Source organism: Mesoplodon densirostris, chromosome 3 (genome assembly GCF_025265405.1).
Source record: "Mesoplodon densirostris isolate mMesDen1 chromosome 3, mMesDen1 primary haplotype, whole genome shotgun sequence".
Taxonomy (NCBI): Eukaryota; Metazoa; Chordata; class Mammalia; order Artiodactyla; family Ziphiidae; genus Mesoplodon; species Mesoplodon densirostris.
In genome coordinates this window covers 66,802,033-67,378,748 of record NC_082663.1, presented here as the reverse complement: position 1 = coordinate 67,378,748, position 576,716 = coordinate 66,802,033, and the positions used below count along the sequence as shown (strand labels likewise).

The 576,716-nt window shown below is 38.7% G+C and overlaps 4 protein-coding genes across 6 annotated transcripts; 2 read left to right on the top strand and 2 right to left on the bottom strand.

Moving 5' to 3' along the window:
• Positions 1–267,045: 267,045 nt before the first annotated feature.
• On the bottom strand, positions 267,046–308,348 carry LOC132486783 (V-type proton ATPase subunit S1-like protein). Its single transcript, XM_060094366.1, is given in 10 exon segments — positions 267,046–267,336; positions 267,338–267,349; positions 272,435–272,672; positions 278,888–278,938; positions 284,178–284,383; positions 284,385–284,411; positions 285,911–285,972; positions 286,214–286,260; positions 293,237–293,321; positions 308,183–308,348. Coding segments are annotated over 10 exon segments (1,185 nt in total).
• A 219-nt stretch (positions 308,349–308,567) lies between these two features.
• On the top strand, positions 308,568–310,413 carry RPS23 (ribosomal protein S23). Its single transcript, XM_060091796.1, has 4 exons — positions 308,568–308,655; positions 309,117–309,276; positions 309,948–310,068; positions 310,197–310,413. The coding sequence occupies exons 1-4, from the start codon at positions 308,652–308,654 to the stop codon at positions 310,341–310,343; spliced, it is 432 nt and encodes a 143-aa protein (XP_059947779.1). The 5' UTR covers positions 308,568–308,651; the 3' UTR covers positions 310,344–310,413.
• A 10,288-nt stretch (positions 310,414–320,701) lies between these two features.
• On the bottom strand, positions 320,702–556,262 carry ATG10 (autophagy related 10). Of its 3 annotated transcripts, none has more exons than XM_060093112.1 (8): positions 555,756–556,262; positions 540,069–540,188; positions 497,500–497,607; positions 414,762–414,900; positions 401,089–401,186; positions 325,220–325,317; positions 324,442–324,557; positions 320,702–324,117 (listed from the first exon to the last, which is right to left on the bottom strand). In XM_060093112.1, exons 2-8 carry the CDS (start codon positions 540,174–540,176, stop codon positions 324,080–324,082), a joined length of 705 nt encoding a protein of 234 aa, XP_059949095.1. In that variant the 5' UTR covers positions 540,177–540,188; positions 555,756–556,262; the 3' UTR covers positions 320,702–324,079. The 3 variants fall into 3 exon arrangements, with proteins under 3 accessions (XP_059949095.1, XP_059949096.1, XP_059949097.1); XM_060093113.1 differs by having other exon boundaries at positions 556,017–556,262; XM_060093114.1 differs by lacking the exon at positions 497,500–497,607.
• On the top strand, positions 455,005–455,696 carry LOC132485288 (ubiquitin-conjugating enzyme E2 C). Its single transcript, XM_060091795.1, has one exon. The coding sequence runs from the start codon at positions 455,061–455,063 to the stop codon at positions 455,598–455,600; it is 540 nt and encodes a 179-aa protein (XP_059947778.1). The 5' UTR covers positions 455,005–455,060; the 3' UTR covers positions 455,601–455,696.
• Positions 556,263–576,716: the final 20,454 nt, after the last annotated feature.

Below are 576,716 nucleotides of genomic sequence, written 5' to 3'. Positions count from 1 at the left end.
CGCACAGGCTCAGCGGCCATGGCTCACGGGCCCAGCCGCTCCGCGGCATGTGGGATCCTCCCGGACCGGGGCACGAACCCGTGTCCCCTGCATCAGCAGGCAGACTCTCAACCACTGTGCCACCAGGGAAGCCCTGTTTTTTCTTTTCTAATAAAATTATTTAATCCTATAAATTCCTTTCTAAGTATTTCTTTAGCTTTATCTCACAAATTTTGATATATTGGCCTTTTATTATTATTTAGTTGTAAATTCTCTGTGACTGATTTTTGACCCATGAGTTGTTTAGAAATGTTTTGTTTAATTTCCAAATATTGGGGGAATTTTTTTTCATATATCTTTCTGCTAGCAATTTCTACTAAATTTCACTGTAGTTAGAGAACATATTCTGTACAATTTAATCCTCTTCAATTTGTTGAGATTTGGTTTATGAATTAGCATATGGCCTATCTTGATGAATGTTCCATGTGTACTGGAAAAGAATGTGTGTTTTTTCTTTTTTAGGGTGGAGTATTCCATAAATGACTGGTCAAACTGCTTAATAGTTTTGTTCAAGGCTTCTGTTGCCTGACTTAATTTTTCTTTTTGTTTTATCAAATTCTTTGAAAAGAATGTTGAAATTTCAACTATAATTGGGATTTGTTTATTTCTGTTTGCAGTAGTTTCAGGTCTATTTCTGTTTTCAGTATTTTCAGGTTTTGGTTCATGAAATTTAATGTTCTTTCATTAGGTGTACATAAATTTAGGATTGTTATTTCTTCTTGATGTATTGACCTGTTTGTTATTTTGAAACATCCCCATTTATCCTTGGTAATATTTCCTGTTCTGAGCCCTATCTTGTTGAATACTAATACAGCCATCTTTCTACTTCCGTATACACTATAGTCTGCTCACCACCAAAAATTTAGTTTCCATTCGTCACCATAAGGTTGATCCTCTACCCATTTTACCCTCCCCCTGCCACACCCTCCCCTCTGGTAACCACTACTTTGTTCTCTCTATCTATGTGTTATACCACATTTTCTTTATCCATTCATCCACCGATGGACACTTAGTTTGTTTCCACATCTTGGCTATTTTAATTTGCCTTCATTTCCGAAAGATATTTTTAGAAATGCTGTTCCATTGTCTTCTCACCTGTACATTTTCTGACAAGAAGCACTGTAATTCTTCTGTATAATTCACTACTGGATTTATCTGACTTGGTCGTCAAGTGGTAGGGTCATGGAGAATAGCTCAGAAATGGATGATGAATTCATTTCTGAAATAATTTAGTAAATATAGGAGTGATCAGAAATTGGTTTATGAGGCTGGGAGGCAGTGGAGTGGTTGAGATATACAATGACTTCTTTCAGCTGAAGCTTCAAGCCTTAAAAATACTCTTCCCTAAGGACCAGTCTTTTCATCTAGTAACTGACTATAACTACAAATGTATATGATGAGAATTAACTATGTTATGATACCGAGAAAAACAGCCTGTGCTGATGCTTCTAAATAGACACAGGAGAATTACTGAAGGAAGAAAAAAGGCTAAAAATGAAAAGTAAAGCTAATTACATCAATTATGAGGATTATTTATGTACAATAATCTCTATGCATGCATATGCATCAAATTAATATTTCTGAAAATTCAGTTGTTTGAAGTCAGCTCTTTTCATGACTACTCATCCTTCCACTGCTTATATTCTAATATTTTATATTTAATACCAATATTAAAACAATATGGGAAAAGAATGTTCCTACCTTCATAAAAACAGTTTGGTGAATATAATGACTCTTCTTTTGTGATAAACGTGTTTTTGCCAGTAGCCATTCTCACTAAGGTAGTTCAAATCCAGGTGGTTTAAGGCAATGGTTCTCAAACTTCAATGTATATAAAAATTACCTGGAGAATTTGTTTTAAATGCAGGTTTCCTGCCCCTCTCCAAACATTCTGATTCAGTAAGAGAGTGAAACCCAAGAGCAAGTGTCAACAAGCACCCTTCTGAGGATTTTTATACAGGTGATCTGAAGAACACACTTTGAGAAACACTGTTGGGTTTTAACTGACCAAAGAATATATGCAGAGATTCAAGAGACAAGCTTTTTTTTTTTTTTTTTTTTGCCATTCACTTCTTTCCTCTAAAAGGAAGTTGAAAGCAGGATTTAAGGAAAATATTTAAGTAAAGCTTAGTTTTTTTAATCTTTTATTCAGAGTAGTGTTGAGGACGATTGGTTATAGCTGAGATCGAATGAAGTATCAGACTGTTTACGTACGTTATCTTTGAGGCAGGTATTATTATCTCATTCTGGCAAATTAGAACCGAGAGATGTGAAGGAATTTGTCCAAGGTTATACAGCTAATAAATGTGACAGCTGGAATTCAACCCAGGGCTATGTGATCCAAAGCCTATGTCTTTTCTGCAGCCTCTGCCTACCCCTCCTCATCTTCCCTCTGTGCTGTTTCCAGAGACTGTAACCTTAGGAGTAACTAAAATATCTAGAAAGTTCCTTATTCTTATCTTGGAAAATGTATGTTGTTGAAATAAAATAAATAAAACCAAGAAAAATAAATGCTCCAAAGAAAAACAGCATTAAGAAGGAAAGAAAACTTTATAAAACTGACCAGAACATACTGATTAATACTTCTCTCTCCATACTTATTACTATGTATTGATGTTTACTGTGCAACATATCTTTCTTTCCCACTTAAAGTGGGAAAGTGAGTTTCTCTAGTTCAAGGTACATGTCTTATTTATCTCTGTTAACTAGCCCCCACTGCCAAATCACACTGACAAGTTGCCCTGTGGTAGATGCCAACACCTTACAAGAAATGTCTCTACAAATGTCACTATTTATATGTACTAAGAGATATGGTTGAGGACATTGTTCATTATTATTCAATGAACATATTCTCTAAATGACACTCCATAAAACAATTTTTTTTCAAACTGAAGTGTCAGGAAATTTTTTGCTTTGCCTCAGAAATTAGTATGCTCTCTTCTTATGGACAATATGAATCATATAACTTTAAGAATTTATTTTTAGTATTGCTTTGGTTTCCTGGAATTGAAGAGCCAAAATTGTGGCTCAGCTGAGTATTTCTGTTCTAAATTACCACTGATTTTGGTCTTATAATTTAATTTGTATTTTCCCTTTTTTTTTTTTTTTTTCTTTGTGCGGTATGCGGGCCTCTCACTGCCGTGGCCTCTCCCGTTGCGGAGCACAGGCTCCGGACGCGCAGGCCCAGCGGCCATGGCTCACGGGCCCAGCCGCTCTGCGGCACACGGGATCCTCCCAGACCGGGGCACGAACCCGCATCCCCTGCATCGGCAGGCGGACCCCCAACCACCGCGCCACCAGGGAGGCCCATATTTTCCCATTTTTATTTTTTATTTTCTATTTAAATTTTGGATTCTTGTAGGTTATCTCAAATATATTGTGAACAAATTGTAAATAAAGTCCCAGTGCCTAGCTTTGTTACTTAAGATCATACTAGCTTCTCTAACAGATAACCTCTCAAATTTTAATATAATAGAATTATATTTCTCACATTAATTTCCTTGGCTTTGTAGCTTTCCACACGGTTATTCAGGGTCCAGGCTCTTTTCACCTTCTGGACCCTCCCTCCTCCAGGCTCTTGGAGACATTGAGATTTAACCAGTATATGGGGATCAGACTGGAGGAAGGTACCTCCACCTCTATTCATGTTTCACTGTCAAGAACTAGAAACTAGTTTTCACTTATGTCAGGTGTGCTAGAAATCTAAGAGCTGGAAATCCTGAATGGGCAGCAGCCTCCCAGCACCAAACTGTATTCAATGGAGACGAAACACAAATCTGTGCCAATCACCTAACTAGCCCCACTCTCAACTTAAAAGATGTTCCAAAATATGTGTTGGATGATTTAAAGGGATACTTCCATAGCTAGAAACTCCTTATTTGGCAAAAGAGCCGTTCTGTGTATACATGCCCATGGACCTTGCATTGTTCACAGGTAATCGACATGTATATAGTGCTTACATGGTCGTGCCTGTGAATTAAATTTCTTACATAAAACATACTAAAGTCAAGTGTCTTGTGTGACCTCAAACTGCCAATCGAAGTTTCTTGGTCACGGTCATGTAAGCCAACAAAAGGTGTTTGTTAATGACTGGCCTCCAGTTGCTTAATGGAGAACTATGGCCAGTAGGTTGAGCAGATGGCTGGATGATGGTGGGGGAGGTTAGGCTACATGGACCATGAACACAGTTGTCAGTGTGGTGGCAGGAGCTCTACAAAAGTCATCGTGATTCCTTCTAATCCTGCAAACTAACACAATGGGGTAGAGGACCTGAAGATGATCAGCAAAGTCAGACCAAAAAACATCAAATTATGACATGAGAAGGATCAAGAATCCTTGGGTTTTCCTCACCAGGGCTGCAATAACTTAAGAGTAAAGTTAATTCTGCAAAATGTCAGACCTTTATATTTTAGGTCAGATTCTGCATATACACAGAAACAGACTTGTCTAACTTTGTTATCAGGATCTTCAACATTTCCTAACACTTCCCCAAACACAGTCCTCTTCTCACATGAGGCCCTACTTCTTCTTAAAAATTATATTGGTTTAAAGGGAAAAATCTGTCAAAAATAGAGCACTCTACTTTGGTTCCTTCAATATTCCTTTAGAAACCTAGAAACCGCATCTTATCTGGGTTTATATCTGCAATTGCTGCTCTCAAATCTCTGCTCCTGTCCAAGGAGAAATACATAGACATTCCTTTGAGAGCATTTTACAGCTACGGCTGATAAAATTAATTATCATGATTTCACCTGCATTGGATATGGTTTCATAGTTCACAGTTCACAAAACAGTTGCACACATATTCTTTCATTATATCCTTACAATAATCTTATAAAATAGGATTATTTCCATTTTACAGATGAGGAACTATAACTTTAAGGAAGTGGGCTCTTTTGCCCAAACACATTGTGAGTAGTAGAATGACCATACATCCCAGTTTTCCCAAGACAGTCTTGGTTTATGCCTGTTGTCCTGGTGTATTAATAGCCGTCCCTTTCACCCTCAAAACATCCCAGTTTTGAAGACAGTCAATTATTGTCAATGGTGAATTCAGGACTAGATCATAGTTCCTTTGACACAAAGAGCATGGTTTAGTGCTCTTTTCACAATATCAAGTTGTTTCCAATTCTAACCAAATATCAGCATTAAGGGGTGTGGGGAGCACAACACTCCCTCCCTCCTTCTGGGTTGCTAGAAATTTATAGAGCAGAATGTTTAGTCAGAGAAGAACAGAACCATGATTCTCCCTTTCTAAGATTTGGGTTAAAGTAAGCTCATTGGGATAAAGAAGGAAGGCTGTTCTTTCTTTAACCTCAAGGTAAGCTCCAACATTCATCCTGAGTTTGGAAATCATGTCAGCTCAATTTACAACTAAACTGGAAGAAAGTCCAGAGATTTTCCCCAGACTCATGAATCCATTGTTATTATTCAACACAGGTCTTTTTCTGCAGAGCTACATCAACAGCTGGTCTCATACCACTTCTATCATCCACTGAGAAGGTCCGTTAGCGACACAATTTCCTAATTGTTCCCCATACCATTGGGTAAGGCCAGAGTGTGGCATATTTTTCTTTCCCCAAACAGTTAGTCATAGTAGCCAATTTAATGTCAATTAATAACTGAGTCATTTGCTGCCACATGCAAGAAAGAATGTAGCAACCTATCCGAGAATAAATGTGAAAACCAGACTATAATGATCTGGAAGCTGAACCCAGGTAGAGATGAGACAAACAGAAGGAATGTGCTCTACCTTGCAACATGTCTTCCTTTCATTTCTTTATGCTCATCACTGGTTAAATGCCCCAGAATTCAATTCCTCTTTCCATCTGCACACCTTCAGGAGGAAGTGGCTCCCCATGAAGCAGGGAGGGAGAGCAAATCAAACAAATGGCAATAAAAAGCCACTTCATGAAGCCAGAATAGACTTCTGTCTGAAGGAAATGGCAGCACTGAAGCTTTTTATGAAAAGTACCTTTGTTCCAATAGTTTTTCAAGAACAAAAATGTATCTTCACACTTTTGTCATTATATTTATGAACTGTAAATCCTCATTTTATGGAAACACTCCAGGATTTCAAACTCTTAAATCAACCTGGTAAATCTCCAACCTCAGGAGTTCAGTTCAAGGAAAACCCCTTCAAAGATACTGACATTTTATAAGGAACTTCGGGAAAAACAAACAATGAGAGTTTTCAATGTACATTTTTTTGTTACCCTGAAGGCTTGTCATGGGAGACAGCTAACATGTAGAAAGAATAAAGACTGCTGCTGAGATTGCATTTTCTGAGCCCCAGGTCAATATGACTTAAACAATAACAGTAAAATGGTCTCTCAGGAAATTTGGTCTGGGGCCCCTAACAAACCACCATTGTTTCCTTAGAGGACTATTTTACTTTTATATCAGGGTATCATGATGTTGGATATACAAGTAAACTTTTGAAAGGGAGAAAAATGACTCTTTAGAAAATCCATTTGCAATTGCAAAGTACTTTATAAATATTGTAAGCTTGAGGTTTCGCCTCCCTTAAAATATTTCCCATTCTCTGCTGGACACAGTCCTGTTATAGTGGTTGTACCTCCACAAAGTGTATGCCAACGTCTACTAATGACGCCATTTCAATACACCCAGCCTCACCAATGTTTAGCCAGCTGGTAGCCCACGTCAGCCAATCCAAATATTTCATTGTTGGATGAAATAGTTTCACAGGCAACCACAGGCCTTGGGCATGTGAATTTTATTAAAGCTTATTCCACAGACTAGGACAAAACAGAACACAGAGCAGTTTGCCCTGAGTTGCTGAGTGAGACTCATTGCAAACAATCTCCACCCATTCACTGAACAGTGTCCAAAAAATTATGGTCCTCATGGAATTTTTTTTTTTGTGTGTGTGGTACGCGGGCCTCTCACTGCTGTGGCCTCTCCCGCCATGGAGCACAGGCTCTGGACGTGCAGGCTCAGTGGCCATGGCTAACGGGCCCAGCCGCTCCACGGCACATGGGATCCCCCTGGACCGGGGCACGAACCCACGCCCCCTGCATCGGCAGGCTGACCCTCAACCACTGCACCACCAGGGAAGCCCCTCATGGAATTTTGAGTTGTGGAGGTATGTAGAAGTGATTAGAGTCCTGAGAGCCAGTAGAAACTGTGTCTTTGTCTGGTAGTGGGAAGGCCTTAGTTCATGAAGTGCTTAACAGAGGTAGAGGCAAGTGTCTGTTAATCCCCAAAATAAGAGAATACATAGAAACTATATAATGAAATGCCATCTTCCTCTGGTCAGTGTACAGTGGTGGCTATGACAGGCAGTAACGCTCTACTTTTGCAAGTCTACACTGAGCTCACTTAATGACATTATCAGCAGGGTGTCCTATACTCACTCCTACATGGGGCATCCTCTGTGCTCTTGAATGAAAGACTTCCCCTTTCATAAGCCACTATAGAAACACATCATTTCCCACACCTTCTCCATGCTGTCATAACCGCTTTGGGGAATGCCTTTATCAGCCACTAGAGACTCAGCACTGGAAGAGAATTCCAGAGCTATCCTTAGGTCTACTTACCGAGAAGGCTTTAATGTGCTCAGTGGTGTCACCAACATATTAAAAAAGTCAAACATTTTTACCAATTCCTTTGGAAAGGGAGTGAAGAACCTTACAAGGGAACTGGGCTCAGACTCTGGAAATTCATATTCAAAAAGTGTACAGACAACATGGAAATGCAACACTAGTGTCAGCTAGGAGGGGAGAAGTCACAGAGAGCAAGGATGTTCAAACAATAAATCTGGTTTAGAAGAATCAGTGAGGTGTTGGCTACACAGAGAAACTGGGGCCAAGAGTCAACCATAGGAGACTCTGTTTCCCTTTGCTGCTACTGACCTGTGCGTGAAGTGTCTGGGCACCCTCAGCAGAGTTAAGCATCCTCCACACCCACTCAAGGTGATGTCTCAGACTTGAAACCTTCTATCAATGTGGACCTATGCCCAATATTCTACTTTTCTTTGATTTTTATTATGTGTTTATGAATCTTGTCCCTGCACCCAAAATTATAATCACTTTAAGGTCACAAACTATATAAAATATGTCCTTTGGATCCCACATGAAACTTAACAGAGTACGCTAAAGGAAACAGAAGAGCAAAAAAGTCCACGCATCCAATAGATTGAGTTCCATGAGGACAGATGCTGTAAGAGCTTTTCTGCTCACTGTTTTATACCCACTACTTGGCACAGAAATGATTAGTGCATTTTTTTGTGGAATATGCCAGATTTGTCAAATGAATTTATGACTATTAATACATATCTGACAACATTTATATACTTCTACCTGTGTTTTAATGTATTAATACATAGTACCTATTTTCCCATTTAGTAACCTTTCTTCTATAAGTGACTTGGCAGTTTGGCATTTATTGCATGAATGGACCATGCAAAATACTACACATGCTTTCCATCTTTTTTCATCTCCCTCACTTGCTTTCTCTTTTTTCTGATGACCAGTCTCTTTAAAAATTCACATAAGAAAGTCTTTAGCCTTTTGGCTAGAAAAAAATTTTAAAGCCAAATCGCTTCTGAGGACAGCTGTGGGGTTTTTGATTGTTTCTGAAGAAAAAATTGTAAAGTTTTAATGTGTTACCTGTATTTATTTTAAACCTTCTTATTTTCACATAATTATAGACAACTGCAGTTGTAATGGCAGAGAGAGGTCCTGTGTACACTGTACCTAGTTCCCCTCACCCGCCGCCTGCAGGTGAGAACATCCTGCAAAACTACAGTACAGTATCACAACTAGATCTTGACACTGATAAGTCAATATTCTGAACATTTCCATCAATTCCTCCTATTGTACTTTCACAGACACAGTCTCTTCCCTCATGCCCCGCTCCCTCCTTAAACTTTGGCAACCACTAATTTGTTCTCCATTGTCTAAGTTTTGTCCTTTGATGACTGTTATATAAGTGGAATTATACAGTGTGCAAAAACTTTGGAGATAGGCGAGATAGGCTTTCTCACTCAGCATAATTTTCTGGATATTCACCCAGGTTACTTCTTTTTTTTTTTTTTTTTTTTTGCGGTACGCAGGCCTCTCACTGTTGTGGCCTCTCCCGTTGCGGAGCACAGGCTCCGGACGCGCAGGCTCAGCGGCCATGGCTCACGGGCCCAGCCGCTCCGCGGCATGTGGGATCTTCCCGGACCGGGGCACAAACCCGTGTTCCCCGCATCGGCAGGCGGACTCTCAACCACTGCGCCACCAGGGAAGCCCCCAGGTTACTTCTTGTATCAACTGTTGATACTTCTTGTATCCACAGTTACTTCTTGTATTCTCAGTTCTCTTACTGGGTAGTATTCCATGGTATGGATCTACCACAATTTGCTTAACTATTCATCCAATAAGGACATCTGAGTTGTTCCAGTTTGGGACTGTTATGAATAAAGCTGGTGTAAACATTCGTGTACAGGTTTTTGTGTGAACATAAGTCTTCACTTCTCTGGGATAAACAGCCTAGAGGACAAAGGACAATTGTTGGATCGCATGGTAGTTGCATGTTTAGTTTATTAAGTAACTGCCAAATTGTTTTCCTGAATGGCTGTATCATTTTACTTTCCCATCAGCAGTGTATGAATGATTCAATTTTTCCACATTCTTGTCAGCATGTAGTGTTGTCAATATTTATTTCATCAATTCTGATAGGTGTGTAGGGATAGCTCGCTGGTTTTTTAAATTACTAAACTGTATTTTTTAGAGCAGTTTTAGGTTCACAGCAAAATTAAGTGCAGATTCTGGCGTTTCCATATGCCCACTGTCTGTACACCACACTGGTAAATTTGTTACAACTGACGAACCTACACTGACACATCATTATCACCTGAATGTTAGTGTTCGCTCTCGGTGTTGTACATTCTATGGTTTTGACAAATGTATAAGGCGTGTATCCGCTATTGAGGAGTCGTACAAAATCGTTTCACTGCCATAAAAATCCTTTGTGCTCCACCTATTCATCCCTTTCTTTCTCTAACCCTGGGCAACCAATAATCTTCTTACCATCTCCGTAGTTTTGCCTTTTCTAGGATGTCATATAGTTGGAATCATACATTATGTAGCCTTTTCAGTTTGGCTTCTTTCACTTAGAAATATGTATTTTCAGTTTGCTCCATGTCTTTTCATGGCTTGATAGTTTATTTCTTTTTAGTGCTGAATAATATTCTGTTATCTAGATGTACCACAGTTCATTCACCTACTGAAGGACTTTTTATTGCTTCCAAGTTTTGGCAATTATGGATAAAGTTGCTATAAATATTTATGCGTAGGTTTTTGTGTGCACATAAGTTTTTAATGCATTTGGAAAATACCAGTGAGTAATACTGCTGTATCATATGGTAAGAAACGGCCCAATTGTCTTCCAAAGTGGCTGTGTACCATTTTGCATTCCCATCAGCAATGAATGAGAGCTCCTGTTGCTCCACATCCTCACCAGCATTTGTTTGTCATTGGTTTGGATTTGAGCCATTCTAATAGGTATATAGTAGTATCTCATTATAGTAAGTCCCCTACGTATGAACTTTCAAGTTGAGAACTTTCAAAGATGCGAACATGCATTTACATGTCCAATCACGTAAGTTAGTTCCCATGTCCGGCATACATTGTCACATGCATGCATCCTCTACAAGTGGTTGTGCTTTTGTGTACTTTACTGTACAGTACTGTATAGAGTACAGTAGTACAGCATCTTTATTTCAAGCTAGATCTGTAGGAGGACGACTTCACTGAACTCCTTGCTGTGCAACACGAGGAGCTTACTAATGAAGACTTAACGGAATTGGAGGCACAGAGAAAGGACAAAGAGAGACAAGAGGAAGAAGAAGTAACTGAAGAACCGAAGAGATTCATGATACAGGAAATGGAAAGGGGATTTTCTTTATTTGAGGAGGCACTGTTAGTTTTTGAGACACAGGACCTGAAAGTAGAACAGTACATGAAGGTTACAGCAGCTGTTAAGAATGCAATCCCATGCTACCGTGTCATCTATGATGAGAAAAAAAGAGCTACTACCCAAACATCACTGGATTGTTTTTTCAAGTGGGTAGATAGAATTGAATCTAGCAAGGAACCAGAACCTGTGTCGTCAATGTCAGGCATGAATAAAAGTGCAGCTTGCCCTTTGTCCCCTATTGCTGATGATCCTTCAGCTCTACCATCTCCCACTTCCTCTCCCTCCTCCAGTCAGCAACTCTTCTTGCCTGTTCACTCGATGCCAGCCCCTGTATGCCAGCTGTTGTACTGTACTACTGTACTTTTCAAGGTACTGTACTGTAAGATTAAAAATGTTTATTTTTTGTGTTTGCTTGTTTTTTATGTATTATTTGTGTGAAAGGTATTATAAACCTATTACAGTATGGTAGTATATAGCCGATTCTGTTAGTTGGATACCTAGGCTAAATTTGTAGGACTTACGAACAAATTGGACTTACAAATGTGCTCTCGGAACGGAACTCGTTCGTATGTAGGGGACTTACTGTATTGTTTTAATTTAAATTTCCCTGATGATATATGATGTGAAGCATCTTTTCATTTGCTTATTTTCCATCTACATATCTCCTCTGGTGAGGTGTCTGTTAAGAGGTTTTTGCCCCTTTTTTAATCTAGTTGTTTGTTTTCTTATGGTTGAGTTTTAAGAGTTTTTGGTGTACTTTGGATAAAAATTCTGTATCAGATGTGTCTTTTGAAAATATTTCCCCCCAGTCTGTGGCTTATTTTCTCATTCCTTTGACATTGTCTTTCACAGAGCAGAATTTAATTGATTAAAGTCTAGCTTATCAATTATTTCTTTCATGGGTCATGTTTTGGGTATTGTACCTAAAAAGTCATTGCCATACCCCAAATCATCTAGTTTTTCTCCTATTATTCTCTGGGAGTTCTATAGGCTCTGATAAAACCCCAGCAGGTTAGACTCTGATAACACAGTTTCTCCTGAGGACAGGCTTTGTTAAGAACAGAATGCTCTGGCTATTTCAAAATGGTGACTTTTCCCCTTCTCCTGCCAGAAGCATGGAGGGATTTTTCTCTGGTATTCACTGTAAAAACATGGTAGAGTTCCTGGAAGTGAAACTCACAAAAGTGTTGGAGTGCCCCTCTAACTGTGTTATCCTGGAGTTTTTAACTCACACTTGTTCACACTGAGCTCCAGCAATTTGTGAATTACAGTTCAGGTTTTCCTACACAGGTACTGATTCCCACGGAGATTTTTGCTCATGGATACCTGCACCAATAAGTTGTAGTTCTCTGTATCTTCCTGTCTGTCTCTCCAATATTGGGGGTTGCAGTTTTTCCTTTTTCCTATGATCTCACTTCTCTGGCAGATCTAACAGGAGTTGTTGATTTTTCAGTTTGTTCAACTTTTTACTTGTTGTTAGGACAAAGTGACAACTTCTAAGCTCATTTTATACCAGATCAAAAACTGGAAGTCTCTCATTGTAGATTTAATTTGCATTTTCCTGATGGCTAATGCTGTTGAGCATCTTTTCATGTGCTAGGGTCAGTTTAAACCACATTAACTTTTAGTGATAACTAACTTTTCTAACTAAAAAGAATAACTGCATTCTCAAAAAGTTTTCACCTAAGGAGACTAGACTACTCAGATCTAGAGTCATGTGTCTGCTGGAAAGACAACCATTTACTCACTGAGAGCCTCTTGTCATCAGAAATGGTATCTTCTCCTGTAAGCACAATGGTGTTTATTGAGCTGCATTAACCTCTCTAAGAGATGACTCATAGCTTGACAACAGAACTCTAGGTGGGAAAGAACATCACTTTCTTATTTTATGGAAGTGACAGACACCCAAATGTAGGCCAATGAAAGGTGGAGCTAGGGGAACTTGGTTTTAAATCCCTAAAATCTCCCATAACAACTGTAAGCCCTATTATGGTATAGTTTATTGTTACATGTATCAGGCCATTACCAGTAAAACAAGAGCTCCAACTGCTACAGATTTTAAAAGTTAAAAATTATTATGTGAGGGAAGAGTTTGTCCTGTCACAGCCTCAGCCTTACACAGAGCTCTCAGTGTATATAAAGCCAGTATGGCAAATGCCACATCTAATTACAACCCAGCAGTTCAGTTTTCTTGATTCTAATGATCTATTTCTCATTTTACCCGGACTTCCCCAATTCACATTTTAACAGTGAATTTTCAGGTATGAGGTGCTCTCTGACACTTGGAAATTATTTAAATATCTTTGTAGTTGCTTTTGGATTAGTTTTGGCTTCTTCATGGAGATATATATATATATATATATATATATATATATATATATATATATATATATATCATTGGCTTATATATATATATTCATTGGCTTGAATTTAACAATGCAAGAGAGATTCAATCACTCTTCAGAGCTCAGGAATTGCAGCCTGCTTCATCAGACACACAAAAGCCAAAATACATATAATGCAGGGTCAAATCAGAAGAAGCAGGAGGGCCAAGAGATGCAAACAGTTGCAATTGTCCCCTCCAACCCTGAGGAAATTGTTGAGGGCTCTGGTAGAACAATCTGTTGTTTATCCGTATTAGTCACTCATATCCCACTGCACACATATTATCCAATACAGTGGATGCACTTGGTCCCCTTGCCAGTTTATTTTTCATTTCTGATTAAGCAACATGTTTGGTCCTTCTCCTTCTCCACTGACATTCTGTCTATTTTGTTTTGTTTTGTTTCATTTATTAAGATGTTGAGGAGAACATAAGCTTACAAAAATGGGCAGCAGAGTTTAGAAAACAAAGAAGTATGTAAGAATAACTGTCAAATATGGAAGTGATTTTAAGTAAGGACTCTTGTAGAATTCTAATATCCTAGAAGGGTCTAGATAGAAAAATTAACATCAACTAAGACTGAATGGGGTGGCAGAAACACAAGTTGGCAATCTAACATCTATTCTTTCCTTCTTTTTTTCTTACAAAGAGTTTATTTTCCTGCCTCCCTCACAGACGAAGGTGGCAAATGAGATAGAAGCAGAGATTATTAAGTGGCATTTCTGAGAAAGCAATTTTGCCAGGAAATGAGGATGATCACCATATCTCCAGCATCCATGTTGGACTCATGAGGAGAAAAAAAAAGCATATCTTAGAGAGCTGGGCCAAGATATCCTAGGGGTGCCAAACCAAGCCAGCAAATGCCTACCTGAACCTTTAGGAAAAATAAACTTCTGTGTGATGAAGCCACTTTTGTCTGAATATTCTGTTATTGGTAGCAGAACCTAATCCTTTCTGATACTATTGGTAATGGAAAAAATTCAAACCCCATTTGCTGACCTTGAGGAGAAAGTTTAACTCTTATTTGAAAGCAACCAATAATAATTCCACACTTACCCTCAATGGAGAAGAGTATTTCTGACTAATATGTGAATATATAATAAAGATGCTATATGCTGACATGTATGAATCTTGAAATAGGAATAAGGATAAAGTTAGGACTGAAAAAAACATAATGGGAGATTCCTAAGAAGTCTTTAGAATGATGGACTGACTTGTTGATTTGACCAACTGGAAGAGGCCATCTGGTCAGAGGTTACACATGTAACGTCTACGAGTTCAAATTAAAATTGTTCATGGTGCAAGCAACATCAACGAAAAGAAATTAAAATGTTATATTATTCATGGTATTTATGAAATAGTCTTAACTGATCATTCTGACTAACAAATAAAGGCATTACTTATATATTTTTTAAAAGGGACCTCAGAAGTGAGTCCTTGAACTTCCTTGGTAACTGGTAACTACTGGGAAATTATCCTTGCAATGACTTTAGTTATGTTAGTTATGTCTTCTGTTGGGTTTATTTAGTTTGTTTGAAGTTCAAAAACTAAATCATTATGTTGAACATTTACCAAAAGAAAGTCAAAACTTTTATTCAGTTATCTGGATATAACGGGAAGAGAGAAAGAAAATAGTCTGATTTATGAAAATCTGTACTTCAATCTTCCAGGCCACTACTTGCCTTGTTGGACAATTTTCTTATTAGCCTTTAAAACTTTTAATACAAGATAAAATAAGTCATAGAATTAGTTTCAGGGAAAAAAAGTTTCCCTTAGCCACACAGGAGGCAAAGGTAATTTCCTCTGGATAACATTTTCAATGGATCCTTTGTGTTTTGATACGATTTTAAAAAATGTTAAATCTAATCAGGCAGCTCTGCTCTTTAATTACTATTATTACTTGTGTAGAAGTATAAAATCTAGGTTAAATTATTAGCAGTTAATCCTCTGAGCTAGATACCATCTCTGTAATGAAATACGTTTATGCAGCAAAGGTTTTGTTTTTTTAATATTAACTGGGAAATTAAGTGAGAAGAGAGAAGATGGTAGTTATAAACAATTATTCCCACTAATAATAATTATTCTATATCATACATGTACTACACCCCAGGCACTCTATTAAGGACTTCACTTTTAAAACTCTAATTTCAACATCCCTAAAAGGTTAAGTACTATTATTAGCATCCCCGTTTGACTACCAAGGCAGGCAACTGAGGCCAGAGAGGCTTTGCATTTTCCCGAAGTCACATGGTTAGTGGAAATGTCAGAGGGGCACCTAAATGCAGTCTGTCTGATTCCAAACCCATGAACTAATCACTACATGATACTGCTTAGACATTGAGGGGTCACATGTTATGGTGGAAAGTAGGTTTAAAATTTCTGCAAATGAACATGGAAACTTAAATGAAGGAAAAGGAAAACTTATAGCTTTAGACTAGAGGATGACTGAAAAATTAGTCTGTATTTTGAAGCCATATTGAATGAGTCAGGGGCAAACTCAGCATGTTTTGTCATTGATGAGAGACAGTGTCTACCTGGCAGATGAGCTAATATATGTAAGATGTAGACATTTGATTTCTCAGGAAGTTTAGTCTTAAATAAACTAGCTCCTCCCTCCCTCCCTTCCTTTCTTCCTCAATAGAAGCCATCTTAAAATATAGCAAGACTGTGAAATTAAAGTTTCATCTCCTATCCCATGGCAATTCTGGCATCCAAAAATTAAAATAAAAATCAGTTCCTAATTGTTTTTCTCTTTGATCAATATAAATTGTTTTTGCTGCAGACTTTGGCACACTACTTTGCCCACTCCATAGACCATGAGTATATGAGATCACAATAAGATTTTATTGAACAAAAGCTGCAGAGGCAGCTGGAGTTCTAGTCCTGCTTCTGTACTAAGACACTTAGTCTCTCAGAGGGTCTCTCTGACCCTCAGTTTTCTTATCTATAAAGTGAAGTCGTTGGACTGTATGAATTCTATCCCCTCCAGCAGCAAGATTCTATACTTTCTCTGAAGTGTCACTTAAACAAATTTTTAGTGTGGGTTAGAAAAAGATTTCGTCACACACTTTTCTCAACTTGGGCACCCCTCCTCATGATGTCTCCCTACATGTCGCCCTTCCCACGCCTTTAGACAACCATCGCCCAACCATCTTGTGCATAAGATCAGCTCCAGAGCAAAACTTGCTTGTGGTTTGGTGCTCTGGGCAGCACTATGATGAGATGTAAGTGACCGAAGGCGTTTTTAAGATGTCAGTGGGGGTGAGTCAGGGTAGAGTTTAACGAGTAGAATTCATCAGAACTACACTAGTGTACTTACGATCAACAAGCACATTTTCTTACGCAACTGAAGCCAACAAGCAGGGGTGTGAGCAAGGAGGGTTAAGGATGCGAAATCAGGTGCCTTGATGCTTCAGGAGTAAGTTTACCTCTCAGGACTCACAGGAGAATTGTATCACTGAATTCCCATGGAGAAAGAGAATCCAACTCACATGATAAAAAAGACTTTCATAAGGGACCATTTACAGAGGTGTAGGCTGGGTGAAGAGAGACCAAAAACGATGTTGGAATCTCTTAGGAACTAGCAATACAGGAAGGCATTATCATGCCTAGACCTGAAGGGGCAGGAGAGAGATAAGCATTGAGAAGCCCAATGAGAGAAAGAGCCAGGGAGAAGGGCCCATAAAATAGGACCTCTAGTGGTGGAGGGGTGCACCCAATGCCAGAAAACAGCCCAAAGCAGGCAGGATACAGGAAAAAAAATGACCTCCCCTTTGTCATGCTGCCTTCCTATCTCCTGGTGGTGCCTATCATTGGCCAAGGATATTCTTCAAGGAGCCCTGGTAATAGTGTGCTTAGGCGTCAGTGTCTTTCAGACCAAAGTAGGGCAGGGAACAGCAGGGAATGGATCTGACTCATGCAGGGGGCTGGTGTGCAAAAAACCAGCGTGGGTACTAAGATTTTCCAAGATAAGTTTTAGTACAATTGGATTATTTTTCATTCCTAATGGAGAGCTGAGTATAAAGAAAATGACAGTATGATTTAGCAGTCTATTTTTCCCCAGTGATTTTTATGGGCAGACAATTTCCTTTTGATTCATTTTCATTTTGATTTTCCATTTTTATTGGCACTTAGCTGTTAATGAGGAATTGTACCATTTCCCTCTAATTCTTTCTCTGTCTTGTTTGATATTTCTCCACATTAGGGTTTGGTCAACCACTGTCTAGCACTGGCAGCCACTGGCCAAACAGACACATCTCTTTACTCTGTTAAAGCTTAACATGCGAAACAGTGCAGACTGCCTTCTGTCCTCTCATTTTGAGTTGTTCTAAAAGTTAGTAATTCTGACTTTTAGGTTTAAGGAAAAGTGCATTTAGCCTAGGAGAATATGTACTTAACATTAAAGTGTGGGCACTATTTCTGGGTTCCTATTTGCTGTCTCTGAAGCATTTGTCATGCCTTGGGAAGAAAGGTAATTAAAACATGGAGAAGCTATTTCCCAATGAACCACTACATAGACTATATTGCTCTTCTTAAGCATGATATTTTGGATTATTCTAGAACATGATGTTGAAGTGTGAACAGACTAGGAATAAAACTGAGTCCAGTATGTGCCAAGTTTGGGCAGTTTATAAACCCAGTGGAGCTTGCTGTTAACGTATAGCTTGGCAAACTCACTCATGGTCTGAGCTGCAAGCTGGGCTGTTTTCTATCTCTTTGTAGCCTTTAAGATTCTGGGATTGAACCAGAGATGTCAGCTTGGTTTAGTGAAACAGAATCCAGCTCCCTCTTCGATGCCTTCAGTTTCTTAGGGGAAAATTAGCTATAATTTAAACTACATGTATTTACATATATATATATATCCAAAATTGTTAAATGAAAAGAAATTTTCAGGGTATAGCAAGACTTTAAAGTCACCCTTGGATCATACAGTAGACCTATTTGGTTTTACATTTTACCATTCTTTCTTCCTTTACTCTCTTACCATGTAAACTAACTTCTAGAAATATATTTCAAATTTCAGATAACTAATCCACAACAAAGACAATTTGAAAAGATAGAAAAATATTTATTCCTTTTAATTTATAATTCTGTCACTCAGTCTTCTTTGTATCACTTGAGCTAAATGGTTCTTAACATAGTAGCACAGGAAGACATATAAACATATAAATAAACATATAAACATATAAGTATCGGCTTTCCAATTGTAGAGGAAACATTTAGAATAAATACAGAATTCCTGTGTTCACCATCCAGAAGGAGAGAGATGAAAGATTTAAAATACCATGGGAAAAGGGCTATAAGAGATACATTCCCAAGGAGGTCTGAGGATGAAGCCTGGGGAGTCAGATGTGGCTTCACTGAGGTACCACCTTTGGGGATGGGCTTTAAAGGATAAATAAAAGTTTGCTTAGCAAACAGGAGAGAAAAGGCATTCCAGACAGAGGGAATGGCATCTTCAGGGAACAGTTCTGCTCCTTAGAATGTGGCCTTTGCAGAGAGGGAATTATGAGAAATAAGGCCAGGCATAGGTGGAAGCCAGATCAGGAAGTGTGTTTTGTGCCTGGCTGAGGAGGTTGATATTTATCTGTTAAACAGTGTTTAAGCAACTGTGATATATTTTAACTATATATTTGTCTTGATTACATGAGTAAACTAAGAACTTACAAAAAATCTCAAAAGTTTCAGAATAGTTGAGGAAAGGTGAAAATCCGCTTGATCATAACCTCCATTGTTTGTATGTTAGTATATTCATCCAGAGCTTTTCAGTGCAGAGAAGGACTGAGCTAAATCACACCTGATTCCTGACCTACAGAAATGGAGATAATAAATGATGCTGTTTCAAGCATTAAATTTGGGGGTCATTTATTAGACAGCAATATAGAACTCTAATATACACTTCCCCTTCCTAATATCTTCACAGCAAACTTTGATTCCAGCTGTGGCTACGGCAGCTGGCTTCTCACAGGTATAAGTTGACAGCACCTCCCCTTAGTTGTCTTGTTTGTTTTGCACTTCGTGCCCCAAAACTTCTGACACTACAGGTATAAGACTCCTGTGGGAACTTGCTCACCATTACACATGTACAAACCTGTGTAGGAGGGGAAAATTAATTTTCCCAGTACTCTTCTAGGTTCTGTGGCTGAGACCCTCCCTCCCCCATAATAAAAGACAGATTAACAGGAGAAAAGAACAATAATGTTGATTATGTACACCCCACAAAGATATGAAACTCCAAAGGCTGCCAGACGATTGAGGCTTATATGCCATCCTGAGCTAAGGAGAGGGATAGGGTCTGGGGCTTCAAGTGAGGGAAGGTAATTCATGGGAAGGTGAAAAGAGGAAAAGTTTGGTAACCAAAATTGCCCTGCCCTGCAGATAAGTCTCTCAGGGGAAAAAGTGATCTCTGGTAATATCTTCTTTCCTGGTACAGGCCCCCATTCTAATGTAAATTTCCCTTATGAAAGGGGTATTACTCCTCTTGTTTTCAGAGTTTCTCCTTTATCTGTAATTCCTCAAAATAATCAGCTCATAGTTTCCTTAGGCCAAAGAGGCCTATTTTGGGATGGCCAATTCTGCTACCTGAAGTGCAAGGGAGTTAGTCCTTATGGGGCAACCCTAGACCCATGTAGGACAGTAGCCAGCAGAATCATCATCCCTCTGCTGCTGCATAAAGGACAGTTCTGACAGTCTACGTAGACCCCCAGAAGGCCCCAGTGCCGTCAAGCACCAGGTGCTCACAGTGGTGACCAAGTCAGTTATGCATCCTTTATTGGCTTTCCCTCCCACCTGTTAACCTCTTCTCAGAGAGAAATTACTAAAGCTCTTGTCTCAGGCTCTGTTTTTGGTTGGGGTGTGGGAACCCAAGCTAAGGTACTTTGTCTCCCCTTAGCATGGTGTTACCAGGTCAAGGACTTGCTAGAATATTGATGGTTCTATTTCTTATATATTGAAGAAGCAAATTTCTAGCATAACCCAGTAAACATATACTCTTCCTGTGGCTTATTATTACACGTCTCTCATCTCTTTTTTATAGCATTTTCACCTCACAGGCACAAAACTTGTTCAGCCCAATATTCTCTCTGACAGACTTTGCTACAGCATGTACACTCAGTTACAACTCAAATACACTGTCCTCTTGGATCAAAATGTAGTGGCCCAACTTGAAACGTTTGCAGTTTATCCACCTATCATGTACACCAACTGAAGACCTCTAGCAAATATATTTAAGTTAATTTCATAGTGTGGGTTTGGCTCCCAGTTTATTCTTTTGTTATTTTTACAGAAATATGAGTAAAAGAACACCTCTGATTACTGCTAGAATCGTATCTGGACAACTGCACGTAAACTCTGAGATATCCAGTCTATCTCAGGCAGTTTCCCAAACACTACTGGTTCCTGTAGAGTTTGTATAATGCCTGACAGCTCTCTGCAGAAAGAAGGTCAAATCCCAGATCCTAACCCCATGGTCTGTGCCCCAGAATCCAGATAATATTTTTTGCAAAAGCTATCTGTGTCTGTGTATATCTATGTGTGAGAGAGAGCATTTTACAACTGACCTTTCAAGAAATTCCACAGATCTTTTTTTTTAAGAAAAATGCAATGCCTCTCTCAGCATTTCCTTATTTAGAAAGAAAAAAGAAAGAAAATTAGTTTTCATTTAAAATCATTGGCAAAATTTCCAAGAATGATAAAAGACTCCTAAATAAAATGTATTTATTCTTGGATTACATAGCTCTCTCCTTCCCTTCCTGATCTCATGCTGAGATAAAACTTTTAATTCTCTCTCTCAACTCTGCTTAGTTTTTATCCCCAAAACCAAGTTGATTGGCTCTCAACTCTACTCGATTTTTTATCCCAAGACTAATGAGGAATTAAAGTAGAAGGGAGAATTGGAGAGATTTTCCAAACTAGTCTAAAGAGGCTATTGAAATTGCCTCTGAGCCTCTGAGAGCAACTTGGGGGCTTCTAAAGAATTTAAGTATAAATAAGCAATTTTTCACATAGCAACAACCTTGCTGTGGAAACTAAATGAGTAGCACAACAGCTTGTGGTCATGTATAAATTTGTTCTTTTCCTATCTTTCTTTGTCCTTTGTCTAAAACGGCAAACTCATTCTTAAAGGGCCAGATACTAAACATGGCTCATGAGCCATACAGTCTCTGTCGCAACTGTTCAACTCTGTCCTTGTAGATTGAAAATAGCCAGAGGCAATATGTAAACAAATTGTGTAGCTGTGTTCTAATAAAACTTTATTTATAAAAAGAGGGCCAGCCTGCCAACTATTTTCTTCCAACCCATAGTCTAGAACAAGAAACTTAAAGAACAATAGAGTGAGGTTACATTGTTTTGTTTCTATGCCATCCTTTTGTCCCAGTGACCCAACCACTATATTTTAGCTTATTACAATATATGGAAAGAGGAGAGATGTCATTGTGGTACATATGGAAGTAAGCACATAACTCTGAAAAACTTCCAGAACATGAAACGGGGCTGTCTGCACTGATGGATCATCCAAGTTCAGCTTCACAGTGTGTCTGCTGTACTTTGGAAGTTTAAGAAAAATGCTGCTCTGTGTAATAGATAGCTGTGTCAAACACGGAAGTAAATAAAAATGCAAATGGAGCACAGGCTCATGCAGATAATGGCTAAAGAAAACTATTTCTAAAATAAGTATCTCCTTGACCAAAATAGATATATTCCAGTCTCACAGTAATCAGTATGCTGTCATCCATTCCACAATACATAGCACAGCCCAGTATGTCTGACATGACATTGATAGGCTGAGGTAACATTCAATATTTCTTCCCTCTCTGCCTCATCTAAGGTTTTGTAAAAGATCTTTACAGTCATGTGAACCTCTGAAATCATAAGTGGAAAATGTTATACAATTTTTTCCCAGGAGAGTATTCATAACTATCAATAGCTTCTCAGAGAACTCCATGATCCCAAAGTAAGAAAAATCACATCATTAATGAATAAGTGGGAAAAAAATGCAACTGTTCACCAAACCTAAATTTTAGTCCAGCTTATAGGGTACGATTGGCAGGTAGCAGAAAGGCTAAAAAAACTCAAGTAAAAATATCCTCTCCATTGAAACCTCAAATGTCACTATAACTTGATACCTTTGCGTTCATTATTATATTTTATTTCAGCTCCATTTTTAAAACATCACTTGTTTTAAAATGTTCTTTAAATATGGAACTTGCTTGTGATGAGACTTCACACACACAAAACAAACAAACAAATAAAAACTATGGGAATTCTACTTCTGCACCAGGATACAGAGAGCTCAGAGTAGGGTTGGCAGTTTTAGCAAATGAAAATATAGTACATTCAGTTAAATTTAAATTTTGTATGGAATTATATTTATGCTAAAAGATTAATCGTTATTTATCTTAAATTCAAATTTAACTGGGTGTTTTGTATTTTATCTGCTGAGCTTAGCTGGAAGGAATATTACTCACAGCATTGCAATGAAAAAGAGCTAAACTAGCTTCAAATTCATGACATTTTTTTAACCTATCGGAAACCTGCAGTTGCAGAACAAATAACTTGCTCAAAATTTTAAGAGAAACAGGCACCTACTGGGAGAGAGGAGACATAAGCACTCACTAACCCAGGTTAAAAGCAACCACACACCAGTGAGCCTTCAGCTAGAATAACTGATGAATTGCTGAAGGCAGGACAGGACTGGGTGGACAGCATGAAACAGCTAAGAACCACAGAAATTGGAAGAGTCCATACTCTCAGTCCCTTTTTTTTTTTTTTCTATAAACCCCACTGGATGCTCATCCACAAAAAAGAAAAAGTCTTAAGAAATATCAATTTTAATGCAAACCTGGGAGAGGAGAAGAGGAGCCCTGTGGGAGAAGCAGGACACCTCTTCGGTGTCTCCAGTCTCCCTATGGAACAAAAGTCTTAATCTTTGGGGAAGGGGGGAATAACAATGATGTTTTCCTTAGGACACAGATGAAAACTTGCAGTGGGAGGAGGGAAATAGAAAAAGACAAAAGGTTAGTCCTATGTTAGGGGCAGGAATACACACTAGGCCCCAAATTACAGTCAGAGAAGGGGTAGGAGAATTGAGAAGGCCATACTCCTAAGACCCTACCTAAGACTGAGATTTAGTTATAACAGTAGAGGATGTTCCATTCCACTGTCCTCCACCACCAAGGAAAAAGTTCAAATAACAAGTAACAAGAATACTGTGGGGAGAGGGACATCAGAGGAGCAAGAATGGACAAAGAGATCCTCCTGAGGTAAAGTAGAAAGGGAAGACTTAGAGTGCAGGGCCAAACTGACACTGCTCTCCAAACTCAGATTAAACACAAGGCATCCACATTTGAAGCCTGTGGGGCATTGAGGGTAACCATAGCAACAACAAACTTCAAACCAGCCCAACTGCTCATTATATTTACTCCAATGCCCACATTAAAGACCTAATGAAAGGAAAAGTGTGTCTATTTCCAGGCATAAAAACAATTTACCTCAGTCTTTCCTATCTTATACAAGACATTCAGCTTTCAAAAAATATTATGAGGTATACAAAAAGGAAAGAAAGAAGACACAAAGCAAAGCAATAATCAGAACCACATTTAGGTATGACACAGATGTGGAAACCATCTGATAGGGAATTTTAAAATAATGGTGATTAATATGTTAAAAGCTCTGAAGAAAATGTAGGCAACATGTAAGATCAGATGAGTAATTTCATCAGGAGAGAGAGACAATCAAATGAAAATGCTAAAAATGAAAAGCACAGTAACAAAGTTAAAGAATGACTTTGACAGGCCCATCAGTACACTTAACTCTACCAATGAATGCATCGATTAACTTGAAGAGAAATCAATATAAATAACCCAAATTAAAACCCAAAGAGAAAAAAAAGAGTGAAAAGTAAACTAAAATAATTAAGAGCTGTGGGACAATTTCAAACATTTATAACATATACGTAATTAGAAACTCAAAAAGGGAAGAGAGCGAGAACAGGGCAGAAAAAAATATTTGAAGAAAAATTGGCCAAGAATTTTCCAATATTAATTACAGATGCCAAACAGAAAACCAAGCAGGATAAATACTAACACACATACAGACACAACACGTCTTCTAATGTTATGTTCAAATTGCTGAAAACAAAAGACAAATGTAAAATTTTGAAAGCAGCTAGAAGAAAAAGAAACATTACATGCAGAGAGGAAGAAAGAGAACTATGACAACAGATTTCTCATCGGAAACCAGTAAACCAGAAGACAATGAGAGACATCTTTAAAGTGATGGTATCGGGGCTGGGAGGAAATCATCAACCTAGAAATCTACAGCCTGTGAAAATAACTTTCAAAACTAAAGGAGAAAGACTTTCTCAAACAAATACAAACTGATGGAATTCATTGCCAGCAGATCTATTCTATGAGAAATGCTAAAGGAAGTTCATCAGGCAGAAGGAATATGAAATCAGACTAAAACTTGAATATGCAAAAAGAAATAAAGAGCACCAAAGACCAGGAGAAATTAATATATAGATTAACTATATATAGATAATTAACTTATATCCAGAATATATAAACAACTCTCAAACCCACCCCCCAAAAAAGAAAACACACAGCCCAATTTTTTTAAAATGGGAGATGTTTCTGAGCAGATGCTCAAAGAAGATATATGGGTGGAAATAAGCATATGAAAAGATGTTTGACATCAGTAGTCATTGCGGAAATGTAAATTCAAACAGCAATAAGACGGTGATATACAGAATGGCTAACATTAGGGAAAGCTGGGTTAAGGGCAGAGACTCTGGCTATCTTTGTAAATCTTCTGTAAGTATAATATGATCTCAAGATAAAAAAGGCATGGGACCATTTTCCGTCGTTGAGACTTCAGTAACAGAAATTGTGGTTACTAGTACGCAGGACGCCAGAAGAAAGAGGATATTTTTAGGGGGCTAAAGACACCCTTTGGCTAGGAAAGGCCCTTGTTAAGTGCTCCTTAAAAGGAAACCAGAATATGTCACCTCAAAATATCCCTCTTTGACATAAAAATAATTTTGAGCTGGAGGCTTCCCTGGTGGCGCAGTGGTTGAGAGTCTGCCTGCCGATGCAGGGGACACGGGTTCGTTCCCCAGTCCGGGAAGACCCCACATGCCGCAGAGTGGCTGGGCCCGTGAGCCATGGCCACTGAGCCTGCGTGTCCGGAGGCTGGGCTCCGCAACGGGAGAGGCCACAACAGTGAGAGGCCCGCGTACCGAAAAAAAAAAAATAATAATAATAATTTTGAGCTGAAGGCAATTAAGAAGTAGCAAAAGCAGAGAAAACCTCTCCCTTTTCTGCCTAAAAGCAAGATGTAAACTCTCCTTTCACTGGAGACAGACTCTTATCAGCCCAGAGGTGGCACCAGAGGAATCTACAAATTTTACCTCATTAGTTTCCACCCATATGTTTACCTTCCCAGTTTGCTGCCTTTGGAAGCCTAAAACTGCCTTACTGTGTCTGTCATGTCTCTAGTAACTTAATGTTTTTTGTTGAAGATGTTATATAAGCTGGAACTCAAAGCTGCCATTTTGAATTATTTTCGGTTTAAGTTTCTCCCATGATGCGTACTGCATGCATTAATAAACTATTTTTCTCTTGTCAATCTGTCTTTTTGTTAAAGAGTCCCAGCTGAAAACCTAAGATGGGCAGAGGTAAAATTTTGCCTCCCCTTCACCCACAGGGACTCAAAGATACCCTATTGACTGATAGCACAAGTATATTCTGGGCAAGTATAAACCTGTAATCTTTGGCAATCACATCTTACTCCCCATATATGATCAAATCTGGGGTGACGAGTTTTCCTTAGTTGTTTCTGTAGTATCTGCTGCATCAGGTATTGGAGTATTGAGAGAACAGAGAGAAAGGCAAGGCAACGAGTTTCTCAGGCAGTGAACTATCTGGTAAATTTAAGTGATCTCATTGTTCAGTGCTGGTTTATTATAGTGTCCAATAATGAAACACATTTAAATTGAAAAGTGATCTATCTTGGTGGTGATTGACCCTGTCTTAATGACTACTTCCACTTGCAGTTATGGACAATTTTCCTCTTCATTTAAGACAATTCTAAGACCCCACTAGGCAGAAGTTGATTTAGGGCTTCATGTAGATCTGGCTTCACTGATTGGGCCTTTGGTAAGCTCACCTCCTAAACATTATTATCCTTCAGTCTTAAGAGTCTTTTTAAGAAAAATTTAAAATGTTAAAGAATAGTTTTGGATTCAGACTTTAATGTTTAAAATCCTTTTCAGGTGTGCTCACATATAACCACATAACATCTGGTGAATTTCTCAGAAAACGATGGTCTACATAGCCTTTGAATGCAGTTCATGATTCTATCAATTAAATTTAAAATAACCAAAAATATGACAATTTCCTCCACTCATCTCCACACACAACCACCTTTTAGGAAGCCAAATACAACCTTCTTTTTAGCCAATGAAACATACATCGAGGGGAGGGGGAAGGGTAAGCTGTGACAAAGTGAAAGAGAGGCATGGACATATATACAGTACCAAACGTAAGGTAGATAGATAGTGGGAAGCAGCCGCATAGCACAGGGAGATCAGCTCGGTGCTTTGTGACCGCCTGGAGGGGTGGGATAGGGAGGGTGGGAGGGAGGGAGATGCAAGAGGGAAGGGATGTGGGAACAGATGTATATGTATGACTGATTCACTTTGTTATAAAGCAGAAACTAATAAAAAAAAAACATACATCGAAAACCACTTTTCTGCAAATGTATCAAATAGACCAATGTGAAGAAGTTCTAGCAAGTGCTCCAAATAATACTTCTCTACATGGATTAAATATGTAGAAAATCACCCTTCGCTTGGTTCAACTAGCTAGGCTTGTTCTGGGGGGGCAAAAATTGGCTTTATTTTACTCTTCTTTATAAATTACTCACTCTGGCTCTGAAATTGAAAATTACACCCTGAGAACTATGCTTCTCCTTTCATCACCCATCTTTCTCTCTACTCAGTGAACAGGGAAACCATTTCAATCACAAAGTTCTCAGAGGTGTTCCTTGTCCTTCTTACCCTATTTAATTGGCTTAAAATGAATGTTACAATGCTCCACCTGTATATCAGTTTTGACTGAAATCTCTCTCCAGCAGCTTTGCTGCTCCAGACAAGGCAAAGAGCCTCCATCCTCGGGAAGTCATCCTCTGAATGCAGGCTCCTGTGCCCACACCCTACCTCGAGCCTGGAAGAATGTCTTGTACATCAAGTTAGTTCCCTCCTGACCCCTAAATACTCCCTCGATTCCCTTTCCCGTAAGACACACACGTTCACAGGAAGATTCAGCCTTTGGGTATGTCATTTGTGAATGAAGTAGACACTTTCACTGGGATGAAGGAGAAGCAGCAGCCAACCAAAGGCAGGGGTCATAACTACTTAGCTTACTGCGTGGTATTTGTCAGTTTATTTTCCTGTTTCTTCCTTTGTACTATAGGAATCTTGAGGGCAGGGGCTATGTCTTGGTATTGTATCTGACCAAGAATAAATGTTCAGTACATTTAAAAAATTACTTAACAGTACTGTTTAATCTTTGCCACCTACAGCAATAAACAGAAATAAATACCCAACCAAAAAAAAAAAAAAGAAAAAGACAAACTAATTGGGGTTTTATCTATACTGGGGATTAATAATAGTGACTGTTTTGGTTCTCTGGCAAAATTTTCATCTAGATATACAAGATATATTATCTATACACAAGAATCTAAATCTCAGCAATGGAAAAAGAAAAGGCAGGAAATCTAAGACTGTGGAAGTTCTAACTGCTTCTCATAATCAAGAAAATTTTTAATGTGCTACATACCCCTTTTTTCAGCCTATACTTTGGTCATGATGAACTTGGCTTTTAGCCTTGAAATAAAGCTGAATTAAATCTTTAAAAAGTATCAACCACTTAAACTTGGGCATCCTGGTTTTTGCAAAAGAAAAGTGAAGTCACAGCAGAGATGAACCATAATTTGGTTTTGTGTTGGGGAGTCAGAAAAATAGAACCTGAATGCTGAAGATCTCCATCCATAATTGAATATCATTGGCTTTATCTGGAAAGCTACTATCCAACTACCAAAAACCTAGTCGATGCGTGCAGTTCTGCATATATAAACTGCCTATCATCCTGGAGAGTCCATTTTCACTTGGCTTCCTTAACAGACAGTCAGAGAAGAAAGAATAATACCAAGAACCCCACAGCTGCTTCTGCATAAGGCAAGGGTTTTCCATCCATACTGTAATATTTGGCCACCAAATCACTTTTTTTTTTTTTTTTTTGCTGTACGCGGGCCTCTCACTGCTGTGGCCTCTCCCGTTGCGGAGCACAGGCTCCGGACACACAGGCTCTGCGGCCATGGCTCGCGGGCCCAGCCGCTCCGCGGCATGTGGGATCTTCCGGGATCGGGGCACGAACCCGTGTCTCCTGCATCGGCAGGCGGACTCTCAACCACTGCGCCACCAGGGAAGCCCCAAATCACTTTTTATACTCCACAGTGCATGTCTGCACAGCAAGGAAGGAAAGGGAGTTGGAACCACATGGGGCCACATGAGAAATGGAATTGCTTCTCTTGGCATGAAGTGCTAGGCAATCTATAAAACTAATCCCTGGGACACACCAGCCATTTTTTATTGACTTCAAGTGATCTTAAGGTTGGAACAGCCAAAGTCAAGGTAGATGTTCTTAACATCACCTATGGCCTAGTCCAGGAGCTGCCAATAGGCCTTTGAGGGAACTTCTGGGGCACCCTTATTTCCCTTTCCATAAGAGACACTGGGAGGACCATATACTGTAGTGATTAATAACTTGGAGGTCAGGCAGACTTCAATTTAAACATCAGCTCCACCACTGTCTAACCTATACAGAAGCTTCTCTGAGTCCCAGGTTCTTTATCTATAAAATGAAAATATTAACATTTACCTTGTAGGCTTACTCAGGGAGGGAGGAGGGGATGAAATGAAAGAAAAAGAACCAAAAAACAAAGCCAGCACATAGTTAGCACTATTGAATAGTAGCTATGATTACAGTTCTCTCTTCTTTCTCTCTTAATGTTTCTCCCTGTTCCTTTTCCTCTCCCTTTCCTATGCATCCACACTGGCCCTACCTCAGGCTTGCTAGAGACATCTAAGAAGAACCACAGACCGTGCACAGGCCGCTCCTCTGCCTAGAGACCCAACTGGCCCTCATTCAAGACTTTATCAGCTTCTCGACCACAGGATGGCTTTTGCCAACTTGTAAACAACACTCAAGTGTTTTTGCTTGTTTAAAGGGCCCTCCTTTCTACTGTTAATTGAAGTTTGCTTTCCATCTGGTATAGTTTCTTAAACAATTTGCTTACTTCAGTGAAGTGCACTGTGCCACCCCCAAGACAATCCAAATAATGGGATGCTGAAAATTAGAAAGCCTTAATTTTTTGCTTGATATTGAATTTTTTCCTCAGGATGAGAACTCTTAGGATTTACTCTCTTAACTTTCATATGTAATGTATAGCAGTGTCAGTTGTATTTATCATGTTGTACACTACATCCCTGGTACTTACTTATCTTATAACTGGAAGTCTGTATCTTTTGACTGACTTCATCCAATTCCCCTCTCCCCTCCCCTCCGCCTCTGGTAGCCACAAATCTAATCATTTTTTCTATGAGCTTGTTGGTTTGTTGGTTTGTTTTTGAAGTATAATTGACCTACAACACTGTATTACTTCTTGTTATACAATATAGTGTTTCTATACTTTTCAAAATGATCACCACAGTAAGTCTAGCTACCATCTGTCACTGTACAAAGTTATTACATTATTACTGATGATATTCTCCACACTATACATTTCATACCCGTGACTCATTTGCTTTGTAACTGGAAGTTTGTACTTCCTAATCTCCCTCACCTATTTCTCTCTTCCCCTCACCCCCTCCCCTTTGGCAACCCTTGCCATTGCGTTTTTAACTAAACTTTCAGTGTTCCTAAGGAAGTTTGCCAAATGAAGTAAAAGAATAAGCAATATGACTGGAGAGGCAGAATAGAAAAACGAAGAACCTTAGAGACTTATATCGTTCTTAAATTAATTTCTTAATTACTGAAGTCAGTGCTTTTTGTGATGCCTTGTTTTTCTTTTAAATTTTTTTGAAGTTTGTAATTTGTGGAATCGAAAGTTTTCTACGTATAAAAGTAGCAGTTGTTTTTTAACACCTACAATCGTAACCAATGAACTGAGCACCGACTGGAGTAGAAATGGAGACTTCAAACTTACAGCCTAGATATGCCCAAGAGCATATTTTTTCAGTTTTCAGGTTTTGTCCCCTCAAAACTTGAACCATTATTTCAAAATCAGAAATTTTGCATGTAAAACCTAGATTTCTATTCTCTTGTTTAAAAGCCAGATTATGATCATTCTAGAGCAACATTATCTTACGGTGACAATCAACTTAAGCTGAGTAATGACTGTGTCCATTAAAAAAACAAAAACAAAAACTTTTCTTGTTTAGTTAGAAGGACCAGCACTGCTGCTGAGCTGGGTGTGGGAGATGGAAAAGGAAGGGAAAGGGTAGGACAGGAATCAGACCTATGTGATGGCATTTACCTGGGCAGTGGACTTGGGAGTGAAGGAGGTTACATGAGGAGGGAATAAAAACAACAAACCACTCATCACAAGAAAAAAAAATGTTTTTCTATATCTTTTATGTTGTAACTATACGAGATGATGGATAGTCACTAAACTTATTGTGATAACCATTTCATGATGTATAGATGTCAAATCATTATGCTGCACACCTTATAAACCTTTTATAAACCTATACGAGGCTGTGTGTCAATTGTTATCTCAATAAAACTGGAAGAAGAAAACAGTATTCCAAAGATTATCTCAAACAAAACTTATGAAGTGTTCTCAAGTATGAAAAAGGATAATAAAATGTAAGGAAGACAAATACGGGGCATTTACGGACAGCATGAAGATTTTTTCTTTTCCATGCAAATTGCAACCAAGTCAGATCTCTCACCTACAAATGAGACTAAAAAGTATGCTAGAGAGGAGTAAATAAATTGATAGAGCATCTAGGGCCCTTGAACAGTACCTGACACGTAGCAAGAGCTCAATAATTGTTGACAAGCATCATCATCTAATAAGAAGACAAGGAAAAATAAACAAATTGGACATTCTACCATGAAGCTTGACATAAACACGTGTGAGTATGACCTGTGTGTTTGGAAATGTTGCCACTTCGTATTTAGAAGGTGTACAAATTCCTACCTTAATAATGCAATCTTCTGTGGGTGTTTGGCAACCCAAACAATATGTTTTGGCTATTTACATACAATTTATGCTATTGACCTTGCAGTCTTTTTCCAGTCTACTAATTCTCCTGACACACGATCCGGAAAAAAAAAAAAAATCGCAAAAACCTAATAATCTAGTGAGAAACTTTTCTTCATGTGATATAAAGTATCCCTTGTAACTCTGCTGTTCTGGTGGTTCCCTTCAGTCAATAGTACTTATTAACTGTGGAAACCATATTTACATGCCTTGGTAAATAATACATTATTCTGAGAACCTGATTTAGTAAATACTGTGGTCTGTGGGATTTCAGTACAAAATTATAACAGCAAATACAGTAGGAAATCTTTATAGCTTTTATCTATATTTCAAGAAGCAGAGAGATTTAAAAGTCCTTTCACAGTATACTTGATCGAGTTTCAGAAAGTGGAAAAACATTTGTAAATGATATTTAAGGAAAGTAAAACTGCTTGCAAGATTTACTGTTTTAAAAACAGATTTAAACTAAGTAAGAGGAAAATTGAGTTAGAGATTCTAGACAGGCATCTGACCACACACTTAACTTCATATTAGTGATTAAAAATAATAAAATTATGTATCCAATAGTAATAACATTTACTTTTTAGGCAAAACTTAATATAAATACATCATTAATTCATATACAATAAAATAGAACTGTACACCTATTTAAATACAAACACTTACAGTTTTCTAATATCAGTCTCTTTTTAAAAAAAGCTGAGATGAAATTTGGAAGACATTCACTTTCAAAAAAGTTAAGACTTCAGCTTGGTCTCCTTAAGAGTTACAGATTTTCAGGCTTGGAGATAGTCTTACATAATCAAGCAAGCTCTAATCAAAATGGACAGCCTTGAAAGACAACTAAGAGTTAAATTCACAAGTGTGAATTTAACTATAACTAAGTGTTCTATCCTTCTTCTCCATGGTAATTATGGCAGGGAATTGTGGGACATAATGAAAACATGTACGTGTTCAGGCATATACACTGTGGGCATTTACAAGCTCAAAAACTGTATTTGTGGGGAAGATAGCTAGAATGTACAGCCCTCCAAAGTTTATTCATGAAAACCTCCAAGACACTTCAAAGAGGTCTCTTCTCAGATAATTTCCCTAGTTGTTTAAAATGGTTCTCATCTGAATATGAATTTTCTGTTGCTGTGAAAAGTTGTTGTGTTTCCTCCTATATATTACTATAAAGAGGGAGGAAAAAAACCCATAATATGCTGAGAGAACACTATCAGAATATGATTGCTAAATGAACCCTGAGCATTTTCCATTTCCCAACACATCATTACAGTGAGCAGCATTTTAGGGTAATTGTCAGATACATGTAAATCCTCTCAGAGTCTCCTTGCAGAATTAACAGCAAAACACACTACCTGTGGTCAATCCACTCCACCCATCCTCTTCCAGCGTAATCACCAGTAGCTTTCCCCAGAGCCACAAGGGCAGCTCCCGGACCACAGGCTCATGGGGGAAGTGTGTTCACCTATGATCTCGGATGACTTAGGGAAAGCTTTCATCCTGGTTAATAAGGTTCTCCTATGGAGGTGAGGAGGTAAGAGAAGAAGGGTAGCATCTCCTGGATGTGAAGGAGAAATAAACTCCTCTACATCCTCTGGCCGTTTTGTGGAGAGAAAAGTCAGCCTTTATCCAGTTTGAACAGCTACCAGAAAAGGGGGCCACCATTGCCCCAGAGGGCACACATGGACTTTCTTCCTCCTGCTGCATTCACTGAGGGGAGGGCATCTGTCAGGAGGAAAGCTGGCCACCCGAGCTCAAATGTTTCCACCTCCACCCCGAGTGGCCAGAAGCTATATAAAGTGCACACCACGGTTAGAAGAGGGGAAGGAACTTCCGTCACTAAGGAAGCATCCAAAAGAAGTCTTTTTGCACATTTGTGGCAGCCTCCTTTTCTTAGGGAGAGTGCCAGGCATTGTGAAGTTTCCATCAAGTCCTATAAAGACATATTAGTGAAACTTGGACAAATTATTTAATCTGGTCACTGAGTCTGATGGCCCCAATATACAGCACATGGGGACAATTTTGGGTTTGTATAACCCAAAATAAGAGAAAGAGGAAGAAAAGAAAGAAATTTAGCGCATGTCCATGACATGTCTTGCACATGCCTTATCAGTCTGATCACTTCATGAAAGCAATATTCTACTTACATATGAGCATATAAAACACATTGCTCTATTTCTAACCTAATGGCCACTGCTCAACAATTAGTGATTATCTAATAGCTTGATTTCTTGGCTTAATGAGGTACTTTAACGGAACTGGAGCTCAGCCCTCCTTTTATTCACTGACCTTTTATAGTGACCTTAACAAATTCAATGGCAATTTATCCCAGGGTCCTTTCAAGTGTTCAAAACATTTATAAATCTTTTCTAGACTCTGACAACATTCTATAATGTAAACCTAATCTCTTCAGACTGAGAACCTCAAAATCATTCCATAATAATATAAGTGCTAAGCAGAGGCATCTGACCCTCAGACAAGCCAGTCCGGCAGTCTTCAATTAAAATATTATGTGACCCTATGAAGGGATGTAGGACTCCTGTTAGTAAGATATAATTTCCCACAGCCTCAAAATCCCTTAACGGTGGTGGTGGTGCTCATGGCTCCTATGGCAAATAAGGAAAAATGGGTTTCCATGAAATTTAGCTAACTGCTTTCAATATACACTTTTGCCTCTAGCTATTTTCAGGAAGGAGAAAAAAATCCATTTTATTCCGATACAATTAAGATGTCCTTTTGTGTGAAGATTTTAAACCTTAGACTATCAGAACTATCATTTTCATATAGTTAAAGGAACCACAACATTTTAAGAGTGGTTAAGTGTTTAAGAGGCCACAACATTTCTCCACTTCCAGTTGATTGGGCAAGAAAGGGTTAGATTTTTCTATCTTGGATCCTAGGGGCTTGAACAAAAGTTAACTGGCAAATGTTATAAGGAGAGAGATTTGATGTTTTAAAAAAAAATTCTAACAGTTAAAACAGTACAAAAGGATAGTGAGTTCCTTCTGGAGGTGGTAAGTCCCTCTGTGTGAGTGAGTGAGTGAGTGAGTGAGTGAGTGTGTGTGTGTGTGTGTGTGTGTGTGTGTGTGTGTTCAGGTATAACTGAAAATACACTTGGGGTTGAGAGGGAGGGCAGATGTAGTATTTATCCATTTATTGATCTTTTCTTGAGAACCTGCTATGGGTCAATTATTGCCTCGACAAAGTATGAGTTCTTTCATGCTGAAGGAGTTCCTCAGAAAATACACACTGAAGAATTTCAATCAATGCTTTCTCTTTCTACCATTTCTATGGAGGTTTACACCAAATGTCAGTAGATCACTTAATAGTTCAAAGTATTTATTTTAAACCCCATTAGGACCCATTAAGGATCAATAACATCAATCCATTTGAGTAGAAACCTGTGTATGTGAATAAGGGTATTTCATACCTCTTTCTCTGTCTCTACCCCCTCCTCCCTCTCTCCTCATTCTATTTTTACTTTGTTGATTCAACACATTATAACAAATGTATAATATTTAATAGAAATCCCCATGTAATGTTTACTTACAATTGTCTTTGCTTTACCATTTTCATTAAATAAGATTTTACTTCTAAAATTGAGTGATTATTTTTTAATTGAGAAAAATCAAAGAACTCAAATTTTATTTAGTCCTGAAGATAATTTTTAAAAGCAGATTAAAAGCAAAAATCATGAAAGATACTCCAGATTTCCATTTTTGAATTTTTTACTTAACACTTACTCATATTCAAAAGTCCATTTTCATCCTTAAAAGTTGCTCCTAGTCATGGGTAATATGTTGAGGCTTCGCATTGTGGAAACCCTTTCAATCAATGTCCTCATATTGTCCTTTTTATGAAATAAGAAGACTCCAAAACTAGAACTTGTTCTAGACCCATTTATCATCTTGTATCATGACCTGTGACAGCTTGTACCTTTTGGTTAACATAGATTTTAGGTCAGCCCCATAGAATGAAAAATAGGCCCTGCAATTTTAAAATTTCTAGACAATGACAATGCCTAATGCACTGACAGTCTGTCCTTGGAAAGATGAAAATAGAGAATAACATGAGTAATGTAACCTCTTTTTTCAGTGACACCACTGACAAAATATGCGATCTGAAATGTTTTTTAAACTCAGTTTCCGCATCTGTGAACTCTTCACCTAACTAATACACTAGACTGTCATAGGACAGTGGAATCAAAAACACTTTGGAAAGAAATCAGTGTATCACAGACTCCTGAATTGGACATTTGTGCAAAGAATTCTTAGTTTTTCATTTTTCATTTTATTTATTAAAGAATTAAATATTGAAACAAAAAAATAATGGAATATGACACTAAAATGATAGAAATGAGTAAGGTGTGGGGAGCCATGGGAGAGAAGATCAGATGTGGTTGGCAGTTCCTAGGAGAACTAGTCACAGTAGGCAAAAGCTGGAAACAAGTCAATCAATCATCATCCGATAAATGGATAAACAAAATGGTCTAGCCACATAATGGAATATTATTTAGCCATAAAATGGAGTAAAGTACTGTTACCTGCTACCACATGGATGAACATTGAAAACATTATGCTAAGTGAAAGAAACCAAACACAAAAGACCACGTATTGCATGATTCTATTTATATGAAATACCCAGAACAGGCAAATGTGTAGAGACAGAAAGCATATTAATGGTTGCCAGGAACTAAGGGGATGGGAGAATGGGGAGTGACTGCTTAATAGGTATGGTGTTTCCTTCTGAGATGATGAAAATGTTCTAAAACTAGATAGTAGTGGTAGTTGTACAATATGTATTTTTAAATGGTAAATTTTATATTATGCATATTTTATCATTAAAACTATATATAGTTATATAGTTGGTAGCATAGGCCGGAGCCAGATGGTGGCCAGAAGAACAATTTGGGAGGCTACTGTACTGGCCCAGTGTGGTGGGCAGGCAGAATAATACCTACCTCCTCCTCCTCCTCCACAAAGATGTCCACAGCCTAATCCCTAGAACTTGTGAATATTTTATGTTACATAGCAAAGGGGAATTAAAGTTGCAAATAGAATTAAGTTTGCTAACCAGCTGATTTTAAAATAGGGAGCTTGTCCTGAATTATCTGGGTGGGCTTGATGTAATCACAAGGTTCTTAAATGTGAAAGAGGGAGGCAGAAGACAATCAATGTCAGAGCTAGGCAGCACGAGAAAAGCTTGACTGGCCATTCCTGGCTTTGAAGGTGAGTATAGGGGTCACTGAGCCAAGGAATGTGAGCCGCCTCTAGAAGGTAGAAAGGGCAAGAAAAAAGATTGTCTCCTATAGTGTCCAGAAGGAACACAGCCTACAGATTCACTTTAGACTTCTGATTTCTACAACTGTAAGATAATAAATTTATGTTGCTTTAAGCCACTAAATTTGTGGTAATTTGTTACAGTAGCAATAGGAAACTAATACATTATTCTACTACTGATCTGGATTAATGAATTTTATTATTTCTTGGTTTATCAGGGTTTTTTTTTGTTTGTTTGTTTGTTTGTTTGTGGTACGCGGGCCTCTCACTGTTGTGGCCTCTCCCGTTGGGGAGCACAGGCTCCGGACGCGCAGGCTCAGCGGTCGTGGCTCACGGGCCCAGCCGCTCCGCGGCATGTGGGATCTTCCCGGACCGGGGCACGAACCTGTGTCCCCTGTATCGGCAGGCGGACTCTCAACCACTGCGCCACCAGGGAAGCCCGGTTTACCAGTTTTTTAATTTATAGTGTGGAACTTGATTTTAGCCCCTCTGAAATCCATTTTGGACCCTGACTTCCAGAACTGTAAGAAAATAAATTTGTTTTGTTTTAAGCCACCAAATTCATAGTAACTTGTTACAGCAGCAATTGGAAGCTATTAAACCTACTAAGATATGACAGTGGACTAGATTAAAGTGGATGTTGTTGTATGGAGATAAATAGATATATTCAAGAGATTTTTATAAAGTAAAATTGATCAGAACTAGTTGTAGTTTTTAAATGGAGATTGAGAAAAGAGAAAAGGGGCATTAGAAACACTTGGATGTTTCCAAGATTTCCAGATTGAGCAAGTTCGTTGATAGTGGCATCATTCTCTGACATAAGAAACCCTGCAGGAGAATTAAGTTTGGGGGAGGAGGTCCATGAGTACAGTTGTACTCTTGTGCAATCACTAGCACAAGATCAAATAGAGATGTCTACCATGCAGGTAAAAGTCAGAAGAAACAGGGAAGGTAGATCTGGCAGGTGAGAGAATATAGATAGAAAATGAGGCCACAGGGGCAGAGCAGACTCACTAGTGTGTATGTATAAAATGAAAAAAGAAGAAGGTCCATGAGGAGCCCTGAGGAAGTCAAACATTTAAGGTAGAGACACCTTCCAAGTAGAGAAGGTGATACTGAGGAGGGAGACTAAGAACAGTAGCCTGAGGGGAGGACATCATCCCTTGGAACTAGCCACTTAGACCTTGGAGTCTAGAGCAGGAGTAGTTGTGATAAAGTGGTGGGAATAGAACCTCTATCAGAGTTGATTGGGGAATGGGTGGGAGGTGAGGAAATGGCAAAGTGAAGACAACTGCTCCAAGAAAACTGAAGAGAAATGGAGAGAAGGGCTGGTGTTTTCCAAGTCACAGAGACAGCACTAGCCATGCTTTGGAATAAACCATAAGAATAGTGTGTGAGTGGGGCCATGAAAAATGGGGCAGGTGAGAACATTGACTACTTAGGAGATGGGTTAAAAGGATGCAGTGTGAATGTCTTTGAATACCACAAATCCAATCCACGCTGCCCAATGTAAGTTAAGTCCGGGCTGTGTTATTATACTTCACACATCTAGGAATGTGCTGATAATTTACTGATTTATTTGAAGGTAACACTATTGTTAATAACCTGTCTGTCAGATCAGTGAATTATTAACTAGGATTCTGGGCTTTGCTTAATGCATCTATTTGCTTTCTACACCTAGGGAGTGTAGAAAGCACAGTCTCAAGGGTTGTCACGTGCCAGAGAAGAAACAACCTCAGAACTAACATAGAAAGTCACAGTAACATGTGAAAAATTCTGTTGGTTTCCACCCAAATAAATAGGAGACCATAAACCCCCAAAACGGTTTCTCACTTATTAAACTAGGCTACCACTGGCAGAAAAGCTTCTGGATTTCATTTTTTTTTCCTACAAAATGGCATGATGTTTCTGCTTTCTTTCCCCATCAATATGTGATTTAATGTAACAGGTACCACTGAAAACTGCAACATTCATTTGGCTGTTAACAGCCAAGAGTTTGCTGATTTGAGCCGTTGGGAAAGGCATTCTGAAGGGCTGGCATTCTGCCACCAGTTCTATGGTTTGGAAGCACCTCCAAAATTAATCCTTACTCTACTTGCATTCACTATACAGCACTGCCAAAATATTTTTCATCTGCTGGAGTTAAGTACTCAATGAAAGCCAGAGGTAAAATTGCAACCTGGATAAATCATAAAAAGACTTGAAGCAAGACACACATCTGTCTGGTTTGAATTTTTCGCTTTTCTCGCTAGCCTGCCCAATTCATAATGGGTTCATCCTTCACAACTGCTGAATAGTGGGATATCAGCAAGATGGCAGTGGCTATGAAATCAAGGGAGTAAGGATGGCACTGACTCTTTCATTACCCCTTCAACAAATTATATCTGAAATTGCAAAAAAGAAAAACAAATAGTGGGGGAGGGTTTCTGTGAGAATTTAGTCACTGTCATGTGAAGGATTAGATTTTGGTTTGTGAGAACAGAGCTATTCTCCAAATCATAGTCTCAAAGAGACCACCACTGCAAAAGTTAAATCTTTACCTATTTCAAGCTCTTTATTTTTTTTAATTCAACTAAGAATTGTTTTCCAGTGTAATTACATTGAACTCTGGCACTTCCATTTAATATATTAATGGAACTTATTCAGAGCTGAGACCAGGAGGGTAAAAGAAATAGAGACATTACCTAAAATTAGAGTTATCTTAGAATTAAGGTGGGAAGGTAAAGAAGAGTTATTCTAGATATTAGTTTCCTTCTGGATGGACCCAAAGAGATGAATTTGCGCTAAAGCTATAAAGTCTATTGGAGGACTAGTTTCAGATTGTTATAAAAACTGACTTCTTAAAAGTCAGAATTTTGTGAAATTGAAACACCTTCATAATTAGTAAGTAACCTATCAGAGAAAACTTTCTAAGTATTACTCATTTACTGAGTAATTTTAATAGGACACAAATAGGAAATAATTTTATTCTTTTTCATAAATCTCCTCTTGACCTGCTTTACCAACTATTAATTCCCTCCCCTAGGTAAAACCTTTTGAAGACACCATTGCATTGTCAAGAAGACCCATCCAGGTGATTTCAAAACTTTGATCTCTTATCCAATTTAAAACTTCTCCCCTTCCTCAGCTCAGAAGCCAGCACCGGGGGAGGGGAGTAAGCTTGACCAGCTCCTTCACTGTTTCTCCCCTGTGCTCCTACGGTTCCTCCTCTACTTAGCAGATTCCTTCGGCCCCTCCACAGTTTACTGAGGGCAGGAGGGGAGATGAAACGCAGAGGTCATATTCAATTAGGACATCCGTAATCTGGTATCAGGACTCTCTGTGTGTCAAATAGCAAAACATCAGCTTTTTCTCAGATGGGCAAACGCACTTTTTCTCCCTACCCAGCAGGGAGCTTTGAGAGCAGTTCCCTGGTGTGGCCCTACTCAACATGCAAACATAATTTTTAGAGAGTTCTATTACATAGTTCAAACTTGAACAACCTTTTATAAAAAAATTTTAGCAGGCTGAGCATCCAGAAAAAATCTGTATTTTGCTTATTATGATTCCTTTTCTATACATTTAAAGAAAATCTTGCCCCCTCTTCTGTGAAAAACTATTTCAAACCATGAAAAATCAATCCTTCAATCCTTCCCACACTCCTGACCAAGACACAGGATGAGGATAACCCCTGAGAATTTTCTCCACTGTGTTCCACATGGTTCTAGCTTCCATCTTGAGTATTGGTCTAGAAAAGTGAACACACTGATAGACCTGCTTTTTTTTTTTTTTTTTTTTTTTTTTGTGGTATGCGGGCCTCTCACTGTTGTGGCCTCCCCCGTTGCGGAGCACAGGCTCCGGACGCGCAGGCTCCGGACGCGCAGGCTCAGCGGCCATGGCTCACGGGCCCAGCCGCTCCGCGGCATATGGGATCCTCCCAGACCGGGGCACGAACCCGTATCCCCTGCATCGGCAGGCGGACTCTCAACCACTTGCGCCACCAGGGAGGCCCTAGACCTGCTTTTATAGACTGTATGAAACATTATGACTAAAGACTGCTGGCAAAAAGATCTAATTCACCTGTTAACAATGTAAAATGATCACTGATTTAAGCCCTTGTACAGAAAAAGGGGCAGTAATTGTGTAGAAATTCTTATTTCCTGCCTTGCAAGTGAAAGAAGTGAATTCGTCCAACTGGAGGATTGCAGCAATTGTTTCCAGAAAGTTTGAGTAACTGCCAAGTTATAGCACTGATGTACTAAAGACTGGTCACATTTAAGCAGTGTATCTCTTCGCTTGGAATAGGATTTGTCTATCACGACACCACCACACAGAGTGGTTGATTCCTGTCTTTCAAAAATCCCAATTGGTGGACTGGAAATCCACCAACCTATGTAGAGTGATGGATTCCAGAGCCTGAATATAGAATCTCAAAGGCAGTGAATCTTAAGTCCAGTCTGACAAAGATTGATGGTATGGCACTGTGAAAGTTGCTTCACCTCTTTGGACCCCAGAATTCTCACCTATAAAAGAAAGAGCTGGGGCTTCTCTGGTGGCTCAGTGGTTGAGAGTCCGCCTGCCGATGCAGGGGACATGGGTTCGTGCTCCAGTTCGGGAAGATCCCACATGCCGCAGAGCGGCTGGGCCCGTGAGCCATGGCCGCTGAGCCTGCGCGTCCGGAGCCTGTGCTCCGCAACGGGAGAGGCCACAACAGTGAGAGGCCTGCGTACTGCAAAAAAAAAAAAAAAGATCTGGACAACGATTCCTAAGGACTCTTGCAACTCTAATGTTGAACAATTCCAGGAGTAAGAGTAAATTTGCTGTACCATTACCAACCAGGAAAGTTCCCTGGAAAATATATATAGTGGATGAGGGAGGTAGAAAAAGTTGACCAGAATTGTATAGATTGGCCCTAGAATTGATGGGAAAAGCACTCTCCCTTGTGATGTTTAGACAAATGGGCCAAAACTAAGACATTTATTTAAAAACACCTAAGCTCCTCCAATACTGTGGTCAGTCTCAGGTTGGAGACTTTTCTTTCACTTTTCTTTCAAGTGTAATTGAAATTCTTACATTTTTTATTCTTTCACTAAGGCTCAGATATCTTTTTACCAGACATTTCTAAGAACATGGATAAAATGTGATTTCAAAATCCTAGTACTCCCAAACCAAAGAAGTCTTGATTTTAAAGACAAAATTGTGTGCAGAACAGTTTCTTTTGCTTAAAATAATAACTTTCTACCACAAATGAATATACACAACACTAAGCTAAGCTATATAAAATATTAACAGAAAATTTTCTCGTAAAAATATTATGTATTTCTAACTTTGGAGATCTAGTCACAGTCAATAAAAACTCTATAAATATATGCCAAGTTCTTAATTAATTGAGCACATTATATCCACCTCTTCTAAATCTTCTCACTATAGGAGACATCATCAGTTTTGAAGATTTTAATCTAAATTCAAAAATAACTTAATCTAAAAGATAGCAACAATTGTTTTCCACAATTGCTGATATGACACGGAGTAAGTAGAGACTGGCAAAGCTATGTAGAATCTAGTCAAGAAATAGAGTGGGTTTGTAGTGGAAATGAGCCTTTTTAATAATTATCATGAAAGATGGCATTATCTGACGCTCTACATATTTTTAAGAATTAGAAAGCTATGAAATGGGTCAGGTGCAACACCATCAGGAGATGGAAATAGTTAAGCATGAATACACCTTCATAGCTTAAAGATTCTATGTGATATGAAATTCAAATATAAAATAAAGCAACTGGATTTTCTCTGAAAGCACAGATTCTGGACCCCCTTCCTGCAAGTCAGAGGTGAATAAATGACACATCATCCAGTTCACCGAGTGACTAAAAGATTCACCTCCTTCCAGCTCTATATGGCTTGCCAGATGCTCAAAGGGGAGTAAAGAATAACTGGTCTAATGAAACAAAAGATGTTTTATTTTAATACGTTTGACCACTAACAGAGTCCAAACTGATATTTCTTTTTCAAAGAATGATTTAAGAGGAAATCAGATAGCATCGGAAAACATTTTTAGCACATGATTCTCCTCTGTATTACCTTCCACCAGCTCATTCTCTTGCCCCCCCTCGAACCCCCTCAAAACACCAACCAAAATCGAAACCACTGGCGCCTTCGCACAGAGGGGAAATGTGTATGCTGTACAGATGTATTGCTACCTTTGGGATTTGAATCACCCAAACAATCTGAGCTAATTACATCAACTGATGTAACCTAAATCCTTTAAAAGAGATGTCTGGCTGTGAAGAATTTTGAATGGATATTTAAAGCTTTCCTTAGCCCTCTGGAGAGAGTTTGAAATTAGGAAGGTATTTTTTACCTAAGGAAAGCAGTCCATCTTTGCAAATTCAACATTTCCATGCTCTTTACTCACTCATATTTTTCCATATTCTTTTTAAAGTTAGACCTTTTATAGAACCTCCTAATAATGCTGGTATGAAACTTTCATTATTAAGAGAAAGGAAGATAGTATTTTGCCAGTTAGGCAGCAATAAGTCATGTGATATAAACAACAACACAAAAATCAGCATTATCCTAATAATCTTCAGATTCTCTCCACCAGGCAAAGGCAGTTCTGTAAAGCCATTTTTTCCAATTATTTTCTCATAAAAGGTAGGTGATCTCAATGGTTTCCTGAGTTCTTTTCTGCTGACCGTGGCCAAGGGTAGCTATCAGCCCCATGAATCTGTTTTCTGGTGCACAGATGGTGGGACTGATTGTTCTGAAAACAATTTCTTGCATGGCCACCCCTCCAAAATCACCCAAAGCAAAATCCATCCCACACTTCTGTATTTATACACTGAGAAAAATCTCCAAGTTTCTAAGGATTTATGGTATTACCAGCATGTTTTTGGATGGTGGAGGCAAGCCATCCTAAATACTGCCTAAAACACTTTAGTTTGCCTAGCCATGACTGCACTGGAAAGTTAGAGCAATGGCCTGAACAGTGAATAAAGAAAACAGCATCATTAAAATACAGTAATTCTGTAATTCTGTCCACTAAAACAAGTGCAGTTTTACAGTACTCAAAATGAAAACCTGCCATGTTGGCAGAAGAATTGGTGAGAGTGAACATGAGCATAAATACATATCTAGTAAAGATAACTATGGGACTCATCTTTTTAAAATTCCAATTGTGGAATAGGGTTAAATCATAAATATAACTTAGGAAATTCAATTAAAGCTGACAGTGCATACTTAACTTATGTGCTTGTAGTAAAAAGGTCATAGTTCAGGGCTTCCCTGGTGGCGCAGTGGTTGAGAGTCCACCTGCCGATGCAGGGGACACGGGTTTGTGCTCCAGTCTGGGAAGATCCCACCTGCCACGGAGCGGCTGGGCCCATGAGCCATGGCCACTGAGCCTGCATGTCCGGAGCCTGTTCTCCGCAACGGGAGAGGCCACAACAGTGAGAGGTCCGCATAACGCAAAAAAAAAAAAAAAAAAAAAAAAAAGGGTCATAGTTCAGTGAGCTAAGGGGAAGAATGTCAGGTTTAACTTAGCATTCCATGTTTATAATATTCTAATAATGCAGACAATTTAAAGGGCATCTTTCCCCCCACAAAATCCTAAATGGTGAGTGGAAGAAGACTGGTAGAGAGTTTTACAGAAAAACATAATGCATTCAGGAAGAATTCATCAATACCTAAAATACAGTATCTGATCATACCTGGGAGCCACAAAACTGTATGTCACAAAGGAGTAAATAAATGTCCCATTCAAGTAAAATGACTGGAAAATAGCCACAGGCTAACAGAAGCCCACATATTCCCTCATTAGTTTATGATGTATTCACTTTAAGGGGTTATCAGAGACAGATATCCCCTCTGAGGATATCTGGGTCTCTGGGGTTTCAGGTCATACTGATGAGTCAGCCACCATTCTCTGTAAGCAGTGCAAAGATGAGGCCACTTGGAAATCCTACATGATGGTTTGGTGATGCCAGTTTTAGAGCTCTGGATAAATATAATTTCTGGCCATCACAATGATTCAAATAAAATAGATCTCTCAGTGTCTATCTTACTCTGAATCTTGGAGGTTATGGGTATGTTTGCACAGGTTTAGTTGGAAGTGATAAAATGCAAGTAAATCTAAGCTTAAGCAAAAGAATTAAGTTTATTAGCTCATGTAACTGGGATCTGGAGGGACAGAACTGGGTTTAGGCCAAACTGTTTGCAGGGATCTCTTGGTATCTCAACTTCAGTTCTCTTTGCTTGACTTTGTTCTGCATGTGGGTTTTCTCCTCCTGGAAGGCAAGATGACTACTGATAGACACAGACTCAAAATTTTCCTAGTTTGACCTTAGCTAAACTTACCCACCTACATACATGAGAGAGACACAGCTTAGCTTAAACTTCCTTCAGTTTAGCAATTGTATAAAGCAAGAAAGATATATGTCTCCCAAGAAAGGAGTGTTGCAATGAAAACAGCAGGTCCCCTAGAGTAAGTCTAGTGAGCCAATGTTTGAAGCTAGGGTATCCCTTCAGGACACTCCTTTAGGGAACTAATATCAAGCACAGCCTCAGCATGATTATGTCAGTATTTCTTCAGAAGACAGCATCAAAACATTGCCACCTACACATATACCTACACACACACACACACACAATTGGGAAACCTTCTATATTGGGCAAGCCAAAATGGATTGGAACTATCAACCAGATTCCCCTTCTCTCCTACTCTACCTCCATTCTTCAATCAGTGATAAGGGAGAGCAGATGAGCAGTCCTGCCATCATCCCTGCTTTCCCCACAGTAAGACCTGTGTTTTTAAGGAAAAGTAGAGTTCTAAAATTCAACAATAATAGTGATTGTTGCCTATTGGTGATTAAAAAGAAGAGTAAAAATGACATACCTAGCAGTCAGCTGTAGAAATTGGAATTCAACCATTACAAAACTGAAGGGTAGAGTGCACACTCATCCTACATGTGAGCAAGAACTTTAGGAGATGACAGGCCCCAACAGTGTGCGCTACATTTTCCCCGTTTCCTTAGGGGTCAAATTTTTCCATGCCTTTTCTTAGCCCAGAGACAACTCCTGGAAGCTTTGACAAAACCTATTCAGTCAAACGAGCCATTTTTCCCCAGTGACCTATGAACCCAACAGGTTTACCAGCCAGGTGAAAGGATTTAGATCTGGACTGTTTACTTTGAGCTCACCTAAATCCAACCAAATGCCATCAAATCTGTCTAACTAGAAAATTTGCTTCCAGGAAAGATCCATCTAGCTCAAGTCTATAGAATCTGTGCATCTCTAATCAGGGTAACAGAATGTCTCCTTTCTCTGGACCATTGTGGCTATGTTCAACACTTAGCAGTTTAACTTAGTGCAAATTCAGTTTCATGATATGTTCAATTTTTATTCTATTTTGTCTAAAATAATTTCTATCCATTTATCTTCTACCTAACTCCCCTCTTAAATGTCACTACATGCCAACTGATTATCGGCATGTAGTGACAATGAAATTGAAACCTAATCTTCCAAATTAGGTTTCTTTTCATTCAGTAGTAGTGCAGCTGTTCTGGGCTTCTCTTATTAGTAGACAAGCCAATGTTAAAATTTATTAGCAGAACTGGCACAAGAATATCCAACACTACCAAACCTCATTAAAGGTCGTTGAATGGATCAAACACAAAAAAGAAAAACAAATTTTATATCGGTCAATGCAAATGAAAATCAATTATATGAGAACTATTAAAGGTTTATTTTGTACATGGAGGGAATTAGTTCTAAAAACAAAATTACCCTCAAAATTCACACTGACAAATGTATTTTTTTATGGATGAAGAAGGCTTCTTTTAAGTGCTTATAATATGTAGGTTTCCAGAAAGGAAGGAGACATCAATGTCTGTATGAGGAATTTAGCCTGTGTGTGTGTGTCTGCTTTTGTCAATTTTGGCTTATGATACTCTACACAAATATTGTGAAACAGAGGGGACTTTTCCTGTGAGAATCTGGCAAGATTAGAACTGAGTTGGTGCTCCTAATTCTGGGGTTCAGTGAGGCATGCTGGAAAGGTTCCCAATTTGGAGTAAGACAGTTCTGGATTGAAATCTCAGTTATACTCTATACAACCCACATATTTTCAGCAAGTTATTTACACTCTCTGAACTTTAGCATTTTCACCTGCAAAACAGAGACAACACTTATGGTGCTGTTGCAAAGACTGAATAAATTACTGCCTTTATGGTGGTTGGCATGATTTAAACAAATTAATTCTATAGTATTATTTTAGAATCTTAGAGTTGGCAGAGTTCATTTAGTTCTTTTAGTCCAACTTTGACCCATTGCAGGAGTTAGCCACACAAAAGTTGACTGACAGACAATGCTACAACCTCCAGTGAAGAAAAGCTCAGTGTCTCAAGTGTAACCATTCCATTTATATAAATATTTCCCTTGTAATAAACCCCCAAATTACCTCCCTATAACTCATATCTAAAGCCCTAATTCAATCTTCTAGCATTAAATAGTACATTTAACCCTGCCCTTTTACGATAAATCTTAAACATTCAAAGACTATCAAATTCAAGAAATTATTAGAGCTATCCCCCCCCACCAAAATGTATTTTCTTACCAAAACTAAATATTTTCATGCCCTGTTTCAAGACCTTTGGATATTCTGGTTGCTCTTCCTTACATGTATTCCAGTTGATAAAACTACAGATATTTTATTTCTGTAATTTCATTATTTTCTCTGTAATAGAGTGACTGATAGGTACACTTTCTTTGTTTTAGTGGTTGCATCGAAAATTTTTGACCTTCATAATTAATTTAACAGAGTCTAGTGTTACCCACCTTGAAATTTTAGCTTTAATTATCTCCCTCCCAAGTTACCTGCTTTTGATTATCTGTATTTTAGTTTTATATTTTTAGGTTCACATAGTAGGCATTATTATTATTGTTTTAGATAGTCAATGTCTAATAGAGTTTTCTGATTTCACCATTCATTTTGCAGGTCAAACACTCCTATGACATTTCCTCTTAAGTACATCCTTTAGAAATGCCTTTACTGAGGTTCTACTGATAATGTAGCTTCTGTTTTTGTTTTTCTGAATATGTTCTTAAAAGATAAATTTTAATAGATAAACAATTGAGTTAACAAGCATTTTCTCAGTATTTTGAAGATAGTATTCCACCACCTGCCTTCCATTGCTGCACTTGAACCGACTGCTGTCAGTCTATTTAGACCACTTGTTAAAATCTTCTCATCTCTTGTATGTTGTACTTTGATTTTGTGTGTGGTTATGAATGTCTCTTTAGATATCCTGTTTCTGATATTCTGGAATTCCTAAAGCTAATGATTGATGTCTTTTATCAATTCTGGAAAATTCTTAGCCATTATTTGTGCACATACTTAATTTCTCTCACTTTATCTAATAGGTCTTCCTGATACTCCAAATAGATATATATTAAACATTTGGATTTTCATCTTTTAACCTTTCTCTCATATCTTCCATCACTTTGCCTTTCTGTTACTTTCTGGGAAATTTCTTCAACTTTAACTTGCAGTCTACTAATTTCTCCAATTATACCTGATCTTCTGTTTATGCCTCCAAGTGAGTTTTTAACTTCAATATTTTTTAGTTTTTAAATGTTCCATTTCCTTCTTTTTCTTATTCTTTGTTTGCATTTTAGATTCCATCATTCATTTATTTAAATATGTTTCCAGAATACCAAAAAGTATATAGTATAACATAGTGGTTAGGAGCTGGGCTCTGAAGTTGGACTGTCCAGGTTCAAATACCAACTCTACTACTGATGCTTTATGGGTCTGGTTTTGCTGTTTGTTATTTCTACTTGTTCTCCCTCACAGTACCTCATCTGTAATTTCTGACTGTGAATACTTATTCATTGAGAATTTATCTATGAAAATTGTATGAAGCTTGAGTAAAAACTAGGTTCCTCCAGAAGAAATATTCATTTCCTTTACATTGGTGCCTGGAAGTGTTACCAATTTGCAGTTATGATAAAATAATTCCTCAGGTGGCAGTCTTTTCTGATCACAGATTATCTGGCTTTGAACCTTAAACTCAGGTGGGGTAATCCATTAGCTATGGATCATCAGAGATAATATTTTCCCTACTGTCCAGGTTGTCTTGGCATCTCCCTTTGTAAAGTAGAATGTTAAGGTTATTCTTTTACTGAGGGTATAGCCTACTTTGTTTTTGAACTATGAAAGACATTTTAAATTTCAATTTTATTATCCAGTGTATCAGCTATCTGTACCAAATTTGCAATATCTATTAATAGTTCATGGGCATGGGCAAAAATGTTAACACTTCTGTTCTAGTTAAGGCCAATATCACTACCTGTCCAGTAGACCCCAAAATTATCCTTTCTATAAATCACATCGGTAACTTTCTTCTTTTCTATTGCATCATTTCCAGAATATATCAACAGGTTATTATTGGGGGGCACCATTAAAAAAAAAACTCTTATGACCTCATACCTCATTTTTCTCCTTTCGTTTATAGCAAAAGTCTGTGCAAATGCTGTTTATACCTGTAGTCCCCAACTTTCTTAAATCTATTTCAATAAAGTTTTTCCCTCACCAATCCACTGAAACTGCTTTTATAAAAGTCATCAATAACGTCCACCTTGCTATTGCTTTGTTTTCATTGGCCTACTAATTAAAGTTTGTCACTTGGCCCTGATAACACCATAGCCTGGTTTTCTCTACCTCTCTGGCTGTTCCTACTTGGTGTTCTTTGCTGGTTCTTCTACATCTCCGTGACCTATAGTTCAAGACATTTTAAGCCAGGGATTTTGATATTGATCCTTAATCAAATTATAAAACAGATTAATGTTACTACTTCTACCAGCTAAAGACATTATACAGATTTCACAGTTTTTCACTACTTTATCTCATGTACTTTTCATAGAAACCCAGCAAAGTAGGTATTATCAACCCAATTAATAAATTTTAGCAGATGATTTTGGAGCCCTTGTGCAAGCATATCGTTATCAAGAATAAGTTTTCCAGGCAAATCTGATCTCCTTTACTGCTAGGAGTTTTGATGTGTAGATCAGAGGAATACCACAGACACAACTGTGTTTTTACCAAGTCTTCAGACACTATCATTCCTGACTTTTTTGGAGAAGAAACAATAAAATGTCTAGGAAGTTGAAAAACAAAATGCAATGAATACAAATGAATAGATCCAGATGGAAAACAGAAGGGCTTTAGGTGCCATTCTGTAGTTATGTCCTTGCCTCCAATTGCTTCATTCATTAATTAATTGATTAGTTAAACAAATATTTATTGAGTGCCTGTTTCCAGGCACTGTTTTAGGTGCTGGGTATATAAATAGCCATGACACGTTAGAAGAGAAATTCCTGGCTTTATGAAGCTTACATTATAGTGACAGAGACAGGTAATAAATAAGTAAAATATATTATATATTAGATAGTAATAAGGGTTAAAGATAATAAAAGTAAGGAAGGGTGATAAGAAGTGTGTGATAAGAAGTGAGGGAATAATTACAGATAGAGTGGCCAGCATGGGACTTAGTGTTACAATACATATAAGTAAAGAATTGAAGGAGGGGAGGGAGGGTGTCTACTATTGCTTTACTCACCACTGCATCACACCACTTAACATATGGTTAGCACAAACTGGTATTCAATAATATTTTTGAATTAATGAACAAATAAATAGATAAAGTTTGATTATCTACAAAGGCCTTTATCCTACTAACCATATCAGAATCTTAAGAAGCATTTCCTATAGAACAAAGTCATCTGGCTTTGATTTTTCACTTGTACTTTCTGATGACTCAACAGAGCCACAAAGTGAAGGAAGCAATAATTCTCTAGCCACCACAGCTGCTCTTGGGGTGTCACCTGTTGTTATTTCCCTTTGACTCAAAGATGGTTTGAAAAAGGTCCCTGTATGCTTTGTTTAAAAGCATGTGTTAGCTGGGGGTGAGGGATGTGATATATCAGGGAGCATGGTTCAGTTTAGTGCGTGCATTCCCTTTGAGTCTATAGCTATATTCTGTAGTGATCTGAGGTGGAGTCAGTCCTGAGGAGTTTTGGGGAGGAAACAGGGGAGAGGAGAATGAGAGAGGTCCTATTAATTCTACTCATAAAATAGAATTGAACCAATGAAGTCTTTTGGAAAAGGGTGAAATAAATATCTCCAGCAACTTTCAGAATGTCCTTTAATATTGCTAAGTTTTTTCCTCAAGGGTTTCACCAAAATTTCTCAAGCTCATGTTTTTTTGTTTTTTCATTTTTTCGTTTTTTTTTTTTTTTTTAACAGCCTGAGTTTCTTGAGGAACTGCCGTGTCACTGATATTCTTTGTCTCAGTGTCTAGCTCGCTGGCAGTACACTCAACAGGCCCTCTCATTCTTTCTCCTTTGGATTGTCTGAAATGGTGAAAAAATGAAAAATATGAAGAAAGCTGTTATGACTATCTATTACAGCAGCAGCCATTAAGGAATTATCTTCCCTTTATTGTAATTAAATGGCTTGCGATTTTTTTTAATGCACTACATCAAGCTTAACTGCCAAAGCAAATTCAACAATTAAATTTTTCTAAAAGACTGACTAAGGATAAAAGTCAGCAGTCCTCAAACAGGATGAAAGTGACTGGGTTGTTTTCCAGAGCTTTACCCTGTGCATCAGAGACTAAATTGATCCTGAACTGAAGAGGAGATGAGTCGTATAGGTCCTAAATATCAATCTATAGGGCATTGTTCTTCTTGCTTTTCAACACAGGTCCCATGGTCAAAGAACAAAAAGGGCAATTTTTCCTTCAAAATACCTACATGTTAATGATAAGTAGCCCTTATCATATTTCATTTCTCACTTTTCTATGCTAAAGTCTTAAAGAATGAAATCTAGAATGAATGGGAACAGCAGGGTGTGGTCTCTTGCCTAAGGCAGTCATTAGTCTAAGAATCAGTTTTTGGTGAACACCATCCTTGCCCTTCCCCTTTAGTCCTGAGATTCACATACTCATCAGCAAAATACAGTCCATAGATTATATGTGTGTGCACCTAATTGTGGTAAAGCATGTTGAAATCTCAGAGAAATACATGATTTTGAAACAAAAATATTCAAAACTAACCAAACTTTTAAGTTCAGGTGTACTAAATAAGAATTGGTACTCTTTAGAACAACGTCTGCAATAAAGTTTAGTTTTGTAAAACCCCCATTTCTGGATAATTTATATATACTCCAGAAGCACAACTTATGATTACAAAACATTAATACACTAAGTTGTCATCATAGTAGGTCTCCTTACGAACCCCATCAGATAAATAAATTGTTAGTCTGGCTGTTTATTTTATGCATTTGAAATCAATGAATGTCCTTTCTTCTATAAATTGTTTCTTTTTCCCAACTTGGATCTCTCTCTCAAATAAATGAGAGTTTTTGGTTTAATATTAATCTTCTCTATACACTTACATACTTCCTCCGTTGATGTAGTCAGAGGTATATTATCAATTTCTACAGAGAGAAGTCAAACAGCCTAAACAATGTTAACAATATTACCAAACTTTGGGTAAAGTTATTTCCATTTCACAAGCTAGATAAGGTTAAACACATGAAAACCTACCAGAACATTGGACTTTTTATTGCCTTTTTACTTGATATTCTAATTATAATTTTAATGTATTCATTTGGAAATTAAAGAAAATAGGGGGAGAGGGGAATGTGGGGGAGCAAAGGTTTTAGAGATAATTTGTCAGAACCATGTCTTCACTCCTCAAGTGAGTCTACCTGAGTTCTCCCAGCTCTGCCTTTACTACCTTTGTGATCTTGGTCAAGGCATTTGTTCATCAGATTCTGATCTATAAAATGAGGGAGTTCATCTAAGTACTACCCAAGGCTGCTTTCAGCTTCAATGGAAGCTAAATTCTTCCTTGTTGTTCTGTAATGAGTTGACACTCAAAGAATTGCGGGCACTAACAAGCCAGGTTTCTGTCTCAGACGTGCCAGGGTTCTCAATCATTGCTGTGTACGTGGCTTCTTCTGACGGAAAATTCTCTGTTTAGAGCTCTCCAGGGGCAGCCTCATGGAAGCCAATGCTGAACCCAAACCCCATCATGGTCACTTGGTTCACACGATGAATTCAGACTCTGGCCATGTTCTGGAGCAACTAACTGAGCACGACCCATAAGATTCTCTGAATGCCAGGAAATTTGGAATTAGAATGAGAAAATAAGTCAATTACTCATAGAATTTGGAGATATACAGTCATTACAAGCAGAAAAGTTGGAGAGATCATGGTAGACTAAGAGAGCTCAAGAAATTTAGAATACTTTTATTCAAAGGTTATGGAGGCTTGCTCCTCCTTACTTGTACCACATTAATTAGACTTTTTGTTATTATCTGTCTCTTTGAGACAGACATCGTTTAGCAGATTATTTCAGAAAGTCCCCTTGCTTTCTACTCAAGTTAACACTAAAAAATAATGAGTGACAAGGCTTGTGATTAGTCACAGTCCTCTGCAATGAGATTTCCCTCCATGAACATTTCAGAATTTTGAGCACCAACTAGAGACATCCCTGTCTTAGGAGGGCCAAGCTCAGACATAATTTTCATGGGTTCTCTTTTTTGGAATGACCTGCCTTCCTCTTTTATACCCAAAATGACCAACGGAAATTTTTTCAGTTACAACCTCTCCTCTCACAGTTGAAGCATGAAGAGGTGACCTTCATCACTCTCTAGCAGAGAAATTACAAAGTAACAAAGTAAAAAATTCTCATGACAAGATGTAAAATCTGTCTTTACCATAAACCCCTGTTTTCTGAGGTAATTGATGATTTTCTGATCAGACTCTTAAAACCAAAAGTGACTACTTAAAATAACTTTAAGATCAATAATCTAGGAGCACTTTAATGAGGGAAAATCAGAATCATGGAGTTAGATGGTCCTTAAAGAACTAACTGAGCACTTTGCCTGCAAACTTATGCCATAAAAAATGGACAACTATTGTTCCTACTTTGAGAGCTCTCTGATGAGGATGTTTCAAGTGAACGTAAAAGCTCCCCAAATCTTGGTAATTGAAAGTGGTCTGGAAAGTGGTCTAGAAAGTGGTCTCATTTCCACAGATTAGGCTTCCTCCTGCCTAATCCCAAAATGTAGGCTAAATTGACCTTAGGGGTTCTACTGATCTATCGCAACTCTGGGCCTTCAGTCCCAATGCAGAACCATCTCCTTTAATCCTGGGTCTGAGGTGGCATCCAGAATTACCCTTTACGGGCAGAGAGTCTCCTTCATTGCTTCCTTGATTCACTCAGTCAACATCTGAGTGTGAATTGCTTATAACAGTCCAAACATTGCTCTGGTCATAGGGATTATAAGATAGTAACAAGAGCTCTGCTATTGCAGCTCTTACATTCAATTTGGGGAGAGAAAAAGAAAAACAAACAAATGAATAAATGAGAATATGCAGAGAATAGCTCTTAGGAGGGCTGGGTGTCTTGTTCAGATTATGATGCTGACCTCTTAAAAAAAGTTCAGGAGCTGGAACGATGAGAAAGATAGTCAGGCAAGTTTTAAAATATACTGTTTCTTTGAAGTCCTGTGCCCCAATGCCACCTTCTATGGTACTACCTGAGAGCTCCAGAACAGTTAAGACCAGCAGGCCTGCCCCTCCACAGACACTTAGCTGTATATGTCACTAAGAATACCCCTGGGTGTTGTAGATCCCAGAAGACTGGGGACGTGTGGGTGAACGGCTTCTGGCTGGCTGTACACTCTGGGTCTCGAAAGCCTGAATCTAGGCTCTTTACACAGAGGGAACAAAACAGCACCTTCATCCACTGAGGATACAGAAGGTACAGGATACTTCTCCAGGTTCTACCTGGTGCCAAACCACCTGAGAAAAAGTAAGGGAACTAGGGGAGAAAAAGTCGTCCCTTAATTTTCTAGGGTAATCATTTATAATCCCTCATATTAAAAGGCCTACTTTATTATTCCACAACTAAGTTAATTTCAAAATCTTTTCTCCACAGTTGCTCCTAATAAGCAGCAGATGGGGGAACCACCTCAGAAGCAGGAGAATCCCTCTCTCCTATCTCTCCCAACCTCTGTCTGTTGCAAATAAGCCAAATTTAAACCAGCAATCATGCATGTTTCCAATCAGCACTCCAACTTTCTCCTCATAGAAGTAACTCCTTGGCTTGCACAAGGGAAGGAAATGTTTCCTTCGAAAAGCAATGCCAGGACAGGGAGCAGCTTATTCTCACGATATTTAACATGCTAACCGGCCAGTCCAGTGAGAAAATCGATGTAAGAGCAGCCAGGGAAAGGCAGGAGAGGCCCGAAGCCAGCAGAAACAATGAGAAAGGCAGAGGAGGAATGGGGAAAACATTTATAAAGTTTGAGAACATGAAGCTTGTCTTCCTAGAAGCCCACCCTATTGTGGGTTCATACAGAAATGTGGTTCGTGGTGAGAAGAGCTGCCTCTTCTTTATCTCACACATTCCTGATCATAAACAGACAGAAATGGTATTCTGAAATCCACAGAGGGGGTGGGGTCAAGTTTTTGTGGTTTGTGGAAGAGGGGACATTACACTAGTGCAGCTAAAAAACAAAAGTGTCCTTCATGTGTTTTATGACAACTCTCTCCAGTAAGAAAAGTTAAATATTTTGCCATACCATGAAAAATAAGAAAATGCCATGATTGCCCAAAGAAGAGGTCCCCATGAATAAAACCTGTTTGGGAGGAAAGTCAAACTAAAATGTAAGAAATAGTCATTCTTCCCCCTAGCTTCACTCATACTTTTCTAGATCCACCCCCTCAAACTCTTCTCAGCATCCTCAGAAAATGTGTGAACTCAGCTGTGAAAAACTTTAAGCTGCTTGAGGCTTCGGGACAGTTCACGAAAGCAATAGGTTCCTTGGGAATATTGTTGTTGTCACTGGCTTTTGTTTGGGGTTTTCAAATATACATTCAAGGAAAGGTTACTTGTGAAGATGTTAGAGGCAGTTTCACTGTGTGCATAGTCTTCATCAAAAGTAGTTAGCGCTAAGCCAGTCTTCCATTTAAAAGTCTTTTCATTGGGAAAAACACCAGTTCAGTTATGTGTTATCACTTCTGACAGCAGTTCTCAAAGCAGAGCAAAGCCACGGCACCCATAGTAACAATCAAAACACCAGACGACTGGTGGTTAACTCAATAAAACTCTTGACAAACACAAAGAGCTGATAATGTCTAGTTGACTGGATAGATAGAGAGTAGCTGACAGTTCTGGGAATTAAACTGGATATTTATTTTCATCGGTTTAATTTAAAATTGGAACATTTTATTGTACTGTAAGTTTATATAAATTTTTTAACGGTTGGTTAAGTTACATGCTTGTTTTTAGATGGCAATTTTAAAACACTTAAAACATGTAGCTTTTTAAGATATTTTCAATTTTCCAAAAGCCCTGAGAAAAGAGTTTAATGCAATAAACATAAAAAGTCAACAGACCATCACACTATGTTTAAAAGAGCCTTCCCGACAACAGGCAACCTGTATTCAATTCTTGCCTCTGCCACCTTCTCGCTCTGTGTGTGGGGACGTTACTCGCTAAGCCGCACTACAACCATCTACTAAATGAGATCAAAACAATCCTGAACTCATAGGGTTATTTTGAGCATTAATAAAACAAGGCAGGTAGAGCAATTAATAGAATGCCTGTCAGTACTCAGATATTATTACTCTTTTTGGCAACTTGGCATCGGCTATTTAATCTACCTATTTGCCCTGAATTGTTCACGCACCCCAGCTCTGGAGCCACAAGGCTCATTAGAAACCTATTACCATAGGGATTATTAAAAGGCACATGGATCTTTTTGTTTACTGAAATCCAAAATACAGAACCACAGTTAACAGAGAAACACTCTCTAGGAAGAGCTGTTAGGTAAAGAACAGGTTTCAGAGCACATTTCATTTGTATTTTATGCAAAGAGAGCTGCTCATCCACAGACCTGTAGAATGCTAGCCCAGCAACCGATCTCAGGCTAGTCAACATCCACAACCCACCGCCTAACCCTCTATCACTTTACTTTATAAGGGAAAAAAAAACCCAGCTAATTGCTATGGTTCCCTCTCTTTCATTCATCCAAGTCTAGAAGCAATCCAGAACCAAATCTGGGGTCTCTCAATGCATGAATACTTTTTTTTTGTTTCCCCTTTATTTAAATTGATATTTGATTTAATATAAATGAAAATATGGGATTCTCACACAAAACTTACAGGCATTACCAGTTAAGTGTGAGCCAGAGGTCACATGGCAATGATGCCACTGATTTGTCAGACAATCAAAGCTCACTGTTATGTTGTCTCAGGTTTCTTTAACAGAAAAATAGTAATGACTCCTGGTCAGGGTTTGAATCCCAATGTGGCTAGTGAGGAAGCCTCACAGGTATGCCCTCTAGGGGATGAAGTCCGGAGGACACAAGTCAGAATTCATCCTGTTTCCTCTTCCCACATTATGGCAGAGATGTCCCTGGACAAGACTTCCCTCATTCAAGTCTTATCCAGAAACCTATACAAATATCTTTCCTTGGCAGCTCAGGGCTGCTAGTCGAAACTACACTGGCCAGAGGAAAAGTATTAAAAAGAGAGTCTACTGGCTACAATGGAAATCATCAAAGTTGCTTACTAACAAAATAATACAATTTTTCAGTGAAACTTTGCCAACCAACTTTTAAAATTTCAGGAAAGAGTTTCCAAGCCAGGGACTGTAATGCAGATATTTCTTCCTGTCACTGTTGCTTTCGACACAGTAGTCTGTTCAAAACTCTGACATCACAGCGATCAAGGATCTTCCAGCCCTTTGGGGTACCCACAGCCCTACCTGAGCTCTCCAGATTTTACAAGAGTGTACCCTTGAGTTCACCTCCTGGATTGGCAACCATTAATAGTTCATCCACTTAGAACTTCAGCTCCAATATAGGTACCTAGAGATTCTCTCCAGAAGCCTCATTCCCTCTACACATCTCTGTAGTCTCTGTACTGTCAAAGGCTCATTCAGAAGATGGATGTTTCTTTCTCCTCACTGAGGTTACATTTAATAATCCCTTCTTTATAACACTTCTGCTGTCCTCGATAGTGACATCCACCAGAATAGACTCCAGATCTCCTTCCTATCTCTCAAAACTAGGGACTGGCAACCCTTCTTCCAGGAACTACCTTGTAGTTCTATCATATGTGCAACCACACCATATGTGCATCTAAATTACACAAATTTAGGCATAGAAACTTGGGGATTGAGTTTGCAATTGAGGAAAACCTGCCTTCCTTTGCTTCAATGAAAAAATGCCCTAGCCACGGGAGAGGTGAATCTACTTTTCCCTTAAGTGAGATTTGAGTATTTAAAATTACATATTTTTGGAATAGCATGGCCCCTAAAAGTAAGCCAACCTCTTCATCTGGTGCTCATCTGCTTGAAAATCTGAAAACTGGATCTATCTTGGTTTCCAACAGAGCATCTTCCTTAAAGCTTTCCAAGAATTATTCTGTCTCTGTGATTTTCACTTACTTACTGCCTATGGAATTTAGTCTTTTTTCTAACATGTGACTTCACTGTAGTCCATTTTTGACTGGAGTTTGATAAATCGTTGTGGTTCATGACCTGTCATGACATTAATGACCATACTGTCATGAAGCAATAAATAAAGATGGTCAAATCAGGAAAGCCACCACTTCTTTTCTCAGACTCTCCATATAAACTCCTGGTGAATCTGGAGTCTGAGCCACCCTAATAGAGTTTCAGAAGTGTGGGTAAAGGATAGTGAGTTGAGTGTTTGGAGTTAACAGTCTCTCCTCAATGAAAGAAAGGCATTAAGTCAACTCAGCCCCCTAAATAGCTTTATAACATTTCATAAGAATTGTGAATTCTCTGCTTTTAAAACACTAATCAGTGCCATTCCTGAATAGTCCTCAAAAGAGGCAGGGTTTAAATGGTCCCAAAAGACAGTAATACTACTTCCCAGCTACTCTATTGAACTTGGATACTGAAGTGACCCTACCATCATTTTCTGAGATTTGCTTTTGGTGTCTCCCTCTAAACACACAACAAACAGAATCTGAGAGTTCACTTAGTTCAACAGGGGGTGGGCAGGATGGAGCCTGTCATGAAGCCAGAACAGCCACATGTGAGGGAGCTCTATCTGGATCCTGGTGGGGATAAATAAGATGTCAGGAGATTTTAAAAGAAAAGAAGAGACAGCAAGTTTTGGTGTAATAAACTTCTATTCAAACAAGGCAGTGAATTCAAAAGCTGAGCCTGCTTAGACTGGATAGGCCTCTGTCAGGGCAGACAAGACATCCCTTGAGAGATGAGGCTAAAACTATTATGGGAAAGAGCCCAAAAGGCCTAAGGGGAAAGATTCTGAGGCAAAAAGCTCCAACTTGAGAGGAGGAGAGAGTTTGGAGAAGAGAGTTTTAACCAATAAAGATAATTAAGGAGGACTTTCATGAAAAGAAAAAAAATATGATAAGTTGCTTGCAATTTCCCCAACATCTTCAACCCAGAAAAATGTGGTTGGTGTGTTTGGCATTCTTGCCATCTGCATATTCCTTGGAGCATGACACAGAATTTGGAGGCGGAAAGAAGCAGACGGCCTTCTGTCAAACACACAGGAATGTCCTGGCCAAGTGGTTCAGGGAGGGTTGGCAGCAACATTGTAAGCTTCCTTTATAGTGCTCTAATTTTTTAATCCTTCTTTTTGTAAGAATCATATAGAGAATAGCATCTATTTTAACCCCAGAATTCACTGAGAGAGAAGCCAGTGCCAAAGCCAGAACTACCCATTATGGGCCACAGATGCATTTCTTATTAAATAGCAGCTCTATCATCCAAGCCATTTTGACCTGGGAAAGGGGTATTTGCAATGCTGCATCACATATAAAAACTAAGCCTTCACTGAAGGAATGGGGAGAATCATAGCACAGAACCATAGTTATCTATAGCCTATGACTACAACTACTTTTGTTCCTCAATACTCAATGTTCTCGATACTCATATAAATTTGCTGTCTGAAGGTTCTCCAAGGCTGTCATTATAAAGCAGAAACAAATTCCCAGTTTTCAGGCAGGACTTTTCTTCAAATAACAAGTCTGTTTCTGCAAGGTCAGTTCAATGAGCATCTATCCTGAGAAGGAGGGCATTTTACACAAAATTTCCTTGTGTTCTTCAGAACGTGATAGGCTATGCTGCAGTAACAAATAAACCCTAAAATCTCAGTGGCTTAACAAAACAAAGATTCTTTTCTCTCTCAGGTAAGTCTGATGTGGGTGGGGCAAATTTTCCAGAGCAGCTATTGCTCATTTGATAATTCAGGGATCCAAGTTCCTTCCACCTTTCCTTAAGCAGGGGATGAGAGATGGAGGAAGAACATTGACTTTTAACTTGTACTCACAGTCCATTGAACTAAATTGGTCACACAGCCTTAACTGCAGGGAGGAGAGCAGATTTAGAGAAGCACAGGAAGTATTTAGTTTGTACTAACTGTCTTTGCCACATTCACATTCATACAGTTATTCATCTGAAGCCAGGTGAGATTAGGCTTGATGGAGCGTCAAGGATAATTCACGGGCTGGCTCTCTATGTAGGTGGCTTAGGAGGTCATTTCTGCGGGATGAGATGCGAAGGGAGGAGCTAGGAGAAGACTAGTGCTTGCTCCCTTACCCTGTGCCTAAAATTTCTACACTACTCTATCACTTGAGTTCAAGACATTTAAGGTTGCTTTTACTTTTTTGTTTTTTAAACCACTTTATTGAAGTATGACTGACATACAAAAAGCTGCAAATTCTTAATATATACAGCCTTTTCAATGCATCTTTTCTCATTTCTGTGCCCCAGAAATGTGTGCTGTGACCTCTCACCTAGACTATGAAGTTCTCATAAAGGTATTTTTATCCAGGGATGGTTGTTAAATCAGTGTTTGTGTGAGGGGACAAGGGCTGGAACCTCCTATTCTGCCATCTTGCCGACGTCACTCAAGGATGTTTTTAAAATACAAATATTATCTAAAAGGAACACACTTTGAGTTAGAAAATTTACCAAATAAGGACACTCAAAGGGACAAATGAGAAATGAAATTCCTCCTGGGTAAAGGCCCCCAGGCTCACCTAGTGCTACAGTCCCCAACCTTGATTCCCAAGGGCACAGACAGCTGACCTCAGGAGGAACCACTTGCAGATGAATGGTGGTCCATCCCACACTCTCACTGACTTGACATCAAGCCATTAACAACTTATCTGGAGCTGGTTCATGAGTTGATCTTATCAGACACTTTGCTGGCCTCTGAAGAAGTAATAAAAATGAAGTAGTAAGTTAGATTGGGAAGCAGCATGTCATGGTAGTAAGCGTATGAGCTGTCAGTCAAACAGACCTGGGCTTATATCACTAGTTCCACTAATTATTAGTGATATGAGTTGGGCAATTTGCTCAGTGTATATGAGCCTCACGTGTAAAATGGGAATAATATCCTCTAATATTTCTTGGAGATTGTTTTGAGAGAAAATCATGGCAAGATTCTGGCTGAGAGAAGGTACTCAATGGATATAAATTCCCTTCCAGATTACTCTGGGACAGAAGGAAACAGGGAAAAGTTTAACCCTTGTAAACCACCATGAGACTCAAAGTGGAAGAACATGAGGACACATTGGGTGACTAGGTACCTGGTCACAATGTGAAGGGACTGCAGGAAAAGAGGAAGGAGAGGAAAGAACTCAGCACACACTTGGCCAAGTTCACAATTTGGGGCAGATCAGTCTGCACTTCAGTCTGATTCTCATTCTCATTCATCATGCATTTAGTGACAACTGGTAGAAATGATGATAAACTACAGAATAACCATGAAGCTCACTAAAACATTTACAGAGGCTTTTGGCTCTATATTTGTATATATCTGATCTTTAATATCCCACATAGTGTGATGACTCTGGGACACACCTCAATGTCAATCACTAAGAAAATGAGGAAGGCACTTTGATCACCAAAATAAGCCTGGCTCAAGAGAAAAGAATTTACTTCCCAGACTTAAAGATCCCATTTTTCTCACAGTGTCTTTAATTATGCAAACACAGGGAAACACTCCTAACTAAACAGTGTATTGGCTTAGTTTTCAAATCAAAATTTCGTAAAGTATTCCAGGAAATACTTCCAGAGCCTCTGAAAAATATTTTAAAATATCCTGTTCTATGACACCACTTTTGCTAAACATTACATAAATCAGAGAATTGCTGAAGGAAATAATCCCATTTTTGAAGTGAACTTGCATTATATAGTAATACACTTGCTCCAGAAAGCTCATTTAGCCAAAACAGCTGCTCACAATGTAATAAAAAATAAAATATTTACAAGGCTTCAAGTTGCCTGTATTTAGGCATATTAGATTTTAACAACGATCAAATCACGATAGCCTTTTGTACTGGAGGTAGAATTTTTTACAGTTGATTAGTTCAAAAACTAATCTATGATTGCCTTTCTTACAAGAATCTGCCCTGTTGCAGAATTATACAGGAACCTGTGGAAGACAAATAAAAATAATAGTTCCCGGGCTTCCCTGGTGGCGCAGGGTTGAGAGTCCGCCTGCCGATGTAGGGGACACAGGTTCGTGCCCCAGTCCGGAAGGAGCCCACATGCCACAGAGCGGCTGGGCCCATGAGCCATGGCCGCTGAGCCTGCATGTCCGGAGCCTGTGCTCCGCAACGGGAGAGGCCACAACAGTGAGAGGCCCGCATACCGCAAAAAAAAAAAAAAAAAAAAAAAAAAAAAAAAAAATTTCCCTAAAACAGTATGGAGGCTTATCAAAAGACTAAAATTCCACTCCTGGGCATATATCCGAAAAAAACAGAAATATTAATTTGAAAATATACATGCAGCCCCAATGTTCATAGTAGCATTATTTATAATTGCCAAGACATGGAAACAACCTAAGTGTCCATCAACAGATGAATGGATAAAGAAGCTGTGGTATACATGTACAACGGAATGCTACTCAGCCATAAAGAATAATTAAGTTTTGCCATTTGCAGCAATGTGGATGGACTTGGAGGACATTATGCTAAGTGAAATAAGTCAGACAGAGAATGATAAATACTGTGTGACATCACTTATATGTGGAATCTAAAAAATACAACAAACTGGTGAATATAACATGAAAGAAGCAGACTCCCAGATATAGAGAATAAACTTGTGGTTACCAGTGGTGGGGGCAGTATAGAAGGTGGAGTGGGAGATACAAATTACTGAGTTTAAGAGGCTAAGGGATATATTGTGCAACATGAGGAACATAGCCAATATTTTGTAATAACTGTAAATGGAAAGTAACCTTTAAAAAATTAGATAAAAATAAAAAATTTTAAAAAAGAATAGTTCCCTAAAATGCAGATTAAAAGTACCTACAAAGTAGACTGAAAAAAAGTATGCTGTAGTGTAGATAGTTTTGCATATGCCTCTCACTAGACACAATGTTGTGGAATAATGCAAGTCCTTTAAGCACTGCTTAAAGGCCAGAGTGGAATCTTTGAGATGTTTGCTAAAAATCAAGATAAAAGCAAATAATCTGCTTTCTCCAGAAACAGTGGATTCATGATCAGATTTAATAGCTCGGCTTCATCATTAATAAGCTATGTGGCACTGAAACAATTAATTAGCTTCTTTGATTCTTTTATTTCTTATCAATAGAACAAAAATAATATATCCTTCACAGGATTGTTGTAAGATGAACTATAGTCATCCCTTGGTATCTGCAGGGGATTGTTTCCAGGACCCCTGCAGATACCAAAAATCTGAGGATGCACAAGTCCCTTATATAAAATGGCGAAGTATAATTGGCCCTCTAGATCTGCAGGTTCTGCACTTTGAGAATGAGGTTACCACAAATCAGGACCCCATTAAAATCATAAGAGGTGGTAATAAATAAGAATGACCCCTCTCCCAGTCTTTGAAGGAATGTGTGACAGTTACTCAGTAAGTTTTGCTGGTTTCTCTTGGGTGCCCAGTGTAAGGACACCAGACATACATGCAGTCAGCCTCAGATTGTGGCTGTCCACAATTGAAGGCTTTGGGCCTAAGCATCAGCGAGATCTTTTTAATTCTGTGCCATCTAGGGAGCCGCAACTTAAAACTACTTGTGATTCTTTTTGGCTCTTATGATATTGAGTACGGGAGTTCTTGATGCTTGGGTTGGTTCTTGGTGAATGGTTGTTTTTGTTTATTTTGGCTTGAGTGTTTTTGTCCTGGAAATAAAGAATACATTGCATATATCTATCATAGTTCAAAACTCACCCCAACAAACAGGTACCTTGTTTTATTACTATTGTCTACTTGTTGTCTGCCCTTCCTTGCTGGTTCTTGCAAATTTTCCCTGACAGTCCCAACTGTCTATTTCCCCCTACATTGGATCCTCCTTGGACAAAAATCAAAATAATTTATATGGAAAAAGGCAACAAAAGCTCAAGGGATAAAGTGATGGACTAGAAATATTTATCTAAGTGCTGCTCTGCCATATTTCTCACAGTGAATCTCCCCCACTAGCCCACAGCCTTTGAAAACTGGCTGTTCAAGTCCCTATGCTGGGAATCTTTCTGTCTAGTTTGAGGAGTAAGACACATTCATAAATAACCACGACACAATATTAATAATAAATTTCAATACTCTGGTGTTTCATGATCTCTTTGATCCTCACAAACATCCTGAGAGGGAATTATGGTATTATTCCCATTTTATAGATGAGGAAATAGAGACCCCAAGGAGTTAAGGAACTTGGGCAAAGCCAGCCAACAAAGAAAAGGGAAAGTCTGAAATGGAGTTTGATCTCCCACTCCTAGTCTGGTGCTTACAAAAGTCTCACACAACCTCCCCAGCAATCCATTCTAATGACAACAAACTGGCACAGGGACATGGAGAGGAGAGAAATGACTTCCAGCTTGAGAAAGTGCCATCTAGGGAGCTGCAACTTAAAACTAACAAAGACCTGTTTACTCATTGTTCCATAAATATATATCCTATGTTCCCCAGCCAGACTCTAAGTCTGTGGGGCAGAACTGGGTCGCAGTAATAATAGTGTGATAGTTAATTTTTGAGAAGTGATTAATACCAGACACATTGCAAGGTAGAATATAAACATACACAGTCTTAATTAATTCTCACAATAATCCTATGAGGTAAGGATCATCACACCCATTTTACAAATGATTACACTGAGGTACAGAGAAATTAAATCATTTGCATGGGGTTATACAACCTGCAAGTGACTGGCCCCAAATGTCATCGCCATAGCTCCCATGAGCTACACTTACCACCACTCAATGCTAAGAGCCGAACACACAGTGAGTTGTACAAATGCTTGACTGAAGCATAAGAACTGGGCCTGCTCACTCTGAGACATTTGAAGATTAATGCAGGATGCTGTGTTTTAGTCACACAAAGTTCATTTATTTGCAGAGAGACGCTCGAGGAACCACTGTGCAGTTCTACTTTGTAGACACAAGAGGAGTAGTATATATTGAATAGTTTAGGGTTAAAAAAAATGTGGAGAAACTGTGCCAGGCAGAAAAAAGATGCCGTTATTCCTCAGTAGTAGCACAGGACAGACTGAAGGGCTCCCCACCTAATGCCCTTTTCTCTTCCCCTACCTTGGCATCTCAACATTCCCCAGCCTCTCAGTACTCCAAGGAGAATAAGGAAGGAGATTTGGGCTCTAAGAGTTTTAAGAACTCACATGTTTTCTAAGAAATGTTATGGAAACACATTCCTTCATTTCAAAAAGGACATATTCCTTTCTCTAGGCACACTGGTTCAATTCGATAAACTGCTCTACTGGCCCTCTACAGTCTTATGATTCATTTTACATATAAAGCATTAATTGCTGTTATTTCAATACTGCTGGCTCTTATGTTGTGCCAAGTGGTGTGGGACTGTACATTTGTGGTTTAACTCAGTCTTCTGTTTATTTCCATTGTTGGCACTATTTAAATGGTTATACTAGCATTCAGATTTAGATGGAAAGCAAATTAACCTCCTCTTTATTGTTTATGATTACCACTGTGCCTTGTTTTACATATATCTGGGAATAAGGGGAGTGTGATTCTTTTCTAGTCTTCCTCCAGAAAGTTGATACTGTAATTGAGAGCCTGGCTAATAGTCACTGTCAGTGTGGAAACCAGGGCTTTGTGCTGGGTCAGCTTATGGTCAGCCTTCTGTTCAGCAGAGACCCCAGTCTGGGGGCTAGAAAGCTTTTGTGGCCCCAGACTGGCCATGGATGGAGTGCTAAGTTTTCAAAGCATAACCTTCCTGAAGTATATGAAATCTATGTAGGCTTGTAAGGTATATAGTTGGAAACTGATCTTCATGTATTGTCATATATATCAATAGTACTCAGGACCCTTCCATAGGTTAGTAAATCCCTCTGTAGAAGAATACGCAGTAAATGTTAGCTATAATTACTATTATGATTTCACAAGGATCCTTTTGCTCAATGAGGAAGCTGAGGCATTAAGAAAGCAAGTAACTGGAATTTTAGTTCTCAAATTCTGTGTCCATTATGAACTTGAGAATCTCAGTGCTTAGCACTTCCCCTCCGTCTTGGAGTAGCTACTCAGAGAACAAAGAATAGAACCACACCTGCCCTCAGCACTTCCACTTTTATTAATATACAGCCTTGGGTCCCCAGTCTTTTAGGATTTATGTTTTTTTTCCCCCCTGAAATCCAACTAACATATTATAAAAGGAAAAGCCAAGTGATTGATAAATTAGAGGCCCATTGCTGTTACTAAAGTATTGAGCCTTGTTTTGGTATTTGAAGTCATAATGCAGGTTGAAAATTAATTAGAAAAAGGAATTTTTGTAAGGCATATAGAAAAAAATGCTATAGCTATATAAATCTATAAAAATGCAGTTAAAAGAGTCCAAAAGAAAGGTTTGTCAAGTATTTGAATGGTGCTTTTTAAAAAATAAGAGATAGGAGTAGAATATCAGAGCAAGATTTGGTTTCTAGGAAGTCCCTAACTAATCAGAGTCCACAAAACCAGAACAGCCCCGGTTTAATGGGCAAAGATTGTGATTTTCCTCAAAATCTGAAAAAACAGTCCCACTCTGATACAATGTGGAAGTCTGAAGGTCTCTGGCTTCCTTTGGAGAATCCTGAGGAAATGTCGCCAAATAATGCAAAGGCTGCCTTTGGCTGAATACTAACGTTCATTTACATCACAAAAGCCCACGACCTAATCCCAATCCAATAAGCAAAATACTCCAAACCGCAGGAAAACTTGAAAACAAAATTATTTGAAAAAGCCAATATCTAGGCAGCATTTCCTGGAAAAACTACAAAGATTAAATGCTTTCAATCCATTGAAAACGAGCCTGTTCCCAGATTTTACCTCCTTGGTTACATTCAGGATGGCCACGTATGTATCCTTCTCCAGGCCAGGGGTTTGCTTTAACTTTCTATAGCCTTGGGCTTGATTACAAAGAGAAAAATAAATTAGGATTTTTTTTTTTAATGAGAATATTTTTCCCTTTCCTTCAGAAGTATGGTTTATGGGGCCTTGGGATACTCTCATCTTTCCAGTTCAAGGAACATAAACTCATAGCTCAGTTTTTTAAAAAAGATACTGGCACTCAGATTGGCCACAGCAGGGAAATTACAGAGCCTAAAGACCATCTTTGAATGTAGGAGGTTTTTTAGGCGGGACATGAATCCATTGGTGATTTATAAACAAATAAGGCAAAGGGATGCTAATCTAGAAACTCTATCCTGATACCAGTAATTGTTCGGTTATTTACTCCACTGCATTGCCAATCTGGTATAAGTAGAAACTGTCTTACAATGTCAAAGGCATCAGTGGCACCAAGTTAAAATCAAGACTCATCCAAGTAGCAGCTAACTCCCTTTTTACTACTTATGTACTTATGTATGGTTCACTTCCTTCCACAGGCCAAAGTGCCAAAATCAATTTTCCCAGTTCATCTCCATCAGATCACAAGCTCCCCTTTGTCTCCTTTCTGGCTCCACTGCGTTCAGTCAGAGAAATCGATTCTCAAATTACTCCAATGATAAAATCTTTTTGCTGCTAGTAATTCTGGTGAGGCCTCACATTTGTTTTCAGAGTTTTTGCACATGTTGTTTTTAGTAACCCATTCCTGTATTTCTTTCCTGGAGAAAACATTCATTTCTCTTTTTCATCTCTTCTTCAAGTCCCCCAGCCCCAGCCCCACTACACTTAATATCTTTATTTATGTGGTTGTCCTTATGTTATGTATTCCAAACAAGGGGAATGTAATAAGGAAATCTGGTTACTCAGTGACGAAATAGTTTAGAAACCAAATAGGGAACGGTGAGGTAGCCCAGAGATTAGCAACACAGAAAGTCACCACCACCCTGAATCAACACTGGATTAGCAGAGCCCAGAAGCCAGTCAACCTGGAACCACAGCAACCCATCCAACAGGATGTGGGCCATGGAGAAGACAGTGTCACTGCTGGAAACATCAGCCAAGGCAGAACGAGGGCAAAACACCCTGGCTCCCCTCGCCCACCTTCCAATCTCCCATCAGCCTGTCCTTGGCTGAACTCAGCTGGAACCTGGGAAATGCAGTCTACATGGGTCAGCCTCCCAATCCCAGAGAAGAACAAGGAATGACTATGAGAGCAAAGAGGCCAAGTCCCGAAGACACCACCTACATAGTCCACATAAAGAATAATACCTCATAACTTGTCCACTCTGAAAGTTTAATTAAAAGTCATAAATGGACCTTGGAGTTAGACAAGGCCATTCCTTGTCAAGGCCCTTCCAACTCTAACGTTCTGTGATTATTCATTTCTAAGACATAAAGAAGTAGCCCTTCTTGTTCCCAGTGACACCACTCACTTGGCACATTTCCTGCCCTGTGCTAATCAAAGATTCCTTCAAAAATATTTGAGAATCTGCTAACCACTGTGCCAGCTACCATGGGAAATAGATAGGAGGACAAAGTCCTTAAAATATCACTGGGGTGATTAGATAGTACAGATAAATTACTAGAGTAGAATAGTGGTTCACAGGTAGCAAAAGGTGGATAAGAAAAGTCAAATGAGCAGGGGCCAAACCTGAAGGAGCAGCTTTGGCAGAAGTAGGGTTTATGCTGGTTGTGGAGGAAGGATAGAACTTGGTTTGGTAGAAAGCAGCAGCTCAGGAAGAACTGTGGCGACAGATAACACCGACTGACTTACATTATAGAAAAAGTTTTTCCACAGAAATTCATCTGTTTTTATTATTGTACGTCCCCCTTCTTTAGAAATCAACATGCTGCCAGATTTTAACATCTCCACAATACCTAGGGTTGTGCCAGGGTCTTGGCTGGTGACAACTACCTGATGATATCACAATCACAGTTCAAGTTTACTAGGAGAGCATGGCTACATTAACTTCCCATGGGTTTTTGTATCACTTCTTCTTTTACAGATTTACGCTATCTCTGCTGTTCCACACCTAGTCAGTCAAGAGTATTTACTGACCAGACTAAATCGATGTGGAATACTGCCAACCCAAGGGACACTATTCTGTGCATATTCTATCTGACAGTTCTACAGCGTTTGACACTGTTGACCTTTCTTTTCTAAACACGCTTCCTCTTGCCCTCTTGACACCATGTCCTCAGGGTTTCTCGCCCACTCTCTAGCATTCATTCTCAGCCTCTTTGAAGCACTCTTCACCTTCTACCTGTATTTTAAATGCTGCTTCAGGGATTTGGTCTCAAGATTCCTTTCCTTATGCTATTTACTTTTCAAGTGACCTCACTGCCCACCCATGACTTCAGCGACCTCTGTACACATCTATGACCCCCAAATTTATAGCTTGAGTCCCAACTTCTCTCCTGAGATCCTGACCAAATATGCAACTGGTAATTGGGTGTCTCTAACTGAATGGTAATTCAATGTCACAACTAAGCCCTGTGAGTTCTACATTCTAAATATTTCTCTAACCCACCTTCCTTTTATTCCTACTGTCATCATACCAATGAATTATCATTTCTTGTCTGGACTTCCTGCTGTTGTGTCCCTTCCCTTACCCTTTGCTGGTCTCACTGCTGCCTGACCTTCCTGAAATGCAAAGCTGATCACTTTACTCCTCTGCCAAATTATGCTTGGAAAGTTTGTGTAGCCAGTCTCCAACCTTTGCATCCCAACATTTTCAGGGCCTGGGGTAGGAACAGACATGGAGGTCCACCTACCATACACCTTACTATCTGAAACCTATTAATCAAACTAGCAAGCTGTTAAGTATATTCTATTTTCTTTATTGACAAATATAATTTCATAATTTAGAATGCCTCATCCAAATATATACTTCTCAGGCCTGCAACGTTCCCTACCAGTGCTTAGCTGCACAGGAAGAGACTTCCCCTGACCCAGGGTCCTCCTCCTTTATCCTCTCATCCCTGGCTCCATTCAGCATGGCAGGTGTCTCATGTACGTATGAAGACACTCCAGCCCACAATCTCAACTGTTGCCCGCATTCCTCCAAACAACTACCCTTTACCTCCCCCTCAGGCCTAGAAGATGCACACAAATGTCCTCAGGAGGACAGGCCCGGAGAAGAGGCTGAGCAAACCTGGCATTACAGGATCCCAGGTATCCTGAAAGGTCACCTGGTCTAAAAGAGAGAGGGCAACATGTTGTGGATAAGTCTATCCCCTTGGCCTTGCAAACTTCCCACCTTGTGTGGAAGGAACATAACTAGGCTCTATAAACATGATTTATACCATATTCTATTTTTCTATTTACTTATCTGTCTCTCTTTTTACACTGTGAGCTATTTAAAGGGATAGTATCTTTCTTCTTAATACTACATCTTTTCATTGGTGATCTTCAAATTAGTTTATACATACCTCTGAGAGGATATGAAGATTGTCTGGGAGAAATACAGGCACCTGGGCCAAAATTTCATGGGAATCAATTTGAAGGTCTTCAACTTTCATAAGTATATTTTTCCTAAAACTGATTTCCTGAGAACTCAACTATGTTTTTCATTTTCCCTCCCAGATGCCCTTCTCTCTCTTCGTCACATAAAAGTTAACCTCTCCTTGGGCTTCCCTGGTGGTGCAGTGGTTAAGAATCCACCTGCCAATGCAGGGGACATGGGTTTGAGCCCTGGTCCAGGAAGATCTCACATGCTGCAGAGCAGCTAAGCCTGTGAGCCACAACTACTGAAGCCTGCATGCCTTGAGCCCATGCTCCACAACAAGAGAAGCCACTGCAATGAGAGGCCCTTGCGCTGCAACGAAGAGTAGCCCCCGCTCACCGCAACTAGAGAAAGCCCGCACGCAGCAACAAAGACCCAATGCAGCCAAAAACAAAATAAATAAATTTATATGTTAAAAAAATGTTAACCTCTCCTTCCATCCCAAGCCTTACTACCATTCATTACTCCCAAGGAAGGGTGGTACGTTACTCCAGGGAGCCAAGCAGTGCTTGTCAATTTCTGCAGTATACATGCTCCCACAATTTCAAGCTACCACCACGGGGGCTGATTTCAAGCTACAACATGTCACTGAGCTCAGAGCTGGGAAGATATGAGCAGAACTAACTCTTGCAAATTAGCACACCACTGTGCTATGACTACAAAAGATTTTAATAGTCACTCAAGTACTCCCTAACAGAATGAGGGGAGCAGAGATTATTTGCAACCCTAGCTCCAGCACTCAGGAGCCCTTGGCAACTTACTTTTCTGTATTTCTTCAGTATAACAGTATATTCTGTTAAATAGTATTTATGCTGCAGTGTTATTTTGTAGAGTAAAAAGGTTAAGTATGTGAAAATGCATGCACAATACTTAACACAGGAATTAGTAAATGTCAGTGGCCTTTCACTTCTGTTTTCTCCCCTTCAGGTGGCTGCCTGCAATACTGGACAAAGTTAATTATGAAACAGAATGTCCCCCATTTCCTCCCCTTCTCTCCTGTCCTTCCTCCTTCTTCACTCCCCTGGCCTACTGTCCTGCTCTGAGCACAGGTCCCCAGGCCTTTCTGCAGAGTCCTGACAACCTGTGGCATCCATGCCATGGTATTCTCCAAAGGGCCCAGGCTTTGAATATTTCTCTCTCCTTCCTCCCAGCCAAAAGTCGGACATTCTGTTACCATTTTTTCAGTAGAGTTATGTGGTTAAGAGGTTTTGTAAAAGATGATATCATTCCTTGTCATTCATTAAGGGATGAAGGCATGGGTGGAAACAGACAAGCTGGACATGCACACACCATAGTTTATTTTCTGGCTTTCAGAAAATAGAGTCTTGCTGCATGAGAGTAAAGTGCAAGACAAGACATTGGATTTTCCTTAAGTAATGAAATAAGATGTTAATGGAAAAATGTTACAACATAGTCTGTTGCACTGATTTACTATTGAGCCATAGATTGGCAAAATTAGAGAGCTCTGTGTACACGAGCAGGTAACAAACTTGGAAATGGGTCATACATTTTATAAATTATAAGAGTTTAAATTATAAGGGTATATCAGTGACCTGAGATTTTTAAGTTTTCTTGTAGATTAGGTGACATTTGGCCCTCTCAAATGGGAGACAGGTTTGTTTTCCCCCAGAGCACTGTAACTGGAGAAAGACAAACCCTCTCATCACTGCTTACTAGCTATATAAACTTAGGCAAGCTTTTTAAGATCTCTAAAGCCTCGATTTTCTATTATAAATAGTAATATGTAAAATAGAGATAATAATAGTACTTACAGTAAAAGTTAATATTTATCAGCTGTCAGGCACTATTCAAAGGACTTTACACAAATTAGTTTATTCTCATAATAAATTCAGTGAGGTAGGTGACTATTATTAGCTTCATTTTGTAGATGAAGAAACTAAGGCACTGAGATTAAGCAACTTTACCAAGATCACACTATGGGTAAGCAACAGAGCCCAGATTTTTTTTTTTTTAACATCTTTACTGGAGTATAATTGCTTTACAATGGTGTGTTAGTTTCTGCTTTACAACAAAGTGAATCAGTTATACATATATCCCCATATCTCTTCCATCTTGGGTCTCCCTCCCTCCCACCCTCCCTATCCCACCCAGAGCCAAGATTTTGACACCAACCTTTTATTTCCAGAAACAACTTTATTATTAAGGCATACTGCCTCTCCTAAAAGCTTACTGAAGGTTTTCTTAAGGATTAAATGAGATAATCCATAGGAAGTATTTAGCACAATGCCTGTCACCCTATACTGTAGGGTTTCCATTTTGCGAAGCTCTAAGGAACATCACTCATATTGTGTTCTCAGGAGTGCCCTACACCTACAATGAAAATCCAGAATGGTGTTGTGCAAAGTAGCTATCCAACTGCTCTTCCAGATGATACTGAGTGATGATGATTTCATCAGATAACATACTCTGTCACTGTGCTTGTTCAAGTGTCATTCCTCCCCAACAAAGCATGTTACATGTATAAGTCACCTGGAAGAGCTTTTAAGGACATGTGCAAACAGAATAGGAAAGCTGGGCTTCAGGATACCAATTAATAAGGGATCAAAGTGCCAGAGAGTGTCATCCCAAGCTTGTCAAATGGTATCCTGCCTCAGGGCAGCACAGTGAACGCAAAGGAGCTCTGGGAGCTATTCTGCATTACAAGGAAAACCATGATCCTCTCCACTTACAGAACACTGCATGACCTACTAACCTGACGTAATTCACCCTCAACATCAGATCACACTACATTCCTTTTGATGACATTAAATCTTTGTGAAGCTGGGTTTTCCACAGGCACTGTGATAAAAAGCAAGTACTGCAGGAAAATCAATGTAGAACAGGAAATGAGAGTGGCAACATCCAATCTGATTTCAAAGTTTGAGAAATTTAACAGTGTCCAACAAACACATAATCACATGGGTAAAACACTCTGGTTAAGAATGAAACATATGTTTAATCTTTCAATGTATATGTATTATCTTTTCAAGTACCCACTAAACTGTTAGGACATAAATATGTATTAAAATATGTGGCCCTAACTGCTTAATAAATGAAAGATTCAGCTCCCATATTTCCATCATGAGTCATACCTGAATTACACCTGTGCATCCTCACTGTGCCATTAGGTATTTCTTTTGGCTTGAGAACCCCGTGAAAAATGACTGAGACTCTGAGGGCGCCATGAGCTGAGAAAGTTTGGGAACATCTGGTGTAATCCCTTTACAAGTATCATCTTTTATAATCCTTACAGTAACCTAAGGAGTCAAGTGCCATTAATGTTTTTAATTTACATACATGGGAACTGAGGACTTGAACAATAACAGGACTAGACTGAGATCATAAAATGTCTAAGCAGAGGATCCACTGTCCAAACCCAGCCCTGTGACTCTGAAGCCACACACTTAATCACTATACCACACCTAAGGCCAAATACACAGGTAATTTTGTCCAGACAGACCTCTGGGCAAAGTGCCTGGTTACTTCCTTACAGTACTGAACCTGACCCCCAACCAAAAACAGTCAGCATACGTTTTTCTCGCATCTTGTCACTGGACATACTAGCTCAGGTTCTCAAAGCTATTTGCTGAAATAACCAATCTGCTGAAGTTTCAGGCTTCAAGCTCCTGCAAACTGTGTGTATGTGCTCTCGATGAAAGTCACCTTGCCTCCATGCAGACAAAGAAAATCAGAAACTGTCTAAAGTGGCAGCTTGAGTTCATCAACTCTATCAACTTGCTCAATAAACATTACCACGTACATAGGCCCTGTCTGAAGGAGTCTCTACGGAAATCCAAGATAAAATAGCAGAATTTGGTATCTGTTCCAAAAGAAACATGACTCATCTGTTTCTGACATGTCTTTAAAGTCTGAAATACAGTCAAGCTACTGCGAGCTAATGCAGAGTGGGATCTATGGTCTAACAGCTGAAGCAGGGGTCAGCAACCTGGGCCATGTGATTTGCAATTGGGCTTCAGCCAATCTTGGGGAGCCCTGGAGACATAGACCCAGCTTCCTCTAGCGGTCTTGAGATAAAAGGACTCCTTGGGGCCTCCCTGGTGGCGCAGTGGTTGGGAGTCCGCCTGCCGATGCAGGGGGTGCGGGTTCGTGCCCCGGTCTGGGAGGATCCCATATGCCGCGGAGCGGCTGGGCCCGTGAGCCATGGCCGCTGGGCCTGCGCGTCCGGAGCCTGTGCTCCGCAACGGGAGAGGCCACAGCAGTGAGAGGCCCACATACCACAAAAAGAAAAAAAGAAAAAAAAAAAAAAAGGACTCCTTGTTATTTTCCCTGTTTGGAGTCCCTGCAATTACAGGTTGTAACTTGCTCTAGAGGGGAACAAAATTGGTCATAACACTAAGGAACTGACCACTGATGAACCAGCACCACCCCATTTATTTCTACCATCATCATCCCTGTTTAACCATCAGCTTCTATCTCAACCCATCATGCCTGAGTCCTTCTTGGAGAGTCTTTAACTGCCAATGTGTGCAACAGCCAAGAGTACAATGCAAGTATGATGAACCGCTCTCCAAGTGAAACTGCAAATCTACTGAAAGACATAAAATTGGATGAAGCCATAGAAGGGGATTTTAGAGAAACATTCACGTATTACATAAGACATTGACAAATGAGAATCTGCTTACCTGGTGAGCAATCGAAGAAGAAAAAAATCAACACGAGTTTAGGCAACACCAGCTTTCAAGAGAATGACTATCAAAATACCAAGAGGCTCTTGAGAAAATTGATGAAGGGGTCAAAAGGTTTCTTTGCCAAAATGTCTGAACTAGTCATTGTGCTGCCAAAGTCAACATAAAGTGCGTCATATTTTTGTTACAAATTTAATCATATGCAAAATATTCAACACAATATACCTTTTGACCTAATAGTACATAATTGCAATTACACCTAAATTTCATTTGACATAATTAAAACTGACTGATTCTTACAACTTTAGATGAGTTATTTTTTAATCTTTATTGGAATATAATTGCTTTACAATGGTGTGTTAGTTTCTGCTTTATAACAAAGTGAATCAGCTATATATATATATATATATATATCCCCATATCTCCTCCCTCTTGTGTCTCCCTCCCACCTTCCCTATCCCACCCCTCTAGGTGCTCACAAAGCACCGAGCTGATCTCCCTGTGCTATGCAGCTGCTTCCCACTAGCTATCTATTTTACATTTGGTAGTGTATATATGTCCATGCCAGGAATAAAGATGCAGATGTAGAGAATGGACTTGAGGACACGGGGAGGGGGAAGGGTAAACTGGGACGAAGTGAGAGAGTGGCATGGACATAGATGAGTTTTCTTTAAGGTGAATCCCAATGAAGCTTTTTTTCTCACTTTCCTATGAAATTTTGGTTCTGTATGAAATGGGTTATTTTAAGCAGCATTTTTCCACCACTAATTTTCAGATATTAACAAAGACCTCTAGGTAACAGGCCATTCAATTACTTTAAGAACCCCATCCACTAAGCCCTGTAAAAAACCCTTCCTTTTTCTCTCTGAAGCTGTGATAACTACGTATAAGTAGGGCTTTCCAGAGAAACAGAACCAATAGGATGTATATATACAAAGAAAGGTTTACTTTAAAGAATTGGCTCATGCAATTGTAGAGGCTTAGCGAGTCTAAAATCTGATGGAGAAGGCTGGCAGGCTGGAGGCTTAGGAAAGAGTTGCAGTTTGAGTCCAAAATCAGTCTGCTATAGAAAAGGAACGGCAGAATGTGCAGATGAAATCTGTGGACAAACTGCTGGAGAATTCCCTCTTGTTCTATTCAGGTATCTAACTGGGTGGATGACGCCCACCCACACTGTGGAGGGCAACCTGCTTTACTCACATCCCACTGATTTAAATGCAAATCTCATCCAAAGACATCCTCACAGAAACATCTAGAATAATGTCTGATCAAATATCTGGGCACCGTGACCCAGAGATATTGACACATAAAATTAACTATCATAGCTGCTATAGACTAGAAGAGACAAACCAAATTGATAGCCCTAAATAGATTCTGGAAATCCCAGAGAGGGGCCTTCAAAGAAGTTCTGAGAACCAGATCCAGGCATAGTGCCCTCCCCAAGATGATGCTTCCTGGCAAACACATGATTGTATGTGAGGGAATGAGATATAGTTAATGTCAGGAGATAGGCTGTTAGAAGAGTGTACAGCAGTAGACAGCCAGTGCATCACACACCACTTGAACACTTCAAAGGCCTCCTGATCCACCCTTCCTCTCCTTCCTGCCTGGGACTTCTGACAGCCCAAGGTGGGCTACCCAAGAAAACCTTACTGGAAACTCATGTATGTGCACATCAGAAGTGAGAGAAAATTAATGCCCCTGGGACCAGCCTTGGTCAGTGGAGAATGGGCTCCTAGACATGTTTTGTAAGGGTCCCTAGAAGCGAGAGCCACCTGCAGCAGTGTCCAACTTCGTTAAAAATGTTCTTCTTTGTTGCTTCACTCGTCCTTCCCTGCACCCCTGCTCCCTAGGATGGCATTCCCAAGTAAACCCCCTGCCCTGCAATTCTTAATCCCTGGCTCTGTTCTTGTATCCAAATCAAAAAGTGAAAATCTTTCCTCTGAATTTGTAAGGAAGGATTTAAATTAAGCATTATAGTCTATTGATTACCAAACACCAGGCTGAACATTATTTTATCCCATGCCACAAAAAACTCTAATTGAGCAAGGAATACACGGAGAAGCTGGTGGAACTGGAGTATGAACGAGTTCAAACGTCCATGAAAAATAGATACATTTCATTTTATAAGTCTCTCTCAGAGACTTATAGCCTGAATAGCTGATTTAACAGTCTCCATTTAATTGCTAATGTTTAGACTGGTACATTCGTTCCATTATTTCTATCTGGCCAGATAGCTCCCTTGATTTAAGAGATTTCCTGCAACCCAATGATGCTCCTAACTAATTGGTTGCTGTAAGCCATATCAGAAACAGCTTATTTTTTATCTCTACAAATCCCCTAAAAGATATAATTATGATTATTTATTAAGGACTCAGAAAAATACATTTTTTTTTCTTTTTTTTTTTTTTTTGTGGTATGCGGGCCTCTCACTGTTGTGGTCTCTCCCGTTGCGGAGCACAGGCTCCGGACGCGCAGGCCCAGCGGCCATGGCTCACTGGCCCAGCCGCTCCACGGCATGTGGGATCTTCCCGGACCGGGGCACAAACCCGTGTCCCCTGCATCGGCAGGCGGACTCTCAACCACTGGAACCACTCTCAACCACATGGAAGCCCAGAAAAATAGGTTTTAAAACACATTTTAAAGGCTAGGAAGATAAAGAATAGTCTAAAATAGAAAAACTAGTGAGATTCTCAATCTCACAATCTGAAAGATTGTGAAATTCATTCATTCAATATCATGTCAGTCACTATGCAAGCAAATAGGCCAGGATCCCCTCAGGAACCAAGGAAAAAGTTGAGGGGCCTTCCCTTCTAATATGATTGTTTTTGAACTAACAAGCATAAAACCCAATTGACTAACCACAAAGGACAGGAGGTGGCCCAACCAGACCATCCCTTGAGCCAAGGAGCTAGTTCAGAGGTGGGCATCTCCTCAGGGTTTTCAGTTTGAATGTAAAAGAGAGGAGGCCTTGACTTTTGTGTCACAGAGTTGGAAGAGCATGAGGGGGAACTGGTAGTGGTCTTCCTCTCTGCCACATGAAGGAAATCTATATGCAGTGAGACAACATGAACCTGAACAGAGTCAAGCAGAGATGAGAGATGGACAGAGGCAGAGAGTTGTCATTTTTAACCATCTGCACCTTTCATGCGTGAGGCCATTCCACTTAATTCATTTCAGTAATGTGAGTTTAAAATGTCATTTTATACTTATGCTAAAATTGGCTTTTTGTTGCTGTCATTTGGAAGGGTCCTCACAGTGTCCTATGAGAAAGGCCAATTGTGAGGAATGTCTTTTCTCTACTCCTGTTTTCTGTGAGGGTGGTGTTTTTCCTAAATACTCCTGGCCGCTCTCTGTGCATTTACTTCATCTCAGAGAAGGTAGATCAACTCATCTGATCTGTAAATTCGAGAAGAGTAAACAGGTCACGCCCAGCTCAGCTACTTTCTGTTTTCTTCTTGGAGGCCAGCTGCCTGCTGTGAGGGGGAATTCTCCTCCTAGCCTCTCTGCTGCAAGTTTTAACTGAGTAGATTCTCTATGGGTGAGGCCTGCCTGATCCAGGCCTGCCATGACTTGCAGGAGACGGGGGTAAAATATTCTTAATTCTAGAGATTGGTAACAGTAGCCCCATTTTCCAACAATAATAATAGCTAATACTTACATACTTCTTACCATGTACCAGGCACTTTTTTCTTCCCTCAGCACTTTCTTAAGTATTTAATCCTCACAGCAACCTTTTATGGCAGGTATACTCTTATTATCCCCATTTTACGTTTAAGAGTATGAGACATAGATAGTGGAAGCAATTTTCCCTAGGTGACACCTTCAGGAAGTGGCAGACCTGGGATTCAAATGCAGCCCATATGATCTGAAGTCCATGATCTAACCACTATTCTTTGTATCATGTGTTGGCCATACTCTTACCTTTATCTGCCTTCCTCTTTTGTCTTAATTCTGTTTGTTCAAAGGATATTCTTTATAGGGTACCCTTAAAACTCCCAACACTGATTTAATCACAGGTTTGAGATGATTTCTCCATTGAAGATATACCTAAAGAGCTATGCCCAGTATTGAAGTTAAGTGAATACTGGTTAGTGTCAACTGAATGAAGAACATATTTACAGTATAGTAAACCTACATTAGCCCAGAAAACTCAACTTCACAGGCCACAAATTATTTTCTCTTGATCAACAAATAAGTCAACTCTGCAATTTTCTTTAGTGGGCTTTAAAAGCTTCACTACTGATTTCTATGATGCCTATCATAAAGTTTCAACTACTTCAACATAAGCAGTGTGATATTATACATGTATCAGTCAGTTGAGCTTCATTCTGAAGCAGTCAGTTGCTCTAATGGAAGAGGAACAGTCCAGGAGTGGTCAGTTAGGAAAACACGAAAAGGCCTAACTTCAGAGGCAGCTATCACAAGAGCTTCATCAGCTAATCTAAGCTCCTTCAACACCTCAGGAGTTGATAATTAACATAGCAAATGTTGAAAACAAATATCACCTGGTTGAAAAAGTGGCCTATTTTCTAGCATAATGAATATTAGAAATGGGCTTTCCTTGGTGAAAGCAAAGTTATTCAAGATATATCAATTGGCTAAAACAGTTTAAAACAGGATATAAGAATTGAGCACTAGCCTATGGTCTCTACCTTTAGGGATGGACCCTGGTGCTTGACCTCTAAACAGTCTCACATCCAAACATTTTCTTAGGGGGATTTCTGGCTGACTGATGGTAGTGCTAAGAATGCTGCCTCTGGAATGCTGTTGTAGCCACTGCGCTGTGTGGTTTTGGTCAGGGCACTTAAAAGAACATGGACCTGGAAATTTATCAAGCCTTTAGAAAAGGTTTATAAAATGGTTTGTGTCAGCTTGTTAATGAACGTTGACTTAATAAATATCTGTTATGTGTGACAAAACCTAGTTGGAGTCTTGCTTTGACTATAACCTGTTAGCAAAGTTTTAGAGGCATAGCTAACCTGCACCCATTGCTGGCTACCATCATCTACCAAAAAGAACTTAAGAATTGTGTATAATTAAATTGAGTTAGGTTAGCTGTGATACAGATAATAGAAGAAAATAGGCATTTTCTTTGGTCCTCAAATGAATCTAATTTGTAAAGTAGCTGTAAATCCCTGAAAGCACCAACAATAATATGAAGTGGTTATGGTACATTTTCCTCCCTCACCTGAGAAAGATGCATGACCCACTCTATAGGCTTGCCTTCCCTCAGGCTTTACTGAATACCTGTTGATGATAATTGCCCTAAAATGTGATCTTTTGCCAAAGCCAGAACCTAAAACATCCTGAAATATCATGAAGAGTTCCAATAAGGGAAGCACTGATAAGATCTTTAATTCAAAACTGTGTTCAAATGGGATCCTTGTAGATCTGTGACAATATATATTCCACTAGTGACATCTTCATGCTTCATTCAGTGACAAATACCAGGAGAGAATGCACATGAGAATCCTGAAAGTATACTTAGATGGACCATCGGTCATTACTTTATCTGCTACACTGTGAGGCAAAAGCAGAGTCCTAATATTCCTAAGCAACTTCTTTGTTCTCTCTCTCTTTTTTTTAAGGCCAAGCCCTGTGACTTGCTGGATCTTAGCTCCCCCACCAACGATCCCAGGGATCAAACCCAGGCCCCTGGTAGCGGGAGCACAGAATCCTAGCCATTGGACTGCCAAGGAATTCCACTAGGTAACTTCTTTAAACTAACAATGTGTGATAGGCGAATAATGACCCCTCCAAAGATGTCCATGACCTAATCCCCAGAACCTGTGAACATGTTAGGTTACAAGGCAAAGGAGAATTAAGTTTGTTAATCCAATGACCTTGCAATGGGGAAAGTAGCCTGGACTATCCAGGTGGATCCAATGTAATCCCAAGAGGTGTAAGTAGAAGAGGGAGGCAGAAAAGGGAGAGCAAGACATATGGAATGTGAGAAGAATTCAGCCGGATTTTGCTGGCTTAGAAGATGGAGGAAGGGATAATGAGTCAAGGAATACAGGCAGCCTCTAGAAGCTGGAAAAGAGTTAGAAATGGATTCTCCCCTAGAACCTCTTTAAGGAACACAGACTCACTGTGATTTTAGCCCTGTGAGACGTATTTCAGAGTTTGGACCTCATGAACTATAAGATAGTACATTTATGTTGTTCTAAGCCACTAAGTTTGTGGTAACTTGTTTTGTCAGCAGTGGACAACTAATACACAGGGTGAAAAGAAACAAGGAAATATGACCACCCACTTCCAATAGCCATTTTCTGCACTGTTATGTGACCACCATAATGGCATCACCCAGGCTCCCTTGCCTTCTGGCTTCTGGGATTTCAGACAGTAAGTGGAGAGAGGTGTCAGGTTAGGATATTTCTTCCCCGACACTTTCTACTTCAGTGCCATGATCCTTGCAGCAGCTCTGCCCCACTGGACCACAGTTCCTATAGGCAGCTCTCAACCACAGTAATCCTCACCAGGCTCTGCTTATACTGCTTCCTCTCTGTGCCCCTTCACCTAGTAAATTTTACCTCTTAACAATAACAGAAGCACGTGAAGTCATTTGAAGGGTCAGTGATGAATCTGTAGGTGATCTGAAATTCTGAACTCCTGTACTACTTCTATCATAACATAAGGTCCTCTCTCAAAAGAAAAATTAAGCCTTTCCTGGAAAATGCTACAACCTTACATCAATTTGGGGCAATCCCCAGCTGTCTGGTTAGCCTTAGGCACAGCAACAGTTAATATTAAATCTCTTCTCTTGTTTCCGTCCTTTAAAAAATTAGCTTAACCCTCCCACTAGTAAAACTTCACATGCTACAGAAATAAAAATAAGAAGGATTATGCCTTCTTTATTGCCTACAGAATGTCAGGGGAGGTTTTATTTAAGACCAACTAATGTGAACGTGAGAATTATTATCAAAGAAAGCCCTACTGCTTTAAAATTCTTCTTTTAAGTATTTTCTAGCTGTTCTGAAACCTTTAAGTTTTCTTTTTTGCACAAAATGCAATGTTTCGGTTACTTAAACTTCACTACATAAATCTTCACAGTGGAACTACTAGCAAAGGGCACTCAGTGTATTTTATTAAACCAATTAAAGAATTTATGGAGAGAAGAAATCAAGTTAACTACCATAGGAAAGGAAAAGGAAAACAAAGTCTTTTGTACTGGAGCCAACTCCCGCATAGTTTCACAGGTGCCCCACTAACGTGATGTCATTTTGACTGGGGCAAACTTCCTCCCACAAAGACAAATGAAAGAGCTCCTTTTAAAGTAACCTTTGCACCTCAAACAGATGGTCACATCTAAAATAAACCTCTAGACAGCACTTCAGAAAGTATTTTCTAAAGGAGCGTTCTTTTAGGGCTGCCAAAGAGGAAAAAAGTGATGCCGTATGTGCTGACTGCTCTACTGAAGAAAAATGGAGAATACGGTTTTTCTGCTCTGAATGGAATGAAAGGCATGGTCACTGACTAGTAGTTTTGTCTTTAAGAAGATGCCTTTTCTCGGAGTTCAGGTCTTTTGAGGATAAGCCACCCCCCTACCTCAGCTCACTTCCCGGCACCTCGCCATCCTCACCTCACACTTGCACCCTGCCCCATTCTCCTTGCTTAGTCCTTGAAATAAACCTTTCTCTACACACACACACAAAATAGGCTTTCGGGGCACCATCTTCCATTAACTATCTCCAAAACTCTTCATGGGGGGGCGCCTTCAAGATGGCAGAGGAGTAAGACGTGGACATCACCTTCCTCCCCACACATACATCAGAAACACAGGTACATGTGGAACAACTCCTACAGAACACCTACTGAACGCTGGCAGAAGACCTCAGACCTCCCAAAAGGCAAGAAACTCCCCACGTACCTGGGTAGGGCAAAAGAAAAAAGAAAAAACAGACAAAAGAATAGGGACGGGACCTGTACCAGTGGGAGGGAGCCGTGAAGGAGGAAAGGTTTCCACACACTAGAAGCCCCTTCGCGGGTGGAGACTGCAGGTGGAGGAGGGGGGAAGCTTCGGGGTAGTGGAGGAGAGCACAGCAACAGGGGTGCAGAGGGCAAAGTGGAGAGATTCCCGCACAGAGGATCGGCGCTGACAGCACTCACCAGCCCGAGAGGCTTCTCTGCTCACCCGCTGGGGCGGACGGGGGCTGGGAGCTGAGGCTCGGGCTTCAGAGGTCGGATCCCAGGGAGAGGACTGGGGTTAGCTGCATGAACACAGCCTGAGGGGGGCTAGTGCATCACCGCTAGCTGGGAGGGAGTCCGGGAAAAGGTCTGGACCTGCCGAATAGGCAAGAGACCGTTGTTTCAGGGTGCACGAGGAGAAGGGATTCAGAGCACTGCCTAAACGAGCTCCAGAGACAGGTGGGAGCCCCAGCTATTAGCATGGACCCCAGAGATGGACATGAGACGCTAAGGCTGTTGCTGCCGCCACCAAGAAGCCTGTGTGCAAGCACAGGTCACTATCCACACCTCCCCTCGCAGGAGCCTGTGCAGCCCACCACTGCCAGGGTCCCGTGATCCAGGGACAACTTCCCAGGGAGAACACACGGTGTGCCTCAGGCTGTTGTAATGTCACCCGGCCTCTGCCGCTGCAGCCTTGTCCCGCATGCCGTACCCCTCCCTCCCCCCGGCCTGAGTGAGCCAGAGCCCCCTAATCAACTGCTACTTTAACCCCGTCCTGTCTGAGCGAAGAACAGATGCCCTCAGGTGACCTACACGCAGAGGCAGGGCCAAATCCAAAGCTGAACCCCAGGAGCTGTGCAAACAAAGAAGAGAAAGGGAAATCTCTCCCAGCAGCCACAGGAGCAGTGGATTAAATCTCCACAATCAACTTGATGTACCCTGTATCTGTGGAATACCTGAATAGACAACGAATCATCCCAAAATTGAGGTGGTGGACTTTAGGAGCAACTGTAGAAATGGGGTTTGCTTTCTGCATCTAATTTGTTTCTGGTTTTATGCTTATCTTAGTTTAGTATTTACAGCTTATAATCATTGGTAGATTTGTTTATTGATTTGGTTGATCTCTTTCTTTTTTAATTTTATATATATATATATATATATTTTTCTTCTTCTCTTTTTGTAAGTGTGTATGTGTATGATTCTTTGTGTGATTTGGTCTGTATAGCTTTACTTTTGCCATTTGTCCCAGGGCTCTTACTGTCCATTTTGTTTTTGTTTTTTTAGTATAGATTTTAGTGCTTGTTATCATTGGTGGATTTGTTTTTTAGTTTGGTTGCTCTCTTCTTTCTTGCTCTCTTATTATTTATTACTTTTTTATTTTTCTACTTTTAATATTTTTTTCTATTTAAATAAAATAAAATAAAGTTATTAATTTATTTTTTCTTTCTTTTTTTCTTTCTTTTTCTCCCTTTTCTTCTGAGCCATGTGGCTGAACAGGGTCTTGGTGTTCCGGCTGGGTGTCAGGCCTGAGCCTCTGAGGTGGGAGAGCTGAGTTCAGGACATTGGTCCACCAGAGACCTCCTGGCCCCATGTAATGTCAAATGGCAAAAGCTCTCCCAGAGATCTCCATCTCAACGCTAAGACCCAGCTCCACTCAATGACCAGCAAGCTACAGTGCTAGACACCCTATGCCAAACAACTAGCAAGACAGGAACACAAACCCACCCATTAGCAGAGAGGCTGCCGAAAATCATAATAAGTTTGCAGACACCCAAAAACACAATACCAGACATGGTCCTGCCCAGCAGAGCAGCCTGCAAAATGGAGACCCCAAACATAGTAAGTTAAGCAAAATGAGAGGACAGAGAAACACACAGCAGATGAAGGAGCAAGGTAAAAACCCAACAGACCAAATAAATGAAGAGGAAAGAGGGAGTCTACCTGAAAAAGAATTCAGAGTAATGATAGTAAAGATGATCCAAAATCTTGTAAATAGAATGGACAAAATACAGAAACGTTTAACAACGACCTAGAGGAACGAAAGAGCAAACAAACAATGATGAACACAATAAATGAAATAAAAAATTCTCTAGAAGGAATCAATAGCAGAATAACTGAGGCAGAAGAACGGATAAGTAACCCGGAAGATAAAAGAGTGGAAATAACTACCATAGAGCAGAATAACTTAAAAAGAATGAAAAGAATTGGGGACATTCTCAGAGACTTCTGGGACAACATTAAATGCACTAACATTCAAATTACAGGGGTCCCAGAAGAAGAAGAGAATAAAAAGGGACTAAGAAAATATTTGAAGAGATTATTGTTGAAAGCTTCCATAATATGGGTAAGGAAATAATAAATCAAGTCCAGGAAGTGCAGAGAGTCCCATACAGCATAAATCCAAGGAGAAACATGCCAAGACACATATTAATCAAACTATCAAAAATTAAACACAAAGAAAAACTATTAAACACAGCCAGGGAAAAACAACAATTAACATACAAGGGAGCCCCCATAAGGTTAACAGCTGATCTTTCAGCAGAAACTCTGCTAGCCAGAAGGGAGTGGCAGGGCATATTTAAAGTGATGAAAGGGAAAAACCTACAACCAAGATTACTCAACCCAGAAAGGATCTCATTCAGATTCAACGGAGAAATTAAAACTTTTACAGACAAGCAAGAGCTAAGAGAATTCAGCAACACCAAACCAGCTATACAACAAATTCGAAAGGAACTCCTTTAGGCAGGAAAAACAAGAGAAGGAGAAGACTTACAATAGCAAACCCAAAACAATTAGAAAAGTGGTAATAGGAACATACATATCAATAACTACCTTAAATATAAATGGATTAAATGCTCCAACCAAAAGACACAGACTGGCTGAATGGATACAAAAACAAGACAAGTACATGTGCTGTCTACAAGAGACCGACTTCAGACCTAGGGATACATACAGAATGAAAGTGAAGGGATGGAAAATGATATTCCATGTAAATGAAAATCAAAAGAAAGCTGGAGTAGCAATTCTCATATCAGACAAAATAGACTTTAAAATAAAGACTATTACTACAGACAAAGAAGGACACTAAATAATGATCAAGGGACAATCTAAGAAGAATATATAACAATGGTAAATATATATGCACCCAACATCGGAGCACCTCAATACATAAGGCAAATGTTAACAGCCATAAAAGGGGAAATCAACAGCAACACAATCATAGTAGGGGACTTTAACACCACACTTTCACCAATGGACAGATCATCCAAAATGAAAATAAATAAGGAAACACAAGCTTTAAAAGATACATTAAACAAGATGGACTTAATTTATATTTATAAGACATACCATCCAAAAACAGCAGATTACATTTTCTTTTCAAGTGCTCATGGAACATTCCCCAGGATAGATCATATCTTGGGTGACAAATCAAGCCTTGGTAAATTTAAGAAAATTGAAACCCTATCAAGAATCTTTTCTGATCACAACACTATGAGAATAGATATCAATTACAGGAAAAAATCTGTAAAAAATACAAACCCATGGAGGCTGAATAATACACTACTAAATAAACAAGAGATCACTGAAGAAATCAAACAGGAAATCCAAAAATACCTAGAAACAACTCACAATGAAAACACGACGACCCAAAACCTATGGGATGCAGCAAAAGCAGTTCTAAGAGGGAAGTTTATAGCAACACAATCTTACCTCATGAAACAAGAAACATCTCAAATAAACAACCTAACCTTACACCTAAAGCAATTAGAGAAAGAAGAACAAAAATATCCCAAAGTTAGCAGAAGGAAAGATATCATAAAGATCAGATTACAAATAAATGAAAAAGAAATGAAGGAAACAATAGCAAAGATCAATAAAACTAAAAGCTGGTTCTTTGAGAAGATAAACAAAATTGACAAACCATAAGCCAGATTCATCAAGAAAAAAAGGGAGAAGACTCAAATCAACAGAATTAGAAATGAAAAAGGAGAAGTAACAACTGACACTGCAGAAATACAAAGGATCATGAGAGATTACTACAAGCAACCATATGCCAATAAAATGGACAAAGTGGAAGAAATGGACAAATTCTTAGATATGCACAACCTTCCAAGACTGAACCAGGGAGAAATAGAAAATATAAACAGACCAAACACAAGCAATGAAATTGAGACTGTGATTAAAAATCTTCCAACAAACAAAAGCCCAGGACCAGATGGCTTCACAGGCGAATTCTATCAAACATTTAGAGAAGAGCTAACACCTATGTTTCTCAAGCTCTTACAAAATATAGCAGAGGGAGGAACACTCCCAAACTCATTCTATGAGGTCACTATCACCCTGATACCAAAACCAGACAAAGATGTCACAAAGAAAGAAAACTACAGGCCAATATCACTGATAAACACAGATGCAAAAATCCTCAACAAAATACTAGCAAACAGAATCCAACAACACATTAAAGGGATCATACACCATGATCAACTGGTGTTTATCCCAGGAAGGCAAGGATTCTTCAATATATGGAAATCAATCAATGTGATAAACCATATTAACAAATTGAAGGAGGAAAAACCATATGATCATCTCAATAGATGCAGAAAAAGCATCTGACAAATTCAACACCCATTTATGATAAAAACCCTCCAGAAAGTAGGCATAGAGGGAACATATCTCAACATAATAAAGGCCATATATGATAAACCCACAGCCAACATTGTTCTCATCATTCTCAATGAAACCATTTCCACTAAGATCAGGAACAAGACAAGTTTGCCAACTCTCACCACTGTTATTCAACAAAGTTTTGGAAGTTTTAGCCACAGCAATCAGAGAAGAAAAAGAAATAAAAGGAATACAAACTGGAAAAGAAGAAGTAAAACTGTCACTGTTTGCAGATGACATGATACTATACATAGAGAATCCTAAAGATGCTATCAGAAACTACTAGAGCTAATCAATGATTTTGGTGAAGTAGCAGGATACAAAATTAATGCACAGAAATCTCTTGCATCCCTATACATTAATGATGAAAAATCTGAGAGAAATTAAGGAAACACTCCCATTTACCATTTCAACAAAAAGAATAAAAGACCTAGGAATAAACCTACCTAAGGAGACAAAAGACCTGTATGCCAAAAACTATAGGACACTGATGAAAGAAATTAAAGATGATACAAACAGATGGAGAGATATACCATGTTCTTGGATTGGAAGAATCAACATTGTGAAAATGACTATACTGCCCAAAGCAATTTACAGATTCAATGCAATCCCTATCAAATTACCAATGGCGTTTTTCAAAGAACTAGAATAAAAAATTTCACAATTTGTATGGAAACACAAAAGACCCCGAATAGTCAAAGCAATCTTGAGAAAGAAAAACGGAGCTGGAAGAATCAGGCTCCTGGACTTCAGACTATACTACAAAGCTACAGTAATCAAGACAGTATGGTACTGGCACAAAAACAGAAATATAGATCAATGGAACAGGATAGAAAGCACAGAGATAAACCCACACACATATTGTCACCTTATTATTGATAAAGGAGGCAAGAATATACAATGGAGAAAAGACAGCCTCTTCCATAAGTGGTTCTGGGAAAACTGGACAGCTACATGTAAAAGAATGAAATTAGAACACTCCCTAACACCATACACAAACATAAACTCAAAATGGATTAAAAGACCTAAATGTAAGGCCAGACACTATAAAACTCTTAGAGGAAAACATAGGCAGAACACTCCATGACATAAATCACAGCAAGATCCTTTTTGCCCCACCTCCTACAGAAATGGAAATAAAACCAAAAATAAACAGATGGGACCTAATGAAACTTAAAAGCTTTTGCACAGCAAAGGAAACCATAAACAAGACAAAAAGACAGCCCTCAAAATGGGAGAAAATATTTGCAAATGAAGCAACTGACAGAGGATTAATCTCCAAAATATAGAAGCAGCTCATGCAGCTCAATATCAAAAAAAAAACAAATAACCCAATCCAAAAATGGGCAGAAGACCTAAACAGATATTTCTCCAGAGAGGATACACAGGTTGCCAAGAAACACATGAAAGGATGCTCAACATCACTAATCATTAGAGAAATGCAAGTCAAAAGTACAAAGAGGTATCACCTCACACTGGTCAGAATGGCCATCATTAAAAAAATCTACAAATAATAAATGCTGGAGAGGGTGTAGAGAAAAGGGGACCCTCTTGCACTGTTGGTGGGAATGTAAACTGATACAGCCACTATGGAGAACAGTATGGAGGTTCCTTAAAAAACTAAAAATAGAACTACCATACGACCCAGCAACCCCACTACTGGGCATATACCCTGAGAAAACCATAATTCAAAAAGAGACATATACCACAATGTTCATTGCAGCTCTACTTACAATAGTCAGAACATGGAAGCAACCTAAGTGTCCATCAACAGATGAATGGATAAAGAAGATGTGGCACATATATACAATGGAATATTACTCAGCCATAAAAAGAAATGAAATCGAGTTATTTGCAGTGAGGTGGATGGACCTAGAGACTGTCATACAGAGTGAAGTAAGTCAGAAAGAGAAAAACAAATACCGTATGTTAACACATATATATGGAATCTACAAAAAAAAAATGGTTCTGAAGAACCTAGGGGCAGGACAGGAATAAAGACGCAGACATAGAGAATGGACTTGAGGACATGAGGAGGTGGCAGGGTAAGCTGGGACGAAATGAGAGAGTGGCATGGACATATATACACTACCAAATGTAAAATAGATAGCTAGTGGGAAGCAGCCACTTAGCACAGAGTGATCAGCTCGGTGCTTTGTGTCCATCTAGAGGGGTGGGATAGGGAAGGTGGGAGGGAGATGTAAGAGGGAGGACATATGGGGATATATGTATATGTATAGCTGATTCAGTTTGTTATACAGCAGAAACTAACACACCATTTTAAAGCAATTATACTCCAATAAAGATGTTAAAAAGAAGAAAACTCTCCATGGGTCAGCATTGTGTAGCTATTTCTCTAACCTTGCCACTCATTAGAACACTTGGGTCCACAAAATTTTTAACCATCACCCTGCCTCTTGTTTCAAGGTCCTACCGTAGCAGATCTGCTTTGGCTGGGCACCTAACCCATTTTGGAGCTCTACTATTGTCACGGCTGGGTGGCGTTTTCTCTGCTCTTCCACTTTAAGCACTGCTTTATAGGCTACGGAGGAGAGCATCTGTTTCACACTTAGCTTTTAATTGCCAATTAAATGTTCTCAGCTTTTTGTTATTTTCTTTCACAGCATCAGTTGAGGGTAACAATGTACATCCAATTCCATTTTCCTTATAGTTACTATTTTCCCACATTTCTCAAATGCTGGAAACATCTCTTGAACTGATGCATTTTCTTCCAGTGATATACCATTCCAATTTACCTCTAGGGGAAGTTCTAACAATTGCACTGTTTGCCGTCATATTCCAGGGGCTATTTGTGCTTCAACAGCCATCAGTTTTGGAGTCTCCAGGACCAGCTGAAATAGCCTCAAAATCACATCCTCACATTTTCTCTCTTGGGCCACTCTGGTACCATCTGTCACAGGTTGGGTTTCCCAAGAAGCCAATTCTGAAGCAGAAATTAGCACTTAGGAGGTTTATTAGGGAGTACTCTGGCATTCAACACCTGTGGAAGGGAAGGGATGAAAGCAGGATTGGCCAGAGAGAGAAGTGAAGATGTAATGTTGTCTCAATGGAATGTCTCAGGTGACCATATGAGGAATTCTGAAGATGAATTGACCCTTCAGAGTGTCCCACGTTGGTCTATCAGTCATCTGTTTTGATCTGCCCTAGGAAGAGGGTGTAAACTTGGTTGAGGAGTCTCCAATTTCTCTAGGAGACTGACAGCTGAGGGCTATATTCAGGTGACACTCCCAGTAGCTGATCTGATAAATCCTTTAATCCTGAAGGGAGCTGTGGAGAGCAAATCACAGTCCTCCTTGTGATTTAAAACTTTTATAATTATGTAAGGACTCCATAATTCTCATAATGCTTTTCCCTTAAATTTAAGTCTGGATGTGAGTAAAAGCATGTAACCTTTCAAAGACCTGTTTAGTAGATTTTACATCACTTTTATTATTGTCACTTTCTGAAATAGAATTTTTGTAATGTTCAAACTTGATTTTTATAGCAGTTGAAAAAAAACCAGCTTCAAAGGCAACTGAGAAAGGATATAGGACTGAGGAGGAAGGGAGAAAACTGAATTTCACTTCCTTTTAAAGAATATTATTGTTAAAGAAAAATAATAAAGATGAGAGACCAAAGTCAGGCTCTGAGGGGAAGTTCTGCCAAGCAGAGAGTTGGATGCAGCCCAGGCAGAGCCGGGCCCCTGCAAGGCAGTTGGAGTAGGGTAAGTAGGACTTTCAAAGCCAAAAGACCATCATTTCTCTCCCACATTAGAAAAGCAAGGCCTATGAGAGTTGTTGATTGGCTGGAGCCACCTGAGCTTGCAGTTTGGACAGCTCTGAGCTGGCTGGCAGTGGCATGTGGGGACTATGTCTTCAATTAAGGATTCCAGCTGCCTCACACTTATCTGAATGACTTGAGTAAGTTGCTTGATGTCATAAGTACAATGGGTATAATCATCATTACCTCTCCAGGGTGAGCAGAGGAATAAATGAGTAGTGTATGTCAAGCAAATGCCAAATATTTACTAAAATTTGTTCTCTTCTTTAAACTCCCTAGCTTTGCATACTTTTTGTTTTCTGACCCTATCTTCCTTTCTAATTCATCTCTTTCCACTTTTCTGCATCAACATTCTTTGCCATATTATGTTACCTACACACAACCCTTACACATGCCTTTAGTTTTCCCACCCCGAAGCTTTGGTGCATGACTTTTAAAAAGTAGCATCTATTTATGTGCTGGTACTGTGTTACACTGATATATTCGCTTGTTTAATCTTAATAAACAATGTATTATGACAGATTCGGGAACTGATGTTTCAAAAGGTTGAGAAACTTTAAATGCATTGTCATCCATCACTCTGAGGGTGGTACTCATTTTTCCCATTTACAGATAAAAAATGTTAAAGAGTTTAAAAAAGTGATGAGTGGTGGTTTCAAACAATTTAGGTCAGCTTGCTTCAATAATGACAGAACAACTGTCCCTTAATATCCTAGGAGAAAAAAAAGTAGAAGATATGGCAATAGTTTATAAATAAAACACACAAGACAATTTTGAAGACAAAGAACTTGAGGGTCTTATAACAAAGACAAAGAAATGAGGGTTTTATCCGACAAAAGACCAAGATAGTATAAAGTTATAGTCATTTGGATGATGTGGTATTGGCATAGAAGTAGGAAATGAGCCAATGGAACAGAATACAGAGCCCAGAAAATGGACCCATTCATCTAGAGGAATGGATTGTATGGTTGATATATATCTGAATCATTGGAAAAAGGGATATATCCTACATATATCCTACAATAAATTGTGTCAGGGGGAAAATAAAATTAGACCCCTACTTCATTCTACAAGAAAAATACAAAAATAAATTTCAAGTGGATCAAAGATCTAAATGTGAAAAACTGTAAAAATATGTGGAAGAAAATGTAGAATATCTTTTTGACCTGAGAGTAGAAAATGATTTCTTAATGCCAAAAAGCACAAATAATTTAGGGGAAAAAAGTGATAAATATGTTCACATTTGTACCCAAGTCTTCAAAATTACCCACTTACAATAAAATATCTAGTACAACTTTTCACCTATCAAAATATTTGGAGCAAGATTCTTATAGTGGTTTGTGGGAGTTTTCATAAATCACTTAAACATTATAAAATTTTCATATTTAATTCTTTTAAATCCATCATACTTTGTGATAGGTATATTAGGAGCCCATCAAAATTTCCTTTCAAATGAAAGAAGATAAAAGACAAATACTAAGATGATCCTTTGATGACTTATGACCTGCATACTTTTCTCTTTTTTCTGTGAAGAGAATGCGTGAAAAGGAATTTATTTCCAAAAGAGACCATCTCTTCATGAAAATCTGAACTCACAGAAGTAGCTGGCAGCCAAAGAATCAGCTCAACACCAAACCTAAGGCTGGAAAAATAAGTGGTCTTCCTAAATCTCTAATGGCAACTCTTTTTTTTTAAATTGAAGTATATAGTTGCTTTACAATATTGTGTTAGTTTCAGGTGTACAGCATAGTGATTCAGTATTCTTGCAGATGATATTCCATTATAGGTTATTACAAGATAATTGGTATAGTTCTCTGTGCTATACAATAAGTCCTTGTTGCTTACCTATTTTATATACAGTAGTTTGCATCTGTTAATACCATACCCGTAATTTGTCCCTCCCTTCTTCCCTCTCCCCTTTGGCAACCACAAGTAAGTTTCTATGTCTGTGAGTATGTTTCTGTTTTGTATTTAAAATTTTGGATTATTTTTTAGATTCCACATATAAGTGATATCATATAGTATTTGTCTTTGTCTTATTTCACTAATCATAATATCCTCTAGGTCCATGTTGCTGCAAATGGCAGTATTTCATTCTTTTTATGGCTGAATAATATTCCATTGTATATGTATACCACATCTTCTTAAGCCAATCGTCTATTGATAGGCACTTGAGTTGCTTCCATGTCTTGGCTATTGTAAATAGTGCTGCTATGAACATTGGGGTGCATGTATCTTTTTGAATTATCATTTCTATTTTCTTCAAATATATACCCAGGAGTGAAATTGCTGGATCATATGGTAATTCTATTTTTAGTTTTTTAAGGAACCTCCACACTATTTTTCATAGTGGCTGCACCAATTTACATTCCCACCAACAGTGTACAAGGGTTCCCTTTTCTCCACATTCTTGCCAACATTTGTTATCAGTGGTCTTTTTGATGACAGCCTTTCTAACAGGTGTGAGATGTACCTCACTGTGGTTTTGATTTGCATTTCTCTGATTAGCGATGCTGAGCATCATTTCATGTGCCTGTTAGCCATCTGTATGTCTTCTTTAGAAAAATGTCTACTCAAGTCGTCTGTCCTTTTTTTGCTTGTATTGTTTGGGTTTTCGATATTGAGTTGTATGAGCTGTTTGTACACTTTGGGTATTAACCCCTTGCCCACTGCATCATTTGCACATATTTTCTCCCATTCCATAGGTTGCCTTTTCATTTTGTTGATGGTTTCATCTGCTGTGCAAAGGCTTTTAAGTTTAATTAGGTCCCATTTGTTTATTTTTGCTTTTATTTCCTTTGCCTTGGGGGACTGATCTAAGAACATACTGCTACAATTTATGTTCTCTTCTAGGAGTTTTATGGCTTCATGTCTTACATTTAGGTCTTTAAACTATTTTGAGTTTATTTTTGTATATGGTGTGAGGGAATGTTCTAATTTATTTGTTTTACATTTGGCTGTCCCGTTTACCCAGTACCACTTGTTGAAGAGACTGTCTTTTCTCCATTGTATATTCTTGTCTCTTTTGTCATAGATTTAGAAAAAATTTTTATTGGAGGATAGCTGCCTTACCATTGTGCTAGTTTACACTGTACAGCAAAGTGAATCAACTATATGTATACATATATCCCCTCTTTTTTGGATTTCCTTCTCATTTAGGTCACCACAGAGTACTAAGTAGAGTTCCCTGTGCTATACAGTAGGTTCTCATTAGTTATGTACTTTATACATAGTATCAATAGTGTGTATATGTCAATCCCAATCTCCCAATTCATCCCACCCCCCTTCTCCCTTGGTATCCATGCGTTTGTTCTCTACGTCTGTGTCTCTATTTCTGCTTTGTAAATAAGATCATCTATACCAACTTTTTCAGATTCCACATATATGCATTAATATGCGATATTTGTTTTTCTCTTTCTGACTTACTTCACTCTGTATGACAGTCTCTAGGTCCATCCACGTCTCTACAAATGACCCAATTTTGTTCCTTTTTATGGCTGAGTAATATTCCATTGCATATATGTAACCACATCTTCTTTATCCACTCCTCTGTTGATGGACATTTAGGTTGCTTCCATGACCTAGTTATGGTAAATAGTGCTGCAATGAACATTGGGGTGCATATGTCTGTTTTGAATTATGGTTTTCTCTGGGTATATGCCTAGTAGTGGGATTGCTAGCTCATATGGTAGTTCTATTTTTAGTTTTTTAAGGAACCTCCATATTGTTCTCCATAGTGGCTGTATCAATTTACATTCCCACCAACAGTGCAAGAGGGTTCCCTTTTCTCCACACCCTCTCCAGCATTTGTTGTTTGTACATTTTGTGATAAATGCCATTCTGACTAGTATGAGGTGATATCTCATTGTAGTTTTTATTTGCATTTCTCTAATAATTAGTGATGTTGAACATCTTTTCATGTGTTTGTTGGCCATCTGTATGTTTTCTTTGAGAAATGTCTGTTCAGGTCTTGTGCCCATTTTTTAATTGGGTTGTTTGGTTTTTTGATATTGAGCTTCATGAGCTATATGTATATTTTGGACTTTAAACTTTAGTCAGTTGCTTCGTTTGCAAATATTTTCTACCATTCTGAGGGTTGCCTTTTCGTCTTATTTATGGTTTCCTTTGCTGTGCAAAAGCTTTTAAGTTTCATTAGGTCCCATTTGTTTATTTTTGGTTTTACTCTCGTTACTCTAGAAGGTGGGTCAAAAAAGATCTTGCTGTGATTTATGTCAAAGAGTGTTCTGCTTATGTTTTCCTCTAGGAGTTTTATAGTGTCCGGTCTTACATTTAGGTCTTTAATCCATTTAGAGTTTATTTTTGTGTATGGTGTTAGGGAGTGTTCTAATTTCATTCTTTTACAAGTAGCTGTCCAGTTTTTCCAGAACCACTTATTGAAGAGGCTATCTTTGCTCCATTGTATATTCTGGGCTCCTTTGTCATAGATTAGTTGACCATAGGTGCGTGAGTTTATCTCTGGGCTTTCTATTCTGTTCCATTGATCTATATTTCTGTTTTTGTGCCAGTACCATACTGTCTCGATTACTGTAGTCTTGTAGTATAGTATGAAGTCAGGGAGCCTGATTCCTCCAGCTCCATTTTTATTTCTCAAGATTGCTTTGGCTATTCGAGGTCTTTTATGTTTCCATACAAATTGTAAATTTTTTTGTTCTGGTTCTGTGGAAAATGCCATTAGTAATTTGATAGGGATTGCACTGAATCTGTAGATTGCTTTGGGTAGTATAGTCATTTTCACAGTATTGATTCTTCCAATCCAAGACATGGTATAGTTCTCCATCTCTTTGTGTTGTCTTTGATTTCTTGCATCAGTATTTTATAGTTTTCTGCGTACAGGTCTTTTGCCTCCTTAGATAGGTTTATTTGTGGGTTTATTTCTGGGCTTTCTATTTTGTTCCATTGATCTAAATGTCTGTTTTTGTGCCAATATCACAGTGTTTTGATTACTGTAGCTTTGTAGTATAGTCTGAAGTCTGGGAGGGTTAGCTCCCAGGGTAGCTTTGTTCTTTTTTCTCAGGACTTCTTTGGCAATTCAGGGTCTTTTGTGATTCCATATAGATATTAGGGTTGTTTGTTCCAGTTCCGTGAAAAATGTCCTGAGTATTTTGATAGGGATTGCACTAAATCTGTAGATTGCTTTGGGTAGCATGGACATGTAATGGCAACTCTTGAATTCCCATCTTTTGGCTCTTTTTTAAACCTCTTAAGAAGTGCCTTTTTTCCTTATCCACACTAGATGAGATCCACCCCCCCTCCACCCCCACTCTCTGGCCCCACTTCCAGCCACCACTATTAACAGTTATAGTGACTTGTTATGAACTCATCTCCTATGCCATCTTGGTTTGTAAAAATATTCTTAGTAAAATCAAATAGAAACTTCTCAATATAAAAAATTTTATATAAATAATAGAATCCATGAGACATCAGGTTTTAATCCTTAGTCAACTTGGAGTCTTCCCCTGTATCTCCTAAGAAGTGTTGATCTCAATCTCACTTCACTCCAGTCGTCAACTAATACTGTTAAATACTGATTTCATAATGTCTAACCAAAAACTTTAAAGAAATTTTCTTGGCCTCCAGGATCAAGAAAACATCTTCAGCCCAGAACTAGAACTTCTCTATAATATTATTATCTGTACCCATCAACTTTATTCCTTTTCTTGTCCATAACCTGCCTTCTTAAGTTCCATATTTTCCATGATGCTTTACCTACCATCTGACATATACAGATCTTCCATCTTTTCCAAATTCCATTTGTATGTCCCATAATCTTCACTCTGTCAGCATCCATAGTTAATTTCTAACATGTCCTTGACATTGTGGCCTCCACCAAAGGTGAAAATTGGCTGGTAAGTTTACCCATGATTATCACAAACTGAAATCCTTAACACAAAGTGAATTTAAGTCAAATCAGAGCAGAGGATTCTTAAAAGAAAAAAGAAAGAAAAGCAGCCTGGAACAACTCACTTTCCTCTACTAACAAGTTCAACCTGTCTACCTCTTCTGAGTCAGAAGACTGCTTACAGGCTCAACAAGCAGGGAGAAAAGCCAGTCCGAACAGATGGAACTTCCACTCAGGGAAGTGGCTGAAGTATAGCAAAGGTAAACAGAAATTAAAAGAGCTCCGCATGGGGACTTAAGTTCAAATACAGCACAAAGAAACATTTTGGGGAGATAAAGAAAATTATCCTATAAATTACTCAGTGGCTGACTGAAATAGAAGTTAGTCATTTTTGAGACCCATACTAGTGGTTTGGAAGAGCATATGGAAGATGTATTTTAAAGCATAGCACAAAAATACAAAAAGATGGAAATTGGAAAGCAAAAGAGACGAAGTATAAATACTGGAAATCTGTGCTTTTTCTAATTTCTTATGGTGTACATTTTTTTTATGTCTTTAAAAATGAAAGCACATAAAGCCATAAAACTTTTTCTATCTTTCACTGTGTCCCATAGTTTTTTTGCATAAAGTATATTCCTTTGTTTTATAATTTTGAGTTAAAAATTGATACAAGGTTTATCAGGGGGTGTGCTTTTTTTAATAGAGATAGTTTTTAATCACATTTAATTTTTCATTTTAATTTCATTAGTATTTAAATAAAAATGTAGCCTGTAAAACACTGACTTTTTTGGAATTTGTAGGTAGGTACACACTCAATTTTAATAAACATTCAAAGGTTATATTTGTGAAACTGTGTATTATGTTTGAGGGTTGTAAGTTTCTTTCTATACATATATATATGTTTAATAGAGTTTATGGAACATATTTTAAATTTTTAAATATAAAATTTCTTTATGTCATATATTTTTTATTTTCATTTATGTCCTTATTCATATTTGTTCAATTTGACTTCCATGTATAAATGCTTAACACTGTATTAACAAATAAGATTCAGCAATATATCAAAATATTAATACACTGTGACCAAGAAATTCTTATTTTAGGAAAGCAAGGTATTATATCAATATAATCTATATATCAACATAATCAGGAGTTTTATCCACATAATCTATTGTACCAACAAAATAAAGAAATATCATATCAATAAATGCTGAAATTTCATTTAATAAAGTTCAACAACCATTCCTGATAAAAATCCCCAGTAAGATAAAATGTATTAGAATCAAGACATTTACTAAAAACCAAGAACATTTTCCCTAATGGTAAACCACTAAAATTTCTATTTTAATTTCAGTTAAATTCAGCTATTGCCATTATTATTTAGCATTGTTTCAAAAGTTCTAATAAATACAAGAAAATTAAATGACTAAGCATTTAATATAAGCATTAGAACAGAAGAGTTTTAAAAGCCTCTTTTTGTTGACATAACTGAATGATTAGAAAATGTAATCTATTCATGGAAAAATCTAATAGCATTAATAAGAGAATTTGGTAGGGTGTGGAATATAGCACAAGTTCCAAAAAAAAAAAAAAAAAAAAGCAATAGTTTTTCTCTGTTTCAGCTATAAATCACCTAAAGAAAGAATACGGTATTCAGGGAAAAAATTTCAAAATAGCAATAGTAAAAGTACTTGGGAATAAGTTTAACAAGAAAAGCACAAATCCTATATGAAGAAAATTATAAAATTTTATGAACATGTGGAATAATATACCATGTTCATGGATGGGAAGACAACATATGAAAAAGACTAAATTTCCCAAAATTAATAATCTCAGTGACATTCTAATTGGAGTTTGAATGGAAATTTTTTACAATTTTATGTTGGTGTGTGGTTGGGGTGGCAGTGGGTATTTGGATAAAATGATCTTAAAGTTTACAGGAAGGATAAAACATCTGATGAGAGCTAATAAATTTAAATTATCTTTTTTTTTTTTTTTTTTTTTTTTTTTGCGGTATGCGGGCCTCTCACTGTTGTGGCCTCCCCCGTTGCGGAGCACAGGCTCCGGACGCACAGGCTCCGGACGCGCAGGCTCAGCGGCCATGGCTCATGGGCCCAGCCGCTCCGCGGCATATGGGATCCTCCCAGACCGGGGCACGAACCCGTATCCCCTGCATCGGCAGGCGGACTCTCAACCACTTGCGCCACCAGGGAGGCCCTAAATTATCTTAAAAAGCAAGAGTATAGATTAGTATTAATCAATTTAAAAAAAAATAAAAGTTCAAGATTTTTTAAAATGTCGAAATTTAAGGCAGGCTATAGAGAGGAATATTTTCTGTAAAGGAAATCATCACTTCTGATTTCCACTCCCTCCCTCCACTCTCTCTGTGCCTGCCCCTCTTTCTGGTTTCTCCAGTTTAGTTAAAGATACCACCACACAGACAAACATAATCCAAATGTAACCCAAATCCATGAACTTCTTTCAATCCTCAATACTGCCATGCCAGACTAAACCATTCTCATCTCCATCCTGGACTACTGAAAAAACCTTCCACATGTCTTGCAACTTGCACTCTTGCCCCTTCCAATCCAGTCTCCTCAAAGCAAACAAAGCAGAATTTCAAAAACGTCTAGTGGTTTCCCAAGGTACTTAGATAAAAATATGAACTCTCCACTTCTCTAAAGTTCTACAAAGCTTGCTTCCAGCAGCATCACTAAACTTCTCATTTTATATCACTCTCTCCTCTCACCCTCTATGCTCCAGCAATAATGGCCTTCTTTCAGTTCTTTAAACACACCAAGCTTGTTTCAGCTGTAGAAACTTCTCACCTACTGGCCTCTGGGTTTGCCATGCCTTTGCCCTGATCAGTGCATGGCTGGTGCCTTAAGCGTTTCCTCCTCAAATAGATATCCCTTGACCACCTTTCAGAGCACCCTATTTTAAATATCTGCCTAGCCCTAAATATATGCCTAGCCCTGTTGGATCTTTCTTTTGTGCATTTATTTGTTCTGTCAATGTTTATTCCCACATGAGAATCTATGCTCCAAGAATAAGCAACTTGTCTACCTGATCTCTTCAGCACCAGGCACAGTGCCTGACAAACAGCAGGCACTTGATAAATCAAAGAACAATTTGTTAAATCAAAGAACAAATGCTTGACCAAAGTTTTATTTCTGAGAATGTTTTCCTAAGAAAATGCTGAACCTCCAGAAATAGGTTTGCTTTGAAAGATCACTAAAGGATATGTGTCATATACACAGGCCTTTATTATGTCAAAAGGAGACATTTTATAGCCTAATTTCGGGAATATTTTAAAAATCTAAATGAAAACACAAAAGCCTTGCCTTATATCTGAAGTAACCATCATCAAATATAGATTGACTGCCTTCATCTCTCAAATGTCAAGAGACTGATCAGCAGCATCTAACATCTTGACTGTAGGAGACCTTGACATATATTGAGTGTGCTATAATGATTCATATAAATTAGCTGCCACATATTTTAAGGGAGACATTAATTTCCCACCACCTATTTCTAAGATGAAGCACTAAGTCTTAAATTCACCTTCAATGAGGTGATCAGTCACCAACAAAGCCTGGTGTCAATGGAAAGGCCTCATTTGATATTGACATATGAACTAGCTTGGGGCAAATAGGAGAGAAGCAGCATGGAGAACTAGATGAATAATGGATCACACTCTGAGTAGTTACTCTAGAATGCTTACCTCCACCAACATGGTCACTTGGTAAGGTTCATTGTCTTCTTCCCGACTTGTAGGATTTCTGATTTAAACAGAATTTCTACAGCCCTAAAGATTTCCCTGAACATCCCTGTGGCTGCCTGGCCTCAGTTCCCTATGTGGTTAAGATCATCCTTTAGGCTTATTTTTTCAATACAACATGCAAGTCTAATTGTTACTCCTGAACCAACTGACAGCTGTTTGACAAAGCCATGGCCACTATTGGTAAAGCCATGAGGGAATGCTGGCCCTGTTATGGCCCAGATTGTGTCTCCCCAAAAATCCATATGTTGAAGTCCTAATCCCCAATGTGACTGTATTTGGAGACAGACCCCTTAAAGAGGTAAAGTTAAATGAGGTCATAAAGGTGGGGCTCTAATCCAATAGGATTAATGTCCTTAAGAGAGAGAGACACCAGGGATGTGTATGCACAGAGCATCTGTCTGAAAGCCAGGAAGAGAGAACTTGCCAGAAACCAACCATGCCAGCACCTTGATCTTGGATTTCCAGTCTCCAGAACTGTAAGAAAATAAATGTCTGATGTTTAAGCCACCCACTCTGTGACACATTTGTTATGACAGCTCTAGAAGACCAATACAGTCCTCCTGATGCACTCTGGTCCTGCGACGCCAAAATTTACCCCAACACCTTCCCATATCTCTCTTCTCCTGATCCCTTACCCTGCCTCATACCCAAAGCACGCTGACTTTATCAGGACTGCTATTACTGCAGTGTATGAAGCTTCAGGCAGGAAGATACAAGTAGCTTAAATGGAGACCCTTTATCATACAGTCCTGGAAATGAAACCTAAAGGAAAGAATATATTCAGTCACTGCACAAAGCTGTTTTCTTCCAGGAATATCTGCTTTAGAGCAAAGCTGCAGGTACTACATATATAACCTCAAATGACAGTTGTAGAATAGCTTTCTAGTGCCTTTCCTAGACTAAAAACAAAATCTGTTCTAATCAGCTGCTAACAATATGCTATAAAACATCCAGATGCTTGGGGTCCAGGCCCTGAACACCTGCCTGCCTGGAATAAGACAGGTCTTCCAATGGGTCAGAGATGCCTTCAATATCAGTGCTCATGTCCTACTTAACTGATGAGAAACTTGTACACATTTAGACAGGAAGCAGAATGAGGGACTGTGTCCCAGCCCACTACTCCCTCTCTTCCGAGTACCTCAGACCACCTCATACACTAACTGATGTCCAGAAAGACAGGCTGAAAGGCATCAGTAAAGCTATTAAAAACTAGTTCTTATGTCCTTCATGAATTCAATTTTGATTTCAAAAAGGTTAATCTTCAGCATTAATATTGGAAATGAGTAGAGAAAATAATATATACACAAGCTACTAGATCTAACTGAAAACTCTCTCAAAAAGCCAAACACACTCTCATATATTTGGGGTTCTTCTACCTGGTTGATTTTCTACCGATTATTTTATACTCTTATTTGAAAGCTGAAAGGAAGCCAATATCATAGAAAGATGAAAAGTCCTGTCATCCAATTTTGAAAAAGAAAACTCAGCAGCTCAGATTCTCTAAGTGACAATCATTTGCTCCAACCTTCTATAACCCTGTGGAATAAAGGACTACTCTCCAGATGCTCACCAATTTGTATCTGGGTGCTCTCCAACTTGTAAAAATTTCACAAATTGTTATTCACAAGTAAAGTTTATTGAAGACTCACTTTCCAGTTAAGGTTATAAATTATTAAGCAATAGTGCATGACGATTTGTGTTTTATAAGCCATTTAGTAGCAGTTTTATCTGCCTCATAGGTACAATGATGAAGGTCAAGTGACCCTAGGGATCTTCAAAACACATTAATAACCTGGCTTGATAAATAAACTTGAGGTCTTCCTGGCATTCATAGTAGCTGGAACATTTTTAACAAAGAGATATTAACGGATTTTAAATTGTGTCCCGGACTATACATTCCTTATTGTGAAATAAGAAATTGTTTTAAAAATGGAAAACAATATAATGTCGTGTTAAAAAAAAACCAAACCACTTATATGGTAGACAAGTGACTTGTATCCTACATTATTTCTGCCCTTCTCACTAGTTGTATCATCTGTGTCAAGTAACTTGACTTCGCTGGGTCTTACGCTCCTCAACCGTTCAATGAAAGGGCTAGAGCGGGTGAGCTCAGGCTTCACAACCTAGGAATCATCCACATGCTTCTCATAACTTGACTTCTTCCCTTTGCTGAAATGCTCCAGGTGAGATCTTTGTAGTTTTCTTCCTCTGTGCTCTTTGTAGGGAAACTATAAATGACAGGATATACTATAAACCATAGGATGTACTGATAGAAAGGAGGTATTTACATGAATAAAGCTGATTTTGGTCACTTTCAGGAAATACTTATTTTTTAAGATGTGCTGAGTCCTCTTTACAAATTGGTCTTTGAAATTCAGAAGTCAAAGGCTATGTTTAAAATGGTCCACTTTCATTCACTTGACTTTCTTGTCAATTCCCTTCTACACTCTCCTTCCTTTTCTTGTTCCACTCTTGGGAAAATGAAGACCATCCTTCTAGGTGACCACGTACGTGAGGGGAGCAACATGGAATCTTAAGTATGTCCTCTCTGAACCATTTCTTAAAGAGCTCTCAGCAGCTTCAAAGGAATCAACAAGTGATTAGAAAGGATTTATTTGATCACCTTATATGTGTTCAGCCCTGTGAACAACAGGAAGGAGGATGTGAGAAACATAATCACTGTTTTAGTATCATCAAAGTACCTGCAATCTAATGTGAGAGATAGAAGTAACATGTGAAACCCAAGTAGAGGACAGTGTCTAGCACAATGCCTAGCAGTGGAACTGTACAATGAATGCTTGTCAGGCTGTCCTGAGTGCCACACTTTTTAGGAGGAATGGTAACATTGTGGTCTGTTCTGCACGAACCATGATGAGAATAGTTTCCTCAGTTTGGGGTACCACTTTTCAAAGTTTTCATTTAAACAAGAGAGGGGGCATCCAGAGGAAGAAGATAGGGAGGGTGAAGATTCTGGAAATCATGACCTACAAAGATTAGCTGAAGCTAATCTATAAGAATACTGAATCACTATATTGTACACCTGAAACTAGTATAATATTGTACACCTGAAACTAGTATAATATTGTAAATCAAGTACATTCAATAAAAATAAAAAGAGATTTCAGCAGTAAATAAGGGGAAAAAAAGATTAGTTGAAGAAACTAGAGCTGTTGAACCTGAAAAAGGGTCTTGGAAATAGAACACTGATAATTGTATTCAAATATTTGAAGGGCTGACTGATACGCTAAAACAGAAAACTAAGGTAGTATCAGGTAAGGGTGGAGTGGTGGCAAGAGGATATAACTCCACATGTCAATATTGGCTCCTCACAATAGCCCAGTGAAATACATTTGACCCTTGAACAAGGCAGGGGTTAATCCACATATAACTTATAGTTGGCCCTCTATATCTGAGGTTCCTCTGAATCCATGGATTCAACCAATCATGGGCCATGCAGTATTGTAGTATTTACTATTGAAAAATATCCACGTGTAAGTGGACTTGTTTAAGGGTCATCTGTATTTTCATTTGCCAGAAGAGAAAATTTTGCTTTACCTGTTGGAAATGGATGTTACTATGTTAAATGAATTGTTCAAATTGTGAAACATAGATTACAAATCTATTTGTTCTGTGACAGTGGGTAAATAACACTTATCATAATAACAATTTAAAACAACAAAAACCTAAGTGCACCATTGCATAGATCACATTTTACCTGTCACCCTGACTACACACTCTTACCAATTTTAGTTACCCTAAGGCCCTGGAAGAAAAGTTATGGATGAGCCACCATTAAAGGAGGATTAAAACAGAAAGGGGGACTATTATCAATTAAGGTTGTGCATCTCTTATTTAGAGATTCTCTCTCTAAGTTCCAAATTTAACATTTTTATCACTATAGATGCTGTCTTGCTCTAGGTGATTATAAGGGAAGAGAGGAAGTTAGGAAAATGAAGTCAGAGAAATCTATATTTTCTGGGACTTTGTGGGTATAAAAGGACTTAGAACTAGAAAGGAGAAAATTTACTTCACTTAAATCAAGTGAAACAAGATTTCAAAAGGCAGAGAAGTAAGAATAAACATCAAGCAGCCCATCACCCAATGGAGACAAGTCAACAAAACTGATCTGACCAGCTGTCATAGGGCAGTTGTTAATGGGTCTGAGAGGTGAGGTGAGGCCACATTAGGAAAAAGACAGAAGCAGACAAATAAGGCAAAGGTTGAGTTCAAGAAAGAGTTAATATAAAACACCAAGGCCTCTGTTAATAAATGGGCAAAAGGCATGAACAGTGAATTCACACAAGGGAAATACAAATAAGAATCAAACATATGGAAACACATTCAATCTTAAAGCTTGCAACTAATAAGTAAAACTGCAAGTAAAAACAATAATAAAACTAACTAACCAAAATTTTACAAAAGAAGAAACCTATTCCAGGCAAATTTCAAGAGAAATAATAGTATTTATACAAGGTTTATAGCATTGAATGAGCCTTTTGGAGGGAGACTTAGTAGTACATTCACACACACTATATATATACATGTATACACATATACATACAAACACATATACATAAATTTATTACAACCTTTGGCCCATTAATTCTATGACTTGGAATTTCTCCAAAAGAAATAATTGAAAAGAAAAAAGTTATGTGTACTACAGCATTTATAACTGTTATATTAGCAAAAAAACTGGAAATAGTCCAACCATTCTTCTGTTACTGGACATTTAATTATGGCACAGAATCAATGAAACATTATGTGATCATTATAAACAAAATAGAAAAACTATGGAATAACATGAAACTGTTTACAGAATATTAAGTAAAAATGTAGGACACAGAATTGTACACAAACTAATTACAGCCATGTAAAAATATACCATGTGTGGATAGATTGGAACATGAATAGTGAGAAAGGAAAGACAATCCTATTAGTATGTTGGTTAAGTGTGATTTCTTTTGCTTGTTCTTTTTCATGTTGTTTTTAACATTTTTAATAATATTTTAATAAATTCCTTTTTGTTAAAGAACTGGGGAATGTTAAAGCTCTTTTACATAGGGAATATATATGATGAAAGCACGATTGATTTATGGAATATTAAGTAAAAATGTAGGACACGGAATTGTACACACACTTATTACGGCCATGTAAAAATATACCATGTGTGGATAGATTGGAACATGAACAGTGGGAAAGGAAAGACAATCCTATTAGGATGTTGGTTAAGTGTGATTCTTTTCCTTGTTCTTTTAAATGTTGTTTTTAACATTTTAAATAATATTTTAATAAATTCCTTTTTGTTAAAGAACTGGGGAATGTTAAAGCTCTTTTACATAGGGAATATATATGATGAAAGCAGGATTGATTGAAGGATTAAGAGCCTAAATCATATAATCCAAGTAAGAGACTGGTGACATACATACTCTAGAGTGACTAGAAGTTGGATGAGCGTACAGAGTGAAAATAGAAAATAAAGTGTGATCATGGAGATTTTTTTTAAAAAAAGCAACAACAGAGTTGTTTGTGTCTGGCAGAAAAATGAGTGAACACATCTTTTCTAGTCTTGATGACTAATGACTAGCCTAGATGCTACAAGTTTAACCATTTATTCAACAAACACTTTTTGAGCACCTACTATGTGCCAAACTCATAGTTCTAGGCACTGAGGCTTAAAGACAGATTCATGCTCTCATGGAGTTTACAATCCATTCCAGTGGAGGAAGAAAAACAATAAATAGTTTCATGATAGCTTAGAAAGAGAAAGACAGACAAAAATATTATACGGTGTTAATTGCTCTGAAAAGGATTAAAATAGAATAATTTGTCTGAGAGTGACTTGATAGTTACTTTAGATTGCGTAATCAGAGGAATACTTTCGCAGATGTATCATTTGACACAACATCTGAATGGCAAGAAGGGGCTAGCTATGTAGTATCTGAGGAGGAGGGGGTGGAAGCACAGGGATATTCCCTGGCAGAAAATCAAGTACACAGGTCTAGATTTAAGTATCGTATTTTTGAGGAGTCAAAAAAAAAAGAAAGATTAAAAAAGACTAGAATGGCTGGAGCACAATGGTCCAGGAAGAAAGGCGCATATGTTGAGATAAGATATAAATCACATAGGATTAAGGGATTTGAACTTTAAGCTAAGTACAACGGGAAGCAGAAGACAGCCACAATTTGATGTACAGTTTTTTTAAAAAGATGACAAGTACCATGAGAAGTATAGATTGCAGGAGATAAGAATGGAAGCAGAGGGGCTTCCCTGGTGGCGCAGTGGTTGAGAGTCTGCCTGCCGATGCAGGGGACACGGGTTCGTGCCCCGGTCTGGGAGGATCCCTCATGCTGCGGAGCGGCTGGGCCCGTGAGCCATGGCCGCTGAGCCTGCGCGTCCGGAGCCTGTGCTCCGCAACGGGAGAGGACACAACAGTAAGAGGCCCGCGTACCACAAAAAAAAAAAAAAAAAAAAAAAAGAATGGAAGCAGAGAATTCAGTTGGGAAGCTACAGCAGTAACCAAAGGGAGAAAAAATGATATCCTGAACAAGGGTGAGGATGGTGGAAATAGAGATAAGTTAACTGGTCAGAATCTGTACTGGAGATAGAGTCTATAGAACTTCTGATTTCTTGGATAGCAGGGCCACTGGAGGCGGATGTGTCCTGAAGAGTAAGGGAAGTGGAAAAAGAAGACTCAAGGATGTCTCTAATTGAATGGAAAGCTGCCACAAAGGAAATGCTGCCAGAATTGGCCCTGTGAGCAAGCACTGGTAGCAACAAGTAAAGGACAGAACAGATTGGGGAGAAATTATTGTTCAGTGTATCTACCCAAGTTAGTCATTCCAGAGTGCTTTCACACTGAGAAAAGGAAGAGCACAGTGTTCCACCAGAATGACTGCTGGGTCATGAGTTAATTACAGAGACCTTGAATTGTAACCAGCCTACAGCTTCTGGGGAAAGATATGGCCTGGTTTACATAATGTTTAAAGCAACAAGGTCTAGGAATCCATCAGCATTTTACACATGACCTCACTGATCCCCACAAAAATGAATCAAGTTTCTGATATCCATATTGACAAGCCATAAAAAAATAATTCTTCTGTGTTTGTTTTTGTTTTATTCCATGGGAAATGCTCAGACCAAAGGGAAAATAGTTAAGGACCACCATCACACTAGTTTTCTCTTATTTCCATTTTTAGAAGGACATTGAGATTTCACAGTGGCCTGAAATTCTCAGTAAATTTCATTGTTTAGAGCTACTCCATACTTCGTTTGGGAACCTTAGTTCCCTGCACTTAAACTTTTAATTGTTTATGGAGAACAAATAGCACTTGGATAAAGTACCTAGACTAAAATAATCTATCCCTCGTACAAGTAAAAGGCACTCCACATAACATTTGGAAACTCATACTTGACAACTTCTTGACTCCAACCCTAAAACTTGCTTTTGAAAAAATGTTCTAAAACATCAGGGGTAAAAAGACTCTTTTAGCAAAGTTGCTCTATAAATTGATTTTATATTTAGACACGGAATTTGATGATCAAGACAATACACAGAAGTACTTTTGAGATATTTTTTCAACTTTGAGATTTTAACCAGGCAGATGGATAGATCAAGAGACTGAAAAAAGAGCTTTCACCACATAGGTCATTGGTTCAAACCCAACCCAACTCAGTGGGAAAGCAATTACCATCTGCTGATCTTTATGAAAGGTACTGGTGGGCTAAATTCAATTTCTAACAAGGAAAATAAACAGCTACAATTGTTGGGAGCCTAAATGAGGGGCCATGGATTAATTTAGTTGTTTCATGTCAGGATTGATATACATCAGAAAGGCTACATTGCAGGACTGACTGAGAATTTTCATCAACAATACACAAGAGTACAAAAAAAAAATCAAGGAAATTCACATGCATCTACTTATATATACGTGTACATCTACAAGTGTGTGTATATATACATACATATACATGTATATGTATGTAAATACGGATATGTACACATTTCTTCTGAAATATCATAGATCTTAACATTTGTAAGCAAACAAAGATTCATGACATAGTTCTGTGGACCCTTATCACTCACAGAGAATACTTCCCTAGACATTCAAGAATCCCATATTCACAAATGCACCTCTTGCATGTAATTTCTCCCCTTAAAAGCACTATGATATAAATGAAAAAACTGACGCTACTTCGTTAGGCCCTTCACAGAAATGTTTATATGTACTCCTAGCTTTTCCCACATTCCATTTCCATTAAGACTTATATGTTTCCTGCCCATATCCTCACACCACAAGTTAACTGCCTTTCCACTTTCACTTAAGTTTAATTCCCTCTTTGTTGAACAATTCTTATGCTGGCTGGAACACTGGCTGGAGTTGTTTTATGAAATGCTTTAGTCTTGTTAGCCTAGCAAAATTAATAAACCTCATGGACCTTCAGGGCCATAGTATGTAGCCAAGCCCAGAAAGTTATATCAGTCAGGGTTCTCTGTAATGTACCATTTTGCTAAGTTGGTAACTTAACTCGGGCACATTATGTTGGGAGGAGTCTTTTAGTGAGTGAGTGAGACCAGCTGATTACTCAATCTTTTCCCTTCAGTGCAGATTTTTATTTTCTTTATTTGTCTTTAGTAGTATAAACTTAAATTTTGCTGAATGTTATGGGACAAAAATATTTATAGTACTATTGAAGATCTACAGGTTCTGTAAGTCTTAGGAACCTATCCCTAACAAACATCAAGGATCTGCAGATTCAAGTACATCCTTCTCTCCTAACAACTGGCTGAAAGTTGGGTAAGAAGGAGACAGTCAGACCAATGCCTAAATGGAAGAATGAAGATGCTGTTACCAAGAAGAGAGAAATTTGTAGGAGGAAATGAAAATTTCAGTTTTAGACATCTTGATTTTAAGGCCTGTTGTGATAGCTAGGTAAAAGATATTGAATAGGAAGATGAATTTTTAGAAAAAGACTAAAAAACAAACTATAAATTTGGAAACCTTCAGCATAGAGGTAAAGGCTGAAGCTGAGATGAAGTGTGTAGAAAATGGCTTTTCTGAAGTCAGTCATTCCACATGAACCCAACTCTTCATGAACTTCATGTGTGTTGAGGGTCAGAATTCACAGGCTCAGTCACAGTTCAAGATGTTAATTTTGGGGACTTCCCTGGTGGCACAGTGGATGAGACTCCACGCTCCCAATGCTGGGGGCCTGGGTTCGATCCCTGGTCAGGGAACTAGATCCCACATATGTGCTGCAACTAAGAGTTCGCATGCCACAACTAAGGAGCTGGTGAGCCACAACTAAGGAGTCTGGGAGCTGCAACTAAGGAGCCCATGTGCTGCAACTAAGGAGCCGGCCTGCCACAACTAAGACCTGGTGCAACCAAATAAATAAATAAATATAAAAAGATGTTAATTTTGCATTCACCATGTTTCTTTGTATTACACATTTTTTCCTAAGGACATGTGAACTTCATTTTCACACACTTAAAGTGATCACTCAATTTAGTGTATAAAAAAAAAAAAGACAAAGAAGCCTTCAGTTGACCATTTTAGCCATATGAAAACTAAAGGTGGAAGAGTGCCTCTGTGAAGGTGCCATGGTCAGTGTCTCCCATTCAATTAAGTGTCCATTCCTCCATTTAGCCACCACTGCATGGACCTTCATTTTGTTCCAAAGTTGAGCAGAATTTAACTGCCAAAATACACAAACCAGTTTCTGAAAGCAAAATGTTAATTCATCAAGTCATGTCCTGTTTCCTTTTCTTTATGGGAAGGTTTTTCATTACAAATTCAATTTCTTTAATAGATACAGGGCTATTTAGATTTTCTATCCTGTTTTCTTTTTATTAAGGGTGGTAGTACAACAATACCAACTTGAGGCAAAGCTTATATTTTTATAATTTCTAACAGTAAAGGAGAAAAGAGCTCTCCTCACAAGAAATCTTTTGTTTAAATCTTCCCTTTCTGTTGAAAATTAAGCTACCATGAACATGAAGCCAAAAAATGTTGGTCTTTCCTTCTAATACAACACAGATGGATGATGTGCCACTCTGAGGCCATGCAGGGGACCAGCATTTCAGCACTGGAAAGGTCACATCAGAATTAAGTTGCTTTCAGTGAAATGAAACCAAATGAAAACTTTGTGTCCACACCCCCAACCCAATTTTTTAGGTTCTTGCATAAAGACACAGCCGGCACAGAATTGCTACAGTATTACCTACCACAGGCTCTGCTATCCATAATCTGGAAAGATGCACTGGTTCACTGCCCAGAAAATTTCATCACTAAACACCTTCAGTACTTTCATGAGACACTCTGTGTCTCACCCTCCAGAAAGTGCTCCATGAATGTTGATGAAACAAATTAACAAATTAAATACTACTATGCCTTTCCTTCTTGCTGATTCTCCCAAAAAGTTGTAAAGAAGCTTAGTTTCAAAGTTTTAGTCATTAATAAGAGTTCTTTGGTCTGTATCTAATATCACATAAAACATGTCAGGTATGAATGATCCTTTACACCTGTTTAAGGGTTGGGAGCGCCAATTTTTGCTGCAAGAAATTGTTGTGAATCTGACCTCATGCTATGGATGTCACACAAAAGATTTAGAAAGAATTAATTTTGCCCTTGAAGTGTTTTGGTGTGAAGAAATGTCACTTATGGGATTTCCTCAGGAATTTATCCTTTGGATAATTTATTTATAAATTCAACACCTTCTACTTTTATAGTTAAGCAGGTAATAAAACCTCCTTATATTTATCGTAAAGTTACCCCTCCCTTTTATTCAATTATTCCAGAATTTGTATAAATTCATTCATACTCAGGTTACCTAGACTCTAATTCTCTATTGTCATCAACTGTTACAGTAAAAGAGAGAGGACTTGAAGTCAAGATCTAGATTACTCACTATGGACTCTTGTTCAGTCACTTCAGGACTCTAAGCCTCAGTTTTCTTATCTGTCAGAGACCTAATATGACCTACATCTCATAAGGACTATGTGGAAGGGCTGAAGTACCAATATCAAAGGACTCTGTAAACTATAAAACCCCTCACGAACGTAAAGTATTATGATACTGTCTCCATTGGTCAGCTAAGCTACCCCCATCCCTTGTTATTTGAAAGATGCCTTCTGCACTTTCCACAGCTCTTGTATGCCCTTCTTGTGTATCTCTCCCTGACACCACCCCCCTGCCACACACACACACACACAGACACACACACGGCCATGAGCTCTTACAGGTCACATCAATGTCTCTTAGTGCCCCAGACTCTCAATAGATATTTGTTGTATAAATTGAAGACAGAAAGTAAAACATGTTAAGTATGGGAGAGTACTTTGAGACACGTAATTTTTTTACATTTAAATGGGACTTTACACTTTACAAAGTGTATATGTATAAAACTGTGGTTCTCAAAAAGTAAGCTGGGGGCTTCCCTGGTGGCACAGTGGTTGAGAATCTACCTGGCTAATGCAGGGGACGCGGGTTCGAGCCCTGGTCTGGGAAGATCCCACATGCCGCGGAGCAACTGGGCCCGTGAGCCACAACTACTGAGCCTGCGCATCTGGAGCCTGTGCTCCGCAACAAGAGAGACCGTGACAGTGAGAGGCCCGCGCACCGTGATGAAGAGTGGCCCCCACTTGCCACAACTAGAGAAAGCCCTCGCACAGAAATGAAGAACTAACACAGCCAAAATAAGTAAGTAAATTAATAAATTCCTACCCCCAACACCAAAAAAAAAAAAAAAAAAAAGTAAGCTGGACAGATATTATTATCCTCATTTTGTTAAATGGAAAATAAAGTTCAAAATGATTAAGTGATTTGCCTAAGCCCCCAGTGAGTAACCTCCAATACTTCACGAATGTAAAGTGCTTTCATTTTCTGCACGTGAACAATATTTTCCTTTCTCAACTTTCTACCCCATTGTTTTCCAAAGCAAATTGAGGAAATGAGAAGACCCCTCCCTCACAATTCATGAAGTGCATTTACCCAGCATGATCTTCTACATGAAACCCCCCCGCCCCCGCCTTCATCACAGGTTTTCTTTCTGGAAGCCTGGAGATTCTAGAATCTGTCTGGGAGAGAGGAAGGTGTGGGCTATTCCCCTGCCTTGGTAAAATGGTCCTTTTCACTTCTGGGTGCTGTTGATTCCAGGAAGAAAGGCTTCATCGCCTCTCACTAACTTCCTACATAGTTCTTAATAAACTGAAGTCATATAGCAGAAGGAATCGAGCGTTTGAAGAAGTGACAGTTTAAAGTGTCGGAATACATGGTTGCCACTTAAGAACCACAAGTCAGTCACAATCAGTAAGTGGAAGATTTTGTTTGCCAACCTAGCAATAGGAAGTAATCTTTGTCTTTTACCTGCGAAATACAGTCATCCCTCGGTATCCTCAGGGAATGGGTTCCAGGACCCTTGAGGATACCAAAATCTGCTGATGCTCAAGTACCTTATATAAAATGGTGTAGTATATGCATATAACCTACACACATCCTCCAGTATATTTTAAATCATCTCTAAATTACTTATCATACTTAAAATGAAAATGCTGTGTTAATAGTTATAAATGCTATGTAAATAGTTGCTCATGTGTGGTAAATTCAAGTTTCGCTTTTGGGAACTTTCTGGAATTTTTTTTCATATTTTCAATCCATGGTTGGTTGGACTCATGGATGCAGAACCCTTGGATGCACAATCTGCAGATATGAATTGTACTGGTGGGGCTGCTTTTCAAGCCCCTTTACATAGGCAGAGGCATTTTAAAGATGATAAGGGGACAGAGAGAGAGAGAGAGAGAGAGAGAGAGAGAGAGAGGGAAGGATGGAGGGAAGAAGGTAAAGATGGGGAGAAATATGTCTTAACAATGTGTGGCTTCATAAGCAAATGGAGTTTATGGCCTATAAGCTTAGAGATGGGACACTGAAGGACAGTTCCTCTGTGATTCTGGAAAGGAAGGCAGAGGCCACTGCCAGAAGAGATGAGGTCATTCAAATACAAGATGCAGTGATTTGGAGCAAAGGATGGAGATAATCCACAACAGAGTTGGTGGAAATTCTGAGCAAATTGAGGGCTTTGGGGAATGGCCATTGTGACCCAAATGACCAAAAGAGAGGACAAACCTAGCTGTTTAATAGTAATTCTATTAGCTATTTTGTATTGAACACTTCTATGTGAAAACCATTTTAATAACAACAGCAAACTCTTATTATGAGTCAGGTTTCTAAGTACTCTACATCGATCATCTCATTTACTCCTGGCGACAACCCTAGGCATAGGGTAGGTACCATTGTCACCATTTTACAGATGAGAAAGGGAGGCAGGAGAGGATTAGGTGATTTGGCCAAGGTTCAACAGCTTGCAAGTAACAGGGTCAGGACTGGAACCCAGGCAATTTCTCCAGAGCCCATGTTCCTAACCCTCCCCTATATACTCTCACTCTCTTTATCTCATTTAATCCTCACGATGCCAAGAAGGTACTGTGAGAAAGCTGAGACTGAGAGGTTAGTACCTGCTCAATGTCAGACATAAAAGGCAGGGCCAGGATTCAGACTAGGCCAATGGTAATCCACAGCCAATAAAGTTCCCCTCCAATACATAACCTGCCAAGGGAAGAAGTACTCTTTCCAGAACTATAGATCCCATAAAGGAAATGGAATCGTTTCTACATTTTTATGTCTCAGATTTCTCAGAGCCAGGTTTGATGTGATGCTTTGGTTCAAAAAGGTGTCTACATTCCCAAGTTCCCACTCAGAAATTACACATTTTCCGTGTCGAATGTCCATTAGGATTTCCAGGACTAATCAGGAATCAAAGGCAACCTAACAACCTTCCCCCAATTAAAAGGGCTAAGGAAGGGAAACCTAACATTCTTCTAAGCAGCTAGGCTAGGGAAAGATCTGTTCAAGAACAGATCCTGTTTTCCATAAAGGCAAATAGGGTTGGATTTATTTCATCAGAACAACATTCTCAGAAATCCCGTTTTTAACAAATTGCAAAACTACTGTTCCAAGCTCACTCTTGAATGTTTCCTACTTCGTCTTTCTTTATATCTCAACTCAGAAGAATTTAGTTGGAGAATTACAAGAGTAAAATCTGAAAATGAATAAAGACCCACTTGGGGAAAAATTGTTAACAATACAGGCTTATTTGCACCAGGACTTTACTTTCTCATCCAGGAAGCCCTGACCCCTAATGGTCAGGGCCGGCTCAGATGAAACTGTAAATTCGGAAAACTCTTTCTATCCTTCTGTCGTAACCCCCCTTCCCCAGCCCCACCCCAGTACACACACATCCTCCTTCCAGTGCCCTCAGATATTGGGTTTCTTCATGCTCTGGAGCTCCTGAAAGCTCTATACAGACTGATAACTAAGATATCCCTATATACACACACATACACCAACCAACAAAACAGCTGTAAGACAGATTAATGGGGAATATACTTGTGATTATACGAGGTCACACGGTACACTGCCTAGGTGATAGACACCTGATCACCTAGTCACCCACTTATACAAGACCAGTCCTGCAGAAGCCACAGCTCACAGGAGGCCAATGACTGGCCCAGCCTCTAGCCACCTAGAGTGGTGGGTTCAACTTGCACATAGAAGCAGCAGCAAATCTATAGTTTAAATATATGGAGAAGCTGACAGTAACTGGCAGTCCAGTCCCCCCGTCCCATCCTATCGAAGACCTTTTATTCTTCCATGTCTACTTCCTCCCATGCCCTCGTGTTTTCAAGCAGTTTTGTCCAAGGACATGATTCTCTGGACTTTGCAGATGAGTGAGAAACAAGCTCTGCCCTTCATCTGTTGATCGTGCCCCAAATACTGTCAGCAGTAAACTCTACTCTCCTGTCTTGGAAAAGAGCCCTGTATTACACTCTCCTACTGCCCGTCTCCCTATTCAGATTGGCCCATTAGATCCCTTGTGTGTATGACCCTGTCAGTGGACAGTGAGGGAAGTCCTGGAGTGATTCATGTTTCCCGGACAACTCTGCATGGATTCATTCACATATAGTAAATCTCCCCATCCCAAGAGTGCTAAGATGTCATCTTGGAAAGCTTAGAGTATCACAGACATGGGAAACCAAGTGTAAGTTCATGAGAAGCAAATGCTTTATTTGATGTGGAAACTCCTCAAGCATTAATCCAGAGCACCAAATTCACTGAGTTTAAAGCCGAAACTGCTCTAATTAGCTCCATCTTGTACAAAACCACTGGCTACAAAGATATTTTTTGACCTATTTAATTCAAGGGGCTCTGCCTTCATGGGGGAGGATGATTATTTTAATGCTTTGGGCTTTTATGGATATAAGTTCAAAAAACTCATCATTCTCCAATCTCTATTTTGTGTTTAATCTCTATCAAACCATAGCCTTAAGAAACATCAGTAAATCTGAATTGAGTACCCTCTTGGTGCAAGTCTCTATGTTAGGGACCAGGAAGATGGGAAAGTGTTTACCTAATGTAAGGAATCAAGGAAAGAATTCAGGCAAGTGCTGATAATTCTGATTCAGAACTAAAACTTCCAGACAATTGAAGGAAGAGTGGGGAACTGCTTAATGTTAAAAAAAATATTTTTTCAGATAAAAATGCCAGTTCTATATCTATGAAGCCAAAAGTAAAGTGTTAGTTATTCAATTGTTTTGGCTCATGCAGATAATAAATCCAGGCTCCAGGAAACCATACAAGAATGGACCAAAATAAGTAGAAATAAGTGGAAAAGCTGAAAAAAGCAGCCCCACCCTATCCACACCCTACCTCCCTGACATCTACACACTCATCAGTCTATTTTTCCCCCAGAAAACCTCTCTCTTTCTTACCAATAGAAATATCTGTGTGATTTTTCTAAATAATTACTTCTAGAAGTCATTTTACATTGGCTTTGTCTACACACACTAGATGAGGAAGAAAAATAATTAAACCGCGAAACGATCTGGCTAGGCAGTCACATAAGGTGGTATTCTAGGCCTGCCTGCATTTCTGTACTGCAGCCCATCTGTGTAAGAAAACCCCTGTCAGATGAGGGGAAGCCTCCCATCACTGCTGGAGTGGATCTCTATCAAAAACACACAGAGTGGGGAGACCTGCAAGATGGCGGAGGAGTAAGACGTGGACATCACCTTCCTCCTCACAAATACATCAGAAATACATCTACATGTGGAACAACTCCTACAGAACACCTACTGAAGGCTGGCCTCAGACCTCCCAAAAGGCAAGAAACTCCCCACATACCTGGGTAGGGCAAAATAAAAGAAAAAACAGAGACAAAAGAATAGGGACGGGACCTGCACCAGTGGGAGGGAGCCGTGAAGGAGGAAAGGTTTCCACACACTAGGAGCCCCTTCGCGGGCGGAGACTGCGGATGGCCGAGGGGGAAGCTTCGGGGCCGCAGAGGAGAGCGCAGCAACAGGGGTGCAGAGGGCAAAGCGGAGAGATTCCCGCACAGAGGATTGGTGCCGACCAGCACTCACCAGCCCGAGAGGCTTGTCTGCTCACCCACCAGGGCCGGCGGGGCCTGGGAGCTGAGGCTCGGGCTTCGGTCGGAGCGCAGGGAGAGGACTGGGACTGGCGGCGTGAACTCAGCCTGAAGGGGGCTAGTGCACCACGGCTAGCCGGGAGGGAGTCAGGGAAAAGTCTGGAGCTGCCGAAGAGGCAAGAGACCATTGTTTCAGGATGCGCAAGGAGAGGGGGATTCAGAGCACCACCTAAACGAGCTCCACAGACTGGCGCGAGCCGCGGCTATCAGCGCGGACTCCAGAGACGGGCATGAGACGCTAAGGCTGCTGCTGCCGCCACCAAGAAGCCTGTGTGCGAGCACAGGTCACTGTCCACACCTCCCCTCCCAGGAGCCTGTGCAGCCCACCACTGCCAGGGTCCCATGATCCAGGGACAATTACCCCGGGAGAATGCATGGCGCGCCTCAGGCTGGTGCAACGTCTCGCTGGCCTCTGCCGCTGCAGGCTCGCCCCGGACACCGTACCCCTCCCGCCCCCCGGCCTGAGTGAGCCAGAGCTCCCGAATCAGCGGCTCCTTTAACCCCGTCCTGTCTGGGTGGGGAACAGACGCCCTCAGGCGACCTACACGCAGAAGCAGGGCCAAATCCAAAGCTGAACCCCGGGAGCTGTGCAAATAAAGAAGAGAAAGGGAAATCTCTCCCAGCAGCCACAGGAGCAGTGGATTAAATCTCTACAATCACCCTGATGTACTCTGCATCTCTGGAATACCTGAATAGACAATGAATCATCCCAAAATTGAGGAAGTGGACTTTGGGAGCAACTGTAGACATGGGGTTTGCTTTCTCCAAATAATTTGTTTCTGGTTTTACATTTATCTTACTTTAGTATTTAGAGTTTATTATCATTGGTAGATTTGTTTATTGATTGGGTTGTTCTCTTCCTTTTTTTTGTTATATATAGACATATATTTTTTTTTCCTTTTTCTCTCTTTGTGAGTGTGTATGTGTATGCTTCTTTGTGTGAGTTTGTCTGTATAGCTTTCTTTTACCACTTGTCCTAGGGTTCTGTCTGCCCTCTTTATTTTTTTTTTAGTATAGTTTTAGTGCTTGTTATCATTGGTGGATTTGTTTTGTGGTTTGGATGCTCTTTTCTTTCTTTCCTTTTTTTATTACTTTTAATTTTTTTATTTTTAATAATTTTTAAAATTTTTTATTTTAATAAATTTATTTAATTTTTTTCTTTCTTTCTTTTTTTCCCCCTTTTCTTCTGAGCCATGTGGCTGACAGGGTCTTGGTGCTCTGGCCAGGTGTCACGCCGGTGCCTCTGAGGTGGGAGAGCTGAGCTCAAGACATTGGTCCACCAGAGACATCCCAGCTCCACGTAATATCAAATGGTGAAAGCTCTCCCAGTGATTCCATCTCAACCCTGAGACCCAGCTCCACTCAGTGACCAGCAGGCTACAGTGCTGGACACCCTATGCCAAACAACTAGCAAGACAGGAACACAACCCCACCCATTAGCAGAGAAGCTGCCTAAAATCATAATAAGGTCAAAGACACCTCAAAACACAACACCGGATGCGGTCCTGCCCATCAGAAAGACAAGATCCAGCCTCATCCTCCAGAACACAGGCACCAGTCCCCTCCACCAGGAAGCCTACACAACCTACTGAACCAACCTTAGCCACTGAGGGCAGACACCAAAAACAACGGAAACTACAAAGCTACAGCTTGTGGAAAGGAGACCTAAACACATTAAGTTAAGTAAAATGAGAAGACACAGAAACACACGGCAGATGAAGGAGCAAGGCAAAAACCCACCAGACCAAATAAATGAAGAGGAAATAGGCAGTCTACCTGAAAAAGAATTCAGAGTAATGATTGTAAAGATGATCCAAAATCTTGGAAATAGAATGGAGAAAATACAAGAAACGTTTAACAAGGACCTAGAGAAACTAAAGAGCAAACAAACAATGAGAAACAATATAATAAATGAAATTAAAACTTCTCTTGGGCTTCCCTGGTGGCACAGTGGTTGAGAGTCCACCTGCTGATGCAGGGAACACGGGGTCGTGCCCCGGTCCAGGAAGATCCCACATGCAACGGAGCGGCTAGGCCCGTGAGCCATGGCCGCTGAGCCTGCGCATCCGGAGCCTGTGCTCCGCAAAGGGAGAGGCCACAACAGTGAGAGGCCCGCGTAACACACACACAAAAAAACTTCTCTAGAAGGAATCAATAACAGAATAAATGAAGCAGAAGAACAGATAAGTGACATGGAAGATAAAATAGAGGAAATAACTACCACAGAGCAGAATAAAGAAAAAAGAATGAAGAGAATTGAGGACAGTCTCAGAGACATCTGAACAACATTAAACGCACCAACATTCGAATTATAGGGGTCCCAGAAGAAGAAAAGAAAAAGAAAGGGACTGAGAAAATATGTGAAGAGATTATAGTTAAAAACTTCCTTAATATGGGAAAGGAAATAGTAAATCAAGTCCAGGAAGCACAGAGAGACCCATACAGGATAAATCTAAGGAGAAACACACAAAGACACATATTAATCAAACTATCAAAAATTAAAAACAAAGAAAAAATATTAAAAGCAGCAAGGTAAAAGCAACAAATAACATACAAGGGAATCCCCATATGATTAACAGCTGATCTTTCAGCAGAAACTCTACAAGCCAGAAGGGAGTGGCAGGGCATATTTAAAGTGATGAAAGGGAAAATCGTACAATCAACAATACTCTACCCAGCAAGGACCTCATTCAGATTCAATGGAGAAATTAAAACCTTTACAGACAAGCAAAAGCTAAGAGAATTCAGCACCACGAAAACCAGCTTTACAACAAAGGCTAAAGGAACTTCTCTAGGCAGGAAACACAAGAGAAGGAAAAGACTTACAATAACAAACCCAAAACAATTAGGAAAATGGTAACAGGAAAATACATATCGATAACTACCTTAAATGTAAAAGGATTAAATGCTCCAACCAAAAGACATAGACTGGCTGAATGAATACAAAAACAAGACACGTATATATGCTATCTGCAAGAGACCCACTTCAGACCTAGGAACACATACAGACTGAAAGTGAGGGGATGGAAAAAGATATTCCATGTAAATGAAAATCAAAAGAAAGCTGGAGTAGCAATTCTCATATCAGACAAAATAGACTTTAAAATAAAGACTATTACTACAGACAAAGAAGGACACTACATAATGATCAAGGGATCAATCCAAGAAGAAGATATAACAATTGTAAATATTTATGCACTCAACATAGAAGCACCTCAATACATAAGCCAAATGCTAACAGCCATAAAAGGGGAAATCAACAGTAAAAAAATGACAGTAGGGCACTTTAACATCCTATTTTCACCAACGGACAGATCATCCAAAATGAAAATAAAGAAACATGAGCTTTAAATGATACATTAAACAAGATGGACTTAATTGATATTTATAGGACATTCATTCCAAAAACAACAGAATATACTTTCTTCTCAAGTGCTCATGGAACATTCCTCAGGGTAGATCATATCTGGGTCACATATCAAGCCTTGGTAAATTTAAGAAAATTGAAATCGCATCAAGTATCTTTTCCGACCTCAATGCTATGAGACTAGATAACAATTACAGGAAAAAATCTGTAAAAAATACAAACACATGGAGGCTAAACAATACATTACTAAATAAACAAGAGATCACTGAAGGAATCAAAAATAAAATCCAACAATACCTAGAAACAAGTGACAATGAAAACACGATGACCCAAAACCTATGGGATGCAGCAAAAGCCATTCTAAGAGGGAAGTTTATAGCCATACAATCCTACCTCAGGAAACAAGAAACATCTCAAATAAACAACCAAACCTTGCACCTAAAGCAATTAGAGAAAGAAGAACAAAAAACCCCCAAAATTAGCAGAAGGAAAGAAATCATAAAGATCAGATCAGAAATAAATGAAAAAGAAATGACTGAAACGATAGCAAAGGTCAATAAACCTAAAAGCTGGTTGTTTGAGAAGATAAACAAAAGTGATAAACCATTAGCCAGACTCATCAAGAAAAAAAGGGAGAAGACTCAAATCAGTAGAATTAGAAATGAAAAGGAGAAGTAACAACTGACACTGCAGAAATATAAAGGACCATGAGAGATTACTACAAGCAACTATATGCCAATAAAATGGACAACATGGAAGAAATGGACAAATTCTTAGAATAAGCACAACCTTCCGAGACTGAACAAGGAAGAAATAGAAAATATAAACAGACCAAACACAAGGAATGAAATTGAGACTGTGATTAAAAATCCTCCAACAAACAAAGCCTAGGACCAGATGGCTTCACAGGCAAATTCTATCAAACAAGTAGGGAAGAGCTAACACCTACCCTTCTCAAACTCTTCCAAAATAGAGCAGAGAGAGGAACACTCCCAAACTCATTCTATGAGGCCACCATCACCCTGAAACCAAAACCAGACAAAGGTGTCACAAAGAAAACTACAGGCCAATATCATTGATGAACATAGATACAAAAATCCTCAACAAAATACTAGCAAACAGAATCCAACAGCACATGAAAAGGATCATACAACATGATCAAGTGGGGTTTATCACAGGAATGCAAGGATTCTTCACTATACACAAATCAATCAATGTGATAAGCCATATTAACAAACTGAAGACGAAAAACCATATGATCATCTCAATAGATGAAGAAAAAGCTTTCAACAAAATTCAACACCCATTTATGATAAAAACCCTCCAGAAAGTAGGCATAGAGGGAACCTACCTCAACATAATAAAGGCAATATATGACAACCCCACAGCCAACATCATTCTCAATGGTGAAAAACTGAAACCATTTCCTCTAAGATCAGGAACAAGACAAGGTTGCCCACTCTCACCACTATTATTCAACATTGTTTTGGAAGTATTAGCCACAGCCATCAGAGAAGAAAATGACATAAAAGGAATCCAAATAAGAAAAGAAGAAGTAAAGCTGTCACTGTTTGCAGATGACATGATACTATACAGAGAGAATCCTAAAGATGCCACCAGAAAACTACTAGAGCTAATCAACGAATTTGGTAAAGTAGCAGGATACAAAATAATGCACAGAAATCTCTGGCATTCCTATACACTAATGATGAAAAATCTGAAAGAGAAATTAAGGAAACACTCCCATTTATGACTGCAACAAAAAGAATAAAGTACCTAGGAATAAACCTACCTAAGGAGACAAAAGACCTGTATGCAGAAAACTATAAGACACTGATGAAAGAAATTAAAGATGATACAAACAGATGGAGAGATATACCATGTTCTTGGACTGGAGGAATCAACGTTGTGAAAATGACTATACTGCCCAAAGCAATCTACAGATTCAGTGCAATCCCTATCAAATTACCAATGGCATATTTCACAGAACTAGAACAAAAAATTTCACAATTTGTATGGAAACACAAAAGACCCCGAATAGCCAAAGCAATCTTGAGAAAGAAAAATGGAGCTGGAGGAATCAGGCTCCCTGACTTCAGACTATACTACAAAGCTACAGTAATCAAGACAGTATGGTACTGGCACAAAAACAGAAATATAGATCAATGGAACAGGATAGCAAGCCCAGAGATAAGCCCACACACATATGGTCACCTTTTTATTGATAAAGGAGGCAAGAATATACAATGGAGAAAAGACAGCCTCTTCAATAAGTGGTGCTGGGAAAACTGGACAGCTACATGTAAAAGAATGAAATTAGAACACTCCCTAACACTATACACAAACATAAACTCAAAATGGATTAAAGACCTAAATGTAAGGCCAGACACCATAAAACTCTTAGAGGAAAACATAGGCAGAACACTCCATGACATAAATGACAGCAAGATCCCTTTTGACCCACCTCCTAGAGAATTGGAAATAAAAACAAAAATGAACAAATGGGACCTAATGAAACTTAAAAGCTTTTGCACAGCAAAGGAAACCATAAACAAGACAAAAAGACAACCCTTAGCGGCTTCCCTGGTGGCGCAGTGGTTGAGAGTCCGCCTGTCGATGCACGGGACATGGCTTCATGCCCCGGTCCGGGAAAAGCCCACATGCCACGGAGCAGCTGGGCCCGTGAGCCATGGCCGCTGAGCCTGAGCGTCCAGAGCCTGTGCTCTGCAGCAGGAGAGGCCACAACAGTGAGAGGCCCGCATACCACAAAAAAAAAAAAAAAAAAAAGAAGACAACCCTCAGAATGGGAGAAAATATTTGCAAACGAAGCAACTGACAAAGGATTAATCTCAAAAATTTACAAGCAGCTCATGCTGTTCAATATCAGAAAAACAAACAACCCAATCCAAAAATGGGCAGAAGACCTAAATAGACATTTCTCCAAAGAAGATATACGGATCGCTAACAAACACATGAAAGGATGCTTAACACCACTAATGATTAGAGAAATGCAAATCAAAACTACAATGAAGTATCACTTCACACCAGTCAGAATGGCCATCATCAAAAAATCTACAAACAACAAATGCTGGAGAGGGTGTGGAGAAAAGGGAACCCTCTTGCACTGTTTGTGGGGATGAAAATTGATACAGCCACTATGGAGAACAGTATGGAGGTTCCTTAAAAAACTAAAAACAGAACTACCATATGACCCAGCAATCCCACTACTGGGCATATACCCTGAGAAAACCATAATTCAAAAAGAGTCATGTATCACAATGTTCATTGCAGCTCTATTTACAATAGCTAGGACATGGAAACAACCTAAGTGTCCATCAACAGATGAATGGATAAAGAAGATGTGGCACATATTACAATGGAATATTACTCAGCCATAAAAAGAAATGAAATTGAGTTACTTGTAGTGAGGTGGATGGACCTAGAGACTGTCATACAGAGTAAGATAAGTCAGAAAGACAAAAACAAATACCATATGCTAACACATATATATGGAATCTAAAAAAAAAAAAAGGTTCTGAAGAACCTAGGGGCAAGAGAGGAATAAAGACACAGACGTAGAGAATGGACTTGAGGACACAGGGAGGGGGAAGAGTAAGCTGGGATGAAGTGACAGCGTGGCATGGACATATTTACACTACCAAATGTAAAACTGATTGCTCTTTGGAAGCAGCCACATAGCACAGGGAGTTCAGCTTGGTGTTTTGTGACCACCTAGAGGGATGGGACAGGGAGGGTCGGAGGGAGACGCAAGAGGGAGGAGATATGGGGATATATGTGTATGTATGGCTGTTTCACTTTGTTATAAAGCAGAAACAAACACACCGTTGTAGAGCAATTATACTCCAATAAAGATGTTTTAAAAAAAGAAAAAAAACAAAGAGGGAGTCCGAATGCAGACATGCCAATGCCACAACCCCTAGGGACTTTCGGTGTGAGCTCCTTTTCTATCTACACTCACTCCCAGATGATCTCATCTGGTTCCATGAGTTTTAATGACAGACTATTTCCAAATTTGTATCTCCAGGCGGGGTCACCCCTTGAGCATTTGAGACCTGGGCAAATGTTTTTTGTTTTCTTGTTTTTGCCAATCTCTGTCTCTATAAACAATTTGAGTCACCCATAATCTGCCTGTCAGCACCATTATGGTGGCCCAATTTCACTCAGTCTTGAAAAAGAAACACCCTGCTGGACAATGGAGTGATCCTCTTGGGATGACCCTGTCCCTCATGTACTGACATTTCCAGTTGTCCCAGGTACCAAAGGGCAATTTAAAAACCTGGAGAAAGTCAATCCAAAGCCTGGGACACCTGAGGCACAAGGCTGGACCAGTGGCCTGCTTTTCTTGGACAAAGGGGACACTGTTTCCAGCTTCAACCTCCGTTCCAAATTTCAAACTTGTCAGAAGTCACCCACTTCCCAGCATATAACCATCTACCAGTCCAACCACTGGCACATTTACACATATTCATTTCTCAATAACCAGTATGTGTATATATGAGCATATTGTGTGTCTGTTGCTATCCTCTCTCCAGAGAGTTACACTGCAAAATGCTCTGATGAAGCCCTCATGATGCCCAGACCATCACTATCATGGTGGGGGGAAGAGGGGAGGATGGCCTAAGTGCCGCTTAATCAGCAATCCCATCTAAAAAAACAAACTTAGCCAATCTCATTTTGCCCAAAATTGTTGCCAGCGGGTGGGGAAGGGGTGGAAGCCATGAACTCAAAAGAAGTATCTAGGTTATAGAAAAATGATTTCCTTTCTTCTATGCCCAGAACGGGGACACAGCTAAGACTCCCCTGAACCAAATGAGAAAATCAAACCTCTCACTGAAGATAAACACAGAGAAGAGCTGAAAAGAACATAAAGTTGAGGAAAGGTTGACTTCTTTCCTCCACTCCCCCTGCTCCCCAAATTTACCACCTTTACCATGAAAGCTACTGACAGGAATGATTCACAGCTGAGATCTGCCTCTCAGACATTGGGGGGGACATGCCTACTGGTTCCCAGAAGTTAAAGAGGGTCACCCTAGGGTTAAATGGGGCTTCTTGGGTTGCAGCACTCACCCTAGGGACGGGCATCTAGCCCTTCCAGGAAACTTTGAGGACTTGGAAGCCTCAAAAGAGGAAAGCAGATGTCACAATCAATCAACAGAATTGCACAGCACATATTCAGTTAAAACCTCAACTAAAAAAAAGACCCCTAATGATTTACTCCCTTAAACCAATGTTGTGACCCTTCTGCAATATTCCGCATTGCACTCCCCACTTCTGTTTGCTGGATAACAACTACGCTCCTTTTGTTTCACTAGATAAATCGTATGACTTTTCAAAATATATATTATCACTTTCCCCTTTCTAATGGCTTTTAAAGTTTGCCAGCTTGTGACTTCGGGCCTAGCTTACACACCCCTGTTAAATGTCTTAAGTTTGTCCTACCTAAATGTCACAAGGTCCCTCTTCTTTTGCTGACTTCAAAACAATTTTGGGGTCAGGTAGCATTATTAGGTTGTCCACATGTACAAAACAGCCTATGGCTGGATATGTTAAGAACAAAGGGGTGATCACTCAACCTAACTTCCTCCTGAGCGCAGACGTTCTGAAAACAACCAAAGCCACATCCAAAATTCTGAATCTAAGGACTTTTTTTCCTGCAAAACAATTCAGTGGTGTTTTCTTACGTAATGTCAGCTAACAGACACCAAAAATCTGGTTGACTCACCTTGTACTTCTACCATGGACTTATCACAGGCAGAGTTTTCCCTGAATATATAGCACAGACCTATATGACCAGTGACCAAAATCAAACACATTTCCATTTCTGCTGACATTCTGCAACCCTGTTCATTGCTTTGCATATTAACCACAGAAAGTGATTTGACAATAGGCTCAGGTTATATCTGCCTAACAGAGTTCTTTGATCCCTTATGGAATTCTGACATTCAGTAAATAAGAAAAATATCACTGCTCACAAAACACCAGGTGATATCCCAAAAAGTGTCCACGTTCATACGCTCAAAGTCTTTCTTGTTAAAGGAAACATATTCAAAAACTTGTCACATTATGTGCAGAACTGTGACCTCATTTACACTTGGTTAGATAACTTGGTTGACTCTTTCTTGGAGGAACAGGATAACTTGGTTGACTCTTTCTTGGAGGAACAGGAGATAATCTTGGAATTAAATATGTGACTATCACTTCGGGATATGAGCTTATAAACTAGCAACAATTGTATTGAACAGCCAGTGAATGTAGGCAGTAAAGACCTTTCCAATTATACTCCAAATACCCTTGAGAGAGGCATACAAGGTCACAATGAAGTTCATACATCTTAAAAGGATGAACACATTGAGAAACTTTGTTCCAGTTTATCAAGAAGTCCAGGACACAAAATGAAAAAGGATCGGCCTTTGGGAAAATATTCTCAAAGAAGTGAAACAAACTTGTAGATTCTGATTATATAGCAGAAAGAAATCAAGCTCTCCTCTTGTCTCTGGAAAAACACTGCAGGCTGATGTATCAGTACTGTCATCTCGGTCTCTGTTTTGTGAATATAATCAACCAAGTCTTTTCTTTCACAGAGGCATCTTCTCACAACTTTATTTAGTTTTGGGGATCCTTCAATGTAGTCTCCACAGTGCTGCCAGAGTGGCCATCCTAAAATGTAAACCCAATCATCTCACTTCCTTGTTTAAAATCCTTCCAGCTTCATTGACTTCATGTAAAACTCAAACACCTTAGCATGGCATACAAAGCCCCCTTCCTTACACTATCTCCTTCTACTCCCCAACTCTTATGTAATGAATCATGTGCACTTCCCAGAGTCCCCCATGTTCTCTCATGCAGCGATGGCTTTGCTCACAATGTTCCTTCTTCCTGGAATGCTATTCCCACCACTGATTGCTTGGATAAATCTCCTGGATAAGTTTATTCAGTTCTCAAGACCAAGATAATTCTTCGCCAGAAAGCCTTCCTTAGCCTTACCAATCTGGTCTAGGCTCCCTCCTCTCTGTTCCTGCAGCATTGATTCATACTTGTATTATAGACCTTATCACATTATACTGTAATCATCTACTTACGAAAAATGAAATTATACAGAACATGTCTCATATAGAATTATATGTAAGGAAATGCTATGTAAAAGTATGTTACAAATATTAAAAATATGTAAATATAAAACAAAAAGACTCTGTGAAGCCGTTTAGCCCATGAACTTTTCTTTGTCTTTTCTCCCTGTGGTCTCTTGAAAGAACTTTGGGTACTGTTTGGTTGATTAGATTCACAAAACAGAGAGCAAGATGGCTGTCTAAGAACCCCCTCTAAGATCATGAACCAGAAGGTACTTGCAAAACCTTTGCTCACATCCTATTAGCCACACCTAGCTGCAAAAGAGGAGAGAAATGTAGTCTCCAGTTATACAGCCAAGTTATATAACTTAGGGTTATATAGGCCAAGCTAAACTTAGGGGTTCTCATACTTAAAAAAAAAAAAAGGAGGAGGAGAAGGCAGAGGAGGAAAGATTAGATACTGGAGGACATCTAGCAATGAGTAACTTAAATAATGAGAAAAAGCTAATGGACATAGAGAACAAATACAGAAGTTTACAAAATTAGAATTCCAAAAACATTTTGAACGAAGTTTTCCATCACCTAATACAGAAAAAAAGTATTTTTTTCTGGAGAATTCATGGAGAAATGGAGGAAGAGAACAGAATCAGAGATTGACTATGTTGAATATACTCCTATTTTATAGACACCGATAACTTATCTCTCAAATTTAAAACATGAGCTTTAGACATAACAGTCCCTAAGCTTTTTAACCCCTGGGCTATAAATTAATAGATATGCATCTACTCTGCTTGTGAAACTTTTCTCTTGGCAGACAGAAGAGCCCAGCCTATACAAAGTAGTTTCCTAAGGTTTAATATAGTAAAAGTAAAGATTGCAACAAAACTACGCACTCTGCCAAAACTTAGGGAATTCACTAATTTCCCCAGTGGCTTCTGTACTTGCTCAATTTCTGAACAGCATGATCCTGAAAGGAGCAATTTATTACTTAAAAGTAAATCTTGAGTATCACATAAAAATATATTTTGCAACAACTGACCTAAACTTTGGTTTGTAAAGTACTAGGCCCTTGGTTTTTCTCTTGCTGTTGAATCTCATATTCATGTCAAAAAGCTAATCCTTTGTACTCTTTGCTGTTGACTGACATGGCTCTGAATTGGGCACAGTTGCTGTTCTCTAGGAACTTGAGGCTGGTCAGCAGTAGGGACTGTGTTTGTCTTGCCCTTAGGAATCACAGAAAAGAGAAAGATCAGGAGAAAGGCTGCTATGGCAGAAATCAACTTTAAGATCTACTAGGAGATTCTGATCTCCGGTTTGGGAGCCTTATGAAAGGCTTTTTGAGGTGAAAATAATAATAATAATAAATGGCCCAGACAAGATGAGAAAGAAAGTCAGCCAGTTATTGGAGAAAATAATGACTCACTGAAAAGAACAAGAAAGCAAGAGAGAGACAGACAGAAAGACACAGATATACATCTTTGTGGAAAGAACAGATACAGGAAGACAGCTAAACTTCTAGAGCAGGGGTATAATTTTGCTCTACTGGCCAACAGAAAGTCATGGGAGTAGATTTACAAAAAAAAATTATAGTTATGTTTCTATCCATTTCATGAAACTACACACTCACAGATCCTTTCTTACTGCTTTTAAACACACGTGCATGCGCACATACACACCCCTTTTAAATGCATATCTGATTTCATGCAAATATAAGGGAAATTTCTAAGAATCAAAAGTGAAGGAGAAAGTAAAAACCAGGGTGGGAATCCTTGGATTGGTTTGCCAGCCTCAGGAACCTAAAGGGCTTAAGTTCTAACACATATGTGGGACAGGCAGGAGATGGAATTAAGATCTTCACATAAAGTTGGGATCTTTAAAGATCTACACCTACATTGCAAGGGTATTTTAGAAAAAATTCTTCCACTAGTCTAGGGAAATAACAAGCAAGCTTGTCTATTTGGGCCTGGGAGCTGGGCGGGTGAGATATAGTCTTCCCTGTAAATACCTAACTGTAGGTATGTCACATTTGGGTTTGGGGTTCAAATTTATACTTCCTACTTGCTCAAGAGTCCACCAGGTGAGAAATAACATAGAAATAGACCCAAAGTTTGCATCTGCTAGTCCAAAACCCCCAATTTGAAAACTACTATATATGTTAAAAAAAAAGAGAAAGAAATAGACCCAAAGTGAATGATACCTGGGGTAACTAGCATAGACAGAACCACTCCTGAGGGACATATGTCCAATGCAGGCCAGAAAAAAGTCTTCAAGCAAAGCCCTGCTTAAAGATTTCTTATAACCGAAAATTACAAAACATCTATGAAACAATTCAAATGAACTAGAGAAGCAGATACAATAAACAGCAGTATTAAACTCCAAGAACTCTAGACTGTAGGATTAGTAGAAAGAACGTATAGAATTAGTGTGTTTAAAAAATAAAGACAGGACTTCCCTGGTGGTGCAGTGGTTAAGAATCTGCCTGCCAATGCAGGGGACACGGGTTTGAGCCCTGGTCTGGGAAGATCCCACATGCTGCAGAGCAACTAAGCTCGTGCGCCACAACTACTGAGCCTGCACTCTAGAGCCCACGAGCCACAACTACTAAAGCCTGTGTGCCTAGAGCCCATGCTCCACAACAAGAGAAGCCACCGCAATGTGAAGCCTGCGCACCGTAAGGAAGAGTAGCCCCCACTTGCCACAACGAAGACCCAACACAGCCACAAAATATTTTTTAAGTAAATTAATTAATTAAAAAATAAAGACATAAAAGAAAATTAAAAACAGAAAAATGAATAAAACAATATCTAAAACGAATGGATAGATTTGAAGAAAAGAGAAAAAAACAGAACTCTAGAAATTAAAGATAAAGGCATTGACATTCAAAGCTCAACTGTTGGTTCAAACTGCAAATTAATCACATCCAAAGAAAGTAAAGTAAACTAAAATTAGGTGTGAAGAATTAATCCCAAATGCATCACAGAGAGATAAAGAGATAGAAAATACGAAAGAGAGGTTAAAAATCATGAAAGGAAGAATGAAAAGGTCCAACATAATCAATAATCTCCTCCAAAAGAGAATTAGTGGAGAGACAATATTAGAAATAACATCTGAAAATGTTTTAGAATCTTTCAGAATTGATCAAAAATATGATCCTTGGATATAGCAAACATAGTGATTTCAAACCATGATAAATAAAATGTCCCTATGAGGATTTATTATCTCTAACTCTCAAATAATAAATTACCTGGGCATGAAATTGTGAAGCTGATAGTTACTTTTTCTCAGTAGTTTCAGTTTAGAAAAACAGTGAATTAGATATAGGGAAAAAATGGTAAACATGTAGGTAAATGTAAACAAATCCCTGACTATGTAGAATAACGATAACGAATAACTAATACAGGTAATTGTGATGGTTAATTTTATATGTCAATTTGGCTGGGCCATGGTGCCCAGGTATTTAGTGAAACTTTACAGATATTTCTGTGAAAATATTTTTTGGATGGGTTAACACTTAAATCAGTAGACTTTGTGTAAAGCAAACTGTGCTCCACAATGTGGGTGAGCCTCATCCAAACAGTTGAAGACCTTAAGAAAAAAATTGACCTCCCCTGAAGAAGTGGGAATTCTGCCAAGAGATCACCTTTGGATTTGAAATGTAACTCTTCCCTGGGTCTCCAGCCTGCCAGCCTACACTGCAGATTCCATACCTGCCAGCTGCACAATCATGTAATTCAATTCTTTAAGATAAATATCTTCTCTATCTCCTCCCATGTATTAAAGTTTTTATATTACTTTTTATTGTATTAGTCAGGGTTCTCCAGAGAAACCAATAGGATATACGTGTATGTGCCAGTCACAAGTCCGGGTTGTTACCTGTGCTTCTGACCAATCAGCTATAAATCGGAGGTTCCCATGACTCCCTCCTTAGGTTCAATAATTTGCTAGAGTGGCTCACAGAACTCAGGGAAACAGTTTACTTACTGTTTCCCACTTTATTATATAAGGATATGATAAAGGATACAGATAAACAGATGGAGGAGATGCACAGGGCAAGGTATGTGATAAGGGTAGCAGAGCATGCATGCCCTCTCTGAGCATGCCGCTCTCCCAGCACCTCCACATGTTCAGCAACCCAGAAGCTCTCTGAACCCCATACTGTTGGGATTTTTATGGAGGCTTCATCATGTAGGCATGATGAATCATTAACTCCATCTCCAGCCCCTCTCCCCCCTCTGGAGAATGGGGGGTATGGCTGAAAATTCTAAGCTTCTAAGCATGGCTTGGTCTTTATGGTGACCAGCCTCCATCAAGGAGCCACCAAGAGTCACCTCATTGGAACAAAAGACATTCCTAACACCCAGGAAATTCTAAGGGATTTGGAATTTCAGGTCAGGAACCAGAGGCAAAGACCAAATCTTAGAACAAAAGATGTTCCTGGTACTCTATCACTTTGGAATTTTCAAGGGTTTTAGGAGTTCTGTACCAGGAACCAGGGGCAGAAATCAATATATTTTCTTTTCTGTTACTTTATAGTATATACATACATACACATTCTCTTCATTTTGTTTCTCCGGAGAACCCTAACTAATACAGTAATAAGTAATATAAATACTAGGTGTCACTAAACTACTAAACAACAATAACTTACAATAAGCAGGGTCTTGATTGATGGTAAATTGTTATACAGTTGATGTAACATTTATGAGAAATACAGATACAGTGAGCAACTTTTGATTTTATGGCATGAATGCATGTTAGATTTTTTAAGGTAAACATTACAAAGAATAGGACTAGAATATATAACTTTAAACAAGTAGAGGTAATCAAGAAAAGTCCATCAATATAAAGGATGGCAGGAAGGGAAAAAAAACACAGAAAAGGCAGGAAAAAGAGAAAGCAAAAAGGATAGAAATAAATCAAAATCTACTGGTAATAAGTGGGCTAAACTTACCCATTAAAAGGGATTGCTAGATTGAATAAAAAGAGCAAAACTGTACTCTATGCTCTTTAGAATAAGTACGTTTAAAACATTGGAATAAAGAAATGTTGAAATTAAAGGATGAAAAAAGAAACTGGACAAATACAAATTGAAAGAAAATAGTAAACTATGTAAATATCACACTAAATGTAGTTTAAGGCAAAAAATAATAATAATCGTTAAGGATAAAGATGGTTATTACATTACAAGGAAAGGAACAGTGCACCAGGGAGATATAACAATTCTCAATGTACACGGACAGTGAAACAGTCTTAGACTATATAAAGCAGTGAGATTCATTTAGATGGTACACAGCTAGTAATAGGGTTTGCAACATTTTAGTGTCAAGATTCTTCAGGGAAAGCGATTAGTCCAGCCACAGGAAGACTGAATACAGACATCTGTAGAACTAAAAAGTTTAAGATGGAAACCATGCAGCTCCACCTATACTGGCCCAAGAGTCACAGCAAGGCAAGAGTTCACTGACTGTGAGGAAAAGCAAACTTTTCTTTTTATTAGAGTTCTGAGGCAGGAGTTAGAAACCAGGGACACAAAGATCTCCCATCTCCCCAGTCTCTCACTTCCTCCCTGGCAGTAAGCCAGACCCAAAGGTAGGTCCTACATTCCTTCAACAATATCTCAAGATGGTCCCATGAGACACCTAACTCATTTATGGAAGGTGGCCTCCACCCAGAGAGACTCTGCTTCAGTATTTCTTAATATAAAATGTAATGATAACGATTTGAGACAGGCCCAGATCTATTACAAAGGAAGCTTCTGGTTTCCTTCCTTCAATTAAGATTACACAACCTGACTTCAGAGGAAGAACATCATGGTGGCTAAGAGCCCAGGCCTTGTCATCAGGTGGTCATGGGTTCAAATTCTAACTGCAGCAAATGAGCTATACAGTAACTTGGGGCTTAAACTCTATATGCCTCAGTTTCTACATTTATCGACAGCGAAACAGTATATATAAAACACTTAGGACAGTATTGTCACAGAACAATCACGTAGAGCTACTTAAGCAAAGATTGACTGTGATCTGATGACAATGATAATGATGATAGTTTGATGAGTCTCAAACTGCCTAAGACACCCCCTTCTAGTTACTCAGATATGAATGGAATTCCATAGTCCTTCACAAGCTGAGTACTGAACCTCCTATCACACCATCCTCCTTTTACACAAAACTAGGGTGAGTGTTTTATACCAAGGCAGCTCCTTCTCCTCCTCTCATGGTCTCTCTGTTCCATTCCTTGGCACTGCCTCCTGCAACCAACTAAAGACAAGGAAGGTCATATCGTGATCACTGGAAATGACCACTGTGCTCCTTTGCTGGATATCGGCTCTGCCCTACAGAAACCAAGGGAGTGCTGGCTACTAGGCTACCCTTTGCCAAACAGTACCTGAACTGCCCCACCTTTATCACCACATTTGGGCCATCCAATGAGAAGAAGAAAAGGCTCTTCCACTTTTCTCTCTTTTGCAGGAAGAACTGGGGACTTGCTCCTGGTTCTGATCAGCTTTCTATGCTTCTATCTCTTGTCGGCAGAGCACAAAGGGGCTCTCTGAATCATAGCTGCATGAGCTCCAACTTTCATTCTGATTCACAGCCTACCAAAAAGGAACGTGGTCCACCAAGAAGATGGGGACACGCAGACACCTTTCAATATCTAAACCCCTTGACAGTCCCACTCCCTACTCCAAGAATAGCCTTCTAGTAGGAGTAGAGGGAATCTTTTTCCCTACAATACCTCAGGGGCTGTGACTGCAGCTCCCATGACACACGCAGTCTGCTGACTGAGGCAATATGTCAAGTAGCCTCCAACTTAAATTCCTTTCTGCAGCGGCCCTAGTTCAGGAAAGCAAAAAGAAGAACAAGGACCAACTCTCCCCTCTGCAAGAAAAGAATAAATAAATTTCTTCTACAGAACCACATCTAAATGTATTGGAAAAGAAGATTCATGATATGAGGAGGAAGGAAAATCTATCCTGGCGTAACTGCCTCAAGCCCCTTCGTGGATTTGCAATAAACCCATACATTTTTCAGCTCCTGGTTCTGGATTTTCTTCCCATTACTTTTTGTTTCTTTGTTTGTTTCTTCATTTATTGTTATAATATTTCCTTGGTTGACTGGAGAGCAAATCATACCAGAAACAAAATCAGCTACAGGCAATTGACTGGCTTCGTATAAAAAGTACTCATTCTGGCTGCACCATTTGTAGTACAGTCTGTAAGCACAAAACCCAATTCAGTCTCAAACATTCTGATAGTTTTTATTCCAGCCTTCGGTAAGACATGAGAACAAGAGAACCTGCATTCATTTCTTTGTGCCTGAAGTCATGTAAATATATTCTATTCCCATCTATCTTTGGGAAGTGTCTTTCTGTTCATGTATTTCTGACTTTCTCTTACTTGGGCATGGCGCATGAATCAATTCACATGACCGCTGGTTTATTAACAGTTGTTTTGAGGCTCTGCAATGAGGACATCTTTCCTGAAACTGCAGGAGCTTCTCAGATTTTAACATGTAAACAAACAATGGTTCAATTTTTTTTGCCCAACTGGCTGCAGCTCCCTTCTGTGGGGATAACTGTGGAGCTAAACAGACAGAAAGATGGAGCAGGCAGTTTGTCCCTCAGATCAGAGAACAAGGTTAACCGTTTGCAGCCCTAACAAGCCAGAACTGAAATTCAGCAGGCTTCAAATCCCAAAGCAGCAAAGCCAGGTGAAAGGAAAAACAGCAGGAGCAGCAATCTTGAGCTTTCTGCCCTGTACACTGCTGATATCAACTGTGAAGCCACTGATGAGCCAGAGGAGAAAGGGCAAGAAACAAAGAAACAGGAAGAGCCTGCCTGATGCTTCTCTCCTCACGCAGCAGGGCCTCCCAGGGCGCACACAGAACTCCCAAGACAAGTGTTCCACAAAGTTCATCGAAAAGCATGGCTCCTTTCTGCCTGGAAGCCAACAGGTCTGTACCCCTCTGAGGTTTGCCCAGATATTTTGAATCTGATTCTCTATTAGTGTCTCACAGAGAGCAGGCAAGGTCCAGCGGGCTTTGGCCGATTGCTCTGGCAGAAGCTGCTCAATTCAAAGAAATGATGCCAAGCATTGTATCCTTTCTGAGCGTCAACTAGGCAGTGTTCTCAGAACGCACCTCCAAACCTCTAGTTGCGCAAGCTGTTGAAAGGGGCAGTGTTGGAATGTGCTGCCTACCAGCAAGTGGTCCTGAGAGCCAAGGAGTGAAAGGGGTTCCCGGAGCATTGCTCCTGCCTTCTCTTTTGTGCAGTGTGGATGAGGAATGCTAGAGTCGAGCCTTGAGAATCCAATGTCCAATAAATCTGATAGTTATCAGGACTATAATAACCAAAATTTTAAATTAAATAAAAATTAGCCAGCTACTCAGCTTGAGAATAGCAAGGCACCAAATTCATCACTATTTTGATTAACATTTGTACAGCAATGAGTGGTTGATAACCTCAAACAATTTCTCATTTAACCTTTGTAACATTTGTGAAATATAATGATTACTATGCACTCTTGAGGCACCAGAGCCCCAGCTAGACTACAGTCAGTAAATGGCTGACTCAAAGCTCAAACTAGAATCCCAGTCTTTGAGCTCCTAACTTGTTATTTTTTTACTTGACCTCAGCTCCCTCACCTGGGAAGTTGTTACATGTATTTCCAAAGTTCTTCACACATTTTATGCCATTTTACTCTTCCATAACTCTATAACATATGAAGTATTATTATGCTCATTTTTACAGACGAGAAATTTATACACCGAAAAATTAAGGGATTTGGCCAAAATCCTTCAGCTAATTAATGGCCATGATCCAGGTCTCCTGAGGTCCCAAACCAATGTTCTCTGGGCATTGTGACAACAGTCATCAAACTAAGATCTCCTAACAGAGATGGGCAATAAAATTAGGCCATGGCTGGAGCCATGAAAAACCATGATACCATCTTTCCATCAGCACACTAGACTCAGAGTGATGGTGTTGACACAGTGCCGGATGTATTTTTCAATTTCCAATGGTTCTTGTGCTTCAGAATAAGCTTATTGGCCTTAACGCTTCACTGCTGAAAGCTGCCACCCTGCCAGGCCTGGCGCATGGTTCCTATTTCACATCTTGCATCCTCCAGCCTACAGACTCAACTCCTTAAAGTACTTGAAAGCTATGGTACTAGGAAGAGGGAGCCTTGAGATTCTGCTTCTTGAACCAGGGAACTGGGTAGATTGACACACTGATTATGATGTACAGATTTCCAGACTCTCTCTATTTAGTGTATTACATACAACAAAACAGTGGCCTTAAGTCTAAAGAATTGATGATAAAAGTTCATTATTTCTAATTGGGAAACTCCTCCAATGACATATTTAGTATCAGTCTCTCCATGATCAGGAAAAGAAAAGTACCTTCTTGGCATCAGGCAAGGTCCAGCCTCCAAGGACCAAACAAAATGGCAACCAGTTGCTCCAAATCCCAGGTGACCCCAGCTCTGGATGGATGGAAGGTGCAGGTGCAGGTTGAAAACAGCAGCCTGCTCACTGGGGACTGGCTGAGAAGAAATCAACCAGGCAGCAGCTTGCTTCTCTCTCCAGCCTGACTTACTTCCCTTTCAACAGAACACCTGCATTGCCCTAAGCCAGATGGCAAGTTCTCCAAGTCAGCATCCTGTAGTATAGTGGTCTGAGCACCAGGGACTTTGGCCTTGGGAAGGAAATGCATTTCTTTCTTCATTGGGCTTTTATTATGGATGATATCTTAGATATTAACTCTAGCTGAAGACATCTGGGTGGGTGACAGGATAATTTGAAAAAGATTTGAGGCAGGGGCTAGAGTAGAGGGGGCAGTGAGAACTAGTTTCTATTTTAAGACCCTCATGGGACCCAGGAACTCTCAATTTTGAAAGCCACACCCAACCCACATAACACAAATGTTTTAGAATGCAGCCACGCTTCACATGAAAAGTAATGTGCATATATTGGACTCAATATATACAAATTACTATGAGGGCTCATAAACTTTTAATTCAAGATATACTCATTTTTATTTTGAAGGTGTTTGGATTTTGTGGGTAATAAGATCTTGGGGGGACTTAATCTTCCTTGTAAGCCTATGAAAATCCCCAGGTCTTGGACACCGTGCCCATGTTGCCCGATGGGTGCACAGCCCTGGTTGGGAGAAGGTGGCATGTGATAGCCCATGGTGGCAGAAGTGGGTGAAGGGCTGGAGAAGCAGAGGGCAGCTGCAAAAGAGATTAGGATGGTGGTAGCCATGAAGTCTGACAGTAGCTAACTTATGACACCCACAGAGAAAGAGCTCTGAAGTGGGCCTGAGATTCACTGGAGCCCTCAGCATATGGCAGCTAAGCAGAGCGAAAGAACAAAGTCTTCAGTGGAAGGAAAATAAGCTCTTCAAGTAGTCTCCTCTTCTCTGTTGTGCATTCCTTCCCTTTCAAAATCTCTTCTCTTTCCTCCTTTCTGTATAGATGGAGAAAGCAGAAGCGCTAGGCCTCCTCCCACAGAGGAGAGTCCCTCATACCTCAAAAGGCCTAATGAGTTCAGGAGGAGAGTCCAAATTGAGAGGGAGACATAAATTTGCAATCCGTTACCAACCTGTGACTAGAAAATGAGTTTGCACTTCTTTTGTATTCCCAAATCACCATGACATAAGGTCCCATGATCCCAGTTCCTGGAATCTAGGCCTAGACCTACTTAACAATTTCCAAGAATGCTCAACAATTTCTGCCCTAGCGCATCCTGGTCGCCCTGCCACGCGCTGCCTTTTCTAACCACACCCTCAAGAGAGGCTCCCCTGCTGGACTCGGCAGTCCTTCACTGGTGCCTGCTGCCAGAAATCCCATTCTAGCCTTGGGGCAGGAACAATACTCTCCTGCGTGTTAGTCCTCTGAAATATGGACCAGGACCCCTCAGTCCACAGAGATCAGTTTGTAACTTTTAAGGTCTTTGTTGATGGTTAGAAGATAACAGAAATGTAACAGAGAATAACTTAAAATTCTTGCTAATATTAGCCACTCCAAGAATCAATAGGCCCAAATAGAATTCGGAGGCTCTTACCGAGCCAGCTTCCTGTTTGGCTCCTGCCTTGTCTCCACACACACCAATGTTCATGCCTCAGGGTTAGGGCCCAACCAATCACTGGCCCTACAGAAAATAGCATCCTTTTCTCCTCAATTCAAGGCTGTCTAATTTTTACTCCAGAAATATCCTTTCCCGTGGATGTTTCTCTTTGGGAGTAGCCACTCCCTTGACTTTGTATATCCATCCAAGTCTTTAGTCTGACACCAAAAACTATGCTAGAAAGTCAAAAAGAATCTCTAAGTTGGAGAACACCATTTCTCAAAGTGTGGCTTAATCAAAATGAGATCAGATCATATGTGGGACACCAGCAATTTAGCCTAGCATATATTATTACCACTTAGTCAAACTCTTGATCTTACCTCCAGTAGGACGTAAGATCAAGCATGCACATCACCTTTGCCATAATCAAATTTCTACTTTTGATTTCCTGCAAGTGGTTGAATAACATACACATATGATTAAACAGTAAGTCACACATACAAACACACCCACATACACCTCCCCCCAATACAAATTATAATTTTAAGCATAGGGTAGTCTAATTCCAAATATAGGGGGAAAACATATCTAATTTTACACAGGAAAAATGTTGCCAATTACTAAACAAAACATTTAATGACTGAAGCATTCAAGTTTTTTCCCCAAAATCAGGGAGAAAAAAAAAAGTATTTGCCTTACATTTGCCAGGGTAAAAGGACTAACTCAAGTTGCTTTGCCCAAAGCAAAGGGTCAGGCTTTTATAATCTCTACTCTAAAAGACATACATGTTTGTAAATTTTTAGATGATATTTTTCTATCTTCTAAGGGAAAAAATCTTGATGTCACTTTTCCACTGGAAACTCTATTATTATAGAGTAGGCCACTTAATCCAGCTCTATTCAAGGCCTTAAGGGGAAATTCTCTATTTGAACTCACTTTCTAGAAACACCTCCTTTCAGTGAGAACAGTGGTGTCCAGAGAGCTAAGAGAGAGAGTGAACCTAGAAGAGATGGACCAAGGAGAGACCTTAGTCTAGAGAGGCAAAAGGAATCCTCTCAATCTACATGTGGTCCCGCCTAGGACACCAGCATAGCAGGTCACAGAGTTATCTTGGGACAAACCTTTAACTCATTATATAGAAAATGCATTGAGAAAGTATTTGGTGTATGTGCCTCCTAGGAACATGAAGCAGTGACTGGCAATGGGATACTGGCCAAATGTCTTCTTTCTGAGACTCAGCTAACAGATGGGTAGCATTAAAATAGGCACAGGAATGTAGACATTCAACAAACTCTTTACTGAGGTGGAGACGGCATCCCACTTTAAATCATTTTTTGCATACACCGGAAGAACTCAGAAGCCTCACAATCACTTTGAATCTAATAGCATATAGAGCACTCTTACCACCAAGATCTTAGCTATACAATACTTGGGCGGCCATGGGAAGCTGTGTTTGTTTCCGTATATTGGTTGACCCAGACAAAGCGGTTGACACCGGTACAGCATTTCCACTAATTAGTGAAGTCTATTTCTATTACCTAGTACATCTGATTAGTGTTCGGGGGGGTAAAACCAAAGCATCAATGTCAGAAGATTTCTCCTGTCAAGTCTATATTCATGGAAATGTGTATACAGTAACATCTTGAAGGGCACCCTATTTTATAAGTTGTAAATAAGGTCTTTTGTTACAAGATGCTTTACTCTGCAGGAACAGCAGGAGGCTGATGGCTAATGGAGACACTCTTGACCAGTCTCCCTAAGGTCTCACCTTGCCATCAGACTACAAGGTTAAAACTGTGAGTGAAAGACTATTATGCAAAAACCCCGCCTGAGGCAGCAAAGCACTTACGTGAATTTTCCTTTCAACTCTTTAATGTGGAGGCTGTTAGTTCAGGTGTTAGTTTTCTTGACATGCTTTGGAATTTTGCTTTGCAGACTCATCTTTGGTGAAAGTCTCTCTCCCTCTCTCTCTCTCTCTCTCTCTCTCTCTCTCTCTAGTGAAGGTTATTAGGGCCCACCTTAGTAATCTCATTTTCACTTAATTACCTACCTCTTTAAAGACATATTTTCAAATATGGTCATATTCTGAAGTACTGGGGGTTAGTACTTAAATATATGAATTTAGAGGCAGGGAGAATCCCACCTATAACAGGGGGTGTGGGGAAGGATTAAATTGTTAACTTAGAATGTCTTCTCTACCAGACTTCCTGGCAAGAAATTTCACATCATTCCCTAAACTCTGAAGGGTAGAGGCCTCTGAGTGAAGTACATCTCTCTACCTCACAACCCAGATGCCCTCCTGCAGCAGCCATACATGTCCTCGGAGATACACAGTCACAAACAGATCAGTAAACTTCTCCTGAAGTCAGGAGTGAGAAAAGGGACTCTTCAGCCACAAAAGCAGGGAGTGGAGTTGAAGCTCTTCTTAGTGAATCCCAACACTAACTCACCACATGGGGACAAGCCACTGTTCAGGAGTCCTAGACACACGTATGCTCCATGAAGAGAAAGTAAAAGATTTAAAGGCCTTGGGTAGGGATGGAGGGTTGAAGGACAAATTTCACCCCAACAAGAAGGAAAATAATAGAACCAACTGGTAATTTCTCAATAGGCAGGGCAGTATTAAAATCACTATCATTGTTAGTTGTGGATCCATCATGAGAAATTATTGAGGATGTTTGTTTTCAATACCACATGCAAGGTATACCACGTCTGGAATTTTATTTTACCCTACTTACAGTCTCACAGTTTAGCCTGTTACTGTTTCGTGGATGCTGGCAGAAGACAAAAGATCCCTGGGTCAGAGACAAAAGGCTTTATTACTCATATCACAGCAAGCAGCATGATTTGTGTTCATTGTGTTCTTGACCCCAAAGTCCTGCAGTGATGATGTGGAGGGTTTGGGTGGTGTTATAGAAAGGAACACTGCTGAATTGTGTCTCCTGCCTAGTGAATATGTTGAAATCCTAATCCCCCAGCATTTCAGTGTGACTGTATTTAGAGATAAGGTGTTTAAAGAGATAATTAAGTTAAAATGAGGTCATTTGGGCTGGCCCCAAACCAATACGACTGGTGTCCTTATAAAAAGAGGAAATTTGAACACAGATAGGTGCAGAGGGAAGACCATGTGAAGACATATAGAGAAGGTGGCCATCTACAAGTCAAGGAGAAAGACTTCAGAAGAGACCAACCCTGCCAATACCTTGATCTTAAACTTCTAGACTCTAGGACTATGAAAAAATAAATTTCTGTTGTTTAAGCCACCCAGTCTGTGGTCCTTTGTTATGGCAGCCCTAGAAAATGAATATAAACACTAAACCTGGGGAATCTAGTACTTTTATAGTAATCCTGCTCTTTGTCCCAGAATGTGCATTACCTCATCTCTTAAGGTTGTTCTCTGCAAGCACAGCTGTGAGAAATGGCTCAGGAAGAGAGTACTCAGGGCCTTGCACTAGACAGGTAAGGAGGTAGAGGCCCATAAAGGGCTACTTTTCCCAAGAAGATGGTCAGCATGCATCTTGTAACATCTCATCTGAGAAATCTCAAAGACTGCATTATTGAGGTGGAAAATTCAATTATACAAATATCCCCATCAGCCAGTGGAACCCAACTATAATATTTAGAGTTCTCAATTATAAAGGACAGACACAGGTGAGTAATAGTATGTCTTCAACAATGTTAAAAGTCTTGGTCCAAGAGGAAGCAGCAGTTGTGAAACACTGGTGACAATGCCACAGTAAGGATTGTGCGTATGTCTACCAGACTGTCAGAAAAATAACAAGGCTATGTGCATAGACCTCTATTTTATTTGCTTCAATACATAATGATATTGCCCTTGAAAAAAGTGCAGGAAGTAGGCAGTGTGCATGGTGTGGTGGCTTTGTAATGTGTCAACTTGGCTAGGCTAAACTACACTTCCCAGAATTCCCTTCCCTGTATGTAGGGTAGGCTTGATGAATTTGCAAAAAAGTGCAACTGCACAGGGATCTGTTCTCAAAAGTGGCCCCACACTGGAGTTCAATGCTCTCTGTTAAATTTCTTATCAATTTTATCTTTGAATTTGTGTTTTAAAAGTGAAGCCCAGTGGCTTGCTGGAGCATGTCCTGGAGGCTTGGAGCCTTGGGTCACACGACATCCTACCTCTTACCACCTCCCTAGGATTCTCCTTCCCCCTCATATTGGCTGCTGCCACCCTCCACCCCTGGTGGGGTCCTGGGCATGTGGTAGGGAGTGTTGCAGATGTGGTGCCTGGATGCTGAGTCATGGTACAGTGCCCAAGGCACCTGTGAGGTGTGCATTCACCCCATGAGCGTCCCATGAGATAGCAGAAGAAAGGCAAAAGCAGTTCTCTTCTATTCAGAACAAGGGGCTCCACATTTTCAATTCACACTAGCCCCGCAAATGATATTGCCAGCCCTGCCTATACGTTGCACATCAGGATGTACTATGGAGACATATTTGTACAAGACGCAGAGTGTGGAAGTGAAACAGCAGCCATATTGTTTTTCACCTTAGAAAGGTAGAGGCAGCTGTTTTAGCAGCTCAGGCACATTATCATTGATCTGCTAACTCAACACAATGGCTCAGGGCAGCAGCTGATCCTGCAGCTTCCCTAGATTCCCCTAGATCTTTCAGCTTTCCCAGTTTCTGGGCCAGCTATGTATTTAACTCCATGACAAGGGACAACAGCTTCTCCCTCATGGCATACACATAATAGCCAGAGATGACAAGAGCGGACATGAGTTCCAGTATGTGCTTATGGCTTCCAGTTTGTCCTTGCTCTCCTTCACTTTACATCCATCTTCCCTTCTAAAGTGCCTATCCTGTGGACTTTGGGCTCCAGCATCAGACACCAAGACTACTGCTTAACCAGCTCCCATAATTGTGTAAAGTTAAATGGCTATAACAACAAATATCAATATTACATCTCCTAGTGCTTCTGTCTCTCTAACTGAACTATGACTAATAAATATGGCTAATTTTTTTTACACCTTAGAATAGGTTGAGGAAATAGGATTACACATGCAAAAATAAAAACAAAATAATGTGACGTAGTGAAATAATATCTTTCATTTACACAATCCTTTTTGCAATCGACCTACCTTGTCTTATTTGGTCATCACCACAAGCCCCACGAGGCAGGTTAGGACAGCTATTACAATTTCTATTTTACAGATGGAAGTGAGATGTCAGGGGTTAAATGTCTTGGCCAATGTCACATAGATAGAAAGTAGCAGAGTTGGAACCAGTCTTCTAGTCCCTTTCCCAGTTCATTCTCATTGACCCAGAGGGTCTCTCCCAATTATGAAATATTAAGATCAACTATGAAGCTCAAACCTTCAGTGGAATGAAATCCATTTCAACCAGAAGGCATGGTCTCTGGTCTCAGTTAGGTAATTGTATTTTTACTCCACGAACATTAAATAAGCAGACTATGAATCATTCAGTTCACACCTTTACATGGATCTCCACTGCCCACACCCTCACCATGGAGCACAAAGCACTAGAAACCCTCACCATGGAGCACAAAGCACTAGAAACTCTCACTCAGCACTGAACAGTCCAGCTTCCAGTCTCAGAAAATAAAAAGGACACCTCGAATAACTCCAAGTGTTTCTAAAACTCGGTTTCACACTGGCACTTTTTAACGCTCGTAGACATACGTGTTGTAGGTAACAGAGATGTAAGCAGCTCTCATCATTATAACTCAGGTATAGGTTACACTAGAGCAAGGTTTGGCAGTTGTTTCATGATTATGGAAAAAAACAGCTTCTTTTCAAACAAATAATCAAAATTCCACAATAGACCACAAAAGTGAGACTTCATTTTTCTATTTTTACTAACCACAGAAATGAGAAATAAGTCGTTCTATTAAAGCCTTTGAGTTATAACCATATAAAGTAATGAAAACACCAGCACTGTGCAAAATCCAGAGAAAATGCAAATTTTTACCATTTGTCAACACTTGCAAAATCAGCCCAAATAAGGTTTTAGGTAATTATAGTCCTCCCTCATAGGAGAAAGCAACAGTTGAAATTACAGAAGAAAGGAACTTTAATGAATTTCTGTTCTTCTGGAAGGGAGTTATAAACCCATAAATCATGACTCATGAATCTCCATAACCACCAGCAAGCACTTCTTATGAAAAAGCAGCCCCACTGCACCCCACCACCCATGCTACACCCATCCATATCTAATGTTCCCAAGACCAATGGGCACAGAAGTCAAGTGGGCCAGAGTTTTAGGAGGTGTTGAAAATGCCTGGTCTACTCTCCAAACTACTCAGTTCATGTTCACATACTAGCCCCCTTAGAAGATGAGAATGGCTTCATTCCTTGGATGTCAAGCAGAGGAATCACAAGCATGCTCCAAGGGGCCCTTATTTACTCATTAGAACAAGCACTTATCAAGAGTTTACTCCATGACAGACATTGTACTTGGCCTGGGACACAGTGGTAAAAGAGGCAAATGTGTCTTCCCTCATGGGGTTTCTAATCTAACATAAGATATAGATGTTAATCACCAATCCTACAGATAAATGTGCCATTGCCAACTGAGGCAGATGCTGTGAAGGATAGGTTTATGCTACCGGGAATATGTCTTAGAGAAGCCTAACCTCATTCAGGGGCTCAGACAAGGCCTCCTAAGGAAGTGACACTGTGTAGGCAAAGGGGTGAGAACGTGCTGAGTATCTCTAGAGGAGGGAACACAAGTCTGAATGTGGGCCCCAAGTGGGAGTCCTGACCCAGGCCAGCTAGGAATAAACAGTAGGTTCTGGACTGAGGAGATTAGGCCTGGGCATAGCAGGAAGGGAATCTGAGGGAGAAATGGGAGAGGTAGGTAATAAAATATGAGGCCTGAGAGGGTAACTTCCATCTACAGCAGTGCTGTGCCTCAGGCTGCCCTTCACCCAGGAGTAAATAATGGGGTGGGGGGGGCGGGGGGGAAAACGAGGGCAGGAGGAGGTGAGTGGAGAAACTCTGTCCTCTTTAGGCAACAGCAGGCTCCAAGGGCCCTGAACAATATTGCTAAGGGCACTGGTTTATCCTGCTGCCCCCTCTAAGTGCCCCCCTCCCAGTGCTGTCTGTATCCCTCCCACAGCCTCTTGCACTCTCCAGCACCCTCCTGCCACTCAGGCCCACCTTCTTGCCTCATTACCAGCATTCAAACACCAGTTCACCTCCAGCTTCAGCTTCGCATCAGGAGGAGAAATGTGATTACCTGATTTAAGTAATAAACTCTAAGGTGTCACAGCTAACAGGAATGTTTCCCTTAATGCTTACCAACCCTAATGAATTTCCTCAAGGAGGAATAAATTTCTGAGCCGAGGAAGCTTCCATGTATGTTTGAGGAACTGGGAGCACCAAGTTTTTACTGACCTTCGGGGATCTCACCTTCTAAGATAGACTGCATTTTGCCTGTGGAGGGTGTATCTCTCTCAATAAACCTGCTTTCACTTTCACTTTACTATGGCTCACTCTTAAATTCTTTCCTGCGCAAAGCCAAGGGCCCTCACTTGGAGGCCCACCCCAGGAAATCGCCGGAGACCTGGGACATAACCATCCTCTCTCACCCCAGGGCAGAGCCCTCTTGCCTGCCCCCTTGTATCCTTCACAAGCATCCTATATTAATAAATCTACTTCTTACCTATCCAAAAAAAAAGTTTTCACTGACCTTCAGGAAGATGACCTCTCCCAATTCCACATTGATAAACTGGAGACTTCAGGAAACAAAGGGCAGGAGGGAGAGTCAGAGGTTCCAAAAGTCAGTCCTCAGAAGTGGTCCTGGTCTCATCCTGCAGTGATGGAGTCCAGAAGGAGAGCAGTGGAAAGGCCTGTGGGTCTTTATGAAGGGTCAGATGCTCTCTCCTGAAGGCAAGCAACTCAGAAGTACTAAAAAAGAACAGGAAAGATAACACCACTTCTCAGAGTAGGTACCCGCATCTTCAAAGTTTTTCCTTCCGTTCTGGTATTAAATCAATAAAGAGGGAATTCCCTGGTGGTCCAGTGGTTAAGACTCTGCGCTTTCACTGCCACGGGCCCAGGTTCGATCCCTGGTCGGGGAACTAAAATCTTGCAATCCGTGTGGTGCAGACAAAAAAAAAAAAAAAAAAAAAAATCAATATGAGCATATTAAGAGAAAAAATATTTGCATATGTATGTATGTTTGTGAAAATTCATTCCTGAGCTGCTAAATCTTTTAAAAATCAGTAAGATTCCAAAGCATTTTTTTTCTAACAAACATCATGTACCAGTGCTATTCTAAGTAAAAATCTTATTTGATCCTTAAAAATTCCAAGAGGTAAAGTACTATTATTGTCCCCCATTTTAGAGGGGAAATTGTGGTACAGAAATGTTCAGTAACTTCCCCCAAGAATAAAAAAGTTTTATGATCAAACATCTAAAGTAAGATTTTTTTTCCCTTGCTCTGAAAGTCCAAAAACATATTTGTTTGATACATTTTACATGAATGCCTATTTTATAGAAAATCACATAGAATTCAGGAGATATATAGTATGCCAAACTTATGTAATATTTTGAAACTATAAACTATGACTATTTGATTTTTTTAAAATGTTAAAAGAATAAAAAAGAGAAATGATTGATGTAAATGTTCTGAGCCTTTGAGTAATACGTGGGCTGCCATTTAGTTCGGTGTCTGCCCTGACCTAGTAGAACTTAATATTCACAGTGGTCGAGTGATGATCCATTAGAGGCTGTATTCATTTGCTAGGGCTTCCATAACAAAGTACCATAGACTGGATGCCTTAAATGGAAATGTATTTTCTCACAGTTTGGAGGTGAGAAGTTCAAGATCAGGGTGTTGACAGGGTTGGTCTCTTCTAAGGCCTCTCCCTTTGGCTTGTACATGACCATCTTCTCCCTGTGTCTTCATGTGGTCTTCCCTCTGTTTATGTCTGTGTTCAAATTTCCTCTTCTTATACGGACATGAGTCATACTGCATTAGACCCCACCCTAGTGACCTTATTTTGACTTAATTACTTCTTTAAAGACCCTATTTCCAAATACCGTCATAGTCTGGGGTACTGGGGAGTTAGGATTTCAACATATGAATTTTGAGGGGACACAACTCAGCCCATAACAGAAACAATGACCCAGGAATCAAGAGGAAACTTGATTCCTCAAATGGATAGGAACACACCAAAAGAGCCAGGAAAGCAACCTGGTTAGAAACCCACCCTTGGATGTGTCCTGTCCCTGAAAGGATAAAGCCCAAAGGGTAAGAAGAAGCTCTGAACAGTCACTCAACTTTACTACTGTCCAAATGGGAAAAACGCTTCATAGCTACAGCTAGTACATACTCAAGGGCATAAAATTTGGCTGAAATTCATACTTCCTTCCCCTAATGTGGCCTTAGATCACTGTTTCTCTTCAATTACATGAGAGTTCAAACAGGAAGATATATGCAGTAGATTTGATGTTGGAAATTAATGAGCACAGTTCCATCTCTCAGCCTTTTCAAGGATGTCACTTGATTATGTGGTCAAGAGCCAATTCTAGTGTTATCTCCCAAATTGTTAATACATTTCTCTTTAGAAAGAAATACACCATGGTTTGTCTTACAAAAGCAAAATAGGAATTAATTGTGAAATTTAGAAATCTATGGATTGTTTTATTTACTTTTTAAATGAACTGGTCATTTTAACTTTCAGTACTCAGTTTTCCTCTCTTTAAAAATATTTGTCAACTTACTCTGCATGAAGTGTGTTTACTTTTATAACTAAAAAGAAAACTTTTAAACAATTACCATATCTTTCTAAATGTTCCTTTTGGGGGGAAAAACCAGTTTTTAGATTTGTTGTTTTAATTTGCCCATTTTTACTTCCTCTAATTAAATAAATATGATCCTAAACAGGGTAAAATAAATTTTTGCAGGATGAACCACATGTTCCCATTATAACATCAGAGCAGTGTCTATAAGGGGAAAAATTGGGAGGACACAAGCAATGAGAACTCTTCCTGCAATATCTCTCCTCTTGCCAATTGCAAAGAAACCTGCTTGAAAAAGGAAAACATTCTATCAAATACTGTAATCAGCATGAGGAAGAAACTAAAACCTTAAAGCCATCTCACTGAGGAAATTTTACTTTTAAAAAAATGACTTTGGGAGGGTGGGGGAAGATGGCAGAAAAGTAAGACGCGGAGATCACCTTCCTCCCAACAGATACATCAGAAATACATCTACACGTGGAACAACTCCTACAGAACACCTGCTGAACACTGGCAGAAGACCTCAGACCTCCCAAAAGGCGAGAAACTTCCCACGTACCTGGGTAGGGCAAAAGAAAAAAGAAAAAACAGAGACAAAACAATAGGGACGGGACCTGCACCAGTGGGAGGGAGCTGTGAAGGAGGAAAGGTTTCCACACACTAGGAAGACCCTTCACGGGTGGACACTGCGGGTGCTGGAGGGGGAAAGCATCGGAGCCGCGGAGGAGAGCACAGCAACAGGGGTGCGGAGGGCAAAGTGGAGAGATTCCTGCACAGAGGATGGGCACCGACAGCACTCACCAGCCCGAGAGGCTTGTCTGCTCACCCGCCGGGGCGGGGGTGGGGTTGGGAGCTGAGGCTCGGGCTTCGGTCGGAGCGCAGGGAGAGGACTGGCGGCGTGAACACAGCCTGAAGGGGTTAGTGCACCACGGCTGGCCGGGAGGCAGTCCGGGGAAAAGTCTGGACCTGCTGAAGAGGCAAGAGACTTTTTCTTCCCTCTTTGTTTCCTGGTGCACAAGGAGATGGGGATTAAGAGCGATGCTTAAAGGAGCTCCAGAGACTGGCGCGAGCCGCGGCTAAAAGCGTGGAACCCAGTGATGGGTATAAGACGCTAAGGCTGCTGCTGCCACCACCAAGAAGCCTGTGTGCGAGCACAGGTCACTGTCCACACCTCCCCTCCCAGGAACCTGTGCAGCCCGCCACTGCCAGGGCCCTGGGATCCAGGGACAACTTCCCCGGGAGAATGCACGTAGCTCCTCAGGCTGGTGCAATGTCACGCTGGCCTCTGCCGCCACAGGCTCACCTCGCATCCGTACCCCTCCCTCCCCCCGGCCTGAGTGAGCCAGAGCCCCCGCATCAGCGGCTCCTTTAACCCCGTCCTGTCTGAGCGAAGAACAGACGCCCTCCAGCGACCTACATGCAGAGGCGGGGCCAAATCCAAAGCTGAACCCCGGGAGCTGTGCGAACAAAGAACAGAAAGGGAAATTTCTCCCAGCAGCCACAGGAGCAGCAGATTAAATTTCCACAATCAACCTGATGTACCCTGCATCTGTGGAATACCTGAATACACAACGAATCATCCCAAATTGAGGAGGTGGACTTTAAGAGCAAGATTTATTATTTTTTCCCTTTTCCTCTTTTTGTGAGTGTGTATGTTTATGCTTCTGTGTGAGATTTTTGTCTGTATAGCTTTGCTTTCACCATTTGTCCTAGGGTTCTATCCGTCCATTTTCTTTGTTTTTCTTTTTGTTTGTTTTTTTACTTAAAAATTTTTTTTCTTAATAATTATTTTTTATTCTAATAACTTTATTTTATCTTACTTTATTTTATTTTCTTTTATCCTCTTTCGTTCTTTCTTTCTACTTTTTCTCCCTTTTATTCTGAGCCGTGTGGATGTAAGGTTCTTGGTGCTGCAGCCAGGAGTCAGTGCTGTGCCTCTGAGGTGGGAGAGCCAACTTCAGGACACTGATCCACAAGAGACCTCCCAGCTCCACATAATATCAAATGGCGAAAATCTCCCAGAGATCTCCATCTCAACACCAGCACCCAGCTTCACTCAACGATCAGCAGTCTACAGTGCTGGACACCCTATGCGAAACAACTAGCAAGACAGGAATACAACCCCACCCATTAGCAGAGAGGCTGCCTAAAATCATAATAAGTCAACAGACACCCCAAAATACACCACCAGACGTGGACCTGCCCACCAGAAAGACAAGATCCAGCCTCATCCACCAGAACACAGGCACTAGTCCCCTCCACCAGGAAGCCTACAAAACGCACTGAACCAACTTTAGCCAATGGGGACAGACATCAAAAACAATGGGAACTACAAACATACAGCCTGTGAAAAGGAGACCCCAAACACAGTAAGATAGGCAAAATGAGAAGACAGAAAAACACACAGCAAATGAAGGAGCAAGATAAAAACCCACCAGAGCAGTGGTTCTTAAACCCACCTAACAAATGAAGAGGAAATAGGCAGTCTACCTGAAAAAGAATTCAGAATAATGATAGTAAAGATGATCCAAAATCTTGGAAATAGAATACAGAAAATGCAAGAAACATTTAACAGGACCTAGAAGAACTAAAGGTGAAACAAGCAATGATGAACAACACAATAAATGAAATTAAAAATACTCTAGAAGGGATCCATAGCAGAATAACTGAGGCAGAAGAACGGATAAGTGACCTGGAAGATAAAATAGTGGAAATAACTACTGCAGAGCAGAATAAAGAAAAAAGAAAGAAAAGAATTGAGGACAGTCTCAGAGACCTCTGGGACAATATTAAACACACCAACATTCGAATTATAGGGGTTCCAGAAGAAGAAGAGAAAAAGAAAGGGACTGAGAAAATATGTGAAGAGATTATAGTTGAAAACTTCCCTAATATGGGACAGGAAATAGTTAATCAAGTCCATGAAGAACAGAGAGTGCCATACAGGATAAATCCAAGGAGAAACACACCAAGACACATATTAATTAAACTGTCAAAAATTAAATACAAAAAATACATATTAAAAGCAGCAAGGGAAAAACAACAAATAGCACACAAGGGAATCCCCATACTATTAACACCTGATCTTTCAGCAGAAACTCTGCAAGCCAGAAGGGACTGGCAGGACATATTTAAAGTGATGAAGGAGAAAAATCTACAACCAAGATTACTCTACCCAGCAAGGATCTCATTCAGATTTGATGGAGAAATTAAAACCTTTACAGACAAGCAAAAGCTGAGAGAGTTCAGCACCACCAAATCAGCTTTACAACAAATGCTAAAGGATCTTCTCTAGGCAAGAAACACAAGAGAAAGAAAAGACCTACAATAACAAACCCAAAACAATTAAGAAAATGGGAATAGGAATATACATATTGATAATTACCTTAAATGTAAATGGATTAAATGCTCCCACCAAAAGACACAGACTGGTTGAATGGATACAAAAACAAGACCCATATATATGCTGTCTACAAGAGACCCACTTCAGATCTAGAGACTCATACAGACTGAAAGTGAGGGGATGGAAAAAGATACTCCATGCAAATGGAAACCAAAAGAAAGCTGGAGTAGCAATTCTCATATCAGACAAAATAGACTTTAAAATAAAGACTATTAGAAGAGACAAAGAAGGACACTACATAATGATCAAGGGATCAATCCAAGAAGAAGATATAACAATTGTAAATATTTATGCACCCAACATAGGAGCACCTCACTACATAAGGCAAATACTAACAGCCATAAAAGGGGAAATTGACAGTAACACATTCATAGTAGGGGACTTTAACACCCCACTTTCACCAATGGACAGATCATCCGAATTGAAAATAAATAAGGAAACACAAGCTTTAAATGATACATTAAACAAGATGGACTTAATTGATATTTATAGGACATTCCAACCAAAAACAGGAGAATAGGGCTTCCCTGGTGGCGCAGTGGTTGAGAGTCCGCCTGCCGATGCAGGGGACACGGGTTCGTGCCCCGATCCCGGAAGATCCCACATGCCGCGGAGCGGCTGGGCCCGCGAGCCATGGCCGCGGAGCCTGTGTGTCCGGAGCCTGTGCTCCGCAACGGGAGAGGCCACAGCAGTGAGAGGCCCGCGTACAGCAAAAAAAAAAAAAAAAAAAAAAAAAACAGGAGAATACACATTTTTCTCAAGTGCTCATGGAACATTCTCCAGGATAGATCATATCTTGGGTCACAAATCAAGCCTTGGTAAATTTAAGAAAATTGAAATTGTATCAAGTATCTCTTCCGACCACAACGCTATGAGACTAGATATAAATTACAGGAAAAGATCTGTAAAAAATACAAACACATGGAGGCTAAACAATACACTACTTAATAGCGAAGTAATCACTGAAGAAATCAAAGAGGAAATCAAAGAATACCTAGAAACAAATGACAATGAAGACATGACGACCCAAAACCTATGGGATGCAGCAAAAGCAGTTCTAAAAGGGAAGTTTATAGCAATACAATCCTACCTTAAGAAACAGGAAACATTTCGAGTAAACAACCTGACCCTGCACCTAAAGCAATTAGAGAAAGAAGAACAAAAAACCCCCAAAGCTAGCAGAAGGAAAGAAATCATAAAGATCAGATCAGAAATAAATGAAAAAGAAATGAAGGAAACGATAGCAAAGATCAACCAAACTAAAAGCTGGTTCTTTGAGAAGATAAACAAAATTGACAAACCATTAGCCAGACTCATCAAGAAAAGAAGGGAGAAGACTCAAATCAATAGAATTAGAAATGAAAAAGGAGATGTAACAACTGACACTGCAGAAATACAAAAGATCATGAGAGATTACTACAAGCAACTCTATGCCAATAAAATGGACAACCTGGAAGAAATGGACAAATTCTTAGAAATGCACAACCTGCCAAGACTGACTCAGGAAGAAATAGAAAATATGAATAGACCAATCACAAGCACTGAAATTGAAACTGTGATTAAAAATCTTCCATCAAACAAAAGCCCAGGACCAGATGGCTTCACAGGCGAATTCTATCAAACATTTAGAGAAGAGCTAACACCCATCCTTCTCAAAGTCTTCCAAACAATTTCAGAGGAAGGAACACTCCCAAACTCATTCTACGAGGCCACCATCACCTTGATACCAAAACCAGGCAAGGATGTCACAAAGAAAGAAAACTACAGGCCAATATCACTGATGAACATAGATGCAAAAATCCTCAACAAAATACTAGCAAACAGAATCCAACAGCACATTAAAAGGATCATACACCATGATCAAGTGGGGTTTATCCCAGGAATGCAAGGATTCTTCAATATACGCAAATCAATCAATGTGATACACCATATTAACAAGTTGAAGGAGAAAAACCATATGATCATCTCAATAGATGCAGAGAAAGCTTTCGACAAAATTCAACACCCATTTATGATAAAAACCCTGCAGAAAGTAGGCATAGAGGGAACTTTCCTCAACATAATAAAGGCCATATATGACAAACCCACAGCCAACATTGTCCTCAATGGTGAAAAACTGAAACCATTTCCACTAAGATCAGGAACAAGACAAGGTTGCCCACTCTCACCACTCTTATTCAACCTAGTTTTGGAAGTTTTAGCCACAGCAATCAGAGAAGAAAAGGAAATAAAAGGAATCCAAATCGGAAAAGAAGAAGTAAAGCTGTCATTGTTTGCAGATGACATGATACTATACATAGAGAATCCTAAAGATGCTACCGAAAAACTACTAGAGCTAATCAATGAATTTGGTAAAGTAGCAGGTTACAAAATTAATGTACAGAAATCTCTGGCATTCCTGTACACTAATGATGAAAAATCTGAAAATGAAATCAAGAAAACACTCCCATTTACCATTGCAACAAAAAGAATAAAATATCTAGGAATAAACCTACCTAAGGAGACAAAAGACCTGTATGCAGAAAATTATAAGACACTGATGAAAGAAATTAAAGATGATACAAACAGATGGAGAGATATACCATGCTCCTGGATTGGAAGAATCAATATTGTGAAAATGACTCTACTACCCAAAGCAATCTACAGATTCAATGCAATCCCTATCAAACTACCACTGGCATTTTTCACAGAACTAGAACAAAAAATTTCAAAATTTGTTTGGAAAAACAAAAGACCCCGAATAGCCAAAGCAATCTTGAGAACGAAAAAAGGAGCTGGAGGAATCAGGCTCCCTGACTTCAGACTATACTACAAAGCTACAGTAATTAAGACAGTGTGGTACTGGCATAAAAACAGAAAGATAGATCAGTGGATCAGGATAGAAAGCCCAGAGATAAACCCACGCACATATGGCCAACTTATCTTTGATAAAGGAGGCAGGAATGTACAGTGGAGAAAGGACAGCCTCTTCAATAAGTGGTGCTGGGAAAACTGGACAGGGACATGTAAAAGTATGAGATTAGATCATTCCCTAACACCATACACAAAAATAAGCTCAAAATGGATTAAAGACTTAAATGTAAGGCCAGAAACTATCAAACTCTTAGAGGAAAACATAGGTAGAACACTCTATGACATAAATCACAGCAAGATCCTTTTGGACCCACCTCCTAGAGAAATGGAAATAAAAACAAAGATAAACAAATGGGACCTAATGAAACTGAAAAGCTTTTGCACAGCAAAGGAAACCATAAACAAGACCAAAAGACAACCCTCAGAATGGGAGAAAATATTTGCAAATGAAGCAACTGACAAAGGATTAATCTCCAAAATTTATAAACAGCTCATGCAGCTCAATAGCAAAAAAACAAACAACCCAATCCAAAAATGGGCAGAAGACTTAAATAGGCATTTCTCCAAAGAAGATATACAGACTGCCAACAAACACATGAAAGAATGCTCAACATCATTAATCATTAGAGAAATGCAAATCAAAACTACAATGAGATATCATCTCACACCAGTCAGAATGGCCATCATCAAGAAATCTAGAAACAATAAATGCTGGAGAGGGTGTGGAGAAAAGGGAACCCTCTTGCACTGCTGGTGGGAATGTGAATTGGTACAGCCACCATGGAGAACAGTATGGAGGTTCCTTAAAAAACTACAAATAGAACTACCATATGACCCAGCAATCCCACTACTAGGCATATACCCTGAGAAAACCATAATTCAAAAAGAGACATGTACCAAAATGTTCATTGCAGCTCTATTCACAATAGCCCGGAGCTGGAAACAACCTAAGTGTCCATCATCGGATGAATGGATAAAGAAGATGTGGCACATATATACAATGGAATATTACTCAGCCATAAAAAGAAACGAAACTGAGCTATTTGTAATGAGGTGGATAGACCTAGAGTCTGTCATACAGAGTGAAGTAAGTCAGAAAGAGAAAGACAAATACCGTATGCTAACACATATATATGGAATATAAGAAAAAAAAATGTCATGAAGAACCTAGGGGTAAAACGGGAATAAAGACACAGACCTACTTGAGAATGGACTTGAGGATATGGGGAGGGGGAAGGGTAAGCTGTGACAAAGCAAAAGAGAGGCATGGACATATATACACTACCAAACGTAGGCTAGATAGACAGTGGGAAGCAGCCGCAGAGCACAGGGAGATCAGCTCGGTGCTTTGTGACTGCCTGGAGGGGAGGGATAGGGAGGGTGGGAGGGAGGGAGATGCATGAGGGAGGGGATGTGGGAACAGATGTATATGTATGACTGATTCACTTTGTTATAAAGCAGAAACTAATAAAAAAAAATGGAAAAAAAAAAAAAAAAAGATCAGATCAGAAATAAATGAAAAAGAAATGAAGGAAATGATAGCAAAGATCAATAAAACTAAAAGCTGGTTCTTTGAGAAGATAAAGAAAATTGACAAACCATTAGCCAGACTCATCATGAAAAAAAAGGAAGAAGACTCAAATCAATAGAATTAGAAATGAAAAAGGAGGAGTAACAACTGACACTGCAGAAATACAAAAGATCATGAGCGATTACAACAAGCAACTCTACGCCAATAAAATGGACAACCTGGAAGAAATGGACAAATTCTTAGATATTCACAACCTGCAAAGAATGAATCAGGAAGAAATAGAAAATATGAACAGACCAATCACAAGCACTGAAATTGAAACTGTGATTAAAAATCTTCCAACAAACAAAAGCCCAGGACAATATGGCTTCACAGGCGAATTCTATCAAACATTTAGAGAAGAGCTAACACCTATCCTTCTCAAACTCTTCCAAAATATACCAGAGGGCGGAACACTCCCAAACTCATTCTACGAGGCCACCATCACCCTGATACCAAAACGAGACAAGGATGTCACAAAGAAAGAAAACTACAGGCCAATATCACTGATGAACATAGATGCAAAAATCCTCAACAAAATACTAGCAAACAGAATCCAACAGCACATTAAGAGGATCATACACCATGATCAAGTGGGGTTTATTTCAGGAATGTAAGGATTCTTCAGTACATGCAAATCAATCAATGTGATACACCATATTAACAAATTGAAGGAGAAAAAGCATATGGTCATCTCAACAGATGCAGAGAAAGCTTTTGACAAAATTCAACACCCATTTATGATAAAAACCCTCCAGAAAGTAGGCATAGAGGGAACTTTCCTCAACATAATAAAGGCCATATATGACAAACCCACAGCCAACATTGTCCTCAATGGTGAAAAACTGAAAGCATTTCCACTAAGATCAGGAACAAGATAAGGTTGCCTACTCTCACCACTCTTATTCAACATAGTTTTGAAAGTTTTAGCCACAGCAATCAGAGAACAAAAGGAAATAAAAGGAATCCAAATCAGAAAAGAAGTAAAGCTGTCACTGTTTGCAGATGACATGATAATATACATAAAGAATCCTAAAGATACTACCAGAAAACTGCTAGAGCTAATCAATGAATTTGGTAAAGTAGCAGGATACAAAATTAATGCACAGAAATCTCTGGCATTCCTATACACTAATGATGAAAAATCTGAAAGTGAAATCAAGAAAACACTCTCATTTACCATTGCAACAAAAAGAATAAAATATCTAGGAATAAACCTACCTAAGGAGACAAAAGACCTGTATGCAGAAAATTATAAGACACTGATGAAAGAAATTAAACATGATACAAATAGATGGAGAGATATACCATGTTCTTGGATTGGAAGAATCAACGTTGTGAAAATGACTCTACTACCCAAAGCAATCTACAGATTCAATGCAATCTCTATCAAACTACCACTAGCATTTTTCACAGAACTAGAACAAAAAATTTCACAATTTGTATGGAAACACAGAAGACCCCGAAGAGCCAAAGCTATCTTGAGAACAAAAAATGGAGCTGGAGGAATCAGGCTCCCTGACTTCAGACTATACTACAAAGCTACAGTAATCAAGACAGTATGGTACTGGCACAAAAACAGAAAGATAGATCAATGGAACAGGATAGAAAGCCCAGAGATAAACCCACGCACATATGGTCACCTTATCTTTGATAAAGGAGGCAGGAATGTACAGTGGAGAAAGGACAGCCTCTTCAGTAACTGGTGCTGGGAAAACTGGACAGGGACATGTAAAAGTATGGTATTAGAATGCTCCCTAACACCATACACAAAAATAAGCTCAAAATGGATTAAAGACCTAAATGTAAGGCCAGAAACTATCAAACTCTTAGTGGAAAACATAGGCAGAACACTCTATGACATAAATCACAGCAAGATCCTTTTTGACCCACCTCCTAGAGAAATGGAAATAAAAATAAACAAATGGGACCTAATGAAACTTCAAAGCTTCAGTGTGCATGTTATTTTACCCTTGGGCATGATTTGCATGAAACAAGGTTGGTGGTAGAGCAATTAGTCTTGCAGGTAATCAGTGTCATTGTACTGAAAGCTTTCAGGAAACCATCCCAATCTAGAGGAACGATGCTTCAACACTGGGTTTGCTTCTCATGGAAAATACCAAGTACCGAGGAGTACACACTTGCCCTCGGTCAGAATTTACCAAGTGTCTGTAAGGTACTTATGCTACAATCTGTGCTGGGAAACACTAGTTAAACCCAGTTTCCTCCCTACAAATGGTTTAAAATCTTAATTGGGGGAATTAAAGAATGTAATAACATCAGGGACAGAAAATATCAATATATATAAATTCAATGAGTTGTATCTCTCTATTTCTCTTTCTCTGTTTGATACACAACTCAAGTTCCATCTTCATTCCAACTGGCTGAACTCTCAGAAAACACCTGAATCTACTTAGGTCAAGTATTTCCAAACAGTAATGTTTGTCAAAAACAATTTCTCCACTCCTCATATGACCTCAATGCATAATCAATAGCATTCATATATATGGGGCAGAGCCAATAGAAACATGGGTCTTGCTCAACAAGTGGCTGCTGAAGAAAATTGAAACCCTGCCCTATTGCACCCAACCTAGAAGGTCTTGTACATGAATCTGAGAATGACTCACTAACCATCAGTGACTGGGCTTTGGAGAAATATTCTCCTCAGCCCAACCTATATTCATACCTGTAGGAAAGCTTTTGACTGCATGGCATACCTTCCTAAATAAACCTTTGCTGTCCACAAAATGCTAATTTGCTACTGTTTAAGGTAACTTGTTTTTAGTACTGGTCTGGCCCTAAATATAATTCCACCCAAGATTCTCTGTTATCTCAGACATGTTTTGCAGTGAAGGGGGGAAAGGCAGTGAAACATAAAGAAAAGTAAACTGGGTAAGAAAATAAATGTGAGTTGGGCAGAGGAGGAGGAAGCTGCAAGCCCCACACTTCCAGCCCTACCTCATGCCAGAGGAACAACTTCCATCTTAAGGAGTTCAGGTTCCTGAACAATTCATGCTGGCTAAAGGAAAGAAAGTTTCCTTATCTTACCCAGCCCTTCTTCATTGTTTCTCCTGCAAGGCCAACTAGGTACGAATACACTGATTTGAAATGTCAGACTATGAACTATGAGTTCTCCCAATGTAGTAGAGCACCTATTCAGTACAAATAAACTATTTAAAATGTATTTTTTAATCTTTGTAAACTATAAGCAAATTCTTATCGCATCTAACCTCTATCTAAGCCAGATATAAGCTGAAGTCAACCAAACCTTTAAGGGGGTACATAAAAAGTGCCCAAGATTCCATCCTATGTCCAGTTAAAAAAAAAAAATCTAATTCCTCTCACCTCCCTACTTACTCTTTTTAGTCTTCTTCCCTTGGGTTCCTCCCCTTCCCATGATCAATTACAGTTGGCCCTCCTATCTGTGGGTTGGAAGGGCTAACTGTACTACACCATTTTATGTAAGAAACTTGAGCATCTTCAGATTTTGGTATCCGTGGAGGGTCCTGGACCCAATTTCCACAGATACAAGGGACAACTGTACCATCATAATTCAATAGATGTTACAGGGAGTCTACTATATGACTGTTGGGCAGTGAAGATGCTATGTGAGCAAAACAGACGCAGCTGCTCCTACCTTCCAGTCTGGTGAGGATGACAGGCTTCAAACTGGGACATTCACACACTCTGGGGCTCATACAGCAACAAAAATGAACTGATAGAGGCTTAAAATCAGTCCCCTTAGGAATAAGAAAGCTATGGTGCATGATTTTCCCACTGAAAGGAGTGATGCCATTCACCTGAGAATGTCAAAGTGTTTTCCAGTAACAAATAGCAATGGGTCACATCAAAGGCAGGATGCCAAAAGCACAGCTCTGGAAAACTAGTAGGAGATGAAACTATCTTTCAAATAGGACAGGGATGCCTGACTTTGTTATGGAGACTACAAACTATTCTAACTGTACAACTGTCTCACCAATAATTTTCTAGCACTCTTTCAGTTCCTCAATATACTTCCCTTCCTCCTTCCCATTTTGGGGACTTGTACATACTGCTGCCTCTTCACAGAACACTCCTTTCTCACCTCCACCAGTGGTTCTCACCTGGGGTAATTTTGCCCTTCAGGGGACATTTAACAATGTGTGGAGACTATGGTGATTGCCACAGCTGGAGGGGGGTGCTATTGACATCTAGTTGGTAGAGACCAGGGATGCTACTAAACAGCCTATAGTGCACAGGACAGCCCCACGACAAAGAATCCTGTGCAAATGTCAGTACTGTGGAGGTTTGAGAAACCCTACCTTACCCTTGTGCTCTCTTCACCTACCACCTAGCAATTACTCAGGGAAGCCTTCCTGACTCCTCAGAGATGGGGTGCTCATCCCGTCCTGGGCTTTTCCTGGTGCATGTGTCCCAAAAGTAATGAAAACCCATGGTTTGCTGTTATATCTGTTCACTGCTAGACTAAGAGCTCCACGAGGACCAGACTCATGTCTGTCTTGTTTATCACCAAATATCCAGTGCTTGGCACAGGTCCTAATATTTGCTGGATGAAAGAAAAGAGTTTAGGGATCCCTCCTGGAGAGCAGCCTTCAGAACAATTCAAATGCCACAACAGACAAGTCTCAACACTTAACACTCATACGTCATTTTTCACTAAAAATGGTCCTTCCCAACATGATTGTCCATCTTCTTTACTAGATTGCCCTTCAAATGCCTTTGGCTGTTTTAAAGATCAAATGTCTTCTCAAAGAACAAAGAATTGTTGCATTAAGGGCACTCAAGAGAATGAGACGCAGGCTTGCAGACAATATGTTAATAATAGAAAGCACAACTTCCCACAATGAGCACTTCAAAAGGGACAACACTCATGTGAACATGCAAGCTTTAACATACTTGTTTACATGTCAGTTTCATTACTTGATAGTCATAACAACATTCTTTGTATTTACCCTAAGGAAATGCATAAAAAGAGGATGCCAGACAATTCTGTGAATGAAAAGAATAGGAAACAAAAGGACATGAAATAAAGGAAATATTTTAGAGGTTTCCACAGTATGCCGAGAAATAATTAAACTTGGGAAATCAGGTAGAGCTGGGTTCAACACCTGACTGTTTCTCTTACTAAGTGTGTAACCTCAGGCGATTTGCTTAAATTATCTGAGAGACAGTTTACTAATGTAAAATGGAAATGAAAAACACCCATCTCTTGAAATCACTGTAAGGATTAGCGGAGTACTACATTTGAGTACTAGCATAATGCTTAACTCTATACTCAGAAGAAGCTGTATATAAAAGGTCTACATCCCATAAAAGAATTAGAACACCATTCTAACCCCAAGAATGATGTTAACTGAGAAGGCAGGCTGAGAATATTCCTCTTTTCATTCAGCAAATACTGAGAACTGGGTCCTCTACTAGGAGTATAACAGTGAACAAGAGTAAGGATCTCACCACAGGGAAGTCTTCAAAATATTTGAAGCTCATGGATGCCTGCAGTAAGGAGAAGAGTATAATAGTAGGTCCAAGAAATAATGTATTTCAGACTCACAGCAGTTGGCCTGCCTTGAAAAATTGGCCTTAATCATATTTATATAATTAATATCCTCTTACATTCTTTGGTTGCAAGAAACACAATCCAACTCTGAGTAATTCGAGCAAAAGAGAATTCAGTTCAAGATGTGGTATGGCTCAGAGAACCAAAGGCCTGAAGAAGCAGGCTCAGGAAGGGTAGGGACCAGAGCTACTCCTGAGTTTTCCCATATCAACAAAGCTGCCGTGAGGATGAATCTGCTCTAGTTATTTTGTTAGTTTGGCCTCTATTCTTGCATCTTCCCTCTAAGGCACCAAAGTCCCAGAAGAGTCTAATAGCCTATTTTAGGACACATATGACCCCTCAACTAAGAAAGGTCAAATATCCTTAAATTACAATCTCAACAAGATTGCCCAGAATAGCAGAGAGGCCATTCACCAAAAGGAAATTGGAGTAGTGTTACTGAAAGAAAAAGAATGAATGATGGTGGCTAAAATACAACAACATGTAGTTATAGTAATAATAATAATAATAATGACAACAGGAACTGGCTTTAATGAGCACTTTTGTAGTATTAGGTACCATGTTAAGCATCCTATTGAACTAGTACCACAATCCTATAAGGTAGACAGTATACTTACTTTTAAAGATTAACAAATGGAGCTCAGCAGAAGCAAGAAGAACTACAATCCTGCAGCCTGTGGAACAAAAACCACATTCACAGAAGGATAGACAAGATGAAAACACAGAGGGCTATGTATGAGATGAAGGAACAAGATAAAGCCCAAGAAAAACAACTAAATGAAGTGGAGATAGGCAACCTTCCAGAAAAAGAATTCATAATAATGATAGTGAAGGTGACCCAGGACCTCGGAAAAAGAACGGAAGCAAAGATCGAGAAGAAGCAAGAAATGTTTAACAAAGATCTAGAAGAATTAAAGAACAAACAAACAGAGATGAACAATACAATAACTGAAATGAAAAATACACTAGAAGGAATCAATAGCAGAATAACTGAGGCAGAAGAACGGATAAGTGACCTGGAAGACAAAATGGTGGAATTCACTGTGGTGGAACAGAATAAAGAAAAAAGAATGAAAAGAAATGAAGACAGCCTCAGAAACCTCTGCGACAACATTAAATACAACAACATTTGCATTATAGGGGACCCAGAAAGGGAAGAGAGAGAGAAAGGACCCGAGAAAATATTTGAGGAGATTATAGTTGAAAACTTCCCTAACATGGGAAAGGAAGTAGCCACACAAGTCTAGGAAGAACAGAGATTCCCATATAGGATAAACCCAAGAAGAAACATGCTGAGACACAGAGTAATCAAATAGGCAAAAATTAAAGACAAAGAAAAATTATTGAAAGCAGCAAGGGAAAAATGAAAAATAACATACAAGGGAACTCCCATAAGGTTAACAGCTGATTTCTCAGCAGAAATTCTACAAGCCAGAAGGGAGTGGCATGATAAGGTGATGAAAGGGAAGAACCTACAACCAAGATTACTCTACCCAGCAAGGATCTCATTCAAATTCGATGGAGAAATCAAAAGATGTACAGACAAGCAAAAGCTAAGAGAATTCAGCACCAACAAACCATCTCTCCAACAAATGCTAAAGGAACTTCTCTAAGTGGGAAACACTAGAGAAGAAAAGGATCTACAAAAACAAACCCAAAACAATTAAGAAAATGGTATAAGGAACATACATATCGATAATTACCTTAAACGTGAATGGATTAAATGCTCCAACCAAAAGACAGAGGTTCGCTGAATGGATACAAAAACAAGACCCATCTATATGCTGTCTACAAGAGACACACCTCAGACCTAGGGACACATACAGACTGAAAGTCTGGGGATGGAAAAAGTTATTCCATGCAAATGGAAATTAAAAGAAAGCTGGAGTGGCAGTACTCATATCAGATAAAATAGACTTTAAAATAAAGAATGTTACAAGAGACAAGGAAGGACACTACATAATGATCAAGGGATCAATCCAAGAAGAAGATACAACAACTATAAATATATATGCACCCAACATAGGAGCACCTTAATACATAAGGCAACTGCTAACAGCTATAAAAGAGGAAGTCAACAGTAACACAATAATATTGGGGGACTTTAACACCTCACTTACACCAATGGACAGATCACCCAACCAGAAAATTAATAAGGAAATACAAGCTTTAAATGACACAACAGATCAGATAGATTTAATTGATATTTATAGGACATTCCATTCAAAAACAGCAGATTACAGTTTCTTCTCAAGTGCGCACAGAACGTTCTCCAGGATAGATCACATCTTGGGTCACAAATCAAGCCGCAGTAAATTTAAGAAAATTGACATCATATCAAGCATCTTTTCTGACCACAATGCTATGATATTAGAAATCAATTACAGGGAAAAAAACGTAAAAAACACAAAAACATGGAGGGAAAACAATACGTTACTAAATAACCAAGACATCACTGAAGAAATCAAAGAGGAAATGAAAAAATACCTAGAGACAAATGACAATGAAAACACGATGATCAAAAACCTATGGGATGCAGCAGAAGCAGTTCTAAGAGGGAAGTTTATAGCTATACAAGCCTACCTCAAGAAAAAAGAAAAAATTTCAAATAAACAGTCTAACCTTACACCTAAAGGAAGTAGAGAAAGAAGAACAAACAAAACCCAAAGTTAGCAGAAGGAAAGAAAACATAAAGATCAGAGCAGAAATAAATGAAACAGAAACAAAGAAAACAATAGCAAAGATCAATAAAACTAAAAGCTCATTCTTTGAGAAGATAAACAAAATTGATAAACCATTAGCCAGACTCATTAAGAAAAAGAGGGAGAGGACTCAAATCAATAAAATTAGAAATGAAAAAGGAGAAGTTACAACAGACACCACAGAAATACAAAGCATCCTAAGAGACTATTACAAGCAACTCTATGCCAATAAAATGGACAACCTGGAAGAAATGGACACATTCTTAGAAATGCACAACCTTCCAAGACTGAACCAGGAAGAAATAGAAAATATGAACAGACCAATCACAAGTAATGAAATTGAAACTGTGATTAAAAATCTTCCAACAAACAAAGTCCAGGACCAGATGGCTTCACAGGCGAATTCTATCAAACATTTAGAGAAGAGCTAACACCCACCCTTCTCAAACTCTTCCAAAATACTGCAGAGGAAGGAACACTCCCAAACTCATTCTATGAGGCTACCATCACCCTGATACCAAAACCAGACAAAGGTACTACAAAAAAAAAAAAAAGAAAATTACACAGCAATATCACTGATGAATATAGATGCAAAAATCCTCAACAAAATATTAGCAAACAGAATCCAACATAAAATTGAAAGGATCATACACCATGATCAAGTGGGATTTATCCCAGGAATGCAAGGATTCTTCAATATACACAAATCAGTCAATGTGATACACCATATTAACAAAGTGAAGAAAAAAAACCATGATCATCTCAATAGATGCAGAAAAAGCTTTTGACAAAATTCAACTAGGATAGGATAGGATAAAAACTATCCAGAAAGTGGGCATAGAGGGAACCTACCTCAACATAATAAAGGTCATATACAACAAACCCAGAGCAAACATCACTCTCAATGGTAAAAAACTGAAAACATTTCCTCTAAGATCAGGAACAAGACAAGGATGTCCACTCTTACCACTATTACTCAACATAGTTGTGGAAGTCCTAGCCACAGCAATCAGAGAAGAAAAAGCAATAAAAGGAATACAAATTAGAAATGAAGAAGTAAAGCTGTCACTGTTTGCAGATGACATGATACTATACATAGAGAATCCTAAAGATGCCACCAGAAAACTACTAGAGCTAATCAATGAATTTGGTAAAGTTGCAGGATACAAAATTAATGCACAGAAATCTCTGGCATTCCTATACACTAGTGATGAAAAATCTGAAAGAGAAATTAAGGAAACACTCCCATTTACCACCACAACAAAAAGAATAAAATACCTAGGAATAAATCTACCTAGGGAGACAAAAGACCTGTATGCAGAAAACTATAAGACACTGATGAAAGAAATTAAAGGTGATACCAACAGATGGAAAGATGTACCATGTTCTTGGATTGGAAGAATCAATATTGTGAAAATGACTATACTACCCAAAGCAATCTACAGATTCAGTGAAATCCCTATCAAATTACCAATGGCATTTTTTACAGAACTAGAACAAAAAATCTTAAAATTTGTATGGAGACACATAAGACCCTGAATAGCCAAAGCAGTCTTGGAAAAAAATGGAGCTGGAGGAATCAGACTACCTGAATTCAGACTATACTACAAAGCTACAGTAATCAAGACAATACGGTACTGGCACAAAAATGGAAATAGAGATCAATGGAACAAGATAGAAAGCCCAGAGATAAACCCATGCACCTATGGTCAACTAATCTATGACAAAGGAGGCAAGGATATACAATGGAGAAAAGACAGTCTCTTCAATAAATGATGGTGGGAAAACTGGATAGCTACATGTAAAAGAATGAAATTAGAACACTCACTAACACCATACACAAAAATACACAAAAAAACCTCAAAATGGATTAGAGACCTAAATGTAAGACTGGACACTATAAAACTCTTAGAGGGAAACATAGGAAGAACACTCTTTGATATAAATCACAGCAAGACCTTTTTGGATCCACCTCCTAGAGTAATGGAAATAAAAACAAAAATAAACAAATGGGACCTAATGAAACTTCAAAGCTTTTGCACAGCAAAGGAAACCATAAAAGAAACGAAAAGACAACCCTAAGAATGGGAGAAAATATTTGCAAACGAATCAATGGACAAAGGTTTAATCCCCAAAATATATAAACAGTTCATGCAGCTCAATATTAAAAAAACAAACAACCCAATCCAAAAATGGGCAGAAGACCTAAATAGACATTTCTCCAAAGAAGACATACAGATGGGCAAGAAGCACATGAAAAGCTGCTCAGCATCACTAATTATTAGAGAAATGCAAATCAAAACTACATGAGGTATCACCTCACACCAATTAGAATGGTCATCATCAGAAAATTTACAAACAACAAATGCTGGAGAGGGTGTGGAGAAAAGGGAACACTCTTGCACTGTTTGTGGGGATGAAAATTGATATAGCCACTATGGAGAACATTATGGAGGGTCCTTAAAAAACTAATAATAGAATTACCATATGACCCAGCAGTCCCACTACTGGGCATATACCCAGAGAAAACCATAATTCAAAAAGACACATGCACCCCAATGTTCATTGCAGCTCTATTTACAATAGCCAGGTCATGGAATCAACCTAAATGCCCATTGACAGACGAATGGATAAAGAAGTTGTGGTACATATATACAATGGAATATTACTCAGCCATAAAAAGGAACGAAATTGGGTCATTTGTTGAGACGTGGGTGGATCTAGAGACTGTCATACAGAGTTAAGTAAGTCAGAAAGAGAAAAACAAATATCGTATATTAACGCATATATGTGGAACCTAGAAAAATGGTACAGATGAACTGGTTTTCAGGGCAGAAATAAAGACACAGATGTAGAGAACAAACGTATGGACACCAAGGGGGGAAAGTGGTGGGGGGTGGGGGTGTGATGAATTGGGAGATTAGGATTGACATGTGTACACTGATGTGTATAAAATGGATGACTAATAAGAACCTGCTGTATAAAAGAATAAATAAAATTCAAAAAAACCCCAAATGGAGCTCAGATATATTAAATAACATACCCTGTGTCACACAGTTAGAAAACTGAAGCATGTTCTGATACCAAAGATGTGCTGAACTGCTATGGTATTTTGCATCTTTTATTAACTTTGGGCAGTAAATAACCAAGTGCTCAATACTCAAAATGTCAATATTAAGAAGAAAACCCTAAAAACTCCTATACTGTGATAAGTATATGTGGTGTTGGCTGCAGCAAATGATAATCTAGTTATAGAAGAACAGGCAGCAGCAACCACAGAGCTAATAATTGAAACAGAAATCCAGAATCATGTTTTTCAAAAAGGGGCAAATGGTAATTTACTGACTATAAAGACTTTCCTCATCTCTCTGTAGCTTAGAAACTGTTAACCTTGGCAATGAACAAGTGACTTACTGCAGATTGGATTCCAACCACCAGTACTAGCAAGTTTTCAATCAAATGTCTGTGGATTAGTCAAGTTCAGTGAAAAACTGAGAGTATACAAATATCACCTTTCATGTTAGTTTTACTTTTAAAATGAATTCTCTGTTGCTGAACTGATAGGATGGAAGTAGAGATTTCCTCTATCTACCTGCAAAATTTGGAATAAACTAATAAATATTTCTCACTATGTTGTACTTTTCAAAAATTTAAATAATGTTATCTGTAACTGGAATAGCGCTAATAAATAAGTCAATGTGCAGAACTGGGGAACCAGCCACCCTTCCTGAAGTGCCCATCCAAAAGGGGTGTGCCCACTGGTCCTGTCAGCCAGACACAATCCCAAGCCTGTATGTAGTATGTGTGATGGGGCAGAGCCTTGGCACAGATCAGACTGTCTCTGAGTGTATCTCAGAGCACCACTGTGTGACTTCACTGCTTGGTGCCTGTTTCCTCATCAGTAAATAGCTATCTCCAAGACTTGCTCTGAGGACAACATAAATAGACAATACTATAAATTGCTTGGCACCAGGTTCTTAGGATGGTTCCCTAGAAGCAGAGTATCAGGTTGGGTTTCTCGTGAATGTGATTTTTTGAGAGAGTAAGAGAAGCAGAATAGAGCAGAGTAAGAAAGCTGAGCAAGGATGTGGTCTCCGCTGGAGACTACCTTTAGCCTGATCCATGGGAAGCTCTGGAGCAGGAACTATACTACAGAGTTGGTCCCATATTGAGGCAGGGGTGGGCTTTCATATTCTGGAGTTAGTCGGTCACTGGCCATTGGCTAGAGGCTTGGGAAAGGGAGGGAGGGAAGGGCTAACTGGTAATTCTATGAAGAAGAGGGTAGCTGTGAGCATTAACAAGCAGTCCTCATTAGCAGGTAAGAGGATTTGAGCAGGGAAACAACAGCATCTACTCACATGTTTGTGTGGCACATCGTAAGTGCTTGATAAATATTAGCTCTTTATTTTACCCTCAACCTAGTAAATATTCCTTGAGCCCAGGTCCCTTATTAGGCAATGAAGTTATGAATATGAATAACGTATAGTTCCTGTCCTAGAAGTGTTTGCAGTCCAGCTGGAAAGACAGGTGTATGTTGGACTAAAAATGCAATGGGAAATAGGGGAAATTATCTTTAGTAGCCTCTTCTCACATCTCCCTTTCTTTGAATGCCCTCCTTTCATCCAATACAGGGCCCCAGGATATTTTCTTTGCCTACCATCTCTCCCCTGGCAACACTCAATGTTCAGACCTATATTTCAGAAATCTTTTTTTTCTTTTCAACACCTAGCACAGATAGATGTGTGATAATGGCAGTGGTTTAAGCAATAAACCAAACCAGTGTTTTCAAACTGCATTAGTGAGCATGAAATCAATAAAGTGGATCCTACAACCTGTATTTTCAAAACTGTAAATAGAACATAAGAGAAGGAAAAAAATATCAGAGTACATCACAGTAGTAAGTAAGGCTAAAGGTAGGTGTAACTACGGTCTCTGTATATACATATTCTGTATAAATGTATCTGTACATGTGCACCTATATTTTTTTTCCTGTTTTCAGGGTAAATATTTTTTTAAAATGGATCACCACCAAAAAACATTTGAGGAACACTAGCCAAACTAAACGTGGCTGTTAGCTTCATAAGGTTACTATTCCACGCAGATAACATGTGGTCCCCAATAGGTCACAGTACAATTTCAGAATGAAAGTGTGAAATCTGAGGTAGCAATTTCAAATAACTTTGCAGAACAAAGGGGTAAATATTTTGGTTAGCTGTGTCTTTCAGCACCCCTCATGTTAATAAACCTGCTTTTTTAATAAGGTTTTTGAATGTCTTACCAAGTTCTGGTAAGAATACAATAAAAAAAAAACCCATAGGCCATTTAGGAGTTTATAATTTCACAAGGTCACCCACACAAGTTGATAATTTTAGTCAAGTGTGGTAAATGCTATAACAGAAGCAATCAGCTGCTAGAAGAACATAAATTTAAAACCTACTCAGCACATGGCGTGTTTTCTGCTTGGCATGAGGGACACCCAGTGTGTGCCCTCATGGACCTTACAGTCTTATTTGGCAGACATAATACATAGAAAGAGATAAAAATGAAATAACACACAAACATTTTTTTGAAGCAGGTAGGGTATTAGGATTTTGATTTTTTTTTTTTTTTTTTTTTAACTCCAGAAAGGCAACGGAGCAGTGCAAAATCAGGAGACTGGCTTGATTCTGGAAAGCCAGCCTAGGCTATGGATTCATGAACAAGGGCCAGAGAAATGCAATTAAGCACACGTATTACTGTTTAGCCTGGAACACAATAAGCATTTAATAATTATTCAATGAGTGGATACATGCAAATATCTGATCAGTGATGAGTGGGTTGCTCCTCTGACTATTCCTTATAAGCAGCAAGAGTGGTGGTTAACAAGGATCTGCTTCATACTAGATTTACCTAATCTCTCTAAGAAAAATCAGCGCAAATCTGGTGAAAATGACAGGACCTTGAAAACCCATTTCCTATGACCAGCACTGAGTGGTGAAACCAAGAATGTAACACATATCTTAGTCCATTCAGACTGCTGTAACAAAAATACCATAGAATGGGTGGCTTAAACAACAAACATTTATTTCTCACAGTTCTGGGAAGTCCAAAATCAAGGCACTTGGAGATTCAGTGTCTGGTGAGAGCCCATTTCCTGGTTTATAGAACATTGGCTGAGTCCTCACAGGTAGAAGGAGCAAGGAAGCTCTCTGGGGCCTCTTTTTTTTTTTTAACATCTTTATTGGAGTATAATTGCTTTACAATGGTGTGTTAGTTTCTGTTTTATAACAAAGTGAATCAGCTATACATATACATATATCTCTGGGGCCTCTTTTATAAGAGCACTAACCCCATTCATGAGGGTTTGACCCTTATGACCTAATCACCTCCCAAAGGCTCCACCTCCAAATTCCATCACGTTGGGGAGTAGGTTTCAACATATGAATCTGGGGGAGGACACATTCAATCTATTTCATTCCTCCCTTGACCCCCCTAAATCCTTATCTTTCTAGCATGCAGAATATATCTATTCCATCCCAATAGCCCCAAAAGTTTTAACTTGTTGCAATATCAACTTTAAAGTCTAAGTCCTAAGTTTCATCTAAATATCATCTCTAAGGACTTCCCCAGTGGCCCAGTGGCTAAGACTCCACGCTCCCAATGCAGGAGGCCCGGGTCAATCCCTGGTCGGGGAACTGGATCCCACATGCCTCAACTAAAGATCCACACACAGCAATGGAGATCCCATGTGCCGCAAGACCCAGCACAGCCAAATATAAATAAATAAATAAATACACAAATAAATAAAAAAATATAATCTGAATTATATTTGGGTGAGACTTGAGGCACGATTCATCCTGAGGCAAATTCCTCCCCACCTGTGAACTTGTGAAACCAAACTATGGTGGGACAGGCATAGGAGAGACATTCCGATTCCACAAGGGAGAAATAGGAGAGAAAAAAGGAGTAACAGCCTCAGGTAAATCCAGAACCTAACAAGGCAGACAACATTAAACCTTAAGGCTCAAGAAAAATCCCCTTTGGCTCAATGCTCTGCCTTCCAGGCCCACTAGGGTGGCAACATCATCCCCACTGCTTGATGGGGATGCCCCCATCCTCCCGATGCCACAGTTCTCCTGGGCTGGGGTCAGGTTCCCTGTGGCTCTAGGCAGTTCTACGCTTAAACTTAGGTGGAGGCTGCTAAGCCCCTGCGGCCATGTACTCTGCATATGCCGGTGGAGACAGAGCCATGCAGATGCCACTGCAGTTTGCTGCTTGTGCCTTCTGGAGGGCTGGCCATAGTGGCTGAGCTGTGCTGGGCCCACTGCAGCCATGCCTGGGATGGGCCAGGAGCAAGGAGCACTGAACCAGGCGGGGGGTAGAGCCTGTGACGTGAGGTGGCGCTGGCATCACACTCCGAAGGCCCGCAGGCGCAGCAGCCCCTCCTCTGAAACCACCCTGCCTGCCACTGCAACCCGCTCTCCCTGCACTAGGGGCCTGTGATTGGACTGGCAGCGCTGATTCTCTCTGAATCACCTTCTGAGTCATTCTTCCATTGCCTTGGAGAACAGCTCCTGGCTTCCGTTGAGATGGCTGATCCATACTCATCTAGTCAAACAGTCACTTGGCCACGTCTTCAGTGTTCTTATTTTTTGCAGTATGAATGGGCTGAGAACTCTCTAAGTCTTCAAGTTCTTTTTTTGCTTAACAATTCCATCTTTAAGTCATTTCTCTCGAATTTTACTATAAGCTGTCAGGAAGGGCCATGGCTCACCTTCAACACTTTGCTTAGAAATTTCTTCAGCTAAATATCCAATGTCATCACTCTCAAGTCCTACTTTCATTAAAGCACTGGAACATGAATACAATTCAGCCAAGTTCTTTGCCACTTTATAAGGATGGCCTTTCCTCTACTGTCTAATAACATGTTCCTCATTTCCAATGGAAACCTCATCAGAACGGCCTTTACTGTCCTTGTTTCTACCCACATTCTGTTTAGGATTACTTCAGTATTTTCTAAGATTGAGTCTTTCTCTACAGCTCTCCTCTTTTCTTTTGGACTCTCACCAGAATCTCCTGTAAAGATCGACCCACAACAATGTAGGCTCTTTCTAACACACACCTTAAACTCTTCCTGCCTCCAGCCATTGTCCAGTTCCAAAGCTGCTTCCATTTGTTTGCTATTTGTTACAGCAGCACTCCAATTTCTCGGCTCCAATTTCTGTCTGTTTTATAAGCCACCCAGTCCATGGTATTCTTTTATAAGCAGCCCAAACAGACTTAATACAATACCTAAGGAACAAAAGGAAGAAGATAACTTGGGGTGGTTTCAAGGAAGCAGTGCTAATATGGGGTAGGAAAGTCTAAGATTTGGATCATTTTTACTTAGCACTCTTTCTTTCTAATCAGTTTTACTGAGGTACTATTTATAACACATAATTTGGCAATTTTTAAGTGTACAATTTGCTGAGTGTTGACAAATGTATATAGTAGCTTAATGACCAACACAATGTACGGTACAAGTTCATCACATCGAAAATTTCCACATGTCCATTTTACTTCAAATTATGTTTTTGTTTGTTTGTTTGTTTGTTTGTTTTGTGGTACACGGGCCTCCCACTGTTGTGGCCTCTCCCATTGCGGAGCACAGGCTCCGGACGCGCAGGCTCAGCGGCCACAGCTCAGGGGCCCAACCGCTCCACGGCATGTAGAATTCTCCCGGACCAGGGCACGAACCCATGTCCCCTGCATCTGCAGGTGGACTCTCAACCACTGCGCCACCAGGGAAGCCCTCAAATTATGTTTTAAAGCAAGCACTGAGGTTAATAAATTTAGCCACTAATCTTATAACCAGCAAAAGGTAAGCAAAAGACAAACCCTGTTAACTCTAATTGAGATCTCTTAAATTAATTCCTCAGTAAATGTATCAAGAAGAATAATGAAAAATCAAGAGGTGATGCTTAACAAAAACATACTTAACAAAAATCAAGAGGTGATACTTAACAAAAACAGAGAGTCAGGGCTTCCCTGGTGGCGCAGTGGTTGAGAGTCCGCCTGCCGATGCAGGGGACGTGGGTTCATGCCCTGGTCCGGGAAGATCCCACATTCCGCGGAGCGGCTGGGCCCGTGAACCATGGCCGCTGAGCCTGCGCATCCGGAGCCTGTGCTCCGCAACGGGAGAGGCCACAACAGTGAGAGGCCCGCGTACCGAAAAAAAGAAACGAAAAACAGAGAGGCAAAAAGATAAACTTCCTCCAGAAAAGTAATCTAACAGTTAATTTATATAATAGGTCTTACTTTATCTCTATCAGTTTGATCAAAGTGCCTACGCAATATTATTGTCTTCGGAGACAATGGATATTTTTCAGGGGGAGGGAGGACAAACTCTCTGTCCCCAAGGTAACTTCTCCTTTGTACAGGTACCAGTCAGAGAGACCAAAGAAGAAAATGACCTGAACATCCTCACAGCCATCTAAAGAGTTACACAAACTTGCAGCTAATTTCTCTCATGTTCTATATAAGGAGTTTTTGTAGACCCAGTTCCACACAAGAAGAGGAACATTACTGTAAATAACCAAGGGGTCATGAGGATGACTATATAAGTTTCAGACAGATGTTTTTATAAAAAAAGAAATAAAGAAAGAAGCCACATGGGAGTATTAAAGGCAGGAACCAAATTAAGCCCAAGATTACCCAGAAAGATAAAAAGATGACTAGGAGAGTAACAGCCAGTGCTGACCAGAGTCAGAGCACAGCCGGCCAGCCAGTGCAGACAGACGTGGCTCAGACCTGGCTCAAACCCAAGACAAGCACAGTGTACCCATACCCAGAGCAGCCAGAGAATGAACCGTGTGCTAAGCAACTGAATCATCACACGTTACAATAAGGTCTACAGGCCATTCTGAGGAAGTATGTTTTAAGAATAAAAAGAAATCTCATATTATTGGGCACGAAGAACCCCACATACTCTTGCCCAGAGGCAAGAGACAAGCCAGCAACAAATAAAATATAACTTTGACGCACATACCCCAGACTGTTTCCAATCAACTTTCAAAGGAAGTAAAATATGTAAAGAAAACACAAATTTAAATTTGCACTCCCCAAAATAACTACATCAAAGGGTTCCTATTTTATAGTTTCAAAATGTTAGTCCCACTTAAATATTTTCTGGCCTGCACGAACCTTTCCCATAATAATCAGTGTTCTGGAGGTCAAGCCTCTGATCAACTACTAAAACCCCTCAGCTGTGAATTTGAATCGTGATTATTTATAGCTTGTTTTCTCTCGGAGCTGAAACCTAAGAACAAGTGCTAATTCATTCTGAGGTACTGGGAGTTAGGTTTTAAAAATATGAATTTGGGGGAGAGGTACACAATTCAACTCACAACAGGAATAAAATTATTATTTAAACTGAAAAACAAAAAAAAGAACGAGTGCTAATTTACCTAATTGTCTTGCTTGCTGTGTGCAATGCATAAAAGTACCACAGAATACCACAGACCTTGCAAAACATAGATATCTGACTCTGATACCCACTCTATTCCTCAGCAGTGAACAAAGGAAGACCCCACTAGAAAGGATCCCTCAGGTCCCTGCTAGCTGCTCTCACTGTGAATATCCATCTTTCCTCATCCCAGCTTACCCATTGTCCTGAAAGTCCTCAGGAGTCTTCAGGGCCTCCTTCCTTTGATTCAGACTCAGGTTAAACCCGAAAAAGTTCTGGTTAGCATTCTCCTGAATATCAGCGAAAAGACTGAAGCCCCAAAGAGGAAGAGACGGAGGGAAAGGAGATGCTGATGGGAAGCTACTACGGCTGGCTCTGAGTGGATTGCTTTAATTAAAAGCAGCTAGGTGGTGTTTTACACAAAATGGCTCCCAGAACAATTATAAGATCACCCAGCCCAGTGCTTCTCAAATCACCTGGAGATCTTATCAAAATGTAAATTCTGATTCAGTAGGCCTGGGGTGGATACAAGATTCTTCATTTCTAATACGCTCCCAAAAGATGTCAACATTGCTGGCCCATGGGCCGCAATGGAGTAGCAAGTTTACACTGAGTCCTTGTTTAAAAATTCAGCCGTCTAGTCTCCACTCTTGATCAACTGAAGCTATGCAAATTGTACCGTTTGAGCTCTTCTGATGATTCTTATGCATACTAAATTCCTGTTTGCTCACTCCACCACCCCTGGGAGAGTAACACCTGAGTCAAATTTGAGAATCAGAAAACTGAGTTAGGGTGTGTGTAAAAGTTAAACTTCAAGGGAAAGACGTTTTCAGGTAGTTTGCTGAGTTAGGAAGTACTGAATTCTGTGGTAGTTTCTTAAGTGTGTGGTAGATAGTCAGTTACTCTGGTGACAGCTGCCTACCGCAGCCATGGCAGGGCAAGAGAAGTAAGTATTCCATGGCCAGGAATATCATGAACTCGCGAATACCATGAGTTAGCTAAGCTAAGCTACTTTACCCTCTTAACTAGTGATTCTTGCCCTGCCACTAGTAAGTGATTTTGACCTGGTAGTGGGGTTGGAGGAGGGAGTTTATTTCATTTGGTACCTCAAGGACAGAAGTGAAAATACTGGGAGTGGTAAGGTGCCACATACTAATTACGTTTGGGGTTCCTTTATACTTTAATTTTCTAATCTTCTGCAAGAACATCTATTTACTTTTATAATCAGAAAAACAAAACATTTTTAAACTCTTTAAGCTGGGAACTACCACACACTTAAGAAACTACCACAGAATTCAGTACTTCCTAACTCAGCAAACTACCTGAAAACGTCTTTCCTTTGAAGTTTAACTTTTACACACACCCTAACTCAGTTTTCTGATTCTCAAACTTGACCTCTGGATTTCACCTACTAGAACTTTTTGTCGACTGTTTCCCCAGTCCTTGCCCATTAGGCATATTTCAGTCTTATAAATATACCTGTTTGTTTGTTTCATAAGAAAATTTTCAGACCTATCTACCATTGAATATTCCTGGTATTTTCTTTCTTCTGGTTTTCAGGTGTCTAGTTTTACCAAACTGCACTGTTTTTTAGCTGAAATAAATGGCCTGCACCATCTCTTCCCTAGTGGTAAGCACTTCTAACCATTTGGATTTCGTTTCCTCTGTTGTTTACCTCTTTCTTTTTTTTAATCAAAGATAAGCTTATGAATGATGACCATTTAGCTCACTTAATTCATCCTTCCTCATCCTCCCTGTATGTTGTTGCTGTTGATTATCATTATTAATTACTCTCCCTGTCACATCTGGAATTTTAAATATTTTAAAATCTGTATTCTTATTCTGTAAACTTTTGACCTGATCTACCAACTTCCCACTGTATCAGGAGTTAAAGATATTAGTCCCCTTCCCTTTGCTTCACTTTTCCTTCTTCCTTATCTCTTCTAAGTCCTGTTATCTAAACCTTTAATTTTATAATTTATATTCTGTACTGTAACTGTAATTGTCTTTAATGGTCTGTGTATAGATCCTAAAAATTAAAAAACAATTAACGGTTATCTATGTCATTGTAACTATCTAAATATTATTTACTGCAGAACCAAGAAATATGCTAGTTTACCTTTACTTCTCAAGTCCCATGTGCCTGTGCTGCATGACCCCAAGGACAGCAATCCTACATAAGAGTCAAATGAATTATTTTGTTGTGTGGCTTCAGTTATACCAAATCCTGTCAAATTTCTGTTTGCTCCACCTTTGGTCCATGATTTTCTTATACTTTTTGTATTTGATCTGGTTTGGAGGACAGAGAGGAGGAGATGTTTAATTATCTTGTTTTCTTCTTGTAAATAGAAGAAATATATGCTTCTACTATACCCTGAAATTTACTGTCAACCATATAACAAAATCTCCTTTTTCCAAGAGACATTTTCCTGTACACCTGGGCCCTCCACCTCACCCCAGCTCTCATCCTGGGCTCTCCCACACTGCACATCTGGCTGAAATGCTATGTCTTCTTTCTGGGTTTCCTTTCTCATTTTGCTATCACTGAGAAATGTCTTCAAAAGGATGCATGGTAAGCAAATTTTCTGAATCCTTGCATGTCTGAAAATGTCTTTTTTCTACCCTAATTGATTCATAGATTGGTTATGGAAATTTTGTGTCAAAATAACTTCCTCAGAGCTTTGAAAGCATAATTCTATTTTATTCAAACACCCCATATGACTGATGAGATGTCTGATACCAGTCTGATTCTTCATCCTTTTAAGGGAAATTTTTTCCTTCTGAAAACTTCTTATCTGCATCCCAAATGATCTGAAATTTCATAAGAATGTATCTGTGGGGGGGTATTTTTAGTCATCCTTAACAGCACATGATGAATTCTCCTAATCTTACATTCAGCTCTGGGAAATTTTCTTTCATTATTTTGTTTATTTCTTCTTTTCTCTTTTCTCTGCTTTCCATTTCTGGGACTCCTGCTAATCTGATTTTGAACCTTCCAGATTTATCATATCTTGTTTTTAATATTTTGGTGGGTTTGTCTGTTTTTGCTTGATGTTACTGGAGTTTTACTTTTCAGCAATAATTTGTAGTTTACAAAAGTCATTTCTCATTTTGCTTATTCTTTTTTCATGGCAACCTGCTTTTGTTTTATGGATGTAATATCTTCTCAAATCTTAATGGCAATACTAACGGGACAGAATTTTTTAAAGTTCTCTTCTGTTCCCTAAATTACCTCTAGTTCCCCCAGAGTCAATATATATTTTTATATATTTGTAACATATTTTAATATATTTTCTTATCTCAATGTTTTTCAGTACTACTATTTTTTTCTCTACTGTCTGGTATCTTGGATTCCATTTATGTTTAAGAATGAAGATCTGGGTTTATCATTCCAGATAACTGATTGAGATTTCCTCTGCACTGTTTTTAGGCATGGCTCTTCCCCTGAACAGGAAGACTGACTATAAATTATGTGTTCATGGGTTGTGAGGTTTTTAAGTGTTGAATGGGCAAGAGGGAAACTGGTGGTCAGAGTGAGGACAGTAGTTCTCTAGAAGGCTTGGTTTTCTTCAGACAGTTTAATTCAGCAGAACACTGCTTGCGAAACTCTTTCACACCAACAAATATATTGGAAGGGATATTTTTATTGGAGCATTTGGACTGCTTCCAGGCAGAGAAGATCCACCAGGAGTTCTTGCTGCTCCACACCTCTCAGGCTTCCTAGCAGTTCTATGCGTGGAGGTAGGGAAGGATGCACCTATCATATTGCATTGACCAACCTTGAAACCATCACTTCGGTTTTCTGCATTCCGCACCTGCCAACTTGAGCCCAGTCATCTTCCACTCCATTTCCCATATGCCCAGCAGTCAGCTATTTCCTCTATTCTGTGTCCCTCCTCACATTTCTCTGTGTTCTGTCTTCCAGAAATTTGTTAAGCTCTCATTTTCTTATAACTTCTGCCTCTCTTTCTCCTGGTTGGTATGAATTTCTAGCCTAACCATTTTACTGTGACATCAGTTGGATTAGAGATGGAGGGCAAGTCAATAAACATGCTTGGTCTGCCAGCTTGAAATCTTGGACCCGAATGCACTACATTGCAGGCAACCAAAATAACTCTTCTTACTCTGCTTTTTCCATGTTTTGTTTAATTTTAAGACAGATATTATCTTGTAGTCAACAAAGACTTAAATCACGAAATTATCCTTAATTCCTCCTTAATTTTGATCCCCACATCTAGTCAGTCATTGGATTTCCATTGTCCATGCAGAAAGTGTAGACTGATGAGAGGCCAATTAAGAACTTAGTAGTGATTATGTGAGGTGACAGATGTGTTAACTAACCTTACTGCAGTAATCATTCAACAACATATACATATATCAAATCTCCTTAAACTTACATAATGTTATACGTCAATTATATTTCAATAAGATGGTGAAGGAAAAGAAAGAACTTAGTAGTTCTAACCCCCATAGACCCACCTGTCACCTTGTGACAGCTCCCAAAACTTCTTCCTGCCTGTAACTTCCCTTTCTAATTCATCCCACCACTGTTCTCCTTTCCTAGTAATTCCCCCAAAGTACAGTTCTTATCATTCATCATGTGTGTATCAGTCAGCAGGACATGAACCCCTGGAGGTGCTTATGAGAACTTCAGGGGAGGTCTTTTTTAAGACTCACCCTCTCCCCAACCATTCATGGCTGAGAAATAAAAGAGGAAAGAATAAAGTGCAAGCATCTAAGCTTGTCACTAAAGCCCCTCCATATCCAGGCCCCACTCTGCATTTCTGCCCTTACCTCTCATTCCTCCTCCTTATGGTCTTTGGATTCTAGCCAAGCTAAACTACTTTCTAGGCCTATAATTTGTCTGTAATTTCCTACTCCTGTGCCCTTGGTTTTCCTATTTAGAAAGCATGTTCCCCTCATGGAGAAAAGGTGTTGTCAAAATTTCTTCCATCTTTCAAGGACCAACTGAAATGCCTGCTCTTTCCTCAAGTGCTCCTGAATCCTCCCAGCTGGAATTAATTTCTCTTCCCCTGTTTTATCTTAATACTTGGTTTACACGTCTCTTACTTCTCTTGTAACTCCTGTCATATTCTTTTTTTTTTTTTAATTTTTTTTTTTAGATGTTGGGGGTAGGAGTTTATTAATTTACTTATTTATTTTTGCTGTGTTGGGTCTTCGTTTCTGTGTGAGGGCTTTCTCTAGTTGTGGCAAGTGGGGGCCACTCTTCATCGCAGTGCGCGGGCCTCTCACTATCGCAGCCTCTCTTGTTGCAGAGCACAGGCTCCAGACCCGCAGGCTCAGTAGTTGTGGCTCACGGGCCCAGCCGCTCCGCAGCATGCGGGATCCTCCCAGACCAGGGCTCGAACCCGTGTCCCCTGCATTAGCAGGCAGATTCTCAACCACTGCGCCACCAGGGAAGCCCCTACTCCTGTCATATTCTGACTTATTCAATAGTTGTTTATATACACATATTTTCTCCTATGTAGTAGACCATCAACTGCTTGAGGGCAGAAGTCATCATTGCTAATTTTTTAACTTCCTATAATACTTAGCACAGTGCCTCTTACAAACGGCTGATAATAAATGTACTTTGAGTGAAGGTAGATAAACCTTCTGGTGAGAAATGACTATAGTAACACTCAATAACTTATCATTGTTCAAATTTATTGGCCTACCATTCAAACTTCTCCATAATATAGCTCCAATTTACCTTCCTACTCTCCTCCTATAGGAATCTTAATTCATGCTAAAAGATTCTATTCACAGACTGCCAGACTGGTTAGCATGCTGGATCCATCCCCTCTACCTAACCACATTTATGATCTTTAAAAGTCACTTCAAAGTGCTTCCTTATAACCTTTTGACACCATTCAACCTACATTGCTCTTTCCATTTGCTGATCTCATTTGGCAATGTTTGTATCAACTGTGATTTTTTTCTTGTTACTCAAATTTAATTATTATTAAATACCTTCCCTAGCTAAATTATGTTTCTTTTTATTTGCCACAGTACTTTGCATATGATAAGACTTAGGACATATTTGATTTATTGAAGATTTTATCATTCATTCAAATTAATCAGCAGTAATATTATTCTATAAATCCAACAGTATTAATTACATGATTTTAAAATATGACTTGGTGTTTTCAACTACAATTATTAACATGAACTATATTAATGAAGAACAATACATAAATATATATATGCTAATTGACTATTTCAATGTATTTAGAATATCTTTTAAATAGGTTAAATTGTACATCATCATGTTTATGTTATATATGTGCTTTGTATATATGCCATAATTCATTCCAGATACATCTAAATTATCAACTTGAAATTACTAGGCTCTGATATAATTAAAGCTTGTTTGTAAAATAAATAATAGAGAATAATCCCTTCTCTTTTCAATATATTTCTGTATATTTTTCTGGAGATAATTTTAAAGCTAATCTGAATTCATTCTAACAAAGATTTCATATAGGGAAACAAAACTTCACTACAAAATCAAGACATGTTGCTGCATATGTTTAGTATACTCAGGAGTCTTGTCAACACATCAAAAACAAGATACTTATTCTTGCTTATTTATTTCTAGAATTTTACTTCCATCTTACAAATATATTCCTATCTTGTCTTAATTATCTTTGTTTCATAACTTCCTATCATATTTCATTTTCAGTTTATTTGTAATTTGACAGCTTGCTCTGGGCTTATTCTGGTTTTTAGTGAACTTTGTTCCTGCCTCTATTGAATCTTAAACCTATGGAGCTGTCCCTCATCCACTTTTTGAATGGGGCACTGAATCCATGGTCATGTCTTCAAGTGGCTTATGTCTAGTGGGAAAATATAGTCACATGATCACTTAAATATATTATAAAGCATGATATCTTTAAATACTAACTGAGTGCTATGATTAAATAGAGAACATAATTAAGATCTCTGCACTGGAATTATCAGAAAGAGCTAGGTAGATATAGTATAACTTGACCTTTAGTTATGTAGAACTTAACAAGGTGAAGAGGCAGCATGAAACGTAGAAATACTCTGAATTTGATGCTGGACAGAACTAGGTTCTGTCACACAGCTCTTCCACTAAGGAATGTGTTGGCATGTTCAATGGATATTATAGTCTATGCTCTAGCAGAGTAGCTGATTAGTGTTAAGTCTATAATGCTCAATGGAGCAAGTCTTAAAGGGTTTTCAATTATTTTAGAATTAATCCTGTTGACCATGGTGAGCCTGGTTCTACAACATGGAGCTAGGTTTAGAAGAAGATTCCTTTTGGCAGCCATGTTCAGGATGGGTTAAAATCAAGGAAAGGATGGACAGAGTGAAAGACACCATGTTTTTAGCAAGCGTACTGCACTTAAAGGCACAGGGCCTGGCTTCACGTTCCAACTCTGAACATAATCACACATTTGCAGGAGGGACTTTTGGAGGTATCATCCCAGCTCGAGGCTTTCCTTTGAGAACTTCTACCCACCAAAGTGGCACCCTGCAGCCATGTTTCTTCTCTGTGACACTGTAGTAGATTGGCCCATGAGTGGACACCTAACCCCAACTAGTAACCAATTAAGTCTATTCAGACTCTGTTAATATTTCAACTAACAAAATAGGGCCCCTTAAAGCCATCCTGTTAAGCTCAATGGCACAGGAAAACGGGGAAGAGGGTCTATGGACAGAGCGTTATAAAGTTCATAGGAAAACAGAGATGTAAGACAATGGGCCGAGTAACCTTGGCAGATCTCCCTGCCCAGCTTCAAAGAATGTGATTAGCTGATAGTCTCCAACTGTCAGCAACCTCAGCAACCTCTCAGTGTGCCACCTGAGCCCACACTCCTCTTAGGGTGTGGCCAGTGATTAGTGGTGGTAACCAAAATCACATTTCTTTTGATAACCCAACAAACGACCAAGCAAAGGGACGGAACAAGGGCTTAGCCATTTTCACCCAGTGCAGGACTCCTCCACAGGCACACTTCAGTCCAGAATCCCCCCAGTGGGCTGGCAGAGACATCATTCATATCTGCATCACGACCTGATTGGCTCCTCCTGCTGAATCCAGCTGCTCAAATGTCAACAGCTCTGAGGTTGATAAACACTGCTCTTTGTGTCTCTTCGTTGCCATTAAGTGATCTCTAAGTCAGAAATTCTCTCAGAATTATTTGAGATATGTTATAGTTAAAGAAAATATGCAAATGGATCGTTAATATGAAGTCAAAAATGGTCACATAGTAGAGAGACATTTATTCTTTCTACTATGTACTAGAAAACCTATGCTAAGGATACGTTACCACTAAGCCCCAAAGGTAGCTCTCAATGGCCAGGCCAGAAAGGAAAACACTGTGTTACACAGTTCTCATCATGGGATAGTTTTTCATAAAAGTACTAAGTTCCTCAGTGAGTCTTAGAAGAATGATGACATTATGTAAGAAAAAATCTGAAATAGAATTTGATTTTGAACATCAATGGCAGGGTCATTTCAGATAAGTCAAGTATGAATGAATGCCAAGCAGAAGCACACAGTATGGGAAATCTCTGGACATTATGAGATTTACAATATTTTATTTTTACTTCATTTTTCGTTCACTGTGTATATGACTCTCAGACTTAGCTTCACAGGGAGAATATGAGACCAATTCCTGAATACAGGGTCCCTGATGTTTCTGAAGTTGGGATTTCTATTTTGTTTGCTTGTTTGTTTGTTTTTAACAAACACATGTAGTCCAACTATGATACAGAAATAGAAATTTTCTGGTTTTCTGAACAGGGTAAAAGCCCTTCCACAGTCCACATTCTCTATGGCACCAAGCAGCACAGAAAAGACAGAAAGAATGGCCAGGGCCCATATATATCAAGTCGGCCACTGTCCCAGCAACAATGAGAAAGGAACAACTACCCATGGTCCCTCTGGACAGTAGGGGACACTGCCTCTCAGCCAAAATTCTATCCATCATCTCCCACTCTCCTTTCCACTCTCTAACAGGAGAGTTTCCTTCAGCCAATTATAAACCCAGAATCTAACCCTCAGGTTATTTTGGCCAAATTTTTCCTTTGGACAAAAAAAAAAAAAAAAAAAAAAAGAGGGAGATAGAAGGAAAAATACAATACAGCTCTGTTACTGTCCCAGACAACATTCTCAGGCAAAGAAACTGACTCACAGCCAGACAACTTCCCAAAAGAAAATTTTCCAGAAGACAGCAGTGATGCCACAGAATCAAACCAAAAAATAAAAAAATGATAAAAAGTTGTGACCTGGAGTTCCATAACTACATCTCTGCTGCCTAACGTCTCCATAAACCTAATGACTCATCATTTTACTGTCAGATCTGTGTTTTAATCACTTTGTGAAGGAGCACGTGGAGGGCGGAAACTTGCCTGAAGTGATGACTTTTCAAATAGCTTCATCAAAACATAACCAAAGGGGCTTCCCTGGTGGCGCAGTGGTTGAGAGTCCACCTGCCGATGCAAGGGACGCAGGTTCGTGCCCCAGTCCGGGAAGATTCCACGTGCCGTGAAGCGGCTGGGCCCGTGAGCCATGGCCGCTGAGCCTGCACGTCCGGAGCCTGTGCTCCACGGCGGGAGGGACCACACCCTGGGGTCAGGAGGACAACCTGCAGAGGGAAGTTTACTGTGTTGGGTCCTCACGTCCAGCACAGGCAGCATCTCATAAATGTTAATGCTGAAGTCTCATTAATGTAGGCTGAGAAGAAGCAAGAAGAAATAGCCAAAAATGACCCCAAAACATTATGACTGATAAATGGAAGTGATAATAAGAAAGCACCCGATAGGCATGCAAGCACGATTAGACAGCATCAGTTAGGTTGAAAGGCTCCAGCTGGAAAAGTCAGAGGTTAAGAGCCCTCAATTCAGGGAGCACTGGGCATGTGGGAGCAAAGGAATCTTCCAAAAGAAAGGGGTCAGCGCTCAGCTTGGAAGACCACAGGAGCTTTGAGGAAGCCACCAGGGAGACTGAGGAGGAGGAGTTCAGGGAGAGGAGGCTGGCCTGGGGGTGACCACACACTGAGAGCCAGGAGGACGGGAGTGAGGCCAGGCCCGGAAAACCTGGGTGCAGCCAAAGCGAGGCGAAGTCTGGAGCATAACGTGGATGAGGTGATGAGAGGAGCCGCCATTGAATGAAAAAGAATTTGAAAGATAAATGTGGTCAGAGAGGCAGATAACTTTTATAAGAGCATTCCAGAATGAGTAGATGAGAAAGGCAGCTCAAGCAAGGAGGGAAATATCTGTTTATTTTCATGGGCAATTGTAGGCTTAAAAGGCAATGTTGGAGATCTTTAGCCTTAAATAGACAAACGGTATACTATTTTCTAGTCAACCACCAAATATAACCTGGTATCTGGAATACAATTTAACATGCAATTCCCAGAATAAATTATGTCAACTTAGCTATATATTTCCAGCCTCGTTAAAGGCTGTGTGTATTTTCCTCTTCCAGAAGTGCACCAAACGTTTTACTAACTTGCAGCCTCTTGCTCTCACTTGCTGCCCAGTATCAGATGACATTCCTGGCAGCCCCCAACATGGATCCCAAAGCCCCAGCATTGGGGCTCATCACTCTGCTCCCACCACAAGTCTGCCTTTCCACAGACAGGATTCTTTCAAGTCTGGCTCTCATCCTGGGGGGACCATGGTGCATGGCTAGTTTTCCTAGCACCTAATGGAAACTAAACCATCCCAAAAGACAAACACAAGTGGGTGGGAATCACATGTGCAGGGTTTGCACACTTGACACATAGCAAACACAGAAAACATCTCCGAATTTCACAGTTTTCATTGGGTTTCATGCTATTATACACCTCAATTCTATTAGAAGAAAACATTTAATAAAAAAAGTTCCTACTTCAAAAACCAACAAATTACTTTGATGCCACTTCAAACTCTGTGTTTTCAGTTCTCCCACATTTTTGCCTTGATCCCCCGGATAAGAAACCAATATATCAGAGTGAATACCTTGTTTGTGTTTATCATTATCTTTATGAAAAGGCATTAACCTTTGCCCTTCGAGATAGCGAATCAGTTGTCCTCAGATCAAACTGAACTAAGAAATGTCAGAGACACGAGAAGTTTGCTGCTGTGATGTTGATTTTCAGTACCCCAATCCAGCTTTGCAAAATGAACCCACCCCACCCCCCAAGACATTCAGAAATAATTTTATTTGCTCTTATTCATCAGCAAAGGAAAAGTAGCGAACTCCAGAGCCAATGACTATTCATCCCACCCTGTGATAACCCTGACCCTAGTAAAGCCAACATCTGTCTTGTGTTTGGAGTGGCTGACAGCCAACTGGGGATCAGAAAACAACAATTACCCTGGTCAGATGTAAACCTTGCCCGGCATGTTGACTTTATAAACCACCCTGTAAGCTCAGTAAATTTAATTGGTAGATAGGGCTGTCTTTCCTTGGCTCATTTCCCACCGATTAATATTACCGCCATGAGCCCCCGTATGATCAGACATACACTAACAAGGCTCTGTCTAGACAGGCAGAGAAGGTTTTTACCTCCCCCGCCCCTTTTTTTTCCAGAATTAGGCATTAATATGCCACTTTCAAATGGGACAAAAGTTTACATAAATCACACTGGGAAAATAAATACGTCTCTCAAATACTTCCAGTAAAGACACTTTAGACAGGATTAGTTAGAGGTATAGGAGCTACCATATTAGTTCATTCCCTGTGTACTTCAAAGTTGTGTGAGCCAACAAGAGGGAGGGCAGCAGTGTGTAAGAAATGTGAGTAGCAGAATTATAAATCAGTGCTTTTGACAGGTTGATCCATCTAGCTTCACTTCAACCAACATTCTACCTTAATTTACGGTGGAAAGGGGGTATCAGGCATGGTTAATAGTGTTCAGAATGACACTGGCCCTTCCTACAATGTGATATGAAAAATTATAAAAGGCACTTTTAACAATGACTTTGAAAATCTCAAGTGAGGTATATCATGTAGGGAAATCTGTTGTCCAAAATCTAAGATTCTTTTATTTTCTAAAAATAATTTTTAAAAAGCACCACCTCAAAAAAAAAAAACTTTAAATAAGGTCTAACATATAAGTGAAACTGCTAACTTTCTCTAACTACCCAACCTACTCACAACCTCACCCAGTCCCTTTTTAATATTTAGTTCATAAGTTTTCCCATAAGTAATCCCAACACCATCATTGTTATTAATTTTACAAATATATTTATTATCACAAGTAATCCAAACCAAGTCAACATTTAGCATATTTTCAAAATTCTCCTGAGCAAAAGCAGAGGATAAAAGTATTATAAAATATAACCCCTGTCCTCAAGGAGTTTCTAATCGATTATCCATTCCAGTTTAATTCTTAAAATTACGATTCTAGAAAAATAAAGCCCGACAGATAACTGAGAGTTTTCAGGTTGAAAAGAAAGATTTTTATCAGTTGAAGGGACATTTGCAATATTCCCCTTTTGAAGAGAGAAACTTCTGCCTGACTCTAACATGATGTTGTAGTTGAAGCTGGGCTGCCAAATCACAGTATTCATTCCCTCCAGACCGTAAGAGGCGGGTTGGGGGATGGGTAGACATTGACACCAACTGGGTCAATCACAGTCCTGCCCTTGGATGGTTTTTATATAGAAGTTAAAGGGAGCTGCTTCTTCTCAAGTGGAAAGCTTTGGGAAGCACAAGGCTGGAACTATCAGTGGGAATTGCTGCTGCTCACAGAGAAAGCCAGTTTGAGAGAATAGAGCCAACATACTGAGAGAAGCAGAGTGAAGAGAGAGACCTAATAGCATTGTAGGCTCTTCTTCCAGGGCCCTGAGGTAGGCCATACCCCTGCCCTTTCCATAGCTTGGTTATGTTTGCCAATAAATTCCCTTCTTGGTAAGCTAGGCAGAGTTGGGCTTCTGTCACTTGCAATCAAAACATGTCTTGGGCTTCCCTGGTGGCGCAGTGGTTGAGAGTCCGCCTGCCGATGCAGGGGACACGGGTTCGTGCCCCGGTCTGGGAAGATCCCACATGCCGCGGAGCGGCTGGGCCCGTGAGCCATGGACGCTGAGCCTGCACGTCCAGAGCCTGTGCTCCACAATGGGAGAGGCCACAACAGTGAGAGGCCCGCGTACCACAAAAAAAAAAAGAAAGAAAGAAAAAAACATGTCTTAATTACTCCATCTGTTGTTCTCCATCTCCAGAACACCTGACAAGAGAAACAGTCTTAGACTTCAACAAGAGTTACATAATGAATGTAACTATTATTTTATGTATAAAATTTGACTCTAAAGGAGCTTGAACACTAAACTTGCTATAAAGTGTATATATGGAAACTATCCTTCATCTTCAAATTATCTTGGATAACTGTCTTGAATAACTTAACACAGAGAAACAGGGCCTAGATGGAAGATTAATTCTCAAACTATTTGTTCTACAAATTTGGGGTCTGTTGTAATGATCCAAAGGTCACCTACCCCTTTTAGCAGTGCAACTTCCTATTCCTGCCTTCTAATTTCAAATGCCCTCTACATGCTGTCAGCCTGCTACTTCTGCATCTCCACACATACAACCACATTCCAGTGTCACCCACACATTCTCTGCCTTTTCACAGCAGCCTAGGTGAGCCCCTTTTTCCCTCCTGGCCATCTGGGCAGCCACATCAGCTGGACCTCCAGCTCTTCCTTGTTAGGTTCCTCCCAACTAAAGGAATACCTGGTGTTGGCAATAGAGAGCACATTTTGAGAGCTGTTAGACAAAAGGAATTCCAATATTCCTATCAACACTGTTATCTCTGCATAATAGCAGAGATAGTTTCTTTCTCTGAACATTCTGTGTCTTTTTTGGCAATTAAAGGGGCATATTTTGGAAGTTGTCTCCCCATCCTATCCTTTACTTACATAAAAAATGGGCAGTACATGAACATCAACCAAGAATATTGTTTTCTCAGCTGCTTTTCCTTAACCTTGGGATTCCTGAATTGAAATGGGGAAAGGAGAATAATTAGATCTGATGCCTGAGAAATTGATTTCTAATAGTTTTGAGGTTGAGAGTATTTGTCATTTCACCCACTAGTCAAGTGTTTCTTCATGGTTTGCTCCACAAAGAAAAGGGTTCTTGGGAGGCAAATCTGTTTGAAATTATTCAGCTCAAAGACTGACACTATAAAATTAGAAAGAAAGAGGTCAAATAACCTTATGGCAAAAGTGTCAGTGGATTTCCAGAGTAAAGTGTTCTCCCAGCATCATGTTGAGATTTTAAGATGGCCACAGACACTGAAGACACAAAAAGAACTTTAAAAAAATAAACAGAAGGGTTTTCCTTGCATTAGAAAAGATCCAAGTCCCTCCCACACCATTTTTTTTCTCTCTTTTTTTTTTTGCCTTGACCCTCAGCTGCTAACATGACATCGAAATTACTGCAAACACAGTTGAGTTGGAATCTCCATTAATATTTACATAGCTTGCCACCCAGGCTATGACCCACCCTGCTGCTACAGAATGATAAATTCATCTGTCTCCACTGAGACCTGAGAAGTCTTATTTCACTGAGGAATAAGCATAATTTCTGCTATACACGTGAAGTGATTATCATGTCTGGTTTATTAGTCTGCCTAACTCTCGAGGCTATTTCATGATAAAAATGTATTCAATAAAACTTTGGGGGCTTCCCTGGTGGCGCAGTGGTTGAGAGTCCGCCTGCCGATGCAGGGGACATGGGTTCGTGCCCCGGTCCGGGAGGATCCCACATGCCGCGGAGCGGCTGGGCCCGTGAGCCATGGCCGCTGAGCCTGTGCGTCCGGAGCCTGTGCTCTGCAACGGGAGAGGCCGCAACAGTGAGAGGCCCGTGTACCGCAAAAAAAAAAACTTTGGAATGACCAGGATTATAAAGCTTTCTCCAAAAGTCTTATTTCCTTAGTAGCTGTTAATATCACTAAAGTACAAGTAGGCACAAGGCCAACAAGGAATAAGAGGTAAACATTCTGCAAATGTGCCGTGAACATAGGCCCCCTGAAAAAAAGAATGCACTCAGCAGCAGCTAGATGCAGAAACACATTTCCTCCTGGTAGCTCTCCACACCAATAAGTTTGTTTTGTCCTTCGCTGGGAAAAATGAGTTGACAACATTGGTTGTTTTGATCATTTTGTTTAAAAATAAACGAACTGGGGCCTCCCTGGTGGCGCAAGTGGTTAAGAGTCCGCCTGCCGATGCAGGGGACGCGGGTTCGTGCCCCGGTCTGGGAGGATCCCACGTGCCGCGGAGCGGCTGGGCCCGTGAGCCATGGCCGCTGAGCCTGCGCGTCCGGAGCCTGTGCTCCGCAACGGGAGAGGCCACAGCAGTGAGAGGCCCGCATACCGCAAAAAGAAAAAAAAAAAAATAAATAAACGAACTGGAATCCACCTTAGTTTTAAGAACCAAAGTCTACAAGGAAGTTAAACCACATGATTTCTAAGGGCTCTTCCAGACCTAAAATTCAAAGTAACATGTAATGAAGTGACAAATCCCTATGTGCTAGAGATGAGCACAATTTGACAATACCTGGTCATGCTTTTCTTGCCTTTTCTGGATTTTTTTCCTTGTGATGAGAACTTTAAAATTTACTCTCTTAGCAATTTTCAAATATGTAATACAATATTATTAACTGTAGTTGCCATGATGTACATTACATCCCCATGATCTATTTATTTTATAACTAGACTCCCTCCACCTATTTCACACATCTCACCTCTGGCAACCACCAATCTGTTCTCTGTAACCATATGCTTCTTTTTTTTAATATTCCACATATAAGTGACATCATACAGTTTATTTCTCTGACTTATTTCACTTAGTACAATGCCCTCAAGGTTCATCCACAATGTCACAAATGGCAAGATTTCATTCTTTTTTATGACTGAATAATATTCCATTATATATATACCCCACATCATCTTTATCCATCGATGGGCATCTACACTGTTTCCATGTTTTGGCTACTATAAATAGTGCTACAATGAACATGGGGGTGCATATATCTGTTCAAGTTAGTGTTTTCATTTTCTTCAGATAAATATCCAGGAGTGGAATTCCTGGATCACATTCACAAACATGTTTAATTTTTGGAGGAATCTACACATCATTTTCCATAGTGGCTGCTCCAATTTGCATTCCCACCAACAGTGAATAGGGGTTCCCCTTTCTTCACATCCTCTCCGATGCTTGGTATTTATTGTCTTTTTGATAATAGCCATTCTGACAGCTGTGAGGTGATACCTCATTGTGGTTTTTGATTTGCATTTTCCCTGATGATTAGAGATGTTGAGCATGATTTCATGTACCTGTTGGCCATCTGTCTTTGAGAAAATGTCTATTCAGATCTCCTGCCCATTTATTAATTGAATTGTTTGGTTTTTTTGCTATTGAGTTGTATGAGTTCTTCATATATTTTTTTAATTGAAGTATAGTTGATCTACAATATTATGTAAGTTTCAGGTGTACAACATAGTAATTCACAATTTTTAAAGGTTATATTCCATTTATAGTTAGAATAAAATATTAGCAACATTCCCTGTGTTGTACAATATATCCTTGCAGCTTATTTATTTTATACATAGAAGTTTGTACCTATTAATCCACTACCCCTATTGTGTCCTTCCCCCTTCCCTCTCCCTGCTGGGAACCACTAGTTTATTCTCTGTATCTATAAGTCTGTTTCTTTTTTGTTATGTTCACTAGTTTGTTGCATTTTTTTAGATTCCACATATAAATGATATCATACAGTATTTATCTGTCTATGTCTGACTTATTTCACTTACCGTAATACCCTTCAAGTCCATCCATGTAGTTGCAAAAGGCAAAATTTCATTCTTTTTAGGGCTGAGTAGTATTCCATTGTATGTATACCCCACATATTCTTTACCTATTCATCTGTTGATGGACACTTTGGTTGCTTCCATATCTTGACAATTGCAAATAATGCTGATATGAACACTTGGGTGCACATATCTTTTTGAATTAGTGTTTTTGTTTTTTTCAGATATATACTCAGGAGTGGAATTGCTGGGTCATATGGTAGTTCTATTTTTAGTGTTCTTATTGATGATGGCCATTCTGACAGCTGTGGGGTGATAGCTCATTGTGGTTTTAATTTGCATTTCTCTGATAATTAACGACACTGAACATCTTTTCACATGCCTGTTGGCCATCGCTATGTCTTTTTTGGGAAAATGTCTATTCAGATCTTTTGCCCATTTTTTAATTGAATTGTTTGGTTTTATTGCTATTGAGTTGTATGAGTTTTAATATATATTTTGGAATATTAACCCCTTATCAGAAATATGATTTGCAAATATTTTCTCCCAGGTGAGTCTGAAATTCATCCATGGTTGAAAACTACGGGTCTAAACAGTAGAGATGAGAGTAGAACAGGAGTGAATACATAGGATATGAAGAAGGGACCAGGAGATTTTGCAATTTCCATAAGTTTCAAAAACCCTAGATAGGGTTTCCAGATAACTTCAACAAAGATAGAAAATATACTTGTTAAAATTCCGTACAACCAAAAGAAAAAAATTACATGATGTTCAGTTAATAGGTTACAATGGTTATTTCTCTCTCTCTCTTTTTTTTTTTTTTTTTTTTTTTTTTTTTTGCGGTACGCGGGCCTCTCACTGTTGTGGCTTCGCCCGTTGCAGAGCACAGGCTCCGGACGCACAGGCTCAGCGGCCATGGCTCACAGGCCCAGCCGCCCCATGGCAAGTGGGATCCTCCTGGACCAGGGCACGAACCCGTGTCCCCTGCATTGGCAGGCGGACTCTCAACCACTACGCCACCAGGGAAGCCCTGGTTATTTCTCTTTTATCACTTATATTGTATGTTATAGATCGTGTCAGTTTTTTAAAAACCTTAATCTTTTTCTTTCAAAGAAAAAGGAAGTTCATAGAAAGTTCACAGCTAAATGACTCAAATGTCAGTCTTTCAGGTTCACGTGTCCATTTATTATCTATGGCACTAATAACATTATTACTAACAATATTAGTAGCTAATATTTATTGAACATTTATTATGAGTTAGTCATTGTGCTGAGTAATTTGTGATCATAACCTCACTTTGTCCCCACAATAACTCTGTCAGATAGTTACTATTATTATCCACATCCTGCAGAGGAGGAAACTGAAGCTCATTTAGATGAAGTCAACTTACCAAGAACATTCAATATATAAAGAGGGAAGAGATATGGGAACATATATATATGTATGACTGATTCACTTTGTTGTCAAGCAGAGACTAGCACACCATTGTAAGGCAATTATACTCCAATAAAGATGTTAAATAAAAAAAAAAAAGTAGATCATGGAGAGGAACTCAGGTTTTTTTGAGTCCAAAACAGACAATTTTGACTACTACCAAACTGACTCACCAAAATTTCTTTCCATCCTTTTACTGAATAACTATAATAGAAAAAAGAACCAGTGTTAATTTGAAAAAGAAGGTGTTTGATGGAGAAAACAAGTCTGCTTATCAAGAAATGCTATTTCTTCATGGGAAATAAATATCATGTCCAAAGAATCACCAATGTTATAAAAAGAATTTGCAGAGACGGCAAGAGAGATTTTTCTCTCCCAACCCCCAACAGTGACAACAGAGTAATTTGTATAAGTTCACAACCAGCCCAACTCAGAGTCAGCTGTTGTTTACAACTTAATGCCACAGAAGTCAATTTATTGGCAATATTAACCAGTTCTTCTGCAGTGCAAAAGTAACTTCCAAATAGAAAATTTTACAGTCAGGTACTATTTAAATTTTTGGAATATTTGGAATTAAATAAAATTTGGAAATTTTTTATTCAATGTGGCTAATCTCTTTGGGGGTAAACTGCCAAATACCTCTTATATTAAAAGAGCACTTGACAAACTGTAACACATATATTCAATATGCCTATAGAGTGGTACACTTCTTGACTAAAAGATAAAGCTTCTAAGAAATCATAATGTTGCCAATAATTTTGCTGTGCATAACTCCATAGAGAAACCCAAATTGATATGCCAATAAAAATCACATTCCCTTTTCCAAGGACTGAATGGGCACAGTAGTGAATAACATAGGCCCAGAAGATGAGTGAGAATATTCACAAACAAGTCAGTGATGGTGCTAATTCACTTCAAACCCTCCAGAGGTCTGCCACCAAATTTTATTCAATATGTATGTAACCCATAAAATCCAGGAGACCTATGTGGTCCAAGATTGGAGTAATACTACATTCAAGAAAATAAAGTCCAAATACCAATAGTAATTTTAAAAGTAACTCAAATAATTTACTTCCATTTCTGGAAGGCTCCATTCATAATGGAGTCTAGCTCCATTATGAACATAATGAATAGTCTAGCTCTCAACACATGCGATTCTTTTGGTAAATAGTATTGGATATTATGTTGGTAATTATGTCTTTAACTGAATTATCAATTGGGATGTTCTCAGAAATGACCAGGAGCTGAGAGCATCTCTGCCTCCAGACAGATGGAGGATCATAAACTTTGATGAGTCAAGTAGCCACCTGAAGGCCTATAGCATCCTCACTGATTGCAGTCAAGATGAGTTCTGAGACTAGACCGACTTTTGATGAGATACAATGTGAGTAAACCTGAATTTCTCTCAGGTTCCTAAAAGTAGAAGTCAATATGGGCCCAAGGTAAAGAAGCCTTCCCTGTTGTTTCTTAAACTGATCTGTCTCAGAAAGTATAAATTCCTTGCGAGCCTTCTCTTTGCTCATGTTTACCATGCTAATGCCACCATAGAACTCAAAGCAATAACAAAATTAAACCAGGTGCCGTTTTTCAAGTACCATGTCCCCCTGCCGCTATCTCAAGAAGCCTTGTATAAGTGCCTTTGCTTTTTTTTTTTAACTACTTTCTTCTTCAAAACACCATGTTTTTCTAACAAATGAATACAGCAAGTCATTTTTCACCCACTTAAAATTACCAATATAAAACAACACTTTGTACAGAGCTGATGAGGCAATTGTAAGGGATGAACGATGAATTCTGACATTTATGCCCTCCCCTAATGACTAAGATTTATAACTGTAAGCCTGCAGATCTCTGGCTTATGTATGCAAATGTGAGACCAATTAGTGATTCACCTGCAACTGCTAATTAAAAAGCCTGGGGTGATGGATTACCACTAAACGGGTAGACTAGGGCCTGGCTGTCCAGCATCATCTATTCCCACACAAAGGACACCCCAAGGAGAGAATATCTGAAGATTAGCTCCCTAAAGAGCCATCAGAATTTTATATCTACTAATTTGGAAGAAAGAAAATAACTTGTGTGGGAAAATGTAATTATAATGTAGCTAGAAAATAAAAACAGGCAAAGCAAACCAAACATTGTTGCATCATTAAAAGAGAAAATAACCCTTCTGGGTAATTTTCCCATGGAATTCAGAACAACAACAACAAAAAAAATTGGAAAAAGTTTTGGAAGAAACCGCATGTGATTCTTTCCCCTTCAATTACAACAAATTTCCACAGTTTTCAACTCAGCAAAATGCCTGAACCAAAGCTTGGCAAATAGTAGAGAATAAAATTGTTAATAAAATAAAAAATTCAAGTCCAAGCCTTCCAGACAGCTAGGTCGAATAGGTTCTCATATTACTTAAACTAAGTTTGGAGATATTTATTCAATATCTGACTTCCAGTTTCAGCTGAAATAATCTAATTAAAAGTCAGATTAAAAAAAAAAACAACCTACCCTGCTTCTCAGAGTCCATGAACAGCTGCATCTATAGACCTCAAGCTCCCTCCAGTATCAAGTGCGAGGATATCTCTTCCTTTGTCAGAACTCTGGCACAGTCACAGACATATGTTACCAAACCATTGCTGTGGCCACAGCGCCTTATGATCTACTATCCCTCAAACCCACACCTCTTCATGATTCTCATGCCTTAACTCAAAGCACAACCACAGCATCAGCTACTTGGACCAAGGGCCAGGCTTGTGGCCACAAAGACCTCGCCTTCAAAGGGCTGCTGAATGCAGGGTCTTTTTTGGTCAGGAGCATCTCTCCCAAGCAGCCACCCTCGTGTATTCGGGAAGTACCAGGGTTCCTGCTGAATGGCTTCCCGCATACGGCATCCTGGAGGTATGGAGAGCCTAATGAGGTGTCATATAAAAAATACTCCTTAATGAAGTGACCTCTGAGGAGAAACAGCAGGTGGGCAACATCAGTGAGCTACTGGCAGGAAAATCTAGTAGATGCTCATTAGGTTTACCTCATCAGTAAATATCACCGCCTTGGAGAAAGAAGAAATAAATAACCCTTTGCCAAGGTATGTCAAAATCCTGGACTTTTAGCCTCACAGCTACACCACCCTGAGTATCCGGTTTGCTTCACTTTGTTTATTGTCCCTTATGTTCAACTTGTATGCTACTTAGTTTTACCCTCATAAGTACCTGTATTTACAGTAAAAATAGATTACACGCTTAAATATTTGCTGAGTGCCTACTATGTGTCAGGTGTTTCTTGCTGCATTATATCCACGATCCAAATGAGGTTGCAACTTGCTGTAAGTCATTAAATGATCAGGTAGTTGAGCAGCCATTCAAGCTCCAGACCTAGCCCTTTCCCTGACATTGCAGCTGCCACCCACTATTTGGAGAGCCATTTTCTCCCCTGGCTTTGCCTCCTACTACTTTTCATTTGAATGTGCTCCCTATTCTTTTTGAAATCATCTTCTTGTGGATTTTACCTGTTTATCCCTGCTTTCCTCATGCTTCTGTTTTCTCTATTTTCCCAGTCCTCTACATTTCTTTCTTTATACTCTCTTTACCTTCCACTTCCAATTGCTTTCCCCTTGACACTGGGAACCCCAAACCCTCACCTTATCAATAATATCAGGTAAAGACAAGTGGTCTGCCCATACTGTCTACCATCCCCGCCTACACTTAAAGAAACTAAGAAGTTAGGGAGAAGTTAAGCAACAAATTTCAAGGACCCACTGCTAGTAGGGAGTGAGATTCAGTCTAGAAACTAATCTTCATTCTTACCTTAGTGTTATTCCTACCTCTGAACTCTCCTCTCATGCTCCTTGATCAAAATCACATAGTTCAAGTTCACTTTTCATCACTGACTAGTTTTCCTGTATTCCTCCAACCTTACCTCTGCCATACTGTCCAACAATTTTCAATACAGGTGCTCCAGATACGAGTCCCTGAGGCCACAGACCTTGGTTTATTGTCTTTGGTGCAGAGTTGGAGCTCCATAAGTGATTATTGGATGAATAAATAGATACTGTTTTTTCTAGATTTCTTGACAGATCTCCTCACACACCTTCCCCATTCCAACCTACACTATCTTAAAGTCCTCCCTGACTGGAATGCTTCTCCCCAAACCCACACTTCTCATGGCGTATTTCACCTGCACTTAAAGGACAAGCTCAAGTCTGCTCTCTTCCATGGAACATTCATTAAGTACTTCAATTTACTTGGATTTTTCTCATGCCTGGTCTCCTAAAGTAATTACCATCTCCATATATAATCTAATTTAGAATTTGATTATATGTCATTTTGCTTCATTCATCTTAGTTTTGTCACAAGATCTTTAGGAATAAGTGCCAATTCTTACGTTAAAATATCTGCTTGTAACTAGAGCTTTGTAGATCACACAGTACTTTTCTCACACAATGTTACCTCCTTTAATCCTCTCAGCAACCCCAGGAAGTAGGTAGATCTGCATCTGCCTAGTTTTGTGAGCCTCAGAGCCAAACTCTTTCTTCATCTCACTGCTGCTCTGCCCTCTGGTAATTAGTACTAATACACATGTCCATGGGCTGAAGAACTGATACGTACATTTGGTAGCAGTTCACATTTTCTCTTTAACCATACACTTTTTGAAGGGTAGCAGAACATGCCAGCCCAAAATATGTCTCTTTGGCATAAGGATTATTTTGAGCTGCAGACACAAGTGAAGCTCCGAAAACAGAGTAGAAGTTACCCTTTTGTAAGGAAAATTTACATTAGAAAGGAATCATGTACCAGGAAGAGAACTATTACGAGAGATCACTTTTTTACCTGAGACTTATCTACAGGGCAGTGCAACCTCTGTTTTGTTTTTATTAAGATATAATTGGCATTATACTAGTTTCAGGAATACCACATAATGATTTGATATCTATATATATATTGTGAAATGATCACCACAATAAGTCTAGTTAACATCCATCACCTCACATAGTTACATTTTTTTTTCTTGTGATGAGAACTTCTAAGTTCTAAGTTCTAACTTCTAAGAACTTCTAAGATCAGGGTAATCTTTGGTTACCAATCATCTCCTCTTCTCACCGTCCCATGAACTGCCTTCCTCACTTTGAAATCCCAGACCCTATCCCTCTCCCTAGCTCAGGATGGTATATGAGCCTAAATCTTTGGGCTGCCTTTTGAGTCTCATATCTTTGTGGGGCTCCTGTATGTACCCATGTCATTAAAATTTTTGTTTGTTTGTTTCCTCCTGTAAGTCTGTCTCTTTTACAGGGGCTTTTAGCAAAGAACAATGAAGGTTAGGGGGAAATTTATTTTTTCTCCCCTACACTTTTGACATTTATGTTCCACCACTTTCCTAATCTACATTTTTTATCCTTCATTTAATCTTAATCCTCTATATCCTATCCGTTTATCCCTGTCACGCCAAATTAAATGCATAATAAGGGCTGTGAACTTCTTTAACTTGGCCTTTAGGTCATAAATTCACTACACAGTTAGAATTGTAAGGGGACTAAAGCCATTACCGTGTATCTACGGTCAAGAGGACTTAGCACTTGATCACTTAGGTTGCCTTAGATTATCCCAGGACCACTTGAGGAAATTAAAGGTATTGGTTGCTTGTTCCACCATAAAGATAAACTAGTATGAATCAAGTTGCTGGGAACTCATTCCCAGGTGAGTATGTTTTCTGCGTTTTGAAAGAGTTTGGGTGACAGAAGTTCAAAAGGAACTCAAAGGAGATTCTTGTAAAAGAGTTTTTGAAGAAGACCTGTTGTCTGCTGGCCTCTACCAGTATCAATGCCCAACAATGATCTTGAATTGAAGGAGCCCTCTTCTTAGGCTGACTAAATACACACCAACATCCTCATTCTGTCAGGGAATTATTGTTTGGGATAATGACTTTACATTTCAAAATTCTTACCCCCTTATTCACTAAGTATATGCTCTGACAAAAATTTTTTGCCTAATTGTACTTTTTATAACATGTACTTCTATGCATACTGTAACATGTAATCACCATGAATACTGCTTGTTTGGGGGACAGGTTGGGGCAGCCAAAGAGAAAAAAAGTTATGTAAGAATTTAGAAAAAAAGTTATGTAAGAAAGTTATATAAGAATTTAGGTTTTTAAAAATAAAATCCTGAAACTATTCTGAACAATACTATAGTAGTGAATACATGTCATCATACATTTGTCAAAACCCATGGAATGTATACCACCAAAAATAAATCCTCATGTAAACTATGGACTTCTGGTGGTAATGATGCATCATCATGTCCTTGACAGTGATGTATTAGTATATGTTCATCAATTGTAACAAATGTACCACTGTGATGCAAAATGTTGATAGTTGGGGAGGTTGCGCGTATATGGGGGTACGGGTTATACAGGAAATCTTTTACCTTCCATTCAATTTTTTTGTGAATCTAAAACTGCTCTAGGGTTTCCCTGGTGGCGCAGTGGCTAAGAATCTGCCCGCCAATGCAGGGGACACGGGTTTGAGCCCTGGTCCAGGAAGATCCCACATGCCGCCGAGCAACTAAGCCCGTGTGCCACAACTACTGAGCCTGCACTCTAGAGCCCGCAAACCACAACTACTGAGCTCGTGCACCACAACTACTGAAGCCCGTGTGCCTAGAGCCCATGCTCCACAACAAGAGAAGCCACTGAAATGAGAAGCCTGCGCACCGCAATGAAGAGTAGCCCCCGCTCACCACAACTAGAGAAAAGCCCGTGCGCAGCAACAAAGATCCAACACAGCCAAAAATATAAATAAATAAATAAAACTGCTCTCAAAAGGTAAAGCCTATTTAAAAAATGAAATCAAACTTCTCTTACTATACATACACACATGCATATGTTCTAGGAAGCATTTTTTTTGTTTGATGAGATGTCAGAAATATTTATGCACCTTGGGACTTCCCTGGTGGCACAGTGGTTAAGAATCCGCCTGCCAATGCAGGGGACATGGGTTTGAGCCCTGGTCCGGGAAGATCCCACATGCCGCGGAGCAACTAAGCCATTGTGCCACAACTACTGAGCCTGCGTGCCACAACTACTGACACCCGCGTGCTCTAGGGCCTGCATGACACAGCTACTGAGCCCACGAGCCACAACTACTGAAGCCTGTGCACCTAGAGCCCGTGCTCTGCAACAAGAGAAGCCACCACAGTGAGAAGCCCACGCACCGCAACGAAGAGTAGCCCCTGCTCGCTGCAACTAGAGAAAGCCTGTGTGCAGCAACAAAGACCCAACGCAGCCAAAAAAAAAAGAAGAAATATTCATGCAGCTTGACTGCATTGTTTCTACTCTGAGATCATGACATTTCAGTATAAAGAAAACAATGAAAAGTGGGCTCCAAGAAAGACACCAAGAAATCCACTAAAAGAATTAAGTCTGATTCCCAATAACTGTGGGAAAACCTCAACAGAAATTCAGCCAGTATATTATCAATTTTTAATTTAACAAATATATCATCAAGATTTACTAGCTAGAAGAGATGGGTAGGAATTGATACTTGCACAGCCTTTTTCAATCTTCGGCAGTAACCATCCCTTAGGAAAGAATGCTTTCTTTTATTTTCTGCCTGTGATCCATACAGGCCCAGGCTTACAACCTGTCAACAACCTCTTCCAAGCAACCAGCAAGTGAAAATCTTGTCGATAAACAGCTCACACACGTGTCTACAGCATCAGAGTAGCTTCTTTCTCAGGTTCTCTGCTGGCACAAAGGACCAGGCTTTATCATGAGCAGTTCCAATAACGTAGCTGCAACCAATTTATTAGAAAATAGCAAGACAGTAATCTAGACAGTGCTGTTTCTCTGCTGTTATTACATCTACCCTTCCCTCAGCACTGGCTTACTGAAGCTCCCAATGGTCTCATTTTTCAAGTCATTTGTCTACTTCCAACTAACCTTGGTAAAAGATTCTAGTGATAAATACATAATGGCTAAACCAAGTCTTCCTTAACTCATTCATTCATGGTGAATTAATTATTAATTTTCCAAACATGCTCTTCCTGGGCCCCCATTACTTATTCTTCCAATTCCAGCTGGTCAAGGGCTCAAATCTGCATTATCTTTGGAATTACAACTAGTGAGAAGGAAAGTAGAATGGTCAGAAAGCAGAGAGAAGGAAACTTGCTATTCTTAGAAAACGGTCAGAGGCCATCTCTTACCCCAAATTCTCAAAGACAGTGAAAGGAAAAAAAAAGAAAAAAGAAAAAGAAAAGTACAGTGACTATAATCCACCCCTGTAAGTATAGTAAAACTATTATAAGAAGGCCCAATCTTATTTCTATTTCTATGGAAATTTCTTTGCCTATCAAATAAGAGTCAAGATTTTTACCTTATTGTGGTGTGACAAGCCTTGCTCTTAGGTTGGGAGATCATTTAGAATTGTCCTAATATTTTGCTCCTATATATCTGAACAGAAAGAAAAAGCCCAAGGGTAAGAAATATTTAGACAGCAAAGAGTATCGAGTTCCTTTGATAGAAAACCTGTAATTCTCCTCTTTTCTCTCCATCACCAGCTCTTCATTTCAGGAGGAATTGGAGACAAAAAATCTTGAGGTTAATCAGAATACAGTTCCCATGTAATGCATTTTGTGTGTCTTCTAATGATTCCTACCAAATCCTAATATGTTAGGAAAAGTGGTCACAGCTGCTGGGGCTTCATTCTGTCCTTAGTGAATTTGGCTTTTTTCTAGACCACATTCAACATTTATCCAATTAACTAAGTCTTCAAAACATCCCATACCCCCAGGGGGAAGCAAATGGGGGTAGAGATGAAACAAGATTGGCCATAAGTTAATAACTATTGAATCTGAGTGATGAGTATATGAGAGTTTACTATTCTACTTTTGTGTATTTGAAATTTTTCCTAATAAATTTTCCATAATAAAAAGTTTCACCCACCATCATCTCAGGAAAGTATAGTATTTTATAAATTTATTTATTTATTTTTGGCTGCGTTGGGTCTTCGTTTCTGTGCGCGGGCCTTCTCCAGTTGCGGCGCGCGGGGGACCCTCTTCATCGCGGTGCATGGGCCTCTCACTGTCGCGGCCTCTCCCATTTCGGAGCACAGGCTCCAGACGCGCATGCTCAGTAGTTGTGGCTCATGGGCCTAGCCGCTCCGCGGGCATGTGGGATCCTCCCAGGCCGGGGCACGAACCCATGTCCCCTGCACCGGCAGGCAGATTCTTAACCACTGTGCCACCAGGGAAGCCCCTGTGTAGTATTTTAAATAAGTTCTGAAAAATATCTTCCAGAAAATACTATATGCCATAGTTATCCTAAATTCTGTCCCTAAGCATAATAGCACAGCCCTTCCTTGTCCCTTACTGCAGATAATTCAGTTTACATGCTCTTTCCTTACCTCTACGCTACCCTTCTCTTGCACTTTAGTAAACATGATCTGTTGTTTTGACCAGCCTGTTGTGAATTATTAGTTATATGCCTCCCAATACTGTGTACATTTTAAAAGAGGCTAGGGAAAGCAAACCCTAAAAGAATGGCTTGCCAACTGACAAATTAGCTGGGGAGATCATTTGTGGGCAGGTCTTCAGTAACGCCTCTGTAATAGATGCTGTCAGTGTCCTGCCCAGATGTCCTTCACCAGCCAGGGCACCATCACTTAGTTGAGAGTGTTGGCCAGGGGTGTGCCAGTAAATGTTTAACAACTAGTTCTTGGTGGGGGTGTAGAAGTTCTTGATTTGTACCTTTTGTTGGTTTTCATGATGCAAATGCTCCCATTATGGCTGATTCCAAACTACCAGGATGAGGTGACTGAATGGGGAGTTAGGAAGCAGTGCACACAGCCACCTTTTATGAGCTGTATGAGCCGACTCCAGCACACCACTGGCTGCAATGGCTGCACACAGCTGTTCCATTCTTTGGGGAATGCCTCCCATTTTTCCTTCCTACTCCCACTGAAGAGAGTCACCTCTCAGTCTTCATTCGGGGATAGCCTGCAGACAATGACTAACTGATATGGAGATACAAAATCTCAGCCCTCTTCCCTCAAGCGTAGTCCATTCTATGATGTGATGTATTCCTTACCCCCATAAATCAGATTATGTTCCTTGAGACTATATCATTGTCCAGCTGTTTCCTCTTTCCTATTCAGTTTCCCTCACTTATTAGAAGGCTTTTTTCTTTAAAGAGCATAACCTTAGTAAATTACATGTAGCAGAATGCCTACCTCAGGCTCTGCTTCTAGGAAAGCCAACCTAAGATACTTTCGTAACATACTCCAAGGGTTAAGCTTTCCTAAACTTTCCCTCCAAGGAACCTCTAATGAAATGAGGAAATAATTCTAATTCTAGGAAATCCAGAAGTGTAACCCAAAGCATTCAACTACAAACCCCACATTTTGAAATCTATTTCACAATAAAAATGCAAACATTTAAACTATATTTCATAATATTTGTGTTTAACATAAAACATGTCTTCTTTTTTTTCCCCAGAATTCTTGAGTAGAATCAATGCTCCAAGGTCCGGGACTATAATGGTCCCATGGCTGTTCCATCCCTGAAGACATGCATGCCCCAGTCTGGTAATCCTGAGTGGGGGGAATCTACACTCAGAACCTAGATGCTCAGCCTCCAACTCCAGAATGTCCGGTATGATTTGCCAATCCTTTAGAGACTATCTCTTCAGCACTACAAGCTCATAACACACTTGCCCAAAACACAGTGTCAGTAAATCCCAGTTTCTCCTTTAATCAGGAAGGAAAGGAGGGAGGGAGGAGCAAGGAAGCAATTCAGTCATTGATTGTTAGAACTTGAAGTGATCTTCAAGCATTCTTTCTAGTCTTCTGTTCTACTGAGGAGAAAACTGAGAATTGAGGCATAAAAGTAATTTGCTGAAGATCAAGAAATCAGTCAAAGCTGGAACCAAATTTGTCATGTCTCTGGATTCTCCAGCCAGAGGTCTCTCTGCTTGACATGTGGGCTGTCCAGATTTTGAGGACAGCCTTAGTTGGTATCAGTACAGGAACAGAAAGATGTGAAGTCTGTGGTGACTCAGTAAAATGTCTCTGCTGATACCCCAGAGTGGGGTGCTGGTTTATTTAGCAAGGCAGCCTTCAGGCTCCAAGTGTTTCCAAGTGAGAGTCAGAAACTGCCTCTTTATCCAAAAGGAGACCTAAGTGAGAATTGTCTTGGTACTTCCCAGCTGGAGTCCCTTGATAACAGATGGTCTGAGAATGCCCTCTGGTGACTTTCTGCTGCTTGTTCAGGCAATTTAGAGACAGGAGGTGACTATGGAAAAGGACACAGAGAAGCTGGACTCCTGGAAATGGACACCTGTGGCGTGGGTGTTCTATGAAAAAACTGTGGCAGGATCCAACCAGGAAGTAAGGTAAATACATAATACATGGTTACACCTCTGTGGCATTTGTCTTCTGTTCTCTAACAATGACTATAATTCTTTTTAATTACACCATTATTTCAATACTTATGAACTCATATTAATACAAGGCATAGAAACAATAACAAATTTGTAGGCATAAAATTCTCTAACACAATTTTCATTTAGGCATATCCTTCTCCAGTTTGCTGTATCATGTGATCACCATTTCCCAAGAAAATGAACAAAAGCATACCCCTAGGTCTTTGGAATGGAACCCGTCTTCTCAAGGCCACTGCCACCTCATTTGTGGTGATATATATTTGAGAAAAAGAAGACTGATGCTTGTGCTCCAGGATATACCCCTGAAAAAGTTGAAAGGAGCATTGAGGTGAAGCAATGGGAAGAAGGGAGACTCCAAAGCAGTGAAAGGTTTTCTACAACTATGACCTAGATATGTTTGACACGTTTATACCTTATATGGATTCAAAATATAAAATGTTAGGTTTGGAAAGGAGACCATCCATTTCAACATTCCCTCACACCAGGACTACTAATAGTAATAACTGTCATTTGTCAAGTATTTTCTAGGTGCCAGGTAATGTGCTAAGCACTTCACAGGGATTAATTTAAGTCCTCAAAACAACCACAGGAGAAGGAAACTGTTATTATACAGGTGAGAACTCTGAGGCATGGAGATATTAAATAAACTGCCCAAGTTCACACAGCCACTAGGGAAACCAGAACTCAAACATCAACCAGTTCAAGCTGCAAGCCCGTGCTTTTAGCCATCCTGACATATGGCCTCCACAACTCTCCTAAACAGCTGTCCTGTCCCCTCTCCTTGAATTTATCCAACAATGAGCAATCATTCTATTATCTGACAGCCCTTATTGCTTAAAGAACTCCTGTCGCCCCGTGCTTTGTACTGTTTGGTCCTATTCTGTCTTTTAGAACTATGTAGGAGGTTAATCCCTGTTCTACTTGACATGCCTTTAAATATTTGAAATCAAGTATCAGGTCACCAGCCCCATCTCCCAGCCTTCTTTTCTCCAACCTAACCCTCCCTAAGTCGTCCAACTCTTCCTTGTATAATTAGTTTTCCAGGCTTTTCACCTTTGGGGTTCACTCTAGCTTATTATCACCTCTCTCCACAAAATACAAATCTAATGTCCAGTGCTGTCCAACACTCTAAATGTAGTCTGACTACAGCAAAGCATAGTGGGACTATTACTTCCTTTGTCAAAACCATATTTCTAATTTAAAGGCAGCTGAGGATGACCTTGATTCTCACAGCCGCCTACATCCAATTGATATTCAGGCAGAGCTCACAGTCAGCAAGAATTCTCAGCCTTTCTCATCCAGAAAGTGAGACCTCCCCCAGCCCACAAATGCACACTACATGTTTAACCAAAAGGAAGAATTTATTTATTTTAAACTTCATATTTTTCTTTATTCTCATTTCTTAATGCTTCTTTTCTATTAAGATCATCCAAATCTCAGGTCAAGATGTTCAAAAGGTGGGATCCACAAATAGAGCCCTGCAGCCTCCCTCCCAAATGCCCTTTGCATATCACAGTCAACTGGCCATGAGTCCTCCTAGTTTAACTATCACCCAGCTCATATATCTTCATCGTTACCACAAGGACGTCATAAGAGACTCTATCAAAGGTCTTCCTGAAATCCAGACACATTTTGTCTGTGGCATTTCCCCTCCCCACCAGTCTCCCCACTCTATCAAAAAAGGAAATGAGGTTAGTTGGGCATATCTTATTTTTAACTAAACCCACATTTAGTGAATCCATATTTATATGTGCCAACAAGCTCAACAGGATTTTTTTCAGAAAATGAAAAATTCCTCCAAAAAAGCAAATTTTGAACAGATTTGAACAAAGAATCGACATTTTAGCTACATTTTTTTTCACTTTTAAAAGCACTTGACAAAATACATTTTCAGGATCATCAGTGCCATCACAGAGCTCAGAATTTATGAGAGTGTAAACACCACTTAATCCTACACTTCCAGACTACAATTACACTTTAAAACTGCATTAACTGGGATTGAAATGTTTTCTGAATCACCCTCTCACCAGAGAAATAAATCTCATTAAAACAATTTGATACCTGGGTTGAGTTCTATAGTCAGTACATATTAAGTTCCACTTTCTAGAACTTTTAGAGCTGTCATTCTGGACAATGAAAGTTGAATTGGAACAGAAAGATTTCTATATCACAGACAAAGATTCCATTGCACAAGCATTCCATACATACCAAAATTTAAATATTGAATGAAAATATTTTTAAAAGATATTATTTATCAAAAGTAATATATCATTTAGAATATGTCAGGCATGTGCTGAGAGTTTTACAAATATTAACTCAATTTAAACTTCATAACAATTATTTGTGATAGTTGCTTTTATTCCTTCATTTGAATGAAGGGACATTGAAGGCACAGAGAGGTTAAGTGACTTGGCCAAGGACACACAGCTAGGAAATGTCATGGAGCCCCCATAGTGAAAATTAAAAGTTTTATACTTAAAACTCAAATAAAATAATTTATAGATATTCCATTACCTCTCTGGGCATTCCCCAAATGTCCTAAATACTTTTAGATTTCTCCTCACATCAACTGGCAATGTTATGTTCATCTTCATAAAAGAGTAGGATAAAAATGTAGAGAATAAGGAATATTAAGCAATGTTCAGGGCCATGCATGGCTGGTTTTAGTTTAAAGTTCTTGAAACATTTAGTTTCAATTCACTGACTTCATTTCAACTCCTGATCCTTATGGCAGCCCCAATGTCTGCTACACTGCCTGGTCTTTAGTAGGTATTAAATAAATCTTTATTGAATTCAATTAAACTGATTTGTTTTTGAGGCATTTCCAAGCTGCCACATATAAAAGTAGTAATAAGAGCCCCAAAAGTGATCTCAAATTTTCTTTCCAAGTCCTGTTAGGTTACCCTCTCTCTTACAAAAGGTAAGAGAGTTTTACAAATATTAACTCAATTTAAACTTCATAACAATTATTTGTGATAGTTGCTTTTATTCCTTCATTTGAATGAAGGGACAATGAAGGCACAGAGAGGTTAAGTGAGGTTAAGTGAGGGGAGGTTAAAACTCTCCCCTATATTTCTATATAAGCAGATTTTGGATACTTGGCCCCAGAAAGGAGAGTATGCTCTAAAAAATTATAAGAGAACCAAACATAAACCCCAACAGAATACCCTAGATTGGTTATATTTCATGCAAATTTGAAATGTGTGATATTTAAAAATTAATAAAATCTCTTCATGTTCAAAATTTGAAGTAATGTAAATCTCCCAAATTTAAGTTCTTTTCAAGGATCACATAATTTCAAAGCTGCCAAGCCAAATGAATTATAAAACTGAGTTGAGGCTATTGCCTAAATTATGCAAGTTTTAAATTACGCGAAGTCTTCAGGGCCACATCCTTTTCATAAAATGCCACCAGCCTCTACACATCACCACAAGACAACACAAATGAAACATTACTTTATAGCTTGATGGCTAAAGCCTTGGAGGCTAAACAGACTCAGAAACCTCAAGCCAAAAAGCTGTCCTCTACTTCTCAAAAATCTATGGCACTACAGAGAACAATGCCAAGATGCAGGATGCAAAGATGAAAATTAAACTGAAGAGGCCCATGACCGATTTGTACCCACACATCCAAATGTTGGTGGTGACGGCCCTGAGACAGCAGGCTCCTGGAAGCTCAGAGAACCAGTTATCCACCAAGCTCTCCAGCCCTAACAGAATCATAAGTTCTCAGACTTCATCTGGATGAGAAACCACAGCTCTCTCAGAAGCCACATCATTTGAGGGTGAGAAATGTTGACAGATAAACAAGTTACTAAATGACAAAGTGAGCTTCGCCTATTGTGCACTGGAGCAATAGCTGGAAATGTTTCTGACCAGTTCCACAGAGCCAAGCAAATACTCACATTCCGAAAGCGTGAGGGAGGGAGCAGAGAGAATTACAGTCTATCATTTCCTCTCACATGTTCACTAAAACTGTCCTTGGTCCCTGTTCCATGCAGTCATTAGAAAGCAAGAACAGAACAAAAATCTTAAAAAAAGAAAGGAATTGGGGCAAAGATTGGGGGTGACCATGAAGCAAATGGGGCTAGAAGTCTTTTACAAGGGTGTATGAATCTGCAATAATACATTGCTTCTTTTCTTAGGTTTTATCCTTCCATGGCCTTCCTAACTAGGGAAAAACTAAAGCCAGTCACTTTTGGTGCCTGTATCAACCTTGTAAGACACACTAAATTCTTCATGTAATGCATAACTGTCAGCCTCCCTCACTCATCTGGAGTGATTTTTCCAATTAACCACGACAGGCATTTCACTCAAGCCGCCTATTTTTACTCAAAGGCCAGGTCCTGAAGAATGAGAATTCAGGCAGCTGCTGACACTTCTTTTGTCATACAAGCTGCTCTAGACAAACAATATTGACTACAAATTTGTCAGGACTTTCTATGGCCATCAATCATTCCCGCCCTTTTGCCTCCTTAGGTGCCCCTGAATTTCCTCTCACTCCCATCCTTAAAAAAATAAATAAATAAATAAAGCAAAAAATTAAAATCCCTCAAAGTTCAAGTCAGTACATGTCCTCAAGTATCTGGAATTTGAAGGTTCATTTGTTATAAATAATGTATCCCTTACATAGGAAATTAAATGCTATAAAATGATACACTGCCTCAGAGAAATGAATGCCATAGCCTCATGTCAGAATGCTTTGGGGTTTGTTCTTTTCACTCTTACACAAGATCTCAGAAAGTGCAGACAGGCAAAGATTTAATCCACCGGTCCCAAACTCCAATAGCTTCAGTGACCAGAATTATTGATGTAAATTATAAAAATCCTAGGTGTAAGAAAGTCGGAACCTATGGAGACTGGGGTGTGCATCCACACTCAGTTTTTCAAACACTGTGCTAACCAAACAAAGCACATCTGAGGGCCAAATTCACAGCATGTGCTGTGCTGCCAGTTTGCAACCCCTGGTTTAGTACACACACAGTATGTGTACTGTGTATTATAACTCTTCCTTTCTCTCCTATGGGCACATGTGTATTTTTGTTTCAGATTGAAAGAGAAAGGGTAGAAAAAAGAATACTGACTCTTAGTTTATATATAGTTCATACAGGCAGGATTCAGAGGTGTCAGCTTCTGCAAAAAGAAAAAGAGCTCCTGCACCCATATTCCTTGATAATCAAGATTCCTACTTGGATTAGATTAACTTGGCCCCCATCTCCACTCTGTGAGCACTAAAACAATTCCATTATTCAGAACTGCTACTCTCCCTAGTTATTCCTCAAGCAACCAGAGATGTAGTTACTCCTGCTCAGAAAAGGCTATGACCGTTTCCAAGAGCTCCTCTGCAGAACTCGAATTAGGCCAAGGGTCCCCACTATGGCAAGCTCTAAGGCAGGCTGGCCTGGGTGTTCTAACAAAATGGCTGACAACAGCACCAGAGCCTCCAAAGTTATGGTGGACTTGAATGAGAAGGAATTCATTTTTTCAATTAAAGTTTAAATTTTTCTTCTCTCTCCAAAAGTTTTCTCAGCCAACATGCTGGCCATCTGTCAGCTCAGATAATGAAGATGAACAGGAACGGGACACAGGCATCCCTTTCCCTACTGTTCTCCTCCTGCACCTCTGTCACTTGAAGACACAAACTGTTCTCATATGATGAAATATAGGCTGCTTCCTCAGCATGTTTAGGAGGTACGTATGCAATTATAATGTTGTTTGCAGTTTTGATTCATAATAAAAGCTAAAGTCAACATGATTAAATATAAAGCAGACATCTCAAAGCACATCTAGTTAACATAGAAGCTAATTTCATCTTTTTTTTTCCTTTTTCCTGATTTATAAAAACTAGTCACAAACTGATGTAGACTCAAAGTAGGAGACAGGGGTGGGGAACGGGTCTCAGGATCTGGCCCTTTTGGAGCCAGTGCCTGAAACACAAGGAGAAAGTATCTGGCCTGAAGCCTGCGGTAGAATCATCGCAACAGACAATGCAACCAATTGGTTTAATGGGGAACGAGTTAGGCAACCTACTAAAAACCACTGGCCTGATCTACATTTTTTAAACTTCTGACCATGTCAAGAAAAGTTGCTTAACTCTTCTCTGCCCTGTTCTTTCAACTCTCAGAGCTCCATGAGACTCAATCTCTGCCCCTCCCCTAATTTAGATATGAGTGAGGGTGCCCAAAACTGCACAACTATCAGAATACCCTGGAAAGAAAGTCTTTTTTAAAAAATGAAGTTTCTCTGCCTTAACCCCAGGTCTCACCCTTGGCCTACTAAATCAGAAATCTGCAGCCTGAGGCAGTTTTAGGAAAGTATCTAGATGAATCTAATGATCAATCAGATTTAGGAATCACTGGCCTAGAGCAAAAGGACAAACATATGGCACATGACTCACTTCTACTCCTTTGTCCATGGCAGACATTAATAATCAATACAAGCACTCTTCCACTGAGCCTAGCCAAAGTCTCAGAATTCCTCTCCATGTGGAACTCCAGGCAGCCACCACCAGTCAGTGAGAGCTGGCTTATAAATTGAAACCTATCTGCCATCCCTGAGTGAGAATCAACTAGCCCAACAACATTTTGTGCTCAGTTGCACCTTTAGCCCGGCACCTAGAATAGTTCCATTGTACGGTAGTCCCCCCTTATCTGTGATTTTGCTTTTCGGTTTCAGTTACCCGTGGTCAACTGCAGTCTGAAAATATTAATTGGAAAATTCCAGAACTAAACAATTCATAAATTTTAAATTGTGTGCCACTCAAAGTAGCATGACAAAATCTCACCACATCTTGCTACATCCTGCCCTGGATGTGAATCATCCCTTTGTCCAGAGTATGCCTCCCATTGTTCACTTAGCAGCCATCTGGGTTATCAGATCCACTGTCATGGTATGTTACCACACAAGCACTTGTTTTACTTAACCCTTATTTAATAACAGCCCTGAAGCACAAGAGTAATGATGCTGGCAATTCGGATATGCCAAAGAGAAGCTATAAAGTGCTGCTTAAGTGAAAAGGTGAACGTTCTCGACTTACTAAGAAATGAAAAAAAATCATATGTTGAGGTTGCTAAGATCCACAGTAGGAACAAATCTTCGATCAGTGAAATTGTGAAGAAGGAAAAAGAAATTCGTGCTAGTTTTGCTACCACTCCTCAAAAAGCAGAAGTTATGGCCACAGCTAAGACGGAAAAGGCATTAAATTTGTAAGATAGTTTAAGAGAGAGGATGAAAGACACCACATTCACATAACTTTTATTATAGTATATTGTGATAATTGCTCTATTTTATTATTAGTTATTGTGTTAATCTCTTACTGTGCCTAATTTGTAGATTAAACCTTCTCATAAGTATGTATGTATAAGAAAAAACATAGTATATATAGGGTTCAGCATCCACTGGGGGTCTTGGAACGTATCCCTCAGAGATAATAGGGGATGATTGTATAATCCTTTTAGCTTTACAAAATCTTTTCAAATACCTGATCCCTTTTGAGTCTCTCAAAAACCTTGTGAGGTGAGAAGGGCATGTACATTACAGATTTGACAGGTGAGGAAACTGGAAGCTGCTGCAGCTTTGTCTTGCCCAGAGTAAGAGAGCTGACGAGGAGTAAAGACAGAATATCAATCCTGAACCCCTGCCTCCCAGACCAGCGTTCTTCCTTCTAGATCAAGCTGGGCATGGAACGTTAGGTCAACATTACCACCTGAGCCCAGCAAGAAACAAAGAGACAATAGAACAAACAGTGCAAGAAAAAGGTACGTGGGTTCGAGGGGTTTAGTACGTTGACCAAGGTCACAAAGCTGGAGAGCCAGAACTCTAACCAGGTCTGTCTGACCCTGGGTTGTGTGTGATTTCTGTTTGAATCGTCGCCCCTCCCACGGCAGCACAGATTAGGAAAGGGCCTTTCCTTTCCTCTCCTGCCCCCCACCATCAGTTCTCATTCCCTGCTCCTCCTTCATTCCCTCCTCTCAGCCTAGTACCCTTCCTTCACTAGAATCATCCTCTCAGCCATGCGTACCTCTCCACAGCCTGCCCCTCTTCTTGCCCCTGCTACTGCCTTCCAAAAGCAGAAGGAAACAGCCCAGCTTACTCAGAGCAGCCCCAGCTAACTGACTTAAGATGAGACAAGCACCTTGGCAGTGAGATGTGAATATAAAATTGCAAACAGCTTTTGAAGTTGCAGATCCATAATCTTCTAAGCCAAAGAAGAGGGGTTTGCATCTTCTCCCCCTTGTCTAAATCAACACTCCAAAGGTCTGAAATGAGTCCAGCCAGTCTTCGGATGTGATCTCACAAGGCAGCCTGCCACACACATGCATTTCCAGCCTGTCGCCTGAGCACAGCCCCCATGGGGCTTGTCATCACTTGATACAGGGGACGTGTTTCTGCTGATATCAAAGTGAAGGGATGTGCTTTGCTGCCCTTTCATGTTCTCAAATACGTCCTGACTGACGTGGCTAGGCCCTTATCTCTTTAAGAAACTAAGCACTTTCAAGTTTAGGAGAAGGATTCTGAGGGTTTCAGAACACAGGGGCTGGTCAGAATCCCATCTACCACTTACTAGTGAGTAACCTTGGTCAAGTTACTTAATATCTCTTATCTCAACTTTTCCACCTGTAAAATGGAAATCTAACAATAGCACTTTTGTTATAAAGTTGTTGTAAGTGTTAAAATTGTTGATCCATGTAAAGAATTAAGTCCAGTGGCAGATACAGAGGAAGCAATAAGTATTAATCCCACTGTTCATTTTAAAACAGAAACAGAAGATTCAGGACACATATCACATAATTTCTGGATGTTAGATGACATCTCAACAGGTCCTCGTAGTAGTTTAGGGTCATAGTAAATAGGTTTAGACGGTCAAGCATAAAACTCTAATGCTTATGTTATCATTATTTTCAATGAAATGATTGCATGCATAGGAAGTAATAAGAATAAAACTTCTTTTAGAATTAAGTTAGCTTAAAATAACCACACTTGCTGAGAATATGCATGATTTTTTAGCTTTTTTATAGTTAACATTTCCAACTTTTCTACAAGAAGCATGCATTTTATGATCAGAAAAATTAGAACAAAAAATACATATATAATACATTTAAGGAAAATATGTCTTATAGTATATAAACACAGTATCTTCAGGAAACTGCAATCAAACAATAAATAAATACACTATGATTGCATCATGACTTTCCCTACTGGCCCAATTGGACATTTCTTTTGGAAAGTTTTAGAGCCTTAAGTCTCCAAATCCAAATGGAAATGGATTGCTCAAATAATATTGGTAGTACTTTCAGCCCAGAGAAAGACAAAATAATTTTTTGCAGTTGGAGGCCACCACCTGAGCTAGTTCCATATGTGTATGCATGAAGCCTCAGCCACACAAACCTGTTGATCTGCCACCTGTACAGAGACAGACACACACACACACACACACACACACACACACACACACCCCAAATATTGGGTTTCATTTCCCCTGCTTTGTTCCTATGGAGTACCAGATAGATATTGGCAGACTCTATGTCACTTTTTTCTTGGTGTAGTCTGGAAATTTCAGCCTTTTTTCCACTTAAAATAGTTAGAAATATCCTCAATTAGGGCACTATTTTCTACTGGTAAAATATTAATTCTCATGAGTCAAAAAGTGCTAGAGTTCTATAAGTGTGCAGAGTAAAGTTTAAAAACTGATGTCCAAGACCCACTCTGAAGTACTCATATAAGAAAAATCAGGAGCTGTAGTGAATCTAATCTGTTCTTTGGATCTATAAGCAGAGGAACCAGCTGGGTCATTTGGCATGGGACAAAAGCCCCAGGGACCTCAAATGTTGGCTTCTGTTTGATGGTAAATTAGGGGCCTCTCAGAGGCTGAGAGAGGTCTGAGCCAATTCCAAATTTGGAAATTTAATGAATATATTTAAAAATGAATAAATGCTGAAACACTGTGACAAAAATTATATTTTTAATATGTTTACATTTAGCAAATGAATGCTTTTGATCCAAGAATAATTTTAATAAGCACAAGTATGTCTTCTTTTGAAGATAACTTCAGAAGTCAAATTTTGAGGCCCATCAGTTATGTGAACCTAAAGCCCAGTGGCCCCCTACCCTGCCCCTGTAATGGATCTGAGAAAATTCGAGCAGAGGGCAGGGTGAGGACAGCATTCTCTCCAATGCTGATCTGAACTTGGCTCCATCACCCTTGGTCCTGGTGACATTAAGGCATGGCAAACAAAGGCCTGGATTAAAGACCTCAAATTGAGGGCTGTCCAGGCCTCATGCAGCCCTTGAGCTCCTTTTTCTAAAACTGGGACAGACATATGACATCCAAAGCAAGAAAACCTATCCTGAAATAACTTTCTCTGCTCTTGGGTTATCAAGCTGCTAATGGCCTCATTCTCTTCTCCAATCCCCCTCTAGACTTTGTCATTTTCACACGAGATAGATTTGTTCTAAGACCCCAGCATCCAAAGGTATCAAAGAGGGAAATTGGTTCCTTGAAGATGGTGATGAGTAGTCTTAGCTCCAAAGCCCCTCGGGGGGGTGGGGGGGAGGAATAAGATGATGATAGCAACCTATGTAAATATCTGTCCACCAGATGCACAGATAATTACACACTCTGGGCTTTTTTGGGCATCCATGTGATGACTGCCTGACACAGGGTCCCCTGAAGCACAGAAGCAGAAAGACAAAGAAAAGGCCTCTGGGATTTCTAAGTCATGTTAGTTGTGAAAGGGAGACAGGGAGAATGATGCACGAGCCTTCCCCGACTAATCTCATGACAACCTCATCCCTTCCTCTGTTCAGGGACATAAAGATGTTAACTTGGCAACTGTTCATCTCAGGTTCCCACATTCTCCACAATCTGCTCTCACAATGCCTGATACAAAGTGTGTGTAGTAAATGTCAACCAACCTACATTGGTACTTTGAAAATAAGTTAGAGCTTAGATTCAGAAATCCTTTTTAATTCCTGGTTGGTGAGTTTCCCACTTAGGTTTTCATATATATTCAGTTATTTAATAGCTTGCTGTACATGACATCAGAACATGTCGGTTATGCTTATCTACCACTCACCTCTCCCCCTTCCCCCATACACACACACACACACACACACACACACACACACACACACATCTTCCCAGTTGTAAGAACACTGTTTCCTGTTGTTTCACTTTGTGGTTTGGAGGTTTGAAAAATAATAATTTTTTTTCCAGGAAGAGTATCAGAGAAAAGAAAATACAGAATGATGTATCTATTTAATTTAAGAAAAAACAGAAGTGATTCTCCAAGGAAAAAGGATGGTCTGGCATTAATAGAAGTTCATGCCCACCTAAAAATAAAAAAGCCAAATGGATTACTTCATTATAAAAAAATATGTGTTTTCACACAAGACACAAAGAGATGAAATTTTTTCTTCCTGCTCTCACATGAAGAGAACTGAGTACAAATGTTACTTGGGTCAGAAATAAAACACATTCATACCAAATTGCAGGAAACTATCCTCAGCAGAAGAGACAGCCTACTGAGAATACTGGACCCAGGGCGGTGGTGAGCTTCCATTCCACCTCTCTGCTCAAAAGACAGAGTTTATTCTCTTCCCTTCTTTACATACACACTTCCAAATCTCAAGACACTCACCTAATTGTCTGTTTTGTAAGCAAGTCTCCAAAGGAAGATTAGGTCGCTGAGAGATGGATGGCCACATTCCTTGAAAAACCGTAGAAGTGAAGAACGAATGCATTTTATAACATTCCCCTCAGTAGGGAGTTGTCCACGTGCCAGCAGTACTGACCCAGGAGTTGCAAGACATCCTTTGTATAAATATGGGCAGCCCCACTGGTCACTGGTCCTCCTCGAATTAGATAAGAGGTTGCTCCCGCAGAATGAGTTATACCAGCAGGACCTGGCCAGATTGCTTTTCATATACTCTACCCTACAAGCCTGTGGTCAGTGCCTTTTAAAGCATCTGGGAGAGATTAAAAAAAATGTATCAAAGGCATCAAGGTAAGTTATCAGGAAGACTAGTGTTCCCTGAAAATAACAATAACAACAACAGCAACAGATGGCTGCTTTCAAAAAAGCTGAGAAAAAGATCTTTACTTTTCTAAGTCTTTTTTTCTCTTGGTGCCAAAGCACTTAGTACTTCCATACTCATCATGCACGTTGTAATTGCCTTTACACATCTGTCTCTCCCATTGATTGATGGACTTAATAAAACCCCTGCCCTATTCTTATTCACCTTTTTATTCATAGAGACTTCAGGATAAGTGGAAAGTAACAGACTCTCGATGAATGTTGGATGGATGGATAAATGTATGAAAAAGTAATGTACACCAGAATACATCAGGAAATAGTATCCAAAATTCTTGAGATAAAAATGAGAGAGGGGCTTCCCTGGTGGCGCAGTGGTTGGGAGTCCGCCTGCTGATGCAGGGGACACGGGTTCGTGCCCCGGTCTGGGAGGATCCCACATGCCGCGGAGCGGCTGGGCCCGTGAGCCATGACTGCTGAGCCTGCGCATCTGGAGCCTGTGCTCCGCAACGGGAGAGGCCACAACAATGAGAGGCCCGCATACCACAAAAAAAGAAAAAAAAAAAAAATGAGAGAGATCATCAAAGTAAAATTTCCCATGCGAATCCTCCAAACACTGGGGTGACTTCATTCTTCCTTAGATTTCATCAGTGATTCATTACAAATAATTCAAATAATTACATGAGCATTCTAGATAATGGACTGTTGAAATGTGCCCTTGTCATCCCTGACACTACCAGAAATGTCGGTCATACCCAAAATAGCTATAGTTTGTGTGACCAGGAAAGGAGACACACTGAGGACTCTGGAGGCGATAGTGTCAGTGTCCCTGGAAAGTCTGGAAGTCATTGTCTCAAATATGAGAGCTTAAGGAAGCTGAAGGCAGTTTGTTCTCTTGATCCCAGGGTTAGCACTCACCAAGGGGCAGGAAGTGGGAAGAGGACCCAGGGTCAGACCTCTGCAATGGTGTGAAGTAGATGAAATTTGTCTTCACCTCCTCTTTTACTGCCCTCCTCATTGTCTCTTCACCCACCCTGATCTGTCTATCCTTAGTAATCACACTGAGGAAATTCCAACAGAGTAACTCATACTAAGGTATAAATTACTTATAATGATTGTACAAGTTAGTCCCCTATGGGCATTGCCTTTTTAATAAGAAGCAGTGCTGTTACTCTAAGAAATAATAGTGAAAGAGTGGAATTTCTATCATGAATATAGCAAGGGATATGCTTGAGGGATGATGGTCTGTGCCAGCTTGGAGTTGAATAGGTAGCTACCCACTGAATTAACTACAAATGTTTTTTACTCTTTGGAAATTTAAGATTCAGGCCCTGGATCGCCTGTGACTATGTGACTATTCCTGTTTGAAAAACAAACACCTCCACCTCCTAGAGTGGTTGATAAAAACCAACAGGTTATCAGGTTCAGAAACTGATCAGTGATTCTCTAGAGACCCCAAGCGGTCAGAATAGGAACTCATTTTTTGTAATAAATAGAACGAAGCAAGATGAGGGAATGTTAATGGGGCAAAATTAAGACCTACAATTTGGTGATCTCTATTAAGGAAACATTTGGAACTTTCAATAATGGACAGTTTGAGTCATTTACTTTTCCATCTACTTTTGTTTCTCTATTCTTTCTCTTGTTGATCTGTGTTATAATCCCATTTGCCTTATGTGCCTTTGAGGGCACTGAGCCTTACTGGGCCCTTGTTGTCCATTTTCATTGCTTTACCTGGGTTGTCCACAGAACAAAAACCACCTTGCCCTTCAAAGCATCCAACTGAGAGTTTCTCTCATATATTCAAAGGGCTCCTACATCTTGCTTCACCCTGACATTCACTTGGTCTTTTGTTACTTGATTCTCATATGTACCAACATGTACTCTCAGATAAATACAAGAATATGCTATTGCTGCCTTTGATTTTTCACCCTTCTTCTGCCAGGAGAGTGTTTCTTCAAAGGCATCAAATGGACCATCCCAAGGGATTCAACATTAAGTGCTGAGTTTTAGTTTCACAAAGAGCTGGATTTCTCAGTTCATTGTGAAGCTCAGGAAACAGAACAGGGAAGCTGGGCTTTCCCGCTAGCATCCACCTGCCAATGCACGGGACATGGGTTCGAGCCCTGGTCCGGGAAGATCCCACGTGCCACGGAGCAACTAAGCCCGGGCGCCACAACTACTGAGCCTGCTCTCTAGAGCCCACAAGCCACAACTACTGAGCCCAGTCGCCACTACTGAAGCCCACGTGCCTAGAGCCCATGCTCTGCAACAAGAGACGCCACCGCAATGAGAAGCCTGCGCACCGCAATGAAGAGTAGCCCCCATTCACCGCAACTAGAGAAAGCCCGCATGCAGCAACGAAGACCCAGCACAGCCAAAAAATAAAATAATTTTTTTAAATGTTAAAAAAAAAAGAAACAGCCAAGTTTTCTTTCAGAGATGATCCTTCCCAACAAATAAAAATAATCTCTATAGATTTGTGGTAAAAGAAATATAAGTATCTATTTTAACCTGATGCTTTATTTGGTATAATTTTTATACCTAAATTTTGTTTTACTCTTCCAAATTTTCTTATCTAGCTGCTAAAATTATATAGATATATATCATATATTAAAATATATACTGACCAATATGTACTAGAAGGACATTTTTCTAGAGTTAGATTGTAATTCCTCTTGGCTTTGAACTAATCATATCTCAGTAATAGAAAGAGGTGGATCACCTCAATAGGAATGGTGTGTGGGCTGCAAACACATCATCTATAAATCTTACTGAGCTCTTGCTTTGCCTTGAAGTTCTAGTCCAAGATCATAAACACATTCCTCTAATTCATTTTTAAAAATCACCATGTCAGATGAAGCCCTTCTCAATTCTGAGTGGTCTGGATTTGAGTAGGTCAGGCCAGTGATAGAAGAAACAGGCCCAGAAGGACCTACTTAATCTGGACTCATCTTTGGGCAGTTTCCTCTCGTTCATAGAAGCATAGGATTTCCCAGAAAATCCATCATGTTTGGTCCAAAAAATAAACATATTCATAGTTATAAATGGTTGATTAATGGGGAGTCATGTCCCAGACATTTATGGTGTCAGAGAGCTTTTTAATCAAAGGGTTAAGAGGAGGGGAAAAAAGAAACAGGTAGACTTTTGCTTTGGTTTGCTTCCTTAGCTCAACCCAGTTTGGAAATAGCAGAGACAACTGAACAACACTTGACAATATCCTTATCATGGATATCAAAACCTAGGACCATGATCTTTGTGTAAAAGCAAGCTAGTTTCTCAATCAGTACTGTGGACTGAATTTTGTTCCCCCAAAATTCAAATGTTGAAGCCCTGGTCCCCAATATAATGCTATTCAGAGATGGAGCTTTTGTGAGATAATGAGGTATAGATGAGGTCACGAGGGTGGGGCACTCATGGTGGGATTAGTGTCCTTACATGAAGAGATATCAGAGTTTCTCTCTCTCTCTCTCTTCCCACAAAGTAAACACACAACAAGAAGGCAGTTGTCCACAACTCAGGAAGACAGTTCTCACCAGAAACAAATTGTGCTGACACCCTGATCTTGGATTTCCTGCCTCCGGAACTGTGAGAAAATAAGTTTCTGTTATTTAATCCACCCAATCTATGGTATTTCATTGCAGCAGCACAAGCAGACTAAGACACATTTTGGTATTGAGAAGTGAGGCACTACTGTAACAAATACCTAAACATGTGGAAGTGGCTTAGAACTTGGAAATAGGTAGAGGCTGGATAAGTTTTGAGATGCAAACTAGAAATATGGATGTTAAAGGTGATTCTGGTGAGGTCTCAGACAGAAACGAGGAACATGTTACTGTAAAGTAGAGGAAAGGCAACCCTTGTTATAAAGTGGTAAAGACCTTGGTGAACTGTGTTCTAGTGTTTTGTGGAAGATAGAACTTGCAAGCAATGAGTTTGGATGTTTAAGTGAGCAAATTTCTAAGCAAACTGTTGAAGGAGCAGCGTGGCTCCTCCTGACTGCTGCTAGTAAAATGCGAAAGGAGAGAGATGAAAAAGGAATTGTTAAGCAAAATGGAACTAGACCTTGAAGATTTAGAAAATTCTCAGCCGATTCATATTACAAAAAATGAGAAAGCATGTTCTTTAGAAAATACCAAGTATGTAGCTAGATTATCAACAAAGAATTTATGAGATTTTATGAGCAGAAATACTGTCAGCTTGAACTGAAGGGCATGGAGACAGGATGAAGTGAAGGAAGGCCATTGAACTTCTTGCACTTGACAGGACTGGAAGATAGAGCTACTTAACTGTGCTATTCTTCAAGAAGAGTGGGAAATGACCCCCAGAGACCATCAGAGCCCCGGCTTCAGTTTCACAGGCCAGATGGCCTATACCTGAAGCCTTAGGGGTGGGGCCTCCCAAAGCCTTGGGGGCAGGACCCCAGCATGACAGAGTCATGGGCTGGGACCCTTGCCTAACAGGTGGGACCCCTGCCTAGAACCTTGGGGTGACACTGCCACCACAGTGGGCCTGGAAGAAGGACATCAAGCCAAAGATGAATATTCTCAAGTATTAAGAACTAATGGAATTTGCCTTGTTAGGTTTTGGACATGCTTGGGACCCATCACCCCTTTCTTCTTTCCAATTTCTCCCTTTTGGAACAAGAGTGCCTATTCTATGCCTGACCTACCACTGCATTTTGAAGGAATTGTATTTTGTCTGGTTCACAGCTGGAGAGGAATTTTGCCACAGGAATGAATCATACCTCAGGTCTCACCAATGTCTGATTTAGATGATATTTAGATGAGACTTTGGATTTTAGATTTCAGAATTGATGCTGGAATGAGTTAAGACTTTTGGAGCTGCTGGGATGAACTGAATGTATTTTTTTTTTTTTCTTTTTGCGGTATGCGGGCCTCTCACTGTTGTGGCCTCTCCCGTTGCGGAGCACAGGCTCCGGATGCGCAGGCCCAGCGGCCATGGCTCACGGGCCCAGCCGCTCCGCGGCATATGGGATCCTCCCAGACCGGGGCACGAACCCGTATCCCCTGCATCGGCAGGCGGACTCTCAACCACTGCGCCACCAGGGAGGCCCTGAATGTATTTTTTATGCTAGAATGACATAAATTTTGGTGGACTAGAGGCAGAACGCTATGGGCTGAAACATGTCTCCCCAAACATCATATGTTGAAGCCCTAACCTCCAATATGACAGACCTTGGAGATTTGGTATTTGAGAGGTAATTAGGTTTAGATGAAGTCATAATGGCGGGGCACTCATGATGGGATTAGTGTCCTTATAAGAAGAGACTCCAGAGAGCTGGTACTCTCTCTTCCCTCCATGTGAGGACACAGCAAGAAGATGACTGTCTGCAAGTCAGGAAAAGAATTTTCACCAGAAACTGGCTATGTCGGCACCTTGATCTCAGACTTTCAGCCTCCAGAATTTCTGTGATTTAAGCCAATCTATGGTATTCTGTTATAGCAGCCCAAGCAGACTAAGGTTTTATACACAATGCATAGACTACCAGTCTACCAGTTAATCCCACCAAGACCTGATTCCCACTGACCAGAGGCACTGATCTAGATCCCTTCTTCACTTAGGTACCTTCTCCCCTGGGGCATTTTGCCTTTGTTCTTAAAACTTAAGTCATTCCTTCAAATCCCCTTTATATATATGCATTTTAATTGTGCAATATAAGACCTGCTGTCTTGTGTCCTCACCTTTCGTCCAAAGACCCTATAGCCCATGACCACCCAGCCCCAGGTGCCACACTTGAGGATTCTGAGAAGTCAGCAGAGACTCTGGACAAAATTCTTATTTCCTAGCAAGAGCTTCTGTGTCTAGCCCCTAATCTGACTCCGTCTGCTGAGCTCAGTTTCCTCTTTTTCACCTAAGATCTAGGATGAAGCCAAGTGAGGCAGTCTGCTCTGAAAGTCCATCTCCTGGCACCCTTCCAAACCTACAACTTCAGAGGGGAGAGAGTAGAGAACTATTATATTATTTCATTACAAAAACCAACTATTTGTTAATTCCTAAAATATTTATTGAGTGCCTAATATATGAAGGTTATCACACTGAATTTGCAAAAATTTTAGTTTTATTTTCCTTCTATTTTCCAAAATCATAAGAGCATACTTATGTGTAGGGAAAAATTTTTAATTAGCTGAAGATTTGGCGCTATGATTGCTTTTTGGGAAGAAACTGTTTTTCTTTTGGACAGTCTGTTGTGGTAGAAGATGGACCCTGAAGGTACAAGGGTCATAGGAACAAAAGCAATAAAGGAGATAGCTAAACTGTCCTGCTAGAGCTCCACAGGAGAAAATGAGAGGGATCTGGTATCGCTCCAGACTGAGAGGGGAAAAGAGGAGAGATGCAGAGCCAAACCAATGACACGTGGTAGGAGGATGGGAAATGTGTAAGGCAAAGTAGCCAGTAAAGAGTCCAACCTGGTGAGCCAACTTTCAAAAACAAGAATGGTAAAAAAGAATTGGTTTAAAAACAACTGCGCAGTTGTCACAAATGCTTTGTATTTCAGCAGTGAATCCTCATCTAACTCCCCACCCATTTACCCAGTGCACATGGCCATCTGGTCAGTGGCGCCCCCTGGAGTCCCCTGTGCCCCACCTGCCTACAGGGCTGTTTGCAGAGACCACTGTTTCCGACTCCCCAGAGCCATTTCAGGCCCTGCCAACCCAGCCCACGCCAATTGCTCAAGTCTTTAGTCTTTATAAATGCGTAAAAGTAACTTGGTGAATTAGTAAATTCGGTAAATTCAGCAAATTGGTCATTCAACAATTGGCAAATTGGACCGATTGTCTTAGTGCTAGGAGAAGAAAATCATTTCCAGGCTTTGGCAAGCCTGCCCACCATTATATTCAATACAGTGCTTTGATGTTCACTCCCTCCATTCTCCTAGTTTCCCCAGTAAATGTCAAAGTGTCTGAAATTCAAGAACCAGCCCTCATTCTCTGAGAAGATCAACAGTTTGGACTTAGGCCTGGAGAGATCATCTCTGACAAAAGTTCATTTTTACAGGTCTGCTTTAATCAAAAAATTAAGAGAAAATGATTAACTAGAAAATGATTACCCATAAGAAGAAATATCCTTAAATGAGAGAAGCTACTATCAGCCTGGGCAAGTAGATTATGTCAGAAGCAGGGCATAGACCAGTGGTTAGAATTCATGGCTACAAGGCATGACTACAAAATGAACACATACACAGGTCCAAGGAGGGCCTGCCCTTCAGCTCCACATCTCATCTTAGCCACACTGTCTGGGGGACAAAGGGCAGGCTCATGGGACTACAGAAAAATCAAACTCATGTATGTCTCTCTTTTTCCCTTGTAATTCACTCATTGCATCATTCAGGAATTTAGCCCAAGATGCCATGAAGGAGGCAAGGGCTCAGACCCCTTTTTGGTGAAGGTATTCTCTGCCCTTCAGAAAGACCATACCCTACTCTGCCACTGGGTGGGAGATCGCATTGCTCCCCTAAGGGATGCTCTTCCCAGGTGGCCCAGGGCTGAGCTCTCATGTAGATCCTGGGTGTGCCCAGTTTACAGGGTTGGACTGCCCAGAGCAGAGCTGGGTCCTGCCAGAAAAAAACAGGGCAAAAGGAATGTTGATGGTGGGGGAGAAAGTGAGAAAACATCTACCCTTCTTACTTTAAAACCATCTCTCTTCCTCACCAAGACAGACAGAAGAGAGCTAAACATACACCGAAGAGAGGTCTTATTGCAGTGAGCAGGAAAACTCCAGATGGAAATGTTAAAATCACACAAAAACATGTAGAGCACATGACACCCCTGTTGGCAGCCCCCAGCACTGGACCAGCCAACACTCTGCATCTTGAGAGCCAAAGATACATCTACAGAAATGCACACCATGCAGTAGCCGCAGTAGAGTCCCATGCTGGGGAAGAGGGCAAAGATGAGGGTGTGAGTCTCCCCTATCACTCCATCCACAGGTCCCAAGGGCTTACCTGGCACCAAACCAAGGAGGGGGCTATCGGCCTGTGTCCTTCCGTGGGGGGGAGGGGAGGGCAGCAGGATGACCAGTGTACCCAACCTCAAACCTGGGATCCTCCTGCTATAGGCCAATTGAGCATTGGGAACATTTACCTTATGAATGGCCTCCGGACACAGAGTTGGAGTTTTGTGAGTGAGGGCTCAGCAGCTCTATGCTCAAGTTTAAAAAGTTGTATAATTGTAAAGAAACAAAGGCTCTCTTGGGCCCTCTAATCAGATTTGGGGAGGGGGTAGATTTGCGCAACTAAACAAATATGGAACTCAAAGCAAAGGCGAGAAGACTAGTGCATGGCTCCCTCTCTCCAGCAATTCTTAGACACAACCTATTATTAATACTACTCCTTCATTTGCTTGGGAACCAGGCCAGCACACAGGCTACAGGATTCAATGCTCAGCATGTAGCTGGGATAGATGCCCCCCGGCATCCTCTGCAGCTGCACGAGCACTTTTCAGAAACCACCAAATTCAATACCCCAAACAACCAAGGTTGAATCCTTGGGGAGAGGCCAATTCGGCCTGTGGTCATTCGTGTTTGATGAGTTGCTCTGATTTTGAAAGGAGGTCTGACATTCCTAACACTGAGCAGGTTAGGGTCAGCCTGACAGGGGTCAGCAGAAAATGTCCCATGGTCCTGTGGGAAGCCAGCACGAGCCTTCCAGAAACAGCTTGCGCCACTGTCTCCTCAGCCCTCAGCCCATTCCACTTCCTGGGCTTAGATGAGAACAAGGCAGGGAAACAGAAATGGTTCATGTTTCATCCTCCAGCCCCTGAGCTACAAAAGCCCTCAGTCATACACTTCCTGCCAAAGTTCACAGAGTGGAGCGGCCCCAGATGGGCATGAATCACCCTCTGTCGTCCCTGGCCAGGCCCTGGTGTGGTGTGCCGTGAGGGTTCACACTGTCACCCTTGTTGTGCCGACAGCCCTGCACAGAGCTCTTCTGTCTGTTGGCACATTCAATTTCAGTGGTTTCAAGTCAAGTCACAAAAGGCGACGTGACCTCTTCCCCAGGAAATAAGAGTGTGAGTTTGAGAGGGAATCTGGCTCTCCACAAGGATCTTATCGCTCTGCATTGGAAGAGACTTTTAAATGTCTTCTAACAAAGATCACAAGCAAATTTTTTCTTGGGGATTGCCTCTTTGACCACCACAGCCCCAAACGTCCTTGCTGTTCATTTGAGGCTCCTCTGGGTTCCTGTTGCCAAGCACTAAGAAAATTCCTGGGAGTAAAACTTTCGAGTTTGTTAGAGAAAAGAGAGTAGCTGTGGCATTCAGAGGTTCAGAATGCCCTCACCTCTCCGCTGTGCACCCCCCCCACACACACACACACATTCTGAAAGACCAAAACCATAGAAAGGACACAGAGTCAGCTGGTGGATAATGCGGCTTTTGCTCTCCCCATGGCTTGGCAAGCAGCAGAAAGGTCAGGAGAATTGAGAGATCAAGATGGAAAGGAATTCATCTCAAACCACCCTTCTCTTGGCCAAACAACGTCAGGTGGGGACCAGGACTGAGAAGCCAGATGCCTTCCATAGGAAGGTAAGTGCTTATGGTGCCAATGAATCAACCAGTGAATTAATTCATATTTGTTGATCACCTCTGATGCTCCTCACTGACTAGTGCCCTATGAAGAGGACAGAAGCACAAGGTATGGTCCTCAAAGGGATGGATGGCATCTACCCACAACCCAGCACAGGCGAAATGGGTGGTGCAGGGGTGAGAGTACAGACTCCAGATCCAGTAGGCCTGGATTTAAATCCACATTCCATCACTCATTAGCCAGAATTTAGGGCAGGTTGTTTATGTCACTATTCTCTCATTTGCAAAGATACTAATGGGGGTCAGCCCTATAAGAACTGTTGTGAGAATTAAATGAGCTGATGAACACAAGGTACTTATATCAATGTCAGCTATTAATGGAATAAGAAAAAAATATGTATCAAATGTTAAGCCAAAAAAGATAACATGACAGACATAGGACTTAGTCCACGAACCTAGGTGGGTAAGAGGGAACACTTCTTCCATATTCTTTAAATCAGCCTGAGTCCAACTCAAGCTCCCAGGAGATGTAACCCAGTCGCTACTGGGGCTCCCCACACAGCAACAGGACATCAATAGCCCTTGGGTTGGATGTCAGCTAAAAGAGTGAGAAAAGTCCAGAAGGACTCCTCAAATTTCTGTCACAGCATTGGGTGCACCACTGACTGAAAGAGGGTGAGACACACAGTTCTAGAGAGGCAACACCTTGGTTCACCTTGAATTTGAGGTTCTTGAAGCATGTCTGTGTGGAGATGCCCATAAGGCATTTGCATATACAAGTATGGAAAATCAGAACTATAGATTAATATTTTAGAGTTATCAGTATATGGGTAGCAATTAAAACTTTGAGAATGATAGTGTTTTACATACAGAAGTAATTAATTGCTGTCATATTTTACTTTTCTCTGGTACCCCTCGCACACACACATACCCTGAAACAAAATCAGCAAGAAAACTGCTGACCTCACAATGAAATTCAGAGTGGGAAGACACAAGATTGTTATCTGGCCAATTAATCCGACACACATCTCCCCTTTGGTACATGGCTGTAGCTCCAAGAGGCTGGGGGACACACCTGTTGGCTTACTGCTGCACACACACATCCAATCCTCTGCTCAGCACAGTGCCCGGCACATAGTAGGCACTCAGAGAGAGTTATAGACTGAATGAAGCAAGACATCCCACTGCCATATTTAACCATCATGTACATACAGTGATGGATTTTGAGGTCTGGATTTATGCATGGATGATAAAGGGGAAACCTTTCTATATTAGAAAAAATGCTCAGAGTATGAATAAATAATGTGGATTGCTTGGAAATGGGGCCAATTATTTTGGCAATATATGACAGAAATTAATTCTGTATCTAAAACTGCAATATATAATGACAAAATAAAAAAATCTTTTACTATGAGAATACAATGACCATATTCCTAACAAATGTAAGAGTCACGCTTGAATGAGTCAGATGAAATTTCCCTGCTGTGACTAAAATGCATTCCCTTATACAAATACATGATTTCACAAAGGTGCCATATTATATAATTTTTAAAACTATCAAAATGACTTATTCAAAAATATTTCAAGACTCTAAAAAAATACCTATGTTGACTGCAGTGAATAATAAATTGATTACATAAACAATTTCATTTTTAAAAGCATTACTTAAATTTTTCATTTAAAAGAAGCACATTAAAAACAATAGATGCCTGAGATCATTTTGAATATCGTTTGATGTTAAGGTAAAAGAGCCATGCAAAACTTTCTAACCTGGGCTCAAAACTGTTTTAGTTTGACATTTTAGTCTTTTGTGTACATATATTTAGAAGGAGCCTAACCTCATCTTTATTGATAGGATCGTAAAGACTATCAATTCTCAATGCTGTGTTACAGTGTCTAATTTATTCTAAAATACTTGCCCTCAAACAGGGAATTTGTAAGTGAACCTTAACTAATGTAACTCCCCAGGGGCGATTAGTTAGAATTTAAAAGACCCTAATCAATCGGTCATTCTCCGAGGAGCCTATTGCAAGCAGCTTTCAATATGGCTTTCCAAATCTGCACCAGAAGATTAATTTAAATAAAGATATTAGATAAATTTTCATAGGTGAAATAAGAATTATTCTAGATCTGCAGTCAAATGAAAATTTTATGCAGGCACCCCAACCTTTGCATGAACAAAGTATAAAAATTTGCCACATTCACCTTCAGTGTGAGACCCTAGGTCTGGTCCAGTCCTCCATGTTCCCTGTTAAACTAAAAGGATTTTTCCCTTCCAAGAATATTGTTCTACTGCCTTAAAGTGAATGTTCATGCAACGTGTTCAGCCCAAGTGCCTAAAAGGACAAAAACCTCATGAAGCCAATTGCATGACTGCCTGCTAATAAATGTTGGATTACAGTAGAATTCTGCCTGAGACCTGCTTTCACTGATTCCTAACACCTGGTGGCTAGGGATGTAGGGAAGGAACTTTCCAGTTACCACATACTTCTAACTGTTGGAGGCTACCAATAATCACCAAAATAAGCTGACACTGTCATTGGGTGAACTGGCTTACATGAGTTCTCAAAATTGTAGTAGGGAGACCAGTAGGGATAGCCAGAAATAGACTGGCCATGTCCCTCTCCCAAATAACCTGAGGTCAAATCCTTTCTAAAGCCTAACTATGCTCAGAAAAATTGCCATACAAAATGAAAGGTAAGCACATGAAAAGATGCTCAACATCGCTAATCATCAGGGAAATGCAAATCAAAACCACAGTGAGATATCACCCTATACCTGTCAGAATGGCTATCATCAACAAGAATACAACAAACGTTGGCAAGGATGTAGAGAAAAGGGAACCCTCGTACACTGGTGGTAGGAATGTAAATCGGTGCAGACACTGTGGAAAACAGTATGGAGGTTTCTCAAAAACACTAAAATTAGAACTACCATATGACCCAGCAATCCCACTCCTGGGTATATATCTGAAAAAAACAAAAACACTAATTCAAAAAGATACGTGCACCCCAGTGGTCATAGAAGCATTATTTATAATTGCTAAGATAAGGAAGCAACCAAAGTGTCCATCAACAGATGAATGGATAAAGAAGATGCAGTACATACATATAATGGAATATTAGTCATAAAAAAGAATGAAAGTTTGCCATTTGTAACTACATGGATGGACTTGGAAGATATTATGTGAAGTGAAGTAAGTCAGACGGAGAAAGACAAATACTGTATGATATCACTTATATGTGGAATCTAAAAAAGTACAACAAACTAGTGAATATAACAAAAAAGAAGCAGACTCACAGATACAGAGAACAAACTAGTGGTTACCAGTAGGGATAGGAAAGGGGGGAGAGGGGCAAGAGATGGGTAGGGGATTAAGAGGTACAAACTACTATGTATAAAATAAGCTACAAGGATATATTATACAACACAGGGAATATAGCCAATATTTTATAATAACTATGAATGGAGTATAACCTTTAAAAATTGTGAATCACAATATTGTACACCTGTAAGTTGTATAACATTGTACATTAACTATGCAATAAAAAAATTTTTAATTTTTTAAAATGAAAGGTATGGAATGACCAAAGTAGCCTAACCCTCCCACTATAGAGGTGAAAACTTCAACTCACAGAGAAGAGACCAGAATCTCCCAGAAAGCAAGTGATATAGCCCCACACACTACACGCAAGGGCAAGCCAATTGGCTGAGAAGGGTCAGCCTCACTCTGTCCTGAGGGTAAGACACTTCCTACACTTCCAGGGGCAATTGAAGTATAGGGGAAAGACTTCCACTCAAAAACACTGCCCCATGGGCTGTCATTAGTTGGTGTATTTTCTGCTGTGGATTTAAGGTTTGAATGGGTGAAGCCACTAGGCAAGATACAGAAAGACAAGGATGTTTGTTGAGATTAGGTCAACAACTGAAATTTCATGGTCAGGTGCTCAGTCTTTTGAATTTAGCTTGACTGTCTCATGTACAAAGATATTATATTTATTCAGCAAACATGACTTAAGCACCAATTGTATGCCAGGCGCTGTCCAAGACACCAGGAACACAGAAATGAAAGGCACATAATCCCTGCCTCAACTTGTCACCAGTCCTAGGAGAGTAGCATATTCTCAGAAACAACTTCATAGGACTTAACTTATCTATGTTTTCCTAGATGACTGGAAGGACCTGGGACAGTCTCCAAGAAGAGATGAGTGAGGGAAAGAGTTAAAGAAAAATGCCAAAAGGGAAAAAGAAGGAAGAGATACTGAAAGAGGTGCCTTATTGCAGCAGCCTTCCCTGCATGGCCATGTTGTCCTAGGATCAGCCCTAACCTAACCAAGATAACTGAAATTATTAGTAAGGTGAGGGACATAAGACTGTTGGCAAAACATAGATCCACCAGAGTAGCTTTAGTCTTAGAAAGAATGAAAATATAATACTTCTTCTCTGAGTATTCACGCTCTTTAATATGTTTGTCCCAAATCCTTGCAATGAAAAAGGGCTTCTTCCTTTCTGTTTCCATAGACCAAATGAATTCAGAATCATCTGGTGTTTGTGTTGCACAATGTATGCAATGGAGCAGAGGTAGATGAAAGTAAAATACATCCTGTACTTCCTGCCAAGTTAGAAAACAGGCCCAGATAGGGGCCAGATGTGTGAATCACGCCATATCATATTTTGCCCTTCCAGAGCTCCGTTGCTCTGAGTCACTTAGAAATGGAAGCAGGTAGGAACTTATTTCCTAACTTAGGAAACTAAGGAACTTTTCTGTAAGATGGAAGTACGAATTTTAGACTCATGGAGAAATCCTGAATTTTCTGGTGCTGGGCATTAGGTTTACCCTCCACAAATCACTTAGAACTGCTTGGAAAAAGTCAAAAGACTTGTTAGACATCAAAAACTCAGAACAATCTTTTAATGATTTTAAGTGTAAATGAATCTTTGACACATATGGATTAAACTTCCCTTACAAGGCACATGCTAAAGCACTGAAGAAAAATGTTCCTGACAAGTCACATGTTCAGTTTACCAAATGAGTGCAGACTATGTGATAGATCATCCATGAGGCCCAATTGTGTACCATCCCACAGGACACATGCTGCCTGCAGGTGGACACATCTCAAGCGGACACATCACAGGTGGACTCATCTCCTTTTCTCCGGGAAAACCGTATATCCACTTGCAAAAGAATGAAATTGGACCTTACCTTATACCACACACAAATACACAAAAATCAACTGAAAATCGATTAAAAATTTAAACATAAGACCTAAAGCCATACAACTCCTAGAAAAAAACCATAGGAGAGGGCTTCCCTGGTGGCGCAGTGGTTGAGAGTCCACCTGCCAATGCAGGGAACACGGGTTCGTGCCCTGATCCAGGAAGATCCCACATGCCACGGAGCGGCTGGGCCCGTGAGCCATGGCTGCTGAGCCTGCGCGTCCGGAGCCTGTGCTCCGCAACGGGAGAGGCCACAACAGTGAGAGGCCCACGTACCACAAAAAAAACAAAAAAACAAAAAAACAAAAAAAAAACATAGGAGAAAAGCTCCTTGACATTGGTCTTGGTGATTTTTTGGATTTGACACCAAAAGTACAAACAACAAAAGCAAAAATAAACAGGAGGGACTACATCAAGTTAAAAGCTTCTGCACAGCAAAAGAAACAACAAAATGAAAAGAAAATCTATGTAACAGGAGAAAATATTTGCAAACCATATATCTGATAAGGGGTTAATATTCAAACTATATAAGGCACACATATAACTCAATAGCAGAAAAACAACTAATCAGATTTTTTAAATGGGCAAAGGACCTGACTAGATATTTTTCCAAAGAAAACATACAAATGGCCAACAGGTGTATAAAAAGATGCTCAACATCACTAAGTGTTAGGGAAATACAAGCCAAAACCACAGTGAGATATCACCCCACACCTGTTAGGATGGTTATTTTCAAAAAGTCAAAAGATAAGTTTTGGCTAAGTGTGGGGAAAGGGAACCATTTTACACTGTTGGTGGGAATGTAAATTCATACTGCCTTTATGGAAAATAGTATGGAGGTTCCTCAAAAAATTAAGAATAGAACTATATTACCATATGATCTAGCAATTCCACTTCTGGATATAACTATCAAAGAGACAGCTGTACTCCCATGTTCACGTCAGCATTATTACAACTGTCAAATATGAAAACAGCCTAAGTGTCCGTCAACAGATAAATGGATAAATAAAATGTCTAAAATCTATGTATATAATGAAATATTATTCAGCCTTAATAAAAGAAAGAAATCCTGCCATTTGCAACATCACGAATAAACTGGAGGACATTGTGAAAATTGAAATAAACCAGAGAAAGACAATTATGGCATGGTGTCACTTACCAGTGGAATCTAAAAAAGCTGAACAGAACTTTTTACAGAAGCAAAGAGAAGAATGGTAGCTGGAGGATGGGAAAAATGGGGAGATGTCTGCCAAAGGGTACAAAAGTTCAGTTATAACATGAAGAAGTTTGGAAACCTAGTGTACAGTATGGTGACTATAGTTAATAATTATTGTATACTTGAAATTTGCAAAAAGAATAGATTGTAAGTATTCTTGCCACCAAAAAAAGAAGGTAACCATATGAGGAGATAGATACGTTAACTTGATTGTGGTAATTATTTCACATGTATGTATATACAATCATCACACTGTACTTTATATACAATTTTACTTGTCAATCATACTTCAATAAAGCTGAAAAACAGTAGGAGTATAATATTAAAGGTAAAAATGAGATGAAGTAAATTGGAATGAAATTAAATGGAAAAAATAAAACCTATGGGCTATGAACCATAGACTTGTTAGTCCTTTTTTTGGTTCAATGGGTCCTAGCATGACCCCAGAAACTCAAGAGAAAACATTTTGAAAGCTGATCAGTCTAGGTTCAGCCTGGGACAAAAGACTGTCTTATTGAAAAAATATGGATATGCCCTAAGGGCTGCCATATAAATTTAAAATCAGTAACTTTGTGACATCATAATTTATGTACACAACAGAAGGTCTGCCAGAAATATCTGAGTCCAAAAAATCAATAGGGAACAAAATTATTCTGGGAAAAAATAAGTTTTAGGTTTGTATCAATCCACAGTAATCCACAGTAGACAAAACAGTCAACTTTAGAAAGTAACAAACTAAGGTTTCTTAGAAAGTAACAATAAGGCTGACACATTATAAACCTGGATGAGTGACTAAATATCTTAATCTAAAGTGAAATCTGGGTGGAGGTCTGAGATGCGGTGCCATGAGGTTTATAGACTATTGAAGAGCAAAAAACAGCTGCAGAATTGTTCTGTTATTCTCCAGATTTAATGTCCCTAACACTTCTCCAAACACATATAAAAGCTGTGAAAATGCAATAAGAAAAAAGTCAGGAATTGTTACATGTTAAATGGATTTACTGTCTCATCTTTGGATTCAGCCTGATTTTTATTTTCATATCTTCTAGAAAAGGTAATCATAACACTTACTAATGCCTAACAGTCTGCCCTAAGAATTTCTATGATAGTTTGTGTGAAGGAAGGAAGGGCTAGTAACACACCAGATTTGGAGCATTTGAGGAATTATAAGTGACTAGACTGAACTTAAAGCTTTATCCTTAGACTGTGTGCTTCAAAATCAGAAGTAAGATGAAAAATATAGGGGAAAACTGAATAAAGCATATAAAAAGTAAATATGAATGATTTGTTTTAGGATATAATTATTCTTATGGAACAAACTAGAAGGGAGCTTTAGATGGAAGAAAAGGTGGGGAAATCCCAGCTAATTAATTTTGATTTTTTTTTTTTTGGTAAATTTTACAGTTTCCACACTAAATTTCTAAAAAATTTTAAACTGCCCACACCATTCCAAAACTATTTGATTTCATGTTTCATCATTTGGTGAGTTTAATCATTTCCATAAAGGAAGCAACAAATGATGGCCAAATGAAAATATAAACTTCAAGAGCTTGGGAATCATCAGTGAGGAGTCATGCTTCTTCCCAGGAAACCTGCTCAGCTGTGGGCTCTGGATATGAGAATGAGAATCTCCTCTGAATTTACATAACCTTAAGTTAAAGAATGAAACGCAGCTAATAGGAGAGAACCAGATTAAAAAGGACAAGCTCTCACTAATTACTCAGCCAAAGTTTTTATAGGAAGTAGCAATAAAGGTTTCATGTATTTCACACTTCTCCCTAGAATAGGTTTTACCAAATTTTAATAAAGACACATGGAAAGATTTCTTTCTGAGCATTAACTTAAATCTCATTTTCAATTCTTATTTTTAGACACTGAGTCCTGTGGTTGGCATTACAGAAGTGTTTCTGGAGGGTGGCCATGTTACTGATGATTTTTAATGGATGCCAAAGAAGAAAAAACATTCTAACTTGGAAAGAAGAATTCAGGCCAAAGAAGAAAGCACAAGGTACGCAAACCTTCTATGTTAAACAAATGCAGCCATGCTGAAACAATATAATTTGTGCTTCAAACAAAAAGATATTGTAATTTTCTTATGGGTTACAGAAAAATCATACAATAAATATTATAGAAATGATCCTTTTTGGTACTGGGGAAAATTAGAGCATTTGCCTCAAACATTGTGCTGTGGGCACAGACCTATTCCTAGTCCCAAAGTATTTTTTTCTTGCCAAACTAAAGCAGATACATGAGCTGGAGCAGGTGGGGGACCAGGCCTTGGACACTTGGGCATGTGAGCAGAGATGGGACAAAGTAATGAGAATACCACACAAGAAAAGCCCAAAGACCTGGGATCTAGTTCCATATATGTATGCCATTTGCTAAATATGAACCATGAGTAGGTACCTGTCTGAGCCTCTACTTCTTATTAATAAAAACGGGATGATAATTCTTGCTCTCTCAAAGTCCTCAGGAGGATCAAGTACCATATCAATTACAAGGTGATAGTAAATTTGGGAACTAATAATAAGCCCCCAAACCTCTTAAAAAAGAAATATGTCTTTCTGGCTTAATAAAGCAAGATAGAGCTTCAGCTTTCTAACAAACTGTAGCAGAACAAGTAGGAAAGGTATCAGAGGTACCAACCAGTGTTTAAGAACTGCAAGATAGTAAGAGTGAAATTTTAATTTGTTGTTGGGCAGAGTTAATGAATGTTTCTTTGGTGCCCAAGGCACTGACAGGTAGTCGATTTAGCATTTAGGCAGACCCACAGGCACTTTTAGTCTCATATAGCATCACTCAATGCCATGTCACAGATGACATAGAGATTCTTACTGGACTCCATCAACCTGAGTCTTTCTCAGGCTCCATCCTTCTCAGTCTCACTTGGACAAAGCTCTCAAAAAAAAAGTTTGGCTTATCTGAGTCCAACAGGGTGTTGAGTTTCTTGTGTCAGAGCTCTAGAAATAAGACACTATTCTTAGCTAGGATTACTTGGGAAATGTTTAGCAGTGATTGTTAGCTATTCTAGGAATGACACTGAATTTGGATGGGATCAGGTTGGCGCCTCCACTAGAGGAATGTCTGCTCTGGTGAGGAAGGGAGCATGGGGATTGTAACTTCAGTTTGAACATTTTAAATCATCCTGTGGGTAAAGAGAAGTTCCTGCAACCCAATTCCTCAACATAATTTACCCGTAGCTCTGAGTTTTCTCATGAAAGGTGAGGGGTACTTCCAGTCAGCATGAGCCTAACCATCATGTTAATTGGTTAAATTCACTACATCTTCCACTGTTGAAAGACAAAAACTTCAGACACAACAATAATCACTGGACACCTTCCCAAAACACATCCCACATAGCTCCCTAAACAGCTTACCATAATTCCTGGCACCCAACACTGGCATCAGTGTGCAGCCTACTCCAGTGTCTTAGACATCACAGGTAGAAAAACTCAATCAGGAAACCAGAGAGAGACTTTATGAAGCAAAAAACAACCTTAGGGCTCAGTTGACATCAGAAGGCAGAATAACATGAGGGCAAATTTTGCCTACTTGACAAATCTACATGGAGTGCACTCTGGACATGAAAAATAGTAGATCACAGTCCATTTCTAGGCTTTCATAAATTCACAGTACATATCCAACCTCTCATATTCCTCTGCTCAAAAGACTCACATATAAAAGTCCTACATAAATTCACTTCAATAAAGCGTCCTTTAATCTAGATGAGCCTAGGAGTTAATATTCATAAAGCACCTAGAAAAATCCTGAGTACATAATATTCTTTATATATATAAATGTTTGTTAAATAAAAAACTTAAGAATTTAGTACATCTTTTTTTTTTTTTGGTATGCGGGCCTCTCACCGTTGTGGCCTCTCCCACTGTGGGGCACAGGCCCTGGATGAGCAGGCCCAGCGGCCATGGCCCACGGGCCCAGTCGCTCCACGGCACATGGGATCCTCCCAGACCAGGGCATGAACCCGCATCCCCTGAATTGGCAGGCGGACTCCCAACCACTGCGCCACCAGGGAAGACCTAGTACATCTATTTTTAAACGTCAACATAATTATAAACTCCTTGGAGCTTTTTAAAGATTTTCCTACAGTTCTATCAGAGTTCTAGGAACATACTAGACATGTAATAAACACTGCTTCCTAACTGATCCATTTCAAATATTTATTGAATACCTGTATGGTTATTCAAAATTAACTGAACACTTCTGAAATTTATTTTCAGTGCCTAAGTTTTATATGAACATTCAGTCAAACCAATTTATTAAAAAGCCTTCATGGTTATTTCTTTACTCCTGCAGATGTTCATTATGCACCCTGCATGTCACCTGGCAGGGCGCAATCCTGCATCTAATTCATCTCAGACTCTGTGTAGCATCACACCATCAATGGTGGAAATGGCAGCCTTGATGTGGTCCTTCATAGCCTCAGATCTGAGAGTATGAAATAGTCAGAATACAAGGTTCAGGACACACCCCCAAAAGAAGAAGTCACTCAGTGTACAAGCTGAGGGGTCAGGGGGGCCACTGCTCCTGAGATAGTTAGGGGCAAAGCTCTGTACTCTACACATGTTGGATTCCTTGACCCCTGGCAGTGTTACCTATTATATGGTCTAAAATAGCCCTCTTATTTAAGGAACTTTACTGTGAGTTTTAAAAGTTATTGCTCTTTCTCCTTCTCAACATACTTACCCTATTTGAAGTATAATTCTTCCTGGCAGGAATAATTATTTATAATATATAAAATAGACTGAGGTAGACAATGAGTTCCTTATGCTCACATTATCACCTTTAGTTCTTCTACTTGCTTGTTTCTTTCAAACATTTCTCACTTTCCCCATCTGAATTTCTCATTTCTAGAACTTCTCTCTGTCCATCTGCTTTTCTTGAGAATCAAGGTTCAGGTTAAAAGAGTCATTTTCCCAGTACATAGAGTTTGCCATTCATCAGTGTCAACATAAGCATCAGCTTTGTGTCCAGTTCATCAAATTTTAACCTCTATCCCGTCTTTCTCAAATGAGCTACACTTTCCAAAAATCACCAAGCTTCAGACTTTTCTGGCTGCCTCTGCTCACTGGCATTGGAAGGCTCTCCTAATACGCTTCTTCACCCAATGTCAGTTAGGTGTTATTGTCTTGTTTCAGCAAAACATTTCTAAAGATGTTCAATAAGCCTGCACCTCATAACCTCTTCAATGCCTAGGACATCTGTCTCTCCACAATGTGGTAGACATCTATATAGTCTCAGCCCTTGATTCTCGCAGTCTGTCTCCACCCATAGGTCAAAAAACCTATATTGTCCAGCACATCCATAACTTGCTTCATAGGTCATATTTCATCAAATCCTAAAAAAGATGCTGCACTAAAATCTACTCAAATAATCTACTGTTACTCTCTTCAGTCCCCTAACAAATCTATTGTACAAAGAACAGTACTCAGCATATCCAGAGAGTTGTTCATTTAGAAACACAACTATGGGCAAGATCATTATCTCCAATCCATTAGTGGCAGGCCCAAGAAATTCAAGAGACTAGAGAGGGGTTAACACATAAATTCCTTTCAGAAAAGTGCTTTCCTTTATTTCATTGGCCTTAAGCCATCTCTTTTACTCCTCATTCCATAGAGGAGTAAAATCAATAAAGATCTCAGAGAAAACACAATTTTTTAGACAACAGAAGAAATGGAAAGACCTCAAAACAGAAGACCTCAGAGGTATTTTTCCAGAGTGTGTATTTCCCAGGCTGGTGTGGACATTCCTTCAATCACTAAAAGACAGGGAGATTTGCACTTTGCTTTTCCTTAATCTGAACACAATCATCACCTTCATGTACCCAACAAACACATAGAGCTACATTCACCCTCCAACAAAAATAAAGCCATCCCTACCATGGGCTTCCCAAGGGTAGTTACCTACTCTTCCACTCACATTCCCACCATGACACCTTTCCAAGCCCTCTGCTCTCCACGTTTAAGGGTGTGAGCGAGAAATAGGCAGGCTCTCACTTTTATCACCCTGACTTCCACCAGGATTAAAGATTTTATAATATAACTGAATGGTTCTTAGATTTGTGGAATGTCTAAATTCTAAAGGTAACTGGAGATTAGATGTTCAATAAATGTTACCTATTATTCCACTAAACTCTAAGCAAGGCCTGTATCTGAATTTTCTCATCAATGTATCTCAGCACCCACCAGAGTATTTGGCACATAGTAGGTGCTCAATATCTATTTACTGAATTAATGAACAAATAAATAAGTAAGTGAATGATGAATAAATGAGAGCTCACTTATTCCAAATATCTATTTTAAGGATGACAAATGCTATACAGCATTAATAAAAACACTTCATATTTACTGTCTTACAGCAGTCTTACTTTCATTCTTAAATAATATAAAACTAATTTAAATGACTTGCCCAGTTTCTCACAATTCTAATACCAAAATTTCAGTGCCCCTAATCTAAAAAAAAAAATGCCACAGTTGGGAAATCAGCTCCATCAAGAAGGTATTAAATATAATAATAGGGCTATATGAATCTATATGAGCTTATAGGCACAAAGCCCAAAATCAAAAGTATGTGTGATATACTAATAAACTATATAAATATTATAAAAGGTGTACTATAATTTAACTTAACATATGAACTATAATTTAGATGGTATTATGATACTCAAGCATTTGATAATTCCTGAATGCATAATCAATATCACCTTGATATTGATAAGAGAATGCCAAGCTGATGACAATTTTGCTGGTTAGTCAGTGTTTGCATATTGATCATTTGTTTCAAATTAGCTGTAAATTAGCTATAATTTAATTAGCTGTAAAAGCAAGATGTCCTTTGAGAAAATTACAAATAATGGGGTGATTAAAAACAAATAAGGTGTTTTTATATCAGTAAGTGAAATACATATTTCCATTTCAAAATTGCGGTATACACCTATTCAATTATGCACTGAATTCAATGTAGAATTTGATATACTCACTAAAGAGGAAAGTGGAGAATTTCAGCAATTATCCACCTATTGCAAAAGGGGAAATATATTTTGCTTATTCCATTAGATATCTCATACAAAACTAAGGGATGGTTTTGTTTCACCTGATCGGAGAAATAGTCTCAGTTTGCTCCTGAAAAGCTGGTAGTTACACTTAATGAGTAATCTTTATTTCACAGTAAAACTTAAGTTTAGTGTGAGTCACTAGTCACCTATGTGTTACATTTATTACAAACTGCATTACTTTTTATTATATTACTAATATAATACTATACTGTTACTATATTATATTACTAATCAAAAATAAAAGAGCATATAAAATGAATATATTGATCTAGAGAGAGGGAGGAAATACCATTGTTTATTCACCCAAATATTACATAATAAATATCATTTTTTGGGGGCTTCCCTGGTGGCGCAGTGGTTGAGAGTCCGCCTGCCGATGCAGGGGACACGGGTTCGTGCCCCGGTCCGGGAAGATCCCACATGCCGTGGAGCGGCTGGGCCCGTGAGCCACGGCTGCTGAGCCTTCGCATCCGGAGCCTGTGCTCCGCAGTGGGAGAGGCCACAACAGTGAGAGGCCCGCGTACCGCAAAAAAAATAAAATAAAATAAATAAATAAATATCATTTTTTGACTCTAAATACAAATGAATCTGACTAGACACAAAATGCCTTACTCCACTCCTTGCTGTCACATGGACTTTGAGAAGTCCACCATTTACATCATGAGAAATAAGGCCTACTTCATTGTTGTGAATCAAATACCAGCTGATGGAAAAGCAACGAATCATTAACTTAGTCTTCTCTGAGTGAGGAAGAAACAGAGTGTGTTAATCCATCCACTTAAAAGGGAAATATTTTGAAGATTTTCAAAAGGAATCTTGAATCCCAAAAACAAATAAATGCAGATTTGGGGGAATTGTTTATAGGAAAAGGCTGGGTGTGTCTACATTTTCCTTACTGATGACTGCAACCAATTAATTTAATCGGCAAAACTTGTTAGTAGGACAGAACTGGAAATAGATTTACTTATTCTGACACGTTTTCTATTAGAGATATCAAGGAACAACTGATGTCTCCTGGAAATAACTAAAGACAACACCCTCTTTGGCATCAGCTGTGTGTTTTCTTTGGTTTGATTTTCCCTGGTTTTCCATGGCAAACAGTATTTGCTTAAAGACACCTCTCCCTGCTCTGCCTGACTATCCTCCATGGGAATCAGAGCTCCCTATCTGATGATAAATCTGGTTTCCTACAGCAAATGGAGTTGATACCCTGAGGCCTATGAGGCCTGTTCCCCCAGGGCAGTGAGTCTACTGAACAGATGAACCATAGAAACAGAAAATGTTTTCTGTCTCCAAAAGCAGATACAGAAAACCAGTAGGAAAGAAAAACCCTTGGTTCTGAGACTGTAAAAGTTGGTTCAGAGAACATCTGCTGCCTTCTAAAGAATATATTATGGAGGACACAATCTCTTTGTCTCAATGGACATCTCCCAAAGTCTATGCAGCAAAACCCCCAAAAAGCTGTGAGTGTGAGGACACAGTGCAGGGGTCTAATTCAGTTTCTATTTTGACATTCAAACAAAGAAATGTAGCTGTTTGGGAGAACTCTCCTGACTACAAAGGAACCATCTGGGACTAATTATGATATCCAGGCTTATTTAAAACCATCATTTCATTTGTATTTTGAGTTTCTAGTGTAGTTAATTAAGGTTTCCCCTATCCCTACCATACCATAATCATACACACACAAAGTTTTTGCAGAGTTATGTGAGGATTACCGCTATGAATAGCAGTGAGTTACAAAATTCTCCAGGACTTTTTATCAATTTATTTATTTTATTTTTATTTATTTTTGGCTGCATTGGGTCTTTGTTGCTGCGCACGGGCTTTCTCTAGTTGTGGAAAGCGGGGGCTACACTTTGTTGTGGTATGCAGGCTTCTCATTGGGGTGGCTTCTCTTGTTACGGAGCACGGGCTTCAGTAGTTGTGACACGCAGGCTTCAGTAGTTGTGGCTCGTGGGCTCTAGAGCGCAGGCTCAGTAGTTGTGGCACATGGGCTTAGTTGCTCCACGGCATATGGGATCTTCCCGGACCAGAGATCGAACCCATGTCCCCTGCATTGGCAGGCAGATTCTTAACCACTGTGCCACCAGGAAAGATCTCCAGGACTTTTTAAAACTGGAAGTCATTTTCCAAGTCTTCTTCAACGGATAACAATAATAGTTCCAGCAATAATAGTTCCAGAACAAATTAGTGGTTTACATCATTAGAGCATTACATCTGGACACCACAAATGCAATGCACTCTTGTCCCTACAAGTGTATGAGCTTTTGCATTCAAGAAACACTCCAGGGCTTCCCTGGTGGCGCAGTGGTTGAGAGCCTGCCTGCGGATGCAGGGGACACGGGTTTGTGCCCCGGTCCAGGAAGATCCCACATGCCGCGGAGCGGCTGGGCCCGTGAGCCATGGCTGCTAGGCCTGCGCGTCCGGAGGCTGTGCTCCGCAACGGGAGAGGCCACAACAGTGAGAGGCCCATGTACCGCAAAAAAAAGAAACACTCCAGATCCAGAATAAGTGAGACCCTGCCCCTCCAGTCTATTGAAAACCCTTGTGGGGGCCATGAGGCCATAAAGAGTTTATATATCAACTCCTTCTCCCAAATAGTCAGAGACTGAACCAGATAAAATAAATCCTTTCTCTTGCAGGCTACTGGCTAGATGTAGAAGGCTCTGTGGTAGCATTCTTCCTTCCCATTCAGCTATATTTCAAATCTTCCCTTTCTGAGAGAATAGCTTCAAAGAGGCTTCAGAATTCTCTAAAATCCTTTTACTTCTTTTTTTCAGTTACAAACTGTAAACTGAATGTGGAAAGGAGATAACATGAGTTTCGGTATATGATTATCTCTTAAATCATAAGGAAAGACAAGACACCTTACTAAAGGAACAGAAAGACTGTCATCCTTTTTTCCTATAGAGTAGTTTCCTTTTACCACAAAGGAGCTATAGTCAACGTGCTGAGAAAAATCTAATGATCATGAGATTTGTGAATAAGTTTTTTGATTCTACCCTTCTTTCCTGCTGGCCATTTCTCTACCCCAGAGTCTGGTGAACCAGGAGAAGGAGGGAAAAGAACAACTTGACTACTTGTGGATCTCTGGCAAAAGGTTTAGTGTAGGACAAGGTTCAACCTAATTTCTAAAATAAATTTTTCAAATATTACTGGTACAAACTCTGTCTGTTCCCCATTACCATAGATACCAGGAATTAACTGTAATTTTGCTTCCATTTGATTCCCCGTAGGGACAAAACCACAGTTTTAATGCCAACACATGCACATTCTAACATTACAGTAAACATTTTTCTGACGCATTTACAGATTCACAAAAAAAAGACAGATAAACTGAAACATTTGGCTAAGGCTTAGTTACTTTGCTGAGAATCAGTAATATTTCAGAAAGTGGTACAATGTTGAAATTACAAAATCCATTCTTTAGAAACCCTCAGGTTAGAGTTTGAGTTACTAGAAAAAGAAAGAAATGCAAATTGTTTATTGTTTTCACATGTACAGTAAATTCAGAAAATTGTACTTCTTTCAAGAACCATATGGTAGAGAGAGACTTTCTTTTCATCAGGGGTGGTTTTGCTTATTGTGCCAAGAGCTAAAAAGATGTTTTTAATAACCAAAGCCAGTTTGTCATACAATCTGTCTGGATCTTGCTTGTAAGAGATGAAGATCCCTTGGGTAGGAAATAGAGGGTGATGGGGGAGTTGTCTGAGATAGAAAAGTTGTGCAAGAAACACAATCCAAAGGGAAGATCTTTAACTCATGGTTGATAGAAAAACTGGTTTGCATATTTCATTGCAGAACCATGGGAGGTTACTGAGGCTCCTTTTGTAAATGTAACCATGTTCTTCATGAGGGGGAATGTGACAATGAATTGAGTGCTGAAAACATGTCCCCTAAATACCCAAGTTTGGTGCAAGTGAAGGATTCACCCAACAACAGTCTGAGAGGGCCTCAGATAGAAGATGACTGCTCTTTGAAAATGACTTTGAATCAAGGGAAGGCCAGAACCCTGCCTCGGAGGCAAGGAAAAAAGCATTCTTAGGAATGAGAGTGATCCTGAGAGGATCACACAGATGCGTTTCCCCAGACCTGTGTTTAAAAAAAGGACACATCAAAAACTAGTGCCAGACCATTATAAAGTGTCCATGGTTCATGATGAAATAAGAAAATTAAGGAAAGTGTAGTGCATTTTTCATAAAGTTAAATAAGATCACTGTAAAGGTCAGTTCTTTATTATAAGAGTATATCCTTCCTACAGTTCTCAAGTTAAAATATGCTTCAATATATTACATTGAACCACAGGAAATTGCCAATATTCAACTGTTTTTGACCTACAAAAATGGCAATTTCCTTGGTTTCACTCTAACATTAAATGATGATGATTGGATATGGGAGCTTATAATGGCTTTCTGTGGCAAAATATAGACCTGGTAACCATATGTCAGTACCCAGATTTATTTTTGAAAATTTTCTATTCCATAAAATCCATATAACTATAAATTGCTATTAGAGAGTGTCTCGATCAGCAGGCTTCTAGATTTTGACTACTGTAAAATAAAATAAAACAAAACACAATTTTTTTTAAAAAAGGAAAGCAGACCCAGATGCTGACTAGGATGTTAAGGACACTGGAAGCTAGCTTCATAGGAATGAGAGGCTGGAAGTCCTGAGTCTTGGGACACCAGGAGCATCATAAAGACATATGAGGCAGGACTCAGGGCTAAGAAAGACTTTCCAAGCCCCGCCCCAACCTGATTAGGAAAGGAAATTGCTGATTATTGTCATTCATATTCCTCCAATGGAAGGACACAGGAGTTGATCCTCCACTGGAAAGCAAAGGTAAAAATCTATTTGGTAACTTGGTAAAAAAGGAGTTCCAGAAAGTAAGGTATAGTTCCTGCCAGTAGTAGAGATTAAGAATATTAATGCAGGGCTTCCCTGGTGGCGCAGTGGTTGAGAGTCCGCCTGCCGATGCAGGGGACACGGGTTCGTGCCCCGGTCCGGGAAGATCCCGCATGCCGTGGAGCGGCTGGGTCCGTGAGCCATGGCCGCTGAGCCTGTGCGTCCGGAGCCTGTGCTCCGCAACGGGAGAGGCCACAACAGTGAGAGGCCCACGTAACACACACACACAAAAAAAGAATATTAATGCAGTCCTCTGGTTCTTACAAAAGATACCTGCCCAATGTCAAAAAAGTGGGAAGCAGCCTCATAGCACAGGGAGATCAGCTCAGTGCTTTGTGACCATCTAGAGGGGTGGGATAGGGTGGGTGGGAGTGAGACGCAAGAGGGAGGAGATATGGGGATATATGTATATGTACAGCTGGTTCACTTTGTTATAAAGCAGAAAATAACACACCGTTGCAAAGCAATTAGACTCCAATAAAGATGTTTTAAAAAATAATTTTAAAAAAATTTTTTAAGCAAAAAAAAGGGTATCTTTATTGGCCTTGCCAACCACCACTCAAGCACAACTGACTGGCCCACAGTGGACCAAATAGGATTCTCTCTGAATGGGAATTTGAATTTATTGAAGGTGAGACCAAATAGGATTCTCTCTGAATGGGAATTTGAATTTATGGAAGGTGAGCTAGAAGGTCCTGAGGACTGGAGTCTGAGCCTGCTATTTTATTTTTATTTTTTATTTTTTTCTTTTTTTGCGGTACGCAGCCCTCTCACTGTTGTGGCCTCTCCCGTTGCGGAGCACAGGCTCCAGATGCACAGGCTCAGCGGCCATGGCTCACCGGCCCAGCCCAGCCGCTCTGCGGTATGTGGGATCTTCCCGGACCGGGGCATGAACCCGTGTCCCCTGCATCGGCAGGCGGACTCTCAACCACTGCGCCACCAGGGAAGCCCTGAGCCTGCTATTTTATTTTTTTTTATTTTTTTATTTATTTATTTATTTTTTTTGCGGTATGCGGGCCTCTCACTGTTGTGGCCTCCCCCGTTGCGGAGCACAGGCTCCGGACGCGCAGGCTCAGCGGTCATGGCTCACGGGGCCAGCCGCTCCGCGGCATATGGGATCCTCCCAGACCGGGGCACGAACCCGTATCCCCTGCATCGGCAGGCGGACTCTCAACCACTTGCGCCACCAGGGAGGCCCAGCCTGCTATTTTAGAATAGGCACAATGAAGCAATGTGCAAGCAGAGAAGTGAAGAGAGAAAAAGTGAAGCAAACATGGAGAAGTGATGAGAGATCTTGAGAAAGAGGTGGAAAAAACAAGGCAGAAAAAGTAGCTCGCTTGGCTCCAAACTATATTCCAGTTCTAGGGCCAGTCACTCAAGAAGACCTAACTGGGTCTTGGGATCCAGACACTTGGGATCCATGAGATACCCCTGAGACTAATTTTCCTTTACTTAAGCCAGTGTGGGGGAGTTTCTGAGTCCTGTAAAGAAGATTCCAGTTGAATTGTAAAGTGATCCATTTAGTGGGAGAAGAAACTGGATTATAATCAGAACTACCTGAGAGTAATAGCAACCTGCCCATATATTCCTCCTTTTATATCTCTTCTCTTCCATACATGGTTCATCCTTTGCCTTTTCTTTCCTCTTATGTGGCAGGTGTGATAATTCAGCAGTGCATGTAACTTGTAATTTGGAAATGCTTCTAACCTTGATGACAAATCAATAAACTTTGGCTGCATAACAAACCACTCCAAGCCACAGTGGCTGAAAACAACCAAATTTTAGCCATAATTCCGCAGGTGGGCAATTAGGTTGACTTCAGCTTGGCAGTTCTTCAGGTCTCAGCCAGGCTCACTAGACATCTGTGGTCAGCTGCTGGGACAGCTCGGCACTGGCTAGTCTAGGGTGACCTCTGCTCAGATGGCTTCTCTCTCTTCCAGGTGGTCTCTCGCCCTCAAGCTTTGCCCCTGTGATTATTTACTTGGCAGCTGAGCAGTGTTCCAGGAGAACAGGTAGATCCTTAGGCTCAGAATCGACCCAGCAACACTTCTGCTGCATTCCGAAACAAATCATCAGGCTAGCCCAGATTCAAACGCTGGGGAAATATACTCCACCTCTTAAGGTAAGCAACTGCACAGTTACATCACAAGGGATGCAGATAAAGAGAGAGGAATAATAGTGGCCATTTTGCAAAAAGTCCACCACAGGTGGCCTCCCAGGCCTAGGGTAGGGTCTATTAACAAAAGAGATGTGGAATGGTGCTTAGTCCATCTCTGCTCTAAGGCCCCAGAAGAAAAGCTATTTTCCATTTCCCCACTGGCTTCCTCCTGTCATATACAGAGTCATAGGACAGAGAGGACCAAATTCAGGGCGTGGGCTCACAAAGCCGAACTGTGGACTAGGATGGTTGCAAGCCTGAAGCCTAGAATCTGGAAAGCCTTAGACAGCTGGTTTTAATAGTGTAAGAGAAGACTCTATCCAAAGAACAGCATTGCAAACTCTGTCAGAGTGGAGATGGTGCATTGTGACCATGGCAATTTAAAAGTATCTCTTTAGGGACTTCTGTGGTGGTGCAGTGGTTAAGAATCCACCTGCCAATACAGGGGACACGGGTTCGAGCCCTGGTCCGGGAAGATGCCACATGGAGCAACTAAGCCTGTGTGCCACAACTACTGAAGCCCACGCGCCTAGAGCCCGTACTCTGCAACAAGAGAAGCCACTGCAATGATAAGCCCGTGCACCACAACGAAGAGTGGCCCCTGCTCGCTGCAACTAGAGAAAGCCCACATGCAGCAACAAAGACCCAGTGCAGCCATAAATAAATAAATAAATAAATAAATAAATAAATTTATTAAAAATATAAAAATAAAACGCCAGCACCAAAATGAAAAAAAAAGTATCTCTTTAACTATAAACTTCCAGTTATAAGATGAATAAGTTCTGAGGATCTAATGTACATGTTTATTATTACTAATAATACTGTATTGTATACTTGAAAGTTGCTAAGTGATTGCATCTTCAATGATCTCACCACAAAATAGATAGGGTAATTATGCTACACTACAAAGGTGTTAGTTAACACTATGGTGGTAATCATTTTGCAATATGTAAGTGTATCAAATGAATAGGTTGTACACTCTAAACTTACAAAATACTATATGTCAATTATATATCAATAAAGCTGGGATAAAAAAAGAAAATCAAAGTATAAAAAACAGTATCTCTTTGGTGTGCTATTTCAATTGACATTTCTTGGCTACAAAGATGGAAGAGTGCATCTTCCTTAAGCACCTCTCCCATTCTTGCATGGATTCACAGTCTTTCCAGAGCCACTAACACAAACTTTACTCATCCAGGCTACCAGTACCAAGGAGACCAGCAACAATGGTTTGAGTGACACAGAGGATGGAGCAGCAGAAAATGTCTTACTGTCACATCTAACAGAACCTAAGAGCAAAACAAACTAGACAAGAGAACTTAGTTATTTCAGTGAGCTGTGGATCCTAAATAACATCCCAAATGCAAGTTTGTATATGAACAGCAAAAGCCTTTGAAAATTTTATGATTTTCCAGACACAACAACAGGAAACATTAATGGACACTTGGGGATAAGCAATAAGCAGTCAGAAAATGCCCTGCATGTAGACTGGCATTTACCTGAAGTACTTTGAAAGACTCCAAACTTCCCAGGATTAGCTTGCCACAAAACTGAAATTTTTCATTGTTAGAGTAACTCCTTCTGTGACTTAAGAGTCTGCAAGAAACCACTATAGAAATATAAATGTGTTTCAGATATATTTGAAAATAGAAGTCACGGATTCATTAACAATTTATTATTTTTCTATTAGAGTTCAAATCCTGAGCAAAAAAAGAATTTAAAAGGAAGGCTTGATGAAAAAATGTTGATGGGACAGAGGAAGAACTCAGGAACCTCAGGTAGCCAGGGGTTCACATAAAGACACAGGGCACAGAAGGGGTAGAAAGAAGAGTCTTGCAATGACTTTGTGTCCTTCAATAGTTTGCCTGGAATAATTACAATTAGACTTCCGGGTAAGATGGCGGAAGAGTAAGACGCGGAGATCACCTTCCTCCCCACAGATACACCAGAAATACAGCTACACGTGGAACAACTCCTACAGAACACCTACTGAACGCTGGCAGAAGACCCCAGACCTCCCAAAAGGCAAGAAACTCCCCACATACCTGGGTAGGGCAAAGCAGAGAGATTCCCGCACAGAGGAGCGGTGCCGAGCGGCACTCACCAGCCCGAGGGGCTTGTCTGCTCCCCCGCCGGGGCGGGCGGCGCTGGAGCTGAGGCTCGGGCTTCGGTCGGAGCGCAGGGAGAGGACTGGGGCTGGCGGCGAGAACTCAGCCTGGGGGGGGCTGATGTGCCACAGCTGGCCGGGAGGGAGTCCGGGAAAACTCTGGAGCTGCCGAAGAGGCAGGAGACTTTTTCTTCCCTCTTGGTTTCCTGGTGCGCGAGGAGAGGGGATTAAGAGCGCCGCGTGGAGGAGCTCCAGAGACGGGCGCGAGTCGCGGCTGAAAGCGCGGAGCCCAGAGACGGGAGTGGGACGCTGGGGCTGCTGCTGCCGCCGCCAGGAAGCCTGTGTGCGAGCGCAGGTCGCTGTCCACACCGCCCTTCCGGGAGCCTGTGCAGCCTGCCACTGCCGGGGTCCCGGGATCCAGGGGCGGCTTCCCTGGGAGAGCGCACAGCGCGCCTCGGGCTGGTGCAACGTCACACCGACCTCTGCCGCTGCAGGCTCGCCCCGCACTCCGTGCCCCTCCCTCCCGCCCGGCCTGGGTGGGCCAGAGTCCCCGAAAAGGCTGCTCCTTTAACCCTGTCCTGTCTGAGCGAAGAGCAGACGCCCTCCGGCGACCTGCACGCAGAGGCGGGGCCAAATCCAAAGCTGAGACCCAGGAGCTGTGAGAACAAAGAAGAGAAAGGGAAACCTCTCCCAGCAGCCTCAGAAGCAGCGGATTAAAGCTCCACAATCAACTTCATGTACCCTGCATCTGTGGAATACAGGAATAGACAACAAATCATCCCAAATTGAGGAGCCAGGAGTCAGTGCTGTGTCTCTGAGGTGGGAGAGCGAACTTCAGGACACTGGTCCACAAGAGACCTCCCAGCTCCACATAATATCAAACGGCGAAAATCTTCCAGAGATCTCCATCTCAACACCAGCACCCAGCTTCACTCAACGACCAGCAAGCTACAGTGCTGGACACCCTTTGCCAAACAACTAGCAAGACAGGAACACAACGCCACCCATTAGCAAAGAGGCTGCCTAAAATCATAAAAAGTCCGCAAACACCCCAAAACACACCACCAGACGTGGACCTGCCCACCAGAAAGACAAGATCCAGCCTCATCCACCAGAACACAGGCAGTAGTCCCCTCCACCAAGAAGCCTACACAACCCACTAAACCAACCTTAGCCACTGGGGACAGACACCAAAAACAACGGGAACTACGAACCTGCAGCCTGCAAACAGGAGACCCCAAACACAGTAACATAAGCAAAATGAGAAGACAGAAAAACACACAGCAGGAGAAGGAGCAAGATAAAAACCCACCAGACCTAACAAATGAAGAGGTAATAGGCAGTCTATCTGAAAAAGAATTCAGAATAATGATGGTAAAGATGATCCAAAATCTTGGAAATAGAATAGACAAAATGCAAGAAACAGTTAACAAGGACCTAGAAGAACTAAAGACGAATCAAGCATCGATTAAAAACACAATAAATGAAATAAAAAATACTCTAGATGGGATCAATAGCAGAATAACTGAGGCAGAAGAACGGATAAGTGAGGTGGAAGATAAAATAGTGGAAATAACTGCTGCACAGCAAAATAAAGAAAAAAGAATGAAAAGAACAGAGGACAGTCTCAGAGACCTCTGGGACAACATTAAACGCACCAACATTCGAATTATAGGGGTTCCAGAAGAAGAAGAGAAAAAGAAAGGGACTGAGAAAATATTTGAAGAGATTATAGTTGAAAACTTCCCTAATATGGGAAAGGAAATAGTTAATCAAGTCCAGGAGGCACAGAGAGTCCCATACAGAATAAATCCAAGGAGAAATACACCAAGACACATATTAATCAAACTGTCAAAAATTAAACACAAAGAAATCATATTAAAAGCAGCAAGGCAAAAACAACAAATAACACACAAGGGAATCCCCATCAGGATAACAGCTGATCTCTCAGCAGAAACTCTACAAGCCAGAAGGGAGTGGCAGGACATACTTAAAGTGATGAAGGAGAAAAACCTGCAACCAAGATTACTCTACCCAGCAAGGATCTCATTCAGATTTGATGGAGAAATTAAAACCTTTACAGACAAGCAAAAGCTGAGAGAGTTCAGCACCACCAAACCAGCTTTACAACAAATGCTAAAGGACTTCTCTAGGCAAGAAACACAACAGAAGGAAAAGAACTACAATAACGAACCCAAAACAATTAAGAAAATGGGAATAGGAACATACATATCAATAATTACCTTAAATGTAAATGGACTAAATGCTCCCACCAAAAGACACAGACTGGCTGAATGGATACAAAAACAAGACCCATATATATGCTGTCTACAAGAGACCCACTTCAGACCTAGAGACACATACAGACTGAAAGTAAGGGGATGGAAAAAGATATTCCATGCAAATGGAAACCAAAAGAAAGCTGGAGTAGCAATTCTCATATCAGACAAAATAGACTTTAAAATAAAGACTACTAGAAGAGACAAAGAAGGACACTACATAATGATCAAGGGATCAATCCAAGAAGAAGATATAACAATTGTAAATATTTATGCACCCAACATAGGAGCACCTCAATACATAAGGGAAATATTAACAGCCATAAAAGGAGAAATCGACAGTAACACAATCATAGTAGGGGACTTTAACACCCCACTTTCACCAATGGACAGGTCATCCAAAATGAAAATAAATAAGGAAACACAAGCTTTAAATGATACATTAAACAAGATGGACTTAACTGATATTTATAGGACCTTCCATCCAAAAACAACAGAATACACATTTTTCTCAAGTGCTCATGGAACATTCTCCAGGATAGATCATATCTTGGGTCACAAATCAAGCCTTGGTAAATTTAAGAAAATTGAAATTGTATCAAGTATCTTTTCCGACCACAATGCTATGAGACTAGATATCAATTACAGGAAAAGAGCTGTAAAACATACAAACACATGGAGGCTAAACAATACACTACTTAATAACGAAGTGATCACTGAAGAAATCAAAGAGGAAATTTAAAAATACCTAGAAACAAATGACAATGGAGACACGACGACCCAAAACCTATGGGATGCAGCAAAAGCAGTTCTAAGAGGGAAGTTTATGGCAATACAATCCCACCTTAAGAAACAGGAAATATCTCGAATAAACAACCTAACCTTGCACCTAAAGCAATTAGAGAAAGAAGAACAAAAACATCCCAAAGTTAGCAGAAGGAAAGAAATCATAAAGATCAGATCAGAAATAAATGAAAAAGAAATGAAGGAAACGATAGCAAAGATCAATAAAACTAAAAGCTGGTTCTTTGAGAAGATAAACAAAATTGATAAACCATTAGCCAGACTCATCAAGAAAAAAAGGGAGAAGACTCAAATCAATAGAATTAGAAATGAAAAAGGAGAAGTAACAACTGACACTGCAGAAATACAAAAGATCATGAGAGATTACTACAAGCAACTCTATGCCAATAAAATGGACAACCTGGAAGAAATGGACAAATTCTTAGAAATGCACAACCTGCCAAGACTGAATCAGGAAGAAATAGAAAATATGAACAGACCAATCACAAGCACTGAAATTGAAACTGTGATAAAAAATCTTCCAACAAACAAAAGCCCAGGACAGTATGGCTTCACAGGCGAATTCTATCAAGCATTTAGAGAAGAGCTAACACCTATCCTTCTGAAACTCTTCCAAAATATAGCAGAGGGAGGAACACTCCCAAACTCATTCTACGAGGCCACCATCACCTTGATACCAAAACCAGACAAGGATGTCACAAAGAAAGAAAACTACAGGCCAATATCACTGATGAACATAGATGCAAAAATCCTCAACAAAATACTAGCAAACAGAATCCAACAGCACATTAAAAGGATCATACACCATGATCAAGTGGGGTTTATTCCAGGAATGCAAGGATTCTTCAATATACGCAAATCAATCAATGTGATACACCATATTAACAAACTGAAGGAGAAAAACCATATGATCATCTCAATAGATGCAGAGAAAGCTTTTGACAAAATTCAACACCCATTTATGATAAAAACCCTGCAGAAAGTAGGCATAGAGGGAACTTTCCTGAACATAATAAAGGCCATATATGACAAACCCACAGCCAGCATCGTCCTCAATGGTGAAAAACTGAAACCATTTCCACTAAGATCAGGAACAAGACAAGGTAGCCCACTCTCACCACTCTTATTCAACATAGTTTTGGAAGTTTTAGCCACAGCAATCAGAGAAGAAAAGGAAATAAAAGGAATCCAAATGGGAAAAGAAGAAGTAAAGCTGTCACTGTTTGCAGATGACATGATACTATACATAGAGAATCCTAAAGATGCTACCAGAAAACTACTAGAGCTAATCAATGAATTTGGTAAAGTTGCAGGATACAAAATTAATGCACAGAAATCTCTGGCATTCCTATATACTAATGATGAAAAATCTGAAAGTGAAATCAAGGAAATACTCCCATTTACCATTGCAACAAAAAGAATAAAATATCTAGGAATAAACCTACCTAAGGAGACAAAAGACCTGTATGCAGAAAATTATAAGACACTGATGAAAGAAATTAAAGATGATACAAATAGATGGAGAGATGTACCATGTTCTTGGATTGGAAGAATCAACATTGTGAAAATGACTCTACTACCCAAAGCAATCTACAGATTCAATGCAATTCCTATCAAACTACCAATGGCATTTTTCACAGAACTAGAACAAAAAATTTCACAATTTGTATGGAAACACAAAAGACCCCGAATAGCCAAAGCAATCTTGAGAACGAAAAACGGAGCTGGAGGAATCAGGCTCCCTGACTTCAGACTATACTACAAAGCTACAGTAATCAAGACAGTATGGTACTGGCACAAAAACAGAAAGATAGATCAATGGAACAGGATAGAAAGCCCAGAGATAAACCCACGGACATATGGTCACCTTATCTTTGATAAAGGAGGCAGGAATGTACAGTGGAGAAAGGACAGTCTCTTCAATAAGTGGTGCTGGGAAAACTGGACAGGGACATGTAAAAGTATGAGATTAGATCACTCCCTAACACCATACACAAAAGTTAGCTCAAAATGGATTAAAGACCTAAATGTAAGGCCAGACACTATCAAACTCCTAGAGGAAAACATAGGCAGAACACTCTATGACATAAATCACAGCAAGATCCTTTTTGACCCACCTCCTAGAGAAATGGAAATAAAGACAAAAATAAACACATGGGACCTAATGAAACTTCAAAGCTTTTGCACAGCAAAGGAAACCATAAACAAGACCAAACGACAACCCTCAGAATGGGAGAAAATATTTGCAAATGAAGCAACTGACAAAGGATTAATCTCCAAAATTTATAAGCAGCTCATGCAGCTCAATAGCAAAAAAACAAACAACCCAATCCAAAAATGGGCAGAAGACCTAAATAGACATTTCTCCACAGAAGATATACAGACAGCCAACAAACACATGAAAGGATGCTCAACATCTTTACTCATTAGAGAAATGCAAATCAAAACTACAATGAGATATCATCTCACACCAGTCAGAATGGCCATCATCAAAAAATCTAGAAACAATAAATGCTGGAGAGGGTGTGGAAAAAAGGGAACACTCTTGCACTGCTGGTGGGAATGTGAATTGGTACAGCCACTATGGAGAACGGTATGGAGGTTCCTTAAAAAACTACAAATAGAACTACCATATGACCCAGCAATCCCACTACTGGGCATATACCCTGAGAAAACCATAATTCAAAAAGAGACATGTACCAAAATGTTCATAGCAGCCCTATTTACAATAGCCCGGAGATGGAAACAACCTAAGTGTCCATCATCGGATGAATGGATAAAGAAGATGTGGCACATATATACAATGGAATATTATTCAGCCATAAAAAGAAATGAAATTGAGCTATTTGTAATGAGGTGGATGGACCTAGAGTCTGTCATACAGAGTGAAGTAAGTCAGAAAGAGAAAGACAAATACTGTATGCTGACACATATATATGGAATTTAAGAAAAAAATGTCATGAAGAACATAGGGGTAAGACAGGAATAAAGACACAGACCTACTAGAGCATGGACTTGAGGATATGGGGAGGGGGAAGGGTAAGCTGTGACAAAGTGAAAGAGCGGCATGGACATATATACACTACCAAACGTAAGGTAGATAGCTAGTGGGAAGCAGCCGCATAGCACAGGGAGATCAGCTCGGTTCTCTGTGACCGCCTGGAGGGGTGGGATAGGGAGGGTGGGAGGGAGACGCAAAAGGGAGGGGATATGGGAACATATGTATATGTATAACTGATTAAATTTGTAAAATAAAAAAAAAAATGAAAGAAAAAAAAAAAATAGTTTGCCTGGAGCCAGTCTAGTGGAGAATGATGGAGACTGGGAAGGGGAGGAGGAGTGCACAGGGAGAAGACTCTATCCAGACACTTGGCGTTTCCTTTTGGGTCCAGTTTCATGTCAAGATTTCCTACTGCTACTGTGACAAATCACCACAAACTTAGTGGCTTAAAACTCATATTTATTATCTTATAGTTCTGGAGGTCAGAAGTCCTAAAATCAAGGTGACAGCAGGGTTGTATTCCTTCTAGAGCCTCTATAGGAGAATTTATTTCCTTACCTTTTCCACTTCTTAAGGCCACCTGCATTCTTTGGTTTATGGCTCCTTCCTTGTATCACTCCAGCCTCCAATTCCATTGTCACATCCACATCCTACTCTCTGATTGTCTCTCTCCTGTCTCCCTCTTTCTCTTATGAGAACTTTGGCAGTTACATTGGGTCCACCTGGATAAAAGAGAGTAAGTTCCCCATCTCAAGACCCTTAACTTAATCACATCTGCAAAGTCCCTTTTGCCACGAAAGCTAACACATTCACAGATTCCAGGGGTTCAGACATGGACAGCTTCGTGGAAGGGGTATTATTCTGTTCACCCCAGTCCATATCAAACACATACACCAAGAGTTTAGGAATTATATATCCTTCCCCTAGAAGTAAGTATAATTAGGAGTAATGAGAAACAAAAGCTGAAATCCTGGGAGATTGTGCATGAGGAGTCAGCTTGAAGTGTCAGTGATGGATAAGGATGTTGTATGGAGCCTGTGGCAGGCTGCTCTTAGTGAATCACAATGAAGACCCTTAGGATTTTGAAGCAGAACTACGCTATCCTGTGCAAATAACTACTCTCCTTTTGAGAAACAGCTTTTGGCTTTCTACTTGACCTTAGTAGACCTAAACACTTGACCATGGGCCACCAAGTTACCATGTGACCTGAGGTGCCCTTCATGAAGTAGATAGTCTGACTCACCAAGCCCATAAAGCTAGGCACGTACAGCTGTGGCATTCCATCATCAAGTAAAAGTGGTATATAGAAAGCAGGCTCAATAAGGTCTTGAAGGCACAAGTCAGCTGAATGAGAAAGTTGCCGAGATGCCCATGCCCCCACTCTTGATAACTGCCTTCTCTCTCAACCCACACCTATGGCCTTGTGGGGAGTTCTCTATGAACAGTTAACTAAGAAAGAAAAAACTCAGACTTGGTTTACAGATGGTTCTACTTAATATATGCAGGCAGAACCTGAAAGTGGGTGGCTATAGCACTATAGCCCTATGCTGGGATGGCCTTCATGAACAGTGGTAAAGGGAAATCCTCCCTGTAGACAGAACTTTGAGTGATGTACCTGGCTGTTCATTTTTCCTGGTAGGAAAAATAACCAGAGGTATGGGTCTACAATAATTCTTGCGGTATGGTTAATGGTTTGGCTGGGTGGTCAAGGAATTAGATGAAACACAATTGGAAAATTGGTAACATAAAGATCTGGAGAAGTATTGGATAAACATCTCGAAATGGGCACAGAATACAAAATGTTTTGTGTCCCATGTGTATGCTCACCAAAGTGTGACCTCAACAGAGAGGGATTTTAATAGTTGAGTGGATAGGATGAGACATTCTGGGACTGTCGGTGAACTTCTTTCTCCATCTACTTCTGTTATTGTCAAATGGGCTCAAATATAATGGCCATATTGGCAGGGATAGAGGTAATGCATGAACCTAGTAAAATGGACTTCTACTCATCAAGCCTTATCTGGATACAGCACTGCTGAGTACTCAATCTGCCAGCAGCAGAGACCAAAACTGAGCCCCTAAAATGTCACCATTCCCTAGGGACAATTAGCCAGATACCTGAAGGTGGACTGATTACATTATCACTTCTGTCATGAAAGGAGCTGCACTTTGTTCTCACTGGATAAGCACTTACCATAGGCATGGATTTCTCTTCCCTGCCCACAATGCTTCTGCCATTGTCTGTGGCCTTACAGAATGCCTTATCCACCATCAAGGTATAATACAGCATTGCTTCCAGCCAAGCATTTCACAGCAAATGAAGTGCAGCCAATAGGCCCATCCCCATGGAATTCACTGGTCTTCCCATGATGCTCATCATCCTGAAGTAGCTGACTTGATAGAACAACGGAATGGCTTTTTGAACACTCAGTTATAATGCCAGATAGTTAACAGTACCTTTCAAAGCTATGGCAATATGGACCAGGAGGTAGTATACAACCTGACAACAAATGTACAGTCCTGTTTCTCCCATAACCAGGATTCATGAATCTAGGAATCAAGGAATAGAAATAGGAATAGCAGCTCTCACTAATACCTCTAGTGATTCACTAACAAAGTGTTTGCTTTCCATCCCTGCAACTTTAGGCTCGGCTGATTTGGAGGCTGTAGTTCCCCAAAGAGCAATGCTTTCAGCAAGAGACAGAACAGTGATTCCATTAACTGGAAATTGAGACTATCACATAGCCACTTTGGGGTCCTTATGTCTATGAATCGACTGGCAAAAGAAAAGGGTTACTGGGGGCAGTTTTGTCCAGAGGACATTTGTAACATCTAGAGACATCTTTTGTTGTTGTTGTGATAATTGCAGGAGGAGAGTGAACTAGTACCTGGTGGTTAGAGGTCAAGGATGCGGCTAAACTTCATACAATGCACAGGACAGCCCACTACAACAAAGAATTATCTAGCCCAAAATGCCAATAGTATGGAAATCCTGGATTGCTCAAATCATCCTGGTGATTGATCCTCACTATCAAGAGGAAATTGGATTGCTACTGCACAGTGAGGGCAGAGGGAAACCCTGGGAGAGCCTTTCAGCATTCCTTTGTTATGTGATTAAAGTCAATGGAAAACTAAAACAAGTCAATTCATGCAAGGCTACTAATGGCCCAGAAACTTCAGGAATAAATGTTTAGGTTACCTCACCAGGAGAGGAACTCCAACCAAGAAGGCGGCAATTATAAATACCAGCTAGACCATGTAACTAACTGCAGAAATGAGAAGTATGGTAGTTGTATTTCTTCTTTATTTTGATATGAATGTATCATATCAAAATACTGTACACTAAACAAATACTTTTATTTTCTTTCCTACTCCCATTTCCTGAGCAACTAACATAAGATATATGGATAATTGTTAACCTTATATCTCAGTATTTAAGTTACAGGATAACAAAGGGGGAGTTTGAATAACTTAAGAATGAACATGATCAAAAACACAAAAGGGAATTAGTATCCACTTAGGGGGAAAGGGTTAGCATGTTTTCAGTTGTACATAGGGTAGTTGTATCAGGTTAGGCAGAAGTATGACTTTGTTAATGTATTTATTTTTAAAATAAGCATAATTTACAGAGATGTATATGGGTAGCAAGGTGACAATGGGCAGACTATGGTGGTTTTGTAATACATCAGTATACCTAGGCTGAACCATGTTTGCTAGCATTCACTTCCCTGTATGTTTCTGGTTATGGTGAACCATATTTGAGAGACTTATTTGCATGAGATTTAGACGGTGGAAGTGAAGCAGCAGCCATATTATATTTAACCTTCAAAAGGTGGAGTCAGGTACATTTGTAGCTCAAGCACATTATCATTGATCTGCTGGTTTACCTTGTTGGCCACAAGGCAGCACCCAGGCCTGCAGCTGCTCCACCTTCTCCTGGGATCCTCCTTCAACATCTTCCTGAGACATTTGTTTAGCTCTGTAAAAAAGGGCACTATTTTATAAAGATGAAGGCAGTGAAAACTGACACAGGTCCCAGTTCATTCTCATGATCCTGGCTCCTCTTTGTGGATTCTAGCTTGTCCTTGCTCTCCCCCACTTTACATCCATCTTCCCTTCCCAATTGTTTGCTATGCAGACTTCAAGTTTTAGCATCTGACATGAAGACAACAGGCCCAGAGAGACTATTTAACCAGCATCCACAGTTGTGTATACTGTCAAATCTCTGTAAAAATCCCATATACACACACACACACACACACACACACAATTTATACAGGTCTCTTCCATGGCCCTAGAAGGGTCCTTAGCCTTACATTCTCATGAAAGTATGTTTTTGAAAAAGTTGTAAAAATAAACTATTTCAAACTCAGTCAACTTTTAAAATTTTTGTTATTATGTTTTCTCTTTCTAAATAGATAATCACCTTTATGCCTAATTTATATTTATAATTTTATATTCAGTTTCCTAAAGAGGGTCTTCTAAATAGTGCTTCAAAATCTGCATCTGTCCCTGCAGAGGTTTTCCTGCACTCGAGGTCAGTCCAGAATTGATCTCCCTGAAACCAAATCAGAAAAGCCTTTTGCAGCTGCAGGGTGAAACAGATGCAAACTGCAAACAAATGGAGAAGGCTGGCAAGTCCTGAGTTCTAACCACAAGGCAGTTAAACATGAAGTGAACTCATTTCAGTCTGCATTAAGGAAAACATCACTGTAAGAAGGGGCTGTACTGGAAAATCAGGCTCAGTCTTGGCAACATGCACATCCTCAACAAGAAGAGGGGTGGAATCGAGGGCACAGGAGCTGCAGAAAGTGGGGAAAGACTAATTAAGGTTAGAACATTTAATCCAAATCTCCACAAGCATAATCTCCTGGACCTTGGATCCTCCAAAAAGCAGAAAAATTTGTAACACATAAAGAGATTTTCAGAACTCATTGAAATGATTCATTGAAGTAGGAATAAGAGTATGCCTTGTTTAAGGAGAAGAACTGAGACTACTGAGTAGGTTTCTAAATCCAATGCCTTACATAAATGTGACAACAAACTCTTAAGGCCAAAGATGAGCTTTGCTCGGAATGCCATTGCTGGATAAAAATGAACACTTTATGACTGTAATAGGTTGGAAATAAAATTTAGCTTCTTAAAAACTGTGATAATATGCATTCTACAGTCAAGTATTTTACTAAGAACACAAAAATTTCTTTGCTTCATATTTCCTAAGCTTTTCTGTGATAACTTTTGAAGAGCTAGTATGCATCTTTTACAGCCTAAACATATAGACTTTTTAAACATCTTTCAAGTTTTTTTAACATTGTAAAACCACATTCATCTTACATATGTACCAGATGGATGGATAAAGGAAAGAGAGAGAGAGATGGGTCAATAGATGAAGAGATGTTATTTTAAACCTGACTGTCCCAAAGAGTTACAGGAAAACTGGATCTGTTCATTTCATTACCGTCTAACTCTTAAGGGTGAGGTCATGAAAAGCACAAGCAGGGATAGAGACAGAAGGGACAACTGTTCAGTATTCTCCCTGGAAGGTTGTTCCTTCTATGTGTCTCCACTGAAGAAGCACAAGTACCTTCTCCACCCCATCCCCAGAAGAAAATCTATAACACAGAGGACCTTGTTCCACCAATTTTCTCCCCTCTCTGGAGTATATATTTTTAAACTTTCTCTACACACTGGACTCTGTATTCTTCCTTCCAGTCCAAGGGTTCCCAACTATAGAGGCAATCAACTTTATGGGATGCCCATACAACTTGTTGGCAATGATTGTTTATACTATTTGCATAAATCACCGAGTAGTCAAGGGCTGCCCTATAATAGCACACTCTCACATTCCAATATGCTTTTTTAAGTAAGAAAGCCTAAGTTTGTTACCTGGGAATTGTCTGTAGCCTGTAGCTACCTATTTCTGTCACCCATGGACCTTTATGCAGCAGGGATCTCAGAAGACTACCAGGCTGTAGGGCCCTGAAAATTGGTGCACAGAGTAACATGTGGGCATGTCTATGGGAGATTATTACACATGTGAACATCATCGTTCATAATGTCACAGGAGGCAAAAAAAAAAAAAAATCCGCCACAACCTCAGAACTGCTAACTTACCCTACAACATAACTCAAGTTTCTTCTCTTATTAAAATGTTTTAAATTCTTTCTGAAAAACTGCTAGCTATAAAAAATTGCAACAAATAAATTTTAATTTTTCTAAACCTCTGTATAAGTCTGATTCCCAACAGGAAGCAGGTACCCTCAAAATAGGATAATTTAAGGAGGGTTTATTTACAAAGAAACCATTACATAGGTCCCAGTAGGGCACAGGAGATCCATAAGGGACAATGCAGTAACCTGGGGCTACTATCAATGGCGTTGTTACCACCTCTGAGTCCAAAGAGACAAGGGAATAAGAAATTACCGAAAGCCAGGAGAGAGTCATATGTAGGAGGCCATGTTAAAAGAGGCAGTGACCTTCAGAGAAGGGATACAACCAGTCCAAGTTATTCCCTCCAGGAGAAAACTGGGGCAATAGATACCCAGAGTATCTCTAATCTCTCTTTTTCCATGAAGTTTGATGTTCATCGATGACCTCCTATTGATCAATCCAAGGAATAAACACTTCTTAAGTTCTTTTCTTACTTGATCTGTCTCCAGAATTTGACATAACTGACTACTCCCCTCATCCTGAAAGCCTTTTCCCCTTTAATTTCTAAGACAATGTTCTTTTCTTGGTTTGCCTTCTTTCTTCTCCAATTGCTCCTACTCTAGCTCCTTTACAGAGTTCTTTCTCATCCTACTCCGTAAATAATGGCATTCCCCAGAGATCCATTATCAAACTACCCTTTCTCCTTGGCTGATCTCATTCATTTCTCCATCACCACTACCACCTTGTTTTCAACCTTCCCCCTATGACGACTACTGCTTGTCTTAGTTTGGGTTTCCTGAGAAGCAGATCCCAAGACAAGGATTTGAAGGCAAGCAGTTTATTTTGGAGGTGATGCCAGGAAACATCGTTAGGGGAGCAGGAAAGTAAGACAGGGCAAAGAAGGGAGTTAATAAAATGAACATTATCAAGCAAAGATGCCCCAATGGGCAAAAGAGCATAGTCTTTGAGGAGCTCCAGGAAATGGTGTAAACACTCTAGAGTTATTCCAGTCAAGGGGAAAATGAGCTGGGGTATTTATACACAACTCCTCAGGGTCATTATATGAAGGTTACTCCCAGGGGACATTAATTCCTCAGCACTTCCAGCCTTCCATGAACACAGGCAGAGCAGCCTCTGAGGGCAGTTACTGGCAAAGAAGAGACGGGCCAAGATGCACTGAAATGGTAAGGTGCAAAGGTGGACACTGACAGCAGCTGCTACATTTCCAAATTTCTATTTGTAGTCCAGATCTCTTCATTGTACCCCATATTCATACATTCAACCACCTACTTGGACCTCTACTACAGGACCTGCCTACAGGAATCTCCCATTTCCCACTCCCACCCTCACCTGCTTCTCCCTGATTGCAGAGATCAGCATCACCTTCCACCAGCACCCAAAATAAGTTATCTACCAGTCATTTGTGACTTGCCACCTGGTCACTATGTCTTATTGAACCAACCTCTGAATCCTTCAAAATCCTCTCAATGGCCTCTCCATTAACTCAAGTCATGATTCTAAGTCTTTACTTGAGCACAATGATCTGTTTCCTCTCTCCATTTCCAGCTGCATCTCTCTTTCACTCTCCAAATACATTGTATGTGCCAACCCATATACATGTATTTATCATGTTCTCTGCACATGATAAGGTCCAATCTTTGCATATGTGTTTCCTTCTGCCGTATCTGTCCTTTTCCATGTTACCTGTCTGGTTAACTGCTACTCATGTCAAACACCACTTTCTTTGCCATATTTTTCCAGACCTCCCAGGGAGACAGACATCTCTTAGGCTGTGCTCCTGCATCACTAACAATTACAGGACAATAGTCACATACGTACTAGGTTAATAATAAAAGTACCCATGGGAATAGTGTCAGTTCTTTACCTAAAAGTCAGAACATACCAGAAGTGATACAAAAAGACAGATACCTGATGGACAAACATAAAATTATTCATGAGAATACTCAACATTAGATACAAAGACCAAAGACCTTCTTTTAATAGGTCTCTTCTTCAGTCAAGGGCTCTCTTCTTAAGTCATGAACAGACTCAGCTCCATGAGTCCACCATGATGGCTCAAGTAAGGTCTTTTTTACACCAGAACTAGATCATTTATTATTATTATTATTATTAAAATAAATAAGTATTCCAATGGACTGTCTAGCCAAATCTACCATAGAACACTTTACCATTAATAAACATAACCTAATCTGATTAATACTCTGCCCTTCAGTCCCTTAAGGCTGCTCTGCTGCTATTTGACCCCTGCCACTCCAGGATCCCAGCTTCCCTATGAGACTAAGTGGAATCCTTAGTTCAAGGATAGCACCTCTTACCTTCACCCACAGACTACAGAGGACAGTTGCTGGAACACTTTTCAAAAATGCTAATACTATGTTCCCAATGTGTTTCTCAGTGCTATGACAAAAGGAGTATCCTCTGGTCCTTCACAGAGGAAAATAGTTATAAGGATAGAGAACAGGTCATACATGATAAATCCATTCCTATATCCCAATTTTCTAAGTTTAAATTTTTTTTTCTCCATAGTCTACCAAGAAATTTCTGGCCTATTTTATTTTGTGTCTGTCACTGTTGAGTTTCAGATTGTAATCAACCAACTGAGAAAACTGTTAGAAATACTCCCAGCTGCTCAAACCACCACAATTAATCCAAAATCTGGTAAGAGAACCTATCTCAAAAGATTCAGCCTGATCTAAAATTACACACCTCACTCTCTGAGCTAGCACCTTCAGAATCCATTCACACATATATTCCCCAAGTCTTATGCTGCATAAATTAGCAAAACCTTGCAATTTTATTCTCCCATATTTAACTTCGCAATTAGTTCCCTGGGATATGCTAGAATATGACACTAATTGTCTAGAGGCATTGAGGAAAACGGGCAAGGTAACTGTCTCTGATGAGGTCATCACAGGACCTTCAAGCAAGGGAAGAATCATTTCATCTCAGAGAGAATGCTTCTGCTAGCAAGAAAAACTTAATGGAGTTTGGGATTCAATATACCTTAAGTTGTCTAAATTCTCCCAACAGTTACCATTCCTATTTCAGTCTCCTTCTATTTTGAAACAAATGTTCTCATGTATATGTAAGAGACCTGGCAAGGCTGTGAATTCCACATGCAATGCAGTTTACCAATTTGCAGGATCAGACCTGTGTCTGATTTTCAACTATGTCAGCCCTTTGACAAGAGGTAAGAGATCCTTGCAGATCAGTTATAGAAACTCCCTGGATTTTTTTTTAACCATGCCTTGAGCTGTGAATTTAGAATCCCGAGCTACCATTTTCTTTCTGTAAACCCTCCAGCACAGTTAGAAAGAGCTAGCCTACCTTACAGGGTTACCACCATACCTAAGGTGACTATATACCCCAGTTTGCCTGGAGCCATCCCGTTTATGTCTGTTATCTTAGAATGGTCAATGACACTCACTTTTACTTTCAAAAGTGTCCCAGCTTGAACAATAAATTATGTTGACCCTTCATGTACTTACAGCCTCTCACAGCAACCATTTATACCACCAGTGGACACTCAAAGCAACCACAATGAAAATTTCATTATGGAATGGCATGGACTCTCAGTTTCCATCCTCTAATGCTAACCAAGTCCCCTCTAATTTTAAGCTAAACAGAGTCAGATAATCAATCCTAGATTCCCATTTTCTTGAGGGTGTGCTCCCTGCAATCATCTTTGGTACAAATAAGTACATAAATTAAGATTCTTAGCTGCAGGCTACAGAATCTACTCCAGGTATTAAAACAGAAAGGATGTAAATCAAGTACACTTCAATTAAAAAAAACAAAAAGGAATTCACTACAGCCTAATAGGAGCTTACAGAATTCTGAGAGGGCTGCAACCAAATCTACATTCACAGCCAAGAATAATGCAGCCAAAAGAAATGTCCAACATGAGACTGTTTTATCAGAAATCCCACAGTCATGATCAGTCACACTTGGCATCAAAGATGAGACTATAGACCCATCACCACAGCTGCCCAGAGGATCCAATTTCTCTGTGCATGACCCCCTATCTTGCATTGTTCTCAACTGCTTTCGAGGTTTTGTGCAGGGTATCTTAGTAGAACCTAGCTCATGTGTGAAACCCTAGTTAGGGAAATGCAATGTAGTTTTTACATATAAGATCTCTTTAACACAGAAGGCATACTAGTGAAGCTTTAGTGAGGATGCAGGGTGAGCCATTCTTCAGTATCTGCCAAGAACTGAAAAGGATTATGGGGAAATCCATGTGGAAGAAAATGGTTATAAGAAGATCAGTGGTGGTTCCAGAATTTCTTTAGGGAATGCTATCTCACTGGAAGGGGACTTGGAGATGTATCTGCATAGTAAGCAAATTGTTTTTATTTAGCTTAGTTGTTCAAGTGATACCTAGGAGAGCTGATGGAAGTCTAAATCAGACACACGAGGCAAGTCTTGGCACCACAATGAAATAAGAAAGGTGAGATACTGCCAAGACTATTATTGCTCCTTCAGAGACTGAATCAGGCTGCCTCTGAATAGCAAAGAAAAAGACAAGAATGCCCTTGAATAAAGTGTTCCACCATATTGACAGGAGTCTTCCCTAAACAGTTCTGTGAGAGAGAAAAAAAAGACTATTTTTTAAAACAAAATTGGGACATAACTTCTGAGAAATGCAAACTATGTTACAAAATACTTTAAATTCTGAACTTCCAGATAACCTTATATTTATCATTTCTATATTTATCACATCCAAACTGACAAAGGCAAGGAAGACCAAGTGTGTTTTCCCTTCTTTATATTGCATCATTCTTTTTCTTGGGGGGGGGGTTCCCTAACTTGAAATATTCTTTTACTTTCAAGACACCTTGGGGCAGCAATCGTATTTATCTCCATGGGATTCCTGAGATACCTTTATCATTGCTCCAAGTCTATCTAAGAAGGCCAGTGGATGTTCCAAAATGTATTCTTTGCATGTATTTCCTTTAAAAAAAGAAAATCAAGCCTTTTGATGAAAATCTTCTATCACAAGTCAAACAGCACACAACAGGAACACCTCCTTTCAGAGCCTATCGTGGACTTCCTGAGGAAGAGGGACCTGTGCTGTTAAACATAAATTTTGCAGATCTGTTGGCTTCTCAGTTCATAGCATTTGACTCCCTGGCTCCTCAGCAGCTCCTTCTCTTCTGATGCATCTCGAGCTTTCAACTGGCAGAAGTGAGCCAGAGAGGCAATGAAATCATAGTGCCAGTCCAGATAGCGCAGGTAGATGAGCATGTGCAGGGCATAGGCCAGCACCAGCAGCAGGATCTGGGACATTGCCAGGCTGATTGGAATGGCTGGTGAGAAGGAAGAGGTGCAGTTTCGGGCCTTGGCAAACTGTCCCCTCCTTAATGGTAAAGCCTTGGATCTGTCAGGAGAAAGAAAAGAGCTGAAGGGACATACTCTTTCCTCTGAAAATCTGCTTCACAGTTGGGCTAGGGGTTCTAGAGCCCTAATTAGTCAAATTTAAACACTGGGGCCATACTTGCTGAATAATTTAAACACAATATCTAACAAATGTGAGTGTTCTCTTGGGGACAGTGAAACTTAATTTTAAATCAAGACTGACCCAGAAACTCTGGGATACATGGTTGTCATAATTAAGTGGCCAGAGAAATTCAAGGCTCTGAAATAAAACCTCTTTTATCTGATCCTTAGTTCACCTAAAACCACGTCTGTTGTCTCTAAAATTCAAAGCCTACTCAAAATTTTATGTGTTAATATAAATTTCGCAAAGAATATTAATTCTCACTTTCTCTGCCTTTGATTCTGTTGACAGGAAGTAGATAGGAAGAGTCTTTTAAGAGAAGATATGATTCCCAGTGACGTAAAATATAGATAATAAAAGCTAACACTTATTGAAGATCTTTTTTTTATATACCAGACACTACCTTAACTCATTTAATACTTACAAGAGCCTATGAATAAGTTACTATTTTATCCTAATTTATGAATGAGGAAACAGGCACAGAAAAGTTAAGTAACTTGACCAGAGTCACACAGTATTAAGTACAATGAAGCTGTAATTCAAACCTTAGCAGTCTGGTTTCAGAGTCACTTCTCAGTTTACAACTCCATAACTCCTGGTATATTGTGTCTCTTTTTTCCCCCATCACTAACTCTCTTTCTTTTTCAGTTGTACCATGCAGACTTGGTACTGTTTTTGGAAGAGCTGTATACCACTTGCAGTCTGCTCAGAGAACAGAAAGAAAAGCTTTCTCATATGTGCAATGAAGTGATTTAATTACTTGGAACTAGGAGAGGTTCAAATCGACAACTGGCCCCGTTATCTAAATACTATCACAATAAAGAAACGGGCTACAGAGTCTACAGAGTAATGATTCTAAATGAGAACAATCATTTGTAGAAGGCAGCTTCCACATTCAGCTGGCTTTTAGAATCTAACCCTACAGTGTCAACTCATTCAGTCACCTAGTTGGTTTTAAAAGGGTACATCAGAGGGCTCCCCTGGTGGCACAGTGGTTGAGAGTCCGCCTGCCGATGCAGGGGACACAGGTTCGTGCCCCAGTCCGGGAAGATCCCACATGCCGCGGAACGGCTAGGCCCGTGAGCCATGGCCGCTGAGCCTGCGCATCCGGCGCCTGTGCTCCACAACGGGAGAGGCCACGACAGTGAGAGGCCCACGTACCGCAAAAAAAAAAAAAAAAAAAAAAAAGGTACATCACAAAATTGAATTACCCATGAATGCTTTACTGAGGATTCATTTTTAAGACTTAGGTGGGTACTTTACCATGTTTCCATGCTAAAATGACTGTAGCCACCCATCATACCATAGACATTAGGGGCCTTGCTTGCCCAACTACCTGTGCTTAGACTGAACCAAAACAACTACTGAAGGAGACTCTTGGCCTGGCTTTTAGGATACTTGGCCTGCCCACTCTATCAAGAGGCAAAGTGGCCTTCTCTTCAGGCACTAGCCTGAAGAGTCAAGCTCCTCAATGACAAAAGATGGCCTCATTTGATGCTACAACTCCAGCCAAAGAGAATGTCCTCACACTGACTGCCACTTAACTCTTAAGACCTGACTGAGAACAATATCTGTGGAGGATGCCTGAGGGACACATTGTCTATCCATTTCTGGATTCGAGATTGCAAACACTCCGTATCTAGCCCACAGGTAAGTTTTGTCTGGCCCAGAGTTCTGAACATCCTGAAAACCTCCCCTAGGAATCTACATTTCTATCTTTAATTGAAAAGTCAGAAGATCCAGCAAGATTGGGCCTGCATTCCTACAAAGCAAAAATTACCCGAAGTTTTATAAAATATACCTCTTCTGATGCCGGCTACATTTTGCCAAAGTCCCCAGCTGGCCCACCTGAGGCATGTGAGCTTTCACCTGAGGCACCCGAGTTTGCCATACATGTGACATCACTCTATACTTTATGCCTAGAATAAACCAGATAGATCAGCAAAGCTGTAGATGTGGAATGCAGCCTTTTGTATGCATACCTTAACCCCCATCACCACCAGCACTACCTCTTCCCCGGACTGGGCTTGCTTCTGTATCTGTCCACATGAAGAGTGTTTTACAAGGTCCACCTCTGACACCCAGCGCCCCGTCCCCCATGAGGCTGCTGCTGAGGATATTGTCCCACATCGCACAACACCAGGGATGAACGTGCTCCTCACAAGCACATTCTCAGTAGTCTTATGAACCCCATGAACACGTAAAGGGTGATTCTTTCTTATGCTGGCTGCTCAAGAGCTTCAGAGCGAAATTACTGCACTGCTTCCAGCCAGGGCAGACAGATGGTTTCATGGTTTTGTGCACTAACTTCACTAGTGGTTTAGCTAATCTTTTCTTCCTTTTGTTTTCCTTAATCCCATGTCTTTCCTTTTTTTTGGTTTATATTTTTTATTGTAAAATACACATAAAATCTACCATCTTATCCATTTTTAGGTGTACGGTTCAGGGGCATCAAGTATATTCACATCATTGTGCAACCATCACCACCATCCATCTCCAAAACTCTTTTCATCTTGCAAAACTGACACTCTGTACCAATTAAACTCTCCAGTCCTCTCTTCCCCCAGGCCCTAGCAACTGCCATTCTACTTTCTGTCTTCAAATGTGACTACTCTAGTACCTCATAAGTAGAATCATAAAAATATTTGTCCTTTTGTGTCTGGTTAATTTCACTTAGCATAATACCCTCAAGTTTCATTCATGCTGTTGCATTTATGTGAATTTCCTTCCTTTCTAACGCTAAATAATATTTCATTGTATGTATATGATAGATTTTGTTTTTCAGTCATCCACTGATTGAAAAACCATAACTGACATTTGGGTTATGTCCATCTTTTGGCTGCTGTCAATAATGCTGCTATGAACATGGATGCACAAATATCTGTTCGTGTCTCTGTTTTCAATTCTTTTAGGTATATAATCGGAAGTGGAATTATTGAATCACACGGTAATTCTATGTTTAATTTTTTGAGGAACCACCATACTGTTTTCCATAGTGGCTGCACCATTTTACATTTCTACCAGCAATGTACAAGGGTTCTAATTTCTCCACATCCTTGCAATAGCTGTTATTTTCAGTTTGGGGGATTTTTTTTTTTTTTTTTTTGCGTTACGCGGGCCTCTCACTGTTGTGGCCTCTCCTGTTGCGGAGCACAGGGTCCGGACGCGTAGGTTCAGCAGCCATGGCTCACAGGCCCAGCCGCTCCGCGGCATGTGGGATGCTCCCAGACCGGGGCACGAACCCGTGTCCTCTGCATCGGCAGGCGGACTCTCAACCACTGCGCCACCAGGGAAGCCCCCCCTTTTTTTTTTATAATAATCAACTTAATGGGTGTGAAGTGGTTTGCCCATTTTTCAAAGTTATTTTTCTTGAAGTATTTCTATAAGTCATTGTAAGTCATTTCTGGACCAAGGTAGACACATAAATCTCAATTCATCTGTTAGGCAAGATTATGTGTGAATTATTCCTTGTTTTCTTTTTTTTTTTTTTTCTTTTTGCGGTATGCGGGCCTCTCACTGTTGTGGCCTCTCCCGTTGCGGAGCACAGGCTCCGGACGCGCAGGCCCAGCGGCCATGGCTCACGGGCCCAGCCGCTCCGCGGCATATGGGATCCTCCCAGACCGGGGCACGAACCCGTATCCCCTGCATCGGCAGGCGGACTCTCAACCACTGCGCCACCAGGGAGGCCCCCTTGTTTTCATTATTACCTCCTCATTGCCCTTTCCACCTACTTCTCTTTTAAAAGTGTGAGAGAAATAGATACAATATATACTTTATAAATATTACATAAATAGATATATACATGTATTATAAATTGTCTTTGGAGCCAGTCCACAATTCAAATTCTGCCTCTACCAGTTACCAATTATATCACTTTGAACAATTATGTAATCATCAGAGTTTCAGTCATCTCATTTGTAAAACAGGGATAATAACAGCTATCTTGCAGCATTATGATAAGTTTTGAAGACAAAATATGTAAAATAACTACAACAGTGCCAACACACAAAGAGGACTCATAAGTATTAGTTATTGTTAATCCATGCCTAACACGGTCCTGGGTGTTGCCACATATATATTAGGCCATGAATTCTTTACATCCATAAAGATAAGTCAGAAATCAAGAGGGTGGAGTAACTTGCCCAAGTGGCTGAGAAGTAATTCAAAACTATGTCTTTCGAACTCCAAAATGCAAACTCCTTCCCTACCCCAAACTACCTCACCACACTTCTCCAAGCTGGGGGGAAGGGGAATAAATATATATTTATATATGGAAAAGATTGGGAAGAACCCATAAAAGGGACATGTAAAACCCTATTTCAGGGAGTTGGAAGAACAAGTTAAGCTTTTTTCACAGGTAAACAGGTCAGAGGAAGTTGACAGATGTCTCTCAGCCCGAGATTCTGTTGGTGAAAAGGAACTTCTTATGCCTCTATGCCTTTCCCCAAATACTTTCAAGAGGATCTTTAGGATATATTTGACTCCCTGGCTGACAGTTCCATTCCTATGCTAAATGCCAAAGCTGTCACTCACACTTCAGATGTACTTCTTATCTGCCCTGATAGGATCACTGCTCCTCTCCCTGAAGGAAATAAAACAATTGTCCGACAATTCCTCTCCCCAGAAGGGCCTCTTGCTCCAGGAAGTGTCAGTCACTGGGCTCATGCCACAGCTTCACTCTGGCTTACATTGCTGGCATTCCTCACTGATAATTATTAGTGACTGGATAAACCTTTATATAAAAGAAAGTCCTTGTGGGGGGCAGGGGAGATCACTGTGCAGGAAGAGAAAATACTTGATCCTATTCTATTTCATACCTTAGAAGATAAAGAACATAATTCATACCAATATAATTTTAAAGATATCTACTCCTCTCTTTTCCTTAAACATCTATGTTTTCAAACAAACAGAATTTCTTTGGCACCAAACACACAGGTGCATTGAGCATATGCTTTAGTTTATTACCTGGAAATCAACAAAAGTGACATCCCACAGGCTTGACATATCATTGGTGTCTCTGGGCAACAAAAGGGCATCATACTGCTGCAGGCTGCTGACGCGCTGGCAGTGGTAGGAGTAACTTGACGGAGCAAATTTGCCAGTTGCATTAAAAGCTGCTGGAATTGAATTATTGAAAATAACCTCGACTCGGTGCAAACTAAACCAGGTCTGGATGGACAACTTGTAACTGGTAAGGGTGAATCTGACAATGATTATAAAACAGTATTACCCCCAAAGCACTTTTACATTTGCTGATGCAGGACACTGTTGACGAACAGTACAACTGCGCCCTCTTTTGTCAGGTAGTAGAACTGGCTCAGAGAGAGGCTTTTACTTTCTAGTTCTGAACAAGAGGCTCCTGATGGGTGGGAATTAAAGCAAGTAACAGGAGAACCCCCCAAAGTGAGCAATACAAATTCCTACAAAAGGAAAAACACAAAAAGCTTGGGGATTTTTTCTTTTTTTTAATTAAAATAATTTTATTATTGCAAAAAAACTGAGAAAAACTAAATGGACAAATAATATAGAAGTAGCTAAATAAATAATGGTCAAAAATAAAAGTAATAGCTCTTACTATGTGTCAAGCATCTCTCTAAATTCTTTATATTTTATTTAATCTTCACTACAACACCATGAGATAGAGAATATTATTAACCTCATTTTGCAGATGAGGAATCTAAGACACAAAGGGTTTAAGTAACTAACTTGTGCAAGTTTACTCAAAGAGTAAGCACTGGAGCTGGGCTTAGAATCCCATCTGAGACCAGAGCCCTTACTCTTAGCCATTTTGGAATCGAATATTCTCTAGCAATAAAAAAGTTATAGGGCCTCCCTGGTGGCGCAAGTGGTTGAGAGTCCGCCTGCCGATGCAGGGGATACGGGTTCGTGCCCCGGTCTGGGAGGATCCCATATGCCGCGGAGCGGCTGGGCCCGTGAGCCATGGCCGCTGAGCCTGCGCGTCCGGAGCCTGCGCGTCCGGAGCCTGTGCTCCGCAACGGGGGAGGCCACAACAGTGAGAGGCCCGCATACCGCAAAAAATAAAAAAATAAAAATAAAAATAAAAAAGTTATAATATGCGTATGTCATGATCACTTTTTTCATTAAAAATGTGTGACTGCATAGAAAAAAACTCTGGAAAGATAGAGATCAAAATGTTAATATGATTACCCATTTTGTTATACACCTGAAACTAACACAACATTGTAAATCAACTATATTTCAATTTTTTTAAATGGAAAAAAGAAAAAGAAAGCAGCTGAGATCAGTAGAGCTCAGGGTGAAAGCTTGGGTTTTGATCCTGGCTCTGCCCACCTGTAGGTTATGTTCCTGCTCCTTTTGGGAAGAGCATCTTGGTGTGTATAGGGCTGACCCTCTCCCCTCTCAGTGAAGTCTCCCGGACCCTGCCAATCAGTGTATTGCGGCCCTTTAGTCACTGTGATCGGTTTAGAGAGAGGCATATGCTCCAGGCATACGGGTCAATAAGATGTAAGCTGTGCTATAGCTATCAAGCAACAGAGTTCTTTTATGTTGCTTAAGTGGATAACTGTCAGCTGGCCACCATCTTTCCAGCCTGAGAATGAAACTGACACAAGGACAGCAGAGCCAAGAGATGGAGAAAGATGCGGCCCTGGTGAGGTAAGTCAAGTGTCTGAAGCTAACACTTTCAATTCTATTAATCAGTTACCTTTTGACTTTATGCAGCCAAAAGAGTTCTCACAAATACAGCTCTTATTAGTGGTATGGTAAGTGTTGTTAAACAACCTAACTGGGCCTTACTTTCCTCATCTGTAAAATAGGTTGTGTTTGTTTAAATAGAGTGCTCTGTGCTGGCCTGGTGTTATAAAACATTCGTTCTTATCTGGGACAGCCCCTGCTCACCCTGGGCTCCTGACTCAGATACAGAAAGGTTTTTTGAGAGATGCAATTGAGTCTGGCCACCCCCGCCCACTGCAACAAACCACTGAGAATGCTGAAGGCCAGAAGGATGGAGGTTGTGGACATCTCAGATCTGGACTCTGGAGTCAGCTGTTCCAGAGGGCAATGGGAGAGACAAACCATTCCCAGAAAGGGCAGGCTGGCTCTGGATTCCCTGGCAGTGACTTCTGTTGTGGTCGGGGCTGGGGTGGAGCCTGCCACATTGTTTGCAGCCCTGTTTCAGATAATGGCCTGAGACTGAGGCTGTTCTAACACAGCCTCAGTGAGGTGGGAACATTAATGCACCAATGGAACTGCTCGAAAAAATCCTTCCTGGTGAAAACACCAGGTCGTTTTGCCAAACAGCTGTCCAGCCCACAGGGTCTTCGGTTCTGTGTCTCTTGGCCCACTTGAGGGCAGGAATGGCACGCCCATGGGCCTGGGGGACATGACACCCTCTGCCCCGGCCTCTCAAACCTGTGCTGGTTCCTGGAGCTGAGCCTGACCAAGGATTTGTGGGCGAGTGATTTTTTAAGAAAATCCCAGGAGGACAGGAGAGGAAAGATGTGAAACAGGCGGAGGGAGGGGAGAACAAGTAAGGGCGTGCATCCAGCAGGGTCCCTGGAGGGCGACTTTGGCTCTGTCCTGCTGGGATATCTGGAAACGCCTGTTGGTTAGGGCTGCCCTGGGGGATGTCTGGCCCTCTGGTGGACATGCAGGCAAAGGGTGCTCCAGCAGCCCAGGAGAGCCCTTGGCAATCACACAGGTGCCTGTTGTTAAACAAGGAGAGGGAGGGAGGGAAGTAGATGGAGCAGCTCAGTGCCTACTTCTGTTCCTGCCCTTCCAAGTTGCTCTTTTAAAAGGATACGTTGGAAAAGTCAGACATAAAAGGTCATACGTTGTATGATTCCATTTATATGAAATGTCCAGAACAGGCAAATCCAGAGACAGAAAGCAGACTGGTGGTTGCCAGGGGCTAGGAGGGGAAATGGGGAGTGACTGCTAAGGGGTAGGGAGTTTCCTTTTGGAGTGACAAAATGCTCTGGAACTACACAGAGGTGATGGTTGTACAATATTGTGAATGTACTAAGTGCCACAGACGTGAACACTTTAAAATGGTAACTTTTATGTTATGTAACTTTTGCCACAATAAAAAAAAGTATAAATAGAAAAAACAAATGTTAATTGTGATGACCATTGGTGGTTGGATTATGAATGATTTTCATTTTCTTTTTATAGCTCAGTATTTTCCAACCTTTCTGTTTTCAACAGATATATATAACCTTGTCTTAGTTTGGGCTCCTACAGAAGCAGACCCTGAGACAAGGATGTGAATACAAGCATCTTGTGGAGGTGATCCCAAATTTATTGGGGAATTTAGTCACTCAAAAAATGTAGAGGACTTCCCTGTTGGTGCAGTGGTTGAGAGTCCGCCTGCCGATGCAGGGGACACGGGTTCATGCCCTGGTCCAGGAAGATCCCACATGCCGCAGAGCGGCTGGGCCTGTGAGCCATGGCCGCTGAGCCTGCGCATCCGGAGCCTGTGCTCCGCCATGGGAGAGGCCACAACAGTGAGAGGCCCACGTACCACACACACACACAAAAATGTAGAATATCATATGACATTTGTCTTTCTCTTTCTGACTTACTTCACTTAGTATGATAATCTCTAGGTCCATCCATGTTGCTGCAAATGACATTATTTCATTCTTTTTTATGGCTGAGTAGTATTCTATTGTTTTTTTTTAAATGGGGTACAGTTGTTTTACAATGTTGTGTTAGTTTCTACTGTACAGAAAAGTGAGGTAGAATTCCCTGTGTTATACAGCAGGTTCTCATTAATTATCTATTTTATACATATTAGTGTATATATGTCAATCCCAATCTCCCAATTCATCCCACCCCTCCTCTTTCCCCCCTTGGTGTCCATACATTTGTTCTCTACATCTGTGTCTCTATTTCTGCCTTGCAAACTGGTTCATCTGTACCATTTTTGTAGATTCCACATATATGTGTTAATATACGATATTTGTTTTTCTCTTTCTGACTTACTTTACTCTGTATGACAGTCTCTAGGTCCATCCACATCTCTACAAATGCTCACTTATATGTGGAATCTAAAAACTGATACAAAACAGAAACAGACTTAACAGACATAAAAAACAAACTTATGGTTACCAAAGGGGAAGGGGTGGGGAGGGATAAATTAGGAGTTTGGGATCAGCAGATACAAACTACTATATAAATAATAAATAAACAACAAGATCCTACTGTATAGCACAGGGAACTATATTCAGTATCCTGAAATAAACCATAATGGAAAAGAATATGAAAAAGAATATATATATACACACACATATATGTGTGTGTGTATAACTGAATCATTTTGCTGTACAAAACGTATACAGCATTGTAAATGAACTATAGTTGAAGTATACTTCTATTAAAAAAATTTTTTAATGAAGTATTGCAAATAAAAACAAGCAAAAGTATGTAGAAGAGACAGAAGAGAAATGACAGAAGAATGGAAGGCAGTCCCAAAGGACAAAGGTAAGCAAGTTTCCACCATGAGCGACGGGGGCTTAATGCCCACAGGGAATCCTGGGAGACAGCATAGAACACACACCTCTGAGTTATCTCACCCGAGGGTGAGGGAGCTAGGATATTTACAGACTTCTTTCAGTCACTGCTGGGGTACAGATGGGAGGCAGTGGGCCCCTTTGGCCAGAGAAAGCTTTTAGGCAAAGAAAGGCTGGCAGTTGAAAGTTGAGCTGGTGGGGACTTCCCTGGGGGTCCAGTGGTATAGAATCCACCTTCCAATGCAGGGGATGCAGGTTTGATCCCTGGTCAGGGAACTAAGATCCCACAAGTCATGGAGCAACTAAGCCCGTGTGCCACAACTACTGAACTCACACGCCTCAACTACAGCCCGCGTACCACAAACTACAGAGCCCACACACCCTGGAACCTGTGCTCCACAACTAAAGAGAGAAAACCTGCATTCCTCAACTAGAGAGAAGCCCACACACCGCAATGCAAGATCCCGCATGCTGCAACTAACACCTGACGCAGCCAAAAACAAATAAATAAATGATAAATAAATCTTTAAATAAATTAATTAATAAAAAAAAAAAGTTGAGCTGGTGGACTATAGTGCTCTCAAATGGAAATGCCCAAGAGGATATAGACAAGGTACACTGACAATGTCAGCCACATAGCTTTATCATCAGAAAAAATAATAATCAAAAAGCTACTTTCCTCTAGGGAAAAAATTTTTAAAAGGTGCTATTTGAATCAAAACTATTCCCCATTCCTATATCAAACAGGTACGTATATGTGTCTGGTCACCTTGTGAGATTCTATAAAGTGTCTCTGAAAGATGATGGCATGTATGTTCTAAATTATGACCAGTGAAACACTCATATCCCATGATATGTAGGCACATGTTGAGGAAAGAGCTTTCCAAGGTTAAACATAGGAAATGCTAGGTTAGAGGCAAAAAAAGAAAGAAAGGGGGACTGGAGACAAGACGGCAGAGTAGAAGGACTTGAGCTCATCTCCTCTTACGAAAACACCAAAATCACAACTAACTGCTGAACAACCATCAACAACAACAAGAAAAGACAAGAAATGCTAGGTTAATCAAAGTCACCAAGTGCAGCAATCTTCCTTAAGAGCGCGTCTTCACAGAAACTTCAATATACAGATTTATACCGTGAATCTCCAAGAGGACACACTGTGCAGTCTTTCTCAAACACGTTTGACCACAGGACCCCTTTTCTGGAAATATTATAAACATTTACACAGAGCAAAAGTGTTCCATAGAACACAGCTTAGGAAAGACTGCCCTAGCACATCCTTCTGTTTTTTCAAGAAATGTTAAAGACACGGCTGCTTATCTCCACTAAAAGGTTGCTTCTATAGGAAAGGAAACATTATATTTTTATAAGAAAAAAATTTTTAATGCCTTCAAATTGCTCCCCACCCCTGGAGCAGTTCCTAACTGCTTGGATAAGCCAATGTTGGCAGATGCATTATTCCATACATAAACACAGAAAAATGCAGGCTTATGTTGATTGTCTGCTGGGGAATTCAGCTAACAGAGAATTTTTAGTTACAGTTAAATGATAAGTGTGACTCAGTTGTAAGGAGCTATACAGAAAATAACTTCAAACTAGAGCCTCAGTTTTAGAGCTTTAAACATATTTTATTCTTTGCTCAGAGGAAAGAGGTATCACATTCTCAGGTTCATGTATTTTCTAGGTCGCTAAAGGAAGAAGGAAAAAGTATAGTTGCTTTGGTAGAAACTAAAGAAAGTATTACTATAGGATTCCATCATAACATCACTGACTTTTCAGTGTAATTAGATAAATGTGGCATTTCATGTGTCACAATACTGGGCACACAGCAGTCCCTTGATACTTCCATGTTGAATGAATAAATTATATGGAGCTAATCTGAAGTGCTGAACCTATGACATTCCAAAGTGCTATCCATACCTACCTTATATCAATACCTCTGGGATTTTCAGCATCACCAAACTTCAGAGACAACCTTAGAAAACAGAAACACAATCCATCAAAATAGGAATAACCCTTACTCCACACTATACTCAAAAATTACCTCCAAATGGATCACAGGTCTAAATGTAACAACTAAAACTATAAAAACACATAGAAGAAACATAAAATAACATTTGTGCAATCTTGGGGTAAGAAACAGCTTCTTGAAAAAATGTAAAAGTATGAACTATAAAAGAAAAAACTGATAAATTTCACTTTATCTAATTTTAAAAACTTTTGCTCTTCAAAAGATACTGTTAAGAAAATGAAAAAGGCAAGTCACAGAATGGGAGAAAATATTCACAACACATATACACAAAGAATTTGTATCTGAAATACAGCAAACAGCACTAACAACTCAATAATAAGGAGACAACCCAACTTTAAAGTGTTCAAAAGACATGCACTTCACAAAGGAAGATATACAAATAACCAGTAAGTACATAAAAAGATGTCAATATCATTAGTCATTAGTCTAATTAGTCAAGCAAATATAAAATGAAACCACAATAAGATGCCATGGTACAGTAATCGGTATGGTTAAAACTTTTTTCAAAAAAAAACACTCTTAAGCTTTTAGTATCTATATTTATTCACATTTTTTGGAACATTAACACAAGATTTCCTGGAGGGGAGATAGATTATCACTAACCCAGAGCAATAACCACATTGGTTCCCCTTTTAGCCCAATTCTTCCCCTGCTGAAAGCCAGATGCCATCCTGCACATACTGGGATTTACAACACAGGTAAGGAACACTAAAATTATGAACCTGGGAGCTCATATAGGAGACAGTGGTTCCTCCTTCAACTCCTGAGAGAAGGGAGAAAGACATTTGCTTCTTTAGTGTCAGAAATTTTCCTTGGAAAAATAAAAGTGTATGAGTTTTATTAGCCTTTGGATGGGAGCAAACAGCTCAACATAAAGGCAACAAATGGGTGCATGTCTAATACCCATGTAGGTAAATAAAGTCTCCAAGGAGACGATAATAAGCTTCTCTGGGTTTCCAAGCCCTGGAATATCTCGATGGTGCTGAGTTTCATTACTCCTTGACATGTAATCACATTCCTCTGAGGAGGTACATCTCTTACTAACTCCAAGGCTTATCTTTTAACCCAGGTCCAAGCAAAATTTGTTTAGAAATTGCTAGCCATACAAAAACATAATATTTTCTCTGTAGTCCCAAACTGATCATACCTAATGTTGGTAAGGATGTGAAGTAGCTGGAACTCTCATACAACGCTGGTAGAAAGGTAAACGCTACAACCACTTTAAAAAACCATTTGGCAGTTTCTTAATAAACATACACATACCATATGATCTAGCCAATACTCCTAGGTATTCACCTAAGAGAAATGAAAATATATGCTCCTATAAAGACTAGTACATGAATATTTACAGCAACTTTATTTGGAAAGTTATCTAAAAACTGGAGGAAAGAACAAATTTCCATCAAGATAAATAAGTTGTGATATATCCATACAAAGGAATACTTACTACTCATCAGTAAAAAGAAATACACCTTTGACACATGCAACAATGTAGAAGAATATCAAAATCATTATACTAAGTGAAGGAAGCTAAACTAAAAAAGAGTGTACACTATATGATTATAGTTATATAAAATTCTAGAAAATGCAAACTAATCTATAACAATAGGAAGCAGAACAGTGGTTACCTAGAAAGGTGGGAATGGCAAAGGGATGGATTACAAGGGGGCACAAAGAAACCTCTGAGTGTGATGAAAATGTTTGCTGTCTTGCTTGCGATGATGGTTTCACAGGTATAAACGTATGTCAAAACTGACCAAATTGTATACCTGAAATATGTGCAGTTTATTATATTTCATTTAAATTTCAATAAGGTTGAAAAATAAGAATGATGAAAAGCTAAATACAATTGAAATGGGAAAATGTGAGAAATTTAAATATATAAAGGATGATGCTGATATGTGACATTATAATGTCTTGAAGTTATAACACCTCAATATACATTATAAAAACAAAAAAGCCAAAGTAGATGGTTATAAAATGTCCAATTACAAATTTGAAAAAAATCACACAATATAATCTCATCAATTTGGTCCCACTTATCAAGAAATAGAAATGTCAGTGACTGAGCTCGTTTATCTTACTACTACTTATGGAGAAAGGGAAGGAGTATTTACAAAATTAACCATATTAATAAGATTGCTCAAAGAAATATCTTTATTTCCTAACATCATAAGCTTAGATACCTTAGAAGCACTCATTTACAAACACTTTATAAGCTAATTTACTCGGTAAAGCAAGTTTTCAAGGGGATTTTTCTCTAACAATATTCTGATAATCTGTTACAAATTACTGAAAATACTTTAAAGAAATGAAGTGCATTTCTTGGACTGTACTTTATAAATTTGACTGGTCACTTACTCTAACAGAAGTTCTCTAGTTCTTCCAAGGAATCAGAATAGCTTAGTTACCCACAAATTGGCTCTCCAGCTAATGAACTGAAGCTCCAAGCAAAGCCACGGTGCGCCCACCCGTATCTCTGGTGGAGCAGCTCAATGGCCTCCATGCTTCTGATGTCCCAGGAGCTTTCTCCAGCAGTCCTGGTTTCAATGAAAGCTGTTAACGTGCTCTGCTGTGGAGTAAGGAACATGAGGCCCAGTTTAACAAAGCAAATTCAGCAATCATTCAGTGAGATTTTTTTATGTGCCAAGCACTGCACCACATGCTGCACCATAAAGGGGAAATACAACCTAGGGAGTCACTCAAAAAAGAGCTTCATTTACTCTTCCAAGCACCCTACCCTCCCATGTTTAAAACAGATTCTGAATTCTTGAGATTTTAATTGCCTAAATTCAAAATACACACAGATGCTGGGATTATGCTCTGTTTGTAAGGCTTTCACTATTTAAAAAGACTTCTGTAGCAAATCTGTCTGCCAACAATTTGCCTTTCCCTGAACATTTTGTTTCCAAGCACTAAAATATGGTCATTTTTTAAAAATCTGTGCTTTTGACCTTACATGGTTATGTCTTAGCTTGGGTTTGTTCTTTCCGCAACTCCCTTTCTGGTTCTTGAATATAAGATTTCCTTGCCAGCACAACAAAGGCATCTCACTAATCTATGCAATTCACAGGAATCAGGGACAGTCTCAGCAGCTGGTCCTTGAACTCTTCACATCCTGGGAAGCCTTCCCCTCATGCCCTTGGGTGGGCTCTCCAGGATGCCTGCACACTCACCTGAGCAGGACTCCAAAAGGTGGATGATACACGCTCAGAATTCACCCACTAGAATTCTTGGGCAGTGACAAAGAAAAAGAAAAATCATTAATTTGTGTATTATGAAAACCAAAGGTTCCTTAGGCCTCTCTACCAGGTAACTAGACACTATTTTACTCTAGTTGTCATTAGTATCTTATACTTTGAGTAGCACTTGGCAAAGTTCTCATGCATACATTTCCTCATTTGATTTTCACACTGCAATGAGATAGGGCCAAGAGAGAGGAGGGAAAATGGCATTGTTAAAGATGTTTTAGACCCCAGCTCTATTACCATACAGGCTGTATGATCTTGGCAAGTTTCCTAACCTCACGAGCTTTAATTTCCTCACCTGAAACACCGATGATAACTGTACCTGTGACTCAGAGACTTAACTCGCAATAGCATTGTGAGGAATAACAGATAATATACCTGTGAAGTCCTCACAAGGTGCCTGGCCAATTCCAAGTGCTCCAGTCCTGTTAGCTGCTAGTAATAGATGCCACCATCTCCATCACACACATGATGATCTTAGAGTGGCTCCTGTTTATAAAGTCACAGAGCTCAATGGCAGAAGTGGGCCTAGAAGCTAAGTTTTCATTCTTTCTGTCTCTAGGTTCCCAGTGATAATCAAGGTTTCTAAAGTCCAGCAAAAAGCTGTGGTGCCCTGATCTTCCTCACAAATTCCCTGGGGTCAGGATAAATGGAATCAAAGAGGGCCAGTCAGCCATGGACAGGCAAGACTATCCCCAGGCAATCAGCCTCTCTCCCTGCAGCTGACCACAAATAAAGAGCACTGTAGGGAATTAATTAGAGGCTGAGGAAAAAGTCCTGAGCTCTCAGCAATGTTGGAGTCTCTTTGATAGTTATGCTGTAACAGAATAAACAAATCCGGGAGGACTCTGGATTTTGCTTACAATTCCCTAGCTCTCTGATAAGAGATAGTCATTGTGAATAGCAACATACTTACTAAAACTTGTAATGTAACTTGTAAGCATACATGAATATAATCCATTTTTTACCCATCATCAAGAATTTTTAAATGAGAAGTTAAGAAATAAAAAAGTGTTTCCACCAAAGTATATAAGAATAATACAGAGAAACACTCACACACACACACACACACACACACAAACACAGAGCATGTTATGGTTTATACAAAGCATTCTGCCCATCTAAACCAGGCCAGAACAAATGCAGAGAATCTTCCAAAAGCCTCCATTATGCCAACAAATGTTGAAAGCAAGGAGCTTTATAGAAAGCAAGTGGGACATGCCAGACTTCCTCCCTCTGGACCAAAACAAATACAAGCAAAAAATATCTGCTTGGATGGCTGAAAAGCAGAGAAAGGCACTGGAAATTGACTTCCTCTTCGAAAGGGATAGTTGTTTAATCTGCTTATCTCAAGTCAAAAATAATTATTCTAATCATCTTTTAAATGTCCTAAAGAATTCTCTGAAATCTGGCCATTCAAAGTTACCCTTGCACATTTGCAAACAGGCAATGTTCCATAACTTCAGAACACTTCCTAGAATCAAATATCTGCCCTGACTAGATGGAGTCAGCTTTCTTTGTTTCACCCACTAGAATATGTATGATTCTGCTCACCGATATGCTATTTCCTTCCTGCTGGGACAAAAGTAGTTTGACACCTCACATTTGGAGTTGACAGAGAGCCTGAAATCCTTTCTCTTTTTCAGAACAAGTTTGGGAAACTTCATTTTCAGAATCCTGAACTTCCACAAAGTATTATAGCAATTAGCTAAAATGTTCAGAAGAAAATTACTGGGAAAAAAAATAAGAAATTAAAAAAATTAATTTCTGACTTGTTCTTTCATTTTAGACATTAGACGTTTCCTCAGAAATGTATGTCAGGGTCATGTACAAAGGAGCCTACTTCTACTTTCCGAAATGACAGAAAACTGGACCACCTAGTTAAAAGGCTACACTCGCCCTAAGGGCTTGCTCCAGCAAAGCAGTCAACTTACATGGCACTTCCTTCACTGCAATTTGAGTTGCCAGAGTCCACTGTTGCCTTCTGGCCAATGGTTTCATCTGTAAGGTCCAGCCAGGTCTGATTCTTAAATTTAATTGTTATTCTTTTGGCCCAAAAGAGAATGCAGGGAATTCCATCCACAGAGACATTAACCGGGCTATGATGGCTGAATGCATTCCAAGGTTCTTTTTCTAAATCTTTGTCTGCTCAGATTGTAGTTGAGAGCCTAATTAACCAAATAAATGAAATTTAAGATACGAATTTGTATCCATGGTACAAAAGGCTTCTTGGAAGTAAAAGAGCCAATTCAAAACCTGTTGAAACTCTGCTAGCTTCAGAGTCCATGCTATTGTGGGGAAAAGATGGGTGGACCTATCAAGCCTAAAAATGATAGGTATACCTGAGAGGCACATGAACCCAGTTCCACAAAGCACCAAAAATGTAAAGGACCAAATTATAAAAACAAACAAACCAAAAACCAACTTTGAAAGTAATAATATTAGCAATAATGACTTTAAAAAGTCACCAGTCACCGTGCTGAGGGAGGAAGAGGGGATAAATAGGTGGAGTGCACCAGATTTTTAGGGCCGTGAAACTATTAGTCTGTATAGTACTGTAATAGTAGATAGATATCATTATACATTTGTAAAAACCCATAAAATATGCGACACGAAGAATGAATGCTAATGTAAACTATGGACTTTAGTTAATAATGTATCAGTAGTGGATTACCAGTTTTAACAAATGCATCACACTAATGAAAGATTTTAAATACAGGGGAAATTAGCAGGGGTGGGGGCTGCAGACTGGAGAGGTATATGGGAATATATGGTCAATTTTTTCTGTAAACCTAAAACTACTAAAAAAAAAAGTCTATTAATTTTTTAAAAAAATTCACCATGCCTTGAAACTAATGGCGGTAATCTTTTCAAAAAATAATATCATAAGAACCCAAATAATTCAGAACTTTAAATAAATTCATTAATATGTTAAACAAAGAAAACAAGAGGTTTCTGAAAATCAAGCGTAATTCTCCAGACCATTAATGTCCAACAGAACTTCCTGTGATATTGGCTATTATGCACTGGAAATGTAGCCAGTTCAATTGAGGAGCTTAATTTTTAATTTTACTTAACATTATCCAATTTGAATTTAAATTTAAATAGTGGCATGTGGCTAGTGTCTACTTTCTGGACAGTGTAGTTCCAGGTCATTTAATATACATAAACTAGCAAGGTATTCTAACCTTATTCTAAATCTTATGAAACCTTTGCAGATTTCCAGGAAGCCCAAGACAATGCACTTCAGTATGTCACTCTGGAGATCATAAAGGTAGGTCTCTATCCAAAAGAAGATCCATTTATCTAGAGCAATTATTCCATACCAATTACTCCAGTGTAAATAGAGATAAAAGTGAAATTGAATAGGCAGCAACAACCCAAGTTTACCAGTAACCAAAGATAAACTGTTACTATAGTGATCCTATCTGGAAAGTAACAAAAGTAAAACTGAATATTGTAATGAAAATACTATATACGACAGCAAGTGAAACTTTAGTGTTTTCTCAACTATAAGATTACCATAATACATTTCCTCACCTAAAGTTTAAGCAAGAATGTTAGTTATTAATAGAATTATTACTTATATTTTCACAGTGGCTCTGACCTGATTGAAATGTGTTTACTTTTTTTTATGATACAATCTAGTTTCCTAACATGTTCATACCTGTGTGATTCGTATTGTTGTAAAATCCTGCACTGGTTTCATACCTCCATTATTCTGGTGATCTGTCAAATAAAATGATATGAGTACAAAGGCTAAGTGTCATATATTTATTAATGTAATTGAGTGACAATAATATGCTAAGCACAGGCTTAAGTCTCTTTTGGCTCATAATTTAGAATACTGTAGTTTAAGAGATTTTCACATCAGACTGCTGATGCCAGTACTGGTGTTCAGGGAAGCCCATCACAGACAGAACCCTTCCTCCACCTCCCAAGGAATCATAAGGGAAATTACAAGTCTTACCATTGTTCATAACCACTTCTTTATTTGAAGATGTTGGAGAGCTGAAACTAGAAGAAAAAAAAATAAAAAGATGCTGAAAAAATATCTACATTTTAAATTTTATATGTAATTTTAAGGACATTTTGGTTTATTACATCTCAGAGTATAGGAGCAGAACCTTAGCCTGTCAAAACTGTTCACTTTTTTTTTTCCTTTTTTTTTTTTCCCCTTTTTTTTTTTTGCGGTATGCGGGCCTCTCACTGTTGTGGCTTCTCCCGTTGCGGAGCATAGGCTCGGACACACAGGCTCAGCGGCCATGGCTCACGGGCCCAGCCGCTCCACGGCATGTAGAATCTTCCCCGACCGGGGCACGAACCCGTGTCCCCTGCGTCGGCAGGCGGACTCTCAACCACTGCGCCACTAGGGAAGCCCAAAACTGTTCACTTTTGAATAGTGAATTTCTGATTTAAAAAGTAATACTATATATGTTCTTCAAGGAAAAGACTGAAAATTTTAAAGTAGAAAAAAATTTTAAATATCAACCCTAATGTTCATTCATTGAATAAACAATCTACTCTGAGAGTTTACTATGTGCCAAGCAGTATGCTAGACACTGAGGTTTAACCAAAAATAAATAATAACCAAATAATAAATCAAATAACCAAATAATAAAACATAATAAAATACTTTACAGTGAAATTTTATACCACATTGTACTGTTAATATATTAAAGCAAAAATATTCAACCCTTTTTATTTAATAAAAAGACAGACTCTACTGCCAAAAAGGTATTTCTGAAAATTATGAAGATATAAATTATAATAATATATCCTTCCAGCGTTTCACTCTACATACATTCATACACACCCTACACACAAATATAATTTATTTTTATATCATTTAAACAGATTTTTATAACATCCTGTTTTAAAGCATGTAATTTTTTGACTTAAAAATATATCACAAATATTTTCCCACATTATTACATATTTTTCTGACATAATTTTGAATTCCATGTGGTATTACATCATACAAATATATTAATTTATTTAAACTAAAAACCTATTAAGTATTTAAGTTGTTTCCAATTAATAAACAATACTACATTGAACATTATCATGGATTATTTGTTCATACTCCTGAGAAGTTCCTTAAATTCCTAGAAGTGAAATTGCTACGTTAGAAGATATATACATCTTTTTATCATGGAATATTGCAAACATACACAAATTTAAACAGAAAAATATAAGCTCCTTCACCCTCCCCAAGTACCTGTGCCCATCATCCAGCTTTAGTAATTATCAAGTCATAACCAATCCTGTTTTACCTATGTGCCCACCCACTTCCCCACTCTAGTATTATTTATGAAGAAAATATCAGAAATTATATCTATTTAGGTACGTATTTCTAAAAGATAAGGACTTAAAAAGTAACAGCCCAATTATATCTAGAAAATATTAATAGTTCTTTAATATTAAATATCATACCAGTTTAAATCTCCAATTGTGTCATGTCATAAAAATTTTTAGTTTACTGCATATTTTTAATTTTTCATAAGTTGTACCTGTAATATATGAGAATGCAGATCAAATTCTATTTTTAGAGATTCCTATCCAAGACCTGTATATATAACTATCATATAAGCTCAACATTTTTACAATTAGAGAAATATATATATTACACATTATTATCTATATGCAAAACATAATTTTGGATAAAGAGTTACTAAATCTATATTATAGTGAAATGCTTTAGAATTAATTATATGGAACCAATTACAAATTAAATGCACCACTCTCCTTGTAATACAACCTCTAACAGCTAGTGAGAATTTCTTAAGATGATAAATTGATAACTATAATGTCTACTAGATGCTGTTAATAAATTCATATATGCGTGCAATTATTTTTTCACTTTATCAGCTCTATTGACATATAATTTAAGTATAGTAAACTGCATTAATCCATTCAACGTGTACAATTTGATGGATTTGGGCATAGACATATACCTATGACACACTGCCACAAAAAAGATACAGAATATTTACATCCCACAGAAGTTTCCTCATGCACTTTTGCAGTGAAGAGATGTTTCCTTCACCTCAGCCACAGGCAACTACAGACTTACTTTCTGTCAATTTAGATTAGTTTGTATCTTCTCCAATTATAAATAGAAGCATGTAACATATATTCTTCGGTGCCTGGATTCTTTCAGATTTATAATGACTAAAATTCACTGATGTTGTTACATGTATCAATATTTCATTCCTTTTTATTACTGAGAAATATTTCATTGTATGGATATACCACATTTTGTCTATGAACCCATTGATGGACATTTATGGGGTTTTGTGGAGTATGTTTTTGTTTCTCTTGAATACATACCCAAAGTAGAATGGCTGAGTCATAATGTATAAGTTTGTTTAACTTTTAAACTGCCAATCGGTTTCAGCACGTGAGCTTTCCTGTAGCTCCACATTCTTATGACAAACATTTGGTATTGTCAGTCTGCTTAATTGTAGCCATTCTAATGGGCATGGGTTGCTATCTCATTGTAGTTTTAATTTTCATTTCCCTGATGACTAATAATGCTGAGCACCTTGTGTCTAATGGCCATTCATATATTTTCTTTTGTAAAGTGTGTGTTTAAAACTTTTTCCAATTTTTAAAAATAAGTTCATGGTCCTCTTATGAGTTGAAAGAATTATTTGTATGTTCTAGATACAAGTTCTCTGTCAGATATATGCATTGAAAATCATTTTTTCCATTCTATGTCTTTTTCATTTTCTTAATGGTGACTTTCAAAAAGCAAAAGTTTTAAATTTCAAAAGTCTAATGAATTTGTTTTTCTTTTATTGTCCATTTTTTTGTGTCTAAAAGAAATATTTCCTAACATAAGGTCACAAAGATTTTTTCTTGCATTTTACCTAGAAGTTTTAAAGTTTCAGCATTTACATTTAGCTATGTGAGGATCCATCCTGAGTTGATATTTGTGAGATAAGGTACTTGTAACATTTTGAAGACTGGAAGAAAGAAAATGTCCTATAAGCTTCCAGAAATAAAAAACAAGAACCATGCAAGGATTCAGAAAATGTATTTCTTACACAAAAGCTAATGGAGGACATGCTCCACCAAAGTAAGGGATAAAACCAAGAAAGAGGAAAGCACAGGTTCTAATAAACAGTGGATCAAACTCAGAAGAACAGTGAAGAGAAACCTAAGGATGACTACTGCACATCAGACCTAGAGAGAATCAATCCAGATTGAAGCAACAGGACAAAAGGGCTCTGAAGAAGGGAAACCTAGAGGGAGATCACTATGCAAAAGGAGGATCTGAGAGACCATGTTATATGTTAAATACTCTGTTGATAATAAAAGGAAGTTGTTACACAAAATCTAAAATGTATAAATTGAGAAATCATCTGCGTATATCATTTAAATAATAATATTTAATACATACAGTGGTGGACTGTATGATTGTTCCCAACTAACTCCCTAGGAACAGCAATCCCAGAGATGAATGTATCCCTGTCTTTGGCCATATTCCTTGCAGTACCTCCCTGTGGGGGCAATATTTCCTGCCCCATCATCAGGCTTGGCTATATGTCTTGGAATATGGGCCAATGGAATATGAGTGGAAGCAATAATGTGCCAGTTCCACAGAAACTTTAAGAGATGTTACATGCGTCTGCCACCCCTTGCCCTTTTCTCTTTGATATGGTAATGGCATGTCCAAATAGAGACTGCTCTTTCAAGTCTGGGTCTTGAAATGAGAAGACATGGGAAACAGAGCTGGAGCAGGGCCATGGCAGCCCACCTGTAGCTGTCAACATGTAACAGGGGTGAGAAATAAATGTTTGAGATTGTAAGATTCTGGAATTTTGGAGTTGTTTGTTACTAGAGAAAAGCTGACGAAATGGGAGACAGTTTTTTAATAATTTATTATGTGTCTTGGTACCATTTGATTGTTTTAACCATGTATATGTATTACTTTGATAAATTTTTCTAATTTATTTTTTTAAAAGATGCCTTACTTTAAAAATTTATAAATTAGCATTCTGATTTATACTCTGTCTCTTGTGAGTATGGTTAGCATTAATCAGTCCTCTGAATCAAATCACACCTAGGAGCACTAAGAAATTAAATTTCCTAAGCAGCAAGCGTCAGGCTCCAATCAAAATAATCATATAACCACAACAGATATATGCTTTAGCCAAAAGATCTCTACCTAAACTCCAAATTCTATAGTACAAATTAAACAGTAACTGAATACATGAAAGAAACACTAACACCCCAGAAGTATTTCTTGAAAAGTTTCAAGCTTTCTAATATCACCATATACAAATAGATTTTTAAATTTTTTTAATTTGAACTTTATCCAAAAATCATAATTCATGATACAAGGTTAAGGATTCAATTTTAAAATGTTTTAATGAACAAAAACAGAAAATTTAGATATATTTTACCTAAATAAGATAATAATATATCAAGTCATTTGAAAATATCTAGTCAGCAAAGGAGTTTAATGTTTACTGAATAAAAGTATATGATTAAATGAATGAGTTATCATATCATTAATATGCTTGGCTTGAGACTCTACTAATTAAAATTTTCCACGTGTTCACTAATGAAAAGCTCTTAGCACACAAAATAGGCTTATTTTCATTTCAATGAATCTATGGACATACAGTGATGCTGCTATATTCTTTTTCAAATAAACTCTAATTTGGATAGGCCTTGCCCATACCCATAAGCCTAAACTAATGAGGTTTTAAAGGAAGCCATAATCTCAACCAAAGACAAAATACAGTGCACATGCATTTTCACATCACTACATGATCTCTGAACTAAAGTAGAACTAAAGGATTATCTGGTTAAAATTATCCATGTGAATAAACTAAGAAACACTGATTTTCAATGTGAAAAAAGTAAACCTACATTAGCACTAAAATATTCAGACCCTTTTCCAGTAAAAGGGAACTCTGCAATACATGAAAAGTAATCAAGAGCCCTAGGCTTGCAGTGGCTGGTGAAATATTTTTGATTTACCAGGTGTTCCATCGTGAGTCTCCCAAGTATGCCTTCATGAAGATGAAGGTGAAGTAGGTCCTTCATGGTTCTGCTCAGGGTGAAGATCAGGTTCCTACCAAGGCCTACAAGGCCCTGAAAGGCCTCAGCCTGCTAGTTATGCTCATTTGGCCTCCGCCCCTCTCTCCTCCAGCTACACTAGCATTCTTTAGTTCAGTTCCCTGAATGCTTCATGTTCCCTTCTTCCCTCATAAGAGTCTTAGCACCTGCTGTCCCCTCTACCTGGAATGTTCTCCATCCTGCCCTTCCCCCTACCTCCTTGTCATGCCCTCCATATTCTCCAGATCACAGCTCAAATATAACTTCCTCAGAAACACTGTCCCTAACTTTTCAGACTAGTTCAGATCCCCCTATTATATGTGTTCACAGTCTACCATACTTTTCTTTCAAAGCACATTTCACAGTTTGTAATATCGTTCATTTGATTAATGAGCACCTCTGCTCTAGATGTAAAGGTCCATGAGGGCAGAGACTATATCTGTTTTGCTCACCATTGTACAACCAGCACCTAGCACTGTGCCTACTTAAAAGTATCAAGTATTAAAAATATGTGTTACATGCATAAATGAACTAACAATTTAATGAACGAACAAACTCTGAAAGGCAAGTGAAAAATGGGAGATCATGGGGGGTGCTGTGTGAGAGGGAAAAGATTTCCTTTTTGTTTAAGTATAAACCCAATTTGAGGAAGGAATATGTAAATGAAGAGTGACGACCCCTACCTTCTCTAAGCTTAGGTAACAGGTATCAGGCTTAAAATACAATCACCCTTCCTAGAGACTTAAGAACCTTGAATTACTCATAGAATTGAAATATATTTTAAATTCCAGATCTATGATTTGAAAGAACATTCACAAAACAGCAACTGTTGTTTCCTTCATAATGAATTAATATGACATATTATTAGATTCAAATGATCATTGATTTGTATGATTTCTAGGGTCTCTTCTGGAGCTAAAATTATTTAAACCCATTAATCTTGCTTCAAAAACAGAATTGGGATTTTTACAGTTCTTGGTGTATATTTTACCAGTGTAATACACAAATCAGTCATTTCTGTATAAACCAGGTGAGGAAACATTACTAAGCTTTAATCACCTAAGGAGTATAGGTCACTTATTACTTGAAAGTGAACCTGAAGGAAAGCACTAACTGATTTGGAAACAATGTGGGGAAACAAATAAAAAATACCTGTACTTACTGTTTTTATTAGCTGATGACCTAAGCTTTCCTTAACACAAGTTTTGGCAGATCATCCTGCTTGACACCTTCCTTTGTGCTCACACTAAATCCCCTGATGGATTTGTTGTGAGAGCACATAATGAGTAATTGGGGGATATGACATAAGTTAATTGCTATTCAGATTTTGCATGTTCTTCTTTATACAGAAATCTCTATATGTTCCCTTACATGGTATGGAAAGAAGCCAAAAGGACAAAGGAAATAGAAATAGAAATTTTGCTTGTTAGTTTTAAATAGTATGTACTCCACACAATTACCGTCTCCTACCAGTTAAAATGATTTAATACCTGTTCTTTGGGGGACAGGTAACATATTTCTGAGGTTTTTAAATGTGTTCTTACTCTCTTCTCACATAAAAGCAGCAGGAGAAACTGAAATTAACATTTACTTATAAGTATAAAGGAAACATGAACACTGATTTGAGTCATTTTCTCATAAAGATATACTTTGATATGTAATACAAATGTTTCTTGGATATTTTGAACAAATAAATTAACTCTTCCCTCTTATAATAAAGATTATGTTTTAATCTTTTATTTATAAACTCTCGTTCAATGATTTTAGTAGCTACCAAATGATCTAATCTAGTATATCCATTTTGAATTGTTAACAAATGTAGCTGTGCAACAATATAAAGAAATTACAGAACCACCTAATTTCATACTTGCACTGAAGTTCGCAGATGCATTATATTAAAAGATGTGCAGTTACTCACCTTACGTTCTTCCTGGCAAGTAACTGGTCCAAGGTTAGTGAAAATCCCATACATAAAAAAATAAAGTGAAAAACTAAAGATTTTTCTTCACATCAAGAAATGAATCTGTTTTTTCAAACCAGGCACATCTGTTAATTCATAAATGCAAACAGAGCAGAGGCAGTACTTTTTACGCCTTGTGACTAACTAATATATTCAACCAATAAAAAGATTGCTTTTCCAGGATGTATTATGTATGGGAGAGGGTGGAAGGAGGGGCCTGATACTGCTTAATTTAGAGCACAGAGTGAAACTAATGAGTCTGTTTAGGTTGTTTGATTATTCATCACAATGAAAGATTACTAAGCTCTTTTTAGAAATTGGCATAGTTTTGGTACTCTCTTAAGTATCTCATAATGCTTTTCAGGAAACAAATTCTCCTCAAAAATCTATGAAGTATACAATATCATATGCATTTTTCAGGTGAATAACTAAGTAAAACTCTCTGAGGCTAAACTAATTTTATGTATGTATCCTAGAACACAGTTTCCTATTGAATTCATGACTCTCCATTTGCTGAGAGGCATGGAATGCAATGGTAAAGCACACTGGCTTTGGAGTCAGACAGCACTCAAGTGCATTCCCTGCTCCAGCTCTTACTAGCTATCTGATATTAGGCAAGTTACTTTTCTTCATTTGCAGAGTAGGGACAAAAGTACTTAACTCAAAGAATTGTTGTGAAGATTAAACAAGGCCCTGAATAGCCAAATCTACCTTGAGAAAGAAGAACAAAGCTGGAGGTATCACACTTCATGATTTCAAAATACATTACAAAGCTACAGTAATTAAAACACAACAGTACTGGCATAAAGACAGACATATAGAACAATAGAACAGACTAGAGACCCTAGAAATAAATACATGCACATAAGGGTAACTGGTCAACAAGGGTGCCAAGAACATACAATGGGAAAAGGACAGTCTCTTCAACAAATGATGCTGGGAAAACTGGATACCCACATGCAAAAGAATGAAATTGGATCCTTATCTCACACCATACACAAAAAATCAACTCAAAATGGATTAAAGACTTAAAACCTAGAAGAAAGCATAGGGGAAAAGCTTCAGGACATTGGTTTCATCAATAATTTTATGGCTATGCTCCCAAAGCATGGGCAATAAAAGCAAAAACAGACATAGGACTACATCAAACTAAAAAGCTTCTACACAGCAAAGGAAACAATCAACAGAGTAAAAAGGCAACCTATAGAATGAGAGAAAATATTTGCAAAACATACATCTGATATAGCATTAATTTCCAAAATATATAAGGAACTCCTACAACTCAGTAGCATAAAACAAATAACACAATTTTAAAATGGGCGAACAATTTGAATAGACATTTCTCCAAAGACACACAAATGGCCAACATGTATATGAAAAGTGCTCAGTGTCATTAATCATCAGGGAAATAAAAATCAAAACCACAAAGAGACATCATCTCACACCTGTCAAGGTGGTTATTATCAAAAAAAAGAAGTGTTGTCAAGGATGTGGAGAAATTGGAACCCATGTACACTGTTGGTGGGAATGCAAAATGGTGCAGTTGCTATGGAAAACAATATGCAGATTCCTCAAAAAATTAAAAATAGAACTACCATATGATCCTACAATTGCGCTTATGGATCATTATCCTCAAGAATTGAAATCAGGATCTCAAAGAGGTATTAGCACTCCCATGTTCACTGCAGCACTATTCACTATAGCCAAGAGGTAGAAAAAACCTAAGTCTCTGTTGATGGATGAATGGATAAACAATACAAGATATATACATACAATGAAATATTATTCAGCCTTTAAATAAAAAGGAAATTCTGCGATATGTGACAACATGGATGAACCTTGAGGACATTATCTAAGTGAAATAAGCCAGTCACAAATACTACATGATTCCATTTATACAAGGTGTCTAACAGAGGCAAATTCATAGACTCAAAGAGTGGAATGGTGGTTGCCAAGGGCTGGGGAATGAGGAAATGGGACTTGCTAATTAATTGGCACAAAGCTTCAGTTAAGTAATATTAATATATTCTAGAGATCTGCTGTACAAGACTGCATCTATATTTAACAATAATGTACTGCACACTTAAAAATTTGTTAAGAGACTGCATCTCATATTGTGTTTTTATCACAATATAATAAAATTTTAAATAAATAATTAACATAGATGAAAGCCTTTTCTTACTTCAATGCCGAGCTAAATAAAGAATATCTATTGTTATTCCTTCTTTGCCAGCCTCCACTTCCACCCACCACCACCTAAAAAGCATCAAACAACAAAATTCCTAACAGCTGTTTTATATAAAAACATACAATTAAAAAGCCACAATAAAGAAAATCCTCCAAAATTAAAGTGTCAGCATTTTTGACACTTAAGAACCTTGATCTTTTTAATGGCAAACTACTGGTAGCTGAAAGGGGCTATTTGTAAGTGGCATTTCAGAGAGGATGCATTATAGGAAGACTTGGGACTTGACCCTGATGAGATACTACCTTCTTCACTGTCCACTGTGCACAAATACCATCTTCTAACATGGCTCTAGGGAGCCCTATAGAAAATGAGGAGATTAAATCACAATGACTGGGAGAAGTGGGAGAAATAAGGAAGAAAATTGCTAATGAAAATTATAAAATAAAAAAGGTCTGTCCATGCCCCATCTTATTCCTACTTCTCAGCATGTATTTCTTTTCTTCTCTGTTCTTTCACTGCACCCAATTTCCACCCTTCACCTTTTCTTTTACCTTTCTGTCCTCTTCCTGATTCCATGGAATTTCAAGGAGCAAGACAGGTCTGGGCAGGAGGAGTTTTGTCATAGGCAGTGTTGCCAAATAGAATTTGGGACACTTGGTTAAATGTGAACTTCAGATAAAAAAACAAATAATTTTATTACTAAGTATGCCCCATGCAATACTTGGGACATATTATACTAAGAAATTATTTGTTGTTTATCTGAAAACTAAATTCCACTGGACATCTTGTATTTTTATTTGCTAAATCTGGCAATCCTAGTCTTAGGGACTCTCTGCTACTCAAATTTTAACATGCATACAAATCACATGAGATTTTCTAAAAATGCAAATTCTGATTCAGTAGGTCTGGGGTGGGGCATGAGCTTCTTTGTTTCTAACAAGTTTCCGGATGATGCTGATGCTGCTTGCCTGAGGACTGCTCTGTGAGTAGCAAAGATCTAAAACATTGTTCAGTAGAAATAAAATAAGAGCTATTGTACATATGTAATTTAAAGTTTTCTAGTAGCCACATTGAAAGAATTAAAAATAAGCAGGTGAAATTAGTTTTAATAATATATTTTATTTAACCTGATACATCTAAAATATTATTCCAGACATAAGTAATTTTTAAAATTATTAATGAGATATTTTACCTTCCTTTTCTGCCCTAAGTCTGAAATCTGGTATATTGATTTAATCTACACTTATACACATCTCAATTCAGACTAAACAAACTTCAAGTGCTCAATAACCACATGTGGCTAGTGGCTGCTGTACTGGACAGTGCAAACACAGAACATCTCCAGCTGCCAGAGCAATACCTCATAGTCTCCCACGGTAGTAGAAGGAATACCTGATCACATTGCTCCTCAAATGCCTGGTCAGGAGGAGGTGAGAGCCCAAGCCCATGATGATCCTGTACTGTGATAATAATGGTTCTGTGAACACTCAGAAACCACAATGTTAGTCCCTTAGTGCTTATCATGTAACAAACTTTCTTGAAAATACGCTTCCTTTATATTTTCAGGCACATACACATATACAATATTTTTTATTTAAATCAAGTATCATTTTAATATATTTTATGACTGGATGATTCTAAAATTTTAATATAGCATTCTTTCTGTTGTCAAAATTTTTTCCCATTTGGTTAAGAATATTTAAGGCAGAATAATTAGTAGTTAGTAGGTTTCACACATGTATTTTAGAATAGAAGTCACACTTAAGATGTGATTGTCTGAGAACAGCTCATCTTGTGACTCTGGAGGAGAAAATCAGTGACAAAAAAATTGCTAATATGATAGCTTGCAGGCTGCAAAGCACAGGGTATCACCTGTGTGGCATTGTACCTGCCTGCTCAGATGGCTAAGGGGTCTCTGTCCAAAACTTTGAAGGTCTGAGGTTTTTCCCAACTTGGGAGCTAACAGGTTAGCCTGTTATGGCTTCGTGGATGATAGCAGAAGACAAGACTCATGGGTCAGAGACAAAGGACTTTATTTACTACTCACCACAGAACAAGCAGTATGAGCATCAGTCTATTTGTGTTAGTTCCCTTTGCCCATAAAGCAATATAGGCGGGCCCAGATGGATGCTTGTACACACGGTGGGTTTCATTTCAGGAGAAAAACCCTGAGTTTCTAAGGCTATAAACAAACCTGCCCCTCTGCTAGAGAGAAAGACATTATTTCTACCTTTCAAGGCTGTTCACTATACAAACATCCTAAAGATATTCCAAAACAAAGAGCAATTAGTGTCTTACAAGATAAACAGAAAATACAGAGGTGCATGGAAAATATTCCCTCAACATTTTCCATGAGACAACAGGAAGTTGTACATCCATGCTGCCTTCTTTTCAACTGAAAATACTTGCATTTGCTTCATTTTCTGATTTACTATATATTATTAAATGAAATGTTACCTGAAAATATGAATATCAAAAATCTATCTTCCATAATCATATATAACTATACAGAATTGAGTTCTCATGGGAAAAAAATGGATCTATCTTAATTCTAATATTTACTTCAAGGAGCATCTAGCGTTTGTCAGACCACAGTCTCTATTCATCCAAATGCTCTCAGACTGAAAATCGCATTAGTCAAATGTTCAAATCAATTACAATGGTCTTTGCACACTGATTCAAAATCCAAATCCATATACCTCCTACAAAGCCTGCATGACCTGGCCCTTGCTGGTCTCTCTCGTCTCATTTATGGCCGCCCTTCTTCCACCACGCTCCAGCACACTGGCTTGCACTCAGCTTCTCAACACCCTCCATATGCCAAGCTTTTTTGCACCTCAATGACTCTGCACATATTGTTCCTTCTGTAGGGATCACCTCACACCCCTCTAGCTCTCCCTGCCTCCTGTTCACTCTCATCGTAACATATATCACAATTTGTACCAAGACATTTATTTTCTTGTTACTTATTTACATTGCGTTTCCTCATCAGAAGGCCTGCTCCATGAGGGCAGGGAACATGTCTAATTAACTGATGTACACCAAGACACTGCTGGTCCAAGTTGGTGCTAAATAAAGTGGACAGAATAATGATTAAACCTATCAAAAATGTTACATAATTAATTCCCACTTCATGCCACATGGCTGTGACTCCTAGCACCTGAATAATTAGGCAATTGTAGCTAGAAAATCAACTAATTCAAGTATTCCATCAAATTCAGTAGCTTGAAAATGCAAATGGACAAAACCCACACTACATTAGTTTATTAGCAGAATACCATAGTATGTATGTACTTCTTGCTCCTTGTCAGGGGTGTGACTCTGTGATGGTTAATGTGTGTCAACTTAACTGGGCTGTTAAGTACCCAGATACTTGGTTGTGTCTCTCAGGGTGTTTCTGAATGAGATGAACATTTTGAATCAGTAGATTGAGCAAAGCAGATTGCCCTTTCCAAGGTGAGTGGTCCTCATTCAACCCACTGAAGGTCCAAACAGAACAAAAAGGTGGAGTAAGGGAGACTGCACTTTCTCTACCTGTCTTGTAGCAAGGACATCAGTCTTTTCCTGTCTGACTCAGACTACAAATGGAACATTTGGCTCTCCTGGGTCTCCAGCTTGCTGACTATAGATGTTGGGACTTCTCAGCCTCTATGACTGCAAAAGCCAACTCCTATATTAAATCATATATTCATATTCATATGTGTGCATATATATGTATATATCTCCTATTGGTTTTCTCTGGACAATCCAGACTAATATGGATTCTTTATCAAGTTCAGAGCCTAATTGCTGCCATGATTTCTACCAATTTTCATCAAATCAACTTGAGTTGATTAGAATCAGGTTAGCAAATGAAACACAAGTGCTTCTGATTTAAATGTTAATGTTTCTTACTTGAGATCCCCCTTTGACTTCGTGGAATGTGGATAATGTGCCAAATCAGTGGCACACTTTTACATTCTTGTTTCTCAAGCTAAACTGAACCAGGAGGCCTGATGTTTCATAAATCTGTCCATTATGCAAACATTGATTGTCATATGCTAGATGCCAGGAATACAAGGTAAAAAGGACCTAGTCTTTGCCCCAAAAAAGATCTCAAACGAGTGATACGCAGAGATGTGAACACATAATTGCTGGGGTAAACACTTTGGGGACGTTTCACCTAGCAAACTTCGCTGAAGTCCCACCTCCACTCCAAGCAACGGCTGATTAGATGAAGGGGAGAGAGGCAGGTATATAATAGACAAAGAGATAAGAGATGAGTCATAACTATCTCTTTTGAAGAGTTGAAGCAGCTTTCCTAGGGAAGAAAATGCCTCTACTGCTCTCAAAAATGCTCTCACAGGCACCTGCACAGTCCTCACCTCAACAGACAGGAATCAGAGTTTTAATTCATAAAATAAAACTCACATTGAGAATATGTGCTATTTGATGTTGCCCTACACTTTAAGCTGCTGTTTATAGAAAGAGCAAAATGGATTCTTTGGACAAAAATTAATACTTCAGAGCATTATGTACAACTACTCGGTAAAAATCCAAGATGTTGTCTGCTACATAATTAACATAAGCCTGGAAATTTTAACTGAAAACCTATATAAGTAAATTTCAAAATTCATTGGCACATAGTACAAAAAATGATCTTATATATGAACTGGTTATAGATTCATTCATTTGGGTTATTTTCATAATCAGCAATGACTGCTAGAACCAACAAGATCAAAAAGTAATGTTTTAGAGCAGTGGAAAAATTACCTCTGTCCTTTGTGTAGCTATAAAAACCCAGAACCCCGCACTTCTTCTTTTCTTCCTCTCTTCCTCCACTTCCTCATTCCTTCTTTTTCTCTTTTTTTTTCAATTTATGGAAAAAAATCTTGTTTAACCTTATTTAAAGTCCTTTAAACAATAAAAATCTTAGTAACAGAAAATGCTCAAAATTTTACACATTTACTTTCATAAAAGTTTTATGTTTATATATTATAATATTAATACATTTAAATAATCTAGAAATAGTCCTGGTGAAACTTCATTTTACTATGGAATGAAAAGGCAGAAAGAGTGACACCAGCCATTCTCCATCACAAACATCAACTGGTCCCCACTGAAATCAGACAGCACAGATTTGGCCCATCTACAGGTTCTTAAACCTCTCCAGGGAATAAGATTCTAAAACTTAATGTTCCATTGAGTGAAGAAAGTTATTTTCTTTTCCTAGTGAGAAAAATTATCTTTCATTTCTTATAATTCAAAGGTCCCTGATGAAATAGAGGCCTATGTTCTTTTGTTTGGTTTTCAGCCAAGTTAGAGAACACCTGGAGAATAACTTTTAACATGCATATTAAAATAACTCTCTTCCAGGAACTTCACAAAGGGCATCAAAGAACAGCATTGTCAATTCCCCTTAGATCCTACACAGAGGTTTAATTAAATAACAAGATTTTAAAGATCAGGCTTGAATGTTAGTAAGATTATATGGCAATACACATATTTCTTTAGTTCCACAGAATAGGTATATGAGAAGAAACAACAACTACATCAAAAAGTAGCTAGAATGAGAGGATAAGAAATCTCATTAATTTTGGATAAAGGAAAAGTTGTGTTTAATAATTTAATCAGGTAAAATGAAGCACTCAACATTTATTAATAGTAGTTATACAGAGCATATACACACTGGTCTTACTTTTACTGCTTATTCTTCCCCACTTAAAGCTGTTATTTTTATTTTATTATTTTTTTTGCAGTACACAGGCTTCTCACTGTTGTGGCCTCTCCCATTGCAGAGCACAGGCTCCAGACGCGCAGGCTCAGCAGCCATGGTTCACGGGCCCAGCCGCTCCGCGGCATGTGGGACCCTCCCGGACCGGAGCACGAACCCGTGTCCCCTGCATCGGCAGGCGGACTCTCAACCACTGTGCCACCAGGGAAGCCCCATAAAGCTGTTATTTTATCTTGTCACATTTCCACAGCAACTAATGCCTCCATTTCTAAAGCTAAAACACTAGGAGTAACTTCTAACCATTCCAAATGCTCCAGAATCAATTGTCAACATTGTTAAAACTCTTAGCCATTCTTCCCCAAAAGCTAACTTCTTGCCCATACAGAACAAAGAAACAGCATCACCCTTGACCTAAGTCTCCTCATCAACTGATCTAATTTATGAAGATCAATCTTTCTTCTTAGTTGGGGGGCTCTGAGAGAAGTCAAATAATAATACTCTTCTGCCCCACCTGAGTGCTAAACTGAGATATAAAACAAGGAGTAAGACAAGCAGAGGCCCAAATACCATCTTTATTACTATGAAAGGCCAGGTTGGAGGACAAAGCTTAGTGCAGGAGCAAAATGGATTGTAACTGAACCCCTCCCCGCAGAAGACAGACATGGCAGCCTATCACAGCAGCACTGGGCTCTCAATAGGAAAGAGAGGCCTGCCCCAGAAGAAACAGGAGGAAATGTGTGCTCCATGGCAGGCTGGGTTCCATAAAGGAAAAAAGGAAGAACTGAACATGCCTAAACTATTTTTTCTAAATTTACCACATGAAGAGAGATGTCACCTCATCTCACCTGGCATGGAATGAGTAAATTGGCAGAGAAATAAGGAGTTAAACTAATTTAACACCTTCTACTTGGAGGAAATACTAGGAAAAACTTGTTCTCCTTCCTGCCCCCATTCCCCCAACATTTTAAGAACTACCAAATAGGATCTTTGTGACAAAGTGTCTGTCGGTTTTCACATATCTCTAGTAACCCATGGATATGGGGTTGCAATTTATATTAAGAATACTTTAATCTTAACAACTATACCCCTTAGATTTCCTGGTGTTTTGCTGGCTAGAAAATTATTTCCCATCAATTTTGCACCACATATACTTTACGTTCATCAAAAAAAATTCTAAACTCTTTAAAAATCAAAATTGTGTCTTATAACTAAACTAGAAACCAACAAATGTGTTCTGGTTAAGAAAGTTAACTTCTATAAGTCTCAACTTAAATGGTAAAATGGGTCTAATAATAGCACCTACCACATAGGAGTTGTTCTGAGGATAAAAGAAATTATGCATGTGAAATCCTAAGCCTGACACTAAACAGTACTCAATATCTGTTAGATGGTCATGATGGTGGTGGTGGTGATAGTGATGATGATGATGTCAATGATTTTGCTCTTTCCAACATGATCTAACTCCAAATTATATTCTGACCCTTATGACATCTCTCCACCTCCAATGCTACTTATCTATGATCTCTCACCTATTCTACTGCAACAGTCCCCTCCTTGGATAGCCCGAGTCCTCTCTTGTCCCTCCGTGGTGGCCTACCATGGCGGGCACAGTGATATTTTTAAGATGCAGACCAGATTTTGTCATTCTTTCACCTGAAGCCTCCAGTGGCTTCTCATCACACTCAGAATAAAACCCAAACTCCTTATCCTGGCCTACAGGTTGGACGTGAGCTTGATCCTGCCCACCTCTCAGACTTCACCTTCCTCTGTTTTCCAGCTGGCTCACTACACTTTAGCCATGGCAGCTTTCTTTTCCTCTAATTCCTCAAGCTGATTCTTGTTTGGGTACCCTTTTAGAAAATTCAGGGTCCAAGGTCAAAGGAAATTCTGTCTCCTTTCAGGCTCCAAATTACATAATAAGTTCTTTATCACGAAGTAAAAAATTCAAAGCTCCAAAAACAAAAATTAAATCCTTTTTAAAAAATTTTCATAGCTATAGTAATCAAAATCCTTGGTTCATAACACATTCTGACCATTGGTTCATGCTTTATTTATTTGTTGGTTTATATAATAATATAATAATTAAACCCACTACCTAAAGTAAACATAACCCAACATCCAACTATGATCCCCACTCTCTCCACATAATGTCACTATCATCCTGAATACAGGATACAGAAGACCTGAACAGCACTATCAACCACCTTGGGCTAATTAACATTTATATGACATTCTTCCTCAGCAAAATATACTTTCTTTTCAAGTGTACATGGAGAATGCACCAAGAGTGACTATATTCTGGTCCATAAAGCAAACCTCAACACATTTTAAAAATATTGCAATCAAAAAAGGATGTTCTTAGACCATAATGGAATTAAATTAGAAATAAATAACAGATATTTAGAGAATCTCCAAATATTTGGAAATTAAATAACACAATTCTAAATAATCCACAGGTCAAAAAGAAAATCAAAAGAGAAATTAGCAAATGTTTTGAAATGAATTAAAACTAAAATATAACATATCAAAACTCACAGCATGCAGCTCAAGCAGTACTTAGGATAGTCATACTACATATATTAAAAAAGAACAAAGACCTCAAAGCAATGACATAAGCTTCCATTTAAATCTAAAACAAGCAGAAGAAAGTAAATAATAAAAAAGACCAGAAATCAATAAAAATGAAAACAGAAAAACAATAGAGGAAATCAGTGAAAGCAAAAGCTGGTTCTTGGAGTACATCAATAAGATTACAAAACTTCTAACTGACCAAGAAAAAAAGAGAAAGAAGATACAACTTACCAATATCAGGAATGGAAGATGAGACATCACTATAAATCTACAGATATTTAAAAGATTATAAAGGAATAGTACAAACAACTTTATGCCCATAAATTTGACAACTTAGATGAAACGGACAAATTCCTTGAAAGGCACACATTACCAAAGCTCACTCAAAACGAAAGAGATAACCTGTATAGTACTATATACTACTATGTAGTACTATAGATTCACTGTTAAAAACCTTCCAAAAACAAATATATATAAAATACATATATTCATGCATAAGAGAATGTCATAACACCTTTATGAAACAATTTTGAAAACTTAGATGAAACAGACAAACTCTTTAAAAAAAATGACTTACCAGGTCTGACTCAAGAAGAAATCACAGTTCTCTGAATAGTTCTGTAAATTAAGAGACTTAGTTTAAATGAGAGATTTAATTAAAGAGATTTAAGCTGAGGTTTATAACCTTCCCACAAAGAAAACACCCAGCCCAGATGATTTTACAGGATGTTTTACTAAACTTTCAGGCAACAAACCATCCCAACTTTATATGAACAGTTCCTGTGAATATCAACTCAGTTTGTAACTTGTTTTCTTGCTTTCTTTCAGGTGTTCTTGCTGAACAAAGGTTCTTAATATGGTCAAATGTATCATTCTTTTCTTCTTCTTTAGAAATATTTTCCTTTCCTAAGTTCATGGAGATATTCACCTTTGTTTTCTATTAAGAATTTTAAAATTGTATTGCTGACATACAGGCCCTCAATCTGCCTGGAGTTGATTTTTGTTTTTAGCCTGAGATGGTGATTCAATTTAATTTGGGTAACCACTTTTTGTGCAGTTCCATCTGTTTGACAATCCTTCCTTTACACATTGATCTGACATCTAATTCTGTCATTTAATAATATTCTATACTAATTTTATAGGACTCTTTTGCTGAGCTCTCTATTCATTAGTCAATTTATCTACTTCTGTACTAATGCTGCACTATCTTACTTAGCCTCATAGAAATTTCTCATATCTGGTAGGGCCAGGCCTTCAGAACTGTTTTGCCTATCCCTGGCTCTTTACTCCTCCAGCTTCAATCTCATGGAAAGAGAGATTCCTTATAATCACTCTCAACTCCCTTGCCCTTCCTCCATCACATTCACCTAACTAGATCCCACTCCCAGGCCTGTTAAAAGCTAACTCTCTACCTACTCAGTCACTACAATGAATGAATCTGAACAATACACAAAACCATGTTAACTGATGTAACTTTGTAACTACGGTTTCAAATGGGTCCTCAAAATTGTTCAACAATCCTACATTCTCTTGTCAATCTATCCTCCCACACTTCTAAATTAGAAGGCAAAATTCATGTTGAGACCTAATCCCCAATGTGATAACATTAGTAGGTGGGGGGCCTTTGGGAGTAAATTAGGTTATGAGGATGGAGCCCTCATGCATGGGATTAGTACTCCTATAAGCAGGCTCCAGTATGTCAAATATATCTCAATAAAACTGGAAAAAAACACACAACAACAAAAAAACAGAATATAAATAAAAGCGACCCCAGAGCTGCCTTGGACCTTCTGCCACTTGAGGTTATTGCAAAAGAGTCTATGAACTGGGAAGCAGGCTCCCACCATACACCAAATCTTATAGCACCTTTGTCTTGGACTTTCCAGTCTCCAGAGCTGTGAGAAATAAATTTCTACTGTTTATAAGCCATCCAGTCTATGGTATTCTGTTACAGCGGTGTGACTGGATTAAGACACTATTCCTCAGTAAAACAGAGGTAATAAAAGTATTTACCTTTCAGAATTATGAGAATTAAATGAGTTAATATATGTAAGGCACATAAAATATGTGGCACACAGTAAATACTATTTAATGCTAGCGTTGTTATCCTACGTGATTTCACATCTTACCCCCTCTACTCAAATCCCTTTTCCCTACTCCTTCTCTTCACTGAAGACCCTGCTAATTTCATTGAGATAAGAGTAGTCAAAAGTGAAGTTCCACGTCTTATCAACAGATCTTCCAATTTACTTGCAGTTGTACCCCTATACTCTGCCTTCTCTATTACTGTAGACAAATTGTTATTATTCCTCAGGTCAACTCCTCCACTTGGGGACTTCTCTGGTGGTCCAGTGGTTAAGACTCTGCGCTTCCACTGCAGGGGGTGCAGGTTCGATCCCTGAACTGTAACTAAGATCACACAGGCCGCATGCACAGCCAAAAAAAGAAATTCCTCCACTTAGGCACCCCTCTAGTCTACTCAAGGACTTGCTCATGCAATCATCCCTTTTCTCTATGAATTATCTATTTTTTACTTCTCTACTGGAATAATCCCATCAGTACACAAAAATGTCATATAATGGGCCCTCTTAAATTCATCCTGGCTCCACAACCCTCTCCAGATATGGCCCCCTTTCTCTGCACATTATAGAAAAACTCCTTGCAAAAACTGTCCATAATTGCTGTCTATAGTTCCTTCTCTCCCATATTCTCTTGACGCCAACCCAATCAAGCTTACATCTTCACCACTCCACGGGATCCCCTCTTGACAAAGGCACCAACAACCTCCACATTGCCAAATCCAAAAGACAATTCTCAGCCCTCTTCTTACCCTTCCTTCACACTTGCTCACTTCCACCTTCTTCACTTGGCTTTGATTAGAGTACAGCATTGGCCACTCCTTCTCAGTCTATTTCGCTTCATCTCTCTTTCATACCGCTAAGTTTCCGTGTGCCTAAGGCTCAGGCATCCAACCTCTCTCTGTTCCACCTACAGTCATCCCCTAAATGATCTCACTCAGAGCCATGGCTTTCAATGCTATCTATTCACCTCTCCTGAACACCATACCTGTATATCCAACTGCCCACCTCACACCCCTACCTGGAAGTCTAACAAACTTCTCAAAATTAACGCATCCCTAACAGCACCCTTAATATCCCTTTCTAAATCTGCTCTTCTCCCGGTATTTCCCATTCTGTAAATAACACAAGTAATTCAGTTGCTCAGGTCGCAAATCATAATTAACTTCCCTCTCACATCCTATAGTCCTGAGCAAATCCTGTTGGCTCTACCATCAAACTGTAAATCTAATCCAACCACTTTTACCACCTTGGACTGAGAGGGGGGTATCATCTCCCAACTGAAGTAGCGTTAACACTCTCCCAACTGGCCTCACAGATTCATCTCTTAACAGTTTTGTTCTCCTCACAACAGCCAGAGTTAAACTATAAAAATATAAACCCTATCTTGTTACTCCCCTGCTGAAAACTTTCCAAAGGCATTCAATCACAGGAAGAGTAAACAAAGTCTTGACCATGGTCTACAGGCTCCAAATGGCCTTGTGCACCTCTCAAACTTCACCTAGCACCACACTACTCTTCAAGCACTCAGCTCCCCCCTCCCTGATCCCTCAGTTCTTGAGAAGTGCCAGCCCATTTTACTTATGGAGAATCCCTCTTCTTGGATCTCTCATACACTTGTCTGAATGGCTCCCTCTCTTTAGGATCTCGGCTCAAATGTAATCGCCACAGAGGTACCTTCTACCACCACCCTACCCAAGGTAGCCACTTACATCCCCAAGTCACTATCACCTAACCAATTGCATTTTCTCTATAGCACCTTATCCAAATATAAAACTATCTTTTTATTTTAAATACACTTATATTTTGTCTTCTCGTACCTAGAATATAAACTTTATAAGAGCAGAAACCTTCACTCTCTTGTTAACTGTTGTATCCTCAAGTGCGTAGAACAGTGCCGGGAACAGAGAATACATTTTAAAAACGAGCTGTGGTGGGCTCCCCTGGTGGCGCAGTGGTTGAGAGTCCGCCTGCCGATGCAGGGGACACGGGCTCGTGCCCCGGTCCGGGAAGATCCCCACATGCCGCGGAGCGGCTGGGTCCGTGAGCCATGGCCGCTGAGCCTGCGCGTCCGGAGCCTGTGCTCCACAACTGGAGAGGCCACAACAGTGAGAGGCCCGCGTACAACAAAAAAAACCCCAAAAAACTAGTTGTGGAATGAACCAACATCCCCGAAAACTTTCATATCTATTTCATTCTCCAGGAGAAACTGAAGTTTAAAGACTCAATTAAATGAATCACCCAAGATTCCACAACCAAGACGGCAGCTTTGAGGTTTAAGGCCGGGTCTCTCACTAAAGCATGGGTTTTTAAATACTACGTCACCTTGCCTCACTAAATGTTTTTCAATTTACTGTACTTCTTGTGAGTAGGAGTTAAGGCTCCGAGGTCTAATTTTCCAAACTGTAAGCATCCAGGCCCCCACTCGACAGCACATAGACCCACACGCCTGGCCTCTCCGTCCTCCGACACAGCGCCACAAAGCCCGCCCTGTGGGTTTGCCCAGAGCGCCTGCGCCATGAGCGGGGCTCGCGCAAAGGCTTCTGGGATTGGTAGTCCCTGTTTCTTCTGTCTAAGGCATTCACATAAAAAGAAATAAACCACAGTGCAAATTAGATACCTCTGAAGTGCGCACAAATTAAACACGATGCAGATTCTGGAAAGTGGTGCAGACTTCTCGTTTTCTACCGAGAGGCGCCAGCCGGACCAGGCGCTGCGCAGACAGCCGCAAGGGTCCTCATCTGGGCGGGGCTTGCTCGCGATGGTTTGTGGCTCCTTCCTGCACTGCTTCTCTCTTTCGCTCAGGCCCGTGGCGCCGGCAGGATGGGTGAGGTGTCCCGGGCCGGGGTGAGGGGGTTACGCGTGCAAACTGGGGTTTCGGGGACGGGCGGACAGATAGAAACAGAAGGGTGAGGGAGAGCCACGGTGGGTAGCAGATGGGCAGCGCCGGGGGAACGCCGCTGCCGCAGGCACATGGCCGGGCGGGAAGGGGCCAGGGCTGCTCGGAGGCCGCGGAGCCGGAGTTCAAGAGGGACGCGGGGGCGTTGGGGAGGGCGCCGCTTCCCCCGAGCTTTGGCGCGGGGCTTCGTTCGTTGGGGAGAGCACACCTGTTGGAGCGCTTGTGTCCACGTCTTAGTTGGTTCAAGGGAAACTTTGCGGTTCGGACCAGGGCCAGGGCGTGATGTCAGAACCTACCGGCCTGTAGTCTAGAGGAGGCTAGTACCTGAGATAATGTAAAATAAGGTTTGGGTGTTTTTACTGGGGATCTAAGGTGATTTTCCATTTTAGGCAAGTGTCGCGGTCTTCGTACTGCCAGGAAGCTCCGTAGCCACCGACGAGACCAGAAGTGGCATGATAAACAGTACAAGAAAGCCCATTTGGGCACAGCCCTGAAGGCCAACCCTTTTGGAGGTGCTTCTCATGCCAAGGGAATTGTGCTTGAAAAAGTGTAAGTGAAAGTCCATCGCTGTTTCCTTCATGGTTTTAGTATGGTAACTCGGGATAGATGCGCTTAAAGAAGGCTTGATGTAAATTCTAGGTCTTTGTGTATCTGCGTTTTTTTGGAAGTTAAATAACCCCCAGAGGTCTTTAAACTTTCAACATTAGTTTGGAGGGAACTGGGGTGGCATCGGAGGGGAGAAAGTAGCGATAATGAAACAAGGGACATTATGAGAGCTTAATATGTGTGGAAACTAAGTAATTCACACCCATCAACTATTTCATCTTTACAATTACATCTCTTCCGGTGAGAAAACTAATATGAAGAAGTGTCTTGCCTGATGTTCTACAGCTAAGATTGAGCCACATGAATTTGCCAGCACTCAACTGTTTCTTGACTTTACGAAATGATCCCATCAAATTTAGTGGTACTGATTTGAATCCAGGATTTCTAGCTCTATTTCTTGGTTCGTGTTTTACAACTATAAAGAGGCCAGAAGTTTCCCCTGTTGGTCTAATGAAACTAAGACTAAAGAAAAACTTGGTTTAAGTTTAGCAATTTAGGATTATGTTGAAAAGGTAGGAATACTACAATTTCTAATAAGTTTTATGCTTAATGAACTAAAATGTGTCCCTTTTCAGAAAGGCAGCTTACTGTGTTACATGCTGTTTATGTTTCAGAGGGGTTGAAGCCAAACAGCCAAATTCTGCCATCAGGAAGTGTGTCAGGGTTCAACTAATCAAGAATGGCAAAAAAATCACCGCCTTTGTACCCAATGATGGTTGTTTGAATTTTATTGAGGTAAGTGTTTTAGTCTGTTAGCTTCTGTTTCTGGGGTAGCAACTGTTTCCCTCAGTTGTTTATAGGATGAATGGGTATTTTTGGTGATTGCCACTTACACCAGAAGTAAACTGTTGATTTTATTCCAGGAAAATGATGAAGTTCTGGTTGCTGGATTTGGTCGCAAAGGTCATGCTGTTGGTGACATTCCTGGAGTCCGCTTTAAGGTTGTCAAAGTAGCCAATGTCTCTCTTTTGGCCTTATACAAAGGCAAGAAGGAAAGACCAAGATCATAAGTTTTGATGATCAAAGCAGGATAGTAATAAATTTCCATATGCCAAAAATACGTTTTGTGTCTTTTCTCACCACAGAGATGCATTGTATGCTTTACGAATTTTAGGAGATTGGGAAAAGAATTAATTCAGGATTTTCTAGAGTAAATGGAATTCATAACAAATATTTTTCCCTTCTCCATGGAATAAACAATATTGGTTAAATCTGAAATAAATATACAGTGTTCCTGTGTAAGGGCCTAAAAAACTCTTTGAGCTTCTAGTGGGAATCATCTTGGGATCCCTGAGAAATGTATTTTCCTGGATCCATATCCTTAGGGACCCAATATGATAGATACTATGGTCAGGTTACTCCCTGCTCTGGTGATGTTCATTTATCTAAAAGTCATCAGGATCCATCTGGTAATTTTGTGTTTATGATAGCAAAACTTAGGCACTACACAGTTTAGTAGACAGGAGTTAATGGAAGTGTATGCCAGGCAAATTAAGGCGTAAGGGAGACCAGTTATGGAAAGATTGATCTAAGTACTCTTGTCTTGAGTTTGTCAGTAATATAGATTTTGACCTTGAGATTTACTTCGAGGCACACAAAGTAGTGGAAGTGACTAGGTAGAAATGGTCCAGGTGGGTTGGTTGTCTTTTGGTAACTGAAGTGGGTGTTGGTTGGGTACATAGGGGTCCTCTGTCCACAAATTGCTTGAAGATTTCGATAGGAAAAAATGGTAAAATTATATCTAAAAAAGTTTATTAGCCTTATGAAATCTGTGATCTGAAGAACTGCTTTTGGCAGCATTAGTAGGTATGAGTTAATTTGTTCTCTGAGTTATGTTTAAGATCTTTGGAAAATGGAAATTTTTGGCTTACTATCTCCCATAAGATCAAGACCAGGATCCATACCTGGCATAGGAGACCCTGTGTGTTGTCTTTTCTCTGCCTGCTCATCAGCACGACCTCTCACTTGCTCAAACCTGCATTCCCCAGCCAGCTTCAGGTAGTGCCTGGCAGGTCACTTGCTGCTCCTTCCACCTCAGACCTCTCTGATCCCAAATTCACACTTCACACTTGTGCTTATACTTGTACTCTCTGTGCTTATACTTGTTGCAATTGTGTGATGGTCTTTCCACGAGGGTGGAGACAGGCTGTTTTTTATTTTTTTAATTGAAATATATTTGACATATTACTAAGATGTACATGTTAATTTGGTACTTTTTTTTTTAATAGGGGAAAAGCTTTTATTCACACACACAACTTGAATAATACCAGGGGAGTGTACTAAATTACCAGTGAGCAAGTTGGTTTTCGTAGACATGTTCTATCTTTAACAGGCTTTCTCCACTGAAAATTTCAACCAAAGATATCAAATATAGACGTACACACATAGTACCATTCTCTAATCAATTCCACAGGATTTGGAGAGAGATGAGAAATCTCTTTCATGAGAGCAAGAGCTAATAAATACATTGTCAGTTTGCATATGCTTTTCTTTGTAAACATTATTGGAGTGTAATTGCTTTACAATGGTGTGTTTCTGCTTTATAACAAAGTGAATCAGCTATACATATACATATATCCCCATATCCCCTCCCTCTTGCGTCTCCCTCCCATCCTCCCTATCCCACCCCTCTAGGTGGTCACAAAACACCGAGCTCATCTCCCTGTGCTACACAGCTGCTTCCCACTAGCTAGTTGTTTTACATTTGGTAGTGTATATATGTCCATGCCACTCTCACTTTCTCCCAGCTTACTGTTCCCCCTCCCTGTGTCCTCAAGTCCATTCTGTATGTGTCTTTATTCCCGTTGTGCTTGTCTCCTGGGTACACCCAGGACGCCTCTGTCCTGTGACAACTGACCCATAAATCCACCACAGGTGCCTCAGACCCAAATGTTTGCCCCTGATGTGAGTTGCCTCTGCCTCCTGTGTATTCCCTCCATCCCACCCCCTACTCCCCCACCATCTGTGAATAAAGCCCCTTCATTCTTGAATCCTTCTCAAGTTCTAGGGAGGGAAATGAAGCACTAACGTTGGGTGCAAAATTTAAGCAAAATCCCAGCAGCTCTTTTTGGTAGAAATAGAAAAGCTAATTCTAAAATTTGTATGGAAAGGCAAAGGAACTGGAATAGCTAAAACAATATCAAAAACGAAGAATAAAGGTGGAGGAATCACAAACTGGTTTTAAGACAATTTGTAGCTATAGTAATCAAGAGGGTGCGGTGTCAAGAGGAGGGACAGACATCAATAAACTAGGAGACTAGAAATAGACTTACACAGGTATGACCAACTGCTATGTGACAGATACTTTTTTCAATAGTGGGGACTTCAATTAGCAGAAAAATGGACTTCAACCTAAACTTCACCCCTTTTACAAAAATTAACTCAAAATGGATCATACATCAATATAAAAAGTAAAGCTGTAAAATTATAGACAAAAACAACATCTTCATGATTTAGGGTTAGGTGAAGAGTTCTAAGAGATTACACCAAAAGCACGTTCCACAAAAAAAGGATAAAGTGGTCTTCATCAAAATTAAAATCTTTTGTTCTGTGAAATATCTTGTCAAGAGGATGAAAAACTACAGACTGGGAGAAAATATTTGCAAGTCACATATCCAATAAAAGACTTGTATCCAAAATACACGAAGAACTCCCTAATCTCAAAAGTAAGAAAACGATCCTATTACAAAATGGACGAATGAACAAACATTTCACTGAAGAGATGACAAGCACATGAAAAGATGATTAACATCAGCCATTAGGAAAATGCAAATTAAAATCATAAGGAGATATCACTATACACCTAGCAAATGACTAAAATTAAAAATACTGACAATACCAAGCACTGGAAAGACTGGAGCAACTGGATTGTTGGTGGGACTCTGAAATGGTAGTCACTCTAGAAAAGTTTGGCAGTTTCTTATAAAGTTAACATGCTTAGGATCCAGCAATTGCACTCCTGGGTAGTTATCTCACAGAAATGAAATGTCTGCCCACACAAAATCCTGTAAACAAATGTTCATGGCAACTGTATTTGCGACAGTCAAGAACTAGAAGCAACCTAAATGTCCTTCAGTGGGCAAATAAACTGTGGTTGCATCCATAAGTGAAATGCTACTCAGTCGTAAAAGACACTTGTTGCGTGCAACAATTTCTATGGATCTTAGTGGTATGCCAAGTACAAAAAGCCAATCTCAAAAGGTTACATATGTCTTGTATCATTTCATGTATATGAACTTCTTGAAATGACAAATTATAGCAATGGAGAAGAGATGGGTAGCTGCCAAGGATGAATGATGGGGATAGAGACAAACTATAAAAGAGTGGCAGGAGGGAGTGTCTTTGTGGTGATGGAACAGTCCTGTGTCCTGATTGTGGCGGTATTTACACAAATCAATACTTGTGATGGAATTTCATAGTCCCCAGAAAGTGCATATAAAAATTGATGAAATAAAGCAAGTTCTGTAGTTAATACTGTTGTAATGTCAATTTACTGGTTTTGAAAATATACTCTGGTTATCAAGTATGTTATTAAGGGGAAGTTGGGTGAAGTATACAAACTATACTGTTTTTGCAACTTCTTGTGAGTCTTAGTTACAAATTAAAAGGTTTAAAAATTGTGAATGAGTAAATATTTAAATTCTGTGACCTCTTACATTTGCCTAGCAAACCCCAAACAAATCAGAAATTGTTAGTGCAGAAAGAATCTGGAGATCACTTAGTCCTGTGGTTCCCAAATCCAGAACGTCAGAGTCCCTAAGGCATTTGTTAGATTATACAAATACTCCTGATCTTCTGGAAAACAATCTTTACAGTATTGCTGGAAAAAAATCTGTCTTATCGACAAGCTTTCAGTCAGTCTTTATGAAGCTATCCCCTTGCTTTCCGCACTTATGGTGATACTACTGCTCTATTCTGGCCACCTCATTTTATAAGTCAGAAGCCAAAAAAAGATAGCTCTTAAGTATTTTTGAAATAATTTGCCCAAGTAATTGGCATAGCTGAAACTAGAAAAAGAGTCTGTCCTCTAAATTAAACTGTTCCTGTAGGAGATGCACCTCATAGCAAAATAATAAACACTACCTTACAGGTGGCTCCTTAGTGAATTATGGCATACATAATGCTGGGTATTTAATAAAAGAGTTTTTGTTGTAAACTGTATTATGGAAATACACAATACCTCAACTATATGGGTTTTTCTCCTTTTATTTTTTGAGAGAGCTGAGAGACAGTTCTAATTTGACAGCTATGCAAATTTGAATGTATATCTTTGTATAGATGAAATTTCTGTGTTTCATTCCAGGTAAATGTCTGGATTTTGTTATAATAGTCATCTGTGGGTAACATTCCTGGAGCCTGTTTCACGTTTGTCAAAGTAGCTAACATGTCTTTATTGATTTTACAAAGTTGAGAAAAGAGACTAAGGTCATAAATTACCATATTACAATAAAATTTTCACTAACAGCTGCTTGTATAATCTTTATTCTAACCTATAAAGTCTAAAATAAAATGGATCATCCAAGTATTAAGTCACATTTCTTATGATATTGTACTTGGGAGACTGCCTTGGCAGGATGTACTAAGCATTCTTAGTTTCTAGCACAATTTCTATCCGTATTATTTGGTAAAATGATGTTATATTTACTAGTATGTGAGGAAAAGAAGTGGACTTTTTCAAGCTTATTGTCATGGTATTGTCATCACAGGAGTTTTAGAGCAAAGTATTAAAACATTTAACAACTGAATGTTTTAGAGTGATCATTTGAGGGGACCCAGGAGTGACAGATAACCAACATTTCCAAATATGCACACAAACAATTGCCACTTCATTCAGACTGTCACTTAAGCCTTCAATATGTGGTGTGTATCTTCAAAATGAGGGAGCCACTCACATACAGCCCTTAGAGCTTGAGCCAGGCTTGATGAACATCATTGACCTCCCTTGCTTCCCAGAGGATCTGAAGCTTTCAAACAGCAATTCTGACGATAAGGAGAGCTTTCCCTGTAGGAGGGAGAGGAGGAAATTGTGGCCCCCAATCACCCCTTCAGACCTTCCAGTCTGAGAAGTGTCAGCTTCCTCTGCAGGTCCTTACCAGTGATCTGCTTACTTGTGGTAATAAATTATTGACATGAATTGTCTAATCTACTCACAGTGTAGGAGTTTTTGTTTAAGTCTAGCTTTCTGAACCCCTTTGACTGTAGTTAATTAGAAGTCGAACAATGGATCATGTTACTTGGCTGGGTTACAAGTGTAGGACATGCTGAGCATACCCAAATTTTCAAATAAAATGAGGTTAGATGCTGATAAATATATTATAATGCTTTCTTACCTCTTTAACAACCAGTGAACGTTTAAACCTGTACAATAGGGGGCAGAGTGAGCCACATTTTAAATAACTCTTTTTTTATGTCAATCACAGCTGAGAACAGTTGAGGGAAATGTTACTTGTTGAAACACGTTTTGTCCATTAACACCTGCTTTGGAAACAATGACATGAAATAGATGGTCTTGTCATATCTTTCTCCCCCAACAGCTTGGTGAATTTGTTTATCCAGTTTATAAGAAGATATGTTTTCTCTATATAGCTTGACAGCTTCAGGTATTCTGTTTTTGTGTGTGTTTGCAGGTATGTTGGACCACACTGCCCCCCACTTAGGTGCCTGATAGATTCCAGGTATTTCCTTAGAATTTTAATTCCAGTATATACAATAGTTGACTTTGTTCATTCTATATTTTACACATTTTCTTATGTTTATAATTAGGTAGTTTTTTTCCCCGTCACCATACCCCTTTTCCTCCTGCCCATGACATAACATAGATGTGTGTGTGTATATATGGGTGTGTGTGTGTGTGTGTGTGTGTGTGTGTAATAGAAGAAAGCCATTTTGAACGATTTATTGACTAAGAGTCTTGATCTAGGATTATATTTTAGAGGGTCTAGGAACCTCCTGAAACTGTATGTAGAATTTTCTGATATAAATATGTACCTGTGCGTGTATGCATACACACACACACACACATACCCAACACATACATTTTTCTGGAAAAGGGATCTATATATTTCTCAGATTTTTGAATGGTTTCTTCCCAAGAAACCAGCTACTATTTAAATTTGTACATCAGTGAGCAGATTATTACATAATTATTACATAATTTTCCAATTTAATCACAGCTGAGAACAGTCGTGAGAAGTTGCCTGTGGTTTGACATCATTTATGAAATGTCCCCAGAGTGGTGAAGATCTGCGGATGCATGATCCAGGCTGCAGAACCTGCAACCTGCACATTTCACATACTGCTTTGATGGCACCAGCTAACCTAATTATGGAGTAGTGGGCCATTTTAGAGAAAAGTTTCACAGTATCACTGGTAAATGCAGAATCAGAAACAGGGTATAAAGCCCCAACCTCAGGAATAAAAGCAGAGGGCAAAAACCCAAAGATGTTTTAACACCTAAGACTGAAGTAAAACTTGACAGAATAGATCAAATAAAAAATGTGCAGTGTGAAAAATCAGGGTGTAAAACCATATACAGAATGATCCTAATTAAATATGTTTAACCACAACAAGAAAATATATCAAAAATTTAACTGTAGTATCCCTAGGTTATAAACACAAGTAAGTTTTAAATTTTCTCCTTCAAATTTTTCTGCGACTTCCAAATTATCTATAAAGACGAAAATCTTTTATTTTTTAGTGAATTTTTAGTTTTGCAGTCTCTGGATACATGTGTATACTGCATTAAAAAAGAGCCCAAGTCTTCTTTGATCACTTCCAGTCCAAGTTCCCACTCTCCACCTCTGAGGTAACCTCTCTTACAAGTTTTGTATGTCCTTCTAGACCACTTTAATGTTTTTAGGTACATGTACTGTATATGTACTACAGAAAATGTGTGGTATTAGTGTATTTTTTATATAAATAGTGGTAAGTGGCATGCATAGTTAGCATCTAGTTTTTGTTTTCTGTTTTAACTCAACATTCTATGAGAATTTCCTGTTTTTTTAATTTATTTATTTCATTTTATTTAGTTTTGGCTGTGTTGAGTCTGTTGCTGTGCGCGACACACACGCTTTGTTGCTGTCGTGGTGAGCGGGGTCTACTCTTCGTTGCAGTGCGCGGGCCTCTCATTGCTGTGGCTTCTCTTATTGAGGAGCATGGGCTCTAGGTGTGTGGGCTCAGTAGTTGTGGCTCGCGGGCCCTAGAGCGCAGGCTCAGTACTTGTGGCGCATGGGCTTAGCTGCTCCGCGGCATGTGGGATCCTCCAGGACTAGGGTTCAAACCTGTGTCCCCTGCATTGGCAGGTGGATTCTTAATCACTGCGCCACCAGGGAAGCCCTGAGAATTGCCTGTTTTGATACATGGAGATGAATTCACTCCCCTTAACTACTATACACTACTATATTTTATTTAACCATCTCCCTCTCACTACGCAGGAAAGGGCTTGGGTATTCTCTCTCTGAACCTACTGAAGGAGGGGGCTATGGAAACCTCCTCCTACTCTGCTGCTGGTGGCAGGGGAAATGAATCTTCTCAAAGGATAGAGGAGTGGGTGTCAGTTCCCAGGAGCAAAACAGGTCCAGCCCTTAGCGTCTGCAGAAAGGAAACCATGGGAGGCTTCCCCTGGGCTCAGTGATCACCCACATACACAAACATTCCACAGAGATCTATTGAGTACTACCAAGTGCCAGGCACCATACTAAACCCTGAAGATCTGGCATGCACGTGTAAATACCAATGCACCAACAGCTGTAGATATACTGAACTATAACTTCCTGTTAGCCTATCAGGGCATGCTTTGTTAAATCTCTGCTTCACTGTTATTACTAACAGTGATCTCTGGATATTTGAAAAGCTTTAAAGTAACCCAAGAAATCACCACCTAGCCATAAGTTTTATTTATCCTCATGTAAAGTTTATATGAATGTAGGAATACATGTGAGTTTCCAGTTTGTTTTTAATAATTTACAAAATGGGACTTGGTGATCTCTAAAATCACTTTTCAGCTCTAAGTCTGTACAAGATATTTGCAATAGGACTCTTTTACCACTAGGTGTCGCTATTGACAACACAAAAGTTAGACAAAAACAAGGGGTTTACATTACAGAACTGCTTTAAAGAACGTTAAGGAATTTAAGAATAAAAATGTGAAAGCACTTTTACAGACAAGCCCTATAAAAACCCAGAAGGGGCGCTTCCGGAACCTATGTGCATATCAAAGTAGCCCAGTTCCATGGGCATGCTAATAGTTAAGTACTCCCTATACCTTCCAGAACAACCTTTAGCAACTTACTGGTCAGCAGCATGAGAAGGGAATCAAAGGTCTTGGAATTGGAAGGGAGTTTATTTGCCTATTAGTTTTCAAATTTCTGCTCCCTGGAGTTAGAGATACGTTTACATCACAACCTAGTGCACACACACATACACACACACACACACACACCATAGACACAGATTTTCTATGTCTGTGTTTCTACTTCTAGTTGAAATCAAAGTTTTACAAAACAATGTGCAATGCACTTTTTTCTATGTACTTGTGAACTAATAGAAAACATATATTGGTCTTTGCCCCAGTTCCTGGCAGAGCTCCTAAATGCCTTGGAATTTCCTGGGTGATAGGAGTGGCTTTTGTTCTAATGGGTTGACTCTTGGTGGGCTCCTGAATAGCTTCAGGATGGGAGCTGGTCGCCAGGAAGACCAAGCCCTGATTAAAAGCCTGGAACTTTCAGCGCCATCCCCCATCATCCGGGAAGGGGAGAAGGGTTATCAGTGGAGTTAATGATTGATCATGCCTATGTGATGCAGCCTCCATAAAAATTCCAAAAGTACGTGGTTCAGAGAGCCTCCAGGGTGGTGAACTCGTCTACATGCCAAGAGGGTGGTGCTCCCCAACTACAGGGGGACAGAAGCTCCTGCACTTGTGACCCTTCTGGACCTCACCTGTGCAGCTCTTCCTCTGTATCCTTTATCATATCCTTTATTATATAACAAACTGATAAGCATAAGTAAGTGTTTCCCTGAGTACCGTGAGTCATTCTAGCAAATTACTGGATCCAAGGAGGGGGTCATTGGAGCCCAGATTTATAGCTGGTCAGTTAGAAATACAGGTGACAATCTGGGACTTGCAAGTTGTATTTTAAGTGGGGCAGTCTTATGGGACTGAACGCTTAACCTGGAGGATCTGATACTAACTTCAGGTAGGTGGTGTGAGAACTGAACTAAATTGTAGAACACTTAGCTGGTGTTGCAGACTTGTCTGATGTGTGGAAAACCCATAACATCTAGTGTCAGATGTGCTGTATGATAGTATTGTGACAGTAAAGGAAACCCAGGGAATGCTTTTTCTAGACATATTCTATTTCATAAAAAAATACTGGTCATAATCCAATAAGTTGATTTTACTTGATCTAATACCCTTCCTTCTATTTAATACATTAGGAAACAGAGGTTCAGAGAGGTGCAGTGACTTGCCCCAAATAACACAGTAAACCAGGACTCAGACTTTTCAGGACACTGGCAGGTTTTGCTTTGAAAGGTGCTAGGCAAAATTCAAAAACTGTCCTTGACATACTCCCAGCCCTTTCTGCACTCCTGTTTCTTCTAAAGTTTGTGGGCCAGTGCCTGCTGGTGAAAAAACCAACAAAGTGTATGTGTGATTAGTCATTTTAAAAATACAAGTTCTTTCTGAAATACAAATATGATCACTTTAACTGTTCTACTTGAATTCCCTCAGCAGCTCTTTGTGGTTTTCAGGCCAAATACAAATCATCAGTGTGGCAATAAAAGCTCCTCCAGACCTGGCCCCAGTCCTGCTAGCCAGCCTCACTCTTTACCGCTTCCCCACATGCAACTTCAAGGTCTTTCCTTCCTCCATTCTTGGCCTGGCTAAATCCTAAGTTTTTCACAACTCTACTCACATTCCTCTTCTGTGACTCTTCCCTGGTGCTTGCTTTCCACACCTCCGCTACAGCACACGTCGTGCCATCCCCGAACCTTCTTCTTGTCTGTCTTCTCCACTGGACTGGGGCATTCGTATGAGCCGGGTCAGGGCTCTCGGTCTGCTGCCCCTGCCACCCAGCCTAGGGCTCAGCACACAAGAGGAACTCAGTAAGTATCTGCCGAAATGAATCTTTGCATATTCTTACTCTCAGATTTTAATCCCCCCAAAACTCCAACTCACTGGAATATCAGCTCTCTGAATTATGTAAGAACTAGTTTTTGGTTTTTTTTAACATCTTTATTGGAGTATAATTGCTTTACAATGGTGTGTTAGTTTCTGCTTTATAACAAAGTGAATCAGCTACACATATACATATATCTCCTCCCTCTGCGTCTCCCTCCCACCCTCCCTATCCCACCCCTCTAGGTGGTCACAAAGCACCGAGCTGATCTCCCCGTGCTATGTGGCTGCTTCCCACTAGCTGTTTTACATTTGGTAGTGTATATATTATATGTCCATGCCACTCTCTCACTTCATCCCAGCTTACCCTTCCCCCTCCCCGTGTCCTCAAGTCCATTCTCTATGTCTGTGTCTTTATTCCTGTCCTGCCCCTAGGTTCTTCAGAACTTTTTTTTTTTTAGATTCCATATATATGTGAAGAACTATTTTTGATAATGCAGATCTCCGTTTCCTAATATCTTGAGAGTATTAAGAAAAACTATACCTATCTTGGGAGAAATGGATGCAAAAACCCACTTCTGACTTTTTTTCCTCCTTATCTTATACATATTGGGTGGGGGGTGGTAGTTTTATTTTTTTAACCTCCAGCTTGTAGGCTAGTACCTGAAGATCAGCACAGCCTCTGTCCCTTCCATGGTTACTCAAAGAACTAGCCCACCCACTCGGGTCCCCAGACTGAGAGCTTTCCCTGGATCACTTAAGAGGGGCAGACAGCAACTCTTCCTGAATGTCACCTTAAAACATACCCACAAAAGTGGCTCAGTAAGTTACTTACTATCCATCAAATCAGAGTGAAAAGGAGATAGTTAAATGCTTCTATGAATAAGTACAGGGATAACAAAGGGAGAGGTCCGACACGGGGGGGGGCTGTGGTGGTCAGAGATGGCTTTGTAAAGAGTGGATCACATAGAGCAGGTTGAGAATTGGGCAGAGAGATGGGGAGGGAAACACTTCCAGGTGAGAACCAGCATGAGCGACAGTCAGGCTGTGGGCAGAGAAGGCGCCTGACCAGGAGCCCATTCTCCTGGGGAGAAGTCAGGCCCGAAATGAGGTGGGAAGGAGCAGGCCTGTGCCTCGACGGCAGCAGGGCCGATTACCGTCTCCTGCTGACTCCACGCGGCACTGTGTTAGTTATGCAGCGCATTCAGACTCACTATTTCGATCTCTGTGCCCTTGTTAGGTGAGTGGGATTGATATTAATGGACTTTTTAAAACAGAAGTGGTAACAGACTAAAGGAGATTAAGAAAATTAGCTCAAGCCATGCAGCTAGTAGCAAAACAACCTCACAGTCCAGCTCCCTAGACTTCTCCCAATTTCACAGACCCAAGAGTCAGGTGGGCCTCACAAGTCACATGGCTGAGCTTCCTCATGGTGCAGGTGAAGACTCTGAGGACAAAAGAGGTGAAATAGTTTTTCCAAGATCACACAAAAGTAGAGTTTAGGAGACTGACTTGTAGCAGCTTTAACCAGTCTTGTTCCTCACTGACGGGGCTTTGCATTGTATTGGCTGGAGAGGAAACCCCGAAGAAAAAAAATCCTCATGTTGCAGAGAAAGAACTGTTACTTTGACAAAACAAAATATTTTATAATTTTATGACAGTTGGGATAATAGTCTGTTATTTAACTGCATTCTTAAAAAATGGAAATTTTTATCAACCAAAAATTAAAAGTCTAAGTGAAAAAACTTCTGAAAAGAAACAGAGCTGCTCGAGGAGAAGCATCTGTCTGGGAAAGGTGGTCTCTACAACCTACAGGAGCTCTTCAGAACTTTGTTCTGCCACTGGTGAGTTTTTAGGTCTTCATCAATCAGGGAATTAAAAAAAAATTAACTTAAAAAAAAGAAACTAGGGCCTTCCTGGTGGTGCAGTGGTTGAGAATCCACCTGCCAATGCAAGAGACATGGGTTCAAGCCCTGGTCTGGGAAGATCCCACATGCCATGGAGCAACTAAGCCCGTGTGCCACAACTACTGAGCCTGCGCTCTAGAGCCCACAAGCCACAACTACTGAGCCTGCACTCTAGAGCCTGCAAGCCACAACTACTGAGCCCACGTGCTGCAACTACTGAAGCCCGCCTGCCTAGATCCCGTGCTCCGCAACAAGAGAAGCCACCGCAATGAGAAGCCCGCACACCGCAAAGAAGAGTAGCCCCCGCTCGTGGCAACTAGGGAAAGCCCATGCGCAGCAACGAAGACCCAACACAGCCAAAAATAAATAAATAAAATAAATACATTTATCAAAAAAAAAAAAAAAACTACACACTGCCCCCAAACTGACAGACTATCATCTCAGAATCTGTTCAAAAAGGATAACTAGTATTTCCAGACGAGTACATCATCCAGATGACACATTATTACAACTTTTTTTTTACCCTAGAAATGACATGGCTTGAGAAATGACTTGCTGAGAAATCTGTGTTTACATTAGGGAGAGTCGGGGGCGGGAGGTGGAAATCCCTTGCAGAAGCTGAAAAGATGTTAAGTGGTAAATACCAAAATGCCCAACAAGCATGTAAGCAGGCTCTCATCCCAGCAAGAATATGTGCAGCTCAGCGTTTTAAAATTTGCTTTTAGCTTTTCCAGCAGTTTGAATTAACCCTTTCTCTACTTCTGTTCCCTTCGTGAGAGTACAGCCCTTAACCTAGAGACTCACAGGGCTGTCGCGGTCCTCTGCTATTCGCCAGCAGATAATCCCCTCATCCTAACCGCTTCTCCAAAGTAGGCCGCCTCTCCAAATGCCTCCTAGACTTCCTTGCTATCCAGATTCTCGGGGCAAGGCCCGGGCAATGTTAGGCAGTAAGTCCATCTTGCAGGAGCTATGCACAGAATTGGAAAAGACCTACTGGTAGACCAAAGCAACACAAATAAATGCCACTCGAAAGGTACATCCAAACCAGAACTTCTTCAGGAGCATGTGCATCAGAATCACCCCAGAGGGGCTGTTCCAGCAGGTGGCCCCAGCGTCTGTAATTGTAAAAGATCCTCAAGTGACTCTAAAGTGCATCCCCCACTGACAGACACTAATCTAGATGCTCTAAAGAGTCAATTACGTTTTTCTCTTAGTTTAAGACCCTAGCAAGTTAAAATGAAAAACAAGACAGGCAACCCCAAACCAAAAATTCTATGGTTCATCTTAATATCTTACTGACTATTAAACTTATTGACAGCCTAGGTGAATGACAATCAAATACAAGAAAGGTGACCATTTAATGAATATTTGCATAATACTTTACCATATTTTCTCATACACTATGGCTCTCATGTGCTTCACACAGCAACCCTGTGAGGTAGCTTGTTATTCTCAAATTAAAGATGAAGAGAATGAGTCTCAGAGACATGAGGGAACGACCTGGAAGTGCCCTGATGATGTCAGTATTTCTATTACCAAATTAGATTCCTTTATTGCTATTTATAGTGATTCGTGTCTTTGCAATGTTTCTTCTAAACATAGAGTACATCAGTTGCTGCAGACATTTGCTTCCAAGGGAAAAAAAATCCACGTCAAAATCTCGGTGATCTGAAATCTCACACCATATTGGTCCCATTAAAACCAGGGCCAGCCACGTAAACTCTCAGAGTCCTTCTAAGCTCTTTGGCTCAATAGAAGAATCTGAAGAACAAGAATAAAACAGAAGCCAAGAAAATGAAAGAAGGTTAACTGAGCAGTAAAGACTTGTTTCAAGAATATCAATTCTAAAATAAAACCACTCAGCTCTGTGGTTGGGTGAGTGTTATTATAGCAAAGTCAAAAGCTTCCTAAATGAGTGAGTGCTGATTGGTTGGAAAACTAAACAAACAAGTCAGAGCCCAGTCCGTTAAAGATGAAAGCAGGCTTAATACATGGTGGTGCCAGCAGGGACGACATATCCAAGTGCAAAAGAGACAACAGGATCTTTGCAACAGTGAAACATGCAGCACAGGCTTCTCTTTTTACCTTGTCTGTCGACATTTCCTTCATCCTGAAAGGCTGCTCTGGCGTAACTCAGAGGCAGATTCAGCCCGACAGCTGGCCCTACCATGCTCAGCCATGACGTGATGTAGTTGACATTCCTGGGAAATAAGTGAAACACAGAAAACTCTGTTTCCATTGTAGTTGTTTGAGTGGTAGAAAATCAGTTACCAACAATCATAGAAATGAGGCTTTCTTCAAAGACGTGTGCTCAGCACCTGGAATCTCAGCATTTCCAAATGCCAGCCCATTGCTTAACAGGGACTCGAGGGCCAAAGAGGCTGAGGATCCATCCCTCGCTAAAGCAGTTGAAGGGAAGGTCAAGGCACTGGGGCTCCTGACTTCCCTCAATGATTCCAAGTTGATGCAATTGACATTAGCTAAGGTAGCAGAGTGCAGTTAAGTGCATGGCTTGGAGGCAAAAGTGCCTGGGTTCAAATGCCAGTTCCACCGCTTAACTAGACGTGTGACCTTAGTGGAGTCATTTAGCCCCTCTGTGCTTTAGCTTCCTCCTCTGCAAACTGGGCAAAATAATGGTCCTTAGCTCAGAGGGGTGTTACAGGAATCCAGTGCTTTACTATATCTGAAATACTTAGAACAGTGCCTAGCACACAGTAAAAAAAAAAAAAAAATCAATAAATGTTAGTCATTATTATTATTACAAAGAATATTTCTTTGTTAGCTTAGCTTTTAGAATCACATAAAAAGATTTACACTCTTAAAATAAGAGTGAAAGCCAATGTAGCTTGATGGTGTTTCTTACCTATTGATTTTCTGAGAATTCTTTAACACAGAAGTCATGAATTCATTTGTCTTGCAGGGATGAAGAATAAAAAAGGGTTGTCCAAGTATCGGATGCTCCTGTAAGAATCAGAGATGGCCCAGGATTGCCAGCTTAAGTTACCTTGAAAAAGTTAAAATCCACAATCTGGTTTACTCCTTTAAGATAAAGGTTTGTTTTAAATTTCAAGTTATAAAATTAAGATACAGATTGATTCCTATTTTGAAATATAATTCATAACCCAAACATGAGAAAAAGTTGGTGAGAAGAAACTATTTATCGATAAAGCACAGGCACTCAATACAAGCTGCAGATACATTTATCAGTTCCCTCTAACTGTTCTTTAGCTAGTGTTTCCTTTGGCCTATAATTATTCTTCAGTTTTAACTCAAGGATATCCATGAAGTCCAGGAGCCTGACCATCTGAACAATGCATTTCATTCATCTCTTTGTCAATGGTAAGGGGACCAAAATCATTCACATATTTTCTTACATAAATTTTGTCAACATGTTAATTGTTTCAGGCCTAACTGCATCCAGTGCCAGTGGGCACATGTCCAGTGAGTAGACGGGATAGGGGGTGGGGTGGAAGAGGGGAACGGCTGGCACTATTTAAATTGCATTGCTTCTGTCTGTCTGTCTGTCTCTCCCTGAGCTTCTCTGTTTATCTATGTCTCTCCTTCTGTCTCCCCCAAGCCTACGGGGCTGTTTCCGTAAGTTCAAAGTCTGTAAGACGGAACTCCACTGCCTTTATGAGAGAATGACTGGATGTAAGATACAGGTCAGACTGCTGCCAAGTTAGGGATGTGAACATCATTTGGCAAACACTGGGGAGCCCTAGAAGGTTTCTATATAGTGAGTGATCGATGCATAAACTCTACCAGTGCAAAAACAATTATTGTTGATACATTTACCAATTGCTTACATTGTGCATTAGCCATTATGCCAGAGGTTGCAAACCCAAATACTGCTATGATCTGAATGTTTGTGTTCCCACAAATTCATACACTGAAATCCTAATGCCCAGTGTGATGGTATTAGGAGGTAGGGCCTTTGGGAAGCGCTTAGGTCATGAGGGTGGAGCCCTCATGATGAGATTAATGCCTTTATAAAAGAGGCTCCAGAGGGCTACCTTGCCCCTTTCTGCCATGAGAGAAGTCTGCAACTTGGAAAAGGGCCCTCACGAGAGAGGGCTGGAGACCTAAACCTGGTCTCAGACTTCCAGCCTCCAGAACTGTAAGAAATAACTTTCTGTTGTATATCAACTACCCAATCTGTGGTATTTTGCTATAGCCACCCAAAGAGACCAAGACAACTACCTATGAAGACCAGGCAGGTGACCCGAAGGGGTGAGGCCAATTAACTACACCAGCAGGTGAAGAGGACTGTGGGGATCTGGAGAGCCCAGCCGAGTCTGTTTTTGCCACTCTGCTTCAGCCAGCTGTGCCATGTGGGGTGCAGGCTTGGTGGGACAGGTCTTCCCATTTGTCAAAATAACCTAGAAATCCAGATTTTTATGCAAAACCCCCTAAATTTAAATATGGGCACAATTTTTTAAAAACATGGTGTGGGCCAAATAAAACCAGCCTGTAGGCTAGATCTCGACTGGGGGCTGCCTAGCTTCTTCTCCTGGCTTCTTCTCTTCTCAGCCAGTCCAAGGAGAAGCTGAACTCAGAGCTGTCCATGGGAAGAATTGTATCCTGCTGCCTCCACTGTCTAACCCTAAAACATTCATGGCTGTGCACAAGTGAACACACCCAACCATAAGAAATGGGAGGAATAGTTCCATTTGTATGGGTGACATTGGGCATGGAGATGCATGTGTTTGTGAGCACGTGTGTGCGTGTGTGGTGAGGGCTGAGCTATCTGCTGGGAGTAGGTTGGAGTATGTCTCCCGGAGTGCCACCTCTGGATGTCTCTGCCCAGGGTCCTGATTCTCACACAGAGCTTGAGCTCCCATCTCCTGCTCTCTCCCTACCCCTCATTTCTGTCCCTAACCAGATGCTGGGGTCACAGCCCCAGATGTGTTATGCTTATCGCAAGTCCTCCTGTCCAACTTGATTATGGCTCCCTTTACCTGCCTTAAACTAATATTTATTAATTCATCACATATCTAGTGATCATCTCTTATGTGTCTTCCACGAATAGTTCTGGATCTAGTTACAGAGATCACTATCTCTAAGATAAACCAAGTCCCTGATCCCATGGAACTTACATTCCAGTGCAGGAGACAGCCAATAAACACATAGAACAAATAAGTAAACAGGATAATCTAGATAATAGTAAGTGCTATGAATAAAACAAAACAGGGTAATGTGATTTTGGAGGGACTGTGGTAATAATTTAGATTTGGTGAAAGGGAAGGCCTTACTGAGAGGTGATCTTTAAACAGAGATCAGAATGGCAAGAAAAACCCAACTGTGCAGAGAAACTTGATGGATACAGAAGACCATAAAGGGAAATGAGTATGGGAAATGTACACAGGAAATGTGAAAGAATTTTAGAATCATCCTGGACTAAAATAATTATTGTTTATAGAGCTGAGATTTAAAAGGTTAAATTTAGTCTAAATTCTTTATGGATTACTTGTGTAGTAAACATTGGAAGGAATGAAGAGCAGTAACCAAATCTGTGAAGACATGTTACCTTCTTTAATAAAATGAAACCTAGACCTCCAAGGATGGCATTACATGGAACACTCATGAAGGGGAGAGTCAGCTCAGCCATGTCTCCACTCCTCCAGGACTCACCCTCCCCTTTGGCAGCCCTTGTTTCCCATGGCCACTCTCACGCTCATGGGGAAACTCCTCCAACTTTAAACACTTGAGCCCAAGTTTCCTGTAGCTGAGGTGGAATAGACTAGTCAAACAAGACTCTACCGAAAGCCTGGGAATACTGAAAGGGTAACAGAACACTAAGCAAGAGGGCTCTAAAAGATCCAGAGTGTTACAATACTGGGGCTCCCAGGCCCATTTGAGTCATGGGGGACACTAGGAAGAGATCTTGGCTGGGCTTTCCCTTTCTGGCCTGCATGGTGGATGGAAGCACTCACAACCACTATGCAAGAGTGTCCTCCAAGAATCTTAACCCCTAATAATTCAGTCTCCTTGAGGAGATGGTAACTCTCATGAGGAATGGCTTCATCATATAGACAAGACCTTGCCTCTTCCTTACAGGTCTGTGGCCTAACATTTACAAGACTTCAGAAGAATAACCACATCAGAGTATAACATACATCTGAGAGTTACAGACACACTTAAAGTTCAGGGGTCCATTTTCTAAGCAGCTGTCGGCCCATGTCACATTGTAGCTCTGCTTATTTGATGCTCCTTAGTAAAGACTTGGACTTCATGTCTACAAGTCATCTTTTGCTCACTCCATATAGAAAGTAGATAAGATCAGGCTTGGTGGGCTTCCCTGGTGGCACAGTGGTTGAGAGTCCGCCTGCCGATGCAGGGGACACGGGTTCGTGCCCCGGTCTGGGAGGATCCCACATGCCGCGGAGCGGCTGGACCCGTGAGCCATGGCCGCTGAGCCTGCATGTCCGGAGCCTGTGCTCCGCAATGGGAGAGGCCACAACAGTAAGAGGGCCGCGTACCACAAAAAAAAAAAAACCAAAAAAGGGCAGGCTTGGGATCTGTAGTTAAGACTTAAGTTCTGCTCCACTACTTAGTAGCTGTGAGCTTTGAGGCAAACCACTTAATCATTTCATGTCACTGTTTCCTCATCTGATAACTGGGACTAATTATAGTATCTACCTCATAGATTGACTGTGTTACTTCAATGAAAAAATGCCAGCAAACTGTTCAAAATAGTGCCTGACATATATAATAAGCACTTAGTTGGCTATTATTATTAAACCCATTGTTATCTAAACAGACAAGGATAATAGCACCCAGACATCCAGAATATTGTCTTATAATACCTTATAACAAAGTCCAATTTCAATATGTAAAAACAAAAAGCTCCTATAGAGTTATGCAACACAGGAAAAATATCACTGACCAGTGTCTAAATGTTTAGGAACATTTGACAACTGATTATAACCAAGGGCAAGAAAACTCTAAATTAGTAAAAAGTCTATGTACAATATATATGGCAATTAGAATTATCAATATATTGGTATTCAGGACAAATTAATGGAAAATAATTTAAAGAATTTAAATTAAAATACAAGTTCAGGCACTTCAAAAATCCTGCAGTAATCTACAGCATTTAGTATTCATTTTTCCTCAAACAAAATAAAAACAGTTATATTAGCATTTAAGGTTATATTCTAATAAAATGCATGGTAATGCTTATGTGAAACACTTTTTTAAATAATAGGGACTTTCATGCCTTAGAATAGCTTTTAGATCAGCTTGGACAGTTCTTTAATACAGGTTTGATGACATTAAAAAAAATTCTTTGTCTTTTATTATGTTAAGAACTTATATTTATATAATTAGAATATATTTAAAGCAACGACTGCCTTTAAAAATCAAATGTTTAAATTGTATTTTAAACATAAAAATTATATTGTTTTGGTAAGATGCTTTGGTTTAAAAAAGCCAAGCTATGAGATGTTGATCTTCTTATAATAGAAATTATAATAAGGGACATTTGTGTAATCTCTTGAGAAAAGTTTTATAAATAAATAACAATAGGAGTAGACTTATAGCTATAGCAGAATGATATAGAGGTCAACAAATTTCCTTGAAAAACAAGTATAAAACTGAACAAAATTGTCCAAAAAACCCCACTTCTGGGATGTGGAAATCAACCAAAGGCAAGTAAAAAATTTGATAAGTGTTTAACTCGTGAAAAGCTGCTAGAACCTCAAGTCAGACACAGAGAGAGTCTTCAGCCTTCTTGCCTAGAAATACTCTCATACTCTCCTCCACCTCCACCTGGCTCCGCAACAGGGAAGTTTTACGGGAGTGGAGCAGGCCATGAGAATCAGTAGCTGTGTTGCTAGAAGGGCTGACTTGATTTCCAACAGTCAAAGAAAACTACTGCCCGGTGGCATTAGCAATAAAATCTAATAGGGAGATCTTGGAGGTGAGACAGTTGTAGAAGGGCTAGGTAAGCTCTCCAGGCATCCTGGGCTGATGGGAACTAAGCACATGTTCAGGGGAGGTACAAGAAGCCCTGATGAAAAGTAAAAGCTGATGATGACAACTTGAACATTAACTGAAATTTGGATATGCTCCCAACCCACACACACATCCATGAACAAATGAGGGAAGGCTTATAGGCCTGAGGTATATAAGCACAACCTCTGTCCAATCACTGGCTAACCAGCAAGGTATGCAGATAGAGCTGGTGACCCTGCGGAAGTCAGGAAAAAACATGAAAATAAGAATGAAAGACAAAACAGGGACATGAATGGCCACACTTACAGAGTAGGCAAATTCTGCAGGTAAAACCCAGGAAAGCTACTAAAACAGACAAACAAAAACAACAGCAACAATAACAAAGAGACAACCCTCAGGGAAAAATATAGGAATCCAGAATTGCTACAATATATTATCTAAATTGTCTAGTTTTCAAAGAAATTTATGAGACAGGCAAAGAAACATAAAAGATACACACAAAGGGAAAAAAATCTATTAATAAAAACTGACTCTGAGTGGGCCTGGTTATCAGATTTACATAGAATTCAAAGCAGCTATTATAAATATGTTTGAAGAATTAAAGAAAACTATATTAAAAGAGTTAAAAGGGGAAAATTATGATAATAACTCTGCAAATAGGTAATCTCAATCAAAGAACACAAACTATAAAAAGAACCAAATAAAAATTTGGAGTTGGAAAGTATAATACAGAAATAAAAAATTCACTAGATGGGTTCAACAGTAGATATGAGATGGCAATAAAAAGAATGAATGATTTTGAAGATATGTTAATAGAAATTATTCAATCTGAAGGGAAAAAAAAATGAAGAAAAAAGAACAAAGCCTCAGAGACCTGTGGGACAATACCAGGCATACCAGCATACCCATAGTAGGAGTCTGAGAAGGAAAGGAGAGAGAAAAGGGCAGGCAAAATGTTTGAAGAAATACTGGCTGAAAAGTTCTAAACTTTGATGAAAAACATTTAAGCTACAGATACAAGCAGCTCAACAAACCCTAAGTAGAAACACAAAAATCCACAACTAGACACATCATAGTCAAATGGCCAAAAGCCAAAGACAGGAGAAAATCTTAAAAGTAGCAAGAGAGCAAGAACTCATCACATAAAGAGGAATAAGAACACAATAAAGGCTGGCTTCTCATAGCAGCAGAAAGACATATTCAAGTCCTGGGAAAAAAAAAACCCTAGAACTGTCAATCAAGAATTCTATATCCAGCAAAACTGTCCTTCAAAAATGAAGGTAATGTAAATACATTCTCAAGGAACAGACTGAGAGAATTCCTTGCTAGCTGACTTGCCTATAAGATATACTAAAGGAAGTCCTTCAGGCAATAATACCAGAGGGTATTATTGAGATACCATAGGGTAACTCAAATCCACAGGAAAAAATAAAAAGCATCATAAATGGTAAACATAAAAAATGAGCTAAGTATATTTTCTTCTCTTAATTACTTTAATAGACATAGGATTATATAAGCAAAAATTATAATATGGTAGTGTTGGGTTTATAACATACATAAATGTAATATACATGACAATAATAGCACAAAGGAAGGGAGGGGATAAAACTATATGGAACAAAGTTACTGTATTTTAGCCACCTTAAGTCAGTACTAACTTGTGCTCCTGCCATTAGAATGTTAGTAAAGGTATGGTTTTTGAGAGCATTTAGAACTCAAAAGGTCCTTCTTGTTTTTAAATAAATCCTTTAAGTATGTTATTAATCAAAGTTAGCCTTGTGACTTGAGCCAATACTATTTTTTTCAGTCACATTCAATGAGCTTATCCTGTAAGCCAAGCAATTTGTATTCAGACAAAGTAAGGTGGAGAATTTACAAATAATTTGAGGCATTTGATCAGTGTAGACAATCTGGATAATATTCTTCAAAAGCCTTTTTTCTGCAATGGAGATTTTTTAAAGTTTACACTATCAGGAAGGATTATCTGCATTTTCTGCTTTCTCCTTCAGACAGCCAGAATCAGAGATAAAAGCATCTTTACTTGGTTTAGGAATTATGTGTTGGAGTTAAAAAAATCTAAAATTCTACACCTTATTTGTTTAACATACCATTTTCAGAAATGGAAGAACATCAAAACTGTCAGGATCTCTTTAGTGACATTTCTTAGATCAATTCAGAAGGTAAATTTGTGTGAAAGTGCTACCATCTGCTGTCAGTACTAATGAACTGATGCAAATCTGCACTGGGAAAAATGTCAGTGTGTAAATGCAGGCAGCCAATGAACTGTGTTAGGCTTACAACTCAATAAACACTTCTACTGGAACAAAGTTCTGCTAAATGGTTTTCCGTGAAAGTAGAAATGATGGGTCAGATTTCTATCTCTGTAACTCCAGAGGAGTTATAGTGGCACATTCTCTTATGAAATTTAATTTAGCACAATCTCTTATGAAATTTAATTTAGCAATGGTTAAATGTCTCATAAAATAAGTCTGACATGAATACTGTGTATTGGTTTCAGAACTATTAGATATGACTATCATAAGGAAATGATAATACTGCACCTTCATTCTTACATCTAATAAATGAGTTACTTGGTTTATTTCTTAATTTTCTTGGCTCTCCAGGATAGCACAAGTATAATTTCACGTGCTAAGCTTTCATCCAGTTTCACATTCCAGACTGATCAAATTTGCCTTCCACTCAGGGCACATTCCTTAGAAATGGAGAAGGGTATCTCCCTCATCCTGCCTCCTCAGGCTAGGAAAGGAAAATGGCCACTGAGCACCTACAGTATCAGGCACTGTACTAAGAGCTTTGCAGGGGTCCCCTTTCCCAATAACTCTTTGAGATAGGCTTTATTATTGCCACTTTGGAGAACAAGTTCCAAGAGATTATGCCTTACAGTCATCCAAGTGAGCATCCAAAGTGCATGCTCATACACCGTACCTCCTCATCCCATTGACCAGAGCTGGCGTCAAGGATCGTCCCTGGTTTTAATCCTCGCCAGTCCACTTCTTTAAAAATCTATTTTTTCAAATTTCAAATTAATGTATTTTCATAAAAATTATAAGAGCAATACATGGAGAGTTCAGAAAATACAGAAAAGAACAATGAATAAAAACAGAATTATCTAAAACTGCCCAACTCAGATTTATTCCGTTTGGTGAATTTCCTTTCAGATCTTTTATACACATGTTTATAGTCTTCTGTTGCTTTTTATTCACTGAACAGATATTTATCAAGTGCCTACTATGTGCCAGTCCCATCATATGCATCTTTTGTCAATCAGTTCTTTGTCTTCTGTTTTACTAATTTCTGCACTTATTTTTATTATTTCCTTTCATATAATTTGTTTGGTTTTCTTATTCATTTATATTAGTTCTTTAGTATCTTTTGAGGATATTGATTCTTTTCATTCATTCAACCACCATTGTGAGCCATGCACTGGGTCAAATGTTAGTAATACAGTGGTACATAAACAGATTACCCTTGCTCTCATAAAAGTTGCTGAAACAGTCAAAACATTTTTTATTTCCAGGTTTGTCATTAAATTATTTTCATGATGATTTAGATATGAAATGTATTATTAAATAATTAAATCAATAATTTTTCTCCTTTGTTATTTCTTTTATCATTTTTATGTTTTAAAAATCCTCTTCATAAGTCAGAAAGAGAAAAACAAATATCATATATTAACACATATATGTGGAATCTAGAAAAATGGTACAGATGAACCTATTTGCAGGGCAGGAATAGAAACCCAGACATAGAGAACGGATGTGTGGATACAGGGTTGGAAGGGGAGGGTGGGCTGAATTGGGAGATTAGGTTTGACATAAATATACTACCATGTGTAAAATAGATAGGTAGTGGGAACCTGCTATATAGCACAGGGAGCTCAGCTCGGTGCTCTGTGATGACCTAGATGGGTAGGATGGGGGGGAGGGAGGTCCAAGAAGGAGGGGATAAATGTATACATATAGCTGATTCACTTCACTGTACAGCAGAAACTAACACAACACTGTAAAAGCAACTATACTCCAATAAAAAAAAATCCTCTTCAGAATTAGAAAAACAGATATTTACCTATATTTATGTACAGTTTATCATGACACTTCTTGCTGTTCCCCGAACACAATGCTTTTTCTTACCTCCAGACCTTTGAACATGCAGTTCTCGCTGCCGGGAACACCCTCCCCCCAACACACACACTAATGTCCTTTTCTTCCCTACAGATCTCAGCTTTCTTTTACCCCAACCCTGTATCAGGTGCCCTCCCTCTGTGTTCCCACTGCACCCATGCTTAAGCCTACTGCTTAATTCCTCACTGTTCTGTATAGGAGATTGACTGTTTATAGGAGTCCTCCTCTACTATAATTTCTTGAGGGCAGAAGAAATATTCTGATTATTATTTTAATTTCAGCATCCAGGACAGTGCCTTTCATCTAGTAGGCACTCGACAATAATTTGTGGAATTACTGCACAGAAAAAGACATCCTACTATGCCAAAGTAAATTATTACTGGCACATGCATCCTGTTCCATAAAGGAGAATATTTGTGCAGGAATCACCAATGGCCTCCACGAAAGAGACCAAAACATTCTCTCTCCTTGGCACAAAACCAGGGGCAGCACCTCCTGTACATTTATAAGTGTCCACGGATAAGAAATTCAATATCTGTTTTCTGAAATATTTCCTCCAAAGTGTACCTAAGAACAAAGGAGAGTTTGAGGGTATGGTTAGGAATAACTCTCTACGTAAAAAACTTATGTCAACTATACAATATATTCTAAAATCTACTGGTTTCTACATAAAAATAATATCTTTCATTATCATTTTAAAAAACTGATGCAAGATGCATATTTTAGTTCTGTGAATTAGCCTTCCCTCTGCCATGCCACCCTATTCCCCTAAGGTTTGTTACTCAGACTTAGAAGCAGATCAAATGCTACTAAAATATGTAATAAACTCATGCCTTTCTACTTAACTCACTTCTTCATTACTTCATGCAATTTTTGCTCGTGCATTCAATAAACAGCACTGAATACCTAATGTGGGTAAGGCTCTATGCTAAACATTCGTCCATCTAGCCATCCACCTCCCCACTCATTTATTCAACGAATATTTATGGAGCCTGTTCTATGTACCAGGCACTGTTCTAGGCACTGGAAATATAAGTACACTCAAGACAGAAGCAAAATCTGCTCTTACAGAGGTTACTTTTAGTTTGAAGTACTAGAAAGATATAAAACAACATCTTATTATCTCAACTCCTGAGGTTTACAGTCAGATACATGCCCAGGATTGAAAGTCCCAGATCGCACCTCAAGGGCAGAGAGTTCCAAAGGTAAAGTAAGTTTGTCACTACTCACTTCCCTTCCCTTAGGATTTCTAAAGAGAACGGAAAAGCAGATCCCCAGGGAGAATAGCAGTGTCACCTGGTCTAATAATGGGAGATGAATAATAGGACTTGTGACCAGTAACAAGAAAAGCTGGCATGGGAGACACCCTCGGTGGGAGGGATTTTTTTTTTCCATCATTTGGAAAGAAGGCATGGGGAGGCTTCACACTCCACAGAAAACTGTGTGGGTGATCACAGTGGCACTAGCATAGAATGAGATGTTCCTCACTGGAGGGTTTCCTAAGGAAGACATATAAGTACCTGAGGCCATAGAGGAGCTCACCAGTAAACTAAAGGAAAACCACGATGCAGAGGTGGCCAAGCCTGAGACCCCACACATAGAAAGAAGGCTTGTTCCCTGGAATGATACTCATGGTATCCAGGTATCATGATATCCTGATGCCTGGAACTCAACTACTATTTTCACCCGGCAGAGCTAATGCTTATTGTAGTTGTGTGATTCCTATAATTCTATATTGAGTGCTCTGCAATGAGAAACACCAAACTGAACACAGGGTGTATAAATCTCTATGAGCTGAGAGCGACCTTGAGTCAAATGAAATAGGTCATCTCCTCTCCTCATTTCTCCCCATGCTCCCGTTAGGACAGCTGCAATGCAAGGATTACAGAAATCACTATAATACACAACATTTAAAAGGCACAAACCCAGGAATACAGGAACTCAGAGAAAGAAAAGGTCAGTTTTGTCTGGGAGGAGAAGCGAGTAGCAAAGATTTCCTGAAGATGTGGTATTTAACCTGGTCCAAACCCTAAAGGATGGGCAAGACTTGGAGCAGGGGAAGAGTGTGGTAGTAGAACTGAAGACAGAAAGAGGCTACTCTAAGTTTAATGGGAAGGGAGTTAAGTGAGAGGCACAGAGACTTCCATCTTTTGAGTAAGACTAACAAGTTTGGTAAACTGAAGAAGAAAAAAAATGCCTGTTTTTTTTTTTTTGTTTGTTTTGTTTTTTTGGTGTGTTGTTAAATGATTGAGGCAATCCCTATAAGTTCTAAAGTATTTGCTGGAAATAATCAACACTTACACAAGACAAAGAAGGTTTGAAGTTCGAGCAACCTTCTCTTATAGCTTTGAAAAAAAGACAGGGAAAAAGCGGGGAAAGAAGATATACCCTGGTACACATTTTTACCCCTAATAAGTGCAAGAGGATATAGTTAGAAAGACAGTGAGAAAATATTTAAGAAAAAAAATATGTGGAAAGAAATGAAAGTCATGCCCAAGTACCCAAGAAAGGTCCCCAAGCTATGCTTTGCTCTAGATGTACCTGTTGACATTTTGTGGCCAGTTAATTGGGAATAAAATTCTAGTGGTGTTTGGAAAGGTGGATTTAAAAAAAAATAGACAGTTCCTCAAATTCATATGTTGCACAGAAGCCACTAGGCTTCCTAGAATTTTTATTAAAAATTACAGACACCAGAGCAATAGTCCTCAGATATGACCTCTTCTGCTAACAAAAACTTTCTTTTCATGGCTCCAGAGGGAGTCCAGAAACTAATTCTCCCACCCCTGCATGAATCTACAAAGGGCTCCCTCCTTGGGCTGCTGACAGTCCCAACTGCGACTCCTGGATTAGAGAGCAGAGTTTTAATATATTTATAGAGTCTATATATGGGTTGTTGCTTTAAGCAACACCATTAATATGCCAGAACTCTGCATTCTTAAACTTATTCACTTATCAATTTGTTGTACATAATTTAATCTTTCTGTATTTTGATATGCAAAATGGAAATAGCACTGCTGATACTTCACAGGGTGAAAGGAGATAACCAACAAGACGATTATAAAGCTTGCTGGGGGAAAAAAGAGCTTATGTAAATGTCTATTAATTAAACAGGAACGGCTGCACAACTAGGTCAGGCATGATGATAAGACGGAACAACCCACCCCAGCCATCAGCATCAAAAGGAAGAAATGAGCATTTAATGCTAATAGCACTTGTTGGTTGCATTTTATAAAGAATATTAAATTGTAATATTCTGTAACATAACATGGAATAGCGTATTTCAGATGATCCTCAAAGGATTCTTTGATAGAACATAAACTTATTAGAGACAACAGCCAAAAACAAAAACAAAAACACAAGTCAATTACTAATGAAGAACTTGCAAAAAGCTAATCAAAGCTCTCATCCAGAGAAAATGAGAAAATCTGAGCTCAGAATGATTTTGTATATTGATGAGATTTTATACAGCACCACAGAAAGAAAATTAAAGCAGCTTTAAATGAAGACAAAAAGGACTTTAAGTCTCTGTTAAAAAGCCTTGTTATGGTCCATATCAATGTATTAAAATGTTCTGTTTGGGTGGAAACATCCATTTTTTAAAAATACCTGATGGGTGGTGCTGGCAGTAGAGGGCACACTCGGTTTCCTGTCTCTCTGGTCAAATCCCTGAGTTGTGGGAGGGTCACACAGAAGAACCTTCATTCAGCCTCCACCCATTTTGTACAAATCTGCTCAGAGAGGTGGCTTATCCACCTCTCTGGCACTCAGAAATTATGGAGTCAAGACTCATGTCCAGATTCAAGAATAGAACTTAGTCTTTCTCTACCAACACCAAGCCTACTGAGACTAAATGTGGCACTTGAGCATGAAACAACTTGCAGGCATTACATTTATTCTATTCTTGTCTTAAAGGAAAACAATAGGGAGCTTGTGCTTTCCAAGCATTAATTCTTCTTCTTCTTTTTTCCCTTCTACTACGTTACATAACGGTGACAATTTTGGGCTCACTAAGTTTATTTCTGGGATACTCATTAAAACAGTGACACCACTTTAGATTATGTTGGGGTATAATAAAGTGGTGAATCAGCAATCAGAAAAGTCAAGGATTTTCAAGAACAAACTCACAAAACAGCCTAATTTATTGGTAACCAGATATTAATGTCTAGCAACTATCACATAGGAAGATGTTTTATGAGCAACACAAAATAAATAGCAGTCTGTTAGTATAATTACTTTTTAGGATGATGCCAAATACAATTTTAATGTAACAGAAAAACATACAGATTAATCTTTAAGATGATTTTTTAAAATACCACAATGCTTCTCTTTATGTAAATATAATCAATATAAATTTCTAACAAAACACCCCAGGTTACAGCTAACAGGCATTTCCTTCCTGACTCTTACCCAGTATTGATAATTAAAATATTCTTGTTATTCCCAGAAGCAGATTCCTAGTGATTTCTTTAAGTTAAAATCAGTTTTTCTCTTTAGAAGTGCGCTAGAAAGAGACTCTATGAAGAAAATTCCTAAGGATGTGATAAACCCATTATAAAATCTGTTACTCATCTAATAATGAAAAATGTTAGGTAAAGATTGGACCTGTAAAAATTTAGCTACAATGAGATACTCCCCCAGTTTTTAGACTACTAGTCATTTGAAACCAGGAAACAAAAACAATGCTACTAATAGGCTACAGTATTAAGAAATCATATTCTTCTATATAAAAATATAATCATGGATTTTTTTTCAGGCAATAATTATATCCTGGTATTTTGCAAACAAGTGTTAGAAAGAGGAATAAGCTGATACATATGGGCAAGAATGGCAGTTTCTTATATTTAAAGATATTTTATTAACATATAAGCAACTTAATAATGTCAGGATTTTAAAAATGTACACTCTAATCCTATTTCCTGACCAAACATTTCTCCATAGTAACTTCTGTCAGAATCCTAAAAAGTGATTTTTATACTTTGGATCTAGTTCTGTATTTTCTAGACAAGAAAGTCTAGGACACAAGAAAGAGCCTAAAGTCGAAAAAGAAAATCAGTAGCAGCAAATACAGAGGCTTTCCACATGAACTCAGGAGTGAATCCTGATTTAAAGGCTGAGCTCTGAGCTCACCATTATTTTTTTTAATTTTTTAATTTAATTTTATTTTATTTTTATACAGCAGGTTCTTATTAGTCATCAATTTTATACATATCAGTGTATACATGTCAATCCCAATCTCCCAACTCATCACACTCCCAACCCACTCCCCATCACTTTCCCCCCTTGGTGTCCATACGTTTCTTCTCTACATCTGTGTCTCTATTTCTGCCCTGCAAACCGGTTCATCTGTACCATTTTTCTAGGTTCCACATACATGCATTAATATATGATACTTGTTTTTCTCTTTCTGGCATACTGCACTCTGTATGACAGTCTCTAGATTCATCCACATCTCTACAAATGACCCAATTTTGTTCCTTTTTATGGCTGAATATTATTCAATTATACATATGTACCACAACTTCTTTATCCATTTGTCTGTCGATGGGCATTTAGGTTGCTTCCATGACCTGGCTATTGTAAACAGTGCTGCAATGAACATTGGGGTGCATGTGTCTTTTTGAATCAGGGTTTTCTTGGAGTATATTCCCAGGAGTGGGATTGTTGGGTCATATGGTAATTCTGTTTTTAGTTTTCTAAGGAGCCTCCATACTATTCTCCATAGTGGCTGTGTCAATTTACATTCCCACCAACTGTGCAACAGGGTTCCCTTTTCTCGACACCCTCTCCAGCATTTGCTGTTTGTAGATTTTCGGATGATGCCCATTCTAACTGGTGTGAGGTGATACCTCATTGTAGTTTTGATTTGCATTTCTCTAATAATTAGTGATGTTGAGCAGCTTTTCATGTGCTTCTTGGCCATCTGTATGTCTTCTTTGGAGAAATGTCTATTTAGGTCTTGTGACCATTTTTTTTTTTTTTTTTTTTTTTTTTTTTTTTTTTGCGGTATGCGGGCCTCTCACTGTTGTGGCCTCCCCCGTTGCGGAGCACAGGCTCCGGACGCGCAGGCTCAGCAGCCATGGCTCACGGGCCCAGCCGCTCCGCGGCATATGGGATCCTCCCAGACCGGGGCACGAACCCGTATCCCCTGCATCGGCAGGCGGACTCTCAACCACTTGCGCCACCAGGGAGGCCCTTGTGACCATTTTTTGATTGGGTTGTTTGTTTTTTTAATACTGAGCTGCATGGGCTGTTTATATATTTTGGAGATTAATCCTAGGTCTGTTGATTCATTTGCAAACATTTGTTCCCATTCTGAAGGTTGTCTTTTCATCTTGTTTGTAGTTTCCTTTGCTGTGCAAAAGGTTTTAAGTTTCATCAGGTCCCATTTGTTTATTTTTGGTTTTATTTCCATTACTCTAGTAGGTGGATCAAAAAAGATCTTGCTGTGATTTATGTCAAAGAGTGTTCTTCCTATATTTTCCTCTAAGAGTTTTATAGTGTCCAGTCTTACATTTAGGTCTCTAATCCACTTTGAGTTTATTTTTGTGTATGGTGTTAGGAAGTGTTCTAATTTCATTCTTATACATGTAGCTGTCTAGTTTTCCCAGCACCACTTATTGAAGAGACTGTCTTTTCTCCATTGTATATCCTTGCCTCCTTTGTCATAGATTAGTTGACCATAGGTGCGTGGGTTTATCTCTGGGCTTTCTATCCTGTTCCATTAATCTATATTTCTGTTTTTGTGCCAGTACCATACTGACTTGATAACTGTAGCTTTGTAGTATAGTCTGAAGTCAGGGAGTCTGATTCCTCCAACTCTGTTTTTTTCCCTCAAGACTGCTTTGGCTATTTGGGGACTTTTGTGCCTCCATACAAATTTTAAGATATTTTTGTTCCAGTTCTGTAAAAAAATGCCATTGGTAATTTGATAGAGGTTGCATTGAATCTGTAGATTCTTTGGGTAGTATAGTCATTTTCACAATGTTGATTCTTCCAATCCAAGAACATGGTATATCTCTCCATCTGTTGGTAACATTTTTTTTTTTTTTTTTTTTTTTTGCCGTACGCGGGCCTCTCACTGTTGTGGCCTCTCCCGTTGCGGAGCACAGTCTCCGGATGCGCAGGCTCAGAGGCCATGGCTCACGGGCCCAGCCGCTCCGCGGCATATGGGATCCTCCCAGACCGGGGCACGAACCCGTATCCCCTGCATCGGCAGGCGGACTCTCAACCACTGCGCCACCAGGGAGGCCCTGTTGGTAACATTTTTAATTTCTTTCATCAGTGTCTTATAGTTTTCTGCATACAGGTCTTTTTTCTCCCTAGGTAGGTTTATTTCTAGGTATTTTATTCTTTTCGTTGCAGTGGTAAATGGGAGTGTTTCCTTAATTTCTCTTTCAGATTTTTCATCATTAGTGTATAGGAATGCAAGAGATTTCTATGCATTAATTTTGTATCCTGCAACCTTACCAAATTCATTGGTTAGCTCTAGTAGTTTTCTGGTGGCATCTTTAGGATTCTCTATGTATAGTATCATGTCATCTGCAAACAGTGACAGTTTTACTTCTTCTTTTCTGATTTGTATTCCTTTTATTTCTTTTTCTTCTCTGATTGCCATGGCTAGGACTTCCAAAACTATGTTGAATTATAGTGGCAAGAGTGAACATCTTTGTCTTGTTCCTGATCTTAGAGGAAATGCTTTCAGTTTTCCTCCATTGAGAATGATGTGTGCTGTGGGTTTTTCATATATGGCCTTTATTATGTTGAGGTAGGTTCCCTCTATGCCCACGTTCTGGAGAGTTTTTATCATAAATGGGTGTTGAATTTTGTCAGAAGCTTTTTCTGCATCTATTGAGATGATCATATGGTTTTTAGTCTTCAATTTGTTAATATGGTGTATCACACTGATTGATTTGCGTATATTGAAGAATCCTTGCATTCCTGAGATAAACCCCACTTGATCACGGTGTATGATCCTTTTAATGTGCTGTTGGATTCTGTTTGCTAGTACTTTGTTGAGGATTTTTGCATCTATGTTCATCAGTGATATTGGCCTGTAATTTTCTTTTTTTGCAGTATCTTTGTCTGGTTTTGGTATCAGGGTGATGGTGGCCTCATAGAAGGAGTTTGGGAGTGTTCCTTCCTCTGCAATTTTTTGGAAGAGTTTGAGAGGATGGGTGTTAGCTCTTCTCTAAATGTTTGATAGAATTGGCCTGTGAAGCCATCTGGTCCTGGACTTTTGTTTGTTGGAAGATTTTTAATCACAGTTTCAATTTCATTACTTGTGATTGGTCTGTTCATATTTTCTATTTCTTCCTGGTTCAGTTGTGGAAGGTTATACTTTTTTAAGAATTTGTCCATTTCTTCCAGGTTGTCCACTTTATTGGCATAGAGTTGCTTGTAGTAGTCTCTTAGAATGCTTTGTACTTCTGTGGTGTCTGTTGTAACTTCTCTTTTTTCGTTTCTAATTTTATTGATTTGAGTCCTCTCCTTCTTTTTCTTGATGAGTCTGGCTAATTGTTTATCAATTTTGTTTATCTTCTCAAAGAACCAGCTTTTCATTTTACTGATCTTTGTTATTGTTTTATTTGTTTCTATTTCATTTATTTCTGCTCTGATTTTATGATTTCTTTCCTTCTACTAACTTTGGGTTTTATTTGTTCTTCTTTCTCTAGTTCCCTTAGGTGTAAGGTTAGATTGTTTGAGATTTTTCTTGTTTCTTGAGGTAGGCTTGTATTGCTGTAAACTTCCCTCTTAGAACTGCTTTTGCTGCATCCCATAGCTTTTGGATCATCGTGTTTTCATTGTCATTTGTCTCTAGGTATATTTTGATTTCCTCTTTGATTTCTTCAGTGATCTCTTGGTTATTTAGTTACATATTGTTTAGCCTCCATGTATTTGTGTTTTTACATTTTTTCCCTGTAATTGATTTCTAATTTCATAGCATGTGGTCAGAAAAGATGCTTGATACGATTTCAATTTTCTTAAATTTACTGAGGTTGATTTGTGACCCAAGATGTGATCTATCCTGGAGAATATTCCGTGTGCACTTGAGAAGAAAGTGTAATCTTCTGTTTTTGAGTGGAATGTTCTATAAATATAAATTAAGTCTACCTGGTCTATTGTGTCATTTAAACCTTATGTTTCCTTATTAATTTTCTGTTTGGATTATGTGTCCATTGGTGTAAGTGAGGTGTTAAAGTCCCCCACTATTATTGTGTCACTGTCAATTTCATCTTTTATAGCTGTTAGCAGTTGCCTTATGTATTGAGGTGCTCCTATGTTGGGAGCATATATATTTATAATTGTTGAATCTTCTTCTTGGATTGATCCCTTGATCATTATGTAGTGCCCTTCCTTGTCTCTTGTAACATTCTTTAAAGTCTATTTTATCTGATATGAATATTGCTACTCCAGCTTTCTTTTGATTTCCATTTGCATGGAGTATCTTTTTCCATCCCCTCACTTTCAGTCTGTATGTGTCCCTAGATCTGCAGTGGGTCTCTTGTAGACAGCATATACATGGGTCTTGTTTTTGTATCCATTCAGCAAGCCTGTGTCTTTTGGTTGGAGCATTTAATCCATTCACGTTTAAGGTAATTATCGATATGTATGTTCCTATTACCATTTTCATAATTGTTATGGGTTTGTTTTTGTACGTCCTTTTCTTCTCTAGTGTTTCCCACTTAGAGAAGTTCCTTTAGCATTTGTTGGAGAGCTGGTTTGGTGGTGCTGAATTCTCTTAGCTTTTGCTTGTCTGTAAAGCTTTTGATTTCTCCATCGAATATGAATGCGATCTTTGCCGGGTAGAATAATCTTGGTTGTGGGTTCTTCCCTTTCATCACTTTAAGTATATCATGTCACTCCCTTCTGGCTTGTGGAGTTTCTGCTGAGAAATCAGCTTTTAACCTTATGGGAGTTCCCTTGTATGTTATTTGTTGTTTTTCCCTTGTTGTTTTCAATAATTTTTCTTTGTTTTTAATTTTTGTCAATTTGATTACTATGTGTCTCAGCATGTTTCTTCTTGGGTTTATCCTGCCTGGGACTCTCTGCACTTCCTGGACTTGGGTGGCTATTTCCTTTCCCATGTTAGGGAAGGTTTCAACTATAATCTCTTCAAATATTTTCTTGGGTCGTTTCTCTCTTTCTTCTCCTTCTGGGACCCCTATAATGAGAATGTTGTTGCGTTTAATCTTGTCCCAGAGGTCTCTTAGGCTGTCTTCATTTCTTTCCATTCTTGTTTCTTTATTCTGTTCAGTGGCAGTGAATTCCACCATTCTGTCTTCCAGGTCACTTATCCATTCTTCTGCCTCAGTTATTCTGCTATTGATTTCTTCTAGTGTATTTTTCATTTCAGTTATTGTATTCTTCATTTCTGTTTGTTTGTTCTTTAATTCTTCTAGGTCTTTGTTCTTTAATTCTTCTAGGTCTTTGTTAAACATTTCTTGCATCTTCTTGATCTTTGCCTCCATTCTTTTTCTGAGGTCCTGTATCATCTTCACTATCATTATTCTGAATTCTTTTTCTGGAAGGTTGCCTATCTCCACTTCATTTAGTTGTCTTTCTGTGATTTTATCTTGTTCCTTCATCTGGTACATAGCCCTCTGCCTTTTCATCTTGTCTATCTTTCTGTGAATGTGGTTTTTTTCCAAAGCTTGCAGGATTGTAGTTCTTCTTGCTTCTGCTGTCTGCCCTCTGGTGAATGAGGCTATCTGAGCTCACCATTATTTTCTCCCCATTGCCCTTCAGACCAGCAAAGTCAATAAATCTCATGATTGCTTCAGACTAGGTCATCCTTGAATTCTTTTTTTCCTTCCTCTTAAAGGTTGATTTCTTTCCAATTTTATTGATTTCTACCTACCCACCTATCTATCTTTCATAGTTATGTACACAGTGAATATATAATTTTATGATTCAATTTTCCTTTTACCTCTCAACATTATTTCATATATGCTTTCCTATATTTTGCATAATCCTCATAATTTTCTTTTTAGCTACATAACTTTTCATCTGGCTAATATATCATAATAGATATTCCACTGTGAGACATTTAGATTATTTTCCAGGTTTATATTGTTATAAACTGTGTGTGTGTGTGTGTGTGTGTGTGTGTGTGTGTGTGTGTGTGTGTGTGTATAATAAAATTTCAGGAATGAGTAGAAACAGTGGGGATATTTACATGGCTGTTAATCTATATTATCACTTTTCCTTCCATAATGATTAAACTAATTTATATTGCCACCAATGCAAACTGCTTGACTACTCCCTCACTGCTTCAAGTAGCACTGTCAATGTTACAAATTAAAACATCCTTTGAAATATTTCACAAAAACATCACACAGACTCTACAAAGACTCTAAGCAACTAGCTTAGGCTTCATGCCACTTTTGACTTGGCCACAGGATGCAACCCTTGGGAATTACTGACTCGATTCAGGAGAACATATGGAAGAAGGCTTAGGGCTCAGGATGGGGTTGAGTAACTCTCTCGAAAGTTTGTAAACACGTCATGTCCCTGGATGCTGTTTTTCCAGATTGGCTGAGGTAGGGTCAGCAACTTTTGAGGAATGGTATGCCAACGTCCAAGCTCTCAGAGCAGGCTTGCATTATCTGACCTGAGTCTCCAACAAGCTGGTACTTGGGTCTCGGAGGGTCAGGAAAATAGGCCAGCACAAATCACATTAACTAAAGTTTATGCTCTCCTCAGATTCTGTGCCATTTGGTATAAATATGGCTACAGTATTATCATATCACTCATCTAAGAAGCTCTACTTTCCTTGGCAAGGGTCTGGAAAATAATGTTAAGTGAGAAACCCAGCTCACAAAATTGTATATTCATTATGGTTACAACTATGGATATGCTGACTTGAAACTTGCCCAGGAAGAAAACAGCATCTAAACTTTCATTTTGAGGTATGGCCGAAATAAGAATGAAAACTAAAATCGTGCACATCAAACTGATACAAATATAATTGGCAGTAAACACACCTGAGGGCATACACACTTTCTTCAACACTTATTTTTTTTACATAGGAAATAGCCCATTTGTAGCAAGTCCCTCTTAAGGGGGTCATTCATTCTTTCCTGTCCGAGCTGGTGCTCCTCCAGTAGCAGTAACAGGTGTCTTTTTCAGCATGAAGTAAAGTTCTCAGAGCTTCCATCCAGCAGTACAGCCTCCCCATTTCTGCCTCAACAGGATCCACTACGAGAGGGCACCTTCCATAAGCAGATCAAAGGACAAATCCACCTCCCTCTTCAAAGGTAAGGCTCTCTCCCAGACATTACTAATTAACTTGGGAGCACACGTGTAGTCTTCACACTGACCTACTGTGAAGCACCAGAGATACTCAGCCAAATTAGTCTACACAGAGTCAAATCGACTTTCTGCCAGAGGAGTCTCAAAATTCTAGAATTTTACTTAGTTTCCAAACTTGATAAGGAAGTTATTATTCTTAATATCTATATTCTTAATATCTAGTACTCAGAAAACATAAATTATGAAGTTAATTTTATATTTCTACTTTCACTTACACCATTACTTCAATTTATAGTGTTTTATTACAATGTCTGAATGTTTTTGCTTGCACATACCTATATTTTAAAAATATGTATCTACAAACTCTTAGAGGAAAACGTAGGCAGAACACTCTATGACATAAATCACGGCAAGATCCTTTTGGACCCACCTCCTAGAGAAATGGAAATAAAAACAAAAATAAACAAATGGGACCTAATGAAACTTCAAAGCTTTTGCACAGCAAAGGAAACCATAAACAAGACCAAAAGACAACACTCAGAATGGGAGAAAATATTTGCAAATGAAGCAACTGACAAAGGATTAATCTCCAAAATTTACAAGCAGCTCATGCAGCTCAATAGCAAAAAAACAAACAACCCAATCCAAAAATGGGCAGAAGACCTAAATAGACATTTCTCCACAGAAGATATACAGACTGCCAACAAACACATGAAAGAATGCTCAACATCATTAATCATTAGAGAAATGCAAATCAAAATTACAATGAGATATCATCTCACACCAGTCAGAATGGCCATCATCAAAAAATATAGAGGGCCTCCCTGGTGGCGCAAGTGGTTAAGAGTCCGCCTGCCGATGCAGGGGATACGGGTTCGTGCCCCGGTCTGGGAGGATCCCATATGCCGCGGAGCGGCTGGGCCCGTGAGCCATGGCCGCTGGGCCTGCGCATCCGGAGCCTGTGCTCCGCAACGGGAGAGGCCACAACAGTGAGAGGCCCACATACCGCAAAAAGAAAAAAAAATAGAAACAATAAATGCTGGAGAGGGTGTGGAGAAAAGGGAACACTCTTGCACTGCTGGTGGGAATGTGAATTGGTACAGCCAATATGGAGAACAGTATGGAGGTTCCTTAAAAAACTACAAATAGAACTACCATATGACCCAGCAATCCCACTACTGGGCATATATCCTGAGAAAACCATAATTCAAAAAGAGTCATGTACCCAAATGCTCATTGCAGCTCTATTTACAATAGCCCGGAGCTGGAAACAACCTAAGTGTCCATCATCGGATGAATGGATAAAGAAGAGGTGGCACATATATACAATGGAATATTACTCAGCCATAAAAAGAAACGAAATTGAGCTATTTGTAATGAGGTGGATGGACGTAGAGTCTGTCATACAGAGTGAAGTAAGTCAGAAAGAGAAAGACAAATACCGTATGCTGACACATATATATGGAATTTAAGAAAAAAAAATGTCATGAAGAACCTAGGGGTAAGACAGGAATAAAGACACAGACCTACTAGAGAATGGACTTGAGGATATGGGGAGAGGGAAGGGTAAGCTGTGACAAAGCGAGAGAGTGGCATGGACATATATACACTACCAAACGTAAAATAGATAGCTAGTGGGAAGCAGCTGCATAGCACAGGGAGATCAGCTCGGTGCTTTTGACCACCTAGAGGGGTGGGATAGGGAGGGTGGGAGGGAGGGTGGGAGTCGCAAGAGGGAAGAGATATGGGAACATATGTATATGTATACCTGATTCACTTTGTTATAAAGCAGAAACTAGCACACCATTGTAAAGCAATTATACTCCAATAAAGATGTAAAAAAACAAAACAAACAAATAAACAAAAATATGTATCTACAAACCCCAAGGCAAAAAAAAAAACCCCAAAGGCATATAGTTGACCTCTAAAATTTTTCATTAACTAGTTGCAAAGGATGTAATTTCCAGGGTATTGTAAATATGAACAATTTTAAAAACATTCTGTTTTACTTAAACATACAATTTTAAATAATACTATTGTCATTCTCTTAAATGCACTCAATCAAAAATAAATGCCCCTGGGCTTCCCTGGTGGCACAGTGGTTGAGAGTCCGCCTGCCTATGCAGGGGACGTGGGTTCTTGCCCCGGTCCAGTAAGATCCCACATGCCGCGGAGTGGCTACGCCCGTGAGCCATGGCCGCTGAGCCTGCGTGTCCGGAGCCTGTGCTCTGCAACGGGAGAGGCCACAACAGTGAGAGGCCCATGTACCACAGAATAATAATAATAATAATAAATGCCCTAGTGTTATGATCCCTACCATCATTCATCATTCATTTTAAAAATATATGAACAATTGGATGTTTTATATTTTTCTCCTTGAATTCATCTCCATTCTGCTTCTCTCAAAGAACTTTATCCTAATGTATATTTCATGGTTAAAAGCTTTTTATTGATCACATTCTTGTAAACAAAAAATATATATACAGAAAGGAGTTTACTTTCTAAAATTTCCTGTGACCATTTTGCTCTAGGTATTAACTAAGATGTGTGATTGAGTTGTCATTATAATTATTAGGAGTACTCGGTTGAGCTAAACAATATATTATAAAATTTGATAAATAAACATGTAAAGTGAAATATTTTTGGAAATCATGGGCTAATAGCATCATTTAGTTTGTACTACAGGTCATACTTCTTTCACACATGCTTGAATTCACTTAATCCTCACAACACCCTATTATTACTATCCCCATCTTGTAGATGCAGAAACGGAGGTTGAGAAAGCTTAGACTACTCAAGGTCAAAGAGCCTGTATCCACAACGCTCCCTGGTTCCAGAGCCCAGTCACTTAACCACAATCCTGTACTTCCTGACTCTTAAAAATATGGAGTGGGGCCTGAAGAGTGGAGCAATATGCCATGGTAAGGGATAGGGTGGGTGCGATGTATGCCTTTCTCAGTGGAGAAAGGCAAAAGGGGGAGGTGTGGTAGGAAAATCTCCGTAAGGGCCTTCCAGGCAGATTGATTTTATGAGATGGTACATATGGAAGTAGAAGATCTGGATATTAATTCCTTTAAACCTTTCTATACCCACATATCCTTTGGGATGTCTTCATATCCACTCAGGGGTACGCATACCCCAGTTTGAATGCTATTGGTGCACTCAATTTTTGATACAATAAAAATTAGGGAAGGTTTTGTGAAACATTCTGAAATCTTTAGAAACAAAATTTAATTAAAATTTAAATTATTTTAACCCTTGAATTTTATTTTAAAATGGCAGTCAATTTTGATAATTTGGAAGGACACAAATGCTAAAATATTACAGGAGACTAATAAGCGAAACTATAATCTACATGGTAGGTTTATAATGATTAGATGTAATGCATGAAAAGAGAGCAGATCAGTAATAGAGCCATGCGTCAAATGCTCCTCTCAAAATCTTTATTTGCATTTCTATTACTGACATCATTTCCTAATAATGAAGTTGCCATGAGAGAAGCTCCATTACTAAGGAATCACTGTTACAGAAACAACGTTATTAAAGCATTGCTATGTACAGGAACTTTTATTAGGATGATACAAGTTATATATCATTGTAATAAAGTTTCCATTATAATCTTAATTGCATAAAGCTGTGTTTGAGTATAGCAGTGCTAGAGCTGTAGGACTTTTAATAAAGTATCAAAATAATGCCTTGGTAATAGGATTGTTTAGAATACTAATACTTCAGAGAAGGCTGAACTGACTAATGGATGATGTTTAGTCACTGATTATACACGCTCTACCAAGAATTAAAAAGAACAGAAGTGAAAAGAACCCTCATGTACCTAGTGGCATGCAGTGTGGAAATACATGAGTTGAGGCATACATACCAACTCTCTTTGATATAACAACTCAGTATGTCCAATTCGCTTACTGACACAAGATAGCAAGTTACCAAATGGACATTTGTAACTGTGATAATTAAGAGGTTTAATGCTCATATCTATGAAGATCTGGTAATCAAAAAATTAATTATACCCAGCACAATTATATATACCCACAGACATGTACACAGGCACATCTTAGGAATTCCTGTTAGAAGAACCACTGGAGAAAGGTGAGGTTTTGGTGTAGAGAGAGAGAGAGAGAGAGAGGATATTTTAATACTATATAGATAATTCACCCTAAGGTGCCACCCTATATAATACATCAACAACATAATGATCCTTCTGAGTTACAGCTAGAAGTCAGTATCAGACTTAAGTTCACACCAGAGAATTTTAGCAGATTCATTCAAATGTTTGTATTTGCATTTGCTCAAATGGAGTCAAGTATTTGGCTGTTCCCCCTAAAAGCATATCTAATGTTTACCACCAGAGACCGCCAAAGAGCCATCCAATCACCCGGTAGGCACGGAGATGCTCCTCAATATACCTGCTGTGTGGAAAGCGTCAAGGAAGGCCACAGACTGTCTGAAACTGGCTTCGGCATATGCTAAGGCAGCAGAGACCCCGACGAGTGGCTCTGCCACAGCCATATTTGTGTCAGATAATGGGGCCAAGGCCATTTTGGTTTTGAGACCACTTGTGGCAGCTGGACTGACTTGAAATCGGCTAAGAAGGCTAAGTGCTTTGACCTTTGAAGACAGTGTCTCCTCTCCACAGTTCCCACTTGGCCTCTGCCTCCCAGATGTGCTCAACTACAAACAGTTGGGTGGGATTAACTTAGAGCCCAGAAGATTTATTGTCCTTACTGACTCAGGTGACCAAGAGCAAACATGAATCTTCCGCTAATGTGATGGTCCCCAAATCTTTGTATTACCTCAGGGGAAGGTACAAGGTGTTGGTTTGTTTTTTTTACTGTATACTCAGCTAGAATATGTTATTTTTCAGAATTCTAATATTCTCTCATTAAATATGGTCAACCCAAACTAATTTGCACTGAGACAATGAGGGACTCGTCTATTTCTGAAACACCTACAAAATTTGAAATCTCTTGACTTGGGAGTGTGTGACATTGAGACAGTGAAAGAGCTTAGTTATCCAACTGGTCAACTAAATGTCTGCAACAACTGAGGCATCCAAAATATTTAGAGACATTTCAACTTCCACGAATTTAACTGGAAATTTGAAATCAGGTAATTTTGAAAGAAACTATCTTAATTTCAGCATTCATATGAGTTGGCAGTTCACGATTCACTAATGTCCTTATTTTTTTAATCTTTTTTTTTTTTTTTTTTTTTTTTTTGCGGTACGCAGGCCTCTCACTGTTGTGGCCTCTCTCGTTGTGGAACACAGGCTCCGGACGCGCAGGCTCAGCGGCCATGGCTCACGGGCCCAGCCGCTCCGCGGCATGTGGGATCCTCCCGGACCGGGACACGAACCCGTGTCCCCTGCATCGACAGACAGACTCTCAACCACTGCGCCACCAGGGAAGACCCTAATGTCCTTATTTTTAATACATCTTTCCAATCAAGCCTTGCAAGGTAAGTCTAAGCTCTCATTGCCACAGGAATAGAGTTCTTATATGAAAGGCTTTACATCAACACGGTGAAGACTCAAGAGGCTTGAATAAATAAATGTTAACTGATTGATTTCTTTAGAAACTGATTTGAACTTCACTACCTCCCATTTCCCCATCTTCTCCACAAATGTTTTGACATTATCCCCCAAAGGAGAGCTTTCCTTTAAACACCTCCTTTTCCCTCTACCTCCTTGAAGATTGTCAGTCCCACCCATGGGGCTGTCACAGACACGTCTGTCCCTCCAGCCTGCTGCAGCCTCCCGCCTGGTGTCCTCTGCTCCAGTCTCTCCAGTCTGTCCCTCACCCTGTACAGATACCGGAGTCATCATCCCAATTATCAATTTTATGTCACTCTTGCTCAAAATCATTCCTTATGATCCATTACTTATTAAGTGAAGCTTAATTTGGAGGCAGGGGGCATGAATATCTTTCAATATCCAGTAAGAACTATGGACCTTAGAACAATGCACAGGTTTTTGCCTATGATTCAAGGGGTGAGCATATATCCTGAAGCTTGGGGATTTGTGACCCTTAGGTAAAAAAATCCAAACCTATAAAGTTTGAACTGCACGGCCCTCTCTCTATTCAGTTTCCCTGCAAACTGGCATCAAACTATTAATATTTTTCTAGGCTTATCTTCTATCAGGGTGCCCTAATCACAGACAAGAGTGAAGGCTTCATTGTTCATATGAACATTCTTCTGCTGTTCATATCCTAGAGACTCACAGTTATCCCATGTCTTGTCACACCCTAACCTGCTATTGCATATCCCCAAAGGTATGCAATTCCTAGTAAACTGGCTCTTCATGTAGTTTATACTGTCATTAATTGGGTTTGCTCTCTATTCTCAGTATACCTTGTGTTTCCTCATGTCTGTGCTGGTCGCACCTACCTAGAATAATCCTTTCTCTCTCCCTCTCCCTCCCTCCCTCCCTCCCTCCCTCTCTCTCTCTCTCTCTCCCCATCTCCATCTCCACTTCCATCTCTATCTCTCTCTTTTCAAGAAGTCTTTCCAGAACCATTTCAGCTTACTATAAACAAACTTTCTTCTTATATCTCTATCAGTGATCTGGTGCTTTTTCATATACTGCCTGCAGCACCTCTTAAGAGTTATCTCACTTTATAACTTATTATTAATTAATTCTGCTATGTAATCTGTGCATTATCACCCCATCTTTGGAAAAGGAGACCATGCTATAGATTTCCATTTCCTGAACAGTGCTGTCTATCACAGTGCCTTTTACACACACCACCACTAAATCTCTATTTGGTGGCTATTGCTGATTGATTGCAAAAGACGATGCCACTGAGAGGATGAAACTTATCTCTAACTTTCAGGGGTGGTCCAGAGAAATTTCAGAGAATCTTCCTCTGCTTGGAGATTGATAATATGACCAAAGTGATGCACAACTTAAGCAAACAAACCCAACCCAACCACTGTTATTCATCATTCTGACTGTGAGACACCTGTGTGCAGTCATTGGCATGCAGACAATATGTAATAAGGTTGTTTATATTCCAAAAAATAATTTCCTTTTGCCATCTACATACGGCAGAGATTAGATGCATTCTTATCTGACCTAACCTTCATGTTAATACATGAATCGAAATCTTTGAAGGCAACAAAGGGCATCTTAAAACAAACAAACAAACAAATAAAAAAAATAGCTGAAATAATGGTATACATGTGCCGGCTTGTTTGGTGCTATTAGTCACTGTAAACATATTTGCTATCTGTCTGTATCTATAACTCTCACCATCACTTCCTTGCAGAGTAAACAAATGATGCTTATAAACTTCCACACACAGACTGTCTTCGCAGTATTTTCTAACCTACCAATGTGCTCACCAGGCTCAAATGCTTTGTTAAAACCAAGTAGATGGCATACAAATTACAAGGCTATTCTTTGGACTGTATCAGAGATGGGATGACAGAATTTCTTAAGCATGATAATTATTTTCTTAGAAACCTGAAAGAACAACGTGTCCTGATTGTTATCCTGGCATGTCCATTTCCACTCACCCCTATGCAACCTCGCAGTTGATAATGCTTTGAAATTCTGAAGAATATCTTCGACCTCCCAGAGCCTGGGGTAATCTCCATGTGGGTCGCTATTTGCCCCAGACAGAGTTCCATAAAGTGATAATCACTAGCAGATCATCCACCCCATGATGACTGTTGGATGGCAAAATAACATGAATTTATTTCTACTTAAGTATAGTGATATTTGTTATTTGAGCTTATGTCTCATACTAGCCACGTAGTAAGGTTAATTTTGAATTTAGTGAATGAACTCATAGAGACTATGTTTATCATCAACTTGAGATAAGATCATTAATAACAATAATAGCTAATATTTATTGTGTGATTGCATACTATGTGCTACAATCTATTCTAAACAGTTTATATTTATTATTTTACTTAATCCATGTAACAACTCCATGAAGTATGTACTACTATTGTCATCATTTTACAGATGGGGAAACAGGCACAAAGAGAATTATTACCTTGCTCCAGGCTTCACAACTGGTTTTGAAAAGCCAGCGTTTGAATCTAAGCAGTTTGGCACTAAATCAAATATTCTTAATCACTGTGTTATACTACTTCTCATTTATTTTGTTCCATTCTTTTTTTCCCTATTTTAATGAGATATAAGTGACGTATGGCACTGTATAAGTTTAAGGTGTACAACATAATGATTTGACTTCTATATATTGTGAAATGATTACCATAATAAGTTTAGTTAACATCCATCATCTCATATAGATACGAAAAAAACAAAAACAAAACAATTTTTTTCCTTGTGATAAGAACTCTATTTAGTTCCATTCTTAAATTGGGAAGTTGATGCATCACTAACTACATCCTGTCTTGCCATGTCAGAGGAAAAATAGTATCAGATATTTATCATGACTCCATATGCAGTTGACTGTTGAACAATGTGGGTTTGAACTGCATGGGTCCAGTTACACACAAATATTGTTCGATAGTAAATACTGTTACATGGTCCATGGTTGGTTAAACCCATGGCTGTGGTGGGACTGTGGACACCGAGGGCTGACAGTAAGTTATGCATGAATTAACTCTGTGTTGTTCAAGGGTCAACTGTATATGGTGTTCAATGGGCTGGTCTTAGGCAGGTGTCTAGTATTAATAATTCTGAGTTCTCCTCCATACATCCAAGGAACCTTTACCTTCGCAACAAAACATGCTCCATGCCATTGTTTGTACTGTGGACTTTGTGATGACCAGTGATTTGTCTGACTAGATGGTTTCAGCTAAAACAAGCATAGAATCATCAAGAATATTGTGGGAACAGATGTATATGTATGACTGATTCACTTTGTTATAAAGCAGAAACTAATAAAAAAAATGGAAAAAAATAAAAATTAAAAAAAATAAAAATAAAAAAAAAAATAAAAAAAAAAAAGAATATTGTGGTGCTTTCTGTAAACCTGGGGAGAGGGTACTAATCAAACCATCACAGACGTGTTCTCTGATAGCTTCTGCTTCTCTAACGTAGAAAGAAATGCACTATTCAGTTTCACAATTTGGCCTACTTCAAGTATGACATTTAATGCAACTTTGACACAAGCTTCTCTGTCAACATTCACTGAAAGACTAGCAAAATGTTTCTTTGGTGAATATTCTGATTGGCATGCAAACTCATGTCTTCAAACTCAGCATTATGCTGAATTTGCTGACTATATACTCAAGGGCTATTGGCCTTCCACATCTCCTCTAAAGTCCTCTAGCACATAACAGTCTGAATCATCCATCTGAAACTTAGCTAGAATTCACTTTATTTGTTTGTATCTACATTTCTGCATGTCTACATCTTACACTGCCAGCATCAGGTCCTTGAACCATCTCTACATTGTAGATTCTGAGTCCAGTCAAATGGCCTGATGCTGCCTTGGCTCTTGGCTTCTCCAGCTGTTGGAAAAACCTCAGAATGAACAGACACCAAGACAAGTGGCAACACCAAGGCATGTTGCCTGGCTTGCCCTGTCCTTGTGATTATCTGACATCTGGGTGTTTTCTAAATTATTACTGCACTTGGCACCCCATCTGCAATCTGAAGGCAAAAAACATACATAGTAGTTTAAAAAAAAAAAAAACAACCTAACTCTATCAGACCAGTTCACATCAATGAACATTTATTAGCTCTTACTTACACAAAGGTTAACACCCTGCTTATGCATGTTACACAAATAAAAACAAAACACACTTGAGGATGTGGGGAGGGGGAAGGGTAAGCTGTGACAAAGCGAGAGAGAGGCATGGACATATATACACTACCAAACGTAAAATAGATAGCTAGTGGGAAGCAGCCACATAGCACAGGGAGATCAGCTCGGTGCTTTGTGACGACTGGAAGGGTGGGATAGGGAGGGTGGGAGGGAGGGAGATGCAAGAGGGAAGGGATATGGGAACAGATGTATATGTATAACTGATTCACTTTGTTATAAAGCAGAAACTAATAAAAAAACTAATAAAATATAAAAAAACTAATTAAAAAAACTAAAAAAAAAAAAAAACAGCCGCTACTGTGGAAGAGGTTGTACGTAAATAGGAGAGATACCTCATTGAACAGTTTCCAGTTCATATCCTAAATAGAGAAATGCAGAGGCATCAAAAGGGCAAGCCATGCTAGCTCAGAGAAGATCACTAGGCCAGGTGGGAAAGTGTTCCAGACAAAGAGAACCACAGAAGAACAGGCCTGGAGTTACGAAGCAGCATGGAGCACAGAGAGGGCCATAGAGAGATGCAGAACATGAGAGGAAGTTCTACGTGTTGGAGGAAGGTCGGGTCATGTATTTCCCCAACTGGCACCCCCGCCCCCATGCCTTCATCAAGTCATACATATTTTCCCTCCTAATATTTCCCTTTAATGTTATTTCCTTCCTCACAGTCTACATTCTCTTCCATCCCTGTTATTATTGGCCCACTGCAGTGGTCTTCTAACCAAAAAAGGGGAGGGGGGTTTAATATGTTGAAAGAATAAGCCTTCAATGGCAGGGCCTCTGTGCACTGTCCTGCTCTATCTCTGAGGCTCTCTTGGGGTTCCAGGCACCAGTGTCAAGGGCTGACGGAAGGCTGTTTTCTGCTCATGCCTGTGGCACCCTTTATACACTGCTTGCTCCCTCTCACCCCCTTCCCCACGTGTATGACTAACATACTCCTATTCAACTCCATCTGAGTCCTTTGCCCAGGCAGAAAAACTGCACTTGTTCCTTCCTCAGCTCCTTACACACTTTCATGGTGACTCTTATCCTACTGTTTTGCAATTGCTTGTTCACAGAATGGTCTCCTCACCAGAATATAAGTTCTTTGAGGACAAGGACTGTGTATTAAATGTGTCCTAACCCTAGCACTAACCACACTCCTTGCTTATGACAGGTGTTCACTTAATGTTCGTGAACGAGAGAGAAAAAGAAAAAATGAATTATTGCTACATTTTCCCCAGACTCTAATAAGCCTGGAAGTAATGAAGCATGTAGACCAAACAGTTAGACCAAATCAGCTTGTCTAAAAGTAATGTTTCTGTATGGAGCAAACCTTCTCTCTGTGGCCAGGCAGACCACAGGTAACAGGATGTTGAGATGAGGCAGGTCCTCCCCGGGATGGTGCACTGAGTTGGCTGTTAGGCTGCTAGCCTGACTCCCCCAGCAACATAAGCCTCAGTGAAAGTGGCTGGAGAAAGTCTCTTCACTATCGAAAATGCTGCAGCTAATCAGAGAGGACTAGTTGGGTTTTAAAACCATTACATGCCAAGACTGTATCTTTGTAAAACCTAGTAAACAGTCAGTGCCTATTAAGTGCTTACTATTAATATAGCGTTTCAGTAAAAGAGAAGAGAATCAGTGGAACCACCACCCTAGCATGCTAATTAATTCTCTGTGTGAAAAGAAGTGCTTATCTCCATTTTAAGACATCAATCACGGAAAATAAACTAAAATGTGACCAGATTTTAAAATGCTACTTGTTCTAAAATCAGATGTAAATGAAAGCTTCCAGGATTCTGTAAGAGGCGATTATATGGTGCTGAGAAACCCCATTTAAACTCAATCTTCTAGGAAACTTTAAAATACTTTTTACCAGTTTGAAGCTATTCCCTAATATCACCCTTCATATGCTTTCCTTGTCTAAGAAGCTTTGCTCTATAAAAATTTCTCCCGATTTCTAAGTGAAATATTATAGAATTTCCCAGAAGCATTAGCGACGGTTCCTTAGCAACTGTTGATATGTCTCAAAACAACCTGAGACAATCTTCTCTGAGACATACAGTCTCTCCCTCTATCTGCTAACAGAATTCCACAATATGGCATAAAAGATTCGTGTGGCTAAAAATAGATTCTGACACACATTTTTAAAGTTGACGGAGTCTTAATGATTTAAGTCTTCCATATCACAGCTTTGGGTAGGTATGCCTCAACAACAGTATATCAAAGGATTCTGTGCAGAGAGATTTTTGAATCTTTTTCTTTTTTAATCACACCATTAACACTCTTGACATGTCAGAAATAATGTTTATCGATTTTGGTGTTAGCACTCCCATAAATTAAGTGATGTAATGGACGGGATTATTGTGGTACTATAAAGAACGTGTCATTCAGATTGTTAACTACATATTAGAAAAAGCACAGACTCTGGATTCATGTAAAAAAAACCCCAGATCTGGATAGTAAATAAGAGATGGAGGAAACTGACATACTCCAGTGATTGATAGGTCTATCTCCACCATTCCCTCCTGGATATTGTACCAAAAACAACTGAACTTGTTTAATACAAGCAAGCTATAATAGCAATGGTCATTCTCTACACACACACACACACACACACACACACACACAGAGGCCCCAAAGGTGAAAATAAGACATATGAATTCAAAGTTATTCACACCAAAGAAGTCAGTATGATAAAAAGTATTAGGAATAGAGAAAAAAGCATTGAGAACCTATAGCAGAAAAGAACCACCATGGTACAGAAAGCAAAAACAGTCCCTAATAATCTGTGGGGCTATAAGCTTCCACAAGGAATTTGCCTCTTTTACTAGAAGAGAGTCAGAGTCTAGCCAAAATCTGTGATATGGTTCTGGGGTAAGGATAGATAAGCTGAAAATGGTAAAACCACCATGTAATGGACAGATTGAAAGAATTCATGCGTGTGTGTGTGTGTGTGTGTGTGTGTATGTGATAGGACATATATGGGATAAGAATTGCATTTATACCCCATAGAGTTACTATGAGGAGTGAATGAACTAATGCACATAAAAATAACACAGTGCCTGGTACATAATAAGCACTTAACACATGTTAGCTGTGATCATCCTCATCATCACCGTAATCATCACCATCATTTCTCTCATTTTATATAGGAGGACACTGAGTTTCCAGGGAAGTTAGGTAACTTACTCAAGGTCACACAGCTGTCAAGAAACTAGGCAGTGACTGATGTCTGTCTAATTGCAAAGCCCATGACCTTTCTAATTTCACTACAGATCTAAGCATTCTTATAGAGGGGTTAAGCATCTTGCTTCTATGAGATGGGTTTCAAATAAGAAGAGAATATAGCTGCTGGTACCATCTTCACTCCTATAGTTGTAAATGCAAATAAATCTAATGAAAACTCTTAATAGTATGAGTTTTAGAGGCTAGACATGTTAGAATGATCTATTGCTAGGCTAAGACATTTCCTGGTCATAGGTTAAGTATCTAGAAGTGGCTTTTGCTCAAGTGTTGCCATCTGTCATTGATCTACTATTCTATACATATCCAATTAGCATTCCTGAAATCACGCAAGTTGCTGAGGTGACTAATTTGATTATGTTATTTTAAAACAATCACATTACTGTGGATATAATGAATAATTTTTACCATATCAGAACAAACTCCATTCATTAAAGAATCCATCAAATAAGTCTCAATATAAATTAATAATATGTGTCTGTGTTCTGGTTTGGATATGAAGGAGGAAAGTTACTTGAAAATAAAAGGGCAGAAGATTTATTTTTAGTCCAGGATATACTTAGCATTAATAGTCCTAAGCCAGTGTGGCTCAGGGCCAGAGCAAAATTCACTAATTTGAATCTCTTTTTGTTGCCCTTCCTCTTTGCTCTCAAACAGGCAAGCTAATAAGCAGTGGGGACATAACTAGGATCTACAGAATATTTCTGCAGTTTCTATTTTCTAAATCATCAAGCTGTTCTTTAGTTTTATAGAGCAGTTTTTCAATTGTTGAGGATCTTTCTGCAGAAACGCAATTTGATTTCTATCCTTGGCTTTTCGATTTTACATTTCATCATCACTAAACACTGATTAAGCCTGCTGCAATACACTCCCTTGTATTTGGGTCTTTGAATTCTCAGAAGGTCATTATTTATTACAATGTAACAATCTGGAAATATTTTTTAAAATATGGTCAATACAAGTGCTGTACTTATTGGTATTGACCTTTGTTGGGGGGTTTTCAGGGGAAAAAATGAACCAATGTTTCTGAATAACTATGGCATATTTAATTCAATTTTTTAAAGACATATGAAAATTAATATTATTTTTCTGAGAATATCATCATTTAAAGAAACTCAAGGTTTGGTAGGCAGCTTTCTAAAATGGCTCAATAATCCTTATCTCCTGGTATTCATTCCCTTGTGCAACCCTTTCTCCCTGCATGTGGGCTGGATCTAGTGACTTGTTTATAATGAACAGAATGTGGCCAAAGTGAGGGAATATCACCTCCATGATTAGGCTACAAAAGGCTCTGACCTCTATAGTAGTAGCTCTCTCTCTCTCTCTCTCTCTCTCTCTCTCTCTCTCTCTCTCTCTTGCCCTCTCACCTCCTCACTCTGATGGAGCAAGCTGCCACATTGTGAGAGGCTCTATGGAGAGATCCACATGGCAAGGATCTGAGGGAGGCCTCCATCCAACAGCCTGTGAGGAACTGAGTCCTGCCAACCATCATGTGAGTGAGCTAGAAAGTGGATCCTCCCTAGTCGAGCCTTGGGACAACTGCAGCCCTGTGACAGACTCAGGACAAGAGGACCATGCCTATTTTCCTGATCCACAGAAAATGGAAGGTAACAAATGTTTTAAGCCACTATATTTTGGTGTAATTTGTTATACTGTAATAAACAACAAATAAAAGCTGTAAAATATATAATGTCATCATTCATACTATTTAGTAAATATTTAGCAAGAGCCTCTTATGTGCCAGGCGCTTGGCTAGCTACTGGGAAAGCTGTGGAGAATGAAACACACATGGTCCTTGTCCTCTGGAACAGAGGAAGGTGGTCCTGTGTACACTTCCTTGGCTGCCAGTTTGCATTTGGTTCCCCACAGGAACTCTGATGAGTGTTAACTGCCATCTGATGAGAGAGCCCCTCCACCTTGAGAGATACACTCTTCTCCCACCGGAGGCTTTGGTAAACCACAGCCTGGTCTGAGCAATTATCCCTGGCTCCAAGGGGCTGATTATCTTCTTCTCAGGTACCACAAAAGTCCTGGCATATGTAGATAGTGATGCTTTATTACTCAGATTCTTCTACACACGAAAGGTAAGAACAACCCTTGAATGAATTTTTTTCATATTAAAAAAACGTATCTCATTAGTCTAATCATAATAATAATTATAATTGGAACCCAATTATATTGTTGCAACAACAATGCAACTGCAAGTCTTCTGTAAATTAGTAGTCTTCATCTGCTTCTACTAAAGTATCCTTATCAAGCTTACAAAATATCATACATTTAACTCATTATCATACCTATTTTTTTTGTTCTAGTTTTACCTATCAAAAAAGTCAACTATATTCGTGTTGCCTTCAGATTTTGTGGCACATTCTTTTGGTGGTAAATCTCTGTTCTTTAAGATTAGTTACATTTTTAGAAAGATCTTAAGGCATTCAGATTTAAATATCTATGGATTATGAAGCAGTGTTCAAAGATTACCAGGTGGAAATCCATGGGTATGAGTAGATCTCTTATGCTTCTAGCTTCTGATGCACAATTAGGCCAATGAGTAGTTTAGGTGACAGTGAGGCAGAACCTCATAATTAAACTGGTGAAATCAACCTTAAATGTTTGGTATTAAATTTGTACAAAAGTTACCTTAAAAGACAATATCTAAGGCTCAAAGTGGAGAGAGCACAATTCTGGTTTGAATGATTCAGAAAGAATGTGTCAACAGAAGAGAGAGAATTAGCAGAGATCAGGGGCAAATGGGAAACAGAGAGCAGAGTTTGGCAGTGCTCATGTAGCACCATCCAGGACAGGGAACTCTGGGCATATTCATCCACAGGCTAAGTATTGGATTTAATGGTGAGCATGAAAGATATGGACTCTGCTCTCATGAACCCTATATTCTATTAGACCAGATGACAAAGTGACTAGTCTATTGGCAGAAATATGCATGGTGGAGTTGGCCACACCGAGCTATTTGTTACCTTTAAAATTATCTAACTCTTCTTTGCTGAGATTTCTAGACTCACCATATAATATTCTGATTATAAAGTGGCTTCCAATAATCTTTCTCAATGCTGATTAGCTGACACCAGCTTTCCCATTCACATGGCAGTTACAACACATAATTATAAATTAATACACTGGCATTCTAAGTTTTCCATATCAGTCACTTAAGACTCTGGTTGGCATTCTCTGAGCTTTCCCCATAAACTTGAAGCAAGGTGGTGGCCAGAGGAAGGAAGGTCACCAGGTAGGACTGGGAGAGGTAGTTAGAAGCAGCCAAGGCAGGGAGAGATAACAAGCCAGTATCATGGACAGGAGGAATCAAACTCTTAGCCTGGAAAACTATAACTTGCTCGAGTCCAAAGAGGAAGTTTAAAACAGAAATTGGAGAGTGTGAAGCAAAGTCAAATCTTCAAGTTAAAAGAAGTTAAAAATTGAATAAAGTCAAGGAATAAATAGATGCCAAAAGTTCAGGATTAAGTGAAATCAAAGATGTTGTTAGTGTTTTTGGCCCGAGAAACAGGGAGGGTAGTGGAGTCATTTAATGAAGTTAAAAAGGCTTGGTGAGAGGAGGAGTGGATTTAGGGAGGAGGAAAAAGAATCAATCCTACTTGGGCCACCTTAAGTTTGAGATACCATCAAACTATCATGTAGACTATTGAGATGAGCTAGTCCGGAGTGCTCAGGAATCTCTCAGTTGAGGGTCTGACTTTAGAGTCACTGGCGTATAAAAGGTACTTAAAAGACAAGGAAGTGGGTAGAACCACTTAGGAAGAGAATGTAGACACAGAAGGTCCACAAAGCCCTGGAGGCACTCTAACGCTTGTAGGTCTAATACAGGATGAACTCCAGAAGTGGGGCTGCTGGGTGCAAGGGCATATGCATTTGGTAATTTTTCTAGATATACTCAGATTGACCTCCATTGAGGTTGTACTTATTTTCTCCCACTTCTCTGTGTGAAAATACACTTTCCGCCATACTCTTCTCATTACTATGTTTTCAAACTTTTATATCTTTGCTGATACGGTATGGTAAAAAGGTCCTTTCAATATAGTTTTAATTTGTTACTCTTTTTGTGAGTGGGCTTGAGTATCTTTTCAAATATTTAAGATGCTTGTTTGTACCTTTCTGTGAACTGCCTATTCATAATCTTTGAAGAGAAAGGTTCTCAAGATGGGTGAAAATAAAGGTGCTCGTAAAGCAGTAGAAGGATCCTGTGGCAGGGTAGCAGGGAGACATGATGATGCTAGAGGAATAGGGTGTTACTGCCAGAGTCACATCCTTGAGAAGGAAGAGAGTTTAGGGCCTAGGGCGCATAGCAGGGCTTAGTGTTTGGAAGGGGTAGTTTCACTTTTCCCATGGTAACAGGAGCTAAGGCAGAGTGTGTGGGTACAGGTGTCAGTAGGCTCAAGCACTGGTGCTGAGAAGATGAGGGGCTCTCCCCTGATTATATCTATTCTCACTGTGAGATAAGAGTGGGGAAGAGAAGCTGAGCAGTGAGAGGAAACAGTGTGAAGTAGTGCCCTTGAGGAGTGGGAAAGTGAATTTACTACAGGAGTGGCATTGAATGACCTGGTAGTTCTATACGTCCTTTTGAGATTTGTGGTCATCAATTTGAAGTGAGCCTTGACAATGTGTTTGTGTGATTTTTTCCACAGGGATGTCCAGTTGCTTGGATATGGGCACAACATAAGAGAGATACAAGATGATAAAAAGTTTGAAAGAGCATGATTATTGACCCAGGCCATGGAAACTACACTGAGTCTGGAGAGGTGTGAGGACACTGAGGTGCAGAGGTGTTAACAGTAAAAAGTGGAGGGGTGAATTGACTGAAGGACTCAGTGAAGTTGGGGGACTGCTAGAGTAGGAATCCATGAGTATGTGAACAAAGGGAAGTCCTAGGAAGCTGTACATGAGAGCAGTCAAGAGGGTAGACAGTAGGTCAGCCCTGACCTGAAAGGAGCTGGAGATTTTACACAAGGATGAAGGAGTCATGAGCCAAAAAGGCAGTCTGAGATACGCAGGAAAGAGAAGGCTGCAGGAGCAGCAGGATCCTCTTGGGAGAGCCAGGATTCAGTTGAGGACAATAGCTGAAAGGAATATTCAGTGGAAAGGTTGAGAATGTTGGAAGCTCTTTCTACCATGGAAGAGGAATTCTAGACAGCACAGTGAAAAGTAAGGCATGGAGGGAGCAGTGGGAAACAAAGGGGAGAAAAGGACAGAAGATAATGAGCATGAAGACCCAGGAGAGGTTAGATGAGTGGAGGCACTTACATCATGAGCAGAGAAACACCCAGAACCTGTAGATTGTATAAAAGAAATAATAAAATCATAATACAGTATAAGATATGAGGAAATGAGGCAGTTTCCATAAGTGTATACTACACAATGATCCACAGAACAGTAAATTCCTAGCAGATAATATTGCAACTGGTTCCCTTTAGACTTAAGATTTCAGAATCCCATTGTGCATTACAGAAAGAAGCTGGTTTGGCAATTTACAACTGGGAGCTATTGTGCTGAAATTAAAACCCGGAAGTTTTCTTTATGATGATAAGCCTCCTTATCTCTATAGGAGAAATTTTAAGTTCTAATTAAACTTCTAATTAACCTAAATGGAAGCCCAGCTCATTTAATAGAATCCTAGAATTTCAAATTACACGGAAACTTAGATGTCATCTAGTTCAACCAACCTATCCTAAAGTAAAAAAAAAAAAAAAAAAAAAAAAAACTTTTATATTAACTCGCCCCTCCCCAAGCTCTCCAACTTCCTTAGCTTCTTAGCATAAATCCTTTAACTCTTGTCCTGAGTAATATCTGACAGCCCCTAAGGACTCTCTCCCTTGGAGCCCTCTCAAATAGAAACTCAGGGCCTGGAGGTAGGACAGGAGTGATCCTTCCCCACTGACAATTCCAAACAGTTCCCCCCAACTATCTTCCAAAGCCCCAGCCCATGAGTTCTATATCTAGCATGGTTCCCACTAGGAACTAGGCAAGCTAGAAAAAAATTAACAACATCTGTTTGAAGGCATCAGAGTTACAAAAACATGGGATTGTAGGACAAAGAATATGGAGAAGAAGGAAGCTCAGCAAAGTGAGCCTGGCATTTGGAGCTGCCTTTTCCTTTGCAACTGCTGATTCTGAAAGTTCAGGGTCTACTAAGGAAGAGAGGCCCTGGTAAGCACATGAAGATTTTGAATGAGATTTGGAAGGACTACACTTCAAAAGTAAGGGCATTGAAAACAGACCAGCCTGTACAGCAACCGAAGCCCACCTTCAAAACATCTCAGTCCTTAGCTGTATCAACATAGGCAGAAATTGCTAGTGTCTTAAGCTAGCTGCCTGCCTGAAGCAGAAATAAATCCTCTCTGAAGAAAAATAACATGTCACAGAGCCTTAAATTACCCCTGTAAACTTTTTATATGCACAACATCTGGCTCCTAATAAAAAGAAGCTATTAAACATATATAAATGAAAAGACTTGACCAAAACCCAAGAGAAAAAACAGACAATAGAAACAACCCACATGAACCAGATAAAAGTGTTAGCAGACATTGACTTCAGACTTCGATTAATGCATTTAAGACAAGCTTGAGCATTTTGGTAGGGAACTGGGATTTTTTTAACGAATTAAATAAAAATGCTAGACTGAAAATACTATAACTCAAATCTGGAATTCAATGAAAGGCTTTCAGAGCAGATTTACATAGATGAAACTGGAAGACAGGTCAGAAAAAAAAATCCAGAATGAAGCACAGAGAAGCAAAAGTTGGTGGGGGGTAGGGGGGTGGCACGGGATGAGTCTAACAGACATACGAGATATGGTAAGGAGGTCTAAATACCTGTAATTGGAGTCATCAAGAGGGGATAGAGATCCTGGGGCAGAAGCAATATATTTAAAGAGAAAATGGCCAAGAAACTTCAAAAGCCAATGAAAAACATCAAGTCACTGATTCAAAAGGAACCATAAATCTCAAGGAAGATACATATAAAGATTATAATGCATAGATATATAATAGTTAAAAAACCAAGAAGTTCATCCTGAAAACATCCAGAGAAAAAGAAGGACTACCTTCAAAAGAGCCACAATGAGACTGACAGCTGGATAATATCATATCTATTAAAAAAAATCAAATCTTTTATTAAAAACCTTACCATGAAGAAAACTCCAGACCCAGATGGCTTTACTGATTAATTCTCCCAAACATTTAAAGAAAAAATACCACCAACATAACATAAACCCCTCCAGAGAATAGAAAAATAAGATCCCTTTCCAACCCATTTTATGTGGGTAACATATGCTTGATACCTAAAACTGATAAGACACTATAAGAAAGAAAAATGCCAATTTCTCTTATGAATATGGATGAAAATGTCCTAAGCAAAATATTAACAAACTAAATCAAGCAATATATTAAAAGGACAGTGTATTAAAACCAAATTGTATTTTTTTCTCAGGAATGTAAGGTTGATTTAACACTTGAAAATCAATCAATGTAATTTACCATATCAAAGAATAAAAGAGAAAAATCATATGATCATCTCAAGATACAGATAAAGAATTTGATTAAAAAAATTAACATCTCATAAACACTGAGTAAACTAGGAATAGGAGGACACTTTCTTAATCAGATAAGGAATACCTATTATATAAAAATGTAAACATTTGGATTTGAAGAATTTTGAAGGATAACAAAAAAATAAAATATTTGATTTATTTGAAAAAAAAGAATACCTAAAATAAAACCTAATGTAAACAGCAGAGATTGGCACAACATTGTAAATCAACTATACTTCAGTAAAGATAAATAAAATAAAATATTGAAAGTTTTTCCTCTGAAATTGAGAATAAAAAACCCATATCACCACTTCTATTCAACGATGTACTGGAGGCCCTAGACAAAGCAAGAAGCTAAGAAAATTCACCAAAAGATATGTCAGAGCTATACATAGAATACTATAAAATAATATTAAAGGAAAACATTTTAAACTAAATTAATGGAGGGATATACCATATTCATGAATAGGAGGAGTCAATATTGTAAAAATTTCCACTCTCTTCAAATTGATCTCTAGATCCAATTTAATACCAAAATCCCAGCATGATTTTGTGGAAATTGGCAAGCTGCTTATAAAGTTTAAATTTATAAAAGTTAAGAATACCTAAGAAAAAGAAGATGAAATTAGGCAGCTTTCTCTACTAGATATCAAGACTTAATATAAACCTACAGTAATAAAGATAGTGTGGTATTGGCACAAAGGCAGACAACTGAATAGAACAGAGATTCCAGAAACAGACCTATGCATATGTGGAAACTTAACATGTAATCAAGGTGACAGAGTACTGTTGAAAGGACAATCTTTTGATAAATGGTCCTGTTCCAATCGAATATCCACATGAAAAAAATGAAATTTGACCCATACTTCATACCATAAACAAAAAGCAGTTCCCAGTGGCTCACCAAAATAATCTGAAAGGTAAAATAATAAACCATCTAGATAACAAAGCTGCCCAGTAGCACAATTAACAGCCACATGTAGCTATTTAAATTTATTAATATTAAAACAAAATTTTGAATCCAGTTCCTCAGTCACACCAGCCACATTTCTAGGGCTCAACAGCCACATGTGGCTAGTGACTATTCCATAGGACAGTACAGATAAAAACATTTACATCTTTGCAAAAAGTTCTATTGAACAGCACTGGACATTGACTATCTTCATGACCTTGTAGTAGACAATTATCTCAAACAGGCTACAAAAAGCAAAAACCACAGAGGAAAGATTCATAAATTAGCTTACATTAAAACTAAAAACTTCTGTTTATTACAAGATACCAGTAAGGAAATCCAAAGTCAGTCTACCACGCAGGAGAAGCTATATGCTATACATATATCCATCAATGAAATCATACCCAAAATATATTACAAACTCCAACAAATCAGTAAGAAAAAGACAGGCAACCCAATAGAAAAAATGGCAAAGACCTAAACAGGCACTTCATAAAAGAATGTATCAAGCTCATTAATCACCAGGGAAATCAAATTCAAACCACAGTGAAATACCAAAACACATCCACCAGAATGGTTAAATTTTAAAAGACTGACAATTTCAAACAGTAGTCAGAATATGGAAGAATTGAAATCCCTATGCTGCGGATGGGAATGTATGCTGATAAAATAGTTTTAGAAAACTGTTTGGTTTTACCTACTAAAGTTGAACATACTAATAACTTATGGTACAGCAATTTTATTCTTGGTACATACCCAAGAGAAATGCATATGTATATGCATCAAAAGACAGCTAAAACTTGAGGGGGGCACCCATATGTCCACCAATAGTAAAAGGTAAATACTGTAAATTGTAGTGTAGTCATACAATGAAATACTGTACTACATAGCAATGAAAATTAATAAACCCCTGCTACATGCAACAACATGGATGAATCTCACAAATATAATATTTTGCTTAAGTAACCAGGATTAAAAGAATACAATACTGGGCCAGAGACCTTCAAGATGGCAGAAGAGTAAGACGTGGAGATCACCTTTCTCTCCACAAATACATCAGAAATACATCTGCATGTGGAACAACTCCTACAGAACACCTACTAAACGCAGGCAGAAGACCTCAGATTTCCCAAAAGGCAAGAAACTCCCCATGTACCTGGGTAGGGCAAAAGAAAACAGAAAAAACAGAGACAAAAGAATAGGGATAGGACCTGCACCTCTGGGACGGAGCCGTGAAGGAGGAACACTTTCCACACACTACAAAGCCCCTTCACTGGCGGGGACGGGGGTTGGCCAGGGGGAAGCTTTGGAGCCTTGGAGGAGAGCGCAGCAACAGGGGTGCAGAGGGCGAAGCGGAGAGATTCCCGCACAGAGGATCTGTGCCGACCAGCATTCACCAGCCCGAGAGGCTTGTCTGCTCACCCACCGGGGCCAGTGGGGGCTGGGAGCTGAGGATCGGGCTTCGGAGGCCACATCCCAGGGAGAGAACTGGGGTTGGCTGCGTGAACACAGCCTGAAGGAGGCTAGTGCGCCACAGCTAGCGGGAGGGAGTCCAGGAAAAAGTCTGGACCTGCCAAAGAGGCAAGAGACCATTGCTTCGGGGTGCACGAGGAGAGGGGATTCAGAGCACCACGTAAACAAGCTCCAGAGATGTGCACGAGCCGCGGCTATCAGCGGGGACCCCAGACACAGGCATGAGATGCTAAGGGGGCTGCTGCAGCCACCAAGAAGCCTGTGTGCAAGCACAAGTCACTATCCACACCTCCCCTCCTGAGAGCCTGTGCAGCCCGCCACTGCCAGGGTCCCGTGATCCAGGGACAACTTCCCCGGGAGAACACACGGCACACCTCAGGCTGTTGCAACGTCACGCCGGCCTCTGCCACCTCAGGATCGCCCTGCATTCCATACCCCTCCCTCCCCCAGGCCTTAGTGAGCCAGAGCCCCCTAATCAGCTGCTCCCTTAACCTTGTCCTGTCTGAGTGAAGAACGGATGCCCTCAGGAGACCTACATGCAGAGGAGGGACCAAATCCAAAGCTGAACCCCAGGAGTGATGCAAACAAAGAAGAGAAGGAGAAATTTCTCCCAGAAATCTCAGGAGCAACGGATTAATCTCCACAAACAACTTGATGTACACTGCATCTGTGGAATACCTGAATAGACAATGAATCATCCCAAAATTGAGGTGGTGGACTTTGGGAGCAACGATATATATTTTTCTTCCTTTTTCATTTTTTGTGAGTGTGTATGTGTATGGTTCTTTGTGTGATTTTGTATGTATAGCTTTCCTTTTACCATTTGTCCTAGGGTTCTCTCTGTCCGTTTTTTTGTTTGTTTGTTTTTTAGTATAGATTTTAGCTCTTGTTATCATTGGTGCATTTGTTTGTTGGTTTCATTTCTCTCTTCTTTCTTTCTGTTTTTATTATTTTTAAATTTTTAATAATTATTTATTATTTAAATAACTTTATTTTATCTTATTTTTTTCTTTCTTTCTTTTATTCTCCCTTTTCTTCTGAGCCGTGTGGCTGAGAGGGTCTAGGTGCTCGAGCCAGGTGTCGCACCTGTGCCTCTGAGGTGGGAGAGATGAGTTCAGGACATTGGTCCACAAGAGACCTCCCAGCTCCATGTAATATCAAACGGCAAAAGCTCCCCCAGAGATCTCCATCTCAACACTAAGACCCAGCTCCACTCAACAACCAGCAAGCTACAGTGCTGGGCAAACTATGCCAAACAACTAGCAAGAGAGGAACACAACCCCACCCATTAGCAGAGACACTGCCTAAAACCATAATAAGGTCATAGACACCCCAAAACACACCACCAGATGCGATCCTGCCCAACAGAAAGACAAGATCCAGTCTCATCCACCAGAACACAGGCACTAGTCCCCTCCACCAGGAAGCCTACAATCCACTGAACCAACCTTACCCACTGGGGGCAGACACAAAAAACAACAGGAACTACACACCTGCAGCCTGCTAAAAGGAGACCCCAAACACAGTAAGTAAAGCAAAATGAGAAGACAAAGAAACACACAGCAGATGAAGGAGCAAGGTAAAGACTGACCAGACCAAACAAATGAAAAGGAAATAGGTAGTCTACCTGAAAAAGAATTCAGAGTAATGATTGCAAAGATGTTCCAAAATCTTGGAAATAGAATGGAGAAAATACAAGAAAAGTTTAACAAGGAACTATAAGAACTAAAGAGCAAAAAAAAAAAAAAAAAATGATGAACAATAAAATAAATAAAATTAAAAATTCCCTAGAAGGAATCAATAGCAGAATAACTGAGGCAAAAGGAAGGATAAGTGGCCTGTAAGACAAAATAGAGGAAATAACTACTGCAGAGCAAAATAAAGAAAAAAGAATGAAAAGAAGTGAGGACAGTGTCAGAGACCTCTGGGACAACATTAAATGCACCAACATTCAAATTATAGGGGTCCCAGAAGAAGAAAAGAAAGGGACTGAGAAAATATTTGAAGAGATTATAGTTGAAAACTTCCCTAATATGGGAAAGGAAATAGTCAATCAAATCCAGGAAGCACAGAGAGTCCCATACAGGAAAAATCTAAGGAGAAACATGCCAAGACACATATTAATCAAACTATTCAAAAATTAAATACAAAGAAAAACTATTAAAAGCAGCAAGGGAAAAGCAACAAATAACATACAAGGGAATCCCCATAAGGTTAACAGCTGATCTCTCAGCAGAAACTCTGCAAGCCAGAAGGGAATGGCAGGACATATTTAAAGTGATGAAAGGGAAAAACCTACAACCAAGATTACTCTACCCAGCAAGGATCTCATTCAGATTCAACAGAGAAATTAAAACCTTTACCAACAAGCAAAAGCTAAGAGAATTCAGCACCACCAAACCAGCTTTACAACGAATGCTAAAGGAACTTCTCTAGGCAGGAAGCACAAGAGAAGGAAAAGACCTACAATAACAAACCCAAAACAATTAAGAAAATGGTAATAGAAACATACATATTGATAATTACCTTAAATATAAATGGATTAAATGCTCCAACCAAAAGACATAGACTGGCTGAATGAATACAAAAACAAGACCCGTATATATGCTATCTACAAGAGACCCACTTCAGACCTAGGGATACATACAGACTGAAAGTGAGGGGATGGAAAAAGATATTCCATGCAAATGAAAATCAAAAGAAAGCTGGAGTAGCAATTCTCATATCAGACAAAATAGACTTTAAAATAAAGACTATTATGAGAGACAAAGAAGGACACTACACAATGATCAAGGGGCCAATACAAGAAGATATAACAATTGTAAATATTTATGCACCCAACATAGGAGCACCTCAATACATAAGGCAAATGCTAACAGCCATAAAAGGGGAAATCAACAGTAACACAATCATACTAGGGTATTTTAACACCCCACTTTCACCAATGGACAGATCATCCAAAATGAAAATAAATAAGGAAACACAAGCTTTAAATGATACATTAAACAAGATGGACTTATATGATATTTATAGGACATTCCATCCAAAAACGACAGAATACACTTTCTTCTCAAGTGCTCATGGAACATTCTCCAGGATAGATCATCATATCTCAGGTCACAAATCAATCCTTGGTAAATTTAAGAAAATTGAAATTTTATCAAGTAGCTTTCCCAACCACAACGCTATGAGACTAGATATCAATTATAGGAAAAAATCTGTAAAAACTACAGACACATGGAGGCTAGAAAATACACTACTTAATAACCAAGAGATCACTAAAGAAATCAAAAAATACCTAGAAACAAATGACACTGAAAACATGACAGCTGAAAACCTATGGGATGCGGCAAAAGCAGTTCTAAAAGGGAAGTTGATAGCAATACAATCCTACCTCAAGAAACAAGAAACATCTCAAATAAACAACCTAACCTTACACCTAAAGCAATTAGAGAAAGAAGAACAAAAAAATCCCAAAGTTAGCAGAAGGAAAGAAATCATAAAGATCAGATCAGAAATCAATGAAAAAGAAATGAAGAAAACAATAGCAAAGATCAATAAAACTAAAAGCTGGTTCTTTGAGAAGATAAACAAAATTGATAAACCATTAGCGAGACTCATCAAGAAAAAAAGGGAGAAGACTCAAATCAACAGAATTAGAAATGAAAAAGGAGAAGTAACAACTGACACTGCAGAAATACAAAGGATAATGAGAGAATACTACAAGCAACTATAAGCCAATAAAATGGACAACTGGAAGAAACGGACACATTCTTAGAAAAGCACAACCTCCCGAGACTGAACCAGGAAGAAATAGAAAATACAAACAGACCAATCACAAACACTGAAATAGAAACTGTGATTAAAAAATCTTCCAACAAACAAAGGCACAGGACCAGATGGCTTCATAGTTGAATTCTATCAAACATTTAGAGAAGAGCTAACACCTATCCTTCTCAAACTCTTCCAAAATATAGCAGAGGGAGGAATACTTCCAAACTCACTCTACGAGGCCACCATCACCCTGATACCAAAACAAGACAAAGATGTCACAAAGAAAGAAACCTACAGGCCAATATCACTGATGAACATAGAGGCAAAAATCCTCAACAAAATACTAGCAAACAGAATCTAACAGCACATTACGAGGATCACACACCATGATCAAGTGGGGTTTATCCCAGGAATGCAAGGATTTTTCAGTATATGCAAATCAATCAATGTGATACACCATATTAACAAGTTGAAGGATAAAAACCATATGATCTTCTCAATAGATGCAGAAAACAGCTTTTGACAAAATTCAACACCCATTGATAATAAAAACCCTCCAGAAAGTAGGCATAGAGGGAACTTACCTCGACATAATAAAGGCCATAAATGACAAACCTACAGCCAACATCATTGTCAATGGTGAAAAACTGAAACCATTTCCACTAAGATCATGAGCAAGACAAGGTTGCCCACTTTCACCACTATTATTCAACATAGTTTTGGAAGTTTTAGCCACAGCACTCACAGAAGAAAAAGAAAAAGAAATAAAAGGAATCCAAATCAGAAAAGAAGAAGTAAAGCTGTCACTGTTTGCAGATGACATGATATTACAAATAGAGAATCCTAAAGATGCTACCAGAAAACTACCAGAGCTAGTCAATGAATCTGGTAAAGTAGCAGGATAGATAATTAATGTACAGACATCTCTTGCATTCTTATACACTAATGATGAAAAATCTGAAAGAGAAATTAAGGGAACACTCCCATTTACCACTGCAACAAAAAGAATAAAATGCCTAGGAATAAACCTACCAAAGAAGACAAAAGACCTGTATGCAGAAAACTATAAGACACTGATGAAAGAAATTAAAGATGATACAAACAGATGGAGAGATATACTATGTTATTGGATTGGAGGAATCAACATTGTGAAAATGACTATACTACCCAAAGCAATCTACAGATTCAGTGCAATCCTTATCAAACTACCAATGGCATTTTTCACAGAACTAGAACAAAAAATTTCACAATTTGTATGGAAACACAGAAGACCCCAAATAGCCAAAGCAATCTTGAGAAAGAAAAACGGAGTTAGAGGAATCAGGCTCCCTGACTTCAGACTATACTACAAAGCTACAGTAATCAGGACAGTATGGTTCTGGTACAAAAATAGAAATATAGATCAATGGAACAGGACAGAAAGCCTGGAGATAAACCCACACACATATGGTCACCTTATTATTGATAAAGGAGGCAAGAATATACAATGGAGAAAAGGCAGCCTCTTCAATAAGTGGTGCTGGGAAAACTGGACAGCTACATGTAGAAGAATGATACTAGAACATTCCCTAACACCATACACAAAAATAAACTCAAAGTGGATTAAAGACCTAAATGTAAGGCCAGACACTATCAAACTCTTAGAGGAAAACATAGGCAGAACACTCTATGACATAAATCACAGCAAGATGCTTTTTGACCCACCTCTTAGAGAAATGGAAATAAAAACAAAAATAAACAAATGGGACCTAATGAAACTTAAAAGCTTTTGCACAGCAAAGGAAACCATAAAGAAGATGAAAAGACAACCCTCAGAATGGGAGGAAATATTTTCAAATGAAGCAACTGACAAAGGATTAATCTCCAAAATTTACAAGCAGCTCATGCAGCTCAATATCAAAAAAACAAACAATCCAATCCAAAAATGGGCAGAAGACCTAAGTAGACATTTCTCCAAAGAAGATATACAGATTGCCAACAAACACATGAAAGGGTGCTCAACATCACTAAGCATTAGAGAAATGCAAATCAAAACTACAATGAGGTATCACCTCACACCAGTCAGAATGGCCATCATCAAAAAATCTACAAACAGTAAATTCTGGAGAGGGTATGGAGAAAAGTGAACCCTCTTGCACTGTTAGTGGGAAAGTAAATTGATACAGCCACGATGGAGAACAGTATGGAGGTTCTAAAAATGGAACTATCATACAACCCAGCAATCCCACTACTGGGTCTATACCCTGAGAAAACCATAATTCAAAAAGACACACGCACCACAATGTTCATTTCAGCTCTATTTACAATAGCCAGGACATGGAAGCAACCTAAATGTCCATCGACAGATGAATGGGTAAAGAAGATGTGGCACATATATACAATGGGATATTACTCAGCCATAAAAAGCAATGAGATTGCGTTATTTGTAGTGAGGTGGATGGACCTAGAGTGTGTCATACAGAGTGAAGTAAGTCAGAAAGAGAAAAACAAATACTGTATGCTAACACATATATATGGAACCTAAAAAAAAAAAAAAAGGTTCTAAAGAACCTAGGGGCAGGACAGGAATAAGGATGCAGACTTAGAGAATGGACTTGAGGACATGGGGAGGGGGAAGGGTAAGCTGGGACAAAGTGAGAGTGTGGCATGGATATATATACACTATCAAATATAAAATAGATAGCTAGTGGGAAGCAGCCGCATAGCACAGGGAGATCAGCTTGGGGCTTTGTGACCACCTAGAGGGGTGGGATAGGGAGGGTGGGAGGGAGACTCAAGTGGGAGGAGATATGGTGATATATGTATACGTATAGGTGATTCACTTTGTTATAAAGCAGAAACTAACACACCACTGTAAAGCAGTTATACTCCAATAAAGATGTTAAAAAAAAAAAGAATACAATACTGGGAACTCCCTGGCGGTCCAATGGTTAGGACTCTGTGCTCCCACTGCCGAGGGCCTGGGTTCAATCCCTGGTCAGGGAACTAAAATCCCACAAGCCACACGGTGCGGCCAAAAAAAAAAAAAAAAAAAAGGAGTACAATACATTGTATACGATTCAATTTATATAAAATTCAAAAACAGGCAAAACGAATGGAAGGTTTGAGAAGTCAGACAATGGCTTCATTTACAGGGAAGGGAATGAAAGTGATTGGGAGCAGGTATGAGGTGGGAGCTTCTGAGATTTTAGAATGTATTTCTTGGTTGAATGGTAGGTACACAGGTAGAATCACTACATGATAATTAATGATCTGTATACATTTTATTTGTGTATGTATGTTATGCCTCGATAAGAAAATATTTTTTAAAAATCAGCTCCGTTGATGCACATGCCATTGGGTTCTCATACCTTCTACCTCCTCCCCATTTCTGTTATTATTTTTGCCCTTGCTCTCCTTTGTTTATTGTCTGATACACATTCATTAAGAAATACATATTGGGTCACTGAATGAAGAAAAAGCAAGCCAGTTAAATGTCCAAGCTACCAGAGTTATTCATGTCAGAAGAACTTTTAGAAGGACAGACAAAAATAGCAAGAAATCAGCCAGAAATGAAAGTTTCAAGAGGATATAAATGAATTTTGTGAAACTTGGAATTTTCTTCACTTCTTTAAATATTCTGAGGGTGATGCAAAGTGTTTGGGTTTGTTTTGTTTTAGGAAGCCTTTGGTCTTGTTTGTATATTTCACTTTTTTTATGGAAAAATTTTTTATGGAAACATTCTAACACACAAAGATGTAGACAGTATCATGTATGGAATCTCTAATAACCATTACTTAGATTCAACAATTACAAACCCTTGTACAATCTTGATTCATCTATACCTTCACCTACTCTACACTCCTTATCCCCTACACCTGGATTATTTTGTAGATAATCTCAGACATCATTTCATAAATATTTCCATAAATATTTCAGTATATATCTCTCAAAGTTAATGATGACATTATCATATCTAAAAAAAATTAACATTGATTTCTAAATATCATCAAATATCCACAAGAATTCAAAATTTCTCCACTGTCTCAAATTTTTTTATCACTGAAATATTATGTATGTTCCTAAGTGTTTTTCCTATATTTGTTCCCCCTTCTCATTGCTATTATTTATTGATGTAGCCTCTAAGAGTTTAGCATTTGATTCATAGTCTTTCCTTCTACTTCAAGTCCCGCCATCATCCAAGTTGACTTTATATCCATGTGGATGATCCATGCAACACTCTGGCCTCTGTTTCTTGACTTCCACTTCAGCTAAGCACTCCAAAAGTCACACTGAGGAATTTATCAACACCAACAGTCACTCCCCCTCTAAAACCATTTCCAGACCAAAATATCTTATCTTTTCTGATCTCTTAGAAGATCACCAAGATTTCAGTTCTTTGATCTCATGGGAACCTCTAGTCCACATTTTCTATGAGCTCACCTCCTCTTTTCCTTATTAAACTTAGATTCTATCCTTTGTCATTTCAATCACATTCTTACCAGTATTCTCAATTTTCTTGTCTACTGTCTCTCCATTTTAACACCTGGCAAAATCCCAATTCTGGCTGACTCTATTTTGCACTTCCACCCAGGTTGCACTGCTTGAGAAGATCATGTAACTGGGCACACCTCAAGTGGACCCACCATGCCTCCTCCTTGTCCTATTTCTCTAGTCTACTTTTCCATCCCCATAGAAGGAAGTCAAATCTCCATTTTCTCTAAAGCTCTGAAATCACTCTCTGTCAGCAGATGAGTTTGCTTCCAACTTTACAGAAAATTTAGAAACCATAAAATATATTTTTCTTGCCAAACTAAAAATACATCTGAATCCATAACCATATCTTGTTCTCTATAACTTCTGTTAAAAAGGAAGAGCCATCTCTTGTCCCTCCATCACCCCCACCTTTTCTGGAACTTTGCTCTCTCAATTCTCCTTCTATATCCTCTCTCTCTGTTGGCTCTTTCCTATGAGTTTTTAAAACACTCAAGTTCTTTCCATCTTAAAAACAAACAAATCAACTACAATGAAAAATAAACCCCTCCTTCCCCTTCATTTTCTTCTCCAAGAATCATCCTATCTTTCTCTCCCAATTAATGAAACAATTATTAACTCTGTCTACTTCCTCATCTCCCCACTGAGGCATCAAACCACAATAATCTGTTTACTCATCACAAGTACACAAATGACCTTGTTGTTACTGAACCCAGTGGGCACATTTCAGCCTTTTCTTACCTGGCTTCTCTGAATACAACAAGCTCACGGTGCTGAAACCCATTCCTCCCTAGGCTCCAGGGTCTCAGAATCTCCTGAGTTTCCTCCTACACTTTTGGCCACCCTTTCTCAATGCCTTTCATAGACAGTCTTCTACTCTTCGCTTAAATAATGGTATGCTTCTGAATTCTCTCTTAGGCCATTTTCTCTTTTGATTTCACATTTGGCTGGGTGACCTCCTCTATTCCCGTGGCTTCAATTACTATTTATTACTGATAACTTCCAAATCCACATATATATTCCTGATATGTTCTCATGAGGTTCAGAGATATGATACTTAGATGTATTGCATGATCTTTAAACTTTAAGGATCTTGAAAACTTAATTCATCCCATCCCTCCTCTGTGACTGGCATCATCCATCACCCAGTTTCCCCAACACAATTCCACCTCCTAAAATAAACTTTCTCTTTATCTCTAGAATCATTCTTTATCTCCACAAACCTCCACCCCCCATCTAGGCCATCATCATATTTTTCTTGGGTTACTTCTTTCTCCTAACTGGTCTCCTGCCTTTGGTCCTGCTCCATTCCAATCTTCTCCATACTATAGCCAGAATACGCTGCAGTTGTTTGTTTAAAGATTTGTCTTCTCATTAGATTGTAAGATACATGAGAATACGAATATCTTGCTGAACTATCAATTACTACAGCGTCCTATTACATAGTAAAATTCAAGAAACACTATGGAAGAGACAAATACATTTGCATCGTTGACTTCATCTAGTATGAAAATAATGTCGCAAAATCCCTTAAGACTTCACAGGGATGCCAGGTCTGGTTTTGCTCTCCATTGTACCCCAGAGTCTAGCACAAATCGGACCTACATTTGTTGAATCCATGAATGAGAATAAAAACAAAATATGAGATATTAACTTGCTCTGCAAAATGACATATAAAATGCTATGCAAATGAAACGTGCAAAGAACAAAGCAGTACTATTTCTCATACAGAGGAAACTAACTTGCCAGTTTATAGCTGCCAACTCTACCTTCCCACTGTTCTCCCTAACCCCTTCCCTGCTTTATATTTTTCCATAGAAATTTTTGTCCTCTATCAGACTATGTAGTTTACTTATTTATTTTGTTTATTGGTGTCTCCCCTGCAAGGATGTAAGCTCATAAGAGCAGTAATTTATATTTGTTCTGTTATTGAACACATAATAGGTGCTCAATTAATCTTATTAAATTATATTTAGTGTACCTGGGACATGCTAGATACGTTAAATATTTTACCTCGTTAATCTTGAAAATAACATTCTAGTTAGATCCTTTTATCTCCATTTTAGAGATTAAAATTAGGAATCTCATAAAAGTTACATAACTCTTTAAAATTAGAAGAATGCTATATGAGGAAACCAAAAAGGAAGACAAACAGAAGCACAAATAAGATGTAGGAAAAAACTGAAATACATCACAATAAAATTAAACAGATTAAACTCTCTGGTTTAAAGACAAAACTAATAGACTGGATTTTTTCAGTACAGCAATATGAGAAAAATATATAAATAGCACTTAAACATAAGGACTCTATACTTCTGGTGCCAGCCAAGATGGAGTAAGCCCATTACAACCTATCTCTCCGATTGACTAAAGCTAAAAAAATCCCAAAATTTTTAAAAGCAACTACTCTAGGACTCTGAAAAGTTAACAGTAGTAGCAGATTGGAAAGAGAAGCCAAAACTTGAAGAAAAACTTCCAGGGGAGTAAATTCCCTGGCTTTTCCTCTTTTATCTCCTGGCTTTGACCCAGGAGTTACCCAGTGTGGGGTTGTGCAAGGAGTGCAGGCAACAAAAACACTGGCCAGACAGCCAGGAAAAGGGGTCCCTGTGAGTTGAAGAGGGTGGGGAAGATCTATGTGATTTTTTTTTCCCTCTTTCTTCTCTCACAGTCCTGCCCCAAGGATGGCCCCAGTCATGGACCTGCACTGCAGTGGCAGCCTAAAACTTTGAAAACAAACAAACAAACAAAAAAACACATTTCTGTGGGAAAAGGAGACATGGTAGTCTGAAGATGTGAGGGAATATCTGGGTTTATTTTTTTTCCTTCTTCTCTCTTTTCTTCTGCTGTTCTGTCTCAAGGGTAGTCCTAGTAATATGAAACTACACGCAGAGCAAGAAGTTAAAACTCCAAGAGAAACCCTCTCTTTCTAGCCAGAAGACCAGGAAAAGGAGCCTCTGAGATCCAGAGAGTGTGGGAGAAACCGTAGAGAGCTGGAGAAATGGATCCCCTAATTCTGCACACAAACAGAAGTCCCAAGCTCACTCACAAGCAGTGCATGTCCAGGACAGATCCAAACCAGCCTAGGAAAGGCTGTGAGGCAAAGGAATAGCTGACACAATTTTGTCAAAGAACAAGGTTGAGAGACTTACACTCTGATTTCAAGACTTAATATAAAGCTACAATAAGAATGACAGTGTGGTATTAGTGAAAGAATAGAAAATAGATCAATGGAACAGAAAAGAAAGTCCAAAAATAGGGCCACTCATATATGGTCAGTTTATTTTTGACAAAGGTATGAGGCAACTCCGTCAAGAAAGATTAGTTTTTTCAACAAATTCTGCTGGACCAAATGGACAGCCACATGTAAAAAATAAAATAAACATGAACTCAGGCCTCACATCTTACTCAAAAATTAACTCAAAATGTATTATAGACATAAGTATAAAAAGTAAAACCATAAAATGTCTATAAAAAATCTTTGTGATCTTGGGTTAGGCAAAGAGTTATTTGATATAATACTAAAAGTACAGTACATTAAAAAATATTTTTTGATAAACTGGACTTTGTATAATTTTAAAACTTTTGCTCTGTGAAAAATACTATTAAAAGAATAAAAAGAGAAGTCACATAGTGGGAGCATGTATTGTATATCACATATCTTCTGGTAAAGGACTTGTATCTAGGATATGTAACGAACCCTCAAAAGCCAACAATAAGAATATAAAGCATCCAATCAAAAAAATGAGCAAAAGATTTGAAAAGACATTTCACCAAAGAAAATATAGGAACACCAAACAAACACATTAAAAGACACTCAACACCATTGGTCATTAAGCAAATGCAAAATAAAACCACACTGTGATACTATAATACACTAACTGGTATAGCTAAAATAAATTTAAAAATTGACAATACCAAGGGCTGGTAAGGACGTGGAGCAACTGTAACTCTCAGAAATTGCTGGTGGAAATGCAAAGTGGTTCAAACACTTTGGAAAACAGTTTGGTGTTTTCTTATAAAAATCATATGGAGAGGCTTCCCTGGTGGCGCAGTCGTTGGGAGTCCGCCTGCCGGTGCGGGGGACACAGGTTCGTGCCCCGGTCCGGGAGGATCCCACATGCCGCGGAGCGGCTAGGCCTGTGAGCCATGGCCGCTGAGCCTGCGCGTCCGGAGTCTGTGCTCCACAACAGGAGAGGCCACAACAGTGAGAGGCCCGCATACCGCAAAAAAAAAAAAAAAAAAAAAAAAAAAATCATATGGACTAGTGATCTTAGTCCTAAGTATTTACCCAACAGAAATAAAACTTAAATCAACCAAAAACCATGTTAATGAATTTTACCGTGTTTCCACATTAAAGAATTTTATAATGGGGTGTTATTTTTAATCAATAAAAAGTACAAACAACTCAAAGTCCTTCAAGTGGTAAAGGAATAAAGAAAATGTACACTTATACAATGGAATGCTACTCAGTAACAAAAGTTACAAACTATTGATATATAGCAACATGGATGAACTCAAATGCATTGTGGTAAGTGAAGGAAGCCAGACTTAAAACACTATATACTGTATAAATCCATATACAACATTCTGGAAAAGGAAAACATAGGTACAGAGCACAAAGGTCAGGGCAGGAGAAAGGACTGAGGACAAGGGGCTGCACTAGGGAATATGGGGCAGGTGTGAAGGAGCAGCTCTGCATCTTGATTGTAGTGAGAGTTACACTTCTCTATACATTTGTCAAAATCCACAGAACTATACAGCAAAAAAAAAAAAGTGAATTTTACTGTACATAATTTTTTTAATGTCCTATTTATCAAGAACAACAAACAGAGAAAGATGAATAATTAAAGGGCAGAGAAAAGTTTATCAGACAAATACTACCCAAAAGAAAGTTGGTGTTGCTATATTATACTAGGCAACGTGATTTTTAGGTAACTTGCCTCAAGGCATATAACTCATAAGAGGCAGATTCAACCTTTAATCCACTTCTTTCTTGCTATAGATTCTATGTTGTTTTCAATATATCTGAATGACGCACATTCTAGTTATTAACATGTAGGAAATTTATTAATTAAAAAAGAAAAGTTTGAGACAGTCTCTCACAAGCACACAAATTCTACCAAGAAATAATGTAGTTTTCATGATTTGAGAAAAGTCAGTAAATATTCAGAAAAAAAATGTTTAATATCAGTAAAACAATTTTTCTTTCACTTGGAGATTTCTTTCCTTGTTTTCTTTCATAATACTAGAAGTCATCCATTAATCCCACCCTAAATTTCAAAATTTCTACCAGACTTCTCTATAAGAAGAAATCAATATTAACATTTAGAATTGAAGAATCCCTGCAGCTAAGATAAATGATCAGAGGAACTTGCCTGCTTTGAACTGAAACATGTGCAGGAAAAACTAGGGGAAAATTAGCTATATAACATGTCAGTGTGAGCTGAATGTGCACATGCACCTGAAAACATTTAAGGCATATCATGCTCCTTATAGGACATTAAAGGAAAATAATCATATTAACCATTAAGTAGGGACTTCCCTGGTGGTCCAGCGGTGAAGAGTCCGCCTTACAATGCGGGGGACGTGGGTTCAATCCCTAGTCAGGGGACTAAGATCCCACATGCCATGGGGCAACTAAGCCCGTGCACCACAACTACTGAGCTCACGTGCCTCAACTAGAGAGGCTGCCTGAATGCCACAAACTACAGAGTACATGGGCTGTGGAACACTCGCACCACAACTACAGAGCTCACACGCTCTGGAACCAGCACGCCACAACTAGAGAGAGAAAACCCGCGTGCCACAACTAGAGAGAAGCCTGCTTGGGGTGACGTAGAGCCCTCACGCTGCAACAAAAGATCCCGCATGCCTCAGTGAAGATCCTGTGTGCTGCAACTAAGAGCCGATGCAGCCAAAAATAAATTAAATAAATAAATAATAAAATAAATCTTTTTAAAAAGAAAAACCATTAAGTAATACTTCCACTGATGAAATTAGGGTGTTCGGTCTTCAGAAAAGTCAACGTGAAAAGTCAAACAAAACAGCAATTTAAGTTTCAAGAAGTCCCCAAATCCCAAGAAACTATTCTAGTACTATTCCCTTCTGGAGACGTAGAGAACAGATGTATGAATACCATGGGGGAAAAGGGACGGAGGGGTAGGATGAATTGGGAGATTGTGACTGACCTACATACACTATTGATACTATGTATAAAATAGATAACTAATGAGAGCCTACTGTATAGCACAAGGAACTCTACTCAACGCTCTGTGGTGACCTAAATGGGAAGGAAATCCAAAAAAGAGGGGATATATGTATACATATAGCTGATTCACTTTGCTGTACAGTAAAAATTAACACAGCATTATAAAGCAACTACACTCCAATAAAAATTTTTTTAAAAAATACAATAGCTGCCTGTCCTTAGAATGTTGCAAAATGAAAGAAGAATAACCTCTTAGACCAGGAATTCAGGTTGTGGAATCTTTGCTTTTGGGAGTGAGTCCAAAGTTGACATCAAAACTACAGAAAACCTGTAGAAAATATGCATCCTTATCCTAGCCTTCTTTATTGGTTATTAAATGCAAATCTGGTTTCTTTTTGCTCACTTATTTATGATATAATATTACTTAGAGTGTCTACAAATTAAATCTAGAATTGAGCAGGTGAATTAAATGAAAACCTAGAGGGAAATATACCACATTAACAGCTGAATCCCCTTAATCAACTTTACCCAGACCCAGTCCCTCCCTCTCTCCCAATTTTCCTCATATTTTTCACTCCAAAATATGTGAGGGCTTCTCCTTCCATGGATAGGGCATGTAACATCATGCAGTAACCAGGACCTTGAGAGAACATTCAAACATTAGGAAATGGATTTTACTTCCTGCTAAACACCAGCCTTTGGCAAGAGTGCTCAGGGCACTCGATTCAGCTGAGGTTAGTCCTCTGAACCCTGAATGTGAACTTGGTATGGGCATATGGGTCATTTTATCAATAGATATAGACAGACAGATAGACATAAAATAAGGGGCACCTAAGATTTCCAAACCATTACCTGGAAAGCCACTGCCGTCCTTAGACTGGTTTGGAAAACCTCCCATCTTGGCTGAAGAGTTTGGGATGGTTAGGTAGGTCCTGCCAAATTTGTTGTTTGTGGGCCAGAAGAAGATAGGAGGATTTTTCTTCAAGTAATAAGACCAAAGCCAATGTTCACAAGAGAGAGCTGAGGTTTGTGCATCAGGAAGACATCTCTCAAGTACCAAGGTCATCGGACAAAAGAAGATCGGTACTAGGGTTACACAACAAAGTACTTGAAACCAGGCATGAATGAGACAAGGGTGAAAGCAGACTACACACAAGCAAGGAAGAAGGGGCATCCTGGATGATCTCCCTGAACTACATCGGTGTGTATGCAGATTGGCGAGCTTTATCTAAAGTACAGGTAAGTTGAGTTAGCAAGGGAGACACTATTGGCAGCTGTAGAAACTTAAGATCCTTAGTTTCCGAAGTTAACTGGCTACATTTTCTGATTATAAAGGAGCTCCAGAAAATACCCAGAGGGCCAAAAGTTTTTCTCCTATGAAAAGCCAGGATGGAGAGCTCAGTTCAAATACCCTGATCACTCTCCTTCTGGGCCATATCGTTAGTTGTTAGAATCTGCCTCAGTTTGACAGAATGAACTGTCATATCCAAGGCTGTGGATTCTAAGAACTATTTTTATTCAATGCTCCACAAAAAATAACTACAACAGATGCAAAGGTAAGCCTGGCCACAATGATCTCAGTTAAGACCAAAAGGATCTTTTTCTGAGCAACCTGCTGGAAATAATATGGACTTATATATTCCTGATTCAACTCTCAAAAGATAGACTTGACATGTTTAAAATTCCCCTTGTCAAAGAACAAAGTACTGTTAGTTGTATAGCTTTAACTTGACAGTCTTTTGAATTATATCTTGGCAATATGTCCTCTAGCTCAGACGTTTTCAAACATTTTAAAGCAGCAGAACACTTTTTGCAAATAAAACCTTACAAGGAACTAAAAAACAGAAGAAAGTGGAGGTGCTTTGACTGAAGTAAGGGGCAGAGCTTCAAAGACCCATCTACCTTACTTGGCCTCTTTCAAATATGTCCCCTCATCCCCCTCACACCGTCATATACACCCTAACATACACATAGAATAGCCCCAAGATACCCCCACTCACACATGGGACTTCCCTGAACCCAATGTGAAACCCAGGTTAGCTGACACAATAACTTTAGGAGATGGGAGTGTATGAAATGATAATGATTTGATTAAAGCTTCATCAGTAGAAGAAGGACCTGTTTTTGTTTTTGTTTTTGCGGTACGCGGGCCTCTCACCGTTGTGGCCTCTCCCCTTGCGGGGCACAGGCTCCGGACGCGCAGGCTCAGCGGCCATGGCTCACGGGCCCAGCCGCCCCGCGGCATGTGGGATCTTCCCAGACCGGGGCATGAACCCGCGTCCCCTGCATCGGCAGGCGGACTCCCAACCACTGCGCCACCAGGGAAGCCCAGGACCTGTTTTGAGAAGACGGTTTCCATATGGTCCACACCTCTAGGGATAGCCACTTCGATCAATGGGGAAAACAACAGCCAAACTTGTGTTAAAGTTATAACTTAAATCTCCTAAATTAAAGTCCAAGGGGAAATATCATTCACATATTCAAGAGAACAGTGCTTTTGATCACTTAGCCCTTCCTGATGGTGACACTGATGTCAAACATGCCTTTGAAGAAATTCAAATAAAATGTGGAAAATAATTGCAATTTGCTGATTATTTCTACCTAGGAGATGGACTTCCGAGGATTCAAAGTGATCATTTTACAGGACTCTTAATTAAACAGATGTTCTCCTTTAACAGCTGTTTGCAATTAATTTGATTCTATGACCACCTTCAAATCACAGTGGAGGAGGAAGGCTTTCGGAACCTTTAAACTGGTTACATAAGCAACCTTCTGAGGTCTACAGCATTGACTGTCCGGCTGTCCTGTCGTGGAGTTCCCCACTGGCTGTATATTAATAAGTCTAGGTTTTCAAAACCTGCCTGAACTTCCATGTGAGGGTGTTCTTGGCTGTTAAAGACTATCTGAATAAGGCTGGGGAAGGGGGTGGGGTGGGGATGGGGAGAAAGCCTGGCAGAAAGGAGCATATTGATTAGAGGAAGCTACTTAGACATGTATTCCATTTAACTCCTTTAACCAGGAAGTGGTTTATCTCACAGTGTCCATGTATATTACCCTTTTCTCTTCAGTATATAACAAGTTTTTCTAGTCAGGTAAAATACGCTGTACTTCCTCTGGCTCCACCACAATTACTAGTGCAATGCTGGGGATATTGCAGTTATTTAATGAAACAATTTCTACTGCACAAAGGGTGCAAAATTTCTGGAGACATTTTGCCCTTAAACTGAAAAACATTTCTTTTATTTTTTAATTTAGTTAGCCTTGTTAGCTATTCAGTATAATTGAACAAACTGTACCTGGATTGTGTTGCCTTACCCTTTAATGCTACTGGAAAATAAGCCTTAATATCTACTTCATTTTCTTACATGTAGCAATTTTTAAAATATTTATTCCCAGCATTACTATTTTTTTAAATCTATTTATTTTATGTATTTATTTTGGGCTGCGTTGGGTCTTCATTGATGCACATGGGCTTTCTCTAGTTGTGGTGAGCGGGGGGCTACTCCTCGTTGTGGTGCGCGGGCTTCTCATTGTGGTGGCTTTTCTTGTTGTGGAGCACAAGCTCTAGGTGCACGGGCTTCAGTAGTTGTGGCTTGCGGGCTCTAGAGCACAGGCTCAGTAGTTGTGGCACACAGGCTTAGTTGCTCCGTGGCATGTGGGATCTTCCCGGACCAGGGCTCAAACACGTGTCCCCTGCATTGGCGGCAGATTCTTAACCACTGTGCCACCAGGGAAGCCCCCAGCATTACTTAAAAAAAAATTTTTTTTAATCAATTCTAGATGTATTGTAGGATATGTTAAGACATTTCTGTATCTCTATGGGAAGCTGTAGGTTTAGCCACAAGCCCAATAACAACTACAGTTTCTATAGTGCAAGTGCTCATGGCATGGCTCAGAGAGCAGCACTGTGGATGGATTCTCACAGGCCCAGATGGGCTACTTCTGCTCTAACAGCCTTGGGACATCCCTCCCATGATTTGCCAACCACATCGCATGAAAAGCAGCATGTTGAAATAGCCATCTAAAGCTGAAGGTCTCTCCTGAGGAAGATTAGCTACCAGAATTTTTTGAATGCTATTTGAATGAGAACTACCAAACTTTTTATCTAGTTAACTAAGTGAATATAACCCATAAGTACTCTATATCAGCTTCCTCCTCAATAAACTATCAGTTTGAGCCTGTGGATATATTGTTGTAGGAAACTTGAAGCTCAACAATTATTCTATTGACCACTGCAGTGCTGTATTTTATCCAAAACACAAATTGTGCCCACTGCTTTTTCTTTTCACAATATTTAAGGATTAGTGATAAATAAGAGCTCACATTCTTAGCACCAACTATGTGTCAAGCATTATGCTAGGCACATCACATGAATTAACTCAAGTAATTCTCACAACAACCCAATGGAGTAGTCCTTATAATAGTCCCCATATAGAAATAATTTCCCATTTTGTGAAAGAGAAAGGTGAAATGTCAAATAATTTGTCCTTGGTCACACTGTTAATAAGTAGAACTTGAATAAGAACCCAAATGTTTCTGAATTCAGAGCCAAACTCCCAACCTGTTGAAAAAACTATCCTTAGGTCAATCTATATAATATTGTATCAGTCAAGGTTCAGCTGCAAAAAATGGAATCTCCTCTGTCTAATTGAAGCCCTCACTGGGAGAGCTGAATAAACACATTCTAGATTACTTTCCAGGAACAATTCCCAGAGCCTCCCTGGAGAACTGGAGACCATGGAACATAATGCCTCTTTTCAGATCAGGAATCTGCCATTCCAGAATCATATTCTCAACTCCCATGATCAGAAACTTGCCTCTACTGCAGCCACCTCCAGGGCCACGCTACCCCTGCTGCAATTCACACCAGCAAAATGGTCGCCCCATCCACTGCCTCTTGACACACCCAAAGCTAGTGACTGGACACTGGAGCCACACAGACAACCCTCATGACCCACAGTGCTTCCAACAAAGTACAGCCTCCAACACTTCTGCCTTCCAAATCCTGCACGAATGCAACCAATATGATGAACCTAAATCAAATTCAGACCCCTCTTAAAGAGGGAAATGGAGAATGGTGTTTTAACTTAACAAATTCTGCAATACAGGAAGGGAACATGAGAAGGAGGGTGGAATGGATGTTGAGTTCTAATCCACGACAGCCCCTACAAATTCCAAAGATTTGGATGTTCTTCTTTAATAGGGTTGCAAAATTTTGTGTCAAGGAAAAGGTCATGGATTTTTCATCAGATTCTCAAAGGGGTCCATGACACAAAAATGGATCAGATCTATATGATAACATCTTGAGAATAAGATAAACATTGCAGGAGGAGCTAAAGCATAGTGGTAATGTTGCAGTTCTCAAACTCATGAGTTCATGAACATGAGTTCAGATCCTGGTTCTGTCACTTAATAGACGTTTGACCTTTAGCATGTTATCTGATGTCCTTATGCCTTGATTTCCCCTTCTCTAAAATGCGGAGAATAGAATCAACCTAATATGGGTGTTCAGAAGATTAAGTGAAATAATAAATGTAAAATATTTAGAATACCTGGCACTTGGGAAATGCTCCCTAAGTGTTAGCTATTGGACTGAAAAACCTTTAGACAAGATAAATTCTAACCTTAAAAGGTTATATAATAGAGTTGCATTCATGCCCCACACTTTTAAATTCATTTCCAATTTGATTGAGCTTTTAGAAGTGAGTACTTGATTTCCTGTGACAGCAAACAGAAAGACAAGCACCCGTCTATATGGTGATGACCTGGTTCTACTTAAAGAATACATTAATCTCACAGCCAATTACTGCCGGGGGAACAGCTCAAGCACAACTGTGCCAAAACCAAATTTGTCAGTTTTAGGAGATGTTCTTCAGGACCCAAATGGATAGTATTTTGAAAGTATTCAAAATGCTAACACTTTTATTGTTTGGAGGGAGGTGTATTAATAGTACACCTCATCCTGGCTGATATAATATATATGTTCACACATATGTATATATTATATACATAATTATATAGAAATATATATATAATATTTCTAGAAAGCCATACACTGGAAGGTTAACAGTGGTAATTTATAATGCTTGAGATTGAGCAATTTTTATTTTTTCCTTATGCTATTCTGTATTTTATTAAAAATGATCCATATGTATTTTACTTTTTTAATCAGAAAAAATAAGTTATTAAAAAATTTTATGCTCAAGTGATAGCACTTTTATTTGAAAATAGTCCAAGATATGTACTAAGATTCATATATTCATAATCATACATAATCTCTAAACTTTCTTTGTGTCTTGTTTCAATATTGGAATAGGCAAACCAATACGCCTTTAGAAGACAGGTGGGCAAAGTAAGTGAAATAGGGTATAAGGCGATAGGAAGGGGAAGTGACCATGATTAACTACAGAGCACATAACCAGTCCAAAGGCTTTCAAATTCAAAAAACTTTCCAGGCACTCAAAATACATCTACAGGCTGAATTTGAATGGCAAGCTGCTAATAAGGACCTTTACAGTGTAAATCTACACACACGCAGAACATTACTATAACTCTCCCACACAATTACAACTGAACATCACTCCCTCTCCATCTTCTAAAGGTGGCTTAAGTAGTATGTATAAAGGAGATTATATTTTTATATTTGTAAAATTATCTTCCTGAAGTTTAATATAAGAAAAAGGTTTGTCTCTTTTGATAAACTTTCATTTCATAACAGAAGGAAAGCAACATATTTAATTGGCTTTCCCTTTTTTGTTATTTCCCTATTTTGTTCTAGAAAGCTCAGATATGTCCCTTAGTCTAGGTTTTCTGTAAAACTGCCTTTTCCCCTCTATCACTTAGTTCTTACTCACTTGCTTTGATCTTTAGAGTATATGTATTAATCTTACATTTGAGTGTATGTATATACACGACTTTAAATATTTTTGAAACTCAGATTGGACAGAGAGAAGTAGAAATTAGTTAATGTACTGAAAAAATAACATCAGCATGCAATAAAATAATTGTAATGACTTGCAAACACACTTTATATACTTTGGTAGCATCTCTATTTATTTGCCAAATTTTAAACTTTGAAATATAGACTGCAAATGTAATATGGGGAATTTAACAGCTGACATGGAAAAGAACCAGGAAAATAACAGGTGAAAAGAAAAGGCAAAAGGGGTAGGAAATAGGATTTTCTTTAAAGGTGGAATATTGTATTACAGAATATGAATGTGCAGCAACCACTGTGCCAAAAATAAGATAAAACAAATAGCATCTTTCTTAGGAAGCTTATACCCTTACAGATATATGGATAAGCCTGTCTGCAGAGTCCATCTTCCATCCCCTCTGGGTCCTGTGCCTGCCTTTCCACTCACCCAGGCTTGTCTACCTGCTTCTAGCTGCTGCTTTACAGCCCACCCATCAATAACCTCTTTCTCAAAAACTAGAAATGAGAATATAAATATTCCTCAAACTTGAAGTTTTGGAACTAAGATGTTTATTAAAAATTAAAAATTGATGGTAGTAATTATCAAAATGAAACGTAGTAAGATGAGTAATATTAAAATTAATTATTAAATATTTTAAATGGTATTTTATTTTCACATTTATAAGCTGCTCCCTTTTTTTATCCTTAGCTATCTATTTTATACATATTAGTGTATATATGTCAATCCCAATCTCCCAATTCATCCCACCACCACCAACCCCCTTCCCTGCTTTCCCTCCTTGGTGTCCATACGTTTGTTCTCTAGATCTATCTCTCTATTTCTTAATCTGCTCCTTTTTTAAGAATAAAAGTTCTAAGGATCAATGAAATGCTGGAAAATTCTTTAAAGAAAGCCCTCGTATAAATTCAAGTCATATGCTGAGTCAAAAGTGCAACTTTGATGGTAAAAAGCTAAGCAATATTCTGCTCAACCAGATATACATATAACAAAAAACATTAACTAACCAGTCTCTTGTTTTTATTCTCTACTGAAATAAATTTCAATTTAAAGAAATAAGACCAAAATATAAATGAATAAACTGGCTATTATAAGAAATACATTCCTTGTTTAACTATGTATCTTGAACTCTCATTGAAATGGAATAAAATAAAACATTTTAGAAATTAACTTAGTAATCAAAAGCTGGATGAGAAAGTAATATTATATCAATGCCTAAATAGCATTTAGTGTGATGTTAAGATTTTCTAAAACACTCCAGGGTGTAAAGTCAAAAAATTTTTGAGAAAAATTAATTATTTAGTTAAAGATAATGAGAAAGAACTTTCATGTACCTCTTAATGTAAGGAAAGTCTGAGGAACAAATAAAACTTACAAAAATGTGTTTTTACACCCAAACAAGAAAAGCACAATAGATTGTGAGTGACAGAGGATATTTCTGAATTGATTAAAAAAAAATGAATATGGAGAGTGAAGTACTCTGATGATGTATGGAATCCACAGCATCAACATTCAATAAACATTAAAAGTCACAATGCATGTGCAGATTGACAATCTAAAAATAATTACCAACAAAGGAAAATAGCACTGTCATCATTACCCCAGGATACCAAACAAAGTGACACACAATGAAGCATTCACTCTCCTAAAACAGGGAAGTGTGGTAGAATTACTGAGTACTGTTAAAACATTGGAGGGTTTCTACAAAAAGTCTGCAAGATAGATATAATTACTACAGGATTATAAACCTACCCACTAAGGTGACGAATTAATGTCCAGAATAAATACCTAGAAACTCAGAATCAACAAATTAGTAGCAAATTACAGAGAAAACAATCACATGATGTCTGCAGTCCCATTTAAATAAAACTCTACCGTGAAAGAGCCAGCAGTGGAGCTGGCAGTGATTCTGAAGCAGCAGCAGCAATCCATAAAGGCTTCTTAATTTTCTTGTCATTTAAGAATTAAGCCACTTCCAGTTCACACTGATCCTACCAGGTGCACTAAATTGATGTCATTATGAGCCATCAGGAAATACCCACTGAGACCTATACCAACACTGAGAAGTTTTGTTAAACAGCTGGGTGTTTTAATTGATTTGTATTATTTAAAATAGGAACAGTTAATAGTCAGTTATCGGATGTTGTGTAAAAGAGATGCCTAGAGACTCTAGGGAGACTGAGTTCAGAAGAAAGCCAATCACTGGAACTTCACTTGAGCACTTAAGATTATTACTAGAGGAAGCACAATTAAATCATCAGTTTATCAGCCATCATTATAAATCACCAGGCAACCTATCAAGCTTCATTATTTAAAAATCTTTAACCAGTGACTTCCTGCATCACTAAGAGTCAAAAGCAATCTATCTACCAAAGGGTACCTAAGGAGTTTTAGATTTTTTGTTGTGTGTGTGTGTGTTTGTGTGCGTGCGTGTGTGTGTGTGTTTTGGTTTTTTACCCTGAGAGATTTATCATGGAAATATGAAAACTCACTGAAATTAATTCTCATACCTTTGCATGTCTTAGACATGCTAACATCTTCAGAATGAAATTAGTGGTATTTGGGACATGCAGAATGTGTATTCAAGGCTCCTCCTGGTCCAGTTCTCTCACAGCACTTGTGTGGGATCACATGGAAAAATAATCATTGAGTTTCTTTCCACTTCTATCCACCCAAACCCATTCATTTACTTGCACTTGGACAGCCTTCCCCAGACATGTAAAATCAGAAAACACGGTACCTCAGAAGTCTTAGTTTTCCAAATCTAGAGCACACAGTTCAGGCGTTAGAAAGAATATATTTGAAAGGAGATGACACAGGTTGAGTTTTGTATACAACCCTCTCTCTTACTCTTCCTACCAACTCTATGTAGATGCTGCCATTAATTTTAATGGAAAAATAAGACACGGAGAGTTTTTGTAATTTGCCCAAGGTCATACAGCTAGTAAGTGGTAGTGCCCAAAGTTAAATCCACTCTGTCTGGTGCAGCACCTAGATAAGGACTCTGGAAGGGGGCAAGCCTCCTTGGAGAATGCCCAAGTCTGGGCATCATCTTGTCATATCAAAAAGCAAGAAGCCAGGCTTCCCTGGTGGCGCAGTGATTGGGGGTCCGCCTGCTGATGCAGGGGATGAGGGTTCGTGCCCCAGTCTGGGAAGATCCCATATGCCGCGGAGCGTCTGGGCCCGTGAGCCATGGCCGCTGAGCCTGTGCGTCCCGAGCCTGTATTCCACAACGGGAGAGGCCACGGCAGTGAGAGGCCCGCGTACCGCAAAAAAAAAAAAAAAAAAAAAAAAAAGCAAGAAGCCATCAAAGCTACTTGGGTTGTATCAAAATAACTCAGGAGCCAACTTAGAGACTTACATTGGCCATGGAAATTCCCTGGCAGTCCAGTGGTTAGGACTCAGCACTTTCACTGCTGTGGGCCTGGGTTCGATCCCTGGTTGGGGAACTAAGATTCCGCAAGCCACACAGCCCAGCCACCACCACACCCCCCCAAAAAAGAGAGAGGCTGACACTGGCCAAAGATGAGACAAACCAAGCATCAATAAAGGTAATCACTACAATGAATTGAAATACATAAAACATTTATATCCATGACTTCACAAAAAAAACTTTCTTGGTCATCTTTGGAGGATGCTAGAGAACCAACTCATTATCTTGAAAGCTAGAACATAAAGAGAAAGAATCAAGCATTTATCCTGCCTTTTCTATACAAAGCACACCTCAAGTAACTAAGCTGGTGAGGGAAACTCTGTCATTATAGAAGTAGTCCAGCTAATAAATAATGAATGATAGAATTACAACATTACCATTTTGCAACCCCTCTAATGAATTAATGGGTCTAGGCAATAATCATCAATGGCTGCTAACATCACAAAACAGAGTAAAACCCAAATATTATGTGCCTCCTTACAAAAGTACCCAGAATCACCGATGAAGTATTCTTGCCCTAAAATACTAAACCTGAATCTGATCAAGCTTCCAGATCTAACTAGGAGTGTATATAAAAAATAGGGAGGAACATAGTAAACACACCACAGAGATACAATCAAAAAAAAAAAAAAATCCAGGGCCTCCCTGGTGGCGCAAGTGGTTGAGAGTCCGCCTGCCGATGCAGGGGATACGGGTTCGTGCCCCGGTCTGGGGGGATCCCATATGCCGCGGAGCGGCTGGGCCCGTGAGCCATGGCCGCTGAGCCTGCGCGTCCGGAGCCTGCGCGTCCGGAGCCTGTGCTCCGCAACGGGGGAGGCCACAACAGTGAGAGGCCCGCATACCGCAAAAAAAAAAAAAAAAAAAAAAAAAAATCCAGACTGCAAATACTACAGGACAAACAACCTTTTTTGTTTAACAAAACGCACAAGAAAAAAAGAAAGGAAGGAATGAGAATTTTAGTTTCAAAAGTCTTGAGATGTTAAGCATTTTAATGTATAAACCTTATTTGGATCCTGATTCAAAGAAACTATTTAAAAAAAGAAGAGGAAGGAAGGGAGGGAGGAAGGGAGAGAGGAAAGAAGGAACGAAGAAAGAAGGAAGGAAGGAAGGAGGGAGGGAGGGAGATGGGGGAGGGGAAGTAAGGGAGGGTGAGGAGGGGAGGGAGGGAGGGAGGAAGGAAGGGAGGGAAGAGGAAACAATTGGGGAAATTCAAACATTTGCTTATTTAATGATATTAAGAAATTATTAACAACTTTAGTTGTGATAACAGAATTGTGGTTATGTTTTTTAAGAATCCTTACCTTTTTTAAATAAACTTTTTTATTTTGAGATAAATGTGGATTCACACACAGCTGTAACAAATGATACAAAGAGATCACTCATACCCTTCACTCAGTTCCCCCAGTGGTAACATCTTGCAAAACTATAATATATTATCACAACCAAGACACTGAAATTGATACAGTCAGATACAGAACATTTCCACTGCCACAAGGTTCCCTCGTTGCCTTTTATAACCACACCCAGTTTCCTCCTACTCATAACCTCTGAAAACTGCAATCTATTCTCCAATCTATAATCTTCTCCTTTCAAAAATGTTAGCTAAATGGAATCATATACTAGGCAAACGTTGGGGATTGACTTTTTGCACTCAATAATTCTCTGGAGATTCATCCGGGTTGCTAAGCGTATCAATAGTTGGTTCCTTTGTATTGCTGAGTAGTATCGTGCTAAGGATGTACCACCATTTGTTTAACCAGGCACCTCCTAAAGGACTTCAGAGTTGTTTCCATTTGGGCTATTATGAATAAAGCTGCTATAAACATCTCTGTAGAGCCCTTATCTTTTATTCACTTTTATTTTTTTATTGGAGTATAATTGCTTTACAATATTGTGTTAGTTTCTGCTGTACAGCGAAGTGAATCAGCTCGATGTATACCTATGTCCCCTCCCTCTTGGACCTCCCTCCCACCCACCCCACCCCTAGTGCCACCCATCTAGGTCATCACAGAGCACGGAGCTGAGCTCCCTGTGCTATACAGCAGGTTCCCACTAGCTATCTATTTTACAGATGGAAGTACATATATGTCAATCATAATCTCCCAATTTGTCCGACCCTCCCCTTCCCCCTCTGTGTCCATATGTCCATTCTCTACGTCTGTGTCTCTATTCCTGCCCTGGAAATAGGTTCATCTGTACCATTTTTCTATATTCCACATATATACGCTATTATAAGCTATTATACGTTTTTCTCTTTCTGACCTACTTCACTCTGTATGACAGACTCTAGGTCCATCCACATCTCTAGAAATGACCCAATTTCATTCCTTTTTATGGATTGAGTAATATTCCATTGTATATATGTACCATATCTTCTTTATACATTCACCTGTCATTGGACATTTAGGTTGCTTCCATGTCCTGACTACTGTAAATAGTGCTGTAATGAACATTGGGGTACATGTGTAATTTTGAATTATGGTTTTCTCAGGGTATATGCACAGTAGTGGGATTGCTGGGTCATATGGTAGTTCTGTTTTTAGTTTTTTAAGGATCCTCCATACTGTTCTCCATAGTGGCTGTATCAATTCACATTCCCACCAACAGTGCAAGAGGTTTCCCTTTTCTCCACATCCTCTCCAGCATTTATTGTTTGTAGATTTTTTGATGATGGCCATTATGATCAGTGTGAGGTGATACCTCATTGTAGTTTTGACTTGCATTTCTCTAATAATTAGTGATGTTGTGCATCCTTTCTTGTGCCTCTTGGCCATCTGTAAGTCTTCTTTGGAGAAATGTCTTTTTAGGTCTTCCACCCATTTTTTTGATTGCATTGTTTGTTTTTTTGATATTGAGCCCTTATCTTTTAAAGATACACACTTAAATACTTATGGATGAGAATGGATGAGATAATATGATGTCTAGGATTTGCTACCAAAAAATTCCAGATTGGGTGAGATAGCAAAATAATAAGATTGGTCATTAGTTTGCAAGTGCACTATACTATTACCTCTACTTTTGTATTATGTTTGTAACTTTCCATATAAAGTTAAAAAAAAGGAGACAGTAAGAAAAAATTACTTATCTGATACACTTATCTGAAGATATGCGAATTTACACATATCTTTGAGTAAAATTGAAAGTATGACTTCTTATCATCTAATTTTAGCTCATGCCAAGATTACAGGAGTTCTTTACCTCAAACATAGAGCCCACACCTTCCAGTGATTATTATTGTAACATTCACTGTACCAAATTTAGGCAGATCCAATCTAGGCATCTGTTCACTTTCTTCTTCTGGAAGTTCTTTATTAGGCTGCAGGGTTGAGATAATAGGTAGTCTGTAATGTTGGACAAAAGCAGGTAAGTAACCACCATAATCAAATGCATGAGATTCATGAGTGGCTTGTCTTCAAAAGAGAGAGTTCATATCTGACATGAATAGGTCCTTATCATCAAGATAAATGCTGAGAGAACAGAAGTGTGATTACTAAAGATGAAGAGCAATAAACTATATGAGCACAGTCAAGCCTGAAAATGAAGTGAAATGCATGTTATATTATGCAAAGGCTACTTTTGTTTTTAAGCCACTCTGGAGGACAGGATATTATTATCATGTTCAGTCTGCAACCTAATGGTTCTTTAGTATAATCCTGCAAAATGGTGTCTACTATTTGGTGCCACCAATATTCTATCAGCTCATTCTTCCCCAGTGCTGTGTCACACCCTCCCCTTCACAGCACTGAGGACACCCTATTTTTTCTCCACATGGAGCCTTACAAAATTGAGGACACACTCTCTCAAAGATCTCAAGCAAAGAACAGAACAGAAATAGCAACCCATTAACTAAACTGGGATTAAAAGCTAAGACCTCCAAAGTAAATATTCAATAATGACTTTCAAATACCAAGTTAGTACAATGACAACAAATGAGTTTCCCTTGCTAGGTCTTCAATGCCTGGACATACACTGTGATGAGCAATTCTAAAGCTTAAACAAAGTGTGTTATCAAAAGTGGGGATACCTGTCCACAAGATCAATCCCAATAAGACAAATCCCAAAGGAATGTTATAGTTATGTTGTAGTTTGGTTATATCAAATATCCCTCCCAGTAAGTGGGCCTCATACTTGATATTGAGATAGTAATGCTTATTGTGATAGGATTTGATCATTACTACCATACTTTGACAAGTAGGAAAAAGATGGTCTGCTAACAGGCTGTCTGTATGATGCTTAAATGCCTGGAAACTAAAAGATACTAGTCAATTTCATTAAAAACTATCAACATACAGATTGGTTCATGTGGTTGGTTTAGCAACTTAGGAATTCCATCAATGGAATGAAATCTATTGGCAACATCATATTAACTAAGAAAATATGGTTGACCTCAAAATCTTATTCATATGTCACAAGCCAGAACGGAGACATGTGGAATTAAAACCCAAATGACATAGACCACATGGAATTGTGCTATAGGTCTGCACTGAGGAGATTAATAATAGCAATGCTAGTGACAGAAAAAAGAAAAAAATAAGATTTGGGCTCAGGTGCACAATGTAAAACGTGATTGAGAAGGAGCAGAGAAAAAAGGCCCTGAAGTTAAATACATATATATTTTTGGATGCTCCCTTCCTCTATCCTTTGCCATCTTCCTTGACTCTCACAACCAAACATTTTCTGGGTCCTGTGGATTCTGACTCTACATTTTTGGACAGTTTGTGGTCACTTACAAGACACTGGAAGTTGAAACGCTTAGCACTTACCTTGACATACTTAAAGGTTAATCTAAAACACTTTGCATAAAATAAAATGCTCTTGCCAAAAATCTTTATGATGGATTTGCTTATATATCTCATTATATTATCCTTCTTCATAGCAACCACTGATTCCTGGTCTACAGAAATGGCATTTCAGAGGGGTCCATTTTTGTAAGCTGAAGTGGTTTCCGAGAAAGGAACATATGAAAGAACGAGGGGGATATATAAAGATAGAACAAAGGCAACAGGGAAAGCATGAAACCTGGAAAGAATTCCAAGAACAAACTGCACAAAATGGATTTGGGGAAGTGAACAGCCATGCTTGGCAGAAGCTGAAACTGTGTAGCATGGAGGCATAGGAGAAAAGCTTGAAAGGGCTGGTGGGACCCAGGGAATGACAGCCACTGGAACGCCAGCAAGGCATTTAGACCACATACCATAGCCCCTTGGACAGCTATTGCAGGTTTGCACATGGGTAAGATAAGAGCAGCATGGTTAGGAAAAACTGACTAGAGGGAAGGTGCAGGGAGGAAAGGAGCAGAAGACCAAAGTAGGAGGTTTTACTAATTGTTCCAGATGAAGTAACAGGGCTTGAACTAGGAAGGTGACGGTAGGAAGAGAAAGAAAAGGATTAATTTGAGGGGCAGTGTGATTCATATACTTAAAAACTAGTTTTGTCCTCAATTAAAACCTAGAAAATGGTCATTTGCAGTCATTGCCAAAGAACTACTTATGAGATGCTAAGGATTCTTAAGTTGATTGGGAGGTAAACTGTCATTATTGTGATCAAACATGTAAGAGGGCATAAAAATTCTAATGGCTGATAAAGTCTTTTTTTTTTTTTTTTTTTTGCGGTACGCGGGCCTCTCACTGCTGTAGCCTCTCCCGTTGCGGAGCACAGGCTCCGGACGCGCAGGAACAGTGGCCATGGCTCATGGGTCCAGCTGCTCCGCAGCATGTGGGATCTTCCCAGATCGAGGCACGAACCCGTGTCCCCTGCATCGGCAGGCGGACTCTCAACCACTGCGCCACCAGGGAAGCCCTGATAAAGTCATTTTTAAAGGAAGCTTTGATTAAGCTTAACAGAGGCTGGGGAAAAAATAAGATTTTTGATATAAGTAAAAATTATTTTTAAAGAGAACATGATTGGTTGAAAGGTGATGAGTATTTTTAAATTTCTAAAATAATTACTGATTTTAGCAGGGCAGTAATAATGACTTATATGATTGACAAATCTATTTTTCTCTACTTTTGCAAATCTATTTTTATATCTACTTTTGTAGATCTATTTTCTCAACTTTTTCAGATCACTATTGCAAACTTATTATTAATCAAAAGTTAATTTTTTTTTGCAAATGCACCTATTAGTAAAACTCTGAAGCATTACAGGTGACACAAGCTAAATCATCTATTTCTTGGTGAATATGCCAACTTTGTTTCTATTCTCATTTACTTAATACATTTTTATTGAACACCTACTCTATGATAAATACTGTGCTGGTGCTGGGTATACAGTGAAGAGGGAAAAAAAAACAGGGTCTGCCCACATGGGAGCACACAGTATAATGGAAAAGACAGACATTAAATTTTTTTTCAAAAAATCCAAATAGATAATTTAAACCTGTAAGATGCACTATGAAGGAAAATTACAGGGTGCTATGAGGGCTTACAACAGATAGGCCCTCTGGGATCTGGGAAGATGTATTAAAGGAAACTGTCTTTGAACTGAAATCTGTAAGGAAGTAGAGGAGTGAAACAGGAAAAAAAAAAGTAGGAGAGAGAACTAGAAGAAAAGACGAGCAGAGGGAAAGAATCACATATAATACAATGAAAATACTCTCTAACCTGTTGGGTAATAGTGTTCCACGGTCCATGCAGCAGCCGAGTCTTATAGCACTCATGAACTCCTTCCCATATGTCCTTCAGAGCTAAAGGGCTTCCATCTGTGAAAGTGCATGGTAAAGACTGCCAGTTAGTAATCCACTTGATACAATGGTGCTTGATGTCTATCTAAAACTACTGAAAGAATATTGTGATTTTTAAAAAATCTTTACTGGTACACACACTATTTATATATCAAAAGAGTGCTATATGAATTACTATTTTCTTCCTGAGGGAAATGTAAACATTCAAACTTGTCCCCTTTGTAACCATCTAACAGTTAAATTATCTGTTCATTTATTGCCTCTAGGAATTTTTACAAAATAGATAAGATCCAAATGTGTTTTAGAGAACTGATAAATAGAAGCATCGGCAAAGGACCAGGTAGACTCACATATTCACAAGGGTGTACTATAGATACCTCTGAAGTCTTAATACTTCCTCTAATCCTTAAATCAGAGACCATACACATGCTTCTTTCACCCTTTTGTTGGCTGAATATCTGTAATGTTAAAATCACTCTGTTGGGTACCATGGGGAATAGAGAGGAGGAAAGCACAGTTTCTCCTAGTAAGGAGTATCTCCCTAATAGGGAAATTATGACAAGTATATCAGTAAATATTGATACTAAAATCCTAGGTAGAATGGTCACTGCCAGAGGAAAGCTGCAGTTCTCTGAGAGTCCAGAGGACGGAGACATTAACACCCACTGTTTGTGGCAGGTGGAGAAGAGATCTTAGGAGTGGAGGGACTTGAGAAGGGCTTGCTTGGCATGAAGAGATCAGTAAGAGCTTTAGTGAACAATAAACCTCCTTTTCTTTGTTTAAGCAACTTCGCCTATATTCATAATCAGCCAAATAATGTATTTTATGAAGAATACTATGACACAAGATAAGTAAAGTGGTGAAATAGACATCTAGGTTCAGAAAAGAAAGCAGAAAGAGGGAATTACCTAAGGACTTTAAAATCACACACTGTTGAAAAGAAGGTGGTCTTAAATTAGAATTTAGTGCTACTTGGCCCATTTAGAGCTAACCAAGACCTCAAGAACTATGGGTGTGCTCTTTTCTTTAGGAAAGTAGACAATGTCATTTAAAGAAAGCATATTAGATCCAAAGAAGTATTTGGTCATCAGGTACAACAGAACTTGGGGAAATAATCTATTCAAAAGCCCCCCAAACCAAAAGGTATTGCATTCAGACTTATGGAGTACAAGTAAAGATGTGGGGTGTAGGAGAAGAGCACAAAATTTGAAGTCCAGGCTGAGTTTGAATCCTAGTATTGGCACTTATCCTGTATGTGACTGCAAGTTATTTTGCTTCTTTTTTTTTTTTTAATTGAAATATAGTTGATTTACTATTTTGCTTTTAACTTTACCTGAAAAAATGAGGATAATAACCCTTTTCAAATCGTGTTCCTGGGACTCCCCTGGTGGTCCAGGGGTTAAGAATCTGCCTTCCAATGCAGGGGACACGGGTTCAATCCCTGATCAGGGAACTAAGATCCCACATGCCGCAGGGCAACTACGCCCACATGCCGCAACTAAGAGAGACCCGACGCAGCCAAAAAAAAAAAAAAAAAATCCTGCTCTTGTGAACAGTTTACATCAGTGAACACACCAGGACTGTGTCATGCACATAACAAGAGTTCAATATATATTAGTTATCTCCTAGCCCCCATTGCACTATTCCAGTAATTCTCATACCTTAAAGCTAAAAGGTTCATTTATAGACCATTATTTCTTAGAATTTTCTCATGTTGCTATACCATGCACACTGTGTTTGATACAGTAATATACTAATACCACAGGCAGGGCATTTCTCATGTTTGACCTGAAAAGTTGAACTTTTCTCATCCTTTATTTTCAATAAATAGCAGTAGAATATTTTGATACATTTTCAATAAGTATCTTCATCTTGGCATTTATCTGGTGGCAGGAAACAATTATCTTGTGATAAATTGTTTTATTCCATTGACATTTCCATGTCTGTAAAATGAACAAGATTTATTCATCCAATTAACATTTGAATGTCATGTTTAGCTACAAGTTTAAAACAAGCTGCCTTCAATATCTGTGTTATATTATTTTCTGAACACATTTACAGAATAGGGCCAAACTTTAATCTCAAGCACTACACATCTTCAAAATATGCACATACACGTGTGTGTGTGTATGTGTGTGTGTGTGTGTGTGTGTGTATTGATGTTGGAAGAGAGGAATAGCATCTTAGGTACATCAGTGTCAAATAGTAAACCAAATAATCAAATTATTAAAAGGTGACATGCTTTTAAAATAATTTTCAGATGTCAAAATTAAAAGAAATCAAGTTGTAGGATAATAAAATATTATAACTGGTATAATTACTAATTTTATAGATAAGGCAACCAAGGTCTTGGGAAAAGTACATCTGCCAAAATTATGGAGCCAGTTCATGACTGCACTGGAGCTGGAATCTCAGGACTCACAGTTCAGTGCTCCTCCTGCTATTCTGTGCTGCCTCTGAGGGTGAAGACTGCATCTGTCCTTTCACCACAGCAGCCCTGCTGTGCAGTTCTAAGTCTCACTCACACACTGCAAATGCTTTATATATATTTACTGAATAAATGACAAGTGAAAGGATGCTTTCCTTAACTTTATTTCCTCTAAGACAGGGAAAGGCTTTGCATACCTAGAGAAGAACGCTGGGTTTAAAATCTGGTAATCAGTAATGATCTCAATTTTATTCCTTAAAATATTTCAGCTAAAAATCTAAGGATGGAGTAAATGGTTTGGCTGTTACCACTGTCAAAACCCTGCATACTCTGCTAGAAACATTCATACAAAATGCAATAATCAGCAGCCTAGCAACAATGTGGAGAGACCCAAAACAAATGTTATAGAATATTTTCATCAGATTTGATGCTAGAATTAAGGGTATGTGTAATAAGTTTTCAGGCAACACCTAATTTAGAGAAAAAAATTTAACACCTTAAATATAAGAATTAAAAAATGACCTGGTTAGCTCAGAATAAGAGATAATCACAAGGAGTAAAAAATAAGTTCAAAACATAGAAAGATGCATGATACTCTTTTATGTATGTCTATAAGAGTGCTACCTGCTTGCTACGAAGAGAAGAGTGTTTTTTAAGTGAATGGATGTGATTGGATTCTCTAATGTGTTTAGAAAACTGTTTAAAAACACACATATTAATGATGATCAAATGAGTGCTTGCACAAGTTACTTTGTCAAGAGTGTCAATCTCTCCAGTTTCTGCCAACCATTTACACTATGGAAGATCTGGGTAATATAGCTTTGTCTCTCACATACAGATATGACAATAATGATTTAATGAAGTATCATGTGGATTCTTTTCCCTAAGCCCTCATCACCGGTTTGCCTAGTCATAGCTCACACCTTCAAGAGCAAAAGCATACAAAAGTTAGTTCTGTGATCCTGTATTCAAAGACAAAAAACGCTGACCTGATCAGCAATATCTTCAAAACCATGACATATGCAATTGACATGCAAAATATATTCAAATATGACTGTATTACAAAACCAAAATGGAGCCTTCAGATATCCCACTGAAATCATTGAAATGAGATAGTCAAATATATTTTTTAAATCACATCATAAAACCTTAAATATGGCAGAAACATGAAGAATTTTGTGATTTTGAATCTATCTATTTATGAAAACTGAAGACCCAAAACTTTAACTGAAAATTAAAATGTGGATATACACTATTGATACTATGTATAAAATACATAAAATACAACTGATGGGAACATACAGTAAAGCACAGGAACTCCACTTAACGCACTGTGGTGTCCTAAACGGGAGGAAAATCCACAGGACAGGGTTTATATGTATATGTATGGCTGATTCATTTTGCTGTGCAGTAGGAGCTAACACAACATTGTAAAGCAACTATACTTCAATAAAAATTAATAAAAATAAAATTAAATTAAAATGTGGACATAAACAAATACTTGGTCAAACTTATGAAACATTATTTTGTGCCTTCATGTTCAGTTGAAGTTATCTTCAATCAAGAACTTTAAGCCCTGTTTATAGGGTCTATTTTTTCCATCTGGCCTCAGTCAGAGGAGACATAAGCATACTCAATCAACAACTCCCTAGTTTCAGACCCAAGATATTCGATAGCACCAATTTCAACATGCTTAGAAATCTCATTAATCACACTGAAGCTGAGAAGCTCAGTAAAATCCCTCGCATACTTGAAAAACAGAAGTAGAAGCTGAAATAATTTCAGCAGCAACCTACAAAGTGAGCATGGTAAATTAAGGTCATTAGTTTCACAAGTGTTTATTGAGTGCCTACTATGTGCTTCTATCACCTGGAATGATAATACACATTTGAGCTAAAGGAATATTCTCTCAGCAACCTATAATAAAATGTCAATGACAAAAGAGGCAGAGACATTGGATGAAAAATAGAATAATTAAAAAGTACAATCTTTAGCAACTGCCAGTAGCATTTAATTTAACATTTTCATATAAAATCTCTCAATTGAATAATAACCTACATGTCAAGTAATCTATATATTACTCAAAATGTTCAGCTTTCTAAATTAAATTTCTCAGGGCTATTAGTTTTCATGAATCAAATAACAGCATGAGATATTTCACTAGCACTACCTAATGCTAGTGCAAGCATGCTGAAGTCACCTTTAACCTGCAGTGCATGCTTTCACTAAAATTTCATAACTCCTAAAAAGAAGATTAGAGAGAGTATAAATTATTTAGAGTACATGTAAGAATAATGTTCTGAATGTGGTCACTAGAAATAAAAAGGAAAGGGTGGATTTTTCACAATGAAATATGTCATTATTCAATATATTGTCTTCAAGAGAGCTTTGAAGTCTATAAAAATTCATGTCACACTCCACAGTAAGGCAGAGATGATGCTCCATCAAACGGGAAAATTCATTTTTGCTTCAGTGAGAAAATTATATTGTCATATGAAATGAGTGTTAATTGTTCATGTACATTCACATCAGCTACTATGCTGGCTAATTCTGTAATTTTTATTTATTCCTACATACATTTTTTGCATTTTGAGTCTTTATTAACCTCAAGACATCTGAATGAAAATTCCAGAAGTATAGATTATGGCAACTTCTCTTTAATGTTTCTTAAATTTTGGTTACTGCATCATGCAGTAAAATAAAAAGGCTAAAGAGTTTGTCTTAACTCCATAGTTTTCTATGTAGCCTTGAATAAATAAACCATCTAACCCCGCTGAGCACTCAGTTTGTATGACTGTACTTGAGGATAGTAACAGTTCCTATCTTACAGTGTTATTGTGAGGGCCAAGACACAGAACTCAGCCAGCATTACTGGAAGGTACTACATGCCAAGCTCCACTTTACATATTAGCTCACAAACCTTAAACTCTATAAAGTAGGTATTATTATTATTATCTCATTTTTTAGATGATGAAAGAAAGGAAACAAAAAGTTCAGTAACTTCTACAAGGTCACATAGTTAGTAATCAGCAGAGTGAGGAAATCAGAACCAAGGCATTCCAGCTCCAGACTTTGCATTCTGACCAGTACCCAGGAGCTCTTTGTAAACTATAAAGTGATACACACATATTAATTGTGGTGTTGTTTTTGTTGTCACTAGTAGTCTCTACCAGCATTGCCTAACCTAGGAGTATCTAGAATTTTGCCTTTCCTAGGTTTCTTAGTAGGCCAGGCCTGCCCTTTCCCTCATCAATGCACGGACAAATCCCAAGTCCAACCAGGGCCTCTCTTGATCCCTCCAGCTCAAGGTAATCTCTGCCCTCTGAGGCCTGGTGGTAATTTTCCCCCCAGCTTTATTGAGATATAATGGATTCATAGCATTGTGTAAGTTTAAGGTGTACAATATGATGATTTGATATATGTATATATTGGGAAATGGTTACCACAATAAAGTTAGTTAACACATCCATCCCCTCACATATTTACCATCTGTGTGTGTATATGTGTTAATGTGGTTAGAACATTTACAATCTACTCTCTTAGTAACTCTCAAGTATAAATACAGTATTGTTAACTGTAGTCACCATGTTGTACATTAGACTCTCTGAACTTATTCATCTTATATCTGAAAATCTGTACCCTTTAACTAACATGTTCTCATTTCTACCACTCCCCCACCCATCCACACAGCCTCTGTCAACCACTAACCTATTCTCTGCCTGGTGACAATGTTTACCTCTCTTATGGCCCTTAACATATTCTACTTGTTACAGTGAATTTCAAACCTGTCTTGTTTCCCTCAGTAGACTGTAAGCTCCTTGAGGGCATCAATCATCTCTGATTCCTTTATTCATCTATGCATTCCAGAAACATTTTCATGTCTTGTGCATAAATATTTTCCAATGCTTGGATAGATGGATGTTCAATATTATTTCTAGAGCAATTAGCACAATTACTACCAAGAATAAAGACTGAACAATCATGATTAAAAATTCATTGATTAAAAGCTTTTCATTTATGTAAAACACTCATATAAATCTATAGTGTTAAGTAGATGAAGATAGAGTGAATATTTGATTTTTCAGCATCCAAACATAGTTACTACTTGGGAGATAAATTCCAAAATAAGTGGTAGGCAGAACCCCATTCCATACCACTAAAGCCAAAGAGAGGCAGACATCTTAACACTTTTGCCTTCAGTTGACTCTACAATCTACCCTTCCAATAAATCCTTTTCTGCTTATCATGGGAAAGTTCAATTATTTGCAACTAAGTATATGCTAACCTAACTAATACACCCCAGATAAATAGTTTATAAGTCTTGCTTAATGTTTATCAATTTTCAAAATTATCATCCCCAATGTTTTAAATGTCATATATTTGTCTAGTAATTTTGAGTGGAAAATAAATGTAAGACATCTTTCAGTTACATGAGAAAGTTTATGTACATTGCAATCCATCTTTATGAGAAATATGCCCAACAGCACAAAGAGGAGTAATTTGGGGGTCACCTTAAACTGTCCACACACTGTGTTAAGAACTTACCATAATGCAGGTGATGCTATATCCTCTCATTTAAATTAAACACTTAACCTAGTAGAAGTACACACAAGACCTTCTTGACGAATCTCTGAATCAGAAAATGTCCCAAGGGAAGCAACACTGGGTCTACAAGGTATCCGAGACACCAACTCTGAGACACAGCTATTCATCAGAACTCCGAAGACCACATCACCAGATGAATATCTACAACATTAGGTCTGCTGGTTCTAAAGCAGAATGCACTCTACTTTCAATCCTATCCAAAGTGTTTGGAGGTTTTGATTCCAACCTCTTGCTCTGGCACACCAGTACTCAGCATTTTGGACTCCTGGCTTTCTTCAAATCTCAGTACCCCACAGAACATGGACCTGTTAACACCTGCAGCAGCACCTTGACTATCCATCTAACTTGATCTCCTTCCCATGATCACCTTCTCAGCACAGCACCTAATATATGGACTTAACGAACTCTGCTTTGGTGACTTTAAAGGAGAAAACCAATATACTAGTTTCCAGTTAGGCAGTGATTTTCCTCAGCATATTTTTTAAATAGGATAATGAGTTTTTGTGCTGTGCACACAGTAGGCACTCATGTACGTTTTAATGGATGGTTCAAACAGGGCTTCTTTTGTCAAGAGTAAGCAAAGAAATGTTTCTTCTTTATGGTCCACAACACATTTATTTGTCCAGGAAAGCTAAAATATAGTCCCTTATTGGTAAGAAAATAAATTTGTCTGCCTTTTCATGTCCTCTTCCTGTCCTCTGAATCCATGTAAAATCTGTTGCTTTTTGTGTATGTGATGCTTTGTACTAACACAGGTTTGAATAAACCTTTTAGCTAATTAGGTGTCCCTGTAGTTCTGTTGCACCTTTTCTTTAATACATTTTAAAATTAGGGCTTGACTTTTCAATGGGATTCTATCCCCATCATGTGTTCTAACCCAGCATCCTACTTGTACTCTAATTCCCCATAACGTTTCAAACATTTACCTTGTTCAACAAATAATTCTCATTAAATTCCCTCTATCATTTAAACTTTTCAGTTTGAATATATTTATATTAGTTAAATAATTTTTCATTATTTTTCTTAATAATTTTCACCGTTTGCTCTTCAAATTTCATTTCAACCCCTAGAATCTCTTTTTAATGCACTAAAATCCATGTTCCATTGCATTATTATGACTTTGGCTAGACCTATGGTTTATTTAAATATAAGTGGCATATATGAACTTTCTTAAAGATTCTCTACTACCAAATAAGACTCTAAATTGTCTGCCAAGTCATTTTCTATTTCCTGGTCATTATAATAATTAACTAGAATCATTTTTGCTTTAATTTTTAAGTACCCCTCTAATCCACCTTTCTTTCCTGTTCAACAAGCAGCCTTAACTCTCACTCTATTTTCCCTGAAAATATGTTCTTTCCAGTTCATTCTCTCTGAGAGACTATTAAAATTTTTTTTTAAATATTTCTAACAACTATACCAAAAAAAGCCAAATTCCTTTCCCTAAGTTTCACTCTTCATAATTTCTTCTCATCCTTCATTAATTCTCTCTCTGCTCTACTCAGTCATACTTCCTGCTCTAGAAAACCCCTCCTTTGATCCCATTCATTTTTGCTCCACCTCTTTCACCCTTTCATTATATCCTCCAACCCCATCTCATCCATTATCTCCTCCATAATTTTACCTCAACATATCTTTCTAACCATTTCTTCTACAATGTGGAATAGAGGTTTTCCTCAAACCAGCCTCTCACTGTTCCCCAAATACGCCATGCTTTCCAGCCCTACAGCTTGGCACTCACCCGTCTCCCCTTCTCCAGTGCTTTTCCCAGCCTCTTCAGAAAAGCCAACCTGTTATGTTCCCTTGAAAATTGATGGGCAGAGCTATGAATATTTTACTTTTATTCTCCAACTTCCTCCAACCCCCATCTTTCCTGTTTTCCTGTCATTTTCTTCTATAGGGTCCAAAGACTCTCTCTTGTTCCACACCAGGGACAAGCCTCTTCCTCCTCCTCCCTGATGATGTATATACTATTCTAATTCCAACCTTTTCATTATCCTTCCTTTGAGCTGGGCTTTATCTTGGTTTGGTCATGCTGCCTTTAAGAAGGAATTATTCTCTGGCTATTTCTCTTGCCCTGTTTCTCCATGAGCATCATTCAAGCATATAACAAGTGGATAAATCTTCTACGTGAGATATCTGGGTTACATTTTTAATTCTATACTCTTACTCCCTGGGCCAATAATAGAATGGATCTCCAGAAAGAACAGACATTCAGTTGCTGAATGGAAGAAATGTTGTTTCCTTCCCTATTCAAAAGCAGCTCTTCTAACTAATTAAAGAAATATGTCAGAACGGTTCCCAAGAAGAACCCATATGTCAGCACCAAAGAATTAAATATTTTGAAAATGAGAAGAACCACTTGGCCTATTTTTCAATAGAAATCGCAAACAAAGGAAAGGAAGAGAGACAGGGAAGAAATTAATCAGAATTCAAGCTGAAATAAATATAGAAATCTCTAGTTGTAATGAAAGGTAAAACAAGGTAAGCTTAGGAGTCTGGTGAAGCCCAAAGCCATTATGTATATGCCTAAGGTTTACACCACATTTCTAACACTTACCATCAGCTTTTGACCAAGTCAATCCCTCAAAAAGGAACACTGGGACATAAAAAGGTGCTGGAATGATGAGCAGTAGTTAGAAGCCTTTCGCACACTACAAATAATTCTTTAATGCGGTGCGCTTCAAAAATAGTTGGGGGAGGGCTTCCTTGGTGGCGCAGTAGTTAAGAATCCGCCTGCCAATGCAGGGGACATGGGTTTGAGCCCTGGTCTGGGAAGATCCCACATGCTGCGGAGCAACTAAGCCAGTGCGCCACAACTACTGAGCCTGCGCGCCTAGAGCCTGTGCTCCGCAACAAGAGAAGCCACCGCAATGAGAAGCCCGAGCACCGCAACGAAGTGTAGCCCCCACTCGACACAACTAAAAAAAAGCCCACGTGCAGCAACGAAGACCCAACGCAGCCAAAAATAAATAAATTAATTAATTAATTAATTTAAAAAAATAATAGTGGGGGAGAAAAACAGGTGGGCCCTTGAAGACAAGAGTGCTTTGTGAGAATGGACTTCATAGACTACAAAGCACTGTCTGAATGTAGGCTATTTATTAGTACTTGAGAGAAGTGCAATTACCTCTCACCCACTGCTGGGTAGCAAATGGTATTAAGCGTGCCCCACCACCTCTCCCAAACCTAAAATGGCAAGAGTGGGTAGGGAAAAAAGAGTGCTGGGAAGGACTTATTTCTTCTCTTAAATTCATGTTAAACCCTAGGGAACAGAGTTCCCGTATGGCCAAGTAGTATAAATGTTTCTGCGTATGCCCAGAAACAGAATGCTGTCTCACCTTAGCTGTCTGCCTTCAAGGATCAAATAAAAATATGTGTTTATAGAAGTGGAAGGGCTGCCCACCTAGCTTAGATGCTCACCTTTGAGTCCTCAGGACTTTCTATTTTCCTTAGTCAAGCATTCCTGCTGTCTCTGGGAAGCACCAGACTAAAGAGTAAAGATATATAGATGGTTTAGGTTCTGAGTTTCCTGGAGACAACAGCATTACTCCCTTCCATATAACTCATCAGAAAAGTTCAAATAAGGCACCATCACAAGGGCTATATGCAAAGATGGGTATATTTCCATCTTTGTACTATATGCAAAAATGGTTAGAAATTCCTGCTCACTGTTTCATTCAATAAATACTTGTTGATACAGTGGGTATAAAAATGAGTAAGACAAAGAATACATATGTCATATATGTATTACACACACACACACACACAGAGCTATGAATAAAGTTTATAACTTTGTAGGTTGTAAGTACTCACTATTAATTTCCTTCCTCCCTCTTTTTACCTTAAACCCCTAGCTTACCATTTTATAGGGGACAAGTAAACAAATATTTTTCTGATATTGTGCAACATGATATATAATATAATGTGATATGATATGACATAGGGGTGACAACAGTAAGTGGCACGTAAGCTGAGTCTTAGGCAGTAGTTGGCCTGGTGGACACTGGACATATCAAGGAATAAGAGGTAATCACAGTCCAATGATATGCATTTCAAGAAACAGAATAAAGATTTCCTCTGGCATCTAAGCCAGTCGATAAAAGAAAAGGTAATGTCAATTTAAAAGGGAATTACTTACCACTTTCTTTACCTAAAAAAAGAGGTACTGAAATAAAATTTAGAGCAAAGCATAGAAACTAATTTTTACTGAGTCAAATGAAAAAGAAAAAATCCTAAATATCTGTCAAAAACAAGGCTAAGTGAACTATTTTTGAAGCAACAAAAAAAGACCCCTGAGCAAGAAATTTTATAGCCATCCTTTTTCTAGGTCGGAACTCTCTTAGAATGAGACAAAGAAAAATCTGGACATGGAATAAGAGGAAGATGTTAGGAATCCATTCACCACACTGACAGAGATTTGTTTAAGAGATGAAGGGCCAAAGTAATCACATAACAAATAAAGAGGGAATGGACTGAGGGGAAAAAAGGAAAAATTCTGACTCCAGAGTAAAGGCCGATACATTTTTAGAATACTCATTAGGTTAAGTTAGATAGAAAAGATAAAAGAATTATTAGACTATGATAAAGGAAAGAACCATTTTTCATGTTTCTTCACAAGAAAACATTCAGTATGCTTTTAAAAATTAAATGTAGTATTTTAATGTACCTGAAAAACCACTAAGTGAATTCTGGAATTTAAAAATTCCTAATGCTCATTCTATAGAACACAGAGTAGGGAGGGTGGAGAACAAGAAATGCTTCCATGCAAAATAAATGACTCATTTTGATTTCCTTTATAAAAACATAAATGAAGAGCATCTTAAAAGTATATAAATAGGATCCAAAAAGGCTAGGGGTTTTTTTGGGTTTTTTTTAAGAAATAGAAAACCGTCATGAAGAAAAGATCTTAGGAAGTATACAAATTTCATTAAAATATAATTGGATTTGCAGGAACAATTACTGTGCTGTACTGTAAGGGGAGCTGTTGGCACATAAGAGCAAAGTACACGTATGAGCTCATCCGCCGGCCTCGGCAAGACCCACTTCCAGCTAGAAGCAGTCATGTTTCAGCACCTCCGATTCCCTAATGCTGACAAGCTAAACAACTTGTTTTGTCTCTGGGAGCTCTTCTCTGGTGATTAACTGCTTATGGTGAATACTAATTATATGAAAGTACAGTATTGAAGAAGTAGTGTCCTATTTCCTCTACCTGCAGCCTTGACATGGCTTTGAATCCAGAAGGTACTGGGTAGAGCCCTTGCAAACCAAAACCTAGAAGGACATTTTTCTTCCCTCTGGTAAATAAATGTATCCCCTTCTACTTTTTAGTATAACACAGCTCACTGACAAGAAACTTCCTTTAACCTCTGGGCTCCAAACCCAACAGAATTACAATAAAGTGAGTGTTTTAAAGGCCTGTAATAATCATACGGATAAATCTACAGTAAGAGTTTGTGAATTGGTGAACTATCAGTGTCCTCAACTCCCCATGTTCCATGTTGAAAATTTACCCCAAATTGTCATTTCTTAGGAGCTGCACCTCAAGAGTAAAATCTTCTCACCAGGGAGTCTATGAGAATTTGTTCTTGTGTTTTAAATCCTAAGTGCTTGTTAAACCGCCAACACTGCAAAATTAGAGACCATTAAACAATATAAGGCAGCAAGTGATTAAATCTACCAAATACACATTCAAAGCAGCTTAAGCTACTTTTTAATTAAAAATAAAATATCACTGGCTAAATTCAGATGTCTTGGCTATCCAGAAAAGGTTAGAAGCCTGTTCAAAATGCAAAATGCTGCTGATAAGTCCAGACAGAAAAGGAGAGATAGGGTAGGGGTGGGCTGGGGTTGTCTCTGAGCCCAGGGTGGAGGGACCTCAAGATGTTGATCCGGTTAAGTCACAGGACATGAAGTGGGGGGGGGAGTCCCGGCTGCACTGCAGGGTGAGGGCTCCACGGGGCTGCTCATTAAATAAGCTTTATTAGCCAAGGCCTCAGAGGAGACAGGGTGTTCCACCTTCTTGGCAAGGGGGATGAGTTGAGTAACAGCATCGCAGGAAGCTGAGGTATTGGAGATGTATAGATGGCCGAAGGAAATGTTAGTGCTATTTTTAAATATAGCGTAAATGGATTGATAAACAGTTCCTGAAATAATAATTAGTGCTTGGGGAAGGAGATATGGGGACTTTTGAGTTAATGGGATCACTTGAGATTGAAAGAAATTTTTACTGTAAAGTTAGAAGTAAATAAACATTGTAGCTTTAAGTTGTTCCTCCTTGTTTAAAGTAAAGAAAAGAAAAAGGGCCAGGGGGCTTAGTCAACGCTGGGCAGGAGGCCAAGAATCTGAAGATCAGACTTAAGGCTGGGATGATATCATTCACTCTGAAGTCTTGATACTCCTTCTAAAGCATGAGAAAATTTACTGGTAAAACCTTACCTCACCCACAGTTTTCTTATTTTTAACTCTATTTTTTTCTCTCAAGAATAATTTTCCAAATCTGCTTTCTGCCTTATATGTAAATGCTATGAATTTACATTTAGCTTCCAACATGGTCTTACCTAAAAAGCTTGCCCTAAAGTAAAGCACAGGCACTTGGTAGCTGCAGGAATATAAGACATGATACTCATATTTAATCACTTCGGTTGCCGTGGTGGTCTCCGTCACCTCAAAATCATCCAGGGGTGGCTCTAAAGCCTCCTGAAAAAAAGCAAATACAAAAACAAAATGTGTCTGTCAATAAAAAGAAGTCCTTTAACACAGAGAGAGAAAGATGAGGTTTTCTTCTTGCAAAATAACAGTTAAATAAATATAGGACTATGAGGTAAGGAAAAGGGAGTTTCCCACATTAATGTTTAACATTTGAGTCCTGGGTAAATAGTAAAACCAGAAAACAGCATTAAGTAATTCCAGATTGTTTTCGAGAGACAAAGCAGCTCTGGGTAAAGAAACAGGAAGAAAAAAAAAAAAGTAAAAAGATCTATTGCAACAGCAACTCTGAAAAATCTTTACTGTACAATTTTAGCAACAAGATGATGGCTATACAAGCTACCTTCTTCCTTACCTGTGAAAGCTAAAAACATCCTAACAATTGAACAAGATACTGCAAAATGTCCCTAAAGATTCTATTGTACTTGCCAAAAGGTGATTCACTGTGTGCTGAACAATTCCCAGTTCCATTTTGAATAAGAAAGTTATTTTGCAAGAGGCTGAATTTGTTAGGTACATTTCAAAACCTGAGATGAATCTGTTTTCTTTATTATTGTGTTATCTTTGGTACATTTCTACAATAAATCTTGATTTATAATAGAGTAGATGGTAAATATTAATGTCAACTTAAATGGGGTTTTTTAAACAAAGATGGTTCTAAGCTAGTTCACTTCTCACCTAACCATTCTCCACTGGCTGATTTTTTATTATGTGTAGGGTTTCTTAAGAATGTATCTTAACGTTTGGAAGCAATTAATTGGACATATTGAGTCAGAATCTGATTCCATCCACATTCACTTATTTATTTGGGCTGAAGAATTTCCTTTGACATTAATTTAGTAGCAGGAAAGAAGCAGGTTGGTTTGGCTCATTTCTACCTCTCATTAAAACGGTAACAACAATGAACAATCGGGAAGAGCTACAGGAAAGATTTCAAACTTTACCAATATGAAATAAGGTTTCCTGTAGAGATAAGTAAAGCCACATACTACTCTCCAGATCTGTTATCTGCTTTACTAATTCCCCACTCACAGTCAATTCACTGGGGGAGATATTACACTAGGTAAATCACAACTGAAGACATTTACAAAATAGCTTTTCACTAAACTCCAGTAAACACTAGCAATTAAACACAATGAATTAAATAACCAAAGAGAAACCACTAAAATAAGTATTCCAGATACAGAAAATTAATACAATAGCAAGGAAGAGTTTTGTCTATTTTTTTATTTAAATTTTCATTAGGCAAAGATAAATACGTCTTCTTTTAAAGCAATTCTCCTAACCAAAATTCTTTCTTTTTGGTCAAAGATTGGGTTCTTTAGCATTTATAATTTCTTTTCTTTTGTAACATTATTAAGTCATTGTGATTAAAAATAACTGCAAACACTGCACAAGTACATTTAAAAAAAAAAAAAGTGAAATTCCCCTCATCCCAGCACTTCAGTACCTCAGATTTGTAACCATTTTCAAAAGGTCATTGTGTATTTTTCCAGACGTTTTTATTTTTTGGTCTGCAAACACGTTTATACACATACATCCACCTACCCTCCCACCTCTGCATCCCCAATTAAATCATGCTATATGTACATATGTTCCTTGATTTGATTTATTCACTCATGAACATACTACCACGTGCTACCATGTCAGTGCTGCAGATTTTGCTCCTTCTTTTAATGACTTCACTGCATTCCAATATATGACTATGCCATAGTTTTGTGTGTGTTTTTTTAAACATTTCCATATTGCTAGATATTTTAGGTTAATTATAATTTTCTGCTACTACAACTAATGCTGCCATGAATATCTTAGCACATATATTTTTATACACCTCTGTTTTTCTATGGTGCAGATTCCTAAAGGTGACATTAATGTATGAGGGGGTACGTACATTTCAAATTTCAATAGATTTGTCCTCAGAAAAAAGCTGTATCAGTATATATTCCCAGCAAAAATGTAAAAGAATGCCCTTTCCCAATTCCCATAAATACTGAATATTATTTGTTTTTAATTTTTGCCTATTTGATGAATTTTTAAATGTCAGTTTTTTGTTTTAGTTTCTAGTTCCTTGATTACTAGTGAAAGTAAACATCTACTCATATATTTATTGGTAATTTATATTCTTCTGTGATGTGCCTGTTCTTATTCCTTTCCTGTTTTTCTGTATTTAATTTCCATTTGTTCTTATTGAATTATACAAACTCTTTGTATATTAGAAATAATAACTTATTACTAGAAATATATACATCTCTGCACCATAGAAAAACAAAGGTGTGCAAGTGTATGTGTGGTATGTATGTGTGTATAAAACACTTTCACTCAGTTTTCTTTTAACTTTGTTTCTTGTACATATTATCATAAAATTTTTTTTTTTACTTTCATGTAGTCAAAGCTGTACATTTTCTGTTTACAGCTTCTGAGTTATCTGTCTTCATTAGAAGGACTCCTGCTATGTCCCACCTCAGCCTTAAAAATTATAAAAATGTTAAGCTCCTCTATTCTACACACACATATTCTGTCTCTCTCACATACATACATGTTTTTAAATTGTCATTTAGATCATTAATCCATCTGAATTTTGTTTTTGTGTATGGTGTGAGGTAAGAATTTTTCCCAAATGATTTCTAATAGTCCATCATTTTCCCATTGATTTTTAATGCCACTATTACCATAAATTAGATTTGTGTGTATGTGTGTACTTATTCCCTATTCTTCTCTATTAAGCTATTTCTCTTCTTAGACCATCACTGTCCTGTTTGTAAGTAAATATTGAATTCGGTCATTAATTTCTGCACAAAACTGCAGAAATAGTCTGCCTGAGACTCAGTCCTGCTAGGGAGGATAAAATTTCTGGAAAGACTGTCCTTCACCCAAACTCAAATTAAGCACTCAGGTATGTGTTGGGGTTGACACCAGGTTCTTGCAACTGGTGAGCAATTAGACATAGATTCAGATTCTCTGGAACAGTTTGGAGGCCCACGGGGTAAGAGAGAGGGGACAGAAAAAGCTTCTTCAAGAGCTATTAGAAGTTTCACTCCAGTCACTGTTCTCACTGGCAGCTGAGTACCTTTGTAGGATTTGAAGTCTGGAGTACCTGTCCTCTAATTGCGAGTGCTGCTATGTCAACCCAGCCCCTTGCTCTGAGCAGCCATCTACAGGCAAAGACATTTTTTGCATCCTTAACTCATATTAAATGAACTGAATTCTTGACCTGTTTCTGCTAGGATCTTTCCATCATTCGTGGTCACCTTCATGATGCCCATGCAAATATCATCCTGTGAAGTCATGCAATCTGGAAATCTCGGACTTCTACATATTTTCTGCTTCCCTTTCCCAAAGTGCCAGATGGTTTTAGAACTTTAAGACCAAGGTTCTTGTCTTATTCATCTTTGTATTCCCAGATACTCTAACACAGAGCTGAGAACACTGGTAAGCAATATTTTCTGCAGCAGCTGCAGATCTGGTTCCTCCCATTTAAGTATACTATAACAAACATCATAGGTGATTTACCAGCAAGCCTACTCTGACCCTGAATTCTGAAAAAAAGTAAATGGAGGAGTAAAAATGCAAAAGATCACCAAAGATGATATACAAATGGCGAACAGGCATATAAAAAATATTTGATATCATTAACAATCAGGGAAATGCAAATTAAAACTACAATGAGATATCACTACACATCTATCAGAATAGCTAAAATAACAAACAGTGACATCTTCAAATGTTGGTGAAGATGCAAAGAAACTAGATCATTCATACATTGCTGCTTGGAGTATAAAAGGGTACAGCCGCTCTGGAAAACCATATGGCAGTTTCTTATAAAACTAAACATGTAATTACCATACAGTCCACCAATTACACTCTTGGGCATTTATCCCAGAGAAATGAAAAACCTGTACATGAATGTTCATAGTAGTTTTATTCAAAATAGCCAAAAACTTGAGACAGTTCAGATGTCCCTCAGCAGGTCATGGTTAAACAAATTGTGGTACATCATCCCACACTGCTCGGCAATGAAAAGAGCAAATTGTTGATACACACAATCACCTGAGTGAATCTCCTGGTAATTATGGAGTGATAAAAGCCAATCTGAAAAGGTTACAGACTGTATGATTCCATTTATATAACATTTTAAAATGACAAAATTTTAGAAATGAAGAACAGAGAACAGATTAGTGTTGAGGGGGTGGGCAGAAGGAGGTGGGTATGGTTACAAAATAACATGAAGAGTCCTTGTGATGATGGAATTGTTCTGTATCTTGACTACAGTGGTAGATACATGAACCTACACATGTGATAAAGTTGTATACAGCCAAACACACACACACAGACACACACACACACGCACACAGAGATCAGTATAAATAAAATGGGGAAATCTGAATAAGATCAGTGGATTGTATCAATGCCAATACCCTGGTTGTGATATTATACTATAATTTTGCAAGATGTTACCACTGGGGTAAACTGGATTAAGGGTACGTGGGATCTTTCTGATTATTTCTTATTACTGCCTGTGAATCTGTATTTATCTTAAAATTTCAATTAAAAATGAAAAGGAAAAAATAGCTAGACAATTAGAGATTCATTAAAAACAAAATACAATATCTAAGACCTCAGGGCTAACAGTACAGATGGCAGAGGGATTACGTTGATAAAGAGAGGCTGATGTCTGGAATTAGCCTTACAATAACACAGGAGAGGTGTCAGTGGATGGAGATGTGGAAGGGACACGGTTGGCCACGGAATGATGATTGTTGGGGTTGATTGATGGTTGATTTATACCTTTCAGTCTACTTTTTTGAATATTTTTAATTCTCATAAAAAATTTTTTTAAGGTAACAGAAGTTTCTGCTACCATGTTACAGGATACAGAATCACAGAACTCTAATAGTGAAAGGAACTTCAATCATTCCATCTCGCCCAACACTCACCTTGCTGATCCAAACTAGAAGGCCCAAAAAGGTTAGTGGTTTACCCAGTGTCACCCAGATAATTAGAGGCAGAGGCAGGCCTATGACCCACATCTACTGATCCTGAAACCACTGTTCTTTGTACTGGAGAATGCCATTTCTTAACTGTTATATACTTAATTTGGACTGATGTTCTAGACACCATCAGATTACTATTAACATTTTGAGTATGTTTGTTAATATTTTATTACTTTTCTTTTTCTTTCTTTCTTTCTTTCTTTTTTTTTGCGGTACGCGGGCCTCTCCCGTTGCGGAGCACAGGCTCCGGACGCGCGGGCTCAGCGGCCATGGCTCAGGGGCCCAGCCGCTCCGCGGCATGTGGGATCTTCCCGGACCGGGGCACGAACCCGTGTCCCCTGCATCGGCAGGCGGACTCTCAACCACTGCGCCACCAGGGAAGCCCCTCTATTAACTCTTAATATCAAATTAAATATACCCAAATCCTCTTTAAAACATAATAAAAGAAAAGTAATAGGGGCTTCCCTGGTGGCGCAGTGGTTGAGAGTCCGCCTGCCGATGCAGGGGACACGGGTTCGTGCCCCGGTCCGGGAAGATCCCACATGCCGCGGAGCGGCTGGGCCCCTGAGCCATGGCCGCTGAGCCCGCGCGTCCGGAGCCTGTGCTCCGCAACGGGAGAGGCCACAACAGTGAGAGGCCCACGTACCAAAAAAATAAAAAATAAATAGAAAAAGGATTCACATGTACATTTATTTTCCACAGTGTTGCTATTTCATTAAATGAGAAGATACCCGTGTTTAGAAAATTACATTCATTCAAAGAGCTAAAAGATTAAGTAGTTCACATTAATTATAGAAACCTTGATTTTATTGAATTCAATTAACAATAAGTTGACAGTGATCTCTCATTTAGAAAATCTGATATGAATTAAGCTTTACAACTAAATCTCATTAAATACTGATCATGCTAAAGACACTTCATAGATATTTTATTGAAAGCAAACCCAAATAGTGTACTGTGCTTAGGAAATGAGATCCATATCTCTATTTAGCCTAGAGGGAAAAGTAATTGGAGGAAGAAAAACTTTTTTTCTATCACTAGAAATCTCTATTACTATTACTGAGCAAACATAAGCAACAAGATTTATTTATAATGTCCCTTGAGGAAAAGAGATTCTATTTGTTTATCTTCCACCAATCAGGTTCTTAATTCAAACCTAACAGTTACAGGCCAGAATCGTAGCCAAAAAGCCAAAGAGTGACAGAGGGACAGTACTGGTTCAGGACAGTCTTTAGCTGCATCCACGAGTGGACACATAGCCATCTAATCACAATGGAAAGATGGACTGTGTAACAAACTTTGCTTGATTTTCCTGAGCCAACATCCTTTTAATATTTTCAGAAGTGATAAAGACTGACAAAGCCTTTGGACAAATCGTTGAAAAATCAATTCCTTAAGAAAAAAGAATTTTAATTATTAAAACATTTTAAATGAATTATAAAAATAACCTATGTGGGACTCTAAGTAAGCAGGCCCTTTTTGTTTTGTTTTGTTTTGTTTTGTTTCATGTGCTCATTATTTTACAGTGGGGTGGTTTTTTCACTATTTTTACTCCTAGAATGACTCTTTTTTTCATGATCTCTGTGGCTTTTGAGTGCGTGATTGTCACAAGAACTTTGCAAGTGATGGCATTCTTTTAGCAACTGTAAATGTTGCATCCAGTACATAAGAGAGAGTTCAACACCAGGCAGGCGTGTGTCTGACAGCATCTGGGGTGACACTGGTACCAAGATGATCCCAAGGATAGCATCTCAGTGAGGCTCCCCCTTTCCCAGTAACACTATCACTACTTCTGATTTTTTTTTGGAAAGAAAGGGGTGCCATTCTTTGCTCTCCAAGCTCCATCAGAGGGGAGCAAATTAGCACCCGCATGGCCAATGTGGGTTCTCACTGAGAAAAAGAATCTGTCTCCTGTGTGGGATTAAATCCGATGCAGCCTGGCATGCTCAAGGGCAAGGCAGTAGGGAGGGGACATAGAAACCTGCCAAAGCACATCTGGCAGTTTTCTGGATGTTTACCGCTGGCTCCATTGTGCTTCGAAGGCCATGTTTCCTTTAGGACTGTGCAGGAGACAGCAAGACAGCTTGAACCCAGAGTTGGGCAGCTAGCAACTAAGCTGAGTGCAAGGCGGACTGCAGAAGAGGCTGGCACGGAATCTCAGAGGCAGAAGGGACACAGGTTCCCCAGCAGAAGGGAATAGTAATAATGGTTAGAGGTACCTAACATATGTCAATGATGATTAGTCCTTACATCAGAACAATATATAAAAAGTATCATTTTCTTAGAAAAAACTAAGGAAAAAAGAAGGACTTTTTAAAAGAAAACTCAGGTTCTTCTCATCTACTTTTTAAGATTTCTGAGAAGTTAAATGCAAAAGAATTAGCAGGATAAGGGATATGAAAACCAGAAATTCCTTATGTAAATCATGACTGAGTAAAGGAAAAGGGAAAGACTTTCACCTAGTATTCTGAGCTTCAGAATCAGTCAAATGTGTTTCTATTCAGTTACCCTCTGCATGCTACATAAGAAAGACCAGCCTCAGTTACAACAGTTCACAGTTTTTCTAAGAACATTTGTGTACATTATGCCATTTGCTCCTCTGCTCTAGAGGAAGGCCCAAGGTCACACAGCAAGTAAGAAACTGAGCCAGAGCACAAATTTAAGCCCCCAGGCTCCAGGCCCAGGATTCCTTCACACTGCACAGATGATGGGATTTAGGGGAGTAGGGGATGTTAAACATTTGACTCTCGGGCTCCACTCCCAAACTTCTGCTTTTGAACTCAGTAGTTCTGGGACAAACACAAATAGAGGTGGCCATACTCCAGTGAAATTTTATTTACAAAAACAAGCTATGGTCCATAGACCTTAGTGTGCCCACTCCTACGAGTCCGTCTTAAGGCCTTCCTTAATTTCACTTTATTGTATTTTTATAAGTAGTAAGCAGAACCTTATTAAAGGACCTGTGTCTCCATTTGGTGAACTTTCCCCCTTTTCTATTTTTTTCTATCTTAGAATGTTACATTAGATTTCCTGAAGGGATGATAAATTCTAAGCCTTCAAAGAATGACGATAATTGAATACAACAGGCTGAAGTTTGGCTGAAGTAATTTTCTAAGGTAAGAGATGGCACTACCGTAATTTAAACAAGTGAGATTTTTAATTGTCTTGATGAATAAACTGCAAATTCCTTCAGCATATGAATAAACGTCTACACTCAAATCCAGAAATGAGTAAATTTCATTGCCAAAGAGTGAAACTGATAAGGTCTTGATAAACAGACCAAAAGGCAAGCACTAGTAATTTCAAGAGGGGCTGTCTCGGTATGTGCACAAGAAACATCATGTCTAGGAATCAGGTGTGAACTGCTCTACAGGACCTTCAAGTGAGCCTGAGTTCCTTCCCCTTCCTCAAAACTGTCTCTGGATTATGTGGATGTGAATAGGCTTTATTTGTTTGCTTGTTGGCTCTTTTACTAGGAGAACCCCTTCCACAAGTGCATACCGCGTGCTTGTGCCAGGACAAAGATAGAGGCTGAGGGGTGGTTAAACAATACTATTGCAGCAGCAATGAGAGCACAGTGAATGTTCTCATCTTTCTACTGGAGTGGAAGTGTATATTCAAATCTCAGATAAAAACATCTAGATATTAGAGAAGCATAGTATAGTCAAATGTGGAAAAGGGCATGGAATTTGTAGTTAGACCTGGGTTCAGTTTCTGACTCTGCACTCTCTGGATGAACAGACCATTTAATCCCTCTGAGCCTGAGTTTCCTTATTTGTTAAATGAAGGCACTTTCTCCTTGTTTAAAGTGTATTAAACAAGATAAACTATAAAACTATCTGACACATAGTAGGTATACTGATTAGTTTATTTATTCATTCATCAAATGTTATAGGGTATTTTCTATGTTCTACATCAAGGGTCCGCAAACATTTTCTTAAAGGGCCAGGTAGTAAATTTTTTAAGCTTTGTGAACCATGTGTCTCTGTCAAAACCACTCAACTTTGCCACTGTAGCACAAAAGCAGCCTAGACAATATGTAAATTAATGACTGTGGCTTTGGTCCAATAAAATGTTATTTATGGACACTAAAATTTAAATTTCATATAATTTTAGTGTGTCATGAAATACTATTCTTTCTCAACCATATAAAAATGCAAAAACTGTTCTCAGCTTGTGAGCTGTACAAAAATAGGAAGCTGGCCACAGTTTGCCAACCCTTGTTCTAGACTCTGTCCTAGGATCTGGGAACAGAGGGGAGAACAACAGCAGACATTGTGCCCTAAAGGGAAGAGATGTGATAAACAATCACACAAATTTAAAATTATCATCACAATAAGTGCTACTAGAGAAAATGCACAGAGTCCCAGAGTATACATAATTTTACCACATCTATAAATTTTTTGTGTGTGGTTTTTACCTTTTTTGTTTCAGCTCTTTCAAATATAAACCAGTTTTATATAGGATTGACCCTTTTAATATCCTAATTCCCATTCCCCAAGGTTTATTTTTTAGTCCAATGACCATATCATCCACCCAGATAGATTTTGAGGAACACCTCTAATCACCCAAGCTTCTTCCTAACAAACTCTTCTTGCAGACACTAAAAATTCTCCTTGCACACTTCATTCTGTCACTACACGTCCTGCCCTCAGCAACAGTTTCTGCTTGAGAATGCCCTATGCCTTTCTTTCTCAGCTTTGAGCAAACTCACATACATGTGTACACATGTACACAGTGTGTGCAGACAGAGCAAATATTCTTTCACTAACCATTAATGAGCGTCTACTATACGCTAGGCATGGTGCCACCACTGGAGAATTAGTGGTGAAACAGAACAGACACAATCTTTGCTCTCAGAGAGCTTATAACTAGAGGGAGAGTGAAGGAAAAACCAAATCGTTCCATCAACAATTATTTGATTATAGTGTTGCAAATGCTATAAAAATATAAGAATGTATCTTGGGGCCTCATCTGGTCTGGGGTCAGGGAAAGGCTATGCTATGGCACACACACATCCCTTAGGACATGAGTGCCCCGAGGGCATGGTTTTTGCCTATCTTATTCACTAAGGTATCCCAAGCATCTTGAACAGAACCTGGCAAATAGTAGGCATTCAATCAATATTTGTTAAATGAAATAAGTGAATGGAATGAGCATAAACTCTCTGTTATCATTTCCGTCCTATAAATCAGGGGTCTCTCAACTTTTTTGCTTGTGATTCCTGGAGTCAAAAAGTTTAAGCATTCATCTTTATTGTGTGTATATTTACCTTCTGATCAGTTATGAACATGTATTTGTGTGTAATATACTATGTACATTTAAAAGATTAAAGTTGAAAACCTTCATGGATAAGACAAAGATGAGGGAAAAATATTTTCCCAGTGATTATTTTAGTTAGGTGATGATCTGGTCACTGATAGAAGTAGGCATCCCGCTCTGCTCTTTGCTCTGAGCACCACAGGACCTTCACTGGCCCCTTGCCCTCATCTCCTCTTTGGGCATCTTGCCCATTTTGCCCTCAGCTTTCTGGGGCAGTGGCTGTGGCTGAATAAAGTTGCAGAAATGTTGATTTTAAAGTACCCATTGCAAAAGTTAGCACGTAAATGGCCATACATGTAAATCACATGCAAATGAGCACAGAGTTGCCAGTGTTTCACTGGGCTCCTGGCTTCAGAGCCCACACTGCTGAGCACCCAGCCCTGGTCACAGTCCTGGATGACCAGACACCCAGACACCAAACGCCCAGATCCTGCCTGCCAGGCAGTCCTGCCTCTCTCTCCAGCACAGGGGCGCAGCCTTAATTCAAAACGGACTCTGAAGAACCAGACGTGACTTCCTTCCTCTTCATAAAGAATCTTGTTCTAATTTGCACATAGACAAAGAGCCCTGGGTTCCAAATGTGTAAATCAACACAGTAAATAAAGTGTTATTGAAAAACAGTTATTTTATTTAGTAATGGTACAGACACGTTTTTTTGCCAGTAATATTTTGATGACAGCAATTTGACTGAATATGCTACAGACTTTTTTGTTTGTTCTGCTTTAAATCTTAATTATGACATGGCATTTCAAAAGTCTGGCTTCAGTTTTTTCTCCATTTTTTTGGTAGGTGATTTTAATGGTTGCAACAGCTAAAAAAGATACACAAATCCACGTGGAAGACATATATCACTGGATGTGCCTAGTAAATCATGACACACACATTTCAGTCATTTCTCCAAGTCCTAAGAGGTTTGTCTTCATGTTCTGGATGCTTTTCAGTGAGTTGCCACTCAACACAGAGAGCTTCATGTGATCATTAGGCACAACATGCACACAGGTTGAGGGTCATCATTAATAACAGTAAATGTAAATCCTATCTCAAGAAATCAAATTTGGAGAGAGAATTTTTTTGAAAGATCGGATTATATTGTCATTTTTACATACTGCCATTTTGTTGTTGTTGTTGTTGTTCATTAAAGTTTCTTGGCAGGGATCTTTAAAGTCCCTAGTCTGACAAGTAGGAGTTGTGTTAACTAAAACTGGATGAGATCATCCCGCTAAATCCAGTGCACAATAAGCTGTGATACATAACAAAAGCCTGTAGGAGTAAACCACCACTGTTGGCCCCTTCCTAGCACCTGGCTCCCCGTTCCCTTTCGGATGCCTTGAATAACATATAGGACTCCTGGTCTTCTGACAAATGAACCGCATGAAGACTCAGTGTGAGTCCATGTTTAAATATTAGTAAAGCTTCATTTAAAAAAATAAACAAAGTATAAAAGTAGTTCTAATATTATTTCCCACATCTCAAAGGATTGTTCTGCAAGCCCCCTAGGTGCATGTATCCACTTTAAAGACTATGCTGTTGATCCAGACCATTGTTAAAAAATTATGAAGAAAACAAAATTGATCCTTAGCATCTCCTATATCCAGCTTTTCATGGTCTTGTCTTCCTCTTTCAGCACAAGACTTCCAAATTCAGCCCTTCTGATTTTCAGAGGAAAGGGACTTGAAAAACTCATTTACAGTAAATGTTACAGGCTAGAAATGTGCATCTTACCAAGAGTCTTTTCCTTTGAAAAGAAGTTTCCCTGAATGGGAAAATCTTAAAGAATCACTGACCATGCAGTTACTGTAAAGGAGAACAAGACATGGGGGAAGAGGGGCAGCAGCGGGGGCTTCCCTGGCACCCTTCAGAACACACCCAGGGGACTGACTGCCTACTGTACTAAGGAGAAGGCCAGACCTGCCAAGGACAAGGATGGTGCAAAGTGGCATGTGGACATGACCAGAGCCTCAGATCTGTCTCTAAGGTAACAGAAATTGCTCCTGGAAGGAATGTGACTTCCAAATGCTGGACCCCCATTTTCCCTGTTACCAAGCATAGGCATTCAACCACTTTTTCTATTTGTAATGCTAATGATAAATCAGGATGCAACAGAAGTTTCCAAACAATAAAATAAAAGAAGCGTAAGCTGGTAATACTGAATTAATGTATTTTCTTGGTTACTTACAATGGTAGAGAATTATTTGCACAGTAAGGAAAATGCTAATTTCATTAAAGTGCTGTTAGATAAGGCTTTTAGACTAACTTGGAGCACCCTAAAAAATTATATAGAGGGACTTGATTTGTCAGTTCTAACCTCTTTAGAATCGATTGCCTGCACAGGTGCCACACGTGGAGGAAAACCAAATCCAGAACTGACTTGTTTCCTAAATGAACTGGGAAGTTGTCATTAAGAAGCATCTGCTACTTTTTGCCTTCATGTAAAAGCATTCTTGTACCGCTATAACGGACTATTGAGCAGATGTTTTAGAGCACTATGCCCACAGCAATACGTGTATCATAAAAAAGGTAAGAAGCTACAATGTAATTAATGATTTCAGTTCCTCGATAAATGAACTTCACTTTTTTAAAAAAATGGATTTAAAGTTGTGTCACGAATTTCAACTTTTAACTCAAGCAATGCTTTCAAGAAAGTGAACAGAAAATCAAACCCAGCCTTACACCCAACATGATGAAAGCTGAGGGTCCAGAAAAGGCTTCTCCAGACCAGACCACTCTACCACCTCCCCATGGATCAGCCAGAGAATTCACCATTGGAGACTGACTTCATTCACACAACGCTGGGAATGTAACATAATACAGAATCTACTTTTACAAAATTACACTACTATTCTAAAATCCCCCAAATCTGAATTCCAAAACACACTGTAGCTCAAGAACTGTAGGAATGTAGGTTTTTGGTACCTTCTGCCTTTGTTTGATTTTAGATTTGTCTTGAGCATAAACAAAATAATATAGATAGAAGTGTGTCAACCTCCTTGAACAAAAGGCACTAAATAAATTCCTGAGCAAAAACTAGATTAAAAAATCGGAGAAAAAGAGAATAGGGGTAAAGGGGGGAAGAGGGAAAAGAAATAGGAAGAGGAAGGGGGACAGAGGAAGAGAGAAGAGAGACAAGACAAATTACGATAAAAAGCCAATAGCATCAATAAAAAGTGAAAGCTAGAGTAAGACTAAACAAAATAATAACACAAACAAGCTTTATGCTTCTATTCTCCAATTATATTGTTGCCAAAATCTAGTCCCCAAAACTTTTATATAGAAAGATAAAGGAGAGACAGAAAGAAAACAGAGACTATGCACATGGCTGAAATATTTAAGAACTGCCTGAGGGATCTGATGAGACACTTATCAATATTCAAAAGGAGATCACAACCCATACACCCAGAAGGAATACATCACCCCTCTGTTCTATAACCACCATTGCACTCATCAGCTCTATTTTACATCTGAATCTTTGTCTAATCCATCCCTGTGCAAGAATAGTCTCCTTTCACCATTAGAACATAGGGTGTTATTAAATTTAGCTTATTAAATTTTGGCTTAAAATTCCTCTGTCCTAGAACACCTTCAATGATTAACCATATCAGCCTAATGTTTGACCAAATCTCTTTAAAAATAAAATTTTGCAATTATTATATTTGTATGTTCAAGTCTCTGTGAACTGGGCTTATTTTGGAATGGCAGTTATAGTTCCTAGAAAACTTTTTAGCTACGTGAGTATTTTTATTCACTGGGATTCTTGGAGCTCTCTCTTTACCATGGTCCACCCATGGTGAACAGTTTTAAAATTCCCATTTAAAATATTAGAACTTTACACCTTCAAAAACTCTCCCGGGAAAATCAAAACCCAACTCAGAGGCAAATATTTTAAAGTATGAATATTGAGAAAGGTCTCAGTCCTTTTAAAAAGGTGATCTCATTGAACTAACACATTTATAATTTCCATATCTGCCTCTCAAGCTCATATACTTCAGAAATCCAAAGCAATAATCCTAATTATTGAGGTCCACAATCACAAACTTTTATTCATTCAATAAACATTAACTGAGCATCTAGTATACCTAAAACAGTATACCGAGTAGATTCAAAAATAAAATCATGACAGATAAACCCACGAGTCATTTCTACAAGTGACCATAACACACATCAAACTGTTATAATGCCTGTATAAGAAGTAAACAGTGTTTATGGGATTACAAATGAAGACCTCAATCCTAACTGGATCCTACAAGGATGCAGGAAGCCTCAGCTTAAAAGATGTCATTTAGTTTGAATAATGAATGATTCCAACTGGTAGAAATGAGGCATAGGTTATTCCAGGCAGAAAAGATGGAAAGATCTAAGGTACAAGAAAATGAAACTCATGGCCAGTTTAGCAAGTCACCCTGTTTGTTTGGAACATAGTTGTATGAGAGATTTAATATAGGATAGAATTGTTAGTCTGAAGTCAGATTGTAGAGGACTGAAGTATAGAACTTAAACTATATATATATATTTTTTTAATTTTTAAATAGATCTTTATTGGAATATAATTGCTTCACAATACTGTGTTAGTTTCTGCTGTACAACAAAACAAATCAGCCATATGCATACACATGTCCCCACATGCCCTCCCTCTTGAGCCTCCCTCCCATCCTCCCTATCCCACCCCTCCAGGTCATTGCAAGGCACTGAGCCTATCTCCCTGTGTTATGCTGCTGCTTCCCACTTGCTAACTATTTCACATTCGGTAGTGTATATATGTCGATGCTACTCTCACTTTACCCCAGCTTTGCCCTCCCAACCCATGTCCTCCAGTCCATTTTCTATGTCTACCTCTTTATTCCTGCCCTGCAACTAGGTTCATCAGTACCATTTTTTTTTTTAGATTCCATATATATATGCGTTAGCATATGGTATTTGTTTTTCTCTTTCTGACTTACTTCACTCTGTATGACAGACTCTAGGTCCATCCACCTCACTACAAATAACTCAATTTCGTTTCTTTTTATGGCTGAGTAATATTCCATTGTATATATGTGCCACATCTTCTTTATCCATTCATCTGTCGATGGACATTTAGGTTGCTTCCATGTCCTGGCTATTGTAAATAGTGCTGCAATGAACATTGTGGTACATATCTCTTTTTGAATTATGGTTTTCTCAGGGTATATGCCCAGTAGTGAGATTGCTGGGTCATATGGTAGTTCTATTTGTAGTTTTTTAAGGAACCTCCATACTGTTCTCCATAGTGGCTATATCAGTTTATATTCCCACCAACAGTGCAGGAGGGTTCCCTTTTCACCACACCCTTTACAGCATTTATTGTTTCTAGATTTTTTAATAATGGCCATTCTGACTGGTGTGAGGTGATACCTCATTATAGTTTTGATTTGCATTTCTCTAATAGTTAGTGATGTTGAGCATCTTTTCATGTGCCTCTTGGCCATCTGTATGTCTTCCTTGGTGAAATGTCTATTTAGGTTTTCCACCCATTTTTTAACTGGATTGTTTGTTTTTTTGATATTGAGCTCCATGAGCTGTTTGTATATTTTGGAGATTAATCCCTTGTCTGTTGTTTCATTTTCAAATATTTTCTCCCATTCTGAGGGTTGTTTGTCTTGTGTATGGTTTCCTTTGCTGTGCAAAAGCTTTTAAGTTTAATTAAGTCCCATTTGTTTATTTTTGTTTTTATTTCTGTTACTCTAGGAGGTAGGTCAAAAAAGATTTTGCTATGGTTTATGTCAAAGAGTGTTTTTCCTATGTTTTCCTCTAAGAGTTTTATAGTGTCTGGTCTTACCTTTAAGTCTTTAATCCATTTGGAGTTTAGTTTTGTGTGTGGTGCTAGGTAGTGTCAAACTTAAACTATATTTGATAGGCACTGGTGATCATAAGGAAGTAGTTGTGAAGCAGTGCAGTCTAACAAATTAAGAGGGCAGACTTTGGAGTTGCTCTGCCTGGGCTTAGAACTTGATTGCACCATTTATTAGCTGGGTGACATCACAAGTTAATCAAGCTCTCTAAGGTTCAGCTTCCTCATTTGTTCAACAGAGATGATAATGATAATATCTGGTTTATGGAGCTGCTGGGAGGGCTAAATGAAACAGCTCATGTAAAACATTTAGGGTACTGCTTAGCACATAAGAAAATAATGTTAGATGTTGACGATGGTGATTATCCATGTAGTAGAGTAATATGATTATAGCTTTGTTTTCAAAAGGATAATCTGGAAACAAACTGAAGGATGAATGGGAAATTAGAGAGAAAAGACCGGGTGAGATAAGTTAGAAGCCTATCTAAATAGCATGATCCTCAAGAGAGATCATAAGAGGTTTTTTTAAAAATAGTTAGAAATAGTGTTGGGAAAGAGGGAACAAATAAGAGAGATGGTCCCAAGAGATTATTTATTTGTCTAAGCAAATTATTGTTGAATGGAAGGGGCCAAAATGAAGCCCATCCATTAGACAATACCAATGTTTTGAGCCTGAATAACTGAGAAGATGATAGTGTCATTAACTGTAAAAGGGACATCAGTACTAGGTACTATTTTGGAGATGCTGATTTAAGACATCTGGATTCTATAGTCCACTGAAGTTGTAGGGCAAAAGTCTGAAGAGAGATGGATACTGTAGAAATGGCTTTAATAATTTTTACCAACATTTGAGCATTAACCATAAGTTATATGTATACCACAAACTATGCATGCCAATGTGATAAGCAACCCTATACGGTATTAGTATTTTACCCAAAGTGGGTCCTAAAGACCTTGGCTACACATCTTGCCTAAGGTCACAATTAGTAAGATGTAGAGCCAGAATTCTGCCCATGTATATAACTTTAAAGCTTGAATATACTTTGGATTTGAGTCATCAGCATAAAAGGAGTAACTGGAACAACTCCAGTAGTAGTAGGTGAGATTTCTAATTGAAAAATAAGACAAGGCCAGGAAAAAATCTTGAGGAATACCATATTTCAGAGATAGAGGACGAGGGGAGCTGGCAATGAGAACTTCACAGATAAAGAAGAAAAATAAAGATTTGAAAATGATATGGGGGCTTCCCTGGTGGCACAGTGGTTAAGAATCTGCCTGCCAATGCAGGGAACATGGGTTCAAGCCCTGGTCTGGGAAGATTCCACATGCCACAGAGCAACTAAGCCCATGTGCCACAACTACTGAGCCTGCGCTCTAGAGCCTGTGAGCCACAACTACAGAGCCCACATGCCTAGAGCCCATGCTTCGCAACAAGAGAAGCCACCACAATGAGAAGCCCATACACCGCAATGAAGAGTAGCCCCCACTTGATGCAACAAGAGAAAGCCCGCACACAGAATTGAAGACCCAACGCAGCCAAAAAATAAATATAATAAATAAAATTTAAAATAAATATATAAACAACATGCCTATACTGCTATTTCTAAAAAAAAAAAAAAAAAAAAAAGGGAAAATGACATGTAAGTCACAGAAGGAAAAGCTTCCAGCAGACCATGGTCAACAGCCTTGAATGTTACAGAAAAATGAAGGATAGTCTGAGGAGAAATTTTGAATTGATGGTTCAGTTATCACTGATGTCTTTTAAGAGAGAAATATCAAAAGCATACTAAGAGAAAATATCAAAAGCATACTAAGAGAAAATGCAAAACTATAAAGAGTGGTATAAACTTGTGGTGAGGAACTATAAGTATTAAAAATAGATAACCCTATTAAGAAATGACATAGAAAAACAGAAAGATAACATATAGGTAGCTTGAGGTGATACCAATGTGAAAGTGAGAGCTTTAAAAAATATATATGCAAATCTGAAATTGGGTTTATCTGGAAGTTAAATGGAATGAGTCAGTTGAGAAGGAGGAGCTGAAGATGCTAAGAGACTCAGACTTAGTGACAGAGCAGAGGCTGCCCAAGTGGCAAAGTACAGAAGAGTGCCTAACAGACCAATCCTCCTCTAAATAACAGATATACATTCCAGGGGGGAAAACCTATTTGAAGGCTTTGGAGACTCAACTAAGGAAGACAGATTTTGGAGGGGAGTCAACATCTGGAGCAAGTGACTTGTTTTTTGCTGTTGTTCTCTAGAAGCAGCTGCAGTGGAAGTGGTGGTGGCAAAGGAACTGGGGGAAGGAAGTCAGCTAAAAGTCCCATCACCTCTCTGAGTAGAGAAACAGGGAGAAAAAGCCTGGAGCAACCACAGCTGCTGGAGAATATGGAGAAAGCCCCAGAAATGAGGGAGATAAAGAAAAAGAACCTTAAATTCCATGTTCAAACTCAGTCTAAGTCTCTGGCTGACTCCTGAGCCATGAATGTGTGGAACAAACTGAAAGCAAATGGGAGCTAAGTTGTAAAAAACTGAACTGAGATCTCAGCCACTGCCTACTATAGGCATGGCAGTTTGCAGTTTGAATCCAAGTTAATTGAATGCTAAAAGGAAATATCAACACTCTTGGGAAGAATGTAACTAAATCCAGAGCCTCCAAAACATAACAGTTAAAATATCCAAGATACACTCAAGAATTATTCAACATAGGATGAGCAGGGAATATGTGACTCAATCTGCTGAGAAAAGTTGAACCAGATGTCATCAATACTAAATAAGGACTTTAAAGAAACTATTATAAGATACTCAGTAAGGTAAAGAAAAATATGCTCATACTAGTTAAAAAGACAGGATATTTCATGAGAGAAAGAGCAAAAAACAAAACAAAAAAACCCCAAACAAACAAAAAAACACCAAATGGAAATATCAGAACTAAAAAAATAAGAATCTTTGTGATTAAAAATTCAATGGATGAGATTAATAGCAAACTAGAGACAACAGAGGAAAAACTTATTAAACTACATAGTAGAAATTGAAATCAGCCAATCTTAAAAAGGAAAAAAATTGAAAGAACATGAACAGAGAATCTGAGGCTTGTCCATCAGATATATAAAACTGGGTTACCAGAATAATAGTTGAGAGAGAGAATTGAGCAGAAAAATGAGATTTGAAGAAACAGTGGCAGAAAATGTCCCAAATTTGGTGAAAGAAATAAATTTACTGATTCAAGAAGTTCAGAAAATCACAATCTAATAAATGCAAATAAATCCACACCTAGGCACATTATAATCAACTGATGAAAACCAAAATTAAAGAGAAAATATTAAAAGTAGCAAGAGAAAAACAACACACTACATACAGGAAAACAACAATTAGAATTATCATGTATTTCTCATCAGAAACATTGTAGGCAATAACACAATATCTTTAAAGAAACCTGTATCTTGTGAACATATCCTTTAAGAATATAGGTGAAATAAAGATATTTTCTGATAAAGGAAAACTAAGGCTATTCATTGTCACCAGACCACACTACAGAAATGACAAAGAAATTCTTCAAGCTAAAGAGAAATGATACCATAGGGAATTCAGGTTTTGAGGAATGAATAAAAAGTACTGGAAATGGTAAATATTTGGGTAAATATTAAGGAGTATAGTTTTATCTTATATTTAAAAAATACCTGTGAGAGCTTAAAGCAAAAAATTATAACACTATCATGTGAGGTTTATAATGTATGTAGATATATAGGATAACATATAAAGTGAGGGATGTGGTAAATGGGTGTATATAACTGCAAGGTTTCTACATTTTATGTGAAGTGGCATAACATTAACTCTAATTAGATTGCAGAAAGTTAAGAATGTATACTGTAATATATAATAAGTCATAAAATAGTGCAAAGAGGTTTATCCCAAAAGTTAATAGAGAAATTAAAATGAAATTCTAAAAATTCATCCAAAAGAAAGCAGGCAAGAGGAAATGGAAGAACAAAAACCAAAAGTGGGATAACAGAAAAAGTGTCAGACTTAAATCAGTCATATTAATTATTACATTACATGTTAATGCACTAAGTACTTCAATTAAAAGGTGGCGATTATCAGAATGGATTTTTAAAAGAAAAAGCAGTCTCTGTCTACAAGAGAAAAATAATTAGGTAGAAAAAGATAACTCATGTAAACAATAAACATGTAGGCTAAAGTAGATATATGGTACATATATTATACCAGAGAAAGTAAACTATAAGATAAAGAATATCACTGAAGGGCCTCCCTGGTGGCGCAGTGGTTAAGAGTCCGCCTGCCGATGCAGGGGATACGAGTTCGTGCCCCGGTCTGGGAGGATCCCATATGCCGCGGAGCGGCTGGGCCCGTGAGCCATGGCCGCTGGGCCTGCGCATCCGGAGCCTGTGCTCCGCAACGGGAGAGGCCACAACAGTGAGAGGCCCACATACCGCAAAAAGAAAAAAAAAAAAAAAAAGAATATCACTGAAGATAAAAAGGGATAGTTTGTAATGATAAGAGTCAATTTTTCAACAAAGTCATTAGGCACATATACATTTTTAATCATAAGTGTATATGTGCCTAATGACAGAGCCTAAAACTTACAGAATTAAAAGAAGAAATAGACAAATCCACAACCATAGTAAGAGACTTTAGCACCTCTTTCTCAGCAACTGATAGAAAAACTAAACTAAATTTTAGTCAAGACATAGAGGATTTATGATTTAACTTATATTTTTAGAATAGTATGGCCCACAAACTGTAAAATATTGATTCTTTTTAAGTACACATGGTACATTAACCATGATAGGCTATATGCTCGGCAATACAAGTCTCAATAAATTTAAAAGGACTGAAACCATACAGAGTATCTCTGACCACAATGTGATTAAATCAGAAATCACTGCCAATAAGATATCTAGGAAAACTCTCAATATTCTGAAATTAAACAACACACTTCTAAATAATCCCTGGGTCAAATTAAAAAATTTACAAAGTTTATTATAAAATACCTCATTCTTTATGAAAATACAACGAAGTAAAACTTGTGGGATTCAGCCAAATCAGTGTTTAGAAGGAAAGCTATAGCTTTAGGGGCTTATATTATAAAAGAAGAAAAGTCCAGAATTAATGACCTAAGTTTCTACATTTAGAAGAGCAAAGTAAACCCAAAGCAAATAAAAGCAAGGAAATAACAAAGGTAAGAGCAAAATCAACAAAAGAGAAAATAGACAAATCAGAGGAAATATAGACCAAAGAACTGATTCTTTGAAATGATCAATAAAATCGACGAACCCCTAGTGAAACTGATCAAGAGAAAAAGAACAAAAATCATCAAAACCAGAAATGAAAAGGTACTGTCACTAAAGATCCTACAGACATTAAAAGTATAACAAGAAAATGTTCTGATCTGTACACCAAAACGTTTACAATTCATATGAAATAGATAAATTTCATGAAAGAACAAGTTATCGAAGCTCACTACAAAACATATAAATAAATACTCTAAGTAGCTCTCTACCTTTAAAGAAATTGGCTATAGTTTAAACCCTTCTCACAAAAGAAACTCCAGGCCCAGATGGCTTCACTGGTAAACTCCATAAAATATTTAAGGAAGAAATCGTACCAATTCGACTCAAAATCTTTACAAAAAGAGAAGAAGTATAAACACTTGACTACTCATTTTATTAGGACAGAATTACCTTGATAACAAAACCAGAAAAGAAAATACAAGGAAACTATAAATCAATATCCCTCATGAACATAAACACAAAAGTCCTTAACAAAATTTGAGCAAACTGATTCTAACAATATATAAAATGTTAAGACATGACCAAGTGGGGTTTATCACAAGATTGCAAAGTTAGTTCAACATTCAAAAATCAATTTATCACAACGACTGAATAAAGGAGAAAAACCATACAGTCTTTCAATAGATGCAGAAAAAGCATTTGCAAACTTCAACACCCATTGATGATTAAAACACTCACCAAACTAGGAAGAGAGGGATCTTCCTCAATCCAATAAAATGCATATAAAAAATCCTTCAGGTAACATATTTAATGATGAAACACTGCATTTTGTAAAATTTAAGGGCAATTTAAGGTTTTTAAAATTAGGCTAAAGTGACAGGGCAAGAAGGTAGAACCAGTACCACCTCGGAGCTGAGACTATAACATGAGGCTATCCGGTAGGCAATTGGGACCTTTCATGCTATTTTTTTTTAATAGCTTTACTCGTGTGTGTGTGTGTGTGTGTGTGTGTGTGTGTGTGTGTGTGTGTAATTACACTCCTTAATTAGAATTTTGGGTTATAAAAATAGATTATCCTTAAAACAGAAGAAACTACTTTAATCTGACTTAAACTACCTGACTCTTAAGCATAATTTTTATATATTCATTATTATTTTCTTTCTTCCCTTTCTTCTTTCTTTTCTTTCTTTCTTTCTTTCTTTCTTTCTTTCTTTCTTTCTTTCTTTCTTTCTTTCTTTCTTTTTTTTTGTCTAAAGTAAGCTACATTTGTTGGCATCTCTGGGCATTTTGCCCAACTTAGCTTAATCTTTTTTTCATCTGTTCAGTCTTTTCTGGGTACATGGTGACTGATAACTTTTAGATAATAATTTAGCATTATCTCTTCACTTTTATGCCCCCTTCCAAACTAGGATTATGACTTGAGACCAAAAGAGGGTATCAGGCATTTTCTGTACTATCCACAGATACTTTAAGAAAAGGACACACCAAAGTTGAACACTCAGAAGCAATTTTCTTAATTAGCTTAATTAGTAATGATTGTGTTCAAATTGGGCATATCAGTTTAAGAAACCCTTTAAAGCATGATAGGCTTCAATAACAAAAATATTTAAATTACAGGTTATTAATTCCTATATCCTACTCTAATTGTAATTCTCAGTAGATGGCTTCAAATTCTGTTCTTACCAAAATAAATCCCAAAATTTAAAGAGTAATATTTTATTGATAATATACTTTCTACAAACATGCCAAAAATATTTCATCTTCTGGATATACTGAAAAAGGGTCCACAGATATCAGGGGAATAAAACAAAAAGTAGATAATCTATTTTTAATCTAACCATTTCCTTTTGTTTTAACAAGTAGTTTAGGGTTAGACTAGGCTGTATAGGCACTGCCTCCAACTTCTAATTGTAAAAAGCAGTCTTCATAAATAAAGCAAAAATGTCCAGCTTCCAAAAGAAACTTAGTCTATTTAACAGCTTTGCAAAGGACCCACACAAATTAGGAAATGCCTGAAGAGGGCATTTATGTCCCATGTCACCTTCTCAGTGTCTCCTGCTAGCAGGATCACAGGACTGCAGTCATCTATGGCCATGATACCCCCAAATTAACAATTCTTTTTACACCAATCTGAAGAATTAACTATAGAAATGGTGATATGACCTCTCAAGGAAAAAAGGCTCTAGGATGGTATAACCTTTACTCCTAGGTCCAGGGTTACCGAAACCCATCTTGCACAATGTAATTTTATCATTTCACTCATTTAATGAATACTTAGAAGACTTATGAGCACAAGTTATTAAGATTTCAAATATATTCAAGGTAATAAATATGAATCTTCCTGCCAGAAATATTAGAACCCTTTAAACCTAAATGGGTAGATAATACTTCTACTCTCCAGCCTGATTCAGGCCATTTGACCTCTAAATCACCTTATTGCCTCTTGGCTTAAATCTTGGCTGCATTACCATCATTCCTTTGGGGTCCAGTACTTACTTTTCTGCTCAGCCATGAGAAATTAAAATGTTGCCTGGAAAACAGAGTATGGTATCAACAAAGACAGTGAGATTCGTTAGAGGAAATGGATGAAGCTAATAAAAACAAAACAAACAAACAGAAAAAGTAAATGCAGGGATTCTTTTGTGTCACTTCTTTTACCCATTACCAAAATCAATCTCTATATCAAGAAGCCAAGGAAAAAATGTTTAGAATAATCCCCCTTAATTAAGTTACTTTCATCCTACTTTGGGTAAGATTTGCCTAAATCAAAAATGCAAATGTTCTTTCTATAGTTTTTCCCTGCCGGCCTGACTACTCCTAAATACATATTCCATCCATTTATTTTGTGACTTTTTCCCCATGTATATCCCACAGGCTCTGAAACTTCCTGCTGAACTAATGGCACCTGGGCAGATATGGCGTTATTGAAGACTTTCCTGGCACCTGGCCAAAAAACATCAGTGGATTCAACCTGACTACCAGTGGCCAGGATAGTTTCTACTAAGTGCAACAATTGTTGGAGAACCAGAAGGGTCTCGATTTTGTATTGGGTTGGCCAAAAAGTTGGTTCGGGTTTTTGGTAAGATTGTACAGAAAAACCCAAAAGAACTTTTTGGCCAACCCCAATATATAATTTCAACAAGTCAAGCATTTTTTTTATATTAAGCTTTTTTTTTAACACCTTTATTGGAGTATAATTGCTTTACAATGGTGTGTTAGTTTCTGCTGTATAACAAAGTGAATCAGCTATACATATACATATATCCCCATATCTCCTCCCTCTTGCATCTCCCTCCCACCCTCCCTATCCCACCCCTCTAGGTGGACACAAAGCACCGAGCTGATCTCCCTGTGCAATGCGGCTGCTTCCCACTAGCTATCAATCTTACATTTGGTAGTGTATGTATGTCCATGCCACTCTCTCACTTCGTCCCAGCTTACCCTTCCCTCCCATCCATAGTCAACCATTTTTGAAACATTAGGTAGCTTCTAAATCTTGTCAACAATTAATCTTTCAACCCAAATTTACTGATCATCTAGTGGAAGCACAGTACAGTATTGATGGGGTCTATTTATAAGGAAATGTGTCATACTAAATGAGTAACATCCCATACAATTTATAAATTTAGAGATACAAAACAGATCTTTATGGGCACATACACTTTATCATAAGCAGTGGATTCCTGCAGCCAAATAATTCTTAAGTGTTTCTAATTTCCAAAGAAAGTTTTTATATTTTATTTAAATCTTTTATTTTATATTTATTTAAATCTTTTAGTTTTCTCTGACTGATTGAAGGGTAAAGAACCCAGGCTATTGCTAAAATAATTTGCTTTTCCAAAGAAAATCAGGAGAATAAAAGGGAGATTGTGATTTTCACTGTTGTTTAAAATAAAACTCATAGTAACTCAAAAAGCCTTACAAACCAAAGAATAACAGCTTCCCCATTCTACCTCACATATTAGTGTATTCACGAATGTTACAATAATAACCTTATGCATTAAGAATCATTTATAATGATTCGTCTGTCTTTAATCACTTTAAAAGTGTTATCACAACTGAAAAGTAAAATTTATTCGAATGAAAGGAGCAAGGGACCATAAAAATTTGAAGAGAAAATTAGTTTAGGACATACACTTCATTTAAAAGCAGAAACTTATTTCTAAATTTTTGTCTTTTCCTCTTGCAGTTCATAGGCAACAATCTTAAGGCTGTATTGCCTGAACAATACTCATATAGAGGGAATCATAAGGTAATAGAAAGTATCCACAGTTTAAAGTAATTTGACCATAAATTAAAGAGTTAAGACATAAATTCTGAGGCACAAAAAAAAAAGAGAGAGAGAGAGAGAGAATAGTTCAGGAAGCCCTGACTTCCAAGAACTCTTCTAGGGATTCAAATTTCACAAATACTATATCCCAAGACATACTACTCCTTGAAAGATTTTCCTCATTTCCGTTTGGTGACAACACTACCCTCTGATTTTTCTCCTAAAACTCTGGACACTCTTCTCAGTTGCGTTAATTAACTCTTCTTTCTCTACTTATCTCTTAAATATTTGTATTCCCCGGAATTCTGTCTTCAGCCATTATTATGCCTCACTTTTCTTACTCTATTAATCTCAAATATTCCATGGCTTCAGGTTTCACTTTCATCCCAAATCTGAATTGCCTACTACCAAGATCGCTCTTTTGAAGTTTAGATAGATTCAATCTCCAACTAGATGTTCATGGCATCTCAATTCAATGTGTCCAAAATATAATCCTTTATGTTTTCACTAATCTTCCTCATCCTTATGTATTTCATGTTTTAGTTAAAGTTATTAAAATTCACCTTTAACAGTGCCTGGTAGTCAATAAATTGTATTGAACAAATAAACTAGTCAGTTGGTCAATAACTATTGAGTGTATCAGTATAGCCAGAGACTGTGTCTAGTACTAGGGAATATGGATATAAGCAAGAAAGACAAAATCCCTGCCCTCATGGAGTTCAGTCCAATGGAAAAGACAGCCATTAAACAAATAGCTACAAATGTAATTAATTTTTTACATTAATTACAATTGTAATGACAAAGGAAAAAATAACCCATCTAATCACACATACCAGAAAATTTGGAAAATATCTTGAATATTTTTCTTTCCTCCCCTGCTCAATTTCCAGTTAGTTTCCAAATCTTACTAGTCCCATCTCTGACATTTTTCTGATTGATTTCTTCTTCTCCATCACTACTGTCTTGCTCAATTCAGGGCTTCATCATCTCTTTCCTTTAACTGGTCTCCCTGACTGCAATCTCTCCTCTTTATGGTCCAGTCATGACACCATTATCTTTCCAAAGTATAGATGTGATGGTGTCACAGTCCTCCTGAAAAACATTTATGGGTCCCAGTTGGCATGAAAAATAAAGCGCCAAATCCAAGTTTTTTATGGTTCTTACAGTCCAACCTTCACTTGCCTTTCCAAACATCCCTCTCAATCCTCTTGCACCCTGGTCTTGAGCCATATCACACCTGCATTTTCTCAGACCTTTCTTTTCTAATATGCCATCTCAGAAAAATAAAATTGGCTGGAAGACACTGGAGTCCTTGGCTGGAGTAGGATTCTGAATGTCTGGCCAGATCATGTGAACAAAGCTCCTCTCGCTTGAAGCTGCAGTAGGTCAAGGAGAGGGGCAGTTACCAGAAGCAGAGTACTCTGAGAGTGCCAGGTCAGACTAATAGTAGATAGCTGAAAGCCAGGTCAGTAATCTAAAATGGACCAGATGTCAGCCAGGATCCAAAGAATAAAACCAGATAGGACAGAGATCAAAGGTTGCAGTACAAAAAAGCATCTGAAGCAGACAGTAGGGAAAAATGGAAGCAGAAGTACCTTCAGAGCTAAGGAGAGATGACACCTATTGATCTTTAAAAACCTGATTCTCACAGTTGCCATTATTAATGTAACAAGAAATATAATCAACCTCAATTTATTCTTCAAGGTTCTTTTCCATGAAAAATGTCTGTACCTCAACCCCATTCCATCTCCTAGCTAATCTTTTTTTCCATAATATTCCCATGGCCCTTTGCATTTACCACCACTATAACAATTGGCATACTCAATCACAATTACTTACTGTTTACTCAGCTCAAATGTGAGCAGCATGAGGGTAGGGGCTATGTCTTATTTATACTTTCATCCTCAATGGGAACACATATTAAGTTTGTTAAATTAATGAATAAAGGGAATTCCCTGGTGGTCCAGTGGTTAGGACTCCACGCTCTCACTGCCGAGGGCCCGGGTTCAATCCCTGGGTGGGAACTAAAATCCCATAAGCTGCGCAGTGTGGCCAAAAAAATTAAAAAATAAAAAATAAAAAATTAATGAATAAATATAAAGAAATAATCAATGAATGAACAAATTAGTATAGTAGTCCTAACTTAATAGTACCTAATAAATTCAAATATCTGCCATTAAACTTAGAAATTGATTTTGTGAGCTTATTGCTTTTGACTATAGAATAGTTTGGGTACAGGAGGAGAAACAATTTTTTCTTGGCTTTAACTAAATAATTCTGAAATGGAACTCAAAAAGAAATATTCAAATAGTCCATAAAAGTTGCAAATAAATACAATTAGAAAATTATCACAATGCCAATATGATGCTATTCAATAATGTCTTGTTTTACTTTGCTTTTAAATAGTCATGTCCTAGTGAGGCAACTGTATAACAAACATTCCACTCACTAATTTATTCCTGCATTAATGGTTTGTTTGCTGAATTCCCCCCGCCCCCATTCCTGGTATGAAATATAAAACATGGACACTTGCAATAATGTTAAAATGTACACTATGTGGCTGTTCATTTATTGATGTGAGAAATTCTTGCTCAACAATAGCCCTGAGATTAGAAACATAAGTGTAAATACAATTCATAAGTTGTATTAATAAAATAAATTTTATTTTATAAATAAAATTATTCTTCTCTACTTTAATCAATAATCAGTTTAACCAAATATTTGCATTACTTGAATAATCATAACTATTATCTACTCATCTCAAAATCTTCTTGAGAGCATACATAACTGTAATTTTGTAATCTTTATGGTACATAACTCAATGCCAACTACCCGTTGGAAATGCAATATGAATTTGGTAACACTTAGAAATAAATGGGTTGAATTAAATGACCTCAAGAGCACCTTCCAGATAAAAATTCTATACTATTACAATTATTTTAGATTAAATGAATAGAGATTATCAGGTATAGTGGTACATACATTTCATAATAAATAATGTCAATATGGCTATACGCCAAGTCAGTTAACCTGCCCTTGCAGGTTATGCAGCTGTCTCCCAGTAAGAATTAGCAGTCATCATCCTTACTTTCTACATAAATTATGCTCTCAGCCTTTTGACCTGGTCCCATCTTACCCATTCCAGATCTCTTTGGACCTTGCTTCTTCCTATCCTCTCAAATCTGTTAATGGACTTCTCCTCTGGTTTCGCTCCCAAGCTACTTTTTATATTCAGCCCTCAAATCTGGATTCTGTAATATTCCAACCTGATCCAACTTGCTATGAAAAGCTCTACCCTCTGCTGACCTATGTGGCCAGCTCTGCTACCAAATTTAGCCGTATCCACATGAGAGGGAAATGTGCAAGACAATTTGTCAAGGGTCATGGAGCAGGTGGGATGAAGAACCACGTGTCCAAAATATGATACAGTGCAATGTCATAGAAAATGAACAGAACTTAGAGCCAAATGACAGATCTGAATCCTAACTCTGCCGTTGAATGACTGAGTAAATGAACTTGGAAAACCGGCTGAACTTTATGACAAACAAGGAGCTCTCCCAGTTCAATACTGTTTATTATGAAAACATTCCACCACATATAACAGCATAAAAACAGTATAATGAACATCATATGCCATTCAGCTAGCTAAAGCTCTGTGAACACTGGCCAATCTTGTCTCAGCCACTCGCCGGCAAATACTTTTTTCTCTAAAGCAAACCCTAGGTAACATATTATTTCATCTGAAAACTTCACTGTTGTGTTTTAATAATACAAACCCATTGCTATCATCACACCTAACAAAGTTAACATTAATTCCATAAAATCACCTAATGCCTGATCCAGGTTCAAATTTCCCAGATTGTCTCAAAACTGTCTTTTAAACTTTTCATAGTTGGTTTCTTCTAAACAGGATCCAAGTAAGAGCTACACATTCCATGACACTTTTTATCAGATAATAAGGGAGAAAGCCTCTAATAGGCATTAAATTGACTTGTTAATTCTGTGATTTAGTGAAACTCAGGACTGTACTCCACTCAATATAAACCTCTAGATCTATGCTTTTCAATATAAGAACCACTAGCCACATGTGGCTATTTAAACTGAGATTTAAATTAAAATTAAGTAACTAAAAATTCAGTTTCTCAGTCACACTAGCCACATTTCAAGTGCTCAAGAGCCACATGTGTCTAGTGGTTACCATATTGGATGGCAAAGATACAGAACATTTCTCTGATCAGGAAGTGAACAGTAATATGGTATACATTTTACATCACTGCAGGAAATTCTACTGGGTATTTCTGCTGTATATCCTAAACAGAAGGCATACCTATACACCAGTCATACTGCCTCTCACCTCACAGAACTTACAAAACAAGTCTTACTGTAAATCTACTGTGCAGAATCACTGAGGACTCATTAGAGTCATCCAAGATCAACTGACCAGTCCTGGTCCAGGATCCTTAGATATGGCTCCTCAAGAAGACTGACCAGCAGACCACAAGCTACAAATGGGCTATGCTTCCAAAGTTTATTTGTAACCTGTTTTGAACTTGAAACCATTTTTTGTTCAGGTTCCCAGGTTACCCTTAAAACCACAATTAACTCAAAACATGGCTGACATTTTATACAATGAACAGTGGGAAAAAAACTATTATTGCTATTGTGGACTAGCCTGGAAATCAAATAATTATGCATTTCTATAATTTCTGTATGTAAAAGTGCTCTTCAAGTAGAGAAGAAGAGAAGAGAGTGTCATTGGAAAGGTCTAATCCCTCACTCTCCTTTCTCCCCTTCTTCTGCAGTGGAGAAGTGTTATGGTAGCAACTAAGAACACAGAACACTGGACACTTCACTTGGGAAGGGCCTTCCACAGCCTGAGGTAAAACAACAAATCATATCTATGGGATATCTGTAAATGAGTCATTATAAATAAAAAATCACACAGTCCAACAAAGGTAATTCCTTATAACTTATTTAAACTAAGCAATATGAAGGCTTTGTCTGATTACTCCCTCCTACATCACAGTTTCAAAAGAAAGAAAATTTTATATAATTTAGAGTTGTACAGGTCTTTCAAATCTTAACAAAGAAAGAAAGCATAGAAAGAAATGATTACTAGATTTAGCTATAATCATTTTTTAAATTATATATGACAAAAAACCACTGCAAACAAAGTTAAATTACAAAAAAACTAGGTAAAATATTTGTAACATACACAACAAAGTGTGTGTATTTGTTTATTCCTTAACAAATAAAGAATTTCATAACCACTAAGAAGTGAGTACCTTAATAGACAAATGGACAAAGAACAAGGATAAGCAATTTATAAAGGAAGAAATACAAGTGGCAGAATAAACAGACAAATTTTCTAACTTCACCACTACGGCAAGAAATACAAATCGACACAAAGATAATTTTTTTCCTATCAAACAAGCAAAAGAAAAAAATTAATTTAAATTGGTAATCTCTAGCACTCATTCTTAGAAGGAGGCTTGCTAGAGAGAGCAGAGCTACTGGTACCTAAAGGTACATTTCCTGTCTTTCTCAGCCCTCAAGAGAGAATGAGTACAATACACTTGAAATAAGTCTTCACCCCACTGGAAATGCAAAATGCATCACATAAATATAAAATATCACTCCTAATCGTTATGGTGAAGAATTTTATTAAGGGGATGGGCATGAAAAACTGAAAAACTGGACTTTTTATGTAACATTACTTTATCTCTATTATATTTCACATTAAGGCATTTTAAAGCCTTTTTAGTCTGCTAGTCTGCATCATCTCTGCATTGCTTCTTGGCATTGACTCATTAAGTATTCTTCATCTGATTCAAGGCAAAATATGCTTCTGATCAAATATGCACTCACATGCTCTTTGGCAAGCTACAAACCAAATTAGAAAAATCATAAATCTGGTGCTAAATATTCTGGAGAGATGGTATATGCTATACCTTCCTTATCAGAAAAGCACACATATGGATTGCAATATGTCAACAAACTACATCTGTGACTTTTCTCACTCTTAATTTTAAAAATCACAGATCAATAAAATAAGCTATATTACTATATTTGGCTTAATAACTAACAAACCTAGCTCCTCACTTCTCAAATGGAATTCATTCAAAATTACTTTGAAAGACACTTGAAATGTACTTGAAATGTACATTTAAATAACTGTATCTACATAAAAGTTAAAAATAAATATATTTGATATCCCAAGGCTGATACCAATTTTAATATCACTAACCACAATATGGTTCTTCAAAGAAAGTTTGCTGTTAAATAGCCTATAAAATCATTCTATCACTTTGAATATACCCCTTTATTTGCGAAAAACTTCAGTTTCCCTATTTAAATCAACATAACAAAAATGATCAATTATCACTAACCTTTAATCATATATGCAACGTGCATTTTATGCCACAATTTCACATTAAAATCATTTTCAAAGGTTTTTAAATAATTTTAGCATTAATGTCCAATAAACCATGTACATAGCAAACAAAATTCTTTGCAGCGCACAGGAATTAGGGTCTAAAAATACAATTCTGTATATGATCATTCACTGAAATTAACAATTGAATTCTGCAAAATGAGATTTAGGTATACAATTACCCTATAAAACAATAAATCTTTCTATTCAAGTAACAAAATGCATTTATCAAAATTCTAAGCATAAGACTAATCACCATAAATTTTAAAGTATCTATACAAAAGAGTCTAAGCCCCCTCATATTTTATAAAATAAGTTAACAAACATTAATTTTTAAAAATTCATTACAATTGTTATTCAATATTTAAATATTTCTTTCAGGACCAGTACATGCAAGGTACATGATATGGTTTGAGCTATGCACCAGGGTAGAGCAGAAAGATGCATAAGGCATCGTTCCTGAACTTAACAAGGAGAAAAACTAATAGCAAGGATCTGATATACACATGTCAGAAACATGGAATTTCACAGCTTGAAGGGATATTTAAGTTTATTTAATCCAACACAGGTAACTACATATGAGAGTATCTGTATTCAAAATAGGGAAATTCCTTTGTGCTTTCTTAAAAGTTCACCTTTATGCCTACATGAAATTATTAGAAGTCTTCTAATCTCTTGAATTTTTCCACTTGTGAAATGCCTCTGTGTGCCTTTTACCCACTTTTCTTTTGCAGCAGTGGTTTTATCATATATAAAACACATACACAACAAACATCTATCATCTAACATTTACTGTGAATATTTTACCTGTTGCAATTTTTCCTTCAACATTATTCGTATGTATTGCTGGTTTTTGTTTTCTGAGGTTTTTTTTTTTTTTCTTTCTGATGCAGAAAAACCTATAGATCATTTCTTCATGTTTTCTATCTTGAAGATTCTTAGAAAGACTAGAGGGCTACCAGTGTTTTCATCTACTAGTTGTATGGGTCTTATTAAAAAAATTAATTATTCAGCCCATCTGGGATTTTATTCTGGGGCATATCGTGAAATAAAGGTTCAATTTAATTCATTTTCCACATGCTTATAACATTAAAGTTGAACAGAGGATACCAAAAGAAAAAAATTTAAAGGAAAGAAAAGGAAGAGAGAAGAAAAGAAAAAAAGGAAATCACGCACAAATCTGAGAACAATGAAGCCAGCATTGGATTTTTCCACAGCAATTTTCAACAGCAGAGGACAACTGACCAGTGTTTGTATAGTTCTGAAGGAAAGAAACCATGTCCCCAGAGCAGTCTGCCTAACCAAGATGTCTGCATAGGATAAATACAACAAAATATGTTTTCAGCAGGAAAGAGCTGTCTATAGCCCTTCCTAAATAATTCCACTTATTGATGGAAACTAGACAACTAAAATATGAATCAAAATTAAAATTCAAGGATGGAAACGCCAGGGTAAGAAAAAAAATCATGGTGAGTACTGGACTCCAGTTAAATATAGAACTAGATTTAAACAAGTATAGGCCTTAATTACAAAATGATGTAAATGTCATAAAGCTTAAACAAGTACAACTAATGTAACAAACACAAATTGAGAGGGGACAGGAAGGCAGAGCATACATATAAATCTTTCAAAAACAATCAATCCAAATGGTTTCAACAGAAACGTGTATCATAAAACAGTAACTCTGACCTCGTTATGTTTGTCACAATCTCGTTTCTTAACTGTAGACGGATCTTCCGAAATATATACTATGTCTTGTAGTCAAGAAGTACTTATTTGGAAGCTCTACAATTCTTTTAGGTACCTTTAGTTTCTTTTCCTTTTTATAAATTTAAGTAAAAGTAAATTTAATCCTTTTTATTTAAAATAAAAGGCATACTATGATCAACAAAGCAATAGGAAAAAAAGAAGGGAGGGAGGAGGAAGTAGAAAGGGAAGGAAGTTCTATTTCTGGTTATCTAATGTATTATGGTGGTTATTTAAGGGGTGATTTTTAAAATTTCTTCTTTGTATTTTAATTTTTTACAGTGAACTTACACAAAGACAATGGTGATTTTTTTCTCTGTTATAAAAAATCAAATACAAAGTAGTCATAAAATAAAGATAAGTAATCAAGGCTACAAGGGCATTGTACATCTTTTGAAAACTACACAACTGAGTTTGACCCACAAACAACACACCTGGATATCAAAGTTACAGTTCATAAATTTTGAGCCAAGGGGCGGTCCTCTGGATCTTTTAACTTTGCATAAACAGAGCTGTGAGGTGGAAGTCTACTTTGTATTTTGGTACACAACTAAAGGAACTATTTAGGAAGTCTGATCTCCTGAGTAAACAAACCCGATGACCCTCCCATCAGTCTCCATCCTAAACTGTCCCTTGCAGCGGCTGACTCTGCTCAGGCCCCCTCCTTTACACTCTGGACAGAGGCTTCAGTGCTTTGCACAGAGCAGCGATGCACATATTGTTGAGTGACAAATGGGGCATTTTCCTGACTACTCTCAGCTCTATCAGTGTCTGTGCAGGCTTCTTCCCACACTTCTTCCTTTCCTTACCCTCCTACATGTAGGCATCCCCCAAGGTTTGGTTCTCACTTCACTCCTCTTCTCCATCTAATTGCCCTGAATAATCTCATCCACTCCCAAACTCTAGCTCTGGCTTCTCTTCTGAGCTCCAAACCTAAAACTGGAAGTATGTGTTAGACATCTCTACAAGGATGGATGCCCTCCAACATCTCCAGTCTGATACACCAGCGTTGAATAATCCCTGCCTTCCACCTCCACTCCAGCCTCTGTCACCCCTTACATCTCCAGTGGGAGTAATGGTAACTTGTTCAATTTCCTGGTCACAGAGACTGAAAACCTAGGTGTTCTTTTGGGTACCAGCTTTGCTCTGAATTTTCTATGAGACCTGGTACACATTAGCTAAATGTACACATTACATTTTTAGTACAAATCTTTAAATCACAGGATACTTCTGAAGGATATATATTTACATATATGACTTAGGAACAGTATTGTTGTATAAATCTTATGTGTGTGAAAATATATACACAAACACATATATATCAGTGTCTATATATACACATGTGTGATATGTATACATACAAATACAAAAGAAAGATATTATTATTATTATTATTATTATTATTATAGAATATTCCCCCCATGAACTAGTACAGAAATGTCCAGTTTTAATCTCTCAGTTCTCTAGGCAACCTTTTAGAGTGAAAAACATCATTTGTTTCCTCTTAATGGTCTGCTATTTACTCTCCTTTGCCAAAAGAATAAACCAAAACTACTAAGCATGGATTTCAAGGTGCTCTGTATCTGACTCTACCTTAGCTTTCTGATCTAATTTCCCAGTACATCCCCTCTATCACCCATGTTCTGTCAAGCCACACCCTTATAGTTTCCTTTTCCCAAATACACCCTGCATTTATGCTATTCTCTCCAATCTAGAATTTTCATTTTAGGAAACCTCTCCTTCAAGGTCCAATTCAAATATCACCCTCTCAAGAATACCTCCAACGATTCTTTATCAAGATAAGTGGCCCATATTCTACCTTGTAAATAGAAGGATCTTTATAATTCTCTCTATCCAACTAGACTATAAATACCTAAAGGACAGAGACTGTGGAGTATTCACCTTTGACTCTCCATTACTTACCTTATATACATTAGACATTTAATGGATATATGTAGAATTGAATTGAATAAATAATACCCTTTTAAGTCTTTTAATTTCAAACAAGAATTAGAAACACAGAGAAAGTTAAATCTATAGAGTAAAAACTGTATAATCAATGAATGATCAGTTGTAGATATATTTTTAAATGAAAATGGAGAAAAGAGTTTTAAAATACATTATTAAGCTTTAAGCTAAACAAAAATATTGTTTGGTGCTCCCTCTGCTGGCTTTGCAGCAGCAACTTAAGAATGCTGAACAATAACACCACAAAGAAATAACCACAGATTCAGCTTATCTGTTCCCTGTATGAACCTCCTTCAGATAACAAGAGTAGAAATTTTTCACTGAGTCCATTTGGAAATAGTCCTATCTGCAGAAAGGTTTAGCCTATGAAAATTGTTTATAAGGAAACAAAACTGATCTTACAATTTTGGTGATAATAATTCCTGTAAGAACTCCTGTTTATAACTTTGATTTCTAACTATACCACCTACTTTATGTATAAAAATTTTTTTAAGTTTAGCTGAAACTATTGAGAAACAAAGTAGGATGAGATATTTTTGTTTTCTAATTGACCTATAGTTCTTTAAACTGATTTGGAACATAAGAGGTTAAATTCTTCTTGTGTTTCTAAACAGAGTTATTCTGAGTATCCTGAAGGCATTTAATTCCAAAACAGGAAGCCACAGAGAGGAACACTTGGTTACACTAATGTTATGCAGATCTTTTGGAACATATTTTCCTAAACACTTGCTGAAAGAACCTTTTCTATACTGTACGCTATCACATAAAGTTGGAGAAGGGTCCCACGGATACCACAGTGCATTTACTATTCAAATTGTCCTTTACACTTCTCTATTTCCCTCCACTTTTCTTACTTTAAATGGTCCTCTGCTTGCTCATAGAAAGAGTGGTAAGAAAATCAGCTTGGGGTCAGGGAATGTTTATTCACACACTATAATTCAGTTGTTTTTGCATATATTTGTACAAGAGCTATGATATGACTTTATGACAGTCAAATTTTAAAAAAATGATTATGACCCGATACCATAGAAAGATTATCTCGAGACCAGCAGAGCCATCACTATTAAAGATCAGTGTCTTTTCTACTAAATTCATGTTTTCTATGCTTTTAACTGTACTGTAAAATCTCTTTAATCTAAAACATCTTGCTGCTGAAACCAAAAACAACAGTAAACCACAGCCAAGTGGAAAGAGCAGTGAATTCATGTAAGTGGCGTGGATACCGGAGCTACCTCTGTTATTGAGCTAATCACTTAACAGGATTGGCTCTCTTTCCCAACTTCTCAAGTAAGGATTCAGACTACTAGTGATCAGCAAGGTGCTTCCTATGGTTCCATGACTAAATAGGTGAACCAGATCCTAGGTCCACTTTAAGTTACAGTTGTAGGTCAGAAAAAAACATCAAGGTGAGTACAGTTTTCATATGCCATTTGATTTCATACACCATTTCAATGGCATGTTTAAAAATAGCTATTTTTCGGGCTTCCCTGGTGGCACAGTGGTTGACAGTCCGCCTGCCGATGCCGGGGACACAGGTTCGTGCCCCGATCCGGGAAGATCCCACATGCCGCAGAGCTCTTTTTCTTAGTTTCTGTCTTAGTTTATATTCAGTTATGTTTGGGATTTTTTTGTTTTTTGTTTTTGCGGTACACGGGCCTCTCACTGTTGTGGCCTCTCCCGTTGCGGAGCACAGGCTCCGGACGCGCAGGCTCAGCGGCCATGGCTCACAGGCCCAGCCGCTCCGCGGCATGTGGGATCTTCCCGGATCGAGGCACGAACCTGTGTCCCCTGCATCGGCAGGCGGACTCTCAACCACTGCGTCACCAGGAAAACCCTCAGTTATGTTTTAAAGAAAGTAAATGATCACTGAGCAATTATCCTTCTGTGCTGGAAATTAAGGTTTCATGCACATTCTTGATTATCCATAAAAATGAAGTGCAGTAATATTAAAAGCACTAGTCTAGTCAGAAGAAGCCAAATAGGAAAAATAGTCAATATATTTGGATCTGCTTATTGTTACTTTCAAAGAATTTATGAAAATATTTATTCCGTTTTTAACGTTTAGGCACTAAGAATTTTGTTGAAATCAGCTGTGAGAGCATCAAAATAGTATGTTAAATCCATTCTGCAGAGCATGGAGATTATTTTCCCTTAAAAAAATCACCATGAGAACAAGAACAAGGGTTTAGCCACTACAGTGAGCTACTGCTGGGATTCGTGACTGTTGCCCCCACCCCCTGCCACTGAGATCGCTGAAGTGAGAGACCGGTTGGTGAGTGGGTGCCTCCCTGTCAGGACCATAGGACAATGGAAGCCCAACACAGAGGAGTAGGCAGAAGGTCAGAGAGCAGAGGATGTTCCCAGGCTCATCCTGACTCTGTCATCTAATACATGGAAACCTCTAAAATGCTGAGCTGCTGTCTTTTGAGCAGGGCTGTCAAATCGTTAGATTTGTCTTTGGAATTTCAGCTCATGGACATGTCCTCTAATGTTCAAAGGGCATCTCACTGAAATGTACAATTACATATATGACTGTAGCAAAGAAACACTTACATCACAAAAGATTTAACAGCAATTCTTCATCACACAATGATTCATTTCACTTTAAATTATTGAATACTCTATTCTGAAATGCTACAACAACAAGGTTTCAGAGCTGTAAATTAGCTGGCAGTTAGACAATATCTGAAAAGGACATTTTGAAGTGTGGGAGAAAAATATTCAGAATATGTAATTCTTTTTCATTTAACATAATATATACCCAGTGATGAATGAACACAAGAAACTTATGAAATGGTTTGTTGCAAAATGGAAAGAGTAGTAACCAGTAATAGTTATGTTTCTTGCATTCCTATTAGCCAATACCAGTGCAGTAAACTACTGAACAATTTCTGAACATTTCTGTAAAGAAAATTTCATTCTGATTGAAATTACTGAACATTTTTTGTAGAGAAAATATCAGAGAAGACAAGTTATCAAGCTCCAGCTGTGCTGATGTCATTATGCACAAGTGTGTGACATCAAACACTGACATAATTACGTGTTCATCATAATAACTCAATCCTTTCTAGACTCTATGATGCAGCATGAACTGATAACAAAATCAACTCATGTATGTCACATTCATTTCAAAATACCTACAACATCAATAAACACTAGACATTTCGAAACAAGAATACATATAGATGAATATAACTTTATATTCCAGATGTTTTTTCCATAGAAAACAACAATAATAACAAAAGGCCTTATCTATGATGATTTGATATAATCTCACATAGAACTTCAACGATGAGGGTTAAATTGTCTCCTTTAAGATCAGCAGGTCTCTAAAGCTGCTTAAAAGTTAATTTAATAGCAAGTCAAACTCTGCTATGCAAGGGAGTGCCATGCTCAGCTTTGAGTTTTAGAAATGTCACTCCGGTAGCCATGTTAGCCATGTGGCAGGGCTGGGGGCAGGATGGTGTGATGGGTGAGAATGAAGTCCAAGATACTTAACACAGCACTGGGGAACAGGTAGCTTAGCCTGTCTGAGTCTTAATTTCCTCATTTTAAAAACAAAGAGTGATGACAACACCTACCTAGGAAGGTTACCATGGGATGAAATGAGAGCTGTTTTGCACAATAAGTGCTTCTTAGAGGTCAGCTATTCATCCTGTGAGCTGTTCCAAGAAAGCTCACGAACCCTTGCTTAAAAGTTAATTTAATAAGACAATGGCATTTAAGAAAAAACTATTAAATTGTTATAACTCTTTTCTATCTATTGCCTTCAGCTAATCCCAATATGGCAGCCAAAACCAGTACAGAATCTGGTCAGTTAACTTACTACTCAGTTTGGCTGAAAAATCAAATGTTAAATCATTTCCTTGAATATTATACAGAAAAACAGATTACCTGTACTTAATTTTTTTATTGGGTTGTGCAAAAAGTTCCTTTGGTTTTTACGTAAAAATAAAAGACACCATTTTCACATGCAGTCTTGCATTATCCTGATGGAAGATTATGTGTTTTCTGTTGACTAATTCCAGATGCTTTTTGTCGAGTGCTGCTTTCAGTTGGTCTAATTGGGAGCAGTACTTATTGGAATTAATGGTTTGGTTTTCTGGAAGGAGCTCATAATAGAGGACTCCCTTCCAATCCCACCATATACCTGATACACCACCTTCTTTGGATGAAGACCGGCGTTTGGTGTGGTTGGTAGTGGTTCATTTCGCTTGCCCCACGATCTCTTCCATTCCACATTATTGTACAGTATCCACTTTTCATCGCCCATCACAATTTGTTTTAAAAACCGAACATTTTGGCAGTTGCTGCTGCGGTCTCAGTGTAGTCTGAGTTCCTGTCTCCCTTCTCAGCGCCACCCGGATGGCTTCCCAGAACCGCGACCCAGCTGCCGCCAGCGTTGCTGCCGCCCGTAAAGGAGCCGAGCCCAGCGGGGGCGCCGCCCGGGGCCCCGTGGGCAAGAGGCTACAGCAGGAGCTGATGACGCTCATGATGTCTGGTGATAAAGGAATTTCTGCCTTCCCTGAATCAGACAACCTTTTCAAATGGGTGGGGACCATCCATGGAGCAGCTGGCACCGTATATGAAGACCTGAGGTATAAACTGTCCCTGGAGTTCCCCAGTGGCTACCCTTACAACGCACCCACGGTCAAGTTCCTCACACCCTGCTACCACCCCAACGTGGACACCCAGGGTAACATCTGCCTGGACATCCTGAAAGACAAGTGGTCCGCCCTGTACGACGTCAGGACCATCCTGCTCTCCATCCAGAGCCTGCTCGGAGAACCCAACATCGATAGCCCTTTGAATACACATGCCGCTGAGCTCTGGAAAAACCCCACAGCCTTTAAGAAGTACCTGCAAGAAACGTACTCAAAGCAGGTCTCCAGCCAAGAGCCCTGACCCAGGATGTGCAGCTCTCCTTCTGTTGTCTTTTTATATTTTTTCCCTTAGATGGTCTGTCCTTTCCTCGATTTCTGTACAGGACCCTGTATCTTATCTGTGGTGTCATTTTTGTTTTGTTTCTGTTTTTTAAATTAAGTGTCTGGTTAAGCCCTTGTGATGAGTATATTAAATAAATACATTTGGGGGTTTTTTAACAAAAAAAAAAAAAAAAAAAAACCGAACATTTTCATTACATTCAAGTAGAGAACCGCATGCAGAAATACGGTCAAGAAGGTTTTTTTTCACTTAATTTATGTGGAACCCAAGCATCAAAGCGACTAACATAACCAAGCTGGTGCAAATGATTTTCAATGCTTGACTTGGATATTTTGAGTATGCCGGCTATCTCCCACGTGGTATAATGTTGATTGTTCTCAATTAACGTCTCAATTTGATCACTAACAACTTCAACTGGTCTACCCAATGGTGGAGCACCATCCAGAAATCTCCAGCACGAAACTTCGCAAACCACTTTTGACACATTCAATCAGTCACAGCACCTTCTCCATACACTGCACAAATCTTTTTTTGTGTTTCAGTTGCGTTTTTACCTTTCTGAAATAATAAAGCATAATATGCCAAAAATGTTGTTTTTCTTCCATTTTCAATATTAAAATGGCTACAAAAGAATTCACCAATTTTGATGTTTTTTTAAATGCATGCTGATATGACAGCTGTCACAATACAATCTAACAAAACTGTTTCGAATGAAGTTAAAGACAACTAAGTGCTACTACAGCCATCTTACAGAAAAAAACAAATGAATTTTGGGCCAACCCAATATATTGATATTTTATAATTGCTCAAAGTTTGATCCCAAATTGATAGAAACATTTTAGCATTATCTAAAAATTGATAGTTAATTTTGAAGAGAAGGAAATGAGAAAATTTTGACAGAGAGTTAATTTACTCCACCTTGTGGACAGAGAGTAGGCTCTTTTGAAACTATGAAGCAAGTAGGAGTATAAATTATTACTATTACCTAGGAAGACTGTGTTGGTATAATCTACTAAAGATGGACATATACGTACCCTCTGGCCCATCCATTCCACTCCCAAGTATAACCCAAACAGAAATATGTCCAGATACTCAGCAAAAGAGATGCATGAGATTGTTCACAGCAGCACTCTTTGTAATAGTCAAAAAATGGAAAGAACCCAAATCCCCATCATTCTAAAGAACGTATAAACAAATGTGGTAAATTCACACAATGCAACTGTATACATCAAGTAGAATGAACAAACAACTAACTACATACAACTTGGATGAATTTTACAAACAAAATGTTGAAAAAAGAAGACACACACAAAAGAATATGTGGTGTATGATATATTTATATAAGGTTAAGAAAAAGAGGCAAAATGAATGTGAAGTATCAGAAATCAGATTAGTGTAACTGTTGGAGAGCAGACAGCTGACTGAAAATGCCTAGAGGCGGTCCTGTGGTTCTGGTAATGTTCTTCTTTATCTGGGTATTGGATACATAGGTGTGATCACCTTGTGAACACTTCTTGAGCTTTAAAAATCAAACCAACCAACCAACCTAGAAACCTGTAGGCAGAAGAAATGGGAGAGCCACTGAAGCCCACCCCAGGCATACACACATATACTGCAATTTAGCATGAATTTCTAAAAGAAAGATAAGCCTTTTTCTGGGGCAGGGAAGGGAGACAAATGGGAAGCAGGACAAGGGAGGGAAGGTGAGGAATAGACCTAGTAACAAGCCATAGACATGCAGTAGAAAAAGAAGAGAAAGGGGCAGGTAGGTTTATGTAAGAGTGAATCTCAACCCAGCAAGCACAGCTAAACTGAGATGCCCATGGAATAACGGCTGAGACTACAGGATCATAGGGGTCCCTGTTATATGAGGACCTCATTTTAGAATGCAAAGGGAATCACAATTATTGATCATTATGTACTGTGCTGAAAGCTTAACAACAAAATAATTTTACATTTTACTAGACCAAGATCCCAGAAAGAACTCAGATGTTTATTGAACTTAATTGCCATAATCCTTATATAATAGGCATTATTATCCTTATCTGCAGATAAAGAACCTGAGGCCTATTGAGTTATTTGTGCAAAGTTTTAGAAAAAGCAAGTGGTGGAAGAAGATTTATCCTTTTTTTTCTTGGGGAAGAGTTGGGAAGAAAGAAGGAAAGAGGCAAAGGTAATCAATCCCTCCACTTTAATCCTTCTCCCAGCAAAGTAAATTGTGGTCTTTAGAAGGCTTGGCTCAAGTCAGTTCAATGCAGTACATATCACATTAGTTAAGGATTCCATCTGAAGATCAAGTTAAGGGTCCTCAAACTAAAAGTATTCAAATTGGGTGTGAAATGAGGCCTAGATGCCAAGCAAAAGGAGGACCAAACAGCTGGGATCCCACGGTTGCTTTCACAAAGCAGAGCTGAGCTGTCCATGGTCTAATACGTATCAGGTCAGGGCATCCCCCCACCCCCAACCCTGTCCTTTTATGCTTTACACCATAAAAACTCTAGGTTGAAGCAAAAATGTTTTCCAGAACTGTTTTCTGTGAATAACTAAAACAAAACTATACTCTGAAAATGTGTACAGGCCAAGTTATGTACACATAACAGTATCTTTATGTACTGGAAAATTCATTTAAGTCTCTAAAAGAGCACAATTTGACAGTGTTTACTATTGCATTCTTACTGATATTTGGTTTACCTATTTGGAATCTTGAAAAGAAAGTTTCTTTTTTATATGACATTTTTCTGGTTTGGCAAGCAATAGATTTTCTTCTTCTGTTTCTAATGGAGCAGCTATCCAACAACTATTGTGTATAACTTTTGAATATTACCTGTGTCTATAGAATAAGCACTGGCCTAGAAGTACTGGAGTGTTTTCAGTCTACTTCTTATAGACTTAACGGTCCAGGCAGGGTACTATAGTCTAAAATTACAAAACTCATAACTTTAATATTTAGATCTCTTAATTACAGAATTGTGAATACAAATCCAAAATACACATCACATCAACAACTTAATATTTTCTGAAGAAACTCATATAATTCAGACACCAAGGGAAAATAAAAATCCACCACAAAATAAAACTGAACCTACACATTTCATATGCCACAAATATTAAAATGTATCTGTCTTATAGCTATACTGAGTGAAATTTGGGTCAATCAGTTGATCAATACTTCCTGCGGCAAGTTAATTAATAACAAAATTCATAAGGCACAACATTTCATGTATCAGAAAGATTGCTAAATGAGTGAAGTTATGTGTCCACAAAATCCTACTTCACTAGAGTGCCTTCCATTAAAAGAATATGCTGGCTTCTGAATAACATGATAATGACTTGTGTACTAAATATTCACTTTAAGGAACACGTCATTATTGATATGTAGTAAGAAGAAATCTGATTTTATCAAAATCTCTTATAAGAAAAGTTAATCAAACTAAAACTCAGCATGGCCCATGTACACATATATTGAAATAGTCTTGGCACATAGTATTGGAAGAAACTGTACCTATCAGGTCTTCCCCTAAAACTTCTCTGATAGGCAATTTCCTAGTTGCTTTTGAATGTTCAACAACAGTAACATCAGTACCTCTAAAAAAGGTGCCCTTTTGAAACTTTTACCTACTGGTTCTATTCTGCCTCGATAGCAGCCAGGTGTGGCCATGAGACTAAGTTATGGCCAAAAAGATGTAAGTGGAAGAGTTTGTGGAAATTCTGGGAAGGTTTCTTAAAAGGCAGAAGGTGTGCCCTTCCCCCACACCATACTTATGCCTCTTCCTGATGTCTGGAATAGGGATGTGATTGCAGGAGCTCTAGCAACTTACTATGACGTGATCTTGAAAAGAGAAACAATCATTCATTGAAGATACCAGAGTCAGAATCCTCAATGACTCTGTGGAGCTGCTTCTCTAGCCCTGGACTATCTGTCCCTAGACTTTATTTACACAAGAAAATAACCATATGTGTGCACTCTTGGTACCCATAACTTAGGAACTTAATTCCTAACTCACATACTGAGTTTGCAGATACATTTTCAATATTTGACGAGCAACATCACATTCTACCTACATCCTCTCTACTTTAAGCTTAAAATTTCCAGCTGCCTCATCATCTGAATTATCCTCTTCTATACAGTTTCAAGCTTTTCAGAGTTTTTAAAATTTTTAGAATAGAACTCTACAATTCACCAGATGTTATCTAACCAGTGGAGAACAGAGGGATTATTAACTTCCTTTTGCTTCCATTCCAAGACAGACTTATGCATTAGCTTCTTCAGCCAACCTCAGGACTAAAGATTCATACTGTGGTTATAGGCAGCCAAAAAAAAAATCTAGATATTCCATTACTCCATATAACAGAAATAAACTTTGAACCCAATTTTAGTTGCCTGCCTAATTAATTATCCTTCTTAGCTTCTATCTTTTGATTATTTGGTTAGCAAGTGTTCTGTGTCCCCACCAAGTCCTTGGTAAGAACTTGACATGATCAAGGTAAAGACAGAGCCCTTTAGTGATCCACTGAAGACCTCTCTCTCAGTGGGCAGGTAACACCTGATCAATACTCTAAGGATGCTTGTCCAACCAGCTCTGAGTCCCACGATGTGTTCCTTCAAGAACTCAGGGCCAAGGACAGGGCCATAAGACGCCCATGGGTGGCACTCAGGAAGCCCCTGATCTTGACACCTGCCACCTAGAGAGACGGGCAGCATGGGCTGCCTCACTGTGCAGGGGGTAAGTGTGCAGGAAAAAGGTGGTAGGTGGGAGGAGGCAATCAAAGCAATAGCACTAGCCTATATAACAAATACTTAGAAAGAAGTCATTGTCTCTTTAAAAAGAAAAAAATCTATTAGTATTTTGAGTGTAGGGTGGAGACTTGACTAGTGATTGATTGACAAAGCTGTGTAAATTCCATAACCACCTCATTTGCATAGATATTGATTGCAGTGGGCTTCAAAAGACTGATTATGCTGCTTCTCAGATTTCAAATGAGTGTCTTGTACCTTAGCCCTACAGAAAAACCAAGATAGCAAATGTTAAAGAACTTAAGTATGCACATGTGAAAATGTATTTACGATTAATGATAATTTATTAAGTGCAATACTGTGCTAAATTACTACACACAGAGTAAGACTGACTTGTGCTGATGGGATTATCTTGTTTATGATTACTATTATTGACTTTAAAAGAGCTATATCACTATTTTCTGAACAAGAGGCACAATCTAACATACACAATGCATTTGCATATTTGACTACATTGTCCCTGCTAATTTGATGTAGTCACTATAAATTAACAATTCTCTATATCTATAAATGTCATTCCATTTATAAAAAAATTATACAGAAATAATATTTAATATAAAAAGATAATCATACAAAGTAAATTATAGTACTTTGTCAATTAGTAATTATACCAATATCCCTTAAATAATCTCTTAACCAAAATTATTCAATATATAAATAATTGCTGCTTTAAAATTAACTATTAAATATTTTTATTAATCAATGTACTTTTTAAATTCACTTAACTACCATGAAATAAAGAACAAACTGCATCCATTCTTTTCTTTGGGGAGTTAAACTCTTTTTTTTCCCAATTAAATAATATATTTAGGTTTGGCTGAGAAATATTTATATTTGTTCTAGTTTGATTTTTTGTTTTTCTCCAATGAGTAATCTGAGAAAATATAAATCTAGGTGAAGTTGCAGTTTGATCACTCAGATAGCTTTTTCTTTCCTTTGGTGAAAGAAAGAAGATCTACAAATTAGTATGGTTTGTCTAGTTTTTTTGGTTCATGGTTCACGTCAGTTCAAGTCCCTACCTAAATCTAAATTAAATTAAATTCAAGACGTAATGCTGTTTTATTGCTCTTGTATGGTTCATTTTTCTATTTTACTTCAATGCTGTCAACAAGTCTATGGGTTGTTGGTAAGCTGGGCAAAGGTCCCTGTAATTTGGTCAGGCTGACTTGTTGGGGACCATATAAAGGAGAACTATACAGCACTTGCAAACTCACATTGTTCTTGCCACGACTAGGACTGTTTCAATAAATCTTACTCAACTCTAAGTGACCTGAAAATTTTTCACTGGTTCCATTAGCTAAGAGCTTTGTCTTTAGGTCAAATCAAGTATGGAAGTCAAGAAACTATGATCCCTTTATTTACACAGCGTTAGTTAAAACTAACATGAGCAAATAATTTAAAAGAAAAAGCTGAGCTCAGTTTAAAAAATTAAGTTCACTATTACCATATATTCTATTTCTTTAGATACTAAAATACTAAACTTAAGAAAAGACTTAAATATTTCATTCCTGTGTCTCAAAACTGATTAATTAATCTAAATTAAAAGTATTCAACTCCTTAGTATTCAAAAGCTTCAGCTTTTGACAGCTTGGGCTGAAAGATAACTTTCTTGACCCTGCTGAATGAGACAATCAAGACTACAGAAAATCCAGACTAAATGTCACAGTGGGAAATAAGATTTCCTTAGAGCAATACTTCATCCTTTTCCATATGGCATCTTTATGTTTTTTGTTGATATTATTAAACCAGTTTTAAGATGTCCATTCCCTTCCTTCTAGTTCTCCAGCTCCATATAACAATTCTCTCCCAGACCCACATCACTGTGAACACAGGGGTATGGTAAACAACACCTCAGTTTTACAAGATTGCTTTGATTTTGTGAGAGATATGAATAATAGTGAAAAAAATCTGCTACAGTAGAAATATGCCCATTATTTTGTACCTTATATGTCTGGCATCTTCAATTATTAAAATGAAGCTAATATAATGGGAAATTACTGGAAATTTCTTTTTAAATTAAATGAAGAAAATGATTCATGTTTCTAGTTTGACTTAGTGTTTAAACATGGCTATTTTGTTGCTCAGGTTGAAACTCTTGTGGCATGGATCTATTGTAAGCTCTCTTGAGACTTCTTTGGGCAAATATTATGCTGTAATTTAAGATGGTCCTAGACCTTTAGATAAACCTTTTCACATAATTTAAGCAACTGTGAAACAGACTTTCTAAATACTTTGATATTTTAGTACTGAATCATCATAGCTCTGTGACCTTTGATCTTTTATTCGGGAATGTTTGGGTTTGGCAAAAAGAAAGGTATTTTTAAATTTTAATGTTAATATTTATAGGGATAAAGGTCATTAGGATCCATAATAACAATAATACTTTAGTATTTACATAGTATTCTTCCTCAAGAAAGAAAATTCCTTCCTTAACCAAAAAAATCAAGGTTGACTGAAAATTCATTTTACAAAACACATAACAATTTAAGATATTTTAGATATAACTATAATTTTGCAGAGGATTTACTTTTGCTAAAGTTAAAAATAGATTATGTTATTGCTTCAAAAAGCATACACAACTATTAAGTAAATGCAGCTAATTTACCTTAACCTTGAGGTAACTCAGAAGATATTTCTTTGTAGGTAATTCATAGGTATCTCTTTGTAATTATTTCTTTGTAGGCAGTTTAAGAAAAATATATATAATAATATGAACATGAAAGACAGGGATAGAAGGTATTATTTGATCAGATGATGTTATCAAGAAAATTGGGGCAGTGGGGTGTAGCAGAGCACAATATAGAAAGTATATGAAGTTACTAATTAGTGATTTCTTTTGTTAAGTAAGGGCATTAGTCTACATAATGTGTTCATAGAGACTTTTACTTTAGGATGAAATGCTAAGTTACCAGGCTTGCCCCCACGTCTCACTAGGATACTAACACCAGCAAACAAACTTTGTAATATTTTGGATAGATGGGCCCCATTATAAGCGCTCAAGACTTTAATAATAAAGCTGGCATAGTTAGCCCACAACCTGTGGCGCTCTCCCCTAACACCTCAGAGCCTGACACAGGCACTCATCAAGGAAATACAATAATGGAGGGTGAAGCCAAAGGGCTAGAGGGCAGCAAAAGAAATTGCAAAGCAATGTTGATACCACGGACCAGAAAAGACTGCAAAATATTGAAACAGCAATATTCCAATAGGGGGAGGGTTCCATTTTGAGCTAACTTTGGATTTAAGTCACTCCATAGGAAACATATCTGAGAGATAAAATAGGTTACAGGTATAAGTTGTTCTAAAATAAATATGAACCTAGACTTATAAGAGCTAACTTCTAAGCTGCTCTACTAACAGCAAAAATGACTGAAATTGACATCTGCAGAAATTTAAAACCCAAATCACCTGATAAAATAGACAAATCTTAGAAATAGATGTCTGAGTGCACCTGCTCTTCTCACAGCAGTGCATAAAAATATTTCAAACCCAGAAAGACTGTAGAACTGAGGCTTTACGAGTCTTTATTTGACTATAAAACAACATCCTTGTGATAACTGATGTGCCAGTGTTTTCATTTAAAAGATTAGTAATGTCTTTGGAAATAAACATTGATTCTTATTTCACAATATTAGTGGCAAGAAACTATATTTAAGTGAAAGGAAAGAAACTGATAGACTTCTTGCCTCTGTAAAGTCTCTAAAGCTGGGCTGTCATAAGGGTGCATAAGGGTAAAGAAATGTTTTTTATTTGAAGAGTTCAAGATCATTAATGTCTATTAATTTTCCTACTAAAGTAATACACCTCGTTTTAAGAAACACAAGGTTCCTCTTGTTCTTCAGAGCCAGGCTATCTCTAGGAGTGAAGGAGTGGTTAGAAACAGAGAGAAGGCAGAGAGATCCCCAGGAAGAAGGGTACCAAGTCACTTGGCCCACTTCTTCAGCAGTAATATGTCTTTGCACCTCCTGCCTAAAGCCATCTCTCCCCAGCCAGAAGTAGGAGTCACAGTGGGCTGTGGCACACTGAGGAAAGATAGGACAAGAGGAACTACCAGCTGTAAGTACAGACACCACTCCTGGCTAAAATGAAATGAAACAAAATACTCTGTGATTCTCTTAATTGAAGATCGTATTTTAGACAAAAATTGAGCTTAATTGAAATTAAAGATAGCAGCTCTCATACAGAGATAATTAGTATTTGCTAATTGCAGCATGATAATAATAAACTCATCCCATCATCCGAATAGATTTTATGCCCGGTAAAAACTATTCTCATTCCCTTATTTTATATTAAAAAAATTTAATAAACTACTCTTTGCTGAGCACTTTTTATTACCTGTGACATAAATATAATAATTATATGATATATTACATTTGAAAATAAAGACTTTAAAAACTATTAAAGATGTTTAGTAATTTGCCCACAATCACCCCACCTATAAAGGAAAGAGCCAGGACTCAAACTTGGGTCCTGCTTTTTCTACTAACCAGATCTACCAACTGACAAATCACAGGTGTCATTTCCATTTTACAACCTGGTTTCTTGGAACCTTCTAAGGCTTCTCTGTGAAGGTTTCCTTTCTGATATCTTCCTTTTTAAAATATAGAAAGAGCATTTTTTTCCTTGAGTGTACAAGCTCATTACTCACATGCTTATTATTTTGAAAAATTAAAATATATAAAAATGAGAAACTAAAAAATAAAAATTCCCTGTAATTCTACATTTCAAAGAAATATTGTACGTGTATATACATGTGTGTTTGTATGTGTATATTTCCCAGATATCATCTATACGTACTAGTTCATAACCTGCCTTTTTCACTTAACATGTTGAAGACATCTTTTTGTGTTAATAAACATATATTTACTTCATTGTTTACAATAAAAGAATAGTGATATCCTGAATGTATATACATACATATATTTAACCGCTGAAGAAAAAATTGCAAAAAATAGTAAGGATAATTATTGTAGAATTAAAAATAATAAATAATTGCACATATAAAGATTAACTATTTGACTAATAATTGGCATTCAAGTTATTTTTAGTTTTTTTTTAATTTGATATTGCTTTAAAATTTTTTTTATTAGTTTCTGCTTTATAACAAAGTGAATCAGTCATACATATACATCTGTTCCCACATCCCTTCCCTCTTGCGTCTCCCTCCCTCCCACCCTCCCTATCCCACCCCTACTTTTAGTTTTTATTGGTGATTCTACAATAATTTTTTTTTTACAAACTTGTAGGAATATTTGTTTAGGATAAGCATCTAGATTTGGAATCACTAAATCAAGTAACTATTTTAAATTTTCATACATATTATCAGACTGCATTCCAAGAAAACTGTAACAATTTACATTCTTACCTACGTGTATTAGTACGTATTTTGTCATCCATGTGTATCATCATTTGTTTTCTTCCTTAAGAATATGACAGGTGGAAAATGGTATCTCTTGGTTATTTCAATTAGTATCTCTTTGATTAGCATTGTGACAGAATTTTTTCATGTATTTATTGGTCATTTTCATTTCTTTTTTTATCAACTGCCCACTAACAAAAGTAAATAAACAAACAAAAATACCCTTTTCCATTTTCCTATTGGGAATGTTCATCTTTCTCGTATTGATTTGCGAGACTTGCTTCTATATTAGAGCTCTCAATGCTTAGGAGGGCACAATAGTTGCAAATACTTTTCCCAGTTTGTCACCTTGTCTTTCAACTTAGTTTACAGTATCCTCTACAATATTGTTATTTGTTTTTAATATAGTAAAGTACAAATATCACTTGCCATCTAAAGTTACTAGGTTTCTGAAGACCATTTCAGCCAAGAGGAAGTAGCAGGGAAGAGATTTATCTTGCCACCTGAAACAACTAAAAAACTGGACAAAATATATGAAAGAATGATTTGTCAAGACATTGGACATCAGGCAACAAAAGACAGTGATCCCTGAAATATGGGAAACAAACAAAGTAAACTCTAATATTGCCCCACCTTATTGCCAAGAGAGAGTTTTCGGGCCACAGGACAGAGCCATAACCCAGGCAGAGCCCACAAGGTTTCAAGTTAAGGAGATAGAACTGGGAATCTGGGAGGCCAAGCACATTAAAAGTTTGCAGGGCAAAGAATCAGAGAGGAGAGAGTTACACAGAAAAAGAAGTCTCTCTCATCTTCAGCTAAGTACGGATTAGCTTATGTGTATGAGGAAACAACACAGGTCAAGAAAACAACCATCCAAAAGGATTGGTGGAAACAATAGCTGACATTTGCATAGAGCTGGAAATAATTCAGGTTCCTACTAGTCATAATTCTTGAGGCATTGGATAAATTCCTCAAAGGAGCTATGCCTCAGTGATGGGGTAAAATTAGCCCTAGACAAAAGGCTGCTCTGGTCCCACTTAACAAACAAAGCTTAACAGTCAGACTTGAAAAGAATCAAACTGCCTTCAGAAAACCTAACTGTATCCCAAAACAAAGCTGAAGAATATTTATAGGAATACAAAAATATCCAGCACTCAACAATCCACCAATATCTGGCATCTAATCAAAAATTACCAGGCATGCAAAGAAGCAGAAAAATACAAAACTGTAGTGAAAGGAAAGATCAATCAATTGAAACTGACTCAGAAATGACATCAGTGGTAGAATTAGTAGATAAACATAGTAAAACAGTGATTATAATGGTATCCCATACGTTCAGGAAGCACAGAGGTCAGCATTTTTTATTCTATAAAGGGCCTAATAGTAAGAAATGTAGACCTTGCAGGCTACACAGAATCTGTTAAAACTACTCAACTCAGTTATTGTAATGCAAAAAGCAGCCATAAACAATGGGTTAACAAATAGGCATGGCTGTATTCCAATAAAACTTTATTTTCAAAACAAATCTGCTAGGCCAGATTTGGCTCATGAGCTCTTATCTGTCATCCCCTGAGCTAGAAGACTGAACATGTTAAGTAGAAACACTGAAGATATAAAAAAAGATCCAAACCAAACTTCTACAGATGAAAACTACAATGTCTAAGCAAGAATTAAAGAAAGACTAGTCATTGCAGAAAAAATGACTGGCGAACTTGAAGACAGAGCAGTAAGTCTATCCAAAATGAAACAGAGGGAAGAAGACTAAATAAACAGAGCATTGGTGAGCTGTGGGGAAACTTCAAGTAGACTAATATATATGTAATTGCAGTACCTGAAGGAAAGGAATGGTGGAGGGGGCAGCATATAAATATTTATACAGGTATAAACCCACATATTCAAGCTCAATAAAACTGAAGCACAGGAAACATGAAGACTATACCAAGGCACATCATAATCAAATTGCTTAAAGCCAGTGATAAAGCTATGACATTTCCAAGTTAGGATAGTGCATATATAGTTGGCAAATGCAGACAGCAAGGTCACCACATTATCCAAATCTATTTAGATCTTAAGTTTCAGACAGCAAGTAGCTGAACAAGAGTAAGAGATTTATCCAAAACTTTATCCAGATCTACTTTGTTCCTGTTTTTAGGCAGAGTGTTTAGATAGCAAGAGATTCTGAGGGAAATGATTATAATAATGGTTCCCAATGAATTATCCTTCATTATGTCTGCATCTCTTTGCATTGTGATATTGCTGCTCAAGAGGCAGAGTCTATTTATTCACCCCCTTTTATCTGGCTGACCTTGCAATTTGTTTTGACCAAGAAAATGTGGCAGAAGTGAATATGAGTTCTAGAGTCTAGAACAATCCTCATAGCTTCTGCCTTCACTTTCTCAAGACCCAGCCACCATGTAAAGAAGCTTGGGCTAGACAACGGAATAAGACACTACAGGGAGGGAGAGGTCACAGCCACCAGATAAAAGAAGCCTTATAAATGAGAGGCAAGACCCATGGAAGAATAACTTAACCAATCTACAGAATCTTGAGAAATAATAAATCAGTGTTGGTTTAAGCTGTTAAGTTTGGGGATGGTTTATTGTAGAAAAATAGATATCAGAAACACACATTTTTTGATTATTACTGTCATGTTTAGAAAGCCCTTGCCACTTCATATTATAAAAATATAAACCTATATTTTCCTCTAGGGCTTTAATACTTGAATTTGTACATTTAGCAGTTCAATTTGTTTTGACATATGATAGGAAGATGGTATCCAATCTTGTTTTTCCAAATAGGTATATGGTTATCCTGACAACATTTAATAAATAACCATTTTCCTCCATTGCTACTTTTACTGTATATTAAATTTTGAGGACACCATAATGCGACAAATCCAAAAGAAAAATGTCAAACCCATCCTCAAATACAGAAGCTATTAAGCCAAATTGGTAGTGTTTCATAAATACGAAAATTTCATATTTCCATTTTAAGTATGTATATGCATACTTTATTATAAATATTATTTTTCTACATTTCAAGAAGAAAATCAGAAACATATGTTTTCCAACATTTTGTCATGGAAATAGTCTTATTATTCAGAAAGTTTTTTAGATTATATTGACTGTAATATGATTTTGCTGGTACTAATTAACCCTGGTCTTGTAATGTGGTTTCTACAGCTCCCTGACTATGTATTAACCAAATGACCTTAAGTCAGCTCTAATCCAACAGGAAATGTTTCTTGAAAAGACTTCACTGCAACCTACAAATATGGGATAAAATTCAAGTCCATTTTTTCCACATTACAAAAATATGGCAAAAAAACCCAGATCTCGTTAAATTCCAGGTAGGACTTTGTCAACATGCAGGTCTCCTGCAAGTTTCATGAAAGCCACTGAATTGGAGGAAGGAAAAAATCTTTAAAAAGGTAGAAATAGCAAAGAAGCTGATTTCTAAATGGGGTCCCCTGAAAAGATAGCCTGCCTACACCTTACTTCCTTTCCAAAAAATGTCCCACATTGCTAGTATTGCTCCAGTTGATTTGGTCCTGTTGCTTGAAATCACATCAATACACCTCAGTCAATAAGTATCCTCTTTCCAAAATATACTAAAATCTCTAAGATGTTTAAGAGCTTATCACATTTGTGTAATTTGTTCTTTCATTGGATTTTTCTAATAGATTATGGAAATCACCTGTATTGAAGAAGTAGGATTTTTCTATTTATATTAAAAAGTACCATCATTCTCCCTGTTATTGGCTTTGAAATATAAAATCATTTTTAATTAAACTTTTAATCTCAAGGTAATTATAAACACACATGTAAGATAAGCATGTATTGTAAGAAGTAATACAGATCCTTTACCCAATTTCCCCCAGTGGTTACATCTTGCAAAACTATTGTGCAAAATTAAAACAAGGATATTGACATTGATACAGTCAGGATACAGAGCATTTCCATCATAACAAAGATCCCTTGTGAGACTCATCTCCCTCCTACCCCATCTTCTCCTTAACCCTGGCAATCAGTTTTTTGTTCTCCAATCTATAATTTTATTACTTTAAGAATGTTATATAAAAGGAATCATATATTATGTAACCTTTGAAATTGGTTTTATTCATTCAGCATAGTCCTCTGGTGATTCATCCAGGTTGCTGTGTGTATCAATACTTTGCTGATTTTTATTGCTGAGTAGTATTACAGAGTATAGACGTACCACAGTTTGTTTAATCAATCACCCATTAAAGGACATCTGGGTTGTTTCAGGTTTTGGTTATTACAAATAAAACTATTATTAAAAATTTGTGTATGATTCTGTATGAGCATAAATTTTCATTTCTCTGGGATATGCCTAGGAGTATAATTGTTGTGTCATATGGTAGTTGCATGTTTAATTTTTCTAAGAGACTGCCAAACTTTTTCCAGAGTGGTTATAGCATGTTACATTCCAACCAATGACATATGAGTGATTCTGTTTTCTCTGCATTCTTGCTAGCATTTGGTATTATAACCATTTTTTAAATTATTATTATTTTAGCCATTTTGATAGGTGTGTAATGCATTTCTCTAAAGGCTAATAATGTTAAGTATCTTTTCATGTGCTTGTCATTTGTATATCCTCTCCGGTGACTCTTCATGTCTTTTGCCTATTTTCTATTGGACTGTTTGTTAAGTTTTGAGAGTTCTTTATATATTCTCAATAGTAGTTCTTTGTTGGATATGTAGTTTATAAATATCTTCTCCCACTCTGTGACTTCTCTTTTCATCTTCTTAACTGAGTCTTTTGCAGAGCAAATGTTTTAAAGTTCAAGGAAGTCCAAGTTATCAATTTTTCTTTTTATGCATTGTGCTTTTGGTCTCAAGTCGAATTCTTTGCCTAGTTCTAGATCCCAAAGATTCTCTTATTATCTCCCTAAAAGCTTTGTATGTTTTATATTTTGTCTTTAAGTCCATGATCCATTTTGGGTTACTTTTGTATAAGATGTGAGACTTAGGTACGGGTTCATTTTTTGCCTGTGGATGTCCAAATTGCTCCAGCACCATTTATTTAAATGGCTATCTCTCCTCAGTTGAATTGTTTATGCACTTTTGTCAAAAGTGAGCTGGACATGTTTATGTGCGTCTATTTCTGGATTCTCTGCTCTATTCCATTGCTCTATGTGTCTGTCCCACCACAAATACCACACAATCTGATTACTGTGTTGACATAAGAAGTCTTAAAATCAGGTAGACTGATTCCTCTCACTTATTCTTTTTAAAAGTGCTTCTAGTTATTCTAGTTCCGTTGCCTTTTCCTATAAATTTTAGGACAATATTTTCTATATCCCAATAAATCTTGCTGGAAATTTAAGAGGAACTATGTAAACATATACATTTATATATAATAATAATACATTATAATACATAATAATATATAATTTATATATATATATATATATATTTAGGAAGAACTGATATCATTGCTATGTTGAACCTTCCAATCTGTGAACACAGTGTATCTTTCCATTTATTTAGATTTTCTTTGATTTCTTTCATCAGTGGTTTGTAGTTTTCATCATACAAGGCCTATGAATGTCTTTTATAAAGGCTTCCTACATAATTTCAGACCATGTTTATCTCTCCCTTCCATGAAAATTTGTCAGTGCTTATGGAGTACTATTTGACCCCTGATGGGTAAAACTTGTCTCAAAAACTAATGTTGCTTGAGTGCTGGGTCTTATAAAACAGGGTCTTATAATTCCCTGTATCTTTCCCCTAATGACTTGGGCAGTACCTTGTATCCAGGACATACTCAACATAAACTGAAATGAAAGCATTAAGGCAATTATTTTCAAAAGATTTATTTTTCTCATTGCAACTAAATCTCTTACTAATCTTCAGGTGAAAGTATATTTTGGCTATAAAATACTGTTATGTATAAAATTAATGTGACTTTTAATTTTAGAAGCATGTTGATACAAATTATATCAAAAATATGGTGAAATGATTATTGTCTACTTATGAATGAATATTTCACTTTGTGATAGCTAATCTCTAAAGATACCTCTCCTCCTTCCCCTCTCTCCTTCTCCCCCGACAATAAACCATGCCTTCTGAGTGTACACATGCCCTTATGTGGTTTTCTACCTTTGAATCTGAGCTTGCCCTGAGACTCACTTTTGCCCAAGAGAATGTGGAGGAAGTGATGCTGCATGCTTTCCAAGGCTAGGTTATAAGAAGTCCTTCAACTGCCCAGAGTCTCCTGGACTATGTTCTCTGGGAGAGAAGGCCACTAGCTAAGAAATCCAACTACCCTGAAACAGCCATGCTAGAGGGAGCCCAAGACTGCCACGTGGAGAGAGCACATAGAAAGAAAGAGATGTTCTGCCAGCCTCAACTATTCCAGTCATCCAAATTGCACATGAGTGTTTGGCACCTCAAACCATCTTGGATATCTGGCTCAATTGAACCTTCAAGTGACTCTAGCCTCAGTTATTGCTTAAAGCCACTAAATTTTGCAGTGGTTTTTTAGGCAGCAATATATAATAGAACCAAAACACATACTTAAAACATAATCACTCAGGCACATGCAAAACAAAATTATAATATACATATGTTATTTCAGTCATATCTCTAAAGCTATTACTGTTTTGTCTATTGTTGTTGTTTTTCATGGTTTTATTTTTGTTAATTCTATTGCCACTTTTAATTTTATTCCATTATTTCATATTATAAATTATAATTGGCATTAATAATAGTAATACAGCAGAAAACGTTTTCTTTGTAGAATCCACTCAGATTATTTATTAAAATATGTGGCTTTTAAACATTTATTGAAAGTCAAGATAATGTCTTGATTATTTTTTCTCTATACAAAATAGTACATAGTAGTTATTCAATAAAGATTGAAAATTGAATTGATGAGTGATGGGAAATAATAGTTTGGTGAAAAATACAATAAACATCAGGCACTGAATCCACCATTGACCCAGTTAAAACCTGTTTGGCATCTACTGTCTTAAGCTTTTATTCCAATTCATAGTATCCATTTTAATCCCTATTACCCCAAAATTCATATTGTGATTAACCAACAATCACTTCACAAATAAAAATAAAATAATTTAACATTTTAAATGTATTTGAGGGCCTAATAGAAAATAATTAGAAATAAATACAATAGTCCTTTAATATAGCTTTTGAACAAACTAGAAAAACCTTTATTTTATTTTATTTTATTTATTTATTTTTTTTTTTTTTGCGGTATGCGGGCCTCTCACTGTTGTGGCCTCCCCCGTTGCGGAGCACAGGCTCCGGACGCGCAGGCTCCGGACGCGCAGGCTCAGCGGCCATGGCTCACGGGCCCAGCCGCTCCGCGGCATATGGGATCCTCCCAGACCGGGGCACGAACCCGTATCCCCTGCATCGGCAGGCGGACTCTCAACCACTTGCGCCACCAGGGAGGCCCGAAAAACCTTTATTTTTTAAAAAATATTTTATTTATTTTATTTTTATTTTGGCTGCATCGGGTCTTTGTTGCAGTACATGGGATCTTTGTTGCGGCATGTGGGATCTTTTGTTGCAACCCGTGGGTTTCTCTCTAGTTGTGGTGTGGGATTTTTTTCTCTTCTCTAGTTGTGGCACAGGCTCCAGAGTGCGTGGGCTCTGTAGTTTGTGGCACGTGGGCTCTCTAGTTGAGGCACACAAGCTCAGTAGTTGTGGCACGCAAGCTCCATAGTTGTGGCGCACAGGCTTAGGTGCCCCACGGTATGTGGGATCTTAGTTCTCCGACCAGGGATCAAACCCGCATCCCCTGCATTGCAAGGTGGATTCTCTACCACTGGACCACCAGGGAAGTCCCAGAAAAACCTTTTTTAAAAACCTTATTCAAACTTCTTACCGAGTTTTTGCAACTATCCATGTTTTTTTTTTTTTTTGCTAGCTTAATGGAATAACAATTTCTTAAAACTTTATTGAGCATTTATTGCAATTCTACATTCTATATGTATCATTAATAATTTAAAATTTTCTACCCTAATTTTTTATATACCTAGTTTACAAATTTGGTTTCTAAAGAAACTTTGATTGTGACTATCTGTAAAAATTATGAATATATCTCTACTTAGTAAAACCTCAGTCTTCCATAACTTTTTTTTTAATTGAAGTATATTTGATGATGGATACATGTCATTATACATTTGTTCAAACCCATAGAATGTACAGCACTAAGAATGAACTGTAATGTAAACTATGGACTTTGGGTGATCACGACGTGTCAATGTAGGTTCATCAACTGTAACAAATGTACCACTCTGCTGGGGGATGTTGATAATGGGCCATAACTTGTGCAGGGGCAGGGGCTATATGGGAAATCTCTGTACCTTCCATTCGATTTTGTGGTGAACTTAAAACTGCTCTTAAAAAAGTCTATTAAAATACTATAGAGGGAAAAAAAAGTATAATTGATTTACAATGTTGTGTTAATTTCTGCTGTATAGCAAAGTGATTCAGTTATACATATATATACATTCATTTTTTAAATATTCTTTCCATTATGGTTTATCATAGGATATTGAATATGGTTCTCTTTGCTATACAGTAGGACCTTGTTGTTTATCCATTCCATATATAATAGCTTACATATGCTAACCCCAACCTCCCACCCCATCCCTCCCTCAACCTCCTCTCCTTTGGCAATCACAAGTCTGTTCTCTATGTCCATGAGTCTGTTTCTGTTTTGTAAATGGATTCATTTGTGTCATATTTTAGATTCCACATATAAGTGATATCACATGGTATTTGTCTTTCTCTTTCTGACTTACTTCACTTAGTATGATAATCTCTAGTTGGATCTATGTTGCTGCAAATGGCATTACTTGGTTCTTTTTATGGCTGAGCAGTATTCCATTATACATATATACCACATCTTTATCCATTCATCTTTCGATGGAAACTCAGGTTCTTTCCATGTCTTGGCTATTGTGAATATTGTGCTATGAACACAGCGGTGCATATATCTTTTCAAATTAGAGTTTTGTCTGGATATGCCCAGGAGTGGGATTGCTGGATCATATGGTAATTCTATTTTTAGTTTTCTGAGGAGCCTATCAATACATACAGTTTTCCATAGTGGCTGCACCAACTTACATTCCCTCCAACAGTGTAGGAGGGTTCCCTTTTCTCCACATCCTCTCCAGCATTTATTTGTAGAGTTTTTAATGATGGCCATTCTGACTGGTGTGAGGTGCTACCTCATAGGATAGTTTTGATTTGCATTTCTCTAATAATTAGAGCTGTTGAGCATTGTTTCATGTGCCTATTGGCTATTCGCATTTCTTCTTTGGAGAAATGTCTATTTAGGTCTTCTACCCATTTTTTGATTGGGTTGTTTGTTTTGTTGTTGTTGAGTTGTATGTGCTGTTTGTATATTTTGGAAATTAAGCCCTTGTCAATTGCATTGTTTACAAATACTTTCTTCCATTCTGTAGGTTGTCTTTTCGTTTTGTTTACGGTTTCCTTTGCTGTGCAAAAGCTTGTAAGTTTGATTAGGTCCCATTTGTTTATTTTTGTTTTTATTTCCATTGCCTTGGGAGACTGACTTAAGGAAACATTGGCACGACTTATGTCTGAGAATGTTTTGTCTATGATCTCTTCTAGGAGTTTTATGGTGTCACAGTCTCTTCAGCAAGTGGTGTTGGGAAAGTTGGACAGCTGCATGTAAATCAATGAAGTTAGAATACACCCTCTCACCATATACAAAAATAAACTTAAAATGACTTAAAGACTTCCATAACTTCTTAATTTGTTTTCTATTTCATGAAGGTGAATGAGTTTCTAACCATTTTAGTAACTTGGTTAAAAAAAAAAAAAAGAAGGAAAGAAAGAAAAAGTACTAACAGTTGGATAAAAGGCTGAGAATTTATTTTAGTCCCAATGCACTCATATGCACTTTTAAAAGAAAATCTAGAAGTTCATCAGTCAGAAAATATGTTATAAAAGGAATTTAGAATAAATTAAGCATGTTCAAAGACTCTCAAGAGGGTCTTCAGAATAAAGCTGCCCTTGAGACATGATGTTAATCAAGTAATTGAAGGAAAAAAAAACTCAGCATGACTAAGTTCCTATTTACTGAGATATTTCTGGGTTCAACAAATGAGAAGATATAAAAGAATAGGTGTTTAGGTATTCCTAAATTATATTTCTTATATTTTTACTACCTTCTTCAAAAACTCTCACACAGTCACTTCACTGAATTCCAGGATGTATAGATTGTTATAAATCATTGTGGCCAAGAGGTCTAGAAAAAAAGCCAGTCTCATTGTACCCCTTTATCTTCATAAAACAGAAGTTTAGGGGTCAGGACTTGCAGTTTATCAAGAAAACTGGATGACTGGCTTAGTCCAGACAGAACCATGGAGCATCAAAGCAAACTGTGAAACAAAGGAAGAGACCAAGAATGTGAATCAAATTACAAGGTTGAGTTCAGAAATAAATGGAGATTCACATAGGACCAAGTACAAAGAAAAGCAGAAAGATGAGCAAAGCAAGGTGCAAAATTCAGTCAAGTTAGCAGAGGTAGGTCAGGAGTACCAGTTTCAGATCTCAGAGAGGGAAAGTGAGGCACTGCGGTTTGGAGTCACTGGCTAACCAGGCTCTCTGGTAGAGAGGAAAAGGCTCTAAATGGTCTCTGCAATACACCAGGTTGAAACTGGTATTAGCTTCACCCCCACCCAATGTAATGCATGTGTTAATTCCTAAATACTTAGCTTCAAGGATCCTAATGTAGCTTTTACACACTTATCAGAGCTAAAATATTGAAAAGTATCCTCCTGGTGTTCCTACAGCAAGGTGAGAGCAGACAAATAAATGACTGCACTTTTGTATGATCCTTACTTATAATTTCTTATGTAGTAAATGACCAAGGAACTCCAAAGAGACAAAATAATCACTTTATCTTCTAAGATTTCTGGTGCCTTCTTCTTTGAGTATAAAAATGTATACTAAAACTTTCATTGCACATTAAAGTAAAAAACTAAAAGGAAGGGGAACTATCAATCTAAGAAAGCACAGTGAATAGTGGCTAGACAGGAATGTATATCCTTTGAATAATATAAATCATAAAACCTCAGTATTAAAACCCTTCGACCTACTGAGATGCTTGGAAAGATTATGATGGAAGAAAAATGACTGTATTACACTCAAGTTAGAAAGTCAGTATATTTCCATTCTTAAAAACCATGATCCCAATGCACCAAGACCTTACTCCCTAGTAATAGTTGATCAAAGGAGAGAGATTTCACTGCTTACTTGTACTGCAGTCAGTGAAAGATCAGAACCTATAAGAACCTGCCAACAAAATACTCCAGACAAGTGTAAAATCTATGAAGTATAAGGAGTATATGCCCCACACTATAAAGGAAAGGAAATCTTCCAGCTTTTTCTAAGGCATCAATCAAATCAGAATGAAGTGGCACAGAGAGGATTTTGCTTTATGAAGTGCTGGCTTCCTTAAAGGTCATTCATGGCGATAATGCAAAGATATCTACAGTACTGTGCTTTCAGTCTCAGCTAGAGAACTGCCTAGGGTCCTTACTTAATGAGTTTACTAGCTGAGCTTCATCTTAATAGAAGCAGTTGAGTTCTTAAAAAAAAAACCAATTTTTAAAAATCTTAGCTCAGTGCAGTCTCTCTCACAACTATAAAAATATAAATAATACTCCTATTATAAAGTAATGAATACTAAGTTAAAATAAATGTGACATCCAAAGAGTCACTAAGTATTATTATTATTACAAACAAGAGTTTTTCTCATTTATTCATCATTCTGCTCAAAAATCTATAAAATATTTATCTTTTAACATTGAATCTCATATTTGTTGCTCTCCTTTATCCCTAATGACTCCTTTCATTTACTAAACCTCAAATCTTTGAAAGACAATCCAACTTACAAAGGTTATAAAAAGCCTAAACCAATGAATTGTGAAGCAAGATTAAAATTAGGTAGCAGATAAATCTGAAAATGTAGACTTAGCATATAATTTTTTTAAACTATCAGAATGTACCTATACATCCAAATTAAAAAGGAAAGAGGACCATTGAGTACTCTTCATATTATTCTAATACTATTCTTCTGAAGGAGTCTAATTTGGTCTGTTACTTGGTCATCTTGTCTGACCTTTCAGTGTAAAATTCATCACTGACGACCACCCATATATTTAGCCCTCTGGTTATATTTAAGTAATCCATGTTAAACTAGCTTCTCTGAGAATATTATTATAATCAGAGGCCCTCAAAAGGATCATCACATTTTGCTCTTTCTCTAAGATCTTCCAGTCACACTCACAGGACAAGAACTACATGGCCACAAAAACTAAAGATAAATTCCAGAGAGGTTCCCAAGGAGGACTTATGTATCCTCTTATAGCACTTCAGGTTTATAGGAGAAGCCAAGAAATTCTGGTTGTCTCTTTAAGTATGTCCATAAAAATGATCCAAATAATACTATTTAAAAGAATTTTACAATTTAAAAGTATCATAAAAAACTAAATAATAATGTTCAGTACAAATAATAATATTCAATACTAGTTATGGAGAAAACCTAAAAAACCTAACACAAACCATAAAATGCCAGAAAAAATATTCTTTTCTAAACTCTCCTGAAACATATGTCAGTGCTTCCGAGGAGTGTTTTATTCCTTTTGGTATCCTTTAACATAGTGCCTAACACTCAGTAGATACTAAAAAATATTTGTTGAATGAAGTGGTGAGTTAAAAAAATGAAATTTAAAAAAATATAGGCACTAACTTACTGAGGTTAGTGGAGCATAATTTAGTATGCAGAAATAATATTTCACAAATTACTAAAGTACTACCTAAAGCTTAGCATATATGGATAACCAATATTCAAAGGCATTTTTGTTTTGAAAAATAATATTTCAATGAAAAATGTGTAATTTGTTTACTCCAAAGTTACTTTTAGTACTACTATTCAATTAACTACACAATAACAGAGATGTTTGTAACTAAACATTCTTTATTAAAATAATTACAGATTAACTAAATTTAATATATATAGTACGAAACCTTCAAAATGCAAATAACTAAATACAAACTAAATAACTCCTCTTAATAAACTCAGCCATACGGAAAACATTTAATCCTGCTATTTAACATGGATGTTGGATGTCCATTAAAAATATTCTTTAATTTCTCTCACCTACATGTTTCCAGGCACTGAAAAGGCCCTAGTCTAACCTCTCTATGTCCTCCTATGCAAGCTCTTTATATCTTGCCTTCATAGTATTTTCCAACTGTCTGCCTTACACAAAGAGTCCTTGCTGGCATTGGCTTGTTGCTAGTCAGTATTTAGCTCTCTCTTTCTGTAGCGAAGAGAGAGCAACCATCTGCTTCCCACAGCTTTTCATTCCTATGATAGCTTTCTGCTCTTTCCTCTTCCAACTCAGAAACAGAAAGTAAGATAAAACAAAGCATCTTAGGTCCACAAGAAGCTGTAGAATACCCAGGAGAGTTTCCTCCCAATCAGGAAAATGCTTCCTTAGCAACCAAGTTACTAAGGTCAGTTAACCTCCCTTCTCTATCAATATTCAATTTACATTGAAACCCTTTTTGGTTAAGCCCAAATGAGCTTTCTGGCAGAGAAAAAGGTACTGCAGTCTTAAAGGAACCATGCCTCTTCTGAATATAAGTGTGATTTGAACTTAACATAAAGTGTTAGGTGATTTCCTAACACAATGTAAGGTACTGGAAACATAGAAATGAAACCGAAATTAAGTGCAATCAACCAGCACAGGCCTAAAATGAGAGTGAAATATTTCAGAACAACCAGAGACTGGATACCATGGAGAATAAGAGATATAGAAAAGATGCTTTGTATCTGTCATGGCTTTATACTTGCCTTGTCTGATTTACGTCCCTTCCCCACAACCAACAAAGCCCAGGTTACCACTAAATAATCACAACATCAGTAAAATTCTAGAGAAAAGATGAATGGAAGTGAGAAGCACAGACAGTATCAAAACCAAGGAGTTTTCTTTCAGGCAAGAAAATAAAAAATTAAAACTAGTGAGGAAACAGCATTTCAAAGTTATGAACTAACTTACAAGTAGTAAAAACTATAACACCTTTAAAGTAAAGAAGGTGCTTTTATAAAAACATACAAATATACAATGAAAATTCTCCTTCCTCCCAAGATTTCAAGCTGTGAGATGGAGGCTACATTCTTCTATGTCTCACAATTAAATTATTATACTGCATTCCAGTTAAGGTAAAGAAAATGACAGAAATATTATACAATAGGTAATTAGTTGTCTTCTGATGTGCATTTTCCAGGTCTTGATGAAGAAAAATCCTCTGTTGAATAATTTTTAAGTTTCTTTAAATTCTATATATAATGTAAAATGGAACAACTTGTATATAGTAATTTATAATAGGCACTATAAATCATCCTTTGGCAGTTTTGGTAGCAGTTCTCCAATATCCACATGCAATACCACTACATCTCAAAACAATCCTTGCTATTAAGTCATAATACAGAATTTCAGAACCAGTTTTGTTTTCTAGTCTTGTCACTTAACCTTTGCAGGTCTCTCTATCCCACTTGCACAAAGATTTATTCTGAAACAGTGATGCTGCCTTAAGGATGCTCTGATAAAAATTAACATGAGTTAACCCTTGGCTCCCATTATCCTATGTGATCCTCACAACCACCCTGTGAGGCAGGGGTTATTACCAAACCGTTCCCCAGGTGAGGTGTTTGAAACTGAAAAAGAGTGGGGAAAGGAACATAAACTTTATGAAGCACCTACCACTTTTTCAGCAATGGTCAGGTGCTTTCTTCCATGACATAATTTAATATAGAGCCCCCAATTCCCCACTTCCTGACTCCCTCAAATATTTGGAATCTGTGTTTACAGATGAGGTATTTGAGGCTCAAAGGGGTTCAGTAACATGTTCAAAGTACACAGTTAAAGTGAGGAAAAGTAGGGATTTAAAACCAAATTTGCCCAACTCCAAAGCCCTTGCTCTTTCAACCATGCCACACCACCTGCTACCTAAAGCCCACGGCAGCCCCATTATGCAACTCTCTGAATCCCTTCCACTGACATTAGCAATCATCAAGGCTCTAACTAACATTTTCTAAATGTGAGTCATGAGCTGTTAGGAGGTTCTGAAGTCAACTGGTAGACTTCAGCATTTTTAAAAGAAATAGAGCAGAATAGATTAATAGAGTAGGTAGATCAAAAAGAATAAGAATTGTTTCTAATGAATCTTGGTTTCAGGTATGTGTGTATGGAGTGTACTGGGTCCTGATGTAAAATGTATTTCTTAGTGTGGGTATATATCAAAAAAGTCTGAAAGCCACTGTTCTCAGAGGATGCTCTCACTCAGACCTGGAGCATGGAAAGACTTATCAAGGGACTGGAAACTACTCAATGCTCAGCTCTGTTCATTTAAAATTAACATCAAGAAACACAAGACAGGAAGCCCCTTCTCAGACAAGGAAGAAAAAGGATTACCTAGAATCAGCATAGGAGGAGGATGCTGATTGTATAATTACATACCTCTTCACAGCAGCTCCAGTCCATCAAGTAGATGGTATGGTTTATTTTTTACAGCACTAATTATGTAATTATCCATAACATTAAATCAGTTTCACCTGATTCAGTCTATCAGAGGTTTCCTAAAATATTCATTTGTTTATTATTTTTAAAAAAGAATGCTAAACTACCAATCATCTTATATGTAAAAGCTCCAGTGTGGAAGCTGGCAAACTCTTCTTGAAAAAGATCTTCTGTCAAATACACCACTTTCAGTCCTTTGGGATAACTGGCGATTGAAATTTCATCTTAATATACCTTGGCGCTTCTACAAGCAACAGATTTCAGATAATACTTGGATATTTCCATTTATTTTATGTAAAGTTATTTTTCACCCTTAGGCATGTAAATACAAAAATAAACTTTAAGAAATATTACTGGTCACTTCATTTAATAAGTACCACTTAATAAACAGACAAAAAAATGGATAATGACAAAATATTTATTGTAACATTGCTGACTTTTAGTAAGTTAATAGTATTTCAGAGAGAGGGGAATTTTAGACGGTTCCAATCCAGAAAAATCAAGATACAGGCTACATTAGTTTCTGGCATTAATATGCCAGGCTCTGGGCTAGATGCTAAGGACACAGCAGGGATCGAAGTGATCTAACCAGGTCAGTGCTTAGAGTCTAGGAGAAAGGTTGAGAACCACTATTCCAGTCTGGAAATGTTTTGTTCTCTCCCTGTAAAAATAGTCCATCCATTTTTTTTTTTTTTTTTGCGGTACGTGGGCCTCTCACTGCTGCGGCCTCTCCCGTTGCGCAGCACAGGCTCCAGACACGCAGGCTCAGGGTCTGTTGCTCACAGGCCTAGCTTCTCTGCGGAATGTGGGATCTTCCTGGACTGGGGCATGAACCCGTGTCCCCTGCATCGGCAGGCGGACTCTCAACCACTGCGCCACCAGGGAAGCCCCAGAAAATATTTTTTAAATTAACCTTTTCAACTTAACTAAGGAGGACTTCCCTGGCAGTCCAGTGGTTAAGATTCCATGCTTCCAGGACTTCCCTGGTGGTCCAGGGGTTGAGAATCTGTCTTGCAATGCAGGGGACCCCTGATCAGGGAACTAAGGTCCCACATGCTGCGGAGCAACTAAGCCCACATGCCACAACTAGAGAGCCCACGTGCCACAACTAGAGAGCTGGCAGGCCACAACTACAGAGCCCATATGCTCTGGAGCCCACACGCCACAACACAGAAGCCCACACACCGCAATAAGGATCCTGCAAGCTGCAATGAAAGATCCCATGTGCCACAACTAAGACCTGACACAGCCAAAAATAATAATAATAATAATAAATAAATGAATAAATATTTTCAAAAAAAAATATTCTGCGCTTCCACTGCAGGGGGCACAGGTTCAATCCCTGATCAGGGAACCAAGATCCTAAATGCTGTGAGGCACAGCCAAAAGAAATAAAACAAAAACAAACAAACAAAATTAACTAAGGAAGAAAAAAATTTTTTAATATAATTGATAAAATACTCTTGAAGACTCAAATATTTTAGATCCTATTTAATCTTTTGTGAGAGCAAATCTCACTGGAATATATTCCAACCAATGTATCCCTCTCCACACATGGAGTTTCCACTGACTTCAAACAAAACAAAGGGAGAGGAAAAAGTACTAAATAGTGGTTTCACTTTCATTTATTTTAGATTTGATTATAAAATCAAGATATACTGCTCAGAAATTTTCCATTTAAAAAGATCCACATAGGGCTTCCCTGGTGGCGCAGTGGTTGAGAGTCCGCCTGCCGATGCAGGGGACGCGGGTTCATGCCCCAGTCCAGGAAGATCCCACATGCCGCGGAGCGGCTGGGCCCGTGAGCCATGGCTGCTGAGCCTGTGCGTCTGGAGCCTGTGCTCCAAAACGGGAGAGGCCACAACAGTGAGAGACCCGCGTACCGCAAAAAAAAAAAAAAAAAGATCCACATAAAGATTGAAAGCTCCAATCAATCCATTCTTTCTTTTTTAAAGCTATATCATGGAAAACATCTCACACTCATTGTTTTTCATAAATGGGAGAAATAATAAGAGCAATTAAAATAATACACTAAGTGTTCTTCCTCAGAAACAACTGGTTCCTGTTAGACCTTTACAACTGGACATAAGCATTCCACATTGAAAGTCAGATTTTCATACACAAAATATCAGCTCAACATTCTCTCAAGTACACATCTGTGGCTAGAAATGATCATACTTTTGATTTTTAGAAAACCACGCCAATATTAGGACTATACATAAAGAAAGCTTTGTGATATAACTCACTGCTGAGTTAAAATACAATGGCTATGTCAGATGCCTTTACAAAGGCTTTTCTACTGGCTTGAAAAATAGAAAGAGAATTAGTTACCTATCTGGATTGATTCAACTTGATTTCTCTCAAAAAAGAGATTCTCTCTTTGCTCTGCTAAGGCAAACAGAGCACAGAGAATTTCAAAGGTAGAAGTAAACTTAAGAAGCCATTTAGACTCTATCTTGCGAGAGCACCAGAATCACAACTAACTGCTGAACAATCATCAATAGGAAGACACTGGAACTCACTAAAAAAGATACCCCACATCCAAAGACAAAGGAGAAGCTGCAATGAGATGGTAGGAGGGGTGCGATCACAATAAAATCAAATCACATAATAGCTGTGTGGGTGACTCACAAACTGGAGAACACTTATACCACAGAAGTCCACCCACAAGAGTGAAGGTTCTGAACCCACATCAGGCTTCCCAACCTGGGGGTCTGGCAATGGGAGGAGGAATTCCTAGAGAATCAGACTTTGAAGCCTAGCAGGATTTGACTGCAAGACTTTGACAGGACTGGGGGCAACAGAGGCTCCACTTTTGGAGGACACACACAAAGTAGTGTGCACAGGAGGACCCAGGGGAAGGACCAGTGACCCCATAGGAGACTGAACCAGACCTGCCTGCTAGTGTTGGAGGGTCTCATGCAGAGGCAGGGGGGTGGCTGTGGCTCACTGTGGGGACAGGGACACTGGCAACAGTAGTTCTGGGAAGTAGTCCTTGGCATGAGCCCTCCAAGAGTCTGCCATTAGCCCCAGAAAAGAGCCAGGTAAGCTCCAGTGCTGGGTCGCCTCAGGCCAAACAACCACCAGGGAGGGAACCCAGCCCCACCCATCAGCAGACAAGCAGATTAAAGTTTTACTGAGCTCTGCCCACCAGAGCAACACCCAGCTCTACCCAACACCAGTCCCTCCCATCAGGAAGCTTGCACAATCCTCTTAGAGAGCCTCATCCACCAGAGGGCAGACAGCAGAAGCAAGAAGAACTACAGTTCTGCAGCCTGTGGAAGGAAAACCACATCCACAGAAAGACAGACAAAATGAAAAGGCAGAGAACTTTGTACCAGATGAAGGAACAAGATAAAGCCCCCAAAAAACAACTAAATGAAGTGGAAATAGGCAACCTTCCAGAAAAAGAATTCAGAATAATGATACTGAAGATGATCCAGGACCTCAGAAAACAATGCAGGCAAAGATCGAAAAGATGCAAGAAATGTTTCACAAAGACCTAGAAGAATTAAAGAACACCTAGAAAAACAAACAAACAAAAGAACAAACAAACAAAGATGGACAATACAATAACTGAAATGAAAAATACACTAGAAGGAATCAGTAGCAGAATAACTGAGGCAGAAGAACAGATAAGTGACCTGCAGACAGAATGGTGGAATTCACTGCCATGGAACAGAATAAAGAAAACAGAATGAAAAGAAATGAAGACAGCCTAAGAGACCTCTGGGACAACATAAAACGCAACAAAATTTGCATTATAGGGGTCCCAGAAGGAGAAGAGAGAGTGAAAGGACTCGAGAAAATATTTCAACAAATTAGAGTTGAAAACTGCCCTAACATGGGAAAGGAAATAGCCACCCAAGTAGAGGAAGTGCACAGAGTCCCAGGCAGGATAAATCTAAGGACAAACACGCCAAGACACATAGTAATCAAATTGACAAAAATTAAAGATAAAGAAAAATTATTGAAAGCGACACGGGAAAAATGACAAATAACATAAAAGGGAACTCCCATAAGGTTAACAGCTGACTTCTCAGCAGAAACTATACAAGCCAGAAGGGAGTGGCACGATATATTTAAAGTGATGAAAGGGAAGAACCTACAACCAAGATTACCCGGCAAGGACCTCATTCCGAGTCGACAGAGAAATCAGAAGCTTTACAGACAAGCAAAAGCTAAGAGAATTCAGCACCACCAAACCGGCTCTACAACAAATGCTAAAGGAACTTCTCTAAGTGGGAAACACAAGAGAAGAAAAGGACCTACAAAAACAAACCCAAAATTAAGAAAATGGTCATAGGAACATACATATCGATAATTACCTTAAATGTGAATGGATTAAATGCTCCAACCAAAAGACAGACGTTTGCTGAATGGATACAAAAACAAGACCCATATATATGCTGTCTACAAGAGACTCACTTCAGATCTAGGGACACATAAAGACTGAAAGTGAGCAGATGGAAAAAGATATTCCATGCAAATGGGAATAAAACGAAAGCTGGAGTAGTAATACTCATATCAGATAAAATAGACTTTAAAATAATGAATGTTACAAGAGACAAGAAAGGACACTACATAATGCTCAAGGGATCAATCCAAGAAGAAGACATAACAATTATAAATATATATGCACCCAACATAGGAGCACCTCAATACATAAGGCAACTGCTAGCAGCTATAAAAGAGGAAATTGACAGTGACACAATAACAGTGGGAGATTTTTTTTAACACCTCACTTACACCAATGGACAGATCATCCAGACAGAAAATTAATAAGGAAACACAACCTTTAAATGACACAATAGACCAGATAGATGTAATTGATATTTATATGACATTGCATCCAAAAGCAGCAGATTACACTTTCTGCTCAAGGGCAGGTGGAACAGTCTGCAGGAAAAATCACACCTTGGGTCACAAATCAAGCTTTGGTAAATTTAAGAAAATTGAAATCATATCAAGTATCTTTTCTGGCCACAACACTATAAGATTAGAAGTAAATTACAGGGAGAAAAACGTTAAAAACACAAACACATGGAGGTTAAACAATATGCTACTAAATAACCAAGAGATCACTGAAGAAATCAAAGAGGAAATCAAAAAATACCTAGAGACAAATGATAATGAATACACGATGATCCAAAACCTATGGGATGCAGCAAAAGCAGTTCTAAGACGGAAGTTTATAGCAATACAATCCTACCTCAAGAAAAAAGAAAAGTCTCAAATAAACAATCTAACCTTACACCTAAAGGAACTAGAGAAAGAAGAACAAACAAAACCCAAAGTTAGTAGAAGGAAAGAAATCATAAAGATCAGAGAAGAAATAAATGAAATAGAAACAAAGAAAACAATAGCAAAGATCAATAAAACTAAAAGCTGGTTATTTGAGAAGATAAAATTGATAAACCTTTAGCCAGACTCATCAAGAAAAAGAGGGAGAATACTAAATCAAAAAATCAGAAATGAAAAAGGAGAAGTTACAATGGACACCACAGAAATAAAAAGCATCCTAAGAGACTACTACAAGCAACTCTATGCCAATAAAATGGACAACCTGTAATAAATGGACAAATTCTTAGAAAGGTATGATCTTCCAAGACTGAACCAGGAAGAAATACAAAATATGAACCGACCAATCACAAGTAATGAAATTGAAACTGTGATTAAAAACCTTCCAACAAACAAAAGTCCAGGATCAGATGGCTTCACAGATGAATTCTATCAAACATTCAGAGAAGAGCTAACACACATCCTTCTCAAACTCTTCCAAAAAATTGCATAGGAAGGAACACTCCCAAACTCATTCTATGAGGCCACCATCACCCTGATACCAAAACCAGAGACAGATACTACAAGAAAAGAAAATTACAGACCAATATCACTGATGAATACAGATGCAAAAATCCTCAACAAAATACTAGCAAACAGAATCCAACAACACATTAAAAGGATCATACACCATGATAAAGTGGGATGTATCCCAGGGATGCAAGGATTCTTCAATATATGCAAATCAATCAATGTGATACACCATATTAACAAACTGAAGAAGAAAAACCATATGATCATCTCAATAGATGCAGAAAAAGCTTTTGACAAAATTCAACACCCATTTATGATAAAAAATCTCCAGAACGTGGGCATAGAAGGAACTTACCTCAACATAATAAAGGCCATATACAACAAACCCACAGCAAACATTATTCTCAATGGTGAAAAACTGAAAGTATTTCCTCTAAGATCAGGAACAAGACAAGGATGTTCACTCTCCCCACTATTATTCAACATAGTTTTGGAAGTCCTAGCCATGGCAATCAGAGAAGAAAAAGAAATAAAAGGAGTACAAATTGGAAAATAAGAAGCAAAACTGTCACTGTTTGCATATGACATGATACTATACATAGAGAATCCTAAAGATGTCACCAGAAAACTACTAGAGCTAATCAATGAATTTGGTAAAGTTGCAGGATACAAAATTAATGCACAGAAACCTCTTGCATTCCTATACACTAACAACGAAAGATCAGAAAGAGAAATTAAGGAAACAATCCCATTCACCACTGCAACAAAAACAAATAAAATACCTTGGAATAAACCTACCTCAGGAGGTAAAACACCTGTACTCAGAAGACGATAAGACACTGATGAAAGAAATCAAAGATTACACAAACAGATGGAGAGATATACCCTGTTCTTGGATTGGAAAAATCAATATTGTAAAAATGACTATACTACCCAACGCAATCTACAGATTCAATGCAATCTCTATCAAATTACCCGTGGCATCTTTTACAGAATGAGAACAAAAAATCTTAAAATTTGCATGGAGACACAAAAGACCCTGAATAGCCAAAGGAGTCTTGAGGGGAAAAAAACGGAGCTGGAGGAATCAGACTCCCTGACTTCAGACTATACTAGAAAGCTATAGTAATCAAGAAAATATGGTACTGGCACAAAAACAGAAATATAGATCAATGGAACAGGATAGAAAGCCCAGAGATAAACCCACGCACCTATGGTCAACTAATCTATGACAAAGGAGGCAAGGATACACAATGGAGAAAAGACAGTCTCTTCAATAAGTGGTGCTTGGAAAACTGGACAGCTACACGTAAAAGAATGAAATTAGAACACTCCCTAACACCATACACAGAAATAAACTCAAAATGGATTTGAGACCTAAATGTAAGACCAGACACTATAAAATTCTTAGAGGAAAATATAGGAAAAACACTCCTTGACATAAATCACCAAGATCTTTTTTGATTTACCTCCTAGAGTAATGGAAATAAAAAGAAAAATAAACAAATGGGACCTAATGAAACTTCAAAGCTTTTGCAAAGCAAACTACAAACAAGACAAAAAGACAACCCTCAGAATGGGAGAAAATTTTGCAAACAAAACAACAGACCAATGATTAATCTCCAAAATACATAAACAGCTCATGCAGCTCAATATTAAAAAAACAACCCAATCAAAAACTGGGCAGAAGACCTATATAGACATTTCTCCAAAGAAGACACACAGATGGCCAAGAAGCACAGGAAAAGCTGCTCAACATCACTAATTATTAGAGAAATGCAAATTAAAACTACAATGAGCTATCACCTCACACAAGTTAGAATGGTCATCATCAGAAAATCTACAAACAACAAATGCTGGAGAGGGTGTGGAGAAAACGGAACCCTCCTACACTGTTTGTGGGAATGTAAATTGATATAGCCACTATGGAGAACAGTATGGAGGTTCCTTAAAAATACTAAAAATAGAATTACCATATGACCCAGCAATCCCACTACTGGGCATATACCCATAGAAAACCATGATTCAAAAAGACACATGCGGGCTTCCCTGGTGGCACAGTGGTTGAGAGTGCAGCCGCCAATGCAGGGGATGCAGGTTCGTGCCTGGGTCCGGGAAGATCCCACATGCCACGGAGTGGCTGGGCCTGTGAGCCATGGCCGCTGAGCCTGCGCGTCTGGAGCCTGTGCTCCACAACGGGAGAAGCCACAGCAGTGAGAGGCCCGCATACAGCAAAAAAAAAAAAAAAAAAAAAAAAAGACACATGCACCCCAATGTTCACTGCAGCACTATTTACAATAGCCAGGTCATGGAAGCAACTTAAATGCCCATCAACAGACGAATGGATAAAGATGTGGTACATATATACAATGGAATAATACTCAGCCATAAAAAGGAACGAAATTGGGTCATTTGTAGAGATGTGGATGGATCTAGAGACTGTCATACAGAGTGAAGTAAGTCAGAAAGAGAAAAAAATATATCGTATATTAATGCATATATGTGGAACCTAGAAAAATGGTACAAATGAACTGGTTTGCAGGGCAGAAATGAAGACACAGATGTAGAGAACAAATGTATGGACTCCAAGGGGGGAAAGTGGTGGGGGTGGGGGTGGGAAGAATCCGGAGATTGGGATTGACATATATACATTAATATGTATAAAATAGATAACTAATAAGAACTTGCTGTATGGCAAATAAATAAAATTCAAAAATTAAAAAAAAAAAAAGGAAGCCGATTAGGTTATAGGTTCTCACTACACCTAATACTCTCCCTGCGTTTTGCAAAGTGATATTACTCAGGTACCAAGAGCCTAGAGAAGAAAGAAGATTCGGGAGAATATGGAGCATGTCTCTGCCTCTATATAAGACTTCTTGGTTTCACAGCCAAACGCTAAGTTGCTTTAAGACCCCCTGAGATTTTATTAGGTAATTCAAATACTTTTAGTGCCACATCTCTATGTGTTTTCTGATGAGTTCTATGAGTAAGTAAACACACTTCTGTCATACAGTAGTTAAAGAAATATAGTTTGTGTAATAAATATTATATCTAGTGCAATAACCCACAATTTTGTTAGAACTGAAAATCCTAATCAGACCTGACTAGTTTTCAGAATATCCTATACTATCTCCTATCAAACACCACAGTACTCTGTGGCATATATTTACACTCTAAATTAGACAAAATTAAAATTTATTTTGCCTTTGAATATTTTCATAATACCTCAAGAAAAACACAAAAATGGTATTGTGGGATTGGGGTCTGCTGTATTAATAGTTATTTACTTTAAAAATCCACTTATCTATCAGCATTAGATTCATTAAATCAATAAATAAATACTGACTGACTATTACAGGTACTTTTATTTGCATCTACACACATTAAATATAACAGACTTTCTGGTATGTTAGCATTGCTTTAATAATTACAGTTTCAAATACTAGTGGTAATCATGCTTATTACTCATCATTTACATTTATCAACATGTGCATACGTCAGTCTAAAAATAGCAGTTGCTTTACAGAGAAACTGTTAACACTGAGAACAGTAGCTTGTCATTTATCCATTATATACTAAAGAAAACCCCACAATATTCTGACATATGAGTCTATTTCAGACATACAAAATAGAACTCATCCTAGAAGCCACTTAATAACATCCTTAGGGCAAATGTGTATATTTGAAGACCTGGTTACATCAGAAGATCATCAATCTCTGAATATGTTCTTTTGGCAATTGAGATCATCTCCTGTTACTGATTCTCAGCTTTACGCTTCAGGGAATTTATGATAGGTTGTTTTTTGTTCAGGGCTCCCTATAATATTCTACCTGCCCTGGACTAAGGAGAGTCCCAGTTAGTGGACTACAAGGCCCTAGGACAAAAATCCCTTTTTCCAGTAGCATACTATTACTATTTTTATGAATCTATCATTTTCATAGTTTTAAAAAATTTAATCTGAAGGTGTAACCTCAGGCTTTAAAGTAATGAAGATAGTAAATGAATAAATAAAATATTCTCAATACCCATCTCTGATACCTCATCAAAAGGAAGAAATGGAACTTCAGACAGAAGAATCCAAACTTCAATAATATAAAAAAAATAACTGACCAACCTAAAATAAATATTTATGGGTATCTAAATTGAATGAATCAAAGGGCAAAATCTGGGCCATCTCTATTCTATGAAAATGATTCAGAAGTTCATAAATGAAGAAGTTAGAGATAAAAATAAAATGCAAAGCAATGTCAGACAAAAGCTAGTTCTACAGGAAGGACTTTCAGGCATTTCCCTTTTCTAAGCATTCATTAATAATTTTTACTACTCATTATTAACGATCAACATCCATGCTGAATATTCATCTCATTGTTTCCTTTTATTTAGAGTGGTTTAATGTTAAACATGATAAAAAAAACTTACACCTTGTTTTTTCATTCTAGTCATTGTAGTCTTTATTGGCCAGTGAGTTAATTTAGAACCTTACAAAATATATTTTTTACATTTACTTATTTATTTATTTTTGGCTGCGTTGGGTCTTTGTTGCTGTACGCAGGCTTTTCTCCAGTTGTGGCTAGTGGGGGCTACTCTTCATTGAGGTACGCAGGCTTCTCATTGCAGTGGCTTTTCTTGTTGTGGAGCACGGGCTCTAGGCATGCGGGCTCAGTAGTTGTGGCTCGCAGGCTCTAGAGCGCAGGCTCAGTAGCTGTGGCGCATGGGCTTAGCTGCTCTGTGGCATGTGGGATCTTCCCGGAACAGGGCTTGAAACCGTGTCCCCTGCATTGGCAGGTGGGTTCTCAACCACTGCGCCACCAGGGAAGCCCACAAAATATTTTTAAAGTTTAGTAGTTATTTTGCAATAATATTCACATGAGTTTTAAAGGTTAATAATGACTAATTTTCCTCAAAAAATTGTCTAACATGAATATAGAGCCTTTGCTCCCACTTCCATTCTCAAACTATTGTTTTATTTATGTAAATAAGGCTTTGATAAGACTTTCCACAATAAGCTCATATTTGTTAAAGCATTTAACATGTTAAATCATGTTTTTCACTAGTGTTAAATGATATCTTAATTTCTCTAAGAAAAGTCTTCAGTTAAATCCAAAAAGTCCTAAGTTGATAAAGTGAAGTATTAGCACCAACATCCATTTATAGAAATTAGTGTTACAGACTTCCCTGGTGTCGCAGTGATTAAGAATCCGCCTGCCAATGCAGGAGACACGGGTTTGAGCCGTGGTCGGGGAAGATCCCACATGCCACAGAGCAACGAAGCCCGTGTGCCACAACTACTGAGCCTGCACTCTAGCGTCCACGAGCCACAACTACTGAGCCTGTATGCCACAACTACTGAAGCCCGTGCGCCTAGAGCCTGTACTCCGCAACAAGAGAAGTCATTGCAGTGAGAAGCCCGTGCACCACAACAAAGAATAGCCCCTGCTCGCCACAACTAGAGAAAGCCCGTGTGCAGCAATGAAGACCCAACACAGCCATGAATAAATAAATAAAAATTTAAAAAAAAAGAAATTAGTGTTCCATATAATAAGATATTCAAGAACCAGTGTTAATTATGTTGGCTCCTGTTGAAAATATTCACTTACATTTATAAGGTTTTAAATTGAGGCAATGAATTTCTCTTGGTCACTGGTAAAGAAAAGATCTTGTTCAAAAATTGCCACAGTCTTGTTATTTCACAAACTCAGAAATGTCACAAGCAAATCATATAAACTACTCTCAACAATAAATGTCTTATCTAATGATTAACCTATAAGAACTCCTGTTCCCCAAAACCAGAACTAAGTTACCCCAATATTTAGTAGATTTCTGAATATCATCTCACTCTTTTAAGTATCATTTTAAATTATATTTTAAAAATTCAAAAAAGACATAGTTTATGATTTTCACAAATTACTTCACTTATATATTCCATTATATTTCACTTTGATTTTTAAAATGCTGTTTATTAAAGGATTAAACTCACAGGCATAAAAATCATGAATCCAGCTACCCTTCTACAGTCAAGACTGCCAGTTCTGGTTAGAACAAAGAAGTGAGTTGACTTCCCACTTCATAAATGGCCAATTTTTTAAAAAAATCTATTTAAAGCAATTATTAGTAGAGGCATTTTTTCAAATAAATAGGAAATGTGATATACAGATATGGATCAGGCTTTAAATTCTAAAGAGAATTCAGAGGTCCCCTGGCTCAGTCTTCTACACAATGCAGGACTCCTTTCTATAATATTAGAGGCTAGGTTATAAACTGGTGGCCTAAGGACCATTTGAAGCCCATACACATAGTTTATTTGGCCTGCACAGTTTGTTTGTTTTTCAATTAAACCCACCTGGAGCTGCATTTCTACTGCCCCTTTGGATGAGCCATTCCCTCTCCACTTCTCCACAGCTCCCACCACTTCCCATCACCCCACTTCACTCACTCATCATCTGCCTGGTGCTTTAAGCATCTGAACATTTCCGTCAGTGACTACTGTTCTGGAGAAAGGGTCATCTACTCTGTGGCTGAACATCTCCATGAAAGGGAAGGGAACTCACAACTTTGCAAGTTGACCAATTTCACTGTAGGCAACTCTAAACAGTAGAGAGACTTGTCTAGAATAATTTCCAGACACAAACTAATTCTATCCTCAGAAACAAAATGAGTCTACTCTGTCTTCCACAGGAAAGCCTTCTAGATATCTTAAGACAACTAACCTTCCTAGGTCTTCAGAGCTCCCAAATAGTCCTCATAGTAATATATTTTCAAGCCCACCCATGGCATACTTCTTTGAATGGATAAACCCTACTTATGATTTATTTTCAACTATTATTTATGGATTCATTCATTATGCATTCTAGCTATCAATGTTGCTCTTCACATGTAATAATGTAATATTTCCTTTAGATCAGTGATTTTTAAACTTTCTGGTCTCAATACTCCTTTATACTTTTAAAATTCATTGAGGATTCCAATGAACTTTTGTTTGAGAGTTATGTTTATAGATATTTACTCTATTAGAAATTAAAATTGAATTTTTAAAAAAATTTGTTAATTCACTTTAAAAATACATAGTAATATAACAGCAAATTTCTATGAAAAATAAATGTTTTCCAAAATAACATAAATGAGTAAGTAAAGCAGTATTGTTTTACATTTTGCAAATATTTTTAATGTCTGACTCAATTAAAGACAGCTGGATTCCTATAACTATTTCTGCATTCATTCTGTTACAATATCACACATAGGTAGCCTCTGGAAAACTCGGGGAGAATGGAAGTAAAAAATGTAAATAATACTTTAATATTGTTAAATAGTTTTGACCTTGTGGACCCCTTGAAAGGGTCTCTTTCAGGGACCCTCCAGGGGTCCCCAGACAATATTTGGAATCCATTTATAAATGCTTTCATTAGTGTAGCTTAGGTTCCAGTTATTTTCTCTAGCATCAATGGCATTCTTTTCACTTATTTGAGCTTATGGTCAACTAAAATCACTCGCTCTTTCTCAAACAAATTGCTGTCATGTCAATGCAGACCTTATACATAAATTTCCCTACAGATGCCATTTTGTTGGCTTCAGGTTACCCTTTGGTAGTAGATGCTGTTGGTGCCCTACCCAGGTCCCCTTAAGGCCAGTGTAAGTGCTGGCTGATAACACACAGCAGCCCCCTTCTCTGAAGAATTTCTCAGTAATACTGGAGCCATCTTGATTGGGAAGCTATGTCTATCTCTACGTCAGCCAATGACTGACTGACAAACCAATAACTTACAGAGTACAAAAGGTCAGCCTCAAGGACACAAAGTAGGATTAATTCTGGGTATCTGTGCTCCAGAGCTTCAAGGAGATCAGACTAAAGTTAGTCTCTAGTGAGACCACAATCTTCCTTAGCTTTTATCCCTTGTTCTGTCCTGCTTCTGGCACTATTTTTCTTCTAAGAACACATCCCTAATAAGTCACTTTAATAGGAATCTCCATATCAGGCCCAACCTAAGACATTTTTTATCTCATCAAGATTATTGCAATATCAACTCTACCATACATCATATTAGCTAACCATCTCAGCTGTACTCCATCTCAAATATGCTAAGAATTGTATTATAATGTACTGCAGTGGTTCTCAAAGTGTGGTGGTCCCTGTACCAGCAGCATCAACATAACATGGGAACTTAGAATTGCAGATTCTCAGGCCCCAGTCCAAACCTACTGAATCACAAACTCCATCACAGAGATGTGCTGTAAGTAACTAATCCACTACTGTTGAACATTTTAGTTTCTATTTTTCCTATTATAAATACCGGTAAAATGAATATACTTGCATGTAAAACTTTGTGTACATTTCTGATTATTTTATAAGTATTTGTCTGCAATTTACTTTGATATAAAAGTACTGCATCAAAAAAGAAGATGTATTGATACATGAATCAGGGATGGATATGTAATACAGCAAGCACAGCAAAATGTTAATGGTAGAATCCAGGTGATGAGTACGTGGATGTTCATTGCAAAATTCTTTCAACTTTTTCATATGTGTTTGAAATTTGTTGGGAAATGTTGAAAATAAAAAATGTTGAAAAAATATATTTTATGAAGCTAAATTCCTAGAATTGGAATAGACCGTTCATAGTATGTGCACATCTTCAAACTTTGTAAAGTTAAAACATCAACCAGAAAGTGTCAGTTCCCTCACACTGTCAACACCACTTTTTAGTGCTTTTCAAATGTATGACAACTTGTTAGGCAAAAACTAGTGATTTATCTTTTAAATCATCATCTCCATGTGCATTTTTTAAAGCTAATATATAATGAACTGAAAAGCTTCCCAACATGCTTGGCTTCAGATAGGATGTTGGTTATTTGAACCAGGAAACAGTAATCAAGATTTGAACACCTACTCGGGGGCACTTACCTTATTACCAAGCACACTATCCTCAAGAATAACTTGCAAACTAAACTGTACAGGCGAGAGTAACTTCCAGGCCAGCATCATACACAGGCAGAGGGGGTTAGTGCTGGACTGCTCAAGGGGACTGATTTAACAGGTCCTAAGAAAGGACTCTTCCTTCACAAAAAAGTCTCCTTTCCCATTTTACCAGGATACTCAGAATTCTAAGCATTAGAGTTCTTTCTTTATGTTGAAGCAATTAGATTCCCACCGATTCAATTTTTTTTTTTTTTTTTTTTTTTTTTTTTTTTTTTTTTTGCGGTACGCGGGCGACTCACTGTTGTGGCCTCTCCCGTTGCGGAGCACAGGCTCTGGACGCGCAGGCTCAGCGGCCATGGCTCACGGGCCCAGCTGCTCCGCGGCATGTGGGATCTTCCCGGACTGGGGCACGAACCCGTGTCCCCTGCATCGGCAGGCGGACTCTCAACCACTGAGCCACCAGGGAAGCCCCTCAATTTTAAAATTCAAGTATTTCACTTCAATATGGGTTCCACATAATTATGGTGCATCCGTAGGATGGAATGCAATGGAGCTATTAAAAAAGAACTATGGATATCTACATTTACTGACATGAAAAGATATTCATGCTATGCTTGTTCATTGCAGAACACAAGTATGTATGTGTGTGTATGACAGAAATATGTATAAGGATACTTACTAAAATAATAATAGTGGTTACCTCCAGTTGAAGGACATATGGGAGTTTCTTTACTCTTTTAATATATTTCTCTATTGTTTATTTTTACGATAGATATATAAACAATTTTATTAACAATATAAAGTACAATAAGGCTATTTGCATTTTGATAAAAAGAAAATTGAAAATATCCCAGAAAACCATTAAGCCATTATTAGCACCTTATTAAATTTTAATTTAGCAAGATTTTCAAGTCAAGGTTAAAGTTGCCTAAGGAATGAGACCCAGATCCAGCATATTTTAAAGGACATAGGAGAAAAATTAAAGGCAGACTAGGTAAAGAGATCTCCATCTATGTATTAAGCAACTGAGGTATAGGCCTGTATTATCCTGGGGGGATTTCACTGGGAAAAAATCAACAGGCAACTGAAGGCATCTGTGGTCTTTAGATGCAAGAGAAACCAAAAGGGTGAAGGCTTACTACAATCTGTATAGACCCGGAGTGAATCTTAACTTTACCACAGTTCCTACTCTCAATATTATAGAAAATAACCTCCTACAAATGATGTTCACTTCTCCCACTACAGCACGTCCAGTATCTGATGGCAGTTAATTTTTAAAATATATTATTTATCAGATTTAAGTTTTTACTTTATACTTTACAAACACTGAAAAGGAAAACATGACATGTTAAATCACTCACCTCCATGGGAAGACATGTTTGTACATGGGCAGATGTTCCTCGATGTGACACTGAAGTCCCATTTTTAATTTGAAACTGTGTTTTGCACATGTAGCCATCAGAACAGTCCTGTGTTCCATCACCAAACAATACATAAGAAAATGTCAATTATTGTTAAGAACTCATCATTCTAAGATCTACAGCATCTCGTAAGTTCCAAACCGAGCAATGAAAAACTAAGTATATTAAATGAGATAATATGGATAAAGAAACTCATCCAATACCCCTGTACATAGTAGGTACTCAATAAATAGAAATTTTAATCCCCTACTTTTCACACCTATTAATGATGTTTCCTCTTCTCTTAGATTAAATCCCTTTTATGCCCCAAGCATTTCAAAGCATAGAATTCATAGAACACAATGGATTGGCAGTTGTTTAAAAATATCTAAACTTATAGAAATATCTTGTCACATAATTAATACTGATGTTCATGGCATATACAGAAATAGAAATTTTAGGAGGACATGCATCTTGAAGCTAGAAGGGACCCTCTATTTCAATTTCTTGTTCAAGGGAAGATCTCCATTAAAAGGTCCCAGAGAGGTAATCATTCAGCACCTTCCTAGGCACTTCCAGAAACCTGCACTTCACTCCCTTACATGACTACCACCTCCATTTTGGCATATGACACATTGTTCATTGAGAAAGTTTAGTTCCACATTGCACTAAAGTATTCCCCTTTAACCTTAATTCACTGGTTCTAGTTCTGCCCTCTGGAGTCTAAACTCTTTTCCACAGAGCCATTATTCAAAGAGTTGAAGACAATTACCACCATTTTCAAATGTTTGTTGTAAGATTTGATTTCCAAGCCCTTCACCAGTTGCATTTCTCTTGTTTTTTGTATTTGCTGTTAAATACACTAATGGATGATGTTCATCTAATTGTGTTAAGTTTCATTTTTTTTAAGGCAAAACTTGTTTGAACTTAATGAAGTCGCGTAAAAATGTAATAACTTGCCATGCACAAACATACTCACATATCAATGAATATTATTAATTCTCCACTAAAATGTCACACTAACATTCATATTTTAACAGAATTAAAATAATTATAATTAAGAAAAACATGGTTACTTAATCTGATGTAGTAAAAAAAAAAAAATAGCATCCAAACTAAATAATTCATAATTCACTTAAATACTTTTACTAAGTTTCAAATATCCAGTTTTTAACTATAAAATAAGACAATTTTAGAGTGTTTGTGAGCTATTTAATATTGAGATTTTTTAAAATTTGTGTCATGACAACTATGTAAGAGCATTTGATATTAGGTAACTATCCTGGGTTGAATTGTATCCTCCCAAATTTCATGTCCACCAGGAACTTTGTTGGTGACCTTATTTGGAAATAGGGTTTGTGCAGATGTAATCAAGTTAAGATGAGATCATACTGGAATAGACTAGACCCTAAATCCAATATGACTGGTGTAGTTATAAGAAGAGGGAAATTTGGCTACAGAGACAGACACATGGGAGAAAGTCATGGGAAGAAAGAGGTAAAGATTGGAGTGGTGCATCTACAAGCCAAAGAATGCCAAGGATTACCATCAACTACCCAGAAGCTAGAAAAGGCACAGGAAGATTCTTCTCTAGAGACTTTGGAGGGAGCATGGCCCTGCTGACACCCTGATTTCCAACTTCCAACTTCCAGAACTGTGAGAGAATACATTTCTGTGCTTTAGGCCACCCAGTTTGTGGTACATTGTTATGGCAGCCCTAGGAAACTAATACAGAAACTATATTTTCTGAGAAATCTGGTGGCACCTTTATAATACCTCCCAGTTAGTTAGGCTGTCATCCCGCCAGGACTCACACAGGGGCCACCCTGCTGTTTGGTCATGATCAACACTAGTTCTGATTGACTGCAGCCAACTCATTCAGACTGGTTGATACCACTACCATAGGTTGTTAAATATTTTGAATATCCTTCCTGCCTGTAAAGTAAGCTATTAGGCATCGAACACTATCATCTTTTATTATTTCACTAAGGTTCTACATTTTGTAGATGGAATTATTGTTTTAAATTCTAGTGAAAGCTATTCTCTTTTCTACTAGATTTGAACCAGAAAGATAAAACCCTGGCAGTGTCGGCAGCTATCGTGTGATTAAACGGAGCCTGAGAATAAAGCCAATGCAGAGGAAAGCAAGGCCATAATATGCAGAGACCAGATCCTGATTACACTATTTATACCAACCATACCTGAAGCTAGCTCTACCCTCAAATTTTTCAATTACATGGACCCCAAAAGTCCCTTCTTTGCTTCACCCAACTTAAGTTGGATTTTCTGTCACTTGTAACCAAAATAATCTTTTTATAAAGTGACCTATATTGCATTTACTAGTTTAAAACGAGACTTTCTACTGCATTGTATTATCACTCTCATTATGATAATCAATACCTGATTATATAAAAGATTTACCAAATACAATAAAACCATAATTGTATGTGTTTCTGAGAAAAAGTACTCACAGTCTGCAATTTAAAAATAATCTAGCGACTTTGTAGCCAGCAACTTTGCTAAGTTTGTTTATAGACTATTTTTTATTTTATAATTATAATATTTGTATCATCTATTAATAAAGATGGTTTCACTTCTTTTCCAAAAATTTTTTTTAATAAAAATAATCTAGCAACAGAGAAAAAAAATCATAGGATATTCAGAGAAAAGTCAGAGCTAAACTGTGTGTACTGAGTATAATTCATCGAATGAGGATAAATGTTCTATTTCATATTTCCTATACCTGAGTGCTGGTCATACAACCTCTTCCTAAGGGAAGTTACAATTTAGTAAAACTCTAATTACAGTGCAAAATACACCTCCTTTGACATCAAAGAGGTGAGTCAGAAATTCCTGTATACCTATGTTATAAAATCTAAATAAATTATCTGGTATCTTTTAAGATAGAGACATTATTTTCAGTATTACTTATAATTTAAGCAATTTAAATCTCTGTTTTAGGCAATTTCTGATACTATTTATTAGTGTCTATAGGGAGGTGCAAAAGAGTTTTTGACTCAGCCTATATTTGGTCATGGTGATTTTCTTTTCAGTATCAATCTCTTAATAGTCAAGATTAGCCTTGAAAAATTAAATACAGAAAAAGCAGAGTTTTATAGCCTTTCAAACATTTACTTCCACAGAAGTAGGCCTTTCTCCCACGTCATTTTAATTTAAGGCAGAAAATGTTTTATTCTTCACTGTTGAAGGATGCTTTCTTAGAGACAACAAACATAAAGATATGAAAATTGCCCTCTGAACTGGCACTACAGTCAATCAAGGCCAGTAAACAAAGTTGAACTCAAACCTCCCCCTGAAAATTCCAGTGGACGTTCTGCTCTAGCTTCCCTGCATTCTTTTTGTACTTACAATTTAACATTAACCTCCTTTAATTTTTTTTTTTTTTCTTTTTTTCTTTTTGCTGTATGCGGGCCTCTCACTGTTGTGGCCTCTCCCGTTGCGGAGCACAGGCTCCGGATGCGCAGGCCCAGCGGCCATGGCTCACGGGCCCAGCCGCTCCGCGGCATATGGGATCCTCCCAGACCGGGGCACGAACCCGTATCCCCTGCATCGGCAGGCGGACTCTTAACCACTGCGCCACCAGGGAGGCCCTCCTTTAATTTTTTAACATTGATTAGTTTTACTTCCTCCAGTTGATCCTAAGATCAGGGCCTAGGCCCCATCCCTAGAGAAAAAAAAAGGCTGCAAAGGGAAGCTAGGGTCCTTACTGTAGAATCTAGACTGTCCTCCACATAAAAACCTCATCCCCACAGAGTCTGAAAACATCCCAGACCTGCATGGGAGGAGGTGGAACAAAAGGAACCTTACAGCTCACCGAGTTCAACCCTCCTGCTTTAGCGATAAGAAGGTGAAGGAGTGAAGCACTTTTAAGAGACTTGTCTTACAGCTAATTAGGGGCAGAGCTAGAAGTAGAAGGCAAGCCTCTTGGCCTGTGTTCTTTCTACTACACTAAGCAAGTTCTGCCAGAGAGCAGGATCATGGCAGAAAGATCTTTACTGATGCTCGTGGACTGGTATACGCCAGGCTCTGCACATGGAATAACAAGCTCAAGCCACTCAGAGTGTGGTCTGGGGACCAGCAGCCTCAGGGTCACCTGGGAGCTTGTTAGACATGCAGAATCCCAAGCCCCACTTCAGACCTTCTGAATTGGAATCTGTATTTAACAGGATCCCAGGTGATTTGTGTGCACATTTGGAAGCACTGAGGAAGGGAGCACTGCAGTCCCTGCGGGACAGCAAACTGACTGCATTAAACAGTGGTTCTCAACCCTAGCTGCATATCTGAATCACCTGAGGAGTTTTCAAAATGCTGTTGCTGGGGTCCACCCTCAGACTGGTGAAGTGAGAATCTTCCCAGTAGCCTCTAATGAAAAGCCAGGGTAGAGAACCACAGCACTAAATTCACTGGAGTCCCCTTCTGAACTCTGAGAACAGAGCCAACCACAGACTCTGCAGCTGCCTCAGCAGAAAAGGCCACAAACAGCTCCCAACTTTCAGGAATTCCAGGGCTCACTCGGAGCACTCCATATACTAAACTTGCCTCTGTGGATGCTCATCTTGGAGCTTCGACTGTGCTGAGACTGCTTTTTGTATGGTCTTCACTACCACCTCAAACCCTACTCTCTGGCAACTTGCCCAGCCTTGACCTGGTCATCTGTAACAGCCAGTAATCTCATAACTTAAAACCTTCCCATGTCCAGCTACACTTCTGCCATCAGGATGCCCTGATGCCCACTGCCACAAAGTAGGTTGCTCCACAATGTCACTGTAGAAGAGAAACTAATAGGAAATGCAGGTGCTGTATGTAACCCAGACACCACTAATAAAAAGAGAACATTTCCTCACAGTCAAAACTCCTCAGGTCATCTACATGGAATGCCCTTCACCTTATGCCAAAACAAGGAATAAAGATTTAAATGAGGAAAACAATACCGTAAATGTGTTCAATGAAAACACTGGAAGATTATAAACTCTTTTATCTATCTATCTATCTATCTATTTATTTATTTATTTTTGGCTACGAGGCTTGCAGCATCTTATTTCTCCAACCAGGGATCAAACCCATGCCCCCTGCAGTGGAAGCAAAGAGTCTTAACCACTGGACTACCAAGGAATTCCCTAAAAGCTTTTAAAGGATATTTAAAAAGTAAATAAAAATCTTGAAGTCATGTAAAATAATGATAAATTCTACTGCATGGAAAAAATTCTTAACACCATAAAGTCAAAACGCAAATATTAAAATGTGAAAAAAAGATCTGTAGCTCAAATCATAGAAAAGGACTAATTTTTTCAATATATAAATAGCTTTAATTTCCTCAGTATATTAATAGTTCTCACAAACCAATAAGACGAACAGCCCAATAGAAAAATAAGCAAACAATATAAATAGATAGTTCACTAAACAGGAAGTATACGTGGATTTTAATCATATAAAAATATGTTCAATGTTACCCATAAGAAAAATGCAAATTAAAACTATGTGATACCATTTTTTACCTATCAGATTGGCAAAGATCAGAAAGCGTGAAATACACTCTGTAGGCAAAGATGTGGATAAAACAGGCAGGCACTCTCATACACTGCCAAGGGCAGGGTAGTTTAAATTAGTATAACCTCCCTGTAGAGCAAGTTGACAATAACTATCTAAACTTAAAATGCACATACCTTCCATCCAGAAATGCTACTTCCAGGAATTTATCGTGCAGATACAATTGCACATGTAGAAAGTAAAATTCATGCAATGATATGTATTAAAGTATTGTTTTAATAGCACAGTGTTGGAAATAACCTAAATGCTCATAGGTGAGGATTGGTTAAATAAATTATAGTATATCCAAATAATAGAATGCTATGCAGTCATAAAAAAGTGACTATAAGTATTCATATGGAATAATAACCAAAATAGATCATTAAGTTAAAAATATGCAGAACAGCATGTATATATGTATATTATCCTACCATTTGTTTAAATATAAACGCATATGCTTGTGTACATTGAAGATATCTGAAAGGACACCGAAGACACTGGTATGAGTAATGACCTCTGAGGTTTGGGTAAGGAGGGTGGGAAGGTTAGGAAGGAAACTTACTTTTTTAGTGTACAAACCCTTTTGTGCCTATATACAAAAAACACTTTATGTTAAACAAATACTTCATTGATTGCCTTTTGAACATATGCTTCCAGGCCAGCGCAATGCTGCAATGGATTCCAACTTGAACTTTTCAGGAGAAAATGTTCTGGAGGCCTTATAGAACCTTAGAGAGACAACCAAGTTTTCTAGTGTAGTACTGACTGCATACTAAGGATTTCCTAACAGAACATGTTTAGGTCTGCTTTCCTACAAGCTGTCAAAAGCTATGCCACCCAGACAGTTATGTTATGCCTGTTAGAATCGAGCTATCCAAATAACTATGGGGTTCTTGTAGCTGAATTTTAATAAGCTTTTAACAATCTACTCTAGAAAAACACTGCTGTCTAAAAAATTAGGTGGTTATCTAAGAGCCTCAGCCCTGCTTTGGAATAAAGGATTGCATATAGGATGTAAACTCAAGTTAACTGCCCATAATGATCAGCTGCAGGAAGGGCTTGTCAAGGCCACTGGGGAGGAATTAAGACAAGAGGAAGTTTCTAGGTCACTGCTGGCACTGAACAAACAACAGGACCTTCAAGGCCAATGGAACCCTGAGGAACAGGCCAAACTTAAGCCACATATCTCAAGTGGTTGCTCTTTCCTCTGTAAGAGATCAAACCAATACTACCAGTAACTGCCCAGAGCTAATTAATCTTGGGGTCAAAAAAAAAAAAAAGAAAAACTGCTGCTGAAAAGCAAAGCTTACACTGGGTAAGTCAGACACTAAACTAGTATCTGTTCATTTTTTTTAAGGCCTGAAAGTTAGATGGTGTATGAAGGTAACTGTTAAGGATTTAGAGATCCTCCAGAACACAAATTTGAATATATTAAAATGTCTCCTCGTGCCCCAACCCCCACCCAATCTCGCTAACCCATACTGCTACACCTTCCCAATATGTGTGTGGGTGTTGACCATGGCTGACTCTGATGCCTCTGAGTCAGTATCAAGAGTGACCAGATCCAGTCAAAGTGATTCATGGGTAACTGCCAGCCTTTGACTCAGGCAAAAATTCAGAAGACCAAAAACTCAAGAAACCAAAAACCCAAAAGTAAAAGTAGGTATATAACATATTTCACCTTTGAAAAAGACCTTGGTCTTCTCCTCGGTCTTGTAGTATTTTGGAGTTTATTAAACATGACACAGCCGTTTATTGAATAGTCCACCAATACTTTCTCCATACTTTCTGGGGGAGAGGGTTGGAGATACACCTCAGATAATAATAAATTCCAGCTGAGGGAGCTGAGGCTGTCCTTCTGGGAAAGCATTAAATCTTCTTCTGGATGTGTGGTCGCATCCAATAGAGGACCATACCCCCTTGCTTCACCATTTGCACAACATAACCCATTATGATTATTGCCTTTATCTGTGTGACCTAAGGTGTGAATGACTACTGAACACATTGGTTCACTAACTGGGAATTAAACCACAAAACATGGTGACCATTGGTCCTTGATTGGAGGTTCTCTGGCTCTGCCCAGTTTAAAAGAGCTTTTTCTTAGCATGGTCATGGTATGAAACTAAAAGAGAATCTGTGGGATTTTAACTTGAAATATTCTCTCTAAGGCAGCTGTGTGTCAGAGGGTTATACTGCCTTCTCTTATAATACTTAGTTCAGCAGTTACTCTTGTTTACATTAGCATACTCATTACAGACTCTTATTAGGTTTAAAGTTCTAATCAACCTATAAACAAAGCACAGAGGACTAATTATAGTTCCTGAACAGAATCTAAATATTATAAATCGTGATGATGTAAAAATAATAATATAATTAATTTAAAAATCAGAAGGAGGAACAGAAAGGAATGTGGGATATAGTATAAGTACTCTAAATTCCTCATCTATCACAGCAGGAATCAATAGTTACTATCCAAAAATGAAAAATCAGGAATTAAAAGTACTGATATATTGTTAAAGGTTACAGGGATCACTGTGAGAATAACTGAGTTATTCTTCACCAATAGGGGTTCCTTTAAACAAATTTAAATCATCCATATGATGGAATACTATGTAGCTATCAGTAATAATGAGATAGTTCTATATATGCTCACAAAGAAAGATGTCCATTACGTACTGTTAGGTGGAAAAAGTAAGTTACAAAACAATGATCCCACTTTCATAAATATGTTATAAACGTACATATATTTACATGTGCATAGAAAACAAACTACAGAATTGAGTCAGAGGAGAGGGAAGGAAGTATTTTCATCTGTATTTTATATATCTATATATTATTAGAATTTTTACAATGATCATGTACTGTTTTTCCTTGTAAAAGTTATTTAATTAAATATAAAAATCCAATCCATGAAAGAAAAATGTAATACTGTGCTTTCCTTCCACTCTCTGCAATCAATAATACTCTAAGAACCATAAAATGTTCTTGCATACAATATTAACTTTTATTTTCTCTCCTTTTTAAACTTACTCTCTAGTTGCTAAACCAAAATAAGGTCAATATTTCTTTCCTAGGTCACTACCTAATTATGGTATACCTTCACTTTGCTTCTCAAGTAGACATTGTTTTACACCACTTAGGGCCTTCAATTTTCAATTCCATTCAATAAAGACATATTGAGAACCCCAGCACTGTGCTCATTTTAGTTAGTTTTCCTACAATAGTCCTACTCCCTTTCCCTGACAGGACTCTACCAAGTCCCTCTGCTTTTTACCTCTAACCCCTTCCGACTTCCTAGATGAGCAGTAGAACACACTGCTCTCCCCTTCCCCAAAGGCAGGTCAAAGCACAGCAAGCACCTGCTGTATAAAAAGATAAATAAAATAAAATATAAAAATTAAAAAAAAAAAAGCACAGCAAGTGCAGTGACCCCAGGGAATAAAGAGCAGAAGAAAATCAGCCACTTGTCAGCCCAGAAAAGGAGGTTACTGGACCAATTTGATGACCTTATTGGGGAGAGGGGGCGGGGATAAGCACACACGCATATCTGTTGATATGTACTTGCACAGCCTGCTTATTTCATGCAAATTTTAAAAAAATGGTTATAGTTTAAATAATGCTAAATCCCTTCTCTTTCTTGGAGCCAAAGCATCAAAAGTAAGTTTAGATCACATTGGTCCCATTTTCTTTATTAACACTTTCAACAGATATCTCTACAATGTTGTTTCACTATTAAGCATTTTTGTGGAATTTCATTCTCTTTTCCCTCTTTCACTTTTTAATAATTTTTTTCAGGTTTTCCAAACTGCCCATTTTGATTTTTCAACTTTCAGTTCATAAATGTGGGACCTCCATGTGTACCCTCATACTTTTTATTATATTAAACAATTTGGTTCTGCTTCCAAGAGCATTCCTGCTTATTTGTGCCCAAGGATTGGCCAACAAATGCTATAAGAATTGGAGGGGAGATGGGGGCCTGCCATAGAAAAAAAATTTTTTCTCTCTTTGTTTCTAATTTCAATTTAAGTTTGTAGAGATTTTACCATATTTTGTTTGCTCTAGATGAAATGTTCTCAAAGGTTTATCACTGCTTTTCTAATATCATAGATAAAATAAGAAAACAAAGATGACCCAAGTTCTGACCTTCTCCATCTTGATTTCTAAATTTAAAGTTACTCCAAATCTTATTCCTCTCATAAATAATATTTTTATAAAATTACCTGTTATAAGGGAATTATTCAAGAAAATTAAGAGTATTAAAGTAATTTTGTACTTAATAAAATAAACTGAAAGAAATTTTATAGACAGTAGCAAATTATCAGGGTAGCCAATTGTCACTTTCATTTCAAAGCACTGTCCTTGCAAAGCCATACAAATAATTTATTAAGTTTCCTATTTTTTCATGAAATGAAGGATGCCTGATCTTAAGCAGTTTTACTGGGAGAAGGATCCTGCTGTGTGGGTGGGAAGAAGGAAAGGAAGGTGAGAAAGGCCTTCCTGGCATGGGTGCATACAAAGCAAAATGGGTGGCTTAAAACAACAAAGATTAATTCTCTCACAGGTCTAGATCTGGAAGCTAGAAGTCTGAAATCAAGGTATCGACAGGGCCATGCTCTCTCTTCAGGCTCTAAGGGAGAATCTTTCCTTGTCTCCTTCTAGGTACTGGTTGTTGCCTACTTATAGACATATCATTCCCATTTCTGCCTCTGTATTCACATGCCTTCTTTCCTGTGTGTCTGTATCTCTGTGTCCAGATTTCCCTCTTCTTAGAAGGACATCAGTCAGATTGCATTTAGGACACATGCTAATCCAGTATGGCCTCGTCTTAACTTGATTAATCTGCAAAGACCCTATTTTCAAATAAAGTCACATTCACAGGTTCTGGGTGGACATGAATTTTGGGGGACACTATTCAGCCCAGTACAGGTGAAGAGGCAGGAAGAGGTGGGAGAAAGGCAGTCCCACAGCTCCTGCACCTAACACAGGGGTAGTTGCCCAGAATAGCTGAGGGAGGCCAGTGTTTCAGAAGCTGTTCCAACCTGAAGATACTAGGCCAGATTCTCATGGCTGTTGCGGGAAAACAAAAGGGCTTTGACCAATAACGGGGATGAAAGTACTGACAGCTTTTAGAGAAGGCTGCACAGTAGTACACTCACTGTTTTTATTCACGGGACCTGGATAATGTGAGATTGAAGACTTTACTGGAGTCATCCTACGTGCCAAAAAGAGCATTCAATATCCACTACTTGGATCAAAACCAGAAACGTGGCAAACTCACACTGCTGGCAGAGAAGAGTGAAGAGGAGGAAGGAGAGAGGGAGGATGTTGTCCACTCAGCCTTTTTTATTGATGTAACAAAAGTTTCCTGACATATTTTCCAGAATGAGTCACAATCTCTGCCCTCATAGTCATTTCCATTCCAAGCCTGTGCATGTTTAAAGCTCTTATACTGATGCCCTCTCTTTCTGTATCTTCCATCAGAACTCCTGCTTCCCATAGCTTGACATTAGCAGGTTGCCTCTGCATCAAGGCAGGAGTTGTGTGAAAGCCGGGTGGACACAATGCAATAGAGAAGGAGTAGAAGCTCACCACCTCACCCCACACTTATGCTACAAATCTTAGAGAGTCTTCCCTCATTTCCATGAATTAATCATGTTCTCCCCATGCTGTGTTCCCAACCATAGGTTTAGAAACAGACCAGCTGAACTGATGGTCATGTATCTAACAGAATCTTAGTTTAAAACCAGTATTCATTAAATTTACATTTCATATAATAAGGCAATAGATTAGTATCCTTCAAGAATTTTTGCATTCGTCTAAGTGTTTCTTTGGTCTTCTAGCCATGATAGAATAACAGAGACTAGATCTACTCTCCCATCTTAAGCAACTAGAAAACCAAACAAAAAATATATGAAATTGGGGTTTGCAGATGTTGGACACAGGCAGTGTAGGACAGTGATCTCTGAGGAAAAGGAAATAAACAAGGTAAGCTCTACAAGTGTCCCAGCTCACTGCCTGAAGAAAGTTCTCAAAGAAAAAGATTAAAATGGCAAATGATTTCATTGTTTGTTTAAATAATCTAAGAGAATCAACAGAAAAATAAAATAAGAGACTTTCAGAGAGTGGCCAGGAAAAAGATCAACATATAAAAATCAGTAACTTTACAACTGTAGAAATAATCAGTTAAAATCATAAAGATAAAATACACTATTTCTGGTACAAACACAAATTGTCAAATATACAGGAAAATACCTATCATTATGTCAAGGAAACTCTATAACTGTACTGTAGGACATGAAAATAATCCCAACAAGTTTTTTATGAAACCTGTAAAATGATTCTAAAATTACTTTTAAAAGAAAATGCATGGGGTAATTAATTTTAAAAAAACAATGAATGATAGGATTATTAGATATTGAAACCAACTAAAGAGCACTAGTAATAATTAAAATCTATGTTATTATGACAGAAAAGAAAAATAGATCGGGGATTAGAGTATGGAGTCTAGAAATAGAAACATTTACATTTTGGAATTTAATATATGATAAAAAGAGAATTTAGATCACAGATGGAAGAATGGATGAGTCAATAATGAAATGAAGTCAAGCGGTTCACCATTAAATAAAATAAACAAACTACATTACCACATCTCACAATCTCTAAAATAAATTCCAGATGGATTAAAGCCCTAAACATAAAAAATAAACTAATAAAGGTCTAGAGGAAAATATAAGAGAATATTTTCTTAATTTGAAGTTAGGAAAGATTTCCTGAGCAAAACACCAACCCAGAAGCCATAAAGCAAAAGACTGGCAGATTTATTAAATATTAAAAAACTCCTGTTTGACAAATGATACTATTAACAAAGTTAAAAGAGAAGTGACAGTCTGGGAAAAAATATTTGCAATACATATAGGAAATGAAGGATTGATAGTCGTAATATATAAGTTACTTCTACAAATCACTATTACAAAGATAAACAACTACAGTAAAAGAGACAAAGGGCATAAACAAGAAATACCTAGAAGAAATACCAGTGACCAATAAGCATATAAAAATATGCTCAACACCAATGTAATGAGGAAAATGCAAATTGAAACAATATATCATTTTTCATCTTTTAGAATGAAAAATTTTAAAGATCAGTAATATCTCATAGTCTAGAGAGTATGAGAAAATGGGCATACTCATATACTATTTAAGAATATAAATTGCTCCAGTCAGGAGAGAAATTTTGCCTTTCTCTTTCACTCATTTATTCATTCAACAAATATTAGCACTTAGTTCATATAACATGGTGTGCTAGGCCCTAGGAATACAGCAGTGAACCAAACAGACAGAAGTTCTTGCCCTCAGGCAGCTTGCACTCTGGAGGAACAGATGCAGGGCGGAGAAGATAACAACTGAATATGTACAGTAGATGGTTTTAGTGCAATAAAAATAAATAAATTAGAGTGAGGGGGACTGAAGTGATAGGGTTAGGAAGATGCTATTTTACATAGGGTGGACAGACAGGAGGACCTTGCTGATAAGGTGAGGGATGATCTGACTGAAGTAGGGAATAAGTCATAAAGCTACCTTTATGAACACACTAGACAGTGGGAATGAGCTGCACTTAGACTCCATAGTGGAAACAGCAGGGATAGTATATGGCTGGAGCAGAGTGAAGGAGCATGAAAATGATGGAATTTAAGACTAGAGAGGAAAGGGGTGAGAACAATTTAGGCCATGGAAGTCATGATCAGAGCTTTGGATTTTACCCTGACAAAGACTGGAAGTCATTGGAGGATTCTGAGGCACAGACTGTTATGATTGTACTCACATTTTTAAAAGATCACTGTAGCTGCTGTTTAGAGACCAGATTCCTAATGGGCATTAGTTAGGAAGCTATTGCAATAGGCCAGGCGAGAAATAATGGCAGCCTGGGCTACAGTGGTGCAGTGGAGGTGGTGAGAAGTGGTTGATTATGGACATATTTTGAAGATAGAGTTAGTAGGATTTATTAATGGATTAAACATGGGATGTAAGAGAAAGAGAGAAGTCAAGGGGAACGCCAGGTTCTTGTCCCTAGCAGCTAGAAGCTAATATTTACTGAAATAGGGAAATATGTGGAAAAAGTAGGTTGTGAGGGAGAGGGGGAAGGTTAAGTAAAAGTGAGTTAAATGTGCTGCCTCATGGACACTCAAATGTATGTCAAGTTGCTAGATATAAAAGCCTGAAGTTCAGGGATATAATAGGTGTTAAAAATACAATTTCAAGAGTCATCAGTGCATATATATTATTTACAGCCAAGGAGCTGGGTAAGATCTCCTAGAGAAAGTGTCTAATTGGAGAAGAGAAGTCCAAAGATTGAGCCCTGGGGCACTCCAGAGTTGAGCTATTGGGAGATGAAGAGGAAGCAGCAGAGGAAGCCACTAAGAATAGTTGAGAGGTAGAAGGAAACCACAAGGTCAGCGTCTCAGGCACAGAGGAGTTCAAGAAGGGAGTGATAGCTGTGCCAATTTTGCAGCATCTGTCAAAATGTCAAGTGAGCATACCCTCTCATTCAGTAACGCTATTTATCTATTCTACAGAAATAAGAATAAGTACACACAAAAATTGTTTTGCATGGACATTTATTAAAGTATCATTTGCCATAGAAAATTAAATGCCCATCAATAGAGGAAAGCTTAAATTATAGTGCATCTGAACAAGAGAACAAAATATAACAATTAAAAAAAAAACCTGGCAGATGGAAGTTATTGATATGGAATAACCGCTGGATATTAAGTTAAAAAACTACTTTAAGAACAATCATATGAAATGATTGATTCCACATATATGGAAAAAGAAAACATATACATATATGTTACCTGCAGGGCAGGCAGGATAGTGTGATGAGAGAAAGCATGAGCTCCAAATCAGACTTCCTCAGATATAAATTTGGCTTGTTACCGTGAACAAATTTCTTAACTTTTCTGACCTTCCTCTCTCCTATAAAATCCCTCAAATGGCGGTTCTAAGGATTAAATGAATTAATATACAAAAAAGATCAGTGTCTGGTATATAGTAATCCCTCAATAAGTGTTATATATGAATAATGTCTTAATAGTGTACATTATAATATATGATAACCATATATATGAGTGCATAGGAAGAGATTTTGAAGTTTACTCTCCAAACTGTTACCACTGGTTTTCTCTGAGAAGTTTGGGACTGGGAATTGGCAGGGGGGTGAGAGGTAGCTGAAAGGCACTTAAAACATTTTGACATATATGTCTAAATTACTTTCATTTTTAATAATATACTAGTGCAGATTTTTACAAAAGTATACGTGCATTTCTTATGAAATTTTTAAACTTTTTTTTTTAAGTTAGAGAAGAGAAAAGAACAGTAAACATTTATGGACCTCAAAAGCTATTGCAGGGCCTCCCTGGTGGCGCAGTGGTTGAGAGTCCGCCTGCCGATGCAGGGGATACGGGTTCGTGCCCCGGTCCGGGAGGATCCCATATGCCGCGGAGCGGCTGGGCCCGTGAGCCGTGGCCGCTGAGCCTGCGCATCCGGAGCCTGTGCTCCGCAACGGGAGAGGCCACAACAATGAGAGGCCCGCGTACCACAAAAAAAAAAAAAAAAAAAAAAAGCTATTGCAATTTCTATTCAGCTGACATCAAAAAAGATAAATCAAAGAATTGGGATAATGTGAAGCAGGTAATGTAACATTTTCTAGCCATTTCCAAGAAAGATACACAGACAGACTTGTGGCAATAAAAATAGAAAAGACAGAAAAGAAAAGCCTGAATAATGAAATAAAGGGAAGAGAATGAAATCAAGCACAGATTCACAGACTCTGAGTCTAACCATTCAGGCAAACAAAAGCCCTACCTATCACACCTGAGAGAGGCAGTCACCCAGTGTCTCCTGACACATTTCCAGTGACATAGACAGCTTGTGTCACCTTATATTAACCAAATATAGTCCCTCACTGGTCCTACTTGTCTCATCCGAAGTAACACATTTAAGACTCTCTCTTCACCAAGACTGACTCTTGGCTACATATTCTGACTCCACTACCTTGTCTGGGCGAGCCCAGCCTTGCCCAGTGTGGGCAGAGAGAGCACTCCAAGCAGCAGGCTGCTACAGCTGCTCCAAATCTAAAGCAAATACAGCTAAGATTCTTTCCATTTAATGACGCCAACAGGTAGAATTGTTAAGACAATGTGGATGTACAATTGCATGACTTCTGACTTTGACTAAATTCTGCTTGGAGAAACAACATGTATTTGCAGGAGACAAATACTAAAGCATACTCTATGCAGGCTCAACTTAACTCTTCTGTACATAACTCAATGTTTTTCATCACTTCGTTCTTTGTCTTCAGTACAAACCCTTCACCAGCTCCTTCTCAGACCTTCCCAAGGTAGAGCTCACTACTCCATGTAAGGCTGTGCCTCTAATTACTATTTACTGCATTTGCATGTGTTTTTTCTCATTATAATGTCATTAGCATGTGAGGGAGCCTGGTTGCCAGGGCAACCAGGAGTGGTGAATGCACAGCACAGCCTTTAATGAAAACTTAACCCTACTTCGTTTAATTCCCACTGTGTTTTTTGGCTCACTTCACTTTTGTGGTCGCAAGAATGGAAATATCCTGCAGTTACCCCTTCTTATGTGGTGCTGCTCCAAGGTCTTGGGAACCTTTGTGTTCCCCTGAACATACTAACAACACTTTATATTTCTCATAGCTAACCTTGAAAACTTCCTCTGATAACAATAAATTCTCCTTCTGATCAACAGTGCTCACTCAACACAGTCCTTTGAATATCTAAAATAGTTTATTTTTCTCCAGACTAAATATTCTCAGGTTTTTCAAATTCGATATGTTTTTTGCAGTCCTTATTCACCTAATGGCCCACCCCTGAAAACATTCTAAATTATCTGGTTGAGACCAAACTCACTCCTTCTATAGCATCCTGCCAATCTGGTAGCCTTCTCAAAAGGAAATAGATTAGTTTGACATGACTTTTTTTTAGCCAGCCTACAAAGGTATGCTTATAAAAGCTAGGTGTAATAATAATAATAATAATAATAATAATAATAATAATAATAATAATGGTTTATCAGATGATCAAATCAAGATTTAATTTAAAAAAAACCTCAGTCAGGAAAAAATGAGATGATATTTGGCATGAATAAAAGCAAAATCCTAAAACTAGGCTCAAAAATCCAGCTACACAAATACAGGAGCTCTGCTTAACAGTAAAGCACACCTTTAAGCCACAAGATATACATGCCTTCAAGTTCAATAGGAGCCAAAGTGTGACAGGCTGTCATGAAGGGATTTCTTAGAACTCAGTTTGTAATTGTTATACTTGCAGGATAAAGTAAGGAGAACAAGGTCAACAGTATTGCAGAACTGTTTTAAGAAAGTAAATCTTGTATGAACCAGCAATTAATGACCACAGAAATTTATTATTTTCTGGTATCACTGTCTTTCACAATATGAGGAAAGACAGAAATAGTGGGGCCAGCCACTGAAGTAAGGCAGCCTGAGGAGTTAGAAGCCAATAGGAATTGAGCTCTCACTTCTGATGGAGCAGACGAGAAGAAGGGGACCAGTGAGAATGCTATTGTCCAACAAAACCAGCAGCGATGACGGTAATGTTTTTTGTTTTGTCCAAAATGGTAGGCAGTAGCCACTTAAAATGCAGCAAGTGCAACCAGGAAACCACATTTTTCATTTTATTTAACTTTACTTAATTTAAATTTCAACTTGAATAGCCACATGTGGCTAGTGGCCACCATATTCTACGGCACAGCACATAAATGATGGGCTGCTGCAGAGTAAATGTTCTGATAACATTTTAAGATCAGACTATATTCTTTAGCTTTCCCCCAAACAAGCAACTGAAGTGGGACCCAGCAACATCCAAGTCACAGTCTAGGAGGAGGCCCTACTATAGCATCCACTGTAGGCCACATTCTCTACAGGAGAAGGCCCAAGCCATAAGAACAATCTGCCTGAGACCAGGGGTGGGAGTTTAGAAGGAGATGGGTGGTTAGTATTACTACAGACTTGAGAAGCAGTATGGCATGGAGTCAAGCGCACAGACTTGAAAACCACACTGACTGAGTTCAGAAACCATCTGTACAGCTATCTGGCTTAATCCAGCTTAGTCTGGTTCATCACCCTCCTGCCATCTATGCATCCCACTACCGCTGGCCCTTATCCCCCATATCAGTAAGATATAAGACACCACACGTGCCCAGTTGGTAAATATATTTCCTGAAACTTTATCCTGTCCCAGTCCTTGCTTTTTACTCCATTTTCTGATATCTCTTAGTTATTGAATTTGGGACCCATCACAGTTAGCATTCCTGCCTCAGCCTTCCAGATTGTCATATGATTCAGTCCAGTGCTTCCTAACCCTTTTCACATCATGACACATAAAAATTCATATTTGAACAGCAGTATAATGGAGTAAACTGTAGGGTATTTGGTGGTGTCTATATGAAAGCTGGTGAAAAAAATCCTAAATATATTTTCTTTATACTATACAATTATTACAGTCAATTCCCATTCCTACTCCCAGCCCCAGGCTAATCTACTTTCTGTCTCTACAGCAAGGAGTATTTATCACTTTTCTCCAAATGATGGAAACTCCTTTCTCATCACTAACCACAACTTGGATAATTCAAATCTAAACTGTACTTCAAAAGTGCCATCATTCAGTAAAACAAGTAGATTTTCCTTTACTTTCATCAACAAATGAAATGTGAAAATTTCTTATGATAGTATGAATAAATTTAAATACAACTGAAAAGCTACTTTAACCAGTGAAGCAGCTCTTCCTTAAGTATACAAGATGTTGCTCTACTTGTCTTAATAATCATTCTTTACTATTCAAACTGTGACACAGACTAAATACCACAAGTGAATCTTTTTTAACTCCTTATTTCCAAGGCTGAATTTTTGACTTGAATCCATAAATTTTATCAGTACATGTGAATACATTATCATGAGGTCCTGGCAATTTTCTATTAATTAGGTTCATTCATTCAGCTAATTAAGTTTTTTTTTTTTTTTTTTTTTTTTGCTACACCGCGCGGCTAGTGAGAGTACAGAGTCCTAACCACTGGACCACCAAGGAATTCTCTAAGCTTTTTTTTTTTTAATATATTTATTTATTTTGGCTGCATTTGGGTCTTCATTGCTGCACGTGGGCTTTCTCTAGTTGTGGCGAGCTGGGGCTACTCTTCGTTGTGGTGTGCAAGCTTCTCATTGTGGTGGCTTCCCTTGTTGTGGAGCATGGGCTCTAGGCGTGCAGGCTTCAGTAGTTGTGGCTCGAGGGCTCTAGAGCACAGGCTCAGTAGTTGTGGCGCATGGGCTTAGTTGCTCCGCGGCATGTGGGGTCTTCCCAGACCAGGGCTCGAACCCTTGTCCCCTGCGTTGGCAGGCGGATTCTTAACCACTGCACCACCAGGGAAGCCCTAAGCTATTTTTTAAAGCCAAGTAACTACCTTTTAACAAATCTTCAAAGTAAGAATTGTTTACCAAAACAACTTCTAATTCTTTCATAAACTTTTGACAACACTCTTTGTTGGACATCCTCTGCCCTTCAGTGGAAAGTTGTATTCCAATCCCATTTCTTCACATGAAGCCAAAAACAAATGTGAGTGAAGCAGCTTCAGTTACATTAGATTCTCCACTTTGATATATGAGACTATGTGAAATTCATATACAGGCAAACTTTTACACAACAGAGTTTCTCTGTGAATAAAACATCGTATTATTTGAATCTCAGTGTTTTCACGACTCTTGATGTGTAGCCGTTATGCCGTCCTGTCACTGCAGTCACTCTACCAGTAATACAAATTCAAGCATGTTTCCATAATACCTTATTTATTTCAAAGTATGAATTTACCGCCTTCAATATTTCATCCCTGGTAATTTGTTTTGGTACTTCTTTACAGAGAACCAATATTCCTCCTAGCGTTTCTCTTTAGGAATTCTACCTTTGCCAGAATTTGGCAGTTTCTAACATGTGTAGATTCACCAATGTGAAATAAAAGCTTGTTTGATTTAATAATAATCTGGATTAATTTTGTCTTTATGCCATCTGACATATCATCAATACATTTACAAGTATTATTTGAGAGTGCCACCTTCTCCATCTCTTTTGCTTTACTGGCCTAAGTTTCTAGCCTGGCTGGTAAAATGAGGGCTTCCATCCTTGTGGGAGGCAGTTTGGCTTCAGCTTTTAATGATGTGACCATGTAACTGGTTTATTTAGCTTAATCTAAATAAACTGAAATAGTTGGGGATGAGGTGCCAGTGCAGTTTGCTTGGTACTGTGTCTTCATCTGATAACTTCTCCTGCCAGGAAGGAATTTAGGCTAAGGGGAAAAAAGTCACAGGCACGTACATCAAAGTTTGAGATGATTCTCATTTCATTACCTAACTAGTGACTTCAACTTCTTTTGATACTGTGTTTCTTTATGAAACTGATGGCTTTCCAGTTCTAATAAAAAGTTATCCATTAAGATTGAAAAATAAGTACAATATCTGTAAAATTTAAATATTTATTAAATATGAAGAATAGGGCCAATAGGCTTTTACAACCACATAGAACCTGTTTACAGGAACAAGAAATCTGTGTTCATTAAAATGTTTTAAAAACAAATTTCATGAAAATTCAAACAAATAGTCATTTATCACTCCAAAAATTAAAACTTTGAAATATTCACAGAATATATATAATGCATAAACTGGTAGATATATGATTAAAATATTTTGACAATTTATTTCCTGAAACTAGAAAGGCTTTTAACTAATCAACTTAATTAAATTACATTCAATGATTATTTGATTTTTAGAAACAAATAATTTCCAAAAACAATAATTCATTACAAAATTCTAACAAGAATGTGACCTTGGCTAATTGTTAACACCAAAAGCAAAAACTAAGTATAAGTAAGTAAATAAATCAAAAGGCAACAAAATTCAATGTTTTATTTAGCAAAACTTAGTATCAGAAAATGATAATAAAAGTAATACAAACAATCATACATAAGTTCTGTCAGAAAAATTATAAAATGATGATGGTGATAGCAAAATTAAATTGAAATTAAAATACAAATATTTTACATGCATTAAAAAACAAAATTTTAAAAGATGAAAGCAACCCAAATATCCATCAAAAGATGAATGAATAAATAAAATGTAATATATATACAATAGAATATTATTCAGCCTTAAGAAGGAAGGAAATTATGATACATTCTATAATATGAATGAACCTTGAAGCCATTATGCTGAGTAGAATAAACCAGTTGCAAAGGACAAATATATGATTCCACTTATATGAGGTAGCAGTCAAGTTCATAGAAACAGAAAGTGCAACGGTGGTTGCCTGGACTGGGCGGAAGGAGCTGTTTTGTGAGTAAAGAGTTTCAGTTTACTAAGATGAAAAACTTCTGGAGAAGGGTGCTAGTAATGGCTGTATAACAATATGAATGTAGTGAATACTACTATACTGTACTACTGAACTGAACCACTTAAAAAATGGGTTAAGATGGTAAATCTTATGTATTTTTCCCATAATTTTAAAATATTTTAATTTAAATGCTTAAAATGGTATACTTTATGTTTCACATATATTTTTTGTTGTATATATTTTATCACAATTTTAAGAATAAAAAAAAGCTTACTAATAAGTATATCACAAGTGTGTAATCAGACATACTGGAATGATTCAAGGTCTAATGTCAAGGGTAGGTGCAATGTGACGTGGATACTACAGAGAAACTCCAGGCCACAAGTACCACACCTAGAGCTTTTCGGTCCAAACTAATTACTGAATTTAGCTTACATAGGGAGCCATTCAAATAATATTCAAATATCATTTCAACTACTATAAATATCTGAATGCTGGTACAAAACACTGTTAATGAATTATGACCACAGTATCTTGAGGCCCCTTGTAGCCTGTTCACGGCACAGCAGTGTGGCACAGCAATGTGCATGGCATGGCAATTAGGAAGCTCTGATCCAGTAGTCAACTTTCAGCTTTCTCCTGGATCAGCTTATCTCTCTCCCAAGCTCAGCATATTCTTGGACAATCCTCTGGGTAAGTCTCATTCCAGCTCAACCAGGGCTTGAGACCTGTGCTTCTTGCATGCTACGCCCAGGATATCTCCCTTCCGGCACACCCCATCCTCAAGGGCAGAACCCATAGAGTGGCTACAAAAAAACTAATGCATCATAAGCAGCCTTAGTAGAAGCAGTATTCAGAACAAGGTGAATTATATGACCTCCTAACTGTAAACCTCTATTTCTATGACTTATGAACATTTTTATGACTTGAGGTTATATAACATATAAATCTCAGCTTTATACTCTGATTGCTTGTCCATGTATCAGCAATGAATAAAATGCATACCAAAGAGGCATGCCTTGTGATGATTTTTAGTAGCACTTAGATACGCTAGGTAAAACTGAAAAGTAAATGAAATTTGTCAACTGATGCTCTCCCATTTCTACTTCCCCTTTGTTGTCAAGGCCCACATAATGTCCCATTGTGGTCCAAAATTCCTGATCCTTCAAAAGTGCCACAAAGTACGTAATTCAGCTTTCTCTGTTCTTTCCTTTCCTCCACCTAAAACCTACCCTCATTTTAAAAAATATCTATTTGGCAATGGCCCACTTCCATTTGGACACAAGATCCTAGTCAGGCTTTTCTTATGAGATTTTCTTATGAGAATGTCAACACCAGCTCTCACTCAGTGGTCACTAGAGCATATGGACCTGCACTTAATGGGAATCAGAATATCTCCACTTCAGGTTCTATTATCCAGCCCTTAGCTCATTAACCATTCAATACCATCAAGCTGTTCTGTTAGGGTATGGGAATTATAAATGATGGTCTTTCCTTTTTATTCAAATTTTAATATCTAATGTTATGTAATGGGGCAAAAGGACATAAATCAACATTTGAAAATCTCATCTTAGACCAAATGCTTTTCAAGCCATCTGTGGCGAAATATCAGGATTTTTATTTCCAATCTGTCATAGACATACTTTTGTGAAAAACACTAAAAATGGATTACTAGAAAAAAATAAAAATTAAATTAAAAAATCCAAAACATACAAAATACAAGCCCCAATTAAAAAAAAAAGAACTTTTTTTAGAGTAGTTTTAGGTTCACAGCAAATTTGATAGGAAGGTACAGAGATATCCCATATATCCCCTGCCTCCACACATGCATAGCCTCCCCCATTGTCAGTATCTTTTTTTAATTTATATTTGACAGACATAAAATTACTCTGTCAAATTACTAACAAGTTTCTAAGTACTTGTTTTCAATTTCTTTACTTATCTCTTTGCATTGGTGCCAATCTAGGACCACACTGAGTAGCACTGCTCTCTCATCCCAACCCAAATATCTACCTCCATCCTATCACCAAACAATCCTCTCCATAAAGAAGCAGGAAGATAGAGGATGCCATGTGCTATGGTTAGTGAAAAAGCTACTTGGGGTATACACACATTTGCCATCTATAGATTTCTAATTCATGCAAGATGATCCTTTTTCATAAGCCATTCACCAATTGAATACACTTTCAGGTTTATGAGAGTAACACAGTCTAGGTGTCTCATATACACCTTTCATTTTGAAACCTCTCATTTTTTTAGAGTAGTTAAAATCCCTATTATGGTTCTTGATTATTTACATAATAAAGATCCATTTAAATGCACATGCACTATACCCTCCTGAAGTCAGCAGGAGGTAAACATGAAGATCTGAGACCAAACTTCTCTGTATGTGTGCAAAGCATGTTTCCATTGTGCAACTGCTTTACAAATAAGAAATAAACGCTGGGTTTATAAGACTTGGAAGAAACGGTTTAATGGCCTTTGACTGTTTTCTATTACTGGAAAATTTACATGCTGCAAAGTAGCAAAAACCAGTGCAAAAGAATAAACAGTGGACACATTTCAAGGGCTTGCTTCTTTTGAGGATCAGGAGTAAAATTGGGTTTTATTAGCTGTTTCATTAAGTTTTACTTTGAAGAAAAACAAACAGTGAAGGCATATGTGCAACATCTGATGAAAAAGGGATTTTATTCTAAACAGTCTCTGTACAAAACTCATTAATGTAACATTAAATGTGAAGACTTGTCTAGCAATTTAAGGATAATTTTACTCATTTTAGTTTATTTATAATTTCTGACACAGTTTATTTAACATATTCTAATCTTTAAATCACCATGTGCACAAAACTAATATATTAAATCTGTCTTTTCAATGACATTTTGCAATAATTATCTACAGCAACTGTTAAGGGCAATTAGTATATGAAGTTTGTACCAAATTTAACACCTAAAGATAATACAGCTAGATATTGATAACTTGGAAAATTCATGAAAACAGAACAGTTCATCTTAATCAAACTCCTAATTATAAATGGTTTTCTTATACTATAAATACACCTTTCAAGAAAAATCTAAATATAGGTGTTATTATAACCCAATATCTAAAATCTAAGCATCTAATATAATACTCAAATCATTAAATAAAAATAAAAGTTTTTTCCTCAGAGCAAATTTATACATGCTGGATATTCATCATATTCCCACTGGAAGGGGAATTGCTATTTTTCCATTTCAAGCCTAGATGCTGTTAAGAAGCAACTAAAATTTGATAGCACGAAAAAAAATACATATATTCCAGTTCTTTTGTGTTGGCTACAAAATAGCATGGGTCTCTGGTATAGAGAAAATTAAACTTAAGCTTCTAAGTAGATGGATTCAATATTAAACTACAAGTTGGGGGTTAAGTCCACAGTCTTTGAAAGCAGACACATGTTGGTTCCAATCTTGACCCTGCCTCTTACATAAAGACCAGGTAACCGTGGACAAGTCACTTAATTTCTCTAGTCCCACATGCTTCATCTGAAGTAGATATAACAGCTAACTCATAGAGACATTGTAAGGATTAAATTAAATGAGGTATTATACGTAAATAACAGCACAGTGATGGTGCTTTGAAAATAGACTTTCCTCTATAGAAAAAAATTTTTACTGATTTTAATCAAAGTAATTTAGTACATAATTTAAAAAGTCAAACTGCACTAGAATGCAGTTATAACAAAAATCAGCAGCCCCTTTCTTACCTCTCCCCATACTTTGTTCAGCCTACCCAGAGGCAACCTCTTGTAACTTTCCTTGCTATATCTTCTGCCATTCATCTCCAAATTCCAAGTTTTCTGTATATAGCTTTCCCCTGATACATAAAATTTAGATACTATCTATTGATATATTATGTAGATTATATATATTCAAATTCAGTGTGACCCCCAAATTAAAACACCAGGATCTTTAAACAATGACTTCTGGGGTAAATTCATACTAGAAAGAATATATAGAACAAACAGTCTCTGTTTTAAGAGCCCATGTAGTCCAAATCAATTGTAACCTGTGATTAAGGGGTCTACTCCTCAGAGCAGAAATATGAAATGCATTTATTTTTTCCAATAACTGCTCTTAGCTTTCCTGTGTGGAATCTCCTTTCCCACCTGATAGGTGTGGCAGATTGATTGCATTAGTGACCCCAATTTTTCTCACCTCCCTATATCTTGTACTTTGGTAGTGCCTTTCCACACTGACTCTGAGCTTGGCCCCCCAAGAAAAGCTCAAGTAAAGGTCTGAAAGAGTGCTTGAGTGTTTCTACTTTCTTCCTTTGGACCCTAACCACTGCTATGAGAACAGGCTCAGGCTAGCCTGCTGGAACACGGAAGCAGGCTGAATCACCCCTCTTAGATGAGGCCCTCTTAGACTAGCCAGCTCCCAGCCAATACTGGGCTGGATTGTAGATATATAAGTAAGCCCTATGGAGATCAACTGAGCCTGCCACAGATCAGCAGAACTGTCCAGCCAATTTGTAGGTTTCTGAGAAATAATAAATGGCTATTGTTTTAAACCACTAAGTTTTATAATGATTTATTATGCTGCAATTCCTAACTGATATATTAGGGATCCTTAAACAACAACTTGGTCCCAATCTATAACTTTTTAGATGCTTTCCGTTTTTAGAACTCGAGACTTCAGAAAATTACAACTCAATCTTATATTATTTTTGGGTTTTTTTTTTGCTTTTTTTGCAGTATGCGGGCCTCTCACTGTTGTGGCCTCTCCCGTTGCGGAGCACAGGCTCCAGACGCGCAGACTCCGGATGCGCAGGCTCAGCGGCCATGGCTCACGGGCCCAGCAGCTCCGCGGCATGTGGGATCTTCCCAGACCGGGGCACGAACCCGTGCCCCTGCATCGGCAGGCGGACTCTCAACCACTGCACCACCGGGGAAGCCCTTTTTGTTATTCTGAAGATTTCAGACTCAAAATCAATTTGAAGTTTTTTTTTCCCTGTAGTTCAACCCACACTCTCTGCTGCTTAGAATGGAGAAATGAAGCACTCTCTTGCTCAGATAAACCTTCTGCCCCTCACTACTTCTTCCAGGAGCCCATGACTTGAGAACTGGAAGCAGGAAGGAGAATCATCCCCTTGCTTAACTGGTTGAAGTCACAGTCCTCTCGTTGTTTGCTGTTGCTTCTCTGGCTGACACTGACTGCTCCTGCATGTGGCAGGCATGCAGCTGCTGGCTCCCTCGTGAGTAATTAAATGGGCTCTTCAGAATATCCTGCAGGGACATTTATCTGATCTAGACAGTAACCATCCACCCTCTACCACTGCTGAGGTCCCTTTACACCTCCTGGCTTGAGCAGGACAATGGAAAAATAAGTCCAGCACAGCTATTCTCTGAAGTGACCATATTAAACAGATTGAACAGTGTCCTCTGCTTCCCACTCTTACTCTCAACTCCCTTTAGCCTTGCTCCAGCACAAAACAGCAGATCAGCAAGTCCATGGATAAGGCAATGCTCAACTAGGCAATGAAGTGTCCACTCTTCCAACTGTAAAGTACCCCATACTTTACAGGTGGTTCTTTGGAGAACGAAGAGAGGTCTGTGAGGGAGGGAATCGTTTCTCAGTACGACTCTGCACTTCTGCTCGCTGAGTCCTATTCTCATATTGGGGTGGGGTGGGGGATCCCAGTTCTTCAGGAATGGTTCCTCTGAGCAGTCTCTGCAGGCAGGTTTCTGACCCCAGTGGCTAGTAGATTATTCATAGCAATCCAAATATAGAAAATCAGTTACTCAAAAGTCTTTTGTCCTCAGCTTGGGGCCTTAGCTGCAATTCAGAAGCAAGATAAAAAGGTCCCACTCAACACACTGTTATACGGTTATTTTAAAATCTAAAGTATGCATTAAATTCTGCTATACTGCATATCATTATAGAAGAATTCCATTTTTACAAAAATGCCAGTTTTATTAAAAAGACTGCCCTGAAGAGGTTATTTGAATGCTACTTATTAACTTTTTATGTAAATTTTATGGTGTTTTCATGGATCCTAATTCATCAATTAAGGTATAAGAGAAGAACATTGGCATTTTTTTTTAATTTCTCATATTTTTTCAAATAAAACTTTTTGTCTAATAAAATTCTTCAGATAAAGTGTAGATTTTTCTTCTTTCCAGAAAATCAGATATTCAATCATTCATTTAGCAAATATGTTTGTGTACCTACTTTATACCCAGTGATATTCTAGTTACTTTGGGCATATCAGCAAACAAAATAAAGACCTCTGTCCTCATAGCCTGAGCAGGGAAAGAGAGACATTAAACAATAAACATAATAAATAAGTAAATTACTGAGCATGTTAGAAGCTGAATAATAGTATGAGAAAAAGAAAATGTAGAAGAGGATAAGGGAAATCAGGAGTGAGGCTGTAGGTAGGTGGACCAAGTAGTTTGAAATATTGAATAGGGTGGTCAGGGAAGCCTCAGAAAGAAGGTGACATGTGAGGAAACACATGGGATGGGAGGACAGAGGGATGGGGGCAGTTAGTCATATCTGGAAGAAGAGGGTTCTAAACAGAGGGCCCAGCCAATTCAGAGGCCCCCAGGAGGCAGTGTTTGTCTGGTGTGTTGGAGGAACAGCAAGAAAGTCAGTGTGCCTGTGTGCCCTAATATTATGAGGTTATGGAAAAAAGAAAAGACAGCAAAGAGGACTGAAAAGGAGTGAAGAGTAATATAGGCGGTAAACCAAGAGAGTAAGGACACCAAACGAAAAAAGTATTTCAAGGAGAAAAGAATGATCAATCCTTGTCAAATACTACTAAAAGATCAAAAAATTTACCAGTGAGCTTAGCAGCAATAAATTTAGAGGTCACCGATAACATTACATAATAACATTGGACCCAATGATTCATTCTACTAAAAAGGAATTTTACTATTTAATGAAAATTCTTATAAAACAAATAGGTTTTTAAATACTAGTCAATGACCCATTTATTTCAAACAATATATTATACAATGAAATGAAATACAATGAGATACATTTACACAAATAAAAAACCTTGCAGAGGGCTTCCCTGTGGGTGCAGTGGTTAAGAATCCGCCTGCCAATGCAGGGGACACAGGTTTGAGCCCTGGTCCGGGAAGATCCCACATGCCGCTGAGCAACTAAGCCCGTGCACCGCAACTACTGAGCCTGCGCTCAGAGCCTGCAAGCCACAACTACTGAGCCTGCATGCCACAACTACTGAAGCCTGCACGCCTACTGCCTGTGTTCTGCAACAAAGAGAAACCACTGCAATGAGAAGCCCGTGCACCGCATTGAAGAGTAGCCCCTGCTCGCCTCAACTAGAGAAAGCCCATGCGCAGCAACAAAGACCCAATGCAGCCAAAAATAAATAAATTAATTAATTAATTAAAATTTTTTAAAAAAGAAATGCATATAGAGTGCTTACTACACTAAGCACCAAGGATATAGAAGTGAGGATACAGAAACAAAATTCCTGCAGTCAAGGAGCTTTCAGACTACTGTGGGGAATCAGGCAAGTATACAGATAACCACCATACAAAACTGTGTGTCAATTATATGAAACTATAGAGAAGGGGCAGGCTTCTAAGCCAAACTTGAGGGTGGGGTTACCTATCTGCTTACATTTAATCTCAAAAAAATATGTAGTGATTATGGGCAAAAGACTTAACCAAACAAATCACATAGGAAGGTACAATAAACTAATAAACATATGAAAAGGTGCTCAAATGAACTAGTTTTTAGGATAATGCAAATTAAAATCACCCTGTGGCGCCAGGAGGCAGGACTTCAAATCTTCTCCAAAAAACAACTTGGAAACTGTTCAAAATTGTTAAAAAAAAAAAAAAAAATTCAGGATTCTGGTAATCAACCAAAGTCAAATAACTTAGTAAGAAGTACTTATTCATGAAACACTGTTGAAATTAGGGTAAGAACAGTGGGACTCTGTGACACTCCTGCCTGGGGCTGCTGCCATCCCTCCCCTGTGGTCAGGTGGTCAGGGATAGGGTTCTCCCTGGACTGTAGGCTAGGGCAGCTTCAATGCCAGAGAGGCTCAACTGATCTGGCGCCAAAGATGAAAATATGCAGTCCAGCAGCATCGCCAGCAAATGTAGCAATTTCAGGAGCAAGTCTGAGGTAGCCATCCCAGTTGGGACAAGCAACCTCCCGACAACAAAACCATAAAGGTAATAGGTAGATCCTGGAAATGAGAGACCACAGAGGGGCTTGAACTCTGCAAACAACCCTGGCTGCCTCCACCCACATGCCTCAAGAAAACCATACTGGCTTCAAGTCCCGGGCTGATGGTGGAGCTGCTCACATGAACAGAGGACATGGGAGAAACTAAAAGGCAGGGCAGAGTAGAAACCTGCCTGAACTTTAAATGTGCTCCCCAGCCCACATATAGATCCTTTGGGAAGGGTGGAAGTCTTACTCCATCCATCATGCTCAGGTGTCCAAGCATAACCTCTGACCAATCACTGACCATAAAGTTATGCATAACTGAATGTTGAGCAAACAAAGCCAGACTTAAAATAGTGCATCGTTTTTAGGCATGAGCTGTGTATGCTTAGCTAAAGACCCTAAACTATATCCTGAAATAATGGAGAATCACTAAAGGATCTTAACCAGGGAGTAATGGATTGGAAATGTGTTTTATAACATCACTTTGTCAGGGTGGAAGTCAGATTGGCAGAGGGCGAGATCAGAGACAAAAAGCAGAAACAATGGCCTGAGCCACAGTGGCAATGGGAAAGGAGGGCAGAGGAGGCAGAGGTAAGCCAATGTGAGAGATTTTTAAAGGTGGAATAACTGATATAATGATCCATCAGGTCTACGTATTGAGGAGACAGAGGAATGTATAAGACTTCAGGTTTATGGCCTGAGCCAGAAGGATGGTAGAGCCATCTACTAAAACAAAGAATTCACCTGACAGGAGGTTGAAAGATGAGGAGCTAAATTTTCGGAGCTTGAGGTTACCGAACTCTAATCTGTGAGATCACTTATGTGATTAAACTTTGTACAAAGGCTAGTATTTGTACAAAGGCTAGAAGAAGATAAATAAATGGAAATTCGGGACTGTAGTGGTCCAAAGACCTGGGTCCTTGCTCCAGTGGTAGCTCAGACTTGGGCAGGTCAATTGTTATCTCAAGTTTATTTGTTTATTTAAGTTATCTTGACACAAAATGAAGAAAAAAAGGTGTTGTGAGCCTAAAGAAGGATGTTGTAAAGCAAGACTACATGTGATTGCTGCTATAGCATGCAATTAGTTCTGGAAGTTGTCACTAAAACAATATGACCAAAATGAAGCCATATATATTGGAAAAGAAACCATATTTTTGCTATGTCAGATGACATGGAAAGCACCAAATAATTATTTTTGAAAGCACTAGAAGTAGTATGACAGTTCATTTAGGAAACCAGTTACAAAATATACCTAGCAGAATCAATCTTTAAAGTGAACACCTGTTCTGTTCCTAAAAGGGAAGATAATGTTTTAGATATGTAATTTCACTCCAATATTTTAAATTTAAAAGAACCACCATTAAAATCCCATTTGGGAAATTTAGCAAAACGTGTTTAAGAGGACCTAAAAATGAAAGCCTACACATGAAGGAAATTCACCAAAACAACCACAATTGTATTAGGGTAATGTGATTCTTTTATGCTTTTTTTTTTTCTATTTCTACAAACATTCAAGATCAGGGTAATGTCTGTAACTGGAGGCCCAATCCAAGGCTTTGGAAATAAGCAGTTTTTCAAGTTCAAGCATGAAATTAACTCATAATAGATCAGAGCAGATGGGCAAATTACCTTAAAGAGACAGAATAACTCCCCAGTCTGCAAGATTTGGCTATAATCAAATGGCAACTAAAAGAGACTGGTCAGTCATTAAAACTTAAAAAAAAAAATGAGATCAGTAGAGGAAACATTAGCATTGCCCACTACACTATTCAAGAAAGAGATTTCCTACCCTACATATCATTACTTTAAACAACTTGGCCTCAAATGGTAAGATTATCCCTACTGCAGAGCCAGATGTATGATGCCACTCTTAGATTATGCCACTAAATATTTCATTCATATAGCTACACATGAGAATTTGTACTCATTCTGTGTTCACGCAATTGTGATTTGCCCACTTACAAAACAAAATGAATCATCACAATGACAGGAGCATTCCAGTTCATTTGACAATTCTATTCATTATAAATTAATAAATTACATTCTGATATATATATATATCAGGATACAAATGTCAAAGGATATATATATACATATATATATATATATATATATATATATATATATATATATATATATATATAATTTGACATTGCTCGATGTGGATCCCTCTTTGAGAGACAGCTCCATTCCATTCTATCTGAATCTGAGGGTCAGATCCTGGGCTTGATAAACTTACCAGTGTTCACTCCCTAGGAGGCTTTTTGAAATAGAGCCTGCCAGCCTGCCCAATGAACTCAAACATCACTGTTAGCCAAGAATGTGCTTTTAATTGTTAAATGTGCACAATTACTATCACTGTTTAAGTTCAATTGATAAATTTGTAAAGTATTACAGCTTTCCTTTCTGATACTCTTGATAGTCTTTAAAAATGGTGTTCACAAATATTTAATTCACAAGTAATACAACTTGTTCTTCTTGAAGTGATTGCTTAAGATTTGCATATGCTTAAGTGACAGATCATATCATAACACACAATAAATTATGAATGAAAAACCTAGTGTAACTATGAGTCAATGTTTGTTACAAAAACACAGCATGCTGCTCCAAGTGCATTTTTCTCCTAATCTCCAAAGATAAACTAAAAAAAACTCTACTTTAGTCTAATCAAGAGACTATGTGAATGCAATATATTTAATCTTTATCTAGTGACATTTGGGGCCAGAAATGATATTTCATTAACTCACAGTAGATGACTTAAACAAATACAGCATTACACTAAAACTAATAGTAATAACATGCCCATAGCCACCCTAAAAAGGATTAATACTGGGATATATAAAAAATGTTTTTAATAAGCTGGAGGAAGAAGAATAAAAGTTAAGCAAAATTAAGTATTTCAAACCAACAAATGTATTTATTTGTTACTCACATAAAGCAATATTATACTAAGAAACCTGTGGGAAACATCTATTCTTTTCGTAAACCTTAAAATTGTCACTAAATTTTAGCAAAGAATCTATCTAAGGATATTGTGTACATAGAGATCAAAAAGTATAAGAGGATAGTTAATATTTCACCTTTAAAATAGAAAGCCTTACTTCCAACAACTCAGTGTATAAATACCACAAAAATGAATGCATAGGCAAAGTAAAATAACTGTATTTAAGATATTAATTCCATTATTTACTCTCGAATTTGATTATGTTTCTGATAGAACTAGCCAGTAGGATTTATATAGTATCAGCAAATTGGAGACATGATGAAAAATTAGTCTTACCAGACACACACAGAAAGCATTTTTAACTCTCTTTAATAATGTCGTGCTTCAAAATAAAAGAAATGAAATCTCTTAACAGAATGAGGCTATGTAATTCAAGATGCCATCATCTAACGGAAATTCACCCCCAATTCTTTGTTTACTTCTCTACTTTATAAATCCCTAAGTCAAAATTTGTAGAAATAATGGGTGAACTTCGAAGACGTCATGCTAAGTGAAATAAGCCAGTCACAAAAAGATAAATACTGTATGATTCCCCTTATATGAACTACCTAGAGTAGTCAAATTCATATAAGGTAGAAGGGTAGTTGCCAGGGGCTGGGGAAGGGAGGAATGAGGAGTTAGTGTTTAAGGGGTATAGAGTTTCGATTTTGCAAGATGAAAACAGTTCTGGAATTTGGTTGCACAACAATGTGAATGTACTTAAGGCTACTGAACTATAGACTTAAAAATGGTTATGATCGGGCTTCCCTGGTGGCACAGTGATTGAGAGTCCGCCTGCCGCGGCAGGGGACGCGGGTTCGTGCCCCGGTCCGGGAGAATCCCGCGTGCCACGAAGCGGCTGGGCCCGTGAGCCATGGCCGCTGGGCCTGCGCGTCCGGAGCCTGTGCTCCGCAACGGGAGAGGCCACAACACTGAGAGGCCCAAGTACCGCGAAAAAAAAAAAATGGTTAAGATGATAAATTTTGTGTTATGTATATGTATTTTACCATAATTTTTAAAATAAATAAAAATTTGTAGAAATAATATTTTATGTCTCTAGAGTCTTTTTCTGAGATCATTAATTTTAATATTAATGATAAATAAATTTAGAGTGCACTTGAAAAACCCATAATTTTAAGACATATGGGGGAAGGGGAAAAAAGAAAACCAACTTAATTAAACTGAGATATATCATGTTACTTCATGATATATGCTTTGAAACAGTATATTCCTGGCTGTGAGTTGGTAATTGTGGGAGTTAAGTGATAGGTACATGGGAATTCATTATACTATTCTCTTTGCTTTTGTATGCTTAAAATTTTTCATAGTAAGACGTTAAAAATAAAGATATCTGTGCAAATAAACAAGGTGAGAAATTCAGCATGGCAGCAGGATTGATGGGAAGGGTAGGGTGGGTTTTCTAACAAGATAGTGTTAAAAGATGGAATGAAGTAAGATATGGAAATATTTTAGAATTTATTTTAAAAATATGAATTTGATGTGATTAGGATAATGTTGAAGGGTTTTAAGAAAATCAATGTGAATTAATCGGAGAGAAAGACTTCTGAAAGGAAGGAATTAAAACGGAATGAAAAATCAGGAATCAAAGACTTCCCTGGTGGCGCAGTGGTTGAGAGTCCGCCTGCCGCTGAAGGGGACGCAGATTCGTGCCCCGGTCCAGGAAAATCCCACATGCCGCGGAGAGGCTGGGCCCGTGAGCCATGGCCGCTGAGCCTGCGCGTCCGGAGCCTGTGCTCCGCAACGGGAGAGGCCACAACAGTGAGAGAGGCCCGCGTACCAAAAAAAAAAAATCAGGAATCAAAAAGAAATTTAAATTGTTTAAATTTCTAAGAATAAAATAAAATTTAAAATTTTTACTCTATATAAATTAGGAAATAAGCCCTTTCAATAAGGGTTCCTAAGCTGTCAGGGAAATAATCAAAATATTTCTAGTGTGCTGCTATGAAATTTCAAGATATAATCAAGTAGGTTTAACTGAAGAGACAGGGATTAATAGGGGGTGGGGAACAGAGGCCTTTTAATTCTTCTTTAAGAATAACAGGACTTCCATGGTGTTCCAGTGGTTAAGACTCTGTGCTTCCATTGCAGAGGGCATGGGCTTGATCCCTGGTCTTGTAAGGTCCCTCATGCCACCTGCATGCCATGCAATGAGGCCAAAATAAATAAAATAAAATAAAATAAACAATTCTTCTGCATATCATTGTAAATCAAAGTAAATCAACTATACTTCAATTTAAATTTTTTTTTAAAAAAGAGTAACATACAAAATAATCTAGTGTTATTTGTATAAAATTTAATCTCAAAATTAGTATTAATAGAATAGAATATTTTGTTTTCAGTATCTGAATGGTCTCTCTTCCTGTTTCTGCTATAGAAAAGTGAGAGAATATAGTTGAAAAGCTATGGGAAATTATTTTATCAATAACCTGTAAAAGGTGATATCACAGAACTAATGTACTCATATCTAGTGAGTAAAAACACAAAAACAAAAGAAAAAATTTTAGAAGGCAAGTTGCTTTGAAGTTTTAAACTGCACAAATTCCCAAAAGGGCTCTGAATCTAAGACAAGGCTAAGAACATTTGTAATGATGAATAAAGTTTAGGGTGAAGAATAAATTGTGATGACACTGAAGAAAAGGAAGCATATATGTAATACACAAAAAAGTAGAGAGAACAGTACCAAAATTAAACCTATATACACATTACTTATATTCAATATATGTCATGATTTTGCCACATTTGCTTCATCTATCCCTGGTGTATTTTTTTCTTTGCTAACCTCATTAGTATCATTTTATACCTTAGTCCATAATCAAATATCCCCAACTGTCTCAAAAAAGGTCCTGTAAAAACAGTTGATTTGAGTCAGGGTCCAAAGAAGGTTCACACATTACATTAGGCTATGCCTCCTGATTTCTATTAATTTAGAGTAGTGCTACTCAAAATGTGGTCTGAACTGGTGCCAATTCAAGGACTAATTGTAAATTACCAGTCCCAAAACTATTCTTAATCTGCAAATTCTTTGTTATGGGTCAATAAGATAAATTCAGAAAAGGAAAGTAAGGACTTAGAAACTTTCATAGCAAGTTGACACTGTCAACACACCCAAGTGCATGGTCAGTGGACCCATCTAGTGAACCAGGCTGGTAATCTCACCCTCCCATGATTGAGTCTCACATGATCTGAGCTGCACACTAGTTTTGCGCACCGGGACAGCTTACTGGTTGCTGCCCCAAGGATATTTTAAAAACAAAACAAAACAAAAAACCGGTCCTTAATTCTAAATAGTTAGAAGTGCAGTCCTCCTCCTCACTTCTTTATCCTACCATTAACTTTTTAAGGAAACTGGGTCAAATATCCTTTAGATTTCTGGATTTTTCTATTTGTCCTGTGGTGTCAATTAACTTGGTCTTCTATCACTTGTCTTCCTTAATTGGTTCTATTCAGGTTCATCTTTGGGGGCAAGAATATCCCATGGACTGTGCTCTGTGATTCAGGTTATAAAACTTCAGAAAGTACATAATATCTGGATATCCTATTTTTAGTAATGATAAGATTGAATGCTAGGTTCAGGTAATGATAGATCAATCCCTCTTTTGTAAACTTCACATCAATTTTTCACCTTATATTTTCATCTACTGATTATTGTTGACTAATTCATTTCATTAGGGATTGAAAAGTGATGACTTTCTAATTCTATCATCCTTTCTATATTTATTAGATGGAATTCTCAGGGAAAAAAAAATTCCTTATCAAATTAGGCTATTTGGTTACTATGAGATATAATTCATACAGGAAAGACAGGATAAATGCTTATTTCTTTCCTTTTGACTAACAATTTTCAGACCAAGGAGTTGATGAGTTGTCCTAGATACTCCCAATGGTGTTCAGTGAGTTAGGTTTGGAGTCTCTTCTGCTCCACTCTCTCTCTCTCTCTCTCTCTTTGTCCCCACCCCCCCATCCCTCCCTCCTTCTCTAACATTATGAGCCCATGGGTTTTTAAGATATATACAGACATATACTGGAGATATAAAGGGCTAGGTTTCAGACCTCCACAATAAAGCAAATAACACAATACAGCGAGTCACATGAATTTTTTGGTTTCCCAATGCATATAAAAGTTATGTTTACACTATACTAAGTTATGTTTCCCAATGCATATAAAAGTTATGTATACACTATATTAAGTGTGCAATAGCATTAGGTCTAAAAACACATTGTATGAACAAAAAATACTTTATTGCTAAAAAATGTTAACCATCATCTGAGCCTCCAGTGAGTCATAATCATTTTGCTGGTGGAGTGTCTTGTCTCGATGTTGATGGCTGCTGACTCATCAGGGTGGTGGTCACTGAAGGTTGGGACAATTTCTTAAAATAAGACAACAATGAAGTTTGCAACATCGACTGACCACTTCTTTCACCAACGATGTCTCTGTAGCATGCAATGCTGTTTGATAGCATTTTACCCATTTTGAATTTCTTTCTAAACTGGAGTCAGTCCTCTCAAACCCTGTTTCTGCTTTATCAACTAAGTTTATGTCATATTCTAAATCCTTTGTTGTCAGTTCATCACAGCATCTTCACCAGGAGTAGATTCTATCTCACGAAACCACTTTCTTTGCTCATCCATAAGAAGCAACTCCTCATCTGTTCAAGTTTTATCATGAGATTGCTGTAAGTCAGTCACATCTTCAGGCTCCACTTCTAATCCTAGTTCTCTTGCTATTTCTACTACATCTGCAGTGACTTCCTCCACTGAAGTATTGAACCCCACAAAGTCATCCATGAGGATTGGTCAACTTCTTCCAAACTCCTGTTAATGTTGACATTTTGACTTCTTCCCATGAATCACAGTGTTCCTAATGGCACCTAGAATGGTGAGTCCTTTCCAGGCGGCTTTCAACTGACTTTGCCCAGATCCAACTGAGGAATCACTATCTTTGGCAGCTATAACCTTATAAAATGTATCTCTTACAAAATGTGACTTGAAAGTTGAAATTACTCGAACCATGGGCTGCAGAATGGATGTTGTGTTAGTAAGCATGAAAACAATATTAATCTTGTTGTACATCTCCATCAGAGCTCTCGGGTGACTAGGTACATTGTCAATGACCAGTACTATTTTGAAATGAACCTTTTTTTCTGAACAGTATGTCTCAACAGTGGGCTTAATATATTCAGTAAACCACTTATAAATAGATGTGCTATCATCCAGGCTTTTTTTGCTCCATTTATAGAACACAGGCAGAGTAGATTTAGCATAACCTAAAGGGCCCTAAAATTTTCAGAATCATAAATGAGCACTGGCTTCAACTTAAAGTCAAAGTCACCAGCTGTATTAGCCCCTAACAAGACAGTCAGCCTTTATGTCTTTGAAGTTTCGAAGCCAGGCATTGACTTCTCCTCTCTAGCTGTGAAAGTCCTAGATGGCATCTTCTTCCAATAGAAGGCTGTTTTGTCTACACTGAAAATTTGTTGTTTAGTGTAGGTACCTTAATTGGTGATCTTAGCTAGATCTTCTGGATAATTTGCTGCAGCTTCTACATTCAGCCCCTGCTGCTTCACCTCACACTTCTATGTTATGGAGATAGTTTCTTTACTGAAACCTCATGAGCCAAACTCTGCTAGCTTCAAACTTTTCTTCTGTAACTCCCTCACCTTTCTCAGCCATCATAGAATTGAAGAGATAGGGCCTTCCTCTGGATTAGGCTTTGGCTTATGGGAAGTTGTCCTGGTTTGATCTTCTATCCCAACCACTAAAACTTTCTTCTTATCAGCAGTAAGGCTGTTTCACTTTCTTATCATTCGCATATTCACTGGAGTAGCACACTTAACTTCCTTCAAGAGCTTCTGCTTTGCATCTACAACTTGGCTAACTGTTTGGTGCAAGAGGCCTAGGTTTTGATCTACTCAGCTTTTGACATGCCTTCCTCACTAAGCTTAATCATTTCCAGTTTCTGATTCAAAGTGAAGATAGGCAATGCTTACTTTCACTTGAGCACTTAGAGGCCATTGTAGGGTTATTAATTGGCCTAATTTCAATATTGTTGTGTCTCAGGAAATAGGGAGGCCCGAGGAGAGGGACAGAGATGGGGCAATGGCCAGTCAGTGGAGCAGTCAGAACACACACATTTATTAAGTTCGCTCTCTTAATGGGCAGGATTCCTGGCACCCCAAAACAATCACAATACTAACATGAAAGATCACTGATCTGGTCACAGATCACCATAACAAATAAAATAATGAAAAAGTTTGAAATACTGTGAGAATTATCAAAATATGACACAGAGACACGAGTGAGCAAATGTTGTTGGAAAAGTGGCACCAATAGACTTGCTCGAGGCAGGGTTACCACAAAACTTCAATTTGTAAAACATGCAATATCCATAAAGTGCAATAAAGCAAAGTGCAATAAAACAAGGTAACCCTATAATGTGTTTCAAACAATTGCATTCATTGTTATTTACCATCTTCTGCTCCCCTTTCTTATTGTAGAGAATTCAGAACAATACACTACAGACCATACGGTATATTTGGTGCTAATAGATTTTCATAAAGGTTTCTGAAAAGCTAACTACAATTTCATTCATAGCTTTATTTCTATAACAAAAGATGCTGAAAATTTCAAACAACCAACTAAAAATTATAACCACAATATAACTGTCCACGTGCCAGAAACTGTGCTAAACTTTTTGAATGCAAATCTCATTTAACGTATACAATAGCCATGTTAGGTAAGTATTATTATTATTCCTATTTTATAGGTAAAGAAAATGAAGTTTGGAGACATTAAGTAATTTGTCTAAAATCCAGCTAGTAAATGGTAGAGTCAGGATTTGTACTCAGGTCTATCTAACTCTGAAGCCCATGCTATTAACCACTATCTTTAATATCTGACAGACCATCATGTTAAACAATGGCTCTCAACAAAAGTGTACCGCCTTCCTGAAGGGTTTGGAGATGATGGGGGTAGGAGAACAAGAAGAGCTATCCTGCCCAGATGCCAACAGAATTAAGCCCCACTGAAAAAATATTGATTTAGAAGTATTCTCCTTAATCTGCATACCTCCAGATATAAAAATTAGGACTATTTTGATTATTTTAAGAAACTTCTTCCTTTTAAAAATTTTAAATTATTTACGTTTCATTAATTCACATTGCTTTTCTCATCAACTTTGCAGGAAAAATGATGCTTTGCCTTATATAAAAAGTTGAATTATACCAATTCTCTAAACATTGTCACAATTACTTTAAAATTAAAAAATAAAATGGATGGTACCAAAGTGATTTATGAACAAACCTGAAGGTATGAGTGACAATATATGCACTCTTTAAAGGAGCCTCTACATACAGGGATAAACAAAGGTTTTTTTAAAAATAAGCGGCAAAAAGGGGCAGAGAGAGGCATTAAAAAGTTGTATTAGGAAACTTTTGGGGATGACGGATATATTCACTCTCCTGATTGTAGTGAAGGTTCAAGGTCCGTACATATGTCAAAAACTTATCAAATTATACATTTTAAATATGTGCAGTTTATTGTTTGTCAATTATACATCAATACAACTATTTTTAATATAAAAATTAATTTCTGGAGCCTAAAAAGTAAAAGAACATTCTAAGTATTGTCTCCAAACAGTCCCACAAAGCCTGAGATGTAATACAGATGGAAGGTTAAAGGAAATAAACAAGTGACTGATTCACAATTTCCTTCTTAAACTGGATATAGAACTTCAGAAATTAAGTAGTAAAAATACTAATATTCCAAAATACAGAAGAGAGGGATCTCCTTGCTGGAGCCCCTTTTCCTAATTCAGAACAACAGCATGCACTGAGGCAGGGCTGCGTGAGAAACCGCAGTCAACACCATGCAGACACCCAGTCCCAGAAGTCACCCACTGGCCACACAGAGCCCACATATTATACTTCACTGGCATGTTGGGTTTGGTCCTCACTGTGTTTAAAAAATATCTTTTTTAATTAGTTGCCAACCTTTAAAAATTTAGATTTTACCCCCAAATCTTTTTTACTTTTCTTGGAAGATCTGGTAAACCCCTGGGTCCATGTTTCCAACCTGGCCTCAGGCCAAGCACTCTGGTCAGCCACAGGCCCCAAGACTCAGTGTCCATTCTGTCTTGTCCCTGGCAGCGTGACCCACTTACATTACCCAACCAGGTCTTCACAGACTTTTGAGTTTGCAGTCCTTACCCTAAGGCTATAAAGATTTTCTCTGATGAATGTTTTGTTTTGTTTTGATACTATCTACAGGCTTACCCCCACATTAAAGAGAACAGTCCTTAATTAGAGGTGCAATTCTTACTCCAAAGGGTAGGGAACTCAGCAGAAAGTGGCAGCAAACAAGAAACTAGACTTAGCCATACCCATCCGTGAAGTAGAGGCCAGGCCAGAATAAAAACAAATCCTGGAAACTGGTTCTTATGGCACTAGTTTCAACAAATTCAGTGAAGAAACTTCTGACATATAATTTGTCTCCTGGAGATCTTCCCCAGAGTCCCCCAACACACACACATACACACACACACACACACACACACACACAGACCTAACTTCCTCCCTACCTTTCTGCTCCCCAACTCTGCTAGGTCACTGAAATGGTAACAGGAATCTCTATTATCCTGCCTCCAACTTAAGATAAAAGAAAAATTCTTTTTTTTTTTAACCTGGTAAAAAGGGAAAGTTCCCAAGGAATAATCACACAAATTATTACAGGACAAAAGGGGTCAGAAACCTATTCTCATTCAATGAATAAACAACCAACATTTTAATCATTACATATCAGAAGCATTAATATTAAAGTCAGGAAGAAGACAAAGAGAGCTGTTATTACTATTAACATTTTTCTACTCAGTTCATAAAATAGTAGGGAGAAATATTACAAAGAAGGCAACAAAAAATTCCTCCTTTGCAGATAACCTCACTCTACCTAGAAGACACAAGAGAAATCACTGAAAAATTACGAAAATTAACAGGAGAATTCAGTAAGATGACTGAATGGTTACAAAATTAATATACAAAAATTAGCAGTTCTTTTATATGTCAATAATAATCATAGAAGAAATAAGATGACTAAAAATTCAAACACAATAGCAAACAAAATTATTAAATACTCAGGAACAAAATTAATAAAAGCTGTTGTAAGGTCATGTTACCCTAGAGCAAGAGATGCCTTAAAAGTTTATGAACTGGGCCTCCCTGGTGGTGCAAGTGGTTGAGAGTCCGCCTGCCGATGCAGGGGATACGGGTTCGTGCCCCGGTCTGGGAGGATCCCATATGCCGCGGAGCGGCTGGGCCCGTGAGCCATGGCCGCTGAGCCTGCGCGTCCGGAGCCTGCGCGTCCGGAGCCTGTGCTCCGCAACGGGGGAGGCCACAACAGTGAGAGGCCCGCATACCGCAAAAAAACAACAACAACAACAACAAAAAAAAAAAAAAAAAAAAAAAAAGTTTATGAACTGTCCCATCACTAGCTTAGAGAGTGGGGCTAGAATCCACCACAAGAAATTGACTCTATACCTCTGAACCCTCACATGAGCTCCCCTGTCAAAGCTTAGCTGATATACGACCCAAGAGGAATCATGGCTTCTCCTCCCAGTGACAATCTAGATCTGATCAAGGCCTGCATTTCCCTAGCCTCTAGATCTGAATCATAGGAATAAGCTCAAAACTGTTCTCATTTCTCAAATTTCATATAGGAAACAGAGCTAATCAGCAGAGAATCAGGATTCACCACATTTTCATGGATCAGATAAAATGTCAAGTAGAGAAAACTTACTTATTCTCTAAGAACAGGATTTCAAGGAACTCTTAAAGAGCTTTTGGCAGAGAACCTTACTAAATGTATGTGTGGAAATACATGAGTACATAGACCTTTTACATTATTACTACTGAATAGAATCAAAAGAAATAATGTTTTGGAAGTATTTATATTATTAAGAAATTCCCAGTGAATACAGTCCTCAATATTTCAGAATTTGTGATTATTTGACTATGGTTTGGTTTCTGGATTATCTTTCCACTCTCTGGACAAAAGTAGTCTCCTAAGACAATTAATAGTGTAAGCAAATGGTTTGAAGCACTACAGAAGCATCTGTTTACATTCAGATAATTAATATGCTAACAACTCTTATTATTAAATTAAAGCAGTTCACCTAAGGACTTTTGTAGATAATACTTCATTAGCCTAATTATAATGAGTATATATAGCTGAAGTAATAAAATGGACATCTGTTTTAAAACATTCTTCAATTTAAGCCTTCTACTAAATCAAACTAGCTTTCATACATTACTTTCAATTACTGAGGTTTTTGTGGGGGGTGAAACAAAAAAAAACCCATTGAAATAGAAAATAAAATTTTCTTACCTTTGAAATTCTCCATTCCCAGCCATCGCCTATCTTCTGTGAATGTTTAATGAATTCTGCACAATAATGCTGGAACATTTCTTCTCCAAAGAACTCATCTTCTTCCATACTAAATAACAACTGAAATATAAAAACTATTAGCATCAGCTGTGGAATGAATACTGAAAAGAATTCAGCTAGGGCTTCCCTGGTGGCGCAGTGGTTGAGAGTCTGCCTGCTAATGCGGGGGACACGGGTTCGAGCCCTGGTCTGGGAGGATCCCACATGCCGCGGAGCAGCTGGGCCCGTGAGCCACAACTACTGAGCCTGCGCGTCTGGAGCCTGTGCTCCATGACAAGAGAGGCCGCGATAGTGAGAGGCCCACACACCGCGATGAGGAGTGGCCCCTGCTTGCCACAACTAGAGAAAGCCCTCGCACAGAAACTAAGACCCAACACAGCAAAAATAAATAAATTAATTAATAAACTCCTACCCCCAACATCTTCTTTAAAAAAAAAAAAAAAAGAATTCAGCTAATTCACTTATTTCTTTAAACAAACAAAAATTTGGGATGTACATTGGAAAATAACCTCAGAGTCACTCCAAAAAAAAAAAAAGTGTTTTGTTTCCATCTTTCTCACCCTATCCCCCTTTTTTAATCAGGAAGAAAATGTGCTCAACATGAAAACCCAGGGACTTCCTTGGTGGTGCAGGGGTTGGGAATCCGCCTGCCAGTGCAGGGGACATGGGTTCAAGCCCTGGTCCGGGAGGATTCCACATGCAGTAGACCAACTAAGCCCGTGCACCAGAACTACTGAGCCTGCGATCTAGAGCCCGCACTACTGAAGCCCACGTGCCTAGAGCCCGTGCTCCGCAACAAGAGAAGCCACCGCAAAGAGAAGCCCACACACCGCAACGAAGAGTAGCCCCTGCTCACGCAACTAGAGAAAGCCCGTGCACAGCAACGAAGACCCAATGTATCCAAAAATAAATAAAAAAATTTATTTTTTAAAAAAACATGAAAACCCAAAACCTAGCTTTGTATTGATAACAAATATGTATCTATGGTTCAAAAAGTTTAGTTTGTCCATAAATTAACTTTCAAGTGTTCATTATCTCACTTCTTCTAAGCTAATGTTTCCAAACAACCTCCTCACACTTCCTTCTCTATCTCCTACCTTAGCTCTTATATAGACAGCATCACAATGATTAGTGGAGCTGGGCTGTTCTTCACACCTTATATTAGAGTTCAACTCACTAACAAAAGATGTTCTAAAGCCTGAAAGTATTTGTTCTGCAAGGTGTAAGGTGATGATCACCTAATTAATTACCTACTTTATTGAGTCTACAAATGTGCCAAAATCAAGGATTACCCATATATTTGTTATATAAATCTACCTAAAATATGAAACATTGTTTATAGAAAGAAAATTTTAGAGCAGCTGGAAGGAAACTCAGATTATATACTTCAAGTCTCTTGATGAGAAAAGTTGGACCAAGTGAATTCCCACATTCTCCTCATTAGTGATAAGCATCATCAGGACAATTAGCACTTGTTAACTCCTTCTATGTCAGGTACTTAATGCTAGACACTTCACATTCCCATTTAATCATCGCACAACCCAAAGGCTGCTGTTATCCTCATTCCTCAAATGAAAAAGAGTAAGTAGTCTGCTCAAGAATACAAATGAGGAAAAGTTCAAACCCCAGTTTGGCTTCAGGGCCAATGATCTGTCTATACTAGATGATTCCCAGTCCAGTGTTCTTTCTGATTATTCAAATTTAGTATGACCTACATAAGAATTTGTTCACTCATCCAACAAATACGTATTGTATGTAAGTAGTAGGCACTGTGCATAGGTAAAGGTTAGATACACAAAAATGAAAATATGCATAGTCCTTTCCTTGTAAGAACTTATCTTGAATGAAGCATTGTAGGATGTTGAGCAGCATTCCTGGTCTCTATCCATTGGGATGCCAGTAGCATCCCTTTTCCCAGGTGTGACAACCAAAAATGTCTCCAGACATTGCCAAAGGTTCCCCGGGGGACAGTCACTCTATAGCTGCTTACTTCTCTGCCCTTCGTGGTTGCAGAAGCGTTTACCCACCTGGCAAACTCATACACATTCTACAGGTGTCCCTCCAGGATGCTTCCATCAAGATGTACCTTATTTCCCCCACTAGACCATGAACATCTCGAGGACAAGATCCAAGTCTAATTCATCTTGGTACCCCCAGCACCCAGCTTAGTGCCTGGCTCTAGACTGAACCTGATAAACATTTGTTGGATGAATGAATAAGTAAATGAAGTATGAACTGTAAAAAAAAAAAAAAAAAAAAAAAGAACTTATCTTGCAATGAAGGGAGATAACCAGTAACAATAATTACAGCAGAAACTCTCTTATAAGACCAACCTCCATTCAACTTGCCAGATTAACTGACACAGTGTCTATTCCCTCTGTAAAACAATGACTAAACTCTACAGCATGCTTTTTATGTAGCATCTCTGCTCCTATCACTTGAGTGTACTTTCACAAACCATATTCATGTATCATAAATACATACTTTAATTAAATGCAACACAAACCAAACCAATAAAATGTAAGTAAAAAAGAAACACAACTGTTATTTCTATGATGTAGACTTTATAAAGACTTGGAAAGACTATAAAGGTAAGTCTTCATAAGAAAAAACAAACTACTATTGAACTAGTTATAGACAATACAACTGAAAAGATTGGCTGAGGGGAAAAAATATCATACAAATCAAGGATTATGCACTCAGATTGTGGCACAAGTGGCTTGAGTTCTTTCTTTTAAACCAAAACTAGAAATTTACAGAATGCATTCCAGGTTCAGTATAATTAAGAATGAACAATGAATTCCAATCAAGTACCCATACTCAAAGAAAATGTCTTGGTCATACACGAGAAAATTTGCAAATGAATGTTTATATGTTTTAAGTTGAAATAAAATGTTTTAAGTACATATGTATTTTTTTAACTCTAGCTTTAGTCAAATTTCTCAGTTAACAGCTCAACTCTTAATTCTGATAGCAATGGAAAAGAGGACTTCGAGTTAAAGTATATACAATGGAGCGATGCACAGATTATGGTAGGCACAAGAAGAGTTCCTTACAAAGAGGGGATGGTGTGGGAAAGTGTCTGGGGTAGGGGTGGAGATGAACCTTTAAGGTTAAGTAGGAGTTTTTGCAGGGCAAATTGTCAGTGAGTGAAGCACAGGGGTTAGAACAGCGGTCCAAGCGGGGAGGACAGTGTGAACCAAGGTAAGTAAGGGTGTACAGAACCGCAAGTTTGATGTCACCAACATGATAAAGAGAGTATAGTAAGACAGAGATAGTCAAATCCCATGCAAGTTAAATCTGTCTGCCCTCACTAGTGGAGGAGAAATGTATAGGAAGGGCCTCAAAGATACCAGATAGGATAGTGATGAACTTCCTGAAAGGTCACTTGTGTGCCATGACAGAGTTTGGACTGTCTCCACAAGAAACAGAGAATCGGACCTTGGAGCTGTAAAGGTCAGAATAGTAAATCATCGGTGGTTCTGTGGAAGATGGATCTGAAGGGTACAGCCTGAGGGCAGGGAGGAGAGTTAGAAGCTGTTGCTGGATGAAAGGTCATGAGGATCTAAAGCCAGGCAATGAAATGGAGCAGAAAGAATACGCATCTTAAGTTATGGAGGCAAGCTAAAATGAACTTAAGAGATTTGGAAGTCATCTGTTTAAAAGAGACAAATGAAACCATGAGGGTGAATACTGCCCAGCTGGAATACATATAGCAAATTTTTAATAAGCCTTCTGGTGGGTCATGATTTTTACACTAAATTTTGTATGTATATGCCTATCTATATTTTGGAAAGGAAAGATTCTATAATTTTCAACAGATTGTTTGAGGGGTCTTAACCAAAAAGTTAGGAACCTGTATGCATAGTGAGAAGAGCAGTGGGTTGAGAAAGAAACCTTCAGAGCAGCAGCATTTAAGGGACCTATTGAGGAAGAGGAATGAACAAAAGAGCTAGAGAATGAGTCAGGCATTAGGAGATCCTAGCAAGAACAGTGCCACAGAGCCCAGGGAGTAGAGAATAGCTAACAAAGAACCAACAATGTCAAAAGAAAAGAGAGGCCCGTTAAGAAATGGACTGAAAACATCCATGGAGCTTGAAAATGAAGCAGTCATTGATGCCTTAATGAGCAGTTTCAGCAATGGTGGAGAGAGAAGCCAGGTTGTGGTGGGCTGAGGAGAAAACTACAAGTGAGGAAATAAGTAAAAACTTTGTAGACTACTTTTCAAAAAATTTGATTGAAAAGTGATACAAATTGGTAACAGAAGCACCACATAGGTTTAAGGGAGGATACTGTTTTTCCTAAGAAAGGGAGATATGAATATATGTTTAAGCTGAGCAAAGGGGGTTGGAGAGAGGTAAACGTTGAAAATACCAAAGAGAGAAAGTGACTGATGAAGCAATATCCTAAAGGGGCTGGGAGGAGATGTGGTCATCAGCACAGGATGGATTTGAACAACACAATTAACACCTTGTCCCTTGCAATCAGAGGAAAGGCATTTGAGGATGAATATAAAAATTAGAGAAGTTTTTCAAATAGCACCCCAAATTAAGGAAGACAAAGTCTAACGATCACAAGATTTTCAGATGCAGGGGTAGAGAATAATGATAAAAGGAGAGTGTTTGAGAAAGCGAGTATAGATTAGGAATTGATAGTGAAGAAGAAGAAAGGACAGTATTTTAAGATGAGCAGATACAAGTGAAGGCCCAGCACAGGCTGGGAGCCTGAATTTGCAGTGCCACACTCTGTGAGGTATTGTGGTTGCCTTCGGAAGTGCTCAGCTCCCCAAGCATCAGAACCAGCGGAGAGGACTGCAATGACTATGCATGCAAGTTGAGGTTTTGCTGGGTTGAGTCAGTGGAAGGATAAGGGTGAAAGAGGAAACAGAATATGCTAGTGAGAACAACTCAGAGGTCCAGATTATGTAGAAAAAGAAAAGATGCCAAGAGAAGGTTAAAGGGGCTGGAAAAATATGGCAGTATCAAGAAATACTGCATATGAAAGAGGGTAAAGGACAACTGCAGTGAAAGGAGGGAAATGGAAGATGGGAAGACTATGAGATTCAGAAATTGAGAAGGTCTCAGCTGTGGCCATGGAAATAAGTATATAAGGTAGCTTGGAGATGAAGGTCACTGGAGCTCAGGAAGTTTAAACAACTATAAGACGTGTAATGTTTGCTGTCTTCCACATGGACACTGAAGTCATTTAGGATTATTCTGAGAGCTACTGGGAATGGAGAGCTCTTTAAATAATATGTAAGTGAAACTAGGAGATTTAGAAATGACAAGGGGCAAACAGTAGAAGACAATAGAGCACAGAGGTGGTAAGTAATATGTGGTATATAATGCCAAGTCCATCAAGAATAATCACTAATAAACCAATACCTGTGTTCATGATAGCCAAACACAGCCTCGGATTCCTTCTCAAGATGGCGCTCAAGGCAGCAACTACCAGTGATTAGGGACAGCATGTGAGAAAAAAGTCTACCTTGCCATACCTGGTAGAGCTGAATTTCATGAGCCTCAAAGGAGCAGGAATATTTACATGAGGCTGGAGAAGCAGTAACCTAAAGTTGGCTCTTCAGAAGTGGGGGTTACCAGCAATCTCAGTACCCTGAGCTTTGTAGAGTGGAGGAAAAAGCCTCCATTCAAAGAGTTTTTGGGTTTTGTTTGTTTGTTTTTTAAGTCAAGTTTCCTTTAAAACGAGTTAGTGGAAGCACTAACCTGTGCAGATGTTAACATCATATAAGATACGTGTGGAAACATCCACACTACATCCACTCACCACTCCCACCCTGGAGATTCACAGTGCACATTTATATGGGGAAACTATTAACTCAGGGTTTCCCAACTCTTTTGACCACAAAATTCTTTTTCCTGGGAACACATTTTAACATCTTACTCCACAGAATGTAGTAAAGGAAATAATGAATTAAGGGTTTAGACAAGTTTTTTTTACTGTGGATGTGTGCTCCTGAGATCACAATGGAGGAATAGGGGAACAGTTGGAGAACAAGTTTGGGAAGAGAAAGCACCAAGTACAGGAACCAAGTACAGAAGAGTCGATAAACTCCAGGTGCTTCTACAAAGGCAGTCAAATGTTTCAAGGGTGTAAGTGAGATCTCAAGTTTACACAAAGAAGTTTGGTTAACAAGGTGCTTCAGTGCAGATACAAGTTGAGAAAGTGACATCTAAGAAGTCTGTAAAAGGAAGAACAGAAGCTAACTTAGCAAAAGGAGGAGGTAAAGGGAACAGACTGTGCAAAAGCCTAAGAATGTAAGAGAAGGTCTGGTAATTGAAGAACTCTTGTTTGACTGAAATACAGAGGTAGAGGAAGGGTATTGAGAAAACCACAGTTGATGAAGTCAAGACAGCCTTGTAGCCTGAGGGCTCAAAAGGGTTTTGAAATGGTAGTAAACAGATCAGATTTGCATTCTGGTTTCCAAAGGGGACTACAGATCTAACCAGACTGAAGACCAGTTAAAAGGTCCTTACAATCATTTAGGAGAGACAAAATAATGCTAAACAGAGCCAAAGATTGGCAGTAGGGTAGAAGAGAGACGGATTCAAAAGATATTTTGATAGTGTAGTATACTCATTACAACAACTGGCTGACCTTGGTATGTAAGGGATTGATGGGAGAAAAGGTTCAAGAAAGAGTCCTAGCTCTTTGCCTTAAGTGGTAGTCTACTGACTGAAACAGATCCCTCTAGGAAAAGCAGGTCTGGGGAGGGAGATGGGTTTAATGTAGCAGTACGGAGTTTGAGTTTGAAATGCCTATGGAATACCCAGCAAAGAGATCTAGCAGGAATTCTGAGATGGATCTGAAACTCAAGAGGAAAGAGAATCTGAGCTAGAAATATTGATTCTAAATCAGCATTTCATAGATAACAGAACACATTTGATCACTCAGGGAGAGGATACAGAACGAGAATAGAAAGACCAAAACAAAGTGGTTAGAGAAATAATTTTTCCAACTATATGATGACCGTGACGTATACTGAGAGATACTAAGTCAAAGAAAAATTGAATTTAATTCATAAAGAATACTAATACATTTTGGAACATTCTATAAATTCCAAACAAACCCTCACTTAATAATAAAATTGAACTAAGTGAAAACACTCCATTCCCTAAGCCCTCCAGTTACTTGAGGTTTACTGAACTCTTCAAAATGTTAGTCGAAACATAAAATTTCACTCAATAGCCATAGCTTATCTAATTAACAGCACTGTGCCACTAGCAAGATGACTGAACATCAAAGCACTAATTAATATTTGGCTGAATACTTTTAAAATTATCTAAGGACTGGGCTTTGCTGAAGGATGTTACATACAATAATAAAAACACTTATGGCTTGATTACAAAATTAGGAATTATATTATATTAAAATGATATCCATCTCAATTCAAATCATCATAATATGGTATAATGAAATATCACTGAGTAATTATTGCCTCTTTGCTCAAGTTAGAATATTTCAACTCATTAAAAATGAAAATATAATTCAATTAACATTTTTATACGTACTTTTCAAGTTGTAATACTCTGGTCCTTTACCAGGTTCCTAGACTAGTAGAGACAGAAATTCGAATCTTAAGAACTTTCTATTATGAGATGGCTGAAATTATGGTCAAAAATGGAAATAACCACAACTGCAGCTTATTAAGCACTAATGGCAAGAATAATCCTTATTTTGCACATGGAAAACCTGAGACATGTGAACTGCCTATGTTTCCAGACTTAAGCTATCTTCAGACCAGAGGTGACAACAGAACACAGATGAACTCACAGTAAAAGACTACTTCTAATTCTCATCTTATCCTAAACAATGAACCTCTCATCTCTTATTATAAGGAAAAGTCAGAAATGAGTCAGAGCTCTTTTGTGTCATAAAGTGTAAGTTGTTAATACATCTATTTTGCTTGAGTTTTCACACTTGCTGAACAGCTTGTTTGTTTTTTTTAAGCTCAAACAATCAAAACCTTAGTATTATTATTATTATTTTGCCATACGCGAGCCTCTCACTGTTGTGGTCTCTCCCGTTGCGGAGCACGGGCTCCAGACGTGCAGGCTCAGCGGCCATGGCTCACGGGCCCAGCCGCTCCGCGGCATGTGGGATCTTCCCGGACCGGGGCACGAACCCGTGTCCCCTGCATCGGCAGGCGGACTCTCAACCACTGCGCCACCAGGGAAGCCCTCAAAACCTTATTTTAAGTGCTCCAACAGAGGCTAAAGATTGGAAAGGTAGAATAATTTTTTCTCCTCACCAAGTGAAAGAAGTCTTTCTAAACTATAGGTTAGCCCTAAAGTAGACAGTGTGAAGAAGCTTATTCTGCTGCTATTAAATATATCTTTTCAGAAAAGAGGCCCCAACGAATTCTAACACTGTGTATATAATCATTGTTCAAATGATCCTTCTTAATTTTAAAAACAATTTTTTTCACTACAGCTCTCCACATTTTTTTATAGGATTTTTAATCTAATGTGTGGGGAACTGATTCTTTGTTTTTGTTTGTTTTGTGTTTTTGGTCAGAGACATTTCTTTTGATGAATCTATAAATCAATATATATCAGAGTCATAACAAGACTAAAACACTTTAAGACATATAACTAAATTTCCCCAGAACTTAAGATCATTTACAAAAATGTGATTATCACAGAACATATTGTACTATGCACACCTTTAAAGATCATTTTTAACTAATAAAATTAGGCAACTTCCTCTGTACTTGTCCCTCCCTGCAGCAATTCTACATTTTAACTGTAGATTTAAACTCTTTCCTAAAAAAAATGCAGTTACTAGCTAGGGAAGTGAATTCAACCTATTATCTTTATGAGAATTTGGCTTGAATTAATTTACATTAGTTAATCACTTACCTAGCAGGATCCTCGGGCAGTGGTCCTCAGATTTTAGAGAGTAAAGAAGCACCCAGGGTACAAATTTAAATGTGGAATCCTAGGCTCAGACCAGAAACATTACCTGATTCTGAAGGCCCCAAAATAAGCATTTGTAATTAGCACCAGAGATACTTTTGAGGAGGGTTCATGCTAGAACACGGAGACAAAAGATAGATCATTTTGGGCTTCCCTGGTGGCGCAGTGGTTGAGAGTCCGTCTGCCGATGCAGGGGACACGGGTTCGTGCCCCGGTCCGGGAAGATCCCACATGCCGCGGAGCGGCTGGGCCCGTGAGCCATGGCCGCTGAGCCTGCACGTCCGGAGCCTGTGCTCCGCAACGGGAGAGGCCACAACAGTGAGAGGCCCGCGTACCACACACACAAAAAAAATCATTTTAATAGGGGTATTAATGGGCCTGGATTTCAAGGCATTTGGCAGCCTGGGTAGGGCACAGCAGGTGTGACCCCAGTAATCCAATAAATAGCACAGGAAGCAGCAAAAGAAAAGAAGCTGTTTCAGGCTTGGCAGCAGCTAGCCAGCAGGCTCAGCACTCCTTCCTTGCCTTCCCACTGAAACACACATCTGAAATCAAACTTTAAACAGGATACAACATTGTACCTAAACTGGAATTGAGGGATTTGGGGTAGCTTTATTGGTAGCTTATGCTTGCTATGGCCTCTGCGGCAAAAGGTCCAGTTAGGAAGAGGGTAAGAAGGCATCTCACTCTCCTCAATTCTGTATTTCCTTCAGAAAAAAAGAGCCTGCAGTGGCCCCGCAGCTTGGGGCTGAGGACAGAGTTCATGAGACCGTTTCCTTTCCTCAACCCCCACCATCTTCCAAGAGCTTAGGGAACATCTCCTTCAGTGGAACTTTATGCAGTGGCATGCTGGAGCTGGATTGTATCAAAAAGTCAATAGTTAAGTTTTCAGGAATTTGGGGAGCCAGTTGACATAATGTTGACAGCCTGAAATTGACCACAGTGGGAATATTTACACCACAGAAACTGGCAAATGCCACAACTGGCTTCTAATACCCATTAGTAATTCTCTTTCAAGAACATTCTTTACCAGTGATATAATATTCATGGCCAGAGTGGAAGGTGTCAGCAATAGGTAGCTGTGGGAACAGTATGAGCCCTCAGAAGAATACAGTCTCACCACTACACTCAAAAAAGTATAAACCAGGCTTCCCTGGTGGCGCAGTGGTTAAGAATCTGCCTGCCAACGCAGGGGACATGGGTTCGCGCCCTGGTCCAGGAAGATCCTACATGACGTGGAGCAACTAAACCCATGCACCACAACTACTGAGCCTGCGCTCTAGAGCCCACGAGCCACAACTACTGAAGTGCGTGTGCCACAACTACTGAAGCCTGCATGCCTAGAGCCCATGCTCTGCAACAAGAGAAGCCACAGCAATGAGAAGCCCGCACACTGCAACAAAAAGTAGCCCCCACTCACTGCAACTAGAGAAAGCCCACGTGCAGCAACAAAGACCCAAAACAGCCAAAAAAAAAATAAAAATAAAATAAATTTATTAAAAAAAACAAACTATAAACCACTTCAAATTACAGAAAAATACTCCCCTCATTAGAGACATTGGACTGAAAGATTAGACAATAGGAAAATAAGACCTCTCCTGAGTACAGAAAGATCTATTCTTCATAAATTGGGTTGTATCTATCAACATGCTCTCCAACCTAACACTGAGAAGAGTCCTTCAGCATCTAAGTGCAGTGAGGAGGATGAAGGCAGCTTACTTACTCTGACAAGAATGAGCAACACTATCCCTACACAAGTCCCTCTTCTGTCAAGGTAAGAAAACCTGAAACCTCAATAATAGCACAGGGCCAAGATGAAGCTTGTGCACCATAAGAAAGAGGAGCACTGCCATAAAGAGGAAGAGAGAAAGCTTGCTCCTATAATGGGCTTACACTGGGAATCGGGAGAAAATCTTAGAAATTATCTAATTTACCAATTGAAAAAGAAAAAGGAAAAATAAAAACAGCCTCTGAAAGCAGGAGATGAGAAGGAAAAAAACAGCTAAGATTAAAAAGGAAACTGAAGAAGAAAAAACTGGAAGGGAATTCAAACATATAATATTGGGTTGGCCAAAAGGTTCGTTCGGGTTTTTCCATAAGATGTTATGCAAAAACCGGAATGAACTTGGGCCAACCCAATATTAGACAAACTCTATATAAGAGGCAAAAGAGAGAAGTACAGAACCTGGAAAAGAATCTCATTAACATTTTAGCATATACACATGAGATGATCTCCAAACACGGAAGGAAAAGAACCAAGATGAAAACAATGTATACTGATTGATAGAAAGGACAAAAAACAGAGATCCAACCTACAAATAACTGGCATTTCTGAATTGAAATCATAAGCAAACATACCATTGAAAAATCTTTCCTGATCTGGGTAAAAGAAAGATTAAAGAGATTTACTTCTATAAATTGAGTGGACTCACTATGTTTGAGAAAACTGCTAGAAGGAACCTATGCCTACAGGTAGTCTATGGAATATCTTTATTTAAAGAACAAAAAGGAAAACAAAAATACAGGCAGAAAAAAACAGTTTACCTACAAAGGAACAAAAATCAGTGTAGCCTCAGCCATCTCTTCCACAGCAAGGAAAACCGGAAGATGATAGAGCAATGTCTAAACAGCTGAGGACCTGTGACTTATAATTTTATATCTTAGCACCTATAACAGAGTTAAGCACACAGTAAATATTAAGTAAAAATTGTAAGGAACAAAAGAAAAATTCAAAATTTTAAATGAATTTATTTTACATATCTCTACCTCTTTATAGCACCTTTCTGCAACTAAACTTTTAAGCCTATTCATCAATTGGATCTTTTCCCATTCAAACAACAGATTTATATGACATCTAATCTTTCTGATACCAGTGTCATTACTTTTATAAGAAGATTATCATTTTTTTTACATAAACCAAGACTTCTCTGCATGCACATGAGAGAAATTGTTCCTCCGACAGTGATGATTTGAACTGATCCACCAGCTCAAACTCTTTTGCTGCCTTTGAACAGTGGGACTTGTAGAACTAACTCTAGTCAGCACATATGCTAATTAGACCAGAACCAGGAACTAAAGGCTTATGAACTTGGCCAAAGACATTCAACAAACAAGAAGGTACAAAAAGATCAACACTGTATCAGAGGTTATGGACTCAGTGCTGGTCTAAATAGTCTGAATATATGATAGAGCAATGTGTTTTTAAAATATATTACCTGGGCCTCCCTGGTGGCGCAAGTGGTTGAGAGTCCGCCTGCCGATGCAGGGGATATGGGTTCGTGCCCCGGTCTGGGAGGATCCCATATGCTGCGGAGCGGCTGGGCCCGTGAGCCATGGCCGCTGAGCCTGCGCGTCCGGAGCCTGTGCTCCGCAACGGGGGAGGCCACAACAGTGAGAGGCCCGCATACCGCAAAAAAAAAAAAAAAAAAAAAAAAATATTACCAAGTGTCATTATTTTTTGGAAAAAAAAAAAAGCTGTTGGACTTTTTTGTAATGGAAGAGACAGTCCCTTTAAATTTTTTTTCTTGCAAAGTCTCCATTAAAGGCTAGATTAATGTGCCTTCTTATTTCCACAAGCTTTTCATTCATTCACTCAGCACCTACAATATCCTAGCACTTGCTATGTGTGTGTCCTCAGAGGAAGAAGTGTCAAACTTTTTCTGGGAAAATCAGAGAAGACTCCAAAAAAACAGGGAGTCTGGAGAACGCAGAACTGAATTTTGAAATTTGAATAAGGGCCTACCAAGTGGAGACAAAAGCATGTCAAAAAGATGGAAGTGCTCCAGCAAGAAAGGGCCTGAAAAGAATATGCTACGTTAAAAGGAAAAAAAAAAAAAGGCAGTAGTTGAAGCATAGGTTGTATAACATATGGGCAGATAAGGTCCAATGGTTCCCAACATCAGGAGGAACCACCCTTGAAGGGGTCGTTTGGAAATGAGTAGGATCACACTGGGTTGTCACAAAGGGGAGGTGGAGGTTGTAGTTTGCTATTGCCATTTAGTGCTCAGGGACCAAGTATGATAAGCATCCTGCAATGTATGGAACAGTTCCATAAAAATGGCAGTTGAGCCCCCTTTGAGAAAAAATAAGAAGTAGGCTTAACAAGGTTGGAGAACTTAACCCTAGCGTTTCTTAGTATGACTTTGCATGCATATCTTTGAAATCTGTGATCACAATGTGCATTTCACTCACTAAATACTTCCAAGGAAGCTATGTTTTTCCTCAGCAAGTGATACGTTTCCTTCTTTCCTCTGACCATCATGAAGCTCAGAACTCAGTCTGTATCCCACCACTAACAATTATACAACTGGTCACAGTATATATTTCAGTATAATGCACCCCAACCTCACCTTTCTATTCAAGCTTCATATTTTCATGACTGATTTACCTTTATTTTGTATGTTTTTATATTATATATAGTTTATAATCTACTGTAAGTACTTTTAGAACAAAATAGGGTATAAATTTTAAAATATAAGCAACAGAAGTAAAATGGAAAACAGAAAATAGAAAACTAGATAGTAAGATAGGGAAAAAACATATCGAGCCCCCAGAATCATCCTGGGATAACTTTAAGAGACTTTTTAAAAAGATTATATGATCTTTGCCTTCAACAGTTTGTAATCAAATTTATAAGAAAAGATTCAAACGGAAAAGAACATTAGAGAATAAAAGACAGTAGAAAATAGTGATAAATTGTACAACCACTGTCTAAAGAATTACTATGGATTAAATAATCATTACAATAGCATGTATTCAGCTCTTACTATGTACCAAAACTATAGTAACTTGTTAAATCCTCACAGCAACCCTATGAGGTAGTCACTGTGATTTTCTCCATTTTACAGATGAGGAAATTGGGACAGAGAGGTTAAGCAATTTGTCCAAGGTAACAGCTGTTAAATGTGGCAGTTTGACCTAAGGCAGTCAGTCTGGAATCAGAGCCTCTGCTCTAGAAGAGTTACAGTTCAGATAATCCTAGAAGTATAAAAGGATACTGAAAGGCAGAGATGCTACAAAAAATGATGAGGAGTGGGGGCAGTCAGCGAATCTAGGAACAGGTTGAAATGAGGCAGAGTAGACAGGTAAAGAGTCTAACTAGAGAGTGTTAGGAATATTAAGGAATATAGGAATACTGGGGGTGGGAAAGGGGGGGGTGGAGCAGTTTCTAAATCACCTTAAAACTCTAAAGAGATTCTATTTAAAACAGAGGACAACAGGAAACTATTGTAAGTTCTTGAACTCAGAAGAGATGATTAAGAAGTTTTTCTCGAAAAGCCATTACATGACAGTGATATGAAATAACCCTAACTTCAAAGCTAATTTCATATTAGTAAATACTCTTTCTGGGTCCTATAAACCTACAAGATCAAGCACTTTAAGGCCTGGGGTGCCAGGTACATTAGAGGAGCCTCTGGTTCTACATCGTTTTCAGCTGCTTCTCCCTAATCTGGATGCTTTTACATAGGGTTTCTTCTCTGTTTCCCTACTTTCCAGTTGTTTTATACCCAGCTGCACTTGGCCCCTGAAGACATTTGTTAATCACCAAATAATCTCTAGGGCATTTTGTGGTTGTTATGGTTCCCTGAGCATGTTTATGTTTCAAACACTGCCTCTAGGGTCCCAAACTTGTCTCTAGGCTTCAAAGATATTAATAACCAAATAAAGCCCAGTCTTAAGGAAACTACTTACATAAACTTTACCCTACTTGTTTTTCCTAAGGGGTTGCTTATCATTCTCAGAAACTTAAAAGCATAATCTTGTATCATTCTATTGTATATCCAATGAATCCAGTTTAGAACCAGTGAAAAGACTGTTTCCACTAGTTTCAATTAAAATATCAATTTTTAAACCTTGTAATTGCAAGACTTTCTCAATACTCAACTTTTTTTTTGGCCAAGTTTTCATTTTGTAAATGTCTCCTCTTGTCCATATTTGACCCTTCAGAAGCAAGGAGGATTCTACGCAGGATTCTAATAATGTAATTGAACACTACATAGGGCCTATGCCTTCCACTTCTGAAAAGTATAAACTAAGCTTTTGCCACTTAAGAGTGAGGCCACTGTCGAAGTGTAATTTTTGAAACGTTATAAACATGATTCATACAAAGTGAGCCTGTGGCAAAGATTTACTAAATTCATAATGAAGGAGCAAGCTCAATGGTAAAAATTATAAAAATCTTGGAAATAGGGCAATAAAACTGTAATCATCAGTAGTATTTTTTTCTCCCAGTCAGAAATAATTTGCTCCATTAGACAAAAAAAAAAAAAAAAAAGTAACTGCAAAGCCTGGGCCCTAATCTATACTATGTCAAGCAAAAGTATAGTCCCCTAGATAATTAATTGATTCTCAGGTGGGCCTATTAGACAAGGCTCTATTTTGACTTTGAAAAGACATGTAACTATCCTTTCGCCTTGTCAGAGATGTTTATAATTTCTACCATCATAAAAGTTTGTTTCTACATATCAGTTAACTATTCCTTTATCCCACCCAACCCCCATTCGTGATTTCAAATGCTGAGTAGATACGTTATTTGGAAGAAAAACTCCTAATTCTTAATGATTAGAAACTCCTTCAAGTTAAGTGGCACTTAACCACTGGAATCACCAGTAACTTCATATCCTCTGTTTCAAGGTTACGAGGCAAAGAATTTCTGTCTCGGTACAGGCTTTAAACACAGGTCTGTAACTACCTAAATCGAGGGTGAGGTCTCCATGGTGGCCCAGGAGTACGATCCACACCCGCCAGCGGCTCGCCCCCGCGCAGCGGCTCCAGCGCGACCCGGCCTGCATTTCACCGGCGGGAGCCCCGCTTCCCCGGCCTTTTGTTCGGGGCTGGGCTGTTTCCCGCCCACCCGCGCCCGCCCTTCCTCTCTATCCCGGCAGTTGGGTGAGGACCGTGCGGGAAACACAGCCGGAAAGAGGCGGCCGGCAAAGGTTGTGGGAATACTCACCCTGCTCCGCTCGGCCCCTGACCCTGCCGCCTAGCCCAGAGTGGGCGGGGCGACGGGGTCGGGGGAAGGGGAGCCGGGGAGAGGGACCCTTCACCCTGCGAGCTACAGCCAAGCCAGGGGTAGCGGGGAGGGGAGCAACGGGCCCCGGGGGCCAAGAGGGCGGTGGCAGAGGAGCAGAGACAGCTAGCAGAGACGCCCACTTGTAATACCACTCTCTACCCCTCCCTCAGGTTCCGTCGCCGGAGGCGACCCAGTCGGAGCATGCGCACTGTACCTCCCGCACACCCTAGGACTAGGCTCGCGCGGGCGGCTGACGTCCTGAGCCTCGTGCGTGGGGCGGGGGCCGGAAGGCGTGACCTCCCTGCAGTTTGCTACGGCAGCCGCCGAGGCCCCGCCCCGCACCTCAACGGCCTAAAGAACCGAACTGCGGCCGTTCCCTCAGCGCATCACAGAGGCGGCGCATTGAGGGAGAGGAGGGGTTGCCAGCGGTTTCGAGAGACACTGCATACTCTCCTCTAACAAACAGCCAAGTCTCTGGAAAATAAAAGGATGACCAATGGTGAAAGGTAGGGCAAGAACGGAGCTGAACCGTTTAGTGCCCCTAGAACGTCTCTCGGGGGTTGGAGAACCGTGCCGGCTCTCATAACGCAAGCTGCAAAATTACTGTGAACACAACAATTAGGCACAAGCACCATCCCCTTTGAAACTTAAGGACCGAGGTAAAAGTTAGGGATTCGGGAATTGGCAATAGTACCATCTGTGTCACAAAGCTCAGGGGAAAAAAAATCTAGCAGGAGAATTAAATTGGGAAAAGGTGGGACAATGAAAAGACTAGAGAAAGATGTAGGAGTAACGGGTGATCCAACTGAAATACTGAAAATGCAACTGCAGACATCTAAGGGAAAACTAGCATCTGCTCCTTTTAACACAACAGAATTAAATTTGTGTCAAAAGAAAAGAGTAAACACAGGCAAAGAAGTGAAAGGAAAATCTGCCTTCAAACGTGCAGGGCATGGTTTTGATCTTGTACGACAGTTATGTAAGATGTCACCACTGGAGAAAGGTGTTGGGTACTCAGGACTCTAGGTGCTATTTTTGCAGTTTCCTGTGAGCCTATAATTATTTAAAAGTAAAAGGGTCTGAAAAAGGGACAACACTGATCAGTAGTGACCAAGGGAAGGGAATGACTAAAAAGGGGCTTGAGGAAATTTTGAGGGGTAATGGAACTGTTCTATATCTTTGTTTGCCAAAACTCATAAAAGGGATAGATTTTACTAAATGTAAAAAAGTTTAAACCTCAATTTTAAAAAAGATTCTGCTAGTAAAGATCACCTGTCCTAACATGTTTGAGCAACTATAGATATAAATTAATCAGCTGACAATTAAAATTATCCGCTTGCTTTTTTAAAAATCACAGGGCAATGAGAATTTCAGTGGGTGGGTGTCTCCAACTTTAAGCAGTTATCTTTAAAACATACAGCTTTATGGGAATTCCCTGGCAGTCCAGTGGTTAGGACTCCGTGCTTTCACTGCCCTTACCCAGGTTCAGGGAAATAAGATCCCGCAAGCTGTGTGGCAGGGCCAAAAAATAAAAATAAGTAAAAACATAAAGCTTTAATACAAAGATAAGAATGTGTTGCTTTACATTGTATTCAGTAATTTACAAATACTTTTCGTGCATTAACAACACCACACCATGTTAACAAAAATTTTGTTTGCATTTGAGATGTTTTTAAGTTTCATAATTCACCTGCCAAAACCAAAGAAACTAAAAGTAAATCAGGTAACTTCCAGGCAAGGGATAGTACTGGCAGGCTGTGCACTACGTTAGTACAGAGTCTGTCATCAGTACCTAGCCAGCCTCGAGCAGGGCTCCTCACTAGTAATGAGTATTAGAATAAAACAATGAGTTAATCACAAAAAGACAGAAAGGAAGGTATAAAATTTATTGAGCACCTACCACAAACCAGAAGCTTATGTTTAGTTTAATCTTGTAATAACCACACGAGCTACCCATTTTATTGATATGAAACTGAGACTAAGAGTAATGATCTATGAATCATTAATCAGTTTCGTTCCTTATTTTATTGGATTTCTCTGTTTCATTTAGACATGTTGATCACTTCTAAAAAATGTCTTGCTTCCCTTAGCTTCCATAAAACCAGAATCCCTTGATTCTCCTTCTAGCTCCCTGACCATTCTTTTTTTCACCCTCACAGGTTTCTGTTTGTCCATTCCACTTTAAATGTCCATGTTTCCCACAGGGCCTCATAGAACTTGAGACTTCTGGCTTTTCGTTTATTTTATTTTGCTGAGACACTGTAAAGTGGGAGAAAAAAAAAAGAATCCAAAATAGGTTTATACAAACTATTATATTTAGTGTTTTCCTTTAATCAATGAATACTTTTATACATATTCTTTCTGCTCATATCCTCTGAGCCATACCAAGATACAAGGAAAGTAGGAAATGCAGTCTCTAGCTAGGTAGCCAAGGGCTCAGTCAAACCTTGACAAAGTGGGATTGTTTTATTAAAATGAAGAAGGGGAAAGTAGATACAGGGGGAGAATAACTATCTCTGCTGCAGCCTGTAGTAGGCAGATGTCCTCTACCACCTTCCAGGAGGTCCTCAGGAAAAGGTAAATTACATAAAAGAAAGAGGAGCTAATCTGATTGGACGACAGAGATAAGAAACTTATCTTGAAGCTCTGTGTACATAGCACTTACCTTAAAGAATGAGAGGAAAAATACTATAGTTGGCAAAACTATAGAGACAGTAAAAAAATTGATGGTTGCCACAGTTTATCTATCCATTCATCTGGGAAGGACATTTAGGTTATTTTCAGCTTTTGGCTATTATAAATCTGGTATGAATAATTATGGAATATTTTAGTGAATTTTGATATTTCCTCCATTTTCTTATATTCTTGGTTGGACATTTTTATCTTTTAAACATTTGAGGACATTTGGGAATTATAACTTGTGTTTTAAATTTGTCAGGGAAATTCAGTGTTCTAAAGGGATCACTCTGGCAGTGGTCTGATATTATCCAGGTTACGTGTCATATTCCACTGGAATTGGTTGGGATGGCCCTATGTTCTTTCATTTTTGAAGGGGGGGTATTAAAAAAACTATGCACGTCTATAACATATTCTTCTGGGTTATTAGATTCTAGCCTTATTCATTGTCTTTGAGCTATTTTGCTGTTCTTTGTAAGTCATGGGTAATTGATAAATGTGTAACTTCTGTGCTTCCGGTAGTGATTTTATTTGTCCCATCCTACCCATGGAAAAATCAGTGCTGTCCCATTTTGCCTGGTTCTCTCATATTATATGAGTAAAATGAATTCTTTAACATGTGCCCTTTTTTTTTTTTTTTTTCCTGCGGTAGGCGGGCCTCTCACTCTTGTGGCCTCTCCCATTGCGGAGCACAGGCTCCGGACGCGCAGGCTCAGCAGCCATGGCTCATGGGCCCAGCCGCTCCGCGGCATGTGGGATTTTCCCGGACCGGGGCACGAACCCGTGTCCCCTGCATCGGAAGGCAGACTCTCAACCACTGCACCACCAGGGAAGCCCCCCTTTTTTTATATCTGTATGAAAGTCATGATTTTATCTTTTTCTGAAAATTATATTTTAATAGGGCCTGGCAATTTGCACCCAAAAACTTCATAGGAATAAGTTCTCACTGTGGACTTTTAGTCCCAAGTCTCAATGAAGTGTCCAGGACCCTGAAGGGAAAGTCTATCCAGAGTCTTTGGAGGCATAAGAGGACAGCTGCCCCAGGGAAACCAAAATCTTGACCAACGCGTAGTGTGAGGGACAAGAAGACATAAATGAGAAAGTAGATCAATAGCAAATTATCTGTGATAAAAGAATGCGCAACACCTTTGGACTATGTGGGGAAAAAAGACTTCAAGAGGATATTTGCAGTACTCTGTCTCCAGAATCCATTGATTTGGCAAGCAATGAATAGAGAATAGAGAAGTAACTATAGAATCTCATAAACTCTTCAAAATTTTTGGTTCAACCTCCTTTGCCTTCTAGGCCCCAGGTTAGATTCCTTAGACCAATGTAGCAAGATGCCCTCCCCTGCTAGACATTCCACTTGTCATTTGGTGAAGAAAATAAGGGGGGAAAAGGGTAATGAGACAAGATCAATGTACATACCTAGGGTCTGCTGTTAAGCTTGCAGATTTGAATGTCCTTGTTCAATAATGACCTGTTTTCTTTAATGTTGTATGGCTATGTTCACTGATCCGGAATTAATTCTTATTGTAGGATTCAATTGCATATTGATACTGTTGTGTTATAATGATGTTTTGCATGAAGAAGAATTCAGTCTGCAGCCCTAGAAGCCTTTGTGCAGTTTTAATTCGGGAAGTTGCCCTAGATTCAGACCAAATCAGAAGTTATGAGGCAATGACTCGCTTTAGGCTGTCTCTTTAAATAAATAACAATAGGGTGCACTTGCCCAGCCCCTTCATCTGCATTATCTCATTAGAGAGACAGGAGACACACTGCGTGGAAAGGGCACCAATTTGGAGTCAGGAAGTCCTAGAGCAACCTTTATTTCTGCCACTTACTTGGTATGTAAATTTTCAGCAGTCACTTACCCACTCTGAACCTCAGGATCTGTATTTCTATATAAGGGAATTAGTAATAATCCCAGCTTTGCAGGGCTCTGGAGAACAAAAAGATATACATTTTCAAATTTATGAGATTGATACATAGAAGCAATGGAATAATACAATCATTAATATAATCATATAATCTGTGTTTTCTAAAATGGAAAAATGACCAGGTACAAATCAGTGTGTTAAAGTATGACTTCATTTATGGTCCTAATGAAAACTGGTAAATTATAACCAAAAATTAATAATGGATATCCCTAGGTAAGTGTATTATGGATGACTTTTATTCTTCATACTTTTGTGTAATTTCAGATTTAAGAAAAAGTAATGTATTATCGATATGTTACTTTTTATAATAAAAATAAAGAATGCGATCTCCAATATAAAAAATTAAAATTGATGTCTGTGATTTTAGATGGGAGCAAATTATTTATAATCTTTACTGAATTATTTATTTGACACAAAGAAAGGAATGTTATCTGGATATAGATTATATCCTGTTGTTCTTAAAGAGAATAACAATGGAGGTAAAGAGGTCAACTTCAAAGGGAGGAAAGCTAAAATGTGATGGCCAGCAAAGGATAATAATGGGACATTCCAAATGTGCAGTTCCCCACCTTCTGCAACCCAGAGTTGACTGTGTTGAATGTCCCTGCATGGTTCAGTCTTCCTCAAATTAAGGTACTGATAATATAAAGAAGTAGGCATAGATAGTAGAAGGATGTAAAGAGACATACTTATGCTATATATACTCAAGGCATGCTAATACAAAGCATATAATGGAACATGAATGATGACAGGAAGAAGGAGGACACCATGAAAGCTGTCCAGTCCCATTGAAGCGATGTGCTGTTAGAATGCTAAACATGGATTGAAACAGGCCAAAGTTGTTGCTACATTTTTGATGTAATATCTGACTGCTTTGTATTATGATGCTTTTAATTCTTTATATTGTTTGATGTGTATGATGAAGGGGAGGTGAAGCTTTTTTTTTCTTCAAAACAACTTTTTATTGACGTATAGCTGATTTACAGTGTTGTGTTGGTTTCTGGTGTTCAGCAAAGTGATGCAGTTATATATTCTTTTTCAGATTCTTTTCCATTATAGGTTATTACAAGATATTGAATATAGTTCCCTGTTCCATATAGTAGATCCTTGTTGTTTGTTTTAAATATAGTAGTGTGTATCTGTTCATCCCAAACCCCTAATTTATCCCTTTTCCCCTCCTTTCCCCTTTGGTAACCATAAGTTTGTTTTCTATGTCTATGAGTCTATTTCTGTTTTGTTAAGTAAGTTCATTTGTATCATTTTTTTTAGATTTCCCATATGATATTATATGTTATTTGTCTTTGTCTGACTTACATCACTTAGTATGATAGTCTCTAGGTCCATCCATGTTGCTGCAAATGGCAATATTTCATTCTTTTTTTTTATGGCTGAGGAATATTCCAGTGTATATATATACCACATCTTCTTTATCCATTCATCTGTCGATGGACATTTAGTTTGCTACCATGTCTTGGCTATTGTAAACAGTGCTGCTATGAACATTGAGGTGCATGTATCTTTTCTAATTAGAGTTTTCTCTGGTTATATGCCCAGGAGTGGGATGCTGGATCATACGGTAACTCTATTTTTAGTTTTCTAAGGAACTCCATACTGTTCTGCATAGTGACTGCACTAATTTACATTCCCACAACAGTTTAGGAGGGTTCCCTTTTCGAGGAGGTGATGCTTATTGCCCTATATATAGACTTGTCTCTAAAATTGGCTCTTAATACATACAACTTGTAATAAATCTTCAGTCCAGTCAATGGGGAAATGCTGGAATTTCGCTTGGCTGATAGGTCATGATGGCTTCCTGAGGATGGTCTTTAAGTTGATATAACAGCCAATGGGTGAAGCACAGCACTTGAAAGGGCCAGTAAAGAATTCAAAAGCCTTCCTTGATGCTTATGAATTCCACTAGTCTTAATAAAGGTGTTCAGCCAGAGGTTACTGGCTTGTGTGATGCTTGGCCTAGAGATTCCACCAATCTGAAGCTGCCTATGGCTCCAGCCAGGCAGACTGGCTTGTGGCAGCTGTGTAGTGCTAAAGGACACCTGCCTGGAATGAGAACATCAACCCAGAAGATCGGAAAGCACTCCACATGTGAGTTAAATCCTTGTCACATCACTATTATCATTTTAATAAATGCCTTTGCTAAGTTGAATGTGACTTATCTCACTTCTTCAGCTTTTAGAACTCTAACTAAAACAAGCTGGATTGGCATGTCCAAAAGGTGATATTCAGTAGGTAGTTTGGTGTATAAGTCCAGGGCTCATGAAAGAAGTCAGGCTGAAAATATATACAGTGGAGTTATCTCCTACACTTACTTAACATATTAGCTCTACTCTACGTGCTTGGCAAAAAGACAAAAACATATTTTCCTTATAACATGGCCCCTTAAATGCAAGCCAACAACTTCATCTGGTGTTCAACTAAAGAAACAACCTTCTGTTCCAATAGCAGAGGAAAACTGGCTGTGTAGGATTTCTTGGTGGGTAGTATATATATTTAAAATCATGTATACAGTATTTTAGAAGATTTTTCAAAGGTAATTTTAACTCTACTCTATTTTTGCCTTTCATGCTGTCTTTAAATCCTAATTCCCACTGGAAAAAAAAATCACTCCCCTATATTTGGATGTCGCTGATATACAGGTGATAGTTGCAGCTATGGTAACAAAAGGCACTATTCAAGGGAGAGTATATACAGTGAGAAGAGATCTGAGGGTGAAATCTTAGAGAACATCAATATTTTTAAAATAGGTAGAAGGGTCCACAAGGATTCTGAAAGAATTAGGAGGGGGACAGGAAAAACCAAGAAGAGAGGTTCCAGAGAGTGGTTAACTGTATCAAAAATAAAGCAAAGAAATCAAGGAAGATAAATACTGAAAAGTGACGGCTGGATTTGGAAATTAAGAAGACATTGATCACTTAGCAAAGCACTTTGGTTGTTATGGTGGTGGTCTAAGTCAGTTTCTGATGAATTACAAAGTAGATGGGTCTTTTAAAACAACTACAGCAAAGGGAAGCAGCAAGGAAGTGGAGATGTCAAGCTTTTCTATGAAGAGCAGGCAAAGATAGGGTGGCAGGCAGCAGAGAATCAGAGCCAAAGGAAGGTACTTTGGTATTTCACTTTTTAAGTGCGTATGACTTGATCCAGTCTATAGGCCAAGAACTAAAAGGAAAAGAGATAACTGAGGCAACACAGCCCCTGAGGAGAAAGGAAGGGGGTTGAGTTCCAAATAATAATATGCATTAACTAGAAGGAGGGCAAAGGAGAAAGATGTAGTGCTAGGAGTGGAAACAGATGCTTTTGTATCTGGGAGGAAAGAAGTGCTGTGGAGGCCAAGTTGAGGAAAGTATTTCTTTTTCTTTTTTTTTTTTTTTTATTATTTATTTTTGGCTGCATTGGGTCTTTGTTGCAGTGCACGGGCTTCTCATTGCGATGGCTTCTCTTGTCGTGGAGCACGGGCTCTAGGCGCGCAGGCTTCAGTAGTTATGACTTGCGGGCTTAGTTCCTCCACGGCATGTGGGATCTTCCCGGACCAGGGGTTGAACCCGTGTCCCTTGCATTGGCAGGTGAGTTCTTAACCACTGCGCCACCAGAGAAGCCCTGAAGAAAGTATTTCTGGTAGCTTCTACTTCCTCTGTGAAATGGGAAGTTAGCAGAGCCAGTTTTCAAAAGTGAGGAAAAGGGCTTAAAAAACAAGTAAAAGTTTGTAATAGTCTTTAAAGGAAAAAAGAGAAGCTGAGAAAGGATGTATAGGATTTGAGAGTATAGCTCAGACTAGATTCCTATATTTGTGGAGATACTAGTTCCTACACTACATTTTGTGATTTTTTTTTTTTCTCAGTACCACTCATCCTGCTTGGGTGAAGAAGTATAAAACACAGATGAGTGAATGAGTCCAGAATTGCAGGCTTGCCAGTTGCTGAAGAGAATTGAAAGAGCAGGGTTAAATAAAGTTGCTAGTAGGAGAGTGATAAAAGTGAGATTCCCTGGGGTCTGAACTGGGTGGTAAGGAAGTGATGCTGAGAGGGGACCAACAGAGTTGGAAAAGAAGAGGAATCAAGGAACTAAAGATCATCATGGTGTCAATAAGAGAGTAGGTTTACAGAAACAGGAGAGGACTGGCAGAATAGGAGGATATGTTTGGAGAGGAAGAAATTGATGTGTGAGAATCCAGGTATATCAGTTAGTTCCAGGTGAAGACAAGACCAAAATGTCATTGCAATGTAGGTTGCTGAAGTAGACTGAAGTGAAGCCATTAGCATTGAATACACCACAGAACTATGAGAGTGTGGTAGTTGATGGGTCATTCATGAAGGCCTTGAAATTTTTGCAGTAGTTGGGTTGGAGAGAAAGACAGTGAGCCTGGTACCAAAAACCTAGATGAATATGGAGGATTAAGAAAAAAATGGTGATGAAGAGGATGGGAAGTGGTACAGATGGGGTGGTATAGAACCAACTCAAGAGAAATTTTGCTTGATAGGAAAGTAAAATGATCTGGAATTGGCATTCTGTAGCTAGGAGAATGCAAGCAGTACTTCTAGGCTGTGAGTAAAGGAGCCAGGCTAAAATAAAGTGGGGACCTCAAAGAGACCTGTGTTTCAAACAAGTGGGTATATTAGTCATGGTTCTCCAGAGAAACAACCAACAGAATATATATAGATATGTAGAAAACACATTTATTATCAGGGATTTGTTAGGGGAACCACTGACCGAAACTGCCCACTATGGCCAGGCACGATAGTAACCACTTGCATGAGTTATCATACGACAGGAGGTCCTGGTAAGGAATGTGGAACTAACAAGCTACCACCAACCAGAATAATTTGGGAAAGGTCAAAAGGAGAGAGGAGATGCCAGTCCATATGTCCTAACAACCTCCCAGAATCCTTCTTGCTGGAATCCATCTTGGCTGAGTGATGCGCGCCACTAGGAAGCACCCTGAGTCAGAATGATTGGCCAGAGACAACCCAGAAACTAACCCCATTACCATAAAACCTGAGACTGTGAGCCACGTGTCAGAGCAGTTCTCCTGGGTTCCGTCACCCTGCTGCTCTCCACCCGGGCACCCCTTCCCAATAAGGTCTCTTGCTTTGTCAGCACATGTGTCTCCTCGGACAGTTCATTTCCACGTGTTAGACAAGAGCTCACTCTTGGGCCCTGGAAGGGGTCCCCGTTCCTGTGACAGATCGGCTCACAGGATTTTGGAGGCTGAGAACTCCCATGATATACTGTCTGCAAGCTGGAGGCTCAGGAAACCTGTGGTGTAGTTCTAGTCCAAATCCGAAGCCTGGGAACCAGGGGAGCCAATGGTGTAAGTCCCAGTAGGAGTCTAAAGGCTGACGCCAAGATGAATGTCCCAGCTCAAGCAAGGAAAACAAATTCACCTTTCCTCCACCTTTTTGTTCTATTCAGGGGCCCTCAAAGGATTGAATGATGCCCACCCACATTGGTGAGGGTGATCTTTACACAGTCTGTAGATTTAAGTGCTAATCTTTTCCAGAAACACCCTCACAGACACACCCAGAAATAATGCTTTTATCAGCAATCTAAGCACCTCTAATCCAATCAAGTTCACATAAAATTAACCTTCACAAGTAGGTCTACCTCATACTGACTCTTTCTATGAAAAATGGAAACTGTTAAGCCTATTAACATTCATCCATTCTTTTCATAAATTTATCAAGAATCTATTATATGCCAGGTCCTGTGGTAGGTGCTGGAAATACAGTGAAGACAAAGCACTGCCCCTTGCCTTAATAGAGTTGAGTCTTTAGTCAGCAAGAGCCTAGACAGATAAGCAGAAAAAAACTTTTCAGCCTGAGCATGTTGTGAGGCTGTGTAGATCTGTTGTTGGAGGAATGTTAAAGGCTAAATCAACGAAGCTTTCTCATGAAAAAAGATATGTACACAGTCTGGCAGGCATTGATATTGATAATGTTGATAAGCCTTCCTGTGTATTTGAGAAAGTCACTGATAGAGCTGTTTACTAAAGAGCAAACACTAGTTTACGGTATCTTTAGGGCTTATTTACATCACAACAAGGCACAGAATCAATTGATATGGAAATCAGTTAAGAATGCTCTAGTAGCAAAACAACTGCAGAGCTGTATGTTATTCTAAAACATAATACCTAAGATCCACATGAAAGTTAAATTTAAATGTTATATGCGTGCACGATGGAAAATTTCCTAGATGTTTTTAGAAACATTATTGTGGATTGTTACTCTGAGTACCAAATGATAAGAGCAGTGAAAAGAACTATAAATGAATTATAAGTAGATAACATGTGACATGTAAATGACATGTAAGATCATTATTCCCCTGACACTTGGCAAGCTTTATCCAATAATAGTTTTTCCAATTATAATCAGTAAATTTCAGAGATAAACATTTAACCATCTAATTTTTTTTAACATTCAATTTTTTTAGATTCATTTTGAAAAAGTTTTCTTACATCACCAAATCTATAAATACAATCAATATATTAATAATTTTCTATAAAAATAGTATCGGGAAGATAAAATATAAACTAAAAATGTCAAGTTATCAGAGGTAAAATTTTCCATAAATAAATGTAATGAAATGATAAGATATAATATTAGAAACAAAAAAACCCATCAAAACCTTTAAAAATCAATTGTAACTTGTGCCGTGGGAGAGGAGAGAGAGTAAAAAGGAAGAAGAATATTAAGCAACAAAAACTTTCACGATACACCCATATTCCTAGAGTACAAAACTGTTCAAGCCTCAAATCCTGAAGCCAACCATTCCCTTTAGCCTTCCCAGCACATCCTCACAACCTGAGGCTTGAGCATAAGCTTTTAGGGCTGAGTAAAGCCTGTGGGAGGCTTGCCACCTTGGGTTTCACTGTGGATAAGGCTCAGTGAACAAATACCAGGCTGAAACACAAGCTGACCTTCCCTTAGGAGGAGGGATTTGGCTTAGAATGGGTTCAGGGATTTCAGTCCTGTGTTTGCCTCCCCAACTTCCACAGGATTGTGCCAGAGGCCCCCTACCTTCCTGCTGCACTGCAAATTTGTCATTGGTATCACTTGTCTTATAGAACTTATGTGTTCCAGAAAGTGTTTATTAATATTTCATAAAAGTTCTTCTGACTTATGTTAGAATCAGAAATATGGTGCCACAGAAAACGTACTTGGTCAAGGAGTAAAAAATGACAGCCACTTGGTCATTCAACAACTACTTATTCAGTAAACACAAAGCACTTTGAGAAAGCAGTATAAAGATGAAGTTCTTGGTCACAAGCAATAGAAACTGTATGGCTAATTTTAGCAGGAAGGGAATTTATTGGCAGAATACCAAATAGCTCATAGAATCAACAAGAAGACTGAAGAACCCTGGTTGAAAAAACAGGCAGGAGCCAAGGGCTGTCAGACAGTAGGAACCACAACAGGGTTATAGTCAAGTCTGGTTAGGATACTTCTGCTGACCCCACCAAAGTAAAGATACTGCTAGACACCATGCTGGAACCACTGGCTCCTGGGAACATAACCATCCTTACCCTTCACATGATTCACTTCAGATTCAAATGCCCAAGTCTGATTGGCCAAAACCAGGTTTCATGCCCTGGTTTTGCTCATGTCCTCACTGCTGGAGTTGGGAAGAGGGGATATCTAGCTAACTGGGCTTTTGGAGAGGGAGTTGGAACCATGATGCTCACCAAGACTCACACAATGGGGAATTTCTTTCAAGTAGGGGGAGCATTTGGATTCTCAATGACCAAAGAAATTATAAATGGTGACTTCAGTCCATAACTCCGACCATCCAACATATACTCTTTTCCCCATACTTCCCCAAAGAGATTCTGTGGCCATCACTGTTGCATCTTTTCAGTATGCCATATTTATTAAGGAGGGGTGGGGATGATGTACCACATAATATTCTCATTATTCACTCCCTCTACCCTTATTACCTCAAAACATCAGTTTTGGGGTAATATTAAGGTATACCTTCTATACAACAATCAGTATTAGGAGGAAGGGATTATAATGAGCTCATATTCCTAGCAACGAAAATATCAATTTTTAAAAAGTGCATTATTTCTCCAAGATGATAAAGAATATAACAACGATCCATAGCGGAAGGCAAGCCTAAATCACGCAATAAAAAGAGTACAAAAGGATACGGGTGCGAGCACTGTGTTAGAATTGCAAAGACAAATAAGACAGAGCCCTTGCCCTCCAAGGGCTTAGAGTATAATAGAGTGACTCATTTGAATAGCCTGTTGGAATATATTGTGAGAAGTACTGTAAGAAACATATACAGAGTTTGATGGAAGCATGTAGGAATGACCCTGATCTCAAATGTGGGGGCAGGGTAGAGAATGTGAGGATATGACAATCTGAGCTGTCTTCTAAAGGATGAGTAGGAGTTAGCTTCTGTCTTGTGAGCATATTTTATAATCAAGAGCAATAAGTCACTCAGACAGTAGTAATGTTGCATTTTTATTGAGAACAGTTCCAATAGCACCCTGTACTTCACCTATCATAACACTTATCATTGCTGTATTGTAATCACCTATGCTCTTGTCTATCTTTCCACCAACCTTTAAGCTCTGTGGTGATAGGGACCATGTCAGTCCTGGTTATGGTTGTATTCTCAGCATCTAGCACAGTACCTAGCACAGGGTGACAAATAAATGTTTGCTAAAGGAAAGAACAACATCAAAACATTTTAAACATGGACATAGAAATAATTGCTGGAGAATCAATCTTTTTTTTTTTTTTTTTTTTTTTTTTGGCCGCATGGCATGTAGGATCCCTGACCAGGGATCAAACCAGCGCCCCCTGCAGTGGGAGCGCAGAGTCTTAACCACTGTACCACCAGGGAAGTCCCTGGAGAACCAATCTTGACAATTAGTTAAAATACTGGTAAACTTCAGAGGCAGCTTTACTATAGCTTACTTTTAGTCAGTACTTAGGATAGTCAAGTCATAAAACTAGGGTTATACCTTTGATCTGTTGTAAAAGACCCAAAGACTCACCTACTGCTTACTAAATAGCAATGCAAAAGAGTAGTGGTGTTCATATATTTTTTTACATTTAAAAAAAAAGGATCGGGCCTCCCTGGTGGCGCAAGTGGTTGAGAGTCCGCCTGCCGATGCAGGGGATACGGGTTCGTGCCCCGGTCTGGGAGGATCCCATATGCCGCGGAGCGGCTGGGCCCGTGAGCCATGGCCGCTGAGCCTGCGCGTCCGGAGCCTGCGCGTCCGGAGCCTGTGCTCCGCAACGGGGGAGGCCACAACAGTGAGAGGCCCGCATACCGCAAAAAAAAAAAAAAAAAAAAAAAAAAAAGGATTAACTTCCAAACTTTTTACTTTTCCATCTAATGACAAGACTTCTTTAAAAAAACAAAAACAAAACACATGTTTAAAGGGAAGTAGTACTACAATGCTGCAATATAATAGGAAGGAGAAGTTGAAAAGGAATCTAATATCCCTATTTTAGCTGGAGAGGCAGTAAACTTCAGCTTGAGGGTTAATACTTTATGATGCACAGAAACTTACATGATCACATGGAAAACAACATCCGACTATGAAAAAAAATTGGTGTTTGCAATAAATTAAATCCTAAATAGGTGATACCAATGGTTCTCAAACATTAGGGTGCATCAGAATTACCCAGATTGTTTAAACACAGATTTCTGGCCTTTACCCCTTCTCCCAAAGTTTCTGATTTAGTAAAATTGGGGTGAGGCCAAGAATCTGTAGCTCTAGCAAGTTCCCAAGTGTGCTGATGCTGCTTTTGGGGGGCTGCACATTGAAAAGAACTGGACTACAGCAATCATTTACCTTTTACCATAGCTTTAGTGATGTCACTTATTATTATTATATCCCTTAACTCTTCATTCAGATTTAAACATCTCTCCTCATCTTAAAAAATTCAAGATATTCTTTTATAAACTTCTCTTTTTAGGAATCCTTTAGAAATGCTGAAATACAAATAGCATGGACCATTGCAATAAACATACATTTTTATTGAAATTTCTTAATAGGAAGCTGAAAGATCAGGAAAATTAGAGTATAATTGTTGGGACTTCCCTGGTGGCGAATTGGTTAAGAATCCGCCTGCCAATGCAGGGGATATGGATTCGATCCCTGGTCCGGGAAGATCCCACATGCCACGGAGAAACTAAGCCCGTGCACCACAACTACAGAGCCTGTGCTCCAGAGCCTGTGAGCCACAACTACTGCAGCCCACGTGCCTAGAGCCCATGCTCTGCAACGAGAGAAGCCACCACAATGAGAAGCCCATACAGTGCAACAAAGACCCAATGTAGCCATAAATAAATAAATAAATAAGTTTATTTTTTTAAAAATAGAGTATGATTGTACTGGTCAGGGTTCTTCACAGAAACAGAACCAATAGGAGATATATATGAGGAGATTTATTATGATGAGCTGGCTCACAGATTATGGGGGCTGAGAAGTCCCACGATCTGCCATCTACAAGCTGGAGATCCAGGAAAGTCAGTGGTGTAATTCCAGTCTGAGTTTGAAGGCCTGAGAATCAGGGGAGCTGATAGTGTAAATTCTAGTCCAAAGATAAGAGAAGACCAATGTCTCAGCTCAGGAAGCAGGCAGAAAGCAAAAGGGGTAAATTCCTCCCTCCTCTGCCTTTTTGTTCTATTCACGCCTTCAACAGATTGGATGATGATGTTCACCCACAGTGGGGAGGACAATCTACTGAGTCCACTGGTTCAAATGCTAATCTCACCCAGAAATATCCTCACAGACAAAAATAAGGTTTAATCTAAGCACCCTGTGGCCCAATCAAGTTGACACATAAAATTAACCAGCACAACGATGAAATGTTAAAATCAAGATTCGGGATTTCCTTTGCTGGAAATATGACAGTTGAAATAAACTGAAAACTCTGCTACTACTATGTAAGAAATACTGGAAAAAATATTACTTTAAATCCATAATTGAGAGGTAGTGTTTTTGTTTTGTTTTGTTTTGTTGCAGCACGCAGGCCTCTCACTGTTGTGGCCTCTCCCGTTGCGGAGCACAGGCTCCGGACGCGCAGGCTCAGCGGTCATGGCTCACGGGCCCAGCTGCTCCACGGCATGTGGGATCTTCGCGGACCGGGGCACGAACCCGTGTCCCCTGCATCGGCAGGCGGACTCTCAACCACTGCGCCACCAGGGAAGCCCCCGAGAGGTAGTGTTTTTAATGATTAAAATACAGAACTTGGAGTCACAATGTTTGGATTTGAATCCTAGGTCTGCCACTTAATAGCTGTGTGACCTTAAGCAAGTTAATTAACTTATCTGTGGCTCAGTATCCTCATCTGGAAGGTTGGAAAGATATTATTACATATTATATAAAGGGTTATATGAGGACCAAATGTAGAATGCTTAGAAAATATCTGGCCCATTATATATGCTCTATAGAAGTGTTAGCTTTTATTATTGTTGTTATTATCATTGTTATCTGCCAAGAAAATATGGGAAATATACAGGTGTTCAAACTAAAATAGAATAGAAAACCAGACCAGGCACTGTGCTTTGCTGGTCTTAGCAATCTAAGGACTTGGGTTTTTATGCCTATGAAGAAAGATCTACCTAAAACTTTATCCCCTGTAAAAGAATCAACAGAATTTCCACTTACTGGATAGGAAAGTTTGTTTACTTTGGGCTGAGTTCTGGGTAGAAAAGTCTCCCTCAAAAATTTATAACCATAGGTCTTTGACTCCCACGATTATAGAGTTCAAATTTATACTATTGCCTGCTCCTGGAGCCCTTCAAATTAAGAAATTATAATAAAATTAATCCTAGGCTATTGATATACCTAGGGTATCTCAAAGAGGAAAATACAAAACTTCTCTGAAGAAATACACTTTAACTAGACTGTCCAGGATTATACAGAATAAAACTCTCTGAAAATGAGCTTAAAAATATAAAATTACAAAACATGGATGAAAATAATCCACCATGAATTAGAGTCAGCAGACACACTAAATAGTAAGATATTGTCCTAAGAATTTTATATAACAGAAATTCTAATAGAGACTATCATATAAAATTATAATCATACTAAAGATATTTTAAAATCCAAATTCTATTTTAAAAATTGAGAAACTCTGAAAAGAAGAAAAAGTTATTTGAAAAATAAAATTTCAAGAAGTGAAAAATATACTCACTAAAATTTTTAACAGTCATGGCTAAAGAGAGATTATGAACTGGAAGATAGCTCTGAAACAATTACAATTACACATCCTGTTTTGCCTAGGACTTTCTTGGTTTTAGTACTGAAAATCCCACATCCTGGGGAACGCTTCAGTCCTGAACAAACTGGATGATTGGTCACCGTGGTTAATAGATATGAAGACTAGAAGAAGAGGGCCAATATAGGAATTCCAAGATAAAAGAATATTACGAACGGGAGAGAAGAAATGCTTGAAAAGACACCAATGTGAATTTTCCAGAATTGATGGATATGCGTTCTAAGAATAACAGAATAAGAATTTTAAGATTCAGGAATCATAGACACTAAGAAAAATAAATAAAAATAAATATACCCAGACACATCATAATGAAACTACAGAGCATCGAAAACAAAGGGTAACTACTCAGAGTTACCATAGAGAACAAACAGATGAGTTACAAAGGAATAAAATATAGACTGGCAGGAGATAGTACAAATATTAGGCAAAAGGCAATATAATAATAATTTTAAAGGCCTGAGATGAAAAAACTTGCCACCAAGAATTCTGCACTTAGATAAAAATAACTCTCAAGTTAGAGCAGCACCCCCACCCCACCCTATGAAAGGCTATTTTCACACTAACTGGTATAAAGGAAGGCCACATCCCTGCCTGTGGCCCAGCCTCATGGTGCATCCTGCCACACCCCAGACCAAGTTTACCTTTTCACCAGATAGCGAGAGACAGGGGACCTATGTACTTGTGATTGCCTTTGTCAGGTACTGTGGCTGGTGTTCACCTTGAGCCTCTTTGTATAACAAAGGGAAATCCACCATAACCAAAATGGAAAAGAGAGCTGAAACCAGAGTGGTAAGGAAATACCACAGGCTACTCTGAGGGATTTGCCAATAAAAGGAACCTAGAGCCTCATGATTGAAAGCAATGTAGGAGACTGGAGAAGAAACCTTCACCAAGAAATGGAGAGTTTGAATTGAGGCCTTTACAAACATCAGCCAAGATGCTTCGAAGGGCTACAGTGAGAGGATGAGAGAGAAAAGGGTCTGCTTAGAAAAAGAACCATAAAGAAAAGCTGTCTCTCACAGGTCTTTTTATGGGCTGAGGGAGAAAAAATTTTTTACATAATGAATTCAAAAACACAGACCTGCCCACACTGGGTTTGGTATTTACATTAATTTGTGTGGTCTAGGAAAGTTTGTGCCAAATGCTTCTAGCTCGATAATGCCCCAGGGCATCTGGCAGAAGCAAAGGCAAATCCTCACTAGAAAAATGCACCTTCAATTCAGGTTAGCCATGCTCAGTTCTACTATTAAAATATATATATATATATATATATATATATATATATATATATATATATTTATATATATATATATATTTATATATATATATATGTGTGTGTGTTTTATTGTTGTAAGTTAATAGCTCTTCTGATAACTATTATGGAACTTCAATATTCAAGCAGCTCAATATATCATTAGTGCTAAAGTTGAATTCCTTTTAGAATTCAATAGTTGCCAGCCTACTTGCTCAGTGGTACCTTCTATCCTCTCTACACTGGACCCAGGCTCTTTAGATGTAGAAATGGGGAGAATGACCTTTCCACAGGCTTTAGTCTTGGCCCCTGAGTACTGAGTAGGCCTAGATGATCAGATGTCTCCTTGTCCCCTCCATCTCATTGTTGCTTTGGTCCCTGGCCCGAAACATAGAAAGGACTTCTTTACTCTCCACTCATATCACTTGGTAAAGTGATGCATGCATTCCAGTTTAGGCTAAACTGGAATATCTAGCTATAAAACATTTCCTTATTTATTCAAAAAACATCTGTGGAGCATCTGTTACATGCAGGGTGCTACGTTAGAAGCTGTGACAAATACAACGGGGAGTTAGAGGCAGCTACTCAGGTATCAGATTGACATGTTCCCACCTGAAACCGATGGCCAGGGAGTTCAGTTGTAGTTTATTTATTTATTTATTTATTTATTTATTTATTTATTTATTTATTTATGGCTGCGTTGGGTCTTTGTTGCTGCGTGTCAGCTTTCTCTGGTTGCAGCGAGCTGGGGCTACTCTTCGTTGTGGTGCGCAGCCTTCTCATTGCGGTGGCTTCTCTTGTTGCAGAGCACAGGCTCTAGGTGGGCGGACTTCAGTGGTTGTGGCTCAGTAGTTGTGGCTCACGGGGTCTAGAGCTCAGGCTCAGTAGTTGTGGCACACAGGCTTAGTTGCTCTGCGGCATGTGGGATCTTCCCAGACCAGGGATTGAACCTGTGTCCCCTGCATTGGCAGGCAGATTCTTAACCACTGCACCACCAGGGAAGTGTCAGTATCTTCTTTTAAAGAATCTCACCAATCCTAATATCAACCCCATTACATTTTGAAATTTGACCTTTAAAAATCTGACTTAGGACAATGGGAGGCTAAGCCAAATAAAGAAAAGCCTACATTGCTTCCAAAGGTTAATGAATGATGCTGAGGTTTATTATTCAGAAAGATGAATAAAAATTCAAAGCAGTTTAAATCAAATACATGTCTGTACATGAGAAGCCATAATCTCCTGGTGCCTAAGCTACTACCAAGTCAATAGAAACCTTTGGAAGCTGTGTTAATTCTTTCAATAAGTTCCTTCCTCGAGCACTAAATGGCTAGGACTGAAAGAACATGGCTCCCCTAATGAGCATACCTTATCACCTTGTCCTGTGATGGCAGATGACAAGATAGATGTCCTGTGATGGAAGATGACAAGAGGTCTGCATCACTGTAGACAAACAAATGATTCATATCAGAATGGACACCTGACCAACTGATTGTCAAGAGGAACTTAAGTCATAATGCTGACACCTAAAAGAGAGACACTTACTACCACAGGGAGAAAAAACATGATGGAAGTTTCCTACTGTGTGGAAATGTATACCAGATGGATACATTTCACATGACAAAAAAATGAAATCTTCTACATCCTGGATTTCTCTTCCAGCTCTGAAACTGTGGGGTTTATATCCAGATTTGGATACTTCAGACCTGTGCTGTCCAACACAGTAGCCACTAGCCACATGTGACCACTGAGCACTGGAAATGTGGCTAGTCTGAATTGAGATGTGCTGTAAGTGTAAAACGTGCATCATATTTCAAAAGCTTGTTAAAAATAAACAATGTATGGGCTTCCCTGGTGGCTCAGTGGTTGAGAGTTCCCCTGCCGATGCAGGGGACACAGGTTTGTGCCCCAGTCTGGGAAGATCCCACATGCCATGGAGCGGCTGGGCCTGTGAGCCATGGCCGCTGAGCCTGCGTGTCTGGAGCCTGTGCTCCGCAATGGGAGAGGCCACAACAGGTAGAGGCCCGCGTACCGTAAAAAAATAAATAAATAAATAAATAAAATAATGTAAAAGTTCTCATCAATTTTTAAAACTATTAATCACATGTTGAAATCAGAATGTTTTTTGATATTCTGGGTTAAATAAAATATGTTTTAAAAAATAAATTTACCCGTTTCTTTTTCATTTTTAAATGTGGCTATTAGAAAATTTTAAATTACATTTACAGCTTGCATTATAATTCTGTTGGATAGCACTGTTTTAGATATAACTGTATTTATTGTATTTAGAGATAACAACCTGGAGCTGGCCCTTTTTTGTTTAGATAAGATGTCCACTAATACCACCTCCAACAGGGTTATTCTCATAAGCAAATGTCACTGGGCTTAGTGTTCTATGAGGCAAATATGTAGTAACTTGCACCATAGATAAGGCCAACATTTTATCATTGCACTGACTTCAAAACAAGGCTCACCATGAAGAAGCCTACAATGCAAGGCCACTTAAAAACAGTTT

Excerpts from the sequence above, each read along its gene's own strand:
- RPS23 (XM_060091796.1), top strand. Across the intron at positions 309,277-309,947 it reads GGAATTGTGCTTGAAAAAGT|AGGGGTTGAAGCCAAACAGC; the intron begins GTAAGTGAAAGT and ends TTTATGTTTCAG. Across the intron at positions 310,069-310,196 it reads GTTGTTTGAATTTTATTGAG|GAAAATGATGAAGTTCTGGT; the intron begins GTAAGTGTTTTA and ends ATTTTATTCCAG.
- LOC132485288 (XM_060091795.1), top strand. The coding sequence starts at position 455,061 with ATGGCTTCCCAGAACCGCGACCCAGCTGCCGCCAGCGTTGCTGCCGCC.
- ATG10 (XM_060093112.1), bottom strand. The coding sequence starts at position 540,176 with ATGGAAGAAGATGAGTTCTTTGGAGAAGAAATGTTCCAGCATTATTGT. Across the intron at positions 414,901-497,499 it reads AAACATGTCTTCCCATGGAG|GAGGCTTTAGAGCCACCCCT; the intron begins GTGAGTGATTTA and ends GCTTTTTTTCAG. Across the intron at positions 324,558-325,219 it reads AATTCTCAGAAAATCAATAG|GAATGTCAACTACATCACGT; the intron begins GTAAGAAACACC and ends CTTATTTCCCAG.